The sequence below is a fragment of the Botryllus schlosseri genome, chromosome 9 (genome assembly GCF_051294905.1).
Source record: "Botryllus schlosseri isolate E-star chromosome 9, Bs_hap1, whole genome shotgun sequence".
NCBI classification, from domain to species: domain Eukaryota; kingdom Metazoa; phylum Chordata; class Ascidiacea; order Stolidobranchia; family Styelidae; genus Botryllus; species Botryllus schlosseri.
The window spans coordinates 20,328,258-20,786,011 of NC_137244.1; the positions used below are offsets into that span (position 1 = coordinate 20,328,258).

General features: G+C 41.2%; 23 protein-coding genes and 4 long non-coding RNA genes across 45 annotated transcripts; 14 read left to right on the plus strand and 13 right to left on the minus strand.

Annotated features, from left to right (window-relative positions):
• The first annotated feature begins 3,048 nt into the window (after positions 1 to 3,048).
• On the plus strand, positions 3,049 to 21,025 carry LOC145447341 (uncharacterized). Its single transcript, XM_080325762.1, has 23 exons — positions 3,049 to 3,543; positions 4,406 to 4,629; positions 5,345 to 5,815; positions 7,216 to 7,535; positions 7,769 to 8,374; positions 8,774 to 8,880; positions 8,943 to 13,059; positions 13,128 to 13,307; positions 13,661 to 13,924; positions 14,291 to 14,529; positions 14,589 to 14,745; positions 14,810 to 14,892; positions 15,294 to 15,453; positions 15,509 to 15,685; positions 16,155 to 16,225; positions 16,283 to 16,356; positions 16,421 to 16,551; positions 16,656 to 16,796; positions 18,354 to 18,474; positions 18,531 to 18,694; positions 18,755 to 18,877; positions 19,481 to 19,609; positions 20,241 to 21,025. The coding sequence occupies exons 2-23, from the start codon at positions 4,419 to 4,421 to the stop codon at positions 20,481 to 20,483; spliced, it is 8,289 nt and encodes a 2,762-aa protein (XP_080181888.1). The 5' UTR covers positions 3,049 to 3,543; positions 4,406 to 4,418; the 3' UTR covers positions 20,484 to 21,025.
• Positions 21,026 to 29,770: 8,745 nt separating this feature from the next.
• On the minus strand, positions 29,771 to 30,233 carry LOC145446160 (uncharacterized). The gene is made up of 2 exons (XR_013917218.1): positions 30,114 to 30,233; positions 29,771 to 29,917 (listed from the first exon to the last, which is right to left on the minus strand). It is a non-coding gene; the product is annotated as an uncharacterized LOC145446160 (long non-coding RNA).
• A 19-nt stretch (positions 30,234 to 30,252) lies between these two features.
• On the plus strand, positions 30,253 to 45,479 carry LOC145446159 (chondroitin sulfate synthase 1-like). The gene is made up of 7 exons (XM_080324395.1): positions 30,253 to 31,110; positions 32,035 to 32,235; positions 37,436 to 37,734; positions 38,447 to 38,564; positions 39,146 to 39,765; positions 41,148 to 41,415; positions 44,406 to 45,479. The coding sequence occupies exons 1-7, from the start codon at positions 30,253 to 30,255 to the stop codon at positions 44,838 to 44,840; spliced, it is 2,799 nt and encodes a 932-aa protein (XP_080180521.1). The 3' UTR covers positions 44,841 to 45,479.
• A 9,160-nt stretch (positions 45,480 to 54,639) lies between these two features.
• LOC145445946 (uncharacterized) lies at positions 54,640 to 57,415 on the plus strand. The gene has a single exon (XM_080324114.1). It carries the CDS (start codon positions 54,807 to 54,809, stop codon positions 57,153 to 57,155), a length of 2,349 nt encoding a protein of 782 aa, XP_080180240.1. The 5' UTR covers positions 54,640 to 54,806; the 3' UTR covers positions 57,156 to 57,415.
• LOC145445957 (rRNA N(6)-adenosine-methyltransferase METTL5-like) lies at positions 57,382 to 59,187 on the minus strand. The gene is made up of 6 exons (XM_080324125.1): positions 59,054 to 59,187; positions 58,807 to 58,950; positions 58,641 to 58,746; positions 58,519 to 58,571; positions 58,318 to 58,452; positions 57,382 to 58,070 (listed from the first exon to the last, which is right to left on the minus strand). The coding sequence occupies exons 1-6, from the start codon at positions 59,151 to 59,153 to the stop codon at positions 57,973 to 57,975; spliced, it is 636 nt and encodes a 211-aa protein (XP_080180251.1). The 5' UTR covers positions 59,154 to 59,187; the 3' UTR covers positions 57,382 to 57,972.
• On the plus strand, positions 57,444 to 58,326 carry LOC145445960 (uncharacterized). Its single transcript, XM_080324129.1, has 3 exons — positions 57,444 to 57,621; positions 57,683 to 57,806; positions 57,870 to 58,326. The coding sequence occupies exons 1-3, from the start codon at positions 57,444 to 57,446 to the stop codon at positions 57,970 to 57,972; spliced, it is 405 nt and encodes a 134-aa protein (XP_080180255.1). The 3' UTR covers positions 57,973 to 58,326.
• A 3-nt stretch (positions 59,188 to 59,190) lies between the features above and the next one.
• Positions 59,191 to 61,626, minus strand: LOC145445952 (carbohydrate sulfotransferase 14-like). The gene is made up of 6 exons (XM_080324119.1): positions 61,204 to 61,626; positions 60,942 to 61,100; positions 60,275 to 60,447; positions 60,103 to 60,199; positions 59,904 to 60,043; positions 59,191 to 59,738 (listed from the first exon to the last, which is right to left on the minus strand). Exons 1-6 carry the CDS (start codon positions 61,411 to 61,413, stop codon positions 59,477 to 59,479), a joined length of 1,041 nt encoding a protein of 346 aa, XP_080180245.1. The 5' UTR covers positions 61,414 to 61,626; the 3' UTR covers positions 59,191 to 59,476.
• Positions 61,627 to 61,940: 314 nt separating this feature from the next.
• Positions 61,941 to 62,724, plus strand: LOC145445961 (small ribosomal subunit protein uS10). The gene is made up of 2 exons (XM_080324130.1): positions 61,941 to 62,103; positions 62,360 to 62,724. The coding sequence occupies exons 1-2, from the start codon at positions 62,067 to 62,069 to the stop codon at positions 62,683 to 62,685; spliced, it is 363 nt and encodes a 120-aa protein (XP_080180256.1). The 5' UTR covers positions 61,941 to 62,066; the 3' UTR covers positions 62,686 to 62,724.
• An 854-nt stretch (positions 62,725 to 63,578) lies between these two features.
• On the minus strand, positions 63,579 to 369,911 carry LOC145445955 (E3 ubiquitin-protein ligase rnf168-like). The gene is made up of 2 exons (XM_080324122.1): positions 369,901 to 369,911; positions 63,579 to 64,546 (listed from the first exon to the last, which is right to left on the minus strand). Exon 2 carries the CDS (start codon positions 64,521 to 64,523, stop codon positions 63,804 to 63,806), a length of 720 nt encoding a protein of 239 aa, XP_080180248.1. The 5' UTR covers positions 64,524 to 64,546; positions 369,901 to 369,911; the 3' UTR covers positions 63,579 to 63,803.
• Positions 69,170 to 181,537, minus strand: LOC145445958 (putative gamma-glutamylcyclotransferase CG2811). 2 transcript variants are annotated; one of them, XM_080324126.1, is made up of 4 exons: positions 181,508 to 181,530; positions 73,345 to 73,567; positions 73,182 to 73,255; positions 69,170 to 69,395 (listed from the first exon to the last, which is right to left on the minus strand). In XM_080324126.1, the coding sequence occupies exons 2-4, from the start codon at positions 73,525 to 73,527 to the stop codon at positions 69,206 to 69,208; spliced, it is 447 nt and encodes a 148-aa protein (XP_080180252.1). In that variant the 5' UTR covers positions 73,528 to 73,567; positions 181,508 to 181,530; the 3' UTR covers positions 69,170 to 69,205. The 2 variants fall into 2 exon arrangements, with proteins under 2 accessions (XP_080180252.1, XP_080180253.1); XM_080324127.1 differs by lacking the exon at positions 69,170 to 69,395 and adding an exon at positions 69,434 to 71,655 and having other exon boundaries at positions 181,508 to 181,537.
• Positions 77,435 to 78,704, minus strand: LOC145447160 (putative gamma-glutamylcyclotransferase CG2811). The gene is made up of 3 exons (XM_080325575.1): positions 78,235 to 78,704; positions 78,103 to 78,176; positions 77,435 to 77,796 (listed from the first exon to the last, which is right to left on the minus strand). The coding sequence occupies exons 1-3, from the start codon at positions 78,415 to 78,417 to the stop codon at positions 77,595 to 77,597; spliced, it is 459 nt and encodes a 152-aa protein (XP_080181701.1). The 5' UTR covers positions 78,418 to 78,704; the 3' UTR covers positions 77,435 to 77,594.
• LOC145447161 (diisopropyl-fluorophosphatase-like) lies at positions 81,758 to 83,887 on the minus strand. Its single transcript, XM_080325576.1, is given in 6 exon segments — positions 81,758 to 82,123; positions 82,154 to 82,385; positions 82,513 to 82,650; positions 82,814 to 83,030; positions 83,097 to 83,232; positions 83,717 to 83,887. Coding segments are annotated over 6 exon segments (1,044 nt in total). The 5' UTR covers positions 83,745 to 83,887; the 3' UTR covers positions 81,758 to 81,830.
• On the plus strand, positions 84,196 to 114,161 carry LOC145447155 (serine/threonine-protein kinase ULK3-like). 5 transcript variants are annotated; one of them, XM_080325569.1, is made up of 16 exons: positions 84,196 to 84,780; positions 84,983 to 85,111; positions 85,174 to 85,317; positions 85,586 to 85,706; positions 88,012 to 88,116; positions 88,173 to 88,279; positions 88,354 to 88,470; positions 90,253 to 90,408; positions 90,666 to 90,771; positions 90,838 to 90,878; positions 90,950 to 91,037; positions 92,766 to 92,830; positions 95,315 to 95,390; positions 95,450 to 95,538; positions 95,601 to 95,685; positions 113,486 to 114,161. In XM_080325569.1, exons 2-16 carry the CDS (start codon positions 85,010 to 85,012, stop codon positions 113,500 to 113,502), a joined length of 1,419 nt encoding a protein of 472 aa, XP_080181695.1. In that variant the 5' UTR covers positions 84,196 to 84,780; positions 84,983 to 85,009; the 3' UTR covers positions 113,503 to 114,161. The 5 variants fall into 5 exon arrangements, with proteins under 5 accessions (XP_080181695.1, XP_080181694.1, XP_080181696.1 ...); XM_080325568.1 differs by lacking the exon at positions 84,196 to 84,780 and adding an exon at positions 84,813 to 84,831; XM_080325570.1 differs by lacking the exon at positions 84,196 to 84,780 and having other exon boundaries at positions 84,950 to 85,111; positions 113,486 to 113,542; positions 113,611 to 114,161.
• LOC145447162 (uncharacterized) lies at positions 95,692 to 99,874 on the plus strand. The gene is made up of 2 exons (XR_013917476.1): positions 95,692 to 96,317; positions 96,420 to 99,874. It is a non-coding gene; the product is annotated as an uncharacterized LOC145447162 (long non-coding RNA).
• On the minus strand, positions 123,433 to 127,434 carry LOC145447157 (uncharacterized). The gene is made up of 2 exons (XM_080325572.1): positions 124,996 to 127,434; positions 123,433 to 124,448 (listed from the first exon to the last, which is right to left on the minus strand). The coding sequence occupies exons 1-2, from the start codon at positions 126,085 to 126,087 to the stop codon at positions 124,170 to 124,172; spliced, it is 1,371 nt and encodes a 456-aa protein (XP_080181698.1). The 5' UTR covers positions 126,088 to 127,434; the 3' UTR covers positions 123,433 to 124,169.
• Positions 131,329 to 135,080, minus strand: LOC145447158 (alpha-tocopherol transfer protein-like). 2 transcript variants are annotated; one of them, XM_080325574.1, is made up of 8 exons: positions 135,060 to 135,080; positions 134,771 to 135,002; positions 133,544 to 133,640; positions 133,249 to 133,351; positions 132,842 to 132,936; positions 132,573 to 132,674; positions 132,393 to 132,503; positions 131,329 to 131,635 (listed from the first exon to the last, which is right to left on the minus strand). In XM_080325574.1, the coding sequence occupies exons 2-8, from the start codon at positions 134,947 to 134,949 to the stop codon at positions 131,477 to 131,479; spliced, it is 846 nt and encodes a 281-aa protein (XP_080181700.1). In that variant the 5' UTR covers positions 134,950 to 135,002; positions 135,060 to 135,080; the 3' UTR covers positions 131,329 to 131,476. The 2 variants fall into 2 exon arrangements, with proteins under 2 accessions (XP_080181700.1, XP_080181699.1); XM_080325573.1 differs by lacking the exon at positions 135,060 to 135,080 and having other exon boundaries at positions 134,771 to 135,043.
• On the plus strand, positions 139,309 to 146,835 carry LOC145445947 (nucleolar complex protein 3 homolog). The gene is made up of 9 exons (XM_080324115.1): positions 139,309 to 141,420; positions 141,946 to 142,072; positions 142,132 to 142,278; positions 142,337 to 142,572; positions 142,628 to 142,964; positions 144,172 to 144,344; positions 144,405 to 144,602; positions 145,202 to 145,364; positions 146,607 to 146,835. The coding sequence occupies exons 1-9, from the start codon at positions 141,097 to 141,099 to the stop codon at positions 146,750 to 146,752; spliced, it is 1,851 nt and encodes a 616-aa protein (XP_080180241.1). The 5' UTR covers positions 139,309 to 141,096; the 3' UTR covers positions 146,753 to 146,835.
• LOC145445938 (uncharacterized) lies at positions 153,299 to 159,916 on the plus strand. Its single transcript, XM_080324094.1, has one exon. The coding sequence runs from the start codon at positions 153,450 to 153,452 to the stop codon at positions 158,946 to 158,948; it is 5,499 nt and encodes a 1,832-aa protein (XP_080180220.1). The 5' UTR covers positions 153,299 to 153,449; the 3' UTR covers positions 158,949 to 159,916.
• On the plus strand, positions 159,930 to 198,474 carry LOC145445941 (uncharacterized). 8 transcript variants are annotated; one of them, XM_080324098.1, is made up of 34 exons: positions 159,930 to 160,065; positions 160,770 to 160,846; positions 161,000 to 161,057; positions 166,221 to 166,322; positions 167,372 to 167,410; positions 167,630 to 167,723; positions 168,236 to 168,271; positions 168,571 to 168,612; positions 168,702 to 168,833; positions 169,634 to 169,709; positions 169,767 to 169,867; positions 172,367 to 172,557; positions 186,531 to 186,656; positions 186,904 to 187,148; positions 187,433 to 187,568; positions 187,847 to 187,987; positions 188,412 to 188,486; positions 189,056 to 189,254; positions 189,816 to 190,235; positions 190,436 to 190,561; positions 191,260 to 191,340; positions 191,734 to 191,793; positions 191,853 to 191,994; positions 192,360 to 192,442; positions 192,505 to 192,596; positions 192,794 to 192,954; positions 193,301 to 193,361; positions 193,447 to 193,598; positions 193,734 to 193,941; positions 194,472 to 194,613; positions 194,871 to 194,948; positions 195,041 to 195,208; positions 195,664 to 195,794; positions 196,809 to 198,474. In XM_080324098.1, exons 1-34 carry the CDS (start codon positions 159,983 to 159,985, stop codon positions 197,029 to 197,031), a joined length of 4,281 nt encoding a protein of 1,426 aa, XP_080180224.1. In that variant the 5' UTR covers positions 159,930 to 159,982; the 3' UTR covers positions 197,032 to 198,474. The 8 variants fall into 8 exon arrangements, with proteins under 8 accessions (XP_080180224.1, XP_080180225.1, XP_080180228.1 ...); XM_080324099.1 differs by having other exon boundaries at positions 193,462 to 193,598; XM_080324102.1 differs by lacking the exon at positions 195,664 to 195,794.
• LOC145446983 (uncharacterized) lies at positions 200,396 to 209,148 on the minus strand. The gene is made up of 7 exons (XM_080325392.1): positions 208,480 to 209,148; positions 205,798 to 205,935; positions 205,149 to 205,291; positions 204,883 to 204,977; positions 203,015 to 203,207; positions 201,059 to 201,232; positions 200,396 to 200,967 (listed from the first exon to the last, which is right to left on the minus strand). The coding sequence occupies exons 1-7, from the start codon at positions 208,714 to 208,716 to the stop codon at positions 200,769 to 200,771; spliced, it is 1,179 nt and encodes a 392-aa protein (XP_080181518.1). The 5' UTR covers positions 208,717 to 209,148; the 3' UTR covers positions 200,396 to 200,768.
• Positions 210,367 to 303,617, plus strand: LOC145446721 (fibrocystin-L-like). Its single transcript, XM_080325073.1, has 103 exons — positions 210,367 to 210,551; positions 210,699 to 210,855; positions 219,132 to 219,255; positions 220,157 to 220,326; positions 222,993 to 223,126; positions 228,550 to 228,660; positions 229,635 to 229,838; positions 232,460 to 232,553; positions 232,637 to 232,808; positions 233,962 to 234,049; positions 235,121 to 235,287; positions 235,357 to 235,509; positions 235,987 to 236,128; positions 236,406 to 236,517; positions 237,368 to 237,551; positions 238,485 to 238,589; positions 239,052 to 239,210; positions 239,297 to 239,358; positions 243,235 to 243,254; positions 243,387 to 243,532; positions 244,972 to 245,149; positions 246,290 to 246,447; positions 247,050 to 247,175; positions 248,057 to 248,162; positions 248,233 to 248,336; positions 248,850 to 249,015; positions 249,571 to 249,825; positions 250,232 to 250,421; positions 251,311 to 251,414; positions 252,338 to 252,481; positions 252,537 to 252,716; positions 253,282 to 253,414; positions 253,573 to 253,625; positions 254,950 to 255,208; positions 255,775 to 255,910; positions 257,507 to 257,691; positions 257,743 to 257,975; positions 258,695 to 258,781; positions 259,413 to 259,555; positions 259,659 to 259,803; positions 260,035 to 260,161; positions 260,534 to 260,700; positions 260,789 to 260,930; positions 262,775 to 262,931; positions 263,857 to 263,995; positions 264,890 to 265,135; positions 265,586 to 265,720; positions 267,102 to 267,235; positions 267,303 to 267,429; positions 267,538 to 267,735; positions 268,356 to 268,573; positions 269,322 to 269,487; positions 270,257 to 270,468; positions 271,524 to 271,776; positions 273,787 to 273,912; positions 273,979 to 274,130; positions 274,281 to 274,507; positions 274,717 to 274,946; positions 276,373 to 276,524; positions 276,904 to 277,059; positions 277,807 to 277,903; positions 278,101 to 278,305; positions 279,261 to 279,400; positions 279,503 to 279,623; positions 280,104 to 280,233; positions 280,818 to 280,983; positions 281,057 to 281,163; positions 281,497 to 281,635; positions 281,831 to 281,970; positions 282,401 to 282,530; positions 282,598 to 282,720; positions 282,886 to 283,023; positions 283,085 to 283,224; positions 283,860 to 283,986; positions 284,045 to 284,207; positions 284,854 to 284,944; positions 285,004 to 285,157; positions 286,204 to 286,348; positions 286,902 to 286,981; positions 287,040 to 287,234; positions 287,647 to 287,815; positions 289,690 to 289,801; positions 290,115 to 290,245; positions 290,314 to 290,483; positions 290,771 to 290,875; positions 291,637 to 291,786; positions 292,762 to 292,907; positions 293,593 to 293,688; positions 293,835 to 293,984; positions 294,616 to 294,729; positions 295,310 to 295,432; positions 295,540 to 295,656; positions 295,725 to 295,872; positions 296,978 to 297,084; positions 297,471 to 297,588; positions 298,390 to 298,555; positions 299,334 to 299,541; positions 300,070 to 300,230; positions 301,002 to 301,107; positions 301,916 to 302,046; positions 302,228 to 302,405; positions 302,757 to 302,848; positions 303,428 to 303,617. Exons 1-103 carry the CDS (start codon positions 210,422 to 210,424, stop codon positions 303,492 to 303,494), a joined length of 14,979 nt encoding a protein of 4,992 aa, XP_080181199.1. The 5' UTR covers positions 210,367 to 210,421; the 3' UTR covers positions 303,495 to 303,617.
• Positions 310,289 to 313,225, minus strand: LOC145445956 (uncharacterized). Of its 2 annotated transcripts, none has more exons than XM_080324124.1 (5): positions 311,558 to 313,225; positions 311,344 to 311,503; positions 311,194 to 311,282; positions 310,896 to 310,984; positions 310,289 to 310,809 (listed from the first exon to the last, which is right to left on the minus strand). In XM_080324124.1, the coding sequence occupies exons 1-5, from the start codon at positions 311,694 to 311,696 to the stop codon at positions 310,597 to 310,599; spliced, it is 690 nt and encodes a 229-aa protein (XP_080180250.1). In that variant the 5' UTR covers positions 311,697 to 313,225; the 3' UTR covers positions 310,289 to 310,596. The 2 variants fall into 2 exon arrangements, with proteins under 2 accessions (XP_080180250.1, XP_080180249.1); XM_080324123.1 differs by having other exon boundaries at positions 310,896 to 310,987; positions 311,558 to 313,221.
• On the plus strand, positions 313,782 to 383,488 carry LOC145445939 (S phase cyclin A-associated protein in the endoplasmic reticulum-like). Of its 3 annotated transcripts, none has more exons than XM_080324096.1 (31): positions 313,782 to 314,057; positions 314,823 to 314,937; positions 315,007 to 315,120; positions 315,194 to 315,312; positions 315,378 to 315,478; positions 316,209 to 316,475; positions 317,580 to 317,761; positions 318,147 to 318,368; positions 319,411 to 319,557; positions 319,835 to 319,887; positions 320,237 to 320,386; positions 321,038 to 321,228; positions 322,535 to 322,718; positions 323,383 to 323,619; positions 323,779 to 323,921; positions 324,249 to 324,330; positions 325,376 to 325,578; positions 325,642 to 325,750; positions 328,349 to 328,437; positions 328,783 to 328,845; positions 328,909 to 329,041; positions 337,918 to 338,045; positions 338,746 to 338,869; positions 344,194 to 344,408; positions 345,280 to 345,399; positions 345,791 to 345,937; positions 346,891 to 347,281; positions 360,002 to 360,151; positions 370,526 to 370,717; positions 381,198 to 381,267; positions 382,336 to 383,488. In XM_080324096.1, exons 1-31 carry the CDS (start codon positions 313,944 to 313,946, stop codon positions 382,428 to 382,430), a joined length of 4,650 nt encoding a protein of 1,549 aa, XP_080180222.1. In that variant the 5' UTR covers positions 313,782 to 313,943; the 3' UTR covers positions 382,431 to 383,488. The 3 variants fall into 3 exon arrangements, with proteins under 3 accessions (XP_080180222.1, XP_080180221.1, XP_080180223.1); XM_080324095.1 differs by having other exon boundaries at positions 313,783 to 314,057; positions 315,176 to 315,312; XM_080324097.1 differs by having other exon boundaries at positions 313,783 to 314,057; positions 315,176 to 315,312; positions 316,209 to 316,373.
• A 20,872-nt stretch (positions 383,489 to 404,360) lies between these two features.
• LOC145447150 (insulin gene enhancer protein ISL-1-like) lies at positions 404,361 to 423,115 on the minus strand. Its single transcript, XM_080325562.1, has 6 exons — positions 421,427 to 423,115; positions 417,298 to 417,487; positions 411,700 to 411,914; positions 409,853 to 410,292; positions 406,597 to 406,791; positions 404,361 to 405,221 (listed from the first exon to the last, which is right to left on the minus strand). The coding sequence occupies exons 1-6, from the start codon at positions 421,476 to 421,478 to the stop codon at positions 405,078 to 405,080; spliced, it is 1,236 nt and encodes a 411-aa protein (XP_080181688.1). The 5' UTR covers positions 421,479 to 423,115; the 3' UTR covers positions 404,361 to 405,077.
• Positions 423,116 to 425,780: 2,665 nt separating this feature from the next.
• Positions 425,781 to 443,655, plus strand: LOC145447153 (uncharacterized). Of its 2 annotated transcripts, XR_013917475.1 has the most exons (3): positions 425,781 to 428,090; positions 428,159 to 428,290; positions 436,745 to 443,655. It is a non-coding gene; the product is annotated as an uncharacterized LOC145447153 (long non-coding RNA). The 2 variants fall into 2 exon arrangements; XR_013917474.1 differs by lacking the exon at positions 436,745 to 443,655 and having other exon boundaries at positions 428,159 to 428,624.
• A 7-nt stretch (positions 443,656 to 443,662) lies between these two features.
• On the minus strand, positions 443,663 to 445,628 carry LOC145447152 (uncharacterized). Its single transcript, XR_013917473.1, has 2 exons — positions 444,544 to 445,628; positions 443,663 to 443,857 (listed from the first exon to the last, which is right to left on the minus strand). It is a non-coding gene; the product is annotated as an uncharacterized LOC145447152 (long non-coding RNA).
• A 4-nt stretch (positions 445,629 to 445,632) lies between these two features.
• Positions 445,633 to 453,287, plus strand: LOC145447151 (carbohydrate sulfotransferase 10-like). 2 transcript variants are annotated; one of them, XM_080325563.1, is made up of 5 exons: positions 445,633 to 447,066; positions 447,127 to 447,186; positions 449,085 to 449,379; positions 451,223 to 451,332; positions 451,976 to 453,287. In XM_080325563.1, exons 1-5 carry the CDS (start codon positions 446,738 to 446,740, stop codon positions 452,379 to 452,381), a joined length of 1,200 nt encoding a protein of 399 aa, XP_080181689.1. In that variant the 5' UTR covers positions 445,633 to 446,737; the 3' UTR covers positions 452,382 to 453,287. The 2 variants fall into 2 exon arrangements, with proteins under 2 accessions (XP_080181689.1, XP_080181690.1); XM_080325564.1 differs by having other exon boundaries at positions 447,130 to 447,186.
• Positions 453,288 to 457,754: the final 4,467 nt, after the last annotated feature.

The following is a 457,754-nucleotide window of genomic DNA, read 5'->3' on the forward strand; positions in this document are numbered from 1 at the left end:
CGGACATGTTCGGGAAATTCCGGACGTATGGCAACCCTACTATACACTGTATATCAGGGGTGTTGACTGTTGACCATACTGCCCGCCAGACTATTTAATGCGGTCCGCATAGCAATTCTGAGTAAAATACAAATGGTTGTATTATCCAGCACATTTCAATCAAGAATTGAGATGTTTAACAAGATATATTTTCACGTAATATAATCCTCATGACAGGAAATGTTGGACATATTCATATATGCTACATCATAACCATCCCACGGCAATGTTGCGTGCTGGGGATTCTTAAATAATAATGAACCAAACCCAGCATACGCGTTTACAGTGTGTATTTTTCTAACATCGTATAGCCTATACGCAAGGCTAACGCCGCATCACGAAAAAAACAAAGGAAGCATATAAAGATATCAGATTATATTGTCTGGACCAGCAATTTTAGCGGTATATACAGGGTTGCCATAGACATGGACCCAAAAATTAGGACGGTCGAAAAATTAGATTGCCGTTAAAAACGTTTTTGTACATTAGGGCTCTTCAAAAAATTTTTTCTCAAATCGCACTGGCTACTTGATAAAATTGTTAGGTTACCTAATTTAGGCCTACACACCAAATTTGGCTCAATTCCAAGCAGTAGCCGCATTGCTACAGGAGAACAAAGTTTCTATTTATTACATAAAAATAAATAACAAAAATTTTGAAAATTTTCTGTTTACCCCGTGAAAGTGTTAGGTTGTCTATAGAAACGATGTTCACCAAATTTGGTTCAATTCCAACCAGTGGAAGCGGAATTATTGCCGTCGAAAGATTTGGATTCTGAATAAAATAGTATTTACGGTGACCAATTCTTTAATTCTTTATTATAGTGGCTGTGTGTAGCAGATGTGCGATCATAGATATTTGAAATATAGCTTCGTGTAACTAATACATTTTACGTGTGAATTACATGTAACGATTCCGCATTGGTGTTTTCACTTCTGTGCTATAGCTACTTTTCGGTCCATTTTTCGATAAAACTTTGAACTCAGTGTCAGTGTGCACTTTTCGCCTCCTCGAATTTGAGAAAGTGAAAACATAACGCGGTATAGATGGGCTGTTGTTGTTATGGTGTTCACGGTGTTTGTCTACTGCAATGGTCATTCACACCAGGTCGATTTTTCTTTGCTTTGATTCCGGAGCTGCCGCTTTGTAGCACTGCTGTCCACTTCTAGGCTTTTAACACACCGCTTACGCGGATGAGAGGGAGAGGAGGAGCCTAGATAAACCTCCAACACTCAGGTAGGAATTCTACAGTCGACCTCGGTCGGACTCGAACCCTCAACCCATTGTGTTGCGGCTGTGGATTATACCACTACGCTTTCTCGCCACGCCGTAGTTCTATTTAATGAAAGTATTTACTGCAAAAATCTCAACATTTGTTACAAGTGTGGTGGATAATATATGGATTTTTCAATCTACTCAGAATCGCTCCGCGGGCCGGATGAAATCGTCTGGCGGGCCGTATGTTTGACACCCCTGCTGTATAATATACATTCACATCCACCGTCACGTGACTGCATCTTCCCGGAGGCAGCCGCGATATCAGTCACTATTTCCGTCCTCAATGACTTCATTCATCACTAGGGCAAGTTTTTGATGCAGTAAAATCCGCAGAAAGTTGCATTTACGGACAAGTTCCTTGAAATTATTAGGGTATGAGATACTCGAATCGGTCCGTATCCAAGGCACTGTAGAAAAACTCAGCGTTGGCGACTTCGACAAAATCAATAGTTTAAAAAATTTGACCAAGTGAAAATATAATGTCCGGTGGCCTAGCCTGGACGTGTCACGTTAAATCAGAAAGGACCTCAAATTCGAACGACCGTGAAATAATCAACCGATCTATTTACACATGGTGCCAAATATTTCCACTAAAAAGTTAGTTGCATTAAAAATCGAAAAAAAAGTTTCATTAAAAATCGAAAAAGTTACAAAAATTTGCATGAAAAAATGGAGAAAAGTTGCAAAAGGTTGCAATATAAGAATCCTCCGAACAGCTTAAAGCACCACACTACACAACTTCTGAGTATTTAGGAAGCTGCAAACAAAGTTGCGAAGACTAGATAGTCATCGATCGATATCACATACTGAGTTCCCACATACAAGCTCCAATTCCTCGAAGCTCGCGCACCGCAGGAAACGACAGCTTCGCGCACGCTAGACCAAGCAATCGGCGGTACATCGCTTGTTTATATAGGCTCAGGCCGTGATGAGGAACCGTGTTCTCTTTTTCGGCTATCATTTTATTCTCTCGTTTTCCGCATCTACTTTTTTCTGATTTTAAACATTCACGACGAGTTATTACGTCACAAACAAAGAAACTGGCTTACGAGAACATGAGAGAGGAAAATGAGTTCACGCATTTTTTCATCTACGAGACACTACGTCACAAACCGGCTGGAACCAGCTTGCGCTGGTTTTCGCCATGTACTATCGCCTGTTTTTGCCCCGTTTTCGTTGAGATGTTTACGCGTGGTCGCCAGCATATGTCTGGCAAGGTTAATAAGAATTACCGGTTTGTAGCAAGCTCGATGACTAGGTAGCCTCGAACCTCTATTAGTTCTCGTAAATTCGGTAATTCGTGTTCATGTAAGGCGGATATCATCAAATTATCAAACAAAATAGCCAGTCATTTAGCGATAGAAGACGGCACGCTATGGTTACGACGAATCTAATTCATAAAAAGCGGTATTGCTCCAATAAAGACGAAGTGACTGTGCACTGTGCAGTGTACGTACACCCGTTAAAACTGTGTTTAGATCTCATTCATTCAGATCCGACACAGCACATTGCTTCTGAGTTGAGGTATTCCAACCTATGACATGGCGTATGCCTCCTAGTGGCTTGCTATGTTGTCTGCAGTTTCTACATCGAGAGAGATAGAAAAGCGCCGTTTGATGTCGATATGTTAATATAAAACCTCATCGATACGTTTAGTTGGTGAGCGGAGGTATTTCGTTATATATGTTGGTGAGTAAATAACAATTGCGGATTAGCGATGAAAACAAAACTGTCATAATTATTTTGTTCTGGATGTGTATCGTAGTTCGTAAGCGCAATGTCGCGGGACGCCGTGCATTAGCCTGTGTTGTTTGTTCTATGATTTTAGTCTAAAGCGGAAACCGTGTTGTCCTCGTTTAGTTAACATTTTTCAGGCTCTGTACAAGCATCATTTCTGATATAAACCACATTATAATTGTACACAGTTAATCACTGGAGTTGAATACAGTTGCATTGCATAGGCCTAGTATACGCTTAGTTTCTGATAAGCATATAGGCATGTCAGCAGCATATAACCTACTTTCATTTTAGTGACATACTAGAATATCATCTTAATGATATATTCATTTAAAGGTGTACTTTATCACTTGTACTCGGAATACTCCATTTTACTTATTCGTACCCAATATTTTTTCTGCTGGCTTTACAGCAGTGACATTCTCATAATGTCAAACTGTGAGGAACTCAAGAAGCAGATCAAAGGATACATAGAAAGTTAATTATAAAGTGAGTAACAACCTCAGAAAACATATATCTATGTGATTAAGTGTCGCTCATCTGTCAATTCTTCTTTTTAAATAGTGTTTGATAATTGATATATATATGGACGTATAATGCGGTTTGAGTTATGGGCTCAAAAGTAATTGTCATTGCCATTAATGTAAACCTAAAACAGAATGGATAAGATTTCATGCAATTGTATGTAGGATCTGTCATGTCCATTGTCCATTTATGAAATTTATTCTTGGCATCACAACATGGATTGTGTTGCCTTCGATTGCCAAAAATGTTGAGGAATTGGTCCAGTCCACAATATTATGTTCACATTGTTCAGTTAACATGATTTTCCCAGATCATTTTACTTGACTAACTATTGATTTGCGAACTTGATTCAAGATCATAATCTGGTTTGGCGCTTCTCTGTTCATAGTTGTGTAATTTCAAAATGAAGCTTACTGTCCTGATATTTTATCTTTTTAATTGTCAATTGAGTAGTTTTTGCGGTAAAACGTTTTTGCTGTGGACTCCACAGACATCTTTTTTTTCGCAAACCAAGGTAAAAACACAGCCCAATACATTGACAAGTGCGTGTCTGGTCAAGCTGACAAAACATCTTAGGCAGGGTATGTTTTGTATTTTAAGTTAGCGTACGTAATAAACTACACACAAGCAGCATTCGATATTTTTTTTCGCTCGCTATATCATGGCTACATCAATATATTACGATCTTTCGAATAAACAAAGTTCATTTTTTACAGTTTCTTCTCAAAAAAAACTAATGTTCTTTCTGCACTGGGATGCTTGCCCTAAATCTTGTCACTACTGGCATCAACTTTTAAATTATATTAATGACTGAATTAATTTTTAGAATAACGCAACAAATGGCCCATGGCGCACCTGATCTCTCAGATCTTATGGCCGTTTTTGAAGAACATCAACAAGTGGCGACCACTCTTCATCAGATCAGCAGTGGGCAGAATGTTGATGTGCGGCAGGGGGTGGCAAATCTGCCATTTCCTCAAACAGACCTTCCATTCTCAACAGATCTGGATCCACAGACTCAACTAAGCCAAATCCCAGAACTTGATCATGGTATGTGTGAATTGCATGGAACTCTGAAATTTTGCAGGAAATTGCCTGTTATAGGAAATTAGCACCATAAGGCAATATTTAGAATCAAATACTGTAAGTACTATTTGATGTTTAGATTATTTTGCAAATGTATCAATTATATACAGGAATTATGTATAAGCAAATTGACAGCCAAATCATATCATATATCACTGTATTTGTTAATAACAAGTGATTCACAGAAGCGTATGAAATTATTTACGCATTTAAAAGCGAAGAACCATGTCTAAAGTGTCTAAACTAGGAAACTGTCACTGACGATTGTTTCTTCCATGGTTGTTGTGCTTGCGATGTGTTGATTTTTGATGATTTGATTAGAACACTCCTTACAATTTAACATTCGTCTGGTTAATATCACACTGTAGTAGGCCTAGCAGATGATGCCATTTTATGAAGTCCAGCTGTATTTGCCCTGACCAATCTTGACGGAGAGTGTTGAGACTCTAGGCCACTAATTAAGTAGTTGTGCTACTGTGAAGCAATCAATTATTTACATGGAAATATATTAGAATGAATGTACTAATATTTATAATGGTGATGAATGACGATGACCATTCAATGCTAAAAAACTAGTGGAGATTGTGGGTTCAACTAGTTGTTATTGATCGTGTTCCATGCTAATGCTAATGCATAGTCTAAGCTTGAGTCTTATCGCTTGTTCGTTGTTGTGTTTCAGCACTGCCAGGGAACGCATTTTTGTCATCAGACATTGTGCGTGAACCAAGTGCAAGGAACAATACATTAGGAAATGGAAGTGAAGGCATCGGAAGCTTGGGCTCACTTTTTTTATCATCCATTGAGAGCCAGATTGATCCTGTGAAAAACGAGAACCCAGCATTCAATCGTTCAATACCCCAGCATAATATTCCGAAAGCAGTTCCGTCGAAGCTCACGCAACAGAACCCATCAAATACCAAATCCACCTTTCAACAAATCAGAACCAATAATATGCCACATTCCCAAAGGAACCCTGCCAAGTCCAATTACAGTCAATATGGCAATAACCTTGACATGGAGCAAGCAACTGTGGCATTACACACGACTGCCATTAGTTCTGGGGAGCTGGCTGCAAATTCTAACATGGGGTCACTTCCATTTATCGTACCATCCGAAGTTCAACCGATCGTGCCTCATTTCCAACTTGGAGGTTAGTTGACATAAGGTATTTTTCGGTAATTAGTGCGAGTGCGTATCTTACCACTTTTCTATGCTTTTGTAAATTGGGTACCTAATTGAAGACAGTATCATATCATCATGTAAAACAGGACTGATTCCAAATTGTGACTCCAACTTTGGTAGCGACTCAACTTATGACTACTGGCAAGTTTTTGTAACTTTTGCAACTTTTTTTTACAGCTTCCGACAGCTTCCTAAATACTCGTAAAATATGTAGAATGCTGTTTTAAGCTGTTTGAAGGAATCTTATAGTGCAACTTTTTGCAACTTTTGTTCATTTTTTTCATGCAACTTTTCGCAACATTCTGCAACTTTTTTGATTTTTTGTGAAAGTACACGGCCAAATTGGACTGAAACACCGTAAATCAGCACCGAAGTAACGCTTTTACAGGTATTTCTGGAGCTTAGCCGGAAAATTGACCTTTTTTTTTAGTCAATCTGGGAAGTTTACCCTTTTTTCTTTTTTATTCTGTTCAACCGAGCAAAATGCAACTTCTGCAACTTTTGTCAAAAATAAATGCAACTTTCCATGGATTTAACTGCAACAAAAACTTGCCCTACTTAGTACTTATGACTCCTTCTCACTCCCAACTTCTATGAATTGAAGAATGTGACTCCAACTCCTAAGTTACTCAAAATGTCACAACACTGACTCCGAATCCCCAAACCTGGTTCTCGAATAGGATTGCAGAACCCCTGGCCACATTTAGCCCTCTTGTATTTGTCATATGCCCCGTGACTTAATTTTCTGACAGTATTCAACATAGCATAAATAGGTACGTTTGTATCAATTTTTTCATGAAGTTAATTGCACTTATTGGTAATTTATATTCAGTTTATCCCCATTAAACTTTGGTAGAAATTGTCGAGCACTAAATTACGGTAAACCACTTGCTAGATTTCTGATGTAATGCAAGCACTCGATTGCGTGCCCTTGCAGTACCACATCATCACATACATGATGTTACTTTCAAGGTGATTGTCAAGGTATTATTACAATGCGCAATTGGTAGATCATCTCTTGTGTTATTATTTAATCTATAAATAGTTTTTCCCATCTGGAAAAATACATGATCAGTTGGAGCATTGCTCAATAAGCAAATATCGTATGATTCGGACCTTGCATAGACTAGCTTATTCAACCCCTTCAAAATTCTACCCGCCCGATGTAGCATCACTCTTCTGCTTTGTGTTTTTCATACAGAATTTTAGAATGATAAAAGAATGTGCGATTCTTGCGTCCCACAGTAATCAAACGGTTCTCCACCCCTGGTATAATGACTGCTTTGTTGTAAATAATTTACTATGTAATGTAACGACTGATAATTTTATGCAGATCTAGATATTTTAGCATTGCTCCATTTTATTTAGCCACACAAAAAAAGGTTCAAAGCAATCAATTTGTTCATCCTCTGCCTGGTACGAGACAGCACCCAGTACCTACTAATCCACCTCGGCCTCTTTCTGCCGCATCAAGTACATCTGAACATTTGAGCCGACCTGGCAGTGTCCAACAACCGAGCCCTACGTGTGGCTCAAACCATTCTGGAGACCCGGCAACACCGCTAACCCCACAGTCGTACAATGCTGGCACCCCCATATATTATAAGCCCGCCACACCTGGGGCGAACGCGTCAGTTCAACAACATACAAGAACTCCAGGATACATGGATATGCATCATTCTCCGCAGGTATTTTGCAATTATTCAGCCGTAAGTTAACCTTAGGAACGATGAATTTCAAGATTACTTTGAAGCTGCCATTCTTACTTGAGACTGATTTCCTGTGCATTGTGATATTTATTTCCCTCAAACCCATGTAAGATTTCTAAGATATTTCGCCCCTCCACGTGTTTAATAAATCACGGTAATGGTAAACATAGGTCCTTGTTTAATATTAGGCATATTTTTTCACTTTTTAACAGATTCAACAAGTTGTAAGCCCGAAAACGTTTCCTACTACACAGCATTCTGTTGTCGGATTTCAATCTCAACCACCTTCGCAGCGTATGATGGCATCGAACGAAGCTTTGAACGAATTGCCTACACCAATTAAAGATGCCTTGAACCCTATCAACGATATCGGCTCATTTCACAATCCAAACGCTGATATTGATCCAGAATGTCTGTGGGGTCCTGAGTCTGCTGTTATGTCGCCAAACTCGTTGTTTGTAAGCACTACTTCAGCTCAATCCTCATCGAATCTGCCTTTGATAACTCCCGACCAAAATATTGGATTTGGATATTCGACTGATGTGTATGGCACAGGCTTCGCTTCATATCCGAATCGGTTTCAACCACGAGATGAATTGCCGTGCGAAGAGTCGTTAACAGAGAAGCAAAACGCCATTCTGGAACAACTTTCGTCCAGCGGCATGAAAAAAGCAGGGGCACAAACAATGCAGCAGCCCTCTGTTTTGGGACAGACTGGGAATAAATCGGATCAATTTGGGGTGCAGCCGAGCTCCGGCACGTCCACAATTGACTTGATGAATAAAGCCACCAATGCCGGACATGCCACTGTGGAAAAGGTTTGACTGTTTTTAGTCATAAATATGTTTTCTTGTTTATCCCAGCCCATATGAATTACGAACCAACTGAAGCAGCTTAATGATATTTTCTTGGGTGAAGCAGTAGTGTCACCAACTAGGCAGGTTCGTTACAATCAGGATAGATTTCATCGTCCTGGCACATATATTGTTTAGCTACTTCAATAACTTCAACAAAACCCGGGGCTTGGTGTTATTTTCAGATTTGACATTCCACTAGTATTTTTTCGTGACCTGCTGGCTGCATTTGTTCGAGTGTAACAATTCATTTATTCAGCTTTCATGAAAAAAATTTGTCATTCTGTTAGGGATAGTTCCCTTCCCTGATTTGGGAGGCCATAAGCCATCAGCGTATAATGTGAATACGGTATATATTTTCAGCTGCTGGGGTCTCAATATGAAGCCATCAGCCCTGTCAGCGATCCCTCTATGTCACCGGCCAGTAAATCGAATCTCCCCGATGAGTTGGCGGACGCTATATTTGCACCGTGAGTACTATCAAATAAATCATATGCTGTATAATGATTCCGTTCACTCCGTATCTTTACAGACCCAAATTTACCTCTCCCACCGATCTGCCATCTCATCCGCAAGATCAGAGACCGCCCACCTCCAACCAACCTGATCCCGTACTGATGTACGTGACAAAGGACGGCAATCCTAGCAGTCAAGACGATCTGTCAAATTTATTGGCGAACGATAATGTACCGGATCTAATACACTACTCTGAAACTGGGTGGCCATCTCAGCCGAGCGTTCCCAAGACATCTATCACTACTTCCCAAATGCAGCCCATCTCAACTGCATCTAATCACCCGACAACTGCAAATGTATCACTACAAGAACCTCCTAGCTTCAATCAATGGAATGCTAATATGAATATTCTGACGCCTAATTTTGGCATGATGGGAAACTCTCAGCAAAGTAGTCGTAGTTTGATGGGTGCGTCGAATTTGTCATCCGTGTCTGATATGATTCCCGCTCATAGCGTAACAACATCTCAAAATGTCACTTCTCGTAGCCAGGTGGTAGCCACAAAAGATCGGAAACCGTTTGGCGTGACTCGGCACAAGTCTGGCACTGACCGAGGAAAGACCACCGCTAAAAGTGGCACGGTGGGCGGCTCGTCTGATCCCACATTTGGTTTTGAATCCGACGACGAGGCCGAGTCCATATGTTTAAATAAAGTAACACCCGTAACCACTGGCAAAAAAGCCCCGAAACAGCCCCAGTTGAATTCCTCGGCCGCAAAATCTCGCATGGCATTTTCCATTCCTGCAAGCGATGACTTGAGACAGCAGATGGAAACTGTAAAACAATTGCAGCAACAGCAATTGAGACTACAGCAAATTCAGGCTTTTCAGTCTCAAAATGTTCCCAGCACGACCCCCGTGTCTCAGGTGAAGCATCTGCAAACTAGGGTGCAACCTAAATCCGCCGCGGTCAATCAACCTCTCCCTCATGACTTTTTGAGGACGAAAAAGGTCACCGAAGCTCCGGCAATGAGGGTCAATCATACCGTGGCTGGCGCTACACCGTACACTAGTGCCTACATTTCCCACACAATATCAACCCTGTCAAATGCTCAACGTATGTTGAGTAAACCCGCCCCTTTATCACTTGCACAACCTAATCCGGGATATGGGGACTCGTCAAGGTACAAACAAGCTCCTCCTATTCTGTCACAAACTCTTTTCCCGCCTCCTGTGCCAAGACTTCCTAATTTCTCAGAAACGTTGCGCATGTCATCCGATACCTTCCTGCATTCTATGACATCCCACTATGCCGGCGTTAAAGATGACAAAATACATGTTCCTCCATCCTCAGTTTTGTACCCTTCGCATTCAGTGTCTGCGTCTACACTGCCGTTGCAAATACCTGCACTAATATCAACTCTTCCGCCAAAATCAATTGTCGCACCGTCCGCCATATCATCCTTACCCAGTTCAGTACAAGTACAGTCCTCTTCGGTACTTGTTGATCAGGCACCCACAACTTTTTCATCGCTAACCAGTATGCAAAGTGATAATGTCAATATGAATCTGGACTGGTTGAATAAAGAGCCAGACCGTATCGTGGCTGAGAAAACTCAAACACCTATTCGCGATTTTCGTAACGCTTCGACACCGCCCAATGCCGTGCCGCCTCCTAGTTCGATTGCGCCTCGTGGAAATCATCTCTTCTTTTCGTCTGATTCTTCCGTGCGTTTACCAACTAGAAGACTGCCAGAAGATGATGCAATGCCACTGAAACAAAGCATCCACACAGTAGACCATCTTAGTGTTCCAAAGACGCATCCTGTTGTTTCTACCACATTCACTCCCACGACAGCTCCGAAGAGACACCTCCCTAACGAAACTCGACATCTCAACTTCAAAAAGCATAGAATTTTAGAAGGTGTTCTCCCCAGCACAAATACCAAGCCCACGCCGACCACATCGTCAATCGGTACTTTCACTCCGAGCAAAACCAGTGTTACTGTCGCGCACAGCGTGCTTGACAAACAGAGGCAATATATGAAGGAGCACAGTAGCCAAAGGCTGAAACAGAAACAACCTCAAGCGCCCAAAAGCGCGGTCGCCACCGCAGCTGTCACTTTCACTTCAAAAGATAGTATGCCGAGCAATATGAAGAAAACCTCAGCCGTCGAAAAGAACAAAACGAAACAGGGAAACAAAAGCGGTAGCATGTTCATGCTGTTCGATTCTTTGTTGCAAGAGGCATCTTCCGAGTCGCCGGCGAAAAGTACGTCTCCCTCGAAAGAGAAGGTCGATACGCTACCGGTTAAAGCGTCGGTTTTGCCGGAAAAAATCCCGGATAAACCACCGACGAATGTACCGAAAGAACAAAAGTCTGCAAAGCCACCGGTATCCGTGCCGTTGCCCAAGGAAAAGAAATTGGATAAGTCGCCAAGCAAGCTGTTGGCCAGTGAAACGAAATCTGATAAACCAATGGAAATGATTGCCTCTAAGAATGATACATCGAACAAGACGAAACCATCTGTCGTGCAATCTGACATGGTCAAACCAAAACCAGCGGTTAGCTCTAGTCCTGTCGTGTCGATCAGCCCGGTTTCTGTGACATCTTCTATTGCTGCCAATGCAACTACTCACACAGTCGCCGCTAACCGCAGTGTCAATGAGATCAAAAAGCCAGCGAAAAAGAACTGGTCCACCTCTGCGATGCCGTTCAAGCGAAGGTACTTTGATGACGCGCAATCGAAACTCCGGGCTGCTTCGAAAGCACCTGTGACTACGGTTGTAACCACTGTTCCCGTTAGCAAATCCAAGACGAGCGCGCCGGCCGTTAATGTTTCCGTTTCCAAAGCTGTCGAGCCTACGACTTTGTCGGTGGCTTCTCCGGCTGTGTCGAAAACTGCGGTTAGTAGCACTGTCGCAAGTTCCGTCACGTCGTCGACTCCCGCAAGCAGTGTGAGTTCCGATAAGACTGCTGCAGTTGGCAGTGCGCTGAAGCTGCGTATCACGGCGTTTCGGTCTACACGTGGCGATATTATTCACCAGTCGGCGATGTTGAGCAAGGAAGAGGAAGCGGGTGGCTCTGACCGAAGCGCACCGAGAAAGTCTAAGAAAAGGAGGAAAAAGAAAGATAAAAAGAAGCGCAAAAAGACTACACTGAGTGATGATGATTCGGATGCGTCATCGCAGAGCAAAGCAGATCAGAGAGCGAAATTGTTGGAGAAGGCGAAAATAAACGAACAAATCACCAAGGAACTAGAAGAAATTGCGAGAATGGCGGCTATCAAAGAGAAGGAGGCAGCAGCAGCAGCCAAGTCCAGCCCCCTGAAGAGAAAAAGGGCTCGTGGAAACGATAGCGACGCGAACGCGGATGCCAAAAAGATGCCGAAAAGAGTCAAAATCTCGAAAGTGATTCCCAAGAAGAAACCGGATTCGAAAACCGCGGAACCTGTAGCTCGTTACTTGCCAAAGTCTGCGTTGCAAGCGTCCGCGGGCACGAATGTTGTGTCGTCCGCTTCAGCCAAAGTGCCAATCACTATCCCTTCCAGTTATCAGCGTGTGCCAGGCCGGCTTCCTCTTTATCTCAGTACCAGCGACGGAAAAGCGATCGGCGCGCCTACAATACAATTAGTCGCCAGGAACACCAGCAAAGCAACTGCCGGTGATAATAAAAGTTTGTCTACGCCGAAAATCGTGAATGTGAAAGTGTCTAGCGCGCCTCGATCCATTTCCACTCAATTGCGGTCGAACACGAATGTACAGTACATCATTCCGACAACCAGGCCGCAAGCAAGGGTCATCGTCACAAACATTTCAACCTCCGCCACTGTTTCTCCCGTTATCGTACGAAGTTTTCCAGGCGGTTTAGTTCCTCTGTCTGTCGGTTCATTGTCCACCGCCGCTAGTACCAAGCCACAATTGTTCAGTGTTCCATTATCTGTAAACGAGTCGACGTTGCAAAGAAACATCGGTGCCAAAATTATAGAGAAGTTGAAGACAGTTGAACCATCGAATGTTTCGTCCTCTCGACGCTCTCACACGTCCGTGGCAAAGCAAGTGGCATCTTCGATTTCTTTTTTGACGAAATCGAGATGCACGGCAGGACTTACGGGCACTCTCGACACGCCACGTGTCACTACAAAAGTTCTTTCGCCGGGCAGCGATAGTCAACAAGATGCCAGTAACTTCCAGGTATTGTTTATTTGCTACGCTTCAATTATGTCAAAGTTTCGTACTACTACGACGGATTCCTTTTACAGTCTGTGTTGTTGAGTTTGATCACGTCTCCCAATCCTGTTTCGAGCTACGTGCCACCGCAGCCTCCTGTTGGTCTTGATTTGGGCGAGCAGGAAAGTTTTCCTTGTCTCGCTTGCGAAGACCGTTTCCTGTTCAGGGAGTGTTTGAAAGATCATCACGACCGTAGAAGTATCCTAATTAAAGTAAGCCAGCTTCTCTATATTAGCAATGTGTGACATTGTCTGAATCGTTTGGTATTCTGTTTAGGTCTGAATCTAAGTTGACTGTATGTGGCAGATAAATTTTATTTATCCTTCATATTTTGTGAATGGTTACATTTCAGGAAAATTTCAATCTCTATATTTCTATACATTCAATTAGCTGTGATAGCAAGTGATATGGCTGTATTTTTTATTGCTTATGCAGAGTATTTTTTTTATCTCTGTCGCATGAGTCATGTTTGTATTCTTCATTTAAACACTCTCCTGTTTGTCAATGCAACAATAATCAAAGCAGTTTTATTTCAAAACGTGAATACCTAATGGCTTCTTTGCAGGTACGCTGCATGCAGTGTGATAAGGATATGGTGTTCCTGAATAAATGCAAACTTCTGATGCACGCTCGCCAGCACAGCGACGGCATGCAATTCAATAATGCTCATATATCGCCTTTACCTCTGTCCATGTGCGAACCTCGTTCCAAGGATTGGTTTCTGGAGAATAGTGCTGCTGCCAATCACGATTTGACGTCACGACAAAGGAACATTTCCACTGCCAGCAGTGATCTAGACAGCTCTGTGACTGGTGCACCTATGTCACTGGTAATATATTCCTTGCTTTTTAATTTTGTATTGAAAAATGTAATTTGGAGGGACCTACGCTCGTATATATTTATAAAATCTGAATTGTCATCGAGTAATTTGGTGATCTGATTAGGAAATGTAAATATCAATCGAGCTTGGAGGACCGTGGATAGATCTTGTATTATCCTGTGATTACTGGTACAACGTGCTGTACCGGTACGATACCTATATTTTATTTACCGGTAACCGAATTCATTTGAAAATAATTGCTAAGATTATGCGGGACTTATCGAATATTCTACTTGAGATTTCTGTTGTTGATGTCATTTTAAAACTGTACGCCTATGTAGGTAATAGTGGTTTGAGCTGGATTTCTTTATTCAGACATGTACCGAGTGCAACTTCACGGCATCAAGCGCTGAAACGCTGGAAGAACATTTCCAACGCACATCACCCCCTCCGTCACCTGACAAAAGTGGCAATGCCAGCAAGACGGCCACCTTTGTGTGTGACATTTGCAGCGTATCCATCCCGAACCAGTGCAGCTTCATGGCACATATGAGGATGCACAAGCGGGCTATTCCGCACACCTGCCCGGAATGCGGTCAGACGTTTGACTCTGGGTAAGCAAACAGATTCTGTAATTAGATCGGGTTACTGACTCTTTTTTTCACCTTTTCAGTGTTGAAGAGGATGGTAACTCGGAAAACAAAAGAGAATTTGATTTTAACCTTCATCTTAGCGTCCAATGCTTCCACCTATCGCGAATCACTGCATTCAAGTGCACTCTATGCGGCCTTATTTGTAAAAACGCGGAATTGCTAACACGACACTTGGAAGTGCGCAGAATTTTATCGTCTTAAATATGAAGACCAATTTTGTTAAACCTTCTTTCTCTTTCAGGATCGACATTTGCAGACTTTTTATAAGTGCCGGGATTGTCCGATGGCTTTCAAAACTCAGGAAAACATAGCCAGCCATCAAAGGTTTGATTTCAGTGTGATAGTGTGCATGGTGCCCCGGTGACTTCATTTGGTGTCCCCGGAATAATTTTACTTGGATGATATGGTATCACTAGTCTGCTATCAACTAGATCGTGGTGTTGAGCTCAGTGTGGTATTTCAGGCTCCGCAACTCGGCATCTGACCAGATTTGAGATTTCGTTAAAGATAATTGAGTCACCACAACAGGGGTGTGATCCAGGATATTTTTTTGCAAAAAAAAATCGGACAATGGTGTAATGTGTTACAATTTCATGCGTGATTGTGAATTTGTGGTAGTACCATGTACCTCCATTCACACATGAGCCTAGTTTGCCAATTTCCGAATGAATTGGTCAATTTGAAATTACGGTATGGATTGGATTGGTGAAATGCATTGTTCTCAGGTCTGCTCACGGCATTGTCGCGATAACAAAAACAATATACAAATGCCCCCTTTGCGACATGGTCTTCACCGACAACAACGCCACCCAACAGCTCTTTCTTCTGCAAAAGCATTTCGAGGGTCACATGAGCCATCCTACAATTCACATCACAGCATACAAGGTTTGAAACTTTGCGCTGGTGCTTTAGCCTGAAATTTACGCGCCCGTTCTTCTAGTGCCTGTTCTGCGAAAACATATACGAAAGGAAATCGCTTCTGCGAGACCATTTGAAAACCGTTCACGATGTGACGGCCAGCGGTGATGCGGATCTGAATGATCCAAAGGCAGTGATGGATAGTGATGTGAATGGGAATTCGAAGAAGGACGGAAAAGGACAGCCAGGTTCTTACAAGGTGAGCACAAGACAAACAATGTATTTCCTGTACTGGCCAAAACACAGCGCATTAAAATGTGATATCCTAACGTAGTAAATGGAAAAACTGTTGTTAAAGTTCGCCATCGAAATTACATGATTAAGTGTCTTTTATGGAACATTTACTTGAGATCAACATCTTTATGATTTAATTACCATATTATTGTGCCATTCTTTCACATGCAAACATGCAATGTTTTTGGTGCATAGCATAGATCACCCGCAGATAATTACGACTGTGCTTGTCTTCAGTAAAAGCGTATTTCAAGGTGGCACACCTGATTTATGTTTTTTGACAATGTGACAATCGGAATCATAATCCGTAAATTGAACGATTTTTCCAAGGCACTGTTCTTGGGTTTTGGTTCCATTTTCACTATCAATAGTGTTGTTCTGCTGCTGTGATGATATCCTTTGCCAACAAATAGAATGATGTGTTTGCTTTTTAGCTGACGCGCACAGCATTAATCGAAGGCAGCAACGCCCAAATTGCGTCCGGTAACTTGGGAAACAAAGAACTGTAAGTGACACAATTCTTTTTTCTTTTGCCTCTCGGAAAGATTGCCGAATTGTTCAGGACGAAGAAAAAATCTGGGGATTTGGTGTTCGGCAGACAAAATGCCATGCAACCGCTCAAGTTACGTTTGAAAGGTTGGAATGGACGGTGATTTTGAAAATTTCAATTCTGACCGTCACCCTTGTCTTTACATGCTAGGGTTGGGCAATCCAGTTTCTGACGGCTCGGGCAGTTCTCGTGACCTGAATAATGTTTCGAGTGCAGTTGGGAATGCTGCGTGCTTCATGAGGGACGGGAAGAAAATATTTCCGTGTGGTCAATGTGCAAAGGTGATGAATTTTCACGTTTTATTTTCTACCGTTATCCTTCCTTGTTATATCGTGGTTCCATGCTAGCATGACAATTACGATATTAACTATGTTTTAATTGTTAGGAACTGCTGTCTGCCAGCGCCAGAATCAATCATGTCCGCTTGAAACATCAGGGGATACGGACAATGTTTTGCTGTCCGCATTGCCCTGCTGGGAAAGTCCGATTCGCTAAGAACATATCTATGAAGAAACATTTGAAAAAGGTTAGTTGCCGCGGTGCTGTCTTCACATTTTTGTCACCCGTGTTTACGCAATCTAAGATTCTGGTTGATCCATTTTTAATTTGAGCACAGAAATTATTCGAGGTGGCTCAAACCCAAAATGTGCCCGAAAGTGTCTAATCTTTCACGAATCTGCTTGTTTCATGATTCGATGCTTGGTGACCTTTAATCCTAAACCTAACTTAGAGTAACCTGTGACCCGAATATATCAATTCATATTCTGTGAAACAGTCTTCATTGAATTTATTAATACGCAATGTTGATGCATCGCTTTCGTAATAATAAGTTATTAGTTATTACCATAGGCGCTGAACTCAGGTATGCTAGGTATGCCGGGCATACCTAGGAATTTTTTTAGGTATGCGGCATACCCAGAATTCGGCTAGGCTGGCTGGTGAATTGATCGATTTAGAATTAGGCAATGTATTTCGTACTGCTGCTGAACACTTAATCAAATCAGAAGCAATACAATCATGCGCGTAGCACAACCCCGTCCTTTTGAAATGAACATTCTGACGTTAATATTCAGTTGCAATTCCGTAAGTTTTATTTTATCAGTGTTGTGCGCGGCCACGGCCAATTAACGAGAAGCGTGTTTCCAATTAGCGAGAATAGTTTGTGCACGATGTAACGCAACGCGATCTCGCGCCGAGATGATTCCGAAGTCATTGATTGCCACGCGCTCTGCGATCGTCACTGGCCTGATTTATCGCGCCTCCATCAAGCCTCGTTCCTCTGGCTTGAAGAATCGCATCTGGAATAGGCCCAGTACGCACTATACCATCGCTGGCCTGCACACGATACCATCGTTGACCTACACAATTGTGTGTGCAATAGGCCTGTTACGAAATATATCATCACTAGCCTATCGATCGCGTCTCGTGCCTAGAATGCTTTGGCTCTCGATTGTGATTAAAGATTGACATCGCGAAACTGAATGACATCGAATGTCCGCAAGCATTTGCGACGCGTGCGTATAACGCCGTGCATGCGTACTTGATTTCCGCTAATACTTAAACATAATCATCAGAAGATGTAAAGATGTCAATTTCTATTGGGCGAAATGTGGCGATTGTCATATCCTGCTGTGTCGGAATATGATATGATGCGCCGGCCGGAACTATCGCGTTTTCTGAGATTGTGATGTCAGACTGGCTCAGACATTGAACATGGACGCAATTGATTAAAATACATACTGATCTTGAACAGACAGCGGCTTAATTGATTTTGATTAACGCTAATACTAAAACAGAACATCAGAAAATTGCCTTGCAGGCTCTTGATATCGAAATTTCTGACTACCCTGAAATCAGAGTGACTAATGAATATAGAGTCCAGCACGCACATTTGTGAGAATAGTTCCTGTAACTTTAGTTTATTAGCCGTCACCACAGATGCGTATTCGTTTGTTCTCGAGGCGAGTAATTGAAATTTCCTGATTGTCGGAGTTCAGAGTTCAGCGCCTATGGTTATTACATTGCTAATGCCGAATTCACTGGCAAACCTTACTGTCGCGTTGACAGAATTTATTTGTTGCAGATTCATCATCTGGAGGAGATCACGAAACAAGACGTGCGGATTGAATACGTGAAGCTTCCGATCGGACAGCGGTTTGACCCGGCCGTTCTCAATGCCGACGAGGGAGGCTCCGTTCCGGCAGGTGATTTCGTTTCGCAACTTGCAAATCTCTGTACATTCAACTCGACGCTTTGACAGAGCAAAGCAACAATGCGGTCAGCAGCAAAGTCCGGAAGAAATTCACCAGGCCTGTACGGAAGTCGAGCCGGGCGCAAAGACATGCAAACTTAGCGAACGCCAGTCTATACGCGGAAAACTCCGATAGCGAAGTGGAGAAGATTATGAGCAATCGGGTGTTCGACGTATGATGAATGTATACAGTGTGTGTTTGATACGGATGCGAAATCATTTTGTCCGTGTAGGATGATACCGGTGACAGAAGCGACCAGAGCGATGCGGGATTGGACTTTTCGCTTTTGAAATTTCCATCTGTCTATTTGTGCGCGAAATGTGAACACCGAAGTGAAGATCGGCTCGAGTTTCAGGTGCGTGATTGTAACTTTGTATCCGTCCGAAGTATTTTGCTTAGCTCGGCAAATGCTCGCAACTGAACACAGAGCAGTTGGGTTAGGCACAATTGGAATGACCATTCATTTCACACAAATGTTATATCCACCAACATGTGTAGCCTTGTGCTACATGCATCGCCAACCAATCACGGCATCAAGACTTCCACAATCCCCATAGGAGAAAATATCAAAACTAGTATTCTAGTTGATAACTATTATTGGACTTGGCGAATAATCTAGGTATGTCTCGCTACTCCATCATTACAATTGGTGCTCGATTCGGATTTGGGTACTCGAATTGTGGCTCCAAACCATAGAGAGCAGTCTTTTAATTCTGGAAATGGCACTGGGTGAATATTGTGTGAGGTACGCTGCAGACTCGGCATACCGAAATTGAGCACCAAAGGTTGAATTCTCAGTCAGCTCACAGTTGGAATTCGTCTCAAATTTATCAGCATAGCGATACTAGCTCTATCCATTGAGCGATGATTGTGAATCGTCACATCGCTTGCGGGTTATTGATGTTGATGGTGTATTGTGATTGTCAATTTCCTTGTAACGTTTCGTTTTCTCGTTCAGGCGCATATTCTGGAGCATAAGGACGATGTTGAAATGGAAGGTATTACCGGCACCATACAGTGTACGGAATGTGGACTTTGCTTTGCTTCAGAATCATCTCACACAAAACACTTGTTCATTAAGCACAAGGTTTGTTTGCGGCTTTGGCTCTTGCTTTGTACGTTGATATCGTAAAATGGTGCATGATCTTATGCATGTGCCTGCGAGGTCCGTTGAGGGTTAGAAACATGTGATAAAACTTTTTTGCTTGAACGTATGCTTGTTCATATTCAAATAATCGTTGTGGTAACCCTTCATCCAACCTCGAGTTCGTGGTGACTTGCGAGTCGCAGATCACCAGCCAGTCCTATGATGATATAAATAGTGCACACTGCTGTAATGAAAGTGGGCTGGAATGAATCAGTAGGCTAATTAGTATATCACTATTACAACCCTATGCTACGTACTGTCCTGATATTATTTGGAACATAATTTAACATTATTATACTATACCTTTACCTAGCAAGACACTTTCAAACTGTCTCTAAAGACATGAATTTTATACACTAAATAATTTCATGTGCTACTAATGGTAGAAAGCTTGCTTAAAAGATTTGAATATATTATTGTTTGCTTTGCTTCTGGAATAGTATAGTATACTTTCCTGTATTGTTGTCACTGGCTTCATGCATGTACCAAATACCAATATCTACTCGAAAAAAGTTTTGACATACTGTATTGTCGTATCATTGTATTGCACTATCCATTATGCTTCCGACAGGTACGAAAACGGAAACTGCTCGAGAAATATGACACGCAATTGAAAGAGAAGCGAAAGGCTAACGGCAGTTTACCGTACAGATTGACGGAAGGCTACGCAAGCAATCCGGACGGGTCCTCAGATTGTAACATTAAAAAGCACAAGTGCACAGTTTGTTTCAAACGCTTTGAGGACGGCTCCCAATTGAGAACTCACATGAGAACGCACGGGCTCGCGTTCGTTAAATCCAAGCATACGTCTTGACATGGTTTTGTCTTGTGGTAAAGGCGTGGACTCGTACCTTTGCGTGGAGGCGGGTGGCGTGTGTGATTGATTTTGTTTGACTGAGAATACAGACTTTTTTAAATCGCCATGTCAGTCGTGAGATAGTTTATGGTTTTGCCTTCATGAGATGTGTTGTCCCGCTAGTTTATGTTCAGTTACTGGTATTTTGTCTTGTGAACTGTACCCACTGCCGATTTTGCGCTTCGCCATTGTTTTGTAATGTTTGCCTACCCTATCTCTCGCACAGATACCACCTATATGTCGCCGAAACAGCTTAGCTTTGCGACTAATTATTATGGAATCGGTTGATTTTTTTCACATTGTGACACCACTGCAATTATGTTTTTGAAATGAGGAGTGTAGCTGCTCGGTCAGGGGATGTGCTGTGTTGAGGTTTTTGTTGTGGCTACTACACAAATGGAATCTTTTTTTCTGCCAAGAAATATTTTTGTCATGAGATTGCGGTTTATATTTTTGCGCCACTTACATGAATATATGGTCTTTACGATCGCAGGGCGATGTCTGCGTTGTGGTTGAAACGACTCCCATCATCTGTAGTTCTGGTTAAGAGAATAACAGTAGCATGATCTGACGTGTCCCGATAGAAATGCTGTTCGCGAATCGTCACATTGTGGCGTTCATCATACTCTATCAGTCTATCCGAATTGTCTTAACTGATTCATGGATTGGTAAGTTGACACTATTTATTTTATTCATTCTGAGGAGTATATAATTGGTTAATTGTCAAGTTACCTGAAGGTGGTGAGTAGCATGGTATGCTCCACAGCTGTAACGGTTGTGGGCTGGAGGTGTACTCTAGCTAGAGTTCTTACGTATCTGTTGTATTTTTGGACAGGCCCCTCGTCGCGATGTGTCTTGCAAACGTCAAGAACGGAAGTGGGTTGTAGCGAAGATGTGGTACCGATGAGACACTGGGACCGAAAATACTTGAATAATTCTCTGTGATAATCCCATGATTACAGTAGGCGACTTTGTTCACAATGGCATGCTGGCAGAATCTTTCCTCAGATGCAATAAACTTCGACTTGCGTGGGTTATGGGGTCTGTGACAAATGATTTACATTTTAGGGGGTTCAAGGTAAATTTGGACCGACGTTTACATTTTTCTATATCACCTTCAAGACTAACAAACCCGCAATAATTTTTGAGGCGAATTATAGGGCTTGTATCAGAGTATATAATGGCACATGTTTTTGAATCAATACCATCCTCGAGTGGACTATTTTCAATTCAATTACAATATTTATAGGGTGGGGGACCTATGGTACCATAGCCAAATGAAGCAAAATAGTTGGACCCACTAACAACAGAAACAAGCCTACATATATAGAGGCTGTAAATAATGGTTACCTGGGGTGTTTTATCACTATTACGAGGCATTTGAAAGTCGAAATATCGATTTTCCGAGAATATGTAGGGGAGATGTGGTACCGATGGATCAAAAATTACAAAATGATCTCTGGCCCTTAAATCTTCAGCCGAGAATAGCAGATCTTTTGCTGGCTCAACACTTCGATACAAGCTCTACCTATCGAGGACATTTACATGAATATCCGCCTTTTCAAAAAATATTTATAAACGTTTAAAATTTGTTGCTCGAACGTGTCATCGGTCCCCAGTCCCCACCCGGTGGGTCCAAAGGCACACAACCTTGGGACCTATGAGACATACGCTCAAAAACTCGAATTTGTTAACTTGTTTTGTTGTGTACTATAAGCTAAGCTACAGCAAGCCAATGAAGAAAGTTTCGTCGCGACCTTCAAGAATAAAATACATTAGATCAACTCAAATGTTGGCATAAAATCATGTTTTGATTTACGTCTAAATTTACAAAATTAATGCCACATACATATTATCCGCAAATCGACGTTTGACTTTCAAATACCTCGTAATAGCGATAAAACACCGCAGGTAACTATGATTTACAGCCTATATATATGTAGGCGAGTTTCTGTTGTTAAGTTATTAGTTGGTCCATCTATTTTGCTTGATTTGGCTATGGTACCATAGGTCCCCCACCCCATAAATATTGTAATTAACTTGAAAATAGTCCACTCGAGGATGTTATTGATTCAAAAAATATGTGCCATTATATACCCTGATACAAGTCCTATACCTCACATCAAAAATTATGGCGGGTTTGTTAGTCTGAACGGTGTTATAGAAAAATGCAAATGTCGATCCAAATTTACTTTACACCCCCTAAAACGTAAATCATTCGTCACAGACCCCATAACTCATCCAGGTCGATTTTTTTTGCATGTGAGGAAAGATTCTGTCAGCATGTACTTGTAGACAAAATTACGGAGTGTAATCATGGAATTATCATGGAGAATTTTTCAAGTATTTTCGGTCCCAGTGATCCATCGGTACCACATCTCCCCTATGCAGAGGTGGTCAGTAACGAAGTACTACTTTTTTGAAGTACTCAAGTAGTTTTCATCTACTTCTGGTACTTACTCAAGTAGATTTGATTTTGCTACTTCTACTTCATAATATTTTGTGATCTACTTACTTACTTTTCGCTATTTTCAGTTTGTCAAGTAGAAGTAGTTCAATCTTCCAATCAGGAAGATAGCCTGAGGAATTTCGGCGCTGTTTTCACGGATCGAGTACCAACATTTAATTTCCATAAAAGTTGAGTAAAGCCAAGAATTTTCGTCGCGCTTCGCGCTCGGTGCTATATGGGCGTTACTAGTATGATTTCACGAAAGTATCGATGAATATAATTTAGGTAGCGGGTTGGCGTGATTCCATTCACACAGGGATATCTAGAACTAGACATCCCTAATTTCACACCACATTGTCGCCCTTCGCCTATATGAAATAATTCATCGCTGTATATATGGCTCATCATAACGTTTGAAACTGATGTTTCGCAATCTAGCATTTACTTGTCATATCGTAACCTAGCATGTCCATGTCCATCCATGGCGCTTCCTAACCTGGAAAAGTGAACTCTGACATTTTTTGTTAGTTTTAGAGCTGTTTCAGCATACCACCTTTGAAACTTTCTGGACCAAAGGCATGAAAAACGTGTCCCATTTTTCGAACTAGTATTTATGTTTCGTTTTCAATTCCCAGTATCATATACTTTGAGTTATAATGAATATCAGTCGTTTTGTATGGATAACATACATGTTGAAGTATAAAAGCAAGTGTAGTCATGCCTTTAATTTCCGGAAATAAAGCTACACAATATGGCATTTTATGGTTCACCATATTTTTTAATAACGTTTACTAATCGCGCAAAGTGTTTACACCGTATCCTATACATTGTATACAACTTCTCCGTATTGCTCTTCGACTAAACTACGGACCTTATAATATGGGAGATGGCGCCATACCAGGCTATTTTCTAAAACGTTCTGTTCGAGAAAACAGGATAAGTATCGCATTTCCATATCAATCCTATCATTTTCATCCCATGATGTGGACGAGAATGCTTATGCTATTGAAAATAGGATACCTGCTGCCTGCTGGTATGCATCAATATGAATCAAGCTCGGCACCTTTCGCATAGCTCAATTTGCACCTTTATACAATCCATGTGAACAAATTAGGATCGTTTTCACAACTACTTACTTACTTGAGTACTTTTAAAGTCAGTCAATTCTACTTCTACTTCAAGTAGTTTTAGGTTGCTTATGGAAGAAGTACTTCTACTCGTACTTAAGTAGATTTTTTCGTCGCTACTTCTACTTCTACTTGAGTAGCTTTCTTGACTACTTTGACCACCTCTGTATGTATGTGGCATTAATTTTGTAAGTTTCGGCGGAAATCAAAACATGATTTTATCCCAGCATTTGAGTTGGTATAACCGAAGCCTACGATACTTAAGTATCGTAGGCTCCGGTATAACCTATTTTATTCTTGTAGGTAGCGACGAAACAGTTTTCATTGGCATGCTGTAGCTTAGGTTATAGTACACAACAAAACAAGTTGAAAAAGTTGAGTTTTAGGCGTATGTCTCAATGTCTCATAGGTCCCAGGGTCGTGTGCCATTGGACCCACCGGGTGGGGACCGATGATACGTTCGAGCCACACATTTTAAACGTTTATAAATAATTTTTGAAAAGTAAAATATCCATGTAAATGTCCTCGATAGTTAGAGCTTGTATCAAAGTGTTGAGTTGAGACAGCACCAGATCCGCTATTCTCAGCAGAAGATTTGAGCGTCAGAGATCATTTTGCAATTTTTGATCCATCGGTACTACATCTCCCCTACCTCCAGAGGTGGTCAGTAACGAAGTACTACTTTTTCGAAGTACTAAAGTAGCTTTCCCCTACTTCTGGTACTTACTCAAGTATGTCTTTTTCCCGCTACTTCTACTTCGTAATATTTTGTGAAATACTAACTTTTCGCTATTTTCAGTTTGTCAAGTAGAAGTAGTTTAATCTCCCTATGAGAAAGATAGCCTGAGGAGTTTCGGGGCTGTTTTCACGTAGTACCAACATTTAATTTTCATAAAAGTCATGCAATACCCAGAATTTTCGTTACGCTTCGCGCACAGTAGATATGGAGTGACAAATATGTTTTAACGAAAGTATCGCTGAATATAATTTGAACAGAGATGGTCAAAGTAGTCAAGAAAGCTACTCGAGTAGAAGTAGAAGTAGCGACGAAATAATCTACTCAAGTACGAGTAGAAGTACTTCTTCCACAAGCAACCTAAAACTACTTGAAGTAGAAGTAGAATTGACGGACTTTAAATCTACTCAAGTAAGTTAGTAGTTGTGAAAACGATGGTAATTCGTTCGCATGGTTTGTCAAAAGCTGCAAATTGAGCTAGGAGAAAGGTGCCGAGCTTGATTCATATTGATGCATACCAGGAGGTATCCAATTTTCGACAGCATAAGCATTCGTCTGCCTCATGCGATGAAAATGAAAGTATCGATATGGAAATGTTATACTAATCCTCTGTTCCCTTGAACATCACGTTTTAGAAAATATCATGGTATGGCGCACTCCCCCATATTATAAGGCCCGTAGTTTAGTCGAAGAGCAATACGGAGAAGTTGTATAGGATATGGCGTAAACACTTTGCGCGATTAGTAAACGTTAAAAAAAATGGTGGATCGTAAAAATGCCATATTGAGCAACTTTATTTCCGGAAATTAAAAGCATTACTATACACTTGCTTTCACACTTCAACAAGTATGTTCTCCAGACAAAAGAACTGATATTAATTAGAACTCAATGTATATGATACTGGGAATTGAAAGTGAAATATATATTATATACTATACTTCTAAAAGCGGAAAATGTATTTCGTGTCTTTAGTCCAGAAAGTTTCAATGGTGGTATGCTAAAACAGCACTAAAACTAAAAAAAGTCAGAGTCCACTTTTACAGATTAGGACACGCTATGGACTGCTAGATTACGATATGATAAGTAAATGCTAGATTGCGAAACATGAGTTTCAAACGTTATGATGAGCCATATATACCGTGATGAAATATTTCATATGGGCGAAGAGCGATAATGCGGTGTGAACGGAACCACGCCAACCCACTACCTGTATTATATAAATCATTATCTATTATATATCTCGTGAAATTATACTGGTTACTCCGCATCCACTGAGCGCGAAGCGCGACGAAAATTCTGGGCTTTACTCAACTTTTATGACAGTTAAATGTTGATACTCCGTGAAAACAGCCCCTAAATTCCTCAGGCTATCTTCCTAATTGGAAGAATAAACTACTTCTACTTGAGAAACTGAAAATAGCGAAAAGTAAGTAAGTAGATACCAAAATATTACGAAGTAGAAGTGGCGAAAAGAAAATCTACTTGAGTAAGTACTAGAAGTAGAGGAAAACTACTTGAGTACTTCAAAAAAGTAGAAGTACTTCGTTACTGACCACCTCTGAATTTGAATACCGGGTTGCGTGGTTCCGTTCACATCGCATTGTCGCCATACCAAATATTTCATCGTGGTAAGTATGGCCCCCCATAAAGTTTGAAACTACCGTTTCGCAATCTAGCAATTACCTATTATATCTAGCAGCCCATGACGTGTCCTAATCTGGAAAAATGGTCTTTAACTTTTTTAACGTTAGACCTGTTTTAGCAGACCACCGTTGAAACTTGCTGGAAAAAATACATGAAATATCTTTCCCGCTTTTTAGAAGTAGTATTTGTATACTAATTATAGTTTCAGTTCTTTTGTCTGGAGAACATACATGTTGAAGTATAAAAGCAAGTGTAGCGATGCCTTGTATTTTCCGAAAATAAAGCTATACACTATATGGCATTTTTACGATCTGCCATATTTTTTTATTAACGTATACTAATCGTGCAAAGTGTTAAAGCCGTATCCGACACAATTTCTCTCTATTGCTCTTCGACTGAACTATAGGGGCCTTATAATATGGGGAAGGGCGCCATGCCATGATATTCTCTAAAACGGGGTGTTCGCGTAAATTAAGGTTTAGTATCGCATTTCCATATCAATACTATCATTTACTTCCCATGATGTGGACGACTTCTTACTCTGTCAAAAATTGACACCTCCCGGGAAGCATCAATATGAACGAAGCTCTCTACACCCGCATCGCTCCATTTGCAGCTTTTGACAGTCCATGCGAACGAATTACGATCGTTTTCACAACTAGCCTACTTACTTACTTGAGTAGATTTAAAGTCAGTCAATTCGACTTCTACTTCAAGTAGTTTTAGGTTGCCCATGTAAGAAGTACTTCTACTCGTACTTGAGTAGATTTTTTCGTCGATACTTCTACTTCTACTTGAGTAACTTTCTTGGCTACTTTGACCACTTCTGTGTACCTCATATCGACAGAGCAGGAATCTTAAGTTGAATATCTGCCTGGTGTAAAATGACTATAACCCGAATATTTTCGGCTAACACTCGTCAGGGGTAATCGTCAGCAACTATTACAGATTTGGCAAGAACATTGTATATCAACGATCGTATCACAAAATATGACGTCACCAGCATGAAATTTCGAATGAGAGAGCGTTCATATGCGTTTATATGTTAATGATATCTTTGAAACCTCATCATTGAATGCAACACTGTTCCATGACGATACTCACCTTCTATCACACTCACGCACCTACTAGCCTACCGCAAGCTTGAATGCCGTCACCAGTCATCAAATGCCCAAAGTGGACGTCCCATAATAGCCTTCGGGTTAACGCTGCGAAATCCCAATTATTGGTCGTGAACTCCTGCGATAACCTAACCGATGACATCACTGACCAACCAATTTCCAACGCTAAAAATACCAAATACCTTGGTGTTTTACTGGGTTCGGACATGTCTTGGAAGAGTCACATACAATCACTCAAACCACAACTATCGAAGGTATGTGGTGTGTTACGGCACCTTAGCTACACTCTGCCGGTTTTGGGGTTCTGTTGATACTCTTCAACACTCTATTCCTATCAAAGTTACAGTACGGAATTCTTTGTTGAGGTCCTGCCTGCAAGAACACGATTGAACCACTGCAGTAACTTTAACATCGATGCGATCGGATCATCCGTATCGTTGCCAAAGCCCCACCGGGGCTTGGATGTGCAACTGATAAATCGCTACTAAAAAGATTTGGTGTTCCAAACAGTGTTTTAAACAAATGCCTTTTTAAAAAAATTGTAAAATTTTGTAAAATTATGTCGTAATTGTGTAAATACTTCACAAAAAAACATGTTGTATGAGCCTATACGGACAATTACCACCCGATATAGCCGACGTATATCGATATGGGATCGTTGGAATCCTTTTCAACAGCAATTGTACATATATTTCGTCAACGGAGCTGCGTATTTACCCTATATTTTCAATTGTCCATGTCAATCCACTATGACGTCACAATTCGTATAAATGGCTTTAAAAAACATATAAAACAATAAAGTAACATGTTTTAAATTAGGGCCTTGTTTTGAACAAGTTTTTTTTTTGTTTGAAACGCAAACCTATAGTTGTCACGTTAATACCAAAATAACTCGGCATGCATTCACTGAACGAAATGTTATGACTTATAGACTGCTGCAGCGGAAATAATAGCGTATCCTCGCAGAAAAATGCGCTGGGTACGAATTGCGTGCACACTGCACACACGCAGACAGGTGTTCGCAGGCGGGATCAAGACAGCTCACGGGCGGGACGCGGCCAATTGTTGCCGCCAACTGGCGTATCGGGACGGTTTAAAACGTATGGCTCCGTCAGTGGTCATACCGCAGGTACATCGCTGGTCGGTAACGATCGAAGTAGCTATAGCCTACCAGTGTTTTTTATGTTCTCGAATATTTTTGATATACTTGGACCGATTGACTTCTGTTGTATTTAGACCATTTAAACTTCCATTTTCTTTCAGTAGCATTTGAAGTATAGGCCTACGAATACTTTCTACTTTTAACATTACATATGTATAGAGTATAGAAAGTTGCTTTTCGTTGATATTTAAATGGATTCCATCGATATGTCTGTGGAATTCGCATGGCTCCTGCAAACGCTCGTTAACTCTTATATTTTATATTATATTTTCTTCAGCTATTGGTTTGTGTTTAATGTAACTTATTCTATTTGTCTTCCCACCATGTGGTCACAAGGTTTTATTGGTAGGGTATGAGTCATCAATGAGTCTCAACGTACTTTATGTTCTGCATATTCTCTGCTATTCGAAAATACATATGTTTATTGTTTATATATGCTGCATCTGCAATCTGCATATATTGTTACCATATAATGTTGTCCGAAAAGTTGTAATTTACAATGCGAGATAAATGGAATTTTGCTCTTGTTTATTCATGTCAATCATGTATTTATGATTTCCGGAAACTCCACAAGAATAAGTAAAAGCACTCTAGTATCATTCCAACCCGTTGAAGTATTGTAATAAATGTATTAAACTTTACGGTCAGTGACCTACCTTTACCCAGGAAACCAGTTTGCCTACATATGTCGTAGCACCTTTCGCATGACAGTTCTCTTCGAATCCCATTATAGTGTAATATGTTCCAGATGTTGAAAACGGGTGCCTCTAGCGAAGCGTACTTTCAGTGTTGCTACGCTATGTTTGTCAACGAGACTTCCAAGGTATATTGGTGTGTATTTAGTACGATTGGTAGAAACGTACTACTAAACGAACGACGCGGCAAGTTTTACGCCGAATCAAAACTTTGATTGGTGAGCCCGACATACACGTTATCGTATAGCTATATATTAGACACAACCACTTGCTGTGATTCACTCTTGCCCTATTCTCAAGAGAAAAAGAAGTCATGCCGTGCGGAGTTCAACGGCTTCCACGGCGTTGCAGCAGCGAACTGGTCGCTCTTGTTTCACGAGAACAGTATTGACGAAATTAGTCCTTTTGCGCTTCAAGTATTCACGTCTCGTCGCTCTTGGTAGCCGTAACAATGTGACCTAAATATGTACCGTAAGCTGGAACTGAGAAAGCGCTTGAACCAGACGCGTGATTAATCGCTGTGATTCCAATACGAATGCAGTAGTTATTAGTTTCAGGACTGAGGCATTGTTGTTGGACAACCAATTATAAAATTTAATAGCCTATTGAAGAGTAAATCGGGTGATGCAATTTCTCATTCAGTCAATCACTTACCGGCGCTTCTTCTTCGATGATATACAGGCTGGAGAGTAATTCCAAAATATATTCATACATATAAATGTAGCTTGACGGTTCGACAAGTCGAGGACGGAGAAGGTCGGTTGTTACGCAGACTCGTGTATTGGATGAAGCTATGGCATGCCAAAGAAGGACAGTATGTTCTGCGAAATTTTTGACGGGTTTATTTAGTGGAGTTCTGATGGGCTTCGTAATGGGCACTATTCACCTGGCTTTAATAAAATCGGACATATCGTATGTACGCGGTGGAGAGGATCCCTGTGCCAATACAGGAAATAGGTTTGATGTTGCTGATAAAACTTTGCGGCGGAGGTTCGTCGCGGATACTGGCCTGCGAGATGATTTGGATATTCCTCGAAGACATAATAGCAAGGAAAGGAATTCCGAAAGTCTCGACAGTTTATTCAATAGCTATGGCGGCGAGGGTGGTGGAAAAGATTTCTACATAGACGGTGTCCTTGAAGACCGCGATCTAGATACAATGTACGAAATCGATTCATCAAGGCTACATAAAATGCAAAGACGTGCTGGTGGACAAATGCGCTCAACGAAAGATAGGATGAATTCCGCAGTTTCCGCGGCTTTAGGGTTAAATGCCAAGTTTCTGTACGTTGGAGTTATGACTGCTGGGAAATATGTATCTACTCGCGGGAAAGCAATACTAGACACTTGGGCAAAGGCGGTTCCTGGTAAAGTCGAACTATTTGTAGGAGATGGGGCGGTTAGCGACGAAGAAGCAGCAGCCATGAATGTTGTTCGACTAAGGAAAGTCAACGACAGCGCCTATCCACCACAGAAGAAATCATTTATGATGTTGAAATATATGTACGAGCAGTACATTAACGGATACGAATGGTTCATGAGGGCAGACGATGACGCATATGTAAAACCAGAAAGGTTGGAAAAATTACTGAGAAAATTGAACAGTAGTGAACCACTCTTTCTCGGCCAGATGGGATACGGAAACAGAGAGGTCAGTCCGTTTGTATACGATGTTTACTCTTAATAGGGTGTCAACACTTCGTTGTATCTTGGAAGCTTCCCAAGCCTGTTCAAACATCCTCACACCGGATGTCCTTGATCGCGATATCAATCCCAATTCACGGCTGCTGTAGGTAAATTATAAAGAGCACACCGATGTCACTCGCCCTGAGGTGTAATTCCGTATGCGATTCAATTATATGTTTGTTATGAGCTGATTTCTACTATTCGATGACGTGATCATGTGACGATAGACCCAATCAGTGACACCATTAGGCCCGCCTTTCGCCTCCTGATAAGGATCGTGAGCTCATGACAGCAGTTATTTACCATTTAGCCAAGATGATCCGGTTTATAACTTGATAATCTAAATCTAACCGGTTGATGACTTTGGTCGATTTCACGTCCTATAATCCTAGTTAATTGTAAGACATTATACCATGACACCCCTGAAATATCCCCGTTCACATAGTTGTCTGTGTTTCGCATTAAGGTCTGCCATATGTATTTGCTGTCCTGATACTGTAGTGAAGATATTGTTAAGAGTTCGGTATTTTCACCCTCATGTTGAAAATATTTTCGAGAGATATCATCATATCATAACAATATAATGATTACTGTGCGTTTTGCACAGGGATTTTCTAGAAAGGGGAGTTTGATTGCAGGCAAAATAGTTATATTTCCGCGATACCAGGATATATACGCCCAAAGCGACTGCAGTAATTGTTTGTTATCAATTTAACGTCATAACAATCCAGTCCGTAAAATAGATAATATACCATAATTGAGGCTTCCGCCATTGCTCACAGTCATTCTTCTAATTCTTTTGGCAATCCAGATATATTGGCACAAATAGTAAGCAAACTGGAAAACAAGCAGATATTCGCAGATGTCTTTCAACTTTCCTTTTATACAGGAAAGAGGCAAGCTTACATTGGATCACGGGGAAAATTATTGTATGGGAGGACCGGGTATGATATTCAGTCGCGAAGTGATTCGAAGAATCGCACCCAACATCGCAACGTGCCTGGGAAACATGTACACCACGCACGAAGACGTTGAAGTCAGTCGATGCGTCACAAGGTTCGCCAAAGTGAAATGCACGTGGTCTTATGAGGTGAGTGCAGATTGTGTCGAGCTTTCATCATTATAATCTAACGTGTGGACTGCGGTAGTGCGGAATTATGCGATGCAATGAACTGTGAAAATCATCATTGATCGTACAGCGCACCGTGTCATAGAATTTTCTCTCCGGCGCTTGGTAATAGGTATATGTCCGTTTTTGACATCCCAGAACCTGTACTTTACTAGAAAAATTATCGAATCATGGATGATATCAAACCTTATAATCATCCCTGCTCTTGTTCGTCAATTTCGACCATGATGGAAGTTGCCAAAACCCATGTCCTTAGTAGGCCTATTCCTGCAGCTATCAGAGAGAACGCTACATATTCGTTGTACACATCAATGATATTCAAGCAGCGGTAGTGCTGGATATTCGATACCGCTAAAATATATTTGTACAGGCTTATTTGTAATAGAAACTCATATCGTGAAGTCGATAAAATTGCGATGAAAAGATAATGATGCTAGAAATTATTATTTAACCTAGAACGTATGTAAATATAATTATTCAGACAATCGCGTTTACTTCGCGCTTGCATTGCGAATAGATTCCATCCATATTTATGTATATCGTGTGTCGGCTTTCGGTGTCAGGCCCTACGATACTGCTTAGGCCCCGGTCGTGTCCTGTCGATATTTTTTACTTACCGGTATGTTCTTACTTCGTATGATTGTCTGTGCTCATCATAAGACACAATAGCTGTCAATGAGGCTCTGATCACCGCTCATCAAAAGCTTCCCGAATTTCGCGGTTCACATTACTACTCAGGATTTTCGACTGTTCTTATGTTTGAAACCATGTCGATGGCAACCCTGGTTATTGGCATGTCTTAGTTGCTGACTGGCTTCACTTCACAAGTGGTCGCCTGTTATCATCATTTACAATTGCCGCACACCCAAATGCAGCGGACCAAGATTGATGTTCTCAAAATTGCAAGCTGTGAGTATTCCTCTGAAATTCAACACCCGTAATGCAGAAGGTTTTGTGACAAAGATATGTCAATACTTGAACAAACCCGGAAATAGATTATTGGAGATTAAACTTCGAATCTATTAGCTGACGAACGTATCCCAATATTAGATAAATATTCAGTATTCACGTTTTTTTGTCGTTAAAACACGAATCCACGCTAATTTGATTCCAATCGATTCCAGCTGACGGTTTTTTACGATTTCGCGACGCGGTGCAATTGAGTGCACGTCTGCATACTTTATAATAAGCCTTATAGTCGAATTTATCATTAGCCTTATGCTAACTTCTTCTGAGTAATTCAAACCTACATAACAGCCTTTGTGTCACCGTTGTAGTTTTCGTAATGCAATTTGCGGTTTAGAAAGGGATGGATTTGGTTTGAGCGTGTGCTTGATACCATACACCGTAGTGTTCCCCAGTGCCACGCGATTTTATCCTATATGCCGCTCAAGACGTCGGTTTTACGTCCTAGGCCCGTGTGAAATTCGACATCCGAGCCTTACGTGAACGACTGAATGTATATTTGCGCGATGTACTTGGGTTGGGGTAGTTTTTGCGAGACGTTTCAAAGTTCAAATTTCACAGCTGACAAAATTCCGTCTCGAACACCAGTTTCGAGTCTTTCGAAAAGAAAACAAGACGGTGACGCACAGGAAATCTTCCGAGCGAGTGATTTCTTGCTTGGCGCGCCGTTACGCTACCCGGCTTTGTTCGCTTCAATTACGAGCTGGGAGGTTGCCATTATAGCACACGATTCACACCCTATGCTGTCGGTCGTCTAAAAATTATACATGTCGTCCACTCTGCTGACCGAGAGCAGTGATCTGGCTGATATTGGAATTACTCATTAATTACACAGTGTAAGCGTCTGTAATTGTGAACCGCAAATATATGAGTATGTTGCTACGGCGGTTTCGTCGATAAATAACCTATGATCATACTTCGGCGTTGCACCTTCTGGTATAGAAACAGGGTCTTGATGTGGTCGTGGGATGCAAACATTCGCCACATGATGTACTGTTTCCCTAAGAGTTTTTTTTAAATCCTGAATTGTCGCCACGAGATCGTTACGGACAATCGCCATTAAAACACTGATGTCTATGGTCCTTTAACAAAATTGAAGAGTCGTGGCTCATTCCGGGTTCTGAAATTGGGTGCGTAATATGTTTGCAGAGGCTGGCAGACGATCTACCAGACCTTTCGTAGAATGAGACAGGGTTTCCCGGAGATACTATTTTGTTGAATAGAGTTTGCAGGATGACTCAATGGAGGGAGTGTTTTCAATTGGACAGATTCAGCATTAGGTTGCATAGCCCGGGTTCATTTCAATATGAATTGAATATATACTGTTCAATTAATCTGATTTGGAGATCTTAACAAAAATCTAGAAAAACCTTTGGATATTTTGGGCAAATTATTGTTTATCACGTAGCTTCGTGTAAATTGTGTTGTATTGCTGATATCTCTGTTGTATCTATCGTCTTGATTGTTCAGGAATACAATTTTCGGAAACATTCGGGTGTCAAGTTTTAGTTACCGCCTTACCGGTACTTTCAGAGTTCGTGATTTTATTCCATGGTGTACGCCTGTGATATCACATATATATTTATGAAATTTCCTAGCCGGTTGGGATCATTCACGATTTCGTCGACAAAATCCGACCTTTCCTCATTCACCATCCAATATTATTGTCAACAGAGTATCTCCACTAATTTCCATTTAATTGTGGAGATTTGTGAAAAGTTCTCAGAAGCCTAATATTTTCTGACTGCACTTTGATCAAGTAACACATATCGAGCCACGTAGTCACGGTTTTGTTACGCCGCACGTATAATATTCGTCCATCCGCGCATTTTCCCAACAAGGTTTTACCTTGGACCTTGTCACGGTTCATGTAGCTTAAAATACAATCCCTTTCCGCCCGATCATAAATCGTACTGTGAGGTTTTCACTGAACCCTTTCGTGTTCGTTAACCGTGCGTTATGTACTGTCATATTCGGGAGTCTGATTCCACATCGTAAAGCATGATATTTGAAAAACTTTTAAATCCCTTCTTTTGTTTTCTTTTGACGAGTTCCGACGTATTCCAACGACTATATACTTATGTCATTCATTGCTTCATTAATGCCATTCCTTGGGTATGCGTATTAACCCAAACTTTCTTCTGACATCAATCGTATACACAACATTGTGTAATTGAAGATCGTGGAATTTGTTAGCGATATCGGGGTGAAAATAATTCTTACTTGTAGAACTAAACAAATAATCACACCAATCTATCGCCCAATTGAACACAATATATTCCCGACCCGATACTATACTCTCAAATCCGAGATAATGGTGTTGCTAGATTCCCCAGAATTTCCTAGACATCGACTTGATCATAGTGGTTCTTGCGAGAACAATAAGTGTACAAACATTATCCTTTCGGCTGATGCCATATAACTATAAGACATTGCAACAGAACTGTACTTCACCAGTTATATAACACATTTGAAATATTACAAGTCTAAATCATTTACAGACTGGAACACCTCAAACATTCATTTCAAAACACTAACTACAAGGCATCAAATGTGTGTTACTGTACGAAATAGGCAATCCATAATTCCATATGCACGCGCGAGTGAAATAAATGACTCCATGAAAATAACGACGCGGATTTGCGTTTATTTATTCCTGGTAAGTTTAGCCATTATTAAATGAGTTAATTGAACTCTGAGGTTAGAAAGACATAAATAATAATCATGTACTAAACCGGATCGTTTAAAATTTGTTCATGTCTTAAACAATATACCCTATATTGACCTACATTGCAATCATTCAACATATAGGCCATGGTTACCATCTTGCCCTATTCGAAATCAATAACATGTGATACAGAATTAAGAATCATTGCTGCTACCCATCGCCCATCGGTATGAGAAAGTGGGCCATAATTATATGTAATTGTCTTTACAGTACGCAAAAATTGCACATTGGTTATTTTAAGACAGCCGCTGCCGCAACAATTGCGTCGAAACGGATATATTCAACAATCTATTGATCGTATTGCATCGTCTTGTCCTATTTTATAAACATATAGTCATTGCATAATTGTAGCATGATTTGATTACTGATTAGTCTATTTAATGCAGAGTCCGTCACCGCTTTGAAGTAGACTCTCACCGGCTGACACGCTCTTTTGCCCTTGCTTCGAGCCTTCATTGTAGCCCCGAGAGATCACGCCTCTCGAAGATATATAATGTCCAGTTAGACACCGTGCCAATTATATACATTTTTTAATTGGTGCAGCTATCTCGTAGATGTGTGATATTTTCCCGAATATTACACCAGCTACTCGCTATTTATTGGTATTTGAAAAATTGATATAGCAAGTACCGTATTTTTGGACTACTATACTATTTTGTCATATCTGCGCACCATTTCATATTCCGGTATTGTTGTTGCTTAGTAATCCATGGTATTTCAACATGTATGGTCATTTTACACCAGACCGGGCCTACGATAACTTACGGCCTAATATAGCGCATTCCACTTGCAATATCGGGGAGGCCGACGTTTGCAAAACAGACATCATTGATTGCTAACGATTTCGCTTCTCGCAACCAGTTATCGTAGGCCCCGACCAGACTAATATTAATTATTATGATTACTGATATTTCGACTAGTATCACGGATCACGGACACACGGCACACTATAGGCTTTTGTAAAACACCGCATACGGGGAGCGCATGGCAAGGACGAGTGTCCAACACTCCGGAAGTGATTCTGGAGTCCACCCCGGTCGGACTCGAACCCGCAGCGCTACAGCAGCGGCGGAACTTACCACTACGCTGTTTTGTCGCCGTATATGCGCCGGCCACGGCATGACGTCAGAAACAGGGACGCATGCAGTTGAAATTAGGGTGATGAGATTAATGTCTGTACTGTCCGGTGTACGATTACGATGGAACGCATTTGTGGTCATCAATTCCCAGGTCTCAATACCCAGGTCGCAATAGTCTCAAAAGATGTCTATGTTCAACAAGTGCGATGAATGTTAGCGGTGCACATGAGCGTGAATGTCACTATATCTCAGTTTGTTTAAATATAAATGTAAAATTGTTTGCTTGTGCTGATATATATTGTCATCATTGCGTCTGGCGGTATCATTTATGAAGCAAACCTGCGTCGTGGGACTAAACCGTCAACTGACGAAGTGTGTCTCTGTTTAGATGAAGGAATTGTTCTACGAACACTATTCGAAACGCATGGGATATATCGACGACGACGACACTTCCTTCGGGAACGAACTTAACTCCGCTATCACTATGCACCCAAACAAAAAGCCGGGTTACCATAGGAAACTTCACCTTCATTTCTTATCCGATAAGATCAAGCATCTTCAGGCCAGGCTTTCAAAGCTTTATAGAGATGTCATAACCGAAGATAACGCGTTAAGCCGAACTCCGGACGCGGAAGAGTACATGCTAGGCGTACCGCTTTCACTGAATCGCTATCGGCCAACGGATGGGTGAGTGCTGAGTAAATCGACATTCAATAGCAATTCCCAGCAGTACATCACAAACCAACATAGTTGCCATCCCTGTTCTACCAAGTGAGTCTATATTACGATTCCTTTTCGCGATAACAGCTACTTATTTGACACTTACATAACAAGATATAGTATGCTATGAGTGTGCTACGATATCTGTTATGAACCATTCGCATCTCACCGCAAATGACAGGCGATTACCATAATATCATGGAATCATTTGGTGAGGATGATCCTTCTTCGTTCTTCGTTACTGTTTCTCTGCCTGTACAAGTTCACGATTTCGGCAATGCTCAATGTCGGTGAAGATATTCGGGAAATTATTCCGATAAATGGTAAACTTGCGATTTGGGCATTCAGATTGTGTAAATATTGATCACTTGATATTTATACAAAGTTTATATAGGCGAAGGCGAACCACGCCCACACTGGACGGTGTCTCTCTTTAGTTTATCCACCCTTGAACCAATATCGGTTTGGTCGATGATCATATACACCGCCCATGTGATCACGACTAACTTTTTTTAGCCATTCATGTATCTTACATGCGAATACTTTAGCTACTCTTTGCAGTCCTTGAGCCTTTCGTATAGTAAAGTGATTTATAACCGGCAGGAATATGGCCGTAAACGGTGGTCGCGTCCAGAATCAAAACAATGTAATTGCTTTACGTTTGTTTGCGTTTGTTCAGGAACAGCGTCCTCACGTGGAATTTGTTTGCCGACCGAACTTACCTGCCGTCAACGGAAATGCCGCGACGAGGTACTTCGACACATCTGAAACTGGCCGCAAAAGATATCATTCTGCAGGTATCGACCATGAGTAATCCTCTCCACCGCGCGGCTCGCGTTAGGAAAATATACATTATTCGCCATATATTATACGCTTGCAAATAGTAGATTTCATCCAAGTGATACGCTGCCAAGCACAATTTCATTTCAGATTATAGTGCGATTCATTTGCCTGTGTGTTACAGCGGGACATGACCGGAGCCGGATTGGTTAACCCACCGGTTTTCCTCATTTTTGGCCGGATCCGCATCAGTAGGCTACATTTTACTATGAATAGGGCACCCTTGCCCTCTTCCTCCCTCGAATCAATGGTTAAAGTGAACCGTTTATGGAAATAAGCCACATGCTTAGTCCAAGTTGGCATAATCACTTCAGATATGGCTTGATCTTTGAGTTTTAAATTTATTATATATAACTTAAAAAGAACACAATTTTGTGTTTTTAAAAGGGCCTCTGTTTTAAGCAACCATTTGTTTTAAATGCAATCCTAATGGCGAGCAAATGTTCAACATCCATTATTTAGCGAAGTATCTGTCGTTTCGTGTCCTATGCTGCAATCGGCAGTTGGTGGCGTTCTGCAAAACCTTTCTTTTTTCCAGACGATCGAAATGATGAATCGAAACGCCGACGCGAAAGGCCGCGTCATTTCGTACAAGCGCATCAATTACGCGTACGTGCGCGTCAATCCGATATTCGGCAGCGAATACGTCTTGGACTTGCTCCTGCACTATAACCGATACCGCGGCAAAAAAGTCACTCTCCCGGTGCGCAGGCACGCGTACCTCCAGCAGACTTTCGGACGGACCCTTATGCACGAAGACCCGAACGCGGACTTGGGGAAATATTTATCGGGCACGCGTACGCAGCATAGCAGATTGTTCGGTTCGTTCTTACGGAAGATCATGAACCCTTTCAGAAGCATGATTAGCGAAGAGCGTCCCAGCGGAGGTATCAGTACAGGGTTAGGAATGCGCTCTCCGATTAACAGCAAATTCACGACTGATCGCGACGGAAAATCTTCAGCGCCCACTGTTCATATTATCATCCCCCTCTCCGGGAGGTACACTACATTCCGAAGGTTTATGGCCAACCTGGAAGCGATCGTCTTCTCCAAAGGCGAGCCGGTGTCGGTTTTGATTATGGTGTTCGTTCCGACTGAGTCGTCGCAGAAAGCAGACATGCGTCTCACGCAGCAGCTCGTGAACGATTACAGCGTGAGGTGAGACTGCTTTTTGGTACATTTCGCTCACATAGCTTTCAAATCTTGTCACTAGGTTAATCTACTTTTGTTCGCACTTAATACTGAGAATCGGGGCATTTCTGACCCTCAGCGCAAAAGAACCGCGGTGAGGGCGATGATATTCGCGAAAGGAGAAGACTGTGATTGCGAAATGAGCATGGCACATGCGCTTTCATAGTTCCAGATTAGCGTGGAGAAGTAGCGCCGTGGATGATAGGATTATGGTGTTACATATCGACTTCTTATCCTGGATTTGCGTGTAAATGGAAGTCGAAATCGTGCCATAGTTGTCTAATATGTTCGTTTATAAATAGGTCAGTTTCACACGAGGAAAATATTATTTCAACCCGTAGTGAATGACTTGTAAATCGTGATTTGACAAAACAAAAGTCCACATTCGAAATTATTATGGCATCATGAACTCTTTTCGCAGAATTACTCCAAACTCCGGTTGGTTTATCACTATATCAGGAGGATGCTCGGTTATGTTTAGTCTAAATTATTATTCAAACTGACTGGACTAATACTTACAATACGATAACTACGTTACATTCTATAGACGTCATGGTCGGTGTGTTTCCTTAACCCGTGATTTGAAGATATTTATCGTCAAGCATCTTATGTGGTTCAGTAATGCAATTGGTCTAGGACTCTAGGTTGACAAAGTGGTTATACGCAATGCTTGTGAGAGGCACCTTATCCACAAAAGCATTCTAAAGAGCTTCAATATACTACTTAAAAGCATTCTAGGAGATTGATTGGACCATATTTTCCAACACAGAGTAGGACCTTGAGTAATATAACGTGTATAATATGCACTGCATATCTATGTATCAGAAGAATTTCGACTGACCAAATACTTGATCCTCGGCTGACAACTATATAATGTTCGATCTCTGCGTGACTGCTGGAGCGTGATGCATCTGTGGAAATTTCAATACATTACAGCTCCATTACGGTGGCGTTCTGAAGAAAACGGCTGTGGCCAAAATTTTTCTTTCGTTTTGCCCTTAAATTTGAGACCACATCATTTTTAGAGTGTAGTGCCCCTTAAATATCTTACAAAGGCTTACATCCATACATATCAAGTGCCGAGCGCAGCATTCACCAAGAGTCGTATATCACATTCATTTTCGAATTGAATACTGCAATAATGATGCATCACTTTCGTGTTGATAATAATTGTATCATTCCTAATGACAACATTCACTGGTAACGTTGTCAAAACGTGGAAAATCAATAGAAATGTCAACCGCCGTAATATAATCTTATCGTTTTATGACCCCCTTAGGTATAGAACCTGTGCAACAGAGCTACAGATCTAGTAACAACAACAACAACAACTATCTTCGACTTTTCAGGTACCCTTCAAGCGACATCCGTACGCTGCCAGTCGCTGGAGAATTCTCCCGCGGAGTCGCTCTAGAAATTGGCGCGTCCCAGTTCCCCGGCGACTCGCTACTCTTCTTTTGCGACGTGGATGTCGTGTTCAACGCAAACTTCCTGCGAAAATGCCGCTCCAACACCGTCCAAGGAGAGACCGTTTATTATCCGGTGCTGTTTAGCGAATTCGATCCGTCGTACGAGGCACCGAAAGAGAAAGTGTCGGAAAGACAAGATCACTATGTGGTTAGTAGCAGTAATAGCATTCGATATTCATAACTGGAATTCTGGGAGGTAGCTTTTGAGTCATGGGATTTCATTCTTCCGCAATAGATTCAAGTTCACAGCTTTCATTTGCACAGTATAGCATACAACACTTTACGTTTTGAGTTCTGTACAACACTTGATCAGATGTTGTTAAAGTAACCATCGTTGATGCTCAAGTAGAAGTAGACGAAACATCATCAGTTTTAACCCTACTCATGTACGAGTAGAAGGAGCTATTTCCAAGTAAGTAAAAAATAAGCATTGTAAGCACAGCAAAACTTATAAGTAGAAGTGGAAGTAGCCATATAAATCCTAATAACTTGAGTAACTAAGGAGTGTAGTGTAAGTACTAAGTATAGGCAAAACAAAAAGTAGTACTAGCTCACTGACCGCTTGTGCATTTCACAGTGGCGGCTCGTGACAATATCGGGTGGTGGGGCAAGGGCTGCAAGCGACTTTTATCAAGATGACGTCATAATGGCGTTTTCCAACGTAAACAAGTAACTTAATGATGGTACGGTAACATGAATTTCCCGGCAACAGTGATTTTAACGTATGTGCCACGAGAGGTCTGCTGGTGAGCTGTGACTTGAAGTGTGGTAACTGCGTAAACGGCGTACGGAACAAAGATTCAACACGGTTCATGTTCGCATTAGACCTGACTAATTATCTGCAGAAATGGAAATGACTATAACTCGAGAGATAGCGTAAGCCTAATTGGAAAGGTCAACGAATTCGGACAGATACGCAATTGTTATCTCATAGATTGGGCCTGTCCTATTGAATCCAAAACATCATTCTAAAGAACTAAGAATAGCAGCCTCGGAAATTTGGTCTCGGTAGTCGGTACAGCATAAGAGATTTTGGTCTTGAAACTGGAGACTGTAACACGACACATACGTTTTTATTACTGTCTTATAGGTCTGCTGCGAAATCGCCTTTGGAAAATATATTACCGAATAAATACGTGGATGAAAGCCTTAAACTTGGTACACTGTTACATGACATTATCGAGAAGTGGCCTCATGGCCCTTTTCGGTATGGTACACTGTCAAAATTAATGCGAACAGACCAACACCGAATTTTGCGTAAAATTTACTGAGGAATAGGCTGATCAAGTGATCAGCTGTTAGCCGCCATCGAAAACGAAATAACTATCGCGCTTGACAGGGGGTTGTAAGCAAATGGCTTGAAGGCCACAATTTCACGGTGAAATTGACATTGGAGAATATAATATCAAAGTAAATATTTGAATGCAAACTGAGAATGATATCATCATCTCAGTTAACGTTACCGCAGATACACCGGCTTTTGCGTGAAATCCGCAATGTGTTGTAGGCTAAAGTGTCAGATCGAAGCACATCTTTACCACACTCGACCTTGATAACGAAATTATTGCCCTAATCATTGAGTGTCAACCTTGAGACTTGGCACAGCGTTCGATACTAAAATCAAGACATACCGTGCAAAAGCTTATGACGGATCTAGGTAAGGAGCATCGTTAAAATCAATAGAGACCAATACCGGCTTTGCGTATAATCTGTTAGCGATAAATGACTAGTCAGCTCTCACTCGAATTAGGAAACCAAATTACCACTAACACAGTTCAGTGACAAACTTAAAACTTGGTACAGCGTTCGATACTAACATTAAGACTTACCGTGCCAAATGTCATAACCGATCTCGGTATTGAACATCGTCAAAACCAATGGAAACCGATACCGGCTTTTGAGTAAAATCTGTTTGCGATACATGACGGATCAGCACACACTCAACTTCGGAAACGGAATTACTACCCTAAACTTTAAGTAGAAACCCTGAAACTTGGGGCAGTGTTAAATACCACCATCACGACATGACATAACAAGTTTCAAGAGTTTTCATGGTGTGAAACCCCATTAAAATCGACCTATACCAGCAAAGGTCGACTAAACGCATATGACGGTAACAGAGTTCAGCTATAGATACGATTGTTACATCACACCTTAAGGGCACAGAGCTATCGTGCCCCGGTTGCTCGGTAATTTTATGAATAGGAGAGAGTAAATCACCGTTTCTTTATTGTGCGCGGTTTTGAGAGAATAGACAGTGAAAGCTTGTTATGAGCGCTACCGGGGCAAGCCCCGGCTAGGCATTCGCAAAGCGAAAACACAGAAGAGAATTCGATTTTCGCAGAGACTTCGCTATATATGGGCATTTACAAGCGAAAGGACAAGAAGTATACGATATTCGCTGTGATTTCGGTTTATATAGATAGGTGTGCGTCTATAAATGGTGAAGAATTGTTATTGAACAGAATTTTAGGTGGGGCAATGCCCCAGTTGCCCTATAGGACGAGCCGCCACTGGCATTTCATATGTTTTCTCATAACATTGATAGTGTTTTGCTGTTTACCATTCGCTATGTTTACAAACTCCATCGCTATTAATCTATTTTTCGTAGACAATGATGTTGTGTGTGGTGTTCCTGGTGTCTTCGACTACGGTTCTATACCAATACCGAGAAATCCATTACCGAGAATGGGTATTACCGAGAATGCCATTACCGAGAATGGATATTATCGTATTCATTCTCGGTAATGTCCATTCAAAGTGGTGCCCATTGTCGTTAAGGTCTATTCTGGGTGGTGTCCATACTCGATAATGTCCATTTTGGTGGTGTCCATTCTCGGTAATGTCCATTCTCGGTGGTGTCCATTCTCGGTAATGTTCATTCTCGTTGGTATTCGTTCTGGTAATGGTTTTCTCGGTATCGACCGGACACCTTAGACTACAATGGTCATTTACACCAGACCGATATTCTTTCTTATGATTCTGTATCTGCCGAGTTGTAGTAGTGTATACATTATACAATGATAAGAATATACAGTAACTTCACTGTTGTTACTAATGAATGTTATTTCGGCTGTTTTTCACCGGATTAACCGCATGTCGATTGCCGCAGTGAACAACATTTCATCATCATTTCAGATTAACCAGGACGCAGGGTATTGGAGAGGTTTCGGATACGGGCTGCTGTGCGTTTACCAGAGCGATTTCGCGTCAACCGGCGGTTTTGACACCACCATCAAGGGCTGGGGTCTGGAAGACGTCGACCTGTTCGGAAAGTTTGTCCAAAAGGAAGTCGAAGACGGAAAATCATCGTCCGCAGTCACCGCGAAACCGTTTCGCGCCAAAGATCCGGATTTGATACACGTCTATCACCGCTCCCACTGCGACGTCGACCTCGAGACTAAGCAATTGACGATGTGTCGCGCGTCGCAAAGCTCTAGCATCATGTCCGTGTCGAATTTATACAAAAAGTGGAACCACACTAACTATTTTAAAGGCGAGCGGGGCGCGCGTTCGGAATTTCTCGACGGTAACGTCGACCCTTTATATGCAATCGGCGAGGATAATAGGTGATACAATAAGCTGGCAGCGGCAGTATTTCCTCGGTCTGCTATTTAAATATCCAGCGCAAGTGTCACCGACTTCGTATTAACTGTGAAATCTCGAAGTGTTGGAGGAGTCTTCAAAGTGGGATGTTCATGGCTGCGGAAGAATGGTGTGGTATGCTGTAGCGGCAATCGTAAAGAGCCTCAAATCATCGGAAAAGTAGTAAAATAAATACAGCGCACGCAAATGCTACTAACCTACCCTTTGCCTGCAGCGCATTTCTGCTAATCATGTCGTTCATTCTCTTATTGCAAAGGTGCGTAGTTTAAAAGCCTACCTCAAGTCATGACGATTCCGTCACAAGAATTGCAAAATTCTTACATCGATGGAATGACTGTAAAGGCCTCTGCTACCGATTGTCTTCAATTCATTATTAGATCGTAGGTCGTTTCATAATACTGTAGCTAATTTTTTATTCAATCATGCCAATTTACCACCACTGTGAGAATCTCGGTTTGCGCGGAATTGATATCCCTAGTATGGAAAGTTGCGCCCTATTGCATTATCATGATCACGAACCCCGTCTTGCCAGTGTGTGCGCTTTCCTGCATTCTTATTTGTACCTTGCTACTAAATTTATTTACGAAATACATTTGCTTCCTTGAATAGTGCCTCTGTTTGGTGGCCCGGATGTCTGTACTGTAGGTGCGAGCTGCGAGGTAAATGCGATGTCGTATGCGCACGATTTGTGACTCATATTGATACAAGAAGAGACATGCATTGTCTCATCCAACTATAGTACAAGACGCTATTATTTCTTCTCAAAATGTACCCGTCACTCTGAAATGAATTGTCCGATATCATAGTGTGATGCTTGCGGAATTGGTCCGTAACGAATTACTCCTAGTTTGTCTGAATACTCAAATGGGATTTGCTTACCTGCACTACTTACTCGAGTGGTTATGATTTTAGATTTCTTGAACAGTTGTTAAGGCTGAACTATTAGCTTTTTAAACTTTGGATTTGGAAAAGTAGAAAGTAGTTATGATTTTACGTCCCCTTTATTAGGGAAATTGTCATAAGAACCACGTGAAATCACCCGCGGCTGTATTTTCGAAGATTGCACCTCATTATATATTGTCATTAGTGGGGCAAATTGTTGTTGCACTAAAATCGTGAGAAATTTGCATTTAATTTTAACAAAACTTGCAGTAAAAAGTTGCATTTTTAATTATTAGGTTATGAGATACTCGAAAAGTACCGTTGTCTAACCCAAGATTTGCAGGGTGCCTGCTTGTTCCGTTTCTTTCTTCGCCATTCAATTGATCATGCATACATTCTTCAAGTTTGAAACCTACATGACAGCACTTTGCTATCAGGTCCTGCAGAGCTGTCAAATTTGGGACTTTCCCTTTTCACGGACGGTCTGGGGAGACCGCCAAAAATTGTATTTTTTTTGCCAGTACGCAGCAAGAAAATTATGCAATGCGGAAAAAGTTTTCCGCAAAAAGCAAGCGATAACCCATAAAACAAGTCAAATACCACATCCCAAAGCCCCTAGGTTTGCAAACGTGACCCTAGGCATTGTGGAAAACTCAGCGTTGGCGACTTTAACAAAATCAATAGCCTGAAAAGCTGACCCAAGCCAGTGATAATGTAATTTTCGGCGGTGTCGCCTGGGCGTCCACCAATTGGGTAAGGACGTAAAATTAAAAAGACAGTGAATCAATCAAGAGATATATTTACATAGTTAGTTCAGGCACTGTCATGCTTGGCTGGGATTGTTGAACTTCTAGCTTGCACGCCATTGCATCATACATAACATTGAGATGCAGCAAATCAATCACATAACTATTTATTATGCAGATCAAAGATAGAACCATGCTAGAAATATTCTTATATCATGTTATTTAAATGACCCCCTAACATTTTGCGGAATACATGATAAAAGTTGCGGTGTAAAATAGCGTGAAAATTTAGAGAAAGTTGCAATATAAAACTCCTTCAAACAGGTTAAAACATCATAGCCTACTACATAAATTCTGAGTATTTAGGAAGCTCCCGGAAGCTGTAAAAGAATGTTGGAAAAGTTGCAAAAACTTGACCTCTATAGCCTAGTCATCATTGATTTTGCGTAAGTCGCGAATGCACATTGCACATCTTGCAATTGCGAAAAGAACCACTCCGATTAATTGCTAAAACCTTATCCATACTTTTAAAAACTACTTATACTTGAGTATTTTTCATACATTTCATTTTGTACTTTCACATATATGTCTTGGAAATTTCTACTCGTATTCGAGAAGAAATTTTAGGCGTTACTTCTTCTAGAGAAGATGTACCGCTGACTAATCTGACCACTTGTGGGTGCTTGTGGGATAATCGTTGAATCGAACCATTCATGTCAATGTTACATTGATTATGTTGATAAAACATAATATTACTATTAAAATACCGTACATTGAAGTTTATTTCTATGAATGCATATTGCATACACATGGAAATATATACAGCCTAACTACAGTTTTCTCATAAGAATGGGATATGTGCATTCGCACCACCGCTGAGATATAAAAAAAAATTAGAGCATGCGTTGGTTCGAAATCGGAGAAACCGATAGGCCTACGTGACGGTTTAGTTTCAGTGTGAGAATTAGTTGCAGGTAACAGCCGTACGTACTAGTTTCCCCGCCTCATATATTATTATAATTATGTCCAACTTAAATTCGAAATTCACGGTGGGTTAACTGAACTATAAGCAAGTAAGCCTATTATTATCACTTTATACCAAATGAGAAGTAAATCATTTACTGGACAAACGTGAAGTATGAGGAAATTAAGGGAAAGCATTTAGCATAGCCTACCTCAAATTACGATCTGGCATTCGCTCTTCTGTGAAGTATTTTCCATGTACAACATCGATAGTGGATGCATGTATAGTAGGGTTGCCACTTGCCATACGTTCGGAATTTCACTGAAAAATCTGCGTCCGGGAGGAATTTCTAAAATATGCCTAAATGTCCGGAATTTTGAACGCTTGAAGTGAGCTCAAATTTTTTTCGTAAATCAACATAAACGATAGTATTTTCAAGCAGATTTATGCTATTAAATATTCTTCTTCGTGTCGCGCGCGATTTAATGCAGCGTATATTGATATTAGTATGGGCACCAGGCATCATCCTCGCCAAAAAATGCAATCAAAATCAATATAAATAACCATCATTTACTGAAATAAGTGTAATTGTAATCGCAATGATAAGCTAACGGTATATTCCTAGAGTTGGTTAAGGCCCCTTGGATGTTTCAGTAACAGACAGTGGTTCCAAATCTTGGGGTCGTTTGCCTTCATCTGGGAATCGCGATGATGTTGGAGGTAATCTGCTTCCTAGGCCGTGAGTAGGTTTGGGCAAGTTGAATTTTTTTAGTAATCAGCTTCAGCTTATCAAGTTTTGAGCTGGGCCACGGAACATTTTCAAGTTGGAAATGAGGCCGTGACCATAGAAAGTTCTGGTGCATTTTATAGTAGCCTAATATATGGAAAAATCAATAGTATTGACAAAATTCATTCACAAATTTTAATAGCCAAATGCATATAGTAAGTTCCCAAGACGTACGGTACATCGATTACCCAATGGTGGGCCCAACATCAGTGCTTTTTTGAGTGGCGGAAGGGGGCAGAAAAAATGTTGTTTCGGACCTGATTAAAACGAACAACCAGATAGCCGCACCGACCTAACAGTGAGCAGGGCTGTCAAACACAATCCCGACAGGCCAGACACGGCCCGCCAGACGATTTCATCCGGCCCGTGGATAAATTTATTGCAGATCATAGCTAGTAGCAATCACCAGAGCTCACATTACAGATGGCTCAATTCATGACCTATGTTCCACTCCGTTCGCATGCAGTCGGTGGGCAATGCTTTGCTAGTATGACGTCATATTTACGGACAACGTGTTACTGCTTATTTTTGAATCCGCTAGTTGGCGCTAAAGAGTGTCCTGAATTTGTTTCACACAAATATAGTAACCCTAATGTACAGGCCCCGGCCCACCTTCTTATTACGCGGAGTGCGTGTGCACCGTGCAGAGTGTTAAATGGGACAAGAAACAAAACTTCGAAGTTCGAATAAATCAGTCGATCTTTGATTAGACTGTATATATCAGTGATTCCCAGGTGCGGCCCTGAGGGCCGCATGCGGCCCCCAGATAGCCTTCTTGCGGCCCCCAACATATATTAAGAAATCGATTTATGACAAAAATAAAATATATATTTGTAAAATGCTCTTGCTTGGCTTGACCTATGTGGTTTTTCATTATAGAATTGCAGGAAAGTTGTGAATTGTGAGTATCGACTGCTAACGTTATGTCACTGCTGTTTCAATGCAATGTGCCCCAACTTTCCAGTTGAACGAGCAGTAGCTATAGATATAAATAGGTATTGATAACTTTCAAAACCGGAGGAAAATCTCTCCCTCGTGGTCGCTTGACTAAAAAAGAAAGAGGCTCAACTCCCGGAAAATACAGTTTTTCTTTCACATTAACAGGTGGTTGACTGAAAAAAAAAACTTTCAGGTCCAGCTCCGAAATAGCCGCCGTAGCGTTCTCACAGTGCTGACTTAATGTATATCAGTCGAATTTGGCCCTATGTAACCAAAATCCTCAAAAAAGAAGACATTTGGGCGTCCTCCGAGGACACTATAAAAAATCAAAAAAGAGGACAAATCATCTTAAAAGAGGCCGTATGGTAACCCTATGATAACCAGATGTGCAACACGTGACTCACGGTTGAATACGCCGAGATGCATACTGCTTAGTCGGCTAAAAGCAGCATAATTGGTAGTCCTATATTCAGGGCCGTAACTGTCGCACCCCAAACCCCCCAATTGAGGGGGCCGAGCTCGAAGGGGCCCAAAATTATTTCGTGAATTGGCATAAATTATAGAGTATTTTTTGAAAATTTATGCAACTTCTTAAAAATATTTTCGCGCTGGGCGCGATTTCAATTAGCCGCATATCTTGATTATTGGGTACTCTTCCCCAAGAAAAAATACGCAAGATTTGTAGAAATGGGCATATCAGCGTTGGCCATGACCGCACCACAACGCACCAAGACATTTAAAGTTTTAGGCCATGTAACATGTGACTCCAATAAGTGTGAACGATCGGCAGCGAGAAAGCCATGGCCGTAAAGGACTGCTTTTATGCTGACCAAAAACTTCGAAATACCAAAAACTTCGTTATATATACAAAATACATATAGGTTTATTTGTCCATATAGGCGCCTAAATGACTGGCCCCGAATGTTCTTGTCTTGGCAATCTGAACCTATCAAGATAAATACCATCCCGCAGGAAAGAAAATTACATGCCAGCGAAGAAATACCAATTGATCTGAAATCGTGTGATCTTCCAGTTTAGTAGGTTTGGGCAATTCTACATTTTTTGATATAGCAGACAGGATGTCACGGAATAACATCATGTGAAGAAGTCATACCTAGGGGTCTGCCCGCCCGAAGATGTTTAATTTTATGGGGTCTGCAGTTTCAAAGACACTCAGCTCTACCGGTAAATTGGATTACGTGGGCAAAGACGACAACCACGCAATTCCCGATCTTATTCACCGAATTTATCATGAATTATCGAAATATTCGGGCGTCGCGCTGTCTCAATAAACAGTACAACTTTAATTTCGTGGCAAAAGCGAACAACGTCATGCGGGGTCAGTTTATCACCCTATGGGAGCCCGGGGTCCTGACAAAGTGCCGTTACGTTCCTGCCAACGGGTACCCCCGGATATGTTTAATTCCTATTGAGGGGGCCTATACCTTTACAAACACACCTCACTCAACTCTACCGGTAAATCAGATTACGTGAACAGAGACAAGATGAAAATTGATAGCAATACATGCAATTCCCGATCATATTGACCGATTCAGTCATGAAACTAAGGAAATTTTTCGCGCTTCGCGCGTTTAGACGAGAAAAGCTGATTCACTCAACAGACACCCAATGCAGCAGATAAGTAGCGGTAAACCTCGCCAGGGCAATAAAACTACTCCGAAATAGCCATTATGACTGTTTCGGTCCGTTTCATAGCCGTAGTATTCGTGCGGCCCCGACCGTACTCTGAAATTCTAAATTTGGCCCTCACACCGAAAAAGTTTGGGAACCACTGGTATATATTGTTATGCTCGCGCATTTTACGTTGGTATTGTTTGTCTCTTATTTGTCAAGGCCAAGATAAGTAGAATAATTACCGTCAATCATTATTTCCTCTTGTGTCATGCTTCGTATTCAGCATATATACCTTTGTGTTCTGTAGCATACCGTCTCTCGTTCTACCTGCACTCTGGTCGTGATCGTCTGTCTTGAAGATATATTCTGTCAGTGCATTGATTTTATATTGGAAGATCGCCGTGTGAGTTATTGTTCTAAGAATACCAGAACATAACATATATATATTTGCAATTATGGTTACAAGCGAATTTTCTTCTCCAATCATGAAATTCACCACCGCACGTCACTGCCTTAGAAGGAAAAGTTCTAGGTTAAACCGAAATAGTGAATGCGTTTGCTACGTCCTACTATCAAAGTCATTGCAACACAATGGTTTAATTGTGACACAAAGCAGCAAGATCTACTCCAAAACACAGGGAAAGGTTATAGGAACTAGAACAAAAAGTATGAGTCTATCTTTAGTAATATATATTGAATATTGTGAGTTATGGCGACCCCATAGGTTGCCGACCAGCGGTGAAAATGAATGTGGCTGGAAACAGGTAGCATATCTACAACACCCTACAATCCATACGCGCTACTCGGACACGCAATTAGCTCGTAACGATATGTCAGTTTCAAGGTAAACGAGCATATTTTGTCGTGTCTGGAAGTGTTGGAATTCACTTTTATCTCATAGTTTATGATCATGATGATCAGATATATACTTAAAATCGAAGTACAGTCACCACTCACCATGGAAACAGTTCTGGGCGTTTCTAAATGAACTCTGAAAATGGAACATACTAGATCAGGGGTGGGCAAACTACGGCCCGCGGGACGCATGCGGCCCTCCACACCGTTCTTTGCGGCCCGCGAGAGTCTAAAGAAACTTATTAATAATATTGATAAAATGTGGACTAAAAATCGAATTAATGCAGGGACTTGATTAAAACTTTTTCTTAGTATATTTCACCATGATAAGTATATGGAAGTTATTCTTAAAACTGGGTGGTGCACCATCCTAGGTTAGGGTTGCCATACGTCCGGAATTTTCCGGACATGTCCGGAATTTCACTGAAAAATCTGCGTCCGGGAGGAATTTCTAAAATATGCCTAAATGTCCGGAATTTTGAACGCTTGAAGCAGGCTCAAAAGTTTTTCGTAAATCAACATAAACAATATTATTTTAAAGCTGATTTATGCTATTCAAAATTGTTCTTCGCGCCGCGCCCGAGGTAATGCAACGTATAATGATATTATATGGGCACCAGGCACCACCCTCACCAAAAAATGCTATCAAAATATAAATACAAATACCCATCATTTACTGAAAGAAGTCTGATTGCAATCGCAATTATAGGCCAACGGTATATTCCTGGAGTTGGTTAAGGCCGATTGCATGCTTCAGTCACAGACGGTGGATCCAAATCTTGGGGTCGTTCGCCTTTATCTGGGGATCGCGATGATGTTGGACGTAATCAGCTTGCTAGGCCGTGAGTAAGTTTGGGCAAGCTGAATTTTTTTAGTAATCAGCATATCAAGTTTTGAGCTTTGTCACGGAACATTTTCAAGTCGGAAATGAGGTCGCGACCATAAAAGGTTAGAAATCACCGGATGTGCAAACCGCTGGTGTATTTTATAGTAGCCTAATATATGGAAGAATCAAAATTATTGACAGAGTTCATACATAATTTTTAACAGCCAAATGCATATAGTAAGTGCCCAACAACTTACTACCCTATAGTGGGCCAAAGATCAGTGCTTTTTTGGGCGGAAGGGGGCAGAAAAAATGATGGTTCGGACCTGATTAAAACACATAAATAGACAGCCACACCGACAGGGCTGTCAAACACAATCATTTGCAGATCCTAGCAAGTAGCAATCAGCAGATCTCACATTACAGATGGCCCAATTCATGACATATGTTCCACTCCATTCGTGCATAGTGTATACAGTCGATGGGCAATGCTTTGCTAGTGTGACGTCATATTGACGGTCAATGTGTTACACCTCATTTTAAAATCCGCTAGTGGGCGCTAAAGATTGCCCGGAATTTGCTTCATAGAAATATGGTAACCCTATCCTAGGTGGCGTGAAAGCATCTGAAGGGAGGCGCGACGCTGAGCATCCCGTGAATAATTATTGCTCTGCATTTAGTCTGAATTTCATATTTAAAAGTATCTCATCCACAGTCGTCACCTCTTCCATGCCATCAAACTATCCGTTAGGTTTGCTAACATCCTGGTTGCGTTTTGTGATATGACGAGGGGGGCGCGAAATTTGACTCAATTCCAACTAGTAGAAGCAGAGTTATTGGAGTTTTTGTTGATAATCCTCGGATTATCCATGGATCTAAGGATTATCAACGAAAAACTCCAATAACTCCGCTTCTATTAGTTGGAATTGAGTCAAATTTGTTTTGCATCGTCTCTGAAGACAGCTCAACAATTTCATGGGGTTGACAGAAAAATTTAAAGAATTTTTTTGAAAATTTTTTCTGTATAAATTAAAATTTTTAATTGGATCTGCGGAGCCTTATGCTTGTTAGAATTGAACCAAATTTGGTGTGCATCGTTTTTTAGGGTAACCTGACAATTTAATGGCTGAATGGTTGGAATCCAGTCCGCGGATGGATTCAGATGTTGAATGCGGCCCGCCAGTTCAAAAGTTTGCCAACCCCTGTACTAGATAGTCGTAAAAAACGAAAGTCACGCATAGCAATAAGTCAATTTCAAAGTTCGTACATCGCGTGGTACCTGATTTTGTTTTTGTATCATAGTATAAGATGATGATATGTTTATACAGCTCAGTGATATGATCAGATAAGTGGTCAAGAAAGGGTCAAGGTGGTCTTCGGGAAACTGGTTTGACCATTTTTTTTCAGTTTGAAAACCGTATGTGCCCACAGTGCATCACTGGTTTGGTTTTCGAAAGGCTTATGGCTTAATTTAGCGTTGATCGATTTTCCTGATCAATTAAGCTTTCTATCAAGCTCTACCCTAGACCGTATAAGATCAACTGATACTGTTTAAAATTTGTAAATACGATCATTATTCAATGTTCATGGTATATTTCAGAGATGAGCGGATTTGGAATTTCTATGTCCTAATCCAATCCAAATCCGAAGCTTCAAATCCAAATCCAAAACCTAATTCACAACTTTTTCATATTCAAGTCCATATCCAATCCTCATCCGTTTCCAACTTGAAATTCAGAAAAAATGCTAATTTGTGCAAGGAAGGGATTGGAAAATTTACTTTCACAACCAACTATTCTCTTGATTTAAGATAACTTCGCATAGGGCTTCACCTTTCATGTTCATTTGCACCGAGTCTACCATAGTGCAATGTACTATAAGTAAATCAATAACTGATCTGAATAATGTTTGTCGCAATTCGCCACATGGCATAATAACCTCACAGAAAATCGGTAAATCCAATCCAAATCCTAATCCGTTCAGAAAAAAAATCTCTATTCCAAATCCAATCCAAATCCGACAAAATTTCACAAATCCTGTTTTTTCAAATCCTAATCCTAATCCATGCTCATCTCTGGTATATTTTACTATATTTCCGTTTATACGAAGTTCTTGCCACTATGAAACCAGTAATCACAGCGGCGTCCACTCATAATGAAGCTTGGTTGTCTGCAGCTAAACTAATGTCTGGTTGCAATTGCGCGATGAAAGTAGTTGGATGATAGCGAAGCGGAGGGATTTGGAGTACTAGCGGTTCCAGGTGTTTATTTACGTTTGATAGTGATATACGACTTGAAATATGGATATTGGTGCCGAAATCAGCAAGAAAATTCAAATGGCGATCACTGCAAAACTAAAAGAGCTCGATGCATATGTCGATGATGAGCTTCCTGATTATATCATGATTATGGTCGCAAATAAAAAGACGGAATCGCAAATGACTGATGCTCTTTCACTTTTTCTTGCTGGTAATACAAAAACGTTCACATCGTGGCTTCACAACTTGTTATCTACGTTACGCAAAGGAAAAGTCGATAAAGGACAAAGCAGTGGTCTGGACAATGAACCTGTGCAAACTAAAAACCCTGTTCGTGAGGCTACGAAAAAGACTAGTATTGTCAAAGAGCCCAAATATTCCGAAGACACGAAAACAACTAATCAGTCAGTCATTAGCAAACCACAAGCGGAAGCAGTCATCACCATTGACAGTGAAATGCATGACCTCTTTGATGAAGAGTTGATGGCAGAATCATCTGCTGCTGAATTTATGGCTCCGGAATTGAGCTATCGTGAAAAAGTTGTGCCTAGAGCTACCGAGAAAGTATCTCCAAAAGTGGTTGAGCATGAACTCAGCAATAAGACGAAACTAGAGTCGACCAGAGTGGATAGCAACAAGACAAAAGTTCAGTCGAACAAAGTGGACAAGGGTTTGAAGCGAAAATCGGGTGACCATTCCCATGAAACGTCCAAGCCAAAAAAAGACAAGACATCCACGAAGGCGGAGAAATCTGACAGGAAAATGAAGGCGCATAAATTATCACAAAAGAGTATCAAGCACATTAGTATCAATCATGACATGAAGAACCAGAAGCCGACCAGGGAATGGGACAGAGGAAAGGACTCCGATAAAATTACTCGTTCAAAAAATCAAAGTCGCCACAGGGATCGAAGGTTTTATTCGGACAGCGATGGAGAAACAACAAAAACTGGTAAAATGTCATCAGCCGTTAGCCAGATGCCTCACGAATCTGAATTTGTTAGCGAAAGTGACAGTGATGACGAAAAAAGATCAAAAGTCAGCAGCAGGATATCATACCCGAAACGCACCATGAAACTGCCTTTGAACAAGCAAGCAAATAAAGCATTGTTTATGAAAGCCGTGAATGCTGCGGAAAAGAGCGTCAAAACAAGTCAGGTATTGCCTGAAACATCGGAAGATCCAACACCGTCTGACGTGAGTAAAGCTATACCTCGTCTGAAGAAAAGACACGAATACGCCGACAATGATGTCAGAAGAAAATTGCAAATCAAAAAAGCTATCGGGGAAGCTTTGCAATCTGAGCTCGTAGGCGTTTCGCGGAAAGACAAGACACGCTCCAGTGACCGTCCGTCAAACCGAGTTAACAAGTCCGATCGGATTGAGAGTGGGCCGTCGAAAAAATCAAAATTAACTGCCGGCAGGACATCCAAACCGAAAATTGCAGCTGAAATGACCGATGCAACTAGTTTCCCCAAAACTGATCAGAGAAAATTTATCATACAGAGTAAAGCGAGCCAAGATCACGTTGCACCTGTTGCTTTTGATTCTCGTGAAGCACTCCATATTAGCTCACCAGAAATGAATAATAATACAAAAAAAACGCTGGTTAAAGTTTCATCATCAGAAATCACGGCATCCAACACTGTTGTTAGCAATACCAAGCCGTCCCCGAACTTCATAGTGACCATGGATGGAGTAATTCGGTCTAATCACTCGAAGGAGATTAGCGAAGAAGACAGGAAAGCCGCCAGGATCAAAAAATTCAACATGGAAAAAATCACTATCGAACCACCCAAGAAAAATTTGCTAGCTACGGAGGAAAACTCGACATCAGCCCTGCAGGAATTGGAAAAAATGAAAGAAAAGATCTTGGAAGTGAAGAAAGAGTCGAACAGGCTAAAAGAAATGCAGACAAAACTCGCTGCAGTTCAGGCTGGTCAGACTCATATTCAGCCCGCCGCCGCGACTGATCAACGGTCTGTTGTTGTTGCGAACGTTCATTATTCCACTACTGAGAGACAGCTGAGCGATTACTTCAGTATTTGCGGGAAAGTAACTCGTGCCACCATTTTAAAAGACAATCATACTGGACATCCAAAAGGATTAGCATATCTTGAATTTGACGATGCGACAGCAGTAACTTCTGCTCTCGCCTTGAACAATACTCAATTGAATAATCGAATCATACGTGTTACCATGAAACAACCCACTGCTCCTACCACACCATATCAGCCGCAAAGGGGTTATTACAGATCTTATCGTGGAAGAGCAACTCGTGCATATCCGACGAGGTTTAGACAAGCTCGTTTCTCTCGTTTTGGCGTGCCAAAACTTGCCACGCGCAATAAGACGTGGGTGAACCCGGCACTGACTGAGCTCGGCAAATAGAACTCTATATTTTACCCCAGTACTTTGTTCAGTATCAATGTAATTTGTCTTTGAGTATGTGTTGTTTAAGTGACAGTGACATGTTTTTCCAACTCCTAGCCGATGAAACTGAACCTGCAATGAATGATCGCTGCACATATCTCGATACCGTGTGTTTTTTTTTACAATATTTCGACCTTGTACTGTGCTAGGAAATCATTTCATGATGCTGGATAATAACACGTAGTTTGCTCATGCGATAAATGTATTTTATTTCCAGATGACAACGCCACATTAGATAATGTAACCATGTCTTTGAATCCTCTCATGCTAGTGACCATATACGCGACTATAGGTCTCTTGGTGAAGGCTTACTTCAGCGACAATCCTGATCAGCAGCATGATTTTCACCGCCTTATGACAAACCAGCATTTCATTCTGGAGAAAGCTCATGCGATAAGTTATGGATATTTAGCATTGCTCGTTGGTGAGTATCAAGTGGAAAAGAGTACCAACGTCACACATAATACAACACGGTACAATCGCAGGCTTGGTGTGCATGTTCTTCACCTGGGTTGTGACCTACTTCAACTGGATTAAAATAGGGGAATTTCCTTCAACACCACTCTCTCCACGTACAATGTCAAGAACTGTGTCATCACCAAGATATCAGTAAGTCTGGCGTAGAACATATCCCCGTGGTTATTCCAACTGATCAGTCTAACTCAATTGCAGGTCCTACGGCAGTGAACGTAGCGTGAATTTTGAGCTGGCCTACTTCACGCCAATTCTGGTGTCGGCTGCGACTGTCGGGATCATCCTCTGGAATTCTATGTGATCATCCTTTCAATAGAGAGAATCGGATGAAATCCACGGCGATGTCCTTGCTCTTCGCTTTGTGGAATTTATACGATGCTGGCAAGTCATAACGCAGCTCTGAACAAGGATGTCAATTTCATACTTCACATTACTACTATGCATGCTTAAGATCGTTTTCGTAATTGCATTAGCGCTGTGACTTTTGTACATGAATGAAGGGTTTGGATAACCCCTGAAATCGTTTTTCTAATCTGATCAATGTTTATGTTACACGTCTGCTGCTAGTTGGGTACCGTTAGTTTGGCACATTCAGTGATCATAGGACATTTACAGAGCAATTGATCATGTTATGAAATATAACTACCTGCAACAACTGTGCCGTCCAGTCCAAATTTCTTGGCTGATTTTAAAACGTGATCTCTTGTGGAGGACTTGTGAAGGGAGTATACGGCTTTCGTTGCCAGCAATGATGCCACTTCTAAAAACTTCATGTCTGCTCCTGTTGAGATTGTTGGAGGGATTATATAAACTGGACACCACTCTGGTCTAACCTAAAAAGCTTTACCTTGATTCTGCTTTGTCCCAAATGGAGGGTTCATTACCACAGTGTCTACAATTCTGAAATACAAAATCAGTTAGTTGTCTTTTAATCCAGCGAAGCGATAGGACCAGCATTGCACTCTGCACCTTTTTTGTTGAAAAAGCATCGGAACTCTGCTAACGCAGGATTGTATCATTTCAACATTTTCTATGTCCATCTCCTCGCAGTTTGATCTGAAGATATCTAGGGCATCTGAAATGAATTTGTAGCCATATTTGAGTGACTAAAAACATTTGGTTATGTGATTCATACCTGGATCTATATCAACAGAGTAGCATATATCACAACCCATCAAAACAGAGCCAATCGATAGGACACCGCACCCGCATCCCAAATCCAATACCACACTTCCAGAAATATCTCCGTAGTTTGACTCGGCCGTGTGGAGAATGCATGCTAAATTTAAAAGCTGTTAGTCCTTCGACTGAAATGTATAACAGCTGTGTATCGCAGAATACCGGTAAACTCTGATATCTATTGCAGGTTATATCACACTAACCTGCAATGTGTGGTCGAGTGATATATTGCTCCAAATGTACTTTCGGATTATCAAAACCTTGAACGCCTTGTAGGTGACTTTCAAGATGCCGGAGTTTCATTTCATAGCTCTTAACATTTAAACTATTTTCTAAACACCTTCGAAATACGAGGCAAAAGAAGTATTGAAAATTCTGCTATAATTGATCCGTTTTCATTATCAGTGCATAATATGGAAGAATAGGATATATGAACATTATAATAATATGCATTCAGTTACACGTACATGACTAAGATTTTGCAACAATTTGAGCCATCAAAACACATTGAAGAAACACAAGGTAAGGCATAAGTCAAGTTTCTAATCCATAGAAAATGTTTTACAAAAGTGATAGGTACCGAAAATGAGTTGATTTGCCCACAGTAGCATGCAAAACAGAAATGTTCAACTGTCATAGATATCTCCCGATTTCGACCATTTTGGAACCGGGTAAGAAAACAGACTGAAATCATTTTTGTATTTCTTTGACAGCTTTTCCAAGTAGGTGGTGTTGACAGTGGAATAATAATAAACGGTAGTGGCGTAACTCGTTGGTGAGTAAAACGACTGCCTTGCAGGGAAATGCACATCAGCGGGTGCTTTCACAGCACTTAGTATATCCGCTGCATCCTCGTAGAGGTTGTCATATGAGCCAATGAAGTCGTAACTGAAAGAAAAACACAAATTTTGATCACTACTGCTGCTAATGTTCATTAACACCGCAATGGTTAATTAGTGTGCTGTACTTGTACATGTTGGTATCAAGGCAAAGTTGCAGTCTTGGGGAAGGGGCACAGTGAATGTCTTACAACTACACACTCAAAAAGCTTACTTCATTAAGCAAGGCTGACAGAGTGTGTCTATGGGAGCCCAATGTTCATTCATGTACTCGACAGCCTTGACGTCGAGAAGGTATCTAATGAACTCTTCAAAGCTGACATCGTCTCCAGGAATCTTTCCTTCATATTCCTCCTAGGCAAGCAAATAGTTCCAAGCATTCATTCAGATTAAATCCAGCATAAACGTCAAACCTCTTTATATGTCCCGTATTGCTTTTTTATTTTGACACCATAGGAACGCATCACATCTTCAATTTCTCCAAATTTGTTTCTGTAGGCTGACAGCAATCTTAAATCAAGTGCAGACATTAATTTACGAGGTCCATTAGTAATTGTAGGATCAGGATTTTCAGACACAAGAAACCTTTCCAGAGGGTTTCGCACAAACGCAAACTTGGTGTATGTCTCCAGTCTTTCTTGTATGTCGCTACTACTGTATTCTGATAAGTACTTCAAGCCATATGGGTGCTCTTTCACAAATTCATCGGAAACTCCGTCCAGAACCATAACCACACGTTTCCAATTCGAACAAGCAACCTAAAAGTAAAATGATTCATACAGTCACTGTTGATGCGGGGAATTCTATACTAGCTAACCAAAGCAGTAATCAGAAAGAGAGTTTACATGATCACGCTATTATGATACCAGTACGAGTACCTAAAAAATATCTGCATGGCATTGGTTGAGATAGAATTCAAAATTTATGAATCATTGGTAATTCCTAACAAAATCATAGGTAGAGCGAAGTCCACCAATCCTTCATCTAAGTTTGCAGTTCAATGAAGTTTCACCCCCATGCCAAGATAATTCATTTACTCGAACAATACCAGTATAGAACAAGAAACAACAAGGGCTGAGGTGGTTTTTAATACAATCAGCACCTATAGTAAATCAAGTGTTAAAGCTTAACGTAATATTAGATAATAACTATACTACCGTAGTACTACTATATGAATGACCAAATGTCGGACCCTTTTCTAAGTTCATTTGAGCTCCCACTATCCGATTTTGAATAATATAGCTCACTGTACCTTAGGCACATAGCAGTACAGAAATTTGTACTTATCGCTAACAACTATGTGTTTTAGCAGAACATTCTTCTCGCGTGGTTTCAGGTCTTTGATGGATCTTGGATGTGACGAAGCTGCACACTCCTCTTCAAGATCAGCTTTTCTTTGATCTCTTTCCTCCTAAATGAAAAATGAAGATGAAAAAGATTTCACACACTGCAAAACGAACGTGATACTCAGGTCTCATTTCGAAAGCTTAGATTCATCATCAAAAATCACTTACTACATTTGATAGACCCGTGTACTGTGATAAAGGAAAGTCTCGTTTGTAAAATGGGACTTTTTTCTCGTCAGCTTGTGGACCGTCTTCGAGGACATTCACTGCTCTGTGCTTTTCATTACCCTCTGGATAGAAGTCAATTGAAAGCAGAAACCTTGCAAGCTGATGCACGAACAGCACGCTGAAAGCTATCGTGAAAAACCTGTTTTTCATGTTGAAGTTGCAAGCTATACCGAAATATTTGTATGCCCGTGAAAAGTTAGACGTATAACGTTTAAGAAAGCTTGCATGCAATTTTTGCAGAATAGTAAATGTACGTAACGATGTGTTGCCGAATATCAACGGCAACAAAGAAACTAACTACACCACTGAATCAGAACACACTATTAGCAACGAGAACAACGATGGCAGTCGCATTGCCTGACATCAGTTTAGAACAAAAGTTTGAATACTGACTATCAGAAGTTTATTGTTTATTTTTTTTTATCATTTCCGGGTCACTTTTTGGGTTCTGAGTCAGTTCTTCGATTCATATCAGTTAGAATAATGCACGGAATGAAAAGATATAGAAAAAATTGAGAGGAATGCAGTTAAATCTGTACTGTAAAATTATATTCTATTTCAAATTCTTATTAGCACAAAACATAATGGATCGTGGAGTAAAAAAAGACTATGGATGTCCAAGCACTATTCGGTTCAATGAGATTAACCCCGACGAACAATCGAAGTTTTACCGAATCCGACATGCGTCAGTCTTTTCTTCAGTGATCATCCACGGGAAGGTACTCTGGTTCTGGCTCACCGCTGTTCTCTTGAATAATTCTCGGATTACGTCGGCCAGCAATCGTAATTGAACTGGTATAACCATGAGTGTATATAAGGAAACTGGCAAAGCCCCAGCAGGTGAGTTAATTCCTTTATTTGAAGCATATACGAGTCGTAGGATCAACTCTACCGGGCCGATTCGGGTTCATTTCTTCAGCATGCCAATGATGAACAGCCTACATTGTTTGACAACCTTGCTCAGTATTTGGGCAAGGTTATTCAATGATTTATATTACGTATATGATCTGAGGCATGTACCACAAAGCCATGATATCTGAGCCTCAAATCTGGTTTCTCAATTTGATTAATATGATATACAACGTCTTGTGTTCAGCTGACGAATCACCCATTCACAAGATCCGTATCACACTGACTTCAAGGAATGTGCCGAGTCTTGAGAAAGTCTGTGCTGACCTTATCAAAGGCGCAAAAGACAAGAAGTTGAAAGTCAAGGGCCCGGTTCGTATGCCAACCAAGACGCTCAGGATTACATGCCGGAAAACTCCGTGCGGAGAAGGTTCGAAGACATGGGATCGCTACCAAATGCGCATCCACAAGCGTCTTATCGATCTCCATAGTCCATCTGAGATCGTCAAGCAGATCACCTCAATCAGCATTGAGCCTGGTGTAGAGGTGGAAGTTACCATTGCTGATTCTTGAATATGTTGTCCAAATATATGCCAGCATGGTAAAGTTGCATTTTTCGTGTGGTCGTATTGCGCTAGTGTGGCGTGGGCTAGGCTTGCCTATGTTCAAACTGTTGCCTGTACAAGCTAGTTGAGACAGACATACCCACTGCTAGATCGCAGCTGATGTGAGTCGAGGCTCTATCAAGTACTAAGGCTTTTTTTGAAGTACTAAGTAGATGTTGCCTGCTGACACTACTTGAGTAGTTTTATGATTGTAGAAACCGCTTGACAGTTTTTAGGTAAAGTTAGGCGTAGAATTGTGAACAGGATACCCCTGTTCAACACTACGATTTGGCAAATGAAGGATTTCAAGTAGTTGAAATAATCAATTTCAATAGAAGCATATGAACTATTATGGCTGATGTCGGCAACTATCTAAACTCAAAAAATAATTTGTTTTAATATGCAGTATCATCGACAGGAAATATATTTCATTATACTACTGAGTATTGTTGACTTGAAATCCCCGAGGATTACTAATTAAAATTAAACTACTGATATCATTTAAATTGTTGGATATAAAGAATTATTTCTTCCCCAAGAGTCGAGATGGTTATCGACTGAAGGAGTAGCAGCACTAATTGTTATGTGGGAGGGATGCAGTGGCCATGATAGTTGCTATACAAGGATGATTCAGTAAAGCCAATTGCGCCTGTCGAAAATTCAAATTCGTGTGTCCAATGCTAAAGACAATTGGCTGAAGTAGTTGGTAATACAAGCAGGTTAAAAAGTACACTGGCCAGCAGTGACGTGGGTGCATTCTTTTGTATGACAATTGTCTGTGGATGTGGTTCAAATAAGTCACCATCCCGCAACCCAAGAATGGATGTAACATGCATAATAATAAGATACCAGTACTGCAACAAATGAGAAAATTTACTTGAGAACGAGCAACAAAGCACTCACAAGTTGCATTCGTACAATGAAACACAACCAATATTAGCAGGGTTCTTTCATTGCTCGTGCATATTTCCAGTTGGAATGGCTGCAACAAAACACCTTAACAGTAATTAAAGATGAATATCAGAACAAAGGACAAACAAAACATATAAACAAACTATATATACGGACGTCATTATTCCAGTCCCATCAAAACTCTTCGCTACGACATCTCTTCCTTTTACGAGCAGTGACCTTTTTCGGTTTTGACGCAGATTGCGTACTAGCGCTGCTACATTCCCCTTTGTTTCTATTAATCGGCGTCAGCGCTTGACGGGGGCGTAAAATCACTTTATTGACTTTACTTGGGCTTACATCAATCTCAAGTTCCTTACTGATTCGCAATGCCAGTTTTTTGTCGGCTTCTTGTTGCAGTCGTTTAGCGAGTTCTGCCTCTCTCTTTTCCTCCTCTAGTAATTGCTTGACAAGTCTCAGAGATGCTTCTTCCTCACTTTGTTTTTGGACTGAATTTTCGACAAGCCATTGCTGTCTCATTTCAACGTATTCCGCATTCACTTCTCCAGGTTTAGCTACTTTGATATCGATGTGCTGCCGGCCTTGTTGAAGGAAGACCAAATTTGCAATGCCCCTCTCTTTGTTTTCAATTAAATCAGAATACTCTTTCTTTATAAGACTCCATTTCTTCTCGTTCACTAATGTTCCATTCGCTATCGCTTTACGAGCCCAGGTGCTGAGGCGTTTCTTGCATATTGGACAGAAAAAATCACAAGATTTAAAATGTTCCATGTAGCATTCTTTACAAAGTTCATGGGCACAGGACATTGTCACCGGTTCAATGACAATGTCAAGGCACACAGGGCACATGACATCATCCAGTGACAAGGTTTTGTTCATGTCATTTGCAGTCATGATAAGTGCATTATTCCTTAAAGCTGCCAAAATCAAAAGGTTATGATAAAATTTCCGATCACAAATCAAAGATATTTACTCAATTATTATCATTAGCAGATAGCCTACATGAGGTGATGACAGACTCTTCACTCAGGTTGAGAAATGACTATTGATATGAAATTCCAACTAAAAAAATAGTCACATTAACCCTGAACGATAATTTGAGAACTAAGAATTACGGTACAATATTTTCATAATCAAGTGATTTCAGATAGCTACAGAGGATCCTCAACTATGATATGGCAACAACATTGGGGCATATTGTAACCCTAAACAACATAGACAGAAATACCACTGCAACACAGCACAATAATACTACTAGTATGCAGATATTGAATCGCAAATGACCTTCACTATGTCTAATGCACGTCAGCATACTTAGGATATTAGACTCCTTGAAATTCAAGCAAATATAAGGAATAAGTAGCTCATTGAAAGAAAATCAGAAGTTTCAGACCATTCTATGCTATGGAATAGAATAAAGCAGGGGTTCTCAACTTTCCTTGTCTAACGGGCCGCATTTTACCAGCAAAAGACGCCGCGGGCCGCAGAACATTAATACCATGTATTTGTGGGCTACTATTAAATTTAGGTGACTGTAGCGCTAAATGCCAGTCGTATACCGGTATTTAGTACATTTTAATGCATTCTGAAGGATTAATGGAGAGCGTTCATTATGCTACTTTCTGTGAGAATATGTATCTTCCACGGCGACAGTGAATCCCTTCATGAAGCGTGCATCACATTCGCTACCTGGTCGGCATATGTACTTTCAAACCCTTCCACCATGAGAACCGCGAACTATCTGTTCCAATGCGTGAGTGAGAAAATATAAAATTACAGTAACTTTCTCGTTTTGTCATCACGGAGGCCGTTATCATATTGAGCTCTCAGTGATATGAGAAGTCTGGCCTTCGAGGTCATTTATGAGCAAACAATCTACCCTTCTTCTTTCCTACAATGGCGGGGGCCCTGCACCAATAGTTACAGAAGTCAGCTTTGTCAAGTTGATGCTTTTCGCTAGTCACCTTCCATACGTTTGCCTAGCCAGCATTTCCTCTGCAAATACGTCCATTGTCCACTCTGATAACATGCACACCGATAATTAGCTATGCAATGTCTGTGGAGTCGGTGGATTCGTCCAATGCTAGGCTAAAGTAGTATACGCGGCAACGTGTTTCAGAATGTGCTATAAAAGATCGGCTGATATCGTTGGTCACTCTTCTCTTCACGGTTTAATCAGACAACTATAGCTTCGAAATTTGTTAGGTGATAAATATTCGCACACCATGTCAAGTAGGCTTACCATATTTTGGAAATCTAAAAAGAGGACACTTTTTCAGAAATTTGCAACTCGCAAAACCGGAGTAGAAATCCCAAAAACCGGTGAATTTTTCCCACTTTGTGATCGGTTGACTAAAAAAAAAGGTCAACTTTTCCGCCCATAACTCAAAATACCGTTTTTCTCTCCAGGTGGATGACTAAAAAAAAAGCTAAAATCACCAATTTTCACTCTGAAATACCCGCCGGAGCTTCATTTCTGTGCTAATTTGCGGCATATCACTCGCAATTTGCTCTAAATCTGACCTAAATTTTCAAAAAAGAGGACAAAAGGGCGTCCTCCGAGGACACTTTCAAAAAAGAGGACGTATGGTAAGCCTATGTCAAGGTATTATTGAAATGACACCTTTTCTAGCAGATTTCTTTGGTTTAGCGTTGTTCCAAGCAATTTTGAACGATGCGTCTGTAACATCGTCGGCAATTATTTCAACAATGACTCGAGATATGGATTGCCGGGCTTGACACCTAACTACCAACGTTTGTTCTAAGATCAGGTGATATATGTACAACTCCAGAGGAGAATGGCGTGGTGTCATTTTAGTCTTCTGCGCTTCGTTACGACATACGAAAACTGTTCTTCGACAAATATGAGAAAGCAAATTCATTGTTCCACACAGAGTTACAAATGCAGTTTTTGCTGTTTAATTTCCCGTTCCTTGTTCATGTTTCTGTTCAAACCATTCGCGGTGAGTGAAACAATCTTTAAACGGGATTCTCTTGAACCAGAGTCCAGCCGAATACCGATTCAAAACAATAACAATCTAAACTGAGCATATTTCATGAAACCAGAACACATCAAGGAATGAGCAATCAAACGAAACAGAGACGGTTCCGTAAGAGAACTAAGTAGCTAAATTAATAGGCCTATGTAATAATACTTTGTCAGTAGCAATTGCGCTCATAATGAAAGATGTCGCGGGCCGCAAAATAAACGTCTGCGGGCTGCGGGTTGAGAACCCCTGGAATAAAGGATCTCGATCCTTGAGCGCAAAAGAAGTTGAAAATCTATATAAAATTTACAGATAAATACAGTTAAAATGTTAATTGAAGCAGTAAACAGACATTGAATGGAATTCAATGAAGAGCAATATATTTTCGAAACTCGAAGGCAGAAGTCGGTTACGCTGACATATCACAAATAATGATCAGTTGGGATACTATATCAGTGACATAGCCTAGCCATACTCGGTGTCTAGAATATTATAATGAGAACAAAGAACCAAATGTCATGACTGTTGGATGAAACAAAATTCAACATGGCAGTACTAAATGTTGAAATATTCTCAAATAAAACCAACTTCAACAAGACTAATATTTTGGGGATTAGACCTATTGTCTTATGGAAGAAGGGTAGAGGTTTCCAGCCTGGGGAATTCAGCGATACGACGTAATATATATCCTAGAGCACTGGTGCCCCAGAGTGCGGCCCGTGAGACTGACAGCATCTCAACCAAATTACTCCTTGGCATGAAAAAGTCATGCCAAATGAATTACGAGGACCTGGTAGTGAATGTGTTTGCCCTTTTTCAAGCAACATCTTCCTAATCGTGGAAAAATGTGGTAAATTAAATTTACATTGAACCCATCACATGCAAAAGTGATGATTATTTTGTCAACAGTTTGATCGCGAAAAAACTTGCCAGAAATGTTACTTCAAATTAATTTTCTAGAATATAGTATTGGATCGAGGCTAGCATGGCGGCGTGACCAGCAGTACCTTACAAAAATTAAGGGGAATATGATGCACCCTCACCTCAAGGTCAAAACATGAGCCGATGCAGATGTAAGATTATATTCCATAAAGTCTAGAAATCGGAGACTCTTCCTTTTCTTTCCCAGTCTCCATAACGTGTGGGTTCTGGTCCTTTTGGACCGTTGACTTCACCGGTAACAGGATTGACATTTTCATTTACTGAACTGGGACTTGAAGGTTTGTTCGTTACCGGTGACTTTTTCTCTGGTGCATTATTCGGATTTTGTTCGGCATCGAAACGGCCTCTAGGTGTTCTTGGATGGTTTGAAGGCCCCTCACCCTTGGTCGAAGCTGCTCGCGAGAACATCGGTACAGTTATCCTGAGACGAATTATCGCGGGTAATTGATTCATATCGTTGGTATTCTTCAAATGTACAGGTGCGCGCGTATCGTCGTCCTACCGCTGTGACAGTAGCAAACCGAAAATCTACGCTTCAAACCAAGAAGGGGTAGGAAACTTCAACATAACCACAACAATCGGACTTTGCGCGGTAGCGAAATGCTTTCCTCGACATCCACAGGGTGGCAGTCTATTAAATTTTGCGCGCCAACAATGTGGATTTGGATATAATAATTGGCCTACCATGTTTCCAGTACTTACAAATATGTACATAACTATTGCAAACGGTATATAATACGCCACTACAGCTCATATCGTAATACTGAAACCATACTTCAGTTACTTACGTACGGTAGTCACCAATGCGGTGCCCACGAGCCCCAGGTAGCCCGCAAGTACCAGGTGAATCGCACGCGGCCCTGTTCAAAAATGGATGGAGAAACATCCCTTACCAGTGAGCTTTTACATAATGATATTCATTTGTTTAGCTGTTATTGTGTAAATCACACTAACATGTAACATAGTTACTCCCGCCATTTACCCGCTTCAAATTTTAGTGATTTTGGGCTGTAACAATAGAGAAAACTTTCTTAAGACAGATTAAAAACATGTTTCCACAGATTTTGAGCTATATATCATGACTCTACGACCAGCGGTTGCCGAGATGGGCCATTTTACCCCCCAATTGGGGGTTGCCGGCTGGAAAATGGTGGTAATTCCCTAACGTTGATTTTGATTGAAGTTTTGTGTGATTTGTCAGGATTTAAGAACCCCCTTTTTTCGATTAAAAAAAAGAAGTTATTTTCAATTCACCCTAGTACATAGTATAGCAGTATATCCCTGGATTATAGCTATAGACCAGTGGTTTACGAAGTACCAGACAAATAAATGCGATAATCCAGGGCTGTATGGACTCGAGTAAGACTGACTTGCGACCGTGATTTATTGTGTAATCAAGGATGCTTTTAGAAGTCGTTTTCTGGAACCACTGACAAAGTAAATCCCCCGATAAAACGAGGCTAAAATTGAATCATTTATCAATTCACACTTGTACAGTCCACAACTGTATCTGCAAACCTGAACCGTGTAATGCGATATTTATTTATGATCTACCCTACACTCCACAATGTTACCCGATTTCCAGTTGACAAAACATCAAATCCTGCACAATTTCAACCAGAATTGAATTTTATTGGAAACATATATTCATGCTTTGAAAGTACGGGGATCAAAACCCACTCTATTTATGTGTGAAACGTAATTCGATCCCCTGAAGTTTGATATTTGAGGATAAGACAATAACTTCGGGTTAAAGTCGCATAAAATGTAGATCCAGCAGGTTGTTGTTAACTTTTCGCTCGTGGTCTTCACCTCTCTTGGGAGTCGTGTGTACCAACTACGAGTACAAAACCATTGCTCAGTTCACATACCAAATTGAATGATCATACAAAATATATTCAATCAAAATACGACCAAAATATGTCGCCGTAAGAGGTTCGCATTCAATGCTACGAATAGTGCTGGGAGTGGGCAGGGCAAAACGATTCGAGTTTTCGATGACGAGTCGAGTATCGATTGTACGCCTATATAGTGTCGATAATTCCTTTTCGCCATTGGGAGCATTGAAGCGACGATTCTTGGTATCACGGTATTCAAAACATGCAGCTGCTATTGTAGTACAAGGTGCATGTGGAAACAACATCTCTGCGATGTAGTGAGCGAATCGCAGCATTGTCACCATAAAAGCCATGAAATATAGTCATAGTCATAATTTACTAAATTATAATTGCTGTGAAGTAACTGGTATTATTTTCTTTGTGGTAGCAAAAAGGGACACATTTAAATCTATGAAGTTATTTATTCTGACATGACCTCATAATAGGGGACAGACATACACATACTTAAATACTCTACTCTAGGGGAGACCGGGGACAAATCGAACAATCGACCTCACCGCTCGTAGGATGGAGAAATCGCCTCCATATTTCGAGTGCACATGCGGTAGTTATGTCTCCTAATATACCTGAAGTTACGTTGAGCTACGACGCGAAACCCCGGAATAATTTGAAAAAAAAACGAAATTTTGGACACTTGAGTAAATCTTTTCTGGTCTGGAATAATTTGTTCAGAAGAATAATACCTCAAGTGGTTGCAATGTAATATATGTAGCTGGACAAATGTTAAAGTCCACAGTGGTGATAGGAAAACTAGAACTTGCATCGCCGGGAAGGTACCATACTGAGACATTAATCATGGCCGAGCGTGTCAGGGGCAGTTGTATTGAAACACTCTGTTACTTTTTCCCCGTTACCATATCTTTTCAATGCTGAATATCTGTGTTCAGATGTTGGTAGAACCCTTATATGCTGCAGATGAATCTTGCAACAGCCAGAAGTTCAATACTAGAACAGACACTACCTTACCATACCAGATCTGACATGATCCTCTGTCGGAACGTCCATACAGAAGTGGTTATGTGGATCTTAGGGTCCGGTTATTTCCGTGATTCTTCTACCCTAGCTCATGTTGGTCGACTTTTGGTGTGTCGACCTTCAATGGTCACTTAAGAACTTGCCCATGACTGAATCTTCATCCCGACTTTTAGCATCGCCAACCTACATTTTGTCATTTGGTGTGAATAATTGATTTTTAATTTTGTACAGAATAGAAGAATACCAATAGCGTTGATGCCGCACAATGTTGTGTCCTCAAATACACACAATCTGTGCATACTGCATATGCACACCATGAGTGCATGATGTGCATATGCCGCCAGACAAGGAAGGTGCAGATATAACCTTGGGCGGTTTTCTAAGTCTTGCACCTCCCTCCATGCTATACCAGTAATGCATGAGCGTCAAGCGGGCAAGTCAGGGATACCAGTGTTACTAATCGGGTCTTTGGCCTGACCCGGCTGGGGATCGAAGCCACGACCTACCGATCAAGGAGCCGGACGCTTCATCATTACGCTATCTTGTCGGTAGCCTGGAGGAGTCGGCGTAGTCTGGAGCAGTTCAAACTTTTTTTTTAGTTTAATGCAATAATGCAATTTGAGTTCCCGTTTTTATTGTTCATTTTATTTGTTTTTAGTTATAAATAACACTGTTATACTTGCCCCGCATGCGCGTTACAATTGCCCCTGGGTTTGGGCGATTGTAACATTTTCGCGACGATTGTCGCGACCCAAAATCTCCATGATTGATTGTTGACTGAGTTCCGCTTCAGTTTTTATATCAACTATCGGGTTGCTGGCTTCTTTATATAAAAGTTCTAGTGGAAATAAAATATCCACGAGAGACACACATAATGTTTGAAAATACAAAAAGTGTTACAATTGTCACCGGTCTCCCCTACACTTAATCAGACTTGTACGAACTACTCACTGGGTTAGTTGACGGTAAACTAACTAACATTTTTTGAGTACTTTTAGTTCTAGTTGCCAATTTTTTTACAATTGAGTAGTTCTATATGCGGATACTGAATAGTGCGTAGTTAGTATCAGTATCAGTTCATTAATATTTTCATTATTTCAAAACACCACAAAACTGCGATACAATGAAAAGATAGGAAGATGTCGAAACGACTTGGAGTAGTCTTGGAGATCAGACACCCACCTTGTCCAAGGCGAATTAGAGAAGATGCATGCACATTGCACACTGAAAAGTAATGAAAAGTAAAGCAGAGAATATAAAACGCAAGTGACAAAATGAGGTGGCATGTGGCGGAAGGCGAGATCGATGGTAGGTCGTGGCAATCCCGGTAATCCTGAAGGCTGACTAGTATTCATTTAGAAGAAATTGCTTGTATTTCGTCTTGAATGCAGACATGCTCGACGACTGTCGGATAGCCGACGAGATGCTGTTCTAGGAATGCATTACCACAACACATCCGTGAATTGCCTCATAATAGATTTAAAAAAATACCTGCTGATTTACCTGTTGTCGTCATATTAACACTGTTACCCTACCTCGCCCAAACATTGTTCCATTGATCATTTGCTGCTACCATCGTTTAATTTTTCTTTTTTCTTTTCCTTTTTTAACTAACATTTTACGGCCAGACTAGAAACAGGTGTACCTGTTTGATGCGGGTGTGACTAGTTAACCTTCAAGGTAGTATCGGTCACTCCTATCTGATAGGCTACCGAGGCTACTGCGCAAAGTGCATGTGCATTGTGCATGCATATTTTCCGTACCTTCATCATTGCCGTCTGTTTGTTATGTATTTTGATTGGATGAAAAGGATAAAGATGCAGATTTTGAAAATTAAGTAATTCTAGTTTCACATTTGAAAAATAAAACACTAGTTGCGAACAACTAGAAAGCACGTGTCGTTGTTTTGAGTGAATCGAGAAAACGGTGTTCTGCTGTGTGATGTTCTTGCAGCCATTGCTAGCACAGAGCCATCACTACTAACAGTGGCGTAGCCTGCGGGTGGGTTTTGGGGTCGAAATCTCTTCCATTTCAAACTCGAAAGAGTCGAAACCCCGTCCTTTTGAAATATCGATTCTATGTATGATATTACCGATAATATAGAAATATATGTGTTGCCCAGGAGAGTGTGATCCAGTTCAGTACGGTTCTTGACATTCAATGACTTGGAAAACCCTACGCCAGAGGTGAGCAATTAATTTTCTGAGAATGAGAAGCAGGAATACGTTGACAGGCCAAGGCAAAAGTTTGCACTATATTCTGTGATGTAGCCTATTAATTTTATAAGTCGTAAGTTCTAGTTGCAGGTTTTGAAAAGTGAGTAGTTCTAGTTCTAGTTCTAGAAGTTGCGCATTTTGAAATGTGAGTATAGTTCAACTTTTAGTTCTAGTTACGAGTTCAAAAAAGGAGTAGTTCTATAGTTCCAGTTATAGTTGTGGATTCTGAAAATTAAGTAGTTTTAGTTTCAGTTCTACTTACGAGTTTTAAAAATTGAGTAGTTCTAGTCGTACTTTTTGATAATCCAGTAGTTTGTACAAGTCTGAACTCAATGCTCGAATCGGAATAGGATTACCAAGGTATTCGATTTTTTCCAATTCTAGTCGCGATGAAATGTACTTGAGTCACAGGCTAACCTGAGTACGAAAGGGAAGATCACGATCATCTTATACGTGTTTATTATTACGAGAATATACTGACCATGCCCATATATTAGCCGGCTCATCAGTACAAAATATGAACTGGTTACTTACTCGGGGTGCATTTCAAGCTGATCGAGTTTTGCCAACATTGCATCATCTACATCCCATATTTCACCTTCAATATTCTAAGAATTTAACAGACATATTTACTTGTCATTTTAAATTAGGTATCCAATTAGAATACATCCGTCTGTACAATGCTATATTCAGTTACCTGACCGTCACCAGCTTCATCAAGAACAAATGGTATCCCGAAATCAGGTTCAATGGCCATCGGGAATTTCTGCAACGTAACCCCGTCATCAATATACTTCGACGTGCCGATTTGCTTGTCCTGCAATAGGTTATTATTCGGCTGCCCTCGCTTCAAAGTCCCGTAAACAAAAACTCTATTCATGTTGCATGTACTGTACAGTCGTACACTGCCTGTTATTTCTCTGAAAATTCTATGTATGAATGCACGGCAGCACGAATTTTCGCCAGCTCAATCCGAGAACGTAATCTACATAACATTCCTTCAGCGTACCAGTTCAATAGCCTAAAAAGCCTATCTACGGCATGATGACAAACTTCCCTACAGTTATGCGCGATGCACGTTGAACGGCTACGCGATGACACTACAGATCATTTCCCGCTCTCATCGTGATAGTTGCGTTGTGACTATACTGTTTACATAGCTCAAGGCTTGTAACTTGTCAGTGGCGATGTGATAATGCACTATTGTCGCCGGGGTCTCTCCAGCGACCACAAGCGAGAAGATTTTTCGTAGATATATATCATCATTGTAAATGAATACCTATATTTCCATCGATTCCGGCTGCCGTTGTCATGGTGACATTTACCAATGCTCAATTGCTCATTTACCTATAGATAACTAACTAGGTTAGTTATCTATAATTTACCATAATCGTTAGCGGCGGCCACAATCTGCAAGCAATGGCGCAGCACAATGACCATAACAACGGTCCTGCGTGGTTGCGATTGTTTGGAACAATGCCGATTTCCGGACTTTGAAGGCTATTTCGGGGTGGTTCCATTGCCTTGATGAAAGTTTAATGTATATTGTTAGAATAAACGCGACTGTAGCTTTCAAATAAGATCTACTTTATTTAATTAGAGCGCTCGGGTCGTCATCTATGGGATTAGCAATTACGTTGCCGTTTCATGCTGTGAAGCGACAACAAATCTGCCGTTGTCGCATCTCTCGACCGTGAATTACGTGTTGCGCATCTATCCGTAGGTTAGTTAATAGTTATCTATAGTGATCTTAAACCAGGGGTGGGCAAAATTTTGGGCTCGCGGGCCGCATTCAACATCTGAATCCATTCGCGGGCCGCACTATATAAAATTGGGATTATAAACTAAAACGCAATATCGGCATTTGATTATATAGTGAGGACATGGAGATAATATATGTGCTTATTTAAAACAAACCAAACATTGCTCTGATGATACCGTACACGCGTCAGAAACATAGTGGCGAGATTTCATAGGCTGGTCGACCACAATAACCAATTAGTCAAAACTATAGCAATGAAATTTGGTGTCCCGATTCTTAGAACAGGATTGAAATTTCTGAGCAGCGATCTGTTCATAGATTTACTAACTCCGCTTTTGTTCAATTCCAGGACACACAATGCAGGGATATCTAGAAACTCTAGAGTTTCTAGATATACTATCCCTGACACAATGCTGACAGCATCATAACCATGTTAGCGTCAAATACGCTTCTAGTAGGCCTATGTGTAGATAAAATATAAATACCCCGAATTATGGCAATCGCTTATGATTACTGTGATGTTTAGCAGTGGAAACCTTTAAAATTGCGTGGGCCTTGAGATCGGGCTGTTGCGACAGAAATTAAACATAAAAAATAATATAGGAAGTATTTACCTCAGAAAAGTGGTTCTCCAACTTTTTAAGACACGCCCCCCCCCCCTTATGATGGTGAAAGATTTCGCCCCCCCCCCCCCCCCCCCGCCCCTTATCTTCATATCACAAAACGCAACCAGGATGCTAGCAAACGGATAGTTTGGTGACACGGAAGGTTACGACTGTGGATGAGAGATGTTAGGCTAAAGTAAGAAATTCAGACTAAATACAGAGCAATAATATTACATGCGCACCCCAGTTTGAGAACCACTGTCTTAAAATTATCATGGTGAAATATACTAAGAAAAGGTTTAATCAAGTCCCTGCAATAATTCGATTTTTAGTACCGGTACGCATTTTATCAATATTATTTTAAAGTTTCAATGGACACTCGTGGGCCGCACATAATGATGTTGCGGGCCGCATGCGGCCCGCGGGCTGTAGTTTGCCCACCCCTGTCTTAAAGGCTACTCCAAGTTGTTTCGAGACCTTCCTATCTTTTCATTGTATCGCAGTCTTGTGATGTTTTGAAATGATGAAAATATGAATAAAAACTGATACTAATATTTTATCTTTTCATTTGAAAAGAGATGACCTATATGGGATGCAAATTTTCACTTTTAGCAAAACACTTTTGACGAACAAAATCCACCATTTCCAATGGCCTCGAGCACCTTGGAAGTCTCGAGGTTTGCTAGAGAAATTATCGCACCAGGCTTTCGAGTATCTTGTAGGATGCTCAGTACGTCGATGACGATCTACTGCGTGTAAATCCGCGGGTGTGAAAATAGGTGCATTCATCAGATTTTCACCATTACCACAAGTTTACCGTACCATAGGTTTACCATAGGTTTACGATACCATTTTACCATTTTGAGAATAGGCTATGTCCTATGAAATTTTGGTTAAATGAATGTGAAAGCTGCGGACTGAGATATAGGAAATTTGACCTTTTTTTAGTCAACCAACTGTAAACTCGGAGTAAATTTACCATTTTCCGGATTTTTTTCTGGTAAAAAAAGTCTGAAAATGTAGAAAATATGTCCTCTTTTAAGATTTTCAAATTACGGCACTTTCAGGCGCCAAAGAGTGCTTTCACACCTATTCCGGGGGTGTAAATGAGTCAAATACACCAATTTTTACGGAGATTACTATTATAATGTTATTTATTTGGAAAATGAAAAAGAGTGGCAATTCACCCAGCTCTTTAAATAAACCGACTACAACTCATGTACAAATTCTATCACATATTTCAAAATGTTTAGTTCTGACGGTAGCTCAACGATGAGAAAATATGTTCGTATACGGGCACAAGCATAGCGTACCAATGGTCTGTGAAATCCATGCAAGGGAGAGAAAAAGACCCGATGAAAGAGCGCACTCACAAGGAATGCAAAGAGCGAGAAAGAGCCATGGAATAGATACTAACATCGAAAAAGGAACTGTGAAATCAGGCACAGGCCGAAAGCGGATGCCAGTTTAAGAGATCGCTATTGCGCGGCAATTGGTCGTTCGGCAATTCGGCATCCTCCTATATGTTAATTACATTGCATTGTGTCTTATAGCATTGTACATTGTGTGTGTTTTGTTCAGATGAAAATATGATCAGACGATTATTATTTCATGACAAAATTCTTACTACCCACGCTATGGTGGAAATCTGATAAATTCGCCGATTTTTGCACCGATGGATTTACAGTGCGATCGCACGTCTATCATGCATCCCGTTATTTGGAATTGGCACGTTATTTAGATTCCTTCTCATCTATTCACTGTATCTCATTGTTGTGGTGTTTGAAACTGAACTGAATAGAATTGGTACGGTACGATTGGATTGTGGCGAAAAGCACGGAACGAAGTTACGGTACAGTATTTTCGCCCAGTTTTGTACGGTACGAAATTACGATATTGTTATTCGATCTGTATTATAATGCAGATTGCAGTTGCGTTGAATGCCGAGGCAATTTCATCGACTGCGTAAAGAATTGCTATGCTAGTCTATTTTACTATGGAATTGAGTCAACACCACTAATCCACGATGGACTATTCCCTCTCCACGCAATCCCGGTGTGCTCAGACGCAGTTCAGTTCAATTCAGTCCAGCCCATTATTTCGATTTAGTATAAGATCCTATTATAATGGTCTGACCCAGTTGGGAATGAAACCACGACCTATACCGCGCAAGAAGCTGAGATCTCCACCATCTCGTCAAAATCTGACTTGTCCGGTCACGTGACAGCTCAAGTCACGTGACAGCTTAGAAGTTCTAGATATCCCTGGTCGTATGTCAAAGCCCGATTAGTTTTCCTGGTCCAAATTGACTTTAACCACTCGAATATAGTTTAATACTTTTTTGATATTTGAGAACAGCACACCCAATACGACAAGTAATACTATACCAAGACCTGAAGCCAAAATTCCGTCACCAGCAAAAAAGTGTTTGAATATACATCCAAAGCCGAGACAGACACTACATCGCGATCAACGTTGAGATAAATGAAATGAATTTTATATGTAATCTGTAATAATGAAACGTAAAATTACCCATGGCGATGCGAAACGGAATAGGAAGGACGTGAAGGGGCTCCCAGCTTACTTTTTGAACGACCATGGGTCAAAATCCTTCATTTTATCACCGCGTGCAGCATATCTGGATCCACTAAATTTCGCTATGAAGTCGCACGATAAGAGTTTGGGATTAAAATCGCACAAAATATATATCCAGCATGTCGTTGTCGTCTTGCCACCCTGGCCTTCTGGCATGGTAACCTCCTTCTGAAATCTGGTGTACCAACTGTATAGGAAAAAAGATAGGTAAATGTTGATGTTTTCATTTTTCGATAGGTTCTGAGGGCATATTCAGGCCTCAGAAATGTGGACACACGAAATGAAAAGTATATGTCTCAGCATTTTTGTAATGTCGAGGTATTGACACTTTCTATTTGAGGGAAAGTGGTTTGTCTATAAATGCCCGATTTACGCAACAGCATTGCCAATCGGGGGAAATTATGGCCTATTAGAAATCTAACCGAGCGCTATATTACACACATGATTTATGATTTAATAGCCAATTAACCAATATATATATATTTATACATACTCCGGGTGCATTTCTAGTCGATCTAATTTTTTCAACATCGCATTGTCAACGTCCCATATTTCTCCTTCGACGTTCTATGAAAACTCTGCGTTATTAAAATATATATATATACGGACTGGATGGAGTTTATACCTTTCCTTGCCCAGAGCTGTTGAGAACGAATGGTATTCCGAAATCGGTATCTACGACCAATGGATATTGTTCTGCAGTTAATCCTTCTGCGACATATACAGCTTTACCGTTTTGTTCGTCCTCCAATAAACCATGATTCGGTAGTCCTCGTTTCAATGTTCCGTACAGAAATACTCTGTTCATCGCGCTAGGCTTTCAAATTTCGACGACGACTTTATTGGTTGCACGGATGCGTGTACCGTTAGTCGGTCATGTATTACTGCTCACCCTGTCTCTGCAAACTACACAACTGCGCTATATTGAAGGCGTGCTCTGATAAGCAAATAAGTATTGTTTGTCTAGATTCATTTGAGTTTGCGTGTATTTAGTTTGCTGTAGCAGATTCTGCGGCCATCGGGTTTGTGCTCGTCAGATAGCTCACTCAGATCTCAAGAATTCGAATCACTTAGTCAAATGGACACAAAGTGCCGCGTTGTCCTACGTACGTTTACGTACCGGCGGATGGCTATAGCAATATCATTAGTCAATATCCAACTAGAAGCGACATCAGACGCACAAGCTACTCCTGCGTATATTCTTCACTAAATATGTCAAAATCAATATCACCTTCAGAGTTGATGGATGCTGGAAAGCAATAAATGTATGGTGTGAATTTTTTTACTCTGCTGACTTGAAGAATATGACCAACTTTGTTTAATTTTTTTGGAGACCGGGATTAAAATGTGGAAATATGGTAGCCATCGGCGTATACCCGATTCTATATGACGTCACATATATGTATAACGTGACGAGAGATTTTGATGAAGATTTTTCGAAGCGTTATTCTATTAGCTAAAAATTTTGTTCAAAATAATACTTATTAAATCGGAGCTCACAGAAGTCTATCGGAAGATGGCTTTCACTGGTTTAGTATTAGTATCATCTTTCACTAATTAACAATCATCGAATATTGATCTTTTGTTATATGTTCAGCCGGTATGCGAAAAAAGTAGGCCTAATCAAACACAATCTGCCTGCCTATTTGATTACGTTTTGGCATGCAGATGCTAAGTTATAATAGTGATAAAAGTAGGCTACAATACACATTTTAAGCTATTCAGAATACATCTACTTTTTTAGACCTAGCTCCCGATAAATTCATGCTCGCATCATTGCTTATTTCCGTAACATAAGTGAGATTTTGACTTCAAAATTAGGCAAGGAATATGTGTTTTGAAGAGCATTTTATTATCCTTTTCAAATTACCTTTCCCACAGGATACTTACAAATGGGTCCCCCGTGATGTGCCACCATTCAACCATGGACCTTCTCGTCGAAATTTAAACCGTCCGGATCGCTGATATTCATCTTGTCATCATATTTAATGTGATATAGGTAGGGTTGCATTAAAAAAAATGATTGTTTAAAGTACTTTGTTTAAAACATGTTTTAAACAGTGTTTTAAACAAAGGCTTTAAAATGTGTTTTTTAAGTTGTATAATTATGCCATAATTGTGTGAATACTTTCTAAAAACACGTCGTGTGTGCCTACTGACGACTACCACCCGATGAGACGACGTATATACGATATGGGATGGTTGGAACCCTCAAAATAGTCCGTTCAACAGCTAAAGTAGGCTACGCATAGATAGGCTATTTCGTCAAAGGAGCTATATATCTTCAACTTTCAATGTCAATCCACAATGGCATCACAATTGAATATTCGTGACGCCATGGCTTTAGGAAAAAAAACGTGTTTTAAACAAGGGCCTTGTTTTAAACATCTTTGTTTTAAATTGATTTTAGTTTTAAATGCAACCCTACATATAGGCCCTGCATAATATGCAAACTAATCGAAAGTTATATTTGATATCTAATGCGGCTGCGGGAAGAAAACATTTGTCTAATCTCGGCTATATCTGCCTATTGATAAATTCGTTAATCCTGTGTCAAATGCGACGATGCTCTAAGTCAGGGGTTCTCAACCCGCGGCCCGCGGCCCGCATGCGGCCGCAGACGATTATTTTGCGGCCCGCGACATCTTTCAGTAGGAACGCAATTACAACTGGCACGGTATTGTTATGGATGACCGATGTGTCACATGTGTCGAAGAACAGTTGTTGTAACGAAGCGTAGAACCTTAAAATGGTACCACGATAGTTTCTTCTGGAGTTGTACTGCCTGATCTGGGAGAAAACGTTGCTAGCTAGGTTTCAAGCCCACCAATCCATGTTGCGAGGCATTATTAAAATTGCCGAATACGTAACAGACGCATTGCTCATAATTGCTTGGAATATCGCTAAACCAAAGAATCTGTTAGAGAAGGTGTGACTTCAATAAAACTTTAACGTACTGTGCGAATATTCGCTGTTTCCGGAACTTTGCAGCAAGTCCAACATCACCTGACAAATTTCGAAGCTAAATTGTCTGATTCAACAGTCACCAGAAGAGTAACAGCAAAGACAGTCGATCTTTTATCGCATGTTCTGAAACACGTTTCCACGTAGACTACTTTAGCCTAGCATTGGACGAATCCACCGACTGCACACACGTGGCATAGAAAATTATCCAAGTGCGTTTTATCAGACTGGACATATTTCCAGAGGAAATGCAGACGGGCAAACGTGGGGAGGGGACCAGTAAAAAAACATCAACTTTACAAAGCTGACTTCTGTAACTATTGGTGTAGGGCTCCAGCCATGGAAGGAAAGGAGAAGAGTTGATTGGTTTGCTCAGAAATGTCCCCGAACGCCTGACTTCTTCTGCTATCACTGCGAGCTCAAAGGGCTATTGGCCTCTGTTACGAAACAGTTACCGTAATTTTATACTTGCTCGCTCACGCATTGAAACAGAGAGTTCGGTTCTCTTGTGGAAGGTTTGAAGCAGGGATATCTAGAACTATAGGAGTCCTAGATATCCCTGGGTTGAAGGTGCAGACACCGACTTGGCAACGTATGCAATGTACGCTCCATGAAGGGATTTACTTGCGCCACTGGAAGTTAGATATTCTCACAAAAAACAGTAACTGCAATGTTCCATAATGCATAAAAATGTACTAAATGCCCGTATAAGACTGGTAATGGGGCTATAGTAGCCTAAATTGAATAGTAGCCCGCAAATACATGGTGATAATGTTCTGCGGCCCGCAGCCTCTTTCGCTGTTAAAATGTGGCCCGTTATACGAGGGAAGTTGAGAACCCCTGCTCTAAGTCAATGTTTCACTTTTTCAGTCACCAACTACCTGTTTTCCCCGGCTCCTCATCGCTGATCTCATTCCAGCACATGCATATGTGCCTAGGCAGATAATGTGAACCGAGCTGCGGAGCCGACGACAGCAAAACACAGATCAGGACTCGTGGATCCGCAGAGAACGATGACGAAAGGAATCGTCAACGAACGGAAGTCGTCCGAAAAAGCATTGATCTATAAACAGTAGCCTACATTATCCAAGCCCTTGGCACAAAATGACAAAGTGTGTGTGTATGTGCGTGCACTGTACAATAAACGACAATCTGCTTTGCCCCGAACACTCCATTCCTCCTGCTTATTCGACGCAAAGCAAATGTATTGAAGATTTATCGTATGTAATCACGAAGCATTTGTAGATATGATTTCAGTTACAAAGATTTATTCAAATATTCACAGTACATGGGCATGCCTTTACTTTCCCATTCAAACATCCAGACCCCGTTGAAGTCGTGCTCAGTTACGTAGCATAGATTGGAATTCGGCTTGAAATGTACGTTGCTGGGAGTTTTGAAAGGACATTTAATTCTTCTTTCTAATTTTCCTTGAGCGGTGAAAACTTCCAAATGGGAACCGCCATGATGCGCAACCAGTAATCGACCCTTCTCGTCGAAATCCATACCATCGGGGCCGCCAATATTCATTTCGTTGTCATATTTGCCAACTATATGCAGAATAGAACAAGTCATTATGCGAAAGCTGGTATGGGATGGAAAAGATGCCCACCTTCAGGTAATTTCGCCCATAGTCGCCCATAGTCCTTTGATGTCAAACGCAATGATACTCCGAGTCAATGTTTCAGCCACTAACAAGGTATTTTTCCCTTGCAGGGCTATGCCATTGCAAAATCGAAACTTTTGGTCCAGTTTTACCAAAATCGGCACGGAGCTCCCCTTTTTCAAACAATAAATCACCCCAAGTGGATTCTAGAAAACGTAAGTTTGAATTTTCTCAAGTAGGCTACTCTATACAAATGCGCAACAACGCGTACTAGTGTCGTAACTTGCAATCGACTAGTCAAATCATCCCAGGGATTTTACGAAATTTTCTTACCTTGAAAATCAAAGTTCTATCTTCTTCCGCCGGTGCGATTGGGCTGCCCGGTCCTGTTACCCATAAGTTACCATCATAGTCGAAAACCAAATCATTACAGCCATTTAAAACGTTGCCGTCAGCATCAAGTCTTGAAATCTGAAGCACATTCAAGACCATTATGCGAGCTATGCCTTTATTGTTGGCTATGTATCGGGATGCATTTAAAACAAAAAACAATTTTAAACAACCATTTGATTTAAATACAACCAGGACTTAAACGCACATGGAGACGACTAGAAAAATTGTTAGAAGGTCTGACCTGCTCACAAGTCCCGTCGTCTTTATTGAATCTAATAATTCCTAATCTCATGTCAGCAATCCATATATTACCATCTGCATCACTCTGGCAGCCGGCGGGCCGTCCACCGTATCCGTTCACAGATGGCGTAGAAATTGTATTCACGGAACCATCATCTAAATTTACCTTGTGTAAACTACCAGATATTCCATCTTTGTAATTTACTTGGTCAATTTCTCTGTGACACAAATCATATTCAGTTTCTCGCAGAATTCGCAAAAATACAGTTATAGTGGGATAATACCTTGACCCCATTGGAGAAACTGCGTAGAATTCACCTTTAACATCGAAAACTGGGCCCTCAGATCCGGGTAATCCATCACAAATTTTCGTGAATTTAGTTTCAACTACACTCATTATTGCTGAAGTGTAGTATAGTGCTGTGTAGTATACGTAGTTAGTTCAAAATCCAGCAACCGCCTACAAATGCAGCCGCCTATACTAATGTGAATTAGCAAATATTTGTTTAGAAGCATTGTACGATGCACGGAAACGCTTCTATAGTTTTATTGGCATCGGCAAGCATTGCCACCGTCATCTACAACTATACACTCATTATCGCTGAAGTAAATACTAGACTTATATAGTTTGTTAAAAATCCAGCTACCAACGTAGCCAACGTACAAATACAGCCGTGTGCAAATGTGTATTAGCAAATTTTTGTTCGACAGCATTATATACAATGCGCGGAAACGTTTCCGTCGTTTCATTGCAATCCACAAGTATAGTGTACACTGTACAGACTTAGTTAGGCAAATGGTCAGAATTCGCAAAGATCGTAAATTAAGCAATTCCTCCAGACTGATAGACCTATTCTTGGAAATATTTCTACAAACAAAAATAAAATCACAATTGATGTCTTACCGAAGCGCACAACAGCATCTAGTGACATCTGCAAACCTAATGATCGCGTTTCATGCGTTCACTCCATCACCTTAGATATTTTATTCAAATTTCACTGGCTACCTGATAAAATTATGTAGGCTAAAAAATTCTGCACGCCGAATTTGGTTCAATTCCAATCAGTAGCCGCATTGCTGCTAGAGAAAAAAGTTTTGGATTTAGTATATGTTAAATACGATTTTCGTTGTTTATATATTTAAGACAGTGGATATGAAGAGATGAACAACTATGCATTGCAGATAATAGTTTTCGAATTCCATTAGCCTACTAATGAAACTGATGAGCGCTGTCTGATTGCTGAGTTGGAAGGGAAATATTACGCTGCAATAAAGTACTAAATTTGCCCTAAACTGTTAACTTTGCTCTATTTAATTTCCAAATATACGGTTTGCTCAATTTAATTTCCAAATATACGGTTTGCTCAATGACATATACTTACTCTGCCAATACGCGGAGATCACAGCGCTCAACAAAGCAAAGATACGTCATTGTTTCCTGTCACAAGATCAGGTGCAAGCATTGCGCAACAGACCTGGACCGCTGGACGTGTTGGCGTGGTGCAAACTTTTTATGATTATTACTAGTAGCTAGTTTACAAGCTCCACACTCACGGTGATGGCGGCACAGGCCGAATTATATTCCAAGAACAACTCCTGATCATATATGAGCAGATTCACGAATTTCAAAATCTGCAATATTTATAAACATCGGTTATTCTGAAAATCTGACTCTGTAAACATTTTCGAAATCTAACTTCAGCACGGCTACGCTGAATTGGGTGAACGTCGTTGTCAAGTTCTTATTGTGGCCCGCTCATGAATCCTGATCGTCTCTGCTTGTCAGTAATTATAGAGACTGTTGCCATGCTGCTGCAATCCGAATCGAATCGAAATGCGAATATTTTCATCACGTGACTTTGTGGTCCAGTAACGATCACCATAACAAATCTGGAAAGGTTGACTGCGGACTGCATGGCTACATGACTAATTGACTATTTCGTGCGGCAAGTGGTGGTACTGTGATAGGTACGCAACTACGCATCCACCTTCTACGGTGATTCTCATTATACATAGCTGGTAAATGTCAGAATGCTTATGATATAGCCTTCTATGTGGTATGCATATGCACTGATCGTGTGTATAGTGTATGTGTGTCATGAGTCGGTCTATATGCCGCAAAAAACATCAAGGGCAAAAATAAACTACGTCCTTAATTCCTTTTCTATAGCTTTTTATCATCGTAGAGGAAGAGAAGATGAGTGCAACACGACCAAGACGTCCAAATCTGACTGGATATGTTTTCACGGAACGCCTTGGTAGTGGAACTTATGCAACGGTATACAAAGCCTACAGAAATGTATGTAATTGCGGTCAATACTGTTCAGTTCACTACAATCTATCTATTCGTTTGATTTACAGAATGGAGAAAAGCGGGATGTGCATGCGGTGAAATGCATACAAAAGTCTAACTTGACTCGATCATCTGTTGAGAATTTACTGGTCGAAATTGAAATACTTAAGCAAATTGACCATCCAAATATTGTGAAAATGGTGGATTTTCAGGTTTGGTTATGCTTCATTCATGTTGGATTCTGTATTAGCAAATGCTACGGTATTGCTGTCGCCCCGTCAGCTTGTCGTCCTATCAGTTTTAGATTTTTACAAAGTAAGAACTTAGTCTGGTATGCTAACGGGTATAGTACTGTACCCGTGTAACCAAGTGTACTTTAGAAGGGATTCTCAATTGCATATATTTGTTTATGGCAATTCTCTAATAAACTTTGAATTTTTATAAAAAACCTACCATAACTAATTTTACCTTTTTTGACAGTGGGATGCATTATATATATACATTATCATGGAATACTGTGCAGGAGGGGATCTATCTCGTTTTATATCAACAAGGAGAGTGCTCCATGAGCATATTGTGAAGAGATTTCTCCAACAGATTGGTAACTGTGCAAGTTTTGCTTGAAAGGATTTAACCTGCATAAGCCTATTCTATTCGAAATTTTAGCTAGTTTGACATTGATTAAAATGTAACCACCCAGAAACAGCTAGAGGCTTTCATTTTACCTTGTCTTGCATCTCTACCTTCTCATATATACAGGGTTGCCATCGACAAATACCCAAAAATAAGGACAGTCGAAAAATTAGATTAGCATGAAAAAGCGATTTTGAACATACTTTGTATTTACAAGAGCCGTGGTATATCACATTCCATACTTTTCGCCAGAAACAATCTGCTGCAGCAACTCCTTGTTATTAGAAAGTGCTCACGACAGTTCAGGTCTAGGTTTACCTTTACTCAGGGCCGAAACAGCACTTCGTCAGCCCTCCACCCAAAAAATAAACGTTGGACTTGCCCCCCCCCCTCAAAGGGTGATAAACCAAACTTCTTCACCACGTTGCGATTAGAGGCGTCAATCAAGATGGAAAAAGACCGTACACCATGTTTAGACAAAATCATTTTTGAGCGTATGGAGCAAGAACTCCAGTAACAATGCTTGTAGTCTTGGTCCTGGCCGAATAAAACTTATTTGTGATTTTGAAATCAGGGAATATTGCTTTGAACAATTGTGATGTGCAATCTTTCGTGAGGAATGATTGCTGGCGTTTGACAGTATGGAATGCCCAGATACCGTCTCCAGCAGCAGCCTTGTCGTCTGTGGTCGTTGGTGCTCATTGACTTGTAGAAAAATTATTCATCGACTGGCTCTAATTAATCATTATGACACACTTCTTGTGTTTGGGGTATCAATGTGAGTTTAAATGGTGGTCTTTCCTATGGCCTCCTGGTTATTATCACAATTGCAGATATTGCAATGTGCGAAACACTCGCCCTTAAAACTTCGTTAGATACCTTTGAATTATCTCTCATAATCGTCACGAAAAACGTTTTTACGCCTGCTCATTTCAACTAATCAGATTTAGCCTTATTAGTAGCTAAAACTATGTGCGCAAGTGCAATATAATTTAGAACAATTTATCAATGACTAATAGCTTTACTACTTTTTAACCACTGTGTCGACTGCACTGCGCCTTTTTTCACTACGCAATAAATGCTGCCTACCCCACAGCTTGAGCTTATTCTGCTGTAGACCAAACAGCAGGAACCTGGTACTGCTGTTTACTGATAAAATGCCGTCCGCCGTGGTAGCTTGGTACAGACGAAACCACTCACGGCCCGAGCTATCACCACTTAGAAGTCAAATCTTATGGTGTGTACGTCACGAGAGTTCCTTTCCTTTATGACGTCATGAAATCTCGACGCAAAAGAATAATTTATGAAAATTATGCAACACAGATACCAGAGGAAAACGGTCGAAGTTCTGTAGTGGTTGAAAATAAGACAAAATAAGGACGCAAGTCAAAAATAAGGACATTTCTTAGAAATAAGGACAGTTGAGTTTTCTAAGACGTGGCCCTTCAAAATAAGGACAAATGTTAGAAATAAGGACGGTATGGCAACCCTGCATATATATCACAATGGATAATTTAGGGGTTGAGGGAGGGGTGATATTAGGGTGGGGGGATATTAGGGTTGGTGGTGGGTTAGGGTCCGAGTTGGGGTTGAGGTATCCCAAGATTAGGGTTAGGGGAGGAGGGACATTAGAGTTGGGGAGGGGGGATATTAGGGTGGGGGGGTGGATATTAGGGTTGGTGGTGGTTTAGGGTCCAAGTTGGGGTTGAGGTATCCCAAGATTAGGGTTAGGGGAGGAGGGACATTAGGTTTGGGGAAGGGGGATATTGGGGTTGGGGGAGAGGGATATTAGGGTTGGAGGAGGAGGGGTATTAGGGTTGGTAGTGGGTTAGGGTTAGGGTATCCCAACATTGGGGTGCTCTGACATGAATATCCCCCAACCATAATTTCTATGGTTACCATATTTTGGAAATCTGAAAAGAGGACCATATTTTCATTTATATTTTCGGAATCAGTGCGACAGTAGCTTATTTTGATCAAGACCAGATTCAGTAAATTCAGCCCCCTGGAAGATAACTTCTGAATTGCCAGAAATCCTACAGTCGCTGCCTCAAATGCACTGGTAATCATTGAGATAGTTGAGATGAAATAGGATAAGGAGTAATAGCGTACAGTTCAGCTACTCAGCCGCTCACATAACTAGATTTTCAAGGTCTGTGGAAGTTTATCGACTTGTATATTCAAAGAAATTTATATTTTGACATGCTCTGTTATGTATAAACAAACACAAGTATAGTCTGATGTTTTAATCCACCATCTTCAATTTGTTTCAGCCTCCGCTCTTGAACTTCTACACAATCATAATATTTCGCACATGGATTTGAAACCACAGAACATACTTCTATCTTCAGAAGAACAGCCCGTATTAAAACTTGCAGGTTACTTTTGCAGTCCCGTTATCGTAACATGCTCGAATAACAGCACAGTATTTTAGATTTTGGATTTGCGCAGTATCTTGATTCATCACAAAATGATGCTTTGAAAGGAAGTCCATTATATATGGCACCGGAAATGATAACAAAGGGTCGATACAGCTCCAAGGTCAGTAATAAATCATTAAATCATTTATTCATTGCAAGAATGTATCCAATATTGAAATTGCCCCACGTTCAAAGGTGGATCTCTGGTCGGTGGGAGTGATTTTATATGAATGTCTCTTTGGTAAAGCTCCGTTTTTCTCAAACTCATTCGTCGAATTGGAAAGTAAAATCAAGAGCGACAGCCCTATTGAAGTAAGTTCTTGTAATGAATTTTAAGAATTATCCCCACTGAACTGTTTGTTATCTTTGATATTCTTCAATTTTCTGAGTTGTAGACCTACTGGTTTATAGTTGCATTCACCGTAACAGTAACATGAGTGATTTGAAAGCCGATAAATATTTGTAAGTCTTGGTTTTATCATATAAACTATCCAGCATTGTAGTACCGTTGTTTTGAAACTGAGTATTTCTACAATGTCGAGTCGCACCATTTTTCAATGCCACTGTAGCTTTGTTAAGATATTTCAAAATGGTTTATTTTGAGTTTTTAAATTCCAATCATCGTTTCACTTACCGTACAGATTGACGTTAAGATCAAATTTTGTGCTGGATCAACCTCGGCATTTCGAGAAACAGGTCATGGTTGCCCATTTTCCAATAGACCGGTAACAGGAAATTCAAATATATGAGGATGTAACAATTTGTATATGAAGCTAATAGCCCCAAAATCAATATGGGACTAACACGGCATGGCAAATGATATGTTTCTACCTGCAGAGGCAATTGGCAGATTGTTCTGACAAAGATGTAGCAAATTCTTGAATGTGGGGCAATTTATACCTGTTGAAGTGTTGGGGTCAAGTCATATACCTTCAAGTCACTGCCAATTTTGACTGGGTCAAGTCAAGTAATGAAATATTTACAGTTTGTTTGATATTTCTACTAAACTCGATTTATAAGAGGGAAAGGATGTTATTTAATTTTGTGCTTGATGTTCTTGCGGCAAAGACAGCGGCTCATGATATACATGCACATGATCTTTGCATATGAATCAGTGTTGGGATGAATCGAGTCGTGACTTGACTCGAGTCACCTTTTTCGTATGACTTGACTTGAGTCGCTTTGCAAAAATGACTTGACTCGACGTTTTAAAAACGCGGATTGACTCGTGACTCGAAGAAAAATTTACCAGTCAATTTCAAGTCATCAAGTAATCGATGTCTACTGAATCGCTGTATCTTGTATAAGTTCGGATTGTTAACGATACGCTGGTGTGACCTGTGAGAGCAACCAATCACTAAATGACTGTGCATTTTACCGAGCCTCCAATGGTATATCACAAATTTATTGATCACAAACGCAGTGATCGGAGAAATAATGTAATATATACTAGCAATGCATCTCTGTTCTATAAACTGCTCACAGTGCCCAGTGTTCACCTTAACCAACCCACTGGTATGATTCAAATTGAGGGAATATCGTCAATACATTTATAATTGCACATCATGGATAATATGTAGGTGGGTAGGGTGTTGCACCACGTCAATTTTGAACTGTCTGAGGTTTCGTATATTATCCTGCATTTTGACTGATAATTGTAGACTGGGGCTATACCGCTACTTGCGTAGTTTAGAAGTATGGGTGAGCGATACGGCGCCTTCTCGCGTGTATAATCAAATCTTTTTTCATACCTCGATTCAGAATAAATGAGGACTCCATCTCCATTTAAAGCAGTTAGCAAAATGCAATGACTTTGAATCATGTCTCGTACTTTGAAAATTCAACTTGACTCGACTAGTGACTTGACTCGTGACTTGACTTGACTCGACTTGACTCGAGTCACCTCCAAAAATCGGGGGACTTGACTTGACTCGAGTCACCTTTGAAAATCGAGTGACTGGACTTGACTCGAGTCAAAATGTGAAACGACTCGAGATGACTCGTGACTCGAAGGTAGCGACTTGATCCCAACACTGATATGCATACCATAGGTGCAGTTCAGTCTGCATTCATTTTGATCTGTTTGATTTGCAGCTACCTCGTTATCCAAGAATCACTGATGAATGCAGAAATTTGCTTGAAAGACTTTTGCAACGGAATCCTGACGATCGAATTTCATTTCTCGAATTTTTTCTGCATCCTTTTGTCGACTTGGAACATCGACCGTCTGCCGAATGTCTTCCTAAAGGGGTAAGGATATTTTCATGGCAATGCTCCATGAATTTGAGTACAGTTTTAGCATTTATATTTCGATTCAAGATTATATGTCAAATAAACTGTACTCGGTATGTAACACATTTTGTACAGTATTGAAATTCAAATAAGTAATATGACCCAGTTGTTAAATCAATGTGAATTCAAATCTCATACAGCTCAAACAGATTTATCGGTGCCAATAGGGCTATTGTCTTTAGTTACCCTAACAAAATTAACTATTAACCTAACAGACAACGATTGTGACTCAAGCTGTTTCCAAAGACAAGGAAGGCAAATACAATGAAGCTGCAAAGCTTTATGGAGATGCCGTAAAGTATTTTATTCCTGCCATTTATTGTGAGCATTTTCGGATAATTCCCTTTCGTATGTTCTTACCCAACTTGGTACGTATTGAATTCACAGTTGAATCAGACAAGCGAAAAAAAGAGGCTTTACGGAGTAAGGTAGGATATGTCTGGATTGTTCGCTATCTGAAATCTCCACTATACAGAATTATGATAGTGAAACATTTTAGGTAAAGGAATATGTCGGGCGAGCCGAAGTTTTGAATAGTATTTCATCAGATTTGGGAGCTGATTCTTTGCAACAGCGAAATGCCTTAGGTAATTGTAATGCTTCTTATGTCCAAGAAGAAAGCTGGTAACTACAAGTGACTAGTAACCAGGTGATGTACTCGAATACTTTCCATCTATTCAATCACATTGTATCAGTGTGTTTTGTTTCTACGCTGCACACTTCATACATAAATGTTAGTGGTGATTATGTGGTAACTATTGATGGCTAAAATCAAATATTCTGGAATCAACTTCATTGGGCCATAATTGTAGTATTCAATTAGCTACTAGTGAATCAGAATAAAGGAGAAGACTCAAACTTATATTTATGACACATATATGCCAACAAGCAACCCATGTTGTCTCTTCCATCCCACTATCACAGTGGTTCTGAATCTTTCCCAAAACACGAAACGGTCACTTGGCAATTATATAAATAACTCACTGCCCCTTACAAAATCAACGCAAAATAACACCTTGGAATCGACTTAGTCAATATTATCGGTCTTGCATGAATTTTCCATCCTCTCTCGTTGCATTTGATTAGATTTAGCCGAAAGAACTATGTCTTCAAAATTTTAAGTCATAGGTAGGGCGTTTTTTACCAAGAAAACGTGAGACTTTTACCAAAAAAATCAAAATGTTGACATTTTTTACCTTAAAAAAATTAATTTTGGCCAAATTTTGACCTAGCGTATGCAAATTAGGTGTTTTCTCACATAGTGTTTGAATTGTATACTTGTCTTCATTTCTGGTTCGAACTGTCTGTCCTTACGAAGTAGTTCGGCTTGAAAAAACTTTTTTGACTCAGAAGCTGACAGATTTTTTTCATGACAAAACTTAATTCCAGTAGTTACATGACGTATTATGGTAGAAATAATTAAAATCTGTTGTAGTACTACGAAAGATATTTTCCTACATTCTTGGGTAGAAAGTGTCCGTCCTTACTAAGTAGCTTGCCAAGAATGGAGAAGGAACATTCAACAGTAGCAGTTGTTGGCTGACAACACTGAAGTTATAGGAACCATGCAATGCCCACGCAGTCTTGCTTCAGTTAGAATATTGCGGTACGTTGAGCATAACACCATGTCAACCTATTTGTTTTATTTGAATGTTTATGATTCACAATGAGCAGACAATGGGCCTTCGACAACGGTAGGCCTATAAAGTAGGCTACGAGCTTTAAAATGTCAAATGATAAGTTCACCAACAGCGCAAAATCTACGATACAAACGAAATGCTGGTTGTAAAAATATTTTATTATTTTTTGACCTAACGCTACAATTTTGACTTTTTTGAGATGTCAAAAAAAAATTGCCCCACCCATAAGTATTACTCTCATAATTGCATATACCGTTAGACTACTTGATTTATAAAATATTTTGTTTTGGAGTATTTAGGCCTCGGAGGTATACTGTCAATGTAATAAAGAAATATAGTGATGAGCCCAAAGTTTAATAACTCTGAACCAAAAGAATCTACTTCACGTCGATTAACAAAACAATTTTCCTTCAAGTTTGGTTTGGAAAATAATTTGCCTGAAGATTTTTATATTCCGAATTTTTTTTTTCTGGTTTGTGTGAATTCTTTGAAAGTGGCTTTGCGGTCCTAATAAATAGTTCACGAACCCGAAAAAGACTGTGAACCCCAGTTTGAGAACCACTGCACTATCATAATGATCCATTGGTTAACTCTGCAGGCTAATAAGGTTTGCAAATGCTAGTATATACTGTATACAACAAATCTGCAGAAAAATATGTCTGCCGTTTTTTTCAGATCTCATGAAATCTCATCCGCAGTTATCTTCGGCGTTTGAAGGACTCGGCACGGCTCGTGAAAGGGTAAGGGGTGTGGGGTTTAGACTCACTGAATTGCTGCTACTCGAGTAGAAGTATGGAGTTACGCCGTTAATATTTACTCATTTGCAAGAAGTAGCAGTTTCAAAATCTGCTAAAACTACTACAAATAGAAGTAGAAAGGGAAGGTTTTGAAAAGTACTAAAGTAAGCAGTCTCAAAAAGTGAATTTAGTCAATGGTTTGCATACTTCTAATGATTTTTTAAAAATTCTACTGGCTACTTGATAAAATTGTTAGGCTACTTAAGAAAACGCCGCACACCAACTTTGTCTCAATTCCAACCTGTAGTGACATTGCTATAGGAGTGATAGTTTTGGACTTACTCAATAAAATTAAATATAAAATTTTTTCAAATTTTATTGGCTACCCCATCACATTGTTAGACCGTCTAAAAAAGCGATGCACAACGAATTTGACTCAATTCGAACCAGTACAAACGAAGTTATTGATATTCAAAATTTGAGATTTAAAACCGTAACATACTGTGGGTAGTGAATAATTAAAGAATAAGCCTCCGTGAATACAATTTTTTCCAAATCAAAAATTTTGTGCTCCAATAACTTTGCTTGTACTGGTTTGAATTGAAACAAATTAGTTGCTCATCGTTTTTCTTTTTGGACAACCTAACAATTTTGGCGCTTCTTCGATATACCTCGAGATCAAGCAAGTGGTTACAATGACACAAATAAATGCTTCATATGAACATGTCAAAATTTGTAAACGTCAAAATAAATCGTATTTCGTGTTGGGATTGGAGTTGTGAGTGCGGGATAGTGGGGGTAAGTATTTGCGATATTAGGGTTGGAGGTGGGTTAGGGTCAAAGTTGTGGTCAGGGTATCCCAAGATTAGGGTTGGAGGAGGGGGATATTAGGATTGGGGAAGGGGGGATATTAGGGTTGGGGAAGGGGTATTAGGGTTGGGGAGGGGGAATATTAGGGTTGGAGGAGGGTGATATTAGGGTTGGAGGTGGGTTAGGGTCAAATTTGGGGTTACAGTATCCCAAGATTAGGGTTGGGGTGAGGGACACGATATCCAACTCTAATATCCCCCTCCCCAACCCTAATATCCCACCTGCAAAACCCTAATACCCCCTCTCCCCAACCCTAATATCCCCCCTTTCAAACCCTAAAATCTCCATTCCCCCACCCAACCCTAATATCCGTCTCTCCAAAGGCAAAAACAATTTACCCAGATTTTCATAAATTTGACATCTCCATCGGAATCATTAATCGGTATCATTGGGAACACATGTTTGATCTCGTGGGGTGGGGGGTATATCAAAGAAGCGCCACAATTTCATGGGGTAGCCAGTAAAATTACAAAATATATATATATTTATTTTTATTAAATAAATCCAAACCTTTTTTCACTTGTCGCCGTGCTTCTATAGATAGGTTGGAATTGCACCAAAATTGGTGTGTATATGCACTTTATGCCGCCTTTAATTAGTTAACCTAACAGATGTATCAAGTAGCCAGTGCAATTTAAGAAAAAATATATTATTTTTGAACATCACTGGTGACCATTCTTGAAATTACAGGGTCCATCTTCCAGTGTTGGGATGACTCGAGTCACCTTTTTCGTAAGACTTAACTTGACTCGAGTCACTTTGCTAAAATGACTTGACTTGACTTGAATCGGCGTATCAGAAATGTGGATTGACTCGTGACTCGGAGCAAAATTCTCGAGTCAATTTCAAGTCATCATGTATTGCATGTCATCAATTCGTTTTCTCTATTCTCTATTTTGGCTGGTAACTATAAACTGAGGCTATACAATTATGTAGTTCTACGACCTTCTTTTGAATATATTTAATTTGATATTCGTTCATTGGTTCAAAATCAATGACCGATCAGTCTGTATTTCAGACATCTAGCAAAATGCAATGACATTAGCATGCCTCGTAATTCGAAAAGGCAATTTGACTTGAACTGTGACTTGACTCGTGACTTGACTTGACTTGACTTGACTCGACTTGACTCAAGTCACCTCCAAAAAACGAGTGACTTGACTTGACTCGAGTCACCTTCGAAAATCGATTGACTTGACTTGACTCGAGTCAAAATGTGCAATGACTCGAGATGACTCGTGACTTGAAGGTAGTGACTTGATCCCAACACTGCCATCTTCCCGATTACACATACGCACTAAATACGCATGCGACGTTCGAAAATATATTCAGATACCGCCATACGTGGGATCTTTCACCCATAGTTGTCATAGCAATTTCGCTAATAAAACGAATGTCACCAGACCCCAAAACAACTTTAAACTTGACGCGATCCGAAGAGTAAGATCTAACTAAAAAAACTATCAAGTAAAAATGGAAGTAGTTAAAAAGCATAACCGCTTGAGCGAGTAATTAGTACAGGAAGGCAAAATTTTCTTTGAGTGCTCAGAAAAAGTACTTCGTAACTGGCCACCTCTGCCAATTTGTGGATTTGAATAAATTTTATGTATTCTCCAGGAGAGGGAAGGCAGACTCGAGGAAGCTATGTCTCTATACGAATCGGCCATTGAAATCTTGATGACAGCATCCTCAAGTCAGATATCGAATGGGCAATTGCATCCCGCGGGGTTCAATCGTAATTTATTTCTGCAGAAGAAAATGATCCGAACTCGAAGAGATACCTTTTAAAGCAGATTGAGTCGCACTTGAAAAGGGCCGAAAATTTACGTGAAAATCTTAAGGTGGATCCCGAATCTGTGCGTATTAAGGTTTTATAATATCACGCCGATTTACTATTGAGCAGGAATGTTCTGGAAACCTAACACGCGATGGCGCTAGCTCGAGCGCTGCCGACAGTCAGCTCGCATCCAATCAGGACAAATCGCAGAGTGAGTATTTCGTTTCGTTTGTCACTTGTATTCTCTAGGTGGCACCGTGGAGGCTTTGCGATCCAATATATCAAATTGATTGGTCTCTGCGTCGTTATTAAGCCACTGTCCAAGTGTGCTGGCTACTTGACCTTGTGTAAACACAATATATTCGATGCTATGTAATCCGCGGTATACAGACTAGTGACGCGTTCGTGAAGGATGTATCTGCGTCGGGCAGTTTATAGCCTCAATCTTAACGCACCGGCGATTTTCAGATGGTACATCAAATATTCGTGTTACTCGGCGCTCCTATATTAAATGGCGGATAAGGGTAGTGCGTGGATTCCTCGTATCCCGTGCCGACATTTTAACCACTCGCATACTGTAAATGATAATAGTGTATTTCGGCTACTTTCGCCATATCTAAGAGGGCAAATCAGGTAAACTGGACATTACGATACACAATTTTGCCGTCACACCCATTCTGATGGGAGAAAATGAGTCCAAAACGGCAATTTCAAGGAGATAATCGCTGGGGTGGAAGTGTTCGTGTACCACTCCAGGAATCCGCAGAAAGATGGTACACTGTGCCCCATCATATATATGGTGTATTTGATTCGTCTCCACCCATTGGAATTTGGTATCAGGAAGTGCCGATGGCCTAATTTGCAGTTTTGCGTCCTACGTTGTGGCAGAAATCACGGAACTTCGCCTACCCCCGGCAAATTTAAAATGGACCACCATTAGGTGAGATGCAGCCTTAAAACATAAAGCCTCTTTAAATATATCTCGCTGAAGACGGATTCAGGTCGGTATATGCCCCCGTATGCGTTCTATTGCATCAGTTGGTATATTTCTGTTGACAACATAGTTCTTGTGTGCGCACATTTGATACACAATGTCATATTTACCTGTGCTGTCTGCTAGCTAGCACGAATACACAAACTTCCAAGAGCGACAGGTGTTAATGTCAATTTGATGTGTATCTAGTTGAGCAGACTTCGCTTTGCCGCTGCAATTGTCTATTTTAGGGAGTATTTACGTTTCAAGTCATTTAGTAGACCTTGTCATAGAAATTTAAGTGCTGCTATTTTCGATGTACTTTAATGCCAGTATCCGAAGCCATCTGGTGGCAAGGCATGGTCGAATGTTGTGTTCATCTTCTGTGACTTATGAAGAGCCGGCTCATGTGATTCTTGTGACCAGTGTCACCATTTATACCTCTTTCGCGAAACGCAGAAGTTTTGTATCTAAATCAAGTGCGAGACAAGATAATCTTCTTACAGCAAGACGCAGACAACATCCTGTACGGCGTTGATTACTCCCTTTGTTGTTGCCTTCGACTCGCGGATTATGAGTGCAACATGCTTCCTGAATTTGTGAACTCTTATGTCCCTCGCTTCCTATATCCGAGTTGATCACCTATTAATCTGTTGTTATCGCGGCGAAGTCTTGTACCGGCTATTGATCGACACAATATTTGGCGAACGACACACTGTAAATCACTGTCACTTGCCGATATACTTGGAATTCGGACCTAGGTGCATCTTGAGTGATGGTGAACGTTCTAGGGCGCAATTATGCCATAGCTTGAGTAGGATTAGAATCGCTGTTGCTGGTTTGACACTAATCAATTTGATAGCCAGATGTTGGTGATGTAATTTCACACTGGATTCATTTAGCTTCTTGTCCACAGAGGTGGGCGGTAACGAAGTACTGTTTCGGCATACTCAGTAGGCTTTGCCTATGCTTTCACTACTTAACTGGCTATGACTTTTGGCTACTTCTACTTCTACGAAATGCTCTTGATCCCCACCATCCCCTGCTTCGTGCCAAGTACGACATATTATCAATTTATCACCAATACGCATCTTGTGACGTTATATAGTGGTTTCACGGGGGCGAAGAGTAATTTCATCCTTCAAGCTGATTTGATAGCGCCATATTTTCCTCATTAGTTTGGATTTTCGGGGTTTTCGATTCCGCAAAAGCCACACCTGCGCCCGTGTTTTGTGTCGCTGACGCGAGGGCGGCTTTTTGTTGTGGTTCTGCCGCGCCGTGTTTACGAGTCAAACTTGAATCGCGCGCGGCGTGGATATCGCCGGTAATTGAAGATTGCCGGGATGGTATTTTCCGTATTGCGCGCACGCTTTCCTTGTGTACCGCCGCGCCGCGTATATACATCATCCTCAATTCAAGGGTCGCGTATCTGTGTGTCCAAAATATGGCGATTAACACTGGGGTCAACTTCTATCGGGGCGCGTGCTGCTTTCGAATGTATCCGCATACCCCCCACTTTGTTTGAGGGTCGATTTTGAGGAATAAGTGTGACGTATAGGCGATTCGATCGGGCCGTAAGGTCAGTGTTACGTCATCCGCTGAGCGAACCGGAACGTCTTATCGCCGGCTTGCTGAGTTAACCTAATGCCATATTTCCACCTTGTTAGCGCTGTCTGAAATTATAGGCTGTTTGCTGCGAGACTTGAGGTTTGATGGATTTCGTAGTACTCTGGCGATTAGAGAAGGGGTAACTCGAGAAGGGAACGACCCCCTCGCGCTAATCTTGATACTGAGAATGGGGAATGTATTGGTAGAGTAACAGGATATGCCAGTACCTGGTATGCGTGGCTGTAGATTGTTGAATGTCACAACGCGAATACAGAATCCAGCGACACTATGTCCGTTTAAATGCTACACCGTTTTTCGTCATTATTTTCGCATGAGATCTCGTGGTATGCTCTGATGCATGATTACATCGTTCCTGAATCCTGAATGATCGTACTTGGTGATGAAGTCCGCGTGAAGAAGCAAGCATAGATTGATACACAGCCGGACTACATGCCTGTTTCACAATATGACAGACGCGAAAGTCGACTTATTCAAGCGTTATACAGTTTCTTGCAGAATTGACTATATATTGCTGCGGATGTCTACCCCCGAAACCCTAGTATCTGCCATCACATCATGATATATATTTGTTAGTATCTCGTTACTATCCAGTGTCCACATGTTTCTACATTTGACTGCACGGGAATTTGCTGTAAATACATTATCCCCCGCACCGTATGACGTTGTGCAAGACTCGACGTTACGATGATCTCGTTGCTCAAGAATTCATTGCTCGCGATTCATAAACTATGCACGCGCGCATCGATGTGCAAGGGCGAGGGCGGACCGTTTGAAGGCAGTCAAACACGCGAAGTGTTATTGGGCTAATCTTCGTGAAGACTGTTGGTTTAAAATTTTCTTTAATGGAGTGTTATAAATTATTCGTCTTTCATCCGCTGCTTCGGAGGGCCTTGTGATTGTAATAGCCCGTTATCCTTACTTTCCGCACCTACTCTCGGGCGCTATTAAATTGCTTTCGTGGTATTCCATGAACTTAGGTCTTGGGGTTCTCGTAAGCAGCTTACTTAAAGAGAGTATAAACACGCGTAAGGAAGGCGCTTGTACGTTGGATAATCCAGGTTATCTGCGCCGTGTAGGATTATATCTTTGAAGTGTGAGCTTCTGTTTGGTGGTTGTCGTTCAGTGGTTAGGAATTTCGGCGATTTGACCGCGTATAGGCGAAGTCGTACGTGTTCGAGGGCATTGTGTGACTACCACGTTACTGACGCGAGTATATGTTGCGTGAAGTAATTGCCTGTTGGCGGTGATGTTATGACAACCGGTAGCAACCATATACACTTGCTATACTGTGCACTGTTAAAATAGGAGGCCCCACCTATGTCCGGTCGATAAAGCATATGCTACTGTCATAAACACGGTTGTAATTGACGCTGGACATTCATTATTAATAAATTCGAGGCGAATGTGTGTTTTCAAATCGATGACACTTAAATTTAAACTGTATGTCTGATTTTTGCATTTTCATTTTCAAGTAAATGCCCACTCCATGCGATACTTTGGGATGTAGACTATACTACGTCTATACTTCCTTTTCCACAAACCGAGATTAACCTACCGTGGTAGATAAACTAACCGCTAATTGACAAGTGCAAGTAGGATCAGGATTGGTCGTATTGTATTTTCTAACAGTTTGATCTTGGTCATGCCACATAGTGAAACACGATATTGCCATGCATTATAGGCGAATCACAGCATTACCACTTCTACTATGGTAAAGCGCTGTTACTATACCCTTTCTTCCTACACTAAGCGCGCGGATACGCACTAACCGACTTCGCTCTTGGTATCTCAGTCCCTCGCACGCTTCTACTTCACTCATTTTTGAAGACTTCAACTCGCACTGTATAATATTAGGTCTATACACTGGAAGCTTGTCAGTACTGGCAAGGGATACGGTAGGTGTCAGAACCGTATAAAGCACAAATTTTGTCAACATTTATTTAATTAATCAAATTTGAAAGCATTTAGTCTTTAAACAATAATCATACTATCGATAATGAGCATGGATTAGGATTTGGAAAAAACGGATTTGTGAAATGTTGTCGGATTTGGATCGGATTAGGATTTGAGATATTTTTTAATGAAATAGGATTAGGATTGGATTTACCGATTTTCGGGGAGATTGCGACAAAGTTTTTCGTCCTACCATAGTTACTTCATTTACTTTGGCACTCATTGAGCGTTACAGAATTATAGGCATAATATGTCGACTTTCTAAATGGAATTCTAAGTTTGAATCGGATTTTCTGGATTAGGATTAGGATTTGAAGCGTTGGATTTGGATTTGATCAGGACATATAAATTTCAAATAGTATTTACGGTGAGCACAACTATAATAAATAAACAAAGAATCGGTCACCGTAAATACTATTTTATTCAAATCCAAATTTTTCGACGGCAATAACTCCGCTTCCACTGGTTGAAAGTGAACCAAATTTGTTGAGCATCGTTTCTATAGACAGCGTAACACTTTCATGGAGTGAACAGAAAATTTTTAAATTTTTTAGTATTTATTTTTATGTAATAAATAGAAATTTATTCTGTAGCAAAGCGGTTACTGGCTGGAATTGAACCAAATTTTGTGTGTAGGCTTAAATTAGGCAACCCAACAATTTTATCAAGTAGCCAGTACGATTTGAGAAAAAAAGTCATTTTTGAAGAGCCCTAATGTACAGATTAGGATTCAACTACCTTATTTATGAACCGTGAGAACCAATGCAATTGCTGGCTTTAGGTGTATAGGATGCATATAGAAAGTTTTGTAATGTCTGCTTTCACTATAGTATTATATTACCACAGAACAGTTAAATTTAATAAGTTATGATTTGGCATGTATGTATCTATAACATGTAACTTATACATTGAAAGGCATCATCATCCAATCAACTGAGATACGCTCACGCTCATTCTCCAGTAGCTATAAAAATTGCATTCCATTGTTTTCTCATTGCTAAGTGGGCATTTGGCAGTCTACAGAGCAGCGGCATGAAAAGCAGGCAAATAGAAAGAATATCTATGCATGCCCCTGTGACACCATCTCTGCGCGTCGATCGCTGGCGAAGTTTAAAATTGCTTTCTCCCCGCCCGCCCCCCGGGTTACCACTTTTGTTTACATATGTGTTTGAGGTCTTGTTATTTCAAGTGCTCGCATTATATCATTAGCGGGGCCATACAAACGTCCGCGTAATCGCATGATGGTTGTAATTCGCCTTACCGTAATTCAATGATCCTTGTTTGCATATGTGTGGTCTCAGCGGTCTTTGAGCTTTCTCTTTATCCGAAGCATTACAAATGAGGATAATACCTGCAATTACGATTCGGCATCTATGCTTTTCGGATTGACTTCAATCGCTTTCTTTTTGGTCAATTTACTTCTATAGCGCTCCCGATCAGAAAGTTTCGTACTGCTAACTTTTTCGGCGCGATTCTCTCTCTGAAGTGCCCGCGTCGAGTAATAGCCGACGATTATTAGAAAATACGCTTATTTGTAATCTATTCGGTGTAAATATGACATGTTTCGCGTATCTCGCGCGGCATGAAACATGGCGGACCACCCGTGTCGGAAGGCGAATATCGTATTCAGCCAGGCGTTATAATCGGCGCGGGTGGCTGTTTACGTCGCGGTCACGCGCACGCGCCAATGCGACTTGAGACAGGCCGTTTTTTTATGAAAACAAAATAACTCGACCTATTTTGAAATGCGTCACGTGTTGGCGAAAACAGCCATCTGCTGTTTTTTAAATAAAACCGGCCACAGGTATTTAGCAACAGCACAATTTCTTCACTTATACCCCCAATAGGCATACCTTGCCGTATCGGCTATACTTAAAGCGCATAGGATATTGTTTGTCGACAATTTGTGGGCACACTTGCTGATTCACCTGTCCGCCCAATGTGTACCGGCGTCTACGCTCTGTACACACCATGCCCATGGCCCTAAAAAGGTATAGCCGGTTGTGTCTGAAGCGAAAGTAGGAGCAAAGGTTGATATCGATACTTGCCTGCGATTTGACGTTGAGGGATCGAATTTCTGACACAAGTTAGATATTTCCAGAGGTGGTCAGTAACGAAGTACTTCTACTTTTCGAAATGCTTGAAGTAGAATTTGCCTACTCGCACTACTTATTAAGTAGTTATGATTTTAGACTACTTCTACTTCTGCTTGACAGTTTTCCGGCAAAGATAGGCGTGGAATACCTACTTACTTATATATGAACCACCACTCCTATTTTTACTTGAGTAGAAATCCCGGCGTTACTTCTACTTCTACTTGAGTAGCAAGGGTGACTACTTTGACCGCCTCTGGATATTTCTGAAGGCTTCGCATTGAATGTACGATTGTGCAATGTGCAACTGTGCATGCCTATTTGTAACACGGTCTTCCAATTTTATTACTATATAACGTAGATTGACTTCACCATGTCGTTTCAAACGAGTCCTTGCTTTCTTTTCGTTGCATCACAATCCTTGTTGTAGCTTGAATTGACGGAAATTGCTAATAAAATGATGTAAATGAAATGGAAATATGTTTCGATAAATATGACTGTGTTAGACCGTTGACCGACATTTGAGCATTAGATACTTGAGCATATGACTTTATAACCCTAAAACAACCCGATTCTAATCAGAAAGGTATCCCACACGCACACACTGTAGTTTCACATGCTATATTATGTGGCATGCTCAATGCTCATTGCTCATGTGTCCACAGACCGTCTTGGACATGGGTCCAAAATACTACCAGATACAGTTCTGCAAAGCTATAGTTACAGTCTTCAAGAGGGTGATCATCATTTTTTTTACCTTCATAACACCACAGTATTGCGACACAGTCCAGCGGTAGGATGTATAGACGAAAGGACTTGGTACACATACTGTCTATCAAACAATATCTCGTATACAGCATCGCTCGTAGATAGTAATAAAAACAGAAAAACATGGGACATACCAAATTTTTGAGAATTGCTTGGAGACTTTCCTATAAAGTCTTCTGCGCTTTACTCTCTTCTACGCGTTACTCTCCTAGCTTTATTTCGGCCCCGATATCGTCGACTGTGGGGTCGTTCGGTCAGAAACCATCGGTCATAATTCTCACCTTTGTAACCTCGCGAGCCGCTCGCACGGCGTCGTTAAGTTTGACACTAAAATTGTACAATGTACAGCCGCTGCCGCCTTCCCCGGATTACAATAAATCCGCCCTCCTCGCCTTCGCGCTCACTTAAACCTGAAACGTGGACGCTCGTGTTGTTATTTGCATGACTTTGTCCGATCAAGCGACGCGCGCGAATATCTCCGGCTGTACCTGGCAGTAGCGCCGTTGATGAAGGGTCTTTCGCCTTGGGAGTTGTGTATTTCGCGGATTCTCACCCAAACTTATGGTGTAAATCAGATAAACGGTAATTTCAGCTCCCAAATTGTGCTTTCACACCCTTCCAATGGGTGAAATGAGTCAAATCGTGCATTTTACACTTGAACAGAACCCACTATACTACCTGGGATATTGGCCAATCCCCATAAGTATTGGTATATTTGACCCATTTTCACCAATTGGAATGGGTGTGTCAGCACAATTTGGTACATGAAAGTGCCGTCTACCTGGTTTGCACCCTACGCTATGACGGAAATCTGATAAATACGCCAATGGATTTGCAGCGCACGGACTCGTTCACCTCTGTAAATTGTGTCTTGATAGGATACATAATCACATCCAGGAATTTGACTCACGCGCGGCGTTGGTATAGTCTATAGTCGGGTCGTGTTGAGTATGCGACCTTGCGAACGATACCCGGGAAGGCACCTGGCCTTAATCGCGTGTTCGGTATTCTTTCGATCGCGATCTGGGGTTAGCGTCGATTCAAGGTGAGAAATTCGATCGGGGAAACGTGTGTCCTCGCTGCTATAGTTTACGGGCCGTCATTTTAACCCTCGTATATACCGGGAAACCTTAGGGAAACCCGATGGCCTCGATTAACTGAAGCTTCTATTACCGATATGAAAGTCTCGGACATTCGCAGATACCAATTCGTACTGTATTTCGTACTGTACTTGTCAGCATTTGTTGTTCACAACTTTAGAAGGGTCGTAATTCCATTCTGACGGAATGAATCGATCAATCTTTCTGCAGCAAAACACTGCATTGATGTATGGATCGTCCCGTATTTAAAACGCTGTTTCAACAAAAAAATGATAAGTTATGACTGGTTCCAAATCCGACACGATGATATAGGCGCAAGAGAAATCAGAAGTCTATTGCCATTTGCATCTCCATGACTATGTGAAGCTTCTTTGTTTTGACTAAAATTAAAAGCTGTGCACGAGAGAGATTTGTTGGAATTGAAGACGAATGTTGGGAACAATGCAATGTAGCCGTTTCAGTCAGATATATATTAGTATAAATATGCATACTGCATAGCAAACGCATTACGACGGGGATTTAATTACAAATCAAATTTTTGTAAGTGTGCCGCAAGTGTTTTATTATTTTTTTAAGTGTGCCACAATCCAAAAAAAGTTTGGGAACAACTGCGCTAAACCGTACTCCGACGGGTACGTATAGAAAGCGCCAAACCGTCGGCAGATCCGACTAAATCGCCTGTCATCGACGCTTACTCTCCGCTACATAATTTCACGGAATGCATTCGTAATTCGATACTTTATATTATTTGGATGAGGTCATATAGACCGGTTGACCTTGTTGGGGTAGATTGTCACCGATATTCAAGTGAACCCATTCAAAACGCTGATAGATTTATCAGGCGCTCCGTGTGAAACGCGTCCGGGGCGCGTATTTACAGGAATTATCTGCGAGACATGTGCTCGCACGCCGAATCTGAGCTGGCTGGGACTGACTTCTTGTCGTGATCCGACACACGGTTTTTGGATTCGGATCCATGTCGCTGTCACGTCTTTGAATTGTCGTACGTCCCAATTTTGCACATTCTTTTTAGTTAGGAATCTGAAAAAAAAACATTGTATCAATGCGAAAAAGTATCGGGCGAAAGTGACACCTTTCAAAATCGAAACATGAAAATAACAATTAATTTGCGAGTTATAAATATTTTTAAAATATGGATGTGAAGCCGAACCCACCGCTGAAGTTCTTTTCAAATCATGATGTCGATTCGTATCAATTCGTCTGGCCTTAAAGCCGTTGACAATAAAAATTCAATGGGTTAATGGGGCGGGCAACTTCCTCCGGTCGGCGGGCCTGACATGGGAAAATGAAGTACTCGGCGGGCCGGATGACAGTATCGATACGTTGATCGCGTATTTATCCACCTATATAAGGAATAAGTCGTATTTCATGTAAACCGTAATTTTAAAGAATAGAGACCAAAAACAGCATTTAATGAATTTATTAACCTAATGTACTTCAATAACTTTTGAGGTCGATCAGACATCTGCGGTCGAACAATGTTGTCAACAAGTTCTTGGAACTGTGAGTGCATGTCGGCTGTAGAAAGACTGCACGGGAACATCAGTTCTATCGGAACCGCAGCCTTGTCTTGTTAATGTCCATGGTCGAAAATGTTTCCTCGCAAATGCATGTAGTGTAGACCCGAACAGAACAAGTTGTTTCATAACCATCTTTCTCAGGTTGGCAAACTTTGATTCATTTTGTGATGCATAAAGTTTGTCAGTACTTTCAGATTAGAATTTCACTTTCAGGGTAGAAACTTTCCACGGGCCGCTCAATATCCCGTCGTTGCCCGCCTCTGGGTTAAATAGCTGTGTGCTGAATGAAATGTCAGTGAAGTGGTCAAATTATGCACCGTTGATACTCGAGTAGAAGTCGAACTAACGTAAAGTAGCGATTTCAGAGGAAACTATTTTTCCAGGCCTGGTTACGCCTAAAAACACCGTAAACTATTAAGTAAAAGTATAGTCTAAAGAAAAGCAAACTGCTTGAGTACGCAGTACTTCAATACCCCTAGCAAGTAGAAGAACCTCGTTACTGCTTAGTATACTATAGCAATTTGTATTCATAAGGACATCAAATACATACCCAATAATCAATATATAGTATACGGCAGTATGTCATTCACTGAAAACGTATACCGTCAGATATTTTCATTTCACGCTGCCGATAAAAATCGCAATGTATTGGCAAGTTGAAACAAGCCAATGATGAATCGCAATATTCATCACTCGTCGACCGCTTCCTCTCGAACGAAATCGTATACAAGTGCAAGCAACTGTGCTCCGTCTTGAGATATACTGTATCACCCATGTCGCCGTGGGGCGTCGGCCGGTATGGCCTACGGGTAATAGGATTACCTCGCATGACCCACACGGGTCTAGTGGTATCGTTATTAATCATAGTCGGCACGCGACTTCTGACAAGGTATAAATAATCCAGACTCGCTCATAAGGCGCCAGATCGCACGCGTTCTACTTGATCGCCATTGAGATCTGACTGATGTATTTTTCGGCACACACACAGTATCGTATTGGCCTACGCCTTTTTGTCATGCCCCGCGCGATAAAAAAGACTAATGAACTCAAATATCAGTTGTCACAGTCTTGGAAAGCATGAAATTTTTCAGTTTTTCCAAATTAGATTAGAATCAGAATAATTATAGCTACACAAATTTAGAGTAGTGTTAGAATTACTGAATTCGCCAAAACTTGGACATTGGATGAAATTAAGTTCATATCAAATCTGAGTTCTCATAAGCATTAGAATAGCAAATGTCTGTACAACGCAGGGGTCAACAACCTTTTTGAAGCCAAGAGCTCTTTCTTGGGTACTGATTGATGCGACGGGATACCAGTTACGCCTGCCGTTCATCCGTGATCAGTTGGAATTTTTCACTTGGACATGCAGAGCATTGAGCAGGGATTCCTCCCCTTACCAAGAACAGAAGACTCTCGCTCACTGGGACTGACACCAGCGTCTCCGGGCTCCGTTGCGTTGCCGCGCTGTGCGCCGAAGCGCCGATCTCCGCGTCAAGACTAGGGAATATTAACCAGATTCCCGTTAACGGCGTTAAGCTTCCGCGTGGACGAAAACGAGCAACACCCCGATAGAAAACTGTGTTCGTATGTTCCTTAGGATCGACTGACCACTGACTAGTGACCATTGTACAACTGCTGCTCATATGAAACCCTTCTCCGCTTCGACTTTCAAATCTCTCATTTGAATATTTGCTATACTGCGACCGCGGGCGACTCATTTGGGTCTACCACTAGCCTGGGTGGTGGGTAACCCCTGCTGCACAGTAAGCTTGGTTCGCTTCGCACTATACAGTTTTCCTTCAGCATTTTCAGGATAACCAGGAATTAGATCAGAATTGAAATTCGAGCATATGGAAACATTTCACAAATTAGATTAGAATTACACGACCGTCACTTCGCTCTAATTAGTCCAATTATGCAACTAGAATTATCTAATTGTGTAAGTCTGGTCACAGCAGCTGTCTCTCTCGGGTGGCCGAAACTTTAAAAACTTAAGATAACAACTACGATGGTTGCTGATATTTGTGCGATAGTTTTACAATCAACTGACCCGATAATAAATGTCTATTGTCCGAACGAGATCCGTTTTACATCTAAACCCGTCCTGAATATTTTGCGTTGGGTTATTATTTTGGGCTCTCGGATTTTCGAACACAGTTGAAAGTTCAGGTGTGGCTGCGAGGAAGTGCTTCTCCATAGGGCGCTGTGACGAGTGACGCGATAAACGCGTTGGGCTCGAGTTACTATGAAGTTTGCGTGGTATTCAACCGCGCGCACCCACCACTCGAAGATGAGGCTATATACAGTGGCTTGAAAACTTGGAATTTGTTGATTTTGACTTGCGCTCAAAGTCTGGTTTTCGCTAATCGTCGGGGTATCAAAATTCGGTTGCACTTCCCAGCCGTGGAATAGGAATACATTTATGAACTCAAACACCAGGGTCATCATGTATTAGTCTCGTTTTTTTAACGAAAAAATGAGTTAGGCGAGGAGGCAATCCGCTTTTAACCTCTAACGAGGTGAATTATAGGCTCTTTTCTTTGACCGGGTTTGTTTTCTCGCTCGTAAATCTTATCATTTCCGATTCGGATTGGTTTCCCCGGTTTCGTATTGATTGCATTTCTCGAATAACGGAAAGGATTAAATGTTTACTCCTCAGCATGGATATACTGTTACAGAAGTTATGAGCTGTTGTGCACTACAGCAGTGCGTGGCTCGCTAGGGTTGAAAATACCGCGCCGATGGGTGGCATTGTACCGCACGGGTTTGAGGATATTCCTGCTCGTTACGCAGCTCAAAGAAAACAGTTCTTATTCACCTGCATGATGCTATGCGCCTGGAAACACCCTATCACATGTATCATCTGTATTCTATGACGAAGCCACGCTTGAGAAAAAATGAATTAATTCAATATTAATGACCTATAACAGTGGTTCTCAAACAGGTAAATTTCGAGAGACGTTGGGGGGGGTGCGAAAAATGTGGAAGTACTGAAGTATACCAAAAAAACTACATGCGTAAGCGGATATAACATACTTGAATACTACGGAAAATAGAAGGATAACCTTACGAATGACGTTTAGTCTTTAGGGAAGGGGGTAAAGATATGTTGAGCTTGAGAAGAGGGCGGTGAGTCAAAAAAGTTTGGCAGCCACTGAACTGTACACTTTGCTGCGCACTGTATATTCTATTGCCGTATGTGTATATTATATGTTATACACGATCACAAACTTATGTGAAAATATAATATGCCGTTAAGAAGAGCTTGGTATATTTAAAAACATAAATAGGGATATATTTCGTCGTTTTAGCATACGGGATGTAAAATTGTCCCATGATCTAAAGTGGGGCCCGACCTAATTCAACTGTTATGGCCCGGTTAATTAATTTGTTAGTTCCTTGCCATTAGCAAGCTTTAATTACGAAGTATAGGTAGTTCTATAATTGGAAAATCAACTTTTTGTATCGTATATAGTAATTGTATATATCACGATTATTAAAATCCGATTATGTAAATCTATCTCTGCAACCGCTATTGAAGAGGTCAACGCGGGCAGAATAACAAGGATCGCCTCAAGTTCAGCTCGGAAGCTTTTAGCCGTTTCCCACAACGCATACCCCGCTACCGCCGCACCTGGCGCGAAATATTTTGAGCGCGTGTTTTGATTCGCTGACTGGTCGCACGTAGCGATCATTGGAATAAGCTGGGCCCCCGAGACGTACTGTTGACTTTCGACATGGCTTTATAATTGCGAGCGGGGATTTGCCATGCAAGACCACCTTGCGCACGTATATACCCTCACATCGCTTTATATTGAGAGATTGAAAGTTTGTTGGGGTTACTTGACGCTGTCACGGGCAGTTGATAGCTCCAACGGTACTTAAGGATTAGTACCATGGTGGAAATTATAACTGGTATTGGAGGGGGCCGCACTACTTAGTGTTTTGATAGCTGGGTGACTCCTTAAAGTGGAGAATTATACAAATTGATGTTTTGGCTATCTCGGGGATAGTATATAATCAAGCACACGGGGTAGATAATGAATGAAATGGAATCCAGCGTTTATGGTCAAAGAACACGAGCTGCTGAAACAGTCGCTTATCAATGGTAAAGTTCCCTCGCTCTGCCTGAGTTTTAGGCCGGTGTGAGACTTCGTTCCCAAACTGTTTCAGCTTGTGGCAGAATTGTAAAATTATAAAATGCTGACAGCACACTTACAAGAGAAGAAACGTTGCTTTAAAAATATTATTTTCCCGCGTTAATGTGATGAATTTGCATGTTTGTTTATACGAACTAGGGATATCCTAATGTAGATATCTAGATATCCCCGATACAAACATACGACGAAACAAGGTTGCAGTGTTGACAAACACACCCGCGTTTCGTCGTCAATTTCAACCAGTTGCGCTCGTTTACAGCTTTTACTAATAGTTAAAACAGACAGGCTATGTTCACATAGCCACGACGATACAAATGACTATATAATTTTGATTTCTTCTTGCACCCATCAAGGAATAGGATTGAAAGCGAACAGCTAAAGCTCGTCATTTTTTTATATTACCGATGTAGAAAAACCGGGTCGATTCGTAAAGCAATCAGCTCTTCATCATCTTCTGCCGAAAGATTGCTTGATTCATTGACTGCAAATGGATTAACTATACGCATCTTATGTTAACGACACATTCTGGGCAGTAATGTTGCAGACGATGCCCATTATATTTGCGGAAAGATAGCTTGTTTATGAGCTGATTCATTAAGAACGATAATGAAGCAGAGACATGTTTCGAGACCTTGGTTCGTTTGAAATAAGTATACCGTACGTTTCCAAAAGGATTCGCGACACACAGTTTAGGGATTACTGTCCTGGACACTATAATTTGGACATACGACTAGCCACTAATCCTGTGGCGGCAACTTCTCCAGTTGGCGGGCCGGATATGGGAAAATCAAGTATTTGCGGACCGGATACCTGAATCGATATATTAATCGCGTATTTATCCACTTATAAAACGAGGAAATCGTATTAAATATAAACTATAAATTTAAAGCGTAGAGACCAAAAACAGTATTCAATTAATATATTTGCGTAAAAGTTCTTCAATAGCTGTTGAAGTCAATGAGACATCTGTGGTCGATCAATGTTGTCAACCAGTTTTTTCAACTGAATAAACTGTGTCCGCGGACCGCATTATTATTAAGACACAATAACATAATTAAGACCGGATACTGTCTGCTGGTCGCCCAAAATCCAGTCGGGTGGCTGTATGTTTCCCGTCCCTGACATATAGCGGTAATTTAATTACTATACTCCTACGCCAAATATATCTGGATATATATTCGACGCGTCGCATGCCCATGGCGATTTTGAACTTTATATTCGATTTCGATAGTTGCTTATGAAGTCCACGGAAATTTTGTTGTTGGGATTCGTTCGCCACCCGGTCTGACGTACCCGCGCATGATTGTCGGGGTGTGTTCGCAAAACATGTCGTCGTCGGAATCATGATCGACCGCATAAGCAAACAGAGACGGTCCGCCACGGGTCGGCTTGTTCCTGGAATTTGTGATTGATCGCAGACCCGGTATAAAGCGACATTGTTTGTTTTACGGAACTAAGCTTGCATGCTGGTTGAGAGTGAATGATACCTTCCCGGGTATGATATTCCGTATTTGCATTCGAAATATGTTGGCCGATCGCGTATGGAAGGTCGAACTCTCGATAAACTTTGAGGTGGAACCGCACGTCACACGCCCGTATGATTGCTACTGGGGTGTACTTGTACACAACTACTTAACCTTAGGTGATAGGGCAATTGCGATTGCTTACATGTTTATGTTCCGACAAATGTCAAATTTTACAATATTTTACTGGCGCTCTTTAATTATAATTAAATTACTAACCTGCGGTTTGATGTGAGACACGTGACTGCACGGTTCGCCAACTGAATACGGCTACGACTTTCTGATTGCTCCGTAAACAGCCATATCTATAATTAGTTGGCGACCCGAACGCAATATTTATTAAATTAGGTCTTAATAAACGAAAGCTACGATCGCACTGATTTCAAAACTACATATTATTATATCGTCAGGACACCGCAACCCCCCTAAAGTGCCCTTATAGGTAGGAAACCAGCCTCGTTACGGGCAATCAGAGCTTCGCGATTCTATGACCTTGACCATTGACCATAAGAGATACCGATTATGGCGCCCCGCGGGGCGATCGCGATCGTTCGTAACAGCACTGTTTTCCGACTGCGAGGGCGATTTAGAGAATATTCCAGTGCCCTGACCAGATAATAATATATCTTTTCGGAATCAGTGTAACTATAGGTTTACTGAATCAAGTATTACAGTACCAAAATGTTTACGAGGCTACCAGAAGTTGCTAGCCGTGACGCCATCTTCAACAGTATATGTATTTCGCGTGCTTCGAGATCGCGCGATGGGCCATTCATAAAACCGTCTCTAATCCACAGCGTGTTAAATGTAACTGCGATAATATTCTGTTAATCGCACTGTTCCTCGTGGGAAAAGACTTACGAGAAGTGACCAGTGATCCGATTACGTTATAAATCCGCAGGAGATTCAGCACCGGCTGGGATATTGAGAGTGCGAATGAGCATGGTTCGGTTTGGCGATTTTGTTAGCACCATGACAACGAGTCCGTATACTTTCGATTTATCAAATTGCATACCTCACAAAATCGCTCGCTGACAAATATATCTATTCAATCTCAAATGACGACTCACTAACCCTGGCCAAAGATGGCGACTAAAATGGATATAGGATGACACAAAATAATCGCCAGTTGTTTACGGGTTATGGTATATTCATCATGTACATATTTTAGTGATTCTAGTATTTTGGGCCTTCTGTTAGACCAGTGGTTCTTAACCTGGGGGTAATTACCCCCAAAGGGGTAATTTACCAAATTTTTTTTTTGGGTAGGGGGGTAATAGACATTTTTTTTAGAACTTGTAACGCTGCACTGAAATATTTTGAGACGTAAATATGAATGTAGGCTAACTTTTATTTCTGCGCGCTTGTATATATTTTGTTTCACTTAACACACCATGCCTGCTGTGATTTCATATTAACCACTAGTGATTATGAATAACAGGGTCGAATGTAGGGTCATTGAACTTGTTGCCGTGAAATAGGATTTTCTGCAATGGTATCTATCAAAACGAAGTATCGAAATAAGTTTGCGATTGACAATTACATGAGATGATGTCTATTATCCTCCCTTTTGTCTAGATGTGACCACCGGATAACACAAAAAGAGCTTCAGCCTTCCCATTGACATGATATTTTCAACAGGAATTTCAGTGTACATTATGACGTCACGTTATGATGTGATATTATGATGACGTCACGTTATTTTTTGAAAAGGGGTAATTGCATCCCATCATTTTCTTCTTGGGGGTAACGATATGAAAAAGGTTAAGAACCACTGTGTTAGACTATAAGCCGAATTCCAAAGCCATTTGGCCGATCGTACACCATTCAAAATGTATACAATAACAGACTGCAGCTTGCATACTCTTGCTCTACGATAGGTCAGCACCACCACCAATACGGATAAAGTGTGGTTGTAAGCTGGAGAAAACTTCCATTCACTGTGATGCCAATGCCAATAGGTAGGCTATACCCTCGACCTGCTCGTCGGCCCAAATTGCTCTGTGATCCCAATAAAGGCGTCTGTATCATCCACAGAAATGAAGTCAAACGTGACTGCGATAAATAAAATATATTTTTTCCGTATGAAATCAAAAAATAAGGTGCAGGCTTAGTTGCTTGCCAATGCCGCGTTCTAACGAAAGGTATATATACTATATACATGTTATTTCGTTAACTTTTAATAGCGACGTAACATTGTTGAGATTCAATCTCGGTATGAACATGAGATGCATTCTTCACACACCTACATGGCTGCATATTTTACAGGGTGTTCGATGCAATGATCGACGGATATTTTGATACAAAGCTTCACTCCATCTCAACAAGAAAACATCTATGTCAAATGACATTTTATTTTACGAAGGATGTGTCTTTTCAATGTCATGCGTCGTAACCCTGCCCTGGTATGGATGTTGAATAGTTTTGCATTTGCACAAGGGTCCTATAGTCTGGACAGGTAATTATGTCTCGGCGTTGGAATACCGACTGTAATCCATAGCAGGCTCACCTGCTGCGGTGGATAAAGATCTTATTCCGCCCAAGTGTTATGTGTTATGTAAATCTGATCCTGCACCGGCTCCTGGACCTTACCAACTGGCCTACGTCATATTATTTTAAAAATATTATTAGCAAGTGCTTTTGAATCTCCCATCTCTGAAGGAAATCGCTGGTTCCAACCACTCGATTGCTTCACTGACATTATATGTGATACTGCATTTTCAATCTGTCGAATGCTAGGAATGTTCTACATTTCTACCACCCGACCGCGCTGTTACCAGAGATGTGTACGTCGCTGATTACACGCGACATGTATCAGTCACTATTCACGAATAAGTGACAATCAGTTTACGTTCGCACAAGTGTTCATTTAATTATTATTGTTATTCTACGTGCAGTGTGCAATGCTAAATCACGGTACTACAATACATGTTCATTGGCCGCATATTTTGTGAATTTGTGATTCCATTTGCTGTGGTCATCGAAGGATTCGCAGAGTTCGTATTCATGTAATGACGCGAGCGATCGGTGAATTCACATTCATAGGGTTATTACCAGTAAGTTCACGCGACACGCAGGTATCGCAAGATCAAATTCACGCATTCGAGGCCCGCGCTGATAATAATTGGTCTCCGTCCGGGTACGAGAGTCTTGCGATAGCCAACCGCAGGGTTGACAGACAGCTTATAATAAAAACACCCTAACAGTGTCGAAAAAGGGCCAAATTGTTCAATAACGTTGTTAATGATACGTAGTACATTATACCGTTAAAACGTCAATGACGTAGCAACTAGGGTTGGATTATCCGGATAACGGTGAACCGATTAACCGTAGGTTTTTTTCTATCCGATATCCGGATATAATTCTTCCGGTTAACCGGTTTAAAGGGTATCGTTGCTAATGCGTTTTACACTTTTTAGTATGTTTCAATAACTCGTATTATTATCAGTGTTGCGCGCGGCCAATTAGCGAGAAGCGTGTTGCCAATTAGCGAGATTCGTCGTGATCTCCCGCTGAGATGATCGCGTAATTATGCTATTGATTGCCGCGCGCTGGGCAATCGTCGCTGGCCTGATTATCGCGTCTTCAACAAGCCTAGTTCCGCTGGCTTGAAGAATCGTATCTGCAAAAGGCCCTGTGCAGTATGCACACTATACCATCGCTGACATGTACAATCGCATCTGCATTGGCTCGGTGTCCACGATATCATCGCTGGCCTACGCAATCGCATCTGAAATAGGCCTGGTACGAAAGATATCATCGCTGGCTTAGCTATCGCGTCTCGGGCCCAGCATGCGTTAGCTCGTATCTGTCGATGACTTGAAGATGGAGACAATATGCCGTTGAGTGTGTGCTGATTAGCGATTGTGATTAAAGTGACATCGCTTGCAAACATGTTTCGTGTGTGCACGCGTCATTGATTTCCGTTGATACTTAGTTCGAAAGAAATAGCAGCCGCCCATTTTATTTCAAATCCCCCTTGTTTTTCGGCTGGCTACGCGCCTGATCACATGAATTTCTCAAGGAGGAATTAGAGCGAGCTATCACGTCGGCATCAATTCCAGTATCAGCGACTCGTCCTTCCAGTACTCCAAACCTAAACAGAAGAATGGTCCAAAAGGAATGAAAAGTCTTTGAAGCTTCTGGGAAACGACATGCCAACCTTTACACTCTCTACGAAGCGCTGCTTACTATTCAGCTCACTTCTGTGGAAGAAGAAAGAGCATTCAATGCATGCGGACTCTTTGTTACAAAACTCGGGTCCCGTCCACAGGACTATACAATTTATGCACTGTGCTTTATAAGGAGGGCGTTGCAGAAGCAGTGAACATTAAATTTGCGTGATTTTTCCCGTATTCGCTCGTACTGCGCGTGTACTCGTAGATCTACAATAATACTGTGTAATGATTTTACGATCCATTTTGCATGCAAACCTCGAGAAATCGATTGTCTCACTAAGCAGTTCTTATCCGGTTAACGGGTTAGATAAATTCCAAATAAACAGATATATACGTTATCCGGATAGGGAAAATTATGAATATCCGAACTAACCCTAGTTGAACCATTAGTACATTACCCATAGTCAATCACTGGGAATTCCAGATTTATATTATTAATACTTCTGTATATGACATCAAATCCACTACAACTGTGAATAGTATTGTAGGTCGCCGAATCCAACCACAATAACTGATGTTATTTCAAGCCTTTTCCAACTGAAAATAAAATCGTAAAATAAAACTTATACCCTTATCATAACCCTAACTGCTCATCCAGTTATGTCATACTCATAAATTTATTTAGCTTATGGCAAAACACTACAAAAACTGAATTGAACGAATCTTGTGTTCGAGAGGTAAGGGTTGCCTGATAACTATTGATAAAGAGCTGTCTAAAAATTCCTAAAAACACTTTTCAGTGTGATAGTATGTGCCAAGTGCCAACTGCTTCCAAGAAGAACCAAATATTGAAAGATAGTCAGCATAGGGCATATGATTCCCACGAATGATTTCACCACTATTTTTCCGGCAGTCAAGGTTCAACATATCCGGTATGCGTTCGCTCAATTTGGCTCATCATTGACATAAACTTATGTAATAATGCAGAGAACAACGACCACTTTCTGTTAGAATTGGACAGGATTCGGGCAAAATATATTTCACGTCCCCTCCTTAAAAACAATCCATATGTCTACAGCCAATCTAGAATCTCCCGAGACCCACTTCATTCTTTCCTAATGGGTTCGCTTTAAGCCTACTTTTCGCCGTTTAGGTTAATCCTATCTAAATTGGAGATCTTTCAATTGCCGCACACCTCACTTACGGTTGTATGTTAGAAGGATAGTCACCGCATGTACAGGAACAACAGCTGTAACTGTTTAAAGGTGCTCAAGTAGGTTTTGGACTAGTTCTACTTTAACAGTTTTCCAAGCGCAAATGCAACTACCTTTTTTAAAATACTGTTAAGTAGAAACCAGTATTGCCATTGGTTTGCATCGTAGTTATAACTGAAATCGTTATTGAAACCGGGTGCTGTAATTTCTGGTAGCTACTATAATCTGCACCTATTTGAAGCAACTGTCATTCTGCGTTACGACGAAGGTCCATCTTGGGATTTCGAATACTCTTATATGCGATTGACTAACAAACCTCTTGGAATTCTGGTCTTAATCTACTTCTTTAGACTCATGTACCTTTGAGATCGTTCCTTTCCTACTTGAAGTATAGTTTGTTAAAAATCTATAATTCTACTTGTAATTGAGTAGAAATAAATTCCATTACTTCTACAGCCGTGTTTGTGTTAATCTGCATTTATAATAGAGTATAGCCAGCCACATAGTAGGCGTATGGCTGTTGGCCTATTACATTTGTACCATGACTTCATTAGCCTTGAAGCAACGTCCGCCATTTTGCCAAATTTGTGCTACAGGTATGGAGAACGCGCCCACTCGTAATGAAGAGGTCTGATAAGATTTATTTAATTCATACTGTACCGATTTAATACTAATTACACATCTTCTTGTGATATGTTATTATTATAGTCGTTATGAGTGTTTAGTCTTGTGGTATGTTCGATGAGTGGCTTTGTATGCGGAAAAAGTCAAGTGTGTCGTACTTGTGGAGCGGTCGTCGCCAGTGTTTGCTGTAGACTTGTAGTCTGCTTAATGCTGAAATTACCTTGGAAATGAAGTTTCTGCTTTGCGTCAGCATACAAGTATCTAAACATGGGGTCGCCAACTCAAACCGGCTCGCGGGCCTCTTTCAAGTTTCGTAGAGGACGCGGGCCACATGAATTCGATATCGAGATCAAAATAGGCCACGCGGTTTAACACCGCGTCAGTACAACGCCGTGCGTTCTGACATGGGCGATGGGCATAGTTACCACGAAAGAAAAAATATATTTTGATAACTAATACAAAAGCAACAAAAATATCTTGATCATCACTTTCATTCGATTTTGAACTATATGATCTGCGCACGATACCTGACCACATTTTTCAACGACTAAAGAATAGATATTGGTGTTAGCTAGACACGGTGTTTGCTGGAAAACCATCGTCTCGTGAAGCTTGCTCAATGCTCATGTGGCGAAGCCCTAAGTCGTTTCCTAATTGTCTCGGTCTCGGCAGTGTCACCGCCATTATGCGTCAAGGCAATATGCCTAATGCCCATTCACACCAGCTAATTCTTCCTCCATGGAATGTTATTACCATCGCCGAGGCCGTATCAGCTAGTGAGGAATAGTGGTGGTCGGCGCAGGAGAATAGCTTATTTTGAACAACGACAACAATATTTTTAAACAGATGAATGAATTTCAGTACTAGGCGTTCTTCCGAAATCTGAAATCATATCGCGGACCGCAAAATATCACCTCGTGGGCCGCGTGTTGGTGACCCCTGATCTAAACCTAGAATCTGTGACCATTGACTCATGTTACCGTACTGACACATGGACTTAGAATAACCAATATTCAAAGGGGTTTCTTGGCCCTTTGCGACTCAAAACATAGAAACAATTGTCTCGGAGATGAATCCAAGCGACTTCCTAGCTGAAGGTTTCCACATTATCGTAAATCATTTGTCATGCGGATTGATCAGTGTTGACAGCTCTCGACAGTTAAATACGCAATTATGGAACGTGCTCCAATTAGAAAAACATTTTAGTAGCACTTGCTCAGACAGAATGATTATGTAATAGCCTACTCTGCCTAATTTTGAGAGGCAACTGAATCTATGTCAGCAGTTCATATGGCATGAAATTTGTTTAACAATGCTGTTACGTCACAGATTCGTCGTGACGTAGACGTAGTGAACGCAAATGACAAATGTGCCTTTCTTTGCGTTAATCTCAGTGAGTAACAATGTATATTCCTCATTCAATTAATGATGCGTGGGGTCACTATCACCATTTTAATTCAACTGAACCACACTACGGGTTGTCAAAGTTGTATTCAATGCTTACCGTAACCATCCGCTTTTCCCAAATCCGTAGAAGTGCCTTTCAAAACGTCACAACATCGTCACATGCCAACTTACAAGCACTAATATCCATTATACACTCGGATGATGTTTTCAATGGCTTTATCTCAGGCGCGCGATAACTGTGGCCGCATTGGCATCAACATGGGTGGCAACTAAACGGTAGAACATGTCATGTACGATCGTAGGTTTTCTGAAATGGCGACACCATGTACTGATGCATGGGTGTAGGTGTAGCTCCTATCCATCATGTAGCACCACCGGCGCTGTTTCGGATAGTCTTACATTTGTCAGACCTACAGCAAGTAATCAGCAGCTGTTGGTTTTCATCAGCATGGTGAAAATATCACGGTATTCGTATTCTGGGGTTTCGTATACATTACGGTGTCCAGTTGCATCATTCGGTGAACCAATGTGCTTCACCTTCCCGTTTCTCGCTTGGCCAAGTTGTGTAGGCCTACGTTACAGTCACGAAAAATACATTTCTCTAGAGAGCGTTAACTTTACATGAGGGTCACCGACAAGTAGACTCTCAAGGTCAAAAGCAAGTGCTCGCAACGTAAATGTGCCACCCGTGCAGATGTTTTTACAATATATATTACATGTATAAGAAATGCCATTGACCTGTCACAATAACGGTGTAAGATTGCATTTGGAATAAATGAATTCCTTTACGCCAACTGGTAAGAGAAAATGCTTTCAATAACCAGTTATATTCGCTACCATTGCTGTTGCGTACATCTTCACAGAAATTCCGCAGAACGAAAATCAAAACAGGCATGTTTTCACTGTTACGTCACTACTTCAATTGAAACCTTCGCTGACTGAACGTCAAAATCGGCAGAATCCATCAAGTCACTGATATTCAGGCATTGGCACAAGAGCAAAGGAATCAAAATAGGTGCCTGACATGTATATGTACACAGCGTAACGATAAAACCACGAGGCTGTGTGAACCCATATGGCCTACTAAAAACTCAGCCATGGTGAACCAGGATTCATAAAAAAAATATCTTAACAAGTGAATTAGTGACACCTTACAACGATTGGACAGGATATCCAAGACTGGAAAAATTACTCCACGTGTAATTGAATACCAGAATGTGAAAGCGATAGGTATTGTGATTCGCTAAAACTGAGATGACGTGATGCTGGATGTGTATTGTGTAGCCTACTATATAGTACTCTTATACACTTCAGACGATGAACATAGGTCAATGAATTTGTTTTCATGGACATTAGAGGGGCAAAGGCAATGACCGTTATATTTATTAAACGTGCTTCACTATCACTAGTCGGTTATAATTCGCTATACAGCTGTTATGGTATCAAGAAATTCATAGATATATCCGTACAGTTTCTGTTGTCGACACCGTTTCTTTTGTGCATTATTTGCTAAATCGTTTGAAAATTACGACGCAATTTGTTTCGCAAAGGAATTGAGTGGGGCAATTTGTAACGTAACTCCATTTTCGATGACGATAAATAATCTTTTCATTCTTCGATCGTTGAAGAAAGTTCGAGATTCTTCTGCTCGAAATATAATATCCCATATCGCTTTATAAAAGATTCAGATTAAAATTCGTACATACCTCTGACTGATCTCAACTTGCGTGTCAATTACAGCTATCGCTCTAACACCGTTTTCCGGGGAAATTAGACATTGTTGAGTATTATTTCAATTGCACATAGGCCTATATATGAATTTTGAGCAATGTGAGTAGCCTAGTTGGAACTTGCAATATGTATCTGAATTGCACATATGTTTTAATTGGGCTGCGAAATCATGCGAAACATAGTTCGAAAGTTGTAAATTGTTAGGCCTACGTTATTGATGGAATGTTCTCTAACCTGTGGCGAAAATCAAGCTTCGGGTTCAGCGCCCTTTGCATTTTATCAATGTAAATCTATATTTTCCAGAATAACGATTTTTTTCAAATCCGACAGCTGTTTCAGAGCAGTAGAGTGAGCTTTAAGAGATAAATCACATCCACTCTCCTCAAACATTTAGCGGATAACGCTTCTAAGGATATTAATGTATTTGTTGAACGAGTCGAAAGGATGCCAATTTCAAGTAGTATTGCATTGTGGGTTTCTAGTATTGTCCTTAACGCAGGGCCAAGTCCCAAAGCAAAGGACAACATTTGAAAAAATCCAGTCAAAGGGAATTTAAAGCATACACGGTCTACTATTTTCTTCTCCGTTTTCAGTGTGCTTCAGACGTACGTAGCGGAATTCACGTAAGCTACACTTGACAGCCTCACATCATATGGCGAGACCGCACACGTCGATTCTCAAATGCCACCCACGTTGAATTAGCACCTATATGTTATCGCGATTGTCATCAGCCTGATGTGCATATATAAATTTACATTTGTCCCCTTACGCAAACGATGGCGGTATTCCAGATTCCAAGCGTCTGATTGCTAATGGCAAATAATACTTTCTTTGCAATCAAATGCCACCACGTTGAGAATACACTGTTGTGGACACCGGAGATCCAGGTGAAGAAATATCGACGGCATTCTTGAAATTCTGTCACATACGAAACTATAAATGGTGATACCAACGTGTTGCTAAACGCCTTACGAGTATTACGCGAAAGAGAAGTAGTCCGCTTTATAGTGTCAGCTGCTTATTATTGACATTAGTAACCACATATATTCGCTTGTCTCGGAGTGGTGTACACGTTGATGGCTATATTTCGCCGAGATATTCATAAAAAACTGTTGTCAATTGCACTATCAAGCATTCCACCACAAGAAATGTTCAAAATTATCTACGGTATTGTTATGTGACTTGTAGTTCGTCGACCTAACTGATGATTAAATGAATTAAAGATTCCCGGTGGCAGTTATCAAGTTTAATTTAACCATCCCCTACAGTTCGTAAGTGATTAGTTTTTATTTGAGGTATTATTTGTCAAATGCTACAGTCGACCACCCGTAGTCATCCCGCTTTCAGTTGGCCTCGTAGTGGTGATATGATTATCCAGAAACAAAACAGCGTTGTGATGTGGTCTGTTAAATTTACGAAACTCTCTCTTTGATTTGTGTGTGACCTGTGTCGTGATCATACGCTATTACGAAAATGATTGTTTTGTTATTGGATACCGATATTCAAAATAACCACGGACTTGGGAAGATGATTTTGCCAAAATGTCATGGGATCTCAAGTACAGCTCGTTACAGCACAATATTGTTAATATGGGGCAGTTTGCTATCTTTATATTACGGACCGTACCGATTTCAGTACGAAATGGTAGGCAACAGCTCAAGTTTAAATAGTTGCATGTGCTTTAGTCATACACTCACATACTATGAGCGGCAGATATAGCAATCGCACATATGTCAGTGGGAAGTTTACAGCCAATTATGCCCGGTCGGATAAAATGACTGGTAATACGCAAAGGACATGTCGTAAAGTGGGCCGTCACCCTTTATATAATTATATCCTATTTTGCTAAACGTTCCATTGAATTTATTTTCAGTTCTGCAGCGGTTACGTTACCAAGTGATGATCATTGGCACTGCGTCGGCCGAAATGGTGAAATTTGAAGAAATTTAGTGTTATATTCGTTATAAGTTTGCTTCACAAAAGTCTTCGGTTTATATTCGTTTGGCACATCCGTAATATATACCCAACCATACAGGATTTTCTGAGAATAGTGGAAATATTTCAGCGCATACTATTTCGAGGCTGCTTTAACTGATGATCATTCGGTCATGATGAAAGTATTGTATCATGACAAGAGTATTCGATCTTGATTCAAATGTCAACTTGCTATTTTGACAATCGTAAATATGCCTATCCAGTAAATAACTCCCATTCAACAAATGATCTATCTAGTAGCGCTATAGTTGGTATGATGTCGGTTCTGAAAATTATCAAACCACATTTGGTAAAAACGATGTATAAATACATTTGCCGCCAATCTCACACAATATCAAGTGGATCTGACATATAACACTGTTCGATGCTATGCGTTTCTCGTCTTGTCAAGTAATAAAAATGTCTGATATCATGCTGTGATTCTTATTGTCTTATTGTCGTCCTCTTATACAAACATAAACCCACTTTTACATTACGGGGATAATGCTCTTAATACTTGGTGAAACCGATTACAGTATCATCACTGCATGACGCAGGACACGCGGCGGGAAGGCGTCTACTGTCAATCAAGTGTAGTTTACGCAATCATCCGAGACCACACACATCGTTCTGGAATTTTGCAGAAGCTATCGTTCCCTCATGAATATTCTAAACACAATTTAATTTACTTAAAACGAAAAACAATCAAGCTCAGTCCAGGTGCCTGGGTATGATTGCTTTAGATCTCGATTTCCCGCATGGTTACTGATCGAATGATCCCATTTCGAATTTCGCACGGCTAACCAAACTTATTATCTACGTTGATTTACGAAATATTGCTCACTAGACTGTAGTGAGATGAGGCAATTGAGAGTAATCAAAGTCTTCGCCTGTGAATATTCGACAAGGCTCTATTCTGACGGCACAAAATCGGTAATTTCGTGTGAGCAATGCCTCGTCTATTGTCCGCAGTCAGTAAATACTTACTAAGCGCCTATAGCGGTCGAGTTGGAATATACAATGTTTGCTACGTATCAGTATCATATAATTCAATCGACGGAAGGGTTAATTTCCTTACCCTGACAAAGTTCTCGATAACTTACAAAATTGCCCTTGGATTTACTGAGTTGAAGCATAGAGTCGGCGCTTTCGTTATGTACCAAGTAGTTTATTTCCAAAATAACGCTAGACCTTGAACAACGAATTAAGCAGAAATAGAAAGCTAGGATAGAAATTCAGGATTGACAAAACTTTCGACGAAGATATAAGAAAACGCAGCTTCTCAGCACAATATGATATATAACACGAAAGAACGAAAAGTGCATGGATATTTTGGTATTTTACCTAGAAATAATTCATATTGGTTGGGTTTAGCTGCTAGAGCTACATTTGTGGGCATAGTTTCCAAACCCATATCCACTTTTTTCTCAATTTATCCACCTATTCGTATATTTCAAAATACGATTCAATCAACGGATCTCGAAGCTTATCATCCATATAATGAGATTTCGATGATAATATGCCTATCATGAACGTGATGCGTACGGTATGACCCGGTAGTTTTCTATGTTTTTGTGCTTACCGTAATGTAAACACAAGATTTCTCCTCACTCTATTGCCTACCGTGGTGGAATAGACGACTGGGGCGGCTTGTTGCATAGCAAGTGATCGGTACATACCGCAGTCCAGACCATAGTGTCTGGCTCGTGCGGTAGACACTTTGTTTGCAAAGATTATGCGACTTTCCCAAGAAACTCGTGCCGTTGGGCAACTTTCGATCGTACATACGCCTATCGGTTCATCTGACTCTGTTTGCGATGGGTATCGCTTCGGTCATGATTCCAGACTCAACTCCCGGGCTACCGGAGATAGCACACCCGGTCGCTACAGGAGAGGTATCGATGATTTCCATTTCAAAAATTGCATAATAGTGACAACAATAAATACTAGCGCGGTATTGGAGCGACATATACTAGAATCGGCGCGGCTGACTAAATTTCTCTGTACTTTTTTGTCGCAGAGTAGAATGACATTCCTCCTGATGTTCGAGAAGTCTATTCCTACGCGTCCGTCGGAGACGCACGTGTCGTAATGGTTTGTTGCGTTTCGCAGTGACTTTATACTTTCGCGGCATCCATCGGTGCAGCGGTCGCCATCTATTACCTGAAAATATTTAAATTTAAATTCGTGTAACTTGGTTCCCATCCACATATTCGGGTCATAGAGCCCAAATTTTAAAGTTCGGTAGGGTCTTACGGGCAGGGCGAGGTCGGGTTAGGTTCGATACTATCTTGAGCTCAAACCGAGACAACTAAGCTAACCAACGGTATAAAATTTGCATAAGTTAGCGGGCTCAACTCGGGTTGCAATATCAACCTTCGGATTAGAGCTGGGTTTGGGCAGAATCGTGCCCAATGTACAGAGCCCGATTCCTCTTCTAAATATAGCTTACTATAGTGAATATACGAAATTAATTGAATATATCTTTCGTGCAAGGAATAAACCGTTGAATTTCGCGTCGATCTTAACAAATTTGCCGCAAGTTTTTTGTCGTGTTATCGACAATGTATCTCGATGAAAGAAAGTCCCCATAACATCAGTCCAGTGTGGGCATATGCCAGCAAACTACCAGTAAAATTCTCAAGTGTTCTCATCTTTTTAGTTAAATATATAAAATGCAAACCTCATCTGAACATAAGAATATGTTTACCTTTGAACAGTCACTGAGAAATTGTTCTTGCGCGTTTCGGCACGCAGTGTTGCTTTTGCATCTTTCGATTGCCTCCGTGCAGCCCATTGTATTTTTGGTGCGGAGGTAAATTCTCGGCCGACAAACTTGAGCTATTCTTTGGTGTCTCAGGCACGTATTTTCCCAGCTCTGTAAATACTCCTGTTTGTCTGGGACGGATTTATCTAAGGTGTCAAGAAGCATTGTTTTATATCCTTTTGGCATGGTTTCTGCCCGACAATCGCAGTGAGCCAGTAATGCGCCGTAAATTGTGTAATTGAGCATGGTGAGGAGATTTACACACTTTGACGAGCATTTAAAGGTTTTTGTTCGCAGAGAAAAATATTTCAGCATGTCACGTGAGCTTGACGACTGCGGCTTTGCTATGCGTTTACGCATCCAAGTGACTGGTCGATGTGCATTTTTGTGTCTTCGGTGGCGCTTCCGGATACGTCTTTCGACAACTGCTAAGTCTCTCTTGAAAGATCTTTTGGGGTTCACCTTCCGACTTTTCTTTCGCCGATGTTTGTGCTGATTTTGAAACGTATCCTCTCTATCTTTGTCATGCGTTAAAAATCTCAATTCGTCATCGGAACAGTACGAATCAAATGCGTCATATTTGTAGTTACAACTACTTTCGTCTTTGCAAAGTTCCCTCGCGTGAGCGCAATGCAAAGTATACTGTTGGTCGTTGAAGGGCGATGAGTGTGGTATCAAAAATGGATATATCTTTTTCAGTATAATCGCCTTTTGCTCCGATTGAAGACTATTCCACGAATTTATCATCGATGTTTTCGATAACGAGTTCAGATAACCGGAATGTCCAAAACCTAGTAGCTCCGCCAGATCGCCCATCCTCAAATGGTCAATGATCTCGGATAATATATTTCCATCACCGGGAGAATGTGCTTGGGGCTCCCGTAAAACTTTCGTAACTTCCCCGATGCCTCTAATCCGACCGCGGTCGCTGTCATATTGCAATTCCGATGAAACTCTTAGGCAAATAGTTGCGATTAGTAAAAGTTTTGTGCTCCAATACATTCCGATGGCTTCACTGTTCGAAGTTTTCATCATTAAATAACGGAATACCGCTTATAGCTGTAAATAGAATTAGTTCCGATAAAACAGCTTTCTAACCCGTGTAGGCCTACATGACATAAATACAAACACAACGGAATGCAGAATAACATGTGTCACAGTCGACATGTCATGCATAGGTCTATCCTATGGCACAGATTCCTGATATTATTATGCTACTCTTTCACGAAAACATACATCACCTTGACTTTACCTATCGTTGCATCGGCCATGAATCCGCCAAGCACAAACTGAAAGACGATTTTAAAATATTCATAAACGGCCACATGGACAACTACTGCTTGACAACATATTCAGCAGCGCACCACAGTTTTACCTATTGGTCGGCGTAAAATCACAACTGCATGCCCTACATTTATATCGCGTCGAGCGTTTTGTTTATGCTGGGTTTGCGCTGAAAAACCTCTGACATCATACCTGAAGTTAACTATCAGCTTTCATTTGATCTGATGCTACAGACAACTATCTTCCTACTCCGAAAACCCGAACTGTATGTCGTTACCTCATTTCCCGTGGAAGGAATTTTCTCTTTCGTTTCGGATCGAATTATCTCAATCGGTATGATCATTATTATGCATCAAAGTAAAATGTATAAACAAGTATACTTACCTGTGAATTACTCGGGATCGTCCTGACTAGTAGCTTACTATGGTGGTCACAGTTTCTACTTTGATTATATTGTGATACTGTAAATCACGATGGGATATAGGAATACATTGTCAGAAATTTTGTATGTGTGTAGGCCTGCATTGTAAATTGTACTGTCTAGTGCACAATGTACAATTGTACATGTGCAATCGCAAAAACCAGCTTCGATGTAAAGTTCAACTTCAGTATGACGAAGATGACAAAATGGCGTCTGCAATGCGATGCAAGTGTGATTTGTCAGCGGTTCCTGGCACAAAACGTTATGGATACAGTACCCAGCTAATATGCGAAAAACCGATTGCTTGCTCATCGACTGGTCGCTTATCCAATCTCGGTAATGTAGTCTTCGAATCATAAAGAACGTGGTGCACCTATATCAATTAGCTCATCTGATACCACAGACTGTACATATTCCAAATGTGGCCCAATCTTTCTCGGTTTGTTTCCTAGATCGCGCCTATCGTCCTGAGCATGAAAGACCACACATCATGAAACTATGACTTGGCGTTCGGTCCACATTACTCTCCTTGCCTGCGGGTATTCTCTCGAATCTGATGAGATTTTAGGGGTTCGTGGTTTATAGAGTGGAGTAGATAAACAAGTTAAATCCCCCTGCAGTCCAAATATATCTAGAAAAAACGCCATCCTTTTTCAAGCAAGTATTCCCTTTACGCGATACATTTTCCGCGGCGAAATACCAATGGACACATGTTGTTGGCATTAAGCACCTGCTTGTCTATAATATAACCAACATCCGTTTCGTGAGTTTCCGCTTCGTTTGATGTCGATTCCGCATTGTATTAAGCATATCGCTTTTCTGAAATTCTAAAGAAAGCATGTCATCAGGGCTCCAAAACATGAATATCAAATGAGTGTCATTTCAGCAATGTGATAGCATACAATAAGACTATTTCATACCTCCAAACCCTTCCTAGAAAATCTGGGGGGTCACCTCGTAGCGTAAAAACTATATAGAGAAAAAATCCCTCTTCTCTCATAATTTTGAAGTAGCGATGTAACCCCGAATAGCGCGTTTGCAATTGCGTCACAGAGAAGGATCGTTGATTAGTGGTAATTCTCTGATTCTTCCGCAAGTATTGCTTCTGTCTGCGTAAATCGTTACTGGATCACCGCTGCTCAAACTGAAGACGAGAGCGAGCTTTCAACGCGGCTGTTGAAGTATAACATAATCCAACTCACAATAGAGTGCAAAATTATCTCTATCTTTGTACCTGTAATAGTTTAACATGGCTTATTCACATTGGCATAATGCTGCAATATCATACGACTTGGAAATTACTTTATCGTCTACCCGAAATGCTGAAGTCAAGTGCACATAGCACCTGTTAAAATATATTTACATTGAAATAACTAACTCTAGATGCTTGGTAGTAAGCGATTGACATGATGTGAAAATTTTCGCAGCGCGTATTTGAACGGACCCTGCGAGATCAAAGCATCGTTAACATAACAGTTGATCCTTTCTTCTGTATATAAAGCGGCAGCGGATATTATTTAATTGACAAATTCCTGCGGTCGTGGCCTCTGAACATATCATATCTCCATTATTATCAAGGGATAACCCGACTTCAGTAAATATAAAATTATTTACGAAGTCGCTCTTACCTCCGACCGAATATATACTCGCCGTTTAGTGTTGTTTGCCTCTTAGCACCGAATCACCGGATCCCCTAAACACCAGCCGACTAATTCGCGAATCAAACGTAGGGGAATTCACAAGCACGAGTCATACGATGAGAGCTCAACAGTCAACTTGAGAAATTCTCTTTCAATTACGTTAAAACAATTAGTAAAGTTGCATACATTTCAGGAAAACCATTCGTAACTGAGTGTGTCAAGTCTTTTATTAGGGGCCACGCATAAACTGATCTCATATATGTTACATGAATACGCATATAATATTTAAGAATAAGTCATTCTGAATTCACTGACATAAGACTGGATCCAAGGTGCTTTGAAGTACAATGGCGGCGAAGTGCCAATACACATACATTTGTTCAAGCAATTATGTGGAAATTATGCAATCCCATGTAAAGCATATATGAATCCAATAATATCCATTGCATGTCGCTGTCGCTATGATTCTTTCATCTAATTTAGCAACGTCCAACTCCAACTCCAATTTACCCGCTCGATATGGTTTCAATGCATTTATTTGTCCTCACAGCACCATCTACTGACAATCTACTGTGGGATTGCGAGAAAATCTATGGTCAGCCTTCTAAATATCTTTTAGCGATTAATTGATATCACGGCGTAGCCCACAATACTTCAAAGTATCGGTGTCGGTGCAAGCAATACAATCACCTAACGCAACCTACTTACTTTTTGACCGGAGCTCTTTCCGTGTGGAGTTACAAAACAATGAAATCTTGTGAAGAATTATCAAATCAATTCAATAGTATAGCCTATTGCAGATCTGTTACCCCAAGAAGCTCTTCAATTATCAACTCCTTTCTCGTTGTACTAACCTCTAAATATAAACATCGGTAGTAGAGATCTGATGTGGTCCGAATTTTGTCAAACACGCGGGAATCAGTGTAACAGAAACCGAGGGAAACTATATGGTGAAGTCTTTGATTTGCATATGAAGTAATGTATATGATTGATGATATGAAAAAGTCCAGACCATCGTTTGATAAGCTTTATAAGCATTTAATAACATTCAGGGCTAAACAGCGTCACATTTACGTATAGGCCTATTTACAAATATATTGCCGATCAATGAAATATATTTCTATCCGCCGCTATCTCTTCAATCTTTGCAAATGGTTCCCAATGCCTGGACTAAGGAATATGGTGTACGTTGACATTGTATATTTTGCTTCCATGTTAAATGATCACAGCGCTCGTTCTCATGGTTACTCGAAATACTGGAAGTTCTGGCATATTTTTTCAAAATTTTATCTTCTTTAATATGATATGTAGCCTACATAGCTAGGCTTACCATATTTTGGAAATCTAAAAAGAGGACACTTTTTCAGAAATTTGAGACTTGCAAAACCGGAAAAGAATTCTCAAAAACCGGTGAATTTTTCCCACTCTGTGATCGGTTGACTAAAAAAAAAAAGGTCATCTTTCCGCTCAGAGCTAAAATCACCGTTTCTCACTCCGAAATACCCGCCGGAGCGTCATTTCTGTGCTAATTTACAGCATATCACTCGCAATTTGCTCTAAATCTAACCTAAATTTTCAAAAAAGAGGACAAAATCTGAAAAAAGAGGACAAAGGGGCGTCCTCCGAGGACACTTTCAAAAAAGTCAAAAAAGAGGACGTATGGTAACCCTAACATAGCCCTTGAAGGATTTCTCCGGCCACCGGTCAGTGTGGGGGAGAGAGAGTCGTACTACCGGATGTTCCGACCATCGATACCGACAGCGGCGCCAGAAGCCTACCCAAATCGCCTCTTTGAACGAACCCTGTTTCGCCCCCAAACCGGACTCTGTCGACTGGCGGCACACCTGTCCAATATTGGCCAGCTGATTCCTCACTCTGTAACACGTGTTATGTCCCCTAAACAGTTCGCAATATACTATTGCACTGCAACAAATATGACTTTAACCGGACATTCCTTGCCGACGCATGCATCACGCTCAATATACCGCTTACTATAACTAGAACTTACGGACTCTGCTGCAATTATTTACCCCGGTCGCCGAGTTTATTATTTCATACATGCCATGAAAATCCGACCCTAGAGAACTCATTTTGTCCGCGGTGCATAAGGCGGGAAATGACGACAGGCATCACTTAAATCTCACGATTAATAATAATAATAATAAAACATACTACATAAGGAATCAGAAAAACAATCAAAATACGCAGAGCTCAAAATGGAATGTGGAATATGTGGCGATGCAAAATAAACATTGTACCCCGATAGTCATTGGCGCCACAGGGGTCATAAGCAAAAGAACTCATGAGACATATCCAACAGATTTAGGGAAACGTTTGATTCGACATGATCCAAAAGATCACGTTATTGTGCACCGTGCAAATTATTCGGAAGGCCTTGAATACACCACTGGTCTAAAATTACACTTGTGCGCCTGAATCACAGCATAATTTCTGTAATTTGGATTCTTCATTTTCAATCATCTCTACCTCTGCTCTGCAACCCTTGTCAATTCTTCATCTACCGCAATTCTGTAATCTGACCTCTTCATGTATTGCATAGGAATAACTATTTGACTTTATTACAGAAATTTTAAAAATTTACTCCAATCTCGCCATTTTCTTTTGGGGGCAGGTTGCTCCTCGGATTATGTGTGTATATTTACCAGTTTTACTGTAAATAGAGAAAATAATAATAACCGACCAAGGATCACTTGCGTACGGGTATACCTCTAAATTTCAGAGGTTCGCACACTGAACGCCAACAGGAAATACACGTTCGCACCATTCATGGGGCGTATATAGCGATACTTTCAGTCCCTAATATTTCGCATGTGTAACGGGCAGCATTCTGATTTCGAACGATAGGTAAACCGTCTGGCAGCTGTAGGATACATCTCTGCATGTAATGTGATTCTAATTTCAGAATATCAATTTTATCAATTATTCTGGTCAACCGTTTATTCGTATTTTGTAAACCGCATGCACATTGTAGATGCTAAAGTGAGTCTATATAGGCGATCACAGTCATAGTTTCATTGCACGTTTCGGGTCAGTACTGCAGCATAACATCGTTTCCAAATCACAAGGCCGTGTCTTCGCCCTGTCCGGTCGAGCTTAATATCTTCTCCTTCCATCCCATTACATCAAGTCCGGGTCCAGTCCCTGCTAGAAATTCTGGAAGACCTGATGCCTCGACTTTTTTGTGCAGATTCGTAAAGTTATTTCCGTGTAATTCCAACTGCAAAGAGTAATAGTATGTTTTCCTTGAATAAACTCACATTGTAAGTGCTAGTATTTGGCTTTTAGCTTATCCGTGGTCAATCGGCAACCTAGGTCCAATCCGAAATTTGAATGCCGCAATGAACATCATCAAGTTTCATAAAACGTAGCTTTGGAGAAAACGGGCAAATCTATGGACATATGCAATATTCTGTAGTGATGGACAGCTAACTATTGGGTTATTGGCAACGGCTATCAAGAGCGGCTCGTAACAAGTTTCCTATATGTGGCTATCTTATAGCAAAGCTTGGAAATCGTTTACGATTTATCGCTAGAAATCTCTTCATGTTCTAAAGTACATCAAAATTTTATATCTGTATTTCAGACGTATAAGCTTGGGATTAAAATAGATTTACCGAAACTTGTAGGAACTTGTGCTGTTTACATTGTGAGCAAGGGTGAATTTCGCAACTGGGGCTTGACCTTCGTTGCTTGAGCGAGAATTGATGCACGTTTGTGTGATCTGTTGTGAGCCCATTTTCAACGATCATGATATGCATAGGGAAGGTCAGAGGCGGACATAGTCTCGACTCTTATATGGCACTCTATGTCCGCAGGATATTTGAGACAAAACTAATCATTTGGCGAATTGCTGCAGATCTGCGTGTCGCGCATAATAGTATATTACGATGACGAGAGAGAAAGAGAGTCAATTACACTTGAATTACATATTACCACCTACCGAACACACATATATAATATACGTAACCACTTACGCGTTTTCTCATCTTTGGTTTGCTAAAGGGCTTCATTATGTTGTATATGATCGTAAATATCTTGTATTCATTGACGACGTTCATGCTCTTCAATCTTGACGGCATAGCATCCTGTTGTTAACGAAACCGCGTAAACCAGCTGACTAATTTAATAAAGCGTGAGTCACAGGGGAAACCCACCCCTAACACTCCTCCCATTTTCTTGCCGAATGTCGGCGTGAACTGCTTTAGTAAATTCATATTGAAGAAGGAATAATCCGCGATGACCGTGAGTCCGTGAACCTATAATGAAATTTTCTGTTGACTCAGGAACATTCCGAAATTCTGTCCCATTACCGAGCAACGTCCTACATATAATTTGTCTAATATCACAGTCGATGGTGAAATGAAGGAATCTTACATCATATAAACAAGATACAACGTTATCAATTCGTTGCTTCAGCACCAACCTGTACAGCCTCGTCCTCAGTCAAGAGAGCCTCCGTGGTTAGGATAATCATAGCTAAAAAGTCGGTCATCTTCGCCGAGTCGGGTTGTCCAATTCCTGAACATCGTATATTTCATCATTGATAAAAATTCAAGTCCATGCAGCAGTAAAGCTTATAGTCATGATCATGAACCATATGTGATGTAGCTGTATTCGAAAAATTTCGCGAACAATAACATACCTGTTATAAGATGCATATAATTAATTAATGAAAAATAAGGTAGAGGGACCCGTGATGTGATTATTCTAGTTGAGATCATTCAAAACCATGATTTCACAACATTTGGGTCGGTCGATGACTAAGGATTTATTTTCGAATTTCAATCATCTGAAAATCCCGTGAGAAACCAACATCACACTCATCTATACCTGGTCTTCCTATAACCACAGTGGAACCATCAGAGGCTTTTTGACGAATCGGCACGCACGCTCCATGTGTCAAAACATCAGAAAGTAACTCCGGGTTGTCTACCTGGAAATCGAGAGAAGCGATCATATTATTATCAGCAGCACCATGCAGGTATTTCCGTCCTAAATATCATTCTGCGACCATTCCGTACACATTTCATGCGTTGTTAATCAATTCAATTCAACATCGTTCTACATCATCATATATATCCGCTTTGCGTTGCTTAAATGAATATCTAAAATTTGAAATGTCTACCTTGTCGAATACTTCTCGAAAATCCCGTCTTTGAATATGATAATTGACCAGCATATTGTATGCTTTTTCGTGATTGTATTTCTTGGCTCGCAGAAACCTGTATGAACATGAACGTTATCGAATGATGATAACAATGCAGTAAAATACACCGCACCGAACTATGTACCGGCTAATGACAACTAGGATTGACACGTTACATAACTTGTAGACTAACACCTGTCATTAGATCGAATATTTCGGATAGGGGCGTTACCTTATCTTCATTCGTTACCGTCATATAACTAACCTTTTGCTGTGTATAGACTAACGTTACTTCTACTTCTAATTAAGTAGCAACACAGACTACTTTAACCACCTCTGCAAAAACAATATAAATAGACAGCAGTGCATCTCCACACCACATGTAGTAAATTTACTGCGCGTTGGAGCAGAGCAGGGGTGTCTAAAATTCAATTTGGGGCACTGGTCAGATTCACACCGTTCGATCGCTTGTACGCCGGGCCTAATCAAAAGATGCGTAAATGTGACCCCCAAATCCATGCCTTTGCTTTTCAGTATGGGATGCTTCGTTATAAGGCTATACATAATATATAATATGACGGATCACTTGGACTCTATTCTAGCAACACACATTTTTCACCGCATTTTAATGTATTGAATGCGTATATTTTATGGATAGAAGAGAGCAAATGGCTGAGTACCTTTTGAGTCAGGAGCAGGACAAACATGTTTTAAACAGTATTTAAAAAAACGCATTTAAAAATGCGGTTTTTTAAAACTTTGGGTAATCATGCCACAACATGTGTAAATACTTTCGAAAAAACATGTAGCATGAGCCTACCGAGAATTTGCACTAAATATAGCCGACGTAATGACGTATATGATGTGGGGTGGCTGTAACCCTAAAAATCGTCGTCGGTTCAGCAGTGATAGCAAGTATAGTTATAGTTATAGATCATTGGTACGGAATGGGTGTTGTTATGATTATGGTGACCACCGACCGTAAAAATGCTGCATAACGATGTTGATGGAAACGTGCTGGATACGTATGTCTGACACTTCTGGTGTAGACGGTGAGGCAGTGCTTCACCCGCGCTGATGACCACGACTGACATGCTAACTGACGCCCGATAACTTTGATATACAGTGCACTAGGCTAGATATCATTGTTCCCTGCATCAACAAAGCAATGTAGACTGCTTGTAGTCAAAGAAGCGCATAATCTACCTTAGAAAGAACATGTCGTCAGTTCTGAGTAATTCCAGGTCTTGTTGTTCCTCTTGAAACCGCTCACGAAGCTTGTCTATTGCAGCAAGTCTTTCATCGTTGTCCTGCGGCTCATTCAACTCAGCTATTGCCTTTTTTAGGACAGCCGGATCTAGATTGCATTCGTATCGTTCGCCCATTGTCTTACTTCTCCTATTTGCCAATGTAAACTACGCTCCGATCCCAGCGTCTCCTAAAGAATGTGATGTAGTAAGCTACAGAATTACTTGTCTTTAAATTTGATAGTTACGTAAGAGCATACAATGACCTCGGCTTGCCAAAATGTAGACTAGAGAAAACAAAGTCGTGTTGTCAATGTTTAACTACAGTAAGACTCGCCGATTGTATAACTATGTGCAACCCATCCATCAATTATGTAATCACGCCTCCGCCGAAATAATGTATGTGTTGGTTAATCACGATGAGGCCATAAATAGGCATAAATCATGGTTTGCAACCCAGGCATGATTATTTTTGGCATTTTTCAGATTTCATTTTTGGCAGTTTTGCCACCGCCATGAATATTTGCATATCAGAATAAACCATGTAAATCGCTTCAGTTTGACTTTTCATATCAAACTAAAAGTCACAAAACGTGCAGTATCCATTCTGTTCCATCAAACACAGATAACAAATAGAACGAATTTGCAACGGTATTGGAGAGCGAATTCACCCAATACAAAACCGACTGCTTCTGTAATATCTCTACTACTTTAGCCACAGGTTAGATATCATGAGTGGTTATAATATGAAAAAAACATCCACCCAGAAAACTCGAGGAAAGGACTGAATGCTATGCATGTAGGCTGTAGAATAATTGTAATGTATATATGGTACGCATTGTTGGGGGTTGCTTCTTGGCCATTGAGGTCTCTTGCACAGTGTATGTTCGTTAATGAAACTATATCCCTATTGTCTAACGTGGCACAGTCTATCATTGATTGAACCATGCAGACATTTTTCAGCAACTATTTAAATAGTGAACGGAATTATATATGCGCAATGGGCATTGAGCTAAATGCTGCATGGGTCGCGCGCGGCGGCTACATCACGTACAGAACGTACGAGCGCCAAGTCAATGAGCTAAATCCAAAAATTTCGGATCTCACGGATTCCAAAATATCCTGATTAAGTGATTATGGTGATTACTGATTACACTAACGGAACCCTGCCGCTGCGGGCAAGGATCATCTACTATCCAATCGCTGGATCGATCAATCCACAGATTCGCCGTAAATCCAGATTTCATCACTCGACTTTTTGGCCTCGACCCCTTGTAAGGTAGTCCGCAGCCTCCAGAAGGGTTCAGAGGGCTCTTCTCAAATCGTACTGGTTGCTTGATAAAATTGTTAGGTTACCTAATTTAAGCCTACACACAAAATTTGGTTCAATTCCAGCCAGTAACCGCTTTGCTACAGGAGAAGAAAGTTTCAACTTATTATCTAAAAATAAATAATAAAAAATTTGCAAATTTTCTGTTCACCCCATGAAAGTGTTAGGCTGTCTATAGAAACGATCCTCACCAAATTTGGTTCAATTCCAATCAGTGGAAGCGGAGCTATTGCTGTCGAAAAATTTGGATTTGAATAAAATAGTATTTACGGTGAGCACAACTACAATAAATAAACAAATATCGCTCACCGTAAATACTATTTTATTCAAATCCAAATTTTTCGACGGCAGTAACTCCGCTTCCACTGGTTGGAACTGAACCAAATTTGGTGAGCATCGTTTCTATAGACAGCCTTACACTTTCATGGGGTGAACAGAAAATTTTCAAATTTTTTATTATTTATTTTTATATAATGAATAGAAACTTTCTTCTCCTGTCGCAAAGCGGTTACTGGCTGGATTTGAACCAAATTTTGTGTGTAGGCTTAAATTAGGTAACCTAACAATTTTATCAAGTAGCCAGTACGATTTGAGAAAAAAAGTCATTTTTGAAGAGCCCTAGCGGTTCACGGACCTCAAATTAGAAATTTTGCTTTACACGCGTGTTTTGTCGCTTTATACAAATTCTTTGAGTTCTAGATAGATATATCGCTGATTGAAAATATGCCAGATGGCGAAGTCAAAAGCTAGCAAAAGAAAAAGGACATGCCACGTATTAGAGGCCCATAATCGATGTTAGACATAGACATTGACAATTAGAAATGCGTAAAATCTAGGGCCAGGAACATGTAGAATTTCTATGCTGGGCTTGCAGTCATGCACCGATTATATCCACATGCTGCTGCTGTTCACTAACCGGGGATATCTAGTTATTCAAGGGATAATTTATCTATACAATGAACGAATTTTATGAATGACAACTCTTGTGACATCACAGAGGGGAAAAGTGTATGTACTTCCTTTATTCCCTTTAAAATTTCCCCATTCCGTTCACCCGAACTTCCGTGTGGCATAAACCAAGTCAACATGCCAAAATCCAAGGATCAGCATGTTACATTTCAGGATAAATCAGAACCTGATTTCGTGAAAGATGTTGATGAGCCAAAAGTGGAGCCCGGTGATGGGACAGGAGTAGCAGAAAATACCGCGGATACAAAAATCAACCATGAAACAGAGGCTGCAGTAAATGAAATTAGCATAGATTCCAAAGAAATGGGATATCTTCCAGAGCGATTTAGAAATCCAAGTCTGCAAAAAGGTTACGGCGGGGATGTCAACGCTTTATATCGAACGACCTCATCGGACTATGGCAGTCGGCCACCAAACGAGCTAACTATTCCAGCAAAATATTTTGGTTTTACTAGAAAATTTACAACGCATTTGAGTGTTTGTGGTATGTACAGAAATCACTCCGTCAATTTGAAATTAGATAAATGGTAGCACCAAACTTTTCATATTTTGCGTATAGGTCTCTGTATATATTTTAGGTTGTACATGTACAATTATAATTGCATGCATCATTGCATTGATTTCAGCATAAGTTTGTGATTTCCATCGCCATGCTTTTGGAATGAAAGTTATGATATTGAATTCCAAATCTGCGTCACTTCGACTTCTCGTTCAACAGGATATTATATCCTTCGTGAATGCGATTTTTTTATAATATGAATATGAAATATATCCATTCAAAGATCCACGATATATATACGTTTGAGCTAGGTCGAGGCCAGGGGAGTAGCATGTAGACTGTATAGTGTATAGTATATACTGATCAGCCCAGTGGTTTTGAAGCGATTATAATCGCAAGCTAGCTAGACCAAATCACTGAGTTGTAAACACAAATGTAGGCGTGACGGTGTCAAGCAATTTGAATCGAGAAACTACAAAGCATGACGAATTACGCCTCTATTTCGGTATTTTTAGCTTGTTGCTTTCCCCACGTTCGTTCACGTGGACTTCTGTAGACTGTGGTTGTGGGTTTTGGATACCGGTAGCTAATTCAAAGTTGGCTTATATGCGAGTTTAAGCTTGTGAGGGTGCAACGATAGCGGACAAATATTGATAAAGAAACACCGATATTGATAACAGCAGCGATGTCAAGTAACGAACGTTTATTGAAGGAGCTGGAACTTTTGATGAACTGTGCCGGATGTTCGATGAAGCTGAATCTTCGTGGTAACATGATATCGACGAGCGATTCCGTGTCAGGATATGCCACGATTGCGTGTAAAATCGCACAAAATAGCAAGTCACCTGCTCTTAAAGAGACACAAGACGAAGAAATACAAGCTTTGATGTGGCAATGGCTTGAGACGCGTTGCCAACTGGGTACTTCGTTAACTACCAGTCAACTCGTCAACATTATGAATAGAACGCTCTCTTGCAATACATTCCTTTGTGGCAATGTTCTGACAGTAACTGATATTTTACTGTATTTTGCTATTCACTCAGAAGTTGCTACATTTAGCTGCCAGGAGCTGTGCACAGTGTTTCCAAATATTGCTCGGTGGTTTTGTTATGTTCAGTCACAGCTAAGTAGGCCAATATCAAATGACTATAAGCCTGTGACTATGCCAAAACTGAATGTTTATCACTAAATTTTTGGATGTTGGTTCACTCAGATATCATATCAGTATATCCTATACTGATTTGATTGGTAAATCTGAATGGTATGTTTTATCTGTGTCAATTTCTTGTAGATATATTAGAATATTTCAATGCTTGCACCCTGCCATAGTATTCTGTCTGAAAAGTTTAGACTCATAACCAAAGTTCCTTCAAAGCTGCAAAAAATTATCACTATATCTTTCACCAGGGTGAAATACGCCCTCACCATTCTAGCCCTCAGATTTAAAATTACCACCTACTATGCACGAAGCAGCATGGATCCATGGTATCACCATTTTGCGATATCGGCCGTGGCTCTAATATATGAAAGGCCATAGACATTATTTTCATGCAAGTGGATGACTGGGTCGGTTTACAACTAACCCGGAATGACCGCTTCGTTTTATGGTAGCCTTTCTTAAATCCAGCGTACATGTCATATGCGGCGTTCTCCTGCAAGCACATTGGTCTGCACCCAATATTTGGTATGGGAATAGTGTGTGGGGTACTTGTATATATTGTTTGATTTGGAATTGGGCAACTGATTCTTTATCCCACTATACATCATGTTACAATTTAGCGAGAATCTTCATCCTAGGATGTTGACCCCTTCCGCACTGTGCCAAGAGTCAAGACTTGATATGGGAATAGTGTGTGGGGTACTTGTATATATTGTTTGATTTGGAATTGGGCAACTGATTCTTTATCCCACTATACATCATGTTACAATTTAGCGAGAATCTTCATCCTAGGATGTTGACCCCTTCCGCACTGTGCCAAGAGTCAAGACTTGATATGGGAATAGTGTGTGGGGTACTTGTATATATTGTTTGATTTGAAGTTGGGCAACTGATTTTTGATCCCACTATACATCATGTTACAATTTGACGAGAATCTTCATCCTAGGATGTTGACCCCTTCCGCACTGTACCAAGAGTCAATATTTGGTATGGGAATAGTGTGTGGGGTACTTGTATATATTGTTTGATTTGGAATTGGGCAACTGATTCTTTATCCCACTATACATCATGTTACAATTTAGCGAGAATCTTCATCCTAGGATGTTGACCCCTTCCGCACTGTGCCAAGAGTCAAGACTTGATATGGGAATAGTGTGTGGGGTACTTGTATATATTGTTTGATTTGGAATTGGGCAACTGATTCTTTATCCCACTATACATCATGTTACAATTTAGCGAGAATCTTCATCCTAGGATGTTGACCCCTTCCGCACTGTGCCAAGAGTCAAGACCAATCATCGCCATACGTCGAGATTCAGTGTTTTAAATCTTTGTTTTATCTCTTGTGATTTCTAAATAAACCCATCATGTTTCATTAGCTCAGGTTTTAAATAAGGGAAACTCATTATTGCTTGGGCAGCGACCGAAAGTCACCTCTGTGGCCTTACAATTTGAGTGGAGTTTTTGGATTAAGTCAAAGTAAATGTAGTTGGTCACGTAGACGTTGAAATTCACTTTGTTTTCCTAATTTATTTTTCTGATTTGGGTGCAGACCAATGTGCTTGCAGGAGAACGCCGCATATGGCCTTTCAGATATTAGAGCCATGGTCGATATCGCAAAATGGTGATACCATGGATCCATGCTGCTTCGTGCATAGTAGTTGGTAATTTTAAATCTGAGGGCTAGAATGGTGAGGGCGTATTTCACCCCGGTGTAAAATGCGATGAAAACTCTACTCTGGTGCAACGAACGTCAAAGTTTCGGAATTTGGGAGTCAAAGTGATGACCTTTTTTAGTGAATACATTGTCCTCTGTTTCGGATCGCAAAATGTTGCACACTGTTGTCCAAGGGACCACACAGTGCGCAGACTCATGAAAAGCAGAGGGAAATTGCTCATAACCATGCAGCAGGTGCTGCATTATAATCTTGTGTGTGTAAGAGACACTTGATTCATATTATTTAAACACAACGAGTGAACATCAAGTCAGTTCTGAAAGAATAGTTTATTATCATTGGTAAATTATGCAGGGTTTTATTGAATCTGCATTCTCGGTAAACAATCTGTACTATTTGAACACTCCTGGATTGTGAGATTATTGCATAAAATAAAGTTTTCGCTCCAGTATAAGAAATTATATCGATTTTGTGTTGAAATATGAGTGGAAAAATTTTTAGGAGTAATGTGCCTACTTGAAGGAAATACAAGTGTGTTTAAATATAGAATTGCAACTATTTCTCTGTTGCTGGAACTTCCATTCTTGTCCCAGATCTAAAAAGCATTGTTCTTGGTAGCGACATATTGTCAGTCAAACCACTTGAAAGAGTTATGAGAGGCCATATTCGACGACGCAAACGGAAGTTGGATGAGGAGGCTACGGAATATGAGAGACGATACAAAAGATCATCAGCATTTGATTCTGATCCACCTTCTTTGAAGGTTCGACCTCTTCTGCCGATCAAAAGCAAGTCCGGCGTACTCATCCAGCAATTCCGAGAGGAGGATGTAGCTACAGATGAAGAAAAGGATATTGAAGACGAAGAACCTGTGAAATCTACCAGCGAAAATGCAGATGTCCCTATTCCAATGAATATCCAACAGATCAAATCGGAGATTGCAAAAATATGCTCAAACGTTGTTAATGACCCACAGGTGAGAGAATATTGGCACCACTGTAAATTTGTGTTCATTGCGTGGTCTCATATTTTACCCATCTCTTTTAATGTATGTGGTCTAGTCGTCATATAAGCCATTGACGATCAGCACTTTAGATTTCTCGTGCTTTTGACTTGACAGGTTCATGCCCTAACTTTTCGTTTATTGTAAAAATGTTCTATTGTTTAGACCTGTACTTTTTAGTCTCAATGCAAATCTGAAAACACTTGAAACACAATTTGAAACGCGTCATTAGCTCCTAAACTTTCCTTTCCTGTCAAATCCGACCCAAAAACCAGTAGCCTACGCATTATGAACGTCAGTGTTTTTTCTCCTTTGCATATTCACTTTGATGGGGCATAAGATATCAAAATGCATTGAGGTATCATTGAAGTATCAGGTCATTGTGTAAAAACAGAAATATCATTGCAAACTCCCTGACTGCAAGTGTTGTAGCTTCTTAGGTTGGTGCATTTGTATGTTGGAAATCCTTAACATAATATTTGTATTCATTATTCTCAGAACCATGTAAAGGAACTGAAGAAACTTCTCGCTATGCTGTGGGAGACAAAACCTTATCGAACGTGTCTGATCATTCGGAAGCTTGCTATGGCATCGTTGACTTGCGTATTCATAGACATCATTCCAGGTTTGTGGAAGTTCTTTTGTATAGTTGAATGACAAAGCAACTTTCGCTACACATTTCAGGATATCGGATTCGACAGTTAACGGAAGAGGAACGCAGCGTGAAATTGAGCAAAGAAGTGAAGTCATTGGTGGAGTTTGAAGAGCGATTGCTGAAACATTATCAAAATTTCTTAAGCAGCTTGGAAAAAGTAGTGACGAATGATTATAGTGAGACTTGTGTTCCTAACATTGCTACCATGGATAATCAGCGGAAATTTTTATTCAGCAAAAAAGTCAAAGTTGAGTAAACAAGAACAGAAAGAGATGACGGTCTTAGGAGTGAAATCGCTCTGTGAACTCTATGAAAAAACAACACACTTCAATTTTCATCAAAACATCGCAGTAGTATTGCTGCCGATCGCCAACTCTAACAACAAAGTAATCTCGGAAATGTGCTGTACAGCGATCAGGAATCTGTTCCGAAGCGACAAGAATGGTTTGACTTCGCTCTCCACAGTCAAAGTAACATCTATTTTTCGTCCATTTCAACACCGATGCTGATTTCAACTTCATTCAGGTTCTAGCAAAACTTGTGAGAGAGGGATGTGCCTCGAAAAAAGGTGTACGGCCGTCGATAGTCGAGACGTTCCTGTCCCTTCACATCAATCATGTGGATTTTGAGTCCATGTCTAAGGACAGTAAAAGGATGACCGCTAAGGAAAAGAAAAAGGCAGCGGAAGAGAAGAAAAAACTTTCTAGAGCACAGAAGAAATATTTGAAGAGAAAAGAGCAATTACAGAGCGAATTGAAGGAAACGGAAGCGATTGAAAGCAGGGAGACCAAAGTCAAATACCATACGGAAACGATACAACAAGTTTTTCTGGTTTATTTCCGGATATTGAAACACAAAAAAGGTACTGTTTCTTATACTAAATTGCTTTCTGCGATGGTCTCAATACTGTGCCTCGTGTTTTTTTTTTTAAATTTGCCTAACAACACTCCATGAGCAACAAATCAATTGCAAAAAAGTCCTATTCAAAGTTATATTCAATTCATCGCAACTTTAAGTGGAATGCTAAACCAGGAGTTACGCTCTACACCAGGACCGTGCAATCTGCGTCCCGAATGTGGCTGGAATGGTGTGGCTACGACTTTTCAATTTACCTAAAGCTTTGGTCCAAGTAGGCCTAGAGCAGGAATAATACACTAAAATCAGTAAAAAACCGATTGCTGACTTCGCACACGATTTACCTCGAAGTCTGATTTATTGTTGAATGTATGACTATGTTCTGGTAGTACCGTATTTAATTTTATCAAGTCCCAATGGTCGCCGTTGGTACTCTTGATGCAGTCATGGGTCTTGCAACCACTGGAAAGCCGATGTGCAGGCCCAATTTTACCTCGTCATTTTATGTCTGGCCTGCTTGGTAAAGGGCTACATATCGCTGATTCACTGTTTTACTCCTGTAAATACTGAACAGTGTAGTGTTTATGTGGATTTCATAGAAGGTCATCCAGGTAAAAACTTGATGTGTTACTGCCAACCATGAAATCTCGACTTGTGTAACAAGTCTCATCGCCACATGCTGGGAGATTGAATGAAGTTGTCTAGAGGCCGGCAACCTTCTGAATACATGAAGATATTTTGTCCCATTTTCCACCAAATCTAGCCGATCGGTAGCTACAAACTGTTTGATTCCTACTACCGTGACGATGGCACTGCTTAATTAGGATCAACGGGGGGAAAATGCAAGTTGAAGATTCCTCGATATATGAAATTCGATTATACCAGAATCCTTTTGCTTACACATGTAAATATGCAATAGATCTGTAAAGTTGATTATTGATATAATTTATTTTTGATGTCTGGACGAATTCACCATTTTTTAGGGTTTAGGCACGGGATTACTAAAAACTGCAGGCTGATATGGCAAAACGGACGTATAGCCAGAAAGCATGGTTCTCAGTTATTGAATCTTTGTATCTTTTTCAAGCTGCGTATGCTGTTGTTGTTCAACGTTCCATGAAGTGCCTTGGCATATGGGAAAATAGCCGTTGGATGTTGACGGCTTGCCCTCATCAGTTTTCCACTCTATTATATCTTGAAACTTTACCGCTCAGGTCAGGTGTTGCACAAAAGACTGCTAAACACAGTACTCCAAGGCTTGTCTCAATTCGCGCACTTGATCAACATTGACTTCTTCAGTGACTTGGTGCTTGTGTTACAAAAGCTTGTGACGTCCGGCGATCTCAATTTCAAGCAAAATCTGTACTGCATCTTCACCACTTTTAAGGTAACTATGAATGCTATATCACAGAGTGCATTCGATTGCTAAAGGGTGTGCTATATTCAGGTGTTGTCCGGTCAAGGAGAAGCTCTGAATATTGATCCTTCTGAATTCTATAAGTACCTGTACGCTACTCTCACCGATGTGGTATACATTTCGGTTGGACCGCTGAATTCACGTAAAAAGGATGGCGTTGTTAAATCCAACGAATTGGAACTGGTTATGGAATGCTTGAACATAATGCTTGACAAGAGAAGGAAACAGGTATATTGAACTAATGTTGGAAGTAATCCGAATCTATAAATGTCTCCGATTTTATCTTGGGCCGACAACCTAGATCTAAATTGACAGTTTACCCAAGCACGTTAGTGTTGAGATGAAAATCATAAATGTGTGATCGACTGCCGTGAAGGCATAGATTACATTTATACTCCAGTCAATGAATGAGCTGTGCTTTTTCTCAAATCAGCCACAGAATCTTGATCTGTGACCTGGGAATTTGACACTTGCTGTTCCAAATAATAATACTCACCCACGCTAACCTAACCCCTAGCCTGAATGCATTAATACATACATACCAGGTGCAGAATGCTGGGTTCACCAAGTGTTGTATACAGGGATATCCCTGGTTGTATATCACAATTGATGCTCATATTCAGTAAAACATTCATTTTAGATTTTATTGAAAGAATATATATTGATGCATCGCTTTCATAAAATTATCTGTCATTACATTTCTAATTACGTATTCAGCAAGGGTATCCTCCGAAACACTAGTCAACCTTGACGGTAGTTTAAACATCCAACTTACCAATTGGTATTTATCCGTTTGAACATACGAACTGCTATTTATTTTATTTTAGGTCACACTGAATCGGCTGCAGGCATTTGTGAAGCGTATATGTGCCGTATCTATGAATGTGCATCCCGGCAGCACTGCGAACAGCATGTTGACTATAGCAGCGAAATTACTGCAAAGTAATTCTAAGACCAGTGGGCTGTTTGATCCCGAATCACAAGTTAAAGGTGAGATTCTTTTTCTCAGTGCTAGGATGTATTGCATTGATGGTATTAAGAATCAGATCTATGGACTTCTGGAGATGATGTACGCCACAGGATCATGCGCTTTCACCTGGAGGGCCCCAGATTACGTTCCATTCTACAGTATTATGGTCAGGAATCATGAAATAATGATATGTTGTCATTATTGTATTCATGAGATAATCATACTTCATGTATGTCCACAATACAGTGTAGGGATGACTCGAGTCAACTTTTTCGTATGACTTGACTGGACTCATAGTGACTTTGCAAAAATGTGGATTGACTCGTGACTCGGAGCAAAATTTACAAGTCTATTTCAAGTCATCAAGTAACCGGTGGCGATTAAATCACTGCATCTTTTGTATTTTCGGATTGTTCGTGGTGCGCTGTTGTCACTTGTGAGAACAACCAATCATTCACCGATTGTACTTTTCTCCTATCCTCCATTGTTACATCACAAATAAATTGACTGATGACCTCAAACGAAATGATCACAGCACAGCTTACCTCGTCGTAATAGTAGATTATTGTAATAGCAACGTCGGCCTATCTCTGTTTATTAGACCGCTCTGCGCTAACATTGCATGGCGCTCACCTTTACTAACCCTCTTATATGATTTATATGAAATGAATATAGTTGATACGTTTATATTCTCACGGATGTGTAGATGGTTAGTGACTTAGTGTATTGTATCGTATCAATATGTTTCAAATTCTCGAGTCTTCGTATTCGATCCTCTATTTCGGCTGATAATAACAGAATGTAGCATGTAGCTATACAGTTACTCACATATATTATTGGCAGTACTCCGTGTGCGTGAGCGGGACAACGCATTTCCGCACGTATATTCAACTTTATATTCGTTACTCGATTCAAGAGAAACGGGGAATTAATCTGTCTTTTAACACAGTTAGCCAAATGTAATGACTTTGAATGATCACTCGTTCTTCGGAAATTCAATTTGACTTGGAGTGCGACTTGACTTGAGACTTGACCTGACTTGAGTCACCTCCAAAAAACGAGTGACTTGACTTGACTCAAAATGTTCACTGACTCGAGATGACTCTTGACCTGAAGGTAGTGACTTGATCCCAACACTGTCACAATATAATAATATTACTCACCAACTGTTTTGCACAAATGTTGCTGCAGCTACACAGTTCTTGTCTTTGTTTATTGCATAATCATTGAAATAAACAAATCCAAATTATTCATATTTTCAGGTATATACTTACCAGAGCTGGAGGACCCTGAACACAGTGGTTCAACATCCACATGCTTGTGGGAGCTTCACGCTCTAAGACGACATTTTTGTCCGGATGTCCAAAATCAGTCTTTGAGAATTCTGAAGGACTCTAGTAGTCTCTGAAATGTTTGATAGTTCTTTCATCATGCGTTAAGATTGCTTCTTGGAAATTTGATTTCTCTGTATAAAAGCTTGATCCGAGGGAAGAGGGTTATTAGTTGCGATAAGACTATTTCGCAGAAAAAGAATTGCTTTAGTTCTCGTCGGTGATAAATGAGTTCAGAAATTGCTTGCACTTCAGCTCAGATAGATTTGTAACCACTAGTCGGAGTCAGTACATTACCATCAGGAACTACAGATTTATACATTGTATATTACTGGGGATGGGCACGAGCGCATGGCACAATGATCCGAGCACCTAAATCGGAATTTAGTGGTGACGTGGAAGCATTGAAATCTCGCCCAGGGGCCTCCAACCTACTTGCCCAGAAAGCCACATGCAGTGTACGAATGACTACGAGGGCCACTTGAGTATTCACCTAAACATTTACTAGTTTACCACGGGGTTGTAATGACTCGACTCGAGTCACGATTTTCGGATGACTCGACTCGAATCGAGTCAATCTGTGTATTGACTCGACTTGGACTCGAGTCATTGCGCATGACTCGAAGCAAGTCATTGACTCGCGATTCAAACGGCCAAGACCGACATTTCATTGTAATTTCGAAGCCAACACACTATTGGGATTTCGTTTGTTGGTACTGGTGCTTGAAAATCCGACCAGAAACTGCTAAAAGTGAGGAGAATTGATATATTATAAATGCGAACCATTCAATATCACCAAACAGATTTAAAAAATGGGTTTAGGAAGACTTTAACTGGAAACTGAGCAGTCAGTTTTTTTTTTTTTTTCTATTTTCCTTTAACTAAACATTTCTTTACAGCCAGACTGTTCAGAGTCAAGTGTACCTGTTTGATGCTGGTGTGATCAGACTAGATGACCTTCACGGTCTTATCGATCATTCCTATCTAATACCGAATACTGTGCACGCATATTTTCTGTACCACCATCACTGCCGTTTGCTATGTATTTTGGTTCGATGAAAATAAAGACTCTCTCTCTCTCTCTCTCAACACAATGACTCGGACTCGAGTCATAATACCATGACTCGGACTCGATCCTCTGTTCGCTGACTTGGACTCGGACTTGACTCGGTGGGATTTGAAAATGACTCGACTTGACTCGAGTCAAAAATATAAAAGTGAGATTGACTTGTGACTCGGAGCCTTGTGACTTGGTTACAACCCTGGTTTACCAACTTTTTCCAAGTTACTGACTGAAATTGGCATTTACATACGTTGTATATTGATAATCAGATTTACCGGCAGAGCTGTTGAAAGTGCTATTTCCATCATAGTTTGCCCGGCAGGTCCGACCGTTCGGTAATTGTTATGATGATCATTTGCTGGTAGCATCCGGTACGTTGCTCAAAATTATCGGTATCGGTCGCATGAAACGTACTTTTGAATGGTAATCCGTGGACTAAAATCAAAGGGTGTATAATAAACTGAACGAGACATTCGTTCACTATGAAGCCTCCGTAGGTTAGTTATTTATAGTTTGAGTGTTCATATTCGTGTGCCACAGTTACGTCAATGTAGCACAGTGTGTCATCACAACTAAAGTCACTGTTTACGTATAGTTTCATTCCAACGTGTCTGCGGGTTAAAACAGAGTGTAAACTTTCGAATTTCAATACACCACCAGACTGCGATACAACGAAAGATAAGAAGGTATCGAAACGACTTCGATATCAGACACCCATATCTGTCCTTGGCGCTATAAAAAAGGAGGCAGGCACACTGAATGCAAAGTAAAGGAAGATAATATAAACCAGTGGTTCTTAACCTTGCTCCCAGCGCCCCCCAGGGGGCGCTGGCGATTTTGAAGGGGGGCGGAAACGCTCAGGGGGCGATATGGGGGGCGCTGGGCTTAGGGGGGCGATATGGGGGGCGCTGGAGAAAAATGGCTTCACAGTAGATGATGTGGTGATAGGACATATCCTTAATGAGTATTCAGAACAAATCAACACCGAAAACTTCGTTATATATAGCCTTTAAAGTACATATAAGTTTAATTGTCCATGGGCGCCTAAATGACTGGCACCGAATGTTCCTGTCTCGGCAATCTGAACCCCAGAACACGAACTCCATCTGGCAGGGAAAAATTATATGCCAGTGAAGAAATACCAATTTGAAATCGTGTGTGTCTCTTAGTTTAGTACGATTGGGCGACAGGGATATTCCTGTTGGGCGATATCCCTGTTGGGCGAATCTATATTTTTTTGATATTGCAGACAGGAGGTCACGAAATAACATCATGCAACGAAGTCATATTTACGGGTTAGCCCGCCCGAATATGTTTAATTATTAGTTACGGGCCCTACAGTTTCCAAGACACCTCACAATGTTCGCTTCAAGTTTTGATGAGTCTGCGCACACTCAACAACTCACTGCGCTGACCCTTGGACAACAGTGCGTAACGACTAAAAAAAGGTCATAACTTCGGATTTGTTGTGAGCAACGTAGATTTTCTGTGCGCAGAGACGGTGTCAGCACTGCGCACGTACGCAGCTTTGAGGGAACATTACATCTCACTCAGCTCTACCGGTAAATCTGGTAACGTGAGCAGAGAGGACAAGAAATTGATAGCAATATGTTTGCAATCCCCGGTCTTACTGACCGATTTTAGCATGAATTATCGAAAGTTTTCGCGCTTCGCACTGGCTCGCTAAGCAGTACAGCTGATTCCGTGGCAAAAGCGAACAACGTGATGGGGGGGGGGAGGGGGCGGTCGGTTTATCACCCTATGGGAGCCCAAGATCAAAGTTTTTTCGGGGGCCTGATGAAGTGACGTTTCGTTCCTGCCAACGGGTATACGCCCGAAGATGTATAATTATTATTGAGGGGTCCTACCTTTTCAAACACACACCACTCAGCTCTACAGGTAAATCTGTTTACGTGAGCAGAGAGAGGAATAAAATTGATCTCAATATTCATGCAATGCCAGATCATATTGACCAATTTCAATCATTAATTAGTGAAATTTTCCGCGCTTCGTGCGTCTAGGCGAGAGTAGCTGCCTCAGTAAATGGACACCCAATGTAGATACCTAGTATCAGCAAATAGCGGACAGCCGAATGGGGGTCTGGGGGTGAAGTCCCCCGGAAGTTTGGTTTATCACCCGATGGGGGCCCAGGACCAACGTTTTTTGTTTGGGGGTGGGCGCTGACGAAATGCTGTTACGGCCCTGGTAACGAATAATTTTACCTACCAGCACGCCCGAATATGTTCAATTATTACTTACGGGCCCTTTATTTTCCTATACAACAGCTCACTCATCGCTACTGGTAAATCTGATTACGTGGGCTGAGAGGATAAAAAGTTTATAGCGTCTTATATATGTAATTACCACCTATTCATATTATGGAAGATTTTGGTACCTAAGGCGACCAGGCCACACAAACTTTGCTGACGATCGAATTCATGCTATGGGGTTCGTGGGGGCGAAGTCCTCAGAAGTTTGGTTTATCACGCTATGGGTGCGCAAGGCAACCGTTTATAGGGGGGTTGACGAAGTGCTGTTACCGCCCTCCCTCTTACTCATTGTCTTTATTACATTCCTCACAATATGAAGTTGGGGGGCGCTGGAGCACGATAATTTTTGAAAGGGGGCGCTGGACGAAAAAAAGGTTAAGAACCACTGATATAAACGGACAGGTAAAGAAAAGGTGGCATGTGTCGGGAGGCGAGATCGATATGTCAGCTTTTGCTGTAATATAGTTAGCCACAAGCTAATACACATAATGAATTGATGTACTGTACAGTACACATGCTGTATAGTAATGTGTATAGTAGTAGTAGTAACCGTAGCCAAGGGCAAAACCAAAGAAAGAGTCATCCACGAGGCCCTACCTTTAGAAGTTAGGAGTAACTTTACGAGTTCAAGAGTTCATGGTTTTGATGGCGACAGAAAGTCTTAAGTTTACTACATATGTCACTCCACTGCAATATTGAAAGCTCTAGCTCAGAGGTCTCAAACACGCGGCCCGCGACGGCATTTTGCATTTTGGAGTATTCGACAATATTTTACTACCAAGCATGCCAAACTCACTTACAATGCAACATTCTTGGCTTATTTTGGCGAGTTCCAGGGCTACGAACAGAATGAAATTGATACCTTCGAAATCAATACCGTGGTAGCTTTCCATTGATACCCGTTTTATCAAATTTAATGCTGTACAAGCCGGTCAAAAATTACCGTCAAATTGCCTTTGACCAAATGGAAAGTGTGACGTACACCAATTTCAGTGAGTCGTGAGATCTGCTTGTGTCCACGCCATATAGGACACTATGAACAAACTATCAAACTGGTAGGAGAAATAGTAAAATATCAAAAGGTCGTAACTTATTTAGATATCTAAGCAGGTAGGTATATGGCAGCCGCCATTGGCATTACGCTGCCCCTTTGATGTATAGCTGGTTACATCCTGTGTCATCTTGGGTATCTTTATATATGTTATTATCGCCAATTTAATGTGGCGAGTATTAACTAGTCGTAGCATATACGCTTCACAGCTGTAACACTAATGAATGGATTATTCGGTGATTGCACATTTCTATTGCTATGGCACAGAACAAGTTGTTATTGATGTGTTCCAACATTCGAAGGTAAAATCAAACGCAGATTCTATTTGACTTCGGCAATGACATGATCAATATAGCCTAGTTATCAGGAGTAGGCTTATGCTCGAAACCCGGAAATAAGGCCTACTTTGAAATACATTGAATTCCCCTATTATTGGTGTTGCGGCCCGCGGCGCCATCAAAATGTCGGAAATTGGCCCGCGAGCACATTTGAGTTTGAGACCTCTGCAGCTCAAATCAACAGCGTGGTTCCCCATTCCAGGCTCCAAGACCACTTGATAATAATAACGACAGTTACACCACGATCATTTATTAATGAAACTGACGTCAATAACAGATACCGAGAAATATTGGTGTCAGAGATCATTCCGGCAACTATACAAGGTAGACTTTACTTGCGGTCGAACGAAATTACTGCACCACGCGCTGAGTATAGTCCTGTCAGAAGGCTGTATTTGCCACGAACAATACCATTTCAAACCGCCGCCAAATTTCACTGAAGGCCCTTTTTCCCCATCAAAGATTTGTGAATATGGGGAATAACGCCTCCTCCTGCAATCGTCGCCCTAATAAGGGAATCCAATTCTTCATCGCCTCTGATTGCCAATTGTAAATGTCTTGGAGTAATTCGCTTGACCTTGAGATCCTTGCTTGCGTTACCAGCCAATTCAAGAACTTCAGCAGTAAGATACTCCAATATAGCAGCCCCATAAACCGCAGCGGTTGCACTCACCCTCCCATGCGGGGTCGACCTTGCCTTGAGGTGCCTGTGAACACGGCCTACTGGGAATTGTAGGCCTGATCTAGCAGATCTTGATATTTTCGAGATCTTTTTTTGATCGCTTGATCCTTGTCCTGTTTTAGCGCCAGACATCTCAAGTTGTAAACGAAAGCAGAACGCCGGAGAAATACGATAACACTGCGGCCAAGCAACTCACCAAATCGAGAGTAGCTCCGCATTTCTTATTTATAACGTGGTTACGACCATCATAGCAATATGTCACAATCAGTGAGCATTATTTGTAACAATGGCAAATTTACCAATGGAAAATCGTCATAATCATGACCTCTGCTTACTCTTAGGGATAATAAATTAGGCTTACCATACGTCCTCTTTTAAGAGGATTTGTCCTCTTTTTTGACTTTTTTGAAAGTGTCCTCGGAGGACGCCCTTTTGTCCTCTTTTTTGAGATTTTGTCCTCTTTTTTGAAAATTTAGGTCAGATTTAGAGGAAATTGCGAGTGATATGCCGCAAATTAGCGCAGAAGTGAATCTCCGGCGGGTATTTCGGAGGGAAAAGCGGTGATTTTAGCTCTGAGCGAAAAGAAGACCTTTTTTTTTTTTTTTAGTCAACCGATCACGAAGTGGGACAAATTTACCGGTTTTTGAGATTTCTTCTCCAGTTTTGCATGTCTGAAATTTCTGAGAAAGTGTCCTCTTTTTACATTTCCAAAATATGGTAAGCCTATAATAAATGATAATAAATTTGGCATTGTTTGTCGTTATATTGAAGTTCTGTACTTTCAAAAGCCTATTATGATGATAAACTAATATACTGATACCATATATTCGACTGATACTGGATAGCTGAAATGACTTGTTGTCTACAGCATCTCGTGCCAGCTTTTCGGAGAAAGTGTGAACATTTAATATCTACCGTCGTCTTTATTTTCATCTATGATCGGAACTTTGATATTCTGCTTGCGGTTATTCCGATATTTCTCCCTCACTAAGCATGTCTCTTCAGTATCTCATTACTGGTAAGTAGTTGTGGGTGTATGGGTTATTATCATTACTAATCAGTCATCACCATATTGTCTAACTTTATCATGGTGTCACTCGGTTGTGGTGTTGTGTGGCATCAAACCGATCAAACTATTAATTCATAAAAATGAATTAACGAACGAAAATTTGTCGTAGATCCGTCCAATGAACCGAATCATTGGTGGCGCATCGGAGCCATAGCAACGTTTGAAGCTCGATGTTTGTCGTTGCACGTTAGAAAAGTTTAATGACTTGAAATACTACGAACGCCAGATACGATCTGCGGCGCTGTTTGTAATGGATCTATGAAGTGATTTTGTTACGATATATGAGAGTAGCCACTGCAAAATGGAATATCATCGCCATTCATCACCTACGCGAAGCACTGGTATGGCGACATCGTATAATATGGACCGAAACGCAATTATATCGAAATTGCGTGCGGATTTAACACATAGCAGAAAGTCTTTACAAATCGCTATGGATGATATAACCATTAAAGATGCAACGATCGATGAATTACGAGTCACCTTGACCTCATTCGAGAAAGATCTGGCACAGCGTACCCAAGAGAAGGAAGATAGCAACAAAGCCTCAGAAAGGCAAAAGCTAGAATTGCAAAAAGAGCGGGATCATAAATCTTCACTGGAAGATGAAATGAAGGAATTGCGCAAGGATAGTGCACGTTTGACTCAGAAAAACAAAAAATTAGAAGACCAAGTCGCTCTTTTGCAAGCAATCATCAGTGATACCCGTTACACTAGTCAGGAGCAAAGTACTTCCATGAAAACTGAACTGTCCCGCAAAGACCAAACATTGGACAAATTAAGAAAAGATTATGCAGCAGCCGAGAATGAATTATCGTGCGTTCAGTCACGCATTACAAACACGGAAGCCGAGCGTGATAATGCTAGACTTGAACGGGACACTGTCAGAAAAGAACTTGCTGATGCAAAGTCTCGTCTTGCGTTTTTGGAGAATGAAATCAAAGAGACAAGAGTGAATATGATCCAGGCGCAAACAAGCAGTAGAACTCTCAAGGAGGATTTAGATGCTACAAAAACTACGTCCAAAGATGAGCTCCAGAGCATGAGCAGCGAACTTGACAGCTCAAGGAGAGAAGTTGAAAATCTGACTTTTAAACTTGAGAAAACAAAACGCGAAGCAGACGAGTATGTTGAACAGTTCAAGAACACGTCAGATTTACTTGAAGCTACGCAACGGCAACTGTCTGAGCTCTCTGATGCCTTTTCGAAAAAGGAAAAAATCATTTTGGATATGGAGAGTGTTCTTCTGAAAACACAAGAAGAGAATCGGAAGTTATCCGACGACATCTTTAGACGGGATAAGGCGATTCAGATTCTAGAAATGAGCCTTGAAAAGAACAAAAATATGTACAAAAATCAGATGGAAGAGAATGGAAAACTGCAAACACGCCTACAAGCGATGCAAATAACCACAGAAAGTGAGAAAGACACCCTTTCCAGTGATGTAGCTCGAAAAGACGAACTTGTCCACCGAATGAAACTGGAACAATTGTCTTTGGAAGATAAACTAAACAATCTTGAAGAGAAGTACAAAACCAATGAGAAACTAAAAGCACAACTCCAAAGCCAGCATTCTGTCGCGCTGGGCGAAATACGTGCCAGGGATGATACCATTAATGATTTACAGCAGCGGGTTAAAAATCTTCAAAAACTACATTCAGATGCAGAAGATGAAGGGTTGTCTCTGAAAGATGTAATGAGAGCGCTAGAAGTTGATGCGAAGAACGCAAACGACGCGCTTGAAACCGCTAAAAAGACAATCGACTTGAAAAATGAAGTTATCCAAGAGCAGCGTAAAGACTTGTCTAACTTGCAGTATCAGCAGAAGGAACTGCTGAAGCGGCTAGCTAGTCGTGACGACATGTTGCATAAAGTGACTGTTGAAGCAACAAAACTGAAAGAGAACTACCATTCGGCATTGGCCACCTCAGAAAAGCACTCTGACACTGTCATGCTCTTGGAGGACGAACTTGCAAAAGCGCGAGTCGATTTTGATGAAACACAAAGAGCGACAGATGATGAGGTGCTGAAGCGAGAGCATTTAATATCAGAATTAGAAGGCGAATTGCAAACTGCTCAAAAACGCTACCAATCTTGCTATCAAGAGCTTTTAAAACAAGAAGACATTGTCGCTAGACTTAGGGAAGACGCCGCCAAACGATCGGAGAAGCTCTTCGCCGATAATAAAGAATTGACTAAGCTTCGTGAATACAAACATAAAATGGAGCTTGAGTCTGTGGTTCTATCAGAAAAGCATAAAACAGCACAAGAAGAAGTAGCCAGTAAAGACCAACAAATGATGAAGCTGAAAAACGAAATGAACACGATGAGAGAAAAATACGATGGAATGCAAGAAGAGACGCAGATGCAGGAGAATGAAATCGAAAAATTGAGTGCCTCCGTGAGGCAGCTGACCGGAGAAAATAAAGACTTGAAGGATGCTAACGACCAAAAATATGCGCAAGGGAAACAGGATAAAGCGGCCATCATGGATTTGAAGAAAAAGTTGGCTAATTGCGAGCAAGAATTGAGAGTGCAGAGTAAGTCGTGCGAACATTTACGGCACGAATTTGACGCTTTAAAGAAAGACTCTGCCGTCGACATTAAAACCGCACAAGATGATAAAGAGAAAGTGCAGCAAGAGCTCAGCAACGCCCAAATCGCTTTGAAAGATGCGGAATACGAAACTTCGGGTCTGAAGCAACAGTTGGAGTGCTTCAAAAGAGAGTTGGAAGAGGCGAAACGCGACCATCAATCTGTTCTGGATGAAGTGGTGAAGTACGAAGATTCGATTAAGCAAAAAGAAGACGAAGCTTGCAGTATGCAGAGGCAGATTGCGATCGCGGAAGATGAGGCAACGGCGCTAAAAGAAGCCCTCGAAACCGTCACGCAACAGATGAACGCGCTGAGAGTCAGGCACGATGAAACGATCAACAGACTAGGCGATACGCAGAAAGATCTGCAAGGCATCGAATGGAGATTGGAAGTTGCCTCTTCGGAAGTGACTCAAAAGGATAATTTGATAGAGAGACTGAAAGCAGACTTGACTGCAGTGCAAGAGGAAGGCAAAACTCACAGACAACAGGTTTCGACGTGCGAAGATGTAATCGAGCAGTTGACGATAGAGTTGCAGAAAACGCAAGATGAGTTGCATGAAGTGAAAGTTGATATGGACGTGCACGATGATACGGCTGCGAATTTGAAGCGGAGGCTATCTATTAAACAAGACGAATTGCTTCGAGCAGAAGAAGAAATTCATAAAACTAGAGTGGAAATGGAAGACTACCAAGCCACACATTTTCATCACAATGAAGCGGTCGCCGAAAAGCAAGACCGTCTGAATGCGTTAGAAAGAGAGATAGCGGAATTACAGGGAGTTATTGCAGAAAAACAACAACAGATCGATAATGAGAGAAAAGCGTCTCACGAGCTAAAAACCGAAATCGCAACCGTGCGCGAACAAAGGACCAGCTCGGAAAACGAAATAAAAAGACTGGAAAAAAATCTCGGAGACACACAACGGCAACTCGAGAAAGACGAAGCGCGGTGGAAAAGCGAGAAAGAAGACGAGATGTCAAAGGTCGTGACTCTCAATAAAAAAATGGAGCAAGAAAAAATGGCGAACGAGCGTTACAGGCAAGAAATCAATCAGAGAGACTGTCTCGTCGACAAGTTAAAAGCCGAGTCGCTGTCGCAACGCGAGAGTATCTCCAGGAAAAACGGAGAAATCGAAGTGTTGGAAGAGACCTGCAATCAACTACGAGTACAACTGGATCGATCCGTTAGGGACAAGGAAATATTGGACTCGAAGACGCAAGAAGACTCGAAAGAGCTGGAAGAGTTGATAACCACGTTGGAAGATACCCGATCCCAATACCGACACTGCGCTCAGGAGTTGGCTCATCACGAAGAGAAAGTAATTTTAATGGAGCAGAGCTTGTTGTCAACGCAAGAAGATCTGACAGACAAAGTCACCCAGATCGCGCAATCCGAAAATCTGATGAAGCGACTCAAGTCGGAGCTGAAGCATAAGCGCGAGAGTTGCAAAGCGGCCGTGCAAGCCAGCGAAGAAAAGGATCGCATTATAGGGAAATTGAAACTAGATTTAGATGAAGCGAGGCAGATACAAAATTCTAGCTCTGAAGAAAATGTACGTCAGCAAGACGCTGTTAGACGGTTAGAAGAAGATGCAGTCGATGCAAAGGCACGACTGCGTAATTTGCAACATGAAATGAAAGAAAAAGAAGCAGCGTTCAATGCGCTTCAATTGAATTTGGAAAATGAGAAAAAAATGAAACTAGAATGTACCGACGAAATTCTCAAACTCAAGAGTCAAATTTCAGAATTAAGGTCTTGCTCGGACGGAGTCGAGCGACAAAAAGCTGATAAGCAACAACAGTTGCGGGACACTCAAAATCAAGTTCTTCGTATTCAAGATGCGCTCAGCGAAGCAGAGTATAAACTCAAAATGGCGAGGGAGAATATTCAAGAAAAAGACAATATCATCAACGAAAGAAATTGCGAGTTGGAAGCGGCGAAAATGCAAAATAAAATGCGTAACAAGGAAATAGAAAAGTATGAAGACAACATCGAAAGTTTGCAAAAGGATCTTGAAGCCAGCCAAGAAGAATATAGGGAGTGTCACAAGCAATTTTTAGAGGTTACCCAAAAATTACACGATCTCAACATGAAGATATCTACCGCCGAAGGCACGCAAAAAGAATCTCTCGATCAACTGGGAGAAAGCTGTAAGAAGAACGCCGAACTGAAAGCCGAAATCCAGAAACTGTGGTTGGATAATCAATCGCTGGCGCAAGAAGTAGGTGCGTACGAGGAGAAGCAACAAAAAATGCGAGAAGAATTGAAAAAAGTGGGAGGCCTCCACAAAAGATTGGAGAAAGAAGCAAACAAATACGAAGATACCTTGAAAAATGTTACGGAAGAGCTTGAATTGGTGCAAGACAAACACAGACAAGCAGTCAGAGATCTGGCGAAAAAGGAAGAGCAGTTAGTCGTGGCGAAAGTTGAGTTATCAACGGTACAAGACCGATATCACAAATGCGCGAAACAAAACGAATCTTTGAAAATGCAGTTGGACATGTTGGAAGAAAAACACGCGTACGCCAATCATGAAATGGAAGGACTCGGTCGGTCGCTGCAAGAGGCGAAACATAACAACTCGAAATTGCGTAGCGAAAGTGAAGCGGTCGTAGAGAATGTCAACACGTGGGTGAAAGAACAAAAGCAGACCAACGACCAATTAGCCGCGCGTCTCCACGATCAAACCAAAGACCTCGCGCACGTCACTGCCGAGCGGGATCACTTGCAGGATTTGACACGGAAACTAGACGACGAAGTAACTCAGCTTAGATCCAAGGTCTCGACGTTGGAAGTGGACGCGAATAAAAGCAGAGCCTTGCAAAAACATTCCGGGGAGCAGCAAGTATTCATTAAACAGTTGCGGGATCGATTAGCGGACTCCGAGAAAGAACAGGAGAATATCATAGCCGAGAAAAATGTGGCTTTGGAAGATTTGCATCGTAGACTGCAACAAAACGTCGACTCGATTCAACAGTTAAACCAGCAACTCAACAACCTGAACAAAGAGAACGTGCGGCAAAGGAATATTGTCGAGCAAGAGGTCGGTACTAGGAGAGCCCTGGAGGATCAAGTGCAACGGAAAGAGGAACAGATTTTTCAACTTCAGTCACAATTGGATTCCTTTTCGACGCAAAAATCGTCGCCTAGTAATGTCAGGCGCTTTGATAAACCGTTATATGGAAGCTACCTTCAGGGGTGATTTTGTAATTTGACATTGTTGTGATAGTGACCGCACTAGCGTACAACTAGCTGTATACACATTGGGATAGTTTTATTTATGACACACTGTTCGATACTATTACGAGTTGCCTTCATGGAGCATAATTTAGGATTCTGTTCATATATCACTGTACCTTTTTGAGTGTACCTCACTTATTTAGACACAAAATTTACAAACTTGCCTTCACAATCAAAACACTGTAGATAAGTACATAGATTTTTTATCTCGTTATATCTTTCTTTTATTTGTAGCCTCATTCGCTAATCATGGTATCTGTCCACAAATTTCAACACCGAATTTCCTACGAAATGCAACATAGAAAATATTAACAATCCATACCACTTTTAGCTTCTATTGATGCGTTGCTGCTATTTTGCACTGTAAATATGATTTATAATTATGTTGGTACTAGTATTATGCATTTTATCTGTGATAGACATTGCGGTAATAAGCCTGTTTGTTGTGGTTATCTCACACCTAATTTTTCATGTGAGAAACTTGTTGTGGACGGGAGCAAATGTTTGGAATGTGTACCATCTGTCTTGTGTCGTACTTGATATGCAACTGTTTACTATATGTGCACATATGTTCAATTATTTGATGCCAGACAAAGTCAACATAAAGCTTAGTCGAACACTAGCGATCTATGATGTTGGGTTATGTTTGCATGGTCATACGGTACCAAGTATGTGTAATCATATGAACGTAAACTGTAACATTTCAGCTATTTTTTGCTGTAATATCCAGGTGAACACCAAATTAATTCGGTTTGGTTAAATATTTTATGTGTTGTATCCTCAGTTGTGTGGTAGGGGAATGTCTTATGCATGTAATAATAAGGTATAATGCTTTTCTATATCTCTTAGGCGTAGTAGTTTAGCTCTGTTCAACTGTGTATTTTGCTCTTTGTGTGTTGTCAGTATCAATGAATTGTGTTTTCTGTCAGATTTTAGAAGCGGAGGAATTCATTAGGCCTAAAGTGTTTGCATAAGACTCCATTCGGACATTCAAGTATGACTGAAGATCTCCTGAAAGAAGCTCTGCCTGAGCCTTGGACTTTCGGAGTCACAAACGATGGCAGGATTTTCTTCATCAAGTACGATGGTTTCCTTGTCTTTCGTATTCGTGGGGATTCTGTGTATGGCATATCACTCATTATACCAGCTAATGTTGAAATAACAAACCCCTGCTCTTGACATAATATTCTCTTATTTACTCACTGGAGGAACAATTGAATAAATTGAGTGTGGCCAGTCAGTAATGTAAATAGAGTATGGTGATAGCTGAATGCTTTGTAGATATACCTCTGTCTGTGAGTTGAGACGGTATTCCGGTATTTATAACAAACCTGTATGCTGTCTATGCCTTTACAACAAGCCATTTGAGCCGCCCTCATAATTACCGAAATTTGCTGTCATTTCAATGGTATTTTTACAAGTAATTACAAAAATAATTTCTGTAATGTAATGATTGACTATCACCCTATCACCCTATCACCCTATGGTCATAGTTTCCATGTAATGCTATTGGAAATGAAATATGTTAATTTTTCTGCAACTGTGTACGATGGAGGCGTAACCATGATGTAGAAAAGATGAAGGTTACCCTTCCCTTTTCTTTAACGTTAAATTGTCATTGAGATTGTGATGTCGCATTGAAGTTTTCACTTCGGTTATATACAGCATCGAAATATTTTGGCCCTAATCTTTTTAATTTTTTGTTGCTGAACCTGGGCCATCATCCCCATGGCTTGAAGCAAGTTTTACCATGAATGACTTAAATCCTCTTAATCTATTTCAGTGATGAGGAAAAGAAGACCACATGGCTCCATCCTGACACTGGAGAAGCAGTACGCAGTGGTTATAGACATCGGCAAGGTAGCCTACTGTAAAATTTTTAAAATTGTTCTAAAGATACTTAGTCGAATGCATTATGGTCTATTTATTCTTATTTTTGCTGCTTCCATCCAGACTACAACCGGCTGTTTTCATTCATTATGGCCTAACAAGTCCAAATGTATTTCTATTCAGACCTTCCTAAAGGATGGGAAGAAGGATTTACTGACGCCGGTTCACCATACTATGTCAAGTATGTTTTTGCTGTTTTTAGTCCCGTTTTTGCATTATATTTAAGTCGTATAATTCATAGAAAATCTCCATTCTCTAATCTACAAAAGACGTCATTCTAGGGGAAATCTATACGGTATCCTTACAACTCGTATATTGGTCTACACAGCGAATAATATCACCACCCGTTCACCGCTATACCCGTGGTACCGTTGATTTTGTTATAACCATTAATTGTGTCACAACTCACAACCCCGACTGTTTAAAAATCTGAGTGGAATGGCCGTCTCGCGAATAAATTGTAATATCGTCAACTTGGTGACGCCACAATGTTTCAAAACCGAAAGTCGGTTCAGGAGTCTCATTTAGTTTTTTTTCTTTTCACGTAGCGCTTGCGCTCGCAGTCATTAGCCAAAGTGTTTTGATCTTGCTGATTACCGGTATTCTGTTCGTAATTTCTGAATACACCAGAGATTTGTAGACGTTTTACCCTCTGCCTGTCGGAAAAGGTTAGCTCACGTCTTGTTTGTTATTCGCACACTGTAGTAGGTGGATTTGTTTGCCGATTCCGGACTGCCCGCCGCAATTCAAACTTTAATTCCTTTGTAAGCAGTTTTTTTGATACAAACTGCTATTGTTGAGTAGCGTCCTACGCCTTGCGCTGGGGGATTATTCCTAGGAATGTGATATCGAAAAGGCCACTTTATTGTGTGGTACGACAGCGACGTCCCGTACATTATAATTTAAACGCGGTGTGGGACATGTGTCGTATCGCGCTTGACGGGTATTATAAGTTACTGTGTTCGTCGGCCGTATTCAACCTTTCAATGTCACTTGGCAATATGGTACGCGCGGTTACATAACCACAATTGTAATTCAGTACTGTGGAGTGTCGACGCGCTGTTAATTTATGCTTTATGCGCCAATTGGGTTTTAACAGCCAACTTCCTTTGGTTCAATATAGGGTTCGTTTGATCGTGTAACTGTGTGACGCTGATTGTTTTTATTCAATTCTCGTGACTGTCACCGCTGTTATTTTGAGGGTGCTCCACCCTCTACACAGTGTCGGTACACAGTGCCGTGATCTCTTTTCAAGTCGTAATGGCGAAACTAAGGAAGCCCCATGAATTCAAATTTGTTAAATGTACGGAATAGCTGACATGCCATTGCTTATGTCAAGGGCGGGGAACTCTTTAAACCCTTACAGTCAGCGTAAGTCATACGAAAATAGCGTATTAAGACACGACAAAGCTCTTGGAGAATTTTAGATGTACCCATGACCTCAGCAATACCACCGTTGTGAAATATTCGAAATACACATTCGGTTGTCTTTCTCACGCTGTTTTATTTATCAACGGGAGGAGCAATTCTAACGTCACAATCAAGAATCAGTGACCTATTTTCGAAGGCTCCTTGGTCCCTGTTTGACTATAGATTACTAACGTAGGTATTGGTAGGTTAGTTTCTTAGTTATCTAAAATGTCACACTCGTAATTGAAAATATGAAACTTCCGAGAATCTATGTCAAGACGGAACAAGTACATGGCCATTGGAATGGTCATCCTTCTTCGGCAGACATACTTGGACATATTCTGCGATGCATTAACTTTGTCAGTGCTTTCACACTAAATTGCCATTTCGTTTCTGCCATTACCGAAAACTGTCCGGGTGTCGCACGGAATCCAGTCGCTCGCCGTATGGTGTTCGCCCTTCTGGTACCGCTAAGGCACTACTGTGATGTTGGATTTTTTAAGTGTTGTTGATTCGCGTTAGCATCAGTAGCTCATTCAATTTTTATTATAACAACTCCGGTGCTTAAAGTTCCGTGTGAGCTCAAAGCTGGTTGATGATAAAACTTTGTGGTAAGTTTACTTACGTGTTGTCAAATGCCGACTCGATTTCAGACGACCTGTTTATGGGATCGAATGCTTCCGCCAACCTACATAAATCTTTCCGTTTGATCCGTGATTTTCGAATCGGCAAAATGCGCATTGCGTTCGCTTTTCCTTGCACTTTGCATCGTTCTCTCGTCGTCTGATGTCAGTCTAGAGTTGGCAATTTGATCAGTCCGATGTTGAAATTGCCGCATTGTTATGACTCGCGCAATTGTTGTTTTTGAACCTATCCATCCGTACTATTTGCAATTCTGAACATACCGAGGCGATCTAGCAGCACAAATCAATGGATATTTAACTCAGTGACGCATCTGTGTGTATGAAGTCACAACGATGTCGTAATGCAATTGTCAATTTTTAATGGCAGGTTTACAAGTACTTTAAAACGCGATAACCAATTCGATCATTCCAAGTGATGTAAGAACGCACAATCGCATATCATCTTCAGATCAAATGTGCGTTGGCGAATCCAATATCGCAGAACAGCGGTTGTAGATGAGTCGCTCATTGTAAATCCATACCATTTCTCGATGATGCGTTTGTTCAGGAACGCCCGACTTGCGCAAATAATTTGTTTCCATCCCAATGGCCCGAATCGGCAGCATGTTATTCAGTATGCTCAAGAGCTAAACTGCTTACGTTATCCAAATATATCATTCGAACAGTCTCAATGTGTTAATATATGCCATAGGTCACGGGCATCGATATTACAAGCTTATATCGTTCGTAGCGTTGGCCAGTCGATGGTGGAAGCTATGTGAATTTCTGGACTTTCTTCAATGATGTTTCCCTCAAATCCCACTGTGTCATCGCAAACATAATGGCCAGGTACCCGAGAAGTCGCTTCCACCCAGAACTCGATTTTCGTTACAAATCAGACTGATTCATAACTTGCGCTATCTGCCAATTCACCCCAAGGCTACATACCTCACGCTCGAGCTAGTCAATTTTAGTCAGTAGTAAAGTCGCCTAGCTCATGCTCTTGAATTAGATTTGGAATGTTCGGCATTTTATTTGTTCGTTTGGGAGTAATCTCGGTATGACGAGGGTCGTTAGCGTTGACCGTAAACTTCAGCACGAATTCGCCTACAAGGTTAAATCTGTTTTGTTGTGAGCCTGAGCGGTGCAGTTAGGTTTATATAGAATCTTGAACCGAACTTGGTAGACATTGTCTGCCTAGGCTTGGAATTGGCGTATCACAGCTGATACAATGCGCGCTTGAATCACTACGTGATGCTATAAAGCTATATAATGCTATATTGTAAGTGATTTTATCGCCTTTGGCTAATAAAACACTGGTCGTAAATGATTCAAGGCTGACCGTTTCATATTCAGTCAGACACGAACGTTAGCGTCGCGGTATTTTGATATTATCGTGCGTTCAGTCAGCTGTAACTCACGCGCGACGTAATAACAAATCTGTGATTTGATTACCCACAAATTCGCGTGGTAACGGGGCGGTTTTAGGCTAGTATCGGAATCGACGAGGCTTTCGAAAGAGACTTGAGTGGTGTTAACTCGTTTTCCGAGTGTTTTGACGTGTGTCTGGCAGCTATAAACAATGAGCGATCGCGCCGTTGTTGTGTTCACAAAACTACCATTAGTATACGACGCGATGAAATCGTTACCCAATGTGGTTTTGCTCATCAAGTATCACGTATTTATAATTCAACTACGAAAGATATGTCGTCCCTGAACTCACAGTGACATTCACCACAATCACGCTGTGGAAAGATGTCGCGTATTTTATCATTGCCTTTCCATTGGAATTTTCTCAGCCATGGTTAGTTAAATTAGGAGCGTAATGGAGGATTGGTGAGACTGGGGAGTCTTGCAAGGATGTTGATTGTTGATTTGTAACTTTTTTCTTACTTTCGATGGGGTTAGCTAGTGTGCGTGTTTAAGATGTGAGCTTACCTGTGTGCAATCCATTTATCTTGTTCATTTTCAATTGAAATCTTCGATAATGATTGGATAATCGTGCTGCAGCATAATGCACTTTAATTATTATCAGTTATTATCATTTTTTTTAGTTATGGTCTACGAGTGAATTCTCCTCATACTAAGAATTAAAATTAATTGTTTGATAGAGTTGGTTTCATGAGTTGGTTCATCTGTGTGGATTTATCAATACTGGAAGTACTTGTAAAATTCGCCATTGCTTCATGATATCAGTGAGTATATAGATGGGTGGCAAATAAATCCTATTTGCAATTCTGTTATTAACTGAGTCTGATTTGGTAAGGTTAATTAAAATTGTTTGTCATTTCTAAATCTTTTCGTGTTTGTGAAGTATCGCTTACTATCAGCGGTATTAATTTCATGATATGTTGAGTTACGTTGGTATCTCGAAGGCAAAGCCGTTCTTTGAGTGTCCCAATCTTTGCCACTTCAATGCAGATTGATTCAAGTGGCTTATTGTGTGTATTTCTCCACGCACAAAAAAACAATGTAAGCTGCCTAGCTTGGAAACATGGCTCATTCCATTGAGCGGATTGTTTTGAAATTTAACGGACAATGTTCAACAATAAGTAGTTTTGACTTGTTACTGATTGGTACATCTGTTTTTAGTTACCAACATGCCCCTTTACACCTCATTGAGCATTGACCTGACTTGGTGCCATACATTAAATATTTGTCATTGCTAAAACATTGAAAGTTGTCTACTATGAAATTTTGGATATGTATGATAGCCACACCCACAGTACTTATATTGTCAGTAATGACCGGTATCTATATTCTGAATATATGCTATTTCTGTCCGCATGCATGGACAATGAACCGGACATTGTGCGCTGACAGGTCATTCGGACAGCACCCACCCTCCACATGAAACGCACTTGTTCAGACTTGAATTAATTAAATATTATACATTCACTTTGTTAAATTGGCTGCAGCATTCTTGATCAATTGCAGAATTGAAGTCAAATAGAATAAGCACACTATTTAAGATGTGTACTTATTCTTACTTTAGTAAATATTTACTGTATTTTATTATGAATTTTGTGGGTGCGGCTGTATCTTGATCTATTTCCAATCTTTCTATTTGATGGCCATTCTCTAGCTCTGTGAGATATCTAAAAGCCGTGATATGTTAAGTGGCTCTTTGTAAGGACATTTAGGTGTCAGACTTTCAGTGTTTATTGATATTTGAGAGGAAGAGGTTATCAGGTGAGTTTGACTTGATAAATTCAATATGATATTTAGGTAGACTACTGTCATCTGCAACATTGCACTTTCGTGAATGAATGATAACCTATTACACTGCATTGAAATAAATAAATTTTCAGCCACAGCAAACGATCTACCACTTTCACTCTTCCTGAGAGAACAGAAGAAAACCGAAAAGATCGAAAGAAATCGAAAAATAGAGATGCACGCTTATATCAAAAGTAAGTGTGAACATGACGGCTGTTTGCCAATATTTTAGCTTGCATTTTAAGAATATCAGATTGGATATTAAACAACTAAGTTTCAATTGTTTTTTTGCGTGTAACTCAAGTGGAACCTACTTTTCAGTAGGTGTAACATTAGGCACCATCCTGGCATGGAAAGTCGAGCTTATACCTGACTAAGCCTGTTAACTAAATAAACTTTCCACATCGTCCACAGCATGCTCCTAAACCTGGTAATAGTCTTGTTGTTCCCTGATCACACCAATACGATTTAGTGCCATTTGTTCCTATGAATTTTTTCACACTATTCGGCCCAGATTTCCATGTCATGTTACTTGAACTATTGTGCTTCAGTTGTTATGAAAATTTCACACCTGATCTCGTATTACATTTTGAAATTCCAATATGAACATCACTATGTATCGGTACATCTCCCTTGGTGCTCATTGACAAATGGAGTGAATCCAGTGTTGGGATCAATTCACAAGTCATATCGAGCCATTTCATATTTTGACTCGAGTCAAGTCAAGTCACTCGAATTTTGGTGGCTAGTCAAGTCACTGCATTTTGCAAAATGGTTGAAGTACTGATTGTGCCACTATTTATTTTGTAAAAAGTAGCGAATATTGAGTAGATTATGCCTAAAATGGGGCTTTGTTTGGTTCAAATATATGTTGAATTGCTAAACTACATCGGTTACTGTCAGCGAAATAGATGATAGTATATAAAACCTCAGAAAGTTAGAACAAATTGATATGATGCAATACACATTCCACATACACATCCATTACTTGATGACTTGAGATTGACTCAAACATTTTCCGTCGAGTCACGAGTCAATCCACATTTTTGAAATGCCGAGTCAAGTCAAGCCATTTTTGCAAAGCGACTCGAGTCGAGTGATCTGAAAAATTGACTCGTGTCGTCTCAACACAGAGTGAATCTGACTTGAAATCTTACCACTACTAGTTTGTCTGGGGCTCTTCACTACTAGGGTTATTATCTTGTGGGTTGTCTGTTGCTGAAAGACTTGTTCTTTGATTTAGCGTCGAGGTTCTTCATGACAGTAGCGATGATGAAAAAAGGTTTGTTTCTCACCATGACACCGATAATTTGCTCGTCAAATTGACCCTCAATTGACCAATCACTTTTCGATAATTACCATGAGTAACGTGTGGCACATGCACTCGATGTAAGATCTCGCTGGCTTGGTGCAATAATTTTTTGTGCATGGCTTTGTGGATTTATTTAGATGTAATTCATTCTGGTGTTTACTATACTTACGGTTGCTTTTCTTGATCCAGCATAGACAACGATACTTTGAAACAAGAAAAGAAGAAACGCAGAAACTCGTCGTTTTTGGAGAGATCTGGCATCAATATCTTCAGAAGAAGCAGTGTAAGTCGCTACTGTGATCTTTCATTTGAAGTGGAATTTTTTAATCGGAATGAATACGTTCATTTTCAAGTCGTTTCCTATATTGGTACTTGGCGTCAGATTTTTATATTCTAAATTTTGAACCGATTTTCAGATATGCTAATATGTGGTAATGCCTTGCTCCCAATCTTTTTCTCACATCGAGATTATTGCTCTCCTGGTCATGATATACTCATCTGTTATCATGACCGTGTGCTATAAAAAATCTTTGATCTTGGCATAATGAGTCAAAGAGTATTTATTGTGTCACTTTGTCTTTCGGATATACTTCTGGTCCATAGCAGGCTCAACTGAGATGGTTTTAACACTCTTCAGTGGAGGTCACTATATAGTTATTCTTATTTTGCTGCATGAATCATTTCACATGGTTTATCTGAATTATATTTACAGTCATGTCTTCGAGGTCAAGCCAGACATAGCTGATAAAAAAATTCAGTCCTTTATATTTATAATGTTATTTTTTATCAAATCAGAGCAAATCAAGGGATGACCCAGAAGATATAAGAACTGTAAGTATACATTTGCTATATACTGACGTACTGTTTCACTTTCATCAACGCAAAAAGTGATCAATCTGAATTTCGAATCAGCCAACTGCAACTTACCTTGACAGCAAGCAAATAAATTTCAAATCTTTTCTGAATTAATCGATTCTTTTACGAGACAGCATCTATTCCTGCAGACTCCTTCCTCCAGATTCCAGTGTGTTTGCAGTGATTATTATCTTTACATATCAGATAATACTATCGATTGTGGATTACAGTTTCGTCTGTGATGAGCGAATGTCCCAAATATGTTTTGTTTACAGAGACCCGCGCGAAAAATGAAGGAAAAACGAGGAAGGCCAGAGGTATGGTAGCAAGAATTTTGTTTGATTTCTGTCGCACTGTGTTCTTAAGAAATTACCGGCGAAGAATGCTGTTGAATATTTGTTCTAAGAAAAAGACGCGACCTACTTCGGCTACAAGCGTCCGTTCAAACACGAGCTCGATGAGTTTTCGATCGAAGATGACAGTGACGTGGCGGGATCCAAATAAGGAGATCGTAAAATCGGGATGGCTGTACAAGCAAGTGAGATATCTGTATGCTGAGTCGAATAATTTAATCCTCATTGTGGACGAGATTGAATTCTTTGATAGGCTATCGAAGGGCGTGTCAAGTATATTGGGCTGGGTTGACCATTCATTGCAGTATTTCAGCCGCATAATTTATATACAAAACCGATGGTTTGGATTGAGACTCAAATTTTGTCATTTCAAGTCTAGTCACGAGTCAAGTTATGCAAATTTTGAAAGTGTCTCCCGTCAAGTAAGTTCATCTCAAATTTTCAGATTTCGTGTCAATTTCTGGCCATCAAAATTTCGGTTTGTGAATTTTCATTTGAATTTATTGAGGCGTATGGGCAGCTGCTTGTAGGCTGAACCATTCCTGGCTAGTCAAACTTTGTGTTATGCCGTTTCTAAATTACTAAAATGATATGAGTCACTGTGCTTATTTTTGTAAATTCATGAGAATGCTGCCCACAGAATGTCCTCCATTTGAAATAGCATGGGAGTATAATTTAACCTGAGCTGTGTTTATTATCTGAAAGGCTGCTTGAAGGTTATATAGACGGCGTTGACCTCATACGACGATATTTGTGTAGCGGAAAAATAATGTTTGTGCCTGTAGAAGTTTGTTACAAAATTTCGTCGGAGATCCAAAAAAATAGATCAATTTAGTTCTTATACATCTGGCTGCATATATTTACGCATTGTAGTTATCCAAATGGTATTATACAGTCAGTCAATGCCATTATGAGTGCTGTTTTGTCTGCTATAGAACAAATACTATGATACCCCGCTGTAATAAACACTCATGTTTTCAAACAGGATAGCACAGGAACAGTGAAAAGATGGAGGAAGAAATGGTTCGTCCTAGCTGACTTCTGTCTTTACTATTACAAAGGTTTGTTAATTCATGGTAGATTGGCCTGCATTGTCATTTGTCGACGTCTCGTTGCAGATTCCAAGGAAGAAGGAATATCGGGAAGCATCATCCTTCCCAGCTACACTGTGAGCACGTTAACTGCCGAAGAAAAAATTCACAGGAAATACGCATTCAAGGTACTAAGACTTTGAACGACGTACTATTGACCTAGCCTGTTAGTAATACGGCTGGGTAAAATTTCAGTGGTTCAATTCCAGTTGAGTATTAATCGTCGAGACGTGTATTCGAGAACCACCTGCTGTGGCGTCATGACCGTAATAATGACTTGAAAGGTTCAAGTATGGATCTCTTTGCTAACCACAAGGAAAATGATGCCAGCATTTCCGAAAAATGACTATTTCGTATCACTATGTGGCCATTGTGAGGCTCGGTCGTCACTCAAGAGAAATGTTGTTTCATGAATATAAGAAGCCTTGTGCATTATGTTTTTCGATGCTAAACTACGGCTAGCCAAGACTTCGAGGCTCCAACGGTAGAAATGCAGCATTGAAACTATATTTGTATCGATAAAATGTTACTTTTGATGTGAAGATATATGTATTGGCTAGTCGACTCACAACTCTGTCATGTATCTTATCTTGTTGCTCAAGTGTTCAGTTCTTTTTGTATTGTATTTCTCATTACTCTGTAGCAGCTTCCAACGGGATACGGATGTAATATGGTGGAGGCCTCTAGTGGGCGGTAGTAAGTTTCTCGTGTTTTGTTGCACGGCTGGCAGTCATCCGAGTTTCCGTCATAATGTTTGGAATTGGATATGTTAAATTTTACTTCATCATGCTATCACAGAAGTTGCCTGCCTGCCTGGTTTGGTATATTTTTCGAAACGTCGCACGCATTCAATGAAACTTGCTTTACAGGATATTATCTTGTCCGGGAGATTTTCAGACGCTGTAATTATATGTGATTAGGTATTATAATTTTGTGATTAGGGTTTGGTCATTTTCACTGACGAGAGTTATTGAGTACGGTGTGCTCGTCTTGCTGGTCTGTGGCTCTCGAAACCACAAGATTAACACGTATCGGACGATATTATGACGGGTATAGAAATTTCAATAGCCTCAAACACCCCACACACTTTTACAGTTAATTGGAGGTGGCTAGTTTCGCAATTGTAAGATGTGCCTTGGCTTGGCGACTATCGCAAAACGACTAATTACACCACAATTATTGGTAGCATCTTCGAAAATACATTCAGTTACCATAATACAGTGACTATTTCCCGCTATTCTCATAAAAATTTCACTCATAGAAGTGACGCAAAACCAATTTTTTCTTTTGAAATCCCAAAATGTAAAAAGTGAGTATAGTTTTCGTGAAAGCTGTTCAAGTAGAAGTAGAGGCAGTAACGTGCCCACTTGAGCAAGGAGTGCATGTGTGCAAAACGTACTTGAGCACCCCAACAAATACTTCATTACTGACCACGGCTGAGTATAGCCACGCATAGTGCGATCGCCAGCCGTCAGGCTGACAATTTAATTCAAGTAGCTAGCTTTTTCGCTGAAGTATCGTTAACGCGTGCGCCCACTCGTTACGGCGCACGCCACAAATCCGTTGCTAACAATCTAGATGTAAACGATCGACGCATTGCCGTACTTGACCTACGATCTCGCCGTCGTCACAAATTGATTAGCTATGATATATCGCCTCGTCCTTGATTGCGAGATACGCCTGTTACGTTGCATGTTGGCTTTGAGTTTATTTGCGTTTGAATGGATTGCACTCGTACACGTTTCAGTTGCTCCAACCGTCATCATTGCCTGGTTCCACGTTTGCTGGCGATAACTTGGCAGCTACATTTTACCACGTTCTCGCTTTCATATTATGTACTGCCGGTTGTTATTGATATTATTTCACAATCCAGAAAGTCCGTAATCTCGTACACCGTAAAGTGGAAATGCATGGGTGAAAAATAGGTGTATTCCCAGAATTCCACCATACCGTAGGACGCAAATCAGGCCGTCGGCAATTTCTGGTACAAAATATTGATTCCACACACTTTCCAATGGGTGAAAATACTTACACCAATACTTGTGAGATATATCCCAGGGGTGTGTACCATCTATTTACTCCCTTCTGGGGGTGGTACACGAATGCGGAATCCACTCGGCCCCTGGTATATATCTCCATAAGAATTGGTGTGTTTGACTCGTATCACCCATTAGAATGGACGTGAGAGCAAATTTTGCGCTGGAAAGTACTTTACCTGACTTGCACACTATACTCTGCAGTGGAAATTGGCGAAATACACGATTTTTGTCGACATTGTGGTCTCGAAAGTTGTTAATGAAAAGATCTCACTGGTACTGAAAAATTGTCTGCTAATGCGAGTTTCGGTGATATTCTGGTCACGAGACGATTGAAAAGTGAATTTTGTGATACCTTTGACCTATCCAAAACACATTTACCTGTGTTTATGCCCTTTGGGGTTGTGTCATGGTGTGAATATATTTCATTACTATTACGCAAGTAATTGCGGTCGGCTTGATGTTTAAATATCGGTAGATTAGATAGGATTACTGTCCTTGATCGAGTCACTCCGTTTGCCGAAGATGTCCAACCCAGCGCGGTCGCTTGTTAACGCCATAACTCGCCCATAACCTGTCGTCGCGCTATAGGTGGAGCACGAGGGCATGAGGACGTATTACCTGAGCGCCGACTCCTACAAAGATATGGCCTCGTGGGTCACTGCCTTGCAAAAATCATGCCATCCGTCGCCGCCGACCGTGGACAAGTCTGGAGTCCCGAAAAAGGAAGACAGCTCGACTGGATCCAAGAAAGCCGAGGAAGAAGCCGACTCAGAACTTAGGTATGAATTAGTCAAAGCGTTAGAGGCTTTCGAATAGATTCAACTGAATAATGCCGTCTGAATGCGACTTATGTGTACCTTCGATTTAAAGATAGGACGTTTTGACGAAATCCCGCTCTTTATGGGATTTGCGGTTTTCTTAGCTAATGATAGCCGTTTATATGCCTTGTTGAGTGGAGTTAAGTAAGGATGGCGTGATATTTCGTAAAAGGTTCGCTGTGAAGATTAGGTATGTCATAACGACGGAAATTCAAGCATCCGTAATCACGATTTTCGTTACTGTCAGTGTGACAGTGTCCCTGTCTGTATAAGACAGCGTCTCTTTTTACTAACCCGGAGAACCCTTTACATTACACATCTAGTATTCTAAAATACTGGAGCACGTAATGAGCTGTTGATAAAAGAACAAAACCGTTAAAACACGATTTTAAAGCAAAGCAAACAGATTATAATGTATTTAAATATATAATGCATTGAATCCTATGATTCGAGATTCAAATTCATACCGAATTCGGTCATAATCTCTGTTCATTGGCGATATATTCCACGACTGAGTCCTTATTTTCTAGTGCCGATTATGACTGGCAACGGCAGTTCGCGTTTTCGCACTGTTGCGTTCTTATTATTCATTTATTTGCGCCTGTTGTGGTGTAAGATTGTTCCGGTTCGCGATGCAAAACGCGCGTGTTGTACCCCCGCGCCGTATCGTGACTGATCCGTCTGTTTCGTAAACATAGATTTTTCACGCTTTTACGACGTTAGGCATCCAGGACCTTTCTCGTGTACGCCTTTCGTCGGTGAACCTGAACATTGTCTTTCGTCGCCAGATTTTACGAGGGCTTTGTGAGTCATCTTTTCGACTCGGGCGCATTCGCGATTCTTAAATGCCAGGAAATTCGCGATGCCTGTGCGTACCGCGGCGGTTGTACAGAACGTCCGGCCGTGAATATAGGAAGCCTTCAGTAACGGAGTATTGTCGTGAAAGATGTCCATTGAAAGTTTGATTGCTTTCTTGGCGGGAAAATTAGGGATGAACTTCCTTTACTCTTTGCCAATGGTTCTTAAACCATTTGTAAGGCACTAAGCCCCACACCACATTCACTATACCTGTACTCATCGAACCCTTCGCAGTTGGAAAAACGAATGTACTTCTTTCGGTAAATGGATGAAATCGGTCTGAATGTAAGATACCCGAGCGTCACGTGTCGCTTTTAAATTGTCGAGGAAAGAACTGGAATAGGAACGGTGAAGGGCTTATATATTCCTTTGAGGAGCATGAATTATTTGGAAGAAATTGGATTTCAGCATTGAAATTCGTGAAATATGAAGTTTGAACGCGCCCGTCGCACGAATTCGAGTCTGCACAGGATATGGAATGGTACATTATACGAAAGAATAGACTAATAGACGAATAATTGATTTGGTTTTCGGCTTTCACTGCAATTTCGATAATAAAATATTTCATCCAAATTCTGTTCCATTGTCAGGTTTACGCGACGTGAATGCGTTATGCTTTATGACAGGGGAGAGTGTTGTGTTTGTATTTTGTATGGATACGGTGAAGCGAGTCGGCCTTTTGATCAGCGTGGAGAATCGCACGCTTATGTTGATAGCCGAATGATAACATTTTGCACTTGTTCTTTGATCAAAATCGTGCATACCTGGTCACTAAGCATGCCGCCGGCAGGCAAACTATCTGCGATAATTCGCCATGATGCAAGCCCTTAATTTAGCCTGAACTGCTGCCGCGGCGTTGAACTAGGTCGTAATCGTGTCTGCCCCTTAATAAAAACAAAGGATGATTTATCATGAACCCCCGACTGACGTTTGCACGCGCGAGTGATAATCCCACACAAATAGGCCGGGTTGTTGCTTCGATATGCAAGGCAACTTTGCATTCCACGCCGTAAGAAGCTTGCTAGGATTTTGAGTGCCGAACTACTACGCTCAGATACGTGTGTCTCAACCCGGGCAGCTCAGGCGGAAAAGTCGTTCGTGGATGACATCGTATCATAGTGATGTCACAATATATTCTGCTGATGTTATGTTACAACTCACGATGTATTTTGGATGCTGCGTGCTTGTCCGGGCTATACTCGTTGCATTCTGATTTTTGTCTTGCGTTAGCTGTTGGTTGTATTCAAACGAAAAACATTGACCTCGATTGTTATCTGCAGAATGACCTGTGTTCAAAATATTCAACCCTTTGTCATTATCACGGAATGTATCGGATCGCGTTGTTCATTGTTCGCCGGCGGAAGTTGGGTGAATCCAAATTTACGGGGTTACGTCACCGATTTAGGATTAGCTGAGCGGAAGAGATATTTCTGCACTCGGCTTCAACCGCTAGTGCTATGTTTCCGTTTACGATTTCATGCCTTGCGCGACTTGGAAGTTCACAGTTCAGTGAAATTGACCGAACCTGTACGCAAACTAATAAACGAAAAGGAATCAACAGTCACATTGGTTATGTTACTTCTATGATGCGTGACTCTATTTTATACTTGTCAGTGATATTGAGGACTTAATACCTACATATGTTTTTCTGCATTCGCGTTGATATAGATACTGCGTCGAAAAGCAATGCAACAAGTAGTATTTGTATTGACAGGGCAGGATGTGCACATTGTGAACTAGCATAAATGTAGCTCACATTATCAAGTTAATGCCTGTGGCTCTTGATCTGACTCCTGGCGTAATTTTTCCATAAAAGATTGAAGAAATTGTATGTATTGGCATCTGAATTACCCTACCCACAAAAACGCCGGTACCTTATCCGGTAACCCGATAGGCACGCACGAACCAAATCCGAGGTTACTGCAGCAAAAAGTGCCGTTGTTCAGTCACACCCGAGGTATTTTTACATACTATAATCTTCCTTATCGTCGGTCCCAAGTTTCAGTTACTGATTGATAAGATGAGTGCTGTGCTTTAGCGAGTGACCCACATTTATGTAATTTGCCCACGTTCAAACGTTATTTAACGTTTAACGATATTTCAACGTATTATAGTAGTAAGGAGTAGTCACTGTGGACTGGGGACTCCTTCAAGGTCTGTCAGATGGAACTTATCATTAAGTCACGCGCTCTCGGATATAAATGATATGATTTTGCGGTTCATGTCATATTGTCAACACGCATCCACTTTCAATAGTCTTGCCTTAGTCAAGCTAATCTCCCGTAAAGACGGAATGTCATGATTATCGCTTCTGGTCGTATAATTTCCACCTGAGATTACCCATTCACGCGCATTTCCGCCTCGTGAAGGCACCTGCAATATCTGTTTTACGACTGCTGGGTAGTGGGTATACGTTAGGTGAAGGTTTACATGTTTTTAGTAGCGTACCGAAGCTGGTAATAATAATCTTTCGGATTGTGACGTACGCAAACGCAGTTCAGCAAGGGTGTTGCTGCGATGAAAGATGAACTCGTGTTGTCTCTAGTTATCAGTTCCGGGATGAATGCTCCGTAAATCACAGCGCGGCGTGTGGCATATTGCGGAACATAAACATGAGATTGGAAAGTGCTTTCTGCTTTTGGCCTACTGTATAATGAGGAAAAAGACGGATCTTTAATTTGAGGGATTGTGGAAATTCGTTTTTGCTCGATTAGGCACACACTGATTAGCGTTTGCTCTAAAGTCAAATATCAAGTCACCAAAATTATGAATACATACAACAGGAGTAGCGAACTTGAACGCATTTTATGTCGAGTATAGTACCAACGTGTGTTCTATACGTTCCTAATAACTAGGGCCATTTTTATATGACCTTAAAAAATCAATTATATGACTTTATTTTATGGAAAATATGACTTTATATGACTTTATGTGAAAATAGTGTATTTTTACATGTAACCAACGTCACTCATGGAACTGACGAGTAAAACATACACAACATGTTGTGTGTGAAACATGTGTGAAATCATAATGCAATGTGTGACCTCATAGGTCTGTGACTGTAATGTGATGTAGGCTAACTTTACAGCTTGCCTTCGTTCAATCAGAAATTGCCCTACTTTCTTACTGCTTCACCGCCTAAATTGGCACTTTTTATTCAAAGTATACAACAATATGACTTTATAACTCAAATATGACCTAACCAGGAAAATATGACTTTATAACTTTCTTAATATACCCCATAGGGACGTGGTTTTCGCGTTAAAATTGATTTCACGACTTACTGGTGCATAGAAAAAAATATGACTTTAATGACTTTAAATGGCCCTACTAATAACTAATGATTTGGTGAAGGATTTTTGCGTGAGCTTTCTGGAAAATACACGTATTGAACGTGAGTTTATTGGGTTTCACACCTGTTTAGAAAGTTTCGTGGAATCCAATGAAGCCGTAACGAGGAATTACGTCACTGCAAGGTGCACTAGCATGTTGAAATAATAAATGCTATATTTATTCATAAGGATTACGCAGCCGATTCTTGATGTAAATCAGTTGCTGACAGTCTGGTACAGTATACTCAATACTCGAAGTATTACTCATTCACCACTCTGCTTATCCGAATGCTTGTATTTTGGCGCCCGATTTGCGGTATCACCCGATCAAATAATAACAAAGGCCTAATCCGTGACGGATAAAACGGCTCATGAAGTTGGAGTCTTTTCGTAGCAACTTGACCTTAAAGTCTCAGACCATTGTCTATCGCCTGACTTGAAAGTTCTGAAATGTGATAGTGTCTCGAATAAAAAGAATCGGATATGGATCTCAGTCCTTCCATATCGGCGCCCGTGTCATCCTAGCCTGACTTCCACACTTTCTATCCATCCGCGCCTACTAATGTACTGTTTATCGTAATCACAGTGATGATGTAGAATACAAAATTAGGTCATCGGTTCCGTTATCAATTTGTACACGTCGAACACTCTCCTCCACCAGATTCCAGACAGAAATAGTAGCTTTATCTTTTTCATAGATGTTTGAATTTAATACAATTCGACACTGAATCTCGATCATTTAGATTTTGTCACGTAACCACCGGCTACTTTTGTCCAAATCCTAAATTCGAAGAGCTTCTTTATGGCACAGAACTTCATATATAATTGAATTGTGTATTCATATTGAAAGGAGTCCGAATATCTTCGGCTGCTACTCGCCGAGGGGGTAATAGCCATTTCAATCTGAATGCTGGTGACGTCGTATCTGTGATACGATTGTGGATGAACAATGTTCTTTCTAATTTTTTGTTTATTTATTGTAGTTGTGCTCACCGTAAATCCAAATTTTTCGACGGCATTAACTCCGCTTCCACTGGTTGGAATTGAACCAAATTTGGTGAGCATCGTTTCTATAGACATCCTAACACTTTCATGGGGTGGACAGAAAATTTTCTAAATTTTTATCATTTATTTTTATATAATAAATATAAACTTTCTTCTCCTGAAGCAAAGTGGTGGAATTGAACCAAATTTTGTGTGTAGGCTTAAATTTGGTAACCTAACAATTTTATCAAGTAGCCAGTACGATTTGAGAAAAAAAATCATTTTTGAAGAGCCCTAATATATATCGCTGTGAGCGCGCGCCGTATCCGAAATATATATATATGTTAGTTTTTTGTGATAACAATTGATTAGTCCTGTTAATTGAAGCATGGACTCGAATTGGGAGACACATATTTGGCAACACGCTGGGGATAGAATGATAAAGCTGCAGACGCCATTCTTAACCAAATAAAGTTCAATATGATGTGATATCCAATCATGTTTGATGGAGCAATGCTATCAGTGAATATTGTCCTACAGCGCTAGCATTGTTTAGCTTGGCAGTGCGGATTATCGGTTGTAATTCCGACCAAGTCTCGTTGACTCTAATAACAAACAGTTCTTTTGGTGGTAGACTCGGTTTCGGTACCAAGTATCGGCGGCCAGACGGTGGAGGGTATTTATTTTGTGTACAGTACAGTCGCGGCCCGTAAGTGATTCACGAATAGACGGCCCTTTGAGGACTGATGTTTATTTGCAAAACTCATTACTAGGCTGCGCTCTTATGCGCAAACAAATAGGGCTCTGCAGCGAATGTCCCGCAAATAGTAAAATAAATTATATGATATCATTCACAATAGAGTTACCTTTGTGAAAAGTTTGTTCGTAAATTAAATTATAGGGGTATTGTCTATATGGGAACATGCACCTTCTTTGTGCTTCAGACGGCGCCGTCGCACTTAATCAGTTTTAAAGGCGCTTTCTGCTTTTTTTACGCAGCGATTTATATTTGCGGATATTGTCCAATCCAATTAGAGTAGCCACTAAATTGTTCTCCGCATCTGCGAGCGACAGCGCGCGCGACGCATATTGGAAATTTGAGAAAATTAATAAAACTTTTTAACCGCCGCGGAAATCAACGATTAATCGATAGTCTCGGGATGGTACATATTTCGGAAGTCAGCCACTTCCATTTGCAAATTGGTCGCGGATGATAGTATATAAGCAATTGAGCATATGATGAGTTTCTCCGGTTTGGTGTGTAGCTAGCATGTAATACATCGGCGGCAGACTGCAAGCCTCTCTTGTGGTTTTACTACAGTGAAGACGTAATATCTAACATTACGCGAAATCCGCGATTTTATGGCCTGCGCGCGATATTGGATACAATAAATCGCGTCTATCTTTCACGAAGCCATACAGCTATATACGAGCTTTTGGAGGAATTAACTTTCTCCCGTTCGCAGTTCGCTTCAGCAGGCGGTGCGGGGTTGGCGGAGTTGATTTTTGACCGATTTTTAAAACCCTAAATCGGCTTAATCTCGGCTGGTTTTACTTTCGGCGCCTTTGATTGCATTATAATGCGGCGCGGGTGGATTTCGAGAGAAAAAAAAAATTTCCGCCGGCCTCAACCCGCGAAAAAAGCAGCGGCCGACTATTACGTAGCGTGCCGTTTTCTGACTTTGACAGCGCCAAGTTCCCGATGCGCATTTCATTATCGCCTCGAGTAGGAGTGGTTTATGAGTATGATACAGTCGACTACACTGAGAATGCTTTTAGCGCAGCCAAGCACCGGTGATGTTTTCGCGATTGTAAAATTTTAAAGGCGTACCCGGTCAGCGACGCAGTGCAGTGTTTTCAGAAAAATTGGCGAGTAATCGCTGTTGATTTAGCCGCTGTACCTTGTCGTTACGAATGGAATTTATCCGTTTATAAAGTGTAAAGTGAAGAGCTTGGAGGTACAGAACTTCAATATACAATTGAATAGTATATTCATATTGAAATGAACCCGAATGTTTTCGGCCGACACTCGTCAGGGGTAATCGTCAGCAACTAGTCACCAATTCTCAACTAGTTGCTGGCGATTACCCCTAACGAATGTCAGCCGAATATATTCGGGCTCATTTCAATATGAATATGCTATTCAAAGTGTTAAGTGTAAAGTGAAAGTGAAGTGAAAATATTAGACCGCATTTGGAGATTTTCAGTTTTGCCCACATAACGTGCTGCATACCTCACCACGAGTGTGATCCAGTATTTGTTCCGCAGTGTAGATATTGGTTTGTTACAAACGGGTTTAAATTTAGGTATGTTAATGGTACAGCCGTAGTCCATATCGGGTACTTCTGTCTTACACCGACGGGCAATTTCCATTACGCGTACGCTCATTTATCAATATTTTATTGTCGCCCCGTTTGGTATATATATCGTTGCCGGCATGAGAAATTAATATCTCTCGCCGTTCGCTAAATTACGCATTCAATTCAGCACATTCGCCATTCCGTTAAGCTACTTCTGTAGCTTCTAACTCGTGTGAGTGTTTGAGAGAGTGAAATCCGCATATCTGCGCCATCATAATGGTATAATTTGTCATGATTTTCCTCGCGAATAAATTCTGGCGCTTCTGATGGATTGCGGACTTCGCGGCGGGCGAGGTTTCCTCGCTTTAGCACTCGACTTTACGAAATCGTTCCGGAGAGCTCTCGAGATGCCGCTGACTCAAAACCGGTAGCGTCTGATCCTATTAGCGTCGAGTGCTCGATTCGTAGCCGTTCGTTTTTGTTAAGCGATAAAGTGAGGGATTATAGCAAGGCGATCTTAGTGTTTTCGTATTATTATAAGTTTTACCTCTGGCCTGTCCTTGGGTATGACACAGCGCCTGCGGTTACCCGGAAAGCTGGATCTTAATGGTTGCCATGTTAATTACTCATTAGCTCACTGTCGGGATGTGGTTTTTGTGACTTTCCGAGTCCTCAGCTTGGCCTATCACTGATGTAGATCCGTTGTTGTCCGAGCACGGCTTACATAGTATATGTGAGGTGATGGATAACAGGCTGTGTTCTATAGTCAGTGCAAATACTAAATCGAAGTTGAAGCTCAGTGTGTGTATTTTTATCTCGGTGAACTTTAACGGCGTAACGTAACGACTATGCTGGACTACATGTCAGTTTCGAGTGATCTACTTGCAAGCCTGGTCATAATCCGTACATTCCATCGTATGAATGTTCTGACTTTAACCTAACTTATGCATGATATCGTAGTGGTAAGTCCAAGTGGGACTTTAAACCTCTCTTTACTAATATCCTCGTAAAAACAACTCAATATTGGTCAATTTCTGCAGCGTTCCAATTAACTTTGGTCATCCTCTCTGTTCTTCCGCCAACGCGTCAATAGTTGTCGTTTCGGAAATGCACGTGACCTGCGTTCATCTGCGACATGCCTTACAAATAGCATTTGTTTTGATATTGGATAGTAACGCCGCGGGCATGTAAATACTATTGGTAGATTGCTCAGTATCGCATACGCCTTCTGCGGTGTGCTTGTAGCTACCAAGCCGGCAGAAGCAGGACGATTACAGGAGATCAAACGAAAGTCCCACTATTTAGATGACTATGTCATTCTGTGGGAATACAGCCGTATAGTATGGGTAGTGGGCACTGTGCCTGGTGCAGTCGTGCAGAGGATAATGGCTGTACTCTCTCTTTCGCTCTCGTTCTCATTATCCAGATTACTGGTACCTAAATACAACCAAATTCTCCAATGACTTAGCAACTCGGCAATTACATAGCACCGTAACAAATAGACTTTCATTAAAAAGTATCCCGATGAGATGCCGCAGCATCCTGCAGCAACACAAGTGTTGATATAGTAACCTTTTAAGCTAGACACAAGGTCATGTCAGTCTTCTGAATTCGCGTCGCTTGTTTACTAATACCTTCACCGAGCCGAGGGCATGTAAATCAATAGAGAATCGTGTTCGGTAATTCCTTCGAGATCCCTCGTTTGGGAAAGCAAACATATTAATTGTCGGTTAACTGCTGCGACTAATTCCGCCAGTGAAGTAAGTAGCGCCATCGCGAGTAAGGTCAAATGCTTACTATCCGTCATCCGACTTTATACTTTATGTATTTATGTATTATGTAATTCATGATCCACTATTTCCGCAATATTTTAAAGATATCTACCCCTTGGAATCCAGGAAGTAAACTATGTTATCCAGAGGTGCAGAAAGAATGAAAATTGGAAGGGGCGAGAGTTTTTCAACACTAAAACGACATCATATATATGTTATATTGTGACGCAACACACGTTTAACACGTCACATGATGCCGTCTTCCGTCGCTTCTGGCTACACTCCTATTCTCGTCCATTGTGGTAGTATATCGATAGTTGGATACGCATGACGATAAGTTTTAAGGGAAGGAGCACAAATAAAAAGCACAACCATGTCAAACTCCATGCAATTTTCAAGGTTCATATCAATCTGTGTGAAACAAGCCGTTGCGTAGTTAACGGCCGATGAAAGCCTTCACACTTAACTGCTATTGGTGCATCTTACTCTTTGAAGTGTGCGCGATGCCCTCTCTCGGCAACTAAACTGCAATATGAATAATGGATGTTAACAACAGTGTGACGTGAATTCAGGAGACAATTGTTTAAACTTAACTTGAACCTGATAGTTATGTACATGTTAATTTTAAAATTACGGACACCGCGATAGTGTGACTCGACTTTGTCATTCGCTTCAAGGGATCGCACTACAAGTGTTACGTCACTCTTAGGAGCAAATATCCGAGTATATTTTGCTCTAAAATATGTGCATCTTCATTTCTTTCAGATCAGTTATTTTATACTAAACCTATGGAATACTGTATTATAGTTAAGATATCTGGCAGTATACAGTAAGGACTACCATTTCTTTCGAGGGCCTGTACTGTTAGCAGATTTGCAAAATGTTGGTGAAGTTGTCGAAACTACGTTTCCGGTGAGTATATACTTCCACAGGACATGGACAGCATATAGGTGCATACTGTCGTTTCCGAAAATAGTACTGTGGAGTGGGCATAATCTGCCGTGATGGCTCAGTGAGTGTCGGACTCAGCTGGCTGTTTCGTGTGTAATGCCCTGCGGAATCTTAATTGGGGAAAATATCGACTTTCTAGTTTTGAGGTGGGTGATTGCTTTGAAAGGACTACGGATCGCGAGGGATGCTTTACGCTGCGTGTCACAGTATTTAAAATCGGTCAGCACCAGCTTATGTTTAGTAACGTAACTTCATTAAACCTGGATATATTCTAGTGTGCCGAACCGTACATTAGTTGGCAGGAGATAGCAGCAATAGTGACATTACAGTTATGCCTCTCATCGACTATTTTACATTTTATTACTATCCATTTGACCAATATTTTTGTCGTTAGGGTGTATGTTTTTAAACTCGTTTGACCCAGTTTTTGGTAATTTCGTTTCTCGTCATATGTACTCTCAACGACCCGACCGTTTCTAGGTATATTTTCGAATGTCTTATCTAACAGTCACGGGCGTCAGTTCAAAAGTTATGTATATGTCATTGGAACGGGTCGCGGGTTTGCGTTATCTGCCAAACTTAACCTTCCCCGTCCGTCTCTGTAGACTCAGACTATCTGCGTTCGCCGCGTCAAATCGTAGCAGCCAGTTGTATTTTTTATTTCTCATGACAGCGACGGTGGTCTGTTTCAATTTTTCAAGTGTAGGCCGCGTCCGCTGTTATCTCTTTATGTTGAACCGCACGGTCACCTCGGTGTGAACAGGTGTGGCCTCAAAGTGTCGTCTTCGAATATGAGTACTAGGGATATAATTTCTGCATTACCTAGCCTACATGTTATAATGCCGAAGCATTACGCCGATATAGTCCGTAAGTAATTGACACGCGAATATCAACAGCCGTTGACAACGCGCGTGACTAAATGCGTCTTACAACAGCATGTATTTGTCAATTTATAGTTCAAGCGAATTACCTGATGTTTTGTTTTGTTATGGCCAAGAAAGTCTGCATTATGATTGGACAAATTGCGTGCGGGTCCTTGCGTAGTATTTTAGCCTTACGTTGACGGTTACAAGATAGGATTTCTGTAACCGCAACTCGATAGTGATCACAGCTTGAATTCGATGGGTTTTAGTCGGCGCTTAGCCTCGAATTTCCACTCGATCAAGGCTGAATGGCTATTTTATTTCCGTGTGATCTCGTAACCTTGGACCGCACAACTTTGCATCGGCGAATGACCATTGACCAATGAACTCCATTTCTGATTGTCCGCAAACTCAAATGGTATATTATGATCGCCGCAGTGATTTGATATCAGTTAGTAGGTATAGTAGACCGTGCGTGTCTTTTCCTGCTAATTAATCTCTCACAGCGACCAATTCTCAAAAGAGTTTCTCAGTACGTAACAATAATATTTTGTCAACATGTCGCGCGACTCACGCCTACTAGACGCGTGAGTGGCTACTTAAACTGGAACTGGGTTCTGCATTGCAGCAGGCCGCGCTGGACGTTGGCGATAGCAAGACTTGATTTAGCCTGGATCGGCGGGTTACTTTTCCTCCTAATGGCGTGCAGTATCCACTTGAATCGGCGCTTGAGATTACACGGCACGCTGGGATCGCTTATTCTTTGATTCGGGAAAGATGCCCCTTTAAGATCATTACTACTCTCTTCAAACGTTGCAATCGAATTAATTTAAAAGTGCTTTGTTTACCCGTTTTTTACGCGGATTCACTTCAAAACGGGTTGCGCGCAAATCTGCTTCGTTTTTATACTCTGTCGTCGAAAACATGGCCTGTGTTAACTGTATCGATGCTTTTCACCCCGCGTAGATCAACCATAGCGCCTTTAGTTATACAAAGCAGCACACAATTAGTATGGAAGTTTCAGCGACGCGTGACAAGATACCTCATTGAATTCTCACTTATGCCGCCAAGTACAGATTTTCTTTATCAACCGCTACTGGCGCGCCAGCCTATTTACACACCAAACCAAGTATCATATCGCGGTCGCTAACTATTATCACATCTGCTGCGTCTGTATACACGGCACACCTGGGGGAATTACTTTTCTTGGCCTGTTCTTATTTGCGAGGGATCTCAGTCGTGGTCGTGATCAAGCAGTCGGTTTGTTGCATGGTGTGGTTTAGCTAATAGTAATAAATGTTTTGGATATTGACTCTCCCTAGTCCCTAGTCCTGCTTTGGAATCTTGAATACCAAGCTGGAACTGACCAATATAGTATTTTATACATTGCGATAAAACAATCACATTCACTAAAGAAGCACTTCAGCAGTGCTGATAAAAAGTGTTCCACAAAGACAAGAGTTTCACGCCTTGTATGGGATATTAATTTTCGTTCAAGGTAATTGTGTCTGTCATTGCACAGATGATCAGAGTTTTACGGTTTTCAAATCTCAATCTGACTTAAATTGATATCATTTCCAAATCCAAGCCCATCAATTGCACATCAAATTTTTACAAAGTTCAACTGGAATTTCAAATAATATGAATACCATACACATATCCTAATTCGTAACAATCATAAATCCAAATCTGTTACAACCAGAACATAGATCGAAAATCGCAAAATGACTTGAGAATCAATCAGAAAGTAGCAGAATTGAACTCTGCAACAAATATTTCAAACATATATTTTTTGTGATCTTACAGAGCAACACCGCAGACGATATATTAGATAGCTTCCATATACTATGCTTAGTTATGTTCCTTTGCAACACTTACCTAACCTAGTTGAGGGTACGGGATGTTGTTCTTACAAGTTGGCCTGGGAGCCACCTCGTTGTCTCGCTGTAAAATTTGGGCCATTTGCCCTTTGTACTACTTGATGTTATCTGATCTATTCTGTTGTAAAATAGCTAATTACTTGAGAAGTTAGTGAATGGACAGGGTTGATTTGAGAATATATCGGTGCACTTGTTTCACTTCAAATAAATAAAGGCGGAGGAAGGTCTCTTAGGTAGGATTTTCCGGGTCATTGATGGGAATCGGATTTCGATTTTAGAGCTATAGGTAAGACCGCGTAATAGAGCTGGGATCGTGGATTGTTTCAATTGAGGCTTAGCCTGTGATCTAACATTGCATCTTTGACAGGAGTTGCGTTTTGAAGAAAAAGACATAGCTTGCCTTTTCTTGATGTTCCTTGTTCATAAAATTGTAATCAAACCATGTGGTTGGCGTCCACGAAACAGTATATACCCCAATGAGGCGGAGTTTTGAAGTAGGCTCATGAATGCAAAAGATAGGTTTGAGGATTTTCAAATTCTATGTGTTATGTACCCAGCAAGTAAGCACCCCAAATTGTATGGAATTCTGGATATTTTGGTTTGGCATCATCTTTGATATTCAACGCCATTGTACATCGTCAATATAACGGAATTTTTTGTCATCTTTGACCAATTCATTCAGTGCCCTTGGTTAGACCACCATTCAATGGTGGTGCACAGGTTCATAATGTCATTCTTCCGGCAAGTTACAGAAGGTGTGAGGCTTGTTTCCAAATTTTAACACTAGCCTATCACACCACCTTGGCATCAAATTCTGTTTTGTCACGATACAGCACATTCTTCCTTAACACTAGTCGTATATTTACCTTATTTCTTGTACAATCATGCCATAGTTTGTTTGCATTTGTATGCGTCGGGTCTGCTGCAGCGCAATATTTGCAATTTTAACTGCATTCACACTATCTGATTCTTTACGGTTGCCGTTGTATTTCAGCAAGAGCAGTGACAGCGCAAAAGCTAAGAAGAAGGAAGCGGCCAAAGCGAAGGCTCAGGAGGACAGCGATAGCGAATTCGGTTTCAATCACGTTCAACCAAAGACTTCACATTCCATGCCTTTGAAGTGAGATACTTTATTGGCTGTGAGAGTTATTTATTGCATTTACAGTCGTCAGCTCTTGAGCACCGTGCCGTCGTTTTATTCTTATTTGTTCTAGCTACTAGGATATATGTTAGTATAAAAGTGTACACTTATGATATAACATTGCTGCCGAGGCTTAACCTTGGACTGAAAAAACTTCTCCCTCAATTTTGGTTTGATTTTTCTGCACATACCTACCCATTATGAGTGCGCCTTTCCCCCTGTTTAGTGATTCTAAAGCAAAGGAGCGCGAAAAGAATGAAAAAAAGAGCACAGTCCCGAAAGCTGCCACTCAAAACGGCACGTTGAACAATAATAGAACCGATAAGAGTTCGAAGAGTCCTCAACGAATGGATGCGTCTCCGGAAAAAGCGCGGACCCCAAAACACAGGGAGGATACGCAACAGCGAGCGCCACCTTCACAAACACAGAGCCCCCATTCTGCCAATAACCAGCACAGGAGATCCGCACAAGGTAACGTTTGAAATCAGTCTTTTGAGAATCTATTTTGTCACCCAGTCTATAATCGTGTTTTACAGATTTTTATCTGTGCAGTCAGTTTATTGAGCTTATATACAGTAAGGTTATCACGATAAAAATGAGTGCCAGATTTGTTGCAAATCATTCGAATATCGGACATATCTTGTCTGCGCCTGCGTTATGCAAGCATTTTAATGAATGTTTCATTGTAATCTCGTGATTACCTGTTAAATATCCCATGCTCAATCAATGTCCAAAATGGATTACGTTATTTTTAGATCCGAGGCATGTCGTGCCTCCATATCATGGGCCCACGGTGCCGAACGTGCAGCCATATCCTCAGCATAAGCAGGCTCGCAGAGAGAATGGGGAATCCGCATACTTCTCGGACACGTCGGGAGCTACTGATAACAGGTAATGGAATTACACTATCACTTTCAAGATAATACCCATTTCAGTAGATGTTTTACTCTGTAGTATTCGGGTCACGGTGGGGATAGACAACTGATAACTGCCTAATCGGTAATTTTGATAGCGTAATCATATTTACTTTACACACAAACCCGTCCTTGCAAATTAGCTTTGTATGGCCTCATGTTTGATCTGTTGATAACATAGTATTGCGCTACGTGTTACCTGTGGACTCGTGTTACGGTGAAAGGTGTGAAATAACACGCGCTGTTACGTTGCAGCAACCCCCACGCGCAACGACCATTAACTACAGAAGAACAGAAGAAAATACAGCGTCAAAACTCATACGTGAAGCTTCATAACTGGGTTGTAAATCAAAAACTGAAACAGCAATCAGGCAGCACCATGAATTCACCGCAAAGGTATGGTTTGTGGTTAACATTTCTAAACGGGCTTTGCTTTCTCATTCTACAGTCGTAGCGTGGTTTGGGCTAATAGCTGTGAGAAGAGCCTGATAGTGTGATTTTATATGTATATCTTGTAATGTGAAATAAATACGATGTAAAAAAGGGCTTGATGGCTCAATGATCACTCGTAAATATTTGGCTATATTTGGATTTGTCATTAATGTTAATGGCGTTGTCATCTGGCTTGTGGGTAGTGAAACATTTCCATCAATGAGGTATGCATGGCTGTGAAGATCATTTTATGTGATGAGTCGATGCTGATATCTGCCTTCAAATAATGTTTAAATTTATTATCTGGTATATTTGTGTCCTGTATTATTCATTTTTTTCTTATTGGAAACACAAGCTTAGTTTCATGGGATTTTTTGTTGATTCGCAGAATTCAACAACCTCCTACCAATTTCGACTCGGCAAGCGAATTCAGCTCGGTCAGCCAACAATACCCAAGAAAAAAGTAATCTTTTTTTGAATTGCATTGCTATTTTTTAAGTCAATGCCTTTGTTTTTAATGCTTATAAGCTCCAGAGTGCCGGAATCCGTAATTACATATCTAAGGTACCTTGATATCTACCGCAAAGTGCTAAAATGCATCACCGTTGTCTTGATGTTGTATTGTTTTTTGACAAAAAAGTGGCCAAATGTTGTGTTAATTTGTTTGTGTCTTCACGTGCAGGTTGTGCAATCTGCAATTTTTGATAGTAGTCCGAATTCTTTGTTCCTGTAAGCTGTAACTGTACATTCATGTGGGATCTATGTTATTCTCAAGTTTCTGAGTGTCCAAATTACCTGCATGTTAACCTGCTTATTTCTGTGCTTTGCTGTATCCTGACGAAATCATGTCAGCTGTCAACTACTGAATTTATATTACAATCCGTTCTTGAAATCAACCGATGCAACTTCATGCACTGTGACTGTTTGGTAACTGTTGTCGGTAAACTTTGTTGGCCCAGGCGTTCTTGGAGCAACCCAAAAGTACTCCATAACAATGTGTGTGTTATTTGTAAAATTAACTGCTGTTCACAGCACTGCAATGGGTAACCGCGGAACCCCAAAGTCCGGCCCTCCCTCGAGCAGACGATACAGGGCTCGCACTTACAATGAATATATGGATCCCATGGAGGTCGCTTCGAGCACGATCAGCATGCCGCCGATACAAACCATGAACAGGACCCCCAATCACCATCCTGCGGCCCGAACATTGCCCAGGCCGATATCTTCAGAGGTAAAACGATTGGCAAATATGATACGGTTGCCGCCAATGTGTCAATATGAATCCATTCGTGGTACAGTACTTTAGAATTACACAAAACGAGACCTTCATATCGGTAATTTATTCACTGAAAGCTTTTTCATCGGCATTCATCAGTAGTGAACGTCGGTAATATGGTGAATCATATTTGAAATTTAGGAAATAATTTTAGACCTTCATGGAGGTAGAGAACTACAATATACATTTGGATAGTATGTTCATATTAAAATATAACTGAATATCATCAGCTGCTAGTAGAGAATTGGAAAGATATAGGCCTGCAATGTTCTCTACAATTATCTACTAGTGGCTGACATCTACCCCTGACAGTGTCTTTACACTACGACTCAGACTCTACTCATCACTCCCTGACTTTGTCTCAGACTTGACTCGAGTCAAAACCATAAAATTAAAATTGACTTGTGACTCGGCACCTTATGATTCATTGCTTTGTATTGCTGGGTTCGCTTTTAGTCAATCATTTCACTATATGAAGTTTTTGCTATATTCAACATGAAGCCGTTTCCGGTTCAGAACGTCCGCAATTCCAATCGCCAGCAACGCCGTTCCGGATCAGCAAACAGGATGACATCGTCAAAAAGTGCGGGAAACATCGTCGCGGTGGATCAGTACGGCAGCCCGGTGTCACCCAGGCAGGCGCCAAACGGAAACAATTTCGACCGGACGAAACGCGCCAAATCGGACTATATCCACCAGAACGACGACGATTTCCAGCAGCAGTATCTGGCGAGCTTCAGAGAAGCGCAGTCCAAGGAAAACCGAGCGTTTCGCGCCCCGAGACAGCATAGGCCTCAGTCCGGAAAATCTACTAACAGCAGCAACGGTGGCACTCCGAGACGTGCGATTCCAAGATCTGCGGTTTCGCCTAACGATGTGTTTTCGCCGATATCGAACGAATCTTCTGCCAGAAGTAATCGTAACGGACAAGGCCAGGTAATTGTAGTTGTCGGCCTTGCTGCTCAAGTACAAGTAGAAATAATGCCATAAATTTCTAGTCAGTTACAAATAGAAGTAGTGATTTCCAAGACATTTCGAAACTACAGGTCGAAAAGATTTTAAAAGTGATCTGATTGTCACCCGCTGCAATGCACTTTATCATCAGCGGTGGTTAATAATTTTTTTCCCCCAAATAGGTTTTCCGGTACGACACGCCGCCTAGCAGCACTCTATCGCCTAATCCGGCTGCTCACCGCCCGCACGCGTTGCCATATTCACCCACAAGTCCCGGTGGCAGCATCGAAGTGAAGCATGTGAACACGGTATGATAATTTTTGGACGTGCTCTATCTATTTTGAAAATTAAGTGAGACAATCGGACAAGACAGTGTTATTTCAAGTAAAAATACTAGCCCTATCCGAAATAAATTCACTCCGGTTTCGAATCAGGGAACAGCAGCAGCCTGCCGAGTTTGTGAAATCGCACATCCGAGAGACTTCTCTCTCTCTCTGTCTCTGGTGGTTACTCCACATTAGTGCCCAGGCTTTTTAAGATCCCACTATTGGTTACTCGTGTTATTTTTGTTACCAATCGTAATGTAGCCCACAGAATTATATTGTATCAAAACAGAAGATTCAATATCCTTGATTCAACGAAACTAGGAAGGGTTATTGATATATTTTTTGTATTCTTCGCTGAAAATCCAGTGCTGTATAGTTTTGGAATTAGGGATCGATTCTTGTTTTGAATGTATTATGGTTTGCGGTTTGAAAATGAGTGATTTGTTATGCTGCTTTCTGTTCTTTTTCAAAATATTTTTAACCTGTAGTAAACATTTGAATGATAGTTATTATTCAACATTCAATATTTAGACACCATCCTTTACTATACTATGCGATTGTTACTGGAATATTACTGCTGACTAGTTTGTGTTTAGTTTTGTTGAATTCATGAGGTCAGGGAGTACGTCGTTTAGTCTCATTCACACATGACTTAGTAAGCCTATTCAATTTTATTCCAGGGTCAATTGCGCGGTTTTGTTCTGTCTGCGAAATCGCCCCAGTCGCAGCTGCCTCCGCCTCAAAGACAGACGCCATTAAAGGTAACGGAGGAGTGGCTTGTTGAGTCGAATTATGTCGTCACTGTCCGTTTCTATCTCGAGTGTCATCAAATGATTTGAAGTGTGAAAAGAATTTTGTTTCCGCCGCCCACGTTCACAATTAGCGACACTCGAATGATGATGTCATGATATATTCGTTGTGTTCATGTTGTCATGGTGTGGGGCGAGCTGTATCTAAAGAATTATGAGTTAACATTTCCATATGATACTCCACCTTAAAACAGGTGCTACCCCCTTAAAAATATCTACATACCGGATATTCTAAGAAAGTCTTCATCCATTTTAAAATCTATATTTTGTCATCATTCATCCGTATCCGTGTCATGATAAATTGAAACATATATTGTTATATTGTAACATATATTGTTATTACAGTCGAGCGATAATATTCCAAGGAACGCGACTCGCCACGTTGCCAACGACAGAGACATTGAGGTAAAACAGATTGTTGTCGCTATTCGACTCAGCGCTAACTGTTGGTAACTTACGTTTAGGCCAAATTGAAGAAATTGACGCAACTGGAGAATAAGTTTCAGCAACTATGCGACGATGTCAACAGCAGTCTCTCGGAGAAAGAAAGATTGACAGCCGATTTATCTATAGCTCGCTCGAAACGGCAGACCCGATACTCATCAGGTGAAGATATTTGTCATATTGAAACGCTGTCTGGATTAGCCCGCCTGGTTTCCAACGCACTCCGAGTATGTCATACCCGTGTACAATTTACATGTTGAAATAGTACTTTTGAAGCCAGGCTCTAACTACAATGATTCAAATGCATGGTGCATGCACCTTTTGAAAGTTATTTCGCCTGTGTGTAATGTCTGTCGGTACACTTCAGACTTGTATTTACATGAATCTCTTGACTTGTAAAATGTTAACACCAAGTATTTAATACTAAATTGCCAGTAGCTATACGGTACTCAATGATTGCGCTATTGGTGTCCGCACTTCACTTGTCAGAATGTATCTGAATCTAAGCTCCGACTTCTTTCTGACAGGCTCCAGCCCCGGAGATTCAGGCATACATCGCCTCGAGCAGCAACTGGGAACTGTCAAAGCTCAGCTTGCTAACGCAACCGAGGTGGTTTTCTTTTCTAACAAATTTCCAACTGTGACGTCCTTGAACTGCGCTTGTGTTTTCAGAAACTTGATGAGATGAAACGCAATGCCGGTGGTTTCGAAGTTGAGATCAGAAGGTTGAAGTCAAACGTATTCGAAGAGTTGAAGAATATTCGGTATGAAATAGATACTTATTCGACAAATGTTGTTCAACTATGTGATCAGAACAACGGCAGCATATATGAGAATATGCGCGTATCCAGAATGACGATTGAGAGACGGTTGCCAAAACATGTTGAAGTATCTCCCCGTAATGCATTGAACGCATCTTCCTCTATGTTTCCTTGTGCCTGAAAATGTGTTTGCGTGACAGAGCCCTGTCTGACGACGTGTACAACACTGCTACCAGACAAGACAAGGATACGAAAAGGAAATTGGAGTGGGAATTAGGGAGAGTCGAATTCATACTCGAAGGCATTAATAACCTGAAGTCTGCCATCTCCGATAAACTTGACGATATCATCGCAAACAGAGGTAATTAACCTGCATTGGTGCGGTGGTACATGCAATGTCTCATCTACTTGTCACCATATTTTGCATGTAGATTTCTTTTACTTGTTGTGACCTCATGTTTTGAAATATTTATTGCTCAATAAGCTGCCAGACACTCTACTAGGGAGGTTTGTGACAATATTTTAATTTTTTGTGGTGATAGGATGATTTTAAAACTTTGATCGGGTTTTAACCTGGTTTCAAGTGGAACTTTGAATGATATTGAATTGAAAATATCGTATCTGTAGTCGAAACATCCTGGTGTTGTTTGTTTGGTGTTGGCAAAAGATTAGAGTGTCTTCAATTACATTCATATTTTACTTTACAGACCAAGAAAGCCTATTGGTATCTCCTACGTCTCCTCCTAGCACGTTATCTGCAAACGGAAGGTAATGTTTTGATAGTATTATCTAATATCATATCTATTATCAAAATAAAAGAGGTTTTTGCACCTTTCGAATCCCGTTATTTCAGCATTTTTTTCTTCAGGTCTCCGAGGGATGTCAAAAGAACATCGATGGAACGCCGGTCGGCTCATAACTATCCGCGGCACAGCAGCTCATCGAGTGGCGGCACCCCGAATGCCACCCCTGTCAAGAAATTTTACACCTTGCCTGGCAGAGGAGGTGAATAAATGTTACTGTTATGTCGTATTGGCATGAAAAATCGTTTTTAATGCGGTTGCAATGTAGCCTACTAGGTATTGCCCACCTCTTCCCATTTCTTGCATAATTCTAATTGCCACCCTCTACTTTGACCAGTGCCGCGGTCCACGAGCGTTGACAGCGTTACAGCAGAGAGTTTGGCCCGTCCCACATCGGCCAGGTCCATTTCGAGCATTGCGTCATCGACGGCTACCTTGCAGCGAACCAAATCGGCGTCGGAGCGACTTTTCAACAGCCAGTACGGGAATCAGAGCTCCGAAAAGGAAGCGAAAGATATGAAGAGGCTCCAGAAGGAAATTCTTCGGTAAGGCACATGAGATACCCAAGCTTAATTTTGGATTTCGGGTATGGCTTCATTTTCATCATGGAGTAACGCACATTAGTTCCTATACAGTCTTGATTTGCGTTGCGCCTAACTTTTCCAACCTTGATACGAGACCAATTTCATCAATAGCGTTTACTATGCATTTCTTTCAACACGACCTGCACAGTGCATATCGCAACACTTATTACGTTTGTGCTCTGCAAAATCTAGTGCTCAAGTGATTTGATGACGAGTCGAGTTTAAATATGTAACCTTTTTACAGCTAAAAAGAAAATGCTGCCTGTCACACAATCGTCGAAATTAATTTTGTCTTTCTGCGTGTAGCTTGCTACCTTACAGAAAATGCAGTTGAACATGAATTTCGTAGGCTTGTGCAACATGCTTTTGATGACCAGTCAAAGTTTCGGGGCTCTCGATAAATAACACAACACGTAGTGTGAAGGGAGCAGAATTTTGCGGCAGGATAAAGGAAGAAGCACTGATTTAACGAATGTTTTGCATCATTGCAGAAACCGTCGTAACAACCTAATGTCGGGGAACGATTCTCCTCGGCGATATCCGAATCAAGGCGGAATGACCTTGCCGGCGAGATCGCACATGAAAGTCGGAATCGATGTCCAAATGGCATTGAAGCATCACAGAATGCCCAAGGTAATACAGAAGCGTTCACAGTAGTTCAAAGTTATGCAAACATACCCCAAAACTATTTTTCACGTGACAAAATCCAAGGTTTAAAAACTATGTCGTTTTGTCTTGAATACTGCTTGGTAGAAGTGGAAGTAGTCAAAAACATGCCTTGAGTGCTCCAAAAACGTATAAGTATTTGGTTACTGACCAACTCCGAGTAATACTCAATTCCAGTTTGTGCATTTGTGAAGACCGTTCGAAACATATCGTTTCATTTCCAGGTATTGCAACGGGCAAAACGCGACAGAATCGAGGCGCAGAACCAAATGGATTTCGATATCGATGATCTGGAACGTCAGGTACGCCGCAAACTCCGTTACTGGCATCTTATATAAATTATCTTTACCAAACATAGACATCATGTCTAATAACTCGGCTTCCGTACTTGTAGGTTACGGGAAAAGAGAAACGCGTGCCCAGCGGCCTGTACTCGAAAGACTCTCATTTTTACAATAACCTGACTAACGACGCCGGTCAGGAATCGTCAAAAGCAGACGTTCAAAGAGAAGATGATGTCGAATCGGATGAAATCCACGTCGACGTTAATTTAACACATCAGGTACATAATCCTTCATTCTGCTTTCAGCGGCGTTGAGAGATTATGCTGAAATCCATTATATCATCGCAACCATTCGGTGTCATCGACATTTGATTCTGTACATCCATTCCGTGTGAATACGTTTTGTGGTTTTGCGAATCGAATACATGATTAACTCTCTGCTTTTATTAATCACTGCAATATGTCACTGTCTCAATTGTGTTTATACATTGATCGTATGTTGTCTGGTTTATGTGTAATTGTGTGAAAGCCTTTCGACTACAAAGAGCAGCTTGTATTACTGATTTACTCGTAAACGAATTGATCATTTTGTAAAAAATTGCAAAATTTTCCATAACGGAATGTTCGCCACCTGAACACCACTAACCCGCCGTTTGAACGAAACATTTCCGTCAAACGGTTGTTTCCTGTCTCTGCCTGTCACTTCTGCTTGCCGCATGCGGTTGCCTTTGCAGCTTATCGCGCCCGATAAAGTTGAGATACCCGAGCGCTACGTCGAGTATGAGAACGTGGAGCTTTCTCCGGCCGAAGAGAAAATGAAACACCAGAAGGTGGCCGCTATCGGAAAACTATTGGCGAAGTCTGGGTAGGTATCGGTGACCTGGCGGGACGGACGACACGGTGTCACTTGACCGGGCTGTAACCATGCTTGCTGATTGCTTGTTTATTAATTGCATATGAGTGTTTGGTGCTTCCGATTCTTTTCAATTCTCTGAATCAGGCCGCAGATTGATAACTTAACAAGACCGGCACGATACTTTCCATCTGTGGATCGGATAAGTTTGGTAGGATTTTCCCTCATCTCTTCATGAACCATGCGCTATACATATTGGTAGTTGTGTTGAATGGATGTGGGCGGGTGTCTGATTGAAAGACTGCTCCTAGTCATTTCGACACCTTCCTATCTTTTTGTTGTATCGTAATCTTGTGCGGTCAACTGAAAAATTCATAGGTATTGCTCTGTGTATAGTCCGAATTTCATATTTGAGAATTCTCATATCAACAGGCATAATCTCCCTTGCCATCAAACTATCCATTGTGACTGCTAGCAATCTGGTTGCATTTTGTGATATCAGGATAAGGGATGGGGGGGCGCGAAATTTTTCACAGTCATAAAAGGAGGCGTGTCTAAAAAACTGACTGAAAAAGACGACTTAAGTGATAGAACCCTCTGACAAAAAATTTGAATCACCCCACTGTGTAGTCCTGTATATAAGAATGCAGTATCTGAAGCAGTTCCTGCTGATACCACAGAATATTGCAATGGTTCTCAATTTTACTAACCTAGCAAACCCAAAATTTTTGCCAAAAATCTACCAGGTTACACATCTGGTACATGAATACCTGTACACCAACAACAATGTTAAACGAATAAAGCCAATATACCATGATTTATTTACTGCAAACCAGTGTAACTTCTGCTGTATGAGTGGTGTGTGTCTTAATCCCCGCTAAACCCTAGAGACTGACTCAGCAGACCTTTGGAATTCGCTTGAACCCCGGTTCATAACCAGTGCTCCATTGCCTACACTACCTACATCAAATTCCGAGATTGCCAAATCATTTTTAGTCACACAATACATTTTCTTTTCTCTTCCAGACATCAGGCGTCGTTACCAACCGTGCATTTAGCAGCAGCCTTGGCAGTGGAGGCGGGTTCAGTAGCGCGCGCCGTCGCTATGAACGCGTCAGTCCCCCCGGCAAGCAGGGATGGGGAAATGTACAGCCCGACTGTGAGCGACGAGTCTTCAGTGCAGGTGGACGAGGAACCGCCACTGTTGATGCGACCGGACCCAGAGTACAACGCGGCGTGTATCGTGTAGCCGTGTGAAGTTGTGCTGCGCCTTTCCGAAAACTGTCCTGCTCCACTACCAACATTTTCCTGCTTGGGACTAAGGCAGGCGATATCGAGTACCTGGGTGATTGGATTCGAGCATCACTGTATCACTCATTATGACTTCATAACAGGACGGATGATGCGGAAAGCTCAAATGCGTACCTTTTGCGAGACCGCAAAGAAATTTTGCAAGTTCGATGCCTGATGATTAGATTTTTTTACTGTGTGTTGATCAAGGCTCAGCGGAATTCCTTTTTGCTAACGTGGTTGGCTTTGTGCTGCATGTTTTTGATCTTGTGATACGACCAATCGAGGATTCCAAGATGAAGAAAAAAGTAACGAAATTTAATTCTCGTTCATAGTATGACTCTTAGTGGAAGAGGGGCGTATAATTTCAGTGCTCGAAAATATTGTCTCTCAATTTCACCGGGGACTCGGATTGTAAGCTATATTTGACTTTACCACACGACTGTATTCCTGATGACGGTATGATTTACTATTTTTATGGCGGAACAGCGTGTCGGTATAACAATACTTTTTTTAGGCTTGGGTTTGGAGATTAATTTTTTTGTGTGATATCAGTCGATCACCTGCAACCCTTTATCGTTTTACCGAATATTTTCAGCACTACGTATGGTTATATTTCATTCGCAGAAAGCGGTGTCCCGCATACGTCTTTGGTCGCTTTGAATTTTTTTATATTGCAACCATTCCGCTTACCACTAAGATAATATTTGTAAAATACTCAACGATGTATATTCCTAATTCGTCGACGTCGTACTTCATGTTACACGGCTTCGCGTCTGCGATGGTACATTAGACGAGCATCCCTGTTTTCTCGCGTGATTGTAAAAGATATTTACCTGATTGATTTTGTTGGTGCTTCCGAGCATCTGAATCCTACAATCATTTTGTGCTTCGAACCGACTGTTTTTTAAACGAATGTTCCTGTTTTTAGTTCAACGATCCGCATTCCTGAAATTTTCCATTTGTATTGTTATGTCAAACGCGTCTTTTCGTTGGGACATTGTATTATCATGTCTGAATTGTGATATTATTTTTCATGCGATCATGTTGTAATTAGGTGCTTCTTTGGCGAGCTTTGATGAACCTGTGTCGCTATTTATGACAAATTGGTGATTGCATGTCCAATCTGGCATAGGTAGGGTATTTTTATATGAATATTTGCAGAGTTATTTGATGAGAAACAGTCCAGTTATGCGTGAGTATTGATTGTTTTATCCAATACCATTGATTCAACTGGGCTTTTAGTGTGTTTCATTATTGTCTTCTCAATTTCTTTTATTTGATCCTCCAATGTAACCATGATTCGTTTCTCCGTGTATTTTTCGTTATTTACTTTTTGTCCGCTCATTCACAGATGAAGTATGAATCAGTGAATGCAATAAATTGCTGTATATTTTGCTGATACCCGTCGGTCATAGTCGCGTCTATGTAGCATTGTAGGCTGTCACTTACACGCTAACCTCGTAAATCGAGTTCCGCTGTAGGTTTGGGTACTTCTGACATTGACACCCGTAGTGAAAATAGCGGTCAAGCGATCAGTGCGTTGTCCGCAGATCGAATTTTCTATTTGATGTACTCGTTCTTTGGGTATACGCGAGACTGACTGACGAAGCGCAGATCAGAGCACCTTGATCATAATTTGTTGTACAGGGGACTTGGGCGCATTGTTCCTATCGTAGTTTTCGACGTGGGCATTGTGACGCTATTGGTGTTCAACGCACGATAATGAGTATGTGACGTCAAGTCATTGCTACAGTGAGCTCCCCCCACATTCTCACCGTACTGCGACGTTAAATCAATGTTGCAACTGTCTCTGCAAATAGCAACGAATCGTGTCGATGTAAGTCCTATTATTTTCGTCCGCTGCAGAGACACACAATTCTTCACACTACGCAACGTGAGGAACAGCTACGGGGATCTCGTCGCGACCAAGTGCGGTCATTTTAACAAGGTTAGCCTACTTTACCTTATTGATACAACTGTAATAAATATCGAGCTTCACAATGTAATACCGCTGTAACACCGTGGGCGCACCGCACATAGGCCTGTCCTATATGGATCTCGGCTCGACCAAGTGCGGTCAACTTAACAAGGATAGCCTATGTAACGGCACGGTCTTCGGATTTGCAATGCTTTATTACGGAGCTTCACATGCACACTGCAACGTATCGACACCACAACATAATACGGCCTTAAGCCGGTGGTCACACGACGGCCAGACCAGAAAGAGAAGGATATCACGATCGCACGAAACCACGTGCACAGTTCATGACCACAGATACATTAACAACAAGGTTAACAGCAGCACTGGGGCTGCTACACCTACTCCACCTTATTGATACAACTGTAATAAATATCGAGCTTCACAATGTAATACCGCTATAACACCGTGGGCAGTGGGCACCCATAGGCCTGTCCTACGGTGGTCCCACGCTTGGTTATTAACAGATCCTGTTATGCTCAATTTGAAGTCACAACTAGTGGATGAAAATTACAGGTAACCTGTATGATGCGATTGAGTTTTCACGTAAGATACGGTACTATCTATATTAGCCAAGACATGGCCCGGTTCGATTGGATATTGAAGAAGAGTCTTGTAGGGGAGACCGGGGACAAATGTAACAACCGACCTGACCGATAGTAGGGTGGACAAATCGCCTTGATATTTTGGGTGCGATGCCCATGTAATACTGCGGTAGTTATGTCACCAAACATACCTGAAGTTACGTTGAGCTACGACGCGAAACCCCGGAATAATTTGAAAAAATGAATTATTAGACCCTTGAATAAATATTTTCTGGTCTGAAATAATTTGTTCAGAAGAATACTACCTCAACTGGTTACAACTTAGTATATGTAGATGGAACAATGTTACCACAGACTACCTTGATGATAGGAAAACTAGGACTTGCATCGCCAGGAAGGTACCATACTAAGACACTATAATCATGGTCGAGCGTATCAGGAGCAATTGTAACACTCTGTTACTTTTGCCTCGTTACAATATCTTTTCAATGCTGAATATCTTTGTTCGTACGGTGGTATAACTATTTATCTACTGCATATGAATCTTGCAACAGCCAGAAGTTCAATACCAGAACAGATACTACCTTGCCACGATACCAATTCTAACATGATCGATCATTGATCATCAGTCGGAATGGTCATGCAGAAGTGGTGATGTTAATCTTAGGGTTCGGTTATTTCCGTGATTCTACCAACCTTTCTCACGTTGATCGGCTTTCGGTCTGTCGACCTTCATTGGTCACTTGAGAACTTGCCCGTGACTGAATCCTCATCCCCTGACTTGGAGCATGGCCCACTTAAATTTTGTCATTTGGTGTGAACAAATCATTTTAATTTTGTACAGAACAGAAGAATTCCATTAGCTTTGACGCCACACAATGTTTTTCTTTATAATTGTCTTCATTATAGGACCTTCTGACGACAACATCATATGAAAATATAGCATCACTCTGCTTTCAGGCATGCCTATAACACAGGATAGTTGGTAACGGCGAAGGCGAGAGATTTGTCACCGTAAAAATGATCGACATTTCAAATTAGACTTGGTCAGCTGCTGGTGCGGTATAATACTTTATGCTACTGTTACCGTACTAGTATGGGAAAATGCCATGGTATGAAACAGCCTACGATATATTTTATCGTATCGCACCGCCTGCCAATTACTAAAGTCTAGTATTTCAAGCCTAGCAAATCAGCCGTTCTGATCATTTTCCCATCCGGACCAAATCCAGGGTCTCTCCGAGGCTGAGTGGGTTCTTCAGTTTCCACTGGCTCTGCGGTCGGCAATTGCAGCTTAAGACTGTTTTCCGTTGTTGGTGGCATAGTCTCGCACTCGTTGTCGTCATCTCCACCTCTGTTCCTCAGATATCTGAGGCGAAATTTACGCATTTTATGCAATGATTGTGATTTGCTGAGGCTAAATTTCTGCGCATATTTATCGTGGTAGAATGTCACGCTACCTGCACTTCCCGAGGTCGGCCCATCCATACTGCATTGTTTTCATCATGAGCTCCATCGAGAAGTTTCGCAAAACCGATCTCATGAAGGTGGTCTTCCTCTTTTGAGGCTTCTGATTTTCTTCTTCCTCTGTTTTCTTCTCTTCCTCTTCTTCTTTCTCTTCTTTTTTCTTGTCCCTGTTAAATTATACTATTAGGCTCGGTGGTTACCCAAGTTGAAGTAAAATAATATATGAAAAATGTACGAGGGTGAGGTCGAAGAATAGTGACTTAAGCCACTCTTGCCGTGTCAGTGCCAGGCCAAGTCATGTTATATCAAGCCATGCTTGCTAAACTACATTCAGGAGGCTTACAAAACGAAATGTGTGAAAATTACTTCAGGATGTAGATGCGCGACACGACGTTGTAGACCAGAGGTGTCAAACTCAAATTGCGTCTCGGGCCGGATTCAAAGCTTGAAATCGCCAGCGGGCCGTACTGGTCAACTGAAAATGTTAACTCGTGCCTTTCTTTTTAGTTGAATACTCTATTATCAAGCATATATAAATAATGATACACGGCTCATAGGGGTTTTATTTTAACAAGTCGCAACACCTTTATTCGCGAGCAATCGAACCGGTAAAAATACTATGATTGTCCCGTTGAATTCAGTTAACAACCGATAAAACAGTGGCGCTGACGACGATATAAGCTGTCATATGCTCCCTTTGCTGCAGTCGTAATCTGCCGTTCGCCCAGCGTGTGCGCTATGATAGGAATACAAGCTATTATCTAATTGTAAACGCGGAAGTTGGAATTTGGATCATTATTATTAAATCGCAAGTCGGGTTTCTCTTTTAAGCCCGTGGACGTATTGAGTGGGAAGTGACACAGTAGTGCGATTACAGATATTTGAATTATATATTTGGGTAACTAATTTATTTTCTATCTAAACTGCATGTAAAGGTCCCGTGTTGGCGTTTTCGCTTCTGTGAATAACTACTTTAGGTCCGTTTTCCCATAAAACTCTGAACTCAGTTTGCACTTTTGCCTTCTCGAATTAGATAGAGTGAAACCACAACGCCGTAGCCGCGGGTGGTTATATTGTGGCCTAGGAACATGCTCGACATTTGCTGTCTTTAGGGAATATTTAATGAAAATATTTCCTGCGAAACATCTCAACATTTGTTAGAAATGTGCTGGATAATAAAAGAAAACCAATTTGCTTCGCGGGCCGGTTAAAATCGTCTGGCGAGCCGGATGCGGCCCGCGGGCCGAATGTTAGACACCCTTGTTGTAGACCGTACTTCGGAACTGTCAAAATTTCACGATCTTTAATACTATACAGACAGTCTCGCCTGCGTTCATAAATTATAGGAATTATCCTGATATCGCGCATGCTACGAAATGTTTAATTCCACAGCGCTATATAGCCAATATTTTGAAAGAAATTGATAAGGGTTCAAATTCCAACCTTTACCGGATTTAGACCGGGATGTGAATCTAAAATCCGGAACATGAATTGGATTTGAAAATATTATATCCATCCGCTGATCTCTGTAGACGCGGGCGTTAACCGTTAGCCAACAATAAAACCGTGGGTGGTACGTTTGTTGTGATAGCATCGCTCCATCAAATCGGCCGGCCATATGACCTATAGGCCTACATTTTCTCAAGTGATAGCATTGCAGGAATGATAGATAGATATAATGCCACGGATTATATTAGGATATGTGCATGTGCCGGTAGAATGCACAGTTGCATGTTCGTGACTTCCTTGGAGATTATCACGAATTGTATTCAAACGGAACAAGAGGAAACAGCACGTATTCAGCAGCACGTTATAGGCTATTTTCATTTCCCAAACAATATCATCGGAAGAATTTTACCATGGCAGGCACGGGAAAGTATTCAGGCAGATACGCCCTCTCCTATTGACATCTTCGCGCCGTTGTAGATAGAGCCGGATATGTTACATACCAATTAACGATCGCATCCACGCCTTTGTAAAGTGTCTTCTTTTTTCCTTCGAATTCCTCTAGCGATAACTGAATGTCGTAAAGCTTCAATTTTCGCTGATTCTCGTAAAACTGATGAGGTTTTATGTTGTGGAGTTGATCAAGCAATCCTTCCAAGCTTGGTATTATATCCTCCACTGCGTTTTTTTCTTCCGCTGTAAAACAATGACGGTACGGTTGCATTTAAAATAAATCGTGGTTTAAAACACACATGTATAATGCTTTATATGAAAACCCCTTTTTAAAAACATGGAGTCAAAACCATTTACAAGCCATTTTATCCCCACTGTGGTAATATTGTAATCGAAGATGAAAATTTATAACATTTGTGAAGCTGGTTAAATACAGCCCTCTAATAATGTTTCGGAATCCGTTCTCTGATACATTGAGGAGGTCTTGTAGATACGACTACGTCAGGGGCGGCCAATCCGTGACCCGCGAGAAAGGTATATATTGACCCGGGGATAATACTTGAAATTAGTTTCAGTATCAAAAATGAATTGCTATTGTAAAATAATATATTGTGAACTTGCACTGCACAATGCTCAGCTAACCGAAAATTCGATTAGCCTGACCGAAAATTTGAGATTGATGACTAAAATATCAGTTACGACGCATTGGCGTATAGCTATAGGGGCCAGTAACATTTTTCGTAGTTCGTATATCACCATAAAGTGGAATATTTCACGTCAGATTAATTTAATTTGAAATTTTCTTCGTGCATGCCGACATTATGAACAATACTCCCAATTAACAGAATTGAGTTTCGCAATTACGAGGGAACGTGTCGTCTAACATGCGACTTCGCGGGTGCGCTCGCAGAAAGATCGTCGGTGATGAAACCGCAGCACATGAAATGATAAACACATGTTGGCCGAAACCTTAGACGTTAATATGTCCAGGCGCCGAATAGTCTTGACCTTGCAGACTGAGCCCATAGTGGCATACAGAGGCGACCCGAAATATATGCAAGTAGCAAAATAACATTGACCGAATTAATTTATTGATCTTTGAAAATTTTTCGCCTTTCGCGCGACTGGTACTCATATACAAACTAAGTTCCCATGACGTTAATGTTATCGATTTTGATGCGTAGTAAGTCTGGTTTTCACCGTTACCTAATCCGGCTCGTTCCTATCGGACGAAAAAAATGGTCTTTAACAAGTGGCCAGTGCAATGGTTAATAAATTGAATGTAGCCCTTTGGCCGAAAAGGTTGGACACCCTTGGACTACATCAGTGGTTCGTGTGTCAAATACCAAATACATCGATCCGAAAATTTGACTTTTTTTTTTTTTTTTTTTTAGTCAACGTCAATTTTATCACGTGAAAATATATCTTGAATATAAATATAGTATCACTTTCTAACATTCTATATGTCGTGCATATGCATACAAATGGACCGAATATTGTAATTTAGTTGTTATTTTAATATATAGATGCTTATGACTAAATATCAAATGTAAAACATGTTTTAAACAAGGGTCCCGCTAAAACATTCAATTTTTTTTTCAAACACGGCACAAATGCCATGTTGCACAAGTTGAAAGATGTAATTTCCTATCCAGAAAACTATGACAAATACATATTTCGTGATTTCAATTCACCGCCTTGGTGGTGAATTGAAATGACTCGACTTGACTTGAGTCAAAACTATAAAAGTGAGATTGACTTGTGACTAGGAGCCTTGCGATTACAACCCTGCCCAGACCACAGATATATAATTATATATCTTGTAGCTGTCAAATCATTAAGATTTGATCAGAAAATCTGTATTACGTTCTCATACATCGCATTATATTACAAAATATTATTATGAGATGAAATATACCTTGTTTTCCGCGCTTATTTGGGCATGTTTCAGGTCGCGCTGATTTGTCGGCGCTCATCTCTCGGTCACGTGCATCAAATTGAGTATGTGGTCTCCTAAATGACATAAATTTAGCTCACAATTTTGCCCACGATTATTATCAAATATTTATACGTACGAAAAGCGGTCATTATGCGCGGTAATGCATAAAAATACATACGTAAAATATTACAATCACCAACATTATTGAAGTACTACCAATTTCAATTTCAATTGCTCGACTTCACCTCTTTGCAGTTAAACCCAGTGAGTTGTCCGACATCAGCGATGCATCCGATCCATTTGCTGGTCTATCACCATCATCATTGGTAGCAAGCGGGGCCGTGGAAAGGTCGTTGGTGTTATTCATTTGAGGGCCGCAGGGTGTGCTCTACCAAAGTTTCACTTAGTTCAGAAAGCCTTTTCGGAACCATGCATGGAATTTTAAAAGTTTACTATTGAGGCCCACTAAAACTATGTTTGGTCTTCTAGTGATTCCCAAACTATAGTGTGTCGCCATAACGCACTACTTCTCGCGATTTGCTGTTAACAACTATAGACGGGCAGGCAATCCATTTGGAAGCAATGAATCAAGCACTCTTCTTGCAAAAGAAGAACAGCCCATTGACGTACGAAATGTCATCTCGTTTTTTAATACGCCTTTTACACAAAAGTTTTGGATGTTCCTCTCCAAATCATATTACATGAAAGGTACAAAGGTACTAAAGTTATTGCTATTTGCATCTTCACGACTATATATAAACAAGCTGAAAACCAGAGGGACAGCTTGGAATTTACGACGATATGCAATCAGGGTGTGGTCGTTTAAAATTATTCTAGTGTGTCACAAGCCGAAAAAGTTTGGGAACCCCTGGCTTACAGCAATGATCTACTTACCTGTTGATCACGCAGGATATTTCTGTATTTGTTAGCGAACTCCTGCTTCATGACGTCATTCTCCATTTCTTTCATTTCCTCTTCACTTAAATGCGACCGAATCCTACTGACTCGTTTTGTAAGCCTTTTGTATCTTACCTAAATTATATATATATTAAATACATGAATAGTTTTGGAATCAGCCAGTATGACATTGCTGTACTATGGGGTTTATATAGATGTATTGCTTTTTTTCTTGCCTGTTAGCTCCCGTCACATGCTTAATCGGGACGCAATTTAGGCGGACATCATAAAGTTAGCTGAACCGAAGAATACTAATCCTCTGATTAAAAACTGCTAATCGCATAAAGTTCCATAAGGTTACAAGCGATGATTAGCCTACTCGAGGTGTCCCGACTCCCGAATTTTGAATCAACTGGTGTTATCTCTTATCTGTTGCATCATAATGGGGAAACACGTTACTGGCTGTCAGTTGTCAATTTGTTGAATAAAGCGACAGCCTGTTGATAAATATACTACGAATATTTGTAGGTAGAATTATCATCATCGCGAAATGAAAGTCGTGCGTAATCAGTACGGTACAGCGAAGAAACGGATTAGAGCACGGATGGGCAAACTTCTTAGCTCGCGGACCGCATTCAGCATAATCCATTCGCTGGCCGCACTATATAAAATTGGGATTATAAACCAAAACGCAATACTAGTATTTAATTACATAGTGAGAATATGGAAATAATATATATATGTTTATTTAAAACAAACCAACCAACTACTGATTTAATAATATCGTACACGCGTCAGAAACATTGGCGAGATTTCGTAAGCTGGTCATGTGGTCAACCTCAATAATCAATTTTCAAAACGAGCGATGAAAGTCGATTGTCCCGATCTTAGAACAGGACGGAGATTTGAATCTGTGAGCAGTGATCTGCTTATGAATTTACTGATTTACTTTTGGTTCAACTCCAGGACCCACAATACTGACAGTGTCATAACCATGTTTTAGCTTCAAATACTCTAAAATACACTTCAAATACACTAAAATATATAGATTTTATAAATATAAATAATCCTGCGCATACACAGAACACTGCGCATGCACTAGGGTTACCATATTTTGAGAATCTGAAAAGAGGACACTTTTTCAAAATTTTTATACTTACAATACTAGAGTAAAATCCTTAAAATATGGTAAATTTTTCCCGACTTAGAGGCCGGTTGACTAAAAACGATATAAAAACGTCAACTTTCCGGCTCAACTCCTGAAATACCCATTTCTATCAGGTTGACTAAGCACATTTTTCTGGCCCAAGTCCCGAAGCACGTTGGACCGTTAATTGGCCGCTGATTTCCTATGTCTCAGTCCAATTTCCAAATACATTTAACCAAAATTCTCCAAAAAGAGGACATTTAGGCGTCCTCCGAGGACACTCACAAAAAAGTCAAAAAAGAGGACGTATGTTAACCCTACCTAACACACGCACGAAGCGGTTTTTCCAAGTACTGCACTAAAAGTAATAAACTTTGCTGGAGCGGCCAATATAAAATTACACTCGTGATGCGAAAGTATTTCTGACTTTCCGTTAGTTTCTGTGATGTTTAGCAGTTGCGTGGGCCTAGAGGTCGAGCTATCACGCCGAAATGAAATACAAATAAAGTATATGAAGAGCTTCTAGGAGGTACAGAACTTCAATATACAATTAAATAGTATAGTAATACTATAACAATTTTCGTGGTGAAATATAATAAAAAAAAGTTTAATCGAGTCCCTGCAGTAATTAGATTTTTAGTATACATCATATCAACATTTTAATACTTTTCTTGAGCCTTTCGCGGGCGGCACAAAGCTGTGTTGCGGGTCGCATGCGGCCAGCGGGCCGTAGTTTGCCCACCCATGGATTAGAGAATATTGATAGATATATCGCTCTATGCAAGCGTACAATTTAGTGTTTAGTGAAGCCATTACCTAGGAGACAATCTTCACGGTCATTATCGGAAATATTTGCGCGTAGGAATGTTACACAGAGTATACGCAGTTGTTATAGATTCCGGTTCCGGTTTGATAAATCATGAGATTATAAGTAACTGTAACGGCTCCTAACGTAAGGAGAGTTATTGAAACCACTTTTTGAATTGAAATCAGATTCCACGACCGATCCAGACAAATAATGATCCGTAGGTGAAGGTAGAAATGAAATTTATTGCAATAATCGATGTAACGAAGGACTGTCCAAATACAACAAATGAGACTGGTTGGTGAAATTAGGTTTTAAAATAGTGGTCGCGTGCGGTTAGAGTTAGATAAAGAGACAAGCCTGCACGATGAAAACACAAGTTAGTGACTATACCACAGCGACCACGCATAACACTGCAGACTACTGCAGCAACAGTAACTTTATGCGCCGCGATCAACTGGTTTCCTTCATCCAGGGTTGTTAAATCCTGACTTGAACGATATTCCAACTTTATGATCTCTGCTCTAAGAGTTAATTTATTCACGAGAATTCTAGTTTCGATGTCGTTTTCCACTGTGGAAGGCTGTAAATCTCGATTTGTCATATCACACACACGAAACATGTAGTACAAATCTCGAAAGCGTATGTTGAAATATGACAACTGACCAGTAGGTCTATCATGCCCGACTATATTGCATCCTAGCATAGATCATAGATATCCACCGACCTGTGCACTTTTTGAGTTAAGCTCAATCATCTTGACGACATATTCTTGTTCCAACCCCAACATCTTTTGCTTCCTCAGTAGCAGCTCCATTTCCCTGTGATTTCGCCTGAGAGCAATGTTTTCATTGTCGGTTGAGCCCAGTCCAAGTCGAGACTTTGATTGCAAGTAATCGCCTGTGGAATCCCCAGAAAAAATCTCGCCAGGACTTCGCGGACTCGCGGCACTTGCGCATCTCATGCTATATTTTGGGCGTATGTAACATTATCTTGCATATAAAATTAATGACAGATCGACGCCGTCCCAGCCATTTCAACGCCACTGAAACTCAGGCGTCCCTGACATGGACAGTCGATTTATGTATTCCGAACTTCACCTACACGGCATTCTCGATGCGGCAAATTAGAATATGGAACGCGTGAAGAACACTTCAGCTGCTACAACTGAAGTATCAGTTTTGATTCATTGTCCTGGCCTGGAGATTGGGATCTTTTCTGTACACGCACTGTTGACGATTGACACTTCGTTTTCAGCTATGATTTCGAAGGTCCTTAACAGTGACGAGTGGATTGTTCAGAACTGTTTCGCGGTCTTGGACATTTCTTCATTGATTGTTAACATCGTTGAGTGTTTACGCACGAATTTTGACGTAGGCCTGATTTACGTAATCGAAATTTCTTTACCTCCCGATACTTCACCCATCGGCATAGGCCGTGTTTTTTTTTGGCATACGCCAAAAATAACAAAAATAGATTATTTTTGGCATTTTTCAGTTTTTATTTTTGGCAGTTTTGGCATCACCATGAATTCATATTTATAGACTCGAATTAACCATGTAAAACGCTTTAGTTTGGTCTTTCTTGTGAAGCGGAAGTCACAAAACATGCAGTATCCACACTGCGTCATCAAACAGCAAGATGTATATCCGAATTGAAAACGATGTCGGAGACCAAATTTACCAGATACAAAACCGACTGCTTCTGATATATCTATTCTCAATAGTCGCTTCACTATGCGTGCAAAATTATCGGCACAGGTTACAACACTCATGATAACAATTGAAAAGAGTTTCTGTCACGTTTGGATCACAGCCTTCACTACCCAACCAATTGTTGGAAATCATGAGTGACTTTAGTAATCCCTATTTGTAATATGAAATATTATCCAACCGGCAATGAAAAACTAGGAAAGGACTGAATATACAGATGTATGTATAGTACGTATAGATCTGAAAGCCTTTTGCACATGTCTGTTGAGCATTGACAGGAAAACACATAGTATAATCGCGCTAAATTTTAGAATTAGGGCTCAATATCACAGATTCCGAAATATGCCGATTACTACTTTGGAGAGATCATCTACTTTCTAATCGCCTAATATCATACTTCAATCGTTGGATATCATCTATTTCCTACTCGCTGGATTGCTCAATCCACAGAGCTCAAGTATTTCATTGTGTGGCGTGATCTCTCTATGTGTCCAATTATGATGACATATGGATTATTATGGGGAATTTGTTGGGATGAAATTTGTCAACAAGAGTTCAAGATATTGCGAAATTTTATGGGATACAAATACGTGACGTAGTTAGCCTGAACATATTATTATTTGCACACTTATCCAGTAATATGGCACCATCAAGATGGGACGCATCGATTTCGATAGATCTATCCTACGATATAAGCTTGGGATAAAATTGTGATGCAGTATAGAAACAAACATGCGGCTATGCTAGGTTACACATATACATTCCAAGATATTAACATTCGATCCATTGTTTCTCAGGAAATGTTTACAGGGACCCAATCACAGCGGATGATATGAAAGATACAAGAAATCCGGTATTGTGATTCACGTACTCAATGCTGTATATTTATCCATCGCATCGTTATTCTTTCTAATGTAAGATATCGCCCAACGAGGATTGACTGATTATACGGGCGATATGGTATTTTCAACGGTACTGCATCTGCTTGTTGCGGGTTTTTGTACGGTCTCTGGGGAAATTGTGTTAAGTTCGTACATGCCAAGATACGGAAGTGCAAATGGAGCAACTACCATTAGCATAATAGGAGGTATAGTACGATATTATGATCGAGTGTACGCCTACTTGTACATATTATCATATATGTTTCATCGGTGTCACTAAGTATTCATCTGCTGGGGAAATTTTTGTAAGACATTTTACTTTTCTTACAATTTAAACTTTTTTCTATTTCCAGAGTTCAACATCAATCCGTTCTCTGCAACCGGCGAGCTGGAGAATGACAATAGAGTGATATTTGTGGGAGACTTCCAGGAATACGAAGCCGATGTTGAAAAGGACTCGACACACGAGACACAAATTACCGCATACACAAGGCATGTAAATTTCGGATAGTCCCAAATTATCCGGAGTTCTCATTTCAATGGTTTCTCCCATAGGAAATAAAAAACGTCCAAATATTTTAGGTTATATGGACCAGTGTTTATAAAGCTGATCCAGCGAATATTCAGAGTCGCAAAAGATGCATTAAGGCGTCGAGTGAAACGGAATTTCTTCACAAAATATTCCACTTTTATTAATTATTTCACCTGATCATGCCACAATTACTGGTTACAGCCAAACGTGCACCTCCAATAGTTCGCTCAAGCAATCATGAAACTGCCTTTGCAATGCAATTATACGCAATATCTTTGTAGTGACTGTTTTTATCTAGTGTCAAAGGTTACATTTATTTAAACTAAGATTATATTAATTAATAATGACTTCATTAATTTTATATCACTTTGTATTTCTGTAAGCTAGGCTACTCATTGAGACATTCAAAAAGCGGCGACGTCAAAGTAACATAGTCCAAAATCTAGGGAAGGACGCATGAGCTTATTAGTTAATTCCCCCTTCCTATAGTCACGTATGTATTGTCCATCGTTTAATCACATTGACACATTCACATTCTTGAAGCTCGTCTAAATTAAAAAGAATAAGAATTGTATGTTCGGAATTTTTGCTATTTTTACCATCTTGGTCAATGAGTATAGCGCCTTTTGCCTTCCCAGTATAATCTATTTCGGGAGTTGTAGACATCAATTAAAACACGCTTGGTTCCATTCTAAAGATGTCACTGGAGCGAAATGTCTTATATGATCTTATTACAGCATATGATAAAACTCCAATACACCCTTGGCGCTAGTTTTGGACTCGCAAGAAACCCTCATTGGATTACAATACTATATGAATGCTCAAGATAATTTTCGGAGCCCCGGAACATTTTGCCCTACGTGATCCAAATATCGCTTACGATTGCATCGATCATTGCTATATATATCAGTCATTTCCCCGGAATATAGGACCATGATCTTCCGTCCACGTACGGACTGAGTATAGGTAGTTTGTATCAGTGACGGAAACGAGTCATGTTATTATTAACAACCGGAATAACGTGTCATTCCATGCAAAACTCTCCGGAATCAATGTATTTCTTGACGATACAAGGATTATCTTAGTTTGTGTAGAATCTATTTTTTCCGCTACAACCGTGATGCCGCGAGTGATAGCAAAATGAATTTCAAGGGATTTCGCTCAAACAATCTCCTCGTATATCATCCCATAATACTCAACACTATCGTGAACCAAACCTTCGTACCATCCACTAGAGTTCAGGACATGCTAGAGTACATTATGAATAAAATCTCACCGCATTTTTGTAAACCGATTTTGCTGAGGTTTAGTACCAACAAACCTAGTCACACTACAGTGCAGTGCTGACTATAATGAAATGTATCAGAATAAGGATTTGATTGCAGTATGATTACATACGTGACCACCACCATCAGTGTTTTTATATTTCGGAGGTGGTTATAGCAAACTTACCCAGAAAGCAATTGTATGTTTGTCGCAAGAAAGCAAAGATAAATGTGTTTTCAAATCCAAATTCAAATTTCATCAATATCAATATTCGTCAGATTGTATTTTCATCTGCTCAAGACACACGCACAATGTACAATGCGATATACAAGACACACAATGCGATGCGATGTAATGAACGGATAGAAGGATCAGGGCTGTGGAGTCGGAGTCGGTGGAGTTGGAGTCGGAGTTTGGCTAATTTTCACTTGATGGAGTCGGAGTCGTAGTCGGAGTCGTGAAAACTGTAGTGGCTGAAGTCGAAGTCGGAGTCGGAGTCGTGGAAAAAATACTGACTGGAGTCGGAGTCGGAGTTTGTGAAAATGACCCTGACTTCGACTCCGACTCCGATTCCAACTTCTCTATCACGAAAACAATTGCTTTCAAATATATCTTTAAATTACTAATATATAATAACTAAAATAGGACTTTTATGTACTATCAACCACTGTTATTAGTAACGATACAGATCAGGAGCGGCCAAACAGTGCCCCAGGCCAAATGTGGCACGCGAGAAGGTTTTGTGTGGCCTGCGAGGTAATTCTCGAAATTAGATATAACATAAGGTAAAATTGCAAGGCCAACCAAAATTTAATTAGCCTGACCGAGAAATTGGATGATGACTAAAACATCAGTTTCGACGCATTGGCGTAACCAGGGGCCATCCACAATCATCGCAGATCTTCGTATATGACCATAAAGTAGAATATTCCGCAGCAGATTTATTTGACTTGAAATTTTTCTTAGCGCTTCGCATGATTTATTGTCACATTTCTTGCATTTGGTATTGGAACCCCTCCTGGAAATTATAAATACGCGTAATTTACAGAATCGAATCCAATTATACTCGTACATGCGACTTCGCTTGTGCGCTCGAAGCGAGATCGTCCGCGATGAAACATTTGCACAAACTGACAGAGGCATGTTCACCAAAACCGTCGATATTGTCAAGTCTAAAACGCCAAATAATCCTGTCCTTGCCAAATGAGCCTATTGCTATACAGAGGCGACCCCCAATATATGCAAGTAATATATTTATTGATCGAATTCCTTCATTACCTTTGAAAAAATTTCGTGCTTCGCGCGACAAGGGCATGACTGACTGTAGCTGGGAAAATGTTACCATAGTCTACCGCGATGATAGGGAAACTAGGACTATCGTCGCCGGGAAGGCACCATCCTGAGACATTAAATATGGTCGAGCGTGTCAGGGTCAATTGTAACACTCTGTTACTTTTGCCCCGTTACAATATCTTTTCAATGCTGAATATATGTGTTCATACGTTGGCATAACCATTTATCTACTGCAGATCAATCTTGCAACAGCCGCCAGAAGTTCAATACCAGAACAGACTCTACCTGGTCATACCAATTCTAGCATGATACTCTGTCGGAACGGCCATACAGAATTTTTGATGTGAATCTTAGGGTCCGGTTATTTCCGTGATTCTACTACCCTATCTCATGTTGATCGACTTTTGTTCTGTCGACCTTCCATTATCACTCAAGAACTTGCCATGACTGAATCCTCATCCCCTGACTTTGAGCATGGCCCACTTACATTTTGTCAGCTGGTGTGAACAATTTATTTTAATTTTGTACGGAACAGAAGAATAGCATTGGCTTTGATGCCACACAATGTTGTGTCCTCGTTTTGCTACACCATCATCGGCCCATTCACCAAAGATATTTAAGCCAGGTCGGTTTCGCACCTTCGCAGGTGACCGAATGCCCAACCCATTATGCACGCTGAACCACAGCACCTTGGTAGAAGAGGCCGAATCTGTGTAGGGTGATGATGGAATGAATGTGTTTCTTGTACACTTTGAGCTCATGCATAAGGCACGAAGGATGATAATTTATTCAGATGCCAAAAATGCGATGGGGCGTAGCCTGGAAGCGTTCAAACTTCTCTTTTTTTTTTAGTTTAATTCAATAGTTCAATTTGGGTTCCCATTATTGTTGTTCATTTCGTTTATATTTAGTTATAAATAACACACTGTTACAATTGCCCCGCATGGGCGTTACAATTGCCCCGGGGTACGGGGCGATTGTAACATTTGAGCGACGATTTTCGCGACCCAAAATTTCCATGATTGATTATTGATTGAGTTCCATTTTAGTCTTTATATCAACTATCGAGTTGCTGGCTTCTTTATATAAAAGTTTGGAAATGAAATATCCACGAGAAAAACTCATAATGTTCGAAAATACAAAAACTGTTACAATTGTCCCCGGTCTCCTATACTGTGTGTAATGAGGAAATTAGTAAGATGCATCTCTGTATTAGTAGCTGACTCGTACACAAGAGCAACACTTCGATTGTTTCATCTACATTTTAATTATACAGGATGGGATATATGTCGTGTTTGAATGATTCATACATATTGGGTTATTAGAGAGTCCATGTTATAAAAACTGATAAAATATGAAAAAAGGAAGGATATTGAGAAAGGCAATCTTTCATGCATAGTGAATAATTCGAGCTGTGCCACAATGAAACAATTTTGCATGCCATCGCTAATCATATGTTTGCATATATTTAATTATAGTATGATAGTCATTTAACCGTCACTGTGGCATATAATTTTCGAAGTAAATTGGTAATACTGTTGGAGTCGTGGTTGGAGTCGGAGTCGGAGTCGGTAGGTTTAATGACTCAGGAGGCGGAGTCGGAGTTTGTGAAAATGACCCTGACTTCGACTCCGACTCCGATTCCAACTTCTCTATCACGAAAACAATTGCTTTCAAATATATCTTTAAATTACTAATATATAATAACTAAAATAGGACTTTTATGTACTATCAACCACTGTTATTAGTAACGATACAGATCAGGAGCGGCCAAACAGTGCCCCAGGCCAAATGTGGCACGCGAGAAGGTTTTGTGTGGCCTGCGAGGTAATTCTCGAAATTAGATATAACATAAGGTAAAATTGCAAGGCCAACCAAAATTTAATTAGCCTGACCGAGAAATTGGATGATGACTAAAACATCAGTTTCGACGCATTGGCGTAACCAGGGGCCATCCACAATCATCGCAGATCTTCGTATATGACCATAAAGTAGAATATTCCGCAGCAGATTTATTTGACTTGAAATTTTTCTTAGCGCTTCGCATGATTTATTGTCACATTTCTTGCATTTGGTATTGGAACCCCTCCTGGAAATTATAAATACGCGTAATTTACAGAATCGAATCCAATTATACTCGTACATGCGACTTCGCTTGTGCGCTCGAAGCGAGATCGTCCGCGATGAAACATTTGCACAAACTGACAGAGGCATGTTCACCAAAACCGTCGATATTGTCAAGTCTAAAACGCCAAATAATCCTGTCCTTGCCAAATGAGCCTATTGCTATACAGAGGCGACCCCCAATATATGCAAGTAATATATTTATTGATCGAATTCCTTCATTACCTTTGAAAAAATTTCGTGCTTCGCGCGACAAGGGCATGACTGACTGTAGCTGGGAAAATGTTACCATAGTCTACCGCGATGATAGGGAAACTAGGACTATCGTCGCCGGGAAGGCACCATCCTGAGACATTAAATATGGTCGAGCGTGTCAGGGTCAATTGTAACACTCTGTTACTTTTGCCCCGTTACAATATCTTTTCAATGCTGAATATATGTGTTCATACGTTGGCATAACCATTTATCTACTGCAGATCAATCTTGCAACAGCCGCCAGAAGTTCAATACCAGAACAGACTCTACCTGGTCATACCAATTCTAGCATGATACTCTGTCGGAACGGCCATACAGAATTTTTGATGTGAATCTTAGGGTCCGGTTATTTCCGTGATTCTACTACCCTATCTCATGTTGATCGACTTTTGTTCTGTCGACCTTCCATTATCACTCAAGAACTTGCCATGACTGAATCCTCATCCCCTGACTTTGAGCATGGCCCACTTACATTTTGTCAGCTGGTGTGAACAATTTATTTTAATTTTGTACGGAACAGAAGAATAGCATTGGCTTTGATGCCACACAATGTTGTGTCCTCGTTTTGCTACACCATCATCGGCCCATTCACCAAAGATATTTAAGCCAGGTCGGTTTCGCACCTTCGCAGGTGACCGAATGCCCAACCCATTATGCACGCTGAACCACAGCACCTTGGTAGAAGAGGCCGAATCTGTGTAGGGTGATGATGGAATGAATGTGTTTCTTGTACACTTTGAGCTCATGCATAAGGCACGAAGGATGATAATTTATTCAGATGCCAAAAATGCGATGGGGCGTAGCCTGGAAGCGTTCAAACTTCTCTTTTTTTTTTAGTTTAATTCAATAGTTCAATTTGGGTTCCCATTATTGTTGTTCATTTCGTTTATATTTAGTTATAAATAACACACTGTTACAATTGCCCCGCATGGGCGTTACAATTGCCCCGGGGTACGGGGCGATTGTAACATTTGAGCGACGATTTTCGCGACCCAAAATTTCCATGATTGATTATTGATTGAGTTCCATTTTAGTCTTTATATCAACTATCGAGTTGCTGGCTTCTTTATATAAAAGTTTGGAAATGAAATATCCACGAGAAAAACTCATAATGTTCGAAAATACAAAAACTGTTACAATTGTCCCCGGTCTCCTATACTGTGTGTAATGAGAAAATTAGTAAGATGCATCTCTGTATTAGTAGCTGACTCGTACACAAGAGCAACACTTCGATTGTTTCATCTACATTTTAATTATACAGGATGGGATATATGTCGTGTTTGAATGATTCATACATATTGGGTTATTAGAGAGTCCATGTTATAAAAACTGATAAAATATGAAAAAAGGAAGGATATTGAGAAAGGCAATCTTTCATGCATAGTGAATAATTCGAGCTGTGCCACAATGAAACAATTTTGCATGCCATCGCTAATCATATGTTTGCATATATTTAATTATAGTATGATAGTCATTTAACCGTCACTGTGGCATATAATTTTCGAAGTAAATTGGTAATACTGTTGGAGTCGTGGTTGGAGTCGGAGTCGGAGTCGGTAGGTTTAATGACTCAGGAGGCGGAGTCGGAGCCGGAGTCGGAGTCGGTACGTTTAAAGACTCAGGAGTCGGAGTCGGAGTCGGTCCAATGAAAATGTGTGGAGTCGGAGTCGGAGTTGGAGCCGGTGGTAAAAATTACCGACTTCACAGCCCTGAAGGATGCCGAACGACTATTTGTGGTCTCTTAGATTGGCATCCACCTTGACCTATACTGCCTGATGTCCAGAGGTGGTCAAAGTAGTCAAGAAAGCTACTCAAGTAGAAGTAGAAGTAGCGATGAAAAAATCTACTCAAGTACGAGTAGAAGTACTTCTTCCATAAGCAACCTAAAACTACTTGAAGTAGAAGTAGAATTGATTGACTTTAAATCTACTCAAGTAAGTAAGTAGTTGTGAAAACTATCGTAATTCGTTCACGTGGACTGTCAAAAGGTTCAAATTGAGCTATGCGAAAGGTGACGAGCTTGATTCAAATTGATGCATACCAGGAGGTATCCAATTTTTGACAGCATAAGCATTCGTCCGCATCATGGGATGAAAATGATAGTATTGAAATTGAAATGAGATACTAATCCTCTGTTTACTCCAACAGCACGTTTTGGAAAATATCATGGTATGGCGCCCTTCCCCATATTATAAGGCCTGTAGTTTAGTCGAAGAGCAATATGGGGAAGTTGTATAGGATACGGTGGAAACACTTTGCGCGATTAGTACACGTTGACAAAAAATATGGTGGATCGTAAAAATGCCATATTGTGTAGCTTTATTTCCGGAAATTAAAGGCATTACTACACTTGCTTTTATGCTTCAACATGTATGTTATCTAGACAAAAGAACTGACACTAATTAGAACTCAAAGTATATGATACTGGGAATTGAAAGTGAAATCTAATTACTACTTCTAAAAGCGGAACATGTATTTCATGTCTTTTTCGGAAGTTTCGAAAAATTCGAAAAATTTCGAAGGTTGGTATGCTAAAACAGCTCTGAAACTAAAAAAAAAATTAGAGTCTACTTTTCCAGATTAGGACACGACATGGACTGCTAGATTACGATATGATAAGTAAATGCTAGATTGCGAAACATCAGTTTCAAACGTTATGATGAGCCATATATACTGTGATGAAATATTTCATATGGGTGAAGCGCGAGAATGTGGTGTGAACGGAACCACACCAGCCCGCTACCTAAATTATATTCACTGATACTTTCGTGAAATCATACTGGACACTCCGTAACCTCTGCGCGCGAAGCGCGACGAAAACTCTGGGCTTTAATCACCTTTCATGAAAATTAAATGTTGATACTCCATGAAAACAGCCCCGAAATTCCTCGGGCTATCTTCCTGATTGGATGATTAAACTACTTCTACTTGACAAACTGAAAATAGCGAAAAGTAAGTAACTAGATCACAAAATATTACGAAGTAGAAGTAGCGAAAATCAGATCTACTTGAGTAAGTACCAGAAGTAGAGGAAAAGTACTTGAGTACTTCGAAAAAGTAGAAGTACTTCGTTAGTGACCACCTCTGCTGATGTCACAGTCTTCTCCGATGTTAATCTTTCTTTGTCGCTATTTCTTGCTATTTTCTTTCCTTCTTCATATCTTGCCGAAATCCGAGTCCATGTATGGCAGTACCGGTTCGGTCTCAAATTCATTCGAAAGTCACATGAACTTATATGATGATTAGAACTTCCAAATTCATCGAATCGATTTTATTTCAAATACGAATCCATTAATTGTTGACCGCTGGTATGTAGCCGGGACTATACGTTTACGGTGACCGATATACCTAATCTTATTAACAGGGCGATGCCGTACGGATACTATGAAGTATGCCCAGAAGTAGACGGCGAGCGCAAATGCTTTACAAACAAGTTTCAGGTAATCGTTTTAAAGAAATTTTTATGGTTTGTTTTCATGTCAACAATAAGCTATTATTATGATCATATTGATGAACACGGGATTAAAACTCAAGAGGGGCGAAATGGTCTTGAGAATGGCGTGATGTCACTATTTTGAAATAGTGAACATAGGGGTAGGGGCGGGGGAGGCTCATTTTAGCCTTGCACAGCAGGGTATAGGCCTACGTAAGTTTCAATGCATTTGCAATCATTGAAATTGAACTTGCTAAATTGAAATCATGCTAAATTCAACCCTAAAATTTTTTAGCTGAGACGAGCGGACGCCGCATAGTGCACACACACGTTTCAGGTCTGACTCAGTAATATTTTTTAACAGTGCAAATATCGCATGTATAGCTTCAAGTGGTGTAGCCTACCGTATATGTTGGAAAATTTAGTTTATTTCTGTTATTATTCGTGAGTTTTATATGGTGGCTATCGCCGTATCCGGCCTTATGAACCACGGACAAAATGTTTTGCCTAGGATTTGCTAGGCTATAGCAGTGATTGAAAGTAATTTTCAACCTATGGAGATATATAGATGATACGCATCCAGGTGACGCGCAGTCAGAATGGTCAAGCTAGTCATCATTGGTACTCAAGTAGGCTACAAGCAGAAGTAGCGACTTTAAAAATAAATATTCTAGGCCTCGTTTTGACTAAAAACTGGAAAATGTTAAATAGAAGTAATCTAAAACCATATTCCAAAACCTGAGTAAGTAGTGCAATATGCAAAACTTACTTAAGTATTCCGAAAAGTAGAAGTACATCGTTATCGTCACATACCATCTCTGTGTGCAGTCCATACACATTGTGCTAAGATCCCTATCAATTCTATGTACGCTCAATTTTTCAGTGCTTTTAATTCAAATCAATCACAGGTGGCCGCATCTTGGACACCCAAGATCACGGAGTTTCACTTCGAAAATACGACCGACAATTTTGGCGGACCACCGAGAAGTCTCGTTACCGTGCGAGGTGTTTTTCTTACCGACGTGTATGGCCCAAATGACTTTGAGATTGTAGGCGGAAATGAACGCACGATTAGAAGGTAAACCTAATATTATCATGTTGGCTGTTGTACGCCATGGTAGTCGCAATTTTAACTTCAGTGTAAACGTATGTTCGCAGTGTATACATACAATTCACGGACGCACAAAATGATAGCGAATTCAATTCTTGGGCAGGCTGCTCTTCACGAATATTAGCTTCCAGTGGCATAAAGATATCAGATAGATGGTTACAAGATAAGGAAAAACGCGTAGCTTACCGCAATTGCATGATTTGGTAGTCTTCTATATTTTAATTGGCGTTGGGAGTTCATCATGGTGACTAGGGTTGTGTTTAAAACAAAAATCAATTTAAAACAATATGTTTAAAATAAGGCCATTGTTTAAAACAGTGGTTCTTACCTTGCCTCCAGCGCCCCCCAAGGGGCACTGGCGATTTTGAAGGGGGCGGAAACGCTCAGGGGGCGATATGGGGGGCGCTGGGCTCAGCGGGGCGCTGGAGAAAAATGGCTTCGCAGTAGATGATGTGGTAGTAGGACATATCCTTAATGAGTATTCAGAGCGAATTAACACCGAAAACTTCGTTATATATAGCCTACAAAATACATATCGGTTTAATTGTCCATGGGCGCCTAAATGACTGACACCGAATGTTCCTGTCTTGGCAATCTGAACCCCAGAAGACGAATTCCATCTGGCAGGGAAAAATTATACGTCAATGAAGAAATACCAATTTGAAATCGTGTGCGTCTTTTAGTTTAGTACGATTGGGCGACAGGGATATTCCCGTTGGGCGATATCCCCGTTGAGCGATTCTATATTTTTTGCTATTGCAGACAGGGGGTCACGCAATAACATCATGCAACGAAGTCATACCAACGGGTTCGCCCGCCCGAATATGTTTAATTATTAGTAACGGGCCCTACAGTTTCCAAGAAACCTCACAATGTTCGCTTTAAGTTTTGATGAGTCTGCGCACACTCACCAACTCACTGCGCAAACCCCTGGACAACAGTGCGTAACAACTAAAAAAAGGTCATAACTTCAGATTTGTTGTGCGCAACATAGACTTTCTGTGGGCAGAGACCGTGCCAGCACTGCGCACGTGCGCAGCTTATAGAGGGAACATTGCACCTCACTCAGCTCTACCGGTAAATCTGGTAACGTGAGCAGAGAGGACAATAAATTGATAGCAATATATATGCAATTCCCCATCTTATTGACCGATTTTATCATGAATTATCGAAAATTTTCGCGCCTTGCACTGGCTCGCTAAACAGTACAGCTGATTTCATGGCAAAAGCGAACAACGTGATGGGGGGGCGGTCGGTTTATCACCCTATGGGAGCCCAAGACCCAAGTTTTTTCGGGGGGCCTGACGAAGTGTCGTTTCGTTCCTGCCAACGGGTATACGCCCGAAGATGTATAATTATTATTGAGGGGTCCTACCTTTTCAATCACGCATCACCCAGCTCTACCGGTAAATCTGTTTACGGGAGCAGAGAGAGGATAAAAATTGATATCAAGATATATGCAATTCCCGATCATATTGACCAATTCAATCAATATTTATTGAAATTTTTCGCGATACGCGCGTCAAATAGCGGATAGCCGAAGGGGGGTCTGGGAGCGAAGCCCCCCGGAAGTTTGGTTTATCACTCTATGGGGGGCCCAAGACCAACTTTTTTTTTCTAGGGGGGGGGGGGACGAAGTGTTGTTACGGCCCTGGTAGCGAATTAATTGTACCTACGGTCACACCCGAATATGTTTAATGATCAATTACGTGCCCTTTATTTTCCAATACAACAGCTCACTCAGCGCTACTGGTAAATCTGATTACGTGGGCTGAGAGGATAAAAAGTTTATAGCGACATACATATGTAATTACCACCTATTCATTCATGCATTATAGAAAATTTTGGCACCTAGGGCGACCAGGCCACACAAACTTTGCTGACCATCGAAATCACGCTACGGGGTTCTTGGGGGTGAAGTCCTCAGAAGCTTGGTTTATCACGCTATGGGTGCGCAAGGCAATCGTTTTTAGGGGGTTGACGAAGTGCTGATACGGCCCTCCCTCTTACTTATTGTCTTTATTACATTCCTCACAATATGAGGTTGGGGGGCGCTGGAGCACGATAATCTTTGAAAGGGGGCGCTGGAGGAAAAAAGATTAAGAACCACTGGTTTAAAACATGTTTTTTTATTTTGATTTTTTTTTCAACCCACAACGGCAAGCATATTCAATTGTGACGTCGCAGTTGATATTCAAAAATAAAAATATAGGGTAAATATAGCTCCTTTGACGAAGTAGGCTTCCAATCCCTGTCATATGCGGACCAAAAATATCTTTAACCTGGACTACACCCTCCTGCAGCATATTTACGTTCGGGGGTCATCATCATCAGACATTCATTCCGTACCAATGATCTATATCTATACGTATAGCTGTTGAACCGACTATTTCCAACCATCCCATATCGTATACGTCGGCTATATCGGTTGGTAATCGTCGTCCGTAGGCTCATACAACATGGCACTCGTTTAAAACACTGTTTAAAAGAAGTTTTGAACAAGGTGTTTCAAGCAACCATTTGTTTTAAATGCAACCTTAATGGTGATACAAAGTAGTCAGTATGTCAACTAAATCTTCCGCAGTTAGTTTTCAAATGTAATGAAATCATGATGTTACCTCAATGTTTTCTAGAGTATTAGCTGGACCAGATGAATGTTCATTGATAGTCGAGGGGGAGACTGACGAGCTGTATGACCTAAGATATGATCCAGAAGATCAAACGTATTACGGAATAATGACATGCAAGATGGAAAGCGATTTTGTTGGTATGTTTTATACAAATTTGGTTCTTCTATAGCGCTATTAGTATTTAGTGTTTCAGCCCGTAAACGTCACCCCGTCATCTAACATGTAACGGCGTAAAATTTACTCTCTGCGGTTTCATTCGTGACACCGACACCGTATAGTACAGTAGCAATATAGATTATATTCAAGATAAATTTTGTGTAGGGTTACCATACGTTCTCTTTTAAGAGGATTTGTCCTCTTTTTTTGACTTTTTTGAAAGTATCCTTGGAGGACGCCCAAATGTCCTCTTTTTTGAGAATTTTGGTTAAATATAGGGTAAAATTCGACTGAGATACAGAAAATCAACACTGAAGTAACGCTCCGCCGACTATTTCAGCAGCTGAGCCGGAAAGTTGCCCTTTTTTAGTCAAGCAACGGAGAATTCAAGAAAAGTGTCAGTTTTAGGTGCCGAGTCGGAAAAATGACCTTTTTTTAGTCAACCAACCACAGTCCGGAAAATTTACCATTTATTCCGGAATTTACTCCAGTATTGTATGTAATATAGTTCAATGTATTTAAAACGTTCCAGTAAAAACCGCACAACCAGTCCTCTCGCCTTCGAGCCCGTTCTGTCGATCGCGTGACCGGAGCATCGGGAGCACACATCTAATAATTACCTTAATCACAATCACACTTCCCCTTGATCTAGAGATCACAAGGGAAACCAACACATTACGCAACGATGTAACTTCAAACGTGGAAATCAAGTAAACAATTCTAACACAGTGTATATATGAAACGGCAAACTTCCCCTTGGTATGAAGATCGCACGGGAAGCCAAGTCAACGTGATAAGTGTGGAAACGAAAACACTGATACGTACTGTACACATATCGATACATCAAACTGCAAGTAAATTTTGACATATATGGCTGTGATTTATTGACGGGGAAGGGGAATCATTTATTGGTCTATCATTTATTGGTCTTCCTACCCCCGTGATCAATTGATCACTTAACCAAATTCAAAGCTTTCGAGTGTAACCCCGCAGTATATCGTATATAAGACTGTCTGGGCTAATTGTGAATAAATAGCACGAGTCGATTGATATTAGAAGCACACAAAGTGAAGCCCAAACTAAAACATACTGGCGTACAATAAAACAAACAACTGCGGTGTAGGTGTGACTCAAACGATGGACGAAAGCGATGGTGCCTGGAATTTGTCGCATACAGAATTCGCATTTGAAGGCTAAAACTTGTAAGGTACATGGAATCACCACAAGGCATGCCTTACATAAGCATTACGCACGAACAAATCAAATGTAAAAGATCACTACGAGCGAACAAATCAAATGTAAAAGATCACTACGAGCGAACAAATCAAATGTAAAAGATCACTTATTCTTCGCACAGATAATATAACCAAAATCTAGCCTACATAAAAATCAGCCAGCCATTGTGGCGGCGCTCGATCCCGATTTGGTCGCGAATGTTCAGAGTTATTTCTCTCTATCTCTTGAACGACATTATCGTCACCAGGTTGATCCAGATTATTAGAGTTATTCCCGTCGGTGATATTCTCTTCTGTACCGACTGGACCATTTGCTTCAACCGAGTTGCCACTGTTTTCCGCCACATCGATGGCATCATCTCCTCCGCTACAATTCAAGTCGATTTCGCGCGTCGTAACACTTCCTGGTGGGTTAGGTAGATCCCCGACGGCGTGTCTAACGTCAGAAAGATGTCGATTCATCCCGTCAACCTCGACCACCACGTCGGCGACAACTCTGGTAACGACACCTCTATTCCATGGAGTAGTACATCGAGCATTTGGTGGCTTCACGAACACTACATCGCCGACTCGGTATGGGTTGGAACTATTTTGTCGGTCCCATCTCTTTCGGCTTGCGCGGATCATTGAAGATGGCAAACCAGATTCATAGCGGAACACCTTATCCGCAGGTACAATATCTTCTGAATTCGGGGTGTGATTGTACCAATACACCATTCGTTCAACACTACCTCCAGATCTCGCAGCCATTCTTTTGATAGTTCTGTGATTCCGCTCCACAATACCATTTCCAGAATGCCGGTAGGCGCAACTGAACACATGTTCCACCCCCCAACTGTTCAGAAACTGGCGCATTTTCTGGCTAGTAAAACAAGGTCCGTTATCACTCAGTATTTCACTCGGTGCACCTCTTTCCGAGAAGACTTGTTCAAGGATCTGGGTGATTTGATCGGCCGTTTCATTTCGCACCGCCCGCCATATCGCAAATCGACTAGGCCCGCAGTCAATCAAACTCAGGTATGGTCGGGTGTTGACGTAAGTAATGTCAAGTGCCAGACGCTTCCAGACAACGGGAACGGAAAGCTGTCCGTGTTCCCACCTCACAGGACTCGGATCGATCCTGCGACATATGTTGCACTCATTGATTACTCGTTGAACAACATCACGAGTAACAGCTTCGCCAATGCTTCTTTTAGCCACGAAAAGCGTCCGATTGACACCTAGGTGATGCACGTTATGAAGAGTTCGTACCCGTTCAATCACGTTCTCATTAGGCTGGTTTACTCCAAGACACACCTTCTTTAGCCAGCGTTGCGGGACCCTCGTTAGTGCATCTGCGAGATTCTCCGACGATGGTACCCAACGGATTGTGACCTCCATGCAGTATTCCTGAAACAGCTGCGCGATAATTCCCAATCTTCTTTTAATGATCATTTCACTTAGCCCACTGACTCTAGGTCGGCGCGAATCTTCCAATATTGACTTGACCCAATGGAACACACTGACCGAGTCGGTCACAACTTCCACATTAGTGAAACCCCATCTCAGCACCAAACTTAATCCCTTTACAACAGCGTCGAGCTCCGCGACATTTATATGCGTTCCGTCGTCCTCTTTTCTCATCCATGCTGCATCTTCGACAACCTTCCCATTCACGGTTAAACAGCATGCCACCGCCATATTGCTCGCATCGCACCAAATTTGCGCTCTTCCATCACGATATACTCTCCAGTCCCCTCTTACTGGATCGCTCTCTCGTACCTTAGTCAAGATTTCTTCAGCCAAATGCATAACTAGATTCGGGATTACCGCATCCCACGCTATCTCGTTAGTAAGTCGTTTTACATGACTGCAGGCAGTTCTTAGCCACCCGGCCACGGGATAATGCCCTGTGAGCTTGCCGAACACAGAAAACAGCCCTCTCTTCGTCATGCGGCCGTTCAAACTCGGCAGATCACCATCTCTCCTCCACTCCAGTACTCCATTCTGGGTCTCATTCACCCGCAATCCAAGTACACGTGCATCACGTAACGGAACTGGATCCTTCGTCGCTAACCCATAACTTGCCAAATGCCTGCGCACTTTCTCAACCGCTACAACATTCTCGTCAACCCAGATGTCGTCGATATAATGGTCGGTTCCCCTTGCTATGTCGTCTTCAAGTGACAATACGGTAGAAATGATCTTGGTCATCACCTTTGGGCCGATGTTCAAACCGAACCCCATTCGTGTCATAACGTAAACTTTTCCTTGATGCCGCACTACTTGGAATTTTTGCAGCCTCTCGGACACGTGAATCTGTAGGTATGCCTTCCGGAGATCCAAGATCGATGCGCGATTACTTCGTTTGCGCCAATTTCTCAATTTATCTTGGCATACTGCCGCATCCAGTCCGGGGTGACTCATGACATGGGAATTCAGCTCGCGGTAGTCCATCACTGGCCGTACCTTCTGCTTCTTGTTTGGCTGCTTGACCGCCAACAGCGGAATTATCCCGCCGTGGGAACCGTGACGGGCAGGATCGTACTCCACCAACCATCCGTCTCTGATCCATTGGCTGAGTTCATCATCAAACGATGTACGACATTCCGACGGCATCTGATACCCCCCACATTGATTCGTCAACTCAGGCTCGCCATTTTCCCATCTCCACTCCATAGTCCACTTCTCTCCATCAAAATTTGCAATGAAATCTTTATCGTCAATTTGCAATTGTTTATTCGTCCCGGCCACCGCACTTGCTACACACACCTTTGCACCAAACCACACGTCAAGATTTGAATCAACGAATACTCCGCCTAATTGCTGGATAACATCAATACCGAGAATCACGCCAGCAGCACATACGAGCTCCGAGGCTACCAAGCATTGCACCCTGACGTTGGTCTCGCCTACAACCATCATCACCATGGTCTCTCCGTAACAACTAGTGCTTTCCCCGTTCAGCATCTCCACAATCCTTCTCGGACCCGAAACGGTATGTCCCATACGACGACACACGTCTTCAAGAACAACAGATTGCTGGCACCCAGTGTCCACCAGAGCCTTGAGAGGTTTTCCACCAATTGAAACCACAACAAACGGTAGCACCTTTTTTGCAACTTGGGAATACGGGAGAACGCGTCCGGTACTGACGGTTCTCCTTGGTAATTTTCCTGCTGCAATCTTGTGACGTTCATCGGCTCTGCATTGTCGAGCTATATGACCAAGATTACCACATGAAAAACATCTTGGTTGTCTCCAGGCCGTTTCGTTACCTCCATTTCTTGGCTCTGTAATAGGACATTCTTTAGCAAAGTGACCACGCTTCCCGCAGAAAAAACAGTTGTCCTTCCGCTGACGCGAACCGACCGCGCCCGATACATTGAAGCTGTTCCTGACCGACATTATTACTCGCGCCCGCGCGACGAGATCACTCAAATTCATTTTGTCCACTTCTGCTACAGACTTTAACTGACATGAAACCTCCGAGGGGAGACCATTTACAAACGCGCACCGAAGTAACGCCTCGGATGCATCCACTCTCATCCCAATCAATAGCGCAAGCCTTTTTAGGTCGGAAAGGTACACATCGACAGGTTCCTCATCCAGCAGTATTCTTCGCTGGAATTCGCTATACGCGTCATAGCAATTCACTCCGAACGCGTTCAAAATAGCTTGTTTCGACTTCTTGTAATCCTTCCTGTCCCCTTCTGGCAACTGCTTGAACACAGCAAATGCAGAGCCATCCAACAGCAATGGGAAAATAGTTGGCAGTTTGTCCGTCAGTTCTTGCAGCTCGGCGACCAGTTCCAATTTTTCAACCCACTTTGCAAAATCACCAGATGTTGGATAATCTTCATAACTCCTCACAATATCAGTTAACTTCATATTCGCCATTGTGCCGCGATAGCTTGTAATATAGTTCAATGTATTTAAAACGTTCCAGTAAAAACCGCACAACCAGTCCTCTCGCCTTCGAGCCCGTTCTGTCGATCGCGTGACCGGAGCATCGGGAGCACACATCTAATAATTACCTTAATCACAATCACATTGTAAGTCTGGGAAATTTTGAGAAAGTGTCCTCTTTCCAGATTTCCAAAATATGGTAACCCTAATTTTATGCCATATCATGTGGGACACTCGTATAAACCTCGGATTCATGCAACCAATATTCAATTGCTTTTCAGGGAATAACAATTTTAGTTTTTTGGTGTCCGAGGCTGGGCGCTCTCTTCCAAATCAAGATTTGATGAGAGTTACCGGAGATGATAAAATCTACATGTTCCAAACATATGCAGGTAAAATTGACGCGGTTAAACCACTGAGCATTGATTTTTGTCGTCAAATAGGATCCGGAGATTGTCTATAACGCAATAATACGACTTTTTCGGCATAATGATGTAGCCTAGTTTTTGTCAAATTGCGCTACTGAAGTGACTATGTTATCATCTTACTTTACCGGTGATTGAGAGTTGAGACCAAACTGCTTAATCATTCATCAAATTTATTTGATATTGTCAATTGGGAAGTAGATTCCCATCACTTTACGAGTGAAATTGTCATGGGAACAGGGCGACGCAGACCGTCGGTAACAGCAGTTGTCCCTGCTCATTTTTAATTGGACCTACCTATGCTTGGGTGGAGAGCTACTTGTGCAGCATTCGGATTCCTAAATTCGATCATCTTCCACTCCGACTAGTTGTCAATGATGCTATGGTTACGTCATGGTGACGTAATCATAGTTAGTTGACCCAAACAACCGCGTTGTTCATTGGACTGTTGTTAGTTTACGCTCCAGGTAGCTAGGCTACGCTGCTATAACAGTGTTGGAAATGCTAATGTTCAAGAAACAATGACTAACGTATACTCCCAGATAAGGACAGACACCACTTTTATCCCTAAGGTGCGGTAAACTAACCGGATGTTACAGTGATGGGTATAATCACTGGGACCTCGTTACTGATTAATTCAACTCAAGCAATTTTCGAGTCCATCGAATCACTATTGGGTCAGCTTTAGCAAGCCATCACGTGAGTGACCAACAGATGCAATTAATCTGAATCCAAGGAAGGAATGAAATATCACAGGTTTAAATTTCATCATTAATTTCTGGTGAAGTAATTAATCACAGTTTAGCTTTGATTAATATCGACTGTGCTGGATATATTGCTGACACTCACAAATTTTGTAATTGCGAAAGCATAGGAAACAGCTTCCTGTTTAGGCTGGTGCTCTTTGATGCTCGTAATATTTGCAATGTAATTTTTTTCAGAAATTCTTGGAGTTTCACCTAATTCTGGAAGCATTATGGGTGGCCAAGAAATCACTATCTCAGGAAGATATTTTGGGCCTTATGAGACAGTTCTACCAGAAATTACAATTGCTGGGCATCCGTGCGTTCTCGTTAATCAGAGTGAAAATGAAATCAGATGTATTACTCCTGCAGCGCCCGATACAATGACTGAAACATATAGCGGTGAGATTATTAGTATAGGTAGGCTTATAATATGACATTGACAGTGCTCACAGACTACCTTTTGTTTAATTAGACTGAGTTAGTAGAGTTAATTTGAGACAGACCACTATACTTGATCAAGATTAGTTGAACTATCTGTTTTATATTGAGTATGCCAATAATGTAGATGTGATGAATGTTTGCCATGCAAGCATTGAAGATCTAAAGTTACACAGAAATAGCGTACAACTTATGATTTTTGTGAACATTTGGTACATACCACTTCTTGTCAAACAAACCAACTGTTGGTTATATCACTCTCAGTGATTTTTATGGGCTACCCAGGGTTGTAATGACTCGAGTCGCAATTTTTCATTGACTCGACTTGACTCTAGTCATGCTCCTAAAATGGAAAATGACTTGTCTCGACTTAGTCAATTTGTGTATTGACTCGACTTGTACTCGAGTCGTTGCGCATGGCTCGACTAAGTCATATGACTTGAGACATTCACATTCCTTGATTCAAGTCTTGTGTACCAGGACCGGTAATTGGAAAACAGGCGCAGAAGAAATCGTCTTTTATCTGTTTGAATAAACATTAAACATGTTAAAAGAGAGAAGTATAAGTATTATGAATACGAGGACTTCGATGTCATCCAAGAGTTTCACAGAAGTTATTTCAACCGGACTACCACTCGATCATCAATCAGTGATTTGTGAACGCAACGACTTGGACTCAAGTCTTAACACTATGACTCGGACTCGACCCAGTGCTCCCTTACTTCGACTCGGACTTGGTGGTGAATTGAAATCGACTCAACTTGACTCTAGTCAGAAATTTGAAGTAAAATTGACTTGTGACTCGTTCGGAACCTTGTGATTTGGCTACAACCTGGTGGTACCCAACTCAGATATACCACAAAAGGCAGATTTGATGGAACCCAATAAAGAAATGTCGTAAATTTAACAGTTGTAGGGTGATGCATTATTGAAAACAATTAAATATTTGACTGGCTGAAATCCGACTGACATTGATTTGCTAGTCACGGAACTGTTATAATAGTCAGGGTTGTAACCAAGTCACAAGTCAATCTCACTTTTATAGTTTTGACTCGAGTCAAGTCGAGTCATTTTCAATGCACCACCGAGTCCGAGTCCACCACCGAGTCCAAGTCAGCGAGCAGAAGGTCAAGTTCGAGTCATGGTATTATGCCTCGAGTCCGAGTCCAAGTCATTGTGTTGACTGCTCAGTGCTCAGTTTCCAGTTAAACTCTTGTTAAACCCACTTTTAATAACTCTGGGCAATTTATTTTTGACATGTAACAAAAAAGTCAAAATTAGGTCAAAATTGTAGCGTTAGGTCAAAAAATGTCAAAATTGTAAACAAAGTCAAAATTTTTTACAACTTGCATTTCGTTTGTAACCTAGATTTTGCACTGTCGGGAAACTTATCATTTTACATTTTACAGCTTGTAGCCTACTTTATACTGTCCATTGTCTGCTCATTGTGAATCATAAACATTCGGATAAAACAAATAGGTTGACATGCTGTTATGCTCAACGTACCGCAAAATCCTAACTGAAGCAAGACTGTGTGGGCATTACATGGTTCTTATATCATGAAGCGCATTATGAAAATTGTGATGTAGACACCATTGTCAGAATGAAGCAGCACGGTGTGTCCCCAGCAGTGTACGCACGCACAACTTCAGTGTTGTCAGCCAACAACTGCTATTGTTGAATGTTCTTTATCCATTCTTGGCAAGCTACTTGGTAAGGACAGACTCTTTCTGCCCGAGAATGTAGGAAAGTATCTTACGTTGTACTACAACAGATTTCAATTATTTCTACCATAATACGTGATGTGACTACTGGAATTCTTCATAGGGCCAGATTTCGTTAAAATCAAGTTTTTTCATTAATTTTTTTTTCAGTTTTCGGGTCAAAAAAGTTTTTTTCAGGCCGAACAAATTCGTAAGGACAGACAGTTCGAACCAGAAATGAAGATAAGTAGTACAATGCTAACATTATGTGGGAAAACACCTAATTTGCATACGTTAGGTCAAACTTTGATCAAAATTTTGATTTTTAAGGTAAAAATTTTGATTTTTTAGGTCAAATTCTTCAGTTTATTAGATGAAAAATTGCCCTAATGCTATTGAATGGTTCGCATTTATGATATACTTATTTTCCTCACTTTTAGCAGTTTCTGTTCGCATTTTCAAGTACCAGTAGCCTACCAATAGACGAAATTCCAACAGTGTGATTACTTTACTATTCTTCGAAATTACGATGAAATGTTGGTCTTGGCCGTCAGAGGCCCGAGTCATATGACTTGGTTCGAGTCATGCGCAATGACTCGAGTCCAAGTAGAATCAATACATAGATTGACCAGAGTCGAGTCATTTCCGTATTTTGAGAAAATGACTCGAGTCAAGTTGAGTAAACAGAAAATCGTGTCTCGAGTCCTTACAATCCCAATAACAGTGTTTGAGCCACCCTGCTAATCTGCTATGGTATGGAATGGCGAATGATTTTAGCAAATCAGAAAAACTTGCTGTTGACCTGACACCCTTAATCGTTTTCCTCGAGATAATCTATCGATCAATCGCTGGTGCCTCAGCTAACCCATTTCTGCGTAGGTTCTCGAGGTGTTCTGGTGGAAAAGTGGCCACAAGGAAGCCATGGTAATAATTTGGATGTTCTGAGGGAAATATTGGATAGTAATACTACAGGGTGAGTTGACTTCCAATTTTGGTTGCGGCTTCGAATTGATGCATATATTAAATGATGCTACCTGTACCTCATTGCCCATTTAGATATACCAGTTGGCTTCAAGACTCTGCCTGGTATGAGTCTGACGACGAATACACAGTTGTGAAAATGACCGGTAACTTTATTGTGCCGGTAAGTGATGACTACCAGTTTTACATTATTACCGATGATCCGGGAGCTGTGTACATGAATTGTGATGGTAACTCATCGGATTTGGTGAGTATTATAATTCATTCAATCTGTGTATTGATATATTCGTCAGGTAGCGATCAAATGAAAAGTTAGGAGGGAGTCAAAAAACTTGCAGTAGTCTTATTCAAACACCCACCGTTGCCCAGAACAAGGGTTATCAATAATGTTCCCTCTAAGCTGCGCACGTGCGCAAATGCGCAGTGCTGGCACGGTCTCTGCGCACAGATAATCTAAGTTGCGCACAAAAAATCCGAAGTGAGGACCTTTTTTTTAGTCGTTACACACTGTTGTTCAAGGCTCCGCGCAGTGAGTTGGTGAGTCTGCGCAAGCTTGTCAAAAATTAGAGGGAACATTGGTTATCAAGCCAATTTAAAAAAAAAACAATGCATTATTTTGATTTACATGCATGCGTGGGGTAACCCTTAAAAGAATATGAATGCAAAGTTAATATACAACTGTCTGAAAAGTCTATTTTTTTGTAAGCCATAACTAGTTCTAACTGCATAAAAAGGCACTTAGGTCCTAATGGGAGATACAATATCTTTGCATTAAACTTTCCCAAAACAGCTAGGACATATGTATTTTATTTATAATAGCTGTATATTCTTGGTGTCCTGGCGAAAGTGAACCTGGTCTGGCGCGATACAGAATCAGTTTGTATGAAAATCCGTTGCACAGTGATCATCGGCAGTTCCATAAAATAGAAACCTGTTTTTCGTTATACACAAGCAAAACAATGAAGATTGAAATAACAATAATCAATCAGCCGTCATATTAAGCTCACATACCCCTGTAATTTCTCTGGCACTTCCCCAGGGTAAGCCGCGTACCCCAGTTTGAGAACCCTGACCTGGAACATGTAAATAAGAGGCGTGTATTGTACAATGAATGACAAGTAATGGGAGAATACATAGAAAGACAAGTGATGAAAATGACGGTACAGGAAGTTAATATGACAGATTGTGGTTCACTAAGATCTTTGAATTTATAACTCAAATACAAATCTTATATGTTATCAGAAACTTCTAGCATACTCGAGTTCCTTGATGTGGAACACTTGAATACAATCTTTTAGGCTTTGCTCCATCCTTGATTCGCATGGCTATTTCAGTAATTTTTCAGTTTTATTGTATCTCAAAAATGTAGGCCTACAATAAAACTTGCAGAATATATTTAGACAAGAATCATCTATCGAGGAGGATACTCTGGACATGTGTGGACGAGATACGGAGATCAAAGATCTGAATGGATGTACCTAGAAAAAGGTACACTACCAAGTGATATTCAGTGCCGAACAATGAACATCCACAATTTGTGTCGTCTATACCTGCCTTGAGTTTTTTCTTTCATTCTTTTAATTTTTAGTTTTCTTTTGTTTGGCTGCTTTACAATGCTTCAACTTGGAGTTGATTGCTTTTTTGTTTTTGAAGTGGTTTGTTCATGATCCTTTTCAATTTCTCGATTATACATTACATCCACCACATCTCTGGGTATCATCAATACCAATCGCACCATTGAGCAGTTCTTCCTATCATACTGTATCGATCTGCAGTGCTAGGATTAGGGGCTAACCTTGGTTGTGGGTGTCGCTATGGGTCGAGTGCTCTGCTTTGCTTCCATTATGTCTGTAATCACGCCCTCTCGTCAGTCTGGATAGGCATGATAGCGACCCCCAAACCTTACAAGATATAGCGGTTCACATTGAACGAGTGTGATGGGAAGCACCATTGAATAATGTTCATGGGCAACATTTATCGATTCGTGGGTGTATCAAAGAATTACCAAGATATTTTTGTTTTATGCCTTTGTAAAGTTTTACTGAATGAAACAATTTCTTAGTAGTTCACTATAACTGCGTGACATAACCAGCAAATGTATTTTCACAATTGCTGTATTTGATTTAATTTTTTGATGGATATCCTGTATGCCTGGTAGTCCTTAAATCAGCGTTTAATTTTATTCCTGTTCTGTAGAATATCCGAACAGTACCTGCATTTTTGGTGTAGGCTAGTTTATTGGTGACCGGAGTGACTGATTCGGAGCGATTTTGAGTTTTCGTACGTCTTTTAGTGCGTCTTTCTTGAGTCGATAACCTAATGGTTCCTTAGCACCTCCACCTTCAAAGCACCTTGATTATGCGGACCAAAATAAACTGCCTTGCCCTTCCACCAATTCTATGATTGACACATTGCTTTCAACTAAAGGCCTTGACCTAGACGCTTTAGTCTAAGCCTTCAACTATAGGCCTTGACTTAGTCTAAGCCTTGGTCTAAGTTCCTGGGTGATGGAAAGATGAGATGCACTGCTGGTAACATGTGACTTTTGTGTCTTAACAGGTCAGATTTGCTACTTTCAAGGAATCTCTCTGAATTATTACGGACCTGCAGCTCTGAAAATTGCCGCACTACGAGCGACCACCACCCTCACAAATGCTCAAAGTGACAATGTCATTGATGAAAGACAATTTCTGAGATGGTCTGCCAGCGCAAAGAACGACCATCAAGTAATTCTGAAAAAAAAAATGAATTAGCGAAATCAATAGCGTAACTACTCCAACTTGTTTTCTTCAAAGCATATATCTCTCATCAATTGGTCTCCGTCTACTGCTGTTGCAGAGCAACAAATTGTCACAGTGTCCAGCAGTTGCTTTCAGACAAGCTCATGTTCAGTGGCGTCCTACCAACTTGGGTACAAAGGAAGAGCATCCGGTACTCTATTTCCTAATGTAAGTATCAGGACACACCAGAACAGTGGAAATAGTTCGTAGTACCCTAGCACTACGCAGGGCCGTAACGGAACATTGTCAGGCCCCAAAATGTTGGTCCTGACTCCTGAGTGCCCATATGATTGATGTTTAACATGAAAGAAAAGTGATACTGAAACGGGAAGGAAATTCTATGTTGAATAATTCTGCCCATAATGAATAATCCCCCCCACCCAATGTGGGGGCTGGGTGCGGCAGTCACGGTCCTGGTAGTACAAGTACTCAGAATGCATGATTAGAGATGGTGATGACTAAAAAAGTTCACTTTTGACCAAGGGTCACAAACACGGTCACGTTGTCGGAGCTGACTAATTTTACTCACCGTCATAGAAAATCTGTATGTATAACAGATTTAGTTTACCTCCTGGGTATTGAATTACAAGAGATTTAAATAACTACAGCTTATGATTGGGTAACTGGAGTCTTTCATTGTTATAGTCACAACCGTTTGAATTGCAATACGCCTTGAACGAAATTTTGTCGGAATATACATCTGTGAGCGTTACCTCCCAAATTGTGATCGGCAATGATGGAAATCAAACTGGAATTGAGTATCACGTCACTTTCGACGGAAACTTAGGTGAGAATTATTAAATAATTATGGATGGCATGCTTATTAGCGGTCCTGTACCTGCTAGTCAGGTATCTAAATTTGTATCTGCTATCTCATGTTATTCATATTTCTGTAGCAGTATTCAACATTTATAACTTTATCATAATTGTATCTGGTCACTCTCGACCATATATCACGATTGTTGTGGATTTTAATTTGTGAAATTGTGAGGTTATGAAATTTTTAGTGACATGAAATATATGCCGTGACATTTACATAGTTTTCTTTGCTTTTACTATTGCAGGCGACGAGGCAGAAATTACTGTCGAGGAATCTTCAGGTGTTACTGTCACCATTGCAGAGAGCATCAAGGGCCTGCCGTCTTTTGAATATTTTGCATTGGAAGTTTTTGGAAAGTAGGTCGCTTTAATTTTGAGCCGAATCTAAAGTGAGGCGATCGAAACACACACAGATCATGTTGAAGCAGCAGTAAAAATGCAGCTACGGGTTATGCAGAACGAAATTGCTAGCAGTAATAAACCTACCTGTATTTAAGAATTCGTGTTATTTAAAAAATGCGGCAGTATTTATCATGATGCATCTTTCTTGGTAGCATTCATGTGAACTTACAAAATTTCACGATGCGACCAATGTTCCCTTTAATTTTTCACCAGTCTGCGCGCACTCACCAACTCACTGCGCGGTCCCTTGGACAACAGTGCGTAACGACTAAAAAAAAGGTCATCCCTTCGGCTTTCTTGTGCGCGGGACACGATTTTCGGTGCGTGGCGACTTTAGAAGCAGTGCGCCGCCGCGCTCGCGCGCAGCTTAGATGGAACAGTGAATGCAGCCCATTGCTACTAGATGTTAGCTAAAAGTGCGGCAGAAATGTACAATCTCTGGTATTTCCTATTCACTCACACATTACCATCAGGCACAAAATGGACCCAGAGACCATTTCATTCTTAAATATTTCGAAATTTTGATGCAATGAAAGCTGGACAGAATACGCTTGTGTACAAATCATATATTCTGATTGTCTATTTTGCCCTGTCATGTGTTTCGGTCCGGTTCACCATTAGCTGCATCTACTAACACGCAATCCACCTTATGATGCAATTTTTGATCCTTTGTCAAAATATATATAGGCCTAATTGCCTCACTGCAGACATCTCGAAAAATTGGAAATACTAATTTACTGACCGAAAAAGGCATAAAAACATTGCAAACGATATAATTTATAAAACTAACAATATCTTTCTCAAGGACAACGGATGCGATACCAGTTGATGCGACTTCTAGTGATGTGGAAGACGCAATCATGGACATAAAGGGAGCGAAATGCCCACCGGATTTACTGGGATCATCAGGAACCATCAATTATTTGGAAGTTTTGGATTTTGAAGGAAGCAGACCAAGTGGTTATTCTGAGTCTGGTCGCAGAGATTCAGTAAGATTATTATCAATGTGGTAGTGTTGGCATCAAGTCACTACCTTCGAGTCACAAGTCATTGCATGTTTTGGCCCGGGTCAAGTCAAGTCAATCGATTTTCGAAGGCGACTCGAGTCATGTCGAGTGAAGTCAAGTCAAGTCAAGTCACGAGTCAAGTCACAATTCAAGTCAAGTTGGCTTTTCGAAGTATGAGGTATGATTACGTCATTGCATTTTGCTGGCTGTCGGAAATACAGATTAAGTGGTCGTTGATTCTGAACCGATGAACGAATATAGAGTTGAATATACATGCAAGAAGGCGCTGTATCGCTCACATATGCGTAGAAATGGTGAATTACGTAAGTAATTGCATAGCCTCAGTTTATAGTTACCAGCCAAAATAGAAAATGTAGAAACGAATTGATAAGATGCAATACATTACCCATTTACAAATTGATATTCTGATACAATTCGAACCCGCGCCAATGGTTGATGACGATATAAACTATATTTGAATTCAATTTTATTAAAACGAGAGGTTTGGTTAAGGTAAGAACAGAGAACAGAAATATACATTGAATGATTAGTCGCTCTCACTCTGACGGGCTACACCAGCGTTTCGCAAACAATCCGACCGTATGCAAGATACTGGGATTTTTATCGACATCGATTGCTTGATGACTTGAAATTCACTTGTGAATTTTGCTCCGTGGCACGAGTCAATCCAAATTTTTGATCCGCCGAGTCAAGTCAAGTCATTTTAGCAAAGTTTCTCCAGTCAAGTCAAGTCATAGGAAAAAGGTGACTCGAGTGATCTCAACACTGCAATGTGGTATCAGATTATTAGCCACAGGACAAAGTCAGGATCACGACGGGTTCATTGTTTGCCACTGGCAAAATGTACTGACTTATTTGAAAATTATGTTGAATCTTGTTGATTACTCTTTTCAGACATTGGAAGCTTTCTGTGGCAATACCGCGTTGAAAAATCCATATTACATATTTTACACTGGCTGGTCCCATTTCGATGCATACCGTCTTGAAGACTATCCCACGGTAAGTATTTCTGTGCATGTCCATGTGGATCTATCATAGTCGAATAGTAGCAGTTGATTTGACATAGTAATTAAATGTTGCAGTCCTTAAATCTGTTCCGGTGTTGATGCCAAGCATTTTGCACTTAGCTTTTTATGACAGTGTGTCACCTTGACTCAAGCCACGAAAAGCTATTTTCCTGGATATGAGAAAGAAATCAGTGTTAATGAACACATTTTTTTAACAAAAATAGTCAGTTCAGTGATTAGAAAACAGTGCACACGGTGCACATCGTTCATGCGTAATATCGAGTGTATTGATGACATCAACTTGCCCCTTAGTACACTGAGATGTCGCACACCGGGTATTGATATTACATGATAAGTCCGGTAGAATTCCGCTTTTTTAACGACAAAATATAAAAAATAACTTCGTTTACAATGAAATATGATATGTCATTTAATGGATCTTAATTTGTTACAGTTTTGTTTTGCACATCGCGGGGTCTTCGCTGACAATATATCTGTACTCACAAGATATAAGGATCTCAATAGCATCACGCGTCACAGATGGTTCTCAATTGATTTACCGTTTGATACAACCAGCAGTGAGTGGAGCTATCACTGTGTTGATCTCCAGAATGTGAGTATATGAATATTGTGAGGGGTGTGATATGTCAATTATTTCACACTGTCTTATATTTATAATTTCTGTATTCAATGTTATAGGCTATCGCCACGGCCGAGCCGGCTTACAGCGATGTGATGATATTACGAATTGAAGCCTTCAGGTGACAGTCAAATCTTGCGGATTTCTATCTTGATGCCGTGATCATTGCGTCTGCAGAGCCAGACACAAATGGTGAGCTGTGTGGTTGATTCTGAAGTGATTTCTTCCAGGGTAATAATCAGTAGTAATAAGATATTCCTTCCCAGTTCTGATCCACTGGAGTTTTGAGTGGGAATTCGGAATACTTCGGTAATCAATTGTCGCCATTATGGTAATGACACCGTATTCTAATGGTTATCAACCTCATTGACCTCAACAAATGTTGCGGACCGGGGAACCTTAAGAAATAAAAATTGACCTTAATTTTGAGTACGAAAAATCGATGCGACTCCAATGTGATACCATAAACTTCATTTAATGACGTCTGTGGATATGAGATATATATATATTGAAGTTTCTGCGGGGCGAGGCTCCCCAAGCCCTGCTAAAGAACACTAACGCGATCGTGATTGTTCGGCATCCTTTGAAGGAAATGCACCTTTGTTGGTTGCTATAGCCCAGTGGTCGGGAACCTATGGCTCGCGAGCCATATATGGCTCTTTTGGACATAACATGTGGCTCTTTAAGAAATTTTATTTCTGTGCCTAATTTATCAATATTGCCACAACTTGTTATTAAATCTTCAGCAACACCAGCATAATTATTCTTGTAGCAGTATAAACATCACTTTGAGAGGTTATTACAGTGGCGTATTCAGGGTTAGGGGCTCGGACCCCCTTTTCAAAATCCTCAAATTTAAGTTGCTGTCGCGCCGGCGATCAATATCACTCCTGAATTTGTTGTACCCGCCACGAAATTTTGGATTGCACGGTACGTTGATTGATCAAAGAGTAAGGAGACATGGCGGCGCCTGTACCACAATGCAGTTTTCAAATACAAATAGTGTTACTGATCCACGCCGACAAATGAACTGCCGTGAAAGTGGCGTCCACAGTCACAAATTCAAATTACAAACAACGCTGTAGCGATCCACGTTATTGACTGATAACGTAGCTTTGCAGTTGCTGTTGAAATGTAGGCGTGTGGCTCAATGTTACGTTACCGCCGAATACTTTGAGAATTAAGAAGTCAAATCGGAATCAGTGCGACATTCTATGATATTTACGATGAATTGCGCTATCACTTATGCCCTACCTCTCCTTTCACGCTTTATTTTCGAACAATAAATAGGCAAGTTGTGTGATTGTGGTAGTAAAATGGTTCAAAATCTAGTAGACAGGTGAGGCACTGCCTCACTTGCCTCCCCTGACCCCACTTCACTTACGCATCACATAAAACAGTAGGTATTGCTGTGTAATGACCATGTTTGGCTCCACCAACGTACGTCATCATGGGTCCTCGCATTTAAGAATAACATCAAGATGAACCAACGATCTCGTATAACTGACGAAAGTCTCAAATTTTTTATGAAGCTCAATCTCAACAATTATCAAGCAGACTACTATGCCTCCAGGAATACCATGCAAATCCAAAAAACTCATGAACTGTGAAAAGCATGTAAAAAGTAGATTCATACTTTTACTGTTGTCTACGTCTGTTGGAAATGTAAATGTTAATTGTCTTAAGCTTCGAAAAATATCATATGCCTGTCAGTGTAATACAATTAAAAATATATAGAACTTGCGAAAGATCTACGTAACTCAAGTATCGCATACTCATTACTCAAAGAAGGCAACCAGCATGACTGGTATGAGTTTCTACAGACAAAATACGGCGCGAACAACGAATCCCATGTAGTGATTTCGAATTTGCGCTACCATGACGTCACGTTTTTTCAATTGTGACGTAGTAGTTGATTGACATGTATGGCTCTTTATAAGATAAATTAGAAAATATAGGGTCAATATGGCTCTTCGGATGAAAAAGGTTCCCGACCACTGCTATAGCCCTATTATACGGCCAAGTATCGCTTAATTGCTCTGTCAGAATTTAACGAAGTGTGTTTAAAAGTCGCCCTGGTCTTGACATATACCTTGCCCGAAACGAGTAGTTAGCTGCTTAAAGCAGTTCTTTTATAACACTGGTACCATTGTGAGGCACGCCCAAATTAGATTATGAACTCTCTATTGCGACACCATCGAAAAAATACGTTCCACACTTCTCAATGAATTTAAAATTTGATATTTCTTCGTCTAATTTATGGAAAAGCGTCCAACTTCATGCATTTTGGAGCTGACATATAAAAGTGATATATCTTTGGTGGAACGGCAGGAAACTTGCCACGTACCGGCATCGGTCCGTAGACCGTCGGTTGAGAACCACTGACGTAATCTCTAAACGCAGAATCACAGAGAGCAAGAGCGCTTTTAACCCCTAGTCACCTACGCGATTCGCCAACAAAATTTCAACCAATATTTTCACGTTGGTCGGCCATCCTTGTCAACTGCAGCAAAGGTATGCAACCTGCAGATTACAGAGAAAAATTGTGCAGCCCCCAAAGACGACATGGTCTCTAATTTTGATTGGTTTGATAAGCTGGAGCTCAGCTCTAGTGGGCTGTAAGAGAAGGGTCAATATAAAAGTAAAATCACTAATATAAAAGTATTTTGACATTTCACTTTAATGTTTTGGCAGAAGTTATTCTATTTGCGTTCAGGTATTGACAATCGTTGTATGTTGTCCAATACCAAATTTTATTGACATGTCTTGCAATTACCGATAGTATTCCTAATGGTGGGCCGTGAAATTACTAGAAACCCTGTTACACGTGCGGTTCGATGTCGTGGTTTATATCTGACTTGCTTGGTAAAGGCGATGCACACCATTGATCGATAGAATTGAAATTTCAAGTCATCAGTTATATTCTTGAAATTTGATTCTAATTGATTCATTTGCCTGCTCTGGCTTGTCCCAGACAGGGGAAAACTCCAGGATACATAAATCAATCCCCATACTTCCCGATTCAGGTTCTCAAATTTTTAGGAACAAATTTATCAGTAATTTTATGTAGCGGACAGGAGACTAAGATGAGACACTTTTCTGATATTTTAACGACATAGAAAGAGTAATGCCCTCTGAGCATCCATTTTGGTACCGATGGAATTTCTGTGATCTGTACTATTTATATGTATGTTTTGAGTTGTATTGAACTACATACTCTTGGATTTCTAGGACCTGAAACATCGTTGGTCAAACGTCTAAACTTACCCTAGAGACATGCTGTGTCCAAGAAGAGACACCCCAGCCATTCTTTTTCGTTACAGTACCTGTTTATCTCAAATAGATCTATCAACTAGTAACATCATAAATGAAATATATTAACCATCAAATGATTAACTTTCAGAATGAACTTGCTCATCATTTGTAACTTTAAAAGTCATCAAAAGTAGATTGTCCACGGGAGCCACCAGCAATGGGAGTTGCCAATATTTGACCTATCAGACTGTCACATCTGGTAAACTCAGATAACTATATTAATATTCTTGCAGTCAACAGTTTGAATTTCAAGCATATCGAGGCATTCAATGTAAAATTCTCCCTATACTCATGTCTCAACTTATCCCCAAGAATTCGTCTCATCTTACCTCCACCTCAACTTTCCTGTCTATGACTTTTCAAAAGTGAGTGCATGACTACACCGCTAATATTGTAACCTACAGGCTCAATTAATGTCATTTTATGATATGGAGTATTATGGTTGGTATGCCCTTACAAACATGAATCAGCATGACTTACTCAAACTATAAAAACACCATTTTTGGTATATTTCTGTTCAACCTCAAACCAGTCTGCCTCAGTCAAAAGGTAGAACTATGGAATGGCAAAGTGGGAACATGGATGGATCATTCTGTAAATCAAGAAATTGTTCTATGAAAAAAAGCTATGTATCATCTTACCCTGTGTCTCATCTTTGCCTTTGTCTTTGCCATCTCCTCAGGTGTTCAAATTCGACTCGAGGTAAACCATGATTCAAGTAGGCTTAAAGTTGCGCATTGCAGTGTTTGATCCACTTTTGGCTGGTTGGTCTATAATTAACTACTTTTCTATTTCGTATGTGATTTGTGATATAATGACCGAATTGCTTCTTAGAGCTCATGAAAAGGCGGCAACCTCCTTTAATGTGGCAAGGGGAAGTAATGGAAAGCATTGAGGTTCACAAAGACAATGAAAGCCTACCGGAATTTGAATTGGAAATTTCGCCTTACAACTGTGCTCACGATCTTCCCCTTGTAAAAGTACGTTTTTCATGTATATTGCAATTTTTTTTCGATATTTTGATCGTGACCACGTCATGAAAACTCCATAGAGCAAACTGATAAATCGCAGACGTAGTCAGGTAGCAATAATTGATGTTGCCAAAGTGGAAGTAGAAATTGACTCAAAGTAAACGTAACGAGCTTCAAGCAACGTCATATCAGTCCATTACGAGTACAGCTAGAGAGCAAAAGGCTTAGAAAGTACACGAAGAAGTAGTTTGAAAAGTATATTGCAGGGATACTCAGCTATTTTCAGCAAAGGTCTAGATACAAAAGTTTGAATCTTATGAAATAATTTACAGTCATGTAAATGTTATACGGTATAGCTATACAACTTCCAGTACAGCAAAAGCAATAAGCGAAATTTCAAATTATCTGTAATAATGGATTTGGAGCTGTTAAAAAACTAGTAAATACTTCAGACAGATAAGATCCGGGTCCAACATTGAAAACGTCCGAATTAGGACCGCGGTCCGCCAGTGAGTGTCCCTGGTATATTGGTACGAGGTGTCTAGTTTTAGATTTGCATGCTGTATTTTCGTGACTACTGCAGAATGACTGGCGGTGACACAAATAGGTGGAATTTGAAAGATTCAACAGCTGCAATGCAGTAATAACATCACTCGATTCTTAGCCATAAGAATGATGCGAATGCATCGTCATCTTCGTGACAAAACATGAACGTAAAAAGGAAGTAATTCAGACGCTAAAGTTGAAATGCTCCAAAACTTTTGACGCTCGAGTAAATACTGAAAGCAAACTAATATGATTGAGAGAAGTACTTTGTTGCTGACCTCCGTAGGTATATGGTTAGTGCAAGTTCACGCTTCATGTAATACGCTAGAGGCAAGATTTTAAGCATTGGGATCAGTATTAGTTTTTGATAATTTCATTGTTTCAAAACACCTCAAGACCGTGATACAATGAAAAGATAGGAAGGAGATGAAACAACATGGAGTAGTCTTTGAAGTCAGACACTCACCTGGGCCTTGGCGATGTAAATAAGAGGCATGCACTATTGCACATAAACGGATGAAAAGAAATAAGGGATAACATAAAACGACTAGCGATGAAAATGAATGACGCATGTGTCGATAAGTATGGTTGATATATGAGATCGATGTCCGGTAATCTTGAGGGTTGACTGGTAGCACAGTATCATTACTATAATATACTATAATAACTATAATATATGTTATACAAATCTGATGGTATCGAGAGGCAAATGGTAAGTTGAGTAGTGTAAATTTTATCAGCAAATAATGAAATAATCATTATTACAGACATGATGCCATGTTGGCTGCTCATCCCGCTATTTCATGCCATTCAAGAAAAATATAAATAAATATTTTTCGATACTGGTGCATGCAATTTCATACGTATTGCGTGATACTAAAACTGGTACGGTAACATTCCAGGTTGTGAATACTCCTGTTTCGATTGAGTCTGACACGGATTTCACCTCGGCTACTGCGTCTAACTGGCCTGCTAACACGATGGTGAATGTTACACGTACCGAAAGTACGAACATACCAATGGCGGGAACTTTTGATTTGAGTTATCAGGACGATGATATCGGTCCGATTACCTTATCAGGTGAGGCATTTTGAATCTGTCAACTTGACGTGTATAAATTCACAACCATGGCTGCAAGATACCGTGTTATCTGTTTTTTCATAATTCGAATTTCTACCCAGTATTTTAGTTTGATATACTTCACACTATGTTCATTGTTCATGTCTGTTTCCATGAATCGAGACTCCATGAATGTAATTTTAGCATGCTATTCTGGGGAAGTATTGATTAATTTACCTACTTCTTAGCTTAATACTTATGTTTTAGCCAACTTTCATACCTGGCCACACCAGAAAAGGTCTAATGCAGTGGTTCCCAACCATTTTTTCTCATGGACCCCTTTGACCCATATTTTATCCAAAATCCCCCCCAAGAAAAAGTTGCCCGGTGACTAAAAAAGCTGCTTTTCAACTCATACACATTTGTTGACTGGGTAATATATGCCCAAACTCTGTCGAATGCGTGCCGCATCACCCTTTGGTAGCGTACCATGGGCTACTTCCGTGTCAATTATTTAACATTACAGGTGTATAGTGTATACTGTAATTTTGAAAATAACTAAATCAAAAGAAAATAGGTCTTTAGTTTCCGTTGTAGCAACATTGCGCTAAATTTGGCCTATTTTGTACCGGCCGGGTAGTTGCTGACTAAAAATAAATCATCAAGTCCGCTTGCGATGGCCTTGAGTTGAATCGAGGAATTTCAAATGTTTTGTCACGTTAGCTCAGATGTTGGTTTGAAAACGGTAAACATTTTCACCAGTGGCCTTGTGCTGAATTCGGCATAACTCTGACCTGCTTAGTAGCAATTTGGTTAAGAAGCTGTCGCGGGCCCAGCGAAATCGTCTCGCGAGCCTTACTTTTTCAGGGGGTGGAATTTTTATGGGAAAAAAATATTTTAAGAAGCATATAAAGATACATCTAGCTAAAAATCCGCCGAAAGAAACATACAATTGTAAAGTTGTTTCATACTTTCCGATTGTTGATATACAATGTTCTTTCCAATTCTCTACTTGTTGCTGACGATTACCCCTGATGAGTGTCAACCAAAATATTTGGGTTCATTTCAATATGAGTATACCATTCAATTGTATATTGAAGTTCTGTACATCCAAGAAGCTCTTTACAGTTGACCATAAAAAAATTTCACGATTTATCCAAGATATCCCCGCCGATATCACGGAAGAAGATTTGGAGAGTTTACTCGAAACCGTGGAGGGGTTCGGTGTGATTGACGTACACGGCTCTGGCGACAGATGCTACAGAAGAAGGCTTTACGTAACATGGATGTCGAATGGAGGGAATAAAAGGCCTCTCGAGGTATTCTGTTACCATTTGTACTCATTTTTCTCCAGAGGTGATCAAAGAATTCACCATTGGCACTCAAGTAGAGTAGGAGTAACGTAGTTAATTCTACTGAAGCCCAAGTAAGTAAAGTAGCGATTTCCAAGTATGTAAAAAGTAAGTATTGTAGGTCTAGTTTTAAATCGGTAGAAGTAGAATTGAGAGTAGTTTAAAATCATAACCCCTTGCGTAAGAGGTGCGAGTAAGAAAAACCTACTACAGTAGCTTACTCCCAATAAAGTGGAAGTACCTTTTCTAATCTCTTTATATGGATTCTTCCTGGTACATTCCCTGCATGATAATGGCTCGTCTGTAATGCAAATGGAGGCGATTTAGGAAGTGTGGGATGTAGTTATGGCCATTTTTCTGTTCTATTTGTATAGGCCTACATATCAAGCGTACTAAAATATTAGTAACTGGTGTCATGTGGGCATTTGGCATTCATTTCGTCATTTGTTCAGTTTCCGTCATTATTTCCATGCGTGACTTCGTAAATTCCACCTGTCAAATCTACGAGGCTTATTCCTAAACCACCGATCCATACCACAAACCGATTTACGATTCCTGTGTCTGTTTAGGTCAATGTAAGCAACGTTTTCGGAGAGGAAGACTTGGACTTTGATTTGGACATGCTGCGAGAAGGCGGTGTAATGCACGGACCGCTACCTGGACAGATGACAACATTGGCTTTCGACACACCTCAGGTTTTGAGAATTTTCTACCGGCAATCTGTCACTCTTGGTTTTGCGTTTAAGTTTGCAAATCTACGTCATACCGTCACAGTGTACAGCTACCCTATTTCAGACGAAAGACTACTATCAGACATTCCTAAATATATAGTTAACCTACAACGTTTCTGATTGAAAATCTGAATACAATATCATACGTTATATGTGATGATGCCAGAGATGAAAAACTAACTAGTTTTTTATTGCATACAATGCAATGTATACCATGGGTCTATCTATTTTCTTTATCCGCAAGACCCGCAATGTACCATGCGATGTAATGAATAACGAATATAATTTACATCGCTGTTGAAACAAGACACAACAGTGAATGGTCAATCAATCTATCAAGCACGTTATGGCCTATTGGTATATCTGAATATATCTAAGATAGTATATATTGGTAGGCGTAGACGCGAGTTTGGTGGATTGACTTTATCAAGTTGGTTTTACTCCTTACTATCTTCTTTCTTGTGGTGTTTCGAATCAATGAAAAGAGTAATAGTAAGCGGATATGAATGAATTGAATATCTAAGATTATTGTCAGGTATAACAGAGGCATTTGAGAGAGACATTCAAACTAGCAATCTGTAACCATCTGCACCTCTTGTGGGATTGATGCAATGATTTTCAGCTATGATATGGTTCTATCATGGTTCCCCCGATCATCTAAATGTACGGTGACCGACTTCTCAAAAAGTTCCCCCTTTTGTAATGGACACAGTGGCCTTCTCGATGCCCCTTGCGTTTCCCGGGGCCAGCCGCCACTATTGAGACGAAGTCGGGCATCACAAAACTTTCTAGAGTGGAATTTTCTTTGTCAATACTGTGAAAAGTAATATTCCTATGCCATTTAGGTCGAGGTATTTATCAACGGCATACGCTCGTCGTGTAGTGGAGATTGTTCTTATGATTATTCCGAAGCAAACACTCCTACCGTGACAAGCCTCTCTCCGAGTAGCGGTAACATCTTTGTTATGCGGTACTTCAATAAAGTCGAATGATTGACGGAAATTGTCAAAAAACAATCTAGGTGACGCTGGCACCCAAACACTGATGATCTCTGGAACCATGTTCAACGGTTCTTCCTATCCTCGGGTATACATTGGCGATGTGGAATGCACTGTTACGCAGGCGGTATGTATTTGTGATCTTACTGCTACTGATCATTCATGCTTCATTCTGATGCAAAAAGTATATTCTATCTCCTCACAAAATCTGAGCCTTATAATTTGCAAAATCACGTCTTACCCTTGATGGAATTTTAACTTAAACTACTTTGAGGTACGCATGCACAATCCTGCGTTATTTTGCATTTTCTTTCATCTCTCAGTTGATGGTCATAAGGCGATAATACACAAAACGATTTTGAATACTGAATTACCCTGTTATCACTAATTACTTGTTTTCAATATGTATCGATCGCTCATATATTCATGTATATTGTTATATACGTCCCTCGATTGGACATCATTTCATTAAATAATTGCAGATGTCAAGTCCGTGGGCCCGTTCTGAAACAAAGCTGTTTGACCCTATGTATTCGGCTTGCTCTTTAGGAAGGCTGATTGTCCCTATGGTGCACAGACTGCATTGTCACATGTTGAGGCTTCTATTGGGATTTTTTCTTTTATATTGAATTTCGTACAGACCTCTACCTTCCTTTCTTGCGATTGCGGCGCTTTGGAATACGGCGAGCATGATGCATATGTGTATGTTGACGGGAAAGGACTTGCGCGTCATGACGGCGGACCGGTTACCTTTCAGCAAGATATGGTGGTGGAGAGTGTAACACCTCGAACAGGGTACACGGCGGGTAAGAATAGTTTTATGTCTGAAATTGTGGAGTAGTGAGTAGCTAAGTGAAGATTTGCCTCACTGCGCATGCGCAATTTGTGCAGGAACTTCAACTTCTTTTGTTACACTGTGGCAATTCCACAATGCAATTGCACAATGTTCTTTCAATCACAAATTTTTTTACTAACTAAATTCTTGGAATTGCTTTGCTTCATCCATATGGCAGTGGGATTGGAATTTGAAATGCATTGTATAATTTAATCCTAGGGAATTAAACAAATCACACAATTTATCGATGTCAAGTACCTCCAATATTGTGTTTATTATAATTGTTTTTATATTAAGCAATGGATGTACACTTATGTAATCACTTGAACATATATGGTCCGGAAGCTTCTCTGCTTTTATTGTAGCCAAATGGAGTAGACTGAATTTAAGGTATTAAAAACAAACCTGACATCAATATATATCTGCTTAGTTCTCGATACATTTAAGTCAGAAAGATGTGCAAGTCGCTATGAATGCAGAATTGATTCATCTAATGGCTTACCTTTATCGTACTTGACTGTTACAGGTGGTCTCAGAATGTCTATAAATGGACGTGGTCTCGGAGATTTTATTACAGTGACAATCGGAGCAAACCATTGTCTAGTTGTGAATTCAACCTCGGAATGGATCGAATGTATAGTTCCAATGACGACAACTACTGGAGCATCCTTAATTTCGCTTACGGCCGACAGCACCATTACAAATGCTGGAAATTTTGACTACAGCGACGTTGGAGCAGTAGTTATTCAATCGGTACTGCCAGAGCAAGTGTATGGAGCGGGTGGGTAGTCTCTCCTTTTTGACCGGCAGATCCATCAAACTTGTAACATTGATTGTTTTGTTGAAAACGATTTTGTGTAAATCTACTATTATCGAAAGTATTATTTACAGTACTTTGTCCTTTTCAGACCTTTCATTTTGTACGTCCACAAGCCATTTGAGAATGTTTCTTGCACTTACACTTGTGTTTTATCTGTTACCATTACGATGACAACTCCATGTCTACATGTTATCGACCAGTGCAGTGCTGCGGTGCCTGTTCTGCAGTGATATCTAATGTGATTTATGTGATATTTGATGTCCCCGTGTCTATGTGCTTCTTCTTCCATGTTCATCATACTACCTTGGTAGCCACTTTTCTAATTTCTAGCATACGTACTCAAATGACCACATCATATTTCTCGCAGGTGGTGGTAACTTGACAATCACTGTCTCGTCTGGCGACGGTAATTCCATTGATCGTGTGTTTTTGGGCGAAGAAGAGTGTGACGTACTATCGATGACCAGCTCAGAAATAGTGGTGGCTTTGCCTTTTCTGCCATCGGGCTCATACGAGCTGACTTTGTTAGATGAGGAGAAAGGGAATGCGGATACCTAGTGAGTGATGAATAATTATTATAGGTGAACAAATAGCAACTATTACCCATTGCTTGGTGCTTATTTGTGTATCTGCATTGATAGTTCCACAAAATAATTTTTGTCACTGGGTCACGTTTTCTGTAAGAATTACTTGACTCGAGTCACTGCCATAAAATGACTTGAATCGGACTCGGCATATGCAAAATGTAAATTTTCGAGTCAATTTGCAAGTTATCAAATATTCTACTTCGCAAACACACGTGATCATCATTTACTGGATTGCAGTTGTGTTTGCATTTTCGATATCGTTAGTTTAATCCGCAGCAATATCACAGTTACTACTGCTTCGCCATGACCTGAACTGCCGCCATGATGGCCTTGACTGCCATTATAATATCATTACAACCATTCGTAAATATATTCCGTCAGGTGTATTAAAATTCAAGAGAGTCTTCCATCGACAATTTCCACATAATTTGGTAACCAAATGCTACACGCTCGAACGTTAGTTCCCCTATACACAAATAAGAGATCGGTGTTACCTTTATAGCCTTCATGCAGGTTTTCAGTCAGTTAATGCTGCTTACTCTGAATTCTAGTCCAATGCTGTATTGAATGGAGCATACCATGTGGGCAGCATTCGCATCAATTTACACAAGTAATAGCAGTGACCAGTGATTCATACAATTTTAAAAATGACATGGGCATTGACTAGTTCAGCGTGCTCAGGCCTATATACAATTATACATATGCTTTTGCCCATTGAAATAAATGTAGTCTTGTTTCACAGTAAGAACTATTTTCGATGCCCCCCCCCCCAATATAACTTTGAAGACTACCTCTGAATCAATTTACTATTAGTTACCGCCGAGCGCCGACTACCACATGTCTTGCTTATATTCCGCAGTACTTTCTCAATTCCCATGATACAATATACATTCATGGTGAGTGGGATACATCCGACTCAAGTGTCACTGTTCGGAGGAGCCTTGATGACCCTTAGTGGAGAAGGTAACCTATTTAGTACATCTCTTTTGTGATTCTATAACGTCAACAGTATATTGAACTATCTCATTTTGTTTTTTCCGTAAGCTTCTTCCAATCAATAATTATAATTGGTGAAAGTTTGCCTTTAAAAGTAATTCTAGAGCTTCTTAGAGGTACTGAAAGCCAATACCGGCATACTATTGAATGGTATATTTATATTTAAATGAAGCCGAATATTTTCGGCTGACAGTAGGGAGGGGAAATTGTCAGCTACTAGAGAGCATAGTCAGCAACTACTAGAGAATTGGATGGAACATTGTATATCAACAATCGCATCATAAAATATGACATCACCTACATGAAACTGAATAATCGGGACGAAGAGAGGCTCTCTTGTTGATGAACTTACGTATATAATTTATGATGTATATAATGCCGGTATAAGCTGCACTTTTGTATCAATACTATAGCAAGCATGGAAGTTACCCCTGACGAGTGTCAGCCAATAATATTTGGGTTCATTCAAGTGTGAATATATTATTCAATTGAATATTGAGAGTAATTCTCTTGATTCCTAATTAGTTTTTGATCCAATATATGTTTTGGACTAATTTACAGTAGTCTGAAACATGGTCACTTTTAAGTGATATGTGCGACTTTCTGGCAGTTACAAATCATACCTTGGGCCAAACCTGCAGGCCAGATTAGACGCGATTCTGACCTGTCCCTGAAAAGTTACTTAAATAGCCGGTTTAATATCCAAGTGATTACTGGTGCTGTAAGATTTCACGAACGTACTAAATTTCCTTTCGCAATCCGAAATCTGTTCTAGTACCGTTATGGTAACATCTGAAACTCCAGATTCAATCATAATCCAACCCTTGAAACCCATACACGCACATTATATTGTTGGCTACATTGATACATACACCCTACATACTTCGCAGGTTTAACAGACGGTGATGAAGTTACATTCGTTGGTTCGACTGAAATACCATGCGAAGTCGAGACAGCATTTGTAAATGGTCTGACGTGTGTCATAGGTTCCAGTGCTGTAAATCACATTATCGAAAACACTGGCATACATCCGGGTAAGAAAAGATGGCATGATTACGAATGGACGATCGTAAGCTTGTGTTCGTGCAGATTACGGGTTTGGATATGCGTGGAACCCCTCTGTGGTACACATCACGCAAGGTGACACGGTAGTCTGGAGGTGGGAGCTTGTAGTTCAAAATAGCCTGGGGATTATGGTATATGAAGTCAACGAACCAGCTGGTACTGAGTATAATGGTGGATTTACGTCGACATCCAGGATGTTCAATGGTTCGTGGTGTTTGTCTTGTGGTAATTCACGATGATGATGACAGTAGAATTTTATGTTACTGAGGTAGACGCTTAACTGATTGACCATAATTTAAGTTCAGATAGGTCAATTTTGAATGTTTCCCCGGAATTTTTTGGATATGAGTTTTTTGCTTACGATCCCTAGCGCCAATGACTATCGGCACAATATTTATTTTTGAGTCACAAATGTTTAAAGTCAAGTCTATTTGAGTGGAAGTTCAGTTGATTGACAAACTTCGATGATTGGTTAGGGTTATTGTTTTGGCTTGGCGGCATGGGTTAGACTTGATTGATTCAAGTAGAACGGGCTAATGTGTCGCTCAAAACTATATTTTTTCTGCAACTCAAATGATGGAAACGGAAATTTTATATGTGTTGGACAAAAATTCACACATCCGTCAATCGAGTGATTTTGTTAATCAACCTATTAAAACCGCAAACAAAATTATAGCTTTGTCACTCGAATGAGTTGTTGGTCAGTTGAACTGTCTTTGAGTTGATTTACGACCGTCATGAAGTAATGATTTGCTTGTATTGATTCCAGGTATCTTCAAGCATACCTTCAACAGCGTCGGAAGCTATTATTTTGCGACGGGCAATATTGACAATGAGGCGTTCGGGTCTCTGAATCTCTTCGGAACTATCCACGTCCACCCATTTTCCAATGTTCCTGTCGGGTAATTAGTTTTGTAATCCAATTCATATTCAATTTGATAGGAAATTACAAATCGGTGGAGCGTGAAATTTGATCTCCTTGACCTGAGATATTTAGTAAATGTGACGTTATCATGGATATCTTCATGGCGTACCTCAATTTCGGGTTTTTCATTCACAGATTACGCGTCATCAATAATGATGTGGAGGCAGATATTGATATTTCATCTCCCGGTAAGTGACAGGACGCAGGTGGTGTTTGGAATTGAGTTATTTCATTGTTGTGAGTTTGTGACAACACAATGATGTCACAATTAGCGCCGAGAAAAATCGAGTTTTGACAATTACCAAGCTCGGAGTCGTATCTAGCACCATTCGTGATGTTGTGGGAGGGCCAGTAACCTTTTGCTTGGCGGCCCGGTTTCAAAATGATATATTCTCCAACTTTTCTTCAGAAACACAACATTGAAAATTTATTGCAGCTCATACACTGTTAGGTGACTAAATGGTGCCCAGTAAGGCGGTAACGCACTTGTTTCCATAGAGATAAGCATGAATTTTGACAATTTATATCAGTGATCTTGACTCCGATAATACTTGACTTTAACATAAACTTGTAAAAGCAGATGAACTTCCACGGACCAGTAACAAACCACAGGTTGCCAATCACTGATCTATAGTAAGAAGGAACTGCCAAGCTCAAATCTGTACCTTTCACACAATCATAAGGAAAAATCAGACCAGTTACCCGTACCAAAATTTTTCGTCAATTATAACTATGATTATAGTTCTCCGTCACACACTGTCGCTACACATAATGGTAATTTCTATGAACAATTAAACGTGCGCTGCGTGCTGTTCAAAAATAACGTTTTTTCTTAAAATTTTACCGGCTACTTGATAAAATTGTTAGGTTGCCTAAAAAAAAACAACGCTGCACACCAATTTTTGGTCAGTTCCAACCTATAGACACAATGCTATATAAGAAATAAGTTTTGTATGTATTCACTAAAAATATATTTAAAATTTTTGCAAATTTTACTGGCAACCCTATGGAGTTGATATGTCGTCTGAAAAATGATTCACAATAAATTTGGCTCAATTGCAACCTGTTGATGTTGAAAATTTTGTATTTCAAACTTAGTATTTACGGTGGGTAGATATAATGAATAATTAAAGAATTCGCCACGGTGAATACTATATTTTTCAAATGCAAATCCATCATTTTTTCAGACAACCTAACAATTTCATGGGGTAGCCAGTATTATTTGAACACATTTTATGTTTATTTTATGACGTCATAATTGGTTGTATGCAATGTAGCTAGATGCATGTTTTTGAAATTCTTCATTTGCCGACGATTGCCCTTGATGAGTTTCAGTTCGAAAAGCTTCGGGTTTTGATATATTTCTGCTATGAATATATTATTAAAATGTATATTAAAGTTCTGTACCCCAAAGAGTCTCTTTAATCTCAATTTGGTAGCACTCGCTGTCGCTGTTGTACTACTCCCGTCCTTGTGATCGAAATATATTTCTACTGCGGTGTCCTTCAACAGCGGAACCGCTATTGGTCGCCCGCTCCATATCCTGCACTCCTCTGAATTCCGGCATACCTGGATGCAGTGACCGGAAGAGAAGAGAAGCCGCTCCGACAAGGCAGAAGAGAAATGTGGCAATCCCAGTGGACGACCAGGATAAGGCCGAATTTGTCAGACTACACAATGAAGCAAGGGCAGAGGTCGTGCCTCCCGCTACTAATATGATGATGGTGCGATGGGACGATCAGTTGGCGACATCGGCTGAAAACCACGTATTGTAAGATTGCCTTTTGATGTGGGTGACTTTCGCGTTATTCGATTGAACATTCAGGCCGATTCGAACGTGGTAAATACCAGTACCAAGTAATACCTACTTGAAGTACTTCTTGAAGTGTTTATGATTTTAGATTGCTGCCACTTCTACTTGAAACCGTTTTCGGCCCCAAAGATACTTATTTTACTTTCTTGGAAATCGCTGTCACTACTTGTACCCGACCAAAAATTCACAACATTACTTCTACGTTTGCTATTTCGGTTCATACCCATCTTTCCTCTGTACCGAGATCTTTCGGTGCTAGAAACGGATATAAATCTTGATAATCGAATGGATGTAATGAACGATGCTGATATTACAATTCTAATGCAAATTCCGTTCTGTATTTCCGCTTTTCAACACTCATTTGATTATTACTTGTACCGTATCTATGTGGGCCGTTAGGCCACGATGGATGTTTGAAGAAATAAGAACATCCATAACGAACAAAACAATTATGTCGAAGCATTGAAATGATAAATGACTCGAAATCGTGTCATTTCGATGACGTTTGTTCCGATATTTTTCAGATTATGTACAGATCAACACAGCAGTGTTAGAACCCATCCTGATTTTTCTTACGTCGGGGAAAATTTGGCGACATTCTCATCCAATTGGCCACGCAACACTCTCGTGCGGGATGCAGTTAATTTATGGGTCAATGAGGTAAACTGACTAATTTGCAGAGGGAATTCTGATTCAAAGCACTGACTAGGCATGGGCATAGGCTAATTTTCTGTAGATATGCGGGTTCGCCGACGTCACAAAGTTGTGACGTCATGATGTGGCATAGTTGATGAATGAGCTATATAAATGCCAAATATCTACTGCGTTTAATATAACCAATTACTCAAACACACGATACTATCAGCTGAGAAAAAAAAGGGGTTGAATAAAATGCTTTAAAATATTTTCCAATTTATCGAGTCGCATCCATTTATTGAGGTCAGGGGCATGCGTATAATGCCTATCATACATGGATAAGTGAAGTTTCTTGTGTTGATGAACTTGCGTATATAATTTATGATGTATATAGTTCCGGTATACGCCGCACTTTCGCACGAATACTATAAGAACTCGAAGACAAACAAAGATGCTACTTCATTTGCACATCAGCTACTGGCGAGATGCGACGTGCCAATATACCGCGCTCATATCAAATTACAAACAAGCGCTCCATTTGCCGTACAAATGAACACACATGTCAGCAGGATATATTCTAGAGAAAGAGAGAGAGATAATTTACCTGGTTCCACCAAAAAAAAAAAGAATTCAATGTTATAATTCAATGTAAAACCAGGCTGTAGCGAAGTGATCGGTAGATCATCAAGTCAACTACAGCCTGAATGGACGCTTATGAAACTCAGTGCATAAAAATAACACATCCCTAAATTAAGCCATTCATTATGTAACAAAACAGAGGTAAATGAAATATACCTTCGTCCGGTTCTTAAGCGCATGGGGATTAGAGTACTGGTTCTCGAGTAGGGGTATTCAGTGAGATGAGTCGAGTGGTGTGGCTGCAGATGATGTTTTCCACTCTAGGAAACAAGCTCAATTCCAACCACTAGAAGCGAAGTTATTGCAGTAGAAAAATTTGGATTTGAATAAAGTAGTATTTACGGTGACTAACTCTTTTATTATTTATTATAAAATCATAGAATTATAAATTTTTCTACTGCAATAACTTTGCTTTTAGTGGTTGTAATTGAGCCAAATTTGGTGTGCATCATCTCTACCGACAGCCTAACAATTTTATGGGGTCGGCAGAAAAATTTTGAAATTATATTTTTTTTGTTTTTTAATGATAAATTCAAAACTTTCTACTGCACGAATCTCGCTTCTACTGGTTGGGATGGATCCAAAGTTGGTGAGCAGCGTTTTTTTCAACCAACCTAACAATTTTATCATGTAGCCAGTGAAATCTGACAGAAATTTTTTTTTGAACACCCCTTGGTATGTATATCATGAGGCGGTGCATATGCCGCAAAAACATCAAGGACAAAAATAAACTACGTCCTTTCCTTTCCAATAAAGTTTGTCGAGCACAATGAGCTTTCCTTCATTCATTCATCATTCATTGGTTTATTAGCAATTTTATCAGTTCAATACACCACAAAAATCCGATACAATGAAAGATAGGAAGGTGTCGAAGATGACTTGGAGTAGTCTATAAAATCGGACACCCACCTTGGCCTACCTGTTATTGGAGAAGTTGAGAAAGCATTCAAATCGATTACGAAGGCGCATTTTACTTTTCAGATACACGATTACAACTACACTGCCGGGATCTGTTCATCGTCAGTTGTGTGCGGGGAGTGTACCGACGTATGCGGACACTACACACAGGTCGTTTGGCACAATAGTTACGCCATAGGCTGCGGTATAGCCGATTGCGGAGGTGACATCCAGCTCGGTTGCCAGTATGGAGAAGGCGGGAATTATCAGTAAGCTTTGACTTTGTCCAAGGTACAGGGGATGCAGTGTGTTCTTTGCAGGGGTCAATATCCTTACCAACAAGGCACTCCATGCAGTAACTGTCCTGCTGATTTTACCGAGTGCGATAATAATATATGCGCGGAAGCAGGAGGTGTAACTTCACCTTCTACCCCGGAGCCATATGTCACAACGGATGCAGTCGATGCATACGAGACAACGTCGCCATCGGAAACAACGGCGACACCGGAATCAACAACGCCACCAGAAACAACCCCCTCTGGAGAAACCACTGGTAGTTTGCTTTGAGAATCTTTTGAACTTGATGCCATTTGGCAGCAAGGAAGTGATGGTCCTTTAGTGAGAGCACTAGAACTATCGACCTTTATAAACCCACAACTAACATGAAACATAATTAACTAGATTGAGTTCTGAGGCAACTTAACAATGATAATACGGATTTCTAAATTGTAAATGAGCAAAGATATATTGGAGATGGAATCGGCATTTCAAAAGGATGGGGTTTCAAGTTTGAAAGTTTTAATCCTCAAAAATCCACTCCCTGGCCATGCCACTGTTAGCAGTGATGACTCTTGTGTTTTCTAATTTTTCGGTGACTAAACTTATTTCAAATGCGCAACTAGAACTAGATCTACTAAAAACAATAGTTGGTTGACCATCAACTATCTAGAGGGGTAATTTGTACAAGTCTTGGTGAAGTCGATTGAACAAATGCCACTGCCTCTGTTGCTATGACTTTCCTATGTTCCTAAACGGACTCGGGCATTTATTATAAACATATATCTGGCATTTAGAGTGACTATGGCATTACTAAGGCAAACACCTTTCATGGAGCTATAATACACAAGTTAGATGTGTATTTTCCGTGGCAGTCCTTGGTTAAACGCGTGATTTTGCCTGATATTATTTTTGTAATGCAATCCGGCTATTGCTACACAATCTCACAAAACAATAACATAAAAGTGAACTAACCTTTTTCGAAATCCATTTCAGTTATTGAGCTTTCTACCTGCTTCACTCCGATCGTTACCAGCATATCCCCCCAATTTGGAACCGTAAACGATACCATACAAATCGAAGGTACTGTGGTTGTTTTTTTGCCGTGCAGTCTGTTATAGCCACGATTCACAGTTATAGCGTCTGACTTCATCCAACGAGTAGTTGCGATGTATTGCATGATTATAGCAGTAGTCACCGCTGGTGAAAAGAAATACTGGGTTTGTATTTGAATTAGGCTGTTCCTGAATTTTAGTGTTATTTTTTAAATCGGAAAATCAGTAATATTCATGCATGAAACCAGAATTGCATATTTTTTTATGTTGTCAAATCACCATTAGAGTATTGTGGGTGATGCTTTCTTTAGGTTTGGATTTTTGACTTGGAAAATATCAAAATTTGAAATATCAGCAATGTCCTCTTTTGAAGGTGACAGATATTTATGGAATACGGTGGAGTTTTGACAAAGTCAAAAGGTTCCAATTCCTTTTTTGACTCAATTTAAGTCGAGTTATTTCAATTCGTCAACGACTGAATGCCAAGCACATTTTGTTGCCCAAAAATGATTTGTGTCAATTTTCAGGTTTCGTAAGGTTTCAGACAGATTTAGTCTGAAAATTCTGTAACATCGTCGTTTATATCACCTTACATTTAATTACTGATACATATATTTATGGGCTGTCAAAATATTGGATGTCACATTGATGTTATCAAGGTACTGGATTCGGAGACGACTCATGCCGAGTCACGGTTAGCATGGAAGGAGAAATTGACTGTGTGGTGACTTTTGCAAACGAAACTCTCATCCTATGCGAACCGTCACCAAACGCAGACTCCAGGATCCTGACATCGTTGGAGGTAGTTTAAGACCAGCCTTGATCAATCTATGTTTGTGTGACTGTGATTTGTATTGCATTCTTTTTTAAGTCAACACGCATGATGTCTTATACCTCTGCACTAGGTCGAGGTTGAAATTCTTGGATATGGATACGCTTTTATCGACATCGAAGAAGACAGTCTGAGACGATTCGCTCTCGTTCCGTCGTGGGATTCAATCCTTCCTAGTTCAGGGTCTATCGAAGGAGGAAACACCGTCTCTATAAATGGTATGTCACTACTTTTAGTCGTAGAAAAGGCTGAATCATATTGTGGGGACATGGATTAATCCCGTGTGACTGCAGCTTCAAGAACTTTTACACCCTAATCCTCACACCGAAATACTTTTCTCTTCTAAAACAGAGTTAGTATAATGCTTAGCTCCAATAACCCTACCACTGGCAACAGGACTTTGGAATTGATTCCCTATGTGAGCCGTGAACCTATGCTGTTAAATTCAGGTACTGGCTTCGTGATGGGCGATGTTGTTGTGGTCTTTGGCGGAGCAGAATGTGTGGTTACCCATCACAGCTATTTCTATATAGAATGTGTGACCTCAAAGGGGACTGAAGGAGTGCAAACGGTCAAGTAAGATAGAAACCAGCCCTGTGGACTTTTCTATTTTAATTTGTCTGGTGTGTAGACGGCAAAATAGTGACCTTATATCGATTAATATATCAAGCTGAATTTTATCCAAATCAGATTCATAGTGTTATATGCGATGTACATTAGGGCTGTTCAAATAAACTTTTTTTCAAATTTTACTAGTTACTTGTTGAGATTGTTAGGTTGCTTAGAAATCGCTGGGTATCAAATTTGGGTCAATTCCAACCTGTAGAAGAATTGTTTTGCAGAGTTTTGGCTTTCCGAAGTTATTTTTTATCAGCCCTAATGTACATCCACCAACGCACTTTTCATTTGGGTATGACATCTTCCCAGCTATTATCGAAATTTTCACAGTGTGCTTGTTGGCGAAAATCTTGCCGAATGCGACGCTTGCGAATATGAATACGCCGATGATATGACTCCTGACGTAACAACGATTGATCCGGTCGTGATCACGGCGGAGAACACTCAGGTTCATTTTACCGGCTCGAAATTTCTTCCATCTGCACATATCTCTGCCGGTGAGACAGATTAAAATGCTATATGTGATACTGGCAAATGCAGATAACATGCCTGTATGCTAATTTCTTCTACCATTTGGGATTTCAGGGGGCTACGAATGTCAAGTAGATTCGGAATCCGATACCAGTGTGAATTGCACTTTTCCTTCATTGCCGGCTGGCGATCATGAGATTGTGTTTCATGTACACGGAAAGGGATACGCACGTCTGTCAACGCTTACGATAACCGGGTGGGTGTTGGATCATCAAACATTCGTACATATTCATGCCTTATCGTCAACATGGCTGCCGGTGATGTGCAACCGGGGTTCTGTGTACTAAATCGAGGGCGTGCAATCTTTTTGACAAGCAAGCCACTTATGAATATGGCTGCACATTGGGGGCCTTCAAAAATGACTTTTTTTCTCAAATTGTACTGTCTACTTGATAAAATTGTTAGGTTACCTAATTTGAGCCTACACACCAAATTTGGTTCAATTCCAGCCAGTAGCCGCATTGCTACAGGAGAACAAAGTTTCTATTTATAATATAAAAATAAATTAACAAAAATTTCAAAATTTTCTGTTCACCCCATGAAAGTGTTAGGTTGCCTAGATAGAAACGATGTTCACCAAATCTGGCTCAATTCCAACCAGTGGAGGCGGAGTTATTGCCATCGAAAAATTTGGATTTGAAGAAAATAGTATTTACGGTGGGCACACCTATAATAAATAATTAAAGAATGTTCAGCGTAAATACTATCTTATTGATGATCCAATTTATCCGACAGCAATAACTCCACTTCCACTGGTTGGAATTGAACCAAATCTGGTGAACATCGTTTCCATGGACAACCTAACACTTTCATGGGGTGAACAGAAAACTTTGAAATTTTTGTTGAATTATTTTTATATAATAAATAGAAACTTTGTTCTCCTGTAGCAATGCGGCTACTGGCTGGAATTGAACAAAATTTGGTGTGTAGGCTTAAATAGTTAACACCACAAGATTGCGATAATATGAGTACATAGAAAGGAGTCGAAAAGACCTGAAATAGCCTTACAATCACACAACCACCTTGGCTCAGAATATGTAAATAACAGGCCCGTACGCAGAATGACAAGTAACTGAAGATCTGATAAAAATGAAAAGTGATGAAAATTTCAAGTGGCATGCTGGTTTAACAATGGCAATTAGCGATAACAGATTATAGGTAACAGGATATAAATTACGTAAGATTATAGGTTATTATGAAGTACGTGCTTGTGTTGCCAATAAGCATATTCATAAGCATATTTGATTAAAAAAAAACAGCATTCATGACTGTTTCTTTGTTGCACAATATTAACTAACAACTCAAACCGAGGTATGATGTCTTTTCCCCAACTCAGTTCATCATGGATCGATGTGTGTGATTGAATCTTTCTGCCGATATTTGATTTCACACGAACAAGAAAAAACGTCATTTCGCAAAAACACATTGTTGGTATTTGAATAATCATGGAAAGGTTTGGTACATTTAGAAGCTGCACCTGGAGATCAATTAAATCATCAATTTTTCCGTGGTAGGCCCTTAGTGTTGTAAATTTGTGATGCTCCCGCACATACCTTTTCATACTGGTAAACTCCATGTATAGTATGGCGCATCCCGGCACTGTCTCAAAGAGTCACGTCTAGGGCAAGATTTTGTTGCGGTCAAATCCGTGGAAACTTGCACTTATTTTTCACAAAAGTTGCAGTAAAAATATTTCCAGGTAAAAGATAGTTTCATGAAAAATCGAAAAAGTTGCAAAAAGTTGTATGAAAAAAAGGAGAAAAGTTGCAATGTAAGATTCCTCCAAGCAGCTTATAACAGCATACTACATGACTTCAGAGTATTTAGGTAGCTACCGGAAGCCGTAAAAAAAGTTGCAAAAACTTGCCCTAGTCATGTCTTATCAAGATGAATCTTTCTTGGTGCATCGACATATATTCGGAAAAATCTCATCGGAAATCACCATTAGGCTCACTAGCATCTTCCGTATATTCACATTGTGTAAAAATTCTCTTCTGGTCTACATCTCAGCAGCTGACCACCAAATTTTGTTCATTACAGATTGTTAACAGTGGACGGTTTGAATCCATCTGTTGGAAGCACGGCTGGCGGACTGAGCGTAGACGTGACCGGGTATGGATTTAATACTGAAGACTTGAGCGTCACAGTTGATTCGATGGAAGCTGAAATTGTGGACGGTTCCGTTTCGAACACACAGGTTTCTATTATGTTTTCCTTTAAGAATTAGAGACAGGGTAGAATTCAGTTTGAATCAATGCAATGAATGCAGGGATTGTCGCTAACAAAGTATTTCTATTTTTTTGAAGTACTAGAATAGATTTTGCCTCCTTGCGCTACTTACTCAAGTGGGGATGATTTTAGGCTACTTTTTACTTCTACTTGACAGTTTTCTGTTTTTTGAGCAAAACTAGGTGTGCAATATTTTTGCTTATTCGAAAATCGCTACATCTGCTTCAGTAGAAATTTATGAGATCGCTACGTTGACCACCTCTGGTTATCTTAGTTGAAAAACTGGAAAATTTTCAGCCTAGCCAGATTATACTAAGATTAGAATTACAGCTACACATATTTTCTAAATTAGGTTAAAATTAAAATTACTGAACTCACAAAAAATCTCCAAGTTTACTTGCTATGGCCTTGAGTCGAATTGATGAATTTAGTACGTTTTTCACGTTAGCTCATATGTTGGCTTAAAAAGTAAACATTTTCTCCAGCGGCCTTGTGCTGAATTCGGCATGACTTTTCCCCACATTGTAGCAATCTGGTTGAAAAGCTGTCACAGGCCCAACGAAATCGTGTGGCGAGCCTCACTTTATCAGGGGATGGAATATCTACGGAAGGCATTTAAACATACAGTTAAAAATCCATAAAAATCATAAACTATAAAAATCTAAAAACCTTGTGAACCCAGTGTATCTTCCGATACAACCCTAAAGCGAGATTCCCCCCTAAAATGTTCAAAATTCCCCCGGTTGGGAACCACTGGCTTTGACTGTCTCGGAATGCTTATTTTTATGTCAATCTTACTCATACAATTGCAAAGATTTACACGATCCTCTTAAACACATGCAGGTTGGCATGAGGCTGTAAAGATTTTCAAGTGTAATAATTGTTTCCATCAGCTCACGTTCATTACGCCGCCGGGTGCCGCTGGGACACAGACCGTAATGGTATCGTCGTCGAATGGTCAATTTGCAGTCTCGTTGTTTGACTACTCAAGCGATATCACTCCCACCGTCACTGCTCTTAGTATTTCTGAAGGTATGTGGAGGATCGTTCATTCTTTCTGTAATATAGTTAGTAATTTTATAAATTCAAAACACGATAATGTTGCAAGATGGGGCAAAGATAGAAAGGTGTCGAAAGGTCTTGAAGTAGTATTAATTGGACACCAACCTTGGCCCTGGAAATGTAAATATGGAGCATGCACACTGAATGAGACGTAAAAGAAGATAAAATAATAGGACAAGCGACTGTTGCCCAGTTGTGACATACCTGATGTGTTTTCATGTAATGCGTGCTGAACGTACGGTAGTTTGATGAGAATGACCGCGTGTGCTGCACTTGTGCGCTTTTGATTCCGAGGTGAAGAAGTCGACGAGTTTTGTGGGTATAAATATCTCGGGAATGGGACCTGAGACGTTTAAGGTGCATATTTTTAAACTGCTCGAAGCCCTCGCCACAACTTCATTTAAGGGACGAATCGTTTCAAGTTTTAGTGATGGTAAAGCATTATAATAGTGCCGGAAGAAGTTGGAAGAATATAATTATGTATACAATTTTTCCAGTTCTGCCATACATAGTTATCGTTGGGGGCCACAACGACAAAGTTATTGTCTGCATACTGCTGAATTGGTGACATTCTCCCTATTGTGTGTACATCTTCTGCCGCGACATTGAAAACGTATTGCTAAAATCAGTTCAATATAGAAATATATGCCCATGCACGATTTTAAGCTTTGATTATGGCATCCATAATTGGGTAGTGACTCGTGTGCTCTCCACCGAATTCCACTACATCTGTGCCCATTATAAATATTTCTGAAATTATCATGGATATGCTTGCATTCATTTTTGTTATGTGACAGAAATAAATATGATTTTTTTTTATATATAACGCCTTGCGTTATGACTTCCATGTATTTTTTGGTTCAGGATTTGTGGGCGATGCCATCACTCTCACTGGGACTCATCTTAACGGAACAGCGGTTGTGTTTTTTGGTGATGCGGAATGTGAGATCGCGTCTCAAAACGCTACTTCGATCACGTGCGATGTTACGGAACCTTCGTCAGGCGGTACTTACGAGCCGATGGTGTCAATTGTTGGCGTCGGATATGCCGAGACAAACGGTTTATCATTCACTTACATCATTGAAATCGTGTCCTTCTCTCCTACCGAAGGTAAAATAATTACTGTGTCTATGTCATTGAAATACTATTTGATTAAGGAGCGTGGGTAATCGTTGAGTCTATTGCATAGGACTGCTTAATTTCAAATTATCTCCAACATTGTGACACAATGAAGAGATATGAATTATGCTTCGGTGGTCAAAGTATCCTTGATAATTGAGTAGATGTAGATTGTTTGTTTGTTTGTTTGTACTATTCATGGTGTTTGTCGACTACAATGGTCAATTACACCAGGCCGATTGTCTTTATTTTGATTCCGTAGTGTAGTACGGACCACCTCCAAACTGTGACGTGAAAGAAATATAGCATTCAAAAAGCGTTTTTTCAGTCAGGCTCGGAATTGAGTCACAGCTAGTAACGATCGATTGTTTCGTCTATTTGGATGTTTCGTTCTTCTTCACGTTGCGATTCATGGCTCATTTGTCTGGTTTCATTTTCCAGGCAGTGTGGGTGGAGGCAATACTTTGACGGTTTCGGGAAGTGGATTTCATGTTGATAGCAACGTCTACGTCGGGCGTGGCATTTGTCACGTCACACAAGCCAATTACAACTCCATTGAATGTGAAATTGAACAAAGTAGGTGGAGGAATAGGAATAGGGCTCGACATATTTTTTCTGCATATATACCGACTCATGATATACATACACACGATCTGTGCATGTGAGTGCATGATGTGCAAACACTGCTGGATAAGAAATATGCTTATGCTCTTAAATTGCTCCGAAAGTCTTAAACTATTCATCAAACTTCACTATCACATCAATTGCAAACGCTACCATGCAGTGGAACATTCACTATTTCGCCTCATTTCCAATTCATGATGACAAAACCGGACTCTTGGACGATTCTAAACTGAAATTTGTGAGTTGAACTTGGACGCAACCTTCTTAGAATTACTCAGACTCGGGCTAACTCGATGGCAAAATCAAAATGACTCGAGTGGACTTGAAGTGACTCGGAATGCCGTAAATTTGTTAGAACCATGGACGCAACAAACTAATCGCGTATCGGGGAAATAGTAATAGATCAGAAGGTCGCATCTTGGTATTTCGCTAACGAAGCAAGTATAGTTATGGCAACCATTGGCAATCTGTTAGTTATACATCTTTGGTCGCTAAACCATGTTATTAAGGCCACTTAAAGGTACCGAGTACTGAAGTGGTACGCTCCAACGATGTAACAGCAATGGGCCGTTCGTTGTTCCGACATTTCAATCACTAGGACACATTCATTCATACATTTATATTATATTTATATTTTTTTCTGCTCCTATATTTGAAGATATTTGGCCATGAGATTAATAGCCTACTTATCAGAAGTATACCCGAATCCTGGATTGGAATTACAATGCTGAACTTGAAAATGTTTTGATATCAAATCAGTCTCTATTATCAATCTGTTGGATTCAAAATATTCATGGTAGCTGAAAATTATAACCCGATAGCTTTTATGATGGCATCATACATTTTCCATATGATCCATATGGTGTCTATATCTTATAGTTAATATATATCAAGTACAACAACAATTCTATTCAAATAGTTATAAATGTGATGATACTTTTCGTGCCAGGCCTAAATTGATGCAAACGTAAATCACATTTTGTGTGTTTACAGTCAGTCTGCTGGATCGGCTCACTTTCAACAGGAAAATTCATTCCCGCCAAATAAGGCCTACTTGGAAGACATAGAATACCCTTATAAATGCTGCGGCCCGCGGCGTCGTCAAAACTGGAAAACTGGCCCGCAAGCACATTTGAGTTTGAGACCTCTGCTGTAGATCATTATCAAGACCATTCAACTTTTTATTTGGCAGTGCTGTAACATTATTTGCGCTCGACCGTTGTGAGATCCATTCAATATCCCTAATACAAGTGCTAGTGTCGTGGGGCTGCTGATTTTTGTAGCGGCGGCAATCAATCAACAAGATGATGAAATCTTAAACATTTTTGATCAGCGCCATCACTCTCAATGAGAGAAGACCCGGTGACCTCACACGAAGTTGACATTGGCGGCGACGGTGTCACAGTGTTTCAGTCCGACCCATACGATTTTCATTGGACACTGGGCCAAGCAGCTGAACACTGCACCGTAAGCTCATTCCATTATTGATATTTCATATGTCAACTGACGTGGTGTCTCATTCCTCCATTTCTAGGATTGTGATGACCAGTGGACTGGATTGCCTACGGCTAGCGGCGATGAAGCGTTACAATCACCCGATGGTTATTTGACTGAATCTATGGGGTCTGTGTCAATCTACACGCCTCAGTTTATATCGCCAAGTGAGTAGGAAAGTTTGTTGCTGCCTCACAGTCGGAGGTGACATCAGACTGTTATGAATTGATGGAGTTATTGCTGTCTATGACTTGCTGTGTTCAACTCTTTTGAAGGCTATGTGTGTCTCGGAAACCTACTGCTGGACCAAGATCCACCTGAAAATTTTGCTTGCGTGCACCATATGCTGGTCGAAGAGACTAGCCCTACCCTGTTCGCAAACGTGGGCTCACTTTACATGTGGAAGGCGGGTGGCACCCCATTTACTATGTTCACGACTACGGCAGATCCACCGACTATGTACAAGCTCAAAGGTATGTAAAAAGTGCAGTACTTCATGAATACTCAGAGCGGGTGAAATACTCAAAGCAGTCTGCGTTGCTACTTTAGTAGAAGTAAAAGTATGACTAAAATTTAACTCAATTACAAGTAGAAGTAGCATTTTGAGAAATATGTCAAAATACTTCTAGTAAAAGTAGAAAATAAGTTCTTAAAAGTACTTGAGCATTTAGTTTAAAAAATAGATTTGGTCTAAGAATCTCATATTTTTAACAGTTCATTTGAGGTGGTTACTTTCAAAATTGCATGCCAGTGAACTCGTGATCACAATGTGCAATGAATTAGGTGTGGTTCAAAAATAGCAAATATTCTTCAATGTGATGTGGAAGTGGCATTATATATTCTTTGTAGTCGCATAAAAGGTAGATATTTGAAGTTTTCACGTCATTCGTACTGCTGTGAAGTCATAATGTGTGATGCTCGACTCAAAGCTTGATACTTGATTAAGAATTGTATCTTTCAGCTTCTCGAAATTCCCAGACCTAATAATAGGATGTGTGAAACGCAGGTAAAGTCAGTTCACAATTACAACCCCTCTTTTATTTGCCGCTCCGTGTGCTAATTCTCTCTGAATATTTGATGCAAATTCTTTCAGACCTATCGCAACCGATTGCCGACATTTCCGTTCCTGTAAAAGTAAAACTCTTCAACGACGATTGGGAGGAGCTGTATTCTGTGACGTCACCAAGCAACTATACCTTCACAGTTGCTTTGACGCCGGTGGTTAGCTCTGTGTCGCCGGCGCGCGGCGGCACAGGGGGCGGTACCCTTGTCACTATTGGCGGATCTGATTTCTCGGATACTATGAGTGAAGTAAGAGTTGCATGTAATGTACTGATACAGAAAATCATTTTCAACCTCAGATCGTACATGTTGGAAATAGTGTTGGGACGACTCGTGTCATGAATTGACTTGAGTTACCTCCAAAAATCTGGTGATTTGACATATCCAGTCACATTAACAAATCTAAAGACCTGTCTTGACTCGAGTCAAAAATATGCAATGATTCCTTATGACTTGTGACTCGAAACTAGTGACTTGTTCCCAGCACTGGCTTGCAATGATTCTAGTGCAGACCTACCGTGTTATCATGGAATTCACGTTATTCGCCATGCATTTTTCTGACCGTGTCAGAAATGTCTGATTGAATCTAATGAAATATGACAAAGTATACGGTCAGTTATTTCATCGCTTGTTAGCCAGCAGCCATATTGATTGAAAATACCGCTCCTAATCTGGCCGTTAAGTACATAGTTTCATTCACCGGAAGATTTACAACACTAGAGAAGTAGTATTATCCAATCATTTTGCAACCTTTCTCAATACGTCCTCTACATTTACAATTAACATACTTTCTTTCATTAGGACATCGTCGTAGAATATTTAAGAAAATTGTTGTACTTTAAAGCCACATATTACCTCTATATAAGAAAACTTTGTTGAGAACCAACTTTTCGTGTACTCAAATAGACGGGCTAAATATGTCAGTTGAAATCTAAGCCTTTTCACAAGTTCGGGAGATATAGTCTGGTAACCTTGTTTGTTGTATTACGCTTGACAGAACACTGTTAGCATCAATGGAGTCGATTGCGTTGTGCAAACGGCCAGCAACACGGAGATTACGTGTATAACTGGACCCAGTAATGGATCTGTCAAGGCATCGGTGACTGTCAACGTTCTAGGCGCTGGGCAGTCTTTGGGTGTTGAGTCTCAATTTTTCTATGTCGGTGAGTGTATATGTAATGACTCTTATAGATGTGCAGAATTTTTAGTGTACCTTACTGTTGTTGTTGCAGAACCCAAAATATTTATCCACTGGTCTAGCTGTGAGACTATTCGCATGGTGATTGCGTCTTCTGTGTTTTAATCTGAAGTTTGTTTGTATCTAGGACATCAACAAAATGGTACACTAAAATACCAGGTTTACACTTGCCTAAAAGAGGAGTGCAGTCTATGACGCCCCTAGCAGTTCCGGCACCTTACATAGCTATTTCGCCTACCAACACTTCACCACTTCATTTCATTGCTTGTCCTTTTATGTTGCCTTTTGTTTCTTTCCATGTGCGTTATTTACATATTCTAGGCCAAGGTTGTTGTTTACTTGGAAGACTACTCCATGTCATTTCTGCTGCTCCCTGTCTTTTCGTTTTATCGTATTCTAGATGTGCTTCGAAATGATGAAATTAATAATAATCTAAACTGAAGCTTACCAACTCCAAACAAACTTGGGCCCCAAGCTTTCTTAAATCTTATTATCACAGTTATATAACGTGTAAATGATGTATATATGATAGTGATTGAATAATTGTCCGAGTCCAAATAAGTTATTTACCACTGCTACAGTTTTCTGAAAAGTCCTGTCTTTGAATGTACATTAGTCTCATATCCAAGTGTTCTACATTGCTGAGAGTGGATTCCTTGATTGGTCTGCAAATTCAAATATCCACAAGACGTCACTAAAACAAGCGGAATATATTACCCGATCCCTCTTTTCAGACGTATGGTCATCCCCATATACTTGGGGCGGGCTAGGAGTGCCAGGCGAGGGCGCTTTCGTGGTGATTCCGGTGGGACAAGACATCATGATCGACCAAGACGTCGACACTCTCGAGATGTTGCTCATCGAAGGAGGACGGGTTTTCTTTGACCAGAAAGACATCGAATTCAATGCTAACTACATACTTATCATGGACGGAGGAAGATTAGAGGTAGAGATTATTGCCCGCGGACTTGACACAGTCTTTTTTACTTCTCTACTCAAGCAGAAGTGGAAGACTGTAAATGTCTACTCAATTACAGGAGTAGTTATATATAAGTGCTTGAATAAAAAGTGCTTTCTAGTTTCCAAAGTGCAAAAAGTCAATAGTCATCGTAGTCAATGGATTAAACACACAAACACTTGAGCGATTAGGGCGAGTACTTGGAAATCTTTTTAGTTATCAGTATCTCGTTACTGACCACCTAGTTATACAGCCTAGTTGGGCTCATGTCAATGATGCGAGTATCCCTCATTACGACGTCGGAACACTATGAATGATGTTGATATTTCTATCATGTGCCTTTTATGTTGCACACAAAGAATATGATACCCGTTCTATATCGCATTAGATATGATTTGGTATTTTTTCGACCGTACCTAATGCATTGCACTTTGTGACGATGATGGGCTTTGATCCTGACTTCACAGATGTGTCATTGAATAGTATATTCGTATTGAAATGAACCCAAATATTTTCGGCTGAAACTCATCAGGGGTAATCGTGAACAAGTAACAGAGAATCGGAAAGAACATTGTATTCTCTACTAGTTGCTGACGATTGCCCCTGACGAGTGTCAGCCGAAAATATTCGGGTTCATTACAATAGGAATATACTATTCAATTGTATATTGAAGTACTGTAACCTCCAAGATGCTCTTCAGATATCTCATTGTGTAGCCTTGTATTACATGTTTATAGACATCCGCAGTGGAAAATAGTATCGGAACTGTAATTCTGATCGATAAATTAACTCTTTCTGGCAAGGGGCGTAATATTTCAGTACTTGAAAAACTCGTCTTCTACTACTCGACTCAAATCAATGTCGTCATCCCTAGTTATAATATGTTTTGAAAGTTCATGTCAGAAATGTAAATGTAAATGCCGCAAACATTGTAAAGTGTGAAAAATCAGTAGTGGAGGTAGTCTACAAGAATGCATACTAGGGTAGGCAGTGAAATAAATCACTGCCAGCCTCATATATTCTTCACACCTTTGCCGTGATAGGTTGGGACTGAAGACGAACCATTTCAACACAAAGCCATCATCACATTGCACGGGCACGTCAGATCGACCGAGATACCTATTTATGGTACAAAAGGCATCGGTGTGCGAGAAGGCACTCTGGATTTGCACGGGCAGTATGTTCCTGTAACGTGGACCAAACTCGCCCAAACTGTGGAGGCGGGAGAGTCCATCATTGTAGTCAAGCATCCCGTCACGTGGCAAGCTGGAGACAAAATCGTGATTGCCAGTACAGGTCGGTACATTTGAGTTACGAATTCAACAGAGGCAGTAGCTATCGTTGGTCATTAAGTAGAAATAGAAATAATGTCATAATTTTCTACTGTAGTGCTAGTAGAAATAGCAATTTTTCAGTAATTAAAATGTTATGTATTCGGGAGTTCTAAGCATTGGTTTGTCTAAAAATCTAAAAAGGGTACAGTTGGTCTAAAACAGGGACGGGCAACACACGGCCTGCGGGCCGGATCCGGCCCGCAAAGGGATTTTGTCCGGCCCGCGGACTGTTTTCCGTCTTACATGATAATGTGGCTCTCGGCCCCAGTCTGCAGAGATTCCCCACTACTTGCTTACTAGGTCCAATGTTGGTGACTGTACGTAATTATATACACCTATGAGCAGCGTGCGAGAGTGGAGCTTACGCGTAAGCTCGTCGAAGCGAGAAGACTTGCATTATCGGCATTTACGATGTACTCAACACTAATGTCGTTTGTGGTTATCATTGTGTTTGTCGACTACAATGGCCATTTACACCAGGCTGATATTTCTTATTTTTGATTCCGTAACTGCCGACATGTCGCACGGCACACTTCTAGGCTTTTGTAAGACACCGTTTATGCCAGTGGTTGCCAACTCAAAATGAGTCGCGGACCACTATTCAAATTTCGTAGAGGACGAAGGCTGCATGAATTCAATATCGAGAATAATTAGACCACACAGTTGAACAACGACGCTATCTCGTCACCTACTCAGCCCTAATGAATTGATATATTTGTAAGTTTGGGGCACTGGACTTATCGAACGCCTTGAAATCTTAATGAAGGATTGCTCCGTGTGTTGATTGATGAGAGAGAAGCAGAGACGGTGACACGTGTATGACAACGCTATTCTCAAATCCACATTATCTTCGTCATTATTGGCGAAAAATGGCTGTGAAGTGACATTGCTGTCGTTAAAATACATTCATTAAGTACGATTTATTCCTCGTATATGCGGATAAATGGGCGAATAATGTATCGATTCAGCAATCCGGCCCGCCAAGTCTTTAATTTTCCTATATCTGGCCCGCCGACTGGAGAAGTTGCCCGCCCCTGGTCTAAAATATACCCACTTAAGGAGGTTGTGTAAGTACGTGAAACCATTCAAGTTCTTTGAAAAAGTAGAAGTTCTTCGTTACTGGACACCTTTGGAAATCGATTGTGCCTATTATTTCCTCACGAAACTTGATTTCTTCACTTTTTCAGTGTTATGCTTGCCAGTTGTGCCACCGCATTTTGTCGCTTGTCCTTTTATATTAATGTTCTGACCTAGAGATAGGCTTTATTAAACTTATTCTGTAACAAATGACAAATGAGATACACAGTAGTAGCAGTTCAAATACGATAACGCAAGACCCAACACCTAAAGCAACTGACAAGGGACTACCTACTCACAACACTACGTAAGGAGAGTGAGCGTGATCGATCAAACAACTAATGATTGCAGTACAGATAAGGAATGCCTCCTCTATATATCGCCTAGGCCAGTGGTTCTCAAACTTTTTTAGGCAGCTTCGCGCCCCCTTCAGGTGCTTTCCCGCCCCGCAGTTTGAGAACCACTGGCCTAGACCACTGGCCTAGAACTACTGGTGTCCGATCTCAAAGGCTACTCCAAGTCGTTTCGACTCCTTCCTATCTTCTCATTGTAGCGCAGTCTTGTGGTGTTTTGAAATGATGGAATTTTAATAATAAACTGAACTGAATTGTAATACACTGATCACAAAGGTTTGCTGTTTTATTTTGTGTGTGGATATTAACTTTTCCTTGAATGGATGTCGACTTCTGTCGAGATTAGGTGCAGGTGGACTACATAGACAGAATTTAAATATGATGACAAACACAACATACAAGAATTAGACTAATACTCGGGGCGTATAGAGTGACGAATTGCTGTGGACTGATAGTTTTGCGTAAAAACTAATCCTCTATAAGCAAAATATGCATACAAATTAATTTTATTATTAACCATGTGGATTTGTTTCGGATAAAAGGTGACAAATTCAGTCAAAATGAAAATGAAGAGGTTACTATCGCATCAGTGGCTGCTGACGAGGTCACGATTACTCTTACCGATCCTGTCGAGTACAGGCATTGGGGGATAGAAGAATCGTTGTCAGGTGCGTCGAATGCTGCTTATCATCAAACGACTTGAACAATAACTTGTAATCTGACATATTCCGTAGATGGCACTGTACTTCCCGCACAAGCGGAAGTCGGACTCTTGACCAGAAATGTTGTGGTCCGAGGTTCGAGGCATGCGGATTGGGACGAACAGATCGATGCTTGTCCGGACGGTTTCAATCCAGGCGAATTTGCAGTGCAGACTTGTTTTCTGGTAATGTCAGAGATCTACCATGCATTCATTGTAAAGAATGTTGATCTTTACAAGACACAATATGATGTAATAAAATTGGTTTTACACGATGAACATGCACAAAGTGTGCCTACAATGAGCCATGTCTAATTCTCTTATCGGTCATACCAGGGACGGCACGGAGCAGAAAGAGGATCGGACCAGTTTGGTGCGCAAATCATGTTCCACCATCCCTCTCAATCGCTCCAGCAAGCTTTCGGGCGTTTGTCTTATGTCGAATTCTATCACATGGGTCAGGCTTTCCGACTCGGGAGATATCCGATTCATTTTCATTTGATGGGCGACATGCAGTACAGGAATTACATCAGGGGATGCTCCATACACGAATCCTTCAACAGGTATCAGATTTAAGTCCTCAATTTCAATTATGCATGGCTATTTCACGTGGTTCTTATGAGGATTTTTCTCATTAAAGCTATCCATACTCAATATAAAACTGCTTTAGCACTTTGTTTCTGACCTCTGGTCATAAGCAATCGTTGAAATATTTGCTACAAAAATAGAATTTGTGCCCGGTTTTCAATTGCGTGCGTGATTTCTTCTCCAGAGCCGTGACAATTCACGACACTCACAAAGCTCTGGTTGAGAAGAACGTGATATACAACGCCATGGGCGGCGCCATGTTTATCGAAGACGGCATAGAGACCGGTAATATACTCCGGGAAAACCTGGTGGTATTCTGCCGACAGAGCACGTCGTTGCAAAACGAAGATATCACTCCAGCCGCGTTTTGGGTCACCAATCCGGACAATATAGTTGAACACAACGCAGCAGCTGGTGAGCATTTATATGTGTGCAGATGCGTAACTTACAAAAAAGCTTACTTCACTGGCATTACTAGACTCAAACATGTCCTGGAAGAGTCACATTCAGTCGCAGGAATAAAAATTATCAAAAAACTGTGGTTTGTTCTACAGCCTCAGAGACTACATGCCAGTCTGGGTCCTTCTGATACTCCTCAAATCATTTTTCCTATCGAAGTTACAATATAACATCATCTGTTGGAGGGCTGCCAGTAAAGCTGCACTGAAGCCGCTACAAAAACTACAACACCAGGTCCTCCATATCATAGCCATGGCCCCAAAGGGACCAGGATGTGTGTCCAACAAATCACTGCTCAAAAGATTCGGTGTCCTAAACATAAAAGATATCCGGAAACTAGAAATTGCAAAGTTTATGTATCAGTTCCACTGCGGCCACTGCCCCGAAAACTTCAATTGATTCTTTACCTCGGTATCAAAAGTGCATAAGTACGACACACATGAGTCCAAGTCGTCCAACTATCATATGGTGGACAAAAAAATATCATCGCTCTATCGAATATGCCAGACCTGAAGTGTGAAACAGTATCTCGCTGGCTATCCGACAGTGGTCGAGCATGTCCACATTCAAGTCGAAATACAAGCAATTTCTACTGAATGAATACTAGTCAGCCCTCACCATTTACCAGACCACTACCTGACGTATCGATCTCACCTTCTGCAACTTGCCCCCTGATTTTATCACTTTCCATTTTATATTATCATCTTTTACTTTCATTCAGTGTGCACGCCTCCTCTTTCCATCGCCTAGGCCAGTTGGATGTCTGATCTCAAAGACTACTCCTATCATTGTATTGCAGTCTTGTGATGTTTTGAAGTGATGAAATTTTACGAAAAAACTTGAATTTGAACTTGAACTTTTAGTGCAATAGTGATTAAATTGTTAGGTTTGACTGAAAAGCACTGCACATTAAATTTATTTCAGTTATATCCAGTAGCAGCGAAACAATTCCAATTTCACACATTTTACAAAAAATACAGTCTTTTCAGTGGCAAATTTCGTTAGTTCGCGATGACCCAACATTATGTTGCAGGCTTGCCGAAAAGGAGAGTGCTGCGTTTTTTCGTGCGCTGTCATCTTGAGAATGATCTTTGATAGAGTTTGAATAAATACATCGTTGATTATCGGAAAAAAATTATGATTAGCTGTAAATTAGTCAACTTCATTAAAATAACATTGTTGGAACAATGGTGATATAGTTTGTTGATGTTGTTTCATAAATTGTCATTCACGATCTTACGTCTCGCTAGTAGCGGGGATAATCTCGAATTCACAGACGCAAAGTCTTAGATTTGGATTCACCGATTTTGACACGGATGCATGTTTTTCACACAAGGCTTTGATTGCTTCCTTACGTGGTAATATTTGTCTGCCTTTCTAGGTGGAACACATTTTGGATATTGGTATCGAATGCACGAGAATCCGAGCGGTCCATCGTTCACCAATTCCATTTGTCCGAGGAAGATTGAACTCACAAGCTTCTACAATAATACCGCTCATTCGTTAGGATGGTTCGGACTTTGGATTTTCCCGGTATGTAAATTCAGAATCGTTTAGTATAGCTCGGTCTGATCACAGTTCAATATCTGTATGTTTTCACGGGCTTTAGTCTCATGAATGCAAACATATAGAATACAGTTGTTTTGAAATTGTACTGGCTGTAATGGAAATGACTGTCCAGCTCAGTCATTACACTGACTTTTCAGAATTAGGGGATCATATTACTATAATTTACATAGGATATGACGTCAAATATACTGCTTTAGCACTCATTTTGAAGTCTGCTATGCTCACGTATGCTCGTTCCTTGGAGAAGAGTTGTTGTAGCTACGGCAATCCTAGTTCATGACAGCGACTTTAGCAACGTCGCTTCCCTACCATGTTGTCACTAACATCTGATTTTGTGACACAGGAATACACCCCGAAAGCTGGCTCATGCTGTAATTGCGAGGGAAACGGTATTGCCGAAATACGTAACTTCACCGTTTGGAACGCCGATAAGGGGGTGGAATTTGTCAACACCGGAGCTGTTCAAGTTCGAGACTCGCTGTTTTTTAACAACCGATTCGTGAGTATTTACGTTTGTCAGCTAGTCGATATTATCAGGAATTTAAATTGAATCACTGTCCAACAAAGCTAATATCACTTCTTGGTGCCATGAGGTGTTGTCCCAGAATATCGCCCATCAAATACTAAGTGGTGCATTTTTTTTGCAAAATGGCTGTAGCTCCGACGACATACCCAATTAACACATGTTGATAGACTAAACAGGATTATACTAAGGCGTAAGTTGCTTCATGCTACTTACATGACCATGAGGCAGACATTTCAAACGAAGTTGGAGTCTGGGGCTGGATTACGACCTGCAGGACGAACCAGTAAACTAATGGTAACACAGCAGCTCCCAATTATAAACAACATTGTCTTTTTTAAGGGGAAACTTGGCTTACCTTATTAGAAATTTGCTATGCTATTTGTGTTCAAAATGTTCTATATTTAGTCTTCTCTTTCTTTCTCGCTACTCTACTGCGGATGATGATCATTCAAATTTTCGGTAGCCCTTTCACCTACCTAGTCCGTGTCGTCTTTTGGGGATGAATGACTTATCAAGTTTATTTTGTCATGTTTCCTGCTCTGATTTGTAAAAAAAACCGAAGTAATGTATGCCGGTAGACTTTTTGCTTGCTGACAGAGGACTACAACAGCTGAGGAAGGATAAGAAACGCTATTCGAGATTCTACAATATGTTTAATTGTTCATTGGCTCGGTGTATTGTGAAAATAATCAGCTTGTTTCATGGAAATTCATATTGCAGGCTGGTGTTGAAGTGAAAATGATGATAGACCCACTTTGGGGTGAAGCAGGAATTTACGATTCTGTGATCGCTGGCCATTCTTCCATCTCGACACCGAGTAAGTTCATCAACTGTGTCTTATGCTGAAATATTATGGAATGAACCACGCTGAACTTAATATTGGGTGGATCAATCACATTAGCGCTAATGCAAGCATTGAATATTCGCTTTTTCCAAGACCTACGTTTTTCCAAGAGCACGATGATTGGAAAAAGTATTAGTTGAATTCAAATGTAAGAGTTTCGCATTCTTCAGATGATAAAAAAGGGAGCGCCATCGTATTGCCGTACACGGACGGTTGGGAAGTGAGCGGCGTCACCTTCATCAATTTTAACGATCCCGGAGAAGCCGTGCTCTCTACGACTACCATTGTTGGCACATGTGCGGAATATTGTGGCGCATTTCACTCAAAGTTCAGCAGCATAGGGCACGTCGCCGTTACAAACTTGGGAAAGTTCAGGTTGGTTGAACATATCATTTTATTAAAATTTTCATCATATCAATATACCAATCAATACAAAAATGAATGCTGCATGTGTCTGTAGGCAAGGTCGATATGTCAAATTGTCGTACGGTCATCTTGAGGGCTGACTAATATTGATTCAGTAGATATTGCTTGCATCTCGATTAGTATACGTTGAACAATGTGACAGCTTCCATTTTAGCTGTGTAAAAAAGTATTCGCCTTCAACAGTAGCATAAAAACATGCCAAGATTCCATTGAATCATCACATCAGATATCAAATGAAGGCCAAATCATTGATCCGCTTTTCCACCGTAAATTTAAAAATCAATTGACTCCCATCTCTTATCCCATGTTGCTAATATTCTAGGCTAGCATGATTTGTGACAGCATTATTCTGTATGAGTTTGTTATGGTTGCTTTGTACTCCTATTGTCATTGGTAGGGCAAATTTGACAAATTCGGCAAGTTATGAAATATGTATTCCGAGTTACAGTCTAGTAGGAATATGTGACGTTTCAGGGTGTTACTGCAAAATTCGTAATTAGGTCAGGTATTCTTAGACTGGTTTTATGAAGTCTGTGAAATGACAATGTTGAAACTACAATTATAAAGCATAAAATTTCATTTTCCTTTATTCATAAGATCTGTCCTTATTTTTAACTTAATTGAGTGTGACGGGGACTCAGCGGAAGTGTTGACCATTTTTTCAGTCACCCGGTAGCTATACAACTAGTTCATATGTCAATCATGGTGGTAGCTCAAAGTGATGACCGCTGTTTTAGTCTTCAACTTCCCAAGCTTTATTCGGAATTTTGTGTAAATACAGTAAATTTTGGGGGCACGACCACCAAAATAATTTAGGAGTGTGCGCTGAAAATGTTTGAGAACCCTGGTTTAAACGATGTCCATATTTGAAATTCTTGATTTAATCGCATCATTTTGTGTACAGGTGGGAACACGAAAACTTCATTGAAGACGTGGACGGGAGTTTGACTGGTGCTGGAATGGCTAGAGTTGTCATACCGTCCACAGACACTGCTCCATCAAGCTGTGTGGAGAAATCAGAGTGGAGTGTTGGCGGATATCCAGGTTTGATATTTCTTTTTTTAATGTGCCGCACACTAGCTATGCTGTTGTAATCTATTTTCTGCGATTTTCCTGCATGAGTTCATGGGGTTGCGACTGTTCCAGGTATGGAATGCCCGGATATGCGCCTTCACAGAGTGGCGTGGAATAACGCATTGCCAACGTCGCTGGACGGTTCATCGGCTAACCTGACTAATCAGCATGGCACAACAGAAGTGTTTTTTACGTGAGTGTTTTGTTGTGTGACTTTTACACTCCGAGTACATCAGTAATAACAGTAGTGGTCTAGTAGCATATGCATATACAGTCATTAAATAACGTCGTGAAGCTGTTAAGCAGTAGTGGTTCAGTAATAAAGATATACTGGTTTGATCATAGGACTGAATTGCAGTAGTGGTTAGGTAATATATATAATGGGACGTAATACAGCAGGGGTTTGGCAATATATATGTAGTCATTAATCATCATGGAACCATGATACAGTAGTGGTTTGGTAATGGCCATGGAAATGTAATACGAATACCTGCGTTACTAGTACTGGCGCAGGCACGAATATTTAATACTTCAGTTGTTTTGTATGGTCGAGTTTGACAATTGGAATATTTGGTTGTATCAAGTCAGCAACGTAAGTAGAACTAACGGCTTTTTCAGATTTAAAGAAAGATATTGACAATATCTCTCTAAGATTCATCGTCTTGCTTCGTAGGAAAAAAGGAATGACGCATCCGTTAGGATGGAGGGCGTTGCTTTTCGACGGCATAAAGTACGAATGGCTGTTCGATCATTTGCCGCTACTGTCCAACATTACGTACTCTGCCATGTTTTCCAATTATCGGGTGAGCGATACGGTTAATGTTCTTTCAAAATACACGAGACTATTTTTTTGGACTGTATCTTATCAAAGAGTGGACCTAAGAACGATAAACATGTTTTTCAAGCTGTTCAAATGTTTGGTTGTAGCGGTGATTGTGTCATCTGGTGGTTTTTCCTATGGTTGTAATGTTCCCTGTTCAAGAAACTGCGTTTTTTTTTATAAAAAGGCTTAATATTGGTATGTAAATGGCATATTTTTATCATAATAACAAATGGTGGTTCTAAATTATAAATTTGCGAGTATGACATACGCATGTAAGTACCAATTTCCTCTACCATCACGCACTGGCCTGTTTCGAAGCAAGACATTCCAAACTATTTCAATTTGAACCAGCATCTGTGTAAGCCACCAACCCCCAATTCAATGATTTGAAATTGACTCAAAACCTCCATTAGACTCATCAATGAATTTGTAATACTGTCAATCAAAATTTATTCACACTTTTTTCTTCGTGTGACTCGAGTCGGAAGCCTCCACAAAGTTTGTGGCGTCATGCTGGAATTTATAACAATACGTGTGATGCAGGAAATTCCATTACTTTTACAGTCTTCGGAATGCAATATCATCTCGCACACGTTTACTTCCACCCCGGATCGTTTCACGATTGTGGCGGGGCAAGACAAAAATAGCACCGACGCTCCATTGTCCTGCTCAGATAATGAGCACGGAGATTATTATTTTGACGAAACTACAAAGACACTGGAATATATCGGTAAGACTTTGACTCCACGCCAGCGGATCGCATTTAAGTTTGCGGATGCCTGGAATCCTGTTTTTGAATTTAGTGAAGGGAGAGAGTCTACTCTCAAGAAAGAAACGTGCGACGCAATCTCCGGATCCAAGCGCCATCAACCGAGATGTCAGCATCAATATGTATCGATGTTTCTTCGAGGTACGTTAATTTCTTTCAAGACTGCATTCATTGCATGTAATTTATTACCTCGAAGTCTTTTTGGCACGATAACAAGCATATAAACTGTGATCTGAGAAGTATGGTGTGGTGAAGTATGGTGAAGTATGGTGTGGCAATGTAGTTTTAAAAGAACGCCAAACGAAGTCAGCTGTACCTGGCAACTATGAGGTGGTCATAACAAGGAAACGTGAGAGTAAAAATTATGCAACACAAGGAGAGACCATAAACAGACGTATAGCAGTATACAATATTGAAAAAATTTGAAATTGATTGGACTTGAAAATTTATATTTTGTCTCTTTGCTCTTCACAGGATTGTATACCTCCGCCAGATCCAAACACGGTCCCACCTGCACTCGAAAGGCCCAGAGATTTTGATCGGTGGTCGGACGCGGCCTACTGGCCGACAGGCACTGTGCCAGCGGCCGGAGAAGACGTCACGATACCTTCAGGTTTTTTTCCACATCAAATTTTCTCAGTCAACGAATAGTAGGAATGGAAAATAATTTGAAATTTTAATCGCTGATCACTAGGTCCGGCAAGGTCGAGTGTATCTTTCATATAATTTCCTTAGGCAAACAATGCTGGATATTTTCTATGTACTCTCTGAGCGTCGTGTGGGAATATCTTTTCAATTTTACTTACAGGAGATTGGGTTGTGGTAGACGTTCCCACTTTAGAGATCGATACGTTCCTTGTTTACGGCGTGGCGGAATTCGAAAACACCGTACAAGACACTGAAATACCAAATAATTTCACTGTGAAGGCCAGGGTTATTTTCATTCGGGTTCGTATTTGAATTTTGCCGATTTACAAGTGCTGATTTGTATATCAAACAGTTTTGTAGTTGACGTATCAAAATAATGGCCTACCACAAACTATTTCCCTATGCATCACACTATCTCCTGACTTGTGAGATGTAGCTTTGGATTTTGGAAAGCAGAATTTATCACTGTTGGGTGCCATTGCTGATTTAGAGATATGGAATTTGATTTCAAACGGCAATGAATCATGACTATTCCTGTTGCTGATTTAGAAATTTAGAATTTGATTTAAAACAGCAGTGAATCATCATTTTACCTTGAGCTACCTTTGATGAATATAGAAATTGAGAATTTGATTTAAAACAGCAGGAGATCATTCATTACTGTACCTTGAGCTAGCTTTGAGTACAATGCAGCATATCACGACAACTCATTTTCTTCGATACTTTCCAGGGTGGTAGACTCATCTTAGGCTGGGAGGACGATCTATTCCTTGGTCTCGCTGAAATCATACTCACTGGCGATATAAGCGACGATGAGTATGATCTGACGCAAGATGTGACTTTGGGTACGAAGGCTATAGGTAATTATAACTGCATGGGGTATATTAGTGTAAACAGTTCCAATACAAGATCATCTGTTTCAAATAGGTGCGTTCGGGGGATTAGATCTCCACGGAGCGGATGTAGCGACTGCCTGGACCCACCTACTCTACACAGCGATTCCTGGCGAGAGCACCATCATGCTGGCAGAACTAGTGGATTGGGTCGAAGGTGAGACAGTGATTTTATTTAACCGTGTATTTATAAATTATTTTTCCGGTTCTTAGCCCACAGTGCCTGTTGAAGTCGTTTTTCTTTGATTTTCTTTACATTGAATGCTACCTTCCCAATAAGGGTACATTTGCTTTGAAGTGACACACGATTCTTTTCGTGCAGGGAACGAAATTATGATCACGCCGACTGCTTTTGATCCTTGGGAGGCGGAAATATTCAAGATTGAATCGGTGTTTGTAAATGCGGGAACCAACACTACCATGCTGCAACTGAACGTAACTCTTCAATATAAGCATTTGGGTAGGTTAATCGAATATAATACCACAGACAGTGTAAAAATGGTGTGAATATGGTTTTGTAGCGAGTGATTACACGTTCGGCAATGCCGACTACAGGATCGCCGCTGAAGTTGGGCTCTTGACTCGAAATATCAAAATCCGATCAGATTGGAACGATGACTCCAGCGGGCAGTCTTTTGGCGGCCGTGTCGTCGTTGGAACGGTGAACTATCTGCTTTTAATATAACTGCAAAATGAAAACATCCTTACTATTCGTTGAATATTTCGGTATGCCAAGTCCATTGGTAGCCAGTATGGTGTATTTCTACTAATTCAGAAGACTCAAAGAAGGCATTGCTGGCTTGCGTCACTTACTTAAAATGGCTATTGATTTTATTGGTTTCGAGCTTTTAAGGTCAAACTAGGTCCTGCCCAACTGATTTTTTTACCTTCTTGGAAATCACTGCTACTACTATGGTAGAAACTTACAATCTTACTTCTACTTGTTGATGATAACTGATTAGACCACCTCTGTTCAATTCCTGGAAAGTATGTGGTTATCCGGAATACAGTAATAAATAATATTATTCCTATATGTAGCGATATATTAAATTCATTCGCCAAATATCTCATCTTCTTGTGTTTGAATTTAGATCAGTATTGGACGGCCTGGGTTGACATGTACATACTGATTTATAACGGTGTAATTCCTTGCATTTTTATCAGTGTCAGTAGCCTTACACTCTCCGTTGTCAGCCTCGTGTGATATAGCAATAATTCTATATATTGAGTGCATGATTGGACAGGGGACACTGTCTTATCACCTGATTTTGAGCGGCAATTTATCTGTTGTTGTAGATTCTACTGCAAAACACACAGTTTATCGGTTACGCCCGCGTTCAAAACGTTGAATTTATCGGGATGGGGCAAGAGGGATACTCCGATCGCAGGGACCCGAGATATGCATTTGTGTATTCCGAAACAGGTTTCTCCATCGTGTGATACATTTCTTGAATTGGGACTAGCCGATTGATTTGCGGCAGGCACACAGAACGGGATACGTCCGTCGTATTTGAAGAAATGCTCCTTCGCCCACAATTACAACACTGCGGTCGGGGCGTTCGGAGCTAACTCGATTACGATGAGCGACAATGTTATCTACCACACTGTCGGTCCTAGCATACGGGTCCAAGGCGAAGATAACAGGTACAATTACCCTCAGATTTCGGGTTTCGTAAATTTTATCCCACTTGTAGCTTGAGTCGTCATTTCAAATGTTCAGGAATGCTATGGCAGAGTCGTATAAATACTAGGACTGGGCAATATCCAGTATTTGAGTGATTCAATTATTAAGTTTCGTGTGATGTCAAGGTCCCGAGAGCCACCTATCATGACAATATACGCAATAATAATGACTTTAAAACATCACACCTGTATCTCTTTCGTGGCCACCAGGAACTTGTGGCCATTTAGATGTCATCCAAAATCTCCTATATCTGGACCAACAGTATTTCCCAAAGCTTTGTGAATATAACGAGGCTTGATCATTACTTGACGGAAGTGTGATTTCATAATAATTTGTAGTCTATGGAACCTATTTTTTATTTCGAGACTCCAGAAGTGGAGAGGAAGTATTGCATCTATATATTTGTTATTAAATTTTTACTCTTGGTGCGAATGCTAGTACTTCCGTTATGTGACAAAATTGGCTGTCACAACTCTGCTCGAGTCAACGCGATTGATACCTCATCTCGGACTGGAGTACTGGAACTTCTTTGCTCAGCCCCAGTTAATACACAATTATGAAGAAGATATTTGATTTTAAACGCTTTCAATTCTTCTCTCGCTGTAGAGTTCTGGATAATCTGGTGTCGCTCATGATCAACCCAGGTACTTATAACGGTAAAACAAATTACATTTGGGACTGGTTTGGCGCTATCCAGGTGGGTTGTACGTATGCTTAGTTTTGACTTTTGCGACATCGTGTCTCTGCATATCCAAGGTGTTTGCCGCGTCATCAGTCACTCTTCAAGGCAACGTAGTGGCCGGGTCAGAGCGTTCTGCTTACTGGTTGGGCGGTGAACCGTGCGATGAGGAATGGTTTTCTGGTAACACGGCCAGATCAAGTGTGTACGGCGTATATGTGAACAAGTTTGGTATGTAGTCCACTTCTTTTACAATTGTAAATTCATCCTGCTGTCATTTCTATCCTTTATGCTGCTTGTCATTCGGCAATATTGCTTCATTCACTGCAAATAGCTCGGTGTATAGTCTTTTGCATTGACTTGATTTTATCCATTTTACCACACCGAAAGCCATATGCAAGCAAGGCTGTAGATAGACCTATGTCTGTCTCTGTAGTAATGTAGGTATCGACCTATTGAACTTGAAGTACTAGTTTCTTCCTCAGCCGAAGTTTTGCTGTAAATCAATGATGTTCATGTCGGATATGTTTTCCGAATTGCCTTAATTATAAGCAAATATAGATTATATAGACCAGTGGTTCTCAACTGTAGGACCGTGGCAGGCTCTACCGGACTGCCAAATATATTAGACTTTTTATATCTCAGATCCAAAATGCATAAAGTTGGACGCCGGTCTAATAGGTAGAGAAATGAAACATCGAATTTTAAATTGATTTTTAAATTTCGATTGGGTGCTGTATGAAACTTTTTAAAAGTAACCTACACCTTGTTTACCAAAGTTTATATGTGAAACTATAAGGAGACCTGTAAACTAAATTTTGACAATACAACTTTGCGACATTAAGCAGTAGAATAGAGGCTAGGAAACAGCAAATTCGCATTTATTTCAAGGAAACCGAACAATTCAAGTTAGTGGTTTTCAACACCACTTTTATTTGAAGAAACTTCAATAAAACCACATATAACACGACTAACATCAAAAGCAGCATTAAATGTAGTTTGCAATTATTGAGGTTTGCCGGTCCGCAAAGTAAAAAGACTGAAGATCGCTTCAATACAATATAATGATACGTATCAAAATTCTGATATTAGTCTGGTTTTGGTTGTAGATAATAATTTCAAAAGTATAGATGTGGCTGAGACTGGTAGATTTCGAACCTGAGTGTCTCCAACTCGTAACTTGCGCTTGGAGCTTACCATACACACATCATCATTTGCAAATTATGAATGTGTCAATTTTTGTTCTCTATTTTATGTGTTCCCGTGTTTAATTTCAGGCCAAGGCTTGTGCTCGGCGATTCGCGATTTCAACATCCACTACTCTTATTATTTCGGTATTTACTTCCAAGACAGTAGCAATATCGAAATATCCGACTGCCTCATTACCGACTCTGGAGTCGGTATCTTGACACTGTTCAACGGGTGAGTCTTTTAATATGTTGATGAAATTTCTACATTTTTGTCATAGCCCTAAGAATCATCGCGCAACTCTCGAATTTTTTCTCAATGACCGAATCAAACCTGGTACCGACATTCATACGGCCACCCAATCCGAGTTTTGTTGTCACAATGGCGCTTATGCCACTGTTTTCTTATACAAGCAGATAGCAATTTAGTGAATTTATGAACAGATTTCGATTGAATTTTCCATTACATGCAGACATTCAATTATCCATATTGCTGCAATAGTGTTATTTGCAACACCTCGAATTGCTTACATGAATCTTGTGTGAAATGACCATGATTGATTAACTATCGGCGGATATTGAGAATAGCTTATAGTCCTTCATGAAATTAGCCTGTGTTGTTGATGAAATTTATTAGCTTGTGGTACAATAGACATTCGTAATTCTAAGTACCATAATATGATTTTAATAATTATAATATCTCAAATCCAAAGAATAATCAATCTGCCACCACACTTCCTAGGACATTTTAAGAATGTCTACTTGAATATTTTCTCTCCTTTTCACAGACCATCATCCACGACTCATCTCTACCAAGAGAAATACGGCTCGATTACCAACGTCCAAATTGTCGCCGTCACTGAGCCAGGTATATATTTTCACTTTCAAACCCCGAGACTTCGTCACCACCTTTTTCGTGTTATCAGGAGTTTGCCCGCAGCTGGATACTTCCGCCGGATACATATTGGCAAGCTCAAACGCTCAGACCCCTAATGACGTTCGCAGTAGCACAGTGGGAATCATGGCACCGTCGTTCATGTCTGCTCATAATGCCGCTCCGAAAAAGCCCTTCCCGGGCTTGATGCAATACCCTGCTCTGGGCGGTAAACTCACAATCCAAGGTACGAATTTTTGTTTATTCTGATCCGGCAGCATTCAATATCTCTGCAGTCAACACTCCGAAGAACGCTCCATACCATAATCGATATTATTCAACGGTTCAACAATATTCAACCGATTATTCAATCATTTGTTTTCAAATGTCTTTGTACTTTTCCAATTTTGAGCATGAATACAGGTGAGGGATTTTATTCCTACCATGACAAGTCCAAAAATGCAAATCCTAAAATATTTCAATCAATCCACTAAAAGTCCTGGATCTGCTATTCGTCCAACTGTTAATGAAGGCGCAAATATTAAAAGGTTGGCACCAGCTCAATGCCAAAAACGAGTCCTTGCTATTGTTTATTAAATTATAGACGCCAACTTTAATTTTAATCTAGGCGATACTACTCCATGTGTATCGATTCGCAGGCGCGTCTTTTGTGAATTTTGGTGACGCAACGTGTTCTGGTGTGGATCACACCGCCATCACTATGAACTCGAAGAACGAAGACTATCACCATCCCGTATTCGTTAGTCAGTCGACATTTGTCAATTCCCCAACGGGAACGCGCGTTTACTACAGCAGGCCCAGTCTAGGGTGAGTTGAAATTGGGACAATTATGTTCGTATGCAGATCGAATTTTCTGCGGGAAGAATTGTAGGCAGAGAATGCAAAGAAAATTATTTGGATTTGGTTATTTTTATTGGATCTTGATCTGAGGAATATGAGTGTATGCCTTGGCATATGTATATCTTGTGTTTATATTGGATCGACAAGCTACAAAAGATCCAAAACATCGCTGCTCGTTTGGTAACTAGGTCAAGGAAGCGTGATCACGTAACACCGATTCTTAGATCCCTTCATTGGTTACCCGTGAAATTTAGGTCTGAATACAAGCTTCTTCTGTACGTCTTCAAATGCATGGAGGGAAGTGCACCAGCGTATCTTCGTGAGCTAGTGACAATGTAAAATCCCGGTAGAGCGCTACGTTCTCAGTCGCAAAAGCTCTTGTCCGTTCCAAGAGTCAGAACATCGACCTACGGCGAGAGAACCTTTTCTTCCTCGGCCGCCATTCTGTGGAACAATCTTCCAATTTCTATCAGACTATGTGACTCGCTATATGTTTTCAAACGCAAAATCAAGACCGTTTTATTCGCACGAGCGTTCGAACTAGAGTAGTGTTCATTCCGCCCTACAACTATGCACTTCGTCTTTTATACATATCCTTTGCTTTTATATTTTATTGCCTTTTATGTACAGCGCCCTAGTGTTGTAATGATATATTGTTATATTCGGCGCTCTATAAATTATATTATTATTATATTCTTTATTCACAGTAAAACTGGTACATACACACATAATCCGGGGAGCAACCTGCCCCCAAAGGAAAATGGCGAGATTGGAGTAAATTTTTTAAAATTTCAGTTATACATTCAAATTGTTATTCCTATGCAATACACGGAGAAGTCAGATTACAGAATTGCAGCAGATGAAGAATTGGCAAGGGTTACAGAGCAGAGGTAGAGATGATTGAAGATGAACAATCGAAATTACAGAAATTATGCTGTGATTCACAAGTGTAATTTTAGTCCAGTGGAGCATTCAAGGCCTTCCGAAGAATGTGCACAGTCCCCAATAATGTGATCTTTTGGATCATGTCGAATCGAACGTTACCCGGAATTTGTTGGATATGTCTCATGAGTTTTTTGCTCACGACCCCTGTAGCGCCAATGACTGTCGGTACAATGTTTATTTTGCATCGCCACATTTTCTCACATTCCATTTTGAGGTCTGCGTATTTGGAGTGTTTTTCTGATTCTTTTTGCTGTAGGTTGTGATCAGCTGGGACAGCCAGTTCAATGAATAAGCATTCTCTTTTTCTTTTTAGTTTGACGATTATATCCGGGCGGTTGCTTCTGATTTCGCGGTCAGTTATAACTGGTACATCCCACAGAATTTTTACTTGTTCGTTTTCTGTCACTGGTGCTGGGCTGTAATCGTACCAATTTTTTGTCTAAGTGGTGATGTCAAAATGTTTGCATAATTCAAGATGAATGTAGTGACCAATCCTATTGTGTCTCCATGTGTATTCGGTAGCTGCAAGTGCACCACAGCCGGACATGAGATGTGCTACAGTTTCATTTTGGTTGTGGCACATTCTGCATTTGCCGTCCGTGTTTTGCTTCAGAATATTATTCAGAAATATTATTATTATTATTATTATTATATATTTAGTGTGCCCCAATTTGTTTGGCTTGATTGCCTCGCCATTACAATGATTTTGTGTTGTCTTTCGAGTGATCAAAATCTAGAATCTTTTCGAGAAACTTGAAACCCCCTAATATCTTCGCCCAATCTCATTCCTTTTCAGTAAGTGTAGAGCTCAACTTTGGGTTTTCAGGCTAAGAGCCTGAACCATCCCCCTTCTGCAGTGAATAGTATACTCTGTCAAGTCGATGTCTTTACTTCAGTAAGATCAACCCATCCGACTGCGTTGATATGGAATGCGACGGCCACAAGAATTTCATAATCACCGATCTTGACGGAACGTTCCTGGGCACTCCGGGAGACATTATACCTGAGGTATCCTATGATCTTTCTCCTTTTGTAAATCTGAGGATTCCAAACTTTGCATCGCTCATATACCGTGTACTAAGTCATTCCAAATTGATGACAGTTTTCATGTCAGGTAATGAGGTCAAGTTTCTATTTAAGATGTTCAAGTACAAAGCATGCCCTTTGTTTGTGTGTGTGAAATTACCATGATTAATGCAGTTATTTTCGATTTTTTCAAATTTACAAGCTCCATAAAACACAATGCTTTCACGCAATTTCTCATGTTCCGCTGCTAGTACTGCATCGATCACCCATCATTTGATGCTTAATTTTGCGACAGGCCGAATTTGAATGGGACGGTGACAAGGCTAGGGGTCTGGGAGACTACAACATTCCCGAAACTCTTCTGACTTATCCAAACGGAACTAGAATACCAATCGACAAAATCGCGCCCAACAAAGGAATTATGCGGTAATATCTCAACGTTATGAGTGTAATGTAGAACCGAGTCGCCTTGACACCGTGTTTCTCCGGCCTAGGGCTGATGACGCCACCAGGAATTGTGTGTATCAATCGGCCTGGCAAGCGTACGAATGTCATGGGTATGATCATCAATTGTTTTTGTTGGAGAGTTTGGATATCGACAGCGAGACAAGGAGGATTGCGCCTGTGGCGCTTCTCACCGACGGATACGTTGATCTCGAAAATGGTATGTCTGCGACATTTTGGCTGAGACGATCCGGTACATGACACTTTTAAAAATTGAAGCAGTCAACTCAAATTTCAAATTGGAAACCCCCATGCTATAGCAAAATAGTGTATTCGCTTGCTTTTACCACGACTAAGTGACATCAATGACTACAATCGGCTGTATCTAATAGCGATATGCTGTTGACATTATTACCGACTATAAAAAATGACTTTGCGGCGATTATTGGTAACACGTCTATCATTCTCCCTGCAACTTATCAGTTTGATCCATTTTGATTTCAACAGGACCCCAAGACCATGGATGGTGTGCGGGTTACACCTGTCAATTGAGACTATCGACTTTCTTTACCACTACCGCTATCGGCTCTGTTTACGAGATACACTTCTCTGGTGGGTAGCTGTTTTGGATAAGGATTTTTTCATCGTTTGATTCCAATTAATATTGACTAAATGCACAGACTGTGTATCCTACCGACCAAGTAGAGTGAGATTAAATGCTATTATTTTACTCAGCTGCGTGCAATCCGATGTTTATAGCCGATTCAATGCTCACATTTGCAATATTCTGTCTCTAATATTGAACAAGACAAGTCGTAATTCTTTGCGCAATTAGGCATCACTGGTCTTGTAGTCTGCGAATGTTGATTGCCCGTGTTCTGCGATTGATCGAGCTCACCGTCATTGCTTTAACTTCAGTTGGCTTATTTGGGCTATTAAGTATATGTCCGTTCGTTAATTTGTATTACTTTGTATAGGTTTGTTTCTTTTAACCGCAAGTGACCGCAAACCTAGTTTCATGAACAACGTTGTCTTGTGATATACATTATATCCTTTCTGTTACGCCATTTATTTGAATATACCACCCTTTATCAATGGAGCTCCATTTTCTCAAGCTCAGTTGCTGAATTCGAGTTTTATTTAGAAAGTAGCAATCACAGCTATCCTAAGAATCAACAACACTGGCCTTGCTAACTATTGAGCATGATAAGCTATTTGTGATATTATACCTTCCAAGGTCTTTGTTTGACTGAACTGAATTAGGCCTTCGTGCGTGGGCTTCCGTGTACTAAATAGACGGTCACTGCTTTTGAGTTTTGCGCATATACGGAAGACAACGTTCGTGCGTTATGGTACTTTTCATTGCGCCGCAGGCACCAACCCAACTCAGTTGCGTCTCAGACTACCTCACGCATCTGCGAACGACGCTATTGTGGCTTGCATTTTCTATTCTACATCCAATCGTCTGGATGTTTACTACGATGATGCGTACGTCATGCCAACAAACGGTTATGAGCAAAATGGTAAGAAAAACTAGGTGTTGTCTGTTAATTCCATTTTAATAGACAGACAGACAGATTCTGTATTCGTACGATGAGAGTTCACACAAATATGTAAAAAAGACAAACACAGCGATGCGACCACAACAAGATGTGTAGTCTTCAAGTCAGCTGTAGTCAAAGTACATTTATATCATGCAACTGTCGGTCAGTAACACTTCAACAAAAGATTAAACAACAAAACGCAAACGCAAAACAGTGGTAGTAGAAAAAAAAAAACTGTAACACTAGTTCAAAATAAATACCGGATCATACTCTTACATCTCAATATGTATAAATGAGTGTAGACTTAAAATTCCGACAGAATGATGCAAATGACAAACCTCTGTGCTCTATTGATAAGGAGTTCCAAATCCTTGGACCAACAGAAGTTAAGGATCTCTGGCACACACTAGCGGCTAAATTCTGTATAATTTTTAATAGCAATTAGTACGGTAGCCACACCATGGTAAGTCTGCTATTTTCTTATAACATTCGTAGCTCATGTTCACATCAAAAACCAGTAATATTGTGGCCAATGATAACATAAGGTGAAATACTGTATTTGATCATTATGCAGTCAACAAACCGCCGTTGAAATCGATATTTGTTGGCAAAATTGTGAGAATATTGTTCTTGACGTGATAGCAACATCTTGATTACGATATGAGCTAACTGTAATCATTTTTTCGCAAGATTAACGTCCGGAAATGGTACTATAAAGTCTTTATCTAATCTTGAATCCGAACATTATGTTCTAACAGAAAATTTCAATCGAATTTCGAATCCACTGCACCGCTTTTAATAAAGCCTAATCCAAAAATTATATTAGCGTTGACCTTATATAGTGATTGTGAAAGTGAAAAATTCATATCAAATTTCAGTTCTAGTGCACCGTACAATCTTTATCTGGATCTATTACCCGCCACTTTCGTCACATATGCGGCATTAATTGTACAGGTCAAGTGCTGACAGACGCTCCGCCCGAAGACCAGCCTATGTTGTACATGCCAAATGTCACGAGTCCGGCTGCCTCCAATTTCTACAGCAGATACACCAAAACTATTTGCGTCACTGTGAGAGGCCCGCTACCGATGGACGTAGTGGTAAATGCGCACCCAATTTCTGTGTTTACTGTACAAATGTAGCGTAATGCTTCCTGTCTTTGCATGTTAGTCTTAATCCGTGTCATCAGCAGAGGTGATCAAAATACCCATCGTTGTACAATGATTTTTAAGTAATTAAAAAGCACATATACTAAGCCTAGTTTTTATTGAAAAAAAGCGAAAAATGTTTAGTATACGTGAAAGTACTATAAAACCATAACCAGTTGACGAAGTGCAAGTAGAAAAAATGTACTTGAGCAGGGTCGGATTCTCCTGGCCTGGGTGGCTAGGCTTTGATGACACTGTTATATTGAGCCTCCTGTCTATCCAGTGCTTATAAGATAGCGATTTCTATACCTTCCGTGTCCAGCGGCATCTGTACATTATGGATCATGGTATGTATATGCACAGATCATGTTTATGTATGTCATTAGTCGGTGTGTATGTCGCAAAAATGTATAATGTGCTATTCCGATATGTATATTGCGATTCGCCGAATTCCGTTTTGCTATACATTTTGTTGATTTGCGCGGTTGGCAATAAAGATTCTCTCTCTCCATAACCTGCCATGCCAATGAACCAGTTTAGTATCGTAATGAATTTGAATATATGTTTCGAGAAATGATTGTTTCTTGTCGGCTATTCATTTCCTGCGTTTGCCTGCATCTTTTCTCTACGTTACCAGGTCTCGGCAGCCATCTTTTTGTCCTTCAACGTACCCTCAGTCACGGTGGACGAGTTTTTCGACAAAGCACGGAAAAATCTGGCTGCTCTGCTTGGCGTAAGAACGTTTTTGTGGAGTCGTTGAGTGCAAATTTACCGATATCAGATCCTGTTCTTTGTCAATTGGTTTCTACTTATTGCGTGTTGGCAGTCCGTTCCACGCTCCGTCCGACTCACTTGTTTATCTCTGGCATGCGTTTCCAGGTCACTGAAGATCGTATATGGATTGCAAATGCTGTAAGCGAGTTATCGGGCCGGAGGCGAAAGCGGGAAGGCGAATTAACTGTTACGTTTGGGATCGGTTCGCAGCCAGCGACAGCGTCGCCAGTCGTCGAGAGGACCATTCCTAGAGCGGTACATTGCAAATTATGTCATGGTTTGCTGATGAAGTAGGCCTGTACGGAGAGTTGGTCAAAGTAGTTAGTGTTGCTACTGGAGTTGAGCTGTAAATGATTCTCCAATGCATGTAGAAGTATCGATTAAGTAACATTAGTGCAAAAAGTAATACGTCCTGCCTAAAATGATGTGAGTAACAGAAGGGGAAATGGTATAAAAACATGACCGCCGGAATAGTTTGTAAAAGTAGGCAAATATATTTTGAGTACCCTGAAAAACCGGCCGCATCCGCAGACGATGAGGAACATTCTCTCACGTGGATGCTTAAATGTATTCTGCTACGCTGTGCGGTTATTCGGTTATTAGTAGGGCAAGTTTTTGCGACTTTTTTTTACAACTTCCAGCGGCTTCCTAAGTACTCAGAAGTTTTGTAGTATGGTGTTTTAGGCTGTTTGGAGGAATTTTTCGTGCTACAGTGCCTTGGATACGGAACGACTCGAGTATCTCATACCCTAATAATTTCAAGGAACTTTTCCATAAATGCAACTTTTTAGTGCAACTTGTGTGAAAAATAAGTGCAACTTTCCGTCGATTTTACTGCAACAAAAACTTTCCCTAGTTATTAGCAATCCTTACTGTACATACGTAGGTTGTAGAGGAGTCGGACAATGGGACCGTGACCATCATAAGTCCTGGTGAGCCCGATGAAGCCACCGAACTTGCGACCGCGGCGGATGAAGCCGAAAGGGCTGCACTGTTGGCGGTGAGAATTGTCTTTATCTGTAACGATTTGTAGATTGGTATTGATGTTTTGTTATCGACGGTGCTATGTGCAGTGTGGGGTGTCAAATTTAATAATGCCCCTGTTCGAATTTTTGGCAATGACCGACATAGTTGGCGCTTAAAATTGGCTGGCTGTGTCGGTCAGACTTGCTGAAGTATATTCCGTATATTCATAATGAAGGATAGTGGATCACTGCAATGTATTACGATTGTAGTAATACGGTCAGTTGCGACAATATGCACATGCGTACAATCGTATAATGGATCGTACTAGAACAGTGGTTCTTAATCTGAGTCAAGACCAAGAACCCGAGACACACGCCCAACACATGAGATTCGTGAATACATGCCCATCTGAGACATCAATGGCTAAAGGGTATAAGGTGCGAGCAGTATATTCGAATTGTGTTTCTATAGATTAATAATACAGGGCACACAAATAACATCCAGTCGTGATAAACTCTCAGCAATGTGTCGCGCTGACAATATATCAATTCGAAACTGAAATCGCAAGAAATAGTAGCAGTCTTGAAAACTGATAGAGTTTACTTCTCGCGCAGAACATGGAAACGATAGCCGCCGTGGTGGAATCGGGACAGGCGACTGAGTTAATCACAGATGGGGTACCAATATCAGGAATAGCACTCACACCACCACCGCCGACGCCTACCACTGACACTGAGGTAAGTTGTGTCACCGAGCCATCATTTAAAACATGATATCATTTGGCATCAGCCATGGGTATTTGAAATTGCTCAATTGGTAAAAAAGAAAACACTTTACTTTTCAGAACGGAACAGACTCAGTTGAGCCGATTGTGCTGGTTGAAGTGGCCAGTTTAGCTACGGTCGCTTCACCTGATCCTATGGGAGGTCGGGCTGGAGTAGCGTTTCAAGGAGCGGCAGTGGTGAGTGGCTGTGGAGTGGAGGGGGGAAATAATTTGGAATCTGACCGTGGCGTTGCTATCTTTTCTAGTATCAACTTCTCGATGTAAACGGGGATGTTGCTTCTCCGCTGGCACATTGGGTGGTGAAAGCCTCTATTTTCGAAGGGGATGACGAGACCGCCAGCATCGTAAGCGGATCCGAGGAACCAATGGTCGATGGTATTGCACGGTTTGAGGGTACGTTTATTTACTGGTCAAACCTATGAATTGGCCATATTTTTATTCAAATACTCGGGACAGACTTAGACAACTAGATAATCCTAAGTATATTAATTAGAGCAAAATGCCATTAATCTAATTGTAATCTAATTTGTTAAATGATTCATAGCTATAATTCCAATCGAATTTCCGTTTCTCTCGAAAATGCCACAGGAGAGCTGTACATAGCGAAACGAGTCAAGCTTGTTGTACAGATGTTTGTCATCCGCGTGCTTATGGGAAGGAACTCTCATTTCATATGAAGTGAACCAGATTCAATTTCCAAATCTTCGTTAATTCAGTAATTCGAACTCCAATCTAATTTGAGAAAAACTGTAGCTCTAATTCTAATTGTAATCTAATTTGGCCACATTGATCCGTTTGTTTATTTCAAGATTTTCATCAAGATAGAAATAGAGAGAAATAGCATAACATAACATTGCTTTCTTTCGTCTGGTCTTTTACTGGGCTTTTTTGTCGCCGTAAGAACGGCAACGGCGGGGGAAGAGGAGCCCCGATAAACCTCCGACGGGAATCGAACCCGGTTCGTCAGATTGGTGGGTGCTTATCGTAACCACTACACTATCTCCCCCAGCATACATGCAATTGAAATGTGATTTATAGATAAGCAAGGTATAGACTGGCGGCTCGATATAGCAGTGGAAGGGTTGTAAGCAAGTCACAAGGTTCCGAGTCACAGGTCGATTTTGCTTTTATAGTTTTGACTCGAGTCAATGAATAAACTAAGGTCATTGCAAATACAATTTAGCAGTCGCTTGAAAGCAGAGATTCAAAATGTTGTTTTCTTGTGCTCACAAGAAAGTAAATTAGTGCTTTCAGGTGGTAAGTGATTCCACATACAACCACCAACACAGGTTTGCGATAAAATGAAAAGATAGGGCGAATGTCGATTTGGTGAAAGTCCGACCGCTTTGGTAAGCGGATTCTGTTTTATTTACAGAGTTTTTAAAAGGTTTCGATTTCTACGAGATTTCAATACGTAATTTGTCATTTCGAAAACCTGTGCCGCCTGGCTGCTGGCGCGGACACTTGTCTTATGTTTGGCTGTTTCAATTTACGGCAGATTTGACAATTGACAAAGGCGGGAGATACGTTCTGCAATTCGTAGCCGAGTCTGGAAACATCAGCAGCGGTAACACCAATTTCATAGTAACGGCGCCTGCCATCAATGTAAGATGATTTTGCTTGTTTTTATCATAGGCGCACTTAACAATCCCATTTCTTTCGTTTATTTTCGAATTTTTAACTATTCAAAACAGCACAAATTTCGTTTTGATGAAAAAATGGGAGTGTGCCGAAACGACTTGGAGTAGTCTTGTATTTAGACGCCCAGCTTGAACCCAGAATAAATAAGTGCAATGTGTCAGTTGGCGGTGTCGATATGTCCGGTTGTGGTCCAGTAATTGCGATTATGTGGTCTTGGACAATCTGCATTGACCTCTACAATCACTCGATCTGATAAAGGAGTTCAATAGCGATCTTAGCTTTATCGCATATTATCGTTTAAACGGCTCTTGTTATGATTTATAACAACCTATGCCCGTATTACGCTTCAGCTGAGACCACCGCGAGTGCCTACCGAATGTACGGACGAAGAAGGGGACGATTTCTTCGACAAGGAATATATCTGGGAACAAGACAATTGTACTCATCTATGCACCTATAATTGTGACGGTATGCATTTTTCCCTTGACGTGATGATTGTCCGTATTCGAGCTGTCGTCTTAACAGTGTGACAGATTTGAAAAGTCTAAATATGCACCGGTTCTGCATCACATTCTAATTTGTTATTTTTTCGACCATGCCTATTTCATTCACGGTTTTTGGTTGAACACGACTTCGCGGATACGTCATTCAAACTAACTAGCATTAGGATGGAGTAAAAATGACTTTTTTTTCTCGAATCAAAAAAAGCAGGTTCGTAAATCCCGACAAATGACCTAAACTTCAATAAAAATTGACTTTAGGGGACTGCCCCCATTTTCAAGCCGGCAACCCCCCAATTTCTGCGCGCGAGTGGGCAAAATCGCCCATCTCGGCAACCGCAGGTCGTAGAGTCATGAAATATAGCTCAAAAGCTGCTAAAAGGTCGTGTTTCTATCCGTCCTTTGAAGAAAGTTCGATCTGTTGTGCACACAAAGCGAGTTATAGCCAAAAATGCAGTATAATTCGATGCGGGTAAACTGCGGGAGTAACAACATCGCGCGTAGCTTTGGGCTACATGTTTCATGGGCCTATGATACGATGCGACCAATGGAGGTTTCAAGGCTTGCACAATTGAAAAATCCTATCAGCACTTTAATTTCCGTGAATAAATTACCCTTCAGTACTCGAAAAGATCATCTGTCACTACTTGGTTCGAATTATTAGTATTAATCCTCGATTCAGATTTGAGTACTCGAACCATTGTGCCCAACCCCATTTATAAGCCTACAATGTACTTAAGCTCCAATTCTATTCTCACACTCCATGTAGGTTCCGGTGAGCGCTGCAGAGATATGACGTCGTGCGGCCCACACGCAGAGTGCCTGGACCACGAGTGCGTGTGCGGCATTACTACGTTCGATCCGAATCTTCCTGAGAATCTCGAGGCTACTTTGTCTCCCGAGATAGAATGCGCTTCCAGCTACATTGAGTTGACGTGAGACGCTTGGCTATTTTTGACGCGCTGGGCGAATGTTGAGAGCAATCATGTACATTAGAGAAGAATTATCCAACTTGTAAATGTTTCGATGTGCATGTGCAACGCTTTACTCGTTACACCGAGTCCTTCATACACGCCATCCCTGGTTTTGCATTGTGTCTTGTGTGTATCGCATTGTGATCCTACATGGTTGATTACTATGTGAAATAAGTTGCAAAAGCTACCAAGTTCTTACTTTTATTGTACATTGTGTGCTTTGAGCGGATGGCTATTCATGAATCGATGCAAAATGTAACTACAGGCATGAATAATCGAAACTATTGATATTTTCAAGTTTCATGGTGATATATCATTGGTGTTATGCCTGTTTTTTTGCCATAGTCTGCTAAGGAATTAACGGGTATTCACTGAGAAATTGATGTCTTGTTAAACAAAGTGCTATCAGTCAACTTCTATGGGACTTATGCCAATAATTGTCGGAACTGTTCATTCTTTTTCATTTTTGCCGTATAAGCTATCTGTCAAAATATATCTTAAGTTTCTGACTGATATGTCGGGGGTGTCCTGGTTATTTTTGCCGTACTCTGCTGAAGAATTGGTGGGTATTCGATCATAAATTAATGTCTCGATGAAGTATATAGTCCACCAGTATACAGCCATAACATAGTGATGATTCCATGACAAAGCACTAGAATATGGTTTTTCGGTGTAATGTTGATCATAAACTTGACCCCAATGCTGCAATTTCTCAACCATAGAATCTTGTTCATGGCAGGATCGATAAGTGTGGCGCGAACGCCATCGGTTTTAATTTGGCCAAACTTTTCCTGCGGGGTGAAGGACTGAGGCTGCGGCGCGCCGCTGTGGAAACCGTGTTTCCAGCGGACAGGTCGTGTTCGGGGAGAGTGATAAATACCTTTGACGGAATCAGGTACAGCTTTAAACTGGAAGGAAACCTGAACGAATGCGATCCGGAAGTAATTGTGAGTAGTGTTCCGAGGGTTCTGGACTTTGGTGGCGTGTATGTGTATGAATTGTTGTAGCAAAGTTTGGCTAGGCCTGTGTTCTCTACGATAACAAAATATGTCATACAAAATACAAATACAAATACAAAATAGTTATAATCTTCGAAAATATACTCAGCAGCTTCTGTGGTTATTAGATGCGGTTCTTACGTCGATGTCACGCCTAAAACTGATGTAAATTTACCTATACTACTTTTCACAATACAAGGTATAGCCCAAAAAGCGAGTGGGTATGCCTAGGAAACTGTTCAAGCAGAATTGGAAATAGTATGAAAACACAACCACTAGAGTAAGTAATGTACGTACGCAACACCTAAAGTACTCTAAAAAGGGAGTACTTCATTACTGACCATGTCTGTACATAATCTCTAAATACAACTTCTAAATTCGTGCTGCGAGCATGGTTTCGAGTCGATAATATGAAGCATATTCATTTGAAATTCGGACGTTAATGTGAGATGCCACTAATTTCAAATATATTCGCAGGATAACGGAACTCACATTCAGTATTACCATATCATGCACGGCTACAAACCTGTGCGACACGGTAACATCATCCGCGATCGCCCGATTGAAGTTGAATTCATGTGTGCTTACCCGAGTATGTCCAAGGAGACGTTGGACACGCCAATCCTGCCCTACATAAGGTAACGATTTTGTAATTTCGGAGACTTGGTGGTTGTTGGTAAGGTCTGATCGATATTTTGGCCGATATCTGTCACTGTAGGACTATAGGAGAATAAGAAAAATTGCTATGTCGTTCCCCTACTAGAATGACACGGGATGATTTCCCCATGGCAGTACATAGAATATCTACTGATGGCACGATAATTTGATATGGCGCAGTCGATGAACATTGCTAGTACTAGTGATTTAATGATGACTCTCACAAGTCTGACGTGTATGCTGTTAATAACTACATATATTGCTCTATTCTTTGTTTCGTTTATGATATGGCCCTTATGATTGTAATCGTTCTTTCATAAGGCAATCGGTTATGTATGCAAAATCAGTATGATTACTTGACTATGTAGTATTTGTCATAATTGATTACAATTATATATTGCTATGTATGATTATGAAATGATTATCTTTGTGATATTTTGCTCACGCTTTGATTTTGAGCAGGGCTCTGGAGTAGGTATAAATGTTAAATTGCTCCAACTCCAGCTCTGCAGCTCTTTTTATAAACTAACTCCAGCTCCGGAGCACCTTTTCCATTTGAATACCTCAGTAAAAATTATCAACTGGGTCAGTCAGTAGTCGTAAGCTAATGAATGGTAGAGCAGTAAAGATATTTGCCGCTCGACACTTTTGCCAGTCTACACTCCAAGTCTGCAGTTTTGTGCTCTGCAATCTTTTGAATGATTGCCATGCACATTGTATCGCTTGGTCTCTAATCTTTTTCCTCATTTCAGTGTGATTACGATTGGCGTCGAATCGCAAGGCTCTTACAATGTGACGATGAGTTTGTGGACAGACAGCGATTACACCGTTCCGTTGCAGTCGCCGGCGTCAATTCTGGTTTGTAAAATGCTTGCGATTTTTTGCACTTTAGCGTAACTATAGTGATCGACGCTCAAGAAAGTTCATACTCAAGTAGAAATAGAGGTCCCACCGTACATTTTTATACAAATAAAAATAGCAATTTCCAAGTAACTAAAAAAGTAAGTACACTAGGCTATTTTTCCTAAATATTGAAAACTGCTTGAGTGAGTGCGAATCTTAATTTGTCAACCGTATAAATCAATATGATATATAACGAAAATGCAGTTGGGTTAAATGAGATATGCATACCGGTATCAAAGGCATAGATGGCAGGCTTCATATAACGGAGTCATCAAAGCCAAGCCATCCAAGAACAAATAGAGCAAGTGGGAAAAGCGTACTTGAGTACTTTGAAAACGTGATGGCATCCAGGGCTGTCCATTTAGAAAATTTGCTGGACGCAAAAGTGATTTAGTATCATCGTGGAACATGCAAGCTGTCAGTGTGAAACGAGGTTTTCTACAATGTAAATCGGACTTTGGCAGGACTGTTTGATTTTTATTGTCTTGTCGCTGATAAGCAAGCTCAGTGTTCTTATTCATTTCGCGGTTAATTGAAAAACGCTGCTATATTATTTTATTTGTTGTGTCACAATAATGACAATATGCCTGTGCGGCCATATCATCACTGAAATTAATTCGTTCTGCCAGACTCGCGTTTTGCACTGCAGTGATACTGAGCTGGAGTTACGGTATAAAATTATCGGAATCCATACTTCACCCTGTTTTAAGTGCTGAGATTATGGTCACGTTTGTCATATACTCTTCATTCTTTTCAATGCCAGGTTCCTGATCCGCTGCATGTGTCTGTGAAAGCCGTCGGAGCTGACAGCGTCGTGGTCTCCCTTGACAAATGCTCGGCTTATTCGTCGCAGGACACGGACAGTGCGCTCTCCGTAGATTTGATCACAGACGGGTAGGCTGTTATTCTCATACTTTCCTTCATGTATATTTTCATACCTTCAAAACACCTAAAGACTGACATAAAATGAAAGGATAGGAAGGAATCGTAACGACTTGGGAGACATACACACAGCACACATAATGAAAAGTGTGCCAATCATGATTATTTCACATTGAATCCATTTCCATTGCAGCTGCCCGAACACTCTTATCGATGTCGAAGTCACGCAGATTGGTACATCCAACGAGGCGAGGTTCAGGTTCCCATCGTTCGTTCTTTCCACCGAATCGACCGAAGGCGGTTTAGACGGAGAACTGTACTTGGAGTGTTTCGTTGTGATGTGCACGGAGAACTTGGAACCTTGCACACCGGTAAAGGAATTAATATGCCAACTGTTACTGCCTTTGATATTTGTCGTTTTTGTATTGCTGCTGCTATTTGTATATCAGACGGTGTTAGACTTCTAATGTTTCAGACTACTAAGTAGGTTTCACCTACGTACAAGTAGATATAGTATAGTAGTTATACTTTCGGCTAATTTGCTGTATACTTGGCACTTTGTTCAGCAAAATTACTTACTTTTTGCTCTTTGTGTATTGTAAAGCGAGTAGTTAAAGTTTTGAGATGTTTTCATCAATTTTACGAGTGAGATTATCATGCCGAGAGGGCGAAATAGCCTCCGTATCACGATATCTGGTCATTGTCATAATTGTATCTTTCAGGATTGCGGTGGACTAAGGAAAAGGAGAGGTTTGCCCGGTAATACAATAACCCTAGGACCAATACCGGTTGGAGCAGTAGACCAATCTCAAGGGTGAGAAGTTGATAATCTTGAATGATTGATTTTGCATTGTGTAGCTTGATAAATCGGAGTGGTGAGCTTTGAAGCCACTTAGGCATGTGGCTTGATCAATTCCCGCTATCGGAGGTTCACCTGGGTTTATGGCGTCAAAAATGCCCAGAGAAAGAACCCAATGTAGGACGGAAGTAATAAATCGAACGAAAATAGCAAGATGGAACTGTGTGAAAAATGACAGACGCGAAAAGATCACCATCGGGCAACTGTTACATAGGGCACTAGGCCTAGGGGGTGCCAGCATTTGTACTGCTTTCAGTATAATAATGAATACAACAAACAAGCTTCGGCTGTTTGCAAATTCAATGCATCGTTAATTTTAACATTTGAAAGTATCACGAGATCGCAACAATAATAGTAATAACCCCGAAAAGTATTTGACACTACCTGGGGTTGTATGTAAACAGTGAACCCCTTCCATGTCAACTATTTATTAGAATTTTCAAGGATTTTTTTTTTTCGAATTATCATCTCAATGTCAAGCATAAATATTTACCTTCATTTAATTTGCTTATATTTTTTAAATATGTTTTCCAGGCAACATGCAAGGAAAAGAGAAGTTGGTGAAGGAGTAGGTTATGTCGAGGCGAAGTGGGGGTTCTAGTTGTTGAGCCTGTATCATGTAATATTGTATCCTATATTTTTTAACGGAACTTGTGCTTCTCTTTGATAATTTTCAATTTATATCGAGGACTATGTATTTTAATATAATATTTTTACATCTTGATTTCTGTTTGATATCTGCATATTGATAATCATCGTGAAGGGCTGACAGAAAGAGACTGCTTTGTAGTGTCCATGTTGATTAGGTGACGTCATACTGGAAAGGATTTGCTACTGCAGGAGATACCTGTTATCATCCAACCATGAAATGTATATCTCGTAACCGAGAGACATCCTGTCCTAGAGTAATTTGCCTCTAGTATAAAACTCCTGATTCGAGAGAATCAGTAGACTCATTTGCTAAACCTACTGTTATCAACGTCTGAAATATATTCGTATGTCTTGTGTAATGTTGGCGTCTTAAGAATATCTCCCCAGGAAACAGGATTCCAGGTTAAGTAGTCAGCCAGCTAAACCTATAATACTTTGGTTAGCTATACTTCTACTCCCAGGAACATTAACTCTGTATCGTTGCGCTACTCACGCTGACAGGATTGAAATTCTCGAGCACTGTGTGGCGAGATGACGTTTTTCATGAAATAGATGTGGGATCCAATTCATGACGGCGTCGTGAGCACGCTTCGCTAATCATTGTAATCAGTCAACATCATGGTCAATCGGTTCGATACTGTCTGTAAGAGTGAACAATATGTAGACGGACTTTGTCAAATGATGAAATTGTCACTTCGAGATTCGACGTATCGTTGGAATTTCGACAGTAGATTTGAAGGAACGGTGATGGCAGAACAATGAACAGACACACCACGGCGACTACCTCGATTGTAACTATCAATAATCGTCCGTTAATATTTTCATCTGAACAAGACGCACACAACGTACAATGCGATGCAATGGACAGATAAGAGGATGCCGAACGACCAGTTGCGGTCTCTTAAACTGGCATCCACTTCGGCCTAGTACTCGATGTCACAGTTCCGTAAGAACAGCTAAGCGGGACAAGAGGAGCCCAGAATACCCTTCCGACGACTCGAGCAGCAGGCGCTTATCGTCACTACTACACTATGTCGTCGTTTTAGAGAACCATAATTAGCTTATGATAGGGAAACTCCGTCTTACGTAATGGTAAGCCGAAAGATACTATATAGCTTTCATGTAGGCGATGATCACACTTCGATGCATATGCTTATTCATAGATCGATATTCAATTAAATTTATTGCTAATGATTTCATCATCGCAAGACTGCAGTGCAATGAAAGATAGGAAGATGTCGAAATGACTTGGAGTAGTCTTTGAAATCAGACACACACCTGGCCTAGGCGATATAAAAAGGAGCACTGTAGCCTACTACACTGAATCAAAAGTAAAACAAGATAATATAAAAGGACAGGTGATAATGTTCGATGACTGTCCGATAGCCGGCGAGATAATGTTCCATAAATCAGGTCTTGCATATTTAATAGAGCGAAGATCTCTTGTCGGACGGACCTAATGTGTGGAACAGTATCCCGCCGGCCATCCGGCAGTCGACGAGCATGTCCAGATTGTCCACATTCAAGTCGAAATACAAGTAATTACTACTAAATAAATACAGTCCATCCCCAAGATTACCGGACCACGACTGACCTATTGACCTCGCTTCCCATGACATGCCGCCCTATTTCTTGTCGCTTCCTTTTTCTATGCTGTCTTCTTTACTTTCATTCAGTGTGCATGCCTCCTCTTTACATCGCCTAGGCCAAGGTGGGGGTGTCCGATTCCATAGACAACTCCTAGTCGCTTCGACATCTTCCTTTCTTTTCATTGTATCGCATTTTTGTGGTGTATTGAACTGATAAAATTACTAATAAACCAATGATGATGATGATGATGACTGCGTCCACCATATGGTATAGTTGGACGACGTGGGCGCGCTTGTGTCGTACTTATGCACTTTTGATACCGAGGTGAAGAAGTCATTGAAGTTTTCAGGGAATTGGCAGCAGTGGAACTGAACTGAATATAAACTTGGTAATTTCTAGTTTCCGCTTCTCTTTAATATTCAGGACACCGAATCTTTTGAGCAGTGATTGTTGGACACACCTCCTGGTCCCTTTGGGCCCTGACTATGACACGGCCGGGAGGACCTGATGTTGTAGTTTTTGCAGCGCTTTCAATGCAGTTTTACTGGCAGCCCCCCAACAGATTTTTCCATACTGTAACTTCGATTGGACACAGGACATGTTTGAGTCTAGTAAAACCCCAAGGTACTTCGCATTTTCCGAGTTGGAAATAGGTTGACCAGCGATATTAACGGTTAGGTTTTCTTCGGAGTTTAAGGCCAATAACTGGGATTTTCCGGCGTTGACGGAAAGATTATTGCGGGCCGTCCACTCATGCACTTTGTGCTTTCGTTCACTGGTCTGGTCACGGCACCTAACTTCGCCTTAAATGATGAGTCAGAGAGGAGGTGAGTATCATCTGCGAACAGTCTGATACTCAATGAGGAGGACTCAAAAACGTTGTTGACATACAAGGTGAACGAGGGCCGACCCAAGCACTAAGCCTTGGGGTAGGCTACACCACAGGTAACTAGTTGAGGAGTGAAAAAGATGTTAAAGATTGAGACCATTTGTTGGCGTCCAGTGAGGTAGCCCTTCCTGAGCTCCAGTTGTCGGAGTTGTGGGCCCTGAGATCTGTAACGCACCAATTCTGAATCGAGAATATTATGATCTACGCAGTCAAATGCTTTTTTTAGATCAAGGAGCTCAGCTCACATTTGGCGACTCCAGGATATCGTAGTTCTGCTCGGCCACTGTAAGGAGGGCATGTGAGGTTTGGTATTTGTTACGGAAGCCAAATTGGTGAGGGTGAGAGATATTTATTGATTTGTCCAATCGCAAAGAAAACATCATTGGCACATGAAACAACAGTAAATGAACTTAACGGTATAGGACAGGGTGTGACCGATATGACTCTGGGTAGGGTCAATTGGTCTGATCACACCCTGCAATAACAAATACAGATATTGTGTCATAAATATGGGTGCATTTGGTTGGGATCAATCAATTCAGCTCAGCATAATAATAAAATACTAAAGAAACTACAAATTTGGTGTGAGACAAGCGGATCATTGGTAATGGGAGATGAGGTGACTGAATACATTAAGGCGAGGTATTAAGATATCACCTCGATGACAGTGAAGTAATAGTGTATTAACACAAATATTTTCGCAATAGTTTGCCTCGTGTGTCTGATGACTTCTTCATACCCGCTAAAAATGTGCACTCTCATTACACGAGATCCACGTCAAAGGGAAATATCTGCTCAACCCCAGTCCCCACCCGTTAGCAATCTAAATAAGAGATCTAACGACTGCTCAGGACCTCTGTCATTTGGAATACATTACCACAACATATCCGTGAATCGCCTTGTAATAAATTAAAAAACGACCTACCTAATTAACTCATGTCGCCATACTATCACGCCCAGACATTGATTCACTGATTTGGTACCATCTTTCGACTTTCTTTTTCATTTTCCTTTTTCAACTAACATTTGTTACCGCCAGACTGTGTAGAGACAAGTGTACCTGCCTGATCGATTCGGGTGTGATCCAGTGTTGGGATCAAGCCACTACCTTTGAGTCATTGCACATTTTGACTCGAGTCAAGTCATAATTTTGAAGTATGAGTGATGATTCGAAGTCACTGCGATACAATGAAAAGATAGGAAGGTATCGAAACGACTTGAAGTAGTCTTTGAAATCAGACACCCACCTTGGCCTAGGCGATGTAGAGAAGAGGCAAGCACACTGACTGAAAAGTAAAGCAGAAAATATAAAAGGCAAGCGACAAAACGTGGTGGAATGTAGCGAAAGGCGAGATCGATACGTTAGGTCGTGGTCCGGTAATCTTGAAGGCTGACTAGCATTCATTTCAGAAGAAACTGCTTGTATTTCGACTTGAATGCGGACACGCTTGACGACGGCCAGTGAGATGCTGTTCCACAATTGGGTTCCAGCATACTTGATTGAGTATTCCGTCCTGACCATATATGGTAGTTGTTCTTCGTTGACGCGCGTACGCCGCAGCTGTGCGCTTTTGACTCCGAGGTGAAGTAGTCGTTGAAATTTGCGGGATGATAATGACCGCAATGGTACTGATACGTAAACTTAGCAATTTCTAGCTATCAATTCAATTTATTGCTAATAATTTCAGCATTTCAATACACCACAAGACTGCGATACAATAAAAGATAGGAAGGTTTCGAAAAGACTTGGTCTAGGCCAGGGGTGGGCAAACTACAGCCCGCGGGCCGCAACACCGTTCTGTGCGGCCCGCGAGAGTCTAAAGAAACTTTTAAAATATATTGATAAAATGCGTACTAAAATCTAATTAATGCAGGGACTTGATTACCTGTTCTTAGTATATATATACCATGATAATTCTACGACAATGGTTCTCAAACTGGTGGGCGCGCCCCCTGGGGGGGGCGTGAAAGCATCTGAAGGGGGCGCGAAGCTGAGCTCAACTGAAAAAATTTTCGCGCACGGCGCGATTTACTTCCAATCCAAAGTTATTGCTGTATATTTAGTCTCTCATCCACAGTCGTAACCTTCCATGCCATCAAACAACCCGTTGAGTTTGCTAGCATCCTGGTTGCGTTTTGTGATATGACGGTAAGGGGGCGCAAAATCTTTCACCAAAGGGGGAGTTTGAGAACCACTGATCCAAGGTAAATACTTAATATCACAGCAGGATAGCTGCAACGAGATTGACATAATTTGGATCACGAGTGGGATTTCAGATTGGTCACTCCATTTTAACTATTTCAGTGTAGTGCTTATAAAAAAGCGATTCGGGCGTGTCTTAGGCAGAGGTGGTCAAAGTAGTCACCGTCGCTACTCAAGTAGAAGTAGAAGGAACGCTGAGAAGTAGAAGTAGAAATGGTGGTTCACAAGTAAGTAAGTAAGTAAGTAAGATGCTGTCAGCATTGTGTGTCCGGGAACTGAACCAGAAGTGGACAGATCGCTGCTCAGTGCTCACAGATTTCAATTTCAATCCTGTTCTAACAATCGGGCCAACAGACTTTCATCTCTATAGTTTTAACAAATTGATGATTGAGGTCCGGCAGCCTATGAAATCTCGCCACTATATGTTTCTGACGCGCGTACGATATCATAAAAGCAATGTTTGGCTTGTTTTAAATAAGCACATATATTATCTCAATGTCCTCACTATGTAATCAAATATCAATATTGCGTTTGACTTAGTGCGGCCCGCGAATGGATTCAGATGTTGAATGCGGCCCGCGAGCTCAAAAGTTTGCCCACCCCTGGTCTAGGCGATATAAAAAAGGGGGCAAGAACATTGCACACTAGGGTTGTTCAGATTTGACAATTTGTCAGGAAACTACGACCATTGTGATCCAAATGATGGTTTAGTACAGCGGTTCTCAACCGCTGGTCCGCGACGACTTAACCTACCGGTCTGCGAGGTATATAAGGATTTTATATCTTCATTTAAAGATGCAAGATGGTTGAGGCTTGTCCATTGTTTCAATAAGGAGGTAAGATTAGGCCCGGAAACATGTTCGATTTGACGATAAGTTCAAGCTGTCTCCAGCGACGACACACGATCGACTCAGCAAGTACCAGCTGACTCGCTAAGCCACGCAATTCGTACGATCATTCGTTTTCGATTCGTTAATTTTGTGGATGGCCACTGGCCAGGTATCGCTGTTGCCAGGTGTTTTCGTGAGGCGTATTGCATTCCTAGACCATCCCAGTTATTATTCATAACATGACCACTATGTAGCGTTTACGGTGCGTGTAGTAAGACGATATGAAAAAGTATATTAGTCCGGACTTCACTAGAAATTGACATGGACAGCTTAACATGGGTATTTTGCGTCAAGTTGGTTCATTACGACTATGTCCTATAATGCGGCCGTGCGCCATGGAAGTAATCGAAATGAGGTCGTGAATAGCAAAACGGTTGGTTACCCCTATTCTAGTACCATACTCGTAGACGGCTGCATAAATTACATTTGGGGTTGATTTCAATTTTGAAGGTCCACCGGTCCGCCAAATATCTTTTCAACTTTTACCAGTCCGTGAGGTGAAAAAGGTTGAGAACCACTGGTTTAGTACACAAAAAGACTTTGAGCAATTTTGGTCACCTTCATCGTGATAGACACCGTTTCCTATTATGAAGTTGAAAAAATGAGCAATAAACTGTTTAATGCGCAAGCTGATCATTTTCAGAAACCATGACAGGATCATAGCTGATGGCCTTGTTGGATTTCAGTTTGTGGATGGCCATTGGCCATACCTCTACTTCGGCGTGATTGGTAGGCTCGAGCATAACAGACCGAGATAGCGATCTTACCTCCGGCATGGATGACGCAGGTTTCGTAATAGTAGAGGCACTGTCAGGACCTACGTTACAAAAATATTCATTGCAATGATTCTCGACGATCGGCATGGTTGTAATCAAGTCACAAGGCTCCGAGTCACAAGTCAATCTCACTTTTATAGTATTGACTCGAGTCAAGTCGAGTCATTTTCAATTCACCACCGAGTCAAGTCCGAGTCCAAGTCATCGGGCAGAGGGTCGAGTACGAGTCAAAGTCATTGTGTTGGCTGCTGTTTCCAGTTGAAGTCTTGTAAAACCCACTTTTGTAACTATGTTTGGTGATATGGAATGGTTCGCATTTATAATATACTAATTTCCCTCGCATTTAGCAGTGTCTGGTCCCATTTTCAAGTATCAGTACACGAAATCCAAAAACGGTGGTTACTTTACGATTCTTCAAAATTACAATGAAATGTCGGTCTTAGCCGTCCGAGTCTCGAGTCATATGACTTGGTTCGAGTCCAAGTCGAGTCAATACACAGATTGACTCGAGTCGATTCATTTCCGTATTTTGGAAAATATGTCTCGAGTCAAGTGGAGTCATCAGAAAATCGTGACTCGAGTCATTACAACCCTGACGGTCTGATAGTTTTACTCCGGTTTCGAATTCACAATTTGCCGGAAAGACTTGTGACATGTGACAGAGTCAAGTCTTGACCGGATTTTGCGACTGCCTTTTTTCCGTGTCAGTTGGAAACTCTCTCATTGTATTCTTTTTTTGCCTTGATAATGAGATGCGTGATGCGATTTCTGAAGATTCGAAATCTTTCTCGTTCCTCTTCTGAACACTCCTTGGTTTCCAGTCTGTGGTGCCACCGGGTTCGTTTACGGGTATATTGTACCAACTCTGTAGTCATCCACGGTTTTTGCATCCGCTTTTTTTGACTCCTCGATAGATGCTGTAAAGGCGGATTCACACACAACTGGTTCGTACGGGAAATTCGCGTGCTACACTGGACGCGTTCTTCAACGCACCTACACCTACCTGTACCAAATGACTGTCATCAAAGTGTCTTCTCATCTTCCCTGCATCAGCTGGGTTCACGATATTTGTTTCTCGCTCTGAAGTATCGTCTTCTAAAGCAAATCAACCAAATTGAATTTACAGCGACGCCTTCGGAATTAAATAAATGAAAAAGTTGACATTATGCAAACATTAATCGCAAAGAATATCTCATGCAGCCACTTCAACTTATCAGAACTTTGAGCAGTGCAATCAAGTGTGTTCTTAATGTTTTTCTGTTACATGTAGAGCGTAGTGGCACAAAATATATTCAACTTACTCATTATGACTGAGGGGTCTTCTTCTGGAGCAGCAACCAAACTATCTGACTGCGGACCTTCTTCAAGTTCTGGCAGGTTGTCGACGGTGCTGAACACATGGGTATGGTCATTAATAAGGAGCTAAAGATTTATGATTGATCACGACGTACTCCAAGTATTTGATATATGGTCCAAGAAACATCATCTGCTGATAGTATGGCCACTTGTCTTGTGCAACTGCAGAGGATCCTCTTGGGCTATTTGCAGAAATTCTACATGTTTCCAAAAAATTGGTCCTCAAACTCGCCCATAGAATTTTCACAAGCTCCACTAAATGAAATTACAGCAGTAAAACTAAAATGCCGTTTGGAAATGAAAGCATACCAGATGTTCTTAGTTCACAAGCAATCGATGACCATGCAGCATCAACAATTGGCCTGTTTTTCCTGGCGTGGTGGAACGGATGATAGAGCACTTCTTGCTTTGAAACCAAATCGATCAACTTTGCATTTAAATCAGCCATTTAGAAGGATACCGGTGTATCAGACAATATTACACTTGCTGTAAACAAATGTAGAAGGGTTGAAAAGACAGCAAATGAGCCCGTACACATTCTAGGACTATACACGATACTTCAACATTAATTAGTTACACAAAGCGCCAGTAACCCTTGAGATCATCACGATATTTACGAGCAGCTGCACTTGGGAAGTTCGATCTTGACACAGGCAATTGCCGCATGTTCCAGAATAGTGGCAACGATCTGCGCCGATTTCCTTCAATCAAATCACCTTGATTATCAATAGCATCACCATGCATATCTGATGCAGGACTATTCTCTGCTTGCAGATAATTATGAAGTACAACACATGCCTGAACAATCACGCCAGCCAAATCAGGAGCTGCATTATTTGTCCTATGGAATATTTGCCACCTGCTAGCTAAAATATTAAATGAGTTCTCTACCACACGCCGACCTCTACTAAGTCCGAAATTAAATATTTTGAGCTCAATTGATTTATGTCGGATACAGTAAGGCTTCATCGGCAGCGAAGAAAAATGGCGTAAGAACATCAGGAAGATTAATGGCGTCCTAGTAACAGGTATTTTAAGTGTGCCATTTTCCAGGCCTCTTCCAAATCTAGAATCACTCTGACGCCCATGGTCCACAATATTGACAAAAATGAATTTGTTGTGGACATCACAGGCAGCTAGGATAGGGTTGCCATACGGTACGTCCGGAATGTCACTGTTCAAATTGCGTCCAGGAGGAAATTCCAAAATATATACCTAAATGTCCGGAATTTTCAACGTTTGAAATATAGGATCAAAATATTTTCGTAAACTAAAGTAAACGATATTATTTTTGGACAGAGTTATGCCACTTGAATATTTTCTTCGCGGTGCGAGCGATTTCGTATCACAATCGTTGATTTTAATATGTGAACCACCGCTCCCGCAAACATGAAATCAAAAATTAATCACAATAATCATCATTTACCGAAATAAGGCTATTGATTGTAATCGCGATTATATGAGAATGCTACCAAAATTAGCCTTGATTAAGTCTGGGAAACGGTGTTTGAGTTGGGCCACAGAACATTTTTAAATTATAAATGCAGTCGCGACCATAAACAGTTTAAAACCGCTGGATGAGCAACCTGCTGGTGTGGACTGGCATTTACACTGATAAATAGTTTCATCCGTGTGACATGACAAGTATATATTAACGTTCCTGCTTTATCGAAGTCATCATCCTCCACCAGCTCTACCGCTAACTACGATCATGTGGGCAGAGAAAGGATCAAAATTTTATAGTGATACATGGAAGAACCAATATTATATAGACAGATTTCATTCAGAAAATAGAAACCAGATAAATATAATAAGCCCCCAAAAAGTTGCATCGATAACCTTACGGTGGGCTCAAGATAAGTGTATATTTCTACGGTGAAAAAATTGTTGTTTCAGTCCTGGTTACAAACACGCAAGCAACCACATACATGTACCGACTCAACAGTCCTGTCCTGATACGCATCGTCACAATCTCTGGTCGATAGGCTAAGCTTTGCTAGTGTGATGTCACATTCACAGACAGTGTGTCAAATATCTCGTTTTAATATCCGTTAGCAAGTGCTAAAGAGTGTCCGGGATTTGCCCTAAGCTCGGATCACGATTGAAAAGTATCCTTTTTTAAGTATAAAAGCCACTGCCACTTTCAGGAGGTGCTCTCCCTCCGCGTCGCTGTTCTTACGGCTATTATTAAAAAAACGATGAAAGAGCGTAGGAATCACTAGGAATGGAAAGAGCAAGGAAGAGCTGCGGAATAGAGAATAACATTGAAAAAAAAAAATAACTGTGATATCGGGCACTAGGCCAAGTTTAAGAGACCGCTACTGCAACCGCCACTGGTCGTTCGGCGTTCTCCTATCTGTTCATTACATCGCATTGTACATTGTGTGGGTTTTGTTCAGATGAAAATGTGATCCGACGATTATTAATATTATTGATTACTGCGTGGCGATAGCGTAACCGAACCAATGTCTCAACAATGCAGACTGCAGAGCCATATTTATTAAAAGCTAATCTAATTCAAGCGGCCGGCAGTTGTTTTGGAGAATTTAGATCATGGCGCGACGGTAACCTAATAACTGGCGTGGCGTCCGCATACACGATACAGTTAAATTTCAGCGTTTTCTACCTACTTGCCAGGCATTGCAAAGAACATATTTCTTGCAGTATTTAGCTGCAGTTGATGAGCTGAATAAGGATGCCGTCGGATGTCAGGGACCGAACCGAAATAACACCATCTGGTCATGACAACGGGGCTATCCCGAAAAACAAAAGAATGAGACCAGGAAGTGGCAATAACTCCCGAAATAAAGTAAGTACCGGCACTTCATATAAAGTACTTCAGTGTCTCTACTCATTCAAACGAAATCATCCGATATCAATGACTATATAAAATAATATGCGATTTCATTTAGGCGCATTAATTCCATACCACAATGCCATCGTGTACCAAGGGTACCCTTTACCGAGATTCCAGTAGGGACGTGGTATTCAGTATGGTATTGTTGTCTTGAATTGTCTTGTAAACTGATTTAAACTGAACTAAACATGTTCTTCACTCAATATTATCCAATTCATATCATAAGTATAGTTGATGAATACTTTACTAGTAAGGCCTATGTAAATTTAAGTGTAGGCCCTAATAATATTCGTGTTTTGAATTTATAATAGTAGGCCTATCTGTAAAATTGTTCAATCGAACACTAGCCTATACTCTGCACCGTACTCTCTAACTCTCTCTTCCGAATAGCCTATACGATAATTATCAGGTCTGGGGAACAATAACACGGCTGACATGACACTGACACTGCAACAACAGTACCGTGTGCTAGTTTCGTTACACTCGTTCTGTATCATGAAGTGAAATCGCTGAATCAAATACTCTGGGTCTATCTGAAATAGTCAGCTTAAACATAAAAACTGAATGTGAATACACTTTTCAACAAGCATATAATTAAGGAAAAGCTATTTTTTACTTTTATGCAAAACGCTAGTATATACTTCTTGGAACCTGGTGGCTGTCATGCAAGTTGTGGTCAGGCTACAGATACCCCATCATATTTGGATTCATGTTCAGATGGGACCGGTAACAGTTGAAACAGTACGAAGAATCGTTGCTCAAGAGGGCAGATCTGCGAGAAATCTCATATCATGGAATGCACCGTTGGATATCAACGACAGACCAAAGCCATGTAAAAATTATTGATGCACGGTGTTTATTGAACAGAATTACTCAACAACCATGGAATATATTAATTCAGGGGTTGCAGAATCCAAGCCAAATGTAAAATCCACGAAAATCCATGTGAAACGTAGATCAAAATCCTACGATGTTGGAACATTGGAAAAGCAGAAAAACTCTGACACAAAAACAGGTATGCTTCAACCTGTAATAAATTTTGAGATGGAGAAAAGTTCTGTGTCGAACAGGTACTCCTGGAAATTCAGTGAAAAGGCAAGTCAGCATCCGTGCAAGATACTGGGCGTACCTTTTCGATAATCTGCGTCGGGCCGTCGATGAGATTTACGCGACTTGTGAAACTGATCAAAGCGTCGTCGAATGCAAGGTATCTTCATGTCTGTTTATTTTATATAATGAACGTGTAACGAAAACATTTTTTCTTGCATCAAGGAAGTTTTGCTGGTATTGGATAATTACCGACATGAATTCCAGGCTCTTATCGACTGGATAAATCTTGAGGAACGTTTGAATTCGACAGACATAGCCAATAGGTTTGTATTCATTTTTATCCTATTTGAAATTCGAATTCCCTGGGTGCTGTGGAATTCTGCGTTTAGATTTTTAGAATATGTTTTGGTGTGAGGTAAGTTATGTACAAAATACTTCTATTTTGTTTGGGTATTCAAGTACAGCCAAAGTATTTGATTTCCACTACTTCAATTTTGTCAATGAGACTACTGATCATTAGATATGTTTGACCCGATTTTCAAACGACAGAATAATTGTTACAATTATATGATTGCTATATAATCGAGGACATATTTTGAATGTTCGGCTATTTGTAACCCTATGAACCGTTACGCACATAGCAATAACGAAGGCTTGTAGGCTGTTGTCCCGGCGTGGGGGAGTTACTGCATCAATGTAATCAGTTGCAAGCAATGAAGTTCACAAATCCGGTGGTGTTTATGCTCTCAATAACTTGGTATATCGCAATATCTCTTATCAGTTTATACAACATAGTCCTTGTAACACTAAAGAATATAGTAATTGTCCTTTTACAAAGCAATCGATTATATATAAATGCATCATATATGGCGATTACGTTGTAATTTTTTCAAAGGTAATCAATTACATTTACAACTTACGATTACCCTATGTCTGGTTGAAAATCATTTGTATTTCCCTACTGGTGGTTTGGACCTGCTCCATGAATTGTTAACTATATTTGAGCTCAATCGGTGACTGCTATATAATATATATCTATGATTTGACTCATAGGCCGACGTCGTTAGCCTGGGAGGTTAGAAAGTCGTCTCCGGGCCGTCCGCGGCAGAGGATGCCGTCGCGCGGCACACCAAACACCGGCGCCAGAACGCCCGAGTCGCGTCCAGCGACAGCCAACAGCGTCGCTACGTCCAGCCGACCCAGTCCAAGTATCAAAAGGTGTTTGAGATTCAACGATGTGTCCGCGACAGAGAACCGTACTAACCAGAGTGTGTCTGCTGCACGTGCTTCTAGCTCGACGTATAGTAATCAAGCAAATCGGTGTGTTTGCATTTTTGGTGATGTAATTGTGTATTGTAGCTTTGTCACGTGTTGCTTTTTCTTTCATATTTCTCTCCGAATCAAGTATTAATTGTAGTGATTTGAGTTGAGTAGTGAGTGGTAACTTTTTTGAAGTTCTAGCAACAGTTATATTATCAACGAGAACTAGCCTATAGTTTCGATTTTTGATACATTCTTCCCACTGCTGTAGGCTTGAAACAGCATTCAATACATAGTACAAAGTTTCGCACGGCAGTGAAAGCGATCATTCTATGAAGTCGGGACCATCTCCCAGCAATGTCACAAAGTTTACCATATTATCTTTAATGTCGTGTTGGCATAATTTGTTCTTTCCAATTCTCTACTAGCTGCTGACGATTACCCCCTGACGAGTGTCGGCCGATAAGATGCGGGTTCATTTGAATATGAATATGCTTTTCAATTGTATAATTGAACTTTCTCCATTGTACATACTGTTACGCCAGCATAATGAGAGGTACTCGTCTCGAAGTCTAATTCTCAATTTGCAATCGAATCACTCAGGCACTCGATTTTGCCCAGCACTAGTTCTAAGTATTTGGTTTGACGGATTTCTATAGATGCTCAGATGTTTCTGAATGTCTGTTGCTGAACGTATTCGTCAGTGTAAAATCACTGTCTGGATCGAATGATAGGTGTACAGTGTACACAACTGTTTTAATCACTTTTTACTTCAATGATGTTTGCCGTAGCAATCAATGTCAGATGTGTTCTGTGTAATTTGGTATTTTTTCAATAGAGTGTTCACTTATTAATCTTGTTTGGCGTCTGTAAAGCGTAATCGTGCATGTTTCGTAGATATCCACGTCTTCAAATTAAACTGGAAATACGGCCGCGACCAAAAGGTTGGGGATCACTGCATTATGCTATATGTTTTGGCTCGTATGGTTAGCACATTTTGACGCTGTTGTGTTGAAAGATGATTGTGCAGGCCATTCACGCTTGATGTAACGGAATTTACACGATGCAGTCCATTTTGGTAGTGATACCTTCACACTTTGCATGCTTAGCGGATCCATTTCGAACGAAAGTATCGTGATAAAGTAAAGGTCGCGCTTTATCCAGATCTGACTCGGAGGTCAAAGCCGAGCCCACTCCCGGTAACGTGACGTGGGCCGACCGCGTCAAGGGCGTGCCTGTTCAATCTCAACGATCACCGCGGTCACATAATAGAAAATTTGTCAAACCGCAAAACGCTGTCAATGGGAACACTGCAAATAAACCCGAGGAACATCGTGACGCTGATGGTAATCAACGTTTCTCGTCCGTCTTTATCTGATAAGATAGGGGTTCTTAAAGTGGGGTCTGTGAAAGGCAAACATTGAGTAACAAATATAAACTACGCTACATTGTCCTATATTTATAAGATATGTCCTTATTTTTGACTGCATTGACAGTGACAGGGGTTGGTCTGTATTGTTGACTTTTTTATTCGCTACGTATCTCTTCAACTAGTCAATATCTCAATGAGGCACCATTGGCGAAAGTGATGACCCTATTTTTCTGTTATTTTAGTTATCATGTCGCTTGAATTGATGAGTTAATTTTTGTGGAGAATTTCACAAATTTCGGGGCGATCCACGCGACTACTACTGGGGGTCCGCTCTGAAAAAAGTTCCTTACGGTTTGCAGATGAAGACGGTTGGGAAAAAGTGTCGTCGCGCGGCAAGCAGGGGAAGAAGTCTTTGAAGGATCACGCTGTCGTCGATAATACGAAAACTGTGAAATCTCTGTCTGATCAGACTCTCGCCGACACCGGTAGGTTCGAGCCTCAGGATCAGTCATCACCGACCCAGGCGAATAGAACGGCGAAACAACAGAATTATTCGGGAATCGTCGTTGAACGGTTCATGGGTGAGTTGAAGTTTTGTTCTGCGTACTCGAGTCTCATTGTTACAGGACGCGGTCGGCTGGTCTGTACTGGAGTACTTTAACGGAGCACTCTAGTAAGTTTTGCCTACTTGGACCAGGGTTGTAATGACTCGAGTCACGACTCATCTCAAGTTTTCGTTGACTCGACTTGAGTCGCGTCATATCATCAATTTGTGTATTGACTCGACTTGTACTCGATTGATTGCGCACGACTCGACCAAGTCGTTTGGCTCGAGGCGTTCGATATGGTTTGTTCAAGTCTCGTATCTCAGGACCGATAATTCAAGAATAGGCGATAGGCCCGTAAACTGTGTTTTGTCTGTTTGAATAATCATGTTTAGAGTGAGAATAGTATAGGGCGAGGCTTTCGAAATCACCCAAGAGTACTGAACAGTAAATACTATGACTTGGACTCGAGTCTTAACACTATGACTCGGACTCTACCCGTTGCTCCTAGACTTGGTGGTGAATTGAAAATGACTCGACTTGGCTCGAGTCAAAACTATAAAAGTTAGATTTACTTATGACTTGGGACCTTGTGACTTGGTTACAACCCTTACTTGCACTTCTTCAGTAGCAATTATTTTGGAATACTTTTTCTAGTACAGTTTATTCGGCAAAACTGGATCTAGAATTCTTGACTTTCACTTACTTGGAAGTGCTACTACTACTGTTACTTGCGTGGATATTTACATCATTGCTTCTACTTCTTCTTGAGCGCCGACAATGAGTACTTTGACCATCTCGGATTGTTACCCACATTAGGTCGTTTCAAGACTGCAACAGCCTTTGTGGGACTTGGCATTTTCTTGAGGCGGTCAAATGTACAACGCCTGCATCGTAGGATGTGCCAGACCTGACCAGCACCGATTGGCCAATGGTCTTTTCGCTTGACATACCAATACATGGAATGCTTCGCTGTAACACGAGTGCTGCGCAGAAACTAGTTTTGCTTGTGAATAGTTGTAGAAGTGTCGCGCATAGAACTTTTTATCTCACATTGCGATTTCTTTGCTTTTCGTAGGAATGTACGGCAGCAATCCCTACCCCGTAACCAGTAAGAGTGCAACTGTCATCAGCAAAGGTATCATCGAAAGACCCGGAACCAGTAAGGGTAAAGACCTCACGCTGCAAACATTGGACGATGTCGAAGCGGAATTCTTCAAAGCCGGTATTTGGAGATGCTAGAGATAGGTTTACTGTCGCGTGGTCAAGATTTTTTTTAGATGCATAGTTTCGATATGCGCTTGACCCGTTTTTGACTCTTCCCGGGCTATGTCGTTTCATTGCTGGGACAAAAAGTACATAACACTTCACCCAAGTTTTGTGTTTTCTTGTGGATAAATCTATCATGTTTTGGTCTTGTACATAGAAAATTTGCGAGTACAGCAACTCCGATAGTCTTTATCGGCCTTGGAAATCTGACTGATCCCGCTTCTATTGTTAAGATGACGCTGTCGGGTCCGAAGACGAAGACAACGGCGTCTTGGGATCCATGGACGTAAGTTATTTCAGCGTTACCACTTGAAAATGACCGTATTGTATCGCGTCAGATATACGTGCACGTACGGAAGATATTTACGAAAGTGTTTGTTCTGAACTTGATACATGTCACCTAACGTCCGGACTTGGAGAACTAGAGAATTCTAGCCGTCCTATCAGACTATTTAAAATCTCATGCTAATGCAAAAGAACTCAGAATTGATATGAACAAAACTTGATCTTTGTTGTATTTCCGCTACGAATTCAGTAATTCTATCCAATTAGAAAAATGGTGTAGCTATAATTCTGATCTAATTTGGAAAAGATGAAAATTTTCTTGTCCAACACGCAACCATCTCATTTTTCAGTCGGATTCTCAAGCTAATGCGGCGTTGCGGGAGCACGACGCGTCGATAGCGGCCGCGGAACAGGAGGAACAGCAATTGATGAAAGAGATCGAGGCGGAAGAGAACGCTCCGTGCGACACCGATTCCGAGACGACGATCGACGCGGACATGGTATTTCTTTTCTGCGTTACCCAGTTTGCCGCCGCGATTTTTTGAATTCGCAACAATTCGTTCATGGCGGCGTACCTTATGAGGGCTAGTCTGTTTGATTATAGATTTTCACTGCCAATCGCTGGTTGATCATTGACTTTTCTCAGGCGGAGATCTGCGACATCGGTTGATCACCCCCGCAATTTAAACTAGAGTTTGCTCAGTACTTGAAGGATTCGATTTTGAGTAGGATATCAGGCTTCTAGTTGAGTATTCGATGTCACTTGTTATAATTTTGTAAAGAGTATGAATGATGTGGAAATTCCAAACGTACACCTTTTATGCGACTACAAAAAATCGGGCAAGGTCTACACCGCATTGAATATGATTTGATATTTTTTCCGGTCATACCTATTTCATTTCGCTCTGTGACAATGTGGAGGGATGATCACGAATTCACAAATATGCCATTTCCGCTAACAAGCGTAGCTTTGTACGACATTTTTTGTATGGTATGATACAACGACCGAGGTTTCAAGGCTTCCACGGTGGGAAAATAATATCGAAACTGGAATTATCGTAGATAAATGAACTCTTAGTTGGAAAGGGGTTTGTAATTTCAGTACTTCAGCCCTAGTACCGACAAAGTCAGACACCTTCATTTGTGTCCAGGCGGGCTCTTCGAGCGCCAGCATTACTCCGCGGGACAGCCAGGACTGGAACGTGATCATGGCTCGGTTCGAATCCGAGCAGGAGCGACACAAGGGTTTGTCGTGGGGCGACATAACAGAAGAGGACGAAGTCAGGGAGCCGGGAAGGGCCGTTCAGATGCACGAGAAGCTGTCGTCGCCCTCCAGGAGAAGGTAGATCTTGATGGCACGATCATATTCTGCGGCCGTGCTTTTCAACCTTTGGGTTGTACTCATTTGTGCGGATGACAAATGTGGTGTGGATGAAAATTGTGCATATGTTTTACTTTATCTGACGTGAAATCATTTAGATAAACCTAACAGAATATTAAATACAGTGGCTCCCTAACCTTTGTCGTTGCGATGCATTTGTAAATACAGTCTCACAGCAGGAGTGAATTATTATTTGCGCATGAGTATCAAGTAATCATAAATCGGGTTCGAAACCGGGTCTAAAGATCTAGCCATCGAGATACTAGAAGTCCTCTTACAAAACCCAACAACTTATTTAATCGAAAAGGGCTTATGTGCACTAATCGACTTCGAAACAAGGAAAAATATTTGTCTTTACGAGACCCTCGATGGCCTAATGCGGGGGGGGGGTTTGGAGCCTGAAATTGTGCCTAACTGGTCTGAAATTGCACTTGGTCATTTCATTTTGTGTACTAATTTTCGGTTGGTTTGTGCGCATGGAAAAAGTTGAAAAGCACTGTACTATGGTATTATGCAAAGACGGTCAGCAATGAATTATTACTTTTTCTGAGTGCTAAAGAAAGATGTGTATTTACACAAGTATTATTTCTGCTTACGTTTTCTGAAGCAAGACCGCTTGCTTTTTTGCGCTTTGAATGGAATCCGTATGCAGCAAGTGATGATAAAAAGGCCGAGTATCATCTTCGGAAATGATAACAACACCTACAGCGATATTTATTCTGATGCTGCACGGTAGCTGTATTGCTACCGGTCTTTTTATATGTTTTTTTTTTTGTTGTGGCAAGTGATGAAAACAGGCCGAGTTTGATCCGCGGATGTGATGCGATCAGCACGAGCGATTCGGATTTTCTGATGCCGTCGTTTGAAATTCGATGGTATTTGCAAAGGGATAGGTAGTTCTGTCATATTGTGTGCCCGGTGCCTTTTTACACCAGCATTGCCTGTAATACGGAACTAGGCCAAAACAACTTTATCCTAATCAATGTCCAAAGAGTGAAAGGCTGGTAGTTTTGCCTAGAAGTGGAAGTCTTCTGAAAGTAGGCAAAATCTACTGTACCACCTTGATAAAAGTAGAATTACGGTACTTCGTTACTGACCATACCACCTCTGGTTAAGATTCGCTGTAAAACGGCAAATACTCTTTGTTTTAAGCCGTGAAATTCACATTATCAGTTGTTTATTATTTGGTGGTCTTATTCTCTCACCGAAGGCCGAGGTTGATCAGTAGGCTCTCCAATTTCTTACTCTGGACTTGTTGTTTTTGTAGGACTCCCGCAGAGTCGAAAAGGAAAATGGAGGAAAAGCAACGTTCAGCCACTTTGCGTCGTCAGAAGATGGTCCGTGATAAGACGGAGAGAATCGGCTACCTGACCGTGCGCGTGGCCGATGTTAGAAGGCTTAAGGACGATCTCATCATGGGACGGACGGAACTCCTGAAAGAGCTTCATATGGTACTGACTTTGCCCTGGTTTTGATTTTGTTGTAGACGTCATCAGTAATGAAGAACTTGCACTTTACCATGGTACTTGGTAGTTTTTACTTGTTTTACTCTAAATCGAATAGTTTTGTTTGTATACTACTTCTACTGCGATGTTTTTTGATGCTGCATTAAATTTATCACTCCTTTATCAAGTTCAGCATTTTTTTATTGTCCCTGCCCTAAAATCGGTTATCAGTAACAAAGTACCTTATACCTTATCCCAGTACTCGAGTAAGTTTTATCCACTTTTTGCACTTACTCCGGTAGTCTTGTTCGTATGTTACAGGGATACTCAACTCGGATACAAAAGTTTGAGATTTGGTTAGGTGCATTATAACTGTCGTGAAATAATTTACAGTCAAACAAATTTTTTAAGGTATAATTATATGCAATATACGGTACAGTTGTATTCGCAAGACCAATAAGGAAACGTGTTTATTGTTCTGTTAGTCAAATCAATGTCAATGGATTTAGTTTTATTTATAAAAAAAGAAGGAAATACTGAGACAGATAGACCTTGATCCAACGCTCAAAAGGTCCGCCAGTTGAGTGTCCATGGTATACTGCACTATTTCAACAGTGTTTTGATGCTGAAATAAATTCATCGCCCCCTTATCGACATATCTTTACCCCAGGAAAAACTACAGCGCGCTGAGCAGCAGCGCGCCTTGAAACTGATGAAGATCGTTCGCAAGGCGCAGGCCGAGGAGACCAAGGTCAACGAGATTCTGTTCATCAATGAGCTGCAGGAGCAGAACAAGCGGCACGATGTGCTAAGCAGGATTCTGGAGCACGACGCCAGGCTGCAGGAGATCCAGCAGGAGAGGTCGAAGATGTTCGAGGTCAAGGCGGCCAAGGAGGAGAATGCCAAGGTAGTTAAATCAGTGTCACAGTGCTAGACCGTTTTGGTCATAGGGATTACGACACACTATACCTGGCCACTATGTTGGTCACTGGTCAGGAATGGAATACATCTGCTGTGGTCAGGTCATTTCGCCCACAAGTTCTCATTGCCGGAAATTCGTTTGCAGGAAAGGCGACGCCTAATCGAAAAGGAGCGGCAAGACCGACTCAGCGAATTGATCAACAAACGCAAGGAGCACGATTCCAGGATCGAGCAATTGAAGCAAGAGAGAGAAAAGGAGAGGGAGAAGCAGGCCAGAGAAAAAGAAAGGTGAGGTTCGCTGTAGACACTTTGTCTGGGATCCTGATCCCGGAAATCGTACACCGTGAAAGGATGTATGCGCTTTTTTCAACTGGAATGCAGGCCCTGTAGACAGTAACTTCTGCTAAAATGGTGTATGGATGTTGATTTGCGGGCTTTGTTTCAGTTTGTGTTCTTGTCGCGAATTTATGTGCTGTGTTCTGAACGATTCGAGATTTTGGAATACGGCAGAGCTGGTAAATTGTCCCTGCTTACTCATGCATTGACATCGTCGCAATGTTTGGCAATCGATTCCTATTTATTATGCAGCTTTCATTTTGTACTGCTATTTCACAGGGATCGTAAAACAAGACTGTCTGCACTTAACGCGGCCCAGCAGGAAGCTGTCGAAGAATTGCAAAAGAAAATCCAGACCAAGGTACGAGAATTATATCCTGTTCCTTTATCCACCAACGTTTTTTTGGTGTCGGTAGATTGCGCTGATTACCATGGGCCGGTTTCTTCAACGTACAAGCTGTGTGGCAAATGATGATATAAAGGCCGATTGTATCTTCGGATATGAAATCAAAAACCTGAAGCGAAATATCCTGATGCCACTTTGTTGTGTTATGTCCTTGACGGGACGTGGTCCTTAACAAAGTTCATTAGTACTCGCCGATAGGTGGGTTTTTTCAGCGTTAAAGCTGTGTGGCAAATGATGATATAAAGGCCGATTGTATCTTCGGATATGAAATCAAACACCTGAAGCGAAATATACTGATGCCACTTTACTCTCTTACGCCCTCAACAGGACGCGGTCGTTCACAAGCTTTTTTAGTACTCGCATGACTTACTCTAGCTGTAGAACCTGTGTGGCTATGTTTTAAAGTATTATTTGAACAAATAGGTTTTTGAGACAGTGTGGTTATTTTTATATGACTGTCTAATGTGAGTGTGTGTGATGCAAATTAATTTCTGACATTGCCCGGAAGCGGTTTTGTTACAGGGGCCTCGTGATATTATACTGTTACACTAGGGTTACTTTATTTATAAGAGGACACTTTTTCAAAATTTTCAGACTTATAATACTGGAGTGAATTCCTGAATGAATGGTAAATTTCTCCCGACCTTGTGGTCGCTTGACTAAATAAAAGGTCATCTTTGCTGCTTGAATCCGGATTTACCAGCTTTCTATGAGATGTTTCGTTGGTTGACTAAAACAAATGTCATTTTCCTGGCTGAAGTCCCGAAAAACCCGTCAGTCCGTTACTTGGCCGCTGATTTCCTGTATCGCAGTCCAATTTCCACGTACATTTAACCAGGATTCTCAAAAAAAGAGGACATTGAGTTGTCCTCCGCGGACACTTTCAAAAAGGACGTATGGTAAACCTATGTTATACTAACACATTTCTAGACGCAGAATATCAGAGATCAGTAATTAGTAGCCTGAAATTGTCAAATTTAACCAAGTTTGTTATCTACAGCATGACGAAAGTGAACGGCGTCACCAGGAGCAATTGGAGCAACGGAAAGAAAAAGCTTTGGAGCTGTCTCTTGGCCGATTTTCTCTGTCGTCAAGCGGCAACATGCAGCCAGGCGATTTACAGAACACCATCTCGGAAGGGGATAAGGCGACTAGGAACAACTCGGCAAGCGCTCAATTAGATCTGGCATCACTGCAGAGAGAGTAAGTCACTTTTCGTGGTGTTTCTAGCTATAGGAATCCTGTATATGTGGTTTTTTTTGCCAGGGAGGACCGGGACAATGGTAAAGGCGACGCGACGAGCCTCAATAAATCAATGGTATCCGAAAACACCATTATTTCCCCGCGAAACGTACCTTCTGCGGAAGAAAAGCGAGTACGTTTTCTAGCGATAGGGGGAATCTATACAGTTACACGAGCGCAACGCCCAGCGGGGGTCCAAGTTTTCATAGTTGATACTCAAGTAGAAGTAGATGTGACGTCGTAAATTTCTACCCGAGCACGAGTAAAAGTGCAGATTCCTGAGCAAGTGAAAAAGTGGGCATTCTAGGCCTAGTTTAGCCAAAAATACTAAATACGAAAGTACCTGTCACTGACACCATGGATTGTAAAATTGCTGCGTGGCTGCCTTTTTGTCTGTAACTCTGTTACGACTGTGCCGAGACTACTAACTTTTGTACGGTATGTAGTTTGTAAAGGAGACATGGTTTTCCGATGGATGTTCCATCACTTTTTGGAATGCAATTATCTTGACAACCGATACAGATAGCCCCTGTATCGTGGCCGCTGAGTATATTTTCGAAAGCTGCACCTGATTACATTGCCGTTTGTCATGTTGCATTACTCGCGGTGACATCTTTTGAGTTAAAAAGTAGGCAGCCTCAGGCATACTACTAGGAGTATGAACTATTTACTTAATGCATGTCTTTACCCTTACTTTCTTACTCTTTGGAATCGCTACTTCTAATCTACTCTAATAGTAATTCTGGCTACATTTACTTAGTTCGTGCTTGTGTTCCGTGTTCCCAGTGGCATTCGTTTGCAGCAAGTGATGATAAAAAGGCCGAGTATTATCTTCGGATATGGTAACAACACCCATAGCGATATTTATTCTGATGCTGCTCAGTGGCTGTATTGTCGCATTAAGGCTAGCGATCCGATGAGGGTTGCTGACGTAGGTCTGCACTGTCTCCACTGTATAGATGCGTCTCCCCCGTTTTCAATTTCGGCATTTTGAAGTCTTATGCATGGGGACTGGAGTGGTGATCGATGCTCCATTGCTCAGCTGTAACGTGTTACATGTCTACAGCCGGATAATTCTAGTTTTCGAATTGGACTAATCATAGCGGAATCCCGGTAATCCAATGCTAATCTGATTTGTGAATTATTTCTATGCTCCAATTTTTTTTTGATATAATGTGTGGTTTTCCTGAAAACGCTACAGAAGAACTATATAGTGCGGAACGAGCCAAGCTTGCTGTGCAGACATTTGCCATTCTCGTGCTTATGAGAGATTTGATATGAACTGAACTTTATTCAATTTCTTAGTTTTCGAGAATTTAGTAATTTTAATTCCTATCTGATACGGAAAAAACTGTGTAGCTATAATTCTAATTGTAATCCAAAATGAATAAAAACTGTAGCTATCATTCAATTCTAGGCTAATTTGGGAATAACTGTGTAGCTATATTCCTATTTCTACCGTTATGCTGGAGAATTCCCGAACGCATATAGACTGATGATAAAATGCCCTTGTTCGCACGCGGTGTTCGGCCTTCAACGTGCTGGTATTGATTTTCGTACACGGCAACACGGCACGGGAAAGGAAAATACCCTGTCAGTCCTTACGAGATTGCGAATCGCTGGATTAGCGGCGAAATGTTCGAGGTTATTTCCGTCGCCGTAACCATAGGGCGATAAACCCCCCTGAAAAATTTTGTTTGTCACAGGTTTTTCAAGTTTCCATTTATCTCGTTGGTCACAAGTTCATTCGGCGTGTCGGCTTGACAGTTAATGAACTCGACACTTGGTGGTCCCTAATCCTAGTGTAGCCTACCTTGAAACGTCGCTCTGGCTGTAGCCTATCCCCGAACCTATCCCCAACCCCCAACCCGACCACATTAATACTTACGTACCGAGTGCGCCAGACTTGGCCAATTAGAAGATCATCAGCTTTTCCAAATTAGATTAGAATTAACATCACAGCTACAAAGTTTTTTCCCGAATTAGAGTATTATTAGAATTATAACTACACAGTTTTTTCCAAGTTAGAATTATTGAGTTCGCGAAAACTTCAAGATTGAATCAACTTACGTTCATATCGAATCCTAGTTCTTTCATGAACACGAGAATAGCAAATGTCTGTACACAGCAAGCTTGGCCCTTTTCGTGCTGTACAGTTCTGTAGTATTTACAGGAAAACCAGTAATTCGTTTAGAATTAGCATTAACGCATAGAAATATTTCACAAATTAGATTATATTTAGATTATCGGCATTTCGCTCTAATCAGTCCAACTACACAACTGGAATGATGTAGTTGTCCCAAGTCGGCAAGTGCCGAATTCACCAAATGCCGTATATCAGAATTCACGCTCATATTCAGGGTAACATTTAGTTTCGGAAGTATTCATGCAATATAGATGCATCGCTTTCATAATAATATTAATAAGTATTTATTACATTTCTATTGCCAAATTCATCGAGTGGCGAATTCAACAAGTGCCGTATATCAATTCACGCTCATAATCAGGGAAATGTTCATTTTCCAATATTTTTCTACTACATGGATGCATCACTTTCATAATAGCAATAATAGTTATTACATTTCTAATGCCGAATTCACCAAGTGCCGAATTGACTGGTAACTATCTCGCGAGACTTGCACAACCACGGTGATACATCAATAGTCGATAGATAACACTCAATAGTGGCCTTGTTGCGTTCGCGAATCTAGCCGAACTCGTGTTTTCGAAGGCGGCGAAGGAAAAGGAAGCGCAGATAACGGAGAGGAAGAGAGCCATGAAGAAACGCGCGAAGAAGCTGAAGACTAGAATGACGACGAGGTGCGTTGCTATTGTCACGTCATGCGCGGTAATGCTATGCGTCGCGCGTTATCTGGCGTGATTTTTATCTATGGCGAGGTTTTCCCTGAATACAGTTTTAATTACCAATGGACTATGGCCGATCTGAATGGCTTGCGGTAGTTCAAATGCTGCTATGTATATTATATCAAGGGAAACGACTTTCTCGGTATTAGCTCCTGCACATGATAATCGAGATCCTGCCGTAAAATCCGACACAGACCCGTTCAGCTTCAAACACGCCCGCTTTCAGTTTTGGGAAGATCTATAGGAAACCTTGCTCTGTACTTCCTCGAAAACACGAACTAGTACGCTTCTATTCCGCAGAGGCCGCGAGTTTTTGAAAGCGCTGGACGAAAAATCGACTTCGATGTCCGCTTCAAAGAGCAAGTACGTTTCAATGTCCCGTTTTCTTTAGCCTTCTCGGTGAATCGCGAGCGCCGTGTGTTGCAGGGTGGCGCGTCTCGTGAAGGATATCGGCCGGAAACTGACGTCACAGAAGGAGGCCAGCGGCCCGTGGCCCGCGAATCGTGCGGCCGCGCTAGACCGCTCTCTCGGAGAATTGATCAGACTGCTCGAAAAGAAGGTAGATTTTTATATCGGGTATTACATCACAAACTACAATACAGAGATAGATAATTTTAGTTGTAGTTCTAATTCTACTCTGCTGGCAACACAGCGCTAAACGCAGCGCGTGCGCGCGATGTGGCAAATGATGATATAAAGGCCGATTGCATCTTCGGATATGATATTACCAAACCGAAGCGAAACAACCTGATGCCGCACTTTCGCCATTTTAATGTGACAAGTATCACCGCGGTAATGGCTGGCAATGCCGTGTTTCCGAGATCGGTAATTCACGTGTTCTACGAGATATCTGAGCGTCAAAAGACTTGTGTATGTTCGTGCTGTGCTGATCGTATACTGAAAATAAATGGTTAGATTTCACGGAAACTCATCCTTAGAGTGTACTGGAATCATTCTTTATTTATATGCGTGATATGATAGAATGGCGCGCCGTGGCGCCTGTCGAGATTTACCTCTTCCCAGAGGCGGTCAGTGACAAAAGTACTTGAGCCTTTCCGGATTGCCGAAGTATGTTTTCCTGCGTGCGCTGCTTCAGGGGTTGTGTTTTAGGCCGCTACCACAGTTTTTGAGCAGAATAACTTACTTTTCGCGATATCGATTTTGAGAAGTAGAACGCTGTTTTGGGATAAGTCTGCAACACTTCAACGGGAGAAATTATCAAAGGAGCCGCGCGAAATAGCCGGCGGTAACTTGATATATTTTCAGAAGACTCTACCGATGTTATGTATCCATTAGTCACTTCGCGTCGGTCGCGTGAATACAACTTCGGAAGTAGCCAAGTCTTTTTTAAACTACGTACTCGGGGCATTTTGAGACCCTTGATATTCTACGTCCACTTGTAGTAGTCTTGACTTGTCTTGAAATTGCAAATTTCGATTGTAATTGAGTAACAATTTACGACAGCAACGCTGACTACTTCGACAATGACCGCGTCTTGCGAATTACCGGTATTGCGTTGCATCCGATATCCTGTTATCTATAGACAGCCAAAAACATAAAGTCCACAGCCCCTATTTTAAATCTACTCTTTGAAACTAGTTACTTACTTCGAGTGGAAATATAAAATGAAATCAACTAGTTTCAAATAGTAGATTTAATGTAAATTCCTACTAAATTACGTGTAGAAGTAGCAATTTATGACACTTATTTCGAGTGGAAATATAAAATGAAAGTATCATAAATTGCTTCTTCTACTTGTAATTTGGTAGGAATTTACGGCTTTACTTCTACTTGTAATTCAGTAGCGACGCTAACTACCCCCTGACGTGGTAGCGCTCACGTATGCGTTTTCCTATTTCGAAAGCGGACAGTTATTTCCATTTATCCCGTCCTCGTCAATCATATTTCGCGGCAACTGAAGGCCGCTGAAAAAAAATCGACCTTCGCGGAAGCCTTCTCGCGGAAATAAATCGTCTTTTAAGCCACGCGTCGAAGGGTATCGGATCCGGCGGTCTATGGTTACAAGCGCGGCGGTGTCGGGCGTTTGCCGGCGGCTTACCGCGCGAAAGTGAAAAATGCGGGCCGCCTGCCAATTAGCGAGCCCGCGTTATTTGTCTTTCCGAAGCGATTAGCGTAGTAATGAAAAAGCGCCCGCTCTATGCGTAATCTAGGTAAGATGAAATATTGTTAAATAATGGTCCGCGGTGCTTGTAACGAGTTGCGCGAATGTACGAAGCCGTTAAGGCCTGTAAGCGGAGTACCTCATGACGGAGTTCTGATCATTGATCAATCAACTTGATAGTCGTTTGTTTTTAGTGCGTGTCCTTCCGGTAAGCCTCGTTTCAAGATCAAAACGCTACATCTGACGACGGGTCTGTTACCAATGCGTTGTGTACGCATTACAATGTATTGGTAACGTTCGAGGGAGTGATTCACGAATATCGCATTGATTATTCCTGATGCCGGAATGTGTATACAGATGAGTCTTTAGCCACGCAAAATTACATCATCTAAAAGCCAAGCAAACTATATTGTGAAGTTAGCCTCGTTAACATCCAACCTAGCTGTGTCTGATAATATTTTGTGATGATAAAATGGCGGTAAAACGGCGTGGAAAGTGACGTAACAGGCGTGCGCAATAACGGAACGCGTTAATAACGCCAAGCTAGAAGTCGTCGGAATTAATTTCGATTTAAGGTGGTATTATGCTATTATCGATAATATGACTAAATATCATTGACTTTGAAAAAACAACAAGCTATTATTTTCATTGAACTTCCGTGAGCCGCTTGAGACCAGTCCACGGCGCCGAATTTACCGAACCTAGCCTCTCGGATGCGGGCGGTGGCGCTGTTAAGCTTCTTCGAATGAGTCTTGTTACAACAGGTTGGGTATAGCAATAAATTCAAGGTGTTATTGTAAGAGGGTCAGTTACCGATGTAATAAATCTCGTTCTCAACATCTCGTCCTTTCGCGGCCTACGTATTCTCGAATTCGTCCTAATTGGATCGCTAACCGTTTTTTTTTCTCATGAGACTCTCCTGGTTGGCCGAAAATATCCGCTGGAAATAAGTAGCAATTTGCGGTGTGCTAAAGGGTAAGGTGAAGGTCAATACCTATACGCCGCGGCCTTCTTATCTGGCGTATATTAACGCGCAGCGCGGCCCGATAAAAGCGTCCATACGCGCGGTAGTTGGGTGTTCTCAAATTGCTGATGCTATCATCTTAGGCGCGTATGGTCATACGATACGGCGGCCTGTAATTCATAACCTTGACATATCCGCGGTGTTAACTGTTAAGCCATTCTCAGTTTAAAGCAATGGTTTTATGCTACCGGTGTTCTTCTGATTCGGTATCGTGTTCCATCCGGTATTGAGCACGGCCATCGTCGTTAATGCGGTGTCAAGGCTATTCTTGCATACGCGATTTCGAGGTGACATTGGTTCTGTCGGTGCTGTTTTTCACTATTTTCCTGTTGATAAGACACGCTACCATCATTCGTAATTACCACGCGTGTATTTACCTGTGATTAGATAATGGAGGCGCGTTTTAAGCCGTAAAGTTTAGTCAAGTATGAATTTACGTACTGGTTTTTCCGTTTTTGGCATTGCGATTTTGCGATGTTGTTTGGTTAGGTGGCTTGGATTATAGAGTTATACCGCTCTGCGCACGTGCCGGCCGTACGCTTTCATATTGTCAATAATTTGGTCATCCAGGCCAAACGTAACGGCTGGATGGGCTGGCGATCTATTATCCCGTGCTTACCAAACACGGTGGACACTATGTTTCACCTTTCGCGCCCGCTGTGTCGGTACGCCACTTGAGTGGACAAGAGGGATTTGTGTTATCGCGATTCGCTTTGTCGCCAGGCGACGCAGATGTGAATTCAGCGCCGGTATACAAGCTAACCAACCGTTTATCAGCAGTTCAGCACGCCCGACTGCGCTTCGATGTGGGGCATAATATAAAACACGGAATTGCAGTCAAACTACGAACAGCTACCCAACGATTCATGGCAAATCACCACCGAATACCGCGATATATTTCCCATTTATAATCCGGGGCGATAATGGCTCCAAAGCTGGGCAGTTATCGAGATATCGTATTATAGAATCTCAAAATTTTAAATTTTCCCCGATGCGGCTGTGTTCGGATTGGTTACTTGTGCGAGGCCTCTTTTCGGGAATTCAATATGGGCTTTTTTATGTATACTGGAGTGATAATTCGGAATCGATAGCACATGGAGTTCAGTAGTTTAGTGGTTACAACAGCCGATTAGGGATCCGCATTATAAATTGGATGTACTGTTATTCGACGCATAAATCCGAAAAAGCGAACTACGAAATGACATCAACCGTCAACGGTAGATATTTGCAACGCCTGCTTACTTGGATTTCTCGACGGCTTTGGCTCCAGAGTCCGTTAATATTATGAGCACGTGGGCTAAAGTTAGGGTTTGGGTAAGGTTAATTTTGGTGTTAGGGTCACACGCGCGAGTGTTGCATGTCCTACTGTCATTTTTCATTGTGCCGCATGCATAATGTCCTGCAACCCGCTCACAGACCCAATACCAATGTGGCCCTTGATTTTTGACCTTAAACCGCCGCGGCTCTATTTGTCTCGAGGCTTACGCCTGGCTTTTCATCCCTGGGGCGCGAAATTTCTGTCACCCGATCCGACAAGCAAACCCCCTCCTCCCTAATCCAATCCGTCAATAATTAAATCCAGCCCGGCCTTTGTAGGCGTGCGGCGCGCGCGCGGCCCGACGAAAAATTCACCCCCGCAGGAACCCGCCTAATCAATCGGCAAACACGAAACGAGGTGCCGGAATTCCGCGGATTTGCGCACGTAATTGAGATTATGTCATTTTGTAAACTCCGGCGGGGTCACGGGGGCGGCCGTGAAATCAGATACTGCCAACATCGTGTTCTGTTCGCGATAAACCCCCGGACCCGCTTTTGGATGTTGTAGGCCCCCACGCGGTATCTGTATGTTGATCTTAACGGGGTTTTCTGTGTAAGCAACCCGCGGTCTGCAACAACAAGGATCATTGTGTGGAAAACTATCGTTTTTTAGGGGCTTGCGAGTGTGCTGGTCTTGGAGGGTGGCCGGTAGACGGTGATTTTTGCTAATTAGCTCCGTAGATTCACGATTTGACAGCGTCTGCCGGCTGTTTTTGGGTGCATTTTACATCTTCATGGACATCAGGTCTCATTTGCTCACTTCCCGAGCTGGAGAATAACGAATTCAGAATGTTGTGTATGGAAAATAAAACTATTCGTGATTACAGGGCTGATTTGTCAAATATCAAATCGACCTGAGAAGTCGAACGCTTGGCTTCACCAGACTATTATGTACGCAAGTTAAGCTATTGTGTGATTGCGAGCAAAATTGACTTTCTGGCCTTACTGCAGCGGCGTGGCCGTATGCGAATAATCATCTATTATTACATTCCAAGATAATATGACGACTGCAGTCGTTCCATCCACGGAGGGAAGTTCGTGGTCATGCGTATGGGTACAGGAAAAGCATCTTATACCCTCAACTTTTGGACATGACAGATTTCGACTGGTCGAAGACACCCACAAATTTGACCTTTTTTTACGCATAGCTCGAACCGTGACGACTCCTCGAGCCTGCATTCGCGATTATGAGTCTCGCGTGATTACGGGGTCCGCGTAATCTGATTAAGACAGCTCACGTCCGGAACGCTTACGATCAAATAATGGCCGTCCTATTCTGACATGCGCAGACCGCGATCGTTCAACATTCAAAGCGGCCACGCGAGCTATTAATACGCGTGGCGAACGCACGGCCGCAGATCAGCGTCTTGTGAAATTACAAAACTAAAATGGATCACCCCGGCTTACTAAAAAGGTTGTTTGTTAACAATTCTCCGCGTCTAATGCCTGTTTTGCGATAGGCAAAGTATATCGTTAGGAAGATGAATTTCCGCGTAACAATAGCCTGCCGCTTTGCGGCCAGCGTAGTCGTCAGATTTTGACTCAACCGCGGCGTCGAGGCCTAATAAGATTAGACACGGGGTGTTACTCGCGGTGGAATCATTTTGTCATCATTTATCATCATCACGGACCCAAGTGGAACTAAATGCCCCGATATCGCGGCTAGGCGACCCCTATTTTCGGCTTACGATAACCCGGCCGGCCTTGATACTTAGCGGGCTAGCCCCGTGTCAAAGTCGAAGTGATCTCGTGCTTCTAAACCTGTCTTATTGCGTGAAGGCTGCGGGTGTAGAAAGCTTGCGATTTGGTGAACTTGATCGCGGATAATGTGACCACACGCGATAATTCCGGCGCTATCAAGCCGTGGGATGTGATGGGTTCGTCGTTCTCAAACGTGGTCGCCATTTTGTTTCTCTGCAATTCTTTCAAGTTGGCCGATCAGCTATGGAAGGCTTGGCCGCTTGACGTTTTTTGGGCTTAATGTATGGAATGATGTGACCGTTTCGTGTGACATCTCCTACTTACGTACTAACTCGGATTTGCGTAAAACCTTCCCGTTTGTAATCGAGGAGAATAATATTTTACGAACACGATTTATGCCGTGTCTATGGCGTGACTTGTAACTAAGTTATACTATGGTGTTGTGTGTTTTCCATTTCCATACTTGATAATCTCTTTCCATACCATAATTAGTGTTTCCCATACCATATCAACATTCTTCCGTACCGTATTTGATAAATTTCCATACTTTCTTATACTCCCGATGTAATGAATATCATGACACACGGGCGGCCTCGGATGTTGACATATTGTACGAGATATACTTGAAATTGAACCAGCCCAGATGTCTAGAAAATTTACAGGAGCCAGTGCTAAAGAGTCTGTCCCGTAAATGCATACGCCACAGTAAATATTGTGATCGCATTTGCTTTAATACTAGTAATTGGAGGTCCGTAGATCATGGTGAAGAGATGCATTATTCCAATTGAACAAATTTCACTAATCAGTTTGGTACCGACAAATGTAGTCAAGTATGGAAGTGTGTGATTATATTGTATGCCATATTTGAAATTTGACTCTCCCGTTTCCATATTCGATGCCCAAATTTGGTGCCATACCGCACATCCATATCATGTCATGAGGCGTTTCTGACATCCGTTGTTTCATCAAGTAAACTTCGATGAGCAAAATGGCATTGGAAGTGTCCGGACTGCGCCAATTCCTTATAAATAAGGTAGCCCTGAAGTAATGCCCAACTTTTTACTGCAACCGAGTCCAATTTCTCGAATAAAATCGTTAATAACATGATAACTAGTCCTGATTGGCTCGATGTTGAAATGTGCGTATTTTGTACACGGTGATCGTATATGTACTGTCCGTTGACTACGAATGCCTTTCTATATTTGCCAGTAGCATTATACTGCTTATGGCACTAGAAATTTCGAAATATCTAGGCAAGATTTTGGCAGTATCGGTCAGATTTTCGACCTTTACGACTTCCAAGCGCCAGTTCACACGTACCTGCATTCATGCGTTCCTATTCACATTTCCAAGATTTGGATTTATGACTAGCTGTCAATTTTCGGGCTCAACTTGCAAGCGAATGTGCAAACAGTTTGTTTGCGTGGCTTTAGCGAGGCGTAATTGTTTTTATTCCCCGGTTTCCGGTCGCGCAATCCGGCTATCGCGGTGGCTCAGAAGTGACGTAATGCCTTTATTTATCCTCGCTGCGTGGACTTGAAGATATTGTTGACGAAACAAGCCCGGTGCCAGATCTTTTCAAAACATCGACTGGGTGGCTCATGTGCGAATATAATGAAGCCATTGCCGATCGGGGGTTGATTTACGCTGGTGTACACATATTTTGTTTGATTGCAATCTGTAGATCAGTTTTCCCTTGCCTGGCGCTAGATGTTATGTCTGCGTGCTGTGTGATGTAAACGCGCCGTTGTTGTTATACGCGGAGACGTAAGCACTGTACTTAACCATACCGATGCTGATGTGCTTCAAATGAGATACATTTCTGTATTGGTTTTGGTCTTTCGCAAACGACGCATGGTGGATTGGTGGTGGTGTGGTTCCGAATAGCCAATGTTAACGTTTAGGGATCACGTGATTACTCTCGTAATGTAACAATCCCTGTCATCGCAGTATTCAAAATCAAACCAACAGCCAAATAGCCAATTGCAACCTGTTGATAAATAGGCTCTAATTAGGGTTAGGGCTCGGCAAAATCGAGTACCTGAGTGATTCGAATCTGAATCACGTATTACCCTTCGAGTCGAGTATCCGAGCATCACTCCTTTTGATATCACAACAGAATGTACTAAGTCAAAGTTCAAATATGTACCTTTTATGCCACCACATAGAACAAAATGTTTGTCATCCGTCACATTAATTACCGATACTTTGGTGTTTTTTCGACCATACCGATTTCATTGAACTTCTTGACGATGTTGTGGGATGATCATGACTTCGGAAATGTGTTATTTCCAGTAACGTTCGTAGCTTGTACTATGTCTCGTATGCTGCGACATGGCCAATCAAGGTTTCAAGTCTTCCGCAGTGGAAAATAGTATCAGAACTATACTTCTCGTTGGTAAATTAACTTTCAGTTGCGATTAGTGTATAATCTCAGTACTCGAAAAAATCGTCTTTTACTACTCGACTCGAATCATTAAAATTAATGCTCGATTCAGATTCGAGTACTCGAACCATTGTGCCCAGCCCTAGTTATAATTCGGGTCACCGACAACACGGCCTGCGATCTGAATTGAGATTTTGGAAGAAGACTTAGTAAAGCATTTTGAAATTATGGATTTGATTTCGGTTTCAAAATATTGCTGTTGTTCAAAGTAGGCTATTCTTCTGTCCCCAACATCACTGTTCCTGGGTAGCTGAAATGGCAACAGTATTCCATCGAGGGGAAATCAGCTTATATGAATGGGCAAACTTCCCTGACATTTCCGAGATGCTTAAAACGGCTTGGGGCTTCCCCACAAGATCAAGCAACGCGAGGTGTACCTTGTCTCGCTAGCCCCAATATCGATTCCTTAGTCCATATAAGGCGTTGGTCAGATATCGTGCGTAGCTCGTACTATAAAATAAAAGTGATGATCATGATACTTTTGTTGTATTTGTATTTCTTTAGTAAAATATTATTTCCTTTGTGGTAACTGTGTCGGTCGCCCATTTAGAGAACGCAGCTCTGTACAGACGTAAAGTTTTAAAAACATGGCTGCTAAACAGTGTGGCCTTGTTTGTCTCAATATTGCGGCCCGCGGCCTCTACGAAATTTGAAAAGTGGCCCGCGAGCCGTTTTGAGCTGGCTACCCCTGGGTAAGATATTAGGTTTAAGGCCGCCAAGCGCCGAATTCAGGATGACGAATTAACTGGTGACCATTTTAAAAATCATCGGTATATTTAATTTGTAACTTTCATGGCTCATTTACCATCGCCGCTCCGTGTGCAGGACCAGGAGGTGAAGAACTCGTTTCGCGCGTGCGGTGGCTTTGAAACGTTGGAGAAAATTCTGGAGCTTACCCTCAACTCAAACCTCACGAGCTACAAAGGCGAGGCGGTGCCTATACTTCCGGACAGGTGAACGCAAAATTCCTATAATAGCCGATGCGATTCCGCGGGGACGCGGGTCTATAACCGCAGACAGGGAGAAAAGCTCTTTCGTATATGAACCTAACAAAAATATGTGCATGTAAATACATGGGTGGGAAATGGGTGTGTGTATTCAGCAGAATATCACCATAACGTAATACGCGAATGATGGCGTCCGCAGTTTCCGGTACCAATTACTGAATTACACCCATTACAATGGGTGAAAACGTGTCAGCTACACCTATCCTTATGGGGATATATCCGATGCGTGCAGTGGCTACTTCTGTTTGGGTGCGTGCCGCCTTTTTGCGCTTTCTTGGGGTGCTACAGAAGAACAGAACCCCTTGGACATTACTTGCATATGTTTAGTTCGCTGATTTTCACTCATTGGAATTGTAGCAAAAATGGATTTGTTGTGTGTTCGTGTTTTATTGGATAATAATCAGTTTCTCAGGAAAAAAACTCTCGATTGATATTTGCGTTCGCGCGTTTTAAATATCAATTACACACACAGGTCGTACTGCCCATCGTCGGGTCGCGTGCAGATTTCTCTGCCAAAATAGGGGCACGTATCAAAAATGTTTTGAGAATACCTGCTTTGTCGGTGAGATTAGTCGGCAATATATTCCCTGGTCATATCTTTCGCACAGGGTTGAGCTGTGAATCATCCTTGTCATTTTTCCTTCAGGACAATCGCGAATGCGGCCGCGGCGTTGAAGACGGCCTGCGAGTTCAGCCACGACAACGTGCTGTACATGTTATACTCGTTTCGATTCACCGTGCTTATCGACGTGCTGTCTCTTTTGTTAACGGTAAGCGGACTGTGTTTTGTGGGAATTGCTATTCCATGGGGCGGTACGCACAAACGGTTAATAACGAAGGACTGCTACTTTTTCGGGTTCTCAAGTACGTTTTTCCTATATGCTGAAGTCTTTAGAGATTGAATTTAGTCATTATAGATTTGAATTTATAGATTACGAACAGAGATGACCAGGAACGAAGTACTTCGTCTTTTTCGAGTTATCTAGTAGATTTGGCCTGCTTCACTAGTTATTGAAGTTCTCGGGTTTTAAACTACTTATACGTCCACAGTTTCTGTGCTGAACTACTTTTTACAATCCGAGTTGTTATGTTTCTAGACAAGCTCCACTACTATTCCACCGTTTTCAGGCAAAACTACTTCCTATTTACACCTGAGATCTTGTAAAGTAGAGAGTAGTTTTGGGATAAGTTTTATCACTTCCATAAGTAGAATACAGAATCTCGTAATACTTTTTCCGAAGCTTTTCGGCTGACTCTCATCAGGGGATACCGTCAGCAATAATGCGAGCATCCATAAACTATGTCTAACGACAATCAGTATTGCTTGCTAATTATGACGTCGCGCATAGTAAAATTAGAAATACGAGAGAGCTATAGCGCCTGACCGCCTGTATCATTGCAACTGAATATATTATTGCGAAGATTGTATCTATTTGCAGTGCCATTAGTCAGTTTGCGTTGGTAGCACCAAATCGATTCTCGATTGTGGCATTGCATACTGTGGTTTTGATTAGGAACGGATGTGTCGTGTTGATCCTGTGTCGTGGTGTGTACTTTCGCGATGTAGAGCGGCCCCGACGCGCTAATTTCGATTTCTTATCCATACGCGTGACGCTGCATATTTCATGACATCCCCGTTATCGAGACAAGCCTTCACAGCGCCGCGACCCTGGACGCCTGATGTTTGTTTACCCCAGCGCAGCTACCTATATACGCGGATGTATCTCACTATTTCCGTGAAGATAAATCGTCCGCGATACGGTCTGCTATGTCACCTTGACGGCTATGAATATTTTATGCGCCTTTCCGACCCCGGAATCCATTCCCGAGCCGTGTAGTTACAAATGTGTGTGGTTGGACGGGTCACGTGACGACGACCGCGCGAAATTGTCGAGAGTTTTAGTGCCTGTAGTGTGGGTGCTAATGACGTGTGTTGGTTGCATGTAATTAAGTTGTTAATGGTGCTTGGATTTGACCGTTTATTCCGCGTTTATTTTCTGGCATGTCCATCAGGCATGGTTTACATTTTATTCTCAATCGCAAAATGTAAGTGGTTGAAAACTTTCTATAAGTTAGAAACAGAAATTATCAAATTTTGAATGTCTATAATATAAATATGGCACATTGAGCTTGTGCCGGCTGTTTCCATTGGTTATTCGAATTTTCATGCTGGTGACGTCATATTTTGGGACATAAGATACTTGGATGTACATGACTTCCGTATATAATCATATTGACTAAACCCGAATATTTTCGGTTGACACTCGTCGGCGGTGATCGTCATTCGTCAACAACTATTTCGTGATGCGATTGCTGACGTACAATGTCCTTTACAATTACCGTAATTTTCCGAATATAGTGCGCCCCCATGTATAATACGCACCCTTAAAATGACGTGTATATTCTAGGAAAAAGCCTGTACCCATGTATAGCACGCACCCTGGATTCACAGTACATGAATAGTTGCGTTTTAGTACACGATGTTGTTCTGTTTTCCGATGTCACTGTCGAACAATCATGACATGATGATCGCTAATCATAATACAATTGACGGCATTGTCTCTAAACGAAAGTAGATAGTAGCCCAAGCCTGTGAGGTCGGCGACGCGATAGTTCAGGCTAGCGACTCACGACATCTTGCGCACGAGGCCTATTACAATTACAGATGCGATTGCTCAGGCCAACGGTTATGTCGGGCGCACCAGTCCTGTTGGAGATGCGACTGATTACGCAAGCGATTTTATCTTGCGCACATGTGTATGCGATTGCTAAGGCCTGTCGTTGACGCGATAAATCAGCAAGGATTGCCGCGCACGCTTGGAGCAATCAGCGACCTAATTTCGCTCGCGTACAAACAGCAAACTGAAAGCAAGAGATCGCGTGCTGTGCAGACGACTCTCGTTAATTAGAAACTCGCTTTTCGTTAATTAGCAACACGCTTTTCTATTTGGCAGCGCGTCACACTAGCTATAATACGAATTACGGGGCCCAACGGCTACAGGTGATGCGCGATTTGAACAAACATGAAGAAAGGTGTAATTTCAAGTTTTTGATCTAGGGATTTTTTTTCAAGGCTTACTGTACCCATGTATAATACGCACCCCCCCTATTTTAGAGCAAAAATCGGTAAAATTTTGCGCATTATACATGGAAAATTACGGTATCCACTGTAGTTGTTGACGTTTGCCCCTAACGAGTGTCGGCCGAAAGTATTCGGGTTTATTCCAATATGAATATATATTCAATTGAATATTGAAGTTTTTGCGATTCCAAGAGTCTCTTTGACCTGAATTAGTGTGTGTAATTGTAGAAATACATCGTGGAATAGATCTTATTTTACAATAGAACGCCTCCTGACTGATACAGAGCTCACTGTGTTCTTTCGAGTTATCCTACGTCACAGCGCTGCAATTGTTGCTTCGTTTAATACCAGGAATATATGAAAGCTTAAAGACTTTTTGAACAAAATTGACGAATTTCGACAGTGCAATATCAATTTACCGGCATTTGGCAGTAAGCAGTGTAATAAATAGAGAATCTACCGGACAGCGGAGTCGCATTTTTTTCATAAGATACCCAGCAGTGAAAATCGAGTTGGCGGTTTCAACAGGAAATTGTGTCGCAGAAACGTCAATAGAACCACGCGTGACAGGTGTTTTACCAGCAGCAAATTTCCTATTTAAATTTGACTTCTTTGTGTTGAATTGCATACTTTCGTCGTCGCTAGATTCTGTCTTGATGTGATTTCTGAAAGTTCACCGGTCCGCAAAATTTTATTCGTAATCTTACCGGTCCGCTAGCTCTAAAGTGGAAACCAGTAGTTCATTCGATCAGGCCTATGTTACCGGTATTATACGAACATATTGGTAGTGTTTCGTGTGCTACTCTGAAGATTTGAACTCGATTCCAGCTAAACCTAGAGGGCGGCCTCTTCCAGCTCGATACAGCCTAATCTACATCAGAAATTAGCGGATGACGAATCGCGAAATGTCATCTCGGCGGCCCGCATGAATATTGCATCGCCAGAAGCGTGCTTCGCCCGTGTCAATCATGGCCCGCATCGCGATAACGTCCCTCAAACCGGATCCGCGTCCGTGCGGGAATGTTATTTTCGTCGCATCTGACGCCGGCGCAGTCATAATCACACGGCTCTGCCATGAATATTGCAGCGGGCGACCTAGCTTGACAAAACTGCTCGCCGAAATTGCGGATTACTAGCCTGATGGGCTTGCGATAGCGACAGATGTGGTCAAAGTAATCGGCTTTGGTACTCAAGTAGAAATAGAGTCACGTCTTGTATTTTTACCAAGTTACAAGTGCTTCTCAGAGGCGCAGAACTCCAATATACAATTGAATAGTGTATTCAAAATGAAATGTACCCGGGCATTTTAGACTGACACTCGTCAGGGGTAATCGTCAGCAACTAATAGAGAGTTGGAAGCAACATTGTATATCAACAATCGTATTACAAAATATGACGTCACCGGCATGAGATTTTGAATAATTGGGGTGAAGACAGCGCCTAAACTTAGTTTACTATGTTATCAATCACAAACTATAGTCGAGTACTGTACGTAGTACCCGTCCGTCTGAAATGACCATCCTGACGCTAATATTAAGTTGCACATCAATAATATAAGACGTATTATATCGGTGTTGCGCGCGTCCAATTAGTGAGATGTGTGTCGCCAATTAGCGAGATTCTGCTGTGCACGACGTAACGCGACGCGATCTCCCGCTGAGATTTTCGCGAAATCAGGTCGCGCTCGGCAATCGTCGCTGGCCTGATTTATCGCGTCTGCAATAAGCCTAGTCCCGCTGGCTTGAAGAATCGAATCTGCAATAGGCCCGGCGCGCCCTGTACCATCGCTGGCCTGCACAATCGCATCTGCAATGGGCCTTTTGCGAAAGATACCATCGCTGGCCTAACTATCGCGTCTCGGGCCTAGCGTCCTTTGCTATCTCTCGATGGCTTGGAGACAATGCCGTTTTCCAAATCGAAAAATTTGCTCTCCAGTAACTTCGCTTCTACGGGTTGGAATGAAGCCAGATTGCTTGTGCATCGTTTTTTCAGACAACCTAACAATTTCATGGGGTTAGCCAGTATAATTTGAAAAAAAAATATATTTTTATTAAATAAATCTATTGGTTGGAATTGCACCAAAATTGGCGTGCAGCGATTTTTTGGGTAACCTAACAATTTATCTAGTAGCCAGTACAATTTGAAAAAAAAGTCATTTTTTAATATCCCAAATGTTCATCTCATATCAAATCTGAGCTCCTGCTCATTAGGGCTGGGCACAATGATTCGAGTACCCGAAACTGAATCTAGTATCAATTTTAATGATTCGAGACGACGTACTGTAATTATACGCTTCTCGCCACTGAAAGTTAATTTATCAACGAGAATTATAGTTTCGATACAAATTTTCACTGTTGAAGCCTTGAAACCTTGATTTGCGGTATCGTAGCATGCGAAACATATAGCACAAAGCTACGAAGGTTACCGGACCTAACACATTTCCGAAGTCATGATTATCCCACGGCATTGTCACCAAGTGGAATGAAATCGGTATGGTCGAAATAATACCAAAGTATCATTCATGAGATTGATAACAGGCATTATATTCTTTGTGGTGGCATAAACGGTTCATATCTGAACTTTGACGTATTGTATTCTGTTATGACGTCATAATGAGCTGTACTCGATTACTCGACTCGAAGCATATTACGTGATTCAGAATCGAATCACTCGGGTACTCGATTTTGCCCAGCCCCACTGCTCGTAAGGATCAAAATAGCAAATGTCTGCACATGCACTTTGCACACCCATGTTGGCCAGTTTTGCACGATTCAGTTCTGTAGCATTATCAGGGCGACCAGAAATAACCGTAAATTATAATCAGAGTACCGGCATTTAATTCTAATTAGGCAATTGGAATTAACCTATAATAGGCAATAAGAATTAAGAATTATCTCGTTATCGAAGTGTCCCGGTAACCTCTGGAAGGCGATGCTTTGTTACGGCGATGTGCGCCTACCTTTCTGAAGCCTACATCGCTGGATTTGATCACTCTACTTCTACTTGTTACAGAAATCAATGCCGCACGACGGCAACGGCTCCGCTCCCCCCAAAAGCCCCGGCGTCGGTAGAAAATTTGGGGGCAACGCAAGCAGCAAGACCCCGGCGAACCCGGAAAGTATTTTCAACCCTTCCGCGTCCGCTCTGCTGGATGCCGTCGCCTTTGCTTTGCGTTTACTGACTTCACATCCGTTCATCCAATCGGAAGGGAATGCCGTGCAGATACGGTAAAGTTTTGTGAAAATTCGTAGACTTTAGCGCCAAATCGGCCGTCTTGTGACCTTCCGACCTTGTGTACTTTCAAATACCCAACCCATTTCCATTGTGCTTTGCATATACGCGGTTTCGTTGTCTTGTTTCGTGCGGCGTGCGATGTTTACGGAATTGTACGCTGCGGAATGAGGCTGTGCGAACTTTTCACGCCGATAACGATCGGATTAAGGCGAAAATTTCCAAATATTTGAATTGTTAGCACAATTTTGTTTGTTGGCGTTCGGCACTGCTTCGGTAACATAATTGACGTGTTGAAGGTAGGTAAATTTCAGGGCGGGAAATTACACGAAAAAACGTCGTCTCGTATGATGCTTAGAAGTAACGGCGTAAGCTGTTCACGTCGTAAATTTTTACTTCGGTACCATTGGATGCAGCTATTTTCAAGGAAGTAAAAACGTAACATTGTCTTAGTTTTTACTAAAAGAACGAAAACTGTGGGAAGCAATCTAAAAAAGCTGCTAGTTGCGCGGTTGGATTGCTTAAAAAGTTACGATTGAAAAAAATTAGTGGCATCGTGTACGGCGCGGAATTTTACGCGTCTAATTTTAGGTGATTAGCGCCGTTGTTCTTCTTCCTTAAACATTCGCGTGCTGTCTCTGTCGAAATTCTTGAACCTGTGTAGACTATAACGACAGTGAACGAATATTCTTCTTACTGAATGTCCCTGTCGAAATCCCCGAACTTGCCTATTTTCCGAGCGAGATTGTCTGGCGCGGGTCGCGAACTTTCGCTTACGGCATTTCCGCGACGCGCCGTCACTCTCCTGCGAAACGGGATTGTTTACGTCACGGACGCGCCGCCTCTTCACAATGCCGCTGTTTTCAGCGACAACAAACAACTGACGAAGGCCGTCCGCGCAGCCTGCGCGGCGCAATCCAAGTCGGACGATGTCGACGCGAAGAAAATGGCCGATAATTTCCTGAGCCGCGGTCTGGATGTAGTCAGGTGACTATTAGGGCTGAACGAATTGAATTCAATGACGGCATGAATTATGGGGGAATTCGGATGTGCACCTTTTATGCGGTCACAAAGAAAACAATGACAAGCTCTACGCCACCTTGCAGATAATTTAGTATTTGTTCGACCATACCTGTTTCGTTGCACTTGACAATGTTGCTTCACAGATTCCTTATCTCTGCTTACGTGCGTATTTTTGTACTTTGTACTACTACTCATCTTGGTTTCTAGGCTTCCACAGAGGAAAATAAACTATAATTTTGCTTGAAGACTTAACTCTTGGCGGTACGGAACGTGAATTTTCAGCACACAAAAATACCATATCTCACTATACTGGATTCGAACCGTCACAATTAACGCTCGAATCCTTTGCGTTCAGTTACGTTGTGAGCAGCGGGGTGGTGGACAAGCTGAGCGCGTATCTGGGCAGCGTGCGAGGCGAGATCGAAGCCAACGGGAACGCGGCCGCTTTTATCAAGAACGGGCTGCTGTTTCTGAACTCGGTCACGGAATTTCTGGCGCTCAGGTCGGTCGATGTTATATTATTCAATTGCAAAATGAACTGTGCGTCAGCAAAACCGTTAAAACGCAATTTTCGCACAAAACAGAAAATTTTATAATGTATATTTACTACAGATTGGGGTGTTATTCCTGCTGCTTCAGTCTACTGTGTGTCTTGGCCTCCCCTGAGCCTATGAGACTGGCTCGTCGAACCACTGGTTTAGATGTATGGTATATCAATGAAGACTTTACCTACACAAGTGAATTCAATTTGCTGTAAGCATCTGATAAGTGCCAAGCATAACCGGCTGATTCAGCCGATCACTAGAGCATTCAAAAGTTCAATTACATACCACAACTTGAGCCCAATACGAACGCGCAAAGCATAATGTCGCTGTTAAGCTCTATATTTGCATTAAATGACGATGGTTCCCTTCTGAAACGAGGAATTCGTTCGGCGCTTTCATAAGCGCCTTTGCTTGCTTAGCTTTCCCTCGTTGAAAACAAGGCATGTAGGCTACAGCGATTTCCTTAACAAAAACGTGGTCATGCTTAGGAAGTTTTTGTGAAGCAGCTGTTGTTAGTTCATCATGTATTTCGTAACTCAACATGCCCTGAATTAATCTTATTCATTATCTGCCAACGCACCTACACAACGCTTTCTGAATCGCCGCCGGTATCAGACTCCTTGAAAACCTAATCAGCTGCTGCTGTCGCGTTCATTGAAACGTAGCCAATTAGCCAATCAAGAGCCGTGGTTTCGTGATTGCTAGTCTGCTATGGTCGGTGGCACGCCCGCTCTGCGGCAGCTACTTTCAAACGCTTTGCCCGAAATCTTAACGACTTCCCTGTGAGCTTCTTGCAGGGTTCTTGCTGGTTTTTATCAATAATCTATAAAATGAGACATTACAACGGAGCATTTTTGAGATTTTCCAAATTTTGGACAACCCTAATGCATACAATACATATAAATTGCAGACATCGAAAGGCCACTGGAAATAGCGAAGCCAGAACGCGCCGCACCAGCACAAGCAGCAATGCGTCGTCTGCTTCCACCGACAAGCCCCACAGAACCGCGACCGCCCCAGCCCACCCGGGCCCACACCCAACGTGGGACTCCGACCCCACCCAACTGCTACTCACCCTGTACCACACGGAACTGATGGGCGTCGTGGGCGTGCTGTACGGCGTCCTGCTGCGAGGCGCGCCGGAAAGGCCGCTGCTGCTACGTAACAACTCAACGGTGGGTTTGGATGACGTGGCAGGATCGGAACCCCCTCGGGAAATCCCCGCTCACGTGCTGGGCATTGCGATGTCTGTCATGGTGGCGTTGAACGCGGTGGCCGAGCTAGATATCGATCTATTACAGGTATGGGGTGTGATGGATTTTCGACTTGTGTTATAGTAGTGTATGCAGCATAGTGTTATAGTAAAGGATTGTATACAATTAAATAATATATTCACATTGGAATACACCCGAGTATTTTATCCTATCATCTTCTAAGACTCAACAGGCCGTTACTAAAACCGACAAATACAATACGAGAATTTGGTATGCTCGAATCCAATCAAAATATTTATCCGATGTCATAACAGATGGCCGGTTAATCCCTCGCGAAATTTTAATTAGCTTGAGCGCCGACTGTAACCTCTCGTGAATCATAGTTCGGACGCGAGTTAGAAAATTGCAGGTTATGATGCGGTGAATGGAAATTGAAAGGAAGGGTTGTGAGTCGATTGTTTGCTCTCCGCTGACTTAAATATGTTATCCGGATTGTTAGCTGCCTTTCTTTGTTTTGATAACGTCACATAATTCTGATGTACCTATTGCCCGGCTTCAGAAGTATACCAGGTTTCGCTCTTGATCGGGTGTTGCGCGGATTTAATGGCGGCCAGTCAAAGGGCGTTTCGCGACACGGCACGCGCCCTAATTGGACTTAATCGATCGACCCCGGTTCGCGTGCCGTGTGACGTCATCAATTACGGCCCCCGTTTCCTTCGTTAACCCAGATCCGCGCGCCCGCCCCGGATTTACGGGTGTGAATGGCGTTTGCAGACGCGATTACTTGTGGTAATGCGCGGGCGTCATTGCTAATTTTGGGGATGACGTTGCGGTGTTTCTTGTGAAGGGGAATTCCCGGCTCTCCGCTGATATTGACGAATCCTGAATCTTTTTCGGTTTGGAGTTTAGATTCGGAAGCGAAGGGTTATCACTCTTACCGGTGAATGCTAACCCCATCGTAGCCCCCCAAACCTAATGCGTTAAAATACATGCATGCCGAGAGCCTAATTCATCAAGTGCCGCGTGTCACAGGGGCGGGAAACTTCTCCGGTCGGGGAACATATATTACTCGGCGGGCCGGATTACAGAATCGATGCATTAGACATTAGTCGCGTGTTTATCCACCTATACAAGGAATAAACCGTATTTAATGGAAACTTTGCTCGCCAATGCATGTAGACCCGAACAGAACAACTAGTTTCATGGCCATCTTTCTCAGGCTGGCATACTTGAATTCATGCTGTGACACATTAAATTAGTCAATAATTTCGGATTAAAATTGCACTTTCATGGTAGAAACTCTCTCGCCCCGTGTATATCACATGCCACGGTCATAGTCAGCGAAATATTCATCTTGAATTTATTATTGCAGTATTGATGCATCCGTTTCACAATAATAACAGTTTTTGCATTCCTAATGCCCAATTCACCAAGTGCTGAATTCAAGATGATTTACTCATTGGCGACCCGTCGAAGCGAAGTGCTGCTTTTTTATAGTTCTCAAGTAGGCATAGTTCTCAAGTAGGCACAGGGTACTTGCAATGCACTACGCCTTACCCCTCATTTCAGACGACTTCCGCTTCTATGCTCCACAGTTTTCATTTCTTATGCAAAACCAGGCCTGAAACCCATACTTTTGTGCTCAACTTGGTAATCGCCACTGATGCTATTTCGTATCGTGGCCCTATCCTATAATGAATCAGTTCCGTTCGAAAATTTATGCCAGCAGCAGTTTTCCAACATGTCCCTGTTTTTGTATGATTCACCCTTGTCGGCCGCTCCGCGTTGCACTGTATCCTGATGAGGAAGATCTGAAATCTCTCAAATGCCAAATCCCTCAATCTACTTCGATTGGTGCGTACTAGGGTTAGTTCGGATATCAACAATTTTTACCATCCGGATAACGGATATATCCGTATATTTGGAATTTAGCTAACCGGTTAACCGGATAGTAACTGCTAAGTACGACAATCGATTTTACGAGATTTGCATGAAACACGGATCGCAAAATAACAACAGTGTTGTTGTATATCTACGTACACGTGCAGTACGTGCGAATACGATAAAAATCACGCAAATTTAATGTTCAGTGCTTCTGCAATACCATCCTTATAAACCACATTGCATCAATTGTGGAATCCTGTAGATGGGACCGGGTTTTGTAACAAAGCGCCAACGTACAGTGAATGCTCTTTCTGCTTCCATAGAAATGGGCTGAATAGTAAGCAGCACTTCATAGAGATTCTCAAGGTTGGCAGGTCGCTTCCCAGAAGCTTCAAAGACTTTACATTTATTTAGGATCATTATTCTGTTTAGGTTTGAAGTACTGGAAGGACGAGTAGCTGATGCTGGAATTGCTAACGATTTTTGCTCGCTCTAATTCCTCCTTGAAAGATTCACGTGGTCAGGCGCGTAGTCAGCCTTAAAATAGGGGGTTGAAATAAAAGGGGGTCGATTTGTTTTCGAATGAAGTATCATCGGAAATCAATTGTGCATGCACATCATGTTTGCGAACATCTGAAGTCATTCGGTTTCGCGGTGTCACTCATTAACCACAATCGCTAATCAGCATACACTTAACAGCATATAGTCTCCAAGCCATGAGAGTTTGGAGCCAACGCATGCTAGGCCCGGGACGCGATAGTTAGGCCAGCGATGATATATGTTTCGTACCAGGCCTATTGCAGATGCGATTGTGCAGGCCAGCAATGGTACAGTGTGCAGTGTGCACACTGCACAGGGCCTATTGCAGATGCGATTCTTCAAGCCAGCGGAATTAGGCTGTTGGAGACGCGATAAATAAGGCCAGCGACGATTGCCGAGCGCGGGGCAAACATTTCTCAGCGGGAGATCGAGTCGCGTTACATTGTGCACAGACTAATCACGCTAATTGACAACACGCTTCACGCTAATCGACCTCGCGCAACACTGATATAATAAGACGTATTGAAACTTATTATCCGGTTAACCGGTCGAATAATATCCGGATATCAGATAGAAAAAAAACTGCGGCTAACCGGTTAACCGTTATCCGGATAGTCCAACCCTAGTCCGTACCGCACCGTCGGCGTAGCAGGAAAAAAAGCCTCTTCATTTCATTTTCGCCCCTCGCTGTCGCAATTGGCACGAAAGCTGTCGATTTATCCGTCAGCGGCCACACTCATCCGGAGATTCTGTGAAAAGTTACGAATCTCACGCATCGAGTTGGTCTCACTTTATCCGGGCGCTCGCGGCTTTCACTACAGCATGGGATATACCTGTTTGCACCTCTTCGAACCCTAACCGACAAGATAGCGTAATGGTAAGCCTCCGACTTCTGGAGCGGTAGGTCGTGGATTAGATCCCCGGCCGGGTCACACCAAAGACCTAACTAACACTGGTATGCATGACTTCCCCGCTTGGCGCTCATGCATTACTGGGATAGCATGGAGGGGTGGTGCAAGACTTAGAAAGCCGTAATAAAGGCTATATCTCAGGGGTTGGGAAACTACGGCCCGCGGGCCGCATGCGGCCCGCAACACCGTTCTGTGCGGCCCGCGAGAGTCAATGGAAACTTCTTTTAAACATTGATAAAATGCGTACAAAAAATCGAATTAATGCAGGGACTTGATTAAACTTTTTCTTAGTATAATTGACCATGATAATTCTAAGACTGTGGTTCTCAAACTGGGTGGCGTGAAAGCATCTGAAAGGTGGGCGCGAAGCTGAGCTAAACGAAAAAATTTTTCTCGCTCCGCGCGATTTACTTCAAATTCATAATTCTTGCTCTGCATTTAGTCTGAATTTCATGTTTCAAAATATCTCATCCACAGTCGTAACCTTCCATGCCAGTGAACTATCCGTTAGGTCTGCTAGCATCGTGGTTGCATTTTGTACTGTGACGATAAGGGGGCGCGAAATCTTTCACCATCATAAGGGGGGGGGGGCGTGTGTCTTAAAAAAAATGAGAACCACTGTTCTAGGGTAAACACTTCCTATATTCTTTTTTATGTTTAATTTCTGGCGCAACAGCCCGATCTCAAGACCCACGCAGTTTGAAACGTTTCAACTGCTGAACATCACAGAAATCCTAAACGAGATTGACATAATTCGGATCACGAGTGTGATTTCAGATTGGCCACTCCAGTTTTAATTATTTCAGTGATGTGCTTATAAAAACGATTCGCGCGTGTTTTAGGTAGATTCGTTCTCTGTATGCGTAGAATCGGGGTAATAATATATTATATCTACACATAGAAGAAGCGTGTTTGAAGCTAACATGGTTATGATGCTGTCAGCATTGTGTGTCATGGAGCAGAACCAAAACTGGAATTAGTAAATCTATGAACAGATCGCTGCTCACAGATCTAAATTTCGATCCTGTTCTAAAAAGCGGGACAACCGACTTTCATCTCTATAGTTTTTACAAATTGGTTATAGAGGTCTACCAGCCTATGAAATCTCGCCACTATGTTTCTGACGCGTGTACGATATCATCAACACAATATTTGGTTTGTTTTAAATAAGCACTTACATTATCTCCATGTCCTCGCTATGTAATCAAATACCAATATTGCGTTTTGGTTTATAATCCCAATTCTATATAGTGCGGCCCGCAAATGGATTCAGATGTTGAATGCGGCCCGCGAGCTCAAAAGTTTGCCCACCCCTGCTATATCTGCACCTTCCATGTCCATCGGCATATGCACATCATGCACTCATGGTATGCATATGCAGAGATCGTGTGTATGTATATCATGAGCCGGTGTATATGCCGCAAAAACATCACGGACAAAAATGAACTACGTCCTTTCCTTTCCTTCATATCACTGATTCTCCAGCCTTGTTTGTTGCAGCCAGAGATTTGGTGATCGTAATGGATTACGAGGATTACCGTAATTTTCCGAATATAGTGCGCCCCCATGTATAATACGCACCCTTAAGATAACGTTTATATTATGGGAAAAAGCCTATACCCATGTTGTATATAGTACGCACCCTGCATTCGCAGTACATGAGTACATGAATTTGAATACTGAATAGTTGCGGTTTAGTATTCGATGTTGTTCCGTTTTGCTATGTCACTGTAGAACAATCATGACATAATCATCGCTAATCATAATACAATAACGTCATTGTCTCTAAACGAGGGTAGATAGTAGCCAAAGCCTGTGAGGTCGGCGACGCGATAGTTCAAGCTAGCGACACACGACAACTTGCGCACGAGGCCTATTACAATTACAGATGCCATTGCTCTGGCCAACGGTTATGTCTGGCGCACCAGTCCTGTTGCAGATGCGACTGATTACGCAAGCGATTATATCTTGCGCACATGGCCTCTTGTGTATGCGATTGTTTAGGTCTGGCGTTGACGCGATGAATCAACAAGGATTGCCGCGCACGCTTGTAGCAATCAGCGACCTAATTTCACTCGCGTACGAAACGAACTGCAAACCAACTCAGCAAGAGATCGAGTGCTTTGCAGACGACTCTCGTTAATTAGAAACACGCTTTTCGTTAATTGGCAACAAGCTTCTCTATTTGGCAGCGCGTTACACACTGTAATACGAATTACGGGGCCCAAATGGCTAGAGGTGATGCGCGTTACAAACATGAAGAAAGGTGTGATTTCAAGTTTTTGATCGAGGGATTTTTTTTTTCAAGGCTTGCTGTACCCATGTATAATACAGATCACAGCTGTATTGCTGGTCTATAGCTCGTAGTGGGAGAATGACAAGGTCTTATGCAAATCACGTTCATGGATGTATGCAAAGCATTTCTTCTGTTTGGTAAGAATTTCGTGTTCATTTTGTCATATTCTTCTAAAGTTGAAGTGGGCACAAATCGTCATGTCACCATTCCATACTGATTATTTGAATCTTCCGTCTGCCCCCACTACGGCATGTTAGCATAAGCCGTAGCTAAGTCGAGAAGGCTTCTTTGTCGCCATCTCAATGTTCTTCGAATATGTGTGCAAGGCTTACGAAACGAAATGATTGTAATCCTGCCAACTTTTCCGTGTAATCTTAATGCCAATCGATTACAGTGATGCCGTAATCGCCCCATGCCCGGTCGCTATTATGAAGGCCATGCCTGAAGCGTCCGCCATTTGGGCTTTGGCGGATTACTGTTACGCGGCGCGTGTGATTGACAGATTTGAAATATATCGCCAACACTGTGCCTTGTTTTTTCAACTCTGTGAGAGCAGTCGCTATTTTTGTATTTTTTTCGCACCGTTTCACGCGTTGAAAGATGGCGATAGATTACGGTCCTACCAAAATCGCATGGTAATCCTTAAATTCCGGCAATGACAGATCAATAACAGTAGCTTGCGAGTACGCTAAATGCAGTCAACTCTGTATACTGTAGTCGGGTAGGATTGCTAAGATGTTCGCTACCGATTTGGATAATGAAGCCTGGTCTCGTAACAGGTCGTAACTCGTCAAACCCCAGCCTATAGCGTCATCGAAATTGTGACGTAACATCGGTACCCATTCAATAAATCCCTGCAGCAGTTCTGAATCACTTACTTCTGGAACGTGATTTGGCTTCACGAAGAGGTGTGACGGAGGCGATTCCGGCACTATTTGTGCCTACAGTGAAATCGCCATTCCAATTCCAGAAAATTAGCGACCGCGTCAAGGTCTCTCTCGGACTAAAAATTGGGTGCGTTGCGGTGGTTTTCCACTCGCAATCGTAGTGATTTATTACAATCCTTAGACGTTACATTGAATTGTCGAAATTTAACTATAATTTTATTTCAAATTTCTTCATGGATTTCTATTTTAATTGGTCTTTTACGACCTGCAGGCTACTATTCAACAGTTTCGTAGAACACTTACGGCATCGCGACGTCCAAAGTAAACCACGGACTCTGCGTTACGTTAGGATGCAGAAAAATACGTTTCAAACTTCGAAATCAATTCGAAATTTGATGTTTCATTTCTCCAATTACGGGACAAGCGTCCAACGTTACAGTTGAGATGTTCGCGTGCTTGCCTGACGTGATCGTCGATGGCCAACTGGAAAACAAATGTTGCAAACTAGCGGTGCGTTACCGAAAGCCTAGCATGAAAGTGGACCGTGCTACAAGTCGGCAAATAATTAATATCGTCCTGGTGCAAATGACCGTAGTAGTCGAAACCCCGTGATTATCAAAACAACTCCGGACTCCGTGCGAGAAGGCGAAAGGTTAAGTCGCTTGTTGACTTTTGTTGCCTGCCAAAAACCTTGACAGACATCGAAAACTTGCTGACGGACAGCCCTCGAAGGCTACTTGCTGGCGTTCGAGTCTGTTTTCGTGAGTGGCCGTTTCCTCAATAGCGTGTCAGGCGACAACGCCAAAAACAACTATCGGCTATTTCACCCGATGTAACTTGCTCACTCGTAAGTCGGGCAAAGTTTGTACATTTTATATATTATACCGGGAAGCATTGACCGGCACTCTGTTCGTCTTTGAACCGTGAGCGGCGAGCGACCAGTCATAGACGCAAATCAAGCAAACACTGCCCAGAAAGATAAACTGTGCCGACTTTTTGAGTGGCCGCGACGGGATGACACGGAATGGTCAAGTTAACGCGGTGACCCGTTGACGCTTGTCGGCGTTGAACCGCGAATCGGCCTTTGAAGACTACTGTGTAGGCTCAAAAGTTTCGACAGCCGGCAGCGACAATTTCTTGGCGATTTCCGGTGTCAGTCCCTGTCCGGGCCTGCGCGGCTGCCCCAGCACCGCCTACGTGTCGCGCGTTGTCGAAACGCGAGTGGATCTGCGCATCCTGTGCTGACTTCGGATATTTTGTTATGTAATCTGCGTGAAACATGTGCTCGGGTTGCTGTGTTTGGCGATAGGTGTATTTGCATATTCAAGGTTAGCGGCGTTGTCTTTTGTAAGACTGGTGCTATGTGAGCTTAAAGCCAAAACTTTTTCACCGTGTGCGAGATCATAGTGTCCTACAACGGTGTGGACACAAGCAAATCTCACGGCTCACTGCGATTGGGCTACGCCATTCTTTCCGTATGGCCGCCGAGCGCGAAATTTGATGATAGGTAATTTGGTATCAATCGAAAGCTACCGCGGTACGTGATTGCGAAAACTTGTGTACTCCGAAAAAGCAGATGCATTTGGTCACCGATCATGACCAACTCTGCATGATCGGAGCCAACTGACTAGGCACGTAGAACAAGCTATAGTATAGGACAACATCTACAATCCGCCCAAACGATTTATTTTAATAATTCGGACGCGCTTAAGAAATTTCGGCATCCTATTATTGTGTGTATTGCATCGTCTGAAAAGTTCGATTGCAGCTAGGCGACTCAATTCTGACACGAGGTCGTGTTGTTGCGCATCTTACATTGGTAGGGTAGAACTAAAGTATAGGACCGTGGTACAAAGCCGCAGGTGCGGGGGAAATTACCTCAAATAAATGGCCTCCATTACTGACAATATTTCATGATCCAATTCGTCGCACCGCGTGATCGTCATCCCCTTTCGTAAAGAAACACTTTCACTCTTGAGACTTTTCATGTCACGTCCGAAAATCTCACCCTCGCCCACTCTCTCAATTATTCAGCGCCTTTTCACGCGCATTGCCGCTCGCACCAAGCAGCATTACTCAAGCGGCAATCATTCATCGAAATAAATTCACCGTCGCGGCCCGCGAGATCGCAATCGCCGCCGAAGTCGCATTGATGAATATTTCAGACCGCGCGTTCACCCGCATTAGTCTGCCCGCGAAATTTATCTGGTCTGTCAACCGACGCAGGGCTGTACCCTGTGTTTGGCAACCGGTCGAATTGCCGGCGCTTGTAATGCGCGTATATTTTCGCGATGCAATAAATTCATTCCCTAATCATATTATGGGTTACGAGATGTTATCGGCGCGGCGCGCAGTAATTGTGGGTTGTAAATCTAAGCCGCCCGCTCATGCAAGATGCGGCGCCGTGTAATTTAGCGCATGTTCCCGCGCGACACTACAGCAACAGCGAACGGGTAAATGGGATCAATGGTGGAAATATTTGGTTCCTTCTCTTCGATACTGGTTTTCAGTCAGTGTGCGTTTTCCTCGATGCGTTATGCCGAATCTGGTGGCCGGAGGCCAGCTGTAGAGAACCTCACTATACGATTGAATATTTTCGGCTGACACTCGCCAGGGTGGCGTCATATTTGGTGATGCGACTGTTGACATACAAAGTTCTTGGCGATTACCCCTGACAAGTGTCAACCAAATATTTGGGTTTATTTCAATATGAATATATTATTAAATTGTAAATTGGGGTTTTGACATCAATTGAAACTACATGGCGTTTCATTAGGATGTGCGGGATTTTGTCGATGCTGTCCGCTGCTGGTAGGGTATTGGAAATCACGGTGTTTTGTGATCTGTTTTTCTTTATCGAATGCGGATCCTGCTACGGCATCTCGTATGCCCGAAACGCCCCACCTTGCCTTAATTTAGTAGCATACGCGGTGAAATAGCGTCATAATGCTCCAGGACAAGAATACTTCTGGCCGTTTTTGTTTATTTCCCGTTTCTCACCGGACGTGACTGGCCCTAAGTCATTTTGTCTCGCAAACCTTGTCGGTCCACCCGCGCTTGAACGGACATTTCGATTCGGATTTGAACTTGGAAATCTGAATTTGAGATTTCAGCCGGACTTCTGTTGTTTCCGTCTAGACATGGCACGAAAATTATTCCAACCTCATACAGAACATCAACTAATCCGCTTCTTTATTTTCGGCCGTTATTTGATCGCAATGAATCGCATAAAGCCAATTATATTTATAGACATATTTTTAAAGAAGCGCGGCAGCTGTATCTTACAACAAAGCCGCCCGTCATTTTGTCAATCGGGAAATTTTCTTTTGCATATCCCGTCTCTGTGAATCATCCCGCCCTGGTAGCGACCTCCAACCGAACGAGATGACCTTGGATGAGAGTTGTTGCCAATGCCGGGATCTTCTATGCCAGATAACATCTCAGATTGCATCTCGTGTTTGCTTAGCATCCTTGTACGGATTCCCGCTTTTCGGTCGCGTAGCGCATTTGTTCAGCGGTGCCCGACCCGCGGAAATTCTAGACGGAGATACTAAAAACGATAGCGTGCCAATCATAACTTGGAAAAGAGTCGGGATGCGCGCTTGTTTGGATGCTTGCTTCGACTTGTTTGCTCAGTGATTTGATAAAAATCTACACGCTTGGGATGGTTTTGGAGATTACGATGTTTTCCCCCCGATTGTTTCAGCCCGCGCGCAATCTTGTTAGCGGTGATGTCCGTGAAATTGTATGGGTTTGCTCCGACTGCGAATTTCAGCGTGATGCACCCTTTGACCCTCCTTTATCTTGGTTAAAAATGTCAGATTTTGATTATTCCGAGCTTGATGAAAGCGTGTGTTTCTTGAAGTCGTGCTACTGGCCCTAAGAAACGACTGAAGTCTGAGAAAGGGGTCTCTTTCGACTGGTTTATATTGATCTGTACTTTGAGGTTTAGAGCATTGCACTTAGTAATGAATGCATGTACGGTATTTTATGATGATGAAATAGATGTCAAGTTGTTTGTGTCGTAGAGGAATTTCTTTGATCATATTATTCCCTAACAAATCCTTAACGGATGTGCGAGAACAGTACAAAAGCACCTGTGGTACGCTTCAAAACTATAGCAAGCTTGAGCGCTAGAGAGTCGCAATGATGTCTCGTGTAGAGTTCGGATATGGCCGACATTTTCGAGGGATCTTACACGATTCTGCGACGATGGCTTTATTTTATCACGGTGGTTCCCAGCCTTTTTCGTGAACGTTACATGTCTCGCTACCAAATCGCCTGGTCTTGATAAGCTATCTTGTCTTCACGGTTACACTATCTCGTTCATATGAGACCACATTCGGGCCTGCTCATGTGACGGCCGACTTGCGACCCAATAGACATGAACCGACTTCGAAATTAGTGGTGTCACGAATTCATTGAGAATGGCCGTATCAGCATTGCACCGCAATTACTCCCTTTCTGCCCCCTGCTTTAGTATGTGACACTGTGCGGATCTGGGCAGTTAGATAATCCTAGGCGTCTTGTTGTAGCGTATAGCCGGTAAGCTTATTCTTGTCTAATTTGTTAAATGAAATTGCTACAGGAGACCTGTGCAGAGCGAAACGAATCACGCTTGCTGCACAGACATTTGCCATTGCCGTGCTCGCGTGAATCAACAGTGACTTGATATGAACTGAACAATGTTCAGTGAACATGATTTCATTTCCAATTTTTTTTCGCGAATTCAGTAATTCTAATTCAAATCTAATTTTGAAATACAGGAGAGGGCCTCTAATTGCATAATCTCACATCACGCGGGTATGATTCGTGCCAGTATCTCTTTTCAATAATCATCACAATTCACTGTATAATTATCCGTGTTGCCGGTGCAGTTTGTTGATTTTAGCTGGCTTGAGTTCGATAGCATCGCTCGCGCCACGATCTTCCCTGACCCACCCGGCTTATCTCGCTCGACCCGAGATCGCCGATTACAGAATCCTCCGTTTTAATCGCGGCCGTATATCGGGGATAAATATTGTTAACTTTCCCATGTCGCGCCGCTTGTCATGTGTGGTAATCTGCTTACGGATTCCGTGTACAAACATGGTTTTACACGGAGAAATTGTGAAACTGCGCCGTGTGATGTACGCGCCGGGCGAGGCGCGCGGCGCTTTTACCGCTGGGCTGACCTTGTAAAGTCCGGCGGTATCCGTGTAGCTGTTGTTTGTTGGAGACTTCGATGCGTCTCGCGGGATAAAGAAGGCGTATTTATGCGAGGAAACGTGTAAAAAAGCCGTCAGCGTCTTTGTAGCGTTGCTGCGTTAAAAAAACAGTGTTTCGCAGGTGGGTAAATACTATGCGGCTATGACGCACTGAGATAGAATGGCGGCCGTGTATACTAATTGGGGAAACTGAGCGTATATAGGAAAAGAGGTCTAACTTGACTGCGCGCTGACAAATATTTTCAATGTATCCGGGTCGTGATGTCATCTTTTTCATCTCTAGCTTGATATCTGATTCTGACTCTGGCTCGTTTTTTTATCAGTTTCAAAACCCCACATAATTGCGACACAATGATAAGAAAGGAAATTCTCGAAACGACTTTGATTAACTTTTAATCAGACGCTCACCTTGTCCTAGAACAGCCGGTCTTGACATCTTGTAACCTTGCGAACCCTTACGCTACTAAGCCATGGACGAAACCCAAAAGGTAGTGGCATGGCATGTGACGGTGGGCGATGTCAATATGTCGGATCAGGGCCCGGTATTCTCGATCGCTGTCATTCAGCATATTCTGCTTGTATTTTGACTTCGATTGTCGCGAGATACTATTTCGTAGTCCACTATACGTCCTAATTGATTCTCCGCGCGAAACGGAAAATCTTCAGAAGCGCTATTACCTTAGCAACTGAAATTGTTGTGGCGCAAGTGAATGTCAGACGCACTTCGGTTGCCTGTCCTTGTTCCATCGTGTTGAATTGAAATTAACTAATCCGCCTTCCGTCAGAACACAATCAAAATTGCTCCTAACCTCCATATTGATGTTCTGTATCATTAAGAGTCTCTTCATATACTTGAAGAGTAGGTGTTCTCCCCTGTGAAGATTTGGGATTCGTATTTCAGATCTGGTTTGGTCCCGACGCACTTTTATCGCGTCCAAATCAATGTTCACAGAGATTTATTGACCAAATTTGATCAAATGAGATTGAAAAGATTCATCCCAAAGCGACATAAGCTGCGTTGGACGCGCGCAGTCTACAATGATAAGCTAAACTTACCATTTATTACGGCGTTTGCTTTTCAGGAAAGTCTGGGCGCCGAAGGCGTGTCGCTGGAGTTCAGGCATATCTGCACGTACCTGTTGTGGTACTGCCAGCACGGAGATCGGGACGGCCTGCTGCACGAGGTCATTATTTGCGTGGGACATTTCGCGTTGCAGAATAAGAAGAATCAGGTCAGTTAGCGCGACGCCGCCAAATTATTGTAGCCCGTAAATCGTGATTGGTATGGAAATGATTTCGTGACTCGTGTTTCGGTGGCAGATTCTCGAAAAGTCCGTCTTCAAACGAGATTTCCAGTACAATATCCCAATCAATCTCGTTCCTAGCCTCGAACGAGTTTTTGTATCGTATTTGTTGTTGGTAAATACGGCTGAGCAGAATCGAGTACACACTTGAAGAGATGAAATATGTACCTTTTATACCTTTTATGCAACCGCCAGGGAAAAAGCCTGTAACGCTTAATGATGAAATATTTCCAATCTTCCAATCCGTGTGTTTTACAAACCCACGAACTGCCGTGGAATATATTCTGGAATACCACTCCTAATGAAATCAGGGACGCGTTTCATATCCTTTCCGAATCCGTTGAGGCCTGGAAACCCGAATTTCCGAGTCCAAATCGAAATTTGCGCAAAACCCTGCATTATGCATTATTTCCTTTAGCCTTACAGGGACCCGGTTTGAACCTTTCACCCCTTCCTTCCCTGCGCCGTACGAACCCCGCAGACCTTAACACACAAGTAGGTATTCATATTTGATGGGTTTTATAATGACCGGTCCGAGACTCTACTCCTAATGGGTTTCCGGCGTAATGCACCTTGCGGTGTGTTATTATGATTTGTCCGTTTGAAATTTGCAAGTGCCCACCGAAATTGACGCTTTGCTCGTATTGTACGTCTGTTGCGGCTGAATAGATTTTTTCTAAAACCTTCAGGAATGCTACAAACCGTATTATGATATGTAGGCAGGCTGATTGTTTATACCGTTTTTCGGCCCTATTGTACAAGTCGCAATCCCGACACTGTGACAATTGCGTCGCCCTTTACTTCAACTTTCGCTGTCGTGCATGGTGACACGCGATGGTTTGCGTGTTGTCTGCCGCTCTGGAATTCCCGGCTCTGTGTTAATGCACAGTATATCTGGTTATGGCTGTTTGCGGTTGTAGTTTGATGTTTCAATTTTGTCGCGTCGTTGCCGCGGCGAGCCGTGCGTGAACTCTGATTTGTTGCTGGTAACTTGTTTGGCGGCGTACGGTTGAACTGGCGGTGCGTGCTCTGAAAAGTCGAGACGAGTGTTGTTTTGTACGCTGGCCTCAGTTTTCCAACTTTTTAATTCGACGTCATGCCGTGTGATTCTCCTGTGTCGCAGTTGAGGCCGGTCTACACGGTATGTCGGGGGTCGGCAACCCCCGGAACGCGTGCCATTTGTGCCACGCGAAATAATTTTTCGTGACACGCCAAATGATGACCCATACGACATATCATAACCCGCAGGTCCCCGTTCGGCGTGGGTTAGATTTGATTAGGTCAGGAGGTATCGCTTATCGTTTTTTTTTTGCTGAAATAGTTGTAGCGCGATGGACGCGGTAAAATGAGAGAAATCACGAGCGTGATTACGAAGTTATTGCAGATTGCGGCCTCGCGAAGCCAGATTAATAGGCCTAAATGCGTATTGTCTGCTGTCTGAAGATTCGCGCTTTCTATCTTAAATGATGCAAATGATGGACTTCGGTTGCCCTCCCGATTAACGCCTATACATTGTTTCAAGCAAGATTCTCATGGATTGTCAAATTCTACGTTAAGTAGGCTTACTTAATGTCATATTTTAGGTGATTTGACCTCTTTTCTTGAGAAATGTGAATGTTCATCCCGGGGAAGCTCAAAAATGCCCAAATGTCCTCTTTTTACTCATTTCGAGTTCATTGCTTATAATTTCAACAAGGCTTTTATCCGAGACGTGGTATTTATTTCTAAAAGATTACCATAGCACGCAACATCATCAAACTCAAACGTAACATTTCGGCTTTCGTTTTGCTCGCCAGCAAAAATGTAGTCGTTTGGAGTGCTGAAAATGTGGCCAAGTGTAACGTTAAGTGATTGAAGAACAAGCAAGTTGATAACTAGGTTGATTTATTGTTTCACGCCCACCTGTCGTAACGCACCAAGTATTCAATATTGAAACTTGACCGCATCTAAAAAAGGTCAATGTCGTATTCGGTGACGTGACAAGCGAACTCACTCGTTACGATTGTTATGCGCTTTATGGTCTGTTAATTTCGCTAGGATCTTTGCGGTCCGGTAATGAATAGCCGTCTGCTTTTGGCTATAGATTGCCGAAGCTTCGAAATTGAATGTTACCGACCATTCTATCTGCTTTCCTGCTAACTAGCCTCACAAATATTATATCGGTTAGTCATATGCGCTTATTTCGGTTACTATTTTGTTTATATACTAACGAGTGGATTTTTGATATGTGCAACTACAACCAGAACCAGAACTACTCACTTTTCAAACAGTTGACCGTCAGTTTGTACAAGTCTGTCGTATAGATTGTAGATCTAGAATTCTGATGATCAATCCGCATGTCCCGTTACACTATTACGTTGAGGCCCCGACACCCCGAATCATTGCTGCAATCCATCCGGCCTGGTATCGGCGCAACGCTAATTATGTAGATGATATCTCGGGGTCGATTTCAAACGGGGTAATTGGAAATATCGAAGCACCACTTGAACGCAGACAAGTTTATCACCCGCTAACGAAAAGCGATGTGTTTCATCTAACGAGCTCCCGTGTGATTGATACCCCGTTCCGACTTTACCTTGCGTTCTTGCCTTGTGTTAACATTCGGCTATCACTTCGCGGGTTTTGGTTGATAATGTTCGGCGCGCTATTTTTTTCGTCCACTTAGTAAGAATGATGAATTATCAACACTGGAAGGTAACATTTTTATTTTGTTTGTGTTTGGGTATGCGCGCGCGCTTTTTTTACGACCATTGCTCATCGTAATCGGATTAGCGGGGTAATTGGCACCAGAATGCTTTTGTTCCGACCAGCGTTGATGCATCGGGCCGTTATTTTCGTCGGGACGTTGATGGCTTTTTTTAGTTTTACGCGCTCAAATGGCGAAAATGGTCCAAATTTGTTGGTGTGGTCAGTGGGGGTCGGGTTGCAAGCCTGGTTACCCGTGCCTCGCCCGTAATTATAGTCGTTTTCGACATTTTCAGGAATTATACGGCGTTTACGATAGGCTAGTTGTTTTAGATAGCCTCGCCGCGGGATATTAAAGCATTGTCTGTGTCTACCGCGTGACGTCATAACGCCGTGTCGTAGCTGCGCCTTGTTAACCCGGGATCCCTCGCCCTTTATGCTGGTTAAAATATCTTGGCGGGGTTTTTGTTTCCCGTCGGACTCGTTTTAAAAGTGATGGATGAGCCTGCGCGGGCGTAGGTGATGTGTTCGGCGTAAACAAACCGCACACTTTTCTTTAGCGAGGCGCAGATAACGGACATGCTCGCTGGGGATGCGCGACAAATTTCGAGGGCGCGACCTTGTTACGGAGGCCCGCGTAGCGATTTTGCAATAACAGAATCGGTGGCTACGCAGTACGCACTAGATGGCGGCATTGACTCATCGCTTGACAACGATCTAGTCGTACTGATATTACTGCTGAGGTGTTATGATGTTATCTGTCTCTTGATTAAGATTTTAGCGCGATAAGGTGGTTTTCTCTCGTCTGAAAAGTACTTGGCCATGATGGTGTCAACGTAGATCGTTACGTGATTTTTTTCTCTTATTATTAGGGCGATTTTTTTTACCAAAAAAGCGGAAGATTTTGACATTTTTTACCTTAAAAACTGAATTTTGACAAAATTTTGACCTCATGTATGTAAACTAAGTGTTTTCGCACATAATGTTAGAATAGTACTACTTGACTTCATTTCTCGTTGGGATTGTCTGTCCTTACGAAGTAGTTTGGCCAGAAAAAAAAAAGTTTTTGACTTGAAAACTGACAAATTTTTACATGAAAAAACTTTATTGTAACGAGATTTGGACATATGAAAAACTCCAGTAGTTACATCACGCATTATGGCAAAAATAATTGAAATTTGTTGTAGTACAACGAAAGATACTTTCCTACATTCTCGGGAAGAAAGTGTCTGTCCTTACTATGTAGCTCGCCAAGAATGGAGAAAGAACGTTCAACAGCAGCAGTTGTGGGCTGGCAACACTGAAGTTGTGCGTACACTGCTGGTGACACACCGTGTTGCTTCATTCTGACAATGGTGTCTGTCTACATCACAATTTTTCATCATGCGCTTCTTGATATGATAACCAATGCCCACGCAGTCTTGCTTCAGTTAGGATATTGCGGTACCTTGAGCATATCACTATGTCAACCTACCGTATTTGTTTCATTTGACCGTTTATGATTCACAATTAGCAAAGAATGGGCCTTCTATAACGGTAGGCCTATATACAGTAGGCTATAAGATGTTAAATGTCCAGATGTTAAAGTACATTGCCCAATGATAAGTTCACCGACAGTACAAACATCTACGATACAAACGAAATGCAGGTTGCAAAAAAATTGACTTTGTAACCGACTTAACGTTATGATTTTGACTTATTTTGACATGTCAAAAAATCGCCCTAGTTATCATGTAGCATTTTCAGGAAAACCTGGAATTAGATTAGAATTTGATTATCGGCATTTAGCTCATATAAGTGCAATTGAACAACTACAATCATCTAGTAGTCCAAGTCTGCTGCTAATGACGGCGTACTGTGTGAATTTTTTAGAAAATCATTAGCGTTTATATTTTCACTATTGATATCGCCTTTGTCGGCATTTGCAACAGTTAACTGCTGCCAGATCAACCGCGTCAAGTGCCACTGCCATCTGGCGCGGTAATTACGCGCTGGGGTCGCGGGTTCGATGCTGGAGCGCGACCACCTATCACCCAAACTCTCGCGATTGCGGTACCGCCTTGGAGTTGTCGCGTTCGCTCGTCGCTGGCGCGTTTCATCTCGAGTTCGGTTGAACTTGGTTTCGCGGGTTAAAGACGGTGGTCGCACGCCGGCTACATACAGGCCCGGATTGTTTGGAGATTAGCGCGAAATATGTTATTGTTTGTACTGCGTGCCGCTAACGACCTCGCGTTAACTCTGGCGGGATTGAGAACAATGCGCGCGCCGTGAGGATGTAGTGTCGAAAAATGCTGTGACATTCGTGCCTTTATCTGTGTTCTATTGTTGCTACTGTTCGATCTATGTTGAACGTGGCCGGTTTCGGTGGCTGGCGAATGAATTGCTTCTCCGCGACAGTGCATTTTTCTGTTGTTCACTTGCTGTACTTTGGCATGTTCAGAGAGCTTCTTGGAGGTACAGAACTTCACTATACAATTGAATATAACATTCAATTTGGCTCTTGTTGAAATAGTAGCAATTTGATGGAAGTAGTCGGCATTGCTATTGGATTACAAGTAGAAGAAAAAACTCGGAAACTGAATTGAGCTCTGCATTAGAAATAAATACAACGAAATGAAGTTGGGTTCATATCAAATTAGGGTTCATTCACGCAAGGATGAGAATGGCAAATGTATGTAAAGTGGATTAGAAATGCGACGAAAATCAATTTCAGTACGAAAAAAGGTCAGAGTTCATAATCTCAGTCTCAAGTATGAAAATGGCAAATGTCTGTTGTACACCGGGCGCGGCTCTTTGCGCACCATACAGTTCTCCTGTGGCATTTTCAGGACAACCAGAAATTAGATTAGATTAAAAATTTGAGCTAAGAAACATTTTTTTACCTAAAAAACGGAAGATTTTGACCTAAAAAATCAAACTTTTGACATTTTTGACCTAAAAAACTTGATTTTGACCACAATTTGACCTCACGTATGCGAATTAGGTGTTTTCGCAAATAATGTTGAAATTATACTACTTATCGTCATTTCTGGTTGGAACTGTCTGTCCTTACGAAGAATTTTGGCCTGAAAAACGTTTATGACTTGAAAACTGACAAATTTTTACATAAAAACACTTTATTTTAACGAAATCTGGACCCATGAAGAATTCCAGTAGTTACATCACGTATTATGGTAGAAATAATTGAAATTTGTTGTAGCACACCGAAAGATACTTTCCTACATCCTCGGGTAGAAATTGTCTGTATTCACTAAGTAGCTTGCCAAGAATGGAGGAAGAACGTTCAACAGCGGCAGCTGTTGGCTGGCAACACTGAAGTTGTGCGTACACTGCTGGTGACACACCGCGTTGCTTCATTCTGACAATGTTGTCTACATCACAATTTTTCATCATGCGATTCTTGATATAAAAACCATGCAATGCCCAAGCGGTCTTGCTTCAGTTAGGATATTGTGGTATGTTGACGTATTTGTTTCATTTGACTGTTCATGATTCACAATGAGCATACGGGGGTCGTCTACAACGGTAGGCCTATAAAGTAGGCTACAAGCTGTAAAATACCTAATGATAAGTTCACCGACAGTGCGAAATCTGCGAAGCAAACGAAATGCAGAAGTCAAAAAAATTTGGCCTTTGTAAACAATTTTGACAAAATTTTGACTTATTTTGGCATGCCAAAAAAATCTCCCTGGTAATTACAGTAACTGCCTTTTGCTGTAATTGGTCCGACTGGACTTTTAGAATTACCTAGTATTCCGAGCCTGACGCCAGCATACTTTTGATTCGTGTCTGCACTGCATTCTTCACGGCGTGTTAGTCGAAGATAATCTGGCCGAACGCGATGGCAAATACATGCGTACATTGAGTTTTCGTTTAGCCGGGGCCTACGATACTTGGTATCGTAGGCCCCGGTGTAGCATTTCCAGGAAAACCAGAAATTAGAATAGATTATAATCATATTACCGGCATTTCGCTGTAATCAGTCGAATTAAACGGCTAGAATTAGCTAATCGTCCGAGTCTGGCAGCACGGCACGCGCTTGACCCTTACAGCTGTAAATTGAAACCGAAAGCCGACCCGCCGTATCGGGTCGGGTTTGTTATGTTTTGCGTGACGTAACGAGAAAGTAACCAACTCCTAGAAGCGCGCTTCCTGATTACGCGATATGCCTCTGCGCCCTTTTTTTAAATCTGTTAGGTCGAAACCGAATCCCGATTTGTTATCCCGTCGGCAATGTGGGCTCGCCACGGTTGGATTGCGCGATTTCCTTCGGTAAATTTAACTTGGATACGATTCTTTGTTTGGCGTGTTTGCCGGCGCGTTTCTAGTATCGAAATAACTAAGTAACGGCGATAAATAGCATCCGTTTGGAATTTGTGTGGCAAGAACAAGCGATTACGGTGCGATGAAGGTAGGCACCTGGACGGATTGGACGGATGCGTGCTTCGCGATATCCGCATGATGTCAGGAATGGAGCGATCGCTCTGTTCGTTGTAGGACTGTATGGTTGCGTTGTGTACTCTGTATATTGTATGCAAGAGCTTCTTAGCAGGTACAGAGCATCAATATACAATTTGAATAATATATAAACATTTCAAATAAACCCGAATATTTTTCGGCTGACACTCATCAGGGGTTATCGTCAGCAACTAGCAGAGAATTGGAAAGAACATTGTATATGTATATCAACAATCGTATGGTATCACAACACTAGTTGTTGATGATTATAGGTGACGAGTGTCACCAAAAATATTTGGTGCTACAATTGTGCTGATACACAATGTTCTGTTCTCTACTAGTTTCTGATGATTGCCCTGATACTCCAGTAGAAGTATATGTAATTTTTACGAATGTACGTACAAGTTAAAGTAGCCATTTACAAGTATGCAGAAAGTTAGTATTGTAGGCTTAGTTTTGCCCATGAAAAACGAAAAATGCGAAGTAGTCTAAAATATTGAAATGCTTTATTACTGGCCACCTCTGCGGACTCCATGGTAAAGTCAGTATCCGAACTATGATCTGGCTATGTAACACGGCGTTTTCTGTACTATCTCCACGCAGCACGCTCCTTCGATAATATTTGTTGGTGGGCTCTGGCATCTGCCTGCTCGCGAACCTCAATTTTCAAAGGTAGTCAGACTGATCTAAATCCCCTTTACCCTACATATCCAGTGTTGCCGTCGACATGGATCTCAAACTAAGCAGCTGAGGACTGAAAAAACACTTCTGCCCGCTCGTAATATCACCTGTTTAAGGCGTTGTTGGAAGCTGATGGCTAAAAAAACATCATCACTTTCACCCAGTCTTAATCACGGCTTCGTTGCCGAAAATAACGACACAGACTATGGACAGATTGGACACGAGTTGATAATATGGACAGATCTGAAATATACGGATTACGGACCGTAAGGTTCTGTCACAGTTCTTCAAAATAAGGATGAATCTGTCATGAATCTTTAATTATAGTTCTGGCTTCGGATTTTACAAAGCGAGTAGTTCTAGTTGTAGTTGCGCACTCAAAAATATTTAGTTGACGAACAACTTGAAAACAAGTATCGTCGTTTGTCGTGAATCGTGACACCTGTGTTCTGTTGTGTGATGTCCTTCCAGCCATTGCTAGCTCAAAGTCGTCACCACTAACATTGGCGTAGCCATGGTGGGTTTTGGGGGGTTGAGACCCTCCCGTTTCATGTTCGTGTTCAGCTCATGTGGAAAGGAATAGTTGCTTCGGAATTGAATATAGATAGTTGTGTTTAGTTTATTAGTTGCGGTTTTTAGAGGTCGTTGTTTTCGGTTCTAGTTGCGAGTTTTGAGAATTGAGTGATTCTAGTTCTAGTTTTAGTTGCTTGTTTGGAAAAGTGACTTGTTCTATTTGCAGTGGCGAGTTTTGAAAATCGAGTTGTTCTAGTTGCGCATTTTGAAAGTCCAGTAGCTTGTACCAATGTTGTACATTGGACAAGTCTGACATTCAGCACACCTTATTCTCGTCGTAGTCACGAAGCCACTGAAGCGATCAATATCCACACGATAAAGCACATCTGATGAATGGTTCGTATTGGTATTATCAGTGGATTTCCGAGATCTAGGCTACCTACCCGGCATTTAATCCGTCACCAGCTGTCCGATGCCACTATATTATCCGGGCGTCTGGCTCAAATCAAGATAGAGCACTCTCGCCCGCGGTAAGCCGGTAATGAATTTTTGCGGGCGTCAATACCGGTATTCGCGCGTACTGGGTTACCAAATACGATTGACAATCCGAAAATCCCGTTTCCTGAATATTTTGAACAGCTGTGAACTGTCTCATTACTTCTCTCGGGTGAGCCCCGCGCGGGGTGACTCAGCAGCGCGGCTCGGGATAGTGTTTCTAAATATCTGGGATGGATTTGGCTTAAGCCCAATTATTTCCTGAAATACATCGCACTCGCACAAACTAGTTGAGCCGCCGCTTATTTGCTGAAGGTGAAATCCATTGATCTGGTACCCACGGGGGTTATTTTACCCCGGGAGTTCACACGGACGCGCGCTCGCCTTTGTCATTCGTAATCCGGGGTCAGGTTCTGCGGTAGGCTCGCGGCTTAGGGATTCCTTGAGGAATTCAAATTTGGGACCGCGCTTGTCGTCTCGCGAATCGGTTTTGTGATCTCGCGCGCGGTTCGGTTCTCGTAAATTCGCACCGAGTCTTCTGTGGTTCTGATGTCAAGTTTGGAGGGTGTTCTTGTGGGCGGTGTGTATTTCGTGTGAGGTTCCGCCGCCGTAGATACTGGCCCGTTATAGCTGTTCAGTACAAGCCATCCGGGGTACAGAACTGTAGAATTACACAAAACAATACGGTATCTTTATTTGTTAATTTATTCACTAAAAGATTTTCGACCTACTTTCATCAGGGTTACCAGTGAATTCGGGATATTTAATTCGTAACTCGGCGGCCCCTAATCCGAATCCGAGCCTACCATAACTCTAACGTAACTACTAACCCTTAACCCGAATACATTAATACAACACAGCAAGTGCCGAATTCACCAGTTGCCATCCATCCTTATTCAAGCGCATATTCAATGAAACGTGCATTTTCGAATTCATCGATATATTGATGTATGCCGCTTACGTAATATTAAGGGGTTTTTGTTTTTGACATGTCAAAATTTTGTCAAAATTTTAGCGTTAGGCAAAAAAGTGTCAAAATTGTTTACAAAGTCAAAATATTTTCGCAACCTCCATTTTTTGTATCGTAGATGTTTGCACTGTCGGTGAACTTAGCATTTGATATTTTACAGCTTGTAGCCTATTCTATAGGCCTACCGTTGCAGACGGTCCATTATCTGCTCATTGCGAATCATAAATGGTCATATGAAACAAATAGGTTGAAGGCCAAACTACTTCGTAAGGAAGGACAGTTCCAATCACAAATGAAGAGAAGTAATACAATTCTAACATGATGTGCGAAAACGCCTAATTTGCATACATGAGGGCAAATTTTTGTCAAAATTTGAGGTAAAAAAATATCAAAATTTTCATTTTTTTAGGTCAGAAGCTTCCGTTTTTTGGGTAAAAAAAACCACCCGAGTAATAATAATAATTATAACGTCGAGTTCACCAAGCGCCTTTTCTCGACAGGAAATCGTCCATTCCGGAGCGATGCCGACCGTGCTACAGCAGCTTTGCGTTCTCCCGTTCGCCTACTTCAGCAACCCCAAGCTGTCGAGCGTGCTGTTCCCGACCCTGATCGCCTGCTGCCATCGCAACCCGGCCAATCTCGCGATGCTGGAGCAAGAAGCCAGCGGCTCGCTGTTGTCCGGTTACATCAAGGTAATGATCTGTTTGCCCTGTTGTGTGACTAATCGATTGGATATCGGGACATTGTTAACGGTAGTAATCGGAAATAGTATGGAGAATTGGTGAAACCGTATTTCGAGGCGTTGCGCGATTGCGCGTTGGCGATGGTGTCGGATTTTGTGGTACGGAAGTGATTTCACTGTCGACAATCCGGAATTATGCTTTACATCGTGACTGTGTAGACCCGAGCTCCGTTTTAGTTACTCTCGATTCTGCCCTTATAAACACAGCTCATAATTCATGACACCGATAGCCCCAACCGTTATCTCGCGTTAATAACGTAAACAACGAGACGACGATTGCTTCAGTCTTTGGTGTACGTGTCGCGAACGCGCTGTTTTGCTTTTGTGGACTTCCGGTAGCGATGCTTTACCGATACGCGGGTATGCCAAAGTCCTTTTCTCAATAGCTTATGATGCTATTCCTCAAAGGGGCACTACATCCGCTCTAAATATGATGTAGTCTCAAATTGAAGATGAAATCGTGAAAAAAATTGTGACAGCAGCCGTTTTCTTCGGAAAGCCGCCGTATGGTTCTAGCGAGTAGGGACAGATGATTTTTTTCGAGTACTACACGCCCATTTCCGCTAAGAGCTATATCGAGAACGGGAATTCTAATTTCGATACATTTTACCCGCCTTGAAGTCTTGGAAGATTCACGCGCTTTCACAAAGTGCGATGAAATAGACATGGTCTTAAAAACACCAAATAATTTTCAGCTGGTGTAAAACTGGCATTATCTTTGTGGTCGCATAATAGGTGCGTATTCGAACTCTCCTCCACATTCGTTCAAATCTGTTGCGGATTACATGGGCGATGCGCATTTGAAATGCGTGGCGCCCTTTCGCGCTAATTGGGCGCTCGAATGCCGGGCTTTCGGTACCGTGAAGCGTAATGAGCGCTGCTGCACTGGTCAACTGCGCTCGCTGGTTAAGGCTCGGTAATCCCAAACAAACAATCTGCGGTCGTCATTAGTTGTGCTGTTGTGTCTTGTTCGGCGGCCTGGCACTGAGTCGCGTGTCGGTTGTGGTGTAGTGCATAGTTAGCCGTGGATTTGGATTTCAAAATGGGGTATCAGGATGTTATAAGGGTATCTTCGTTTTTATTATATACGCGAATCTACAATGGGAATTCGACATGGAGTTTCTAGTACTACAATGGCTACAATGGTCATTTACACCAGTCCAATATTCTTTCTTATGATTACGTATCTGCCGACTGGTAGCACTGCCCACTTCTCGACTTCTACGCGGATCAGATGGCGAGGAGGAGCCTAGATAAACCTCCAACACTGGAGATGTGATTCTGGAGTCGGACTCGAACCCGTAACCTGTAGGCGTTGCAGCTGTGAATCGTATCACTACGCTATCTTGAAATAGATGACCCACGGCAGAGGCGCGGCAAACCGCAAACACTCTACCAACGCAGCTAAAATCGAATCAATACACAGTGTGACAGAAAGGGTCGATGGTTTGAATTTTCAAACAATTTTCAAAGGATTTGTGTCGCTATCGGGCTTGGAGTAGAATTTTAAACTGATATAGAATGAATGAATGAAAGAATTCGAATTGGGTTCATGAATTGTGATTATCTTTTCTCGCAACTATACGAGGTACTACGTGGGCACAGTAGCACCCGCGATTGTGATACTATCACGATTCGAAATACGGTATCAAAGTGACGTAATTCGGCTAATGATTTTGTACGAAGACGCGACGACCTTGATGTATTGCCACGCAAATAATTTTGTTGCCCGAAACAGCGCGCTGTTGTCTAAACAGCCGGGCACGGTTTTAAAATAGATGCTTCGGCGCGGCCGCGTGGGTTCCGAAAGTTTTGTCGCCGAAATTTCCGAGCTGCGGATTTCAGAGGGATCCCTATGCTATGGTCTATCACCAAGCTGCTTCGCATACCCTTCATTTAGTGTTGTGCATTAAATATGGTGAAATCCAATCCATGTAATTTTTCGGTACATAAGACGGAAATAGTCGGTTGACGTATGCCACGTACATGGCTCCGAATTGAGATGACTGAATGAAGTTTATTAATTTTACAAAGTTCCTGCGCTGTCAATCTCGTTGGTTCTCAGCCTTTTTATTACCGCGGACCAGCCTGAGGTTCTTCGATTTGGTTGCGTACCAACAAATTAACGAAAAACACAAATTAATTCTATATCTGTGTAGGGTTATTAAGATGGGTGAATTAGCAACGAACTTTAGATAGTTGTCAGCCGATGTTTTGAAGGAAATATGTCTAAAGATCGTTCTCTGCGTGAATGCCTTGTCGCGTCTAGCAAGTGCGACGATGAAGACATCGTGCCATGTAACGGGTTAAGCAGCCGCGGCAGCTGGAGCGTGAAGGTCCTGTGGAAATTTCAATGAATTGCAGCTCCGTTTCGGTGGCGTTCTGAAGAAAATGGCTGCTGCCAAATTTTTTTTTTCGTTTTGCCCTTCAATTTGAGACCACATCATTTTTTGAGTGCAGTGCCCCTTTAACATCAGGAAATATTACGTTTACGATTTGTGAAAACTGTAATATTACTTGAAAAGAAACGCATTCACTGCGCACCACGTACCACAGGTTAAGAATCGCTGGGCTCTGTCTGAAAATGCAATTTGTGCGCCGTGAATTTCATTCGTGGCTTGAGCAAGCTTATAAACTTTTACGATTCCGCGAATCATCTCGCTGCCGATAGCGTTACGCGAATTTTGCGCAAAATCACAAATTTTTCTTCAATATATTGTTTGTCAGCGTGCGAGTTATTCTCCACGCCGCCGGACAATGATGAAAAAAAAACGGTCCGGTAAATTCTTATGTGCGTTGTTTTGATTAGCATCCGTTAGTGTCTAAGTGCAGTTCGCTGTAGACGCGTCCGATATTTTCGCGCTTGCGGTCTAATTTCGTTTATATCCCAGCAGATTTCTCGCTACTGCGTATGTTTCCGCGCTGTAACAACGCGCGTATGACATTCCTTTTCAGCCCATAGTGCGACCCACGCCCAACCGTAACTCAGTCGCAAGTGCAAGTCGCTCGCAAACCAAAACACGGCATCCGATTTTAAGTCTTCTTCGATTATTTACGCGTTTACGTGTAAATAAAATAGGCGACGCGCTGCGTTTGTATTCGGTGGTAATTCACACGTTCTAATCGATGCTTATAATATCCCATTGTGTGTCCGTGGCTGTTTTATTGTGAGGGCGGTCAAAGTTGAATATACATCGCAAACATTTGTACATTGTACATTGTTTCCCGTTCCGATTATGGAGCTTTTCTCTCGTCGCTGTGCTATTATTGTGGCTTGTAAATAGTTTTTATCTCGCGGAGTATACTCGGCGTGTTCGTTATGCCATAACACCTTTCTTAAACGCGCAGCCCGCAGATATAAATCACGGACTGGATATATCCTATAATCTGTCGTAAAGCGCGCCGTGGGTGGTATGATTTCAGCGCGTTGCTACAACCTTTAACTAACTGTATCTTGCGGTAATGCCGTGTAACGAGACGGAATAGGGAATCGGACGTTTTGGGATCAAAAATTTGCGCTGCCCGGCCTGTTATTTGGTGAGTATTTACAGTCGTTATCTGCTTAATGCGGGCGTATCGCGAGAAAACTGGAATCTGGCGTCTCTGGCTCGGCTCACCTGCGCTGCAAGAGAAGTTATTAATCCTTGGTTAAACACGGGGAAAAGACGCTTTCGTAATCTCGAGCCATCTCTGATCCCAAGTCAAACACCGAGTCGGTGCGAGCATCCAAAAACCTCCCGACTGTCTTCCAAAAATCGTGTTTGCCCGGCGGTCAACTGTATAAACAAGGGCCGCGATCAGACGCCGATCAAATACATTTGTCAGCGGAGGTTTCGCCTCGCGTCGAGCTGTTTCCGAAATCCGCGCGGCCATTGTGGCGGGTATTTGTGAACGCGTCGGGCCTGGATATTATCTGGATTTTGCGGCGTTGCCGTTATCCCGACGCAGACTCGCGGGCGTCGCGCGTTTCTGGATGTTCTTTTCCGCTGCGCGAGCCCCGTTTCCTAGCCCGGCCGCCTTTAACCCTTTTGAAATCTGGTCATTTTTCGCGAAACTGACCATCACTTTTCAAATTCATACCGTGACCTCAGCAAGACTTCAATCTGGGCTGTTTCATTTTAGAAGTGGGCGGACTATATCCCTCTACCGTTTCTGTCTTCGATCGACACCCCAAGGCATGTCTAGGATTTTTTATAAGACTAAATAAACAAACTTTTTCTCTAAAATATCTCTTTCTCTCTCTCATTTTTCAAGACTGACCCCCAAGATAGCGTCAGAGAGTCAAGAATTATGCATCAGTGCGTAGCCCCCGTTGCCTAGTTTCGAACAAGCCGTCAACCATGGCCGTAAACCGCGCGGCTCGCCAGATATCGAAAAATAAAAAATACATGAAAAATTTACATATGGGCGTGGTCAGTGAGTGGTCATAATGGTCAAGTTCAATATCAATACCGAATAGGAGCCCTACCGCCCAGTTAATGGCATGAAACAACGTGGTATACTTTCTCTTGTCGTATCCAACCATTTGCAGGCATAGTAAACCAGTTTATGACTCATATTCGGTCACGAACTTGGATTTTAACTTGACTGTGTTCTTAAAATCACCGAAGCGTGACCACAATTAACAAACCCCCTCAGAATACATCCCACAACAAGGTTTGATGTTTGAAACGGTGAATAATTACACAGAATACCGTACAAGTATACTTGTGATGTTCTGGCAGAATTTCTGACTATATTTCCCACTCGGAAAATATCTGGAAATTTGGCATGCGTATTTTCGGCGGAACTCCTCATGTAAGATCGACGGTACTCGAAAATTGTCATGTCTTATACCTTCAAATTACATATCATATAAATCAGAAGATTGCTAGCTTTTCGTACAGACCAATATGAGGCCTCTAGGACGTATACGAGCCAAGATATGACCAGATGAAGTTGGCTGAAGCCATCAGAGGCTGCAGATTTCAAAAGGGTTAAACGGGCCTGTCGCTTTGTGCGGTTTTGATTTGGGTCGCGATACACCTCAATGTAAACGCGGCGTTTGTTTGGCGGCGTATTGTTTGCGTGTGTTTGCCGTGGCTCGATTGGATTCTATGTCAATGTTGCGTGTCGAGAGGGTGGGGGAAAGGTCAAACCGATGGGGGACACATGGGATGTGTTGTCCCGGCCCAAACAATTATCATATACTTATCGTGCATAGGGCTGGTCAGAATGATTCTAGTACTGAAAATACACTCACCTCAACACTGAGAGTTGATTTACCAACGAAGATTATAGTTTCGATACGATATTCTCCACTGTGGAAGCCTTGAAAGCTCGATCTGTCGTATCACGGCATACGAGGCATGTAACACAAAGCTATACGCGCGCTAGTGGAAATGAAATCTGTGTGAAGGCGTGCTCAAGTCATGAAGTGCAATGAAACGAGCGCGGTCTAAAAATGCCGAGTTACCTTCAATGTGATGTCGAACTGGCATTATTTTATTTTTTTGTAGCATAAATTTTTGAATACCTGGTACATATAGCCTAATACTCGCGTATGTACTATGGTCTTTGCGGTAATGCGGCAGTATAGTGAAAACGTTTGAAAACTTATTCAATCGCGCTCTCTGATCCTATACCTCCGAATTTGAAGTCAACAGCTTCAAGATGCGTTACCGATCTCGAGGTTTAAATCCTGACTTTGTATCATCTCCATATCCACGTTCAAAAGTATAGCTATATTTCGTCGAAAGGTCGTACGAAAATCCACGCCGCTTAGAATTCCGTATTCAAATACAAATATGAATCCGCCCTGATTCAGACGGTTGGTGTCTTAATCCAATTTGTGCTATGTCACAAATCCTATGCTCTGTTTCGACTGCATGTGAACAATAACGCGAAGATCCGATCGTAATCCAGTCGGGCCCCACGCTAAACTCGGCAGACGCCGGGTTTGTTGAGATCGTGTTTATGCTGTTTACAGAAGTGTCCTTGCGGATTTTGTTACAAGCATGGGTATTGGTGGTCTTATATTACGCGTACGTAATGGACTAAAACAAATATTCGCTGAGATTTTTCGGATATATTATGTTTTGAGTATTCTCCCTGAATTCTGATGAATTGTTGCGTGGTAAACTTTGTGATGGCTAAAAAAAAGATCTCTGTAACGCTGAAAACAGGCGTGTTGGGTCGCTATTTCGGTACTCTCTGAATTCATCCGCTCGCTTTTTACACTATGGATTTTGAAAAGTAGAAAGCAGTTTGTGATGAGTTTGCGCGACTTTTACGCGGCAAATTTACACAGAACCTTGAGATATAGCCGCTGTATTACGTTACGTTACCTGACTATAATATAAAATATTATTTTCGATGGTCGTACGCCGTACCTATTTGTATAGTGTGGGAATGTGAGCAGGTTCAGTATTACTTTACACTAGGGTTGTTCAAAAATAACTTTTTCTCTAGATTCCAGGGATTCATTGATTAAATTGTCAGGTTGCCTAAAAATCGCTGCACGCCAAATTTGGCTCGATCTCAACTGGTAGATGCGAACGCACGGGAGTTTGAAAAGTTTGAATTCATTTAAAAAGTATCAGAAAATTTCAAATTTTCACGTTCAACCCCATGGAATTGTTGAGTTGTCTACAAAAACGGTATAAAACAAATTTGATGCAATTCAAACCCTGGCCAGGCTAATTTTACGAATCCCAAATTTTAATCTGCAGTAACTTTGCTTCTAACGGTCGGAAGTGAACAAAAATTGTAGTCGTGCACCGAGCAATATCGGCTCGTGATTTGGTTCGATTACATCTATTTTTTTTTCATTTTATGCGTCCGTTAACGCTACTCGCTCGCAGCTGCGTTGTGGGTGCTTCATTCCAATTCGCATTCGCACGTATTCCATGATCCGGCGCCGCCTTGTCGGTATACCGCGTCACGATATGACCGCTGTATTTTCGATTCTAGTATATTGCGCGGCTGGCGGCTTGTTTCGTGTCGAGCGCGGACAATATTTGTACATTTCACGGGTCGCGAATTCCGTCTCTGATATACGTGCGTCGTGTATACAGCCAGGGGAGTTTTTGTTGTCGGTTTTATGCCTCAGGAATATCGTGGCATCACCCCTTGTTTATAATGTTGCGATGCTTCAATATGGCTTTGCGGTTTTCGGCCCTGCAGGCGCCTCCAACTTGCTGCGAGCTTACGCTTGTTGTTTCACAACTGTCGCTTGGCGGCTTTGGAGCACGCTGTGTCAACTGATAGGTCGTGTTGGCGGTAACAGGAAAGTGTTTTCTATAAATGTTTAGCGCCGTTGGCAATGATGCACAGTCGCGTGTGATTCCACTCTTTCTCGTAGGGTAGATTTAATTATGTCCTATCGTGCTGTAGGCGCGCTCCGTGACCATATCGGGAACTAGAGCTTTGGGCCTATTTTTGGCGTGGTATCTTCTTATAATTGAATGTGCTTCAACTTGGTAGTATACTATGTAATGTTCAAATTCTAAACATTGAATGCAACTGCTCACACACGGGCGCGGCACACCCGGTCGATAAAACTGATGTTCATGACAGTGTTACACAACAGTCTGCGCCTGTAGACCAGTAAAATTTGAAACAGATTTGCGGAGCGGGAAACCTTCCAAAATCAAAATGAACCCAAAGTGTTGTCATTACGACAAATGCGTTCAACTCGTAAGCAAATTTTATAAAGTTCAATTTCCGAAACTTGGGAAACCCGCTAGCCTGATTTTGGTTGTTCGGTTGCTGCGAATTTGAGGCCGAACGTCACTAAATTGTGCTGTCGAAATTATGCGATTTCTGTTTAAAACGTCTTCTTAGCTTTCATATATAACCTATCTTCTAAGAGTTGACGACTATTTCCAGACAGTTTCGTACAACACTAGCTGCATTACGACACGATGCAGAAATATGCGTGCCAAACTGATAAATCTATATAAAACTGCATGCTTCATTTCTGGTATTAATGGTAAAGCGTCCAACATCTTGCGTTTTGCAATTGAGATATAGAACTGTCATATATTTGGCGGACTTGCAGTAAAGTTAAGACGGACAATTGAAAACTACTGAATTATGGCATTATACCTGAGCAATGAACTGCATTCATTGTGCTTACGTCCTTCAGCTCACTGCTCAGTAATGCAGATGAGTACAGTCGGCTCCGCTTAATTCAGACCGTTTGGTTCCGCTCACTCTTGGCCAAAATAAGCAGAGAAACGGTTCTGTCCGAATTAAGCGGAAATCCAATTGTTCGTTACATGGTTGTTCGTGAAGGCGGACAGCGCATTAAAAACACTGTCACGTCGCGTATTTAATGAATTGCAACTGAAAGATGCTGCAGTAATTGGCACGGGTCGCATAAAGCGCACTACAGTTATGCCTTCAAGTTTGTTGCGGTGTACTGTTCTGCATTTCGATACCAAACGTTATAAGAATTACTGTAAATACTATTTACTGCATTACTGTAAAAAACACATATATAGGTTTGAAACAGTGCAGTAATTCTTCAAGAGCTGAATGACTATTTTCGCATGATAAAAATACTCCACAAAGCAATTTGAAATTGAAAGCACGAAGTTTTTAGCTAGGCAAAAAACTCTTCTGTACCATTCTGTTCTACAAGACGGACGTTATTGTACCGAAGTAGCGACCATAATGCTGACAAGACCTTATATCAGTGGTTCTCAAACTGGGGGCGTGAAAGCATCTGAACGCAGGGCATGAAGCTGCGGTCAAATGAAAAAAAATTTGCGCTTTGCGCTATTTACCTTCGATTCATAGTTATTGCTCTGTGTACACTCCGAATTTCATATTTGATCATTCTCTCATCAACAGTCATAACTAGGGCAAGTTTTTGCAACCTTTTTTTACAGAATGCCCAGAAGTTATGTGGTATGGCGTTTTAAGCTGTTTGGAGGAATCTTATATTGCAACTTTTCCCCATGTTTTGCATGCAACTTTTTGCAAGTTCTTTCGATTTTTCATGCAACCATCTTTTTACTGGAAATACTTGGCACTATATGTAAATAGAATGCTTGACTATTTCACTGTCGTTTAAATTGAGGTCCTTTGTGATTAGACATACATTCAGGCAGGACCGCCAAAAATTATATTTTCATTAGGTAAATTTTTTCAGGCTATTGATTTTGTTCGAGTCTTCAACACTGAGTTTTGCTGCAGTGCCTTGGATACTGATCGATTCGAGTATCTCATACCCTACTCATTTCAAGGAACTTGTTCATAAAAGCAAGTTTTTAGTGCAACTTTTATGAAAAATAAGTGCAATTTTCCACGTATTTGACTGGAACAAAAACTTGCCCTAGTCATGACCTTCCATGCCGTCAAACTATCCGTTGGGATTGCTAGCATTCTGTTGCATTTTGTGATATGGGGGAGGGGGGCGGGGGCGAAATTTTTCACTATCATAAAGGGGGGCGTGTCTAACAATGTTGGAGAACCACTGTCTTATATGATTTCATTGGCGATGGATCTTCATTGTTTCACTACAATCACTCATCATTCATCAAACAAACCAAGAACTGTTTGCCGATAAGAATTGCGACCCTGTGTCCGAATTAAGCGGGTTTTTTTACGCGCAATTTTTACTTTTGTTTCGTTCCCGAGTATTTCGGCCGAACAAAGTGGTTGTCCGGGTTATACGGTGTCCGAATGTAGCGGAATCGACTGTTTGTATATATAGTAATATGGAGATAGCCTTGTTCATTAAGTCCGCGGAATCCCTGGCGAAGCAACGCCCCTGCAACGACTCTAGATGGGAACGGCTGAAAATTCGGTCCCAAACGGGAAACTCCCAACGCATACTGTTATCGGATGCGCGAAAAATGCGGATAACGCACGCAAGTTGCGCGTAACGCCGTGCCGTTTGTTGTCTTTGACGATTTAAAATTTAACCACGCGCCGTTTCTCACCGCTCCGCAATCGCGCCGCATTAGCGCTGACGCACGGGTGCGTGATTGCCGCGTTTATACCGATAACGTTATCCACAAGAGTTTAACTTGTCCGCTACCGGGCGCGTGCGAAAGTAAACAAACACGGCTCGAATTGCGTCGGCTTAGGGCCGCTATCTTCAGCGGCACGCTGCGTTTATGCGATTTGAGATTTATTTTTCGGGTCAAACCCGTGATTGGTTATTACGCTCGCGGTAATTTACGCTGATCCGTTATTTCATGCGTTTTCCCGCGCGTGTGTCAATCCTGACGTCCGACATATTCGATAAAGGCACGTCATTATGACTTGCGCTGGCTATTGGTGAAAAAACGTATCCGCGATCAGCCGGGAATGTTGATCTGTCTCGCGGAAACTGAACTAAAGTAATGAGCTACGCAAATCGAACTTGATTCTTGTTGAAATGTTGGTTTTGTATTCCCGCTTCTTTATAGTCTTCTGCGATTCGCTTGTGTTTTCAGGGTATTATCGATGAAGCCGACAACAATCGTACGCAGGAGGGCGTTGGTGCGAATGATCGAAAATCTGCAAGTAAGTCGGGTATCGGCACCTTTAAGGTCGGCTTACTTTGCGCTACTTTCGCGTAAATCACCGATACCTACCGGGGCGAATACAGTACACTTTAAGGGTTGTTATAATAAAATCTGTTTTCCAAATTTCACTGGCATACGCTGCGCAATAAATTTGCCCTAATTTCAACCGGTAGAAGCGAGCAAACTCAAGTTGGAATTTCAATGATTTTTGGAAGAAAAAAAAAATAGTATTTACGATGGCTGCGTAACTTGTCTATGTCCAATTGACCGTTGACCAAGTAACTTGTTCCACTCGTGCTCGAACGTTGGGTAATGCTTTTACCGCGCGTTTTCAACGCGTCATCGGTCTGTGATTGAGTTTGGACAAAGTTATCATCGCTAATTGATGAAAAAAAATGTTGACTCTGATAATTCTGATAGAGGGAGATGGCATTGGTTCAATATGTCACAACTACATCGATTGTAACTGCGTGAATTTATAGCTATATTATTTTAACCTCACGTCATCGATTTCAAAATGTCTCTGCCCTGACGAGTGTCAGCCGAATATATTCGGGTTCATTTCAATATGAATATACTATTCAATTGTATATTGCAGTTCTGTGCCTCCAAGAATCTCTTCATAAGATAATTTACGTATAAGTTTGACTTGGATATCGCTATCTTACGTTGGTCTGACTTTGAACTTGTATGCGAATTTGATTTTTGTGTTGTGATCCACTCCACTACTATTCAAAAGCCACGTTTCTGTGTACATTATCACGCTAGCAGTGATATATACCCTTGTCGGCGCGACGCTTGGTGACAGTGCGCAGTCGCTATATTCTCAAATGTCATCGGGCGAGGGTATACGCTCGCCGCGACGCGTGGCCGCTTATTTATTCAACAGCATCGCGCCCCGAATAGAAATTCTCGTGGCCGACCTATTTTTAGAGCCGGTATTTCATCTGTCGGTCGTCAGATATGAATCGGGCGTTTTAGATTGGCGGATAAGGCCGCGGAATGCTGGTCTTCTGTTCTGTGCCCGAGGCGAGTGTGCGTGATCGACGGGTGTGATTTGTCGCAGGTATCGCCGGGGCGAAGAGACGGAGCCTGTCCTCGAATCGATTGTACACTGTGACTTTTCTGAGGGACGCTGTGAGCTTTTTCGCCGGGAGATAAGCGACTGATGTATGCACGGAGAACTTTCTCTATACGAATTACAAGTTCATCGATTTTTTGGCTTTCTGTCGTGGCTTATTTTGCACCGTAAGGCTGTATGCCGACTACAGAATTTTTTGCGTTGTAGCTGGTGACAGCCATATTCTCTGTACGTGGTCTCGTTAGATTGCTGTTAGTAATATTGAATATAATGTTTCACCCAGCGCGCAGGCTGGGACGCTTTGATTTGGGGAAGATGGCAAATTGGCGGCGGGGTCCGAAGCTTTTTGATGACGTCTGGCCGTTTTGCGGGCTCTGATATGTGTGCGAGATTTAACGTCGGCCCGCAAGTCTCGCGAGCCTGTCGCATTGGCGTGCATCGAAAGCGATGTCAACATGTTGATAGTTTGTGCTAATATGTGATCTCGATGCTCTGCCTGTCCCCCCTTCAACTACGCCTTACTTTACGAAAGCATCCGAACGTTATTTGAATGCGATTCCCATTAGGCGACAATCGCATGGAAGCATTTTCCATACATTTCCATCCGTTTTCCTTGTTCACCATCGCCGGATTTGTGCGATTGTGGCCGGGCGTTTGTAGGCGAAATGTGACGCGTAAGCAGCCTATACGCGGGCCCAAGGATGGAACAACTGCAGCAGAAAGTGCATTTCATTAACATATATTGAGTTAATGGTGTTCGCACAATGCACATGCAGCTTATCTGACTGGCGCGAATCGATTGTTCTTAATTCGCAGTTGCTACCGTTTTTTTCTCGTTTCACAAGTCTTAAGTGGTATTCACAGCTTTTGAAGAAAGGATATTTGCATTTTTTTCGTAAAGCCATGTATTTGTTCTGTATCTGCTTACGCTGTGAATTATCTGTAATGTGTGTTGTAATATATGTACAGGATATATGCCATTCTATATTTGGCCGTATCCACTATCCACTTTGCCGCTTTAGTTCTTCATTGGATGAATAGAATGCAATTTTGTGTTTCTTTGTATGCTTGGTGCTTTTATGATTTGATTTGCGGAGAATAACTTTACTGTGCACAATACTACGGACCAAGACACCGATTGTGGTTTATGTGAATTGAATTGGACGGGGTATTGTAGAATATCGAATTCAGGCAGATTCGGCTCTCAATCCATACCGTCAGTTTATCATATTACGCTGAACTGGTTGATAGTTGACAATATGAAAGGAAATGCGTCAGAAAAGGTACTATCTATTGACACTTGAGGTACCAAATGATGGGATAGATATGGGTTGTAGCGTTCTATTCGTTTCACAAGAACTAATAAACTGAGAGGGCTGGCACAACTGTTAAGGTTCGCCTCTCCAAAGATTTCCAATTTGGATCGATTGATTTAGTGTACGGATGCATATTGGCTGGACCTGTCGAACTTGGTTTCATGTCATTTCTGAACTGCTAAGACCATATACGAGGTGTGTGGGTTATTTATGTTAGCCACTGAAAATGCTGCTGGGCACAATGATACGAGTACGCGAATCTGAATCGAGTATTAATTTTAATGATTCGAGTCGAGTAGTAAAAGAAGATTATTTCGAATACTGCAATTAAACGTTTCTCGCAACTGAAAGTTAATTTGCTAACGAAAATTATGACTTCGATACTATTTTCCACTGTGGTGTGGATGCATTGAAACCTTGATTGGCCGTGTCGCAGCATACGAGACATTACAAAGCTACGAACGTTACTGGAAATAACACATTTCCGAAGTCATGATCGTCCCACAACATTGTCAAGAAGTGCATGGAAATCGGTATGGTCGAAAATATACCAAAGTATCTTTGATGTGACGGATAACAGGCACTATATTATTTGTGGTGGCATGGAAGGTACATACTTGAACTTTGACGTAGTACATTCTGTTGTGACGTCATTATGAGTGATACTCGACTCGAAGCCTAATACGTGATTCAGAATCGAATCACTCGGGTACTCGATTTTGCCCAGCCCTACTCACGGCCTGTACGCCATTCTACATACTATGGAAGTGTAATTCAATGTAACCGACGTTTATTCACTGAAATATTGATATAAACCACTCAATATTTGATAACCTGAATATTGACTTGAAATTAGTCACAGGTCATTCTACATTTCTGATACGTCGAGTCAGAATCAAGGCATTTTAGAGCAATGACTTCAGTCAAGTCTAGGCACTCAGATAACGTGGCTCGAGTCATACCAACAGTCCAGCACTTTTCGCGTTTACAAGCTTCACACGCACACCCCGATTTTCATCCATAGAACATAGACCTTCTTGAGGCAGTTCTGTCTGATATCTTCCGGGCTCTAAATTTCTAATTTCCATTAAGCACCTTTTACACACATTGGACACGGAACTTGCATTACCCGCTAAAGTGCACCTAATGGCTTGCTCTTACGATACTTAGATACTACTAAAAGCCAACTTTCGAAGGCTTTTCGTTTACAACGCCTGTTACGCTAAGTAATGCAATTAAACGACGTCCTCTCGATCACTTCTCGACGGGATATCCCATGAAATGGCTCTGATATCATACAGGGCCAGATTCCTCGGGTGGAGTGTATGTATGCTCGATGTATAGGTAGATTGTTTGTGGATAAAGTGGATTGCAACCAACGCGGCTCTAATTAGGTCAGAACGGAACAGCGTATGGTTTTGGTATCTCCATTTTCTGCATGTCTGCTGTGAACCTTATAATGTGATTAGAAATGTATCGGTCAGATACTTAATGTCCTCGGTATATGAAGCAATTGGTGAGTTAGTCCGATCTCTACTGCTATATCAGGTCCGCTTTTGCGTTCCTGTTTCCTATTATAATTATAAATGCATGTAGGACTGCCTATGGCTACGATTGAAAGGAACAGGTTGACATGAAAATGTAACTGTGGTCGCATGCCTATTACAAATTGTTTACGAATATAGGCCTACCATTATGTTTGACACTCCGAGATGTCGTTTGCCTATTTTGGAAGGCTGGAATATGCGTGACTATTATTATATAGTCACTTTCATCGGCGCTATTATGGCCGGGCTACTAATAGAAGGTGTTGTTACGGTAGTTGGATTGTGGGATGCCCATTGCGCATGCATTGTCTACCTCGAAATGGCAACTGTTAATTTAGAACCTAGGTAACACTCGTGAGCTGTTGCTTTCGGGACCCTACATATCCATCTTTACTGTGTGTTATAGGCAATATACCTTGTATCGGTGAAAATTGATTTTGACTATATTGCATTTTTGGAGTGACCAGCAAATTTGCCCTATTTTACTGTTAGTGTCGAGCGATTCCGAGTTGAATATCCGGTATCACACATTATGACGTCATCCTGATAATAATGCCCTGAAAAAGGTTCAAAAGTATCCTTTTTGCAGTCTGAAGTAAAATAATGTGTGAAGGACGTATAATTTCGTTTCTCGAAAGCATCGACTTAAATCATTACAATTTGAATCCTTGCGCACTCCCCTAATTATTACCCATCCGCAGTGCTATTGATTCAAAATTGGCTTAATGTAAGATTGTACGAAGTTGATACAAGCTCAGTGTGATTCCAGTTCACATGGCCAAATCAAGATTTGCGTAATACCATTGGTTTTCCGCCAAGTTACTGTTAACTCCCTCTTTTTTAAGGAGAAATACATTCCTTTAATTGTTATCTATAAACAAAATCGCTTGAAAACTATGTGAAATCTTCGGAACTAAATCAGTCTTGCTCTGTCAGTTCGATACCATCTCTATGCGGCCGAACTTCTAACGATCTTCGACGGTATTGTGTAAACTCGCCAAACTCCTGTAAAGAGCTCAATCGATAGTACAGGAGTTATTCGTTGTAACAAGATGATAATCGGCATGTTATCAATTCAAAAACCTATTTTTAGAAGCTGGTAAGTTAACGAATTGTACGTTGACACCAGATTTCGTCAATAACGCGGTGCTTCTATTTTTTCGGGATACAGAAGTAGGCTTTACCTACCCGAACCATACTTACTCGGGTCAGTATGGCTTCAGACAATATTACCCTTCTATACTTTACGGTTTTTTATAGAATACTTATTTTCTTACGCATTGGATTTTGAAACTATAGTATGAAGTAGTTTTCGATTTTTCTGCATCTTTTTTGCCAACGATACTGGTACGATAACCGAGCGAAAATATAGACCTTGTAACCTGGGACCTCTATTTTTTTCGAAAAGTGCACTGATATTGGTATTGTTTGATTACTCATTAGTGGGCGATTTTTTGACCTATAAAATGGAAGATTTTGGCCTAAAAAATCAAAATTTCGATTTTTTTTTTCCTTAAAGAACTTAATTTTGACCAAAATTTTCCGTCATGGGTGTAAATTAGGTGTTTTCGCAAAAATGTTAGAGTTGTACTACTTATCTTCATTTCTGATTGGAACTGTCTGTCCTTAAAAGTAGTTTGGCCTGAAAAAAATTTATTTCAACGAAATCTGACCCCATGCAGAATTCCAGTATAGTTACATAACGCATTATGGACTTGAAATATTAAAAAATTATTGTAGTACAACGAAATATACTTTCCTACATTCTCGGGTAGAAAGTGTCTGTCCTTACCAAGTAGCTTGCCAAGAATGGAGAACGAACTTTCAACAGCAGCAGTTGATGGCTGACAACACTGAAGTTGTGCGTAAACTGCTAATGCCACATCGTGTTGCTTCATTCTGACAATGTTGTCTACGTCACAAATTTTCATCATGCGCTTCTTGATATAAGAACCAATGCCTACACAGTCCTGCTTCAGTTAGGATATTGCGGTACGCTGAGCATAACACCATGTGAACCTATTTGTTTCATTTGACCGTTTATGATTCACAATGGGCCGACTACAACGGCATGCCTACAAAATAGGCTGCAAGCTGTAAAATGTCAAATAATCAGTTCACCGACAGTGCAAACATATACGATACAAACGAAATGTCGGTTGCAATCAAATTTTGACTTCGCAAACAATTTTGACAATTTTTTAACCTAACTCTACAATTTTGACTAAAAAATTTACTTTTTTTACACGACAAAAAAAATCGTCCTACTCATTAGTCCTTCTGCTTGGTATTTTTATATGAGTTGTTCTCGCAGGATACTGGTGGCATATTTGAAAACCACATAATAAGCTTTAGGAACGCTGAAATAATCACCTCACTTAAACATTCGTCACTTGACCTCGTCCGGATTATTTTCTCGAACTTTATTACTGCAAAGATATTTTCCTACATATTTGTACATTTCTAATGATCATTTATGTATTGCGAACACGTGCACATTACATGTGGCACTCTTATCTCCAAATCCGTGCAGGGTCCACTGAAACTCCGGCACGTTTCTCTACCTATGAGGGCGTGAACCGAGATAACTGTTGCAATACACCGAGAACCATAATAATCCAGCTCCTCGGCTGATACCCTGCAGTAGGGTTGCATTTAAAACAAACGGTGTTTTGAAACACTTTGTTTTTAACGTGTTTAAACAGTTTTTCAAACAAAGGCCTTAAAAAAATTAGGTTGTAAAATTATGCCAAAATTGTGTAAACACTTTTCAAAAAAAGCTGCCTCAAAATTGTCGGTTCAACAGCAATAGTACAGATATTTCGTCAAAGGAGCTATATTTACCCTATATTTTCAATTGCCAATGTCAATCTACTATGACGTCACAATTGAATATTCGTGACGTCATGGCTTTAAAAAACATGTTTTAAACAAGGGTCTTGTGTAAAACGTGTTTTTTTTTTACTTTTATTTTTTTTTAAATGCAAGCCTATCCGGCAATAATTTAAATTCTGAAACCTGAACGCATACAAGTGCAGATTTGGGCCACTAGATAATTCTAGTTGCCTACTTTCACTAAAATAGAGCGAAATCCAAGTACTCTAATTGTAATCTAATTTGTGAAATGGTTCTAGATTCTAATTCTAATTTAATTTATTGTTTTCCTGAAAATACCTCGTTATCCGGGGGATTTTGCAGCGAGTTAACAAGAATAACCCTATCGCGCAGGGAAATCCAGTGCCAAGCCACCATCGCATTACTTACACCGTAGCCTACTTACAATCATAGTAGTAATTGTGACGAATAATAGGCATGCAGCAGTGCAACGCCGAAGCCGTTTCGGCTAGTATGAAATAGTGTTGTTAGGCGCAGGCGAATAGCTTATTTTCAAACAACAACAATAATTTTAAACTGAAATAAATTTCAGCGTTTCAAAATGCTTTACTTCGCGTTGTTCCAAAATCACAAATCAGATCGCCGGCCGCATGTGGCCCGCGTCTTGTTGACCCCTGGTTAGTGCAAAACGAGCCAAGCTTGGTGTACAGACGTTAGCCATTCTCATGGTTATGGAACGCACTGTGATTTGATATGAACGGAACTAACTTGATTTTTGCCGCATTTATTTCTCATTCACAATTTCATTCAATTTCCAAGTTTGTTGCGAATTAAGTAATTCTAATTCTAATCTAATTTGAAAAAAGCTGTGTAGCTCTAATTCTAATTCTATTATAATTTGGAAAAATTGTGTAGCTCTAATTCTAATTCTAATCTAATTTGGAAGAGCTGAATATTTTCCAGTTGTCCAAGTCTGTTCAAGAGTGTCGCGGTAGGCCTATCGCTGAAATGGATTGGATCGGAATGTCATTTTTCATTTCAGAGAAAAAGTATTCGAAACATCATTTTCGATTGTCTGTTTGCTACGTGTATAGTATAATTTCGCCGGTAATGAGTCAGCAAATGACGAGGCTAGAATGAGCAACATGCAGATTGCAGATGCCGTATATAGCCAGCATTCGTTACCAATGCTTATTTCTAACGTTCTGTATACATGAAGCAGGCAAGTGTTCCGACATTTTGTTTCATGTCCGAGGCATTTACGCAGATGTTCCGTGAATATGATAACTGGGTGTGACATTGAATCGACGAAGCGCAAATGTGTACCTAGTTGGACACAGAAAAAAGAACGAAATCAAAACGTTTTCGTTTTGTTAAAAATACCAAACAGACTCGTCGCCAATTTCCAATTATTCAACCTTCTTTCCTCGCGTTGTGGCCTGGATTTTTAATCGATTGAGCTAACCCAATGTATTCTCACCGATTTATTCAACATTCAGTCACTTCAGCATTTTCCATTTAGTGGGTTGATGGTTTGTGACATAAACCTTTAGGAACATAAATTCCATTTCAAACGAAGCGGTAAGTTAGTTAGTTTTAAGAATGGGTAAAGGCCCACTACTTAGCTGGATTCCATTGAATTTGAATGAAAACTACGGATGGCATAGACACCGCTTCTCGCAGACTCCGCGGACATAAATTCGGCCTGTTTCCTGGTGCAAATTTTTGTGCTGTAGATCTAGCTGTAGCCAAATTCGCGAATCTCGGAACCACGGAACCGCTTCGGCGAATGGAAACAATCAGTAGCATTGTCGATATCTGTTCCTTTTCTCATTACAACGCTAAGAACGTAAATAAATAACAATAATAGCAAAGCCGTAACGGTTTTGAACTTTGTAGCAATGGAATAATCAAACTTATTGCGAATAATCCCGAGACGACTTGTCGATGTTTTTGTTTAGTAAACGCGTCGTTTGCAGATATCTTTTGTATTTAAAGCTGCTTCGAACAAGTTTCCCAATCAGTTCTTGCCACATATAATCTTTATTTTGCGACAAATATTATATACGACCTACACGAACCACGTTGTACTGACCTCTATCTGCATTTTTCTCTTTGTTTTTGTTTCGAATTTTTCCATCCGAAACCGTAATTCCGATTACATCCAACTTTACCATAGCAAAGCCTCTTTGCACCGAGCGGTTTAACGCAAGGATTCCGCCATATCATATATACGGGCTTTCATGTGCAACTGCGTGTACAGTTATTTTAGAGAAAAGGGACAATGTATTATTTCACGAGTTCCCACCCTCCGTATGAACACGAGGCACAGCAGGCTTCACCCACTGTCCCAATGAAAACCATTTGGATCAGCCACATTGTAGCGTAAATCTAATAGCGTGACGAATGTAAATCATGCTATCAATTGCCTAAGAAGTGATTCGTTATGTTTGGTCATACAACGTGTTACGTGTTCGAAACAGGATCTTCGCTATAGTGTTCGAAACCGCGCGGTCACCACAATTTGTTCCTGCAGTGTTTCGACTCAAGCTGACATTATGGCAATAGCTTTTATACCTTGTACACCACATTTCCTATTCATTAGTTTTGTAAGACATAATCATATCCGTAATGAAGCCAGACAAAATGAGTAGGCCTACATCTGCATTGAATGTGCCCGTTTTGGCTCTTAGTTTTATCGCGTGCCTGGTCAGTTACCTAATTGCTAAATAAACCGCATTGACCAGGATTATGACGGATATTTAGCAGCGCACTTTACGGTCGTCTCTCGTCGGTGACAATGAAGTTTGCGAATGCGTGATTGGGGGTATTGGGTGACCGTTTAGCGGCGAGGATCAGAGGCACGCAAACGTGACATCACCGTTTCGATGTTACACGCGAATTTCACACCGTCACATTCTCAAGTGGCCGTGTAGATGCAAGTGGCGAATCCTCGACTTTCACGACGGGCCTTATCGACGCGATCCAGTTTTCATCAGTTCCAACGTGCCGGATTTGTGTGTAGTCTTCAGTGCACCGTATCCCGCAATCCTGACCCCGCATTCATTCGGCAGAAGCGGGAGGCAGGGGTCACGTTTTGTTGTTGACTTTCAAGACAATATTGTTAGCAACACTGCTTTCTACGCGACAACACAGTCTAATCTGTTGGCACTACCGATTGCGGATGAAGGTGATTCGCCCGATGTCGCGTATGCATTTCGTGAACCGTCCTTCTGTAATATCATAAGTGCAATTGTCCATGAGGAATGGTTATATTATAGAATCGTGATTATAAATATGATTTGGTTGTAATTCCGATCTACGCGGTAAGCCTGTGTTAACATTATGTAAATTTCTTGCGAAGAAGTGTTTCAAAGTTTTCGAATGTATTGTATGTTCTGCATGGGATCCTATTTCTCCGGATGTAATAACGGCTGAATCGGTTATACGTTATTCATGGTGTCCAGTGGTTTGTAGATCTGTCACCGCTGAAATGTGAAGACATTTTCGTCTGATATTTGAGAAGTGATCTCGCTTGTTCATGCGGCGGGTTGTTAGTAAATATAATGCATTCTATACGCACTACAACTTACAATTGAATAGTATATTCATATTCAAATGAACCCGAATATTTTCGGCTGAAACTCGTCAGGGGTAATCGTCAGCAACTAGTAGAGAATGGAAAAGAACATTGTATATCAACAATCGTATCACAAAATATGACGTACTCGGGCTCATTTCAATATGAATATACCATTCAATTGTATACTGTATTGAAGTTCTGTACCTCCAAGCAGCTCTACGCTACAACTTCCATATTAACGCAGCAGTCAATTTTATATTATACCCGTGTGGTCCCCAAAACAATGTGTAATGCGAAATCGCATATGTCTTCCGCGATCCCTACGCCGACATCGTGGCAGTGGCCAAGATGATAACATAAAGGAAGAAAATCACGGATTGCTTGACCGATGTATTGCTATGCCTGACACTAGTCACTATTATGCATTCATCTTATGTAAATTTAAGGTAATCGCACGGGACAATTGACATATGACAATTGTGCATACTAAAAAAAGTAGGATGAACCACTTTACATATTGATCCGTACTGTGGATACATATATATAGATATAGATATATATATATTATAACGCTCACGATCTCATCTCTAGGTCGATTTTTGATGATTAATGCAAAATTTATGCTCAACTGTTTTTGTGCTTCCCGATCTTGATTCCGGGTTATTTGAATATTTTTCAAACACCAATGGTCGTGTCGGTGAGCTAGCATAAGTACCGCTAACCGATATGCAAGAATTGGTATTTTTTTTTGTTTTTCCCAGTAGCAAAATTGGATTATTTGCAACATAAATTGCGTTGAAACGATTCTTGTAAATATTTTCTATACTGGATAGGCATGCCCAGCACGAAGGGGTTAAGGACACTGTGATTCGATTTGTTATGATATTTTACATAATGCTGCCGCTGTTAACCTAGCCGTTTGGATCCGGGAACGAATTTAGTTCTGACATTTGTAAATGGCATTATATAGGTAAAGAAGGTTTTCAATTGCAACATCGCGTTTGAAACTGTTACCGTAGTAGTTATTCGGCTGAGGTTAGCTATTTTCATGACAGTTCAATAATGATTCTTATAATTCATGAGACATTTGACATTTCTGCAAGTTTTAATGACATTATAGTTTACATCGGAATAAACCCGAATATTTATTGACTGACACTCGTCACGGGTAATCGTCAGCAACTATAACAGAGTTGAAAGGGACATTGTATATCAACAATTGTATCACCAAATTGATTGTTGATATACAATGTTCTTTTCAATTCTCTACTAATTGCTAACCATCACCCCCGACGAGTGCCGTCTCCGGCTCGTAATTATTTAATTTTTTTTAATTAGTTTCTCCTTGTCCAGTTTTTTGAGTAATTTTCCAACCGGCAAGTCGTGGTGACCAAAGTCGCTATTTAAAATTGTTGTTCGCCGATTTATTTACTCGAAGTAAAACACCAGCATGAATAATGCGGGATTTCTCAATGGAATATATTTGCCGCTGTGATGTGTCATGCTGCGTTTGTATATCCAGTGAGAGCATCGGATTTCTATTCATTCCGCCCCACACTATAAAACACCCTCTCCGCCTCCGTTGATCAGTTGTTGCCGCCTTTTCATCGGCGCGGTATTACAGCGGTTTGCCTTTTTGTCATCAGCTTAGTCCGCGACTGCCCGGCGCCTAGCGGCAAACAAACAATGCCATACAAGACGCATTTTTTGCCGTTCGCCCCTGTTGTTTCTGCGATACCCCATACCCGATTGTGTACGGTTCGATGTCAAGCGCTGGATTCTGTGTTTTGTCACGATTGCACAATTCGGATATTTGCTTAGAGTCCGTGTCCCATACAAGACCGCCGAATCCCGAACGCTTCCCTTTTTCCCATTGTTTTAACAACGGTATCAGGTATAAGGGATCGTTTCGTCGTATATACGTTTTTTTTTCATGTCCATTTTGGAATTCGGGCCGTAAATTTTGATGGATGATATTGGTTTTCGTCCCGTGGCTTCCGACATTCGTCAACACGCGCCGGCGAAAAGAGTCGCGATATTTGCCGGTTCATTGTTCGATCAAAAACCTCACATTTGACTTCTCGCCGTAGGGAGCAACTTTTGATCGGCTGAAAAGAACGGTGTTTGCGCAATAGCGCAGCCTCGGTTTCAAGCGTCTTCTGTGAAATGTTTAATTTGATTTTATCGCGTTTTCCGATTTTTCTTGTGAATAGACTGCGATGAGACGGTTCACGCTGTGACGGACGGGTATTTGCCGAGGGCAAAGCGATGGATCATCGTAATTTTCCTGGCAAATGACAGTTGCACAATGGCTGTTTGACGTTCTCTTTCGTCAAGTAGACCTTGTTGCGCCGCCGGTGGCTCGCACTCGAAAGGTGGATGACCCCCGTACCATTACTTTTTGGATAAAATTTTTGCCTGTTTATATTGAGCATAGTTCGTCCGATGATGTTCAAATCATTTCCACTTTATATCTATTGATTACTCATGAATGTGCTGTGCTCAGGGCATTATATTCTTGGAATTGCATCATTCTGAAATACTAGGATTTCCACGAAAATTGTTCAAAGTTACGGTGAGGGTTGCTAGAATTGAGTTTGCTCAGCCCAAATCTGAAATTTCAGCCTGGTTACGTTCTGATAAAACTCATGTTTCAGGGACGAGGTCGGCAATGATTTACGTGCTATATGATTTCGAGTCGAACTGCAGAAATAATTTGGAATGGGACGTTTTATCCAGCCTTGATTCGCAAGAATTTTACTGTGTCTGAAAACGAAAAACGATTCCAATTACAATCATATCCCAACATCAGCATTCATCAGAGATAATATGTCTTATGCTTATACAAATTATACCGGAGGTTCTCAAACTTTTTTAGACACGCCCCCCCTTTATAATAATAAAAATTTCGCGCTCCCCCTTATCATCATATCACACAATGCAACCACAATGCTATAACAATCCCAAGAGGTAGTTTCTTGGCCTAGAAGGTTATGACTATTGATGATAGAATTATCATATACGAAATTCGGACCATACACAGTGCAATAACTATGAATGGGAGGTAAATCGCGCGAAGCGCTAAACTTTTTTTCAGTTGACCGCAACTTTACGCCCCTCTTCAGATGCTTTCACGCCCCCCGGTTTGAGAACCACTGAATTAGACGATAGATAATTGAGTTATATTTTGTACATACTTTTAAAATTGCTTTGGTTCATCGTAACAATATTTCTCGATTAAGCATCAAACGAAATTAGAACCTGGTATTGGTTTCCACGGTATATTTCCATATCTATTCGGATTTCTATGGATATAGAGAGCAGATCCGATGCAGAACTTGTATTTCAAAGTTATTAAATGTACTCCTGGTTAAATCCCGATTCTATATATGTTTTCATTCGTAATCAAAAAATTAAATGAACAGAATTTCTCTGGATGCTGTGATAAATATTGCAGTATATGGTTTTCATTTTTAAGTATTCATTATTCTCCAGTTGCGAGTTCCCACCAAATTGATTGGATGCTTTACGATGATATAACTATAGGGGTGGTATTTTTATAGATTCATATCTTGTAGTACATATATATACAATTATATATTCTCTTCTCCTTTTGTCATACTTTTGACTACATCTAATATAGTGTCGAGTGTAAACGCGATTCTCCCATCTTACTTCGCGTTGACACATGATCCCTTCGGCGTGCTATCCTATTTCAGCCTTTCACACATCTCAAGAGGATGCTCTCAAAGGAAAAATAGGCACAAACCAGACCCCACTTAATAACAATGTTATCCCAACACCTTCCATGTACAAATGTTCGCAACTTTTTGTTTGCTGATTCTAAGGGACGTGATACTGAGACTATGGGTGGAGTGTTGATGTGTTTGGTTGATGTGTTGAGTCGCAAATGTCGCGCGTTATCGCTTGTTCCGTTACATCGTATTTTCTAAGTCGAAAAACGCAATGTTTCCGTCCAGTAAAGTTCACAAGCAGCCTACAGCTACACCAAACAAAAGTCGATGGCCCGAGATAGCTCAGACATCACTTCTCAAACACTGACATCTGATAGAGTTTGGTTTCTGCATTGCGTCAAGTGACGCGCCTATTTATCGGATATCCTCGCCTTCAGAGATGAGATTATATTGGATTAATTAGAACAATAAGGGGAAAATTTTGATTACTGCGTGCCACATGAAATTTTAGGAGGGCCTGATTATTTTTTTTTTCAATTCGAATTGCGTATGAAAATTTCAAAGCGCACCAGGGATGTTATATCGGGCGTGAAGAACTCTCACGGGAATGAGTGAATGAGTATTGCTATGGTGCAAACCATCTGATGTTTGCCCGAACTGGTCATGTTTCTGTTTGCAATTTTTATTTAAATGTTTTCTTCTGCTAATCTACGGCAGAGATGGAATCAAGACACGGGGCATTGATGTTAAACCCGATGAATCATTGCTTCATAATTTGACCTCAAAAATCAGTTCAAATTTTATATCTTTGGTTCGACCTGATTTTAAGCGCTAAATATTTAGCGATGTCGATCCCGAACCAAGCCTGGCTGAACATGAAAATCCAGACTCGGCTTGCACCTTTGCTCTGCGGAATCACTTTGGAACGAATCACCTACGGATTTATCGGCTTTTAAAATGTGTGTAGCACAGGTTTATGAGTTATTTCATCCAGACAGTACTATTTTTTCATTCCTTTGCGAGTACGCTCCTTCTCCACATATTTACCTTTATACTTTTCAGATTGCAAAAACCATATAGAGAACGAATAGCAAAATTCCTCTAAATTATCCATGGCGCTAGCACCCTTATAATCATTGTTAAAACTAACAATGTGCACGTTTTAAACGATTTTTTATTTGAAAGACAAGCAATCGAGCGATTGTATTACGTCAAAAATATAGCAGATAATTGACAATTTTCACGGAAATTTGACTTCGTCAAATTTAAAGGAAAAACATTGATTACAAAGATAACTACATATAATTTATTTCGCGGTAAAATGTACACCGGTACAAACATATTCATGCTGTTTGCCCGACATGTGAGCATACGGCATAATTAAAAACGACAGTAGACCATGCGCATTGGAGCTGAGTGACTTTATAACTATGAATCCTAAATAAACTCGACCCTAACACGCAATTTTACCCAGATGCTGAAGTGTCGCGTGCTCATATGCCCACGACCATTTATGAGATGTAAAGGATACTTTTACGATATAACGTCACGGGTGACATCAAAAAGCGATAGGACCAACTGTCGCCCGCGGGCTTCAGGTTCGCTACCCCTTTTTCAGACGTGGCCGCTTTTCGATAATAAAACATTCGCGCGCCTTCTCATCTTCAAATTGATTATCACAAAATGAGCAGTGCATATGTTTGCGATGTCATCGAGGCAAAACATGGAGTGTTTAAGCTGGAGTTGGCATGAACTGATCCATAACGCCCGCTCTGACGAAAAACGACATGAAGAAGCCGGGGGAAATGAATATAGCCAGAAATCCATTAGCTATGATGTCCCTATTTCCCTTTTTATTCTAATCAAAGTTTGACTTATAGACCGGAATTAGATTTTACAATAGTATTACATTCTTCGCTCGTACATGCTAAATATAGATTGATATCGATCAATTCATAGTCGGTCGGCAATCATTGATCACCCAACGCCGCACCCGGTTTCTGTCCGGTGTAACGCAAGGGTTAGTATTCTGACTGTATGTAATCAATTGAAATCCGAGGTGGCAAAAACGAAGTATTTACTTAACGATTTATTGTTTTTCGAGAGGTATATATTTCTATTCTCTGTGCGCTCATTGTGTCGCAAAGATTTCGATCAGTAACACCACTTCAATGAATCAAAAGACTGGTAAAACAACAATTATTTTTAAAACAAAAAGCTACAGAGCGGTTGGTTGCCAAATAATTTCTTCTATCCGTCTGATTACTTTAGCGTGTCAGATTCTATTTGCGATATCGCGTTTTCAACTCCATTATTTTCCGGTTATTCAGAAATCTCGCCCGCTCCAGAGTAACTTGTTAAGTTCTTTTTGTTAGCGCGCAAAAGAGCAGGCCCGTCGCGTGCGTTTGCGAAATCTTATAGCGCCCGGTAAATGATTTGTCCTTCCGAACAAACAAACTTAGCGTGTTCAGGTTGATTTAGGGAAGAAAGCTGCATTCTAAGTATAGAAATGGAATAGGTCTCTTTTCGAGACTTTGCTATACATCACAAGTAACCCTACCCTGCCGAAGCGTGGGTGGGTTTGGTAAGGCCACTAAAATTATTCTTTTTAGTCATCAGCCGTTGTTTATAAATAGAGCGATGATACTTATCGGCAATGTAATAGCGGAATTAATTGCTGCGCAAATAGAAACATCATCCCACTGGGGCGTGCCATGGCATCATTTTTGTACTGGCTTTATTGTTTGTTCTGACAGTTAATATACTATACGAGATAACCTAATTCGTTAGTAAAAAATCTACCTCCATTATGATTTTCTTCTGTGGATATATCGCCTGGTTACCTGCTGTCCTATACTTAATAGTCAGCCCTGTAAAGGTTCATGGACCACGACCCAGTGTTGGGATGACTCGAGTCATGACTTGACTCGAGTCACTTTTTCGTATGACTTGACTTGACTCGAGTCACTTTGCAAAAATGACTTGACTTGACTTGACTCGGCGCTTCAAAAATGCGGATTGACTCGTGACTCGGGGCAAAATTTACGAGTCAATTTCAAGTCATCAAGTAAACGGTATCAATCAAATCAGTGTATTTTTGGTACATGTTCGATTGTTCGTACTGTTCGCGATACGCCTGTGTCACTTGTGAGAGTAACCAGGCATTCAATGAATGTACGTTTGAATTATCCTCCATTATTGCATCACAAATATATTGACCACAAACGAAATGATCACAGGTTACGTTGTCGTCGCAGTAGCAGTATAGTAGTAGAAGAAAAAGAATACAATAGCAATTACCGTATCGATGTTTTTTAGACGGCTCAGTGCTAACATTGCGCAGTGATCACCTTTACCAACCCTCTTGTATGATTTGAATCCATATAAATTTGTTACAACTTCTCGAGGCTTCGTATTCGATCATATTGGCTGATATAATAACAGACTGTAGCAAAGCTATACATGCAGTTGGTCGCGTATTTTATTTGTGGTTCTACGTGTGCGTGATAGACGCCTTCTTGCATGCATATTAAACTTCATATTAGTTATTTGATGCAAGATAAATGGTAAATTATTCTGTCTTTCACACAGCTTGCAAAATGTAATGACTTTGAATCGTCACTGATACTTCGAAAATTCAATTTGACTTGAATTATGACTTGACTCGTGACTCGACTTGACTTGACTTGACTTGACTCGAGTCACATCCAAAAAACGAGTGACTTAACTCGACTCGAGTCACCTTCGAAAATCGATTAACTTGACTTGACTCGAGTCAAAATGTGAAATGACTCGAGATGACTCGTGACTTGAAGGTGGTGACTTGATCCCAACACTGCTCCAAGTCGTTTCGACACGTACCGTACAGCGTACACGTTTGTATCCTTTCATTTAATCGCAGTCTTGTGTCGCTTTAAAATGATGAAATTATCAATAAACTGATAATTGATACTTCTGCTTGGAGTGCAGACAGTCCACCTCTGAGCGGTGTCCGAGATGAAAAAAGCAGACATATCTTGAAATGGTCATAGAAGTTGCAGAGCCATTATAGCGTCGAATATATATTATATTAAATATTAAAATGCCAGATCATTAAAACTAATCGATGCTATCTGTATTTGTATGATACGAATGCTCTGTAATAACTCTTTTATACGTGGCGCACAAAACCTGTGATGTGATAAGCGTCAATCATCTCTGTATCTGCAACCCATGCCAATTCTTCATCTACCGCAATTTTATCATCTGACCTCTTCATGTATTGCATAGGAATAACAGTCCCACTCGATTACTGAAATTTTATAAGTTTACTTCAATCCCGCCCTTCTCCTTAGCGGACAGGTTGCTCCCCAGACTGTGTGCGTATTCACCAATTTTACTGTGAATAAAGAAGATAATTTATTAATAAGAATAGACTGGGTAGGGAAGACTTCCTGAAGAAGTCAGACTGTCAACAGCTCGCAACAGCAGACCTATGGATGCGAACTCTGACCTTTTCGTGACCGTACCGTCCCAGCTGATGGGATTTGCAATCTCGCAAATTAATTCTTCGTACCACATCACAAAACGGTTTCACTCCGGCCAGATGAGCTACCGGTTCCCTCCGTAATCGGAGAGGGGATTCGACACGGTTTAGAAGGTGAAAAACAATACCCTGTGTACTTTGGTACCGCATGCGACTGTGTTAGTCAGAATTAGGATCCCTTACTCTGTCACGTTGTTTGAAAATTTCGGAATTTCTTTGCTTACAACTGTTAATGTCAACTATACGTATTCTGACCAATCGGCAATAGTAAACAAACTCAATCGCGCTTGCTGAACCGTCACCAAACCTGGCCCCGCGCATGATCCAGATCAAACGATCGGCTCGAGTCGAATATTTGTAGCGCTGGTTTCCTCCTGCATATCTCTACCACCGTGCCAAAACACCATCGATTAACTCTGCTTGACGGACGCGCGCAGTAAACTTGAACTAATACAAACATGGGATGTATACGTCTTTATCCGGCCTTGTGTCAGCGCGCCTACATTTGAACAAGGCTTAGGGACGGATGACATCCTGCTTGTTGGTAGCACTGCTTTGAACCTTTCCATAGTATTGCGTATTTACTGGAAAACGAGATTCGAAAACTCGGTGCGATCCAGTTCAATAAAGAACTTTTCTTAAAACTGATTTTATTGACACTTTATCATATATTGAACTGCTGTCGCATACATAATTGTAACCCCTAATATAATCCCAAAAGTCCTCTACGCAACATGGAACCGAATCGTAATAGTATTAGCTCGATTGTAACTTCATGGATTTGATACCAATTCCTTCATATTACTAACTAACATATTGAATAAGTTTATTATTTGTTGTGTATGACTGTATTAACACCTAAAACATATTGAATGTGAATTCATACGGAAAGAGTTGTCATTTGTTGTAAGGTGCGCTATGCACTAATGCTGTCTATTAAACAAATATCCAGCATAAACTATGTATAACTCTGGCTCTACAAGACGCCTGCATAGTGCACACCTGCACAGTACAGAATAGTGAGTAAAGGCAGAAATGACCGAAAACTCATACGAATATATGTTAGGCAGTCTTCTTGATGAACCAAATTTTACTGCCTTTAGTCCGTTCGCAATATCGACAGAGAATGTAAATTCAGTTTGAAATAACAGCACAGGTAGGGGAAAGGTAGTCCCGCTTCTGGGTGACGAGGTTAAGGATATGAAATCTCATGGGATGGCACGCCTCCGCACAAGTTTATCGAGTTCAAAAGATCTGCCAATACCTCTGATCTTATCGAATGTTCCTAACACAGCACATGCTTTATAGAATGTGCCCGACACCCTGGAGTATTCATGTCGACCTTTTGATCGTCCGCCATGCTGTATTAGCAGGATTCCTTGGAAATGCTTTATAATTGTAAGTTACCTCTGACTTACGGTACTATAGGTATGAACTGAACGCATTGGCAGTTGTGTTATTTCATCTGAGTTCGAATGGGAACGAGTGCGAACCAAGTAACTGCTCATATCTAGTAGTAGTAGCAGTAGTAGTAGTAGTAGTTGTACCACCACTAATTGTACCACTAAGCTGTAGCTGAAAATGGCATTATACATTTTCTGATCAAATAAGAGAGGTAGCCTGCTTTATTTATAGCCATTAGCCAGGCATGTTGCCTCAGCGATAAGCCTTTTCACTGATTAACAAACTGTTTTTCGGAAGTCATTGCGTCATGATGATTATGACGTCGGGTCGGAATGGAGGCGAGGCGTAGTTTTTCGCCTATAAATTGCCATCGTAGACACATTGAGTCATTCCCCAATACTGCCACGCTATAGCAGGGTCAAAAGTGTGTCCAACATGCTGGTCAAGCACCCTTAATAAGTCGCCCGGCTGGCTATTAGACTAATTCCATAACGATTTCCCAGCCCGGTCGTTAAACATGGGCCATATTTTTGTATTGAAGGCCAACCATAGACGTGGTTACTGTCATCTTATAACTTCCGATATGAAATTTCATGATCCGATTTCCGTAATTTATCTTCTTCGTGCACTGTAGATGCAGCGGTTCCAGTCTATAGAGCCAAACTATGTATTGGATCAGACACCATACACATCGCCCATATACCGTGTTTAACTCAAATTGTTACAATACCATATGATTATATTTGCTATAACAGCAGGGACGGGCAACATACGGCCTCACATGATAATATCGCCCACGGTCACAGTCTGCCACACATTTCCACTACTTGCTTACTACGTAAAATTATAGTGACTGTAGGTTATTCTTTCTTTTTTGGACACATATAATAGTGATTGTTGTTTATTCTTTAGTTCTTTCTTTTCTTTGCGTCCGTAATTCAGCCACAGTTCAAAGAACCTGTACGCCGACCACAGATGTCTCATTGACATGAACACTACGTTACGTTAATAAATTCACTAAATGCTGTTTTGGTGTCCATGCTTCAAACTTAAAGTTTACATTAAATGCGATTAATCCTTGTCTAGGTGGATAAATACGCACATAATGCATAGATTGAGGAATCCGGCCCGCCAAGTACTTCATTTTTCCATATCCGGCCCGCCGACTGGAGAAGTTGCCCGTCCCTGTGCTATAGCTACTACTAAGGGCACGATGGAAAGTGAAGCGGCTGATACGAAGCTTTCCCATACTCAAATATTGCTGAGCTTTAGGTAATGCGTGCTAAGTATCAGTCAAGCGCAGTGAATTTTTCAGTTTAAAAATCATTTTACATGGTTTGCGTATGAAAGTGCTTTAGGCATGATGGGGAATGAGGAATGAGGGCTATTCTGTCGACTGGGCACGCATGTTTCCGATTGCAATGTGCTGTAAATGTATATTCAAATATTGTCATTCAGATATCTCCACACCCTCCCATAGAGTCCGCATCAGTAGCAAAAATAACCTCGGATGCGCTACCTTGTTGTCTAAGCTGTCATGAGGCATATGTTAGATTTTCCTATTTTGACAAGCGAACATGCGAACGTATTTTTATCCAGATTAGGCCATGGATTCAAGACATTCGAACAATTTTGTAAATAGCGACGGAAGACTAGTATATTGCTGCGGAACGATTAAAATACAGTTGAACAACCGAATTTTCTGACATCTACGATTGGCGACGATATCTTATCGGTGCAGATATAAAGCGTACTGGCCGAATTCGATCGTATATCCTCAACTAAATATGGCATGATGAACTCTCAGTAGCACCACAGTATACGAACAGGATCCTATTGGTAGATAACTTCATACGTACGCGCTTACATGATGAAAACGCTGTGAAGTCTCGATAAATAATAAATGCTTTGTATCCTGACATTCTGAAGTCATGATCGCTTGATCGGTATAAGCATAGTTACTTACGCCGTGGTCGTTCATGGCAACATCCATTTATTGCTTTCATGTACTTCTGGTAATCAGGTATTTATCGAAATCCGCACATTTTGCAAAAAGTTATTCTTCAGCTACTCAACTTGATAATGTTACCACATATTTATTGCATAGGTATTGGGTACTTTGTCGAGGTGGCATCTTATAAAGATAAGCTGTAAATCGTAACCCTACAGCATATAGCTTCAGTTCTTTTTCTGAAGTCGAGTAGCGTGTCTCGATGTTAGCACCTGGCAAAACACAGACGCATTTCAAGCTGGAACTAATTGGGGCTTGGATGTACATCGTATACATTGTACACCCGGTTTAGACCTGTAACACGCGATGTTGTTGGAAGTTTTACGGTGGTTTGGAGTTGTCTCGCACAAAGCGCGCAAAACACGACAAGCCGCGAAACTGTCACATTCTCCTGCATATCTCGCCTGTTTATATCCAAAATAAATAGCGATACATAAAAGATTATCATGCATTTTCCGATTCCATCTACTATCGGTTGGCGATCTTGCCCACCAATTCGCTCTGCACATAAAAATAGAATGCCGCGCCTTTCGTGGAAATGTGTATGCTTTTTCTGCGCCTCGGCATACTGGAATCGTTCTCCCTATCCCTATATGTTAATTTTGATCTTTCGACTGATACACAATTTGGAACGTCGTGTTATGCGCCTTGCGGTGTCACCTCGAACTAAACTGATTCAACTAAACATTTGTTAGAATGGTTATCTAACTTGCAAGTTCTCTGTAAAGATCCAAGTTCCCGTCTTATAAATCTTCATATATGGATATGACACGTTATACTATAAAACGTTTCGTGTTCTGCAAGTTATTAATGCTTACGAGAACTTACGCAGATACTTGCAACATATGTACCTATCCAGTGACACGTTGTGCAGTCGGGTGTCTACAGCCAGTAAGGCATGAGGCGGTCTTGCTTCCCGTAAATAAGAATAAAATTCTGGTGATATGGAGAAACCTTGCCGCAAATATGAGCTCGCGATCTATATATACGACATCCCACTAAGCTCGCCATCGCTACTCTTGTACCAAGGTCCTACAGAATGGGGGTGCGAAACGCTGTGTGCAATAATGAAATCCAGTTGACAATATCCGGCATACATATAATGAACTGTTTTATTTCGATAAAACCTTTCCCGGCGGAATGACACAGACAAAGCATTACCCTCGTCACGGACGATATCCGAAAAAAATGAAAATCAGGAATCAGTCGTAGACAAAAAATAGCTGGTTAAATAATTAGATTCAACAATAACAGAAGAGACAAACAGAGAAAAAGTAGAACGGTAATAGTAATAATAAGATTGGTTGGAATATCAGCAATAACTTTGAGACTCCATGACACGGTAAGAGTCAACGGCCGCTCTTCATAAATCTGTGTACTTCGCGATAGTAGAACACGATATAATATATATGTATAATATAGAAACATTCTGGGGTAATGATCGCGTGTGTATAAACGGAAGGGTGTCGATGAGCGTTTTGTTGCATTTCTCTCGGATATTGTTCATTCGTTCCGTATAGTTTCTGACCAATTTACCTTTGATCACAATATATTGTTCGGCGGGCGATAGGATTCGCAAGGTATAAATGGCTATAACAGTAGATTCGATAAATAATAATTTTACTAAAAAAGAATAGTCTGTTCGACTAAATTATACGGAAACGGGTGGGGTTCGCTGTTCTCTTTCGCCTCGGCCATATGTAGCCGCCATTTTTAACAGAGAGTTCGGTGTTTTCACGATCGAATCGTACCGATAAGTTGCATTGATCTCGCGTTTGATCGTCCCAGCGACGCAAACAACTAGGCTCGATTTAGCTGCACACCGATACGTTGATGTCTTGCGCCGTAGTCATCGGTGTTGAGCATGATGTCAACGCCGACGATACGGATGGTATGCTGCTGAGGTCCGACGAGTCGGACAACGAACCTTGGCCTTGGTCCGAGAAATTGTTGACCTGGAAATATGCGGTTCATTACTGAACAGAGAGACGCCCAAGTTCATTTGGAGGTAAATTTTTGCAATCACTTATGACATTGTACCGCGAGATACGCTTGTGTCATGGAGTCATATTCTGCATGCACCCGTGTTACTAACAGAGGTTATCAGTAACGAAGCTTCTGCTATGTTATGTTTGATTTTAGTAAGTAGTTTTGTGATGAGTTTGGGTCACTTTTGTGAATGGATTTATCATAAGAACCATGCAAAATAGTCACTGTATATCTGAGTAAGTTCTAGAAGACTATAACTATGTGTAATATCATTTCCGTTTGTCGCGAATATAAATCTTACAATGTCGAAAGCAACCACCTCCGATTTACTGCAACCCTTCAACCAAGTCTAGTTCTGAAACTATACTTACTTGATTAGTTTTCAGACATTTCATGTTGCACTTCCACTTGAAGTGGTAAATATATGCTTTGGAGGTGAGTACAATTACTTAGTGGAAATTTACTGCGTTATTTCAACCTCCTCTTGACTACGCCGACTGCTTGACCACCTCTGGTCACTATACTATACTACCAACTTTAGAACTATACCGTGCTGGACGTTATCGGCATAGGACAATATCAATGAAAGCAAAATACAGCCGTGGTTCCTTCTTTATTTCGTTTTCACTATACCACCGCGTCAAGATCATATATTATATAATATACCTGAAGAGCTAATAAGAGAGCGGACGTTGAAGCGCGATACCGCTCTGTAGTAATTTATAGCAAAATGAAACCACTTCAGTCGAAATTTGAGTTTGTTGTACTGACGTAGGCAAGCATAATAAACCGAATGCCGCCTCATTTTTTCGGAGAACGCTATCGAATAGCCTACGCTGAATGAACTATTTTGTCATCCCGGTGCGGGCGAGGGGACATCGGAGACTTTGCTAATCCGTGTACGGACGGTATATTCACTTTCTTCTCGGCACTTTACTTAAGTGCGTGTCAAGTGTCCGCGGTAACGCTGCACACGCATTTGGGTTGCTACTGTCACATCATTCCCGGCGGTCTTAGTCTTTCGTGGCCTTGCCGGCGATGGTTTGCTTACAGATGTTCGTTACGCTCATGTCAACACGTAACAAGGTGCTGCTACATGTAAATTCTGTCGGGCAGCTAATGACACCAAACTAACGCTAGTTACTTCAATCAGGAGTATATTTTGTTTTCGTTGTTCATTTTTCAACGCCGTGTACTTGTGGTTTATAGCTTGTGACACTAAATCTTCAGCAGTTGCTTTATATCGAGCTTTAATATCGTGGCTTAATTACTCTTTGAAAGGTTTGTTTGATTATTTTATATAATTTATATGGCTCATGTAATGTAATCATTAAGACTTACCAATTGTTGAAAAGCGGGTTGTTCAATTTCCGTTTGCAAAGCGAAGTCGCTGAGCGCTTTCCACGCTGGTTGCTGATAGTTTCGCACTTCCACGGGCTTCGCGTTGATGGTATTGTCGTTTCTGACCGGCTCCGACGCTACCATCGGAACACCGTGCAACCCTGAGAGTCCGTGACCGCCTCCATTAGGCATGACCTACAGGGCAAAAACTCGTTATAAAATCGTAATATCATTAGGCGTTACTTGAACGGATTATAGACGGCGATAAAATCCATTATACTCTTCAGTCGGGCATTTTTTAATCATCAAGCGCCAGACACGTTGCAACAGGAACGTAATGTAAATAGTATAGTCGCACGTATCAGCATTCGAATAGTTTGTAGTGACACAATGCTAAGTCATCTTTGGGCCACAGTAATCTTTCAATAAATACAGATCAACTGCCTCACAATCTTAACATGCGTTCGAATCACGGACCTATTGTGGGTCATTGGCACCGTTGGATTTCCGATTGTTTACAAATGGCTTAACCGTGCAACGACAATGATTGACTATCCATACGGGTGGGTATCAATTTTGAAGAGAGTATATGCGGGACTGCTGGTATTAATTAGAAACATAACAGTCCCTAATCCTCAGCCACTTATATGTCTTGATATCACTTTAGTGGAGTGTCGAACTGTCCAGTGTCCATGCAAGTAGCAGCGTTTTCTTGGTGTCGCTAATTTAATCGCTGAACACAAGCATACGTCACTACACGCGCGAAACAGCTCTTGAGAAATACTCTGGTATTAAGCATTATTTGACGGGCGCATAATTCCTGGTATATATACGACCGGCGTGCGAACATGTCATTTGACGGAATGATTAATCGTTATTTGCGCTACGTGACTGAGGCGGGACGCACATCCTGCTGCCAACGCATTTTTTGATTGATATTAACACTAGAGATCATGACCGCCATCACTAAACGCCGCAACATTCACACTAAGCTTTTACTCGAAACTGCATTCGATTATGTTTTGATAGAGCGCTGGCAACAGTCTTTGACAAAAATGGCTTGAAGATTAGGTCCAACGCCCCTGCATATTTTTGATATATGGCTATATGTTCACACAATATATATATATCATATCGAATAAAGTGCAATATAACGTTTACTTATAATTCTTCGATCAATCGGTCGCGAGCGATAAAACCCTCAGGCGAAGATAATTCACGAATGGACTGGATCCTTCAAATCGATATGTCGCCTTGATGCGATAAGGTGCCCGTTTTGTTGAACCCCTTTACGAGTGATTGAAAGGAATGGGAATGTGATTGGAACCCGAATAATATGGAACGTTAACTGAGCATTGTAACCTCGGCAATGCCCCGACTATAATAATATTCGGCAAGTTCCTTTCATTGTATTTAGGACCATAATAGTAAATACCATACCAATTAGCGTTGATTAGGATGATTTAACTGTTGTATAAGGGAGCTGGAAGATGTGATTTTTGTGAATCTCAATGTCGCTGCTAACTTACATTTTACACGGTTTTAAATGGTATATGTCCAGTTATTTTTGTTCAAATCAATTTACATAGTTCTATTGATAAATTTTGAGGTGTTTTTCTCGGTATTTTCATATTTCTTTGTATTGTTTAAACACAAATTGCGTTGACGTAAACATTGAGGCATACAGAAAAAACGATTATCCCGGGGCGCAGTAAACTACACATGATTGATTTTTTTTCAGTTTGACATTGATGACGTTATGAAATGCCTGTTTATTAGTGACAGTTACATGAAGCGGTGTGTCCAATAATGCAGGGAAAACAGTATGGAGTTTTGTCAACAATCAACAACCCTTCGTGGCTCCGCTTTTGATACGGTGTTGCCTTCTCGCTATATATTGCACACAAGTTTGTTTCCCCATTACCTGATTAAATATGTGGATTTGGTCGATATTATCGAGCGTGCTGCCATTCCGAATAAGGAAATTCGAGATAAAAATCCACGGGAGCAGCCCATTGATTTTGTGCTTGCTTATCGCGCACACGTGAATCTATTTCGATATCGAAATAGATAGAAAAGACGCTTATTTCGGTAAGGTGTTTTCAAACGGCGTGAAGCATGTTGAGTGACTGCATGATTACGCGTTGACTGCTGCGTACTGCGCTCAAAATGGCGGTGCTAAATTCGTCTAAACTTCGGTGATGGATTTGGTGCAAACTTTCAAAAGAACTGATGGATCCTTGTCTTGGAATTATCCAGCGTTACGAATCGGCAGATGCGTTTTCACATGGATTCTAATCCACTGTCAAGTTTTCACGACTTCAGCCACGCCAGCGTGCCGTGAGACAACGTCTCTTCCGTGTCAGGGCGATTTCGCGTCACGGTATTGTCGAAACATTGACACATCAATGCATAAAACATATTATGAAATATGCATAAGCATTCGTTTTTCCAAGACCGTTAATCCCTTCCGCATCAGTGACTTAACCACGTGTGACCGTTAGCGACATGTTGACGGTCAGCAGGTCAGCGCGCTCTCGGACGTTGAATGATTACTGTTGGAGTTGGAAGAAGTTTGCGGCAGTAACATCGTACATCAACGACTGTTGAAAGTCGGGTAACGTGACGGGTTTTCTTAAAGTCACATGATCTGATTCGAACGCATTTGTTAACAATATTGTAGATGGCATCACAACAGTCATTGTAAACTGAGTTTTATTTATCATTTTTGTAATTCCAGGCATCGTTATATTTATTCTAATTCCTAATACTTTCTTGAAGCATGAGAACTGATATAAGCGTATTTGTATACAGTAATTTGAAATATTTCAAACTAAAAGCAAATCATTTATATACAAATTCTGACGTCAAATGTACGACCATAGACATTAGACACATCGGTAGTTAAATGTTATGTTGTTGTTGTTGTTTTGGAGTACGTGGTGTTTTGACTACATTGGTCATTTTACACCGAGCCGGTGTGCGTTATGTTGTAGCGCTGCCCACTTTCGTTATAGGCTTTTGTAAGACGGATCAGATAGCGGGAATGAGCCTTTGTCATTTGTCAATACCTTCTCGAAGCATGAGTTGTAACTATAAAGTAACTAAACGAATTTTCAGTAACGTCGACCTATATTACGTAGAACTATATTTTCGTCGAATGCACGACTATAGAAATAGTTTAATGTTCTATTATTGGATTGTCACTGCGGTTTTCTTTCACGGAAATGACTCACACAAGGATATCGTAACTGACCTGGTCGCCGTCCTGATGATGGTGTGGATTTTGGTGCTGGTCCTGCAATTGCTTCATGGCGATGGCCCTCTTCTTATCCTTGCATCTTTTGTTTTGAAACCAAACCCGGATCACCCTCGGCGAAAGCCCCGTCATCTCCACGAGCTGCTCCTTCATCAGCGCGTCGGGCCGCGGGTTGGCCGCGTAACAGGAACGCAACGTGTGAAGCTGTTTTTCGTTAAGTACAGTCCTGACGCGTGTCGTTTTCGGGTCTTTGTGCGAGCGCCTGCCCGCGTTCGATACGTTTGAGGGCGTTGAACTGCCGGCGACGCTGTTGCCCGTCGCCATATTGTGTCCGGGCGGCCCGACCCCCGGTATTACCGGGCTTAAAACGCCGCCGTTGGGCAGTCCCATCGGTGACATGACTTGATTCATGGGGGCGTCTCCGTGATGATGTAACCCTGCAATTTAGGAGAGTTGAGGGTAAACTCGCGGCTACCATAATATATTATTATCGCTCTTTACTTTGCCTATAGTTATGAGCTAATTATAAATCTTATACCTGTCCTATTCTTAGATATATTGATTGGATGCCAAGACGTGAGCAGACCATATCGGGGCATATGAACAAACACTCTGCGAATATCTATGGCATAAGATTTATTTATACCTCTGCGAAAATATGCTACCTTATCCTTCGAACATTGACGTCATATATGGTGTTTTAAAATGGCTTGGCCCTCATTCGCGAATGTTCAATTGTTCATGTCTGGTGGCTCAAAAGGATCTTGGAACATTGAACATGCAATGCTCTGACACCGTTTACGTCAGGGTGTTACTTGAGGTGCAAATAACTTTTTAAAACTGTCACGATACGTGACTTCTAAGTAGGAAAGCTCTTTCTTTTATGGGGATACTTTGTTATTGTTATAAAATGCTCGATCTGAAGTGTGTAGAATGGAACATGCTTCCTAGTACTATTAATCAGATTCGAGCCGATTTACTGAATCATCTTACTGTGGTTCTCAAACTCAACACCCCTTTATCACGCTGCGCATGTCTTTATCGCCCCTAGAAAGGTCTGGCGGCGTCACAAGCGAAGTAAATCTACTTTACTGCAGTACTTGTATTGCTTACTCGAGTAGGGGATTGTTCCATAATTCTACTTCAATATTTTTGGGACTAAAATACTAATTTTTGGATACATATTATTGAAGTGTAAAGTAGTTTTTGGATGCACTTCTCTTATGAGAGAATGCATCACCATCACCATGCAGTCCTAGACCTAGTTATGTAGTTCAAAGCGTTCACTATGAAGACTAAGATAAGCCACGAATATAAGTAGAATGTTTTCAGATTGTGCTGATTTCCATATAGGAGTGATGCAGTTATACCCCAGTCCTACAGCGATTTCGTACGTTCAGAGTCGAGTTTATGCCAGTGAAGTCCATATAGCATGATGTCCAATGGAAAGAAGCAATAATACAAAAGAGGCAATGCCGTGAAAAATTGGAGGAAAATATGACGAAAATTATAATTGTATGGGATCATGTTTATGAATATGATATTTAAATTATACATAGGTCCCGTTTTAGATCGAAGCGATGGTTGGACCAATGAATCGTATTATGAACGCTAATAAATGATAAAATACAGAATATTGTCAGGCGAACCGAGCTATTGTTCGTTGTACAACGGTCAATCATTGGATCGCTTTAACATCGATCGAAAATCCCCAAGAAATCGAAGATAAAAGCCCGGAGACTTTTTCGCCCCCCTTGTCTCGCGTAATCGCGAGAACCGAGAACCACTGATCTAACAGACGATACATATTTACAGTAACTTGAACTGCTTGATATTAATTATACCTAATATGTCGTTGTGCATGACGGATCTTTCGACGTGATCCGCTATGCAATAAAGTCCGTCTTCGCCCAGAGCGAATTCGTCTCCAGAGACGAGCTGTCTGTTGCAGGCGAGACACCTGAAGCATTCTACGTGGTAGATTTTATTTCTTGCGCGCATTACGAGATCGTTCTTGGTAAAACCCAAGCCGCATTTGTTGCATTTGGTTCCGAAAAGCCTGCAAAAGGAATGTGATTGAATTGAGTGAATTAAGAAGCGATGCTGCTGTAGGATACTTGTCTTGTATGACGTGTTTGCATGAAATTATTAAAATCATTACTACGTAAAGAACAAGTATTAAATTCTGACATCCATGATTTTACATATAATGGACCAATTGCTGGATAGGTTTGGGCGTACTGCGACGTCTGTGCGAAATCGCGTGAGGTTTTTTCGCAATGACGAAGATATTATATTACACGGACATCCCCAGACGATATTTGGCGCACTATATTTGGTACTTTTTTCCGCATTGTTGTCGCGATCAAACGCCTGGCGGTCCCAAGTGTGTGCGACGGATCAAACGGAATATATAGGTCTGTGGTGATTCTTGTTGAGTAGAGTAAGGCATTGCGGTAGCAGTAGTTTGAGAAACATGCTCTTCTTTATTGACTGTCATTTTATTTTATTTCAAAACAATTTAGTGATTATTGTAAATCTATTTAAAAATATAACAATGATATACTATATTATATTGTTATGAAACTGTAGGCCTACCAATATTCTAGGTCTAATGATAAATGGGACCTTAGGACGAGCATGCTTACAGCACATATCTTCAATACAGTGCATTCACTTGCATACCACATTACATTGCATGAAGGACAGGTGTTATTGATTTAAGGCAGTTTTTCACTCAGAATCACCCTAAATTCTTTCTTTCGGGGGGTCTTAGGAGTTTCGCCCTTGTGTACAGCGTACACATTGTTACACCTCATATTGTCGTTCTTAAACTCGGAAAAGCATATTGTTCGCTTCTCCTCATGAAAACGTATGCCAGGAATTTATGCCAGCTTTTTCACAGGCGGAACGTCAAGCGCCGGCGCGGCATGTGTTTGTAGAATGAGTCATTGCGATTTTTGCGTTCTTCCCAAGCGATAGTGTCGGGATATATATCAAAAGCGCTCGGGAATATATATCATAGAAAAATTATCATAAATTCCATCTTCCGTGCGGCTTGACACGTTAGCAGCGTGTGTTTTCATTCAAATTGTTGGTCGCGGCCGGCCGCTTCATGTTCATAAAAGTCTAATGTTCTACATGAAGTTAATTAAACTGCGGCACGTCTGCACGGGTTTCTTTATCCTGTGGCCCTTCGACGTTCCCTCGGGACTTACCGTGCGTATCACGGCAATAGTGAAATATTACGGAATGCGAAATTGTGTGCATAATATATCCGTTTTCTAAGTTAAGATCTTGTATGTGTGTGTATATTTTGTTATTTATGTTCTAATCTCTAATGTATTATCCGAAACAACCGATGCCAAAGATACTTGGAATACATGCGGCGATGTTTCCCGGAACATTTACATTGATTAGTACCGCAACTTTTATCAACCTTGACTCGAATCGCCATTCGACGAGTGACGTGCGACACAATGCCGGCAGTAATTGCGTGATGAAACTGGTGGCGTTTCGCCCGTTAGACGCCCAGACACGACACGGGTGACACGAGCAACCTTCACCGCCAGTGACGATTGATACCTATCAACGGCTCGCAATACGCAAGGCCCGATTCGGATCCTGTTGTATCGGACCGGCGCGTGATTTTATGAGGTTAACGGGTGGAGCAGTAACATAAAAGCAGCCGTCGACAGTTGTGTTCAATGTAGATAATAACAATAATCGATGAATGCATCGGAATAATATCAATACCTCATCTGTAATTGGCCCGGATCGAATGCTTTTAGCCGGACGCGCCGCAATTATCGATAATGTTACCTAGCAAACTGGGAATAAGCTTCATTAAATAATGGATAACGGAATGGTAAGGTCGCGTGTCGAGATTATACGCTGCAATACATCCGACCCTGAGTCGTTTCCAGAGGCGGCCCAACTATCCATCGTTGATACTCAAGTAGGTATAGGGGTAACGGCATACATTTCTAGTCAATTACAAGTAGAATTATCTATTTTCAAGAAGTGACCAAATTATTTCAAATGAAGGGTATGAAAAGTACTCTCGAGTAAGCGTTTTCGAAATGTAGACTTGGTCGAAGGTTCGCACACTTTGACAATTTATCTGTCGTGGCTGTACTTTCGAAATTGCGAGATGCGTCTGAGACTGACGCAGAAGCACTGCAGGCTGCAAACCCTTCAAATATTCGAACATATTTATTTAACAGTTGGTGCGATGGCTATTTTCCGTGGTTTATGCAGATATTTCACATAGAAGCAAAGTTATCCCGAAACTACTCAACACTGTCCAGGTTCAAAACGTAAAAACTGTTAAAGCCGAAGTAGTCTAAACATAACCACTTATGAAGATTTCACACAAAAGTGATTCAAAGCTATCCCGAAACTACTTTATACTTTTCTGAATCCAAAGCGTAAAAATTGTTCCAGTAGAAACAGTTTAAAACATAACCAACTGAGAAGCAGTGGAAGTACGCAAAACTGACTTGAGCACTTCGACAAATAGATCTATTTCGTTACTGACCATCTCTGGCTATTTCTCAACATATCTGCACAGCGGATGAGTTACGATACGCGCGCTGATTGCTGACGTAATCGCGACCGCACCGACGCGGATTTGAACTCTGAGTCGTGACTGATCGACCGCAGTCGTAAGTTGTCGAGAGATGCGCGGATTTGATTGACAAGCCGTACGAGTTTTCGAAATCGTGACATCACGCGCGCGAGGCTCGCTACGGAATCGCGCTCCTCCGGCTGCGCGCCGTGTCCCGTTTGTTTGGAATACGTAATTGGCAACACGTCGGATCGTTTGTATTGGTTCATTAAAAATTCCCGAGTCCGTAACTTATCTCGGCGATCTATGCGTAAACAGAAACAGACGCCCCCTTGTGCTGTACACTGTTAGATGCGCCTCGCTGAGCCCCAGTGTGGATAAATATCCCATCCTTCTAAGCTATAAGGTATAAAGTAGGAGGCCAGCGGTGGATCAACAGCTGCGCTGCACGTTGGTGCCATATTCCGTAGGGAGTGACAGCACTCATAAATAATACATCTCATTTTTGTGAGGAATGTAAATATGTAAATCTACGGGGAAACTCCGGTTCTGATAGACAAGTGTACGGGGCAGATCCGGCTTACTATAGAGGCTCCCATAATATGGTTCTGTCAGTAGTTGTTTTGACTCGCGAATGAGCGAGAAATCGGCCCATGATCTCAACCCGGTGATTGTCCGTTACAGTGTTGACCAAAATTAGCTACTGCACCTGACGGGGCAGTGGTTTGCCTTCTAGGTTACCAACATCGAAGGAATTACATCGAAAAGCGTTCTTCTGTTGTCACTCTTCGCGTACTTCAAATATATCGATATGTAAGGCTTGAATATTGCTACTCTGTAGTTATAGCTATAGTGTAGTAGTTATAGCTAGTGTAATGTTTTATACAGGATTTGATCGACTACTAAAATATTATGTGTGACATTAAGCTTATGGTATTGCGTCTAAGGGGCGCATGCTGAAATTTTAATCAAATAAAAAGTCTGCTCGGTTCATGTTGGATAACGGCTTCCGTTTGTAGGTGCTCGGTGTGGGTATTTGGATCGGATTTTCACGGCGGCTTATCCTTGCGGATTACAGCTCTCACCGCGATCCCTGGTCGGAGGATGCAAACACACGCGCGCTGTATACATCCGCAAATGCAATAACTTAATCCGGACTCGTGGAAAACTTGCCGAAACGTCTAGCTTGGGAAGGAATAATTAGGGTTCGGCAGTGTCCATCTTTTCCTGATACCTATTGTCGATTTTGGCCTTGCGATTGTCAAAATACAACGTAGCTATCACGCCCCCGTTCTGTTGTATGATTTCGGGCTATAGTATTCAAGTATTCATTTGTAGTCCGCAAATATACTATCGCCAAGTTCAAGAGACAGAGTGCGCTAAGATTTTCTATAGTTCACGTATGGCAAAGTGAACGTCTGATTTCGACCATTGTATGTGACGTCACTGCTAAATATAAGTACCAAGTTGATATTACAGCTAATATTCGTTATGGCTGTCGTGTACAATTTATACTAAGATTAAATGCGTATTATTATTCGAGCCGATTTGCAGAGCTGTGGTAAAATAGATATTGTAAGACCCTCACGCCTAAATTAGCGTCCAGCAATTTCGCGAAGTAAATTTCCTTTTATTCTATGCAAGCCTGCGGAGCTGCGTTCCTTCATCATTGTTTAGTTGTAATGCAAACAGTCACAGGATTTAGGCGTGGGTGCTGATTCGCTTGTGCCCTTATTTCTCGTTATGCGATGTACATTGTACTTGTACATTAGTGGCGTACGCGTGTTTAGACCACGGTGTTTGTAGCAGCGTGTTGTACTACAACTGAATCGCCGGCTTGGTAAAAGTAATTACCAATGCTTACGCACAAAGTTGATACTTCTTGATGAATTATGACTGCAAAGTCCGAACACAGAGCAATCTAATCTTTTCCTACTTAGCGGATAATAGCGGCTGCATATGGTAATTCTACGTAATCTAACGGCTTCGTTCTGTTGCCGACCATATGTTGGCCTAAACCTTCTCCAAACTTTACTGCCACAATCGATACCTCGGATCGATCCGCGTAAACATTCCGGGCCAACCCTCGCAAATTAGGTTACAACTCTAGAAAATATATGATCTCGTTTGTAGAAATACAGCCTAATTAATTATGCGATCAACTACAATGTTGGCCATTAGGCCATCTTTTATGGAGGGCAAAGTAACACAATGCTTACGCAACAAAGCTCGCTAATATCATTATAGCGGGATAATATAGATATTTATATACATTTATACACGCGGGATCAAGTGAGATATGTAAACAATCGAAATCGGTGTCAAGGCCGGGTTAATAACAAGAAAAACGCTAGAATTTCACAGGTGAAATCGTGTGACTTGTGTCAATCGTTTGACGAGCGTGAAATCGAATTGAATAATTTGACAAGCCCGATCCCAGTGTCGAGTGATTGAAGACGCCGTGGCGTTGTGGCTTACTGAATACGATTACCCGCAATAACATGAGATTAGTTGAGTCATGTGTTTTCAATGCGGTCTCGGCATTGCCAACAGTTGCAATGCAGTCCACTTTTCCTGTATCCTGTAGGCTACTTGTTGCAAGCACTGATCAACCACTGAACAAAATCTATTCGGCCTATTTACACAGTAATTGCAACGTACAAGTAAATCGTATTCGTGTTTGAATGACAGGTACCTCCAAGAAGCTCTACGGGTATTTATATTGTGGAATATCACCCAAGGAGATAAAAATGGCGAATATTGCCAAATCCCTTCGTAAAGGCAGCATAAAGTTCACAAGAATATGTATTCTGCCAGTGTGTCATGTACATTGTACAATTCGCTTATGCAATTTTACAATCCCCGAACTCACATGATATAGTCCTGTTTACAGTATGTCTTCCCGTCTCGCACGAAACAAGTCCCCGTCTCGTCTAGATGTTGCCCACAATCTGTACATTTCAAACACCCGGCGTGCCATTCCAAATTCGGCGCCACCCGCATAATATACTGGTCGTGGATAGGGCCCCCGCATCCGGCGCAACAAGGTATCCTGTTAGGATCTGGAAAAAGTAGACACTCGTCAATCTGCTGGATCGGTTCATCTGGCGGGTTACGGTCTTCGGTCGTACGGAACGAGACATGAAAACTATCCGAGGTTGTCGCACGCTAAATAATATAATTACGAGCGCAGTAACGAAGCGTGGCATTGATTTCGTCTGGCCTGTTTGTTTGCGGGCCGTGACATGCATGAAGGTAGACGATATATATGGATGAATACCTAATGTGCACATCTATCAAGGTTGGTGGTTTCTCCGGTTAGATTCTAATATAATCAATTGCGAACGATTTTATGGGTAGCTTCACGAATCCATGATATAGAGATGTTAATTGACATAAATTTACCACTCTGGAGGTCCCTTATTTTCCCATCTCGACGTTTTCATTTTTTTTTTAGACGATCGTGATTCGTGTATATTTGATATTTCAAAACGAATGATCGTATGAAAACTATACATAATGCTGTTATTATAGACTATCGAAAAGACTAATGATACGATTCAGCATCCAAGCATTCGGATTGGATCAATGTGTCTCGCTTTATTTGACAAGATTTTGTCTTTTACGTAGAACTCTAATCTACGGATGTAAAATAAAACCTATTCGTAACGACGTACGCCGAGGAAGGACTATACCGCCCAACGTTCATAAAATACAGCGTATGTATTTGAGATTGATTTTGGTGGCGCAAAACATACGGTTTACAATTACAATGATCCTCATATGCGCGTAGGTGTACTACCTTAGCGAAGGCAATACGTGTTACAACGCAGCGTCGGGTAACGAATTTGCGATTAAACATTAATGTAACAAACTTGACTAATTGATACAAGTCGATCAGAGCATTATTAAGATCATAAAACGCTTTAGGTTCGTCAATTTTTAAGTTTGCCAGCATAGGGTCGGGCGTAGAGGCACGCTTACATTGATTCGATGGCGCGTATATATGTGTTTGTGTAGTTTTGTCACTCTCGTTTTATTCCTGTTTTAGGCCTTTCGTGATATTAGATCGTATATATACCGGCGTAAATGCCACGCCGTCGTGTGTGGCGCGGATATATTCGTCACTGGTGTAGATTCAGGTTTAAATCACGTACGCGTGGTTAAATCGCTATTATTGAACCGTCGTACTAGGGACACGGAGAATCCCTTACGAACATGGCATTATTTAAACGCCGCGACTTATCCGTTTAAGAACGAAAAGATAAAATAAAGAAAAATATGGCCAAAGCGCCGGGGAGAGTGACATTCTTTCGAGAATGCATGTTGGACTTGTTGGCATAATATCGTGTGACATCACACATGCGTTGCCGACATTCGGGGCGCTTTCGCACGTATGGGGTCTAACCCAGTCGCGGGCGACTGCCAATCTTTCATCGGCTGCAAGTCCCTAGTCGAAACACTACACGCAATTTTTCACGTCCGCCCGCGCGTTGTTCAAACGATTTCTACTACGAGAAAACGGGCGTTAAAACCTCAATTTTTACACGCTACCCGTGCCAGTATCAACAAGGGCTTATTGTGTGAGATATTTGTTTGTGAACGGAGGTCTGCATGTGATAACCTATGACGTCGAATGTATACCTTGCCTATCCATCGCTAAGAAAATAGAAAGTTTTTACAAAGGCGTGAGTTTGTAGTAACACAGGTACGGAATCATTCTTAGGAACACCGCTGTGGATATTAAAGCATAACTACACACCTAGTAGGTTTACGCGGCGGGTGTTAATATTATTATCTTCTTAGCAGAGACCGGAACCGATCTTGAAATCTATTTGTGATAGTCTGTGAAAAGCCTCTTCATATTGAACCAAGCGGAAAACTCCATTTGCACAAGTCAAATGAACAACGGGAAAAGGCGTTCGCGTTTCTACACGAGTCGCTTTCTACAAAACCCATAAAACGTGTCGATCTATTCAGCGCGTTACGCGGCCGCATTCAATAGCTCAATAATCTTATGTCCGTGGATTAACATTTGTTGCTAATTTTGCACGCCGCGTGGCCACTAAAAACTTTCGTATCCGTATCGCCAGCGATATTGGTAGCAAGCAAACCGATATTTCTACTTCGCAATGCGGATTTTTAATCGCGTATCTCCGCTCCGCCATACAACGGATGCCGCATGCGTTATCCGCCATTTTGTGAAGCGAGCAATATGCCGACAAAATTGCGGTTGGGCACGCCGTCTTTTTGAGGTTGCCGTTGAAAGGCCTCTTTTAATCATGCCATCTCATGCGGGGCGAGAAATGACGCTCCAATCTGATTTTAAAAGTGAATGCGCCGGGCTCGTACGTTGGAGCATCAAGCAACACGAATCCGTTTGTTAAAAATTGTCATTGCCACGATCAACCTAATCCTTGATTAGGTCTTTACGTACCGCAGATTTATTTCTAGTCTCGACTACGCAATACGTTACCATGCACAATTGTAATGTACATGCCAGTAGCGCGTGTTTGAATTCCTGGGCCGTGTATACTCGATGTTTTAAATTCATAGTGTACGGTATCGATGGTCAATGGTCGTGGTCAGCGGTCATCTATACGCACCAGGCCCGTACGTTTGTTGCAGCAAGGGATTTAGAGCAGGCTATGTTGTTCGCTCTATGCTTTTGTAAGACATTAAATAGCCAGACGTTGGGAAATATGGACAAAATTGAGCAATGAAACCCTATAATATAAGCGCTTGGTTCGAATCTAGCAGAATTTACAATTATCGATCGCTGACACATAGATAGGCTTTTATTTGTCATATTAATAAACAAAGACGTATATCACTGCGTTTCTTGACATTAGAATTGTAGCCTTCCATTTCAATTGTATCTTTAGATGCGCGGAGTCCAACACATGTACAAAGACTGTATCACGACAGCATTCCGTTTTTTAGCAGTGAGTTTTGACGGACGGGGTCGGTTGATCCATTCTGATCAAATACGCCCGGATTTTGCACCGGGCCCGATCTGATTTTTTATTGCTAAATAGTAGGTTATGAGCTTGTGCAAGCACAGTAGCGGTAGCGTTGTAATAACCGCTCGACAAGTTGCACAAATACCAACGCATTCGGCTTGGCGATGTTCACAATATAAAGCGCACTTTTACGAGCGGGAACGAGAGGTAACAATCCGTCTGATACACTGCAGATGGGTGATGTGTTCTCTTTACGATTAACGTATACTTTTATTAACAGCGCGGACAACTTGCCGCTGGACAATGAGGGATGAATCATACATCACCGTGCAAGTTCGGAACCGACATTCCAAAACTAATAAATATACATATGGTTGGTATTGCCGCCGCAAATGAAATCGACATTGCAAACGATATCGCGATCATATAACGCACAGCTGTGACAGATTTACTCGTTTCATACATAACATGATATTAAAATTTCCTATTGATAATAACATTTCTAAGATTTGTAAAAGATTTGTCATACGCGAATTTACGTGTCGAACGCACAGTTTCAGTGTACGAATCAACCAATTTTAAGCAACTGAGTATATAGTGTAAGCTACAAAAACTCATCGTATAAATATCGGCAGACAGACCAGCAAGAAACATTCCGGCGTATTTAAATCAGATTTTTTGGCGAAAATCTACTAATTTGAACTTAACTTAACAGTCTATTTGCCGAATTTCGATACTGGACTCGTGTTATATTCAAATTATGTTCTTAAAATACAAGTTATTACTTCACTCTAAACACATATGTATCATAAAGTAGTCTGTCGACGTTGCAGTCTGGCGTAAAAAATTTCTGACAATTTCTGACCCTTATGACATTCTGTAATGGCAAATCCATATCACATAAGTGACAACAAACTGTCGCGATAGACTCGACGGCGGTACGGCGCTATCTCATGGGAAAATGATCGCGTCGCCTTCGACTGCTAGAACCGTACGCCGGCGACGAAATTGTAACTTGCCGAAAAAATGATTACTCACCGCCGGCGCCCGTCATGTGCGGCACGACGCCTGCTTGGCTCGGGTCGCCCATGTCACGCAAGTCACCGACAGCCAGTTTGCTGTCGATCGCGGGCACGCTAACGTCGTAGATCCCAGGCTCCAGCGAATCCGTCTTCTCGTGTGGGAATAGTAAACCCAATATCTGATCGCTCTCGGAGCAATGTTGAGGTAGAATCTTGTCGTTTGGACGCCGCCTGTTAGCAGCTGCTAGAATCCGAAGGAAATGGGTGGGATTTCGGGAGATTTTTTAAGGCCAGCGTGTCTCGGAAAACGGGTGCAGTATAGTCAGCCTGTGTCTTATTATAAACATAAATATATATCCGTATATATGTTCTGTAAAAGAAACGCGAAATTACCAACACGCCTTGGCGTTGATGAAAGCTCGCCGGAAAAATACACAAGTGTGAATGACACGACAAGCAAAGACAATATGACTGTATGCATACAGCGAGCATCTTTCTTCTACGACGCAATTTAACTTGACGTGCACTGGTGATTTGCAGGTACCCCGAACTTTTTCCATGTTCTCTCTCACGGCGCGTATTCTCGCATTGGAAATGACTTCCGACAGAACACGGCCGCTCGTGACATTTGGAATATTCCACAAAATGGCAGCGTGACAGCGGGTTTCGGACCGCGATAGACGGACTGTCATCAAACTGTTTCAACGGCCTCATAAAGTTTGCAAGCTGGGCATGCGGGGGCCCTAAAAATTTACAGCGATAGGGATTTGTCATCCGACCGAGTTCCAACATTACCGAATACATCCGCGATAGCGGATCTAACGATCTCACCACGGCAGTGGCGATAAAACAAACGGGCTCATTTCGTGAAGTCAAAGCGTTAACTTGCAAGAGTGTTAACTCCTAACTTCAGTCAGGGCAAAGTCCGGAACATAAAGGGAATATCGTCGTAAATTGTCCGGAAAATATTTTGCTTTATTTCTCGTCTCGGCGGCGTATCAAAGCGCCGGTGACCGTGTCCGATTACCGATACGGGCAGTTAAACGTATCGTAATTTTCGGTATTTAGCAGACTCAACTATGTAATGGACCATGCTTTGATATAAGTTACTATCATGACCAATTCATTTTGAAAATCCGCCGTATTAGGTTCATTAGCGTTATGAATGGATTTATGCCGTTTCAAGACACAATCGCAGGCCAATCTATTCAGTAGTGGGCGAACAAATGCGTTTCGAAACGAGTACACCTGCTGTCGAAAAAATATATGTCAATCAAAATGTACCGTACGAGACCTTTGTCAAATATCACCAAGGCACGTATTATGGCGCTGCGTAGTGTTAAAAGTTCACTGGACAATGCCGCTGGAGACTGGCTTATTTGCTCGAAACCCGCGCTCAGAAGTTGAAATTTACCAATGCCGCCGCTCGGTCTTCAGCGACTGTCATTTTTCGTTGCGCATGCCTAATTTTCTTATCGATAAAATTATTGTGACTGGAGTCGCACTCGCCCTCACGAGTATGGGGAATCTTGGGACGCCATCTTACATACATCGATTTGGACGCGCAAAACAATTTTTCTACCGTCCACAAACAACACTTGTACAACTCTGTTGACTATACGACAATTATCATTGCTCAAAGACACCTCGGTGTTACATCCTGCGCAAACAAGCGCGCGTACTCCGCACCCCTTCCAAGCTATTCCTCATCTGTAGGCTAAATGCACCATCAAATGGCGCTGCGCGTTCTCGTATCCGCAAGAGATCCGCCAATCAACCGGGCGTTTTTTCCCGCAAGACCAAGACGTTCTCTAACATCGGCTAAGTAGCTCTATATTGTCGAATTGAAAATATCATATTACGGTATCGCTACGCATGCCTCTCCAAGTCTACTGCGTTGTGAAATGCTTCGACTCGGCATTGTCAGATATTAGGAATGCGTTCTCTTTTAGGTAGTGTACTGCGACAAAAATATGCGTCTTATATCTATTACATTTCTCAAATTCCAGCTCTATGATCAGATATGCATCAACGAGAATTCCGACCACTGAATAGTTGGACGTAATCGGTTAACGCTAATGACAGACTCTCATGATATCTGCCATTGCTATTTTTGTCCGATTTCTAATAATATCGTTACGACAATAAACACGATACTTATGGAGCGATAACATATCTTCGCCCCGGCTGATATCCGTCATAAATGCGTCGCAGTTCGGGAGAATATTAGCTCGGCGCTATTTTTGTGCCGCGTAAAATTAGTATTTCGCTAATAGAAATTTCAGGAATCTCAATGCATCGCGTAATCTTGACTTGTGCCGTCGGATTGGTATTATGATTGCCGGTTCGACCGGTACCGACGACTTGCGTAGTTTTGAGAATGGTAACAGTTGATGACGATACCCCATTTCCTTGAGCTACCGACACCGAAGCAACTGAGATGCCGGGATTTGTGCTCTGACACTATGAAATTTCAGCTACGTCCCTGTGGGTAAAAAGATATTCAGATCATACAGGCGTTTCTCTCCTATTTTATATTTCAAGAACGTCGCTACCTCCAACTTGCGGGAGGAGGTTTTCGTGTTAATGACTTTTTCCCACGTAGTAAACAGTCTGTACATTGTACCGTACCGGATATTAAAATCCAGTGTTATCTAGATATCCCTGATTGCAATCATATCTGGTGATCGACATAGCATCATTCTGTGCCAACCAGATCAAAATGGTTCGCGATCACTCGAATACTAAAGAGGTCTGACTATGGTATTCTAGTCCTACTTATAAACAAATAAATATGTTGTAAGGTTTGGTGTCAGTATAATGTTAGAGATAATGAAACAACAATTGAACTAATAATCCATAGGAATTGTCGAGGCATGAATTTGAATGCTTTTATGACCTTTTCATATCTGTTGGAATACGCGGCAGTAGTACTGTCGTAGCGTGTTGAAGTTAGTGACCTCACAATTCACAGTAATATCGCTAGTGCATTCATTGGACCCAATCAAGTTATATACCTGTGTGTAAGTTGTAACATCATCTTGATAATATAAACAGTAATATCGGCACTTCATTGGCGATAACTTTCAATAAAGATATATGCCTGCAACATAATAATTCATGGAGTTATCTCGAAGGTTTTAACAACTGAGGTAGCCTACTAATATTTCTGCTTGAAACCCAGCATGAATATTGCACACTCACGATGGAAGTTCCCAGCAATGCCTCGATAACGGATGTTGAACTAAGATACATCCAGCATTTAGTATAAATTCCATTCGAGCCAGTAAATGCTCATAACGATTGCGACTGCATGCTTCCCCGTAAGCATGGAACAGTTGTGGAATTTCTAACATGTCCTACCTAACTTTGAGTTATTGGATCTGCTAATATTGTTGCAGGGAGTGCGCCGTTCAGCTTCTTCGGTTGTCTGTCGCTAACCCCGAACCTCTCTTCTCTTAGAAAATACAGTCAGTCTAATAATACAATCCTATGACGTGAACAGTGTCGCCCAGTTGGCAAATCACTACAGGGTATCGGGCGGACGGTACAGGAATGTTTGTAAAAATAATCTTGGAGCTTAGAAAACTGTTCGAGTGTCCGCACAATACACAGAGCAAACATTGTCGTCGCAGAACGATACTTGAATGTATCGGAAAACGCACGCCTGTATCTTGTAACAAACATATCGAGATCAAAGAACATGCACCGCACGGTTTACTTTGGTAAGAATACAAACGAGTATATGTTTCATGTGCTCACTTTGAAGAAAGTCCATCATATTATAGATGGAGACATATATATCGATTATGATCCCGTGAACCCACACCTGAGATTAACCGTGAATATATATTTCTGGACCTTAAAAAGAGCTATATATGTATGCTAGAAAATCGGTGGTGCTTCTTGACCAACCAACCACACTCGCAGTAATGTCTTTCAAATAACGCGCCTGATATGGTGTAATTGAATTGATCTTCGATTCAAGCTCATTGTAACCTTGATAAACCTCAACTAGCGCTTAGATAATTTGCACTGTTATCACGAAATTTACACATGTGACACGCATATTTACACACATAAATGATTTCAAATTGTAATACTAGTTAATAGCGAGCGGAAATGGACCCAAATGAACGCTTAGCCTCGATCACATATTCATGTAACAGCTTGATAATACTACTCCACAGCTACCAATGAATTTTCTGCTATATTATTTCTCTGCGAATTGGTAACCCTACAACGAAGCATTAGTTACAACTATAGTCCCAGCGGTCTCCACCCTTTTCTTTTCTGCGTCGTCCAAGCGTCATTCAATATCTGTCGCCAGTACTGCGATGCCAAGCGAGGCAACTATACATACAGGAAGTGCTCAGTTTCACCAAGATCAGGGTTACAAGAATATATTTGCCATTTCACACCTGCATATCTTGTTTCACGCGGACACGACACGTTGTGACTATCCGCTTTCAAAACACATTCGATATGTTACTGATTGGCCAGAGCTCCTATATCCCTACCTGTTTCCTTCCTTACTTCAACTGAGCTTGGGAATGTTGTTTTTGTTTGGGGAACCATGATTTTGGTTAATTAGTCAGCGAAATAACACGAGGGTTTGCGTAAGGAAAATCTGAGGCAATTATCAAACCGGTGTGAAACGCCAAGCAAACATACTCTCCAACTTATATATTGCAAAGCATTTCGCAATCAATCACTATTCCACTTTCTGAAATCGCATATTTTTTTCGTGTCTTGGGACCAGACTAATATAGACTTGGACATTCACCGGATGTGTGGAAACAGTATCCTGATAGATGGAAGATAGATACGGAAAGCACTCTTGCCAGTATGACTTCTTTGTCACCTATACGCGATTCCAAGAATCGGAGTATATGATTGGGTTTGCGAACATTACAACTGGTGCTGCTTTCCAATACTTCATATATCTTTTTCTCACTGGTTAGTCAAACCTAAATACTATTTGCTGGCCCTAATAATTATGACATGGCATAACTTTTTCATTGTTGACTCCGGCTTGTAGGAATTGCAGAAACGTGGACAATGGCACTTCTGCCTACTACAATGACTTTGTCGGTTACAAGAGGGGCCGCGATTTGTTGCGTGTCGTTTTTACTGACGAAAGCATCCCTTTAGCTCAAGGAAGTTATTTCCCATAACACCAGCATTTCGCTACTGAACCCTTGGTCCGACAGGCGATGGTCATCAGTATTGAACTATTGATACATTCTTGAAAGCGTCCAACGGAGAGTATAACAATGTAATGACCAGTCAGCTACTATATTGTGATCCGTCTCCCTTTATATTGGATGGGTCTCATTTATTTTTGCAATTTGCATGACGCATGATAATTCTTTCAGCTACATCAACTAAACGCAGTGGACAATGTGCGATCTAAGAAGCTTATCCGCTGGCATACTGCACGTTTCGGTTGCTCCCTGCCATCACTGCATTAGCATTAGCGAGATCGGCAGGATATTTGATATTCAATCTATCCCTTGCGGCATTAACCTTGCTTGTCTGTTAACCCGTTTTCTATTAGATGCATCTTGTCTATTGTGCATCCACTTCACTAACCAGGAAATCATCTTTGGATACGACTTCATTGATACTTGCTATAGGTAAACCTCATGTTATTGGGATACAACGTATGCCGGTGTAGTACAATGGTGACAGAAATTCTCCTTTGAATTTTTATATTTACAATTATCGAAGGCTTTCTTGACAAGCCAGGCGGCAATGTCCCATAGTTACGGCTTTCTCATGGTCGAATCCAGTAAAAATCCGTTGCTTCTTTCCAATTAGAAACGCCGGGTGTAGAAGCAGGCGGCGTCTGGTAATGACTCATTATGTTTAGCGGTTGTAATACAATCATGGAGATTGAAATGCATTATGCTATCGAAACTTGAGTGGCGTTTTATCACTTCGGCACGCTCTCAGGTCACCAGCCCGCTATTATTATACGATGGTTCGCACCGTCGGCAGCAACTCAATTTGCAACACTGCTGCGTATAAATAGGATCGATCGGCTTTGGTAATGAATTGATTGAGATGGTTACGGCATTAGAGGGGATTTCATTGGGATTGGATACCTCCATTGTGATTCTGGCTTCTTGTTAACACATCAAGGAGTTTGAAGTGGCCATTAGCAAACCCTTGTTTTCCTAATTTCAATAATTCAACTTAACAGGATTTAAGAGTCATATTCAAGGGCGGATTGTAGCGTGGCGATCGGAACTTGTGTATTCCGCTTGCTAATACATTTAATTGCTGTCATCTACGGATTCTGAGCGTGTTTTGACGCTGAGAAATCCATGCCAGAGTGGGGAATCCTGTTTGGAAACCTTTTACTATATTCATTGCTGTTCTTATATATGCGATCTTCATCTCAATTTTATTTCGGAGATGAACGATCGCGCTTTTGGTCCACGAGCGCACTTCATTGGCCGCATTTTCAACGATATTATTTGAAACTGTAATAGCAAGGTTGATGGCCTGGTATTAACATAGTTAGAAGATAAATTGTGACCGCGTTTACTGCATAACCGCGCGATTGCCTGCCTAGGACCGTTAACTTGTCCCTTGTGCACTCATTCATCTGTTCTGAACAGAGACACGCGGCAAGCTAAACTATTAATATTGTCGACGTATTTTTCTTCTGGGTAAGCTGATTGTTTTAGCGGCTGAGACGATGATGTTTCATTGATTCACTTTACGTCCGCGTTCACAGAAAAACGAATTCGAGGAAATGAAACTCCATACAGTTGCACAAAGTCAGTCGACATCGAAGATATAGACTCCAGCATTCTCATTATACTAAAAATTTCGTCTTCGTGGAATTCAAACCGAGAAGCGCTATTCCGTATGTTTGCTTAATACATTATGATAACCGGAAATCTGAAATATATCATTTCTTGCACGACAACTACATAAAGTTCACTGTGTTACCCCTGGAAAAAGACATATTTTGAATTCATTCGTCTGTAGAGATAAAGTGAATCCTATTCTAATGAACTCATGCTGATTGTATCCTGTCAACAATGCATTTTTGACATTTCAATCACATTCAAGACACATTGCACTGTCGTCTTGATGAGGTTAAAATTCAGAACTATTCGGATACGCCACAGACGAATGATATTCTGAACTGACTCGTGCGGTATGCTTGATGAGAAATATATATACGACATTTGAACTGACGCTTGTACCAGTTGAACGCAATGTGCAATATACAGCTATTCCTTTACCAGTAGTTTTTCAGACGATACGAAGGTAAAGGTAGCCTAAATCTGATACATTCTGTCCGGCTGCCAGTTTTTGCCTCTTACCTGCCATCCCGCCAGACAATTTATTATGCCATTTAATCAGAGCGCAGAAACTCAATAAAAGTCACGACATCGCTTCGGAAGCGGTCCGAGTCGATCGCAATCGAGTTATGAGTTCGCTAAATTAATTAGGACAGTCCGAGTACAAACGACGTAATATTAAAGGTATGTTGAACGGGCGCTGGCTCTGGAATTTGCGCATAAATTGAGGCTGTTGTCACCACAATTTTTGGCGGTTACAATTTTTCTGTAAATTCATTTCTCGCAAAGCCGCGGGACGCATTCGGGGCGCATTCACATTTGCTCAGACTGATCATGGGCTATTTCTTGGGGCATATATCTAGATTTGTTATGATCATTATTCGTTATATTGTATATCTTCAATATTCTTTTTCGAATATTGTACCAGTTTGTGTCGTGCCAGTTGTCATTTCGCGCCAGCAGTCGCGAAGATGAACCTTAGAATTTCAAAAGTAAGTAACTCCGATCAACTGCTAAAAGTTTGCGAAACCCCGTCCAAAACTACTTTTGGAAACTATGTACTTGAGTAGTTTTTCGACCTTTCATTTCTACTTCCACTGGAAGTAGATTTGGAAATTGCTACTTCTACTTGCAATTGACCAGACTTGGACAACTAGAAAATTTTCAGCTTTTCCGAATTATATTAGAATTAAAATTAGAGCTACTTAGTTGTTTCCAAATTAGATAAGAATTAGAATTAGAATTAGAGCTACACAGATTTTTTCAAATTTGATTAGAATTAGAATTACTGTATCCGCGAAAACTTGGAAATTGACTGAAATTGTGAATGAGACTTAAATACAGCACAAATCAGTTCATATCAAATCATAGTACATCCCCGCCCCATAACCATGAGAATGGTTAACGTCTGTACACCAAGCTTGGCTCGTTTTATACTATACCAGGGGTCATCGCAATCGCGGCCGGCGATCTTATTTTTGATTTCGGAAGAACGCAAAATAAAGCATTATGAAATGCTAAAATTGATTTCAGTTTCAAATTATTGTTGTTGCTTCAAAATAAGCTGTTCGCCTGCGCCCAGCAACACTAATCTACACTAGCTGAAACGGCTTCGGCGATCTCCTATTGTAGACACAGCCTTGGCTGGTGTATTTTGATAAAATTCGACTCCAGGGTACACAAATGAAAGTGTGAACGGCCCCTTCCGACGACGCGTTAATACACCAGGCAAGGCTGTGTCTACAAAAGGAGCTCGTGTACCATCTAAAAATAGTACATTGAAAGCTCTCTTATTCGAAATTTCTTGATGGTAACGTCATATTTCGGATACGACTGTTGATATACAATGTTCTTTTTAATTCTCTACTAGTTGCTGACGATTACCCCTGACGAGTGTCAGCCGAAAATATTCTTGTTCATTTCAATATGAGTAAACTATTCAATTGTATATTGTGTGGTTTTGTACTGCATGTTTCGGGTACTGCGATACCACCAATCGAGGTTTACAACCCTTCACAGAGGAAAATAGTCATAATTACAATTCCCGTAGATAAATCAACTCTTTGCAGGGAGGAGCGTGTAATTTCAGTAGTAGAAAAAATAATCTCTCACTATTTGATTAGAATCATCAGACTCTATTATCGATTCCAGTATGATTCCAGATGTAGACCCAGATCCAGATTCCACTATGCGCAACCCTATTTGTGATATTATTTCAAATCTACTTTGCAACATTTATTGAGAATAATAAACTCGATGCTGTGTCGCCCCGGCTGCTGATGAGAGAGAGAATTACAAATTGTTAAACTGCCGCAAAGGGCTAATGTTTCCGACGTGCCAATTCTCGATAGTGGCCTCGCGCGCGCTTTAAATGGCGAAGTTATCAGAGTGATGGATCCCAGAAGGCGGAGGTGAGAGGCGCCGACGTCCGACATATGTTGATTTTTGATTCATCTACCACCTTGACGTTATCTCAAAGCGTTGCGTTCATTGATTTTCGCGATTTTTTTGATGGATGGCGTTTTTTTAGCGAATCTCCCGGGTGCAGTTGTTGTCGGTCCATTTTGTCTTGTTTTCGACGGCGAACGCGAGATGTTTCGAACCGCGAAATTGTCGGGCGCGTGGGCATAATACGCGTTTCAGTCGCAGGTGTGCGGTTTTTTCGCGAAATACGTATGTCTCGATATACTTTCCGTTCCGAGTGTGATTGTAAGAAATTCGCAGTAATGACGGACGGAGTATTACGCGGTTTCCACCTGATCCGTCGTAAACGCTTCGGAGGCATCGCAAAAGCAATATTATTAGGACGAATGATGGGTCAGTGTTGTTGCATCTTACGGAAAATGCTAATTTCCTTTTTTGATGCTCCGCGGTTTGTTGAGGTGAAAACAAAATTAGGAGCTGACGTCGCATTTCCGTGCCCGTACATAAATATAATTTCATGCGTGAGTTATGGCAGCGGGAATCTCGCTCGACCGCTTGATAACAAACATATGCATGGTGCGTATGGACTTACGGAAGCGCGAACACTGATTCCTTTTTCCACACATGTAAAAAATCGGTGGTTATCGACCTTATTAGCTCGGGGAACAGGTAAAATTTTTATAATGCGAGCCGGTGACCCGTCAAAAATCAAAATGTAGTCACCACATATATATGCATCTCTAAGGCGAATATTTGAAACGTGAATTTGCCGAGAAATTTGCTGCATACCTTTTGATATTACTCTTGTTAAACCTCGTTCTATGGAAGTTTCTGCAAGCCGAAGTCCTGTTACAAACCACAAACTTAATTTTAATTCTTTTGTTTCTTGTCAAAGAACCGCGACTTTGCTGTTTGTTAGAGTCTCTTATACTGTCGAATGTAGGTAAATCGCACAGTCGAAATTTAACGAATTATGTTTTGCTTTTACATATCACTGAGGTCGTACGATTTGTTGGCTATTTTGAACAGCGTGGTTGATACATAAAATTGATAACTGATATATAAAATCGTAATCTATATTCGGTAGGAAAGTCGTCACGGACCTGTGGTTGAGAATCATTCCTTCCAATGATCGGGAAAATGGGCCGCATGTCACGTAGCCTATATGACTTGCGCGTATATTGAAAATATGGGCTTCGTTTCCAACCATATGTTCACCGTAACTGGAATATTAGAATTTCGAAGTAATCCTCAACTATCCGAGGGCTCCAACTATCTGCGACTCCACATTCTACGACATATGCATTATTGTATTCCCGTACCCAACGCAGAAACTACCGCTGCCCATCAAGGTCATAGACTCAAAAACTTATATCAGCTTCTAGCTTTCATTAAATCACCAAATAGACTATTTGTCCGGATGCATTTGCTAATTCTCCTTTCGAGATTTCGTATAGATTTTTATTTTAAGAAATGTCTTGGTTTTTGAAATTTGTTGTTCCATATGCTAGTCCGTGAAATCGTTTGCACACATCGCAAGGGAAAATTCAACGTTGCTTTACGACGGTTAAAATTATTCCTCGCGAGGCGGCACCGCCGCTCATCTCGGTGGGCGAAAAATCATTTTTGTCATGTGACAGGCTTGTCTCGATTTTTCGCTAGCAATATATTCATGGCCTTGTCAAAACGCGCAATCCGCGGTGATCCGCGGATTAGGCGCTGTAAGGTGTCTTCCGTCACGGAGTTTTGTAACTTTCTCGCGATACATGCGGGGGCCGGCGTAACATCGATTTCTGGTGCAGATGCCGCGCGCTTGTCCAGCGGTGGGTTTTTCCTTGTCGCCTATTTGCTTCATTCCGGGACGCTTGAGCTCGGAAATCCGCCGGTTCGTGGAAAATCGATGCCTGTCTGTTACTGAGATTCGGAATGATTGAGCAGCTCGCAGTTCCTTTCGGCGAGATTACTAGAGCCGGCGTAAATGCGATTTTTGGACGATTTTCTTTCGGGAATTCGTCGGCTAATTGACGCGGGCCGATAGCGTACTGCGCTATACCCGCGCGTTGCAGAATGGGTCATGGGACGCTTTCCTAATATTTGACGTTATACGCCAAATCGGCGTTAAAGGCCAAATATATCTGACTGCATTACTGACAAATTTTAACGAGTATATGCAGCTGTATATCGATTTGTACGTTGTGATGTGCGGCTGGGGAACATTCATATTCAATTGGTCACTGCTTTCTGGATTTTATAATGGAATTTTCGAAGTATGACTATCGGTTTATCTGATTAGACTTGCTCATGCTCATACGGGATCTCAATAGCTGTTACTTACAGCCACCTATATTAGAGGCGTGTTATACAATAATATATAGAAAACAATTCCATGTTAGGACTGTATTTAAGTCGTCAACGACTCAACGTGATAATAGCAGACGACAAACTGGTCGATCACAGGTTTTGAGACTTCTTGATTAATATAGATTGTTGGGTATCGTATAAGTCCATCAAATCTCCTTATAGAAGCCATCAGGACATATATGATCCGACACATCGTTGTTCAAATCAACTTAATTGCGGAAATACTCACGTTGGATCGCCTAGGCTGCTATATGCACCCTTCATATATATACTATGCAACAACAGCAGTCATTGTCATCTCGACATCCAGGTTGTATCTCAACCGGTATTGTTTTCGTCGCTTTCCAATACAGATCATTGTCCGAGCTATCCGGACCACTTGAGGACTCGTGAAGGGTACCGTGAGAGCGCAGACGCGTAATCTGTTTGTATACAATTGATAATTCCCAGTCCTTGAAAGATAATCTGTGTCTCCACAATATCAACTACAATGTCACTGGAAGATCTCCCGTGTGTGTTGTCATGGATACCGATCGTGAATGCACCAAGTGTATGGCAACACTTGTCGTCGTGGTTTGATATTCAATTGTTGTTGATACTTTTCCAAATATTACGCTAGCTCAACTGGATAAGCGTGAAAAAAACTATGATTTCTGTTGTGATTAGTGTTGCTGTTTTGGAAACTACTTTAAACAATAATGAGGATCGTAACGGGAGGGTCGAAGCGGTAGTGCTGATGCTCAGTGATGAAATGTCGTGACTTGAAGTGCAAGAAGTTTTCAATCATACGATCATTGATCTTAATATATGGCTCGATGATTCTTTTGAATTATAGATTTCATCTTGATGAAGGAACAAGGTTGTTTTGTCAGTGTGCTGTAGTGTAGGTCTACATAGTTATAGTTTTTTTACTTCCTACCGCCATGTTGTGACGTCATGAAAATTGCCACTAATTTTTCATCTCCAATGGCCTATACCGATAATTTTTTCTAGTGTGATATCGTCTCGACATTATGGGCGACCCGATAATCGGTCGGGCTCTAGTATATTCCATCTTTAGACATCTGGTTACAATACCAGGCATCCTTACACGCATTTGCGATAAATAAGCATGATATCTCCACAGTTACTCTCCATCTGGGGATTTGAAAGTACACATCTACACAATCATGGCCCTTGACGTCCATCTCGCATTCTGTAGATATGGAAGTTTATGCCATTTGATTAGTGGCAATCTACTATTTTCTTTGAAAGAACGGCATTATCTGCACTGGTCACAGATAAACTTAAAATCATCCCTCCATCCTCGATATTCTAATATTTTCACCTGAAATTCTGGATTGGTGGATTGTAGGCCTACCAAGTTTTCGTAGTGTTTTATGACATGATCTCCAAATTTGTAGCTGAGAGTTGGATTTGTTGAAGACGTTGGATTGAAGAACTCTGATATATGCTGTAAGAATCGATAATATGATCTTGGCAACCAATTGTGGTTTATCAAAACCCTTGCTCTTCATTGCATTTTGCAGTTTCGAAACAACGCCATTCCGCCGTCCAGTATCAACAGATGCTGTGTCACGTGTGATATATGACATTTTCAAATTTTCCTACATCATATTCCTCTAATCGGTTTTCCAGACCGCTGAAAATATCTTGAGTTGTTTTACTTTCGCCTTTTCGAACACCCAGTTTGATTTGTGTCAGACAATTGAAATTATACGATATATACAGTCTACATCTAAAATCGAAATTATTAATTATTTATTAATTATTTAATTTTGACTGTAAACAGGAACACGATAGGATTTATTCAATCTGGGCAATCACAATTAACCAAAATAGTATTTTCAATCTATCCAATTGGAATTGTGTCAGTTAAATTCAAGTCAGTCGCTAGATATATTATATGGTCTGTATCCACAAAATAAAGCCTTCATACAGTAAAAACAGGAAAAATTTTGTGCGGGAGGTTTTTGTTTAAACAGCCCTTACTTTCGTGAATTTTGAAATCAGGACACAAAAGTTGATCATTTGTGAGGGTTGTGACTACAGGACACACAAAATTTTGAATTTTTTTGAAGTCATAACCCTACTGCAAACATCGTACATCCACGTTGGGACATGTCAGCAAAATCGACCCCACCACATCCCATAATAAACTTATCACATTAACAGAAGTATTCGCTTCGCTAAGATCGACAACAGATCTATATGAAAATTCGAAATTTACATTAGCCGCGCTTATAGGCCTGTATTTTGTGCATGTATTATGTGTGGTTGAATGTTTAGGTATTTTTCGGTACATGGACTTCCGAATCTTGTGAAATACACGGCCTATTAGACAAGTTCATCTTGCCGTGGATAATAATTTCATCGCGGCTGATGCATTTTCATGATTCCGATGAACTGCTTTATGATATTATATAGTGTTGCTCTGAGACCTTTTTGAAATCTGCTGGCATATGTTAAATCATTAGGTGATCATCAATTGCCGATGTCGACTCGCCGAATAGGTCAGTGCAGGCTTTGAAGTCGAGTGTTTCATGTCTGATGCGCCTTATGGCGGATAAAGCCGCGAGATAGCACAGCTTCTTGAAAATTCGCCTTGGGATGTCTGCCTCGATCTGGTTAATGTAGCTTCTGTTCGTCGTGACAAATAAGTGGGCGATTTTCGCGAATGCCATCCTGACTATACTTTACATATGTCACGAGCCATAGTTTTACGAAACTATTGGCGCTTGATTCGGCGATGTGGCTGCTGGCTATTAAATCGAATTCTAGCGAAAAATTTTTAAAAACCAGCTTGCTCCACCTGAAAGGCTTGAAGCCTCGCAATGACAAATGCTATGTAAATGACGCTTTCCAATTGTAATACCTGGTTGAAAATAGCAATTGTTCGTAAAAAGACTGTGCTCACTAAAATGAGGTGCAATAGGACACATTTGTTGCGATAAATTTCGTTTCGAAAGAGCCGTCACATTTTCAATGAAGTCAAAAAGCTCGCAATACATGATCTATACTGGGAAGTGTTGGTAAAACTATTTCTCTCCGAAAAAAAAGTTATGCCGATATAAGTGACCGTGTCGCGATCGTAACGTTTTCACCATGGTAGGCTATATGTACGTGGTTATCGTTTAATGTCATTCGCCCCACCATTTTGTTGCGCGGATCGATACGTTGTAGGTAGCCTCCTGCTCTCGCCGGAATATGATTAATCGTTCAAAACATGTTCCCACGCTGAAGGCGATAACGTAACCCAGACCGAAAGGGAAATCACGTCAAATATGTATGATGAATTCGCCCCTATAGACGCAGCTACACATGGCGATTTATATAGTCGAGTTATTTGTGATACCCGAGCATTTGTACCGGTGGTTACGCCGCGTCAACGGCAAGTGTGGGATTTGCCTTAACGGGCCATGGAGATGAGAGGCAGTTTTCTCATGCAGCTGACATAATTATAACATCGTTATAACATGGCGTACCTCCTATTCTTCCGAAATGTATATGCGACAAATTTGCAATCACAAATCTGTGCGGGTGTGCGGCGTGCGCGTTACTGCCATAGTTGAAATTGATTTCCGAGCGCGGCACTTACGACTTATAAACGCATGTCAGCCGTCTTAAAGTTTTGCGTCACAAGTACGATTGTGGATTCTATGTTTGTTTATGATAATACCCCAGCACCGAGTTATATGTGTGACGCATCGGTCTGATATTTGCAGGTAACGATGTCACGCCACGTCGAGCACTGTTCAACATTCATGAATGACGTCTTGCGCTGTTCGTTTATGAAGTCATAAAGGGTTCATTGAACTGGTCGCTTCTGCGTTTATTTTTTCGATTTTAATCTCAACACATTACCCGTGAATTTATGAATGTATTTATCTCGCGCCCTTCAAGAATGTTGACTAAACTCTAGGCTCTGAATAAATGAAAAGCTGGGTGTGGATTCTAATCTAATCCAGCGATGGCGATTCTTCCAAAACAGTAGCGTCTCATTAATAATTACTCTTGCGGCTTTCTGTTCGAAGGTGCAAAAAATGCAAGCCGAGCGCCGATCGAGATATTCGGATGCGTATACGTTTCTTTTGGACGGGAGTCGGAGCAAAAACCGGCGAGCTTGACAAAAAAAAGAAATGTGACTCTCGTAATTCATGATTTATTAATCGGCGAGCAGACCTGACAACATACATAGATAGATATAGTAGACTGGCGACAAGGGTAGAATAAATCAAATCACAGACAACGAAGCCATGTGAAGCGAAGAGAATTGGTGGCGACTGGAAGCAAAACTACAATCGTCACATGCTGACAAAATCTCCATACCTATAAAGGCCGTATCATATCAATACATCCTTTTGTAGCACTAACACCAAGAAGGCTCCGTGTGTACGGGGTCGCATCGCGCACATTGTTTGGCACAAAATACAATACTGAGAAGCATGCAATTCGTCAGATAGTGCTCACGCGTCATCGATGTGATTCATATTGTTTATGTTGAAAAATAAGATATGAAGAATATGGGGCGGTTTCGATCGAGGTGACGTCATGATGAGCCCTGACTTACATTGCATTCAATGAGGCAAATATACTCCTCTTTCAAAATTTTGATAACCTTTGCGCCAGTGTTACTAGGTAGCGACTATACGCTGGCATGTCGATGTGAAATAAAAAAAATTATGGTCATTCCGTGTAATACAAGCCATCTCCGTGACCTCTTAGCACACGACGCCGGCGAGTGTGAATATTTGAAATCGCTACGCGATCCTGGCAGTAATCGATGACCCAAGATGCCGCCCATACCGCGGCTGACAGTAGCCGCAGCAGATAACTTTGATTGTCACAATTTGACTGCTACCAGACACGTCTCTGGCAACAGTCTCCCCTTGCGCTGATAGCAACGGCCACAAGGACCCTTCAAACACATCTAAGACAATACGCCGGGTTACTGCAAACAAAACCGGTATCAGTGTATATAATGGGAGACGCTTTTGATAAAACACGAGGGTCTACGACGCGAGGTCAGTCCTCTGCCAAACCGGCACGGGTCGTAAGGTCGCGCGCGGCGATGCTCTGTTACAAATGAATCATATCCAGACAAATAATTCTGTTACATCGTCCGGATCTACGCTGTGGTTCTGAATGGAATCGGAGTCGTATTTGCGTTTATTTTTATATAGCGGAGACTGGCGGATTCAATTCCAAATCGAATCCAGCAGCTCGGTTTGAGTTAAATTTGAAACCAATTTGAATTTGTTTCAGCGAAATACGAGTATTCCGCTACTTTATGCTCTTATAGTGTTATACCCATACGTGACGCTGGGAAAAATCTGAATCCCAGTCGAGTATATGTGCCATGGAACCTTCATACGATATCAAAGAAAATAATGCCAGCAAAATACATGTTGTCCTGTTTGATAACCATAGCTATATATATACGATACGCTATTGGTCGATCGCTACTCAAAAGTGTCGTGTCTCCACTAACGTGCGAAGTATTATGATGCATATTTTGGATACTGTGATAAAGTCAATCGGAGTTTCAAGGCTGTAATGGTAGGAAAATGCTGCCGAAACGGTAATTCTTGCAGATTAAAGTCTATTGTCGGAATGAGTGTATAATTTTGGTACTGGAGAATATCGACTCTTACTACTTGACTTGTGCTCAGGACTTACCTATACTTCGTTGAATTCCCGGAATATTCGTCGCAAGTGATTCTATTTTCCCGGCAATTTGATATCGCGATGCACATTGCTTATTGGCTATATTGACTTAATTGCTGGATAGTTTACGCTGTCGGGGAATACCTTTGTTTAGTCGTACATTTTTTTTCAATGCTACGCATATTGGAGACGTACGGATCATGTTTTTCGGGATCCGAATCCGACTCGGTTTGATAAAACGTAATCCGGATCCTGTTTACGTCTTTAATGATAGAATACGGATTTAAGGGTGACGAATTTAAGGGTGAGTCTGAGCAAGCATCAATTACCCCTGTCGTCGAAAGGGGTGGTCAGTAATTTAGTACTTCTACTTTTTCAGAGTACTCAAGTACGTTTACCTGCTAGCGCGAGTTACTCAGTAATTCTTCCACTTCTACACCTTTTATTTATTCAAAACTACTCACTCCTACACTTAGAATTTTGTACTGAAGATTCTGCGTATTTGCACTACTTACTATACTTCTTCTCAACAGTTCTCAGTTTTTAAAGGAAAACTGGACCTAGAATAATCATTTAGCTACTTACTTGAAAATCGCTACTTCTACTTGTGCTTGAGTAGAAACTTTGGATACTACTACTACTTCTACTTGAGTACGAACGAGGATTAATTCAACCATCGATATTTTGCTAACTACACCACCGGCAATGCATTGAAGTTTGCCATTATGGATTCCTGGACAGTGTGGTGCGACGCAGAAACTATCCAAGTTCAAGGTCGTACAAAACATCAAAGTAAACAAATACAAAGTCACTTTCGTGCACTAGAAATTTAGAATCTTGTCCTGATCCGAATCCGGCACTTGGACTAAAAATGCGAATCTTGATCCATTCCTGTTGCGGATTCCTGACTCCTTTCCGGTGAGAATCCAAAAGCCTGGTCCCGTACATCTCTAACCATGGCCTACTTCATGTTTCGTTTTGTTCTTCAATGTCGTGACTTTATGGGGTAAGCAATAAATCTGACTGAGTGACAGACGTCTTCGCTTCGTGATCTTACTATCACCAGCCTATTTCCATCACTGGTCATTGGTCAAGACGGTTCTCAAGGCAATGTTAAAGTATATATTGTGGTATGTAAATGTATATCTGGATGCGTAGTGCAGCTAAATTCACCCGAAAACCCGGCATGTGCAAATTTAATACATGTAGTTAGGCCTACTTTATATCCGAATTGTGTATTCAGAAGCTATTATACCGCAACCATGCTCTTCTCATGGCTCGTTACTGAACGCTAGCGAAAATGTGTGGGGTTATCGAGTTGTCACTGCAGTACTCGGGTGCCAGCTACCGACGCCATGTCAGAATTAATTTTTGTTGTAGTCATGTTTAAAATCATGATATTCATCATCTTAAGATACTACAAGAATTGCGATATAGGGAGAAGAAAGGAGGGAATTGAAACGACATGGGAAATGAATTAAATCCTACTTAGTTCTACAAAGAGAGTTAAAAATGGACGTACGTGTTGAAAGAGGTAGCCTATGCACAATTGTACAGCACAATTTGCACAATACGCACTCAATGAGAAATATATAGTCTACAGAATTGTGACACCGCCAAACAACTCCAAGACTCTACCGCAGTCCAGAGCAATGTAATGCTCGGGAGTTCTGGATTAGAGGGCTTTCATGTGGTGAAAGTTGCGAAAACTCTCTGTCCAAATCCCTTAAGAAGTGAAATACTGTAAAAACATTTGCTGTTGTTGCTTTGTTGTTCTACAATTATCATTGACTGTTTATTTTCGATCACAACTACTTCTGAGGGAATCCTGGGCAGATTAGCTGGGTTTACGACCAATGTAGCTCTGTAAGTCCAATGCGATTTGAAAAACACTGCGCGAGAGAGCTATTTATGGTTTTGCGACATGTTAAAACTAATTCAGGATTGTTAATAGGAGCATTATAAATCCGCTCAGTTCTTGTGCGTGCAATGTACACCTTAATTTCGTTGATCAATCTATACCTGGGCAAAGTGCGACCCGCGGGCCAAATACGGCCCGAGAAAGGTTGCTTGGAATTCAAACCATCAAACTCGCTTTTTGAATGACTAAAACCATAGGCTGTATCAAATGAACAGTAAATTCGTTTCCTTTGAAGCCTGTTCATTAATATGCCACGATTACGCTGCCTACGAGCCTGGCATGCGTAAAGCAGATTCAAAATAATGGAATGTGGCAAAGTATGAGTAGCAATTGAAGGCACAAGAAATCACTCTTTCCACATAGTTTATAGTTCAAACCTTCCTTGTTGACATTGTCACACGCATTATACGGTATGTGTTTCAATTTGTGACGTGATATGTTTCCGAATCCCTAATTCGTAAAATAAGTCATTCAGTGCTCGCGATTACTATATGACTCATCATATCTATCACCCATAAAGGATATTCGCATACAGGAGTCAGGGGTAAACCATCCTGTCTGTTTTTGCCGATCATGTCGCCGAGATTTAGGATTTTGATTAAAGTCGGTCTTATGACAAAAGCACGAAACACTCGGTCAAGGGAGGGCGAAGTTCAGAAAAGCTGCAAGCTTTGCTCAACATTGAGGCTATTTAACCTGCACACTACTCGGAAGGAATGGACCGAGAAAATAAGCTTTGTACTATTCCATATATTTTTCAGTACAGTGCAGTGGTTCTCGAGGGTGGCACGAAGCTGAAGTTTATTGAAATAAATTTTCGCGCTCCGTGCGATATACACTCACCAAGTCACCATATAGTTGTCGCTCTGTGTATTGTCCGGCTTTGATAATTTACAATTCTCCCATCAACGGCCATATTCTTCCATGCCATCAAACTATCCGTTGGGATTGCTAGCATTCTGGTTGCATTTTTAAATATTTTGTGATATCATGATTTATTATTTATTATTATTATTATTAATGCGCAACATTTCATTGACGATTATCGCCATTTGTGGCCTGTTGCATCACGACATTGATATTGTAACAGTTCAGTTTCAATGACTTCGTATCTTCGTATCTTCATTCACTTGCAAGCGCTTGGATATTTCACTTTCATTCATCAGTCACAGACTCTCTCACATCCACCCATACTGGTCTCTGGTGCCGACTTCGTACAGCGTGGCTTTTGAAGACACTGTTAGTACAGCGGGATCAGCGATGAGGAGCCCAGATAACCTCCGACACATAGAAACTAGCCCGAACCGCGGTTCGAACCAGCCCCCATTGGTATTATAATAAGTGGGCGCGAAATAATTGACTATCATAAAGGGAGGCGTAGGCCTACCTAAAAAAGTGTGATAACCACTGTTTTAGAGTCCTTATAGAAGCACGTAGATAGGGGTTTAAAGAGAGCTAAAATGTATCATGTTTAACATTGTTTCGAATCATGGCAGCGAATAGATATTTTTAATTAACCGTCACTTTCTCATTACCTAATATCAACACATTCACTGAGCAGCATTTATTAACAATGTAATTTATAAATAAAATTAAAATACGCTGGAGAATATAGCTAATTTTTTTCACTCGGCCCGCCAACGTATTTATTTTTCTAATTTGGCCCGCGGAGGAAAATAATTGCCCACCCCTGATCTATGCCTATGAGTGGGGACAACAATGTGCGAACCATGTGTGCGTAATTTCTCCTAGACGTATTATTATATATGACCCGCCAACAGTCATGGGGCGATTTGCATCAATGTAATCAATTGCGATTAAGATTACTTCTGAATCGCGCGATTGAGATGACGGCAAAATCTCGAGGTAGTCGATTACACTTACGATTACATAGAGAACTAACCAAAAACCATGCTTATTATAACACACGATTGCATTTATTTTGCTTCCTGGAACACATGCTAGATTTGTCTGATCTATATCCCGAAAAAACGTGAAGGTGTTTTCACGATAATAGAAAAAAAATCGGACAGGGGGGAGATAGCGTAGTGGTGACGATAAGAGCCTGCTACCCGAGTAGCCCGGGCTCGATTCCGCGTCGGAGGTTTATCCTCTTCCCCGCGTCGCTGTTCTTATGGCGACAAAAAAGCCCAGAAAAAGAACGCGCTAACAAGGAATGGAAAGAGCAAGAAAAAGTCGTGAAATAGAGATTAACATCGAAAAAGAACTGTGACACTTAAGCACTAGGTCAAGGGGAATGCCAGTGAGACTGGTCGTTCGGTATCCTCGTGTATCTGTTCATTACATCGCATAGTGCATGTCTTGTCGCATTTTACATTGTGTGTATTGATCAGATGAAAATATAATCTGACGATTATTGAGCGATTACCAGCCGAAATAGGTATTAGAGATTTTGGAAAACGAGTGTTCTGAGCCCCTTAAATGCACTGAATGTATCACTTGTTGACTAGTGTCACCATATTCTGGAATCGGGAAAGGATGACACTTTTTCAAAATTTTGAAACTTGGAATACCGGAGATAAATCCTTAAAAAATGGTAAATTCTTTCCACTTCGTAGTCGGTTAGCTAAAACAAAAGTCAACTTTCGCTCAGCTCCCGAAATACCCGCCTGGGCGTTAGTTCAGTGCTATTTTATGGTTTCTCGGTCGAATTTTGCCCTGTGCTTAATCAAAATTCTAAAAAAGAGGACAAAATCTCAAAAAGGAGGGCATTTAGGCGTCCTCGGAGGACATTTTCAAAAACCCGAAAAAGTAGGACAAATCCTCCTAAAGGAGGACGTATATGGTGGTAACCCTATTGTTGACCCTACAAAGACGTTGTCTCGTCTACCACAAGCATCAAACTTCAGCAATATTGATGAATAAGGTGCGAATTGAGTAGTACATTCGGCATTTGTCGAAATGTTACATCATCAAAACAGCGATATATTGCTCGCGAGCAATAGGTTCCCAACCCCCGTCCTAGCTAGATTATACCTTATACACATGCAGTATTTGGTGCATCAGCTGAAAATGGCTGTATCACCAAACTTACTCGAGAATGGCAGCGTCATCAAAGACCAGCTTGCAGTAGCAGAAAAGTTCAATCAGTATTTTTGCAACATTGGTCCGGATCTTGCAGCTTCAATACCAAACTCCTCCGATGACTTTCTCTCGTACCTGAGTCCTGGCCCTCAGAAATCCATTTTTCTTGAGCCGACAAGTAAAGGAGAAGTTGCGATCGTATTATCTGAAATGAAAAGTAACAAAGCAGTAGGACCCGATCTCATCCCAACTCACTTTCTGAAGCTAGTCTTTAATATTATTGGTGATGTTATATGCATTTTCTTTAATGAGTCGATACGTCTAGGCATTTTCCCAGATGCACTAAAAACTGCCAGAGTAATGCCAGTGTTTAAGAAAGGCTGTAAAAAGCTAATTTCTAACTACCGACCAATATCTGTTTTGCCAAATCTTGCCACGGTTTTTGAGAAACTGATTGACTGCCGACTTAAGAACTTTTTTGAATTGAATGCAGTACTGTCTCCGACTCAGCATGGATTCAGATCCAACCACAACACCAACCATGCAATACTATCAATTGTAACGGACTATTACAAAACCATCAAGCAAAAAGAAAGTGGCTGCAGCATTTTTATCGATCTCCGCAAAGCTTTCGACACAGTTAACCACAGAATCTTAAGATACAAGCTAGAACACTATGGAATCAGGGGTATTGCAGCAACTCTACTTGAAAGCTACCTGGCAAACCGCAAACAATTTGTTAAACTGGGGACATTAAGAACGACTACCAGAGATATAACTTGTGGAGTGCCACAAGGCTCAGTCCTTGGACCGACTTTTTTCCTCATTTATATTAACGACATTGTTAATGCATCTTTATTCCGCACAACGCTATTTGCTGATGATACTCACCTCTTCATAACCTCCAACACTTTCGATGATCTGCATGCATCTGTGAATAGGGAACTCCCAAAAGTGTCGAGATGGCTGCAAGCAAACAAACTAAGTTTGAATGCAGATAAGACCGAGATGCTCGTTTTAAATAATGCCAGTCATAATTTCACTGTGAACATCAATCATAAACAAATCTCAATATGTGACTCAGCAAAATATCTCGGCGTCACCATTGATTCGAAATTGTCTTGGAAGCAGCATATTGAATGCACAATATCAAAACTAGCTCGGTGTGTGGGAATAATGACCCGTCTCCAATCTTTGGTTTCCAGATCAGTACTACGAACCATCTACTTCTCTCTTTTCCACTCGCATCTGCAGTATGGAATCGTAGTATGGGGAAATGCATGTACAACATTTTTGTGCAGAATTCGAACCCTGCAAAACCGTGCGATACGGCTGATATCATCTGTACCTTTACGTACCAATTTATCGCCTTACTACCGTAAGCATCGAATTTTGCGAGTTGATGAACTGTATCGCTTCGAAGTATCAAAAGTTGTTCACAAGTATTTTTCCAATAGTCTGCCTCCTGTGTTTGATGACTTTTTCATACCTGCTAAACATGTCCATTCCCATTACACGAGATCTTCGTCTAAAGGAAACGTCTACTTACCCCAACCCAATAGCAACCTAACTAAGAGATCTATCGACTACTCGGGACCTATCATCTGGAATGCATTACCATCACATATCCGTGAATTGCCTTATAATAGATTCAAAAAAGCCCTACTTGATCACCTCTTGTCGTTACACTAACACTGTTGCCCTACCTCGCCCAGACATTGCTTCATTGATCATTTGCTACCATTGTTTAATTTTTTTTTTCTATTTTCCTTTCCTAACTAAACATTTCTTACAGCCAGACTGTTCTGAGTCAAGTGTACCTGTTTGATGCTGGTGTGATCAGACTAGATGACCTTCATGGTCTTATCGATCATTCCTATCTAATACCGAATACTGTGCACGCATATTTTCTGTACCACCATCACTGCCGTTTGTTATGTATTTTGGTTCGATGAAAATAAAGACTCTCTCTCTCTTATATGCGCTACGCACTTGATTTATTCATATTCCCCATATATTGTGAATGTGTCAGTGTACTATTGTGCATGTGTCAGTGTACTGGGTATCACATTTTAGGCGCCGATGTGAACATCAATGGTGAATATGGTGATACGGGTTCAGCCAGTGGCGCATCATGTGGCCGTAATTTGATTTACACAAGCCTATCAGGCCGTCGTCGAAAGTAAGATTGTCTGGTGTCTGCATTATATACACTTGTCAACGTGAAGAGTGTTGTTAACGAAAATTAACTGCATATATTAAGATTCGTTTATATTATTTAACGTTAGAACTCATCAGAAAAAACGCCTGCGGGTCAAAAGAGACTCGAATTGTACGTTTTCCGTTATCGAGCTGCATGTGATAAGTTACTTTGCCGGGAAACACGAATTTATGTGTGTGAAGTTAAAATACTGCATTTTAAGGTTCAAATCAGAGCGTCCTAGGCCGAGCGACCTTTGGTACTGGTTTAAGATACAACGTGACAGTAAATGTCTTGATTACGCGAGTCGGCGAGTGTGGTTAGGAATTCGACATTTGAACAGCTTTTCAAGTCGCAGCAAGGGAGCAACTGTTTAGGTTTCTTCCTACATGACCGTATTTAAGCTGGATTTTAAATAAGATACTTTCATACAGGTCACAGGTAACTTTTAGCATGGTCGTCGACTGTAGATGTGATCATTTTTGCTTGCAGCTCGTAAAACCAGTATGAGAACATTCATTGTTGCATGCCTTTTTCGCACTGTAACGTAGCTAATATTCCCACTTCTTTATTCCGGGTTGTATTCGATTACTTTGTTTTGCTGACCTTATCTGTGCATCTACGGCGGTACTACACTCGTGCGATGTTCGAATTCCACGTCTGGAAAACTCTTTCGTTTACTACACCCGCGGCAAATTAGCCGTTGAGCAACCACAACATATTTCCTGAAATTCGCGCGTGCGGTTTCGCTGCGCTGACAAGTTGAAATGTGTCCGGACAGCCTATCGAAAATGTTTGTCACGTCAGTATATATCCGTTGATTTTTATTGGAACCTGTTTTTATAGATTTGTTTTATTTGTTATGTTATTAAGTGTTGCAATATTATGATTCGATTGGCAAAAGCATCATTTTTATGCCTTTCCCTCATACTTGTCGCCATTCCATTGATGAACTATAGCAGAAGTCAACCTCCTTCACCATGCGCAGAGCAAATCCGTACCGTCGCCTCACATAACAAAAATTCAAACACAGCCGGGCATTCGTCACAACATACAGAGCAAGATTTTTCTTCGACCTTACTGGTATTGGAGTCCACGACGGCGAAGATCAATTCTACATCGCTTCCAACCGATTGGAAGGCTGTCGCAAGCAGATTCAAAGTGCGGCTTGACAGAGTGAGAAATATGTGCAGGTCCAAGCCTCACGCTCCAATGTAGGTGCTGGCATATAACGTTTTGTTGTAATCTTTATTGACCGATTGCTGTACCGCTAGAAGAATGGAGATGGTTTCGGTAAACGGGAAAGTTATTCCTAGGAAGGTGAATGGCTGGCGGTAAGTTCACTGCACTATCTCGGAGATATACGTGATTTGATTGTAAGTGTTATATTATTTCGTGATGAATCAAAAGCTGGGTGTTTTTGTCGGATATCGCGGTTGCACAGTGCACAGTGCACACTGATAGTTATATATACGTACGAATGCATTATGGGGAAAATCTGCTAGCAATGACAACGATAGCGTTGCTACGTCTGTGTCTACTGGCACAGGCTCATGCAGCGATTTGCAATGTACATTATGGGTGTTCAAAAATAACTTCTGTTTTTCAAATTTCAGTGGCTACTTGATAAAATAGTTAGATTGGCTAAAAAAACTCTGCACTCCAAATTTGTTTAAATTCCAACCAGTTGCGGCATTGCTACAAGAGAAGAAAGTTTTATCAGGTAGCCAGTAAAATTTGAAAAAAAAGTTATTTTTGAACGCCCCTAATGTAGTACATAGGGCTGTTCAAAAATAACTATTTTTTTCGGATTCCAGCCATTCACTTATTAAATTGTCAGGTTACCCTAAAAAACGCTGCACACCAAATTTGTTTCTATTCTAACAAGTATAGGACTCCGCAGATCCAATTAAAATTTGTAATTTATTAGAAGAAATTAAAGAAAAATTCAAATTTTTCTGCCAACCCCATGAAATTGTTGAGCTGTCTTCAAAGACGATACAAAACAAATTTGAGTCAATTTCGACCAGTGGAAGCGGAGTTATGTGAGTTTTTTGTTGATAAATCTAGGATTATCCACCGATCAAGGATAATCCGAGGATTATCATCGAAAAACTCACATAACTCCGCTTCTACTGGTCGGAATTGACTCAAATTTGTTTTGCATTGTCTTTGAAGACAGCTCAACAATTTCATGGGGTTGGCAGAAAAATTTGAATTTTTTTTTAATTTCCTCTAATAAATTAAAAAATTTAATTGGATCTGCGGAGTCCGATACTTGTTAGAATTGAACCAAATTTGGTGTGCAGCGTTTTTAGGGTAACCTAACAATTTAATCAGTGAATGGCTGGAATCCGGGAAAAAAAGTTATTTTTGAACAGCCTCGCGCAATTGGGCATGGCATATTCGCTCCTGCTCAAGTTGAATGCCGTGTTCTTATCTGACTCTGGAGTTACCACACGTCCTCCTTTAGGAGAATTTGTCCTCCTTTTTAGCTTGAACTGGCCAAAAAGATCATGAATGACGTTACATTTGGGCCTAAAAGATAGACCGCACGGTTTATGCGGGAGTCAAATCTGAAAAAATGACCTTTTTCTTAGCCAACACAGCAAGATTTCCAGTAAATATTTCCAAATCAGCTGTTATCAGGTTAGGTAAACTAACTTTTATGATTGGAGAAAAGTGTCCTTCTTGCCCGATTGCCCAATCTAAGACCGTTTTCAGTCAATTATATCATGCAACCAACTGTTTTTTATATTCGATGGATTGTGGTAGAAAAGCGGCTCGTCAATACTTGACTCATCCCTGGACTTGAGTGGTGAAAATGATCAAATCGGGAAACTTTGCTTTACATCACACCTATCAAACATGTATGAATTCTCACACGCGAAAACTACTTTTCATTCAAGTGTGAAAAAATGACTGTTTCAGCATCAACATATTGTTAAAGTAGAATTAGTATGCGGAAAACTACTTGATTAAGTGAAAGAAGTGAATAAAACCTACTTCGGTGCTACAGAAAGGTAGAAGTTCTTCATCACTGATGACTTCTAAATTTTAGGCCGGGGGAGCGATAAAGTTACGTCAGACTTGAGAAGGGGGCAATGAGTCAAATAAGTTTTGGAACCACGTGATATAACTGTCCTATTTTCGTGCATAAAGTCATTGGCATTGACAGTACAGAATATCATTGCAATAGCGTGATCACCCGTAATCACATTTTATCTTGCAGCACTTCCTGGAAACCCCGCGGGTCCTTTTTGGTAGATCTGTCGCGGCGGCTGCTAGTGTGCGCCGTGCAGAAATCCGGTAGCACCTCGTGGCACAGAACGGTATGGGCCGCGCGAAGGAAGAAATTGAGCCTGAGCGAAGACCAGAATCTCTACACACCCGAAGACACCATCGCAAACTCGGGCATTGCGCTGAAATTGAAGTCTATCTACGGCGACAAGCTTATTCGACCCGTGAAAGGCGACGACGATTTCACACAGAGCCCTCCGAAGAATACAAGCTTTCGAGTCATCCTTGTAAGAGATAATATATATGACATAAATGTAACGATAAACCATTATTTCAAAGAATTCTTGAGGTATACAGGCGGAGATGGTCAAAGTAGGCAACGTACTACTTACTACCAGGGCTTTGGAGCCGGAGCCGGAGCCCGGAGCCGGAGCCCCGGAGCCGTGCATTTTCACCGGAGCTGGAGCCGGAGCTCTACATAAAATTCAGCCGGAGCCGGAGCTGGAGCCCGATTTTTGAGGAGTAGCTCCGGCTCCGACCTATTTCATAAGATGCCATTACATATTTATCTATGCAACAACCACATCTGCTGATTTATCATAATTGAACAGCAGGCCTGAATTTTAATGCTGTGCACAGCAACGGCATAGAGTAAAGTGCAATCTAGTGCAACTATGATGTTGTCGACAATTGACAAGTATTCAGTATGACGTCACAAGCCGGCGCGGCGGCACCTATATATCTTCGTTGCTACATTGGATGATACTGACGGCTGACAGACTCTATAGATTGCTATATGGGTAGACTAGTAATCTATATAGACCAGGAATGGCCAACCTTTTCGGGTAAAGTGGCACATGCAATTGACGAACGAGTGTGCGGTCCACTAGCCGCCCCAAGCGGGTAAAATAATCTAAGTTTATAAATAAACTAGGTCAATAATATTATTACTTGAGTATTGCGGCTCTATTGTATACCGCCCGCTAGGCTCAGTTTGCAAGGACACGACTATTTGGCGTCTGGTCACATCGATATCGAAGGTCTCCGATAATATGCGACAATCATGTTGTGCCTACATTTCACCGTCGACGATCTTTATGCGAGCGCAAACGCGAAAAGCCTTTCTCCCGTAATTGCGAATACAGTTAGACTCAATCGGGTAAATTAGGCTTTTTTCATTTTCAGTAGGAGGTAGGCTACCAAGCACGAAATCGTGTGACAATTAAACACGCGAAGCGTGAAGAAAAATTTCGCTACTATTTTAGTTTATTGTAATGTACGACGATTTACTGAAAGTGTGACTGGACCCTGGATCTGCCAATGCGTCGGAAGTCGGAACTGATATTTTAGTCATCAACCTCCCAAGTGTCGCACCCAGAATTGTAATTTTTGATTGGCATTGCAAGTTCACAACCTGAGCAATTCATTTTCGATAATATAATAGGAAATTACCTCGCGGGTCACGCAAAACCTCTCGCTGGCCACATTTGGCCCGCGGGTTGGCCACCCCTGATATAGACAGGCCCATTCGATAATTTCAGAGCCGGAGCTGGAGCGGGAGCAGTGGTAATAATGCGGCTCCGGAGCTGGAGCCGGAGCTAATGTATGATAGAAGAGAGCTCCGGAGCCGGAGCTGGAGCAGTTTAAATTTACGGCTGCTCCAAAGCCCTGCTTACTACTCATGTAGAATCATACCTAACGACGTAAATTTCTACTCAATTATAAGTAGAAGTATAGAGATTGCCGGGAAAGGTCAAAACTAGTTCCAGTGAAAGCCGAAAAGGATTGATACGGAATGGGTATTCTGGTGATGAAAACCGTCGACCGTGAAAATGCTGCATAGCGATGTATTTATGGTCTGTTTATGACAGTGGTCAGAAGCTCTTTTCGTCGAAGGAGCGGTCTTAACCCTATATTTTCTATTGTCAATGTCAATTCACTGTGACGTCACAATTAAAGATTCGTGACGTCACGACTAAAAAACATAAAACATGTTTTAAACAAGGGCCGTGTTTTAAACGTGTTTGTTTGAATAGATTTTTGTTTCAAATGCAACCCTACATATACAGTGCTGTCGCGATATGATCGCTGCCAGTCGTTGACTGCAGCTTTGATTCGTCACGTTTGCAGGCGCGGCATCCGTTCGCCAGACTGATATCAGCATGGAATCAAAAATTCATGTTGAGAATCAACTACTGGGTCAATCTCTTCAAGACTTTCCCGGGATTGATCGAATACAAGTGAGTCGGTTTCGCTTTACGCTGCGTTCGTGAAGGACACCGTTCCGCGTAACTTGCCGGTATCGTTTGAATATGTGGGGATGGATTTGCGTCAATTATAGGGGTTGAAATCGCCATAACAACTGGGCGGAATATCACCTGTATCACGGTAACTGAATATATCTGTCTACTTGTTCTATATATCCCCAAGTGGTTATATTTTTTGACTACGTCCGCTTCCTCATGGCATTTTGTCGAGTCATGCGCCATGACCCGAGTGCAAGTAGAGTCAACACACAAATTCACTCAAGTCGAATCTAGTCATTTTCCATATTTCATAAAATGTCTAGAGTCAAGTCGAATCATCAAAATTTGACTGGGATCGAGTCATGACTGGAGTAATTACAACCCTGACTTCTACATCTACTTCAGCGCCAATATGAGGACCAACTTGACCGCATCTCGGATCGGTTGTGTGCCGTGTGCACACTTGTAAATACTACTTGATTTTCAAAATGCGCAACTAGAACTAGAACTAATAACTTTTCCAAATGCGTAACTAGAACTAGAACTACTCAAATATAAGTAGTTAGTTGACCGTCAACCAATTACATCGGTAACTTGTACGTGCAAACCTGTTTGCGTGACCTTGTCGACTCCGCAGGAAAGACGCAGACGCCAACAGAGTGATGTCGTTTCGAGATTTCGCGCGCTTCGTCTCCGACAACCAGCGCGCGGTGCGCTCGAAAGACGCGCACTTCGCACCTGCCACTACACTGTGCCGACCGTGCGAGTACGACTACACTTACGTCATGAAAGCCGAGAGCTTTGACGCCGACGAAGAATGGGTGATGGAAAGACTCGGGTTGTCGGATCTGCACGTTGGAAGGCGGGGTTCTCCGCCGGGTGGTAGCGTCGTGAACAAAGACTTGAAGGCGAATATAAAGAAGTTCATGTCGCAGTTGAGCGCGTCCGTGATTAGAGGGCTGTACGATTTATATAGGGACGACTTTGAATACTTCGGGTACACCTTCGACTTTGACACGCTCGTGGCGGGCGGCTTCGAGTAGTGATTGAATTTTTTTAGACGAGGACTTATTATAATCGTAATCGGCGTTTCTATTGTTTTTGTCACCAAGCAGTGGTGGTCGGTAACTAATACTGCTAATTTTTCCGAAGTACTGAAGTAGATTTTTCCTACTTACACTACTTCAGTTATTGTGATTTTCGACTACGACCACGTCTTCTTAGCAGTTTTCCGTTTTCGGGCAAAACTATGGGTCTAGTCTAGAATACCGTACTTACTTTTTCACTGACGTGAAAATCGCTACTCCTGCTCTTGCCTACTTGTACTATACCTACTCAAGTGGTTGTGATTTTATACTAATTCTACTTCTGTCTACCAGTTTTAAGTATTTTAATCAAAACTAGGCCAAGAATACTTGCTTTTATATTTGCTCATGACACACAATGTGCCATACGACTTAACGAACTGATGGGAGCACACGAGTAACGATTTTCGAGTCAGTTTTAAGCATGGAATTGGTACTTTACCCTAACATTTATCGTAATTCGTGCACTTCATAGAATGCTATAGCTATAGCGAAACCAGTGTGTTTGTGTATATGACCCCGAATTATATCGCGGCCATAAATCCTATACGTGCCTCTGCCTATTCATGCATACCTTCCTACGTTCCTACGTGAGTGCAAAATTTGGATAACATGTTGTACTCGATTTATACCGCGGTATAAGTCTGAGGTACAAGTTCTGGGTTCGTGTGCCATGGGTGTATATTCACACCCGTACACGGGTGCTAATATATTTTCGCTAAGAGCGTGCCACAAATTATTTTCGTACATTACTAGTACTGTATTTCTTAAATAATATTATATTACCAATAGGTCACGGTATATTATCGTGTTGTGAATTGGTACCTTTGTCTTACGATGCAATACACATTTGGGTTGACCGAGTACATTAGTCACGTGTGGTAGCAGGCAGGGCTTTGGAGCCGGAGCCAAGAGCCGGAGCCCCGGAACCGTGCATTTTCAGCGGAGCTGGACCCGGATCGCCATATGTTATTCAAGAGGAGCCGCAGCCGGAGATGGTTCTATGAACAGTAGCTCCGGCTCCGATGTATTTCATAAGATGCCATGCTTTTCCTGATGGCTGAATTCACATAATTTTGCGATAATCGTTCAAAAAAATCAGGAATTGTGTCCTCGTTGGCACCACCTTTTCTAACTAACCCGTAACCACGTTTTTAATTGTTTATACACATGCGCCAAACTTGGGTAGGCTGGATTTGCCGTGCTTATTCCGTGACCACTGTATCACAGATATACCCTCAAATTGGTAAACAGCACAACACCGATGGCCAATTACCGTGTTGTTCGAAAAATAATGAAAACTATATATGCATGTCACAAAACGGGATTGATGCTTATGTGAGATGAGCGATATACCTAATTAGTATGGAGACGAATATATAAGCGACTGTATAGGATATAACCATGACATTGCTGCACAAAGTGCACATGTTGATTTAGAGGCGCGCATGCCGCATGCAGAGAAACTATAGATAACTAACCTCCGTAGGTTAGTTATCTATAGAGAAACATTGACTCCTTTCTGAATTGGACGAGCAAATGCACGATATTCGTTGATGGTTTATTTAATATTCGCGCCACATTGGATGGTGTGCTATCGTTTTTGCCTCTGAATTGAAATTTATTCAAGAGCACGATCGTTTACTCCAGTAACGGTTTACGAACGTAAATGAGGAAATGCATCGAAGCAGCCCATATCGCTATCATAGTTCGTATAGCATACGATTGCCGCGATGCGAGCTAGACGATGCGGTATCCGAACTCTGCCCGGGTGTTGAACATAATAGGCAGGCCGTGTTATTTTTGGCATATGCCAAAACTGCCAGAAATAGCTTATTTTTGGCATTTTTCAATTTTTGTTTTTGGCAGTTTTGGCATCGACCTCTAAATAGATATTTTCAGACTCGAATTAGTCTTAAAAACGCTTTATTTGGGTCAGTTTATCAATAGAGACCAAAAAATGTGCAGCATCCACTTATAATCAGTACCAACAAACAATAAGAAGAAGAAAAAACCTAGCGATTACATAGGTTAATAATATCAAACGAAACCACAAAATGTGCAGTATTCATTCGGAATCGGTGTCAATAAGCAAAAAGAGAAGCCGAACAAACACGCTCAACACCTTATTATTACAGCTTTTGAATAGACTTAAATTGTTCGCACTGTAACAGTGCTTCCAAATTCAGGCCAGCAAAGTTTCTCCTGAATTAAGAAGAATGTTGCCAGTCCTCCACAAAAGGTTTTCAGAGCTTCAAAATTTCGGAGGGCAGAGCCGCCTTCCAAGCATCATGAAAAGAGATCACTGCGCTAGTGCCATCGATCTCATCGCGGAAAGAATTTTCTTCCCGATACTTTTCCAGGAGTTCCCTGTGTTGTCTCTCAACACATTTTATTTTGTAGCGCGACCATCGCATCTCCATCAGTCTACCGATATATTTTAGGAGGACTTTTGTCACGTCAGATGGCTTTAATATTATCAACTCACATGGAAGAGTCCTGGGAAGGTTAGCTTGTTTAATAACACTAACGCAACAAGACTGTCTGGCAAAACGAGACTGCAGCTTAGAAATAGCCGGACTGTTTGTTGTGTCACAATGTTCAACTCGATCACAATGCAAAAATCGTGGTTTAATTTGGGGGTGCCAGATCCATGAGCAGAAAACAATTTATATTTTAGTGATCAGTAAAGCGGCAGCTTTCCATTGATACCCGTTAAATCAAATTTAGCGCTCGGCAAGCCGGACTAAAATGGCCGTAAAATTGCCTTCGTACAAATGGAAAGTATGACGTAAACCAAATGCAGTCAGCCGTTCAATCTCGCTGTGCCCACACTATTTAGGACACCATGCTTTCTGCCTTAATGGGTGGGCTGGACCCATAGAGTGAGAAACCTGCCCTTCACACACGCTCTTCTCGCTTGCAATGCGGTCCTGTTAACACAACACCATGAAAGAAATACACTATTGGCAGGCCGTGTTATTTTTGGCATATGCCAAAAATTAGTTATTTTTGGCATTTTCAAATTTTTATTTTTGGCAGTTTTGGCATCTGTCTCCTGAAATGCCAAAAATAACACGGCCTGATAATAGGGCAATTAATGATCGGATGCGCGCTTCCCAATTTCTAATCATCACTTTTTTGTATTCATTCTTGTCTGCTTGATACACTCGCATTCTTGAATTGCCACGCAATGTCAGTTGCGACCTTGCAGTTTAATTGGTTTCTGACTTGTACACTACAGTACATGTACGTACGTACACTGTACACAGTGTACAGTGCACGACGTTGAATTAAGTTCTCAAATATTGATGCACCGTCAGATTGTCAGGGACACTAATTTCGAGTTTATTCGATTCGTTTGAAGGGGAACCTTCTATACTCCACTAAACTTGATCGAAGACGGAGACTGATAACTGATAACTGATAACTGATAACTGATAACTGAAGACTGATAACGAGCGCACCAATATCGAATTTGAAGCCATTGGGTATAAGTAGTAAAGAAATGAGCGCGATGCCCGCATACGGTCTTTTAACTTAAAGAAACTAACTTCTCCAATATAAAAAAGAAACAAAGGATAACCGACTTACGCATTTTGCAGAATTGCAGTGGGTAGTTCCCCCCGTGACGGATTGCTGCAGAGGTTTCATCAATAATTTCTGTGGCTGAAGGTGTGATGTCGCTACGGCTAGTGATTTTCGGTTCAAATGAGGGTGATATATGTGCATTCTTGGTATCATTTTCAAGGCTGTTTGCAGAATTACGTAACTCACTATCGGGCGATGAGTGGATTCCTAAACTAGAAGTGGTCCTGCCTGGCGATTTAAAACTCCGCTGACCTATCATGTCGATCAATGATTTCCGGTTCAAATGAGTACGGGTGGCATCTGCGTATAACGAAAAGTCGTTTGTGTTGAATAAAGTTTTATTATTAGGCGAGTTTTCTCAAGGTCATTGTCTTCGATGGGGGTGGGGGACAGTTGGCTGTTTTTAAGGGCTACATTCCAAACTACTACCGTAACCTGCTGTCAGTCAGGCGCAGAGACGCGCGGATGTAAAGATTTGGTATCATGAAACCATCCTGCTCCTGTTTATATTTTAAAACTCAACTGGCGTATGATTTCTCTTGGATCTCTCGATCAATGATTTCCGGTTCAATCGAGTGTTACTGCAAGCTATCTGTGTGGTGCACGTGTTATCAAATCAAACTCGTTTGTGTCATTGAGTCCATAGTATATCACATTGATATGATTGTAAGCAGACAGTTTTGAATAACCATATGGGGTTCGATTGCTGCTACTTGCTAGCCGCCATGTTCAAGGGGTTGTTGACGACGTTCAAAGCTACTTGCCGCAGCTCAGGACAGTAGATGGCGTATGTGCCAGCAGCGAGCCTCGTATACGATACAAATGAACGTCAATTTGGATGGAAAAGCAACGTATTGGAGAATCCTTACTGGATTATTTTTGGATTTACGTTTTTCCGGACCCGGATTTGTGAATTTTACATGCTACTCGCCAAATAATTTCGCTGTCAAATGATGTCCATTGTCCATGAATCAGCCGTGGTCGATCAAGCGTGATGCGATGATGTCAGTCGGAGTTCAAAATACTCGTCTGTATCAATTACATCAAAGTAGTCATTTTTCTTCTGACTCGTGACTCTTGCATCGATGTGGTTCCTGTATCGAGAACTACGATACTCGATTCCATTGTACGCCGACGAATCGGGACTCGTATACTATACATGTAAGCGTGAATTCGGATGGGAGTACAGCGTATTGGATGATTTTTACTGGATTACATTTGGATTTACGCTTATCCAGACCCGGATTTTTTAGATTTTACATGCTACTGGCGGAATAATTGCGCCAGCAAGTGATGGCCATAATTCAGCCGTGATCGATCGAGCGTGATACGATGATGTCAGTCGGGGTTTAAAATACTCGTTTGGATTAATTGCATCAACGTAGTCATTTTCTTCTGACTCGTGACTCTTCCGTCGATGTGGTTCCTGTATCGAGAACTATACGATACTCGATTCCATTGTACGCTGACGCATCGGAAAAGTTCGCCTCGTTTCGTAGGATACTGGTGGAATGGCTTAATTTCGCTGAATACGAGTTTGGGAATATTAGGCATTATATTCGAGTGATAAAAAAACTTATCTCTAGGCAAGTAGACGTACTTGCTGAGTGTTTATAGCCTGCGACCCAAATTCTCATTGTCTCTGTCCACAATCACTTGTGAAGTGGTGCAATGAATCGGTGATCCGGCTCCTATTTTTCATATAATACGTATAAGCGACGCCTTCTAGAAGCTCAGAAG

What these genes read in the sequence shown, in the direction of transcription:
- LOC145447341 (XM_080325762.1), top strand. Translation starts at nt 4,419, where the DNA reads ATGGCCCATGGCGCACCTGATCTCTCAGATCTTATGGCCGTTTTTGAA. An exon ending in GACAGCCAGGTTCTTACAAG is followed by an intron (nt 15,686 to 16,154) that starts GTGAGCACAAGA and finishes TTTGCTTTTTAG; the next exon opens with CTGACGCGCACAGCATTAAT. An exon ending in TGAGCAATCGGGTGTTCGAC is followed by an intron (nt 18,695 to 18,754) that starts GTATGATGAATG and finishes TTGTCCGTGTAG; the next exon opens with GATGATACCGGTGACAGAAG.
- LOC145445941 (XM_080324098.1), top strand. Translation starts at nt 159,983, where the DNA reads ATGACTGAAGATCTCCTGAAAGAAGCTCTGCCTGAGCCTTGGACTTTC. An exon ending in GGTTCACCATACTATGTCAA is followed by an intron (nt 161,058 to 166,220) that starts GTATGTTTTTGC and finishes ATAAATTTTCAG; the next exon opens with CCACAGCAAACGATCTACCA. An exon ending in CTGTCTTTACTATTACAAAG is followed by an intron (nt 169,710 to 169,766) that starts GTTTGTTAATTC and finishes GTCTCGTTGCAG; the next exon opens with ATTCCAAGGAAGAAGGAATA.
- LOC145447160 (XM_080325575.1), bottom strand. Translation starts at nt 78,417, where the DNA reads ATGAACAGAGTATTTCTGTACGGAACATTGAAACGAGGACTACCGAAT. An exon ending in ACAGCTCTGGGCAAGGAAAG is followed by an intron (nt 78,177 to 78,234) that starts GTATAAACTCCA and finishes GAGTTTTCATAG; the next exon opens with AACGTCGAAGGAGAAATATG. An exon ending in CGACTAGAAATGCACCCGGA is followed by an intron (nt 77,797 to 78,102) that starts GTATGTATAAAT and finishes TTTCCTATACAG; the next exon opens with TTGGTACACCAGATTTCAGA.
- LOC145447158 (XM_080325574.1), bottom strand. Translation starts at nt 134,949, where the DNA reads ATGGGCGAACGATACGAATGCAATCTAGATCCGGCTGTCCTAAAAAAG. An exon ending in GACGACATGTTCTTTCTAAG is followed by an intron (nt 133,641 to 134,770) that starts GTAGATTATGCG and finishes ATGTTCATACAG; the next exon opens with GTTTCTGCGAGCCAAGAAAT. An exon ending in TGTGGTTATAGGAAGACCAG is followed by an intron (nt 132,937 to 133,248) that starts GTATAGATGAGT and finishes TACGATGTTCAG; the next exon opens with GAATTGGACAACCCGACTCG.
- LOC145446159 (XM_080324395.1), top strand. Translation starts at nt 30,253, where the DNA reads ATGGCATGCCAAAGAAGGACAGTATGTTCTGCGAAATTTTTGACGGGT. An exon ending in TGGGATACGGAAACAGAGAG is followed by an intron (nt 31,111 to 32,034) that starts GTCAGTCCGTTT and finishes CCTTTTATACAG; the next exon opens with GAAAGAGGCAAGCTTACATT. An exon ending in AATGCACGTGGTCTTATGAG is followed by an intron (nt 32,236 to 37,435) that starts GTGAGTGCAGAT and finishes GTCTCTGTTTAG; the next exon opens with ATGAAGGAATTGTTCTACGA.
- LOC145445947 (XM_080324115.1), top strand. Translation starts at nt 141,097, where the DNA reads ATGAGAGGCCATATTCGACGACGCAAACGGAAGTTGGATGAGGAGGCT. An exon ending in ACGTTGTTAATGACCCACAG is followed by an intron (nt 141,421 to 141,945) that starts GTGAGAGAATAT and finishes CATTATTCTCAG; the next exon opens with AACCATGTAAAGGAACTGAA. An exon ending in CTTCGCTCTCCACAGTCAAA is followed by an intron (nt 142,573 to 142,627) that starts GTAACATCTATT and finishes AACTTCATTCAG; the next exon opens with GTTCTAGCAAAACTTGTGAG.
- LOC145445958 (XM_080324126.1), bottom strand. Translation starts at nt 73,527, where the DNA reads ATGAATAGAGTTTTTGTTTACGGGACTTTGAAGCGAGGGCAGCCGAAT. An exon ending in ATGAAGCTGGTGACGGTCAG is followed by an intron (nt 73,256 to 73,344) that starts GTAACTGAATAT and finishes TTAAATTCTTAG; the next exon opens with AATATTGAAGGTGAAATATG. An exon ending in CAGCTTGAAATGCACCCCGA is followed by an intron (nt 69,396 to 73,181) that starts GTAAGTAACCAG and finishes TTGTACTCGTAG; the next exon opens with TTGGTACACACGACTCCCAA.
- LOC145445938 (XM_080324094.1), top strand. Translation starts at nt 153,450, where the DNA reads ATGGAATATCATCGCCATTCATCACCTACGCGAAGCACTGGTATGGCG.
- LOC145445952 (XM_080324119.1), bottom strand. Translation starts at nt 61,413, where the DNA reads ATGAAAAACAGGTTTTTCACGATAGCTTTCAGCGTGCTGTTCGTGCAT. An exon ending in AATACGGGACATATAAAGAG is followed by an intron (nt 60,044 to 60,102) that starts GTTTGACGTTTA and finishes TTGCTTGCCTAG; the next exon opens with GAGGAATATGAAGGAAAGAT. An exon ending in TGTCAGCCTTGCTTAATGAA is followed by an intron (nt 59,739 to 59,903) that starts GTAAGCTTTTTG and finishes TTTTTCTTTCAG; the next exon opens with TTACGACTTCATTGGCTCAT.
- LOC145447150 (XM_080325562.1), bottom strand. Translation starts at nt 421,478, where the DNA reads ATGGGCGACCCGAGCCAAGCAGGCGTCGTGCCGCACATGACGGGCGCC. An exon ending in CATGCACAACGACATATTAG is followed by an intron (nt 410,293 to 411,699) that starts GTATAATTAATA and finishes CCTAAATTGCAG; the next exon opens with GGTTACATCATCACGGAGAC. An exon ending in ATCATCAGGACGGCGACCAG is followed by an intron (nt 406,792 to 409,852) that starts GTCAGTTACGAT and finishes TTTGCCCTGTAG; the next exon opens with GTCATGCCTAATGGAGGCGG.
- LOC145445960 (XM_080324129.1), top strand. Translation starts at nt 57,444, where the DNA reads ATGTCTTTGAATCCTCTCATGCTAGTGACCATATACGCGACTATAGGT. An exon ending in ATATTTAGCATTGCTCGTTG is followed by an intron (nt 57,622 to 57,682) that starts GTGAGTATCAAG and finishes GTACAATCGCAG; the next exon opens with GCTTGGTGTGCATGTTCTTC. An exon ending in GTGTCATCACCAAGATATCA is followed by an intron (nt 57,807 to 57,869) that starts GTAAGTCTGGCG and finishes ACTCAATTGCAG; the next exon opens with GTCCTACGGCAGTGAACGTA.
- LOC145445955 (XM_080324122.1), bottom strand. Translation starts at nt 64,523, where the DNA reads ATGACTGCAAATGACATGAACAAAACCTTGTCACTGGATGATGTCATG.
- LOC145445957 (XM_080324125.1), bottom strand. Translation starts at nt 59,153, where the DNA reads ATGAAACTCCGGCATCTTGAAAGTCACCTACAAGGCGTTCAAGGTTTT. An exon ending in CTCTGTTGATATAGATCCAG is followed by an intron (nt 58,747 to 58,806) that starts GTATGAATCACA and finishes AATTCATTTCAG; the next exon opens with ATGCCCTAGATATCTTCAGA. An exon ending in ATGCTTTTTCAACAAAAAAG is followed by an intron (nt 58,572 to 58,640) that starts GTGCAGAGTGCA and finishes TTTGTATTTCAG; the next exon opens with AATTGTAGACACTGTGGTAA.
- LOC145447157 (XM_080325572.1), bottom strand. Translation starts at nt 126,087, where the DNA reads ATGATGAAAACTTCGAACAGTGAAGCCATCGGAATGTATTGGAGCACA. An exon ending in TTCTCAGTGACTGTTCAAAG is followed by an intron (nt 124,449 to 124,995) that starts GTAAACATATTC and finishes AAATATTTTCAG; the next exon opens with GTAATAGATGGCGACCGCTG.
- LOC145447155 (XM_080325569.1), top strand. Translation starts at nt 85,010, where the DNA reads ATGAGTGCAACACGACCAAGACGTCCAAATCTGACTGGATATGTTTTC. An exon ending in TATACAAAGCCTACAGAAAT is followed by an intron (nt 85,112 to 85,173) that starts GTATGTAATTGC and finishes TTTGATTTACAG; the next exon opens with AATGGAGAAAAGCGGGATGT. An exon ending in TTTTATTCCTGCCATTTATT is followed by an intron (nt 90,772 to 90,837) that starts GTGAGCATTTTC and finishes TTGAATTCACAG; the next exon opens with TTGAATCAGACAAGCGAAAA.
- LOC145445946 (XM_080324114.1), top strand. Translation starts at nt 54,807, where the DNA reads ATGGATATTGGTGCCGAAATCAGCAAGAAAATTCAAATGGCGATCACT.
- LOC145445961 (XM_080324130.1), top strand. Translation starts at nt 62,067, where the DNA reads ATGAGTGTATATAAGGAAACTGGCAAAGCCCCAGCAG. An exon ending in AACTGGCAAAGCCCCAGCAG is followed by an intron (nt 62,104 to 62,359) that starts GTGAGTTAATTC and finishes TCTTGTGTTCAG; the next exon opens with CTGACGAATCACCCATTCAC.
- LOC145446983 (XM_080325392.1), bottom strand. Translation starts at nt 208,716, where the DNA reads ATGAGATGCGCAAGTGCCGCGAGTCCGCGAAGTCCTGGCGAGATTTTT. An exon ending in TTAACTCAAAAAGTGCACAG is followed by an intron (nt 205,936 to 208,479) that starts GTCGGTGGATAT and finishes TATATAATTTAG; the next exon opens with GTAAGATACAAAAGGCTTAC. An exon ending in AAATAAGCGCGGAAAACAAG is followed by an intron (nt 203,208 to 204,882) that starts GTATATTTCATC and finishes ATTGTTTTACAG; the next exon opens with CGGAAGAAAAAAACGCAGTG.
- LOC145447151 (XM_080325563.1), top strand. Translation starts at nt 446,738, where the DNA reads ATGATTCGATTGGCAAAAGCATCATTTTTATGCCTTTCCCTCATACTT. An exon ending in AGGAAGGTGAATGGCTGGCG is followed by an intron (nt 447,187 to 449,084) that starts GTAAGTTCACTG and finishes TTTATCTTGCAG; the next exon opens with CACTTCCTGGAAACCCCGCG. An exon ending in CCGGGATTGATCGAATACAA is followed by an intron (nt 451,333 to 451,975) that starts GTGAGTCGGTTT and finishes TCGACTCCGCAG; the next exon opens with GAAAGACGCAGACGCCAACA.
- LOC145445956 (XM_080324123.1), bottom strand. Translation starts at nt 311,696, where the DNA reads ATGGCTGATTTAAATGCAAAGTTGATCGATTTGGTTTCAAAGCAAGAA. An exon ending in CCATATATCAAATACTTGGA is followed by an intron (nt 311,283 to 311,343) that starts GTACGTCGTGAT and finishes CCATGTGTTCAG; the next exon opens with CACCGTCGACAACCTGCCAG. An exon ending in ATGACAGTCATTTGGTACAG is followed by an intron (nt 310,810 to 310,895) that starts GTAGGTGTAGGT and finishes CCGCCTTTACAG; the next exon opens with CATCTATCGAGGAGTCAAAA.
- LOC145445939 (XM_080324095.1), top strand. Translation starts at nt 313,944, where the DNA reads ATGCCGTCGGATGTCAGGGACCGAACCGAAATAACACCATCTGGTCAT. An exon ending in AAACTCTGACACAAAAACAG is followed by an intron (nt 315,121 to 315,175) that starts GTATGCTTCAAC and finishes TGTGTCGAACAG; the next exon opens with GTACTCCTGGAAATTCAGTG. An exon ending in AAGACTAGAATGACGACGAG is followed by an intron (nt 328,438 to 328,782) that starts GTGCGTTGCTAT and finishes TCTATTCCGCAG; the next exon opens with AGGCCGCGAGTTTTTGAAAG.
- LOC145446721 (XM_080325073.1), top strand. Translation starts at nt 210,422, where the DNA reads ATGGTATTTTCAACGGTACTGCATCTGCTTGTTGCGGGTTTTTGTACG. An exon ending in GTCTCAATTTTTCTATGTCG is followed by an intron (nt 269,488 to 270,256) that starts GTGAGTGTATAT and finishes CCCTCTTTTCAG; the next exon opens with ACGTATGGTCATCCCCATAT. An exon ending in AGAGGACCATTCCTAGAGCG is followed by an intron (nt 293,985 to 294,615) that starts GTACATTGCAAA and finishes GTACATACGTAG; the next exon opens with GTTGTAGAGGAGTCGGACAA.